Here is a 576588-nt window from a genome sequence, read left to right on the forward strand (position 1 = left end):
TTTTCTTAACCTGGGCTACCTTTGGTTTTATTTGCGAGTCAATACTTGCTATCATCTCTGTAACAGATGTGGCTCTGTGCCTTCGTTGTAGCTTCTTATGCCCCTGGGGTCGTTGCTGCCTTGCTTCTGCCAGTGCTGCTGCCGTTGCACTGGGATGGTGGGCCCTTTCCTTGCCACTAATTTCCCCTGAGTCACAGGATCCACCCCATGGTGGGAGAGCTAGGATAACGGGGAGCCCAGATCACTCAGGCACTTCTGTTCTGGCTGGTGTGAAGGTTCATAGGCTCCACTGCGAGTCTTGGGGGAGGAGCCGAGAATATGGATGCCTCAGTGTCAGGAAGGATGGGGCCCCAGGCCCCACCGCTGCTGCCGCCCAGGTGTCTGTGGCCACTGGAGCTGCTAGAGTTGTGTGTTGCCTCCCCTGCTGCTGCCATGCCCTCTAGTGCTGTGGATTCAGCTGCCATGGCTAGAGGGCCAGGATTGCAGCCACCAATTCTGCTGTTCCTACAGTTCTCCTTCCTTGATGTGTACCAGTCTACTCTCTTTTAGATACAGATGTTTGAAATTCTGTGGCATCCTGGTGTGTTGGGCAGAGGTAACTTTGTTGAATTTTGGATATCTTACTGTAGATTGAAGGGGAGAGACAAAGAGAGATTTTTTTTTTTAATTTATTTTTGGTTGTGCTGGGTCTTCATTGCTGCACGCAGGTGGTCTCTAATCACAGCAAGTGGGGGCTTCTCTTCACTGTAGTGTACAGGCTTCTCATTGCAGTGGCTTCTCTTGTTGTGAAGCACAGGCTTTAGGCATGAGGCTTCAATAGTTGCGGTACTTGGGCTCAGTAGCTGTGGCTCTTCGACCGTAGAGTAAGAGGTCTTCAGTAGTTGTGGTACAAGGGCTTAGTTGCTTCATGGCACTGTGATCTTCCTGGACCAGGTATTGAACTTGTGTCCCTGCACTGGCAGCAGATTCTTATCCACTGTACCACCAGGGAAGTCCCACAAAAGAAGCTTTTGACTTCACCATTTTGCTGACATCACCCAGTCAATTCTTTAATATGTATCCCTTTTTATATTTGTACAACAGTCAAAATTTTGCCTTTTTTTCTGAAAATTATCTTTACACAGTATAATCCCTAGAGTTTCTTTCAGATTTCATCAGTTATACACATGTTCATTTGTTTGTGTGAACAAGCTAGCTTCCGAGGGTTCCAGTAGGAAGGAAGGAAATCATGAGAGCTTTGGAAAGTCTAAAGTCTGATGTTGGCCACAGTGAAGACTGATACCCTGAGTTAAGAGTTATCAGAGCAAAATGGGATAAATCTTTTGGTGGGGATCATTCTGGATTCAGAGTCTAATGCTTAGTTTTTCATGTTCAAGAATTACTGTATCTGCTTTCCTTGGCTATTACCTGGATGTGTTAAAACATAGGATTAAGAGTTAGACAAAATTGGATTAAAAATGGTTCTACTGCTTACTAGCTATATGATTCTGGGGAAGGATCTTATTCTTTTTCTACCTAGATGTGTGTGCTGTGTGCTAAGTAGTGTCCGACTCTTTGTGACCCTATGGATCATAACCCACCAGGCTCCTCTGTCCAAGGGATTCTCCAGGTAAGAATACTGGAGTGGGTTGCCATGCCCTCCTCCAGGGGGATCTTCCTGACCCAGGTGGGGATCAACCCCGAGTCTCTTATATCAACCTGCATTGGCTGTCAGTTTCTTTACTAGTAATGCCACCTGGGAAGATATCTAATGCTAATATCTGCCTCATAGTATTGTTGTGAGAATCAAATGAGATAATGACTGTAATGGGCTTGGCATATAGAAAATATAGTTGACCTTTGAACAACATAGGAATTAGGGCACCCACCCTCTGCATAGTTGAAAAATCTGCTTATAACATAGTGGGACTTCCATGTCCGTGGTTCCTCCTTATCTGCGGTTCTGCATCTGTGGATTCAACCAACTCCAGGTTCAACCAACCTGCAGTACTGTGTAGTACTGCAGAATTTACTATTGAAAAGATTCTGAGGACTTCCCTGGTGGTACAGTGGCTAAGACTCCACACTCCCAATGCAGGGGGCCTGGGTTCAATCCCTAGTCAGGGAACTAGATCCCACATGCTGCAACTAAAAATCTCTCATGCCACAGCTAAGATCCAGCACAGCCAAATAAATAAAAGAAAGAAAGAAAAGAATCTGTGTAAAAGTAGACCTTCTCAGTTCAAACCCATGCTGTTCAAGGGTCAAGTGTACTTAGTAAATGATGGCTATTATTGTTAAAATAACTTTTCTGTGTCCAAACCAAGGAAAGGCCTAAACTAACAATCTTTCATGAAAACTGCAAAAACCACTGTGTCTTTATTTTACTCTGGACCCATTAATAACTCAAACAAGCAGAGTTCTTGCTCAACAAGAACAAATGGAGTAATAGTTCATCGACTCATCAACTTCAACAGTAGATCAATGATGAAAATCACAGATGCATGTTAATTGATACCTGTTCGTTGTTTTCTTTGCAACTTTTATATTTCTTTTCATGTAAGAAATAATTTACGATTTATAAGACTGTTCATAAAAATGATTTTATAGATCAGCAAAAACCCAACAATGTGTCCAAATTCTTGTCAGGAAAATATGGGTAATGTAGGTATGATCTTCTGACATATCTTAGAGTCACTAATGGTATCAGAGGGGTCAGTAGGGTCCCCACTGGAGGGCTACCGGTAAGAGACTCCTGAAGGGCTGACAAATCCAAGAACTTCTTTCAGGTTTTCCTTTCAGCTTTGCGTTAAAACCCACTTCAGTATTCTTACCTGGGAAATCCCAAGGACAGAGGAGCCTGGTGGACTACAGTCCATGGGGTCACAAAGAGTGGGACATGACTTAGCAACTAAACAGCAGCTGCAAGGACTTGCTAATACAGGATTGCTAAAATGAGGCATTTGTAAACTAAAATTTGCGCATTACTCAAGTGTCCTCAGGATTCAAGTTAGGCACTCTACTAAGATCCTGTATTCCCTGGGAAAGTTTAAAAGCTCCTGCCTGCAAGCAGACACCCTCATGTCAGAGTTCTCTCAGTTTCTAGGGGTTTTTGTTATCAATGCATTAGCAGCATTGACCTGAGGTGGTTGAGCTGCTATAATTGCTTTCTGATAATGATCTGATAGCTTTGTTTCATAATCATCTATTCAGTGTCATGTGAATTGTTTGATTTTCTCCTTCAATATGTTTGATGCATGCTGCTACTGCTAAGTCACTTCAGTCGTGTCCGACTCTGTGCGACCCCACAGATGGCAGCCCACCAGGCTCCCCCATTCCTGGGATTCTCCAGGCAAGAACACTGGAGTGGGTTGCCATTTCCTTCTCCAATGCATGGAAGTGAAAAGTGAAAGTGAAGTCGCTCAGTCGTGTCTGACTCTTAGCGACCCCATGGACTGCAGCCTACCAGGCTCCTCCGTCCATGGAATTTTCCAGGCAGGAGTACTGGAGTGGGGTGCCATTGCCTTCTCCGATGTTTGATGCATATTTGCATCAAAAATAGTTTTAGCAATCCCATGTTAACAAGGCCTTGCTGCTGCTGCTGTTTGTTGCCTATTTTAAAGTGTATAGGGCATTGTTTAATTAAAAAGACTCATGTAAACTCATATTCTCTTATATAGTATAAACAAATCCATATGTAATTATAGCAGTAAGTTTGCTGCAACTTTTAATTTTGTTCCTTTTCCATTCTATGGTTATCACCAGTTCTTTTTTGAGTGAGGCATTATGTATGGATGAGTAAAATAGATTCCATGATCAAAACCATTTGAAATATACTGTTCTAAATTCTTTGAGGAGATTATTAATGCTCACCCTCACAATCCTTAAACATTGTACAATAGTAGCAAAGTAACCAACATGGGACTCTCCCTCCAATTTCTCACCTTGCTCATCCAAAGGTCCTGGCTACGTTCATCTACTTCCATAAATGTAGAGCCTGTTTATTATGCTACATCCTAACCTCTCCTGAGGAATCTATCAGGATGATATCCCAGGACACATCTCATCATTATCTCATCATTCATTTCTTGGCTGGCACAAATGTCATTTTCTCAGAGAGGCTTTCCTTGAATATTCTGCTTATCTATTCTATTCCTCTGTCCTGTTACCCTGTTTATTTTCTTTAGGACAGTTATCAGTATGTCATATCATCAGTGTCCTCCTGTCTTTTGAGTCTTCTCCTGTCTGTCTTATTCATTGCCATATCCCCAGCACCTAAAAAATATCTAGAATATAAGGAAGCACTAAGTAAACTAAAGATTGGTAAATAATGAATGAGTTGTTTACTCATTCATTTCACAATGCTGTTCTGGCGAGCAGATGACTAGAAGGTCCATAGAGGCAGAAGCTCTCATTTAATCCTGATGGCATGTTGCATGTATTGGAGGTCTACCTGCCAGCCAACCAATGGGGATTATCAGCTACCCCAGCCCAGTATTTTCTTCTTCAGTTGCAGCAATTGAAGCAGGGCTGCTCTTCTTCATTGCATCCCCCAACCTCTTCCATCTCAATGGGAGAGAGTCCAAGGCTCTGGAAACTTGTCTTAGGTGTAATGTTTGAATCCCCTTCTCCTATCAAAGAGCCCTAGCTGGTCTGGCTGTGAGGATTTCATATAATTAGAAATGGTGAAATCTGTGTGTGAGCTGAAGCTGTGAATGATGTCAACATATGGGAAGCATGTAGAGCTGATAGATGGGTAGGGAGCTGAGGTCTGTGAGCCCCTGGTGAGTCATCCAAAGGTCAAGGAGGGCCACGGGAAGACATTGATGAATGTTGAGTATATGTATCTGGGAATCAGAGTCTGGGAGATGACAGTGGGGAACAGTGGAATGAGAGAATAAGCTGGAAGTGGTGAGCAAAGAGAATTTTGTGGTGGGGTTATTTATTTTTTGGTGTTGTTTAGTGCCTCTGTTGAGATATAATTTACATACCATTAAATTCACCTACTTGAAGCACACAATTCACTGGTTTTTAGCTTATTTGCAGAGTCATGCAATCGTCACCACTATCTAATTTTAGGGATTCATGTCGATGTATGGCAAAACCAATACAATATTGTAAAGTAATTAGCCTCCAATTAAAATAAATAAATTTATATTAAAAAAAGAATATATATTTTTTTACCATCCCCCAAAGGAAGCCTGTACTCATTAACAGCCACTCCTCTTTCATCTACCCCTTTCCCCACTAAGTCCTAGGCAACCACTAATCTACTTTCTGCCTCTAGGGATTAGCATATTCTGGATATTTCATATAAATAGGATTATATGATATATGATCTTTTGTGACTGGTTTTCCTTTAACTTAGCATGTTTTCAAGGTTCGTCTATGTTGTAGCCTGTATCATGTGCTTCATTTCTTTTTATGGCCAAATAATATTCCATTGTATGGATATATAACTTCTTATTTATCCATTCTTTAGTTGATAGACACTTAGGTTGTTTCTACTTTTTGGCTATTATGAATAATGTCACTGTGAACATTTGAGTACAAGTTTTTGTGTGGACAAATGTTTTCATTTCTCCTGGGTATATATCTAGGGATGGAATTGCTAGATCATGTAGTAATTCTGTGTTAAACACGTTGAGGAGCCGCTGAACTGTTTGCCAAAGTCTGTACTATTTGCATTCTACTGGAACTTTTTCTGACTAGTGGTTTTATGAGTTTGTTCTGGACACTCGAGCCACCTGAGTACCACCAAAATGAGTATGTTGGGATTCTGCTTGGATCGCACTATTTAACTTCTGCTGCACAAACCTCTGGATCCCATGAGGCCCATTTGCTATGCTGCTAAGTCACTTCAGTTGTGTTCAACTCTTTTGGACCCTGTGGAACATAGCCCACCAGGCTCCTCTGTCTATGGGATTCTTCAGGCAAGAATACTGAAGTGGGTTACGATTTCCTACTCCAGGGGATCTTCCCAACCTAGGGATTGAACCCACGTCTCTTAGGTCTCCTGCATTGGCAGGTGGATTCTTTACCACTAGAGCTACCTGGGAAGCCCAAATTTTGGGACACAATCCTTTTCCAAAGTTAAGAACCCATCTTCTCATTGACTTTTCTTTTTCTGGCCATGACACACAGCATGCAGGATTTTAGTTCCCCAACCAGGGATCAAACCTGTGCCCCCTGCAGTGGAAGCACAGCACTCTAACCACTGGACTGCCAAGGAATTCCCCTGATCATTTGTTACGATTTTACCTAAATGTAACCCCAGAGGTGTATTGTGACCAAGCAGTCCTGTCAGGCCTCATGTCTCCATCTGTTCTTGTATTCTATCATTGCTTTCTCCACACAAAGCTTTCCTAATGTCTAGCCCAGTAGTTTCAGCTCTAGCTGCACGTTAGAATCTCCTGGGAAGTTTTCAAACATACCAAAACCCATGCCAAAGCTTCTGATTTAGTTGGTCTAGGGTGAAGACTGGGTTGTAGGATTATTTGGAAATTTCCTCAGATGATTCTGATATGCAGCCAGGATTGAGAACCATTGCTCCAGCTAGAAGAGTCCTTTCTCCTCTGAACTCTATAGCAGTTTTTTTTTTTTTTTCTCTTATCTCCTGTTTGCTGCTTTGCACATGCGGTGTATCTTAGTTCCCCAACCAGGGCCCTAGCAGTGAGAGCACTGAGTCCTAACCACTGGATCACCAGGGAATTACTGCAGTTTCTCTCTAATGGTGCTCAACAAAACTTTAATAACGTGTTCTACAAGTTATTTACACATGTATTTTATTTCTCCAGCTGTGCCACAAGCTTTTTGAGGACAGATATTGTGCTTCATTCTTCAGATTTCCAACAGGGTTCAGTTCAGTTCAGTTGCTCAGTCATGTCCAACTCTTTGCAATCCCATGGACTGCAGCACTTCAGACTTCCCTGTCCATCACCAACTCCCAGAGCTCGCTCAAACTCATGTCCATTGAGTCGGTGATGCCATCCAACCACCTCATCCTCTGTCGTCCCCTTCTCCTGCCTTCAATCTTTCCCAGCATTAGGGTCTTTTCCAATGAGTCAGCTCTTCTAACAGGATTACCCAAGGACATTTGTTTATCCCCTCACCTGGGCTCAGTAAACATTCATTAAGCACAGACCTATCCCTGAAAAAAGAACTAAAAATAGCAAGAACTGCATGACCTTGAGTAAGTTATATAGCCTCTGACCTCTCGGAAAAGACTGGGTTACAGCCAGTTTGGAAAAGACTGGTCCTCCACTGGCATTATCATGGAACAATGCACAGGAGCCAGCCTGTCAGGAAGTTATCTGAGGTCTTCCTTGACCGCCCTCCTAAACTTGCAGCTTCCTCCCTGCATTGCCCATTCTGCTTTGCTTTTTCTCCTTGGCACTCAGCACATACTCTGTGTTTCACTTCTCTTCTTTACTGTCAGTCTCCACCCACCCGCAATGTAAGCTCCCTGTGGATAGAGATTTTTGCCAGCCTGGTTCACTTCTGTATCCTCAGAATTCAGAATAGTACCTCGCAGATAGTAGATGCTCAATAAATATTTGTTAAAATAATAAATAAGCATTTTAGCCTATTTTTAAAAAAAGGTTTAATCCCTGACCTCTACTCCAGCAACATGAATGACTTTTTGGTAAATATTTGTAGTCTTTACTATAAAGCCTTTCTTTTCCAGTAAAAATTATATTTCTAGCATAAACATGTATATTCTGAATTGTGTTTTGGAAATATAATGCCATTTCTGAGAGCATCGACAGTGGTTCTGTTTAAGCCCAGGGAGGGTTGGAGCAGGGATCATGGGCACATTTTTGGGACTGTTGTGTGTGGACTGGAGCAAAGGAACAGTGTCTGGGATGGTTAGTGGAAGCCAAGGAAACCTAAACACTGGGTGTTCTTGCACCATTAGAACTCTGCTCCTAGGTGTTCCAGAGGACAAGGATCGTGGTGACAGAGGTGGCCAAGAAGAGCAGGTAGATGCGGAAGAGCAGGTTGTCCATCATGTGGCCGAATTGCACCCACAGGTCAGCGAGCTGGGCTCTTGTCAATCCTGTGCCCCCATTCAGTTCTGCCTCTTTGGGTCCCAACTCCTTCCCTCCCAGTTTTCCTGGCTCCTTCAGTCCTATGGGGAGGACAGAGATATAGCCATGAAATGGGAGGGAGACAGGATTAGAGAAATGGGAGACTGGGAAGTTGGGCCAGTGTAGACAGGGTGAGCAGTGTAGACAGGGTGAGCAGTGTAGACTTCTCTTACCAGACAGGTGGGTGGATATGAGGCCCAGGCTTGTATTTTCTTTCTGGGGCACAGCAGGGCAACATGTCCTTGGACTGGCGTGGCGTAGAAGCAGGGAGTGGAGCCAGCGAGGCATGGGTGGGGGCTGGGTGGTGGCCAGGTGCAGCAGGTAGGTGATAAAGATGGTCTCCAGGAGGCTGAGCACCATCAGGGACAGACACAGGGCAAAGTAGACACCTGGGTGGCAGGAAGGAGCACACTCGGGTGAGTCAGGGCCAGAAGGACCACCAAGCCCCCCTTTCTTCTGTCTCACACCTCAAGGCTTTTTAAAGATGACTGCACCTTAACTGCCTCAGCAGATCTAGCCAGTTCACTCGCCTACCCTGCCTATGTTGTTTTTCATTTTTCATTTCCCAACTGAGAGGTAGGGGACATACTAAAGAGGGAGGTGCCAGTGGCAGGAAGTAAGTCACTGATATTGAGCAGGAAGACGTTGTAGCCCAACAGGAGTGTCATCTTGAATGGGGCACGGTTCTCGTTTTCTGCCGGCAGGTAGAAGCTGAGGGCGTCAATGGCGACTAGAAAGCTACTGGGCACCAGGAGGTTTATAACGTAGAGGGTGGGCCTGCGCCTGATGGCCACCTGGTGGGGAGGGGAGAGCAGAGAACCAGGTGAAGTTAGAACTGGATGTTCTAACTGAAGTTAGAAACCAAGGGATGAGTCCAGTCCCTTCCTTTCTTTCTTTTCTTTTTTTTGGTCTATACCATACAGCCTATTGGATCTTAGTTCCATGACCAGGATCAAACCTGCACCCCCTGCATTGGAAGTGCAGAGTTCCAACCACTGGATCACCCGGAAGTCCCACTCCTTCCTTTCTTGATGTTCTCACTCCAACAATAGCTGTTTTTGGGAGGAGCAGCTTTTGTGTGACAAATAGGACTCCCCCATACCCACTGAAGAAAACCTAGGCCAGGGATGATAGGTTCAGAGATGGGGGTTGCTTTGGGGACTTGGGAGAGAGAAAGGCTGTGAGAGTTATGGTGCCTAGGGACTTTTTGGTCTTAGGGCAAATGGTGAAAGGCTCTGAGACTTAGAAGGGTCTGATGAGGAAGCTATGGGGGATGGAGAGTCATGCTGGAATCTCTGGCCTTACATAGAACATGATCTGGTCAAAAAGACTGGTGCCCACAGACATCTTCGGGGTGGCCTTGTTGATGCCCAGGAGCTCCCACTCTCCTTGTGTGCGGCCACGGTCACGTGAGTCATCCATTATCTCCCACACTTCCTTGTCCATGCCCAGCAACATTCTTTCCTCTGCCGGGGAGACAAACACTCAGTTCACATCTGCTCAGCACCTGCTCTATGCTGGGATTGCAGAGATGATTCGATGACTGTTTTAGTTACTTTTTCAGCTAGTCCTGTAGTGTGACTTCCTTGCTGCCCAGTTGCCTCCTTTCAGTTTTGGGATTTTTCAGGAAGTCTCTAAAATTCAACTTCTCCCCACCATCTACATACCCGCAACTAGAAAATATTCCACTATCCCCTTTTATACATAAAAAAAATGACTTGGCCCCTGAGTGTTTTTTTGTTGCCCCACTGGTTGATCTCATTTTATTCAGTGCAACTCACCTGTATAGAGGAAAGAGCTAAAGGTGAGGGTGCAGTTCTGCTGGTCAAATGGGAAGTAGAAGATGTCCAGGTTACAGATGCTGGTCACCCTCATCGGTTTGTTATATACAACATGACCATCATTAGACACATATGCAGAGAGGCCATCCGGGGTCTGATCCACATCCATGCTAAGTGGCAAAAGTGGGGGCAGGCATCTGTTTTAAGTTTTGCTCTTAAGGCAAGGTTTCCCAATGCTGCTGCTCCGCCATCTTTTTTTTTTTTAATTTATTTAAATTGGAGGCTAATTACTTTACAGTATTTTAGTGTTGTTTTTTTTTTTTTTTTGCCATACATTGACATGAATCCACCATGAGTATACATATGTTCCCCATCCTGAGCCCCCCTCCCACCTCCCTCCCCATCCCATCCCTCTGGGTCATCCCAGTGCTCCGGCCCTGAGCACCCTGTCTCATGCATCAAACCTGGACTGGCAATTCGTTTCACATATGATAATATACATGTTTCAATGCTATTCTTCCAAATGATCCCACCCTCACCTTCTCCCAGAGTCCAAAAGACTGTTCTATACATCTGTGTCTCTTTTACTGTCTCACATATAGGGTTATCATTACCATCTTTCTAAATTCCATATATATGCGTTAGTATACTGTATTGGTGTTTTTCTTTCTGGCTTACTTCACTCTGTATAATAGGCTCCAGTTTCATCCACTTCCTTAGAACTGATTCAAATGTATTCTTTTTAACAGCTGAGTAATATTCCATTGTGTATATGTACCACCAGCTTTCTTATCCATTCGTCTGCTGATGGACATCTAGGTTGCTTCCATGTCCTGGCTATTATAAACAGTGCTGCGATGAACATGGGGGTACATGTATCTCTTTCAATTCTGGTTTCCTCGGTGTGTATGCCCAGCAATGGGGTTGCTGGGTCATATGGCAGTTCTATTTCCAGTTTTTTAAGGAATCTCCACACTGTTCTCCATAGTGGCTGTACTAGTTTGCATTCCCACCAACAGTGTAAGAGGGTTCCCTTTTCTCCACATCCTCACCAGCACTTATTTCTTGTAGACTTTTTGATAGCAGCCATTCTGACTGGTGTGAAATGGTACCTCATTGTGGTTTTGATTTGCATTTCTCTGATAATGAGTGATGTTGAGCCTCTTTTCATGTGTTTGTTAGCCATTTGTATGTCTTCTTTGGAGAAATATCTGTTTAGTTCTTTGGCCCATTTTTTGATTGGGTCGTTTATTTTTCTGGAGTTGAGCTACAGGGGTTGCTTGTATATTTTTGAGATTAATTCTTTGTCAGTTGCTTCATTTGCTATTATTTTCTCCCATTCTGAAGGCTGTCTTTTCACCTTGCTTATGGTTTCCTTCATTGTGCAAAAGCTTTTAAGTTTAATTAGGTCCCGTTTGTTTATTTTTGCTTTTATTTCCATTACTCTGGGAGGTGGGTCGTAGAGGATCTTGCTGTGATTTATGTTGGAGAGTGTTTTGCTTATGTTTTCCTCTAGGAGTTTTATAGTTTCTGGTCTTACATTTAGATCTTTAATCCATTTTGAATTTATTTTTGTGTATGGTGTTAGAAAGTGTTCTAGTTTCATTCTTTTACAAGTGGTTGACCAGTTTTCCCAGCACCACTTGTTAAAGAGATTGTCTTATTTCCATTGTATATTTTTGCCTCCTTTGTCAAAGATAAGGTGTCGATAGGTGTGTGGATTTCTCTCTGGGCTTTCTATTTTGTTCCATTGATTTATATTTCTGCCTTTGTGCCAGTACCATACTGTCTTGATGATCCGCCGTCTTTTCTGCCCACCGTTTTCTCATTTCTAGGGGAAAAGTTGATGAGCTGTGACTGTGTTCCTCTCTGAAATAAGTTTTCAGTGGCCCCGCTGCATGGGTTTGCCCTGCACTGCCCTGGCCTGCTCCTTGCAGAAGAGTCTTCCCCCAGCTTTTCCCGGCCCTGATACTCACGATTCTACGATGAAGATGTCTGGGAGCCACAGGTTCTCAGCTGTGATGGCGAGTTTTTTGATATCACCACATTCTTCTGGGTCCCAGCTGATAAATGGGTGATTCCAGCTCTAGGACACAGGGCACAGAGAGATGATTATGGCTCAGACCTGAAGCTAGTTTATATCAGCATTTGCTGCCCTTGAGTCCCTTAAAATATACATACATATGTCTGTATTTTTCCTAATTGTATGTACTATGGGCATATGATAAAACTTCAACAACTCCAGAAAGATATAATATACAAAATAACTTTTTCCCTCCTTAATTCACTCCGACTCAGTTCATCTCCTCAACTCAGTCCCATTATTAACAGTTTTTTATACATCATTCTAGAAAAAATATATATTCCAGCATTTGTTTTTATTTACCTGGACTCCTACTGTGCACATTGTTATAACAGTTGCTTTTTAATTTTTTTTTAGCCACATTTCCTTTTAAACTCTGATTCCTCTTCTCTCTCTGGTGATAATGTCCCTCTTTTCTAGTTTACAAAGTCTTATTGGCTTTTCTCTTCCTGCTCACAGGAAATCTTAAGCTGGGTGCTGGATACGTTTGAGCCTTGAAGCTTACTTAGGGGTTTCCAACTATACTGCCCTTTTTCTTCCTGTTTTTTCCATCTGAATTTCAAAGTTGATTGGCAGCCCAGAAAGCTATTTGTCACCAGCAATGGCCCCATTCTGGTTGTATTTCCTTGGGCGCTGTCAGTTTTAACAAATGTGATTTTTGCAAAAAAAGCCAGAAAAGCAGGCAAGGAGAAAGAGAGAAAAAAGCTGGGATTACGTACCAACTTTAACCACAGAAATGATGTCAGCAGCTGAAGTTGTGCATCCTGTTTAAAAAAAAAAAAATCCCCATTCAGGATCATTAGCTATGGAATCAGGTCCTAGTCTACCTCTTCCCTTTGTTTCCTAAGTGGCCCCATGTTCAGTTTTTCAATTACAAGTCTCGAAAGATAGTTCAGAAAAATTAAGGTTGCACAGAAACTGTAAGGAGAAAAAACAGCATGGGAGCCCATTGGGAATATGTGTTTTTTTTTTTTTTTAAATGGAATATTCCTATAAGGGCAGGATTCAAGGACAATGTTCCCTGACAAAATGTCACTGCAGCATTCCCTGTCATGTCTCTCAACCCCAGAGGATGAACATCTAACTTGTACAAAATCCATTCAGGAAGTTCATTGCTTACCACTGGACAGCTATAATGTTGGACTGACAAGGTAGAGTTCTTGTTTTCTATTAGCAACCTATAGAAAAATATAGCAGTCAAAACTTACCACTTCCAGGATGGCAGACAGGGTGAAAGAGATGTTGATACGAGTAGGGATGCTAAAATTGGTGACTGGACGGAAGTCCTTCTTGTTAAATACAGACTGGAAGACAGTGGGGTCTACCCCTTGCTGGTCAAAGCCTGAGCAATTGATGGTGAAAGTGTTTGCCCTCCCTGTAGAGAATAGAGACCCTGTGAGATGGAAATAGGGCTTTTGTGTTTTCCTAAGTGAGAGGAGTGCCAGGGCTGGAACCTGAGAGCCTCCCTGCAGAGAAAGAAATGTGGACATGGGGTGGTCATGTGAACCACACCCCCCGCGCCCCCCCGGGCTCCCCGTACCCCCCCCACCCCGCCCCGCTTCTTGGGACAAGAGTCCCAGAGGCCAAGTTCTTCCTGCCAGGGCTGAAGAGGATGGGCTGGTGTGGTAGGCAAATGGTGGAAGTTGATGTGGTGAGCTGAGTCAGAGCACAGCCCTTTCTTCCTGTGCTTTTAGTCCCATATAAAGCCTACCCAAATCCCTATGCAAACTGCCTCTCTGGGGAGGCCTCTTCCTTCCATAGTGGTGACCCTAAAGTTTTGGCCTTTGTCTGACCATACTTTTCTTCTCTCCAGCTCTATTATGATTCTTCCTTGTAGATGCTGAACAAAATTCCTCTAAAATTTTGTTTCTCAATGTTCCTTTCCCACTTTCATGTTTTCTCATTTCCTGAAAGGAAAAATTTAGAGACAAACATCTGTGTGATGTCAAACATGTGGAAACTTAAGGAATGTGGTATTCAGTGTGAATTTATTGACTACCTACAATGTCCTGTACCCTGTGACATTCTCAAACTCAGTGATTTCCTCTAAGATCTATGGGTGGCATTTTCATCATCACCATCTTGATAAGATCTCATTGATCATCCACCATGTGGCTGGTGGAGCTATATGATGAAATCTTAAAGTCCTTCTGCCCACCTCCCCTGCACCCCAACCCCAGGTAACTGTGGTTATTCCTGTAGCTAAGCCCAGCCTTTTCTTTCCCACGTCTCTTTTACATCTCCCCATTCCAATTATCTCATGAGGTACATCTCCAAACTAAGGAGAAACATATCTGGGGGGAAGCAAACACTGTCCTTTTCCTCCATATCACCTCTCTACCACATCTGCCAAAGCGAGGTGGGAAAGGAGTTATGTTATTGTCAGAAGGACCCAGACTACCCTGTTCATAGTTACTAATCTGGTAGAAGGACAAGTTGAACATTGTTAATATAAAGGAGTGGAATCAGAGAGGCAGTAAAATGGAACAACAGATGATTTAGTAGATGCCTATGCAGGCAAATGAGACGGGAGCTGTGTGTTCTGATTAGTGAAATAGGTTTTTCATCTGTTTCCCAAAGGAAACCAAACCATAAATATTAAAGAGAAAAGAAATGTTTAACCCAACTCCTTTGGGTGCTTTCTAGTTCTGGGGAATGAGAGGGTTTCTGGAATTTTCCCAGAACAGTATTCCCCTCTTTCCCTGTTCTTGTCTCATCTTACCTTGAAGCACAAGGCTGGCACTGAGGCAGAGGAAGAATCCCCCTGTAGTGGACCACCACCCTTCCATCCTCCTCTTCTGGATTCTTCTCTGGGGATTCGCCAGGAACCCCAAACCCTGGAACTTAAAAGAGCCCAGACCACACCTTGATTCCTGGTTTTAAATGCTGCTCATGACAGCTGATCCCTCCCTAGTGAGAGGCTGTGGCCAGAGAGGTCACAGCAGAGTGTCCTGCTTTGCCCCTGTCCAAGTATGCCTTCTGAGCTCTAGGCAGAGAGAAAATTGGGCCAAGACTAGGGGAGAAGTATCTGTTTAGCATCTTTGTCTAGATAAGTGGTCTCATATTTGAGTTACAAGAACCTTTCAGGAAAACTGGGGGACTTGGGAGATGGGGCAGGTGAGGTCATTAATAAAGGTATCATCAAGTCCTTCTGGAAAGAACTGTGCCTCAGAGAAAGTGTGTGGACCACCTGGAAGGGATGAGTGTGCTCTCTTGGGGTGGGGCCACTTGCTGATTTCACAAGGCAGGAACAGGTAATTATTTTGTTGCAGACCTAGAAATATATCCTTTATCCAGCTAAGGACCTTAGGGATTACTGTCAATACTGAGTTAAGAAGCTTGCTTGAGAGGTTAAGCTCCCTTTTTTGTGACATAAACCTATCAGAACTCTGTCCCTGCAGCTAGCACCACAATACAGGTTTGCATCATCCCTTGTTTGTACTATTGGAATAGCTTCTTTATAAGGTTTCCTCTATCTAGTTTTCCCTAACCTAATCCTTTATTTTCCTATTCTCCTAAAATAGAACTCACCCACTTACCCTTCCCTGTCTAATGTCTCTAAAGGCCTACAGCCTTGGCATCATCAGGTAATGTTTGTGAGTTGAAAAATCATTTGGCGGTTTGTGTGTGTGTCTGAAAGTGCCCCAAGTGGCTCTGATTCACACTCAGTTTATTGAAAACTTTGGGATGGGCTATATTGAGATACCACAATCAGGATATTGCTATTACTATTGATACACTCAAGATATAGAACATTAACTCTAAGATCTTTCATGTCACCGTTTTGTAGCTATAATCACCTCCCTCCCCATTACTCTACCATCTGGCAACCACTCATTTGTTCTCCATTTCTATAATTTTGTCATTTCAAGAATGTTATATAGACCAAATCATGCAGATGTAACCTTTCAGCATTGGCTTTTCTCACTCAACAAAATTCTTTGGAGATTCATCCAGATAGTTGCCTGTATCAGTACCACCCCCTTTTCCTGCTGAGCAATCGTCCACAGTATGGATGTCACACAGTTTGTTTTTCTACCTGGTGAAGGACTTCTGAGTTTTAAGGGAAAACACTTACTTTGGACACCAAATATGTGTTTTTTTCTTTCCCCCTCACACTGAGCCATTCTGACATTCATTATCCACAGTTAGTGCAGGTCCCACAAGCAAAAGTCTCATTCCCACGAGACTACCCCCTACTTCAGATGCCTATTACAAGCCCAGGTCTCCCACACTTCTGGACAACTGACTATAAATTGAGGGTTCCCACAACTCCATCCTCAGGTTTGATGGTTTGTTGTATGGCTCACAGAACTCATGGAAACACTTGTGTTTACTGATTTATTATAAAGTATATAACAAAGGGCTTCCCTGGTGGCTCAGATGGTGAAGAATTTGCCTGCAATGCGAGAGACCCAGATTCCATCCTTGGGTTGGGAAGATCCCCTGGAGGAGGGAATGACAACCCAACCACTCCAGTATTATTTCTTGGAGAATTCCATGGACAGAGGAGCCTGGTGAGCTACAGTCCATGGGGTCACAAAGAATCAGATGTGACTGAGTGACTAACTTTTTAACTTTTATATAATAAAGGATATAGATAAACAGACAGATGAAACGATATACAGGACAAGGTTTGGAAGGGTGCTGAGTGCAGGAGCTTCTGTCTCTAAGGAATTGGGGTGTGCTACCCTCCTGGCACATGGGTTTGTCAATCCAGAAACTCTTCGAATTCCATAGTTCAGGGATTTCTTACAGAAGCTTTGTTACATAGGCATGATTGATTATTAACTCAATCTGCAGCTCCTCTCCTGTCAGCAAAGCATGGGGATTGGAGCAGGAAGTTCCAAGCTTCTATGGCTTGGTCTTTCTAATGACCTGTCCCTATTCTGAAGCTATCCAGGAGTCTACCAAAAGTCACCTCATGAGAACAACATCTGGGAAATTCTGAGGGATTTAGGAGTCTGTGTCAGGAACGCAGAGCAAAGACCAAGTATTGAACAAAAGATGTTCCTAATACAACTGCTGCTGCTGCTGCTGCTAAGTCGCTTCAGTCATGTCCGACTCTGTGCGACCCCATAGATGGAAGCCCACCAGGCTCCCCCGTCCTTGGGATTCTCCAGGCAAGAACACTGGAGTGGGTTGCCATTTCCTTCTCCAATGCTATCACTCAGGAAATTACAGTTTTAAGAACTCTATCTCAGGAATTGGGAGCAGAGATCAATATATTTTTCTTCACAGAGTTGTTAACAGTTTTTGTCTATTATGCATAAAGCTGCTAGAAATATTTGTGTTGTGGTTTTTGTATGAACATAGGTTTTCTGGAATAAATACCCAGAAGTGCAATTGCTGGATTGTTTGGCTGTTTTTGCCACTTCTCATGGTCTACAGTAGTGAAAGCCTGAAATGTTAATCACTAGGCTAGCAGGGAACTCCCTGAATGTACAGTTTACTTATTTATTTGGCTGTGCTGGGTCTTTGTTGTGGCATGTGAGCTCTTAGTTGCGACATGTGGGATCTAGTTCCCTAACCAGGGATCGAACTCCAGCCCGCTGTGAGCGGGGCGTGGATTCTTAGCCACTGGACCACTAGGGAAGTCCCATGGGTGTAAGTTAAGTTACTTTACCTCTTTTCCTCAGTTTCTTCATCTATCAAATGGATAATAGCAATAGCTCTTATCGTATTGTTATAAGGATTAAATAAGGTCATAATTTCAAAATGCTTAGAAAAGTGCTGGTACATAATAGCATGATATAAATATTTGTTAATAATAATTTCAGAGAACACAGTCTGACTGCTACTAAATTTTGAGACATGCTTATAGTCTATAGTTGATTTTTGTAAATATTCCAAATGTGCTTACAAAGAATGTATTCTCCAATTGTTAAGTGTAGAGTTCTACATATTCTCATTACATCTAATTTAACCATGTGGTTAAAATATATTATTTTTTCAGTAATGTGTTGTCACAGTGAAATATATTGAAATTTCCTATTTTAATACTAGAACTGTCACTTTATCTTTGTAATTCTGTCCAGTTTTGCTTTATATATATTTGAAGTTATTTTATCAAATGCATTCATGTTTATAACGGTTATATCCTCCAAGTGATAGGATAAACATTTGATCTTTATGTTGAGATTCTCTTTATTCTGAATAATTGTTTTTGTCTTAATGACAGTTTTGTCTGATGTTGCTAGAACCATTCCAGCTTGCTTATAATTAGTATTTACCTTACATGTCTTTTCCTATCTTTTACCTTCAGCTTTTCTGTGTCCTTTGGTTTTAGGTGCGTCTTTTTAAAATCCAACTAAACAAACACTAACTAAATTGTTGAGTTTAATATATTTACATTTGTTTTATTATTAACTTATTTGGATTTACTTCTGCCATCTTATTCCATACTCTGCTTCTTTTTCCCCTCCTTTCTTGACTTCTTTTAGTTTCATTTAGGATTTTCTTTCCTCATTTCATTTTTCCTTCTCCAATCCTGTCTTTCTTTACCACTTTCAGCCTGTCTTCCAACTCATCAGTTCTTTTTTTATCTGTGTCTAATTGGGTGGCATCACCGACTCAATGCATGTGAGTTTGAGCAAGCTCCGGGAGCTGGTGAAGTACAGGGAAGCCTGGCGTGCTGCAGTCCATGGAGTCACAAAGAGTCAGACACAACTGAGCGACTGAACAACAACAATTTGCTTTAATTTATCCACTGTGATTGTTAATTTTCAATAATTGTATTTTTAATTTTTAGAAATTATATTTGCTTCTTCTCATACATCTGGTTATTTTTATAGTCCTTTGTTCAGTGTACAAAATCTTTGCCTACCACAATGTTACAGTATGTTTTGCTCTATTTTTTTTCTTTCTTTCTTTTTTTTTTTTTTAAATTTTATTTGTGGCCGGGTCTCCCTGCTGCTCAGGCCATTCTCTAGTTGCGGTGAGCGGGGCTCCAGCTGCGGTGAGCGGGGCTCCAGCTGCGGTGCAGGGCTTCTCGTCGCGGGGGCCTTCTCGTCGCCGAGCAAGGGCTGGAGGTGCCCGGTTTCAGGAGCTGCGGCTCACGGGCTCCGGGGCACAGACCCAGGAGCTGCAGTGCACGGGCTTAGCTCCTCCAAGGCATGTGGGATCTTCCTGGCTCAGGGATCGAACCCGTGCTTCCTGCACTGACAGGCAGATTCTTTTTTTTTTTTTTTTAATTTTTTTCTTTTAATTTATTTTTTTATTGAGGGATAATTGCTTCACAAAATGTTGTTTTCTGTCAAATCTCAATATAAATCAGCCATAGGTATACATATATACCCTCCCTTTTGAACTTGGCTCCCATCTCCCTCCCCATCCCACCCCTCTAGGCTGATACAGAGCCCCTGTTTGAGTTTCCTGAGACATATAGAAAATTCCCGTTGGCCACCTATTTTACATATGGTAATGTAAGTTTCCATGTTACTCTTTCCATATATCTCACCCTGTGCTCCCCTCTCCCCATGTCCATAAGTCTATTCTCTATGTCTGTTTCTCCACTGCTGCCCTGTAAATAAATTCTTCAGTACCATTCTTCTAGATTCTGTATATACATGTTAGAATACGATATTTATCTTTCTCTTTCTGACTCACTTCACTCTGTATAATAGGTTCTAGATTCATCCACCTCATCAGAACTGACTCAAATGTGTTCCTTTTTATGGCTGAGTAATATTCCATTGTATATATGTATCGCAACTTCTTTATCCATTCATCTGTTGATGGACAGCTAGGTTGCTTCCAGGAGAAGGCAATGGCAACCCACTCCAGTACTCTTGCCTGGAAAATCCCATGGACAGAGGAGCCTGGTAGGCTGCAGTCCATGGGGTCGCTAAGAGTCAGGCACGACTAAGCGACTTTACTTTCACTTTTCACTTTCATGCATTGGAGAAGGAAATGGCAACCCACTCCAGTATTCTTGCCTGGAGAATCCCAGGGACACAGGAGCCTAGTGGGCTGCCATCTATGGGGTCGCACAGAGTCAGACACGACTGAAGCAACTTAGCAGCAGCAGCAGCAGCAGGTTGCTTCCAAGTTCTAGCTATTATAAGTAGTGCTGCAATGAACAATGGGATACATGTGTCTTTTTCAATTTTGGTTTCCCCAGGGTATATGCCTAGGAGTGGGATTGCTGGGTCATGTGGCAGTTTTATTCGTAGTTTTTTAAGAAATACTGTCTTCCATAGTAGCTGTGTCAATTTACATTCCCAACAACAGTGCAAGAGTGTTTCCTTTCCTCCACACCCTCTCCAGCATTTATTGTTTGTAGACTTTTTGATGATGGCCATTCTGACCAGTGTGAGGTGATATCTCATTGTAGTTTTGTCTAATAACGAGCAGCTTTGAGCATCTTTTCATGTGTTTGTTAGCCATCTCTAAGTCTTCTTTGGAGAAATGTCTGTTTAGGTCTTTTCCCCACTTTTTGATTGGGTTGTTTGTTCTTCTGACATTGAATTGTATGAGCTGCTTGTATATTTTAGAAATTAATCCTTTGTCAGTTGTTTCATTTGCTATTATTTTCTCCCATTCTGAGGACTGTCTTTTCACCTTGCTTATAGTTTGCTTTGCTGTGCAAAAGCTTTTCAGTTTAATCAGGTCCCACTTGTTTACTTTTGTTTTTATTTCCATTACTCTAGGAGGTGGGTCAAAGAGGATCTTACTTTGATTTATGTCATCAAGTGTTCTGCCTTTGTTTTCCTCTAAGAGTTTTATAGTTTCTAGTCTTACATTTAGGTCTTTAATCCATTTTGAGTTTATCTTGTGTATGGTGTTAGGAAGTGTTCTAATTTCATTCTTTTACATGTAGCTATCCAGTTTTCCCAGCACCATTTTTTGAAGAAGCTGTCTTTGCCTTATTGTATATTCTTGCCTCCTTTGTCTAAAATAAGGTACCCATAGGTGCATGGGTTTATTTCTTGGCTTTCTATCTTGTTACATTGATCTATATTTCTGTTTTTGTGTCAGTACTGTACTCTATTGATGACTGTAACTTTGTAGTATAATCTTAAATCAGGAGGTTGATTCTTCCAGCTCCATTCTTCTTTCTCAAGACTGCTTTGGTATTTGGGGTCTTTTGTTTTTCCATATGAACTGTGAAATTTTTTGTTCTAGTTCTGTGAAAAATGCCATTGGTAATTTGATAGGGATTGCATTGAATTTGTAGATTGCATTTGGTAGTATAGTCATTTTTACAATATTTATTCTTCCTACCCAGGAACATGGGATATCTCTCCATCTATTTAGGTCATCTTTGATTTCTTTCATTAGTGTCTTATAATTTTCTGTGTACAGTTCTTTTGTCTCCTTCAGATCAGCGATCAGATCAGTTGCTCAGTCGTGTCTGACTCTTTGCGACCCCATGAATCGCAGCACGCCAGGCCTCCCTGTCCATCACCAACTCCCGGAGTTCACTCAGACTCATGTCCATCAAGTCAGTGATGCCACCCAGCCATCTCATCCTCTGTCATCCCCTTCTCCTCTTGCCCCCAATCCCTCCCAGCATCAGAGTCTTTTCCAATGAGTCAACTCTTCACATGAGGTGGCCAAAGTACTGGAGTTTCAGCTTTAGCATCATTCCTTCCAAAGAAATCCCAGGGCTGATCTCCTTCAGAATGGACTGGTTGGATCTCCTTGCAGTCCAAGGGACTCTCAAGAGTCTTCTCCAACACCACAGTTCAAAAGCATCAGTTCTTCAGCGCTCAGCCTTCTTCACAGTCCAACTCTCACATCCATACATGAACACAGGAAAAACCATAGCCTTGACTAGATGGACCTTTGTTGGCAAAGTAATGTCTCTGCTTTTGAATATGCTATCTAGGTTGGTCATAACTTCCCTTCCAAGGAGTAAGCGCCTTTTAATTTCATGGCTGCAGTCACCATCTGTAGTGATTTTGGAGCCCAGAAAAATAAAGTCTGACACTGTTTCCACTGTTTCCCCATCTATTTCCCATGAAGTGGTGGGACCAGATGCCATGATCTTCGTTTTCTGAATATTGAGCTTTAAGCCAACTTTTTCACTCTCCACTTTCACTTTCATCAAGAGGCTTTTGAGTTCCTCTTCACTTTCTGCCATAAGGGTGGTGTCATCTGCATATCTGAGGTTATTGATATTTCTCCTGGCAGTCTTGATTCCAGCTTGTGTTTCTTCCAGTCCAGCGTTTCTCATGATGTACTCTGCATATAAGTTAAATAAACAGGGTGACAATATACAGCCTTGACAAACTCCTTTTCCTATTTGGAACCAGTCTGTTGTTCCATGTCCAGTTCTAACTGTTGCTTCCTGACCTGCATACACATTTCTCAAGAGGCAGATCAGGTGGTCTGGTATTCCCATCTCTTTAAGAATTTTCCACAGTTTATTGTTATCCACACAGTCAAAGGCTTTGGCATAGTCAATAAAGCAGAAAGAGATGTTTTTCTGGAACTCTCTTGCTTTTTCCGCCATCCAGTGGATGTTGGCAATTTGATCTCTGGTTCCTCTGCCTTTTCTAAAACCAGCTTGAACATCAGAAAGTTCACGGTACATGTATTGCTGAAGCCTGGCTTGGAGAATTTTGAACATGACTTTACTAGCATGTGAGATGAGTGCAATTGTGTAGTAGTTTGAGCATTCCTTGGCATTGCCTTTCTTTGAAAACTGACCTTTTCCAGTCCTGTGACTACTGCTGAGTTGTCCAAATTTGCTGGCATATTGAGTGCGGCACTTTCACAGCATCATCTTTCAGGAGTTGAAATAGCTCAACTGGAATTCCATCACCTCCACTAGCTTTGTTCGTAGTGATGCTTTCTAAGGCCCAGTTGACTTCACATTCCAGGATGTCTGGCTCTAGGTCAGTGATCACACCATCGTGATTATCTGGGTTGTGAAGATCTTTTTGTACAGTTCTTCTGTGTATTCTTGCCACCTCTTCTTAATATCTTCTGCTTCTGTTAGGTCCATACCATTTCTGTCCTTTATCGAGCCCATCTTTGCATGAATGTTCCCTTGGTATCTCTAATTTTCTTGAAGAGATCTCTAGTCTTTCCCATTCTGTTGTTTTCCTCTATTTCTTTGCACTGATCACTGAAGAAGGCTTTCTTACCTCTTCTTGCTATTCTTTGGAACTCTGCATTCAGATGTTTATATCTTTCCTTTTCTCCTTTGCTTTTCGCTTCTCTTCTTTTCACAGCTATTTGTAAGGCCTCCCCAGACAGCCATTTTGCTTTTGCATTTCTTTTCCATGGGGATGGTCTTGATCCCTGTCTCCTGTACAATGTCACGAACCTCATTCCATAGTTCATCAGGCACTCTATCTATCAGGTCTAGGCCCTTAAATCTATTTCTCACTTCCACTGTATAATCATAAGGGATTTGATTTAGGTCATACCTGAATGGTCTAGTGGTTTTCCCTACTTTCTTCAATTTAAGTCTGAATTTGGCAATAAGGAGTTCATGGTCTGAGCCACAGTCAGCTCCTGGTCTTGTTTTTGCTGACTGTATAGAGCTTCTCCATCTTTGGCTGCAAAGAATATGATCAGTCTGATTTTGGTGTTGACCATCTGGTGATGTCCATGTATACAGTCTTCTCTTGTGTTGTTGGAAGAGGGTGTTTGTTATGACCAGTGCATTTTCTTGGCAAAACTCTGTTAGTCTTTGCCCTGCTTCATTCCGTATTCCAAGGCCAAATTTGCCTGTTACTCCAGGTGTTTCTTGACTTTCTACTTTTGCATTCCAGTCCCCTATAATGAAAAGGACATCTTTTTTGGGTGTTAGTTCTAAAAGGTCTTGTAGGTCTTCATAGAACCGTTCAACTTCAGCTTCTTCAGCGTTACTGGTTGGGGCATAGCCTTGGATTACTGTGATATTGAATGGTTTGCCTTGAAACGAACAGAGAGAATTCTGTCGTTTCTGAGATTGCATCCAAGTACTGCATTTCGGACTCTTTTGTTGACCATGATGGCCACTCCATTTCTTCTGAGGGATTCCTGCCCACAGTAGTAGATATAATGGTCATCTGAGTTAAATTCACCCATTCCAGTCCATTTCAGTTCTCTGATTCCTAGAATGTCAACATTCACTCTTGCCATCTCTTGTTTGACCACTTCCAATTTGCCTTAATTCATGGACCTGACATTCCAGGTTCCTATGCAATATTGCTCTTTACAGCATTGGACCTTGCTTCTATCACCAGTCACATCCACAGCTGGGTATTGTTTTTGCTTTGGCTCCATCCCTTCATTGTTTCTGGAGTTATTTCTCCACTGATCTCCAGTAGCATATTGGGTACCTACTGACCTGGGGAGTTTCTCTTTCAGTATCTTATCATTTTGTCTTTTCATACTGTTCATGGGGTTCTCAAGGCAAGAATACTGAAGTGGTTTGCCATTCCCTTCTCCAGTGGACCAGATTGTCTCCTTAGATAAGTTTATTGCTAGATATTTAATTCTTTTTGTTGCAATAGTGAGTGGGATTGATTCCTTAATTTCTCTTTCTGACTTTTCCTTGTTAGTATATAGAAATGCAAGTGATTTCTGTGTATTGATTTTATATCCTGCAACTTTGCTAAATTCACTGATTAGCTCTAGTAATTTTCTGATACTATCTTCAGGGTTTTCTATGTCATCTGCAAACAGTGAGAGCTTTACTTCTTCTTTTCCAATCTAGATTCCTTTTATTTCTTTTTCCTCTGTGATTGCTGTGTTTTGCTCTATTTTTTCCCAGAATTTTTATAGTTTTATATTTTTATATTTATGCCTATGATAAATTTTGAGTATATTTTTGCATATGATGTAAGTGTCAACATAAATATCTATTTGTTCTAGCACCATTCATTTAATAAGACTGTTCTTTCTCCACTGAATTATCTTGACCTGTTATCAAAAGTCAAATGACTAACATGCATGGGTCTATTTCTGGATCCTCTCTGTGTTCTATTGATCCATGTCTATCCTTACATTGCCTCACATACTGTATATCTAAAGTAAAACTTAAAATCAAATAGTGTAATTTCTTCATCTTTGTTCTTCTATTAAAAAATATTAGGCATTTGCAATTCTATATATATTTTAGAATCAGCTTGTCACCTCTCTAGAAACAAAAAACCTTGCTTTTTTTGTGAATTAAACAATGCTTAAACAAATATACAAATTTAGGGGAGACCAAGATGGTTACATAGGAGTCTCCTAAACATCCTTCCTCCCACAGACACGCACAGAGCAATTCCTTCTGAGAGAAATCCAGAAACTGGCTGAGTGACTTCTGCATGTTGGGCAAATGACAAAATATCCACATGGAAACGGGTAGGAAAGATGGAGACATACACTCAATGTACACCAGTTCCTTCACCCAGCACAATACCATATAATCAGGAGAGAACCCTCAACTCTGGAATGAACCCTGATCTGAAGAGTGAAAGCTTTGAACCACACATCTAGTGTCCCAACTTTTATTCATCTCCTTCCTTGTTACAAAAATGATTTAAGATATTATACCCTTTAACTGAGGCTATAAAGGGATATAAGCAAGTACAGTTAAATTACCTAGTTAAATTTATGGTTGAAAACAATCTGCCAATGTTCTTTTAATATCAGAAAGTGAGCAGTGATTTTAATCTAACCTAAGTTCAAGTCTGTTAACTCCGTAAATAAGACTGCAATTACTGATCTAAAAATAATTAAATGAAAACCTATACAACAATGAATATGAACAAAATATTGCTATTCACACATGGCTAAATCTCACAAATATAACATTGAGGGAAAGAAGTCAGACATAAAAGAATACCTACTGTAATTCCACTTATCTAAAATCTAAAACAGACTAAACTTGTCTAGAAGTCAGGTTAGTGACTACCTTTGGAGAGAATGAATGGGCGCAACAACTACTAAGGCCCCAGTGAGTGTTTTTCCAAGAGTTGTTCTATTTCTTCACTTGGGTGGTGGTTATTCAGGTGTGATCAACTTTAAAAATTCATTCAGTGGTACACAGAAGATTTGTACACTTCTCTGTATGTAACCTAGATTGCAATAAAAAGTTTGAAAAGGTAAAGAAGAAAAACCTTTATTGTGTAAGGTTTTGGCATGCCAGCTGTGTGTTGCACTTATTATGTTAAAAGGTTGCATTAATGATTCAAAATATTGCCTAACAGTTATTGAATACTGAAATAAGAAACTACTTTGAATAACTAAATGTCTCAAATTGGTTTAAATAATACATGGAAGATGGATTCCAAGTGTAAGGCTGAGTAGAGTGAAAAGAAAGTAGCCTGTGAACTCAAGATCCCTGAGACTAGAATTCTAAGCAGATATTTTCTCAAAAGGCATGAAGAAATAGGCAAGAGTTGTGGTCTTTGGTCAGACGTGGGAACTAGGCAAGCAGACACAATGGCTGCTCCTTTGGGGTCTAGTGAATACCATGTTAGCACAGTGTGAAACAGGTAGTAAGAGAGTAAGAGAGACCTGGGCATTGGACATCTTGTCTTGGGGTAACTTGGCAGAATTACTCAATTTACCTTTACGGGAAGAAACTTGAAGAATGATTTTATTTCCTAATTGCATTTTATCTTCTGTTTGCTAAATTGCACCTTTAGAAATCCTTGTGTTTGCTCAGTAAGCTTTCTGGTGGTTCATTGAGACAGATGGCCCCACGAGTTATAGAAAACCCTCGTGGTATAATTATAAAGTGCTACTTATTTTGTACAGATTCCTACCACTATCCCATATAGGTGGAAAGTTAGTATCAGGAGTATCACCTCTGAATTATTAAGTATAATAATATAAATGAATTGTCCAATGGTAAAGAATCCGCCTGCAAAGCAGGAGACCCTGGTTTGATTCGTGGGTTGGAAAGGTCCCCTGGATACGGGATAGGCTACCCCACTCCAGTATTCTTGGGCTTCTGGCTGGTGACTCAGACAGTAAAAGAATCTGCCTGCAATGTGGGAGACCTGGGTTTGATCCCTGGGTTGGGAAGATCCCCTGGAGGAAGGCATGGCAACCCCATCCAGTATTCTTGCCTGGAGAATCCCCATGGACAGAGGGGCCTGGCAGGCTACAGTCCATGGGGTTGCAAAGAGTTGGACACGACTGAGTGACTAAGCACAGCACACATAGTAAAGGAGAAATAATAATGAAAGATGTTGGTATAAAGAAGGTGTAAGAGAAAATACAAGAGTAGTACAGAGGAAGGTGAGAGAAAACTGTTGAAAGAGCAGACAGGCTTGGTTTTCAGAAAGAGAAGCAGAGAGATGAAAGAAGAGAGGGGTAAGTATGAAACATGGTACTGTCTGTAGATATTCTGGATTTCTAGAAGACAGAAAGAATCAAAGGCAGTATTGAGATAAAACTCACAGTAAGAATGGGCAGGTATATGGGGGCACCGAAACAATAAGTAAGAAGGGATTTTTCTTAGAACTGTTTAGTGAATAAAAGAAATACTGAGGGACTTCCCTGGTGGTCCAGAGGTTAAAACTCCACGCTTCCACTGCAGGGGGCATGGGTTTGATCCCTGGTTGGTGAATTAAGATACTGTACGCCTCACGGTGTGACCAAAAAAAAAAAAAAAAAAAAGACAAGAAATACTGATATGTGAGAAGGTTGTGAGGATATACCGGATACTGCTAATAAAAGGAGAGAATGGGAGCTTAGAAATGGCAACCTAAGAAGTTAGAAACATAATCAAGCATTTGAAGAGAGTAGTAGTATATCCAGGGCCAAAGAGTTCATAAATTTCCAATGTGTGCTCTTAACAGAGGTTTATACTAGCAAATAGAGGAAAAGGAAATAAAGTTTTAAGTGTATGTTTTTTTGAAAGGTAAAGGGATATTGTAAATCATATGTACATCCTCTGAAATTGTGAAATACCCCTAACATTCCTCCTGACACATCTAGGCTAGAACTTTAACTATAGCTTAAACTATTTTGCCTCATTGTCAGGTCATGTTTTAAACTGCAAGAGTCACCTCAGCCTTAACACATGAACAGGTGGTTGCTTTGCAAAGGATATTGTCAATTGTAATGGTCTTGGCACAGAAAACCTAAAGTCACCTATGTGTGAGGTAAAATGCAAAGTTGACGTCTAGAGAAACACAAATGTGGGGATGGGAAAGGAAAAAGAAATGATGCAAAGGTGACCTTAAGGAATTTGAAACTCCTCAAAGTTGTGGTAAACACTTTTCATGTTAAGTTATTAGCAAAAATCAAGGACAAGTTTCTGATTGAAAAACATGTTTCGAGTAATGGAAAGAAGGAAATATAAGAGAATCTACAAGCAGAAATGCCATTGTCAGTGTAATAAGGACTGTCTCTAAGAACAGAGATAGTTGACATATAAAAGTGGACTGCTAATTTTCTACATAAGTTATGGGAAAATAAAATAAAATATACCAAGATGGGATAAAGGGATTGCATCTAGAGCTAATAAACAATGATTCTTGGCTGGCTGGCGTTCATTCATACATTGCAACAAGTCTATTAAGCACCTATGATGTGACAGGCGTCATGATATCATATACTGATTTGTAAAAATGGGTGAGACATTGTCTTTTAGGAAAGCACACTCTTTAAGGGGAGTCAGAAATATGAATAAATCTCTGAAATCTATTCATCTAGTTGAATATAATTAAAACATAATCCAGATATTCATCCTTGGTATTCTTTCACTTCCCCTTTCAATTTTTCTCTCTCCTCAGGTCCTTGCTCCCAGGTACCTGTTGGAGTCCTCCCCAGGATATGTGCTGGTGGGGATATGAAGTACTGTTAATATAGAACTCTTTTAAAAAAAATAGGTTTTGGAGAATTCCCTGGCAGTTCATTGGTTAGGATTCTGTGCTTTCACTGTCGAGGGCCTGAGTTTAATCCCTGGTCGAGGAGCTAAGATCCTGCAAGCCTCTTGGGACAACTACCCTACCCCACCAAGAAGGAAGGGTTTTTGGCAGGGAGTAAATATAATATACGCTCATTGAAAACACAGACTTCCCAGGTGGGTACAATGGTAAAGAACTTACCTGCCAATGCAGGAGATGCAGATATGATCCCTGGGTTGGAAAGATCCCCTGGAGTGGGAAATGGCAGCCCACTCCAATTTTCTTGCATGGAATATTCCACGGACAGGGGAGCCTGGTGGTCTACAGCTGATGGGGTCACAAAGAGTTGGACACAACTGAGTAATTGAATACCCATGCATTGAAAACACAGACAAGAAAATAAAAGAAGATAGCAATCCTCATAATCCCATTATCCTGGACAAAGTTAGCTCTTGTTATTTTTGTTTTTTATGTCTAGCTGTCCATTCAGTTCAGTTCAGTTCAGTTCAGTCGCTCAGTCGTGTCCGACTCTTTGCGACCCCATGAATTGCAGCACGCCTGGCCTCCCTGTCCGTCACCAACTCTTGGAGCTCACTCAAACTCACGTCCATCGAGTCAGTGATGCCATCCATCCATCTCATCCTCTGTCGTCCCCTTCTCCTCCTGCCCCCAATCCCTCCCAGCTGTCCATTGGAGAAGTAAATGGCAACCCACTCCAGTATTCTTGCCTGAAAAATTCCATGGACAGAGGAGCCTGGTGGGCTATAGTCCAAGGGGTCACAAAGGGACATGAATGAGAAACTAACACTTTCACTCTCAGTTATCCATATCTTTCCCTCTGCATTTCTATCTAGCACTCTTTTTTTTTTAAAACAGAAATTTTATATACATACTGTTTTATAACTTTTTTTTTCATGCTATATATCGTGGACCTGTTTCCCTGGTTTTGACATAGATCTACATTCTTACTTTAAATGGCTGCAGAGCATTCCTTTACGTGGCTATAGGACTATTTAACTTGAACTCTTTAATTGAGGCCCTTAACTAGTCTTCCTGGCCCTTCTTCAAGCATGTGTATGTATTCAGAGGGCCCTCTCTTTGATTTTGTGAGATTAGAGGAACCTGTTAGAATAAAACTTGACACAAAGGAAAGTGAAATGAAAATGGTTGATGAAAGGGACATTTTTTAATTTAAATATTTTATAATAATTTCTTGCAAATGAGATGACCTTTTCATTCTTTTGAATCTCTGAAAGTGTCTGAGAGACTTCAAGTCAAATCCCATTACACCTGTTTAGAATGAAGTATCAAAGCTTCTACAAGGGGGCTTTAAAAAATTATTTATTTTTTAATTGAAGGGTAATTGCTTTACAGAATTGTGTTGGTTTCTGCCAAACATCAGCATGAATCAGCCATAGGTATACATATGTCCCCTCCCTCTTGAACCTCCCTCCCACCTCCCACCCCATTCCATACCTCTAGGTTGTTACAGAGCTCAGTTTGAGTTCCCTGAGTTATACAGAAAATTCCTATTGGCTATCTAGTTTACATATGGTAATGTAAGTTTCCATGTTACTCTTTCCATACATCCCACGCTTCTCCTTTCTACCCACCCAGCTGTGTCCATAAGTCTGTTCTCTATGTCTATGTCTCCACTGTTGCCCTGAAAATAATTTCATCAGTACCATCTTTCTAGATTCCATATATATGTGTTAATATACAATATTTGTTTTTCTCTTTCTGACTTACTTCACTCTGTATAATAGGCTTTAGGTTCATCCATCTCATTCAGTTCAGTTCAGTCGCTCAGTCGTGTCCGACTCTTTGAGACGCCATGAATCGCAGCATGCCAGGCCTCCCTGTCCATCACCAGCTCCCAGAGTTCACTCAAACTCACGTCCATTGAGTCGGTGATGCCATCCAGCCATCTCATCCTCTGTCGTCCCCTTCTACTCCTGCCCCCAACCCCTCCCAGCATCAGGGTCTTTTCCAATGAGTCAACTCTTTGCATGAGGTGGCCAAAGTATTGGAGTTTCAGCTTTAGCATCAGTCCTTCCAATGAACACCCAGGACTGATCTCCCTTAGGATGGACTGGTTGGATCTCCTTGCAGTCCAGGGGACTCTCAAGAGTCTTCTCCAACACCACAGTTCAAAAGCATCAATTCTTCAGCACTCAGCTTTCTTCACAGTCCAACGCTCACATCCATACATGACCACTGGAAAAACCATAGCCTTGACTAGACAGACCTTTGTGGGCAAAGTAATGTCTCTGCTTTTCAATATGCTATCTAGGTTGGTCATAACTTTCCTTCCAAGGAGTAAGCATCTTTTAATTTCATGGCTGCAATCACCATCTGCAGTGATTTTGGAGCCCCAGAAAATAAAGTCTGACACTGTTTCCACTGTTTCCCCATCTGTTTGCCATGAAGTGATGGGACCAGATGCCATGGTTTTAGTGTTCTGAATGTTGAGCTTTAAGCCAACTTTTTCACTTTCCTCTTTCACTTTCATCAAGAGGCTTTTTAGTTCCTCTTCACTTTCTGCCATAAGGGTGGTGTCATCTGCATATCTGAGGTTATTGATATTTCTTCCAGCAATCTTGATTCCAGCTTGTGCTTCTTCCAGCCTAGTATTTCTCATGATGTACTCTGCATAGAAGTTAAATAAGCAGGGTGACAATATACAGCCTTGATGTACTCCTTTTCCTATTTGGAACCAGTCTGTTGTTCCATGTCCAGTTCTAACTGTTGCTTCCTTAGAACTGACCTAAATGCATTCCTTTTTATGACTAATATTCCATATGTATGTGTACCACAGCTTCTTTATCTATTCATCTGTCAGTGAACATCTAGGTTGCTTCTATGTCCTAGCTATTGTAAATAGTGCTATAATGAACGTTGGGGTCCATGTGTCTTTTTCAATTTTGTTTTCCTTAGAGTATATGCCTAATAGTGGGATTGCTGGGTCATATGGTGGTTTTATTCCTAGTTTTTTAAGGAATAAAAAAACTCCATACTGTCTTCCATAGTGGCTGTATCAATTTTACATCCCCACCAACAGTGCAAGAGGGTTCCTTTTCTTCACACCCTTTCCAGCATTTATTGTTTGTAAACTTTTTGATGATGGCCATTCTGACCAGTGTGAGGCGATATCTCGTTGTAGTCTCGATTTGCATTTCTCTAATAATGAGTGATGTTGAGCATCTTTTCATATGTTTATTAGCCGTTTATATGTCTTCTTTGGAGAAATGTCTTTTTAGGGCTTTTCCCCACTTTTTGATTGGGTTGTTTGTTTTCTGGTATTGACTTGCATATACCTGCTTGTGTATTTTGGAAATTAATCCTTTGTCAGTTGTTTCATTTGCTGTTATTTTCTCCTGTTCTGAGAGTTGTTTTTTCACCTTGTTTATAGTTTCCTTTGCTGTGCAAAAGCTATTAAGTTTAATCAGGTCCCACTTGTTTATTTCTGTTTTTATTTCCATTACTCTAGGAGTTGGGTCATAGAGTTGCTGTTATTTATGTCATAGAATGTTCTGCCTATGTTTTCCTCTAAGAGTTTTATAGTTTCTAGTCTTACATTTAGGGTCTTTAATCTATTTTGAGTTTATCTTTATGTATGGTGTTAAGAAGTGTTCTAATTTCATTCTTTTGCATGTGGCTGTCCAGTTTTCCCAGCATCACTTATTGAAGAGTCTGTCTTTGCCCCATTGTATATTCTTGCCTCCTTTGTCAAAAGTAAGGTACCCATAGGTATGTGGGTTTATCTCTGAGCTTTTTATCTACAAGAGGGCTCTTTACCTCAGTGTTTGTAGAGATTATCGTAAATGCACTGAGGAGCCAGTGCTTCCTGGAAAGTTATTTATTGGGACAATAAATCAAGAAGAGACTCCACTGACCCCAATCTTCAGTGATAAGGGAGTCAGAAGTTAGGTGAGGCTAAGGAACACTGAAGTGTGTGGGAATGAGGACCCACATGCCCATGAGGCATGTGAGACATCAGGAGATTGTCTAGGGCTGTCCTAAACCTGCTTGGTAGGGCTGTGTTGTTTTGGGAATCTAGAGGGGACATGGTAGTCACTGGGCTTCTCTGATGGCTCCAACAGTAAAGAACCTGCTTGCAATGCAGGAGATGCTGGAGACTTGGGTTCGATCCTGGGGTCAGGAAGATCCCCTGGAGGAGGAAATGGCAGCCCACTCCAGTATTCTTGCCTGGAGAGTCCAATGGACGGAGGAGCCTAGTGGGCTACAGTCCATGGAGTCACAAAGAGTTGGATACAACTAAAGCAAATGAACATATGCATACACATGGTAGTCATTGCAGGTAAGTGGTTAAGACTAGGAAACGGCCTGTGTCTGGCTGGACCTAAGACCATGAGAATCTTCATGCTGTAGTTTGTAGGGAGAAGTGGATATGGATGTCATGCCTTGGTGTTTCAGAGGACGATCACCATAGTGATAGAGGTGGCCATGAAAAGCAGGTAGAGACAGAAGAGCAAGGTGTCCATCATGTGGCTTAACTGCACCCATAGACTGACCAAGTGCTGCTTCTGAGTCTTGTTTTCCGGCTAGGTTCTTGCTGACCGAGGGAACCCATTTAGTTCTCTCTCTGGACCTGGCACCTTCCCCACAAACTCCATGGGCTCCACATCTGTGGTGAGACAGAGACTCAGCTGTGGGCCACCAAGGTCACCTGGGGGATTGTGGGGAAGGAGGCAGGAGCGGAAAAGCAGAGGTGATGGAGGAGGAAGCGTGGGCAGTGCTCATTTCCCTCACCAGGCAGGTGGGCAAGGCCTGTGTTTCCTTTCTGGGGCATAGCGGGGCAGCATGTCCTTGGGCTGGTGCAGTGTAGAAGCAGGAAATGGAGCCAGCGAGGCATAGGTGGGGGCTGGGTGGTGGCCGGGTCCAGCAGGGAGGAGATGAAGATGGTCTCCAGCAGGCTGAGCACCATCAGGGACAGACACAGGGCAAAATAGACACTGGGAGGAAGCTGGGCCTACCTGAGGGCCAGAGGCACCAGCCAGGACTTTATTCCTCTCTTCCAATCCCACCCTGGGAAGCACAGCCTCTTTTGCCCAGTATATCTCCCTTCCCCGAGCCAGTTCCGCCAGTCCCTCTCACCCTTCTCTTCTCAAGAGCTGGAGGGGCCATACTGATGAGGGGGGTGCCACTGGCAGGGAGTAAATCATTCATCATGAGCAGGAAGACACTGTAGCCCAGCAGAAGAGTTATCTTGAATGAGGCAAGGTTCTTTTTTTAAGTATTATTATTTTATTTTAATTGGAGGCTAATTACTTTACAATATTGTATTGGTTTTGCCATACATTGACATGAATCCACCATGGGTGTACATGTGTTCCCCATCCTGAACCCCTCTCCCACCTCCCTCCCCATCCCATCCCTCTGGGTCATCCCAGTGCACCATCCCTGAGCACCCTGTATCATGCATCGAACCTGGACTGGTGATTCATTTCACATATGATAATATACATGTTTCAATGCCATTCTCCCAAATCACCCCACCCTCACCCTCTCCCACAGAGTCCAAAAGACTGTTCTATACATCTGTGTCTCTTTTGCAGTCTCACCTACAGGGTTATCGTTACCATCTTTCTAAATTCCATATATATGCGTTAGTATACTGTATTGGTGTTTTTCTTTCTGGCTTACTTCACTCTGTATAATAGGCTCCAGTTTCATCCACCTTCTTAGAACTGATTCAAATGTATTCTTTTTAATGGCTGAGTAATACTCCATTGTGTATATATACCACAGCTTTCTTATCCATTCATTTGCTGATGGACATCTAGGTTGCTTCCATGTCCTGGCTTTTATAAACAGTGCTGTGATGAACACTGGAGTACACGTGTCTCTTTCAATTCTGGTTTCCTTGGTGTGTATACCCAGCAGTGGGATTGCTGGGTCATATAGAAGTTCAACATTCAGAAAACTAAGATCATGGCATCTGGTCCCATCACTTCATGGCAAATAGATGGAGAAACAGTGGAAACAGTGTCAGACTTTATTTTCTGGGGCTCCAAAATCACTGCAGATGGTGATTGCAGCCATGAAATTAAAAGATGCTTACTCCTTGGAAGGAAAGTTATGACCAACCTAGATAGCATATTCAAAAGCAGAGATGTTACTTTGCCCACAAAGGTCTGTCTAGTCAAGGCTATGGTTTTTCCAGTGGTCATGTATGGATGTGAGCGTTGGACTGTGAAGAAAGCTGAGTGCTGAAGAATTGATGCTTTTGAACTGTGGTGTTGGAGAAGACTCTTGAGAGTCCCCTGGACTGCAAGGAGATCCAACCAGTCCATCCTAAGGGAGATCAGTCCTGGGTGTTCATTGGAAGGACTGATGCTAAAGCTGAAACTCCAATACTTTGGCCACCTCATGCGAAGAGTTGACTCATTGGAAAAGACCCTGATGCTGGGAGGGGTTGGGGGCAGGAGTAGAAGGGGACGACAGAGGATGAGATGGCTGGATGGCATCACCGACTCAATGGACGTGAGTTTGAGTGAACTCCAGGAGTTGGTGATGGACAGGGAGGCCTGGCGTGCTGCGATTCATGGGGTCGTAAAGAGTCGGACATGACTGAGCAACTGAACTGAACTGAATGGATGGCAGTTCCATTTCCAGTTTTTTAAGGAACCTCCACACTGTTCTTACTAGTGGCTGTGCTAGTTTGCATTCCCACCAACAGTGTAAGAAGGTTCCCTTTTCTCCACATCCTCTCCAGCATTTATTGCTTGTAGACTTTTGGATAGCAGCCATTCTGACTGGCATGAAATGGTACCTCATTGTGGTGAGGCAAAGTTCTTATTTCCTGCTGTCAGGTAAAAGCTGAGGGCGTCAATGGTGAGCGGAAAGCTACTGGGCACCAGGAGGTTTAAGATGAAGAGGCTGGGCCTGCACCTGTTGGCCATCTGGTAGGAAGGAGTGTGGAGAATGTGGCAAATAACTGATGCCAGAGGGCTCAACTCTATATTTGATTATTCATTCTTTGCTGATGTCCAATTAGGCTGGTCATGGGTTGACCTCTCTGGGTAATAGATGGATTGAATTGTGCCCTGTTCAGAAGTGCCACCAATTTCATTGTCTAATTTCCCCTTATGTCCCACTTTCTGGGAACACAATTATAGACTTTTGTGGGAAAATGGGGCTCTTTGGACCATTGGACAGGACCATCCATTTTTACAAAAGTCCAGCTGCTCCTCCTGTCTGCAGGGCAAATGCATTGGGGATCCTTCTTGAGGGCAGTTAGGATAGAAAGTGGAATGAAGAGCAGGTGCTCAACTCCTTAGAATTATTTTTACATCCTAAAGGGCCTTAGATTAAGAGGAAAATCAAGAGCAACTTGGAAGTCAAACAGGGGCCCCTGGACTTACATAGGAAATGAGTTGGTCATATAGGTTGCTGTCCATCAACATCTTTGGGGTGGCCTTGCTGGTGTTCAGAAGCTCCCACTCCCCCTGGGTCTGAGTGACATTTCAAGGTATATCTGTTATCACCCACAATTCCTTGTCCAGGAGCATGCTGTCCACTGCAAGTAGGCCAGGGTAGCTCAGTCCAGAGAGTCCTCAAGTCTCCTGCCCACAAGATCCAATTCCTCCCCCACTGAGCTTCTTCCACAGATTCTCCTCTCTGTCCTTTTAAAGTAGGCATCTAGGTTTTCTCAGAAGTGGGTCATAGGACCAGAAATTCATATACATGTGGGCTGCAGCATTAGGAGGATTTTTTTTTTTCGTTGTTAGAGTCAAAGTTATGGGAAGATTAGTTATGACTCAAACATGAGTCAAGAAATTTTTGGAGGGACTTTCTTGGTGGTCCAGTGGTTAAGAATCTGCCTGCCAATGCAGGGGACACAGGTTCGATCCCTAGTGTCCCCTTCGTTGTCTAAGGGGAACTAAGATCCCACATGCCTTGGGGCAACTAAGCCTGTAGCACAACTAGAGCTACATGTACCCTAGAGCCCATGCTCCGCAACTAGAGAGTAGCCCCCACTCTGCAACTAGAGAGAAAGCCTGCGTGCAGCAACGAAGACCCAGCGCAGCCAAAAATAAGTCAATAAAATAAATAAAAAGAATTTTGGGAGTCTTTCCTATTTTTCTTCTCAATTCCCCAATTCTTTGTGTTGTTTCAGTGGAATAAATCTTGAACAGCTCAGTATTTTTATAATTACATGCATGCCAGTTATAATGATTTATTTATCTGATTCTTCCATAGGACACCTGGTAGCTTAAGTTACATTAATTACTGGTTAAAGTGTATTGGCTGTTAATGTTAACAGGCTTGAGCTAAAAATTATACATGTGCAGCAGGTCAGGGTCAGGTTAGATTCATTTGGTGGAAGGGCTATCTAAGGTAAAGCAGTAGTTTTTGTTTATTTTTTAAACTTTATTGAGAAATTAAAGCAGTAGTTCTTAATCCTGTCTGCACATTAGTGTCACCTGGCGAGATAGAAAGAAATCACAGTAGTAGAACCCCATTGGAACAATTAACTTGGAGTTTCTGGGGTAATGCATAGTTATTGGTATTTTTAAAAAGATTCAGTGGGCAGCCAGAGTTGAGAAGCACTGATCTAAAACCTCCCTAAATAATGCCTGCATCACTGATATATCTTCCTCTGAACCTTAAATGGCTGCCACAGTGTGTCTCACTCACCTGTGTAGAGGAGGGGACTGAAGGTGAGCAGGCAGGTCTGTTGGTCAAAAGGAAAGTAGAAGGTGTCTGGGTTATAGGTGCTGGTCACCCTCATTGGCCTGTGGTACTATAATTCGACCTTGGCTGCTGAGATAGGTAATGAGACCTGGAGGTGCCTGACCCACATCCACACTGCTTGTGAGAAGCAGAGAGAGGCGCTGTGGGTGCCTTCATCAGCTCGTCTCCCTCCCTTCCCAGGTCTCCTACTGTGCTCACTCTTGGGGCTATTTCTTTAAGGTCACTCTCTCTCGTCTCTTCTGCTCATAGTGTTTTGTGAGAGTCAACTCATTGAGACTGTGCCCTGATCTGAATCTGCTGGTGTCCCTGTGCCCTGCACTGACCCTTGGTTGCTCTTTTCAGATGGGCTTCATGCTGGCTTTCCCTGACCCGGATATACACGATTCCTCGATGCTGATATCTGGAAGCCACAGGTTCTCAGCTGATACAGTGAGTCTGTTGTTGCTGATGCACTCTACTGTGTTCTAGCTAATGAAAGGCTAGATGTGTAGTCCCACATCTACAGCCAGGTCAGTAGAAGCAGAGGTGAGTGATGGTGGAGCCACTCCAGCCCTTCCCTTTCTTCTTCTCTTTCTTTTTGGCCATACTAAATGGCAGGCAAAACTTTCCCATACCAGGGATCAAACCCGTGTCCCCTGCAGTGGAAGCACAGAGTCTTAACCACTGGACCACCAGGGAAGTAGTCTTTAAACTCTGATACTCTTATTCCCACTGAGGTCCCTAATGACCACACCCTATCTCCCCTTCTTTATTAGCCAAGTATCATTGGCAGTGGAGAAGGAAATGATAACCCACTCCAGTATTCTTGTCTAGGGAATCCCAGGGACGGAGGAGCCTGGTGGGCTGCCGTCTATGGGGTTGCACAGAGTCGGACATGACTGAAGCGACTTAGCAGCAGCAGCATTGGCAAAGTACCCCTTAATGGCCTTTTTTCTAGGCAGACATTAAATACAGCCCAAAACCACTTGGACCCAGGGTTGTACCAGTGCATTGGTCTGCAAACACTTGGCCATTTTCTTGGGTTACGAGTTCTGTCTTCCTAAGCTGCCCAGGGAGATTTGCGTCTCCTGGACCAGTTCTAGATGAACTTATTTGGTCCAGGAACAATTTATACATTGGGTAGAGGTCTGGAAAACCTTTAAGTCACTCTTAAAATTTAAACTTATAATTGGTAGTGGGAAAGGGGGGAGAGTTGATCTGCTTTACCGTAGTAATCCACAGGAATGATGTCAGAAGCTGGAGCTGTGCATCCTGGTAAAGAAATTCCCATCCAGGCTTATTAGTGCAAAAAGATTTGGCCCATGCCCACTACATATTCTTATAAATATTTACTAATTTATTGGAGCAGGCATCATTTTAGATGCTGATCTATCTTTTCCTTATTGTCTCCCCTTGTATCTAGGAACAATTTAGGTTTGTTTGTTTTTTTTTAAAGAAAGGTCTTAATTTTTTTTGTTTTTTTGTTTTTATTTTTTCAGTTGGAGGATAATTGCTTTACAATATTGTGTTAGTTTCTGCCATAAATCAACATGAATCTTCCACAGGTATACATATGTCCCCTTCCCTCTTGAACCTCCTTCCCACCTCCCACAACATCCCATCCCTCTAGGCTGTCACAGAGCATTGGGTTTGAGTCCTTGTATCATATAGCATATTCCCACTGGCTATCTGTTTTACATGTGGTAATGTGTATGTTTCAGTGTTAATCTCTCAATTCATCCCTTCCTCTCCTTTCCCCACTGTGTCCACAAGTTTGTTGTCTATGTCTGCGTCTCCTTTGCTGCTCTGGAAATAGTTTCAACAGTACCATCTTTCTAGACTCCATGTATATGTGTTAATACATTATATTTGTTTTTCTCTTTCTGACTTACTTCACTCTGTATAATAAGCTCTTGGTTCATCTGCTTCATTAGAACTGACTCAAATGCAATGCTTTTTATGGCTGAGTAATATTCCATTGTATATATGTACAACAACTTCTTTATCCATTCGTCTGTTGATGGACATCTATGTTGCTTCCATCTCCTAGCTATTATAAATAGTGCTGCAATGAACATCAATTCAGGTTTTAATTGACATAAAGATCACTTCTTTCTGGAACTTTCCAGAAAGGTCAGGACTCAAGGATAAATCCTTCCTGAAAAAATGTCACTGCAGCCTTCTTCTCTGTGTCTCCCCATCCCATAGGAAAACCCTCTAATTGCTCCAGAATCCATTCATAGTACTTGTTGCTCACCACTAGACCAATACAATGTTGGGCTGAGAGGGCAGAGGATTATTATCCCCTATTAGAAGCAACAGAAAGTGGGGATCAGGTCTCATCACTTCCAGGATGGCAGACAGATGAAAGATATGTTGACTTGAGTGGGAATGCTGACCTTGGTAGCTGGACAGAAGACCTTTAAATCAAACAATGCTTGGAAGGCAGCAGGATCTACCCCATGCTGGTCAAATCCTGAGCAACTGATGGTGAAAATGTTGCCTCTTCCTGAAGCCAGCAGAGACCCTGTGAGAGAGAGCCTCCATTACTAGGATGGGAGCCTCTCTGCAGAGAGAGGAAACAGAGGACTCACTGGGAGGAGTGGGTGAGCCCTCCTCCTTCTTGGGCCAAGACTTCTTAAGGTCAAAATCCTTCCTGCCAGGGCTGGAGAGGATGGGCTGATCTGGTAGGCAAATGGTGGAAATGGATGTGGTGAGCTGAGTCAGTATCTATTCTCATTGTTCATCCTCATGCAAAATCTGCCCAAATCTGTATGCAAACTCATCCTTGATGTAATGGCAGCCACTTCAAGAAGGCCTGTGGTGCACCCATCATAAGTCTCTTGGATCTACCTACTAGTACCACCTAGCACTGCCCTTGGACTTGTACTCAAGGTCATTTATAAATCTGCTGTAATGATTTCTCATCCTCATTTTCAGGGACTTCTGTTTACCTAAGACAGAGTTAATTTATCAAGAAGATAAGATAGATAATCAACTGCGCTTACTTACTAGGCAGATACGGGAAACACGAAGTAGGTATTCTGAATATGTGGTTATTTTGGTGCTTTAGCTTATTTTGCCCTTCTCAGATTTAGTCATCTCAGATAGCTTAGGACTTATTTCTAGCACTGGGATCATTAGGCCATATCACTGAGCCAATCATAGTAAGCCCTATGTGGATCTTTGTTCTTGGCCATGGCCAGGGAGCTATTTGGGTAGTACCTGAGCAGAATCTTTGCTCCGTTTCCTTTTTTTTTTTTTAATCTTTTTTTCCCCTGCCTTCTCTCTTTCTCTATATCTTTCCATAATATTTAAGGTACCTACCCAGACTGGGAACAAGTATTTCCCCGTGGAGGCAAAGTATCTGTTTTCTTCTACCTCAGATTGATTCCTATCCTCCCTTGATATTTTACTTACTCTTTCAGGGCTACTCTTTTCATAGACATCATATCAAAGGAGGTAGGGAGGTTAGAATGAAGGTGTGGTGGAAAGGGCACTGGAGGACAAGAAAAGGCAGATTTGGAAAGGTAGTGAAATGAGATCCCTATGCAGGCAGGGAGTGAGGAGAGCTCTGTGTCCTGAGCAGTGGAATATCTTTCTATCTGTCACCAAAAGGAAATCAAGACACTGACATTATGGAAGAAATATTTAACTTGTTAATTCTAATGTCCTTCACGTGCTAGAAGAAAGTTCCTATATATGCTTCAGAACCACACTCTGGTCTTCTCTGTTCTTGCCCCATCTTACCTTGAAGCAGAAGGTTGACAGTGAGACAGAGGAGGAATCCCCTCACAGCGGGCCACCTTCCTTCCATCCTCTTCTTCTGGACTCTCCTCTGGGGACTTGCCAGTAGCCCCCAAACCCTGGTGCTTAAAGGAGCTCCAACCATACCTTGGTTCCTGGTTTTGAATACTGCTCATGACAGCTGACCACTCCCTGGTGAGAGGCTATGGCCAGAGAGGTCACAGCAGTTGCCTGCTTTGCCCCTGTCCATGAATGCCTTCTGAGCTCCAGACAGGGAGGAAGTTGGGCCAAGACTAAGGGAAAAGTATCCTGTTTGGCAGCTCTATACTGAGATCAATAACAAAATAACTCACTTTAATGAGAGAGTGTGGACTGGTGAAATAAGAATTATTACTTTTCTAAAGCCAGGGAATCTGCAGATTTGGAAAGGTGACAATATTTAGTGATTTGGTTACATATTTATTAAGAATAATTGAAAATACCAAATTATAAATCTTTATTCATAGCTTCATTATCTATTGTTTATATTTTTCCAACATCCCCTAGCTAGATTTCCTCCTTCCAGTCTTTCTGCCTCCCTGATTTGTTCTCCCCCAGACTAATGTTTTCTATACAAGTTTTACTCTATGTATTGATTCCATGATAACAGATGTCACAAAACTAAGTTAACAGATCTGTTTTTAACATTTTTGTGTTGTCAATAGTGATATACATTACCATAAACTAGTAATCCAGCTACCATCAATATTAACGGCCTGTGTCAATGTTATGTCTTATGTCACATCTTTATAAAAAGTACAATTTAACCAAATGAGTTAATTGGAACATTGTTATGTTAAGTATCTTAAGTCACATTTCCAGAAAGACTTGAAAATGTTTTCTTGCAGAAGGGATGAAGAGTCAGACCTAGAGTACAAAAGAAACTTTGTTCAGAATGTAAGATCATGACAGTCCAAAATAGAAACGGCTAAGGAAGGCAGGAATGTCCCACTTTGGGGGCCCAAAGTGGGAAAATATAGAACAGAAGGCTGCAATGTCTTTTGTTTAAAGTTTGAAATGTCTGTAGTCTTTCAGTCCTACCAGCTCTGTAAGTCATTGCTTCCCTTCTTTGGAAACTTGGCCAAGGGATTGGGCCATCATGTCATATAGGACCAAAGTACTACTGTGTTTGTATCTACATAGACACACCTGTGGGGTGCTGAGCTCCTGGACTGCCCAAGAGTGAAGGGCTGGCTGTCAAGGGACACTTGAGTTCCACAGGTAGGCTATACTCACAGGCCCTGGAACTAGGAAAGGAGGGTTAACTTCAAGCCATGCTGCAAGTGGCTAAAGATAGTTGATACATACCTTGTTTTTAATAAAGTTGGCTGAAAAATGGGACCTAAGTTCTGATTGGACTCAGAAGTAGACATAGCTGTCAGGAGATGGAAGTGATAGAGGCAGGAGAATAAAGCACTGAGGCACAGGCTTGCTTCTGACCTGGAGAATCGGAGTTTCAACTCTGGGATCTGGAGATCTCAGGGACTATTATTTCTCCTGCTGCTGCTGTTGCTGCAGGTGATAACTAACATATTGAGTACTCTATTGTATGCCAGGCATTGTATTAGGCTGATGCAAATGTAACTGTGGTTTTGGACCGTTAATTTTAAATCGTTATAACTAGGCTCAAACACATCTTTATTAATCAAATTAGGAACCATTACAATCAACACATTTTTGCCAATAAGAAATGTTTGTTTATTCCTGTAGCATAAAAATCCATGTTTCTGGATTCATCGAACTCTTGGAAAGCATTTTCTGCCTCCTACTGGTTATGGAAGTGTTTTCCCTGCAAAAAGTTGTTAAGATGTGTGAAGATCTGGTAATTGGTTGGCAAGAGGTCAGGTGAATATGGCGGATGAGGCAAAACTTTGTAGCCCCGTTCACTCAACTTTTGAAATGTTGGTTGTGCAACGTGCAGTTGGGCATTATTGTGGAGAATTGGGCCCTTTCTGTTGACCAATGCTGGCTGCAGGTGTTGCAGTTTTTGGTGCATCTCATCGATTTGCTGAGCGTACTTCTCAGATGTAATGGTTTTGCCAGGATTCAGAAAGCTGTAGTGGATCAGACCGGCAGCAGACCACCGAACAGTGACCAGGACCCTTTTGTTGGTGTAAGTTTGGCTTTGGGAGTTGTTTTGGAGCTTCTCAGTCCCACCACTGAGCTCGTCATTGCCAGTTGTCATATAACATCCACTTTTCATCGCATATCACAATCTGATCAAGAAAGCGTTCATTGTTGTTATGTACAATAAGAGAAGACAACACTTCAAAATAACGATTGTTTTGATTTTCAGTCAGCTCAGGAGACACTCACTTATCAAGTTTTTTACCTTTCCAATTTGTTTCAAATGCCGAATGACCATAGAATGGTTGATGTGGAGTTCTTCAGCAGCTTCTTGTGTCTCAATTCTTTATGTGTAAGAGGATCGGCTTTGATGATCCTCTCAGTTGGTTGCTATCAACTTCCAGGGGCTGGTCACTGTGCTCCTCACCTTCAAGGCTCTGCTCTCCCTTGCAAAACCTCTTGAACCACCATTGCACTGTATGTTCGTTAGCAGTTCCTGGGCCAAATGCATTGCTGATGTTACAAGTTGTCTTTGCTGCTTCACAACCTGTCTTGAACTCAAATAAGAAAATCACTCAAATTTGCTTTTAGTCTAACATCATCTCCCTAGTCTAAAATAAATGTAAAATAAACAGTAAGTAATAAGTCACTAGCAAAGAAACATAAAGTGAGAAATGCACATTAAAATGATGTATAACATAGCCACATTTATTTAAGAATGTATTCCAGTATCAAACAGCAAAGTCCAACAATGCAATTACTTTTGCACCAACCTAATATGTCTAATTTTATGTCATCCCCCAACATTCCTACAGTGCAGATACTGGATAGGAGTATGTGGAAAAAAAGAAATGGAGCCAAGTAAATAGACAGATGGCAATGGGATCTTGTATTTCTGATCATATTTTAGAACATAAACACACTTGAGGAAAATATAAATTTTGTTATTAACCACTGATCATCTTTTATAAAAATACCTAAAATGATGAACTAGAAAACATTTTCAAATAAAGCAATAAAAATGATAGTACTTAAAATAACCAGGGTTTCAGGTTTTCTAGTGCTTATGGTTTATAACAAGCCATATAAGAATCACATAGTTTTTCATCATGAACACTGGGTCTCTTTCTACCTTCAGAATTCTTTACTTGTAAAAGGTGCTTTTCACATTGGCCAGTCCTCCATCTCAGATAAATTATTAAGCACCTGGAATTCTTGTCTAGGAGACATACTGGCTTAGGTTAGCTCTCAGAGTTCATGCTAGCACGGAGTTCCTTGTTACCAATGTGGTTTGGATACCCGTCCTGCATATGCCTGCCTCCTCCTTCCCTTCTCCAGTAGGCTCTCAGATGGGGAAAGGTAGCCATATTTAAACAGAACTTCAGTAGCTAGATTGTAATTTTCTGAGGCCATTAGAAATAGCTGTCTCCAACATTCTCTGGGAGAAGGCAATGGCACCCCACTCCAGTACTCTTGCCTGGAAAATCCCATGGATGGAGGAGCCTGGTAGGCTGCAGTCCATGGGGTTGCTCAGAGTTGGACACAACTGAGCGACTTCACTTTCACTTTTCACTTTCATGCATTGGAGAAGGAAATGACGACCCACTCCAGTGTTCTTGCCTGGAGAATCCCAGGGACGGGGAAGCCTGATGGGCTGCCATCTCAGGGGTCGCACAGAATTGGACATGACTGAAGCAACTTAGCAGCAGCAGCAGCAGCAACATTCTCTGGAATATCCTGGGAAGTCTCTAAGACTCCCATTTTAGCTCTGATACATGTCTCTCCTAAGCCAAGCTGTGGGCTTTGTTGGTCACTCATGACTAGGAGATGGTTCAGAAACTCTTAGCTGATTCAGGGGTCATCGTGGGAAGGTGAGGACTTCCTCCACTCTCAGCTTTCTCTGGGCATCTTTGGAATCTCCATCTTGGGTTCAGTATCTTTGAATTCCTGGGCACTCGGCCATGGCCCCTAAAAAAGAGGCCCTGAATTTGGGCTTTAGCTGCTTCCTTGGACAAGTCTGGGGCCAGTTAGAATTCCTGTTTGGGGTATAGTCTTGGATCAGTTGGAGGATACCATCAACTTAAGGTGTGGGTGTTTCTAGAAATCCTTGTGTTCGCCTGGGGTTTCCCAAACTTGAGTTGCAGCTTAGCAATGGGCCTCCTCACCTGGAAAAGCATTTTTGTCATCCTCTAGCTGCCTCTTGTTTGGGAGGATGGCCTCATGCAGCACAATCCAGCCTTGAGGAAGATAGAATGCCAAGGTGAAGAATCTCTCTGGAGACTGTATAGCAGCATCAAAGCCCCCAGGCTTCACACCTAGTGGCGTCACTCCTAGTCTGGCTTTTTCTAAATTATCCTCCACTGTGTAGGCTGTGTAATTTGAAATGCAGAGCTGACCATATCTTTCTTATACTTGAAATCTTTCAGTGGCTCCCATTGTCTGTAGCAGTTATGTTAAGATTGCTGAGTCTGAAAATTCGTATTTTCAACAAGTTTCCCAGGTGCTGCTGCAGCTATTCCTCCTGGGACCACACTTAGAAAACTGACCTATAGGATGAAATCCCGCCCCCTTAGCATGATGTAAAGAACTCCCTGACTTAGGTCCCACCCATCCTTCCATCATGTTGCCTTGCATTTTATGTTACAAAAGACTCGTTCTTATCTTTAATATGTATCAGAATTACTTAATGTGCTTTTACCCTTACCACTCTGGCCCTAAATCAGAATCATAGCCCTGAATCAGAATTACAATTGGTAGTGCTCAGGAATCGACATTTTAAAGTAGATCCACAACTGATTCTAATGCAGGTGGATCTTGGACTTCACAGGGAGAAACACTGCATCCTAAATAGCACCCCAACACTCAGTATGTGATTTTACTCTTCCACATTCCCTTGACCTAAAATACACCTTCTACTATTGATCTCTGGTCCTACTAATAAATTCTTAAAGATTCAGCTCAATTCAAGCATCCAGTCTTTGGTGAAGCCTGCCTCAGTGTCTCTTCTTTCTCTCTTCTTGTCAATTAAACACACACACACAGATGCCCACATACACATGTGCACATGTGCTCCTGGATACTGTTGTGACTCTTAAACTGGAAACATTTCCTTACATGTATGTCTCTCCTCCTGCTCTGTAACCTCATGGAGAGAAGGAAACATTGTTTTGGCCCCCCAGTATATAACATATAGCAGTAAGTAGTCAATAAATGTTTTTTAAATTGAAATTTAGCTGATTTACAATATTATATTAGTTTCAGTTGTACAACATAGTAATTCAATATTTTGAAAGATTATACTCCATTTAAAACATTATAAAATATTGACTATATTCTCTGTGCTGTGCAGTATATCCTTGTTGCTTATTTATTTTATACATGATAGTTTGAACTTCTTAATCCCCTACACCTATTTGGCTCCTCCACTCTTTCCTCTCCCTACTGGCAACTACTAGTGTGTTTTCCATATCTGTGAGTCTGTTTCTGTTTTGTTACATTCATTTTTTTATTTTTTAAATTTCACATGTAAAGATAAGATGCAGTATTTGTCTTTCTCTGTCTGATGTATTTCACTAAATATAATGCCCTCTAGGTCCATTCATGTTGTTGCAAATGGCAGAATTTCATTCTTTTTTTTTAGCTGAGTAGTATTCCATTACGTATATTATTATATGGTATATACAAGCTGGAATCAAGATTGCCGGGAGAAATATCAATAACCTCAGATGACACCACCCTTATGGCAGAAAGTGAAGAGGAACTCAAAAGCCTCTTGATGAAAGTGAAAGAGGAGAGTGAAAAAGTTGGCTTAAAGCTCAACATTCAGAAAATGAAGATCATGGCATCCGGTCCCATCAGTTCATGGGAAATAGATGGGGAAACAGTGGAAACAGCGTCAGACTTTATTTTTTGGGGCTCCAAAGTCACTGCAGATGGTGACTGCAGCCATGAAATTAAAAGACGCTTACTCCTTGGAAGGAAAGTTATGACCAACCTAGATAGCATATTGAAAAGCAGAGACATTACTTTGCCAACAAAGGTCTGTCTAGTCAAGGCTATGGTTTTTCCAGTGGTCATATATGGATTGAGAGTTGGACTGTGAGGAAGGCTGAGCACCGAAGAATTGATGCTTTTGAACTGTGGTGTTGGAGAAGACTCTTGAGAGTCCCTTGGACTGCAAGGAGATCCAACCAGTCCATTCTGAAGGAGATCAGTCCTGGGTGTTCATTGGAAGGACTGATGCTAAAGCTGAAACTCCAGTACCTTGGCCACCTCATGTGAAGAGTTGACTCATTGGAAAAGACTCTGATGCTGGGAGGGATTGGGGGCAGGAGGAGAAGGGGATGACAGAGGATGAGATGGCTGGATGGCATCACCGACTCAATGGACGTGAGTCTGGGTGAACTCCGGGAGTTGGTGATGGACAGGGAGGTCTGGTGTGCTGGGATTCATGGGGTTACAAAAAGGTGGATACGACTGAGCGACTGAACTGAACTGAACTGCTGACCTGGGAAATTTAGGGTTCAATAGAAAGTAGTAGAATAAACTAAAGAAAATAAATGCTTGCTAAAAATGAAAGATTGTGTTCAAGTTGTAATTAAGTTGCTCCCAAATATGTGCTTTTCTGAACCTGCTGTCCAGCAAATCATACTACAGCTCTGGTGTAGAGCGATACAGTGGGGTCTCCACTTCCCCTAAGAAACTATTGGAGGGGACTTCCCAGGTGATCCAGTGGCTGAGACTGCACTCCCTGGTCAGGGAACTAGATCCCACATATCACAACTAAGAGTTTGTATGCTGCAACTAAAAGACCTGCCGCAGGCAATAATAATGTTTCCAAAAAAAAAGCTATTGTAAATAATGGGTCAAGACACAACTTTCAAAATGAAAAGGCAAGTGCTTGGAAGGGAAATTTTCCAGTTCATGTGGGGTCATTTGTGTTACTCCTAAGTAAAGCAGATGCCATTTTCAAATGTGCTTTCCTTAGCCCAGTGTTCTTTTCTTAGCATGATTAAGGACAGATCAACTCTGATTGCAGCACAGGCAGTTAGCAGAATTTGGGATTATGTTAACACTCTTAGTCCTTAATGATGAATGAGTCACATGTCAGGCTGTGACAAAAGGCTTCACTCTATAAACAAGGGCTGCCTGGTTCTGGCACATCATTAATTGCAGAAGCTTAAATCCAGGATAACTGGATTTAGCAGGTTAGTCCGTATTTTAATTCCTCATAATAGATTTTGGCCCCCTCTCTACCATTTCCCTGCTTTCACATGTTGTTTACTAGAGTTGAAAAAAAAAAAAAAAAAAGAAAATCCTTCTTACTTTAGTAGTGAGAATTTTCTACAAGAAGTCTCTCAACCTCAAGGTTTTCAAACTACAACATAATGCAGAGAAGAGCCAATGCTTTCTGCAAATGGGGTTTATTGGAGGAAATTCGATCAAGGAAGTATTCGAAGAACCTGAATCCTAAGGATCCAGAAAGGCAGGACTCACCGGAGGGCTGAGGGTGGCTGATGGCATGCCAGAGCAAGGACTTGACTTGGGAGAGCTTAGGAAACCATCCAGATCTGGTCTGAAACTGCAGAGGAACTGGGACGAAAACAAGGTGGTTGCCAGAGCTGTAAGGTGGGATTTGGGCAGGGATGAGAGCCTGGATGGTTTCAGGGGGCAAGAGAAGCTGTGGCCTGGGACTCGCAGGTAGGTATCTGCCTAGGTGTTCCAGAGAATAATAACTGTGACAACGGAGGTGGCCATGAAGAGCAGGTAGAGACGGAAGAGCAGGGTGTCCATCATGTGGCTTAACCGCACCCACAGATGGACCAAGTGCAGCTTCTGAGCTTTGTCTTCCTGCTGGTTCCTCGCTGAGCCAGGGCACCCATTTAGCTCTGTCTCTCTGGGATGTGGCACCTTTCCCACCAACTCCATGGGCTCCTTCACACCTACGTCAAGACAGACTCAGCTGTGGGCCTCCAAGGTCAGCTGGGGAGTTATGTGGGGAGGGAAGGAGGTGGGAGCAGAGAAGCGGAGGTGATGGAAGAGGAAGCATGAGCAGTGCTGACATCCCTCACCAGGCAGGTGGGCAAGGTCCATGTTTCCCTTCCAGGGCACAGCAGGGCAGCATGTCCTTGGGCTGGTGCAGTGTAGAAGCAGGGAGTGGAGCCAACGAGGCATGGGTGGGGGCTGGGTGGTGGCCAGGTGCAGCAGGTAGGTGATGAAGATGGTCTCCAGCAGGCTGAGCACCATCAGGGACAGACACAGGGCAAAGTAGACACCTGGAGGGAAGTTGGGCCTGCCTGAGGGCCAGAGGCACCAGCCAGGACTTCTTATTTTCTCTTTCCCCAGAAAAGAGGCCTTTTCTAGGATCTCTTTTCACTCTGACCTGTTTCATTGGTCCTCATGCCATGCCCCACCCTACTTTTCTTCTCCTAAAGGTGGAAGGGGCCATACTGATGAGGGAGGTGCTACTGGAGGGGAGTAAATCATTCATCATGAGCAGGAAGACGTTGTAGCCCAGCAAGAGTGTCATCTTGAATGAGGCACGGTTCTCACTTTCTGCCGGCAGGTAGAAGCTGAGGGCATCGATGGCAACCAGAAAGCTGCTGGGCACCAGGAGGTTTATGACATAGAGGGTGGGCCTGCGCCTGATGGCCACCTGGTGGGGAGGGGAGAGGGAGGCAATTGAGGAGAAGGCTGGGAGGCTGCCAATCCAGGTAAGAGAAAGAATTTAGATTTGTCCCAGATCAAACTTTCTAGTAAGGAAATGTTACCTCAAGTCCCTTTCTCTGTTCTCCCTCTCCAGCAAAGTCATCTTAATCACCACATCATCTTCCCATGGTTTAATTCTACCATGCTGCTTACCGTTTGAAACATGTTCCATTCCTTCTTGGCCCATGTGTCAATTTTCTCCACCTAATTGTTTTATTCCTACCAATGTGCTCTCAGCAGAATTGAGGGACCAAATTCTTAGGTATTGCGTGCATTGTATTTCTGCTTGCTTTCCTCATCAAGGTGTAATCTCTAGTGCATTTGCTGGTGGATGTTTAAAACCAGTGGGAGAGAAAGCAAGACAGAGCAGACATTTTGGGATCACCAGGATTTGGAATCATAATATCCCTAAGACAGTGTTTCATAACTTTTCCATCACCTCTTTTTAAAAATAAATATAAAAATTCCTGTCCTCCCAAAAGTTCTAATCGCCCTGGCAGCTGATGAGGGAGTGGGGGACATGGAGTGGAGGTTCATGCTCGTTGTAAATCACTGCTGTGGGAGCTTTGTTTCTTCCTCAGGGAGGATCCATTCAATCAACATTTCCTGAGTGCCAGGTACTGTTTTAGGTACGGAAGATTTTTCAATGAAAAGAGTGATAGCAACCTCTGCCTCCATGGAGCATGTTTTCTTGTGGGAGAGCTTACATTCTGGTGGAGGACATGAGCTATGCATGTAGAAGAAGATCCCACCCAGGGCCCCCAAACTCACATAGAAGACGATTTGGTCATAGCCATTGGTGCCCGCAGTCATCTTCATCATTTGATGGATACCCTGAAGTACCCACTCCCCCTTGTTCCAAATGATGTTCTGTGATGTTTCCAAAATCTCCTGCACATCCTGCTCCATACCCAGGACCATCTTTTCCACTGCAAAGGAGACCCAGGTAATTCAGCCTCCCCCAAGCCTCCCAACCCCTTGGCCCAGACTGTTGGATTCCTTACCACTTAGATTCCACACCCCTTTCAGTGAGATTCACTCACTCATCCAAGCTTTCTGTTCTCTTCTTCTCAAACCCTTTCTTTCTCTTTCAGCATGTGATTCTCACTCACCTGTGTAGACGAAAGAGCTGAAGGTGAGGGTGCAGTTCTGTTCATCAAAGGGGAAATAGAAGATGTCCAGGTTGCAGATGCTGGTTACCCGCATTGGCTTACTGTATTTGATGTGACCATTACTGTTGATGTAAGCCATGAGACCTGGCGGGGTCTGATCTGTATCCATCCTGAGTGTGAAAAGGACAGAGAGGTAAAAGCTGTGGGCCCCCCATCAGACCTGGCCCTCATCCTCTCCCAAGTTGCCCATTTCTGTGCTCCAGCCCCACTCATCTGACCTCGCCCTTCTACCTATCTCTGTGTTCTGAGGGTTTCAGATGCTGCTCCTTTCTGGTTGAGTCTGTGCTTGGCCCCCATTGGTTACATCATGCTCTTCCCTAGAAATGTGGTCTCCTTCTTGCTTTTTTCAGCTCTGACACTCACAGCTCCTCAATGAAGATATCTGGAAGCCACAGGTTCTCAGTTGCCATGCCCAGCTTCCTGATGCCCCCGCATTCCTCTGGGTTCCAGGTGATGAACGGATTGTACCAGATCTAGAGAACACCATGGTATGGGATAAACAGGAGATGGGAACTGGCTTTAGTCTTCCTGTGTCTCTTGCACTCTCCATTCCTTTCTTTACTCGTTTCTTTGCTCTCCCACCGCACCTCTGGTGACAACTGTCACACTGTCACTGACAAATCTGTACTTTCACTTCTTCCTCAGTGCTCTCTGGGGAGACCTGGAGCTTGGCTTTGGGTTCCCTGGGATGGAGCCACTGAAGTACTGGCTTCCATGATCTTGGTTTGTGCCACTTGCTTCCTGAGCCCTGTCTCTGCCCTCCTTAAACTGGCAAAATAAATCAGAAAATTTTATATTTTCATTATTGGTCTGGCTATGTTTGAACTTGTTTAATTTGTGGATATTCTCAGATTTATCCATTTTAATCCTCAAAATTGGACCTTGCGGTGGAAAAAGGGAGGTACTATAGCAAAGGGGAAACTGAGTCCATCATACCATATTTAGCCACAGGAATGATGTCATCAATTGAAGCTGTGCATCCTGGAAAAACAGTTTTCATCTGAGATTACTAACTTAATGAAGTGAAATCCAATGACACCACCCACCTCTTAATCATTTACAAGGCTGTTCTGTATGGCAATTATGATTTTTAATCATAAACCACTAAAAAATGTAGGTCATATAATCCAGTGTACATGAGAAATGCAAGTGAAAACACCAGTATGAGAGTAGTCCATTGGGTTTATGTTTCTTGTGGTGTATCCCCCAAAAGGGAGAGCTTTTATCTGCATTGTATCATTGTAGCATTCCCTGTCATGCCTCCCTATCCCATAGACTGAGCTCTTAACTTACAAAATCCAGTCAGTGCACCCACTGCTCATCATTACAGAGTTGGGTCAGGACTTACTACTTCCAGGATGGCAGACTGAGTGAAGGAGATGTTAACACGAATGGGGATGCTGACATTGGTGGCTGGACGGAAGGCCTTTCTGGCGAACGCTGCTTGGAAGGCAGCAGGATCCACCCCATGCTGGTCAAAGCCTGAGCAATTGATGGTGAATGTATCTCCTCTCCCTGTAGAGTGCAGAGACTGTGAGAAGAGTGCCAGGGCTGCGGTTTGGGGAATGTTTCTGCACAGAGAGACAACAGGGGTTATGGAAGAAGCAGGTAGACTCCTACTGCTTGGACTAGGCAGTATGGGTTAGGCTGGAGTAGTAGGCAAATGGTGGAAGTTGATAAGGTGAGCTGAGTCAGAGCTCCATTCTCAATTCCATTCTCTCTCTCTCCATGCAAAACTTGTCTACATGTATATGCAAACTCAGCCCTGAGCACCACTTTTTAGTGTCCTGCTATATTCTTAACAATCTCAACACAAACCTCTGTCCTTGAGCCATTTGGGTGAATGTCACTGACAAATTTTGCAATCACAGTTCTCCTCTTCACTATATGAACAGAGCATAGGTGGTCATGAATTAATAATGAGGGAAATAATCAGGTGGGTAGTGAGAAATCCGGAGAAGGCAATGGCACCCCACTCCAGTGCTCTTGCCTGGAAAATCCCATGGATGGAGGAGCCTGGTAGGTTGCAGTCCATGGGGTCGCTAAGAGTTGGACACGACTGAGTGACTTCCCTTTCACTTTTCACTTTCATGTATTAGAGAAGGAAATGGCAACCCACTCCAGTGTTCTTGCCTGGAGAATCCCAGGGACGGAGGAGCCTGGTGGGCTTCCGTCTATAGGGTCGCAGAGTTGGACACAACTGAAGTGACTTAACAGCAGCAGCAGCAGCAGCAGCAGTGAGAAATCCATCCGTGGGACCTTAAGGAAGGAACTCAGTTTTCAATTTAATGATTATATGTCTTTGCGTTGTACTGTGAGTGTTCTCTTCTAAAACTCAGGACTCATCACCACTGAGACTATCTTATAAACAGTTCCTTGATACACCTCTTATACCCAATCCTTTTCTAATCATACTTTGTGGGGCAGAAACAGAGAATGTATGTGGTAGGATCTCCTGGTCGAGTCTGTTTTTGTCTGTCTCTAATTTTGTGCTATACCTCATTGCTTAATCTCAATAATGAACAAGAAATTACTCTAGACTGGGAAATTACACTGAAAAGTTTACTGAAAAGTCACAATAGAACTTTTCATCTACCTCAATTCCCTTGGCATCTTTCCTTTTCATTTGCTTAAGAGAAATAAGGCTTCCCCAGTGGCTCAGCAATAAAGAATCTACCTGCTAATGCAGGAGATCTGGGCACTCAGGTCCGATCCCTGATTTGGGAAGATCCCCTGGAGAAGGGAATGGCAATCCACTCCAGTATTCTTGCCTAGAGAATCCCACAGACGGAGGAGCCTGGTGGGCTACAGTCCATGGGGTCATAAAAGAGTTGGACATGACTGAGGGACTAAATAACAACAACAAAGAGAAATAAGGAAGAATTTTCTTCTCTCAACAACAGTTGATACCTAGAAACCGTGGGGTAGATTATATGCCTGGAAAGAGAATGACATGGAGAAAGGAGAGAGGCCCATGGAAGCATGGGGAGTGGAGAAGTAGCTTAAGGGAAAAGTCAGCTAACTGTTAGGACCCTAGAAAGTGCTATACCAAACTGTCAGTGTCATGAATTTCCATTTTTTCCAAAATGGAACACCCATTTGTTAACTAGAAATAAAAAGAATTAGCCTGGGTCTGTGTTCCCCAGACTTTATATGGATGCTGTGCTCTTGTTCTTATCCCATCTTACCTTGGAGCAGCAGGTAGAGGATGAGGCAGAGGAGGAATCCTTCCCCATGGAGCCAACCTTGTTCCATCTTCCTCTCCTTGGCTCTTCTCTGGGGACTTAGTGATGATGTTGATTTTAAAAGACCATAGGCCACACCTCACACCCTAGCTTTGAGTAATTCCAGTGTCAGGTGTCAATAGCCATCTCTCTAACAAACACCCCCCAGTGACAACAGGATCTCATAGAGGACTACCCTTCCCGGTGCCCTAACTAGACCTGAACCTGGTCTCCAAGAGTCATCTGACAAACCAGTTTGGAGAGGAGGAAGAAAAAAAATTTGGTCAGTGGAGCAGTGCTAATGGCCTCCTCATACTTTAGAATCACTCTGGCATATAGGGCACCATAGGAAAGGCACAGAATGCCTGCTGTTTCCTTCAAGTAGCACACACACTTGTTTTAACCCTGCTGTCATCTTTCCCCAGAAAATGGCAGGGGGCATCTTCTTTTATATAATCAACTTCAGACTCAGAGGTTTTATATATGACTTCTGTACTGGCAAAGCACCTGTCTACAATGCGGGAGACCCAGGTTTGATCCCTGGTTCGGGAGGATCCCCTGGAGAAGGAAATGGCAATCCACTCCAGTACTATTGCCTGGAAAATCCCATGGACAGAGGAGCCTGGTAGGCTACAGTCCATGGGGTCACAAAGAGTCGGACACGACTGAGCGACTTCACTTCACTTTCACTTTCTGTATTGGCAAGTCTTAACTTTTGACTTTTTGAGTGTGTCAGAAGCAGTTTGGATTGGAGGAGGAGTGGGTGGAGGGGAGATGGCAGGGTTTTCAGCAGAAGTTGATTTGTAAGGTCATGACCAATCTGCCTGCAAATTCATGTTGCTTTTGGACCCGCTGGTGTTTTTAGGAAATTTGTTAGTTGTCAACATTTTAAAAATTGGGAGATTTCATGTAAAAACTGTGTTTCTGGCCTCATTTGAAAAATAAGATCAAGCAATACTGGGCTCACATTTTTACTATACACAATGCTTTCTGCCAGAGCTGCGAAGTGGTTAACTCTTTGGATGAAGAATATTCTCTCTAGATCATCAGAGTGTCTTATAGTCTTATAGTCACCAACTATTGTCTTATTCCTGACCAGCTCCCCTCACTTATGTTACCTCCTTGGCCTCAGTAGGTGTTCAAGTTTGCCTTTGAGTGTTAAGATTAATTTTCTTGTTTGATTCTTAAAGAGCCTTAGGAAGTAATTTCAAAATACCATGCCATGTCTAGGTGATCACGGTCTTGTCAGATTAAGAATGTGAAAATATTTGGTTCCTGGTAGAAGCCAGACATATGGGTACATGGGCCAAAGTCATCAGTGATTTCACTTGTTATTCTAGAGTGATTTCTGTTAGGGAAAGCTCTAGGGAGTGTCTTCAGTGGCTAGGAGAACCAAGGGAGATGTTGCTTCAGGGAAGAAGCTTTTCAGGCTAGTTAGTACGAGATAGTAAGAAAGGTCTAAGACCAAATCCTATTTGAATCATGTCACCCTCTCTGTGCCTCCTCTCTAAGGTTGAGAGGATAAAACCTGTCATGCAGGAGTTTTATGTGGCTGGAGATAATATGTATACACTGCCTGTCCTGTCCTAACCAGCTAATGAATTGGAGCAGCAAGAAACAGTGAAAGTGGCAGTAAGAGTAGTTGCTATTGTTATCCTCGACGTCTTAAGGTTATTCAGGTTGCTTCAGCCTGCACGGAATCTTCTGGACTTAAAATGTTTGAGTTGACTGAACCAACCCCAGTTCCCATGAGCGGAAGAATGTTTCCTCTTAGCTTCACTCAGCTGAATGCTGACAAGGACAATCCCTCCATTCTCCTCAGCATCACTCTTCATCTTTTGAGACTTCTTTCCCCTTTAGGAAGTTTATTTACTTATTTTTTCTTTTTTAAAAAGATGACTTTGGACCATCATTTCTCAAAGCATTTTCTGCAGAACTCTAGTTCTGTGGGATGTTCAGTGCTTTTCTGAAAAATTATTTTTCTTTGTTCAAGTTCAAATAACTCTGAGAAATGATGAATTAAACAAGGAGAATCAGGTATTATTACTGTAGGATTTCTCAGAGTATTTAACTAAAATGTTAATGTGACTTGAAAATATCATGTATATGATTTCCCATATGTAGTTAACTTTCGGGAATTTCTTTTTCTCAGACTGTCTTCAGAACTAGTACTCCATGAATATTTTTGGGAAACACTGCTTTAGGTAAATAGAGTAAATCTATAAGAAGAAAACTTGAAAAAAATTTGTCTTTGATTTCCTGATGATAGAATCTAGAATGCTGCAGCATAGGTAAAAATCAAGAAATTTAAAAAATACATGAGGTAAGTGGGTTTTTTTTTTTACATAAGTATTTTAAACCTGAAGTTTGATTAGAACCATGAGAACCCACAAACAAATAAGAGATAAAAGAAGTATCGATTTCAAGCTGTTTCTGAATCCCTGAGCAATATAAACTTAGACTGCCTCAAGGAGGAATTTTCTTTTCTTTCTTTTTCTTTACAGTGACCTACCAGCTGGAAGCCATGTGTCATCCACCTAGATCTAATTTTAGGATGAGAATTTAAAAACATGCTTTGGTATTGTTATCTCTCAAATATACTCAGAAAAAAACATTTTAGGAGCTGAAGGGCAGTGTTGGTTTTTCTCATTGGTTGTCTTGCAGTCAATAATGGGTATAATTTATGCTTTAAGAGTACATATTTTTCCCTTGTGGAATTCAATAAGTGAATTATTTTGAATGAAAAATAAACACAGCCTGCATCACCTTAAAATTTTCCTGACATTCATGCCAGAAAGGTTATTACCAATGTAGACCAAAGTTATTTATCACTTCGTCTGATCAAAAGCCCATATTTATAAAACATCACACCTGAGAAGCTTTTTGGAATGACTGGGAGTGACCATTCTTCCAGTCTGTCTAGGCCTGTCCTAGTAAGAAAGTGCCATCGTAGCTGGACTGTTGGTTCTGGCTTCTCTGGCTTAGTGGGACCCTGTTGCCTATCATTTGTGACCTAGTGGGTTTCCAGTCCAGTATTTCATGACGGGGGAGAATCCCTCATGCATATATGCTAGAGATGCTAGAGATGTTAGATATACTGAATCCTTTTATTGGCTTGAGTAAGTAATCCTTACTTGTCATTCTGGGAGGAGTAAAATTCTAAGGCCTGTAAAATCCTAAACTGTGATGTTGGTTATTTTAACTGAGTAGATTTATGTGGATGTTCTGGGTGGTGGCAACATCTAGAGCAAAAACATGGAAGCTATAGTGTTGAGAGGACCTCAGATTTGAGTAGAAGAGTGACAGGAAATGAAGCTGTGGTATTATGTGGGGCCAGATCACAGAAGGTCTTGTATACCAAGCTAAAGTTTGGTTTAATTGAATAGCCCAGGATTTCCCAAACTTGAGTAAGGTTCAGATCTCTTTTAAGGGAAATAATTCTCCTAAACCCCTGATATTGACTTCAATTATTTATATTATAATATTACTTAATATGTATATTAATAAAACCATGTATAATGTCCTTATGCTCATAGTTCTTATACCACTATAAAATTAAAATAAATTTATAAATTACTACATACAAGGCTACAGAATCAACACTAGTTTAATGAGGTAGATAATATTGTTTTATTAATATTAGATAATTTCTGTCACTTTTTCTCTCTTAATAATAAACAGCTAGTTTTTAGAATACCTGTCTGTTATTTTGTTGAGCCAATTTGATAATTCATCTCAGTATAGTAGTTCTTAAACCTTTTTATAAAAAGTAATCATTCATTTCATTCTAACTACTCCCCCTAGTTGGGAAGTTAATACTGCAAAGGTGGGGAGTATGTAATTCTTTCCTACATAAAGTGAATATGTGATATGATTTATCATAACATGCCTATACTACTGTATACTGTGTGAACACTCAGCTTCTCCCACGAAGTTCTCTATTAAAAATTCTGTGAAACCTTTGTCTGTAAAACATGTTATGATGTCATTTGGCTTTCATTCAGTATTGTTTACATTTTAAATCCTCTTCTCTTCTTTCCTAATTTGCCTGAGACCATTAAAGGCACATTATTCTGTTGTACTGTATTGTTTCCATGATCATGATGTTAAATAAAAGATTCTGTTTATTAACTAATCTTTAAATATATTTATATTTGGCTGCACCAGGTCTTACGTTAGTTGCAGCATGCAGCATCCTTGATCTTTGTTGTGGCATGTGGGATCTTTAGTTGTGACATGTAGGATCTAGTTCCCTGACCAAGGATTGAACCTGTGCTCCCTGCATTGGGAGCTCAGAGTCTTAGCCACTGGACCACCAGGGAAGTCCTAACTAAATTTTTTTTTAAATCTTACTCTATGAAAATTACAAAATTGATCTTCAAATGAGAAATTTTGTCTTATAATTGGCAGAAGAATTCAACACAAGTGCCACAGCAGATGTGGGGTGATCACTTTTGACATTAGCTCCTGACAAGCTAGCTAGGGGAGGGTGTCAGGGGATTGCTGCGTAGAGCATTTTTTGTGTCACTAAATGGCACTACCATCCATCAAGTTCTGCAACCAGAAATCAAGGTGTTCCCCCGACACCTCTCTTTCTCATCCTACTGTATCTAATCCATCAACAAGGTTTGTCAATTTTACCTCTTAAATTTTTCTCATGAGTCTGTCCACTTCTCTCCATCTTTTCCACCACAATTCTAGTCCAAACCACCATCCTGGATGACAACAGTCATTCCTGTTAGAAACTTATCTTCCATTCTAAGCTATCTAATTCTTCCTCAAATCTGCTGGCCTCAGACACATTTTCAAAATGGAAATTTGATTTCTCAACCCTTAACCTATTCACTTTTTAAAACCTTGCAATGGTTGGCTTCTGCTGTTACTCTAAAGACCTTTAGCATGGTCTACTTCTGGAGACCTTCCCTTCCTTCTCCTGCCACCTGGCCTTTGTTAAAGTTCCTCTGCTTGGAGTGCTCTCTTCTCTGCCCCCTTCCACCATCTTCATTACTAGCTCCTACTACTTCACTAATAGCTCCTACTGTTCTTCAGATGTAACATGAATCTTTCTTTTCCAGTACACAGCACAGTTACAGTTTATATTTGGATTGATATTTATCCTGGACTCTAAACCAATGAGGTCAGGAAGCTTGTCTATTTTGCTTCCATTGTATCTCCATCAAATATTGAATAAATGAATAGACTAGGTACATTACATAATATAAATATATTTAAAGATGCATACAATTCTGCATTGCAACATAGATTCTCTAGCCCCTTGCTTGAAGGTTGGAGAGTATCACTCCCTAAAACACTTCAAAACACAAATACACTTTGAGGAGGGGATGCTTTGCAATTAATACTATGTAAATAAGTTAAGTCTTTGGCCCAGGTAGTTGGTACCTTAGTGTATTGAAGTTTTGATCCAGGGTTGTATAGTGTTCATCTATGTTTTTTTTTTTTTTAAACCTACATAAACAAGCCTACATATTTAAAGTATTTCAGGGAGATTTTTTGAAGCTTTTTATTTTATATGAAGGTATCAGATACGCACCTTTTGGGTACTACAGTGTTTTAAGCAGTGTCAGAAGTACTAGTATGCCTTAGGAGAGGTGGCTTGAGGTGTGTTGAGAAAGAAGTTTTCTTCTCCCACTGGATGGCCAGAGGTGCTTAAAGAACTCTCAATAGATATATGTTTATATATCTATAAAGTGAAAGTGAAGTTGCTCAGTCATGTCCGACTCTTTGCGACCCCATGGACTGTAGCCTACCAGGCTCCTCCATCTGTGGGATTCTCCAGGCAAGAATACTGGAGTGGGTTGCCATTTCCTCCTCCATTATATATCTATAACTTTATCTATATTTATATATCTATATGTATACAAACCCTCAATATTTTTCTGATAAACTGAATGTATCCTTATCGAGAAGGGAAATGATTTATTCCTATGATACTAAAACTTTTTTATTATGACATACTTACAGGTTACCAAAAAGTACAGCAAATGATTTTAGAAGCACTTGTGTACCCCCTGTGAAGCTTTGTTAAATTTTAACATTTATAAATCATTTTTTAAAATTGATGTATAGTTGAGTTACAATGTTGTGTTAGTTTCTGGTGTGCAGCAAAGTGATTCAACCATATTATATATATATAATACATATATATAAATATATATATGTTCTTTTTCAGATTCCTTTCTATTATAGGTTATTATAAAATATTGAATATAGTTGCCTGGGCTTCCCTGGTGGCTCAGTTGGTACAGAATCCTCCTGCAATGCAGGAGACCCAGGTTCGATCCTGCATTGGGAGAATCCCCTGGAGAAGGGAATGGCTACCCACTCTAATATTCTTGTCTGGAGAATTCTTGTCTGGAGCAACCTGGCGGGCTACAGTCCATAGAGTCACAAAGAGTCAGACATGACTGAAGCGACTGAGCAAGCAGCACTCATAGTTGCCTGTGCTATACAATAGATCCTTGTTGCTTATCCGTTTTAGATATATTAATATGTATCAGTTAATCTCAAACTCCTAATTGTTGAGGAGTTAATCCCTCCCCCAACCTCTCCCCTTTGGTAATCATAAATTTGTTTTCTATGTCTGTGAGGCTGATTCTGTTTTGTAAATAAGTTCATTTGTATCATTTTTTAAGATTCCACACATCAGTGATATCATATGGTATTGGTCTTTCTCTTACTTACTTCACTTAGTATGATAGTCTCTAGGTCCATCCAAGTCATTTCTTGAAGAAATAAAATATTACAGGACAGATAAAGCCCCTTGTGTATCCCCTTGTGTGTCCCTCTCTGTTCTCACTGAACAACACAAGAGCGGTGAATACAAATGAGGTCATACAATTTGAGTCTTTTTGCAACTTAATTGTATTTATTTATTTTTGGCTGTGCTGGGTCTTTGTTGCTGCTCGGGCTTTTCTCTAGTTGCGGAGAGCAAGGGCTACTCTCCAGCTGTTGTGCATGGGCTTCTCGTTGCAGTAATTTCTCCTGTTGTGGAGCACGGGTTCTAGGGTGTGTGAACTTCAGTAGTCGTGGCAGGTGGGCTCAGTACTTGTCGCTCCCGAGCTCTAGAGCACAGCCTCAATAGCTGTGGTACACAGGCTTAGTTGCTCTACTGCATGTGGGATCTTCCCAGACCAGTAATTGAACCCATGTCTTGTGCATTGGCAGGCAGATTGTTTACCACTGAGCCATCAGGGAAACCCTTTGTAACTTATTTTTGCTTAACATTGTTTTTGAGGTCTATACATATTGATAACATTTTAACTCTTGTTCTTTAACAGTTGTATTGAGTTGTACAAATATCATAATCTTGTTCTCTTGTTAATGAAATTTAGATTCTTTTCTCTATTATAGAAAATGCACAAGGAACATACCTCCTTGTGCATGTGTGTGAGAGACCCTTTAGGGTAGCTTTTCTCAGATGATAGTATTAAGCCATAACACCCTAAGGTATTCACTGTGTATAAGGAATTAACTTCTAGGCATCTAGAATGAGTGTCTGTGCTTAGTTGCTCAGTTGTGTCCAACTCTTTTCGACCTTATGGACTGTAGCCCACCAGGCTCCTCCATCCATGGAGATTCTCCAGGCAAGAATACTGGAGTGGGTTGCCATGCCCTCCTCCAGGGGATCTTCCCAACCCAGGGATCAAACCCAGGTCTTCTGCATTGCAGAAGGATTTTTTACCATCTGAGCCACCAGGGAAGCCCAGAATGAGTTTAGCTATGTGTTATCCTTGGGAGAATTGAGAAAATAGTTACTCAAATAATTTTCTGTAGGGTTTGACTCATTTGCAGAAGCTCTGATTGAGAATGGCTACTGTAGAGCATGTATGTAGAAGTAGAATAGCTAGGTTCAGGATAGGCATATGTGATAGAACATTAGCTTTCACCAAAATCTGTTCTTTCCTTCTTCCATTGTGACAGAATTGTAGATGGCTCCTAGCTGCCTCATTGAGAACTGCATTTTCTTGCTTCCTTCTCAGTTAGATGCAACCATATGACTAAATTGTTACCAATAGAATGTGAATGGAAATGAGAGATGTTGCTTCTGGGCTGATCTGCCTTAAGGCCAAGTCACACCTCCTCCACACTCCATTTTTCCTTCCCTTCATTTGGGTGATTGGTGGTGGCAATTAGTAGAGCAACTTTGGAAGCCAAATGTTGAACTTGACAGAGTTCACCCTGGGTTTTCACCTGAGTGCCAAGACCACAACTTACACTGCTGATCTGGTATACTCACTCACCTGGGACTTTTATGCAGGGGCAAAATAAACTTCTTGACTACAAGACACTGAATTGTAGGGTTTACTTGGGATCTTTTTCATACTGTTCATGGGGTTCTCAAGGCAACAATACTGAAGTGGTTTGCTATTCCCTTCTCATTTCAGATGCTAGCAAAGTAATGCTCAAAATTCTCCAAGCCAGGCTTCAGCAGTACATGATCTATGAACTTCCAGATGTTCAAGCTGGATTTAGAAAACGCAGAGGAACCAGAGATCAAATTTCCAACATTGGGTGGATCATAGAAAAAGCAAGAAAGTTCCACAAAAACAGCTACTTCTGCTTTATTGACTATGCCAAAGCCTTTGACTGAGTGGATCACAACAAATTGTGGAAAATTCTTAAAGAGATGGGAATACCAGACCACCTTACCTGAGAAATTTGTATGCAGGTCAAGAAGCAATAACTAGAACCAGACATAGAACAACAGACTGGTTGCAATTGGATAAGGAGTACATCAAGGCTGTGTATTGTCATCCTGCTTTTTTAACTTATATGCAGAGTACATCACACAAAATGCCGGGCTGGATGAAGCACAAGCTGGAATCAAGATTGCCGGGAGAAATATCAGTAACCTCAGATATGCAGATGACACCACACTTATGGCAGAAAGTGAAGAAGAACTAAAGAGCCTTGTGATGAAAGTGAAAGAGGAGAGTGAAAAAGCTGGCTTAAAACCTAGTATTCGAAAAAATAAGATCATGGCATCCAGTCCCATCACTTCATGGCAAATAGATGGGGAAACAATGGAAACAGTGAGAGACTTTATTTTGGGTGGCTCCAAAATCACTGCAGATGGTGACAGTAGCCATGAAATTAAAAGATGCTTGCTCCTTGGAAGAAAAGCTATGACCAATCTAGACAGCATATTAAAAAGCAGACATTACTTTACCATTACATAAAGGTCTGTCTAGTCAAAGCTATGATTTTTTTAGTAGTCATGTATGGATGTGAGAGTTGGACCACAAGAAACCTGAGCACTGAAGAACTGATGCTTTTGAACTGTGGTGCTGGAGAATCCCTTGGAGAATCTTGAGAATCCCTTGAACTGCAAGGAGATCCAAGCAGTCCATCCAAAAGGAAATCAGTCCTGAGTATTCATTGGAAGGACTGATGCTGAAACTGAAGCTCCAATACTTTGGCCACCTGAGGTGAAGAACCGACTCATTGGAAAAGCCCCTGATGCTGGGAAAGACTGAAGGCAGGAGGAGAAGGGGATGACAGAGGATGAGATGGTTGAATGGCATCACCGACTCGATGGACATGGGTTAGAGCAAGCTCTGGGAATTGGTGATGGACAGGGAAACCTGGCGTGCTACAGTCCTGGGGTCGCAAAGAGTCAGACACAACTGAGCGACTGAACTGAAATGAATTTGGGGCCTAACAGTACAGTTCATTTCCAACCTGTTAATTTGGCCAACTGTTATGTGGTTCTATCAGTCGATACTCTACCGGCAATGTGTGAAGCATCCTGTCTCTCTAGATCCTGAAAACACAATATTGTCAGATTTTTATGTTTCCCTATCAGGTGGGCATAAAATGGTATCTTGTTGCTAATTTAATTTCCATTTCCCTGATTATTAGTAAGATTGGGTATCTTTTCCCCTGGGCCCTGCTGTGCTCAAGACCTTGTATGTGCCCTCCAGGAGTGAAGTTTCTGTATTCACCAGTCTTGTGGAATTCCTGCAATCAAACCCTGATGTTCTTCAAAGCCAGATTCTCTGGGGGCTCCTTCTCCTGTTGTCAGACCCTTTGGTTGGGAAGGCTAAGGTGGGGCTCAGAACTTCACTCCTGTGGCAAAACTTCTGTGGTATAATTGTTTTCCAGTTTGTGGGTTGCCCACCCAGCAGGTATGGGATTTTATTTTATTGCGATTTTGCCCCTCCTACCATCTCTTTGTGGTTTCTTCTGTGCCTTTGGATGTAGGGTATCTTTTTTGGTAGGTTCCAGTGTTTTTTTGTTGATGGTCATTCAACAGTTGTTTGTGATTTTGGTGTTTACATAAGACAGGTGAGCTCAAGTCCTTCTACTCCACCATCTTGAGCTTATCTCCCTGGGTCTCTTTTCATATTTGAGTGGCTGCTTGAGTTTTCCTTTTCTGTGAACTGTCTATTCACATCATTTGCCAATTTTTCTATTCAGTTATTTAGCATTTCTTATTGAGTTGTAGGAATTATTTGTATTAAAAACTTTGTCAGTTATAACTTGTAGTTTATCTTTTTGCTTTATGGCATCTTATATAGAAGCTGAAACTTTAATATAAAAATTAATCAAACCTTATTTTATTGTTTTTGTATCTTATTTAAGAAGTTCACAAAGATATTTCACATTTTCTTCTAAATGTTTGAAGGTTTTCCTTTTCAGTTGGGCCTTTGATCTATGTGGTATGAAGCTATAACCCCTGAGTTTTAAGAAATACGGATGACCAATTGTTCCAGCATTATCCATAGTCTTTTCTTTCTTTCTCTACTGATTTGTAATGTTTTCTTTCTTACAGATCAGCTTTACATGTATGCATGAGTCTGTTTCTAGGCTCTTTATTGCATTGGTTTATTAATCCATTCTTGGGCAAAACACCATGTTAATTACTTCAGCTCTATTGTACATTGGTGTGCATTTTGTTTGTTTTTTGCTGTGGTTCAAGTCACCTGTTTGTTTGTTTTTGCTGTGGTTCAAGTCACTTGGGATCTCAGTTCTTAGTTCCCCCACCAGGGATTGAAGCTGGATGTGACCTTGTCAGTGAAAGTGGGGCGTCCTAACAGCTGGACAGCTGGGGAATTCCCTACATTGGTGTTTCATACTAGCTAAAAGTATAAAGGTAGAGGAGTCATTTTACCTTCCATTAAAAAAAACAACTTTGAAATGGATAATCATAACACCTATACCTATTTAAAGGATAATCTCCTTTAAATACATGGAGATTTAAAAAACAAGTATGTAAAGCACAAGATACAGACTGCTGCTGCTGCTAAGTCGCTTCAGTCATGTCTGACCCTGTGCGGCCCCATAGACGGCAGCCCACCAGGCTCCCCCATCCCTGGGATTCTCCAGGCAAGAACACTGGAGTGGGTTGCCATTTCCTTCTCCAATGCATGAAAGTGAAAAGTGAAAGTGAAGTTGCTCAGTCGTGTCCGACTCTTAGCGACTAGGTAGCGACTAGGTACAGACTACGTAGGCACTAAACACAGTAGTTATTTATGTTATGATCATCTTGAAGGTACAAATGAAACACAAAGAGAAATGAAGTGATCAATCTATTTGGAAACCTCAGTTTCATTTATAAAAAGGGATGAATTGGCATGTCGTTTCTAAGGCTCTTGCCACTCTAAAAACTGTCATCCTGGCGTTTATTTTCTAGAACGTGGGCAGCACAAAAACATGTGATGGACAGTGGGATTAAAGTGAGACAGGTGATAATGCAGGGTCGCGAGCACGCAGTGGTAAACCCTTAAGGGCCACACAGATAAGATGAGGGGCCGGCTGGTCTCCTATAGGCTACGGTGACCTTCACCGTGTTTTCTGGTGCATAAACGGCCAAGCACCGCCGTGACCGCCCTGCCTACAAACACTGGGCAGCCAGCCCACAGAGGGCTACTGTCAACCCTCCCGACCACTCACTGGAACACAGGGCCTTGGAGAAGATTCCAGACAGGATCGCAGAAACTCTGCGGAGGACGGTGCAGAGCCTGGAGCGCAATGGAAGGGAGGAGCGGCCTGCATCTCCTCCAGGGCTTCTACAGTGCTTCTGGGAAATATAGTTCTTAGCCGCGAAAGGAGCCTGGGGCTCCAGGAAGCGGGACTACAATTCCCTTCAGTCTTGGAAATTCTTTGTGCAGCACGCCTGCGCAGTCTGGAGGCCCATGCCGCTATAAAGGCTTGTTTTGCTCCAGGGGCTAATGCTCCGGAGCGTGGTCGAGTGGCCGGCGCAGCCGTCCTGGAGCTGGGGCACAGGTAGGTGTCGGTGACTGCCGTACCCCTTCCTTCTCCCTCGGGTTGTCGCGGGGGCCATCCCCATCCAGTGTGTTTCGGCCCATAGTGGGGGACTGCGATCGAGGATGCGAGCAGTCCGCGGGAATCGGAGAACTGAGAAAAGCGGCCTGGCCTTCCTCTAGTCTCCCGCCGCCTCATTTTCGGGACGCGACCGGGAGGGTTGGAGGTGAGGTCCTCGGAAGGCAGGTAGGGTGGGATGAGTGATCGGGGTGCCGGCTACATTCCCGGCTAACGCCACCAGGTGGTGCTACGCCCGCGGCCCGTGTGTGTGGGTCGCTATCGCCTTTCCAGGCCAGAATTGGCCGTGGGAACGCCCTAAGGCCAGGGGCATCCTAGGGGATGCTGGCCTGAGAGAAGCCCCCCTCTTCAAGGTTGTAGAGAGACGGTTTGGGGCACCCCCGCTTAAGCCGCACAGAGGGGACTGAGCACCCAGCGACCTCAGAAGTCATCGTCTCATTTTGGCTATGGGGTAGATAGAGGTTCGTGACAGAAGCACGCACAGGAAACCCTTGGCAGAGTCCGGAATGGAATCCGGATCTCTTGACAGTCATTAGTGCCCTTTCCCTTTCCACCGCAGAGAGCTGCATGGGGCTTTGTATTTTTCACGTAGGGGTCATTCGGTTTCTGCACAGACATGGGGGAGGCAGGAGGCAGATGGACACAGAAAGGACTGGCAAAGTTTCAGAAGGTTTTGAAGGAGAAGGTGAATAGGTCGTTCTGGGGTCTCCAGGGTGAGTCAATGAAAGGTGTGGTAGGCTGGAGACAAGTAGCTTTCAGGGAAGTGGTAAGTACATACCCTTGTAGCTTCAGGTCTTTTTGTGTGGCTGCAGGGCCTGGAACCACATTCCTGAGGTGTTGGAAACCTAAGCAATATTGCAATGAAGGCAATTTGGGAACACCAGTGTGGCTACTTCCAGTCCTTGTAATCCTGTGCAAACTCCTCCCCCCAGGCAGTTTTGACTGCATCATTGTACAGAAGGTCTACACTTAGCACTGAAGGAGAGTCCTGGTTAAAAAAAAGTCGCTGACCAAGAGACCTCTATGGGTTCTCTCACTTTGATTATTCTGCTAAGTGTCATGTACAGCTCTGACTCAGAAGTAAATGAAAATCCCTTCCCTTTCTTCTTCTCTCTTAAAAAAGACTTTTAAACAACTTTAAGGGAGAACAGAAAGAAGAAAAGGGAAATACAAATAGTACCCTCTCCTTCATCCCCAAACTCTGGCCTAGTGATCTTTCCTTAATTGTTTTCTTCAGATTTGGGCCTTGTTTGTTTCCCAGATCTATTGGACTTCTAGCTCTTGGCTGGCCTTCCTGATACTCAGAAGATGGAATCCTCCTTATGTTCAAGGCCAGGAGATAGTAGCTTTGTCCTTGCACAAGGCCTGTCTACTTTCATTGCTCTACCTCTTGGCCCAGGAAATTAAATAAGCAGGAGTGTTAGAGGGAATGGAAAATTGCTCCCCACACCCTTCCAACTTAGAATAACCTGGAACAAAGTGATTGAAAGAAACTGAGGTTACATGAATTCTTAGGCAATTGAGGTGATCCTTGTGGTCTTCCTGACGTGGCATTTGGCATTCTGAGTGAGTTTCTATGGCCTCCTTCCTTTCAAACTTGCTCCCCTCCTCTTGCCTTTTTTCAAAGCAGGACTGATCTTTTCTGCTTTCCAGATAGTTGGCTAGGTTGAGGAACCTTTGGCAGGGAAGGTTGGACTTCAGTGATCCCTGTAACAAGCAGGATTATTCTGATCTGCAGCTGCATCCTGACACTGGGGACACTGGCAGATGCCAGATCTGTTTATAGTTTAGGCTTAATGAGGTCCCAGTGACGTGATTGCTGCGCTCTTGGTTGTAAGCCGGTGTTCTTTATGGTGCAGTTTGTCATTGGACAAGGTGACTTTTTTCTTTGAAAGATAAGTAGTTGAGCAATATCAACTCAGGGTACTGGAGCCAGACCTCTGAAAGGTAAGAAGTCAAGCTTTCTTTTGTGCTGGAAACAAGTCTCTATGGTGGAGATTTAGTCCTTTTTATTTAGAGGATTTGTAAGTTTTCTTGTTTTCTGATACCTTAAAAAATGAATTGTACTTGTCAGAATTATGTCCGCAATGTTGTATTTTTCATTCTCAGTGATTGATAGGAATTTATGGAATTCTAAAGGCAACACAGCTACAGTTCTTTAATTTCTAGTGAGGCTGTTATAAAAAGTGTTTTCCCAGCTTGTATCTGGGAAGCTTTGACCATCTTAGGGTGGAGTATGTATGTGTTTTACTTTTTCTAAAGTAACCAGAATTGATACCAGGTATTGATTAGAGTTAATCAGGCTAACTAGGGTTTAGAATAGCGTTTCAGGTAGATACTAGATAAGACTTAGTAGAACAGGGTGGGGAATTTCTTTTTGCTATTATTTTTTTTATAACAGCTTTGTTGAGATATTTGTATACTATGAAATTCACCTGAGTGTAGAGCTTGGTGTTTGGTTAGTATATTAACAGAATTGTGCAATCATCACCACTAGCTAATTTTAGGACACTGTCCGTAATCCACAGGGAATTTGTTTTTAAAATTCAGGTCTAAAATTTTTTTGGAACAAACTTAAATTGTTTCTGGAAAGCCTTTTTTTTTTTTTTTTTTAAAGATTTATCTAAATGCTCTATGCATTGCAGTTGAACTTAGTTGAGAAAAATAAAATGGTACTTGAAAGATGTTTGAGAATTTATTTTTATAGATATAATGACAGAAAATTTTAATGCTTTTGTCTCTTTCTCCCTATTTTAAAGTACTTTTACTTATTAAGCACAATTTAGGAAATACCTGTCCTTGATGCATTTTTAATTCCAGGAATTCTCAAGTGGAACCAAGAGTCTGTGAGCCCTCCACTCAGAGAAGATGAAGGACATTGACATAGGAAAAGAATACATCATCCCCAGCCCTGGTTATAGAAATGTGCGGGAGAGAACCAGCAATTCAGGGCAGCACCGAGACCGTGAGGACTCCAAGTACAAGAGAACTCAACCGGTCAGTGTTGCCCTGCCTAATTTCCTCTCCTTATCTGCTTGCTGTGCTAGACCATACCTTCTTTCTTCACAAAATGCATAACTGAAAAGAGGTTTCTTTTTCTTTACTGACTTTAGGTCACTGTTAAGAATTTATTGTTATTTGTGAAAGAGAAGATGTTGGCTCTCAACCTGTCATCTGTTTTTCCCCTTTGAGTTCTCCTCTGAAAAGTTCTCCTCTGTTGCTAGAAAGAAGACAGTTTATGCAGGGTTGGGGAGGGGAAGGGCTGGGCAGGGAGCAGTGGGAATAGGAACCATTATACTTCAGTCTTGTACTTATAATTGTTCCCTCCCTCTGCCTCTGTTGTCTGCTTTTAAAAGGTGACTGGAGATTCTCATTCAGATTTCAGAGCGTACTTGGAACAATTCTATATTGGTGGAGGATAATCAGTTGAAATTTTCAAGAAAACCTATGAGTGTAAAGGAGTCTTTAGTGAATAATTTCCTCCGAGGGAAATAATGAATATGCATTTTAATCTGGAAGAAAACATCTTCGTCTGGGGAAAAATTCTTGAATTGCAGAAGTAATAAGAAAGAATGGGGGTTGCTGGGTAGGAAGTTGAGGTTTGTGTTCCTGTATTTGTTCTGTGAAGGCAATGGCACCCCACTCCAGTACTTTTGCCTAGAAAATCCCATGGACAGAGGAGCCTGGAAGGCTGCAGTCCATGGGGTCGCTAGAATCGGACACAACTGAGCGCTTCACTTTCAATTTTCACTTTCATGCATTGGAGAAGGAAATGGCAACCCACTCCAGTGTTCTTGCCTGGAGAATCCCAGGGACGGGAGGCCCGGTGGGCTGCCGTCTATGGGGTCTCACAGAGTCGGGGTCTCACAGAGTCGGACATGACTGAAGCGACACAGCAGCAGCAGCATGGCTCTATAGCTGACACTGGAGTTTCATTAGCCTGACCTTACTTGTCCCTCTTTGCTACGTGAAAGCTGTAGCCTTATTAATCAACATTTTCTCACTGATGGGTATTTTCTGTTTCGACTGTCTGTGGTACAATGCTTTCCTATTCAAGCTTAACTTTGGAAAAACATAGATTCACTGTAATCAGTGTCAAATCCTTAAGGTCCCAGTTCTGTACCGTTTCTGTGTCCTTTTGTTCAGACTTTATGTTAAAACACTTATTGAATATCTTTTGAATGCTTGACATTTAGTATAGCACTTATACTGGAAAAAGTCACAGAGAACGAATGAAGTGGGGATGCTGTCAAGCTGTTAAGTCATCTGTGTCTTAGTGGCTTAGGAATTAAAATAGTATCAATGGTAGAACCTAACTCATGAGATGCCTTGAGTATTAAATGAGCTAATACATATAAAATGCTTAGAATGGTGCCTGCCACGTAGCCTGTGCTCAAAGAATGTTAGCTCTTAGAGCTAGTGCTATGCTAAGTCACTTCAGGTGTGTCCGACTCTGTGCGACCCCATAGACGGCAGCCACCAGGCTCTCCCGTCCCTGGGATTCTCCAGGCAAGAACACTGGAGTGGGTTGCCATCTCCTTCTCCAATGCATGAAAGTGAAAAGTGAAAGCGAAGTTGCTCAGTCGCTCAGTCGTGTCTGACTCTTAGCGACCCCATGGATTGCAGCCTACCAGGCTCCTCCATCCATGGGATTTTCCAGGCAAAAGTACTGGAGTGGGGTACTTAGAGCTAGTAGTCTAGGGCATAAGAGGTGTGTGGGAAAGTTCTACATGTCATGCTAAGGAATATTTTACTATGGGCATAGGGGAACTACTGGAAATTATTAAAAGGGTTTTTTTCTCTTAATTTTTTATTTGGAGATGACTGTAGATCCACATGCAGTTGTAAAAATAATACAGAGAGATCCCATGCATACTTTATCTGGCTTCTCCCAGTGGTAACTTCTTGCATCCTATGGTATAAAATCATGACAGGATATTGATTGACAAGGATAACATGCAACCACTTTATTAAGACTTTGCCAGTTTCATGTGCACTTATTTGTGTGTGTTCTATGCAGTTTTTTCACAAGTAGATTTGTATGACCACCATCACAGTCAAGATACAAATCAACTCCACCAAAAGGATGTCTTGTGCTCCCCTTTTATTTTTATTATTTTTTAAATTTAATTTTATTTTAAAATTTTACATAATTGTATTAGTTATGTGCTCCCCTTTTAGAGCCACAGCCTCCTCCCTTGCCCTCTCCCCTAGTCTTTGGCAACCACTCATCTGTTTTCCATCTCTGTGATTTTGTCATTTTAAGAAAGCTGTACCAGTGGGATTATATAGTATGTAACCTTTTGACATTGAATTTTCTCACTCAGCATTATTCCCTTGTGATCCATCTATTTGTTGTGTATCAATTGTATTTTCCATGTTATAGATAGACTACAGTTTGTTTAACCATTCATCTGTTGAAGGAAATGTGGGTTATTTCTAGTTTGTAACTATTATAAACCAAGCTGCTCTGAACATTTGTGTATAGGATTTTTTGTGAATAAACCTTCCATTTCTCTGGGTGAATTCCAGGAGTGTAATTGCTGGGTCATATGGTAAGTGCGTGTTTAGTTTTATCAGAAACTTCAGTACTATTTTTTCCAGAGTAACTTTAATTTTACATTCCCACCAGCAATGTGTGAGTCATCCAGTTTCTCTGCATTCTTGCCAGTATTTGATGTTATTAATTTAATTTTAGCCATTCTGATAGGTATGTCTGATATCTCATTGTAATTTTACTTTGCATGACCTAATAGCTAATGCAGTTGAGCTGAGATTTTTAAGACTTCATTTATCTTAGGAAGATTAATTTTCAGGCAGTATATGAAAAATGTGTATGAGAGAGAGAGAGAGACAAAATACAGGGAGCAGCCTGGAGCCTCCTGTGCCAGCCCAGGTGAAAGAGGCCAGGAGTCTGGATCCAAGTCTAATAGTGAAGATGGAGGAGAGGGAGAGACTTAGGGGTATTTCGGGAAGGAGGCAGGGAGACATTGGGGTGCCTGTGGTAAGGCTATTGATGGGCATATGGGGAAAGGAGAAGGAGGTGAGCATGAGTTTACTTTTGAACATGTGGAATTTGCGGTGCATCCAGATAAGGTGATCAGTAGATAGAGTACAGATGCGGAATGGAGCTGGGACAAGTTTCAGAGTCATTAGTGCATCTGTGTAGATGAAGCCTTAGTGAGCAAGCTTGCCCATGCCTAGCTTGTAAAAGAGGAAGAGATGGAACCTGGAAAGATAGAGCGTGGTCCTGTGACATTTCTGAGGACAGAGGCCCTGTCCATTTAGTTAGAGCAGAACTGACATTCGGGTGTGCAGTGGCAGCAGCAAACTTTTCCTCTGTGGGTAGAGAAGAGTTGGAAGTAGAGTCACTGTTGTGCCTTGTGTCCTCTAAATTATTAAGTCAGGCACCAGACAGAAAGTTTCCTTCATGTGACTCAGCCTCATCTTGAAGAAACAGGAGGCTGATACCAACCACTTTTGTGAGATCTCAGGAGTCCACATGAATTTAATTTTCATTATCCTTTGATGTTTCCTAAACTTTTAAATATGAGTATTGTTTTCCGGTTTTTTTTTTTTTTTAACCATATCCTGTAGCCTCTGAACTTTTTTTGTTTTTAACTTAAACTGTTTCTTTTAATCAACTTTTTTCTTTTTGCTCAGCCTTGACCTAAGGAATAGAATTATAGGTTTATATAACATATTTTTTTACACATGACAAAAGGCATATATAATGATCAAGTGTTTTTAAAAATTCACATAACACCTAGAATGTTCTTGCATATTATCTATCAAAACTCCAGATTTCATAGATACAAATACATCTTCAACTTGTCTCGTATGTTAGCAGTTTGCTAATAGGAAAAAAGCAAAATGACAAATTTCTGGTTCAGCCATGGTATAAAAATGGACAATTTAAGTATCTGGGAAGTGGAATGGCTATAAAAGCATACCATTTACCTTTTTTAAGAATGTAAGTAGATAATTGGGTAGAGATTACAGTTTCGTGTCTTATGATCATAGCCATTGTTTTTGTATTAGTTAGTAGAGATGAAATCTGGGACAAGACCTCCCAGATGCCAGTTCTGCCTATTATTATCCATCAGAAATGAAAAACAGTACCTCCCAAAGTAACAAAAGATAAGGATACATTTGTGGCTCTTAATTGGAAAACAAGATTTTATCCACCACCATTAGCCTTTGATAGGTTCAGTTTAACATGGACACATGAAACTGTCAAACAGAAGTCAGAAGTAAAGCACCAAGTATTAAACGCATTTTAAACAAGTTGGTGATTTTCTTTCTTTCTTTTTTTTTTTTTTTTGCTGTCAGCAAAGTTGCAGAGTATATTGTTTGCCCCTTTCCTAATATTATGACCAAATCTTTTGGAATACTCTTTGGGAAAATTGCTCTAATCGTTCACACCTTCAGATATTTGTATCACATCTGCTTAGAGCTAGTTAAAATAATGCATTTTCACACCTTCCTTTTGTTCAAGACTATTGAGGTAAAGCTTGTGGCCACACACAACTTCATGATTTGCAGACATCCTTTAATCCTGAAGTGCTAATAGGGGTGCCTTCTGGTGCTGTTAGTTCTTTGAGCCTAAGTACTAATCTTGGCTGGTGTTAGGCTGGCGTTATTTCAACTAACATGAAGATTTATGTCCAGACCACTCCTTAACACTGTTCCCGTGTCTGAGGCGTGACTCTCTTTTGAACATAGTTCCTTTTCTTATAATTGCATTCAGATATGTACATGTTGACCACATAACTCTACCAACTCTGGTTGGTTTGTTTTAAGATGTGATATATATTCTTTTTTTTTTTTTTTAATTCAGCAAACATTTGAGCACTCTCCAAGATGAACACACAGCCCTGAATGAAGTGTTCTGGTGCACATGATGATAAATTGAGGCTGGCCCTGCCTAACCTCCCTAGAAGCTTCAACTCATAGTCATGTATGTAGATTACTAAAATTTAGATGCTGTGGAATTTAACAAGAAGAAAAGAATTCTTCAGTCTCTCAGATCAGGGAAGATTTCAGGAGGTAGAATTTGGTTGGAGACTTGAAGAACAGGTAGAATTTGGAGAAATGAAGAACATGCCTGGTGGAAGAAAGAGCTGTGAGTAGGACCAACAAGCTGTGGGTAGGCCAACCAAAGAACTGTTGGCTTTGAGCATCAAGTGTGAAGTCATAGATATAAAGGGCTAGATCATGAGTTTCAGATGATGTGTTTTTTTTTTTTTTTGCTAAATCTGCAGTTTATTTTGGTAGGTTTTTTCCTCATTTTAAAAAAGGCCAGTGAGGTTTTTTGTTTGTTTTTCAAACTTTTAATTTTATATTGGAGCATAGCTGATTAATAATGTTATGATAGTTTCAGGTGGACAGCAAGGAGATGATGTGTGTTCTTGAATAACAGGCCAAGGAGTTGGTGTTTTAGTTGCTTCAAATTAAAATTGAAGCAAAAACAAGACAAAACTCTGTGATACTTTTATAAGCTTTTTTTTTTTTTTTTGGTGGTGGTTTTCTCACTGTGCTCAGGCTAAAGCCAAGGGTGACTGTTTTTTTTCCCTAGCATGTCTAATCTAACTAAGAAAGGAGGAAACATGCAAAATAAGGAGTAGTCAACTAAAGTTCATGTGCCTGTACTACTTTACTCTTTTTGTCCCTTCTGTCAAGTGTACCACTAGTGGGATTTGCTTTCTACCCATGTTAGAATATTCTGCCTCTAGGCAAAGTAACAAAGCAAGTATTCACAGAGTCCAGTGACCTTCACCAAGTGTCTCCTTTAGTTCTGTGTCCGGCTGACACTTTAGTCTTGGTTGGAGTACTTGTGATTAGTGAGTGGAAGAACTATTTGGGTGAGCTCAAGTTATATGCTAGAGACAAGGATGTGATTAGTAATCTCTTACCAAGAAATAGGATTCTAGGATATGTTATTATGAAAGAATTATGGTCTCTTACAGAAAATGTGCAAATTATGGAAGATTACAGGAAAAAATAAAATCACCCTTAACACCTCTACCTAGGGACAACTATTGTTGTCATAAAATAGTTTTGTTTAGCACTTTAACAAAATTTGACTCTGAAAGCTCTTCTTTATGGATGAAGGGTATGTGAATTTTTCTATGCCCTTGTGTTTTCAGCGTCAAAAATATTACCTGTGAGTCTCCTTGCTGTTAGGAAGGAGAGCGGGGTGAAGGAGATTAGTATTGCAGTCTCTGCGTTATTTTTCTCTTGATTGGTACTCAGTGACTCAGCATATTTTCTGGACAGTCAGTAATAGGATGAGTAAGAACACCTGCCTCCCTGCCCCCTTTTCCCTGAAGGCATCTATAAAGCTTTATAGAGCTTAGTACGGTATGATACGGTCTCTGGCCTGGTGCCAGATGTTGGTCTCCAATAGCAGCCTGGAGCTCTCTGGTGGGGATGACAACAGTGCTGCCATTGGTGCAGAGCCCGGGTGGCTTTCCTGCATGGTGACTGAGTCTAGAGCCCGCAGGTCTCCTGAGGTTGGTCTGCTGCCTTGATCATGAGCTCTTTTACGCCATCTGCAGCGTGGCTGCTGCTTCCTAGCTAGGAAATGCTGCTTAAGGGAAATAAATATAGCTTGTTGGCACGAGTTAAAGGAGCTTTCTGTCAAAGGGAAGAAAAGTATTGGAACTAGCAATGTATTTTTCAAGCAATTTTAAATACTCAAGCCTTTACTTTGTTAAAATCTATAACTTGGAAGTGACAAATGGTTAATGAAAACTTTTTCAATGAAACCTGGGTTTTGCTTTGAGGTAGCCTTGTACTGGGCTTCCCAGGTGATGTGTTGGTAAAGAAACTTGCCTGCCAATGCAGGAGATGCAAGAGACATGGGTTCGATCCCTGGTTTGGGAAGATACCCTGGAGAAAGAAATGGCAACCTGCTCCAGTGTTATTGCCTGGAAAATTCCATGGACAGAAGAGCCTAGCAGGCTACAGTCCATGGGGTCACAAAGAGTCAAACGCTACTGAGCATGCATACACAGCCTTGTGCTAATGCTTTCTAAAATGTCTCACCATTCTGTCCCTCACTTTCTCGTAATCAAAAATTAAAAAGGCCAATGCCAGGAACAGGGAACAGGGCCTCTATAAGTCTTTACAATAGTTGAACCTCTCAGTATCAAAGTTACAGACTAATATGAAGATAATTTGGTGCACAAAAGTCCACTAATTAGTAGAATTAATCTTATTAAGTCGATCCCTTCCCTCCTTACCCCCCTTTTTGTGAGTTAACCTATTTAGATAATTAGATGCCATATTTTTTTAATTATTTAAGATTATTTTCTAAATTAGCTGTTCAAAGAATCAACTCTTATTAGATATCAAATAATAATTTCTGTTGACTAAAGCAGGTATGATGTTAAGCAGTTACTTAGTTTCCTTAAATGTATTCTCACAGTGGAAAAATAGGCAAACTGCCCAAATATTCACCTTTACTTTGCATCTCACCATTGTCAGCGCTTCCAGCCTGCTCTGCAGTACAGGTCACATAATGGACCCACTGATGTCTTATCTGAGGCATTTAACACAGGCACACACAGTACTGGGCACTGAAGGGAGTTTCATTTACAAATTATATTTTGGCTTTTTTTTTTTTTTAAGCTAAAGCCTGAAAGTCTTCAAGGGATTTTGTCAAATGTAAAATACCAACATTTTGTTATCTACACTGGTGGCTCTCAGTTTAGGCTGCATGTTAAAATCACTTGAAGAATGTTAAAAAAAGATACTAATACTCCAAACAAATTAAACCGGTCTCTGGGGTCACGCTCAGGCAGTCAGTGCTTTTTAAAGCTGCCCTGGTGATCCTAATGTGTCACCAGCGCCGAGAACCTCTTCCCTAGATCTCACGGGATCGTCTCTTCTATCCCCTCAACCAGTGGGGCTCCAAGTGTTTCCCTTTTCTTCTTCTGAGATTTATTTTCAGTTTATCCTTTGAAACCTTATCATTGTAATAACAAAGTTAATCTCATCCCCCGATGTAATAGGAACTTGGGAAAAGTTTCTTGGAATTTAGCTTATGAAACAACTGAAAGCCCTCCAGTTTTTCTCCTGATTCTGGGGTAATGCTAGATTATGAGGTACAGAAAAATACCTGTGTTACCGTGATGGTAATAAGGTATATCCACTGGTTTTACGTATTTACACTTGTGGATTGTATTAATAGCAGATCCTGGACATTAGGGTAACTCAGCCTAGTTACAAATGACTGAGCTGGGGTACAAATTAATCCATAGCCACTGAGCAATAAGGCTGAGGTTAGCAGGTTCCCCAACTCTGACTAGTGAGCCATTTCTAATATATTATGCTTCCTTCCTGTGAAGGTTGCATTCTGAAATTTTGCTGTCCCTCTAGACTGAAGTGGCCACTCTCTGGAATTTCTTAAGGGAAATGCTTGAGATGATCAGGATCTTGTTAATCACACATTGGAATAAGAAAGTGCTGAGAATTGGGGGAATTGTCCTTTGCGGTGTTAACTTATTGAGGAGAGGGAGGATGGGGAAGCCTGAAGTCAGATGTTCTTGGAAGGGCATCAGCTTTTTTCATTTCTTTTTAAATTTAAAATAAAACATAACTTTCTCTTTAATCTTGAACATTTTGAGTCTCTTTGAAAACTGTATCTTTGTAACGGCTTCCCTTAAAAGTTTGTCTTTCTAAATGTTTATAATAAAGGCAGCTGCAGGAATGGGATACCTACAGAAAAGCTTTTACTTGAGCCAGAAGAGTTTGTAAGAAGAGGCTATCCATTCTGTATTTTTGTTAATATCTTGTGAATTGAGGAGAAGAATATGCCCTAGGCTCTTGAGGCAAGTCCATTCTATTGTGCCCTGAGGGCCGCTTTCTTTGTAACCTTTAATCCCCTTGGAAGCTGAGAGGCGCACCTGGTTGGTTCCTCAGCCCCTGGGCTTCGTTCAGAAGGCTGCCCTGCTGTTTGCTTTGAGGAAGGGATTGTTCAGCCTGAGGAATGACCATCGGTCCTTGGTATCCTGTCCCAGGCGTCTCCGGGCAGGGGGAAGCCCGAGGTTGCCCTGTCAGCAGACATTCCACTCTGGCAGCCTGTTAAAATGAGATGAACAAACTAGATAAGCAGAAACCCTGTGGTGTAACAGTGAGTATCACAGCCCTGGGGATGGTCTTGGAGCACAGAGGAGGGAGGGTCCCTGTGCAAATATCTCTGTTTGCTTATGGATCGAAAGTTCCTTGCTTTCCTCACCGGACGGGCATATAAATGGCTCTGTGTTTCCCTGACCTTTATTTGAACAGTGGCTGAATCTAAATTTCACTGTCCCCTTTCGGTTCCCCAGCGTCCTCACCCTGCTCCACCTCAGAGTCTCCTAGCCAGAGTCCTCAGGAAGATACAAACAGCAGCAGTAATTTCTTTGTTGAATGTTTTCTCAACTCCTGGACCAATCAGTATTTTTCCCTTTGGAATGAATCAGCTGCTGTTGGACGCCTTCTGTGGCTGCGTCCTCTGTCCATGGAGAGCCCTTCAGTCTGCAAAGCTCTTTAGGAGAAATACAGAAAAATTAGTGCATCTCAGGAGAAGCCTTAAGAAGTTACTTCTAAAATTGACTTAAAGCATTGTAATATAAAAAACAAATAGGCCATAAAACACATTTCCCTAGGTCAGCATACACCGAATACTAGCATGTGAGCCAAGTTTAACTCTCTTGGACTACCTTAGCGCTACTGACATTTGGGGGCTAAATCCTTCTTTGTTGTGGGGGCCTGTCCTGTGCATGGTTGGCTGTTCGGCAGCATCCCTGGCCTCTACCCACTGAATGCACAGTTATGACCAAAATGTCTGCAAACATTACCAGATGTCTCCTGGGCAAGTAAAAATCCTCCTCAATTGAAGACTACTAGGCTATACTGGACTGTGAAGAAGGCTGAGCACCAAAGAATTGATGCTTTTGAACTGTGGCGTTGGAGAAGACTCTTGAGAGTCCCTTGGACTGCAAGGAGATCCAGCCAGTCCATTCTGAAGGAGATCAGCCCTGGGATTTCTTTGGAAGGAATGATGCTAAAGCTGAAACTCCAGTACTTTGGCCACCTCATGCGAAGAGTTGACTCATTGGAAAAGACTCTGATGCTGGGAGGGATTGGGGGCAGGAGGAGAAGGGGACGACAGAGGATGAGATGGCTGGATGGCATCACTGACTTGATGGACGTGAGTCTGGGTGAACTCCGGGAGTTGGTGATGGACAGGGAGGCCTGGCGTGCTGCAATTCATGGGGTCGCAAAGAGTCGGACACGATTGAGTGACTGATCTGATCTGAGGCTATACTATCTAACACTGTAGCTGCCAGCCAAAGGCAGCTGTTGGGCCTTGGAAATGTGGAAAGTCCAAATTGAGATCTGCCATATAGAACACACGCACCAGGTGTCAAAGACTTAGAACCAAAAAAGAATATACCTTATAATTTTTTATCGATTACATGTTTAAAAGATACTATTTTGTATATATTGGGTTAAAGTATATTCTTATGGTTAATTTCACCTGTTTCTCTTCCCTTTTTAGTGTGGCTACTAAAAACATTTAAATTACATTTGTGTCTTATATTTTTTTCTGTTGGACAACATTGCACTGGAGTGTCAGTCTACTGTGGTTTAACCATTAATCTTCTTATTAAGCATCTAGTCCCCTGTATACCATGGGTTTAAATTATGTCTTTTCTTGGGGAGAATTTTCTTTCTACAGTAATATTATGGAGACAGAGCATGTCTAAAGTGTTACATGTGACCAGTTTGTTTCCCTGACTACCTGCCAGCAATCACTAAAAATCCAGTCAAGGTTCAGATGTATGTTTTTCTTATGTTTCCCTCTTTGTTCGCTTGGATTTTATCTCTATTTCTACTGATATTAAGGTATGTATAATTGTATCTTAAAATTTAAGTTTAATTTCTTGCTTGGTGACATTGAATTTAGAGGCTGAGAGATGGACACTTTTGAATCAATTTAGTAGACTATTCTGGATTTTGAACTTTTATAAATACTAGACTATAACTTGCATGAAAGCAGTGATTTTGAGCTGTGAGTCTGTTTTTTCGCTCCTGTTTCCACACCCAGAGCTGTGCCTGGTGTGTTGTAGGTCCCTCAATAAATACTGAATGAATGGATAAAACATATGTTTTTCAGTAAAAGCTGACTGTTCAAAATATTATGTTAGTTATCTGGTCACTTTTTTAGTTGTATTCTCCTTTTTCTTGTGCTAATTTCATTACACAGAAAGTTTTCCTTTTTATATTCAAGCCATCCATTTTGCCTTCGGTAAGTTTCTGACTTTGGAGGCAGATGGAGACTATTTTCCTTCCATCATTGTGCTAAAATGCTATTTAATTCTCTTCTGTTTATTTCACCATTTTAATGTAACTTTGAGGGTTAATCCCAGATGGATTAATGTATGATATGAAACATGAGTCTCAGTTCATCTCCAGTCTGTTTTTTATTTGTCCCAATGATATCCACTGAATCATATTTCCCTACCCTGTTATGTTATTTATGTGTTCATATAGCAAGCCTATATAGCTTGAATATATAGAGTCAGTTTTCTTGGTTCATTTCCATTTTTAATTCAGTCAGTCTTAGAATGTTGATAACTTGCTTTACAGAAAGTTAATATAGTAGAATATATTTGTTTTTACTTTAAATAGACATTTTTTTTCCCCTCGACTTGCTTGGCCAGGTAAACTTTTTTGGAAAGCCTAGAAAGAAAGAGAAGTTAGGCATCCAGCCAGACACAATTAGACATTTGTGACATCTTTACAGTTAATAGCAGGTGATATAAATATGCTTTTACTTTATTTTAAAATATCAGTCTGTAATGTATTCATCTGTTAGCATCTACTCATCTTTGGTTGAAAAACCACCTGGAAGTGCACTTTTGCGATTAAGTAAACTCATCTGTTTATAGTCTAGTGTTTGTGATTTTGACTTTGGAAAGTACTATTTGCTTATAATGAGGTTAATTTGGAGAGTCAGAGTTTATTTTAATCTAATACTCACCCTGGGGAAGAGAGGAGAGCTGGCTGTCTATAAAGATATATCCGAGGTCATCTTATACAGTAATGATTTATTTGCTTGTTTTTTCTTTGAAAGGCACATAGCTTAGTAATTAAGAGCCTCAACTCTGGAGCCTGGATTCAATCTCTGCTTTTTAAAGATCTCTTCAAATCTCTGTTGTTACTTCACAGTTTCCTCAGCTGTAAGACAGGGGAATGAGAGTGTCTACCTCATAGGGTAATTGTGAGAATTATAAGAAGTTAGTATCTGTAAAACATTTAAAACAATGCCTGGCACACAGTAAATGCTTTATTGGTTTGTTATAAGTTCGTTTGTCCACATTTTCCCATCACCTTCAAGTAAGCAGTTATACTAGTCAAGAGATCTGGCTGCAGACAAAGAAGGCTGTCCTAACTTCCTGTATTTCTTGCTAATGTCCCAGAGTAGATGGGACAAAGGCAGCCTTGGGTTGACAAAATAGAACTGAAAGTACTAAAGCTAATAGAAGTTCTCTTTTGCAATATCACTGGAATGCACATTTTATAATGAGTAATTAAGCAAACTGGATATATGTCTAGTTGCTGGGAGCTATACTTTTTAATCCTATAATCCCACTGGTGGAATTTATCCTAAATAATCCAGAAAGAGAAAAATAAACTACAATTGTTTATTACACGATTAATAATACACAGAAGATTAGAAGTGTATTGGTTAAGAAGATTTCTTAGTGGTATATCATGTAGCTTTAAATGATGATAATGCAGACTGTGGAGCAATATTGAGATATTCTAGTTGACATTTGAATAAAAGGTGCCAGGCCCTGTACTGAGCCAGGGACCAAGGATACAAACAAGAGTTAGTCAGCCTGCCCTCCAGGAGCTCTTCTCTTGCCAGAAGCATCCCACTGCAGTGGCGTAGTACAGGGAAGACATAGGAAGGAGGAAGTGAATTCCCTAATCTTGAAACAATTAGGCAAAGCTAAAGGAAAGAGGAATGGTTGAGATAGTCCATAAGATTTATCAGGTGGATCAGTTGGTGTGTAATTAATATGTATTAAATGTTTGTTTAATACTTATACCCAATATTTTGCTAAACACTTTTCATTATCCCATTCATTCTTCTCAATACTTTGTGGTCTTCCCTGGTGCCTCAGCTGGTAAAGAATCCGCCTGCAATGCGGGAGACCTGGGTTCGGTCACTGGGTTGGGAAGATCCCCTGGAGAAGGAAGGGAAAGGCTACCCACTCCAGTATTCTGGGCTGGAGAATTCCATGGACTGTATAGTCCATGGGATTGCAAAGAGTCAGACATAACTAAGCCATTTTCACTTTAATTCATTCTTTTCAACACTTTGTGGTAGGTGCATGTACCATTGTAAAAATGAGTAAGTTGAAGCTTAAAGTGACTTGGTAATATGCAGAAAGTTGGTGGCAGAATCAGCCTGTGAGCCCATATCTTATCTTCTAAAATCCACGTGCAGGGACTTCCCTGGTGGCACAGTAGATAAAACCCACCTGCCAATGCAGGGGAAACGGGTTCAATCCCTGGTTCAGGAAGGTTCCCATGCCACGGAGCAACTAAGCCCATGCGCTCTAGGACCCTCAGGCCACAACTCCTGAGCCTGTGTGCTGCCACTACTGAAGCTTGCATGCCCTTACTCCACAACAGGAGAAGCCACCACAATGAGAAGCCCTCGCACTGCAATGGAGAGTAGCCCTCGCTCACAGCAACTAGAGAAAGCCCACATGCAGCAATGAAGACCCAGCATAGCCAAAAATAAATATATAAACTAAATTATAAAAATAAGAAAATAAAATCCGTATGCAAAACCACTATACTTCACAGAGGCCTCCAACTATGGGAAAATCCCACAGTGGCCTAAGGAATATAAATACTTTAAGATCATAGAGAGTATAGTTTTATTGGAGTAAGGGGGTTTTGTGTTGATTTTCTTGATAGTGTTATTTTATCATTCAAGAATTCTTGCCAGGAGCTAAACACCTGCTACTTATTGTTTTGAGAGTCCTGTCTTTGAAGGAGCTGGGGGCAAGTATGGAGCAGGACTTGAAACAGGATTCTGCATGGATCCTATCATCTCCAACAAATATTTCACTGTTGTCATCTAGGCAGTGAGTAGGATACGGCAATAAGATTGACAGTTTGAGAAGCAGTTTAGGAAAGAATAGCAAAAATATGATGTGACTTATTAAGTGGGTTGCTTAGAATGGTAACTTTCAATTGTCTTAGATCAACAGTATTGACTTTTCCATACCCATATGGTGGTCATTCCTACTCCATGTGTTATTATTATATGAAAATATGAGTAGTAATTCAGCCACTTTTTCAACTACTTTTATGGGGTTTTTCTTTGTCAGAATAAAATTATACTGAATGCCTTGTATGAAAATCAAAAACAGTACAAGAGCCCTCAGTCTCTGATACATCACAGGCATTTTCTCATGCTGGTGTAGTACTCATGATATGCCTGGGCGAGTGAAACCTTGCCTGCCTGCTCTCATCTGAGTGTTTTTAGAGAACCTTTGAATTTCACATTCTCCACTATGGGAAGGAACTACCCGGAAGGTGGTAGAACATGACATCATGCATATAGTCAAAGGAACAAAACTCATGCATTAAGATCGATTTTTGTTTGTTGTTATCATTAAGTCCATTCACTTTTCTTTTCATAGGTTTTGATGAAACTAGGCATTTTAGAGATGAATAAAATGAAATCAGTGTACTATAAAGATAGAAATTGGAATGCTTTTATTCCCAGTATCTAGGACAGTTTTGTATATAGGTGCTCTGTAAGTTATTTGTTGAAAGAATGAATTAAATAAGATGTTAAGATTTTAGTTTTCTCTTAATGCTACTATGCCATTCTTATATAAGAATGCTAATGGATGGCATACCAAGTCTTCCTTTTTTAAAAAAAACATAAGCTTTGATACTTCTTTCTTTATTTATTTATTGGTCATGCCATGTGGCATGCGGGATCTTAGTTCCCCAACCAGGGATCAAACCTGTGCCCCCTGCAGTGGAAGCTTGGAGTCCTAACCACTGGACAGCCAGGAAATTCCCCCCAAGTTTTCCTTTTCTGATGCCATATTGTCCAAAGATGTTTATAAAACTCTACTAACTCTTGAACTTGGTTCTCCTAGAAAGACAAAAGATCTAGAACAGCTAAACCAGTTTTGTAAAGGAAGAATAATAAAGTTGGAGATAGCACACTGTGCTATTGTGAGACTTACTAAATAGCTGCCTCTTAATATTTGAGTTGCTTCTCTTCTGTGTGTAAAAGAGGTAGTGTGTGAAAATAGAGACTTCACTTTGTATAAGGCCCAGTGTGTTAGGTGCTACACCACTTAACTTTTTTTTTTATCCGAGAGTCTATTCTTTCTTGCTAGTTTACAATAATTGCTAAAAATATTTGTGAGAATGTCAGAAAAGAATAAGGTTCTTATTAACCCTTTCATGAGGAAAAGAATGGTTCTGCTTCTGTAACAGTAACTGCGGAAGTCACTTTGGGTCGACAAACAACAAGGTTCTATGGTATAGGACAGGGAACTATATTCCGTATCCTGTGATAAACCATAATGGAAAAGAATATGAGGAAGAATGTGTGTGTGTGACCCTGTGATCCCACTCTGTATGGGGATCTGTGTGACTCTATGATCCGTGACGGATCTATATATACGTGTATATATGTATAAACATATATACAATAAAATATTACTCAGCCATTGAAAAGAATGAAATAGTGCCATTTGCAGCAACATGGATGGACCTAGAGATTATCATACTGAGTGAATTAAGTCATAGTGAGAAGGAGAAATATCATATGACATCCCTTATATGTGGAATCTACAATGAAATGACACAAATGAACTTATAAAACAGAAACAGACTCACAGACCTCCAGAACAAGCTTATGGTTGCTGGAGGGGGAAGAGGGAGTTAGGGACTTTGAGATAGACATGTACACACTGCTAAAATGAATAGCAAACAGGGACCTACTGTATAGCACATAGAACTCTGCTCAATGGTTAATGTGGCAGCCTGGATGGGAGGGGGATTTGGGGGAGAATGGATACATGTGTATGTATGGCTGAGTCCCTTCTCTACTCACCTGAAACTATCACAACATTGTTTGTTAATCAGCTATATACCCCAATACAAAAGTTTTTTAAAAAAAATGTGTATGCATAACTGAATCATTTTGCTCTACTGTAAAAATTAATGCACGACTATGAATTAACTACACTTCAATAAAATTTTTAAAAAAGTAATTTTGGGTTACTTTTAGAATAAATAGGCATAGATGTGTCCAGGTTTTTGGCCCACCCTCTTCTGCCATAGTCAGAGTTTGAATTACATGCATTTTTATTAATATGATTAATTGGTATTTATAAACTTTGTATTTCTACCCATGAGACCCTCTGCTTGTGGAAGTCTGGATAGGAGCTCTTTAGCTGGGCAGCCAGGGTGAGAGCCCCAGTTCTGCACTCTTTGTTGCCAACAAGAGAGAGAGAGGGGAAGCATGTGTGCATTCTGGCTTTTTCTGCCTGACAGAGCTATTTAATGGGGAGGGGTGTTGATTGTTAACTTTTTGTCATAGAAAACAGGCAATAGAATTTGCAGTTAGTAGTGAAATAATTGACTCTCAGTTTGTATTGGGAAATGAAAGATAAAACATTTTGGTGATAAAAATATAAATTTTAAAACATACAACACAATGAGTGAATCCTAATATAAACTGTGGATTTTAGTTAGTGATAACATATCGGTCTTGGGCCATCACTTGTGGCAAATGTAGTGCACTCATGCAAGATGTTAATTATGGAGGAGAAGAGGGTAGGTGAGGAGGTCTATGGGAACTCAGTACTTTCTGCTCAGTTTTTCTGAAAGTGCTCAAATAATAATCATAAATGAAGTCTATTAGTGTAGAAGTTTTAAGTATCCGGTTGAATGTTCCTTAGTGAGTTCGTATCACACAAGTGAGTGTTTAACCTCCTGACCCTTGGGATTTCCTGGGTGAGATGACTCAGGTTTGTAGTTTGAGCTGTTGTGTCAGTAGATTTGGTCCTCTCTGATTCTCTCATGTTCATTAACTGTGCTTTGCCTTTTCTCCCTCTCTGTTGAAACAGTTGGATTGCCAGGATGCCTTGGAAACAGCAGCCCGAGCTGAAGGCCTTTCCCTGGACCCCTCCATGCATTCTCAGCTCAGAATCCTGGATGAGGAACATCCCAAGGGAAAGTACCATCATAGCTTAAGTGTTCTGAAGCCCATCCGGACCACTTCCAAGTAAGAGCTTCTGCTAGTTAATGGCTTGTCTGTGAAGCACCAGAAAAATTGGGGCTAAGATTATTTGGGGAAACTTGAGTTTAGTCATCAGTATCAGTTCAGTTGCTCAGTCATGTCCAACCTTTTGCGACCCCATGGACTGCAGCATGCCAGGCTTCCCTGTCTATCACCAACTCCCGGAGCTTACTTAAACTCATGTCCATCAAGTCAGTGATGACATCTAACCATCTCATCATCTGTTGCCCCTTCTCCTCCTGCCTTCAATCTTTCCCAGCATCAGGATCTTTTCCAATGAGTCAGTTCTTCACATCAGGTGGCCAAAGTATTGGAGCTTCAGCTTCAGCATCAGTCCTTCTAATGAATATTGAGGATTGATTTCCTTTAGGACTGAATGGTTTGATCTCCTTGCAGTCCAAGGGACTCTCAAGAGTCTTCAACACCATAATTCAAAAGCATCAGTTCTTTGGTGCTCAGCTCTCATATCCATACATGACTACTGAAAAAACCATAGCTTTGACTAGATGGACCTTTGTTGGCAAAGTAATGTCTCTGCTTTTTAATATGCTGTCTAGGTTGGTCAGGGAACTCCACTCAACATTCTGTAATGACCTACGTGGGAAAATTAGCTTTAAAAGAATATATGTATAACTGATTCACTTTGCTGTATACCTGAAACTAACACAACATTGCAAATCAACTATACTCCAATAAAATTAAAAAAAAAATACCAATTCATCGTATGAAGTATTTGTGCATTCCCTCTTTTTCTTTTCCTTGACAAGTCATTACAGAGAATTACATGTTTAATTAGCATTTTCATAAAATCAGGGTTTTTGCAGCTCATGATTTTTTATTGCTTATATGTTTTCTAATTCATTAAGTTTTACTTTTATTTTCCTCCTTCTTTCAGTTCATTCTTCTTTTCCTCGTAGCTTCTTTATATATTAGACTCTCTTTTTCTTGAGTTCAAGCATTAGAGTATATTAATTTTGACACAAATAGTGATTTAGCAGCATGTTTAGATGTATGCTCTTTTCATTATAATTTAGGGCTTTTTTTCAAATTTCCAGTGTGATTTTTTTTTGTGTTTCATGAGACATTTTTTAAAATTATTTTAAATTTCTAGTGTTCAGGGGAATTTTTAGCAGTCTCTTAGTGATTATTTTCAAACTTATTTGCACTGTGGTCTAATGTTACTAATTGAGTTTCTCAGTAATTTGTTTTCTGCTTGCTCTATCAATTACTAGAAAGAGTATTTAAAGTTTATTATCCCTATTAGTTATCTATTTTTATATAGTAAAATTGGATTGTATCTATCACTCCCTATCTCCCAATCTATCCCTCTCCCCCCACTTCAGTTCAGTTCAGTTCAGTCACTCAGATATGCAGATGACACCACCCTTATGGCAGAAAGTGAAGAGGAACTCAAAAGCCTCTTGATGAAAGTGAAAGTGGAGAGTGAAAAAGTTGGCTTAAAGCTTAACATTCAGAAAACGAAGATCATGGCATCCAGTCCCATCACCTCGTGGGAAATAGATGGGGAAACAGTGTCAGACTTTATTTTTTGGGGCTCCAAAATCACTGCAGATGGTGACTGCAGCCATGAAATTAAAAGACGCTTACTCCTTGGAAGGAAAGTTATGACCAACCTAGATAGCATATTCAAAAGCAGAGACATTACTCTGCCAACAAAGGTTCGTCTAGTCAAGGCTATGGTTTTTCCTGTGGTCATGTATGGATGTGAGAGTTGGACTGTGAAGAAGGCTGAGCGCCGAAGAACTGATGCTTTTGAACTGTGGTATTGGAGAAGACTCTTGAGAGTCCCTTGGACTGCAAGGAGATCCAACCAGTCCATTCTGAAGGAGATCAGCCCTGGGATTTCTTTGGAAGGAATGATGCTGAAGCTGAAACTCCAGTACTTTGGCCACCTCATGTGAAGAGTTGACTCATTGGAAAAGACTGATGCTGGGAGGGATTGGGGGCAGGAGGAGAAGGGGATGGCAGAGGATGAGATGGCTGGATGGCATCACTGACTTGATGGACGTGAGTCTGGGTGAACTCCGGGAGCTGGTGATGGATAGGGAGGCCTGGTGTGCTGCGATTCATGGGGTCGCAAAGAGTCGGACACGACTGAGCGACTGAACTGATCTAGGTTGGTCATAGCTTTTCTTCCAAGGAGCAGCGCATCTTTTAATTTCATGGCTTCAGTCACCAACTGCAGTGATTTTGGAGCCCCAAAAATAAAGTCTCTCACTGTTTCCATTGTTAAGAGTGCTGTATACTAACTAAACAGCATATTTTAAGTGTTGGCTGGCCTTTCCATGTGCGTTGACAATTTTGTGCTTTGGGTTTTCTCTCCTCAGACACCAGCACCCAGTGGACAATGCTGGGCTCTTCTCCTGTATGACTTTTTCTTGGCTTTCTCCTCTGGCTCGCAAAGCCCACAAGAAGGGGGAGCTCTTAATGGAGGATGTGTGGTCTTTGTCCAAGTATGAGTCTTCCGAGGTGAACTGCAGAAGGTAGGCGTCTCTGGTCCACCCTCATTTCCCACAGACTGGATATGTAGGGCCTGAGCTAGGAGTGTGGGTCTGGCAGTGCCACATTCAGAACTCTGAGTCCTTTTAGGATTTGAGCCATGCTATAGAGGGAGGGTAGCCTGGGGGTGACTTTCTCTTTGCTCTTCTGCTTTATCTCCTATTTTACCTTGAATCCTGTTTTAACTACGGGCTTTCTCTCTCTCTCTCAGCCCCGCTTCTCTTCCTGAGTCTGCAGGGAGATTATGTTGCTGCCTTGTGACAGAGTACATTTTTGTGGTAGCCGATTGTCATGATTAAAATCTAGTTTACAACTTTACACTTTACCAGAGGATCCTTCAGCAAGGGTTGGGGACCCTTGAGAAAGACAGATTCTATTCAGGGATAATTTTTGTGGGTGGAAGGAAAGACTTTGGTTCTCATCATTTTCTGAATCCTGAGAGGCTGCCTATACAGGGTAAATATGTGGTTACCAGGAAGGGTCTTTTTTCCCCAGAAGGTGAAGACTCTGTACATAACTTTAAAGGAGAGACTGGTGCGAGTGGTGGCAGCAGGGAGGCTGGGGTGTGCGTATTCCCTGGAAAGATGTGTAACGGAGGATATGTACCCTTGTTAAGACTAGAGAGACTGTGGCAAGAAGAGCTGAATGAAGTTGGGCCCGACGCTGCTTCCCTCCGGAGGGTTGTGTGGACCTTCTGCCGCACCAGGCTCATCCTCTCCATCGTGTGCCTGATGATCACACAGCTGGCGGGCTTCAGTGGACCAGTAAGTCCTAACCATCCTTTCTGACAGTCTCCAGGGGCCCAGCCATGGCCAGCTCTAACATTCTTATTCTGTTTCAGGGGTTGTGCTCACCTTTGGGCTAGTTAGCAACCTTAGAGATGCCTCCAGGTCTGTTGCCAGGGAACAACTGATATTGGGTGAATAGTGGTTTGTGAAAACTGGAAGGATGAGGGGGCCGTGTTACCAGAGAAGAAGCGGAACTGGCTTACTTCCCTGGGGTGGGGGTGAAGCTGAGTGATTCCGTTTCTGTACAGGACCATGCTGCTGTGGTGTGTGTTGACATGAAACAATAGTCCTGGTTCGGGAGGTGTGTCTTGCTGTGCTGTGAGTGGCGTTGTATGGCATAGGCTGTTGAATTGGTGCTGGTGACACAGCGAAGGTCTGGAGGCAGAGTTGTCACGTGTTTGCCAGTTCTGTGGCAAAGGAGCCCTCAAGAAGCTGGAGGACTGTTGAGATTTTTAGAGTCTAACCTGAAGTCCATTTTCAGTTTTGGTTTATAGTGTAAGCTGTGTGGCAGGTGTCGGGATGGCAGCCCTGGTTTTCCTAGTGTTGCTGAAGCAGAGTAGGGGAGAAGAGTGACCACCACACTGTTCTCTGGACACCTGTTTCTTACACCCACTGTGCTGCCCTTACACTTGAGATTTTGATTAAATCTATTTTCTACATATTTGCCTTGAGGCATCGGAGCAGTAGTACTCCTTATTCTGTGCATTTTCCATGTGTGGGTAAGCTGGAGGTTCATGGTTTTGGTAAGTATGGGCCTAAGATGCATGGTAATTAGGTAAAACTAATTTGCAGTTTTTCTGTTATGTTCTTTTTTTGTTGTTGTTTGTTCATTTGTTTTTTGTTTTTAATGTTTGATGTCTTTAAAAAGTTTTGATCTCTTTTCTGAAGCAGAGAACACTCCTTTTCTGGTATTGGGTTTCTTATTAATTGACCAACTAACACACTTTGGTATAAGTTTTTAAGTAAGAGGGACCATGTACCTGAATATTATGTCACTGACCAAAATGGCAAACGTTTTCATAGGACCAGCTTCCCCCAAGAAGAGCTTCTGTCATTGTTTCACTACAGGGCTGGTGGCTGCTCTGATCTTTTGAAGAATTCTTTCAGCTGGGTAGCACGGTATACAGGCTTCCTTGATTCTGTTTGGTCAATGCTAGAATTTCATTGGCTCTCCCACCTCCCCCCCAAAATTCCATATTGTTGGGATTTTAATTTTTCACTTGGGAAGAACAGTTATTTATGCTTGTTCAGCTTGGGGGCCTTACAGTCACTCCCTTGAGCACCTGCATATTCTTTCAGCTCTCTTTTAAGGCACCGTGCACTGGACTACTAATCTCTAGTAAAGTGTCCTCAACGCCAGGGAAAGCGGAGAGCCTTCCTTCAATAGGAAAACAGCAGCACGCTTTTCCTTTTCTTCACTCTCTTTACGAAGAACACCTTAAGGCCTGTGTTATTTCAGGAGACTTTTTCCCTGGAACGATCAAGAAAGCAGTGGTTTCATCCAGTATCTCATTGACAAAAAAAGATTTCAGATTGTAAGCAATGAAAATTTCTGTTTTTCAGAGCTCCAGTTCTAACGAATTTCTTTTTAATTGAAAACTGAAGAATTGAGTTTGAGATTACTATTAGCAGTGAGCATACCTTCCATCTGTGGATTTAAATCCTCTGGAAGAATATCCATTTTCGATTTTTGCACATTTTCTAATATGTCAGGGCTTTCAAACTGTCTTCATCTGTTCTTACAGAAATCTACGTAAGAACTGAGTCCCCAGATACCATATATATATATATATATATATATATTTTTTTTTTTTTAAATCTCCCCTCCGGCCTCACTGAACCTTGGTAGCCATATGCAGAGCTAATGAAACACAATCAAGTGAATGTGTGTTGTTTCATTTTTTTAACTGCTGGCTGGCCAGGGCTGGACATTAATGATCAAGATGGGTTTCAGTCATACCAGTGGACCAGCACTCTGCACATGGCGTCTAAGGGTCACCATAGTGTTAATGGAGAACCAAAATCTATAAGGATATGATCCTGATCTCTGATGAGTGGCCAAATTGCTAAACTTGCAGAGATGATTTGTGGCCTTCTTGGATTAAAACAGTTTTAGAAGACCAGGCCTGACTTATGATTTATGTGTAAAGAATTAGCATCCGCCCTGTAGATTTGCAAGAGACGGCTTCCTCCTGCAGTGCAATCTCTTGGTGAATGCTAACTCTGCTCACGGGCCTTTGCGGGAAAGGACAGTGAAAAGCCTCTAGAGAGGTAAGTTTCCCGCCCTTCCAACCTCTCTCCAGCTGCAGCTTGCTTGGTGCTGTCAGGATCTGGATTTGGGGGGAGTGTCTCTGTAGTGGAACCAGTGACAGAAGCTGTTCTTTAGAATTTTCAGGATGGCTGTATTCTGCGGTCAGAATGAGAGTGTCAAGCTGGGCAGAATCTCTCGCCAAGAGTTCAGGTAAGGTAATGTTTATTCACTGGGAATGGACAGCCAGACAGCTATGCTGACAATCTCGAGTTTTCTCCCAGTTTGTTTAAATTTAAATGATAAATCTGTAACCTTTTAAGATGAAATTTTGGTTGGTTTTTTCATGAGAACCTTTTTATTTCCTTTGTTCCATACAAAATGGTTTGAAATGTAATTGTTTTTTAAAAACGCTGTGTGTGTTGAAAAGTCTTTAATCTGCTGTTTCCTCTCTTCCCTCCCCTTTGAAAGTTTTATATAGTGTAAGCATTCATTTTGTCTTTTACCTTCCCCCTTCTCCTCCCCTCTGGGAGGTCCTAATGCTATTGCCTGGTGCTGAAAGTGGCACAATAAAGGTATGGGAAGGAAGGAACCCCAAACTACAACCTGCTGTCCTTTCACGCCTTCCTTTGGAGACGGCTCCGTCAGTGCCGAGGTGTGTGAGAAAATGCTTTACCGCACCGCCATCTTACTGAGTCGCTTCACGTGAGGAAAATGGGGTTCTGACCCTGCCACTCAGTGACTCAGTTCCACATTTCGGATTGCGTACTGGAAAAGAAGCCAACCTTCTTGCTAGTAATCCAGCAACCCAGCTGTGTGCAGTGGTGACCCAAGCAGTGGATATAAAACCTAAAAATCCAAGGGAGGGGAGCGATGGGATACACAGTTCTTGGCATCTGAAATCTCCTATTTACTTGATCAGATTGTTTACTGAGACTTGACGGAAATCTGATTGGTGGGGATCTCTTAGGATCTAGTCAACATCTGGTATTAATTTCCTCTTAGAAAAAAAAAGAAATAACGACTCACCCAGAGAGAGTCTGGAATTCAGCATTAGCTGCTTCAGGACAATTGCATCTGGCCTCCATTTTGGTCTGTCAGTCAAGCTGGTTTCCAGCTTCAGTACCCTTTGCTATAAAGATTGGGGTAGATTGTGGATGGGTTTCTCCTTAATTTTGTTTTCTCCCTTTAGGGAGGGGGATTGGTTTGACTTTCTTTTTGCTGTGGTTTGTTTTGTTTCATTTTTGGCAAGATTGACTTTAGCTGTAAGGACTCGAAAAGACTCTGAAGGATGCCACCCGTTTTTCCTTGAGGCCTAGATTTTTGTATTCCGTCCTGAGCAGAGGTCACTCCTCACGGCCTAGTGACCCAATAGCACCAGTGATTTTAAGCAAGAGTCACCCCTTTGGGGAGTTTTCAGTTTTGTTTTGTTTTTTAACTCTCTTTCCTTAGCAGCGAGGTCTTTATTCCTGGAGAATCTCCTCTATTGCAGACTCACTGCAACTTCAGGAGCCCTAACCGATTAAGTGCTGTCAGCTTGATGTGCTCCTCCGGACTTTGGAAACAGATCTCGGTTCAATGCTGTATTTCCACTGTGTGTAGTTAAAAAACAACAGTCACGGCCAGCCGACCTGTTGGCTGGCTAGCCCTGTATAACTCAACTCTGTATGTTCCCATGTATGTTACCGCAATGCTCCTCCTGTTGTACAGTGTCTGTGAGATGCTCTTTGAAGATGGTACTTTTTTTTTTTTCATTTTCAATAAAAGTACATGACCTCCCACTTCCTGGTATTTAATCCTGTTGCTGAATGTGCCTTGTGTGAGTGTGTGCTCCGGCGTTGCAGGACCTCAGAGCTGGAGGTGGCACTCGGTGGTTCTGGGGGCTGCTGCCTTCCCTCCCTGCAGGTGGTGTTAGACATGTGCTACCTGAGGTAACATGTTTTTGTTTTTGGGAGGGATTGGGGCATGGGGGAGGGCCCGTGGGAGGGGCTCTGGATTGTGGATAGTCTGCTTTGTTTGCTCTCTTCTGTACTATTAAACTGCTGATGTTTATTTTCAGGAATGTTTTGCAAATGCACTTCTCACTCTTCCCCAGTCCAACTGTAGGTACACTGTTCCTTTTTATCAAATAAGCACGTTTGAAACGATCCAAAAAAAAGAAAGGTCTTAACTTCATGTAAAGAAATGTATCATTGTGTGGAGATACTGGAATAAGGTCAAATATATACTTTTTAATGATCAGTGTGTTGAGAATGAATTTCAGCTCATGGACAGGTTTATGTTACATTAGAAAGAGTATCAGTTTCAATGGTATCCAAAGGAAGAAAAGTTTCAAATTAGACCTGCCTCCTGCAAAATGCCCTGCATAAATTGCCGAGGGTGGGCCATCAGCAGTAATTGGTCCTCCAAGGTCTTTCTCTGCTTAGGCACTTGTCACTGTACAGTGGAGATGCCTTCTCTTTCTAACTTAACATAAAACTGCGGTGTAGTGTGTGGGTGCGGTGGAGATGCTGACAGCAGTGTGTGTTTCTCCCTGTAGGCCTTCGTGGTGAAACACCTCCTGGAGTACACCCAGGACACAGAGTCTAACCTCCAGTACAGCTTGCTGCTAGTCCTGGGCCTCCTCCTGACAGAAATTGTGCGTTCTTGGTCACTCGCACTGACATGGGCGTTGAATTACCGAACTGGGGTACGCTTGCGGGGAGCCATCCTAACCATGGCGTTTAAGAAGATCCTTAAGCTGAAGAACATTAAGGAAAAGTCTGTGGGTGAGGTGAGTGAGGGGTGATGGCTTCAGGGCAGAGAGAGAGCTCCCAGCCTGGGCTTTTTCCTTCCCTTGAGTCCCTGCTTTGACCTTTACCTTCCTGCTGAGCCAGCATCTGTGTCCTTGCAGTGTCCACTCACCACTGTTTGTGTCTCGTAGCTCATCAACCTGTGCTCAAACGACGGGCAGAGGATGTTTGAGGCAGCTGCTGTTGGCAGCTTGCTGGCTGGAGGACCTGTTATTGCCATATTGGGCATGGTTTATAATGTAATTATTCTGGGACCAACAGGCTTCCTGGGATCAGCTGTTTTTATCCTCTTTTATCCTGCAATGGTGAGTAAGCCTTTTTACTGTATTTTGGCAACTTCTCCGCAGAAGAATTACTTCTATTGGGCTTTATATAGTTGACACCACTGAGGTATCACATCTTTGATTGGAAAGTTCTTTAAGCAGGTACCTGGTTTGGAAATGTCTGGAAAGAGCTAAACAGTGTACAGTCCACACAGGCAAAATTTTGACTTCAGAGGAAGTCGGATGTCATTAGAATAAAGGCAGTAGCTCCTACATGAGATTTAAAAAGAGAGTGTGAGTGAGGAGAAGGTCACCAGGTGAACTCTGCCCCCAGGTAATACAGGAACGGTTGAGTCACTCCATTTCAAGCAGATGCTAACTGATATAGCTCTCCTGCTTCCCTTTGGTAGCCTCGATATCCGTGATTGCTCTGAGGGCAAATACTTGCCTTACTGCTACTGCTAAGTCACTTCAGTCGTGTCCGACTCTGTGCGACCCCATAGACGGCAGCCCACCAGGCTCCCCCGTCCCTGGGATTCTCCAGGCAAGAACACTGGAGTGGGTTGCCATTTCCTTCTCCAGTGCATGAAAGTGAAAAGTGAAAGTGAAGTCGCTCAGTCGTGTCCGACCCTCAGCGACCCCATGGACTACAGCCTTCCAGGCTCCTCCGTCCATGGGATTTGCCAGGCAAGAGTACTGGAGTGGGGTGCCATTGCCTTCTCTGATACTTGCCTTAACTTCCTTCCAAAGGAATGAGTCAAGTACTATTATCATTTAAGAGACCACTTTTATTAAAACACAGTACAGGGGCTCCCCTGGTGATCCAGTGGCTAAGACTCTGTGCTCCCAGTGCAGGGGGCCCAGGTTTGATTCCTGGTTAGGGAACTTGATCCCACATGCCACAACTAAGGATTCCACATGCCACAGATAAGACTCAGTGCAGCCAAATAAGTAAATAAATAATTTTTTTAAAAAAGGCAGTACAACTACAGGATGCTCACTTTTATAATAATCTTAAGTGGATTTACTTCCCAGAAAGAGTAGACAGTTCTTAATTCTGAATAAGCTCTGATTTGGCATGACATTGCTTTTCCTTTCAGATGTTTGTATCACGGATCACTGCGTATTTCAGGAGAAAATGTGTGACCATTACAGATGACCGTGTCCAGAAGATGAATGAAGTCCTCACCTATATTAAATTTATTAAAATGTATGCCTGGGTCAAAGCATTCTCTCAGAGTGTACAAAGTGAGTTTAAAACCTTGGTATATGTATATTGGCTTCTTTGCTTTCTGAGCACATTAGCTACTGTGAATCCTAATGTCGTAGGATCAGAATATCATATGTTGTTGTAATATCCTATAGCATTACGTAGATAGGGATCTTAGAGACTGTCACTCATGACCTTGCCTTGTAAATGAGGAAACTGAGACCTGACTTTTCCCAAGATAACTCAGCTGGTTATGAGTAATTGATTCAGTTTCAAAGCCCCCTATCTATACTGTCACCCTGCCTGTGATTTTCTGGTCTGGACATGAGGCCGTCACAGAAAACAATAACAAGTGGCTGCTGAGAGCTCCACTTCTACCCCCTGCCCCCCACGCTGTGGGTATGTGTGCAATACAAGTAGGCAGGTGTAAGAACCTGGGGGTGGTGCTGGGAGAGGAGCTGGGCCGGGGTTTAGGACAGCTGGACTCTGGGCCTCACTCTTCCGCTCACTCAGTAGTTACTAAGTTTGGTTTCTTTTCAAATAATTGATTTGTGTTGAGTCACAAGGTTTTCAGTGCCTGGCCCTACTCTGATCCATAAATTCAGTGCAGACATAAGCATGTTGTATGTAAATGCCACAAAGTTTGGAGGAATAATTAACACCTTAGCTGGGCATTCCTAAAGATCTTAACAAAAGTTGAAATCTTGGGCCTTAAAAAGTGAAATTTAAGAAAAAATATATTTAAAGGCACTTTAGAGTTCAAATGAGAAGACATAGTTACAGTTAAACTTAATTTAAATATAATAGAAATGCCTGTTCATCAACCATAATCTCATAGTAAGCTAACATGAATATGTTCCAATTAAAAAGTTGGTGCAATTTTGAGTTGAACAGAAGAAATACAGTGTTCAGATTAAGGAAGCTGTTTTATTTTCACTGCTTGATTTGTTGAGTAAACCTTCAGGGACATTCCATTAACTTTAATTATGAGTGGTCATCAGAAGGAAGTGACCACTCAGAAGTTCCAGCAATGGATCGGGCCCCTTCTTTAACTAGTGAGTTTGTTGCCAATAGAATGTAGCAGTTGGATACTAACAGGATGTCTGCCAAGCCTGTTGTGGCAGGGTCACCACTGATGGTCCCTTCTGGCTCTCAAACTCTGATTTTCTCAGTTTTCTAATCTTCTTTCTGAGATTCCACTCATCCTTCAGCTCCTGACTTTGGTATCTTTACCCGTGTGTATTAGCTTGAAAAGAGCATTCTTGCTCATTATAGACTTGGGTAAGTTATGTGATAAATGTTAAAGCAATGAAATGAAATTTTTAAAAGTATGGCTTGAGAGCTGGCTCTTAATATATTTCTCAGTGTTTGGGACAGTGGTAATGCCTTTAAGGTCAGTGTGTAGCCTCTCAAAAGCATTGCTTTGTGTTTGAAAATGTTTTGAAAATACTTCACTGCTTTATTGTCATACTTCCTACTCTGTGGTCTTTTAAACTCCATGGTTACTCTGTTAATAAGGTTGTTAGTTTTGTAGATATTTAAGAAAAGTCATTCTGCCTACAAAAATTGTATTTTATCTCATTCATCTTCTTTCAGTCATCCTTACTGCTTTGTTGTGTGAAAGCCTCTTTCCTAGCTCCAACATACAGTAGGCACCCTAGTAAATCTTAGTTCCTTTTTAATTCTCCATTATTGTTGTATAGTCTTTCCTATAAGTACTTAAGCTAGAAATGAACAACAACCAGGTAAGCAAACATAACTGCCAATAGCAGACATGATTAATGTGTTCATTCCTTCTGAACATAAGAAATTTGCAAAAAGAATCAGACCAAGGCAGAAGGTGATGTTAGATTCATTCCTATGACTTGATCCATTTCAAACCTCAGGCTTGCATACCAGCTTTCATGATTAAATTATAATTGATGGTCATATTGACCTAGTTTTTGCATCATAGGGTCGTTTTAAAACCCATGGTGGCCAAAGACCTACCAAATCGTGTTTGGTGACAGATAAGCAGTATCCTTGCCTGGAGAATCCCAGGGACGGGGGAGCCTGGTGGGCTGCCGTCTATGGGGTTGCACAGAGTCAGACATGACTGAAGTGACTTAGCAGCAGCAGCAAGCAGTATCACATAGTTTCTTTCGACTTGCTTTTTAGAAACTGTCTTGCTTTTTTTCCTTAGAAATCCGAGAGGATGAACGTCGGATGTTGGAAAAAGCTGGGTACTTTCAGAGCATCACTGTTGGCGTGGCTCCTATTGTGATGGTGATCGCCAGCGTGGTGACCTTCTCTGTTCACATGACCCTTGGCTTTGATCTAACAGCAGCACAGGTCAGTGAGCTTGGAGACATTTTAGAAACACCACATGTAGAGATGCTCTGGTCCTCTTATTACTAGATTTGGATTTTTCACCCATGCAGTTAATCCAAGTGGAAGAATGAAGATTTAGCCCCAGTGCATAGATAATGTACGGCTTGTTTTTAGTCAACTCAGCTTTGGGTTTAATTCTGAAATACAGATCATCAATTGATTTAAATTCACTGAGAATTTTAATTGGAGGTCTCATAAAAATTCTATCTTTAAAAAAATATATTGGAAATATATCTGACTCATACCAACATTTGACAGTCAAGCTGTAGCCCTCCTTAAACCTGAGAGGAAATTGATGATGTTGTGTTACTTTAGTCACAGAGCCTCATCAGGCTCAATTTTTCCTCTTTTCCTATTTTCAGGCTTTCACAGTGGTAACTGTCTTCAATTCCATGACTTTTGCTTTGAAAGTTACACCGTTTTCAGTAAAATCCCTCTCAGAAGCATCTGTGGCTGTTGACAGATTTAAGGTAAGTGGCTCCCTTCGCCCCTCCATGTCAGGAGCTGTCCATGGCAAAACTAACTGCTGCCTTTATTCCAGTGGGCCACATGGGCTGGCTACACTTGACGTTTTTCACCTTTAGCCTTTTGGCAAGTTGGTAAGAATCAAGTTAGTGAAAGACTCAGAGGGCCTTTCCATAGAAATATGACTTTTTACCTTTTATAGACAGCCTATGTAGTTCTCGGCTCCCAAAATTTCATTGTTCCCCTTCAGAGCTAGTCTCTTTTGTCTGGACTTAACACAGGTATTTGTTATAATTTACTGGGCCTTTAAGTGATTCAAACCTAGGCAATTAGAATGATCAGGAGACTGTCAGCTTTTTCTCACCTTAATCTACATCTACCTTTACCAAAATGCTGGTGGTCATAAACTCTTTTTGATTCTTTTTTCTGTCCTGTATGTTGGTCATTCATGGTACAGGAAATGCAGTGACATGGGAATAGTATAAAGCTAGACCATACTGAGAAGTGAAGTAAGGATTTTTTTTTTCCCTTGCAAGGGATTAGTTGATCATGCCTTGACTATGTTCTTTGTGCTTTCAGAATAACACAAATACATGATACAAGAAGTAGATATATTTGGGAGGGTGGAGGGAGGTAGATATTTGGAAGTTGTTAATACTTAAAAAAACGAAAACAAAAAGAAACAGCACCTGTGTGGCTGGAGTCCCAGCTGTTGGCAAAGTGGCTGTTGACAAAGCCACTGCTGAGAGTAGCCCCTGCTAATCCTTCTTGGCTGCTGAGAGCAATACAAAAGTAAGGTTCTCAGCCTTGTTGGTCAAGAAAGGTAGTCCTCAAGAATGTGCCCCCCAGGCCCAACCCTCCATCACCCCAACCTGGTTTCTAGAAGGCCAAATTCCAGAGCCGCGTGAAAAGAAATGGTTTAATCGTAATCAGAGCTTTATTTTGCAGAACCCACGATGTCTAGCTTTGACGAAGGCAGATTTTTTTTTAATTGAAAAAATCTTAATTGGATTTATTCAGTGATTCATGAATTGGGCAGCATGCAATCTAGTAAAGAGAAAAGCTCTGAGGAGCTATACAGAATGAAAGGATTTACAGGCAGAAGGGACTGGGAACAAGGATGTTTTCCTAGGCAGAAAACTGCATTGGTTATTGCAAGGTTACTTTCCTTTAGGGGAAAATAGGGGTCTCTCTGGAGAAGGCAATGGCAACCCACTCCAGTACTCTTGCCTGGAAACTCCCATGGATGGAGGAACCTGGTAGGCTGCAGTCCATGGGGTCACAAAGAGTCAAACACGACTGAGCGACTTCACTTTCACTTTTCACTTTCATGCATTGGAGAAGGAAATGGCAACCCACTCCAGCATTCTTGCCTGGAGAACCCCAAGGATGGAGGAGACTGCCGTCTATGAGGTCACACAGAGTCGGACACGACTGAAGCGACTTAGCAGAAGCAGCAGCAGGGGTCTCTCAGGCATGTTTCCTAGCTAGTGCTGATCAGGTGATTCCTGATTGACTGGTTTAATATTCCATTGCTGGGAGAGCTGAAACTGTAGTTAAGTCCTAGTTTGGGGCTTAACATCAGTGACTATTTGAGGCCTGTTGTTTTTAACAACCCATAGGAAGCAGACCAGAATTGATCCTAAATGGATTAATTTCCTCCTAAAACAAAAACACAACATTTTTGATAGGATTCAAAACCAGGACCTAGAGTCTCATAGTGTAATATTCAAAATACCCAGGATACAATCCAAAATTTCTCTACATACAAAGAACCAAGAAAGTCGAAAACACTGAGATGACCCAAATGTTGGAATTATCAGAAAAAGACCTTAGAAATGAAAACATAGTCTCAGCAGAGAAATAGAAGAGCTAGAAACTAACCAAATAAAAATTTTTACACTAAGAAAATATATTAATCAAGATTTGAAAATATATTGAACAGCTTTAACTTAAAAATAGATCAGTTGAAATGATCTGTAATAATCAGAATGTTCACCTCTAAGGCAGATGTTTTGACCATTAATTAGTCCCATTAATTAGACCATTAATTGTTTCTCAGTCTTCTTTAGTGAATGGCTTTGGTGACATTTTGGATGAAGGGATAGGAATTTATAGTGTAGATTTGTTCACTCCTATTGTTTCTTGAGAGCTCTCTTTTCACTTACTAGTGAGAACTTATGTTAGCAGATGGCTTTTCACACTATAGATCCTTCCTCTACCCAGGAAGTTTCAGAGTTAATAATAGAAGCAAAACCACCCACAGCTCTGCTATATACCCCATGAGAATGAGTCGCATTCTGGCTAGTTCCTTTTGTCAGTCTTCTCCTCCTCCCCCACCTCTACTTCTAGGAGCATGATAATTTATAGAAAGGCAGTGAGAAGCCACCTTATAACTTTCTGTTAAGACAGTCACCACTGTAGTGTTGCCAGGTTTAGCCAATAAAAACATAAGACACCCAGTTAATAACTGCATGAGATGTACTTAGACTAAAAGGTTAGTCATTGTTTATCCTGAATCAGAATTTAGCTAGGTGTCCTGTATTTTATCTGGCAACTCTATGAGTGGTCCCCTCTTCTGCTCAACAGATACACTCCAATTTGATTGTTTCAGTGACTGAGAGTAGTGTTTGGATGGTCATCGTCCTCTGGTGAAGCTGAGGTTTATGGTTTATGTACCTCTAAGATTCTTGCCTGGCAGGTGCAAATCCATGTAGATACGAATTCAGGTGCGTGGGGCCCTTGTATGCCTCAGAGTGTCTGGGCAGAGCGACTGAGGCTGAAATCCTCCTGGGAGGAGTACGAGGCTGTGGGGAGCCTGTGGGAGAGGAAAATGTGGACAAGCTGTGCAAGTCAGAGGCACTAACATAGTTTTTATAGTACATAAGCCCTAGGAGATCCTTTTAGTAACTCTTCAGGTGAGAGAAATGACGGGAATTCTGTCAGTATGTGGTCCAGTCTGTGAAGGTGGGCAGAATATTTGGCATGTTATTCTCAGCCCAGTCTTCTCAGGAAGGCTCTGAACAAATGAAGCCAATGGCTCTTTTCAGAAAACTAAACTTTAAACTACTCTGTTTTGAAAGGATGACCAAGAGCAAAGATTATCCAGATTTAGAAACATGACACTTCTGGGAAGATGGAGGATTGGGAGCGGGTAGGAGATGTGGCAGTTTAGGAGTGGAAAGACCAAGTTTAGGATTTAGGAGAAGGGGCTTGCTCTCAGGTGATGGGATTATGTGGTACACTTAATAGCAGCTGCAAACTTGAAAGGGCTTTTAAAATAGTTAGGGGTTCTTGGTAACAAAGTGACTAAGGAAAGAGTCCTGCCACTAAAAGTTATCTTTTTTCTAAAGACTTTCTAATGTTTAAAAAAACATTGTTTAATCATATTTGGAATCCAACTGGTATAGCATCCTGTAGAAAAGATCACTTAGTTAAGGGATGTGTCAGAAGTGAGTTCAAAGTCATGGGCACATGTTGGTTCTGGGCAGAGGTTTATTATGGTCAGTGTTTCCGGTGCAATTTCCAAGACATTTAGCTTTTCAAGCATTCCTCTTTTCTTCCCCTGACATGCCTCAGTGGGGCTGGGGAATGGGTGGGAGGGAAAAGTCTTGCTTTCTTCTCAGCTGGGTGTCTGAGGGAGATACCCTTCCCTTTCATGCAAGCCCTTTGTTTGAATTCTCACAAGTTCCAAGGTAGGACTTGGAAGACATGAGAACTTGTTGGTGAGAAGATGTGCTCTGCTGTCGATCAAACCTTAGGTACTCCTTTCTAACCGGAGAGAGTTAGGCCTGGTCATCAGCTCAGTTCAGCCTATCCCTGTGCCATGTGCCATGGGGTACCTGAGGAAAGTGCCCAGGCTTGGGGGCCCTGCAGGAGTGGTCTGGATGGCAGAGTGACAAGAGTCAGAGCAGGAGAGCAATGTGCCCTTTGGTTTTCCTGCTTACATTTTACTGCCTACCACTCAGCAGCTCCTGAATGAGAACAGAGGGCTGCAGACCAGTCAGTTAAATATCCCCTGGTCCTCTTGAGAGTGGTGGAAAAGGAAAAAGGAGTTTAGCATTTAACTGGTAACATAGAGTGTGGGCCGATTGAGGAGGCCCCTGTCCCTCCCAAGGTGTCCCCACATTCCCGTGACCTCTCCATGGGCCTGAGGCTGGGCTACACTAATGAGCTACCTTTTGCCCTTCAGCTTCCTTCCACTGTATAGCCTGATGTGTTTTGCTACGTGAGTGTACGCCCTAGGCTTGTCTCCCTGGTCTTGATCCAGTGTCTCATCTTTGCACCTCTCTCACAACTCCTATCAGAGTTTGTTTCTAATGGAAGAGGTTCACATGATAAAGAAAAAACCAGCCAGCCCTCACCTCACGATAGAGATGAAAAATGCCACCTTGGCATGGGACTCCTCCCACTCCAGTATCCAGAACTCACCCAAGCTGACCCCCAAAACGAAAAAAGACAAGAGGGCTGCCAGGGGCAAGAAAGAGAAGGTGAGGCAGCTGCAGCGCACTGAGCATCAGGCGGTGCTGGCAGAGCAGAAGGGTCACCTCCTCCTGGACAGTGACGAGCGGCCCAGCCCTGAGGAGGAAGAGGGCAAGCACATCCACCTGGGGAGCCTCCGCCTGCAGAGGACGCTCTACAACATCGACTTAGAGATCGAAGAGGTAACTGTCTCCCGGCTGTCCTCTGGGGAGAGGGGGCTGCTACCGTCATTTCGGCAAAGTGCTTCATGGCTGGGAGTGATTTTGCATTAAAGAGCCAACCTGGCCAGGTCCACTCTAGAAGGGATTCTTAGGAATTTAACACTAGAAATGAATAACAATAGAAATAAATAATAGAAATGCTCTCATGAGATACTCATTTTGTAAACAAGGAAATGAAGCATTCAAGTGGGTTTTCCACAATCTTGCCCTGAGTAGATTTGATTGTTATATTATGTGTGAGCTATAATAATGATTTCTTATTATAACTCTGTGTGAGCTGCTCATTAGTGCTGGGCTATGCATAGCACAGAACCTGGCGTATAATAGGTACTCCCAGTGGTGCTGTCATCAGCAATTCTATTGTAACTTTATTTCTTACTGAAAGCAAAGGCCATTATGGTATATGATGTTACAGCCCAGGACTAGAGTCTCTCAGAAATCTCCCTATAGGGAGTGACTACCAGGCACTCCAGCTTCAAGGCTTAACCTACCGAACATGACTGGGGCCCAGCAGCGTGCTGAGGGCTGCAGCATCCAGAAAATCCAAGGGGTATATATATCTGCTCACTCCACAGCCATTTGTCTTTAAACTTTTTATTTTGTATTGGGGTACAGCCAATTAACAATGTTGTAAAGTTTCAGGTGAACAGCAAAGGGACTCAGCCATACATATACATATATCCATTCTCCCCCAAGCTCCCCTCCTATCCAGGCTGCCACGTAACATTGAGCAGAGTTCCTTGTGCTATACAGTAGGTCCTTGTTGGTTATCCATTTTAAGTATAGCAGTGTATACATGTCCATCCCAAACTCCCTAACTATCCTTTCCCCCCACCCTTCCCCCGTGGTGATCATAAATTCGTTCTCTAAGTCTCCACAGCCATTTTGAGTGCCATCTGTCTGTCAGGCACTGTTACAGAGCAGCAGAAACCAAAATCCCTGCCATCCTGGATTTTGCCTTCTTCTGAGCAAAGGCAGATAGTAAACAGGTAAAGGGGCTACAAAGAAAAGGGGATGAAGGGCTTGACGGACAGAGAGCAGGTGTCACTGCAGTTTAAATAGACTACTTGAGGGAAGGCCTCAAACTAAGATTCTGCATTCCTCAGGGCACAGCCAAAAAAAAAAAAAGTAATAACAGACATGATGCCTTTTTTTTTTTTTTTTTACAAATTGAAGGCTTCTGGCAACCCTGCATCAAGCAAGCCTGTAGACGTTTTTTTCCCAACAGCATTTGCTTACTTCATATTTCTGTTATGTTTTGGTAATTCTAGAAATATTTCAAACCCTCCATCAGAGAAGATTACGATTCATTAAAGACTCAGATGATGGTTAGCATTTTTTAGCAATATTTTTACATTAAAATAGATACAGTGTTTTTTCTTAGACACAATGTAATTGCACACTATATAGGCTAAAGTATAAAGTATTTACATTAAAATAGATACAGTGTTTTTTCTTAGACACAATGTAGTTGCACACTATATAGGCTAAAGTATAAAGTATTTACATTAAAATAGATACAGTGTTTTTTCTTAGACACAATGTAATTGCACACTATATAGGCTTCAGTATAAAGTAAAGATAACTAATACAAACACTGGGAAACCAGAACGTTTATTGTGATATTTGCTTTACTGAAATAATCTGGAACCAGACCTGCAGTATGTGCAAGGTATGCCTGTATTTGACCAAAGACTTGAAGGAATGAGCCATGAGAATACATGGGGGAAGAAGAGCATTCAGGCAGAGGGAACAGAAGCACAAAAGCCCTGAGTATGTTAATTGTGCTTTCACAGGAGCAGAGTGAGCATGGGGGAGAGGGGAGGGTACTGAAAGCAGAGAGGATTGGAGTGCCAGAGCCTTCATAATGACTCCTCCTTTACTCTGAATGGATAGAAAAGCCACTAGAGAGATTGGAGGAGAAGAGTGATGTGATCTGACTTACAGATGCAGAGAATCATTCTAGCTTCTGGATTCAGAAGAGTGTAGGAAAACAAGGAGTGAAGCCAGGAGAACCAAGGAAAAGCATTAGTTTTCTGGACCAAGGTGGTGGTGACAGAGGTGGTAAGGAATGTTCATCTACCTCACTGGAAGTAGTCTTCAGGGGTTCTAATGTGGTGTGAGGCATGTTGTTGTTGTTGTTCAGTCACCCGGTCGTGTCTGACTTTTGCGACCCCATGGATTGCAGCACGCCAGGCCTTCCTATCCCTCACCATCTCCCGGAGTTTGCTCAAGTTCATGTTCATTGCATTGGCGATGCCATCCAGCCATCTCATTCTCTGACACCCTCTTCTGTCCACAATGTTTCCCAGCATCAGGGACTTTTCCAGTGAGTCATCTGTTTGCATCAGATGACCATAATACTGGAGTTTCAGCTTCAGTCCTTCCAGTGAATATTCAGGGTTGATCTCCCTTAAGATTGACCTGGTTTGATCTCCTTGCTATCCAAGGGACTTTCAGGAGTCTTCTGCAACACCACAGTTCGAAGGCCTCAGTTCTTTGGCATTCTGCCTTCTTTACAGTTACAAGCAGGAACCAAAACAGGCGGGAGAAACATCAACAACCTAAGATATGCAGAGGATACCACTCTAATGGCAGAAAGTGAAGAGGAACTAAAGAACCTCTTGATAAGGGTGAAGGAGGAGAGTGAAAGAGCCTGCTTAAGACTAAATATTAAAAAAAACTGAGATCATGGGATCTACCCCATTCAGTTCAGTTCAGTTGCTCAGTCGTGTCTGACTCTTTGTGACCCCATGAATCGCACCACGCCAGGCCTCCCTGTCCATCACCAACTCCTGGAGTTCACTCAAACTCACGTCCATTGAGTCGGTGATGCCATCCAGCCATCTCATCCTCTGTCGTCCCCTTCTCCTCAAGCCCCAAATCCCTCCCAGCATCAGAGTCTTTTCCAATGAGTCAACTCAGCTTTAGTATCATTCCTTCCAAAGAACACCCAGGACTGATCTCCTTTAGAATGGACTGGTTGGATCTCCTTGCAGTCCAAGGGACTCTCAAGAGTCTTCTCCAACACCACAGTTCAAAGGCATCAATTCTTCGGCGCTCAGCTTTCTTCACAGTCCAACTCTCACATCCATACATGACTGCTGGAAAAACCATAGCCTTGACTAGATGGACCTTTGTTGGCAAAGTAATGTCTCTGCTTTTGAATATGCTATCTAGGTTGGTCATAACTTTCCTTCCAAGGAGTAAGCATCTTTTAATTTCATGGCTGCAGTCACCATTTGCAGTAATTTTGGAGCCCCCAAAAATAAAGTCTGCCACTGTTTCCACTGTTTCCCCATCTATTTGCCATGAAGTGATGGGACCAGATGCCATGATCTTAGTTTTCTGAATGTTGAGCTTTAAGCCAACTTTTTCACTCTCCTCTTTCACTTTCATCAAGAGGCTTTTTAGTTCCTCTTCACTTTCTGCCATAAGGGTGGTGTCATCTGCATATCTGAGGTTATTGATATTTCTCCCAGCAATCTTGATTCCAGCTTGTGCTTCTTCCAGCCCAGCTTTTCTCATGATGTACTCTGCATATAAGTTAAATAAGCAGGGTGACACTATACAGCCTTGACGTACTCCTTTTCCTATTTGGAACCAGTCTGTTGTTCCATGTCCAGTTCTAACTGTTGCTTCCTGACCTGCGTGTGGCAAATAGAAGCGGAAAAGATGGAAGTAGTGACCAATTTCCTTTGCTTGGGCTCCAAAATCATTGTGGAAGGTGACTGCAGCCATCAAATCAGAAGACAATTGCTTCTTGGCAGGAAAGCAATGACAAACCTAGACAGTGTGTTGAAAAGCTGAGACATCACTCTGTCGACAAAGGTATAGTCAAGGCTATAGTAGTCCCAGTGGTCACATATGGTGGTGAGAGCTGGACTGTACAGAGAGGCATGTTATACAGATCCAGAGCTGTACTAAAGGGAAACAAAAAGCTCGTAGCTGTTGGAAGTTACAGACAAGAGGGAAATGGATGAGACCACGTGAAACAACTAGCATGGCTCATCATTGGAGGGCGTGCGAGTCAGTTTTTGGACTTCAGTTACCTTTTAACAGCAGGCTTCTTATTTAATAACAGTTATCTTGAGGCAACTCTATTACATTGCTAGTCAACTCTATTAGAGGATTATTTATTGTAATCAGGTAAAGTTTATTCTTTTCCTTTCTATCTGTTGACCCTCCTTCTGCCCTTTACAGTCCATGTTCACATGACAGACCTTTAGCTATTCCCCCCAGCCCCTCTCTTTAGGGAAGAGGAGGGAGGTTAACATTTGCCAGATGTCTTCTGTGTCCCAGGCACATGCTTCACTGCTGACATCTTCTTTAGCCACCATGTAGTCGTCAGAACAGAGTTTTCTTTGTGTTAACCTGACTGACCAGAGCAGAGTCTAAGCCTGTGGCTTGGTCTCTTTGTAACCACTGGTTTGTAATCTCTCAGCCCCCTGGACCATGTCAAAAACTTTGTCAAGAATACTTTTATAAGACCTGTCTGCCTCCAGAATCCATGTTCTTTCCACACGACCACTCTCCATCCCCTTTCTCCATGCCAGGCTTGAGGCGATAGAGTGCTGCTGAACAAGCGTCCCTGTTAAAATCATCTGTCTGTTCTTGAAAACTTAATACTGCCCATGGAGAACTCATCATTTTCCCTGGGGATATTCAGTTAATCACAGGCTTGGTTTTCTACTTTCATGTCAGATTGATGGTAAAAATATGCCCTCAGATTCTTGGGAATGTTTTGTAGAAAAATGGAAACAACAGTGCACATTGTGCATAGTTTTTATTGAAAATGATTTATAGACCCTGAGGAAAAAATCATATAAAATAAAATGAAAATAAAATGATTTTCAGGAGTCCTGTCCTCTCTTTTAAAACCATCAATAAAAACAAACAAGTTATCAAAAAGCACGGGTTGCCAACAAAGTAGGGAAAGGTTTGGGCCTTTCTAAAAGTGATGTGGGACCCCTTAATGCCTATGGCATATTTAAATTTTCTAAAAGGCTTACACATCTATTACCTCAGTGCATCCCCACAGAAACCCTATGACGTGGGTGGCTGATGAGGGAGAACAAAGGTAAGTGACTTGCTGGGTCCTCAGGATGACAGTTCCCATAGTGATGGACTGTCATTAATGTTTTTTTCCTCAAAGAAATCTAAAGTCCTTGACATGAATGGTCAGTATCCTTTAATGACCTTCCTCTCGCATGTGCTTTGTCCAGGGTAAACTGGTTGGAATCTGTGGCAGTGTGGGAAGTGGAAAAACTTCTCTCATTTCATCCATTTTAGGCCAGGTAAGATTTTGTTATTGTCCTGGGCATTTTCTGCTTCTTTCTCTGGATTCTGCTTATTTAGTAAGAGTCTCAGGAAAAATAAGCTTATTTCCTGAAGAGAGTCAGGAAAGGTGGAAACAAAAGGACCCTTGGTCTGTATCATGCTCCTGCCACTCCCCGCCCCACCCCCTCTACTCCTACCCCTTAACAACAGCGTTGTATCTGGGATGGGATTCAGTGGGCGCCTGGTGAATGACCCACTGATACCCAGCTGGAGTCACTTGTTCCTCATGCCTTCTTTTATTCAGCATGTGTTTACTGAGTGCCACAGGTGTGCCAGACAGTGTGCTAGGGAATGTCAGAGGTCAGAGACTGACAAACTGCAGACTGCCAGCAAATGGACCAGCCTCACCAACCTCCCTGTCAGGGAAAGGGCCTTCAGGATTTGATCTAGAAACAAAGACCTACTCCATTTTCAAGCTAACCATTAAAAGAATTATGCCCTCGAGGAGTTCATGGTTTGGTTGGGGTGCTAGGCCTTCTAGACACACTAGCACAGCCCAAGGCAGTGAGAGAATAGTGTTCAGAGGGCCCAGAAGTCAGCATTTCAAGTGGGGATCATCCAACTAAGACAGATTATCTTCTACTATGTTTTAGAACCAAATAATCAGGAGAATAAAGCAAAACCCCATGTGCTTCTAAATTTGGATTAAACGAGCTTGGCTTAGATGATTGAGATGAGGATAAGTGTAAGATTATTCCTGCTGATGGATAAGGTCCTCTGAGTCATTTATCCATGTTGAGGAAATTAAACAAATGGGAGAAGGGATTGGGGATGATTTTCATGTAGCATCTAGTCTATGGGTTATTTTGTCTTGTTCAGCGTCATCGTCACAGTTGGTGGAGCAAAGGTGTTCAGGGTGGTCTGAGGAAAGCTGCATCCAAATCGTCGGGAGGGACAGCTCCCCACCCCCACCCCTTCTGGCTTATGAGACTGTGCAGAGGTTGGGCTCAGCCACTGGGGTTTGCTAAGAGCCAAAAACCTCCTACGTAATTTCTGATCAGCCAAATTTCAGGGCCAGTGATGAGAGACACAGGTGGACTGAAAGGGAGGGTTGGTGGGCAGCAGTTAAATTGAAAACTGAACGGGTCTTTGCTTCTGGATCAGATCCTGACAGAGAGGCAGGGGCTACTTGTCAGCCCTGCTTCTTTAGAGTTTAACTCCTTATTGGTGGTCTGCAGTGTGGGGTGTTTGTACTGTAGCAGCTGGAAGAGCTGGATTTCCACAGTAGACCCTCCAGGTTTCTGAACACTCTGAATGCATTATCTGTGAGAGTGCTTACCTGTTTGTGGGCAGTTGGCAGTATGTTACAGTCTTGTGTGTGTCTGCTGTGCGTTACTGTGTTTGAGAGGACAAGCTTGTATGTGCAGATTGGTTAATGAAACCGTTTCAAGCTATAGCATTCATAACCCAAGACAAGCATCTATTGTTAGTCCCTTTGAAAGGAACCCTGAAAGAGAGTAAAGTGATAAATTGATTCGTGTCAATCCCTGCAACTGAAAACATAATTCAAAGCTCAAGGCTTATTGTGTAATCTCTTCACATTGGAGTGGAGGGTCTGTTACCATTATGTAAATACTCTATAATGCTGCTGCTCCTAAGTCACGTCAGTTGTGTCCAACTCTGTGTGACCCCATAGATGGCAGCCCACCAGGCTGCCGTCCCTGGGATTCTCCAGGCAAGAATACTGGAGTGGGTTACCATTTCCTTCTCCAGTGCATAAAAGTGAAAAATGCTAGTTGATGTCTAACTGGAATTCCCCCCCTACCCTACCCCCGGTCCTCATTTTACAAAAGCAGCTGACCTAGCCAACAGCCTGGATTAATTCTGTAGATGAGTTGGCCTGCCCTCATCTTGAGGCAGGGACTAGCTCTAAATCCTTGCAGCATCCTCCCCAGGGGAATTCTGCAAAAGGGCCTTCTGCTTGGGTTCCTTTAATTAGAACAGTTTGCAGTTAGGAAGAAAGGATGATAAAGTAGCTTATGAGTTGCTGAATGAAATATTCATTCATTCAAGTCATGGATTATGCTGGGCTCCCATCACACATAAGCAAGGAGAACTTTGATTTTCTTGACTGCTGTGGAACAAATGTGAGAGCTGGATTTGGATTCCAAAAGCATCCAAGGAAACCAACTAGACTGTCAACTCCCTTGTGGAATGTGGGGGGTTCTGTTGACTCAGGGTGATGGCTTTGCATTGTGATGCCATTGGATGGTGTCTGTTTCCCTAGATGACACTTCTAGAGGGCAGCATTGCAGTCAATGGAACCTTCGCTTATGTGGCCCAGCAGGCCTGGATCCTCAATGCCACTCTGAGAGACAACATCCTCTTTGGGAAGGAATTTGATGAAGAAAGGCAAGGAATGTTTGGTTTCTGTCATGCTTTCCTCTTGGCCGTGGGAGACGCAAGGCAGCCCAAGTCACCAGGCTCTACCCCAACCATGCCCCTGACTCTGGGTCTTTTTGTGTCCCTCAGATACAACTCTGTGCTGAACTGCTGCTGCCTGAGGCCTGACCTGGCCATCCTTCCCCACAGTGATCTGACAGAGGTACCGGCCTTCTGCCCCTGCTGGGCCAGGCTATTTAGCAGAGAGGATTATGGCAGTTGGGGGGCAGAGCTGTACCGGAACTGCCTCCTAGGCATGCACCTTAAATTGTGGGAGAAGAACTTTCACGGGAGTTTTGCTTTCATTGGGACTTTATGTTAGGGACACGTTTGTTCCTAAGGGCAGGAATAGCAACATTGCCTATTTTAAGCACGTAAATTTCATGTGTTGTGGATTTTAAACAAAATCCCATTGTTGGTGAACAGTTCATATTTTCTGCACTGTTCATATTTAAAACCATTATTCAATCATATGCCTGTTGAGATTCCTTGAACTTTATTCTTCCAACCTCTTTTTACCCATGTAACTCTCTAGAGAGCTGACTTCTTCTAGAAAGAAAGAGGCCTTAACATAAAGCTGCCTTTCATTGCTTCTCTGCCCTTGAGTAGTTCCCCGAGGCTTGTCTTTGGAACTGGCCCTCAGTGTTAATGCTCATCTTCCATGACCTGCCCTTGAGGTCTCTGAGGCTGACTTTTATTCAATTGACTTCCATTTAAGCCCTCAAACCAGATTGGAGTGGTTTGATTAATTTACTGGTTCTCAGATTCCGGTCCCCTGATTAGCAGCACATCAGCAACATCACTGCAGACTCTCAGCCCCACCAGAGACCTACTGAATCATGACTTGAGAGGTGGGGCCCCTCAGTCCATTTTAACAAGCCCTGCAGGTAATTCTTATACATGCTCTTATTTGAAAACCTTTGAAATAATTGAAGTTTTTTTTTTAAGTACAAGATTTAAAAAAAAAAATACAGAGCCATTTACTGTTTGACAATTGATTTTTTTTTTTCACTTAGTAACATTTATTAAGTGCTTATTATATGTCAGCTGCCTGTGCAGAAGCTTCTGGGGGCACTGGGAATATAAAAGAAAAGGACAATAATCTGTATCCTCAACAAGCTCACAGTTAGGAAAGACATACTGACAAATAGGCACAAAATAAGGTGATGAAAGAGTCCCCTTTCTTTTGGGTGTTAGTGGAGAAGGGGAGGGTAGGCTTTGCAGAGGAGAAGATGCCAGAACTGAGCAGACAAGTACAGGAGAAGGCATGACAGTAGTCATGCGTGTTCATAATGGACACCAATGTAACTGAGCAGACACACCTGCTCAGATCCCAGGGTATAGAAGGGGCATTGACAGCGGAGGCTAGGAGTTGCTAGAAAGCCAGTTGGTAAAGGGCCTGCTTTGTCAGCCATATCTGGAGGCTTAGATTCTGTCCTTTAGGACTAAGCAAGATGGTCAGCTTTGTGTTTTGAAAAAGTCATTCTGCCCATGGAGAATGGATTGTAGTGGGGCATCCAGAGGATGTGGTAAGGCTCAGACACAGGATTGGTTAGTAACCAGATGGTTGTGGGAGAGGATGAGGCATTGGGCTGATACCCCCAGTTCTGGTGTGGGCCCTAGAGGATACAGTGGCATTCCATCCAGGTGGGGAAATAAAGAGAAGGAGCTGGTTTGGGTGGAAGAGAGGAGAGGTGACTGAGGCAACCACTGAGTGTTGTTCTGGACTTGAACTGGAGACTTCCTTGTGCTTTCTGGGTTCCTGTAGATTGGTGAGCGAGGAGCCAACCTGAGTGGCGGGCAACGCCAGAGGATCAGCCTCGCCCGGGCCTTGTATAGTGACCGAGACATCTACATCCTGGACGACCCCCTTAGTGCCTTAGACGCCCACGTGGGCAACCACATCTTCAACAGTGCTATCCAGAAGCATCTCAAGTCCAAGACGGTTCTGTTCATTACCCACCAGTTACAGGTATGTGCTTCCTTCCCCAGGCTACCCACCTTGACTTGGGCAGGGAGAAACAGGGAGGCGGGCTTGGTCCAGGTACCTTCATGGGGCTCCTTGAAGTCCCTGGAATCATGGTGTTCCCTTCCTCAGCAAATAGCCTCCTGGCTCATTGTACCAATAAAGCTTGTTGTACCAGATGGCCATCTGAATCAGAGATCCTTGGAGCATGTTAGCTTTTGCATATAAATCAGTAAGTAAAAGGGCTAAGAGGAATAGGCTGAAAATGGAGTCTGGGTAAGAGATAGTTTGGAAAGCATTCTGTTAACATCTATATGCGAGTGGGTACTGTTTAGGAAAAACAAGCTCTTCTCACTCTGTCATTCCATAACAAGCAGCCACTTCAGAGAGCAGCTCAAAGAGGTTGCCATCTGCTTTGCTTATGTTGTCAAGTTTAGGGGGCTAACCCCCTGTTCTGCCACAGAAAGTCTAATTATGTGTACTTCTGCGTCTAGTAAAGGGATGTAAAGTTTAATAGAAGACTGTGTGGCTTCATCAGCAGATTTATATCAAAAACTGGAGAACCTGCTTTTTGAACTATATCACAAGACACGAGAAACTAAAGCAGGAGTTCTCAGTCTTAGCTCTCTGTTGTGGGGGCCTGTCCTGTGCATCCCTGGCATCTATCTACCAGATGGCAGTAGTACCCCCCCCCCATTGTAACAATCAAAAATGTCTCCAGATATCGCCAAGTGTCCCCTGGGGGGGCTTGGCCACCTCCAGGTGAGACCTGCTGAAGTAAGGTGTAGGGGTTTGGATGTATTTGCACAAATAATCAGCCACACTACGTTGTCTCTGTCTTTGTCTCCAGTACCTGGCTGACTGTGATGAAGTGATCTTCATGAAAGAGGGCTGTATTACAGAGAGAGGCACTCATGAGGAATTGATGAATCTAAATGGTGATTATGCTACTATTTTTAATAACCTGTTGCTGGGAGAGACACCCCCAGTTGAGGTAAGATTTGCATGTGTGTGTCTTTCTAGTGAGAGACAGATGTTACCATAGTGAATGATGGAGAAATCTCTGCTGAACTCATTGTCTGTGTCTTGCTGGCAGGGGCCCTGTTTTCCAGTGACCAGATTACTATGCTTTAGTCCACACACTGGTTCTGTTCTAGGAGGGAAGGACTGAGGGACTAGAGAACCAAGATCTTCTGTCACTGAGAATTCATCAGTAAGGCAATGACAAGGAGAAGGATGTGGGCTCAGTGTGTGCTATTGTTCAGTCATAACTTAATTTCTTAAACTCAATTAAATCCTAACCAGAGCATTACGAAAGTGCCTTTCTTAATAATCAAATGAATAATGTGGCAGGCAAGAGACATTAAATCCTGTATACATTTGAAAATTATCCATGGTGTCTTGGCTGCCAACTTGGCACTTATTAACTAGCACTGACTGTGTCCCATTTACTGGCTTAGGCTCTTTATAGATGTCATCCAGCTGATACTTTGCACAAGTTAGAGTGGATAAGAATAGCATAAAGTCTGCTGTGTTTGGAATTTAGGTCTTTAGGTACTTTGGGGAGAGCAGGGTCTATGGAATGGCCGGAACCCAGACCTCAAAGATGTCAGGAGTTAGGGAAGTTACATAAGTTAACTTTTAAGAAGTTGGACGTGTCTCTTTTCAATAAGAGCAGCAACTCCATGAATGCATTTGCTAACATGTCCTTTGGACATTTATCTGAATGGCCATATCATGATAACTGGAGACACTTTTTTTTTCATTAGATTAATTCAAAAAAGGAAACCAGTGGTTCACAGAAGAAAACACAAGAGAAGGGTCCTAAAACAGGATCAGTAAAGAAGGAGAAAGCAGTGAAGCCAGAGGAAGGTAATGAACCTTTTTGAGAATTGTCATTAAAGTTTTTGCTTTTGTTTTGTTTTGGCATTTTATTTGCATATATCTATTACATCCCTAGAAAAAGGATCCCATGGTTTTCCCTCTAGAGTGTTTTCATGCACTTGCTTTTTCATGGTCCATGATGCCAGATGAGATTGTCAGTACAATGAAAATGATGGGATGGGGGCTCCCATTTTTCCACATATTTGGGTTGCCCATCATATCTGGGGCTGATCCCTCCTCACTTGTTTAACCTGCCCATGAGGTTCACAGCAATTTTCCCAGTCCTGTGATCATCAGTTAAATTTGCCCATATAACCACACTTCACCATCAAGTCAAAAGCCTGCTGATGACTGTGGCACATGGACTAGTAAGAACCTGGTGCTTGCCTCTCTTTTTGGCATTGATGATGCTCTTGAGGTCATCAGCCAGCCAGGGCATTCATGAGCACCAGTACAGCAGTGCAGAAAGATGATGTAAAGTATGTCATTAAAGTTTATCAGAAATTATGCCATGTAGCAATTCATGCTGCCTGTTGTAGAACACCTGGCCTTATATTTCTAGAATAACAAGATTGTTATATGATTATTGGGAGGCCATGAGGCAACTTCTGTTTACTCAAATAGACCAAGGCAATAAAAATGACCTTTACTTCTATGCCTTTTTTTGCTATGCAGGGTGGAGTGAGGTGTAGGTAGTCATAGCTGAGTCATCTTTATGGAAAAATTGAATCATGGATAGAGGTATACCTTTCTTTCCTGTGATTCATCTCTCCTCTTTAAAAGTCATGCCAACCAAAGCAAAGGCATGCTAGCTCTAAGAATGCCCACATCCTCAGTTAACCCCCCTCTACCCCCTCCCCTGGTACAATGATCACTCCTTGGCTTGTCCCAAGCAGGCACCAGCAGGGCTGTGGTGAAGAGTTACAGCCAAGATTTTTCCTACTTGATTTTCCTATCCAGACTCCTTGGTCCTGTTTTTCAAACCCTTCATCTTATCAACCAAAACAAATCTTGAGAGTTGGAGAAGCTGTTTGCAATACCTTAGGCATTTTCACTTTTGTAAATAATAAATAGAAATGCATTCCTGTTTTAAAGTTATTTCTTCAGTGTTACCTTCTCACCTGACATGTTGAACTTAGGACTTTTTTTCTGGTTTGCCGTGTTGTTTTCATTTCCTTGGTCTTAAAACTGCAGCAGACATTGGGTGTTAGGAGTTGACCATACTGATTCTTTTCTTTCTTTTAATAAGCCCTGTATGAGCTCTTGAATTCAGGTGTGATTGGAGGTACCTTACTCTCACAAAGCAAACAGCACAGAAGGCTGAGACATCTGTCAATTCCTGCCGCAGGCAGTAGGCAAAAAACAGATTGTCTTTAGGGGACATGTGACCTAGAGACTCTCATCATAAAGTGCTCGAGGCCTGTGTGGCTTGTTCCAAGATAATTGCATAGCATATGTGATAAAGAGGTGGGGCTTTCTCTGTATTCTCTTGTCAACATCAATCTCCCGACCAGTCCAGGGAGCCCCTAGGAAATATCCTTAAATGTTTTTTTTCCTCCCACAGTCAGTTACCCCATCCTACTGAATTTACTTCCTGAATACTCCATCCCCATGGCCACAACCCTGGTTTTCAGTCAGTCAGTTCAGTTGCTCAGTTGTGTCCGACTCTTTGTGATCCCATGGACTGCAGCACACCAGGCTTCTCTGTCCACCACCAACTCCTGGAGCTTATTCAAACTCATGTACATCAAGTCATTGATACCACCCACCCATCTCATCCTCTGTCATCTCCTTCTCCTCCTGCCTTCAGTCTTTCCCAGCATCAGGTTCTTTTCCAATGAGTCCGTTCTTCACATCAGGTGGCCAAAGTGTTGGAGCTTCAGCTTTAGCATCAGTCCTTCCAATGAGTATTCAGGACTGATTTCCTTTAGGATTGAGTGGTTTGATCTCCTTACTGTCCATGGGACTCTCAAGAGTCTTCTCCAATATCACAGTTCAAAAGCATCAATTCTTCGGTGCTCAGCTTTCTTTATGGTCCAACTCTCATGTCCGTACATGACTACTAGAAAAACTGTAGCTTTGACTAGACAGACCTTTGTCAGCAGAGTAATGTCTCTGCTTTTTAATATGCTGTCTAGGTTGGTCATAGCTTTGCTTTCAAGGAGCAAGCATCATAATTTCATGGCTGCAGTCACCATCTGCAGTGATTGTGGAGCCAAAGAAAATAACCCTGGTTCTGACCTTTATCATCTCCCACCGAGACTGTTACAGTTGCCTCCTTTTAAATCTGTCTTCCACATGAACAACTAGGAGATCTAGTTAAAAACAGGAGACCAGCCAACTGCCTGGGGCTTGAGGCTATTCAATGCCTTCCCAGTTTCAAAGCAGCATTTTTAAAATCTTTTTCCTGATGTGGCACACATAGAAAATCCATTCTTTGTCTGAGATGCTGGGATGCATGGAAGAGGCTGCCTGAGGTGGCTGGTCTGGCCATTCCAGTCCCATCTCCTACAGTAGGGCTGGGAGTCAAATCTCTACACCCCTGTAGCCCTTTCTCTTAAGAAGTTCTTATCTGAAGAATAATGTTCAAATACCTTTATCCTCTGACCACAGCCTGCTTAATAAGCCTTATCTCCTGCCACTCCTTAGGCATACGGAATATTCTAGCCATGTTGAATTGGATATCTGTGTATACTGATTTCCTGTTTCCTCACACCTATGCCTATCATTTCCCCACCTGGCTAACTCTGGCTTACCTTTCACCTGCAGTCCAGTGGGTAGGACTCCACACTTTCATTGCAGAGGGTGTAGGTTCAACCCTGATAGGGGAACTAAAATCCGAGTCATGCTGTGCAGCTAAAAAAAAAAAAAAAGACACAATATGGACTACATAGAAAGTCTCACCTGGAACCTCCCTGCTAAGCCCCTCACAGCTCCCCCAAGTAGGTTAGGTGCACTTCCTGAATGTTCCCATGCTGCCCTACAAGTAGTTCCAGCATTGGGGTTAGCACATTTTACTATAATTTTGTACTTATTTATCTATATGTGGATGATCTGAGCCAGGGACCTGGTCTTAATCCTCTTTGCCTCTCCAGGGCTTATTCCTGGAAATGAATGCTCCTGGAAAGGGGGAAATAATTCCAACCTAGAGCTCTGTGAAACTGTAGGCTCTCTTTGGTTCTCCTCTTCTACATGTGACTTCCTTCTAGAAAAGCAGCTTTTCCTTTCTGAATTCATGTTTCTCTTTTCCTCACCTAGGGCAGCTCGTGCAAATGGAAGAGAAGGGGCAGGGTTCTGTGCCCTGGTCAGTGTATGGTGTCTACATCCAGGCTGCTGGGGGCCCTTTGGCATTCCTGGTCATTCTGTCCCTTTTCATGCTGAATGTGGGCAGCACTGCTTTCAGCAACTGGTGGTTGAGTTACTGGATCAAGCAAGGAAGTGGGGTAAGATTTCTCATTGATGGGAAAATTGTACGTCTAATAATATGGCCATCTCTTCATATTTCCTGGCTCTTCTTAGGGAAAGTGCTCTAGTTTTCTGTTAAGAGAGGTAATTAACAAAGATTACCCAGGATTAAAGAGATGAGTCCCTAATGTAACCTCACCAGGTAGTTGCTCCCTGACCAACTCACAGAGCAGTAGCGCTTACCAGGAGCACATCTATAGGCTGTCTGTTGTCCTTAGAGAAGAGAGGGGAACAGGCAAAGCCTGCCTTGTGTTTGTCTCCACCAGCTCCCAGAGTTTGTTTCCTGTACCCTGCCTTGAGCCAAGAGTGGCCCTGACAAGGGCTTCTTGGATGTCCCTAAGGGTCTTGCCTCACAGAACCTTGCTTCCAAACAGAACACCACTGTGACTCAAGAAAATAGGACGTCTGTGAGCAACAGCATGAAGGACAATCCTCTCATGCACTACTATGCCAGCATCTACGCCCTCTCCATGGCAGTCATGCTGATCCTGAAAGCCATTCGTGGAGTGGTCTTTGTCAAGGTATGCACTGGGGCCTCTGCTCCTCTTCTCACTGGTGGCTCTGTGGTCAGGCTTCTGCCCGGCACCTCTCGGGTTTATTCTGAGTTGGGGAGCTCCTCTGAAGCAAGATGCCTCTTGCCGAAGTGACCTGCATCCCGTCAGCCTCAGCCCTTTCCGGTTAGCCACCTCCTTCCTCCACAGCCACTTGCCCTTCTCTGGCTTTGGACCCGTGGAGTGGGTTCTGAGCCTACTGAGTCCTGGGTCTTTGATTGCTCTGTACTCTGCTCCTCAGGGCACATTGCGAGCCTCCTCCCGACTCCATGATGAACTTTTCCGAAGAATCCTTCGAAGCCCTATGAAGTTTTTTGACACTACCCCCACGGGAAGAATTCTCAACAGGTTTTCCAAAGACATGGATGAAGGTATTTCTCACTGCTTCTCTCTGTTGTGCTCCAGAGCATGAACCACCCAGCACAGTGGCTGCAATATTTGCATCAGGAACATGTTAGCTTGGGCATTTTCTCCACATTGCAGTTTCTCCACATTGCAATTTCTCTTTAGGCTAAGGACCTATCTGATTTTTCATCTTTCATGTGAGCTCTTATTTGATCTTATTTAACCTGAAAACCAGTTCAGAGTGCTGACCATAAAGGCTTTGGACAGGGTGTTTGAGAGTCCAAAAGACATATTTACTTGTGGGTGGTGTGTAGGTTCCTGGACATGTACAGTCTCTTGACAGGTTTGCTGGATGCTGAATGCTTCATGGGCTGTGCCAGCACCAGAACTTAAATACACTTGACCCTTGAACAACAGGTTGGTTGAGTCTTTGGATATGAAACTGTGGGTGAGGAACCACATCTATGGAGGTCTGACTGTAGATTACATGCAGATTTTTCACTGCATGGAGGGTCTGTGTCTCTAACCCCCATGTTATTCAAAGGTCAACTGTACTCCCATAGCCTATAATAATAGTGATGCTATCTGACATTTTTTGAGGGCTTACTGTGTTACAAGCAGTTTTACATGCATTATCCTAGCCATCATAGCAGCCCTGTGAGGTGTGGGTATCATTTCACCCACGAAATGCATGGGAAAGCTGATATCTAGAAAGGTTGACTTGCTCAAGATTGCACAACTATTAAATAGCAAGCTGCAAATTGAGCTCAGATCTTTTTGACCCCAGAACTAATGTTTTTAACTACTTACTGTGCTGCCTCCATAGAAGGAGTTTGTTTCAGATGTTGATAGGCCAATGTATAGCTATGGCCAGAGGTAACAAGAGATCAAAACCATCACTGATACACAAAATAGTGATACACATGTGTGTGATATGATCACATTTGTATTAAACTCACATACGCACAGATGAATAGAAAAGAGACTGATGAAAATCAGTGGTATCAACATGTCTCAGATTTGTAAGAAAATAGGTGGGGGGAGGAGATGTCCAAAATAGGTGAAGAAAATGTTAACTCTTGGAGGTTCTATACTCTTCCAGTTTTTGTGTATGTTTACAATTTTTGTGTATGTTTAAAATTTTCCATGAAAAGTTTCTTAAATGTTAGCAGCAGTTCATTCATATTGGTAAGAATAAGACTATGTTTATTTAATTTTTTGCATATTTATTTTCCAAATATTTTATAGCAAACATATATTACTTTGCAAAGTGGAAAAATGTTTAAGGGGGTTGGGCAGCACAGTGAACCAAAAAGAGGGCACAGGTGAGAAAGATCACGTAAATGCTCTTGGGACAAGAAAAATTAGAGCAACTACATTACCAGATTTTTATTTGATCAGACTGTTTAAAAGACAAAAAAAGTCACAAATTTCAGATATGGCTTTTTGTGAGCCTCTTTTTGTTTTTTTAAAAGTTCTGGCTGTTTGTGGATCCCAGCATCTGACACATGTTCCTTTACTGTTTCCTTAGTCGATGTGCGCCTGCCGTTCCAGGCTGAGATGTTCATTCAGAACGTTATCTTGGTGTTCTTCTGTGTTGGAATGATCGCAGGAGTTTTCCCGTGGTTCCTCGTGGCAGTGGGGCCCCTTGTCATCCTCTTTTCAATTCTGCACATTGTCTCCAGGTAAACAGGAAGTCTTTGTATCTTTCAGTGCGAAGGGTGAAGCCAGAGTTGCCAGTCCACCCCTCTGACACAGAACTCGTTCTCTCTCCAGGGTCCTGATCCGAGAGCTGAAGCGTCTGGATAATATCACGCAGTCACCTTTCCTCTCCCACATCACATCCAGCATACAGGGCCTTGCCACCATCCATGCCTACAACAAAGGGCAGGAATTTCTGCACAGGTTAGTTCCATGGGGGCCAGAGGGCTCATCAGGGAGCCAACATCTCAGCATTTAATGAGAGTTTAAGAAGCCTTTCAAAGTCAAAATTGGGGATTATAAAAATCATTACTAAGAGTATTAGTGATTTAATGATCTCTGCTGATTAAGATTCACTTGCTTGGTAGAACTCCCTTCTGAGCAAATGGGAAGACCAAACAGATTTGGAGTCTTTATTAGCTTTCAGTTCTGAATGGCTATATTTGACAGAGTTTTGCTCCTTTTTTTTTTTTTTTCTTGGAAAAGTAAGATATTCATAGACAATAAGTTGACATTTAGTTGTTAATATTGTTTGTGTGAGAAATTTCTGTACTTATATAGTCATTGTGGAGATGTATGTTTACTAGAGGTTGAACTAGACTAAATGTCTTTCAGTAAAGGACTGGTTAAATAGGCTGTGGTGTCCCCATATAATGGAATATTATGTGACCCCTAAAAAGAATGAGACTGTTTCCTAGGTATTGATGTGGAATGATCTCCAAGTTATATTAGATGAAAGAGAAAGATACAGATGTGCATGTATAGTTTGCTCCCTTTAAATATGTGTGTGTGACATTTAGAATATCTGAAAGAACACACAGGAAACTAACAGCTGCCACTGGACAGTGGAAGTGAATAGCTGGAGGAGGGCAGGAGAAAGACTGACTTTTCATGGTAAAACCTTTTTACCTTGTGAATATTCTGTCTTATAGAGTATATAGTTCATTCCAAAAATTAAGTAATTAACATTAAAAAGTAACTCTAGCATAGAAAGGTTGGTTAAATAATTCTGAAAAATGTATGCTAACTTTAAGCAAAACAAAGAGTAAAATATGTTGACCGTGTACATGTGTAGGTATGTACCCAAATAAACGTGAGGGCATTGGAAAAAATACTAGGAGGAAATGCAGCAGAATATGGATTCTGGTTTTAGCTGAGTGGTGAGAGTACTGGAATTTTACATTTCCCTCTTTTTTATTATGTTTCCTAAATTTTCTCTAAAGTGCACATATCTTCTTATAAGGAGGAAAGGGATTTTCTTTAAGGCAAAGTATCTTTGCCTACCCAGGCCTTCCACTCTGGAGTTCTAGTTGTATGTGACCCCAGACCCTCAGGTGGGGTGAGAGCTGCTCCCTAGGACCCCTGATGACAGAGGGTTTCCTTCCTGCAGTGACAAAGGTTGTCTCGGTCTATCTGTTCTGGTTTAACTAACTCACTGCTCTGGTTCTCTGCTCCATGGCCTTGGGAAACCAGCAGACCGTTTCCACTTTCTCGTATTCAGTCCAAAAGTCTTTTTCCTGCTCTTGTGCCATTTCTGCAGTTTGCATTTGTAACCTCTCTTTCCTCAAGAAAATGACCACTGACCTAAAACAATTCTCTAAAGCTTAAACAGCCTCTTTATTTGGTCTTCTTCCCCCCTGCTTTCCTGGTGCTGTTGAAGTAGATATGTTTTTCCTAGTATCTTGAATATGTTTCTTTCAAAGGGTAAAACTAGAAAACCCCCGTGTCTTCCTATGTGTGGAGCCTGGAATACTCTGTACTCCTTAAGTTTCCATATCACTCTCCTGGTTACAAGCAGTGGTATTATACTTTAGTATTAGCCCTCTACCCAAAACTCACCAGTACTTCGGCATCCTCCATGACTGGGGTTGTGTGGTACTTTACTTACTTTATTAGGTGTTCTGTCTTCCTCACAGGTACCAGGAGCTACTGGATAACAACCAGAGTCCTTTCTTCCTGTTCACTTGTGCGATGCGGTGGCTGGCGGTGCGGCTGGACCTAATCAGCATTGCCCTGATCACCACCACTGGGCTGATGATTGTTCTCATGCATGGGCAGATTCCCCCGGCCTACGCAGGGCTTGCCATCTCCTATGCTGTGCAGGTTAGTCTTTGGGATGAGGGCATTGTCTTTCTCATACGTTGGCCTAGGAGAGGCCTGGTAGGCGGCTCTGCCCTAAGCTGTCATTTTACCTCTGGCTCCTAGAGCTTCTCCCCATCTGCTTTGGCAGTAGCACTGTGGACTGGAACACAGTCAGCCCTCCACATCCCCAAGTTCTGCGTCCATAGCGTCAACCAACTGCAGATCAAAGATATTTGGGAGGGGAAATTCCAGATAGTTCCGAAAACTGAATTTACTACAGATGTACAACTATTTATGTAGCACATTGTATTTATAACTATTTACCAAGTCCTTACATTGCATTAGGTATTATAAGTAATCTAGAGATGACTTAAAGGATACAGGAGAATGTCTGTAGGTTGTAGGCAATTACTGGGCCATTTTATATAAGGGACTTGAGCATTCTTGGATTTTTGACAGAATCCTGGAACCAATTCCCCACGAATGCTAAAGGTTGACTTCATGGGAATAAAGGGATTTAACTCTGTTGCATGTGTTTATGAAGTAGGTACTGTTTTTTCTTAAATAAACAGATTTTGAAAATTGTTTCTTAATTGTAGATTTATGTCTTCACTAACCTTTCTTCTCTGGCCTCTTCCTAGTCTTCTAAGAAACACATATCCTCAATATACTACTTCTGTGTGTTTTATTTTCAGGCCCCAAATTTTCCCAGTACTGTTACATACATAAACCTTTTTGGTTCTTAGGGATGATTGAAGGTCTTCACATAGCTCAGAGAATAGCGGGGAACTTAGCACTGACTAGTTAAAGATGATAAAGAATTGTTGCTAACTTTTTTAAGATGTGGTAATGGTTTTCAAAGAGATTTTATATTTTAGAGAGATAGAAGCTGAAGTATTTATGGATAAGACTTAGGCTATATGAGATTTGATTCCAGATCTATGGAAGGATGGGGTGGTACAGATGAAACAATGCTGGTTGTAAGTTGATAATTTTTTTAAGATGAATGTTTGATATGTGGGAGCCCATTATACTGTCCTCTCTATTCTTGTATATGTTTGACATTTTTCTATATTGGAAAGATAAAAATAAGTGGCCAGAGGAAACCTAAGAAGAGATCTATATCTTTACAGATACTCAAAGGTATTTGTCCATGTCTTGCAGACTTAACTTGATTCTTGGAGGGCTGGGGGTGGGGGGTGGGAGAAATCTGTGTTAAATATACTTCTGTTTCAGAGTACTCAGTCTGGGGTACACAGACTGGGGCTCTGCATTCAGTTTTGGCCCAGCCTGGTCTCTGTTGACCTTCCTGGAAGCATTCTCACTGCTGCTCACAGGCTGATACAGTCTCCATTTATTGTGGCTGCTATATCCAGGTATAGGTACAATTATGAAGCCCAGAAGTTATTCAGCTACAGCTGAATTTCTGGAAATGTAAAAACAGACAGAAAGCCTTTAGGTATAGAAAAGTTAGTGCCAGTACTGCAGTGCCACCTAGATTCCCTGAGAGTTGCAGTTGACTGGGGGCTCTTAGGCATTGTCTTGAACAGTTAAAGAATGATCTGATCCCTAAAGCCAGCTGCTGTCTATCCGCAGTTAGTTCTCACAATTGAGTTGTGATCCCTGAGGTGAAGGAGGTTTGCTGGCATTCCCTTGGTGTATAATAATAATAAATTCTCTCTTGAATTGTTGTTTTCCATGATCAGTTGACAGGGCTGTTCCAGTTTACTGTCAGACTGGCATCGGAGACAGAAGCTCGCTTCACCTCAGTGGAGAGGATCAACCACTACATCAAGGTCAGGCTCCTGCAGGCCTTCTGCTGCAGTTTTACCCTCTTACCACCTGGAATAAATGTCCCAGGAAGATGCTTGTTTTCTCTGTCTCATCTTGTCCCACAGGAGAGGCAGCATCTCTCCAGTATGCATGGAATGCGAAGAGAATATCATAAGATTTTCTAAGTGTATTTGTGAATTGTGGTCTGATTGAGAACTTACATTCATCATCTAATTTCCAAAGTGTTCCTAACCTCATTAATTCAGTTAAGCAGACTAATGTAATATTTTCCTTATACTATTTAAAACCAGGTGTTATTTCAAGTCTTAGTCTAGTTCATTTGGTTCTTAACCAGGGATGGCCATCAGAATCCCGTACAGAGCTTGAGGCAAAGACTAACATTGGCCTCATCTCTAAAGATTCCTATTTTGAGATAGGACCCAGACTTCAGGAGTTTCAAAGGCTCCATGCCTAATTCTATACTGTGTTCACAGTTCAGAAACCAGTTAACTGCATTGGTACTGAGATGATCCAGCTCTTCCCACCTTCCCCCAGGAACCTCTGCAGTCCTACAGTGTGGCAGTGTCTTCCTCCTAGTTCAAAGTCTGAAAGCAATTTTCTGTAGAGAGAAGCAGAGTCTTGAGTAGTTAACATTCTCATGTTGAACTCATTTCTCAGGAGTTATCTATTTTGCAAACTGCCCAGAGACTTTATTTTCATTTATATCATTATTTACATGGGCAGAATACATTCCAACTTCCAACTAGAATATTGACTTACAAACACTGTTTTGAAGAACTGCCCTTTCACTGAGAACTAGTATGTTATGTAACTGCTTTTTCTAGCAGAGACATGTCCCACTGGTTTGTTTTGGCAATGAACCTGATCAGTCGTAGGATATTTCTTAAACTTATAAATGATTATTATCAGGAAGAATGGCAGATAGCTATCTGATAAATCTGCTAATAGCCGTTTATGTTTATCCATGAGCCTCTTGGCTGGGTGCTCTTTGGGCACCCAAATTGTCTGCGGGCAATTTGTGACTGTACATGTTGTGTTTGATTTAATATCACTATTGGTGTGGGTCTCTTGCTGGAAAGGTCAGGGTGATGGTCAGACGTGGTACAGAGTGTACGTTGCACAAATCAATCACATTCCTGAGAACTGGTTCCCTGCTGCCTGTCCACAACCTGGAAGCCTGTCCCAGCACAGAGTTTTAGACTTGAGTCCCTACCCCCACACACCAGAGCACTGCAGTCTTTGACCTTTACTTCCCTGTGAGGCTATAGGCTCCATGACTAATCGCCAGAGAGTTTTAAAAACATGGGGAGGCGTGACTATAGATGGCCAAAATTACCCAATAATTATTAAGCACAACATTTTTAAGCTGGAATGGATTTCTAAAATCATCTAATCCAGTCCCTAGAGTTTACAGATGAGAAACTAAGACAAAGATTGAAGAACTGGCATATCCAGTTCATGCAGCTGTTAGTGGTAGAGTTGGGATTAGCGTCTGAGTCTCCTGGATTGACTGAGATGGCTCAGGGTGCTAGACTCTCATTAAATGTTCCATGAATTTTAGTTTTGCTCCTTTGAGTTTAGGCCATTGATTTTCAAATGATGAAACTCTGTTTCAAGGGGAATGTTTTCAAAGAATTCCACTAAAATCTGCTGTGGCTAAAGAGGGATAGAAGGCCATTGTAAACTGCCAAGGGTAGAGGCAATTGTTCTCTGTCTCTGTCTGGTTTATTGGTGATGAGCATTTCCTGCCAGGGGCTCTTTTGCAGCAAGGGAGCAGGGCAGCAGCTGTCTCTGTGGTTGCTATGGGTATCCTGGTCTTACTTCTGTGACAAAACCTTTCAGCTACCCTAGAATCTGTGATCAGTCTGAACTGGTCTTTTCTGTCTCCCCAGACTCTATCTTTGGAAGCACCTGCCAGAATTAAGAACAAAGCTCCCTCCCCTGACTGGCCCCAGGAAGGAGAGATCACCTTTGAGAATGCAGAGATGAGGTACCAAGAAAATCTCCCTCTGGTCCTGAAGAAAGTGTCCTTCACCATCAAACCCAAGGAGAAGATTGGCATCGTGGGTCGAACAGGATCAGGTAAGGATCACCTCTCTGAAGAAACATTTAAATCAACCAGAGTCAAGTTTAGGGCCCATGATTTGCTGTTTATTGAATATCACTCTCATCTCTTCAAACCAGATTCCTGTTAGATGAGTAATTAGTGTCTCAGGTCTCTGAAACTACTTTTTGAGGTTTATTTTCAACACTGCTTCAAAACATTTAATAATTTTTCTAATCATCAAAGTATACATTCTCAATGCAGAACACTTGAAACGTGTCAGTTCAGTTCAGTTCAGTTGCTCAGTCATGTTCGACTCTTTGCAACCCCATGGACTGTATCACACCAGGCCTCCTTGTCCATCACCAGGTCCCAGGGCTTGTTCAAACTCATGTCCATCGAGTCAGTGATGCCATCCAGCCATCTCATCCTCTGTCATCCCCTTCTCCTCCTGCCTTCAATCTTTCCTAGCATCAGGGTCTTTTCCAATGAGTCAGTTCTTCACCTCAGGTGGCCAAAGTATTGGAGCTTCAGCTTCAGCATTAGTCCTTCCAATGAATATTCAGGACTGATTCCCTTTAGGATTGACTGGTTGGATCTCCTTGCAGTCCAAGGGACTCTCAAGAGTCTTCTCCAATACCACAGTTCAAAAGCATCAATTCATTGGTGCTCAGCTTTCTTGTGGTCCAACTCTCACATGCATACATGACTACTAGAAAGACCATAGTTTTGACAAGATGGACCTTTGTTGGCAAAGTAATGTCTCTGCTTTTGAATATGCTATTTAGGTTGGTCATAACTTTCCTTCCAAGGAGTAAGTGTCTTTTAATTTCATGGCTGCAGTCACCATCTGCAGTGATTTTGGAGCCCAAGAAAATAAAGTATTTTACTGTTTCCATTCTTTCCCCATCTATGAAGTGCCATCTGTGTCATGAAGTGATGGGCCCAGAGGCCATGATCATAATTTTTTGAATGTTGAGTTTTAAACCAGCTTTTTCACTCTCCTCTTTCACTTTTATCAAGAGGCTCTTCAGTTCCTCTTCACTTTCTGCCATAAGGGTGGTGTTATCTGCATATCTGAGGTCATTGATATTTCTCCCAGCAAACTTGATTCCAGCTTGTGCTTCATCCAGCCTGGCATTTTACATTATGTACTCTGCATATAAGTTAAATAAGCAGAGTGACAGTATACAGCCTTGATGTACTCTTTCCTAATTTGGAACCAGTCTGTTGTTCCATGTCCGGTTCTAACTGTTGCTTCTTGACCTGCATACAGATTTCTCAGGAGGCAGGTAAAGTGGTCTGGTATTTCCATCTCTTGAGTTTTCCACAGTTTGTTGTGATCCACACAGTTAAAGGGTTTGGCGTAGTCAATAAAGCAGAAGTAGAATATTTCTGGAAACGTATAGCAAAGTACAAAAGGTGAAAGGTAACCATAACTCCACTACCCAGAGATAATTAACTGCTAGCATTTTGGTGGATATCTTATTAGGCTATCAACAAATGTATTTTACAAAAATGAGGTACTTTTACACACACTGTTTCATGGCCTATTTATAAAATTACCACATACTTTCCATGTCAATTAATATTCTATGACATGATTTCTATGCAGTATGACATAAAATTCTGTTTTATGGATGTACCACAATTTATATTAACCCAGATCCAATTGAAGGGCAGTGAGTTGTTGTCAATTTTTTGCTTTTATGGAGAGCACCACAGTTAACATCCTTATTTCTATGAAGTCAAAATATACAAAAAGCTTAAGGTCTTTGTGATGTGTTACAAGTATAGTCTCATATTTATTAGAAGGCAACATAGCTCTAAATAAGCAATCTATGTTCCTTCGAAGACAGAAATTATTTTCTTGATCTGACATCAGTTGTAAATAAATAGAGAATAGGCCATCACTTTAGGCATTTTAGTTCCCTACTATTCTTAGAAGTGTGTTTCTTTCCCTCTTTCTTTCCTGAATAACATTTCAAGATTGAGTCTCATCTTTTTTCACTAACCTGTTCACCCTTGTGTAAGAGTTCTCTCTGAGTCACTTCTCTTGAGCTTTCTAGGCTCTATCCTCCCTTGGCATCAAAACTGCTTTAGCAGTTTGAGCAGGAAAACTGCTCAAACAGCTAAAAACCCATAGTTCTGCATCTAAATTGAGTCACTTCTCTTGAGCTTTCTAGGCTCTATGCTCCCTTGGCATCAAAACTCCTTTAGCTTTTTTTTTCTCTTGCCATTAAAAAATAGTCTTTTCTAGTCAATTTACTTTAAAGAATGTGGTAAGCAGAAAAGAAAAAGCTATTTCCTGCTCCCTCTTTGAAGGCATTATTTCACGTTAAAACAAGATACGGCCTCTAGGTTTTTACACTGGAGAGAGAATGCCCAGCCATGAGGGTGACTGTACCCATGGCTCTTACTCAGCTCCCTCCCATAAATTCCCTCTGCTGCATTGGCCCCCTAGGGGTGCACTGCTCACCTGAAACCTCTGACCTCCCTTCTTGTGATGTCCTTTTAACGCAGTAAGACAGATAAAATTTTCACTAAGACTTTATTAAAGTATAAGTAGATGAGAAATAAACAAAAATAAAATAATTCTAAACAGCCTGACTTACAAAGTCTAAACTATAATCCTAATAAGGTTCTTTCAAGACTGTGACATAGGTCCTGGCTCTCCATGGTTATAACCACCTGAGGACATCATGGCTTTTTTTACCAGCACATTCCATCTGTGCAAAGGTAGTCTAGACTCAGATCTTTTGTTAGAACAACTTAACCTATTTATTTAAGCACTATTCCTTCCATCATTCCTTCAAGATTTATGATGCTCAGATAAATGGTGCTTATCATTTATTGGAGCACCATTCCTTCCTTTGAGCACCATTTATTTGAGCACCTTAAATCTTGAACCACTGCTTTGGCACTGAAGGGGGCCCTCCAGGTAGAAGGTCTGGTCTCTCACCCAGGTAGAAGGGGCCCTCCCTTCTACCTGGGTGAGAGACCACTAGCCAGATGCCCCAGTCCTGAAAAAGCCAATCCCAGGAGGAAAGGCTCCTTGAGAACTGTTCTGCTACATGGATTCGGGTTTCCCAACTCGCAGATGGACATGAAGACCCCTGCCATAGGGAGATGGACAGTCAGGGTTACCAGAGGTTGTTTGACAGGGGTCAGATCTAGACTGCAGGTCTGTGGCTACAGACACTGGAGCAAGGGAGATATTTGTATCCTCACTGATCTCTGAGTAGACAGTCAGGAGGCTGCCATGAGAAGTCTTTAAGAACATGGAGGCAGAGCAGGGATGGAGAGTCAAGAACCAGAAAACTGGGACTTCACTGGCAGTCCAGTGGTTAAGACTCTGGCTTCCAATGCAGGGGGTATGGGTTCAATCCCTGATTGGGGAGCTAAGATCCTGTATGCCTCAGGGTGTGGCCAAAAAAAATTTTTTAATAAATAAAAAGATAAATCAAACTAGTTTAAAAAAGGTTTTTTTAAAAGACAACCAGGAAAACTGCTCAAACAGCTAAAAACCCATAGTTCTGCATCTAAATTGTGGGTCTGACTTGCAGAAAGATAGACAGGACTATGTCGAACTTTTTTTTTTTTTTTTGATGGGGGAAGAGCACTGAGCTTTTAAAATATATATGTAAATATTTAATAAAGTCATTTCAGTTCTCAGAATCTGTTTCAAGGAAATTTTCTGAGGTAGGAGCAGTTTGAGTGATGACAAGGTTACCATAGCATTATTCTGCTGCTGCTGCTGTTTGGTCACTAAGTCATGTCCAACTCTTTGCAACCCCATGGGCTGTAGCCTGCCAGGTTCCTCTGTCCATAGGATTTTCCCAGCAAGAATACCGGAGTGGGTTGTCATTTCCTTCTCCAGGGGATCTTCCCAACCCAGGGATCAAACTTGGCAGGCAAATTCTTTACCACTGAGCCACCTAGGAAGCCCTATAGCATTATTCTAGCAAGTTTTAATTAAACTACATGTGCAACATTAGAGGACTGTTTAAATAAGAGTACAGCCACACAATGGAAATTATTGTAGCCACTAAAACTTTATCTCAAAAAGATAATAATATAACTGAGTGCTTGCTATGTAATGTTAAGTGGAGAAGATAGTTACAATATTTCTCTGGTATCATCTCAACTCTTAAGGAAACAAACTAAAAGGAAATGTGTCAAAAAAAAAAAAAAAAAAAGCAGGACTTTCCTGGTGGTGCAGTGGCTGGTGCTCTGTGCTCCTAGTGCAGGGGTCCTGGGTCCAATCCCTGGTCAAGGAACTAGACTCCACATGCAGCAACTTAAAAAGACGATACCACAACCAAGACCCACTGTAGCCAAATAAATAAATAGATAATGTACATATATAATTTTTTTTAAAAGGAGTAGTTAGATTATGGGAAATTGATGTTATCTGCTTGAATTATTTATATCATTTTTTGAAGAGTCAATTATGAAAGGCTATTCTGCCTATCACTGTGATCCTAAACTTGCTATTTTATCCCCCAAACCTGCTTTTCTACATTTTCCTATCATGGTAGAGAATCTACAGTCACTCATTTTCTCAAATCCAAAACTCCTTTCCTTGTGTGTTTAGCCTAGAACTTCTCCCTTCCCTAGCTTCGTGGCAGTGAAAGGCCTTGTACTGTTTTTCTTTGCTGAGATAAGGGGACAGAAGAGAGACAACAGCTTGTCCTCTGATTTGCCTCAAGCTCCTAGCTCTTGGTTCTTACCTGAGAAGCATCAAACCCTGTGTACCTGTACCTAAGGTGAAAAGGAGACGTTTTTCCATTTTACTCTCAGGAGAGTGTAACGGTCCCTCCTACTCCTTCTCAGGCTGCAGTATGTTGTATAAGTGTATATGCTTGGTAGCTCCAGAGAGTTCCTTGTTTTTTGTTTTTATTTTTCTAGCTATCACTTTCTACATTATCTTTGTTATCTACGTTATCCATCGAAATAATGATTGAACAGAAATAGAAAAATAGATGATGTTGCCCTGAGAAGAGGCCAGTTTTGTCTTCCCAGAATTTGCCAATCGAATGACTCTTGCCTATCTTCTGACTTATCAGGGAAGTCCTCTCTGGGCATGGCCCTCTTCCGCCTGGTGGAGTTGTGTGGAGGCTGCATCAAGATTGATGGAGTGAGAATCAGTGACATCGGCCTTGCTGACCTCCGGAGCAAGCTCTCCATCATTCCCCAGGAGCCGGTGCTGTTCAGCGGTACTGTCAGGTAAGACCTCAGTGCAGGCCAGGTGAGTGGGACAGAGCCCCACCGGGGACTGAGATCCAGTGGCCTCTGGTGCGGCACTTTCCCAACACCATGCGCTCCCTGTTGCAGGAAGAGCAGCTCCATAGTACTAGTCACCTCATTAGTTAAGCAGGACCCAGGGGCCCTGCAGCCGGATGGTAAGAAGTCAGAGAGATCTGGAATCTCTGTCTTCAGACAAGTTACTTAGCCACTCCTAAGCTTGTTTCCTCCTCCATGAAATGGGGATGTTACTAAGATCTGTTGTTGTGATAATTGAATGAATTTGTACAAATTTTATAGAAGCGTGGAGGCTGGCAGAGGGCGAGCATTCTGTGCATGGAAGCAGCCACCATCATCCCTCACTGTCCTCTCTCCTAGGGACACTCAAGAGTTGCAGTTCTCTCGATGGTTTTCAGGCATTATTACTACTCGTGGTTCTCATTTTCTAGTATCTTCTGCAAATTTTTGGTTCTTACTCTGGAATGATGCCCCTCTCTGAAATCTACCAGACTGCCAAAGAAAACATTTCTTTTCTTGACCTGTTATAACAGTAACTAATAAGGAAATACGTTTAACCCCATTGTCTTTTCCTGTGCTTTATCAGTCTAGCCTTAAGCATTTGCCTCCTAAAAACAATGGGTTTCCATAATTTGTGTCCATTTCTATTTAAGTTGACTCTCTAAATAAAAATAGCTTCAACCATATAGTTGACCTAGATAGCACTTCTTTTTAAAAATTACTCTAAAAGTGATATTGTCATTTTCTCTTTACTTTTTAGCAGTTTCCAAGAAAAGGTACCAATTTAATTTCAAATAACCACAGTGTTCAGAATTGTCTTTAAAACAGACTCATCCCCCCCCACCCCCCACCACTTTTAGAAATGGCATTTGAACTCACTGATTTGAGGAGGTTCGGTAGATAAACTGAATTCTTACCTACATTTATGTGGGGTCAGTACTCTTGGGTGTGTTTATTTTGGCATTTCTCTAAAACACTAGTGAATTTGTATAGCACAGACTGGCTCTGTTGATGATGATAAATGAAAGTATTAGTCACTCAGTCATGTCTGACTCTTTGCAACCCCATGGACTGTAGCCCACCAGGCTCCTCTCTCCATGGAATTCTTCAGGCAAGGATACTGAATTGGTTTGCCATTCCCTTCTCCAGGGGATCTTTCCCACCCAGGGATTGAACCCTGGTCTCCCAAATTGCAAGCAGTTTTGATCATGATTAATCATTCCCTTTGGGTGAATAAATAACAAGGTCAAACAAGCAACATCAAAGAGAATTTGAATTTATTGAAGACTCAAGTCTAAAGTCTAAACAAATTGAGAGATATTACCAAGTCTGCTCTTCCTTCCTATAAATCTCTCTATTTTTAGGTGCCACGGGAATGCCTTTGAGAATAAAATTGGCCTAATGATTTTTTGGCTCAGGACAAAAAAAAACATATTTTTCTTATTTTTTTAAAATTACCATTTAGAAGAGATCTAGAAAGTAAGACACGTTATAGACTTCCCATGAATATGGTGCTACCAAGAAGTACCAGTGTTCATTTCACATTTTTACAGCACTTCATTTAAGTCTTTGACTCGGCTTCTGGAGTTAACGGTTAAGAACTGACCTGCTGGCTGCTGTTTGTGGAACATCGTGGAAGCGCAGCCTTTTTGGGAGTCGGGGCCGTTTGTTATCAGCTCCAGAGACGTGTTGCCACCTGATGGACAGGCTCAGTGGCTGGTGTGCTGCTGCCCGCGTTTTTAGTCATTGAGCTTGGAGCACTGTTTAGTCAGTCAGCTGTGCAAACCTAGGAAATCATATAAGTTTCACTTTCTGCTCACTGAAATTTTGACTGTTTAGGACTGTCACTGAGAACAAATTCAATCCCAGACCATCTACCTTTCCTTTATCCTCTCAAGTTTCTCATAGATCCCAAAGAATATCCAGCGTTTGGTATTCTTTTGCTGTTCTTAGAAAATTAGAAGACCTGTAATGAGTTTCCCAAGGCAAGGGCAGGCTAGATCATCTGCTCCCTCAACTACCCCCTAGAGACTCCAAATTTTGGAACTGTGTCTCCACCGCCATTAACCAGCATTGGGGGTGGGTACATCTCCTGGAGATTCCAACTTGCCATTAAAGTGTATCAGAAGGGAATTCAAGGTAAAACCAAAATCGAACAAACAAAACTCAGACTCTCGAAAGATAAAAATGTCTGAATTGTTCTACGTATCAGTTCAGTTCACTTCAGTCGCTCAGTCATGTCCGACTCTTTGCGACCCCATGAATCGCAGCACACCAGGCCTCCCTGTCCATCACCAACTCCCGGAGTTCACTCAGACCCACGTCCATTGAGTCAGTGATGCCAATATAGATAAATCATAGACCAGATCGTTTAGGGGCACACCCCTCCCTGGATTAGCCCATTCAAATAGCTTGTCCTAATCCAATCCATTCCAATAGCTCATCCAGGCCTGCCTCATCCAGCTGTCTGGGTTTGAGCTATAGGGCTCCTGTGTGTCTGAGGCCAGCCAGTACTTTCCTCTGCCATTTGCTCTGATTATCTCCATGAAGAGTGGTCCATTTTCATCCAGACCTAAACACTTTGGCTGACCTTCCCTCTTTCATAGTCCTGGCAATACTTTTCTTTTCCCAGAGGACCTATGCTTCCTGGTCTCAGGAAGCCCATCTCTTTGCCTCCACTCTCGCTTTCCATCCTTGTGGACTGTCTGCAGTCTGGCTTGGCTGGTGGTTAATCTGCCCCTTAGAGGGACTAGTTGTCCTCAGCTGTCACTCTGGTGTGTCTCTGCATCTCAGTCTCCTCACCGGGGATGAGCGCATCTCATCACCAGGAGCATCTCTACCTAGCGTCCATCCATTATCAGGAAGCAGTGTTCTCACGTCTTCCTGTTCAGATGCTTTCTCTCCTTTTCTACTTGCCCATTTTATTTTATTTTTTTCCACTTTTGAGGAATATCTCAAGCTCTCAACTCAAAATCACAACAAAGGCACCTGAGCCCACAACTGATCCACCTCTGCTTTGATTCATTCTGGGCCAAAACACCTTCAGGCAGAAGCACTTAGTGCTCTAGAAGAAATGGAAGTTGCTCCAAATTTGAAGCAGTTCTTAGAATCTCAAGGTTTTTCATTTGTCTTTGCATTATTCTGTTGTTTAAGGGGCCCCCTTTTACTTTTTTTGACATCTGAGTCTCTGTGGAATCAAGGAATCCCCAAAAGCTTCTAGTCTCAACGCCAGCAAGTAATGGTAAATCTAGGATAACTATGAAGAACACTAGATGTTATCTAAGTTTTGTTGAAGTCTTTCTGGCTGGGAGTATGTGTGAAATCTCTGTATCTTCGTCTTAATTTTGCTGTGAACCTGAAACTGGTCTTTTAAAATTGTCCTTAAAAAAAGGAAAAGGTCATTCTGGGGAGTTGTCTTTTGGCCTAGTGGTTAGGATTCTAGGCTTTCACTCCTGGGGCCCAGGTTCAGTCCCTGATTGGGGAACTGAGATTCTGCAAGCTGTGGCATGGCCAAAAAAAAAGTCACACTGTACCAGACACTGCTACTCTAAAGAACAACAACGACAATAGTATTAGCTAAGCTCATTGAGGATTTACGTGGCCTACTGTCCTAAGCATTTAAATTGTATTAATTTATCAAAATTAAAGTACTCAGAATTTGGTGAGGGTAGGTACTATTATTATGCCTATTTATAGGTGAAAAAGCTAAAGCCCAAAGTGGTTAAATAACTTGCCCAAAGATAAGAATTTCAATCTGGGCTATTTGGCTCAGAGCCTGGGTTCTTCCTCACCATACTTGCTGTGTTGTCTCCTGAAGTTCCTACCACACCCTCCTCAGTCATAACCTTGAGAGGTAACCCTGTCTCTCCAAGCACCAAGGTTGGGCCTGCTTCCTCAGGCGTCTTGACCGTTAGTTACCTTTCTTTTTCCAATATCTTTAAAATTTCATTATCTGCTTTCAGATTTGCAGTAGGTCTCTGTCCCTTTTCTTGAGAAAAATTGTCACACAAACTCTGCTCTTCTCTTTAGTCTTTTTCATATGCTCTAACTAAAAGCCAAAATCAGTCCATATTTCTGAATGACTATTTTGAACTTTCCTTTAGCTTCCTGTCAGAAGGTCTGAGGGTCCTGTAGTCTCCTACCCTGAAATCCCAAGGCTGCAGGGAGGTGCCCACATGGACAGAGGACAGTGTAGTTCAGCGTGGAGTCTTCTGTGTGCCTGGAAGGGATTGCTGTATCCTCATTCCCCTCAGGAGATACTCTTGACCTTATTCGGTAGTTGTCAATAGGTGAGCTTAGAATATTGCTAAAAATAAAACATAAAAACCAAAGAGGAAAATACACTTTGGGCAACATAGGACTCCAGGACTTCTGACTGTTAAAAATAACCTTCATTCTCAGATTTTCTTTCTGTCCATCCACCCAGATGAGTACTTGATGCAGTGGATACATAACTTTGCTTGCTTTCATTTACCTGGAGAATGCCATGGACAGAGGAGCCTGGAGGGCCACATTCCATGGGGTGGCCAAGAGTCAGACATGACTGAGAGACTAAACAACACCACCTGCTGGTGTACATAAATATTCCCTATATATCCGGAACCCATGGCTTAGTCTTGGGGGCTCCTTCAGCTGGTGTGATGGTTCTGGGCGAGGTTGAAGGTCAAGCCCATCCACATGTCTGCCGAGTCTGATGGGGCAGCTGCTCAGTGAGCAGGGTCCGCACTCTGGTGTGCTTCCTTCTTGTCTAGTAGACGTATCTGATGAATTTACTGGATGTGTTTATGTGCTAGAGATGCTGCAACAGTGTACCATAAACTGGGTAGTTTAAAACCACAGAGCTTGACTCTCTCACAGTTCTGGAGGCTAGAAGGATGACATCAAGTGTCAGCAGGGCCGTACTCTGAAGCCTGTAGGGTCCTTCCCTGCCTCCACTACATTTTAGTGGTTTGCCAACAGTCTCTGGTGTGCTTGGCTTGTAGATTCATCATTCCAGTCTCTGCCTCCGTTGTCACATGGGTTCTCTCCCTGTCTCTGTCTTTATGTGGCCCTCTCTCTTCTAAGGACACCAGTCCTAGATTGAGAGTCTACCCTACTTTACTACTCCAGGCTGACCTCATCTCACCTAATACTATCTACACTGATTTATTTCCAGATAAAGTCACATTCTTAGGTACCGAGGATTAAATTTCAGCATGTCTTTTGGGGGGATACTCTTCAACCCATGATGCTAGGCATCAATGTACAGTGTTAACATTTCCTTGGGACTTCCCTGGCAGTCCTGTGGTTAGGACTCCTCACTCTCATAGCCAAGGGCCCCAGTTTGATCCCTGGTTGGGAAACTAAAATCCCACAAGCCTCACAGCCAAAAGAGAAAGAGAATACTTCCTAGACTAACTCTAGAGAAATTATCTGCACATTCCTTTCCTGAAAACCAGTATTATGGACCCTTCAATCTTGAACATATATTTATTGAGGTCTTGCTGCTGCTAAGTCGCTTCAGTCGTGTCCGACTCTGTGCAACCCCATAGACGGCAGCCCACCAGGCTCCCCCTGGGATTCTCCAGGCAAGAACACTGGAGTGGGTTGCCATTTCTTTCTCTAATGCATGAAAGTGAAAAGTGAAAGTGAAGTCGCTCAGTCGTGTCTGACTCCTAGTGACCCCATGGACTTCAGCCCACCAGGCTTCTCCGTCCACGGGATTTTCCAGGCAAGAGTACTGGAGTGAGATCTTAACTCTGTGGAAAGGACTCGACTCAGCAGAATTGGGAACAATCTGAACAAGTGGTCAAATCTAAAGCCTAAAATTATGCAGTCCTTCCAGGAAGACATAGAGAAAGGGAAGATTTGAGCAGTAGGTGACAGGCTAAGCCGGAAATTCAAAAAGTGAGGTATCAAACCATAGGTAGCAGTTTATCAAGTTATTGGTGCTGGGAATTCCAGCCTTAGGTAAATACAAATTTTCTACAGGCAAACAGATCACAGTAGTAGAGACTGGGCAGTGTTCCAGGGAGCTTGGAGCTTGGAGATAGAACCAGAGTAAGGTGGGGCCCCAAGCCTTAGGAGCCTGAGCAGGCTGTCAGGCTAGACCTGGATACATGGAGACACAATAGGAATTGACCTAGCAGAACTGGCTAACAGGTAGATTCTAACTCAAGAAGAGGTTCTGCTGGCTCTAAATGGGAACTACAGTCAGACCAGGAGCCAGATCAGAGCAGCCGGGTGCTAAACCACAGATCCTATTGCCCGAGGAAGAGTTGATTCTCTGTAATGGCAGAGGCCGCTCTTCAGCATGCAGTCCTGTGGGGTGTCTGTATAGAGAACGCAGTGCAGGGTGAGACCAGGCAAAGCATGGTTTTTGCTCAGGTGCTTTAAACATAACCCCTGTTTAAAGCCAGTCATGATTTCCCATGGGAGTAGGTACCCCTTCTTCTAGGATGATGAGGAATTCTGGACCACCACAAAAGTCCTGGAACTTTTTTTTTAAGGCTTTCTTGAATTTGTTACCATATTGCTTCTGTTTTATGTTTTGTTTTTTTGGCTGTGAGGCATGCGGGATCCATGCACTGTGCGTTAGAAGGTGAAATCTTAACCACTGGACCACCAGGGAAGTCTCTTGTTTTAAAAAAGAGCTCTGAGCATTTTGGTTCAAAACTAAAAACCCTATTATGACCCCCAGGTCAAGAATTCTGCTATAAAAGTATGAGGAAGTCCATATTAGACCACACAAATAGGAGAGAGAATATTTTATTATAAAAACTTGCCTTGCTATCTGGATAAATGTCTCTCAGAGGATTGTCTTGCTAATCTTGCCCCATGGGAATTCCCACCAGTCAGTTTTGAATCAGGGGAAAATGATTAACCTTTTATCCCCCGAGACTTGGGATGGAGAACACGTGTTTGAGTCTGTCCCTGATCTGTGGTATATCAGTACAAAGTTCCCCTAAAAAGGTGGCTGGAGAGGAGAGCCATGGACATAGATTTCATCAACCCTGATGCATGTGCAGACAGACTCCAGAGTGTTAGAGGGACAGGGATGATCAGGTGCTTTCCACGTCTTTCAGTTTTGTCTTTTTGATTAGAAACGGGCGAGATTCTCCTTTGATTTAGCCTGTGGTCTGCCATTTCAGTTTTAGGTTATCAACAAATCGAACCACCTTCTTTAACTGAGAGGGCTCTTCCTGGATGACATGCCTTGCAGAGATCAGCCTTCCCCATCTAGACTTTCCATGGGTAGGATCCTGGTATTCAGGATCATGGGATTATTGTGTCCACTTGGAAAATGTGCTGAATATAAGAGTCAAAACCACCAAACAGTGTAACCAGGCATTTAAAGTGACCACATCCCCGGTCAGTTTAACAGCCACCAGCTATCAAATGTCTACCATGTTCCAGGTGCTGTATCTACACATCTCTAATATTCACAGCAACCTACCAGGGCGTGTCACATCATTGTCTCCCCATTTTATAGGTGAGGAGACTGAGGAGTGACTTGTCCAAGGTCATGCAGATGGTAAGAGGCAGAGTAGGGATCAAGCCCAGTTGGCTCTTACTCTTACAAAAAATATTAGACAGTATACCCGGGCTACAACAGTGAATAAGATCCAGACAGGGATTCTAATGCAATGGAGGAGAGAGACAAATGAAACAGTGACGAGTGCCATCATAAGGGTGAGCAGGGGGAACCCCCAATCCAGGCCTGAAGGGCCAGAAGACACCAGCTAAGTTGAGAGCTGAAGGATGAGAAGGAAGCATAGCCAAGGAACAGGAACAATGTAATAATGATGCAGTAATAGCAGCTCTCACATACACACTGCCAAGCCTGCAGCAGGCGCTCCTGTAAGTGCTTTACATATGTGAATTGTGGTTCCCACAGCTGCCTTTTGAGGAGGTGCTCTTTTATTTTTTGGTTGCACTAGGGCTTCGTTGCTGCACATGGGCTTTCTCTAGTTGCAGGAAGGGGGGCTGATCTTGGTTTCGGTGTGCAGGCTTCTCACTGCGGCGGCTTCTCTTGTTGCAGAGCACAGGCTGTCAGTGCTCAGGTTACAGTAGTTGCAGCACTTGGACTTGGTGATTGTAGCATACAGGCTTAGTTGCTCTGAGGCCTGTGGAATCTTCCCAGACCAGGGATCGAACCCATGTCCCTTGTATTGGCAGACAGATTATTATCCACTGCACCACCAGGGAAGTCCAAAGAGCTGCTCTTTTATCCCTGTCTTACACGTAAGGGAACTGAGGTGTAGAGAAGTTAAGCTAACTTGGCCAGGATCACACAGTTGTCATTGATAGAAGCTGTGAAGGAATCAAGCAGTCTGGCTCCAGAGCTCTTGCTTTTTACCAGTGCCTCTCATGTCCAAAGGTGGGGAGTGATCTCGTGTTCTAAGTGGTAGGAAGCGCATGTGTGAAGGGACACGAGAAAGTGGGACTGTTTAGTGAGTCTCCCAGGAGTCCAGAGATGTCATGTGCCAACCTGCACTCTCCTCTAGGGTAGAATTCTTAAGTAATAACCTGCTTGTGTTTGCCTGCCCGAGATTAGTCACCCTAGACATGGAGACAAATATGGATCAGAGCTAGAGTTCTCCCAAAGGTTTTTCTATTTCCCACACCTCAAGTGTAATTTATGAGCAAAGCAAATTATACTTAATATCTTTAAGATTACTAGACCCACAAATGTGATGTTTAGATCTAGACAAGACACCCAAAATTAATTCTATAGCCCACCTTCCACCCAGTATCTGTTTCATCACCACCTTTTCACCTCATCCTCCACGACCAAGAGCTTCTTCTCCTGTCTTTAACACTTTAAGAGTTCTCTAGTCCTGTTGTTTTGGTGGCAATCTTAATGTCCAGTAAGCAAGAACAGTTCCCAAACTGATTTTTGGTGCTAGTGAAATCCTTCCTCTTGAGCCCCTTTCTGCTCAGCTTTGTCCCTCCCTCTCCTGCAGGATCGGCTCCTTTTCTGGTCAGCTAGCTGTTGAGACCCCTGCCCAGTGACAGAGCTCTCACTCTGGTGTAGCAAGAAGAGAGAGGGAGTTTCTCTGAGTTTATACATATAAGAGATGTATTGTAGTATGCATATGCATAGGAAGCAATCTAGAAAGATATATGCCAAAATGCTAACAGTGTTTGTTTCAAAGGGTCTGATAAGTGATTAAACATACTGGTTTTAGGGAGTTCTCTGGTGGTCCAGTGGTTAATACTCTGCACTTTCAGTGCGGAGGACATGGGTTTGATCCCTGATTGGGGGACTAAGATCCCACATGCTAAGATCCTATATATATGTATATATATATATATGGGTTTTTTTGACTTTTTATGTCTATATTTCCTAATTTTTCTATAACTAACTTGTATCATTTACATAATAAAAATAATACAGTTTTGTAAAGAAGAAAGGGAGGCTCATTCCTGTGACAGGCAGGCAGTGGCACTCCCGTCTCGGCCTCCACCTGTGGCTGTCGGGGTCAGAGCCCGTTGTTTAAACCTTTACCACAGTCATCGTGTGCGGGGTGGTTGCTTATGTGTTGGATCCCTGAGAAATTCCTATTATGTTTCTCATTAGATCAAATTTGGATCCCTTCAACCAGTACACTGAAGACCAGATCTGGGATGCCCTAGAAAGGACACACATGAAGGAATGTGTAAGTAAAGAACTGAGGGAGAACTTTGCTAGAACTTCAGGGGTGGAAACTCGGTGATGCCATGGTCATTCCCCAGCCAGCTCTGGCTGCCTCTGTCCAGCCCGGCCTTTCCCGCCACCTCCAGGATGTCTGTGGAGGAGCACTTCAGAGCAAGGCTTCCCAGGCATTTCACAATGGGTATAAAAGTCAGTATTTCCTTATCCTCACCTCCCCTCTCTTATTCCCTCCCATAGTCATATTTCCCTTTTTATTGTACCATCCATTCATTGAGAAGATATTAATGACAACCACTCAGCATTCAGTATGCTTTTAAATCAAGTTCTATTTTATTAATCATAACAGTACAACATCCTTTTGAAGCATGTATATATGTGCAAAAGATTTATCACTTCTTGAGTCCACAAAAAGCACCCAATGTGCATATGAACCTCTCAGAGTAACTTAGCAGGCACCCTCCAAGGGCCACGAACTAAGATTACCCCTGGCCTGGAGTGGGGTCTCTTGTGCTCCTGCACACTAGCCCAGGATCTCCTGCCCAAATTCAACTAGAGCAGCTCTGCCTTCATGACCTTTCTATTGGGCTTCTTCAAACAATTTCATTTGAAGAACAGGTTCTATAATTTATAGGAAGAAAAGTTTGACAGCCATGGGTCTACAGCTTTGGCCTTCAGAAAGAGAGTAGTTTTGTTTACCCCATCTCTCATTGCATCACCATATTTTCAGGACCCAAAATGATAGGATTTCAGAACATAAAATATATTGGAATTTCTGGGACATTTTGATGACATGAGACTAATAGATAGTTTAGTTGAAATATGGAATGGCCTAGAAAATGTGGTCCTGCTACGTGATTATCACACCTGTATGTTCTTTCTAGGTGAGCCAGATTCTTGGCTAATAATTCTTTCATCTGTTTAAGAATAATTTATTTTTGCCCCTGGGTTTTTGACAAAATTTAGCTTTATTTTCTTTCTTTCAAAATTTAGGTGTTTTTTTTTTAACCCTTCTAATCTCTATTTCTCCCTAGATTGCTCAGCTACCTCTGAAACTTGAATCTGAAGTGATGGAGAATGGGGATAACTTCTCAGTGGGGGAACGGCAGCTCTTGTGCATAGCTAGAGCCTTACTCCGTCACTGTAAGGTAAGGTGGTCTGGTGGGTGGCAGAGGAGGGCGTCAGCAGAAGCACAGGAAGATGGAAGAATAGCCATTGCCTGTGGCATGAGGTCCAAAGGCATTCTTGGCTCCGAGCCCAGGGGCACTTTTCTTTTTTTGGTTGCACTGAATCTTTGCTGCTCGGCTTGGGTGTGGGCTTCTCAATGCGCTGGCTTAAAACTCAACAGTCAAAGAACTAAGATGATGGCATCTGGCCCCATCACTTCATGGCAAATAGATGGGGAAACAATGGAAACAGTGACAGACTTTATTTTCTTGGGCTCCAAAATCACTGCAGGTGGTGACTGTAGCCATGAAATTAAAAGATGTTTGCTCCTTGGAAGAAAAGCTATGACCAACCTAGACAGCATATTAAAAAGCCGAGACAATACTTTGTCGACAAAGGTCTATTCAAAGCCATAGTTTTTCCAGTAGTCATGTATGGGTGTGACAGTTGGACCATAAAGAAGGCTGAGTGCCAAAGAATTGATGCTTTTGAACTTTCGTGTTGGAGAAGACTCTTGAGAGTCCCTTGGACTGCGAGGAGATCCAACCAGTCCATCCTAAAGGAGATCAGTCCTGAATATTCATTGGAAGGACTGATGCTGAAGCTGAAGCTCTAATACTTTGACCACCTGATGTGAAGAACTGACTCATTGGAAAAGATCCTGATGCTGGGAAAGATTGAAGGCAGGAGAAGGGGACAACAGAGGATGAGGTGGTTGGATGGCATCACCGACTCAATGGACATGGGTTTGAGCAAGCTGCAGGAGATGGTGAAGGACAGGGAAGCCTGGCGTGCTACAGTCCATGGAGTTGGAGAGAGAAGGACACAACTGAGCGATTGAACAACAACCCTGTTGAGCTTGGACTCCAGGGCCCACAGGCTTCAGTAATTGCAGCTCCTGGGCACTAGGGCACAGGCTCAGGAGTTGTGGCACTTGAGCTTAGTTGCTGTGTGGCGTCTTCCTGGACCAGGGATTGAGCCCATGTTTCCTGTGTTGGCAGGTGGATTCTTTACAACTGAGCCACCAGGAACGTCACTCAGTGGCATTTTTTTAAACAGAATACCCAGAGATGTTTAACCTTGACACAATTCGGGTATATGGATATTTTGTTTGCTTTCTTGTTTTTATTTTTGACGGCCTCGAGCCTTCCGTTTCCAAGGGCAACTTGTTTCTGTCTTCTGAGTAGTTGTAGTATTGGAAGCCATAGACTTAAAAGATTTTAAAACTGTAAGACATGTCCAGATCATCAAATACAGTCCAGTCCCGTCATGTTAAAACTGGAAAAGGGAAGCCCAAAAAAGTCACTGTTCAGAGTCACAGAGCAAGTGAGGCGAGTGGTTTGTTAGATCAGTATTTCACGTATTTGTGGAAATCAAGGCAAACATATGAATTTGAAGTTATGTCATTTCTAAACAAAACAGTATTTTAAATTTGTGTGTACCTATTTAGAAAAAAACAATATATAATATAAAATTCAAATCTTAAAACACATTTTGGTGAAACCTAGATTAACTAGAATGCTTAAGGAATTGGTTGGATCCCTCTTTCTCCTCTCTTCCCTGGCAGATTCTGATTCTAGATGAAGCCACAGCTGCCATGGACACCGAGACAGACTTACTGATCCAAGAGACCATCCGAGAAGCATTCGCTGACTGCACCATGCTGACGATTGCCCATCGCCTACACACAGTCCTAGGCTCTGATAGGATTATGGTGCTGGCCCAGGGGCAGGTACTGAGCCCCCAAGGGACCTTGGTTTGGCACGTGGCCTTGTCTGGGAGGAGAACTGGCCCCTGGCAGGATTAGGCTGATGGCCCTCATAGCACTCAGATAAGCAGCCATAGTGACTCCAGCCTGGTTCCTTTTGCATGGGATGCAGCCCTCCCAATCAAGAGATTGAGTCTGGAGCATGCCTGTTGGGTTCTCATTATGCTTTACTACCCATTCTTTTGTTGCTTGTGAACAGTAACACTTTGACTTAGGTCAGAGAGCATGTGTACTTTGTAGTTCACTCACAGGGGTTTTCCAAAGCTGTTGAGACCAGCCACCACACGTCTGCTTTTTGCAGTCATGTAGTGGTGCCAAACTTCTTGCTGTTCCCAGCTTTCCCACATACTGGCCCCCAGGCTTTTTCATTTCCTGCTATTTCCTTTCAGTGCTGTTGGCTATAAACCATCTTGGATCCCCTAAGCATTTCCACCTCTCTGTCTACTCATACAGTTCCATCTACCTAAAATGCCCTTTCCTGTGCTCACTCTCCCATGTGGACCTGCTTATACCCTGCCTATCCCATAAGAGAGCCAGTGTCTGCCTCCCCCCTTACTGTACAGGGTGTCTGCTCTGGCACCCAACCGCCTACCATCACATAGCCAGCCCCAGGAAGACACTTTGTCCTTGTGCCTGTCTCTGTTGGACAGGATAGCCTTTCCTAAGAGCATCCCAGGAGATGTCCTGTTCTCTGTCCTTGGCCAGAGTCGTATCACACACCTTTGCCCTGCAGCAAGGGAGGCTGGGGGAGTGAGTATGTGGCCTCTGTCTGGGAGGCAGGTTCTGCCAGCACACTGTTCTGTTTTCTACTGGAGTGTGATTTCCGGTGACTGCCTAGTAGCCCCTCATGGGAATGGATAATTGACTGAGTTGATCCCTTATACTCACTTCCCTTTTGTTTTTCTGCCAACTAAGCCTCTTTTCAATCCATAGGTTTGGATCAGCTTACACAATAAGATGCCCTTTACTTGGTATGCCTTTGACTTGAGCTTCAGTTTCTTCCCTCTGCAGCATATAGGACCTTTTGATTGATTCCTTCTTACACAGGGCTGAGAGAATTGAGACTTAATGTGAAGGGACTCTGGAGGTGTCTCTAAATTTTCTCTTAACTAAACTCTGGTTAGTTTAAAAAAAAAAGAGAGAGAGAACCCAGGTGGGCATGGCAGAGCTAGCTGAACTGCCACCTTGATTCCATCCTCGGGGGTTTGGGGCTTTGCCCCCCTTCCTGAGCTGTGGATCCTGTAGGACACCCCGAGTGTCCCCGAGTCACCGTCCGATGCTGTCTCCTTCCTCTACAGGTGGTGGAGTTCGACACCCCATCGGTCCTTCTTTCCAACGACAGCTCCCGGTTCTATGCCATGTTTGCTGCTGCAGAGAACAAGATCGCCGTCAAGGGCTAACTCCCCCAGTGCCGTCCACATCTCTTTTCTTTGGAGCATTGCCATTCCCTGCCTGGGGCGGGCCCCTCACTGCATCCTCCTGCCGAAACCTTGCCTTTCCCGATTTTATCTTTAGCACAGCAGTTCAGGATTGGCTTGTGTGTTTCACTTTTAGGGAGAGTCCTATTTTGATTATTGTATTTATTCCATATTCATGTAAACAAAATTTAGTTTTTGTTCTTAATTGCACTCTAAAAGGTTCAGGGAACCGTTATTATATATGTATCAGAGGCCTATAATGAAGCTTTATACGTGTAGCTATATCTATATATAATTCTGTACATAGCCTATATTTCCAGTGAAAATGTAAGCTGTTTATTTTATATTAAAATAAGCACTGTGCTAAGAACAGTGCAGATTCCTTTCTATCATTTTTGTACAGTCTGCTGCACTAGAGGTCTGGTTTTGCTATTAGACTATAGGAAGGGTAGCGTGCGTTTTTCCCCAGCTGGCTGTTTCACGGTGCCGGGATTTCTGGGTATCCGAAGGAAGGAGTGTAGCAGTAGCCGGCCCTCCAGTGGCCCCCTGCTGCCTCCCAGCAGCCACGCCGGGGTGGGGCAGAGCGGGGGCCACGGAGGCCGAGCAGAGCACCGTGAATTCTCAGGGCTCCTGCTTTCTGTCCTTTTGTCACTTCACCGCTTCTGTCGGGAGAGCAGTGGGTCAGAGTCCCAGACCCCTCTCCTCCCCCTCCACCGGGACCGAGAGTCACAGACCCTTCCTCGGCCAAGGGGGAGCATCCTCCTGCCTTCCTCTGTTCTGCTGTTGCTTCTCAGCAAGCATTGAGTCTGCTCCGAGTGTCCCACTGCCTCAGGTTCCCAATGCTGGCCAACGCACAGAGCTCTCTGGCACCTTGAAACCGTCTGTTCTGAGCCCTGGAGCCCACTGCCGCTTGGCCCGATGGTCCTTCTTCATTTGCCTGGCCTCACACCCCCACAGTTCAGTGACAGGGTTCAGGATTTTGTGGGTCTGTTTTCCTTTCTTCCTGCGGTTGCCGCAGAGTCTCTTCCTCTCTCCAAAGTCCGCGACTTTAAGCAGCTCTTGCTAATCAGTGTCTCACACTGGTGTAGAAGTTTTTGTACTGTAAAGAGACCTACCTCAGGTTGCTGATTGCCGTGTGGTTCAGTGTGTTCCTGCCAACCCCGATTGTGCCGTGGGGCCAGTAGCTCAGGTGGGCGTGGTCACTGCTGTCATCCGTTGAATGGTCAGCATTGCATGTCGTGACCAACTAGACATTCTGTCGCCTTAGCATGTTTGCTGAACACCTTGTGGAAGCAAAAATCTGAAAAAGTGAATAAAATTATTTTGGATTTTCTAAAACTCTTGGTGTGGAAAATAATTCTCTGGGAGGGGAATAAGCAGTCTTTGAGTGGCTTTGGAGTCCTGGAACCTTGGATCTGAATATCTAGCAGATAATGGACAGAGGGGAGGGACCAGTAGTGGAGCTGGTTGGTTGCAGGGGATGTGGAGTACACCTTGCCTTGAATCACTACAGTGGGCCGAAGTCCCTGCAGCCTGTGTCCTGGGCATGGTCACCAAATCAAGCTCCTGTGCTGCTAATAAGAGTCGGAAGTGGGAAGGGTGTAGTGAGATCGGTGGTTGTGAAGAAATATTTTTTTTTGTTTGAAAATTCACCTTTTTTTATTTTTAATTGCAGTAGATTTACAATATTATACTAGTTTCAGGTGTACAGCACAGTGATTCAGTATTTTACAGATTATACTCTACCAAATGTTATTATACAATGATGGCTATAATTCTTTATCTGATACAATATAAATTTGTTGCTGTTTTATAAATAGTTTTTAATTTCTTAATCCCATACACATAATTTGTCCCATCACAATTCTGTCTCTCCTTTGATAACTATTAGTTTGTTTTCTGTATCTGTGTAGTTGCTAAGTCATGTCCAGCTCTTTGAGACCCCATGGACTGTAGCCTGCCAGGCTCCCCTGTCCATGGGATTCTCCAGGCAAGAATACTGGAGTGGGTTGCCATTTCCTCCTCCAGTGGAGAAATATTTTAAATGAACAGTTTGTTGAGGGTTCTCAGCAATCCAAATAATGTAATTGCTCTTTCAGCCAATTCATTCAGATTAATTTATTGAGAATTAAGTGCCCATTCAAAAGGGTACTCATTCTAACATTTCTCAATATGTCATATTGTATGCAGAAAGCTTTTAAACTATTTGGTATCAGTTCTGCTGAGTCATCAATAACCTCAGATATGCAGGTAACACCACCTCTTACGGCAAAAAGCGAAGAGGAATTAAAGAGCCTCTTGAAAGTGAAAGAGGAGGCACCCGTGCGAACATGGCGCTGCGCGCGGTGTGGAGCATGCGGGCCGCGGTCAGCAGCCTGCGCGCCATCTCGGCACCTAGCGCGCCCTGCTCGCCGCGGCCCTGGGGACTGCGAGCGGGTGCCATCCGGAAGCTGCGCACCGGCCCTGCTCTGCTGTCGGTGCGGAAATTCACAGAAAAACACGAATGGGTAACAACAGAAAATGGTGTCGGAACAGTGGGAATCAGCAATTTTGCACAGGAAGCTTTGGGAGATGTTGTTTACTGTAGTCTGCCTGAAGTTGGGACAAAGTTGAACAAACAAGAGGAGTTTGGTGCTTTGGAAAGTGTGAAAGCTGCTAGTGAACTCTATTCTCCTCTATCAGGAGAAGTAACTGAAATTAATAAAGCTCTAGCAGAAAATCCAGGACTTGTCAACAAGTCTTGTTAGGAAGATGCTTGGCTGATCAAGATGACATTCAGTAACCCTTCAGAACTAGATGAACTAATGAGTGAAGAAGCATATGAGAAATACATAAAATCTATTGAGGAGTGAAACTGGAACCTCTAAATAAACTACTTTGAAACAACTTAATCTAGCATAGTTGTCTTAAATTAGTGGTGGATAGATATTTAGAAAGCAACTTTTAGCAAAAGAAACTACTTGTAACAATGTTTCCTGAAGAAAATACCCCTTAACTTTCTAATGACTTCAGATAAACACTGTATCTTTTTCCACAGCGTCCTGTGATTTTTAGGCTAGGCTCCGGTTATAATATTCAGAATTCCTGAAATTATCTCTGGTAAAACTAATTACAAAAATTATGTAATTCAAGGATAACATGGTTATCTTAAACCTTATATGACTTGTAACTTGCTTACAGCTATCCTTGGATTTGGGTCAAAATTATCTTTCCGCTAGAAATAACTGCCAGTGGAGAAAAGTTTGTTAGTTGTATAGTGTCCAGTGAAGAATATTACTATCTTAATTTTGCAATACACTGTGTTTGCTGGTGCTATTTTTATACAGTGAAGCAACAGCCTTGTAGAATAAACAATTTAATTAAAAATGAAAGAGGAGAGTGAAAAAGCTGGAGAGTAAAAAACATTTTTTAATGTTTTTTTAACATTAAAAAAAGTTTTAACGTTAAAACTCAACATTAAAAAAATGAAGATCACGGCATCCGGTCCCATCACTTCATGGCAAATAGATGGGGAAACGATGGAAACAATGACAGATTTTATTTTCTTGGGCTACAAAATCACTGCAGATGGTGACTGCAGCCGTGAAATTAAAAGACACTTGCTCCTTAGAAGAAAATCTATAACCAACCTAGACAGCATATTAAAAAGCAGAGACATTACTTTGCCAACAAAGGTCCATCTTATCAAAGCTATGGTTTTTCCAGTAGTCATGTATGGATGTTAAGAGACCACAAGAAAGCTGAGCATTGAAGAATTGAGGATTTTGAACTGTGGTGTTGGAGAAGACTCTTGAGAGAGTCCTTTGGACTGCAGAGATCAAACCAGTCAGTCCTAAAGGAAATCAGTCCTGAATATTCATTGGAAGGACTGATGCTGAAGCTGAAGCTCCAATACTTTGTATTGGCCACCTGATGCGAAGAACTGACTCATTGGAAAAGACCCTGATGCTGGGAAAGATTAAAGGCAGGAGGAGAAGGGGATGACAGAGGATGAGATATTTGGATGGTATCACTGACTTGATGGACATGAGTTTGAGCAAGCTCTGGGAGTTGGTGATGATGGACAGGGAAGCCTGGTGTGCTGCAGTCCATGGGGTCACAAAGAGTCGGACACAATTGAGCAACTGAACTGAACAGCCCCTAACCCAGGTCCTCAGCTCCTCAAGCTGGGATTACATTGGAAGAACCTCCCAAATATCTAACTACCTGCAGGATTTTCCTGATTCATCCTGACTTGTACTCTGACTCAATCTGTCATTGATGTTAATCACATGCTCACCTTTTCAGTCTAATTTCACACAGCTGCCCTGTTTCAAACAGATGGATTCCTTCATCTGTATTCAATTTGGGTCTTTCAGGCTCTTTACAGCCACTCTGGGCATCACTGGGGTCTCCATCCATCCAACTGGCTCCATCTAAGTCACCTGTGTGTCCTTTTCCCATCGCTCTTGTCTGCTGACTTACTCTCATCTGGTGTGACAGGAATAACCTGGCCGTAGGCACTGGGAGGACCATCCATCACCTCCCATGGATGACCATAGGAACTTGGACCTGCCGCTTTTCCTGCCTGAATCTCAGCTTCTTCCTCAGAAAAATTGGGAGCATAACGTCTATCTTATCTTACAGGAGAAAACCATTGAAAAATGTTTTGCAAGCATACCACATTCTTTAGCTATTTGTGTGCTTGTGTCCACACCATAGAGACACATCCTCCATGAAATCATGAACTCCATGTTGCAAAGAGTCAGGCATGACTGAGCGACTGAACTGCTGAGTTATCAGAAATCGTATCTTAAACCCACCCCTTTTTATAAACCAGTGTCGTAAAAATTAAGGGGCTCAGCTCTTAAATTAAAAATGTTCCTCAGTTGTCACATTTCAAGTGCTTTGTCACCACCTGCGGCCTGTGGCTACACAAACATATTCAATAGAATGTTCTCGGTGTTGTGGGAAGTTCTCTTGGATGGCACCAAGGTAAGCAACCACTTTTCTGGATGCACTGGAAGTGCCCTCTAAGAAGGGTAACAAGGGTGGCAGAAGGAGCCCTGCATGGTCATCCTAGCAAAGCTCGCTGCTGCATGTGACACTGACTTCCCCTCCTTCAGTTCTATTCTATCTTGGGTCTCCTCCCACCTCTGTAAGCTGCTTTGTCCCTTTAGGAGGAGGCATTGCCCTGCCTTCTGCCCTTTGTTCTTCTTGCCTGGATTCTTTCACTCCCAGCAGCACAGTGACAGACCTTCAACTATGGGCTTGGCCTGTCTTTCGGACCAGTCTCTGCTGCCTGCTGAGCGCCTCCACTGAGCACCAAGCCCCTCAAACAGCCTGTTGAAAATCAGTGTTCCTTGTCTTAATTAGTGGCTCCTCTGACTTCCTTAAATCTTTCAGGCTAGAAGCCTGAAAAGGCTTTAGTTATATCAGTTCTCCTGCCGCTTCCCAATAAACTTAGTCACTTCAGGTCCTATGCGTCACCATCACCACCCCCTTCTCTCCTTTTGCCATAATTTGGACTCCCCTCCCTTTCTTTTTTTAATTTTGTAGTTACAGCCTTATTGCTAGTCTCCCTGCCGCAGTTGTCCTCTCCAAATCATTGTATATACCACTTCCAAAATACAAACCCAAATGCAAGTTGACCAAATATTTTACCTTCCAAAAGTCTTCAGGAGACAATTACCTGTAGGTGGCCTATATTTCTGAGTTTGGCAGTCAGGGTGTTCATTATCTGGCTCCAACCTTCCTTTTCTACTCAGTATTCCTAAAAATAAGCCAATATTTTATTTTTAAATTTTATTTATTTTTGGCTGTGTTGGGTCTTCATTGCTGTGAAGGCTTTTCTCCAGTTGCAGCGATTGAGGGCTACTCTGGTTGCAGTGCACAGGCTTCTCGCTGAGGCGGTTTCTCTTATTTTGGAGCACCAACTCTAGGCACACAAGCTTCGGTAGTTTCCGAACGTGGGGGCGGCGCCTGAGTTCAACAGCGCAGGCTCAGTAGTTGTGGCCAAAAAAAAAAAAAAAAAAATAGTCGTGGTTCACGGGCTTAATTGCTTCAAGGCATGGGGGATCTTCTGGGATCAGGGATCTAACCCATGTCTCCTGCATTTGAAGGTGGATTCTGAGCATCAGGGAAGCCCAAGTCAATATTTTCACACCTCTAAATCTTTACTGGGACTTCCCTGGTGGCTCAGATGGTAAAGCATCTGTCTACAATGTGGGAGACCTGGGTCTGATCACTGGGTTAGGAACATCCCCTGGAGAAGGAAATGGCAATCCACTCCAGTACTATTGCCTGGAAAATCCCATGGACAGAAGAGCCTGGTAGGCTACAGTCCATGGGGCTGCAAAGAGTCGGACATGACTGAGCGACTTCACTTCACTTCACTTTATTTATTTATTTATTTTTTTTGCCACTTCACTTTAAATCTTTACTATTTTCTCAACCTGGAATCCCTTGATCTTCTCTTGTCAAACAAATCCATGTTTTCCTTCTTAGGCTTCTCTGGTGGCTCAGATGATAAAGAATCTGCCTGCAATGCAGGCGACCTGGGCTCCATCCGTGAGTCAGGAACATCTACTAGAGAAGGGAATCTACCCACTCCAGTATTCTTGCCTGGAGAATTCCATGAACAGAGGAATCTTAAATTCAGTTCAAATACTATTCCTTGCACAAAGCCTTTCTCTTAAAACCAAGTTCCTCTTGGTTCCTACACTTTGCTCACAAATCTATTTTAAGGTTTATTTACTTTTGCTTTGTATATTATGGCTGGTTATTTCCTTATATTTCATCCCATGAATATAAATTTGAAGGCAGTAAATAATCTTATTAAATATACCCTTAATTATAAGGTACATTTTGTATACCTTTTAATTCCTGGCTTAAGTATTATGTTTTACATACAGAAGGTGCTTAATAAGTATCACACTACTTAGCCGACTCTTGAATGGTGCCTCAATGAATATTTGTTAATAGAAATCAGTGTTACAGACTTTCTTTATGGTCATGGCAAAAAAAGAATTTGATTTCTTCAAAGGCAAAGAAGTGGCATTGAGGGAAAGAGGCCTATATAGAATGACAGGGTGTTGGGGTCCTTTAATGGACCGGAACCTGGTGGTCCGTAGTCGACAATAAGAAAGTGAAAGAGAGAGCTGGAGGGAAGGAGAGAGAGAGAGTGAGAGAGAAAGAAAGACACGGGGACCCAAGCTCTGATGGAGCTGCTGCTGCTAAGTCACTTCAGTCATGTCCGACTCTGTGCGACCCCATAGACAGGAGCCCACCAGGCTTCCCCGTCCCTGGGATTCTCCAGGCAAGAACACTGGAGTGGGTTGCCATTTCTTTCTCCAATGCAGGAAAGTGAAAAGTGAAAGGGAAGTCGCTCAGCCGTGTCCGACCCTCAGCGACCCCAAGGACTGCAGCCTACCAGGCTCCTCCATTCATGGGATTCTCCAGGCTAGAGTACTGGAGTGGGGTGCCATTGCCTTCTCCGTCTGATGGAGCAAAGGTGCTTTAATGATCTTTCTGTGAGTATATATAGGCTGTTGTATAAGAAATTTCTTTCGACAGTGATAAAGATCAGAAAACCAAATGTACAGCAACCATTACCAAGGGAACAAGGGATTAATAATGGTCACAAGGTCAGGAGATAATCCATGTCTCAAGAAAGAGGATCGAGACTAAGCAGTTTTGTCCTAAGGAGAGTGTTGACTGAAGTAGATTCAAGCCCGTCTCATCCTATGACCTCAGTCCTGGGAGCCGCTTGCCGCTCCACTAGTTTCTGACAACAGAAACTGACAAGGAACAGAGGATTTATGAGAAACAGCACATAGGAATCCTCCTGTTAAACATTCCCTAACAACGGGGAATTCCAGAAAGTCAGAATGCCCAGCATTTGAGGTGTGGCTCACTGATGTGACCACTCCTCTCCTGCCCCTTTCCTGATTGATCACCTAGAAATAGGGCCCAGACTGAAAGAAAATGAGCCATGGGGTGGTGGGGGAGTGGGGGAGGGGGGGTGTGTCACAGAAAGGCTCAGTACTGAAAACTGATCTTGCACTGATGGTTGCCTGCTGATCATGTGCCATATTTTCTAAAGAGCTTTCTTTTTTTTTTTTCTGATTATAAAAGTAATGCATGCTTCTTGCACAAAATTTGGAAGAATGCAGACAGATGCAGTGAAGAAACCCAAAATTGCCTGAACCCTGCCATGGCAGTGTGTTTTACAGCCATGGCCATGGCAGTGTCTCCCATCTCACGGGCTCTCCTGCACTGTGACCTTGCCACTGTCCCATGAAGAGATGGGGTCTGTTTCTCCACCCCGTTGAGTGTGGGCTCTGTGATGACTGTAACCCACAGAATGTGGTGGTTCTCTGCTAGTTCTGCACAGAGCCCCTTTGTAGCCTAGAGGCTCACACTTCCTGCCTCTTGGAAGCCAGCCACTGTGTCAGGAGTTGCAGCTATTGGGAGACCAGCATTTTGTGAGATTTACAGAGCACATGGAGGGTTCCTGGAGGATGAGGGAGCGTGTGGAGATAGAGTGAGGCCAGGGAGTACTTGAGGCATCCAACTTGTGTGTAAAGAGGCCATTTAGGAAGTAAAACCTCCAGCCCCCATCCCAGCTGATGCCTCGTGGATTAGAGACGAGCTACCCCACTGAACTGTGCCCAAATTCCTCAGCAAAATTGACTTTTTTTAAGCCATTACATTTTTGGGTAGTTTTACAACACTACTGAAGCATCCATCAACCCAAAATAGCCAGTGTTACCTTGTATTCTCTATAACTTTTTCTAAACATGTATTTTTTTTCTTTTTAAAAAAATTATCAAAAATATTATGGATGCGTTTTTGTTAGAAACTAAGAAAGCACTTAAACATAAAAAATATAGACAGTGGAAATGCATCTTAATCACATCCTACAAAGAAGGCAACCACTATTAACAATTAGATCTGTATTTTTCCAGGTCTTTTTTCTAAACACATAACAGCATTATTCATTTAAGATAGAACTCGTTAAACACAAAATTAGGATAACTTACATACACAGTTTTATGATCTCAACTAATATATTATGAATATTTTCTCATGTCAAATATTCTTCAGAAACATAATTTTAATAGTTTCATAGCATTTTCTTACAGAGGTTCATTTATTTGTTTCATTCAAAAAATATTTATTGAGCATATAGTATAAGGCAGGCACTGTTCTAAGAAGTGATAATACAGTAGTGAGTAAAACAGAAAACGTCCTTGCCTTCATGGAGTTTACATCTTATTGGGAGAACTGGTAATCAGTAAGATATGTGGAATATTAGATAATGATAAGGAAGAAAAAGAATAAAATGTACCAGAGGGTAAATTTTAGAGAAGCTGGCCAGTCTTACTGAGAAGATGGCTTTGGTGCGCTGTTCATAGGAACAATCCAATTTTGCTGGATATTTAGGTTGTTTCCGTTTTCATTTTTCCATATGTTGTCTTTAAATTGATTTTTTTTTAATGGAGAAGAAAAGAGTGGCTTTATTTCTTTGCCAGGCAAAAGGGGAATGCATTAGGCTAGTGCCTTAGAAACTGTGCCTTTTAAAGGCAGTTTTCACATCACCACTTTGTGCTCTCCTAGCTCATAATTCCCTGAATTCCAACAGATAGAGCATGCTAACTGCTCTAACCTGCCAAGCTTTGAGCAGCTTATCACCATGACCCCACGCCTGTCACAGAGCAGTGTTGTGCTGGAGGTGCAGAGTGAGAGTCCTGCTCCTGTACTCACTCTGAACCCAGGCTTCCTCCCTCCAGTCATTCTGCCGACCTCTAGGCCTCAAAGTCCTCAGTCAGCTCCTGTGTGTAAGGCTAGTAAACCAGGGAGGAAAGAGCATGGAATGTTGAACAGGAAGTTTTTGTGGGCCCTGCCTAAGGATGGTATGTATTGCTTCCACTCAAATTCCAGTGGTTAGAACTCAACTTCTGTAGCTGCACCTAGCTTCAAGAGAGGCCATGCAGTGTCTAGCTGTGTGCCGAGGAGGTGAAACTGCTTTGAGGACAAAGCAGCTTTGGCAAACACCTAGCCACCTTGGCTGCAGGGAATTCATGACCTGGCAAAGCCCGTTTCAAGGTATAAAACAAACTACTTGTCTCATAAAATCCTCTATTTCATAATAGGTATTGATTTATTATATTTTAATTAAGGTTTTAAACATAATGGTCTTTATAACCTATCAATGTTTTCACCTTCGACTGGGAGCGAGAGAACTCAATTATCTGAGCACCAGTGTGCCAAGCACTGCAGAGGTACCAGCAATATGACCTTATTTAATTTTCTCAGTTATTATACTGGGTGGTAGTGGTGGTAGTTTAGTTGCTAAGTCGTGTCTGACTCTTCAGACTCCGTGGACTGTAGCCCACCAGGCTCCTCTATCCATGGGATTTCCCAGGCAAGATTACTGGAGTGGGTTGCCATTTCCTTCTCCAATTATACTGCGTAGGTGTCATTAAACACATTTTGCTGATGAGGAAACAGGTCCATGGAGATTAAGTTCTCTCAGGTCACACATGCAGCATGTGGTAAATTACACAGAATTCAAACCCAGATGGTTTGATTCCAACTACAGGTAGTCCTCTTGCTTCATAAATAAATGCATGTGCTGGACCATATGGTATCTAAGATTCCTTCCAGCTACAATTCTTTTTTTTTTTTTTTTGGTCACAGCCACCCAGGACACAGAATCTTAGTTCCTTGAACAGGGATAGAACCCTTGCCCCCTGCAGTGGAAGCGCAGAGTCCTAACCATTGGACCACCAAGGAAGCCCTTCCAATTCTGGTTACTGTTGATCAAATATGCCCTGAAAACCCTGGGTCCTCCTGGTAAGCATAGCTTGAAGCATAGCTCCAGAGCTGCATCCCTCCTCCTAGCTCCCACGAGGGAGATGAAGTGTTTCTGTAGGCAGGCAGTCACCTCTTTCCCTGGGAGCTTCTCCCGCTCCTGCTCCTGTCTCCCACCTGAGCCCAGGCCAACTCCCACCCACCCCTCTCAGGTGGACTCAGCATAGGAAGATGAAGCCAGCTGCTGCCAAGTGAGAACTGTCAGTGCTGGGAACTGGTCTCCCACAGCCCCCTTCCTAAAGAGAAGCCCCATCTCCCACCTGGGACCGCCCCAGTGCCAGCCAGGGAGGCGCTGTGGGCACTCGGTTGTTGGGGCAGAAACACTCACCTTGCCCAGAACAGTTGATTCTAGAGACTGAGGGACACTGTTCTGACCTGGGACGGATGTCCTGAAAGCACCTGAGCTTCCTCTGTGTCCTTGACAAAGAATCTAGTAGGCTGCGGTCCTGGGGGCTAGTCTAACCACTGATGGCAGAAAACGTGTCCCTTTCCCAGGGGCCTGTGAGAGATCTTCCCTCCAAGCCCTCAAGGATGGCAAGCCCTCACTTCTCATTCCCATGTTACTGACCAAGCTGCTCTTCCCTCCCAGCTTCCCAATACCTGAACTCTAGCTTCTACCGGATTCTTCCCACCCACCCCCACCCCCCACCCCCCACCCCTCCACCTCCCACCCCCACCTGGCCCTAAACTATTTATGGAGCATTCATTAAGGGCTGGGAAATCTGTTGAGTGCTGGAGATCAAAAACAGACACAGGTAGCTTTGAAAAAGAAGAAACAATGTCTCTCTGTCTCTCTTTTCCCCTCCTTCCCTCCTCTGTGATCCTCTGCTCTTGCTCTAGGCAGCCAGCACTGGACAACAGCCGGCACCGGAGAACAGCCAGCATCTTTCATCACCCGGGAGGTGCCTGGACCAGCTCTGCCCTGGGCTCTACAGACACCCTTTCCTCCTGTCAGCAGTGTTCTTTACCGTGAGGTCATGCCTTCTCACCTTGAGTGTGGAAAGATCTAAAGGTCTAATACAAGGATGTGAGCCCAGGGCCACTCCAAAAAGGCCTCTGGGTACCCCCTGAGACCAGCCACAGGAGTTCCCTGCCCTAAACTGTCCAGACTAGCCCACCAAGCTGCCTCACAGAGGCCAAAATCTTGAAGCAATCAATAGAAGGGTTTTCCCTAGAGCTGTGTTGTGCTCAGTCGCTTCAGTTGTGTCCGACTCTTTGTAACCCCATGGACTGTAGCCCGCCAGGCTCCTCTGTCCATGGCATTCTCCAGGTAAGAATACTGGAATGTGTTGCCATTTCCTTCTCCAAGAGATCTTTCCTACCCAGGGATTAAACCCACATCTCCTGTGTCTCCTGCATTGGCAGGTGGATTCTTTACTTGCCTAGAGGAGCCTTGGTGCCTATTTCCTTTGGGAGCTCAGCAGTTGATCAGGACTATAGGCACTCCGACCTGGCCACACACCATGTGATACAACCACTGGCATTCATAGGTAGATAAGCAAAACAACACTGAGATAAGTGATACCACCCATTCCTAGGTATGGCCAGGTTTTCCCCATAAATCACGCTGCCTGAGGCGAGCCACCTTGTATCCACAGAGAGACCACCTCTCTCTGCTTTCAATACTTTGTCCTTGGTCAGTACTGGAGTCACCCTCAGAGTTGGGCCCATGCGGAAAGCTGCTCATCTTCCAGAAAATCTCTGTTGACAACGTTGTCTACTAGGTAGCAGACTCAGGAAACCCTTTTCAGAATCTGCTGTTGGGAAAACTCTTGGCTTCTCGATGGGGTTTCTGGAGCACAGTGTGTCTCCACTCATTCCAGCTGACAGGAAGCTCAGGCGCTGTCAGGAAGTCTGTCCCAGTTCATTTCCAGTGTCCTTCATAAGATTTTGGATCTTTCTATTTGACCGTTTAAAATACATTTGGTGTTTTTAATAAAAAGCTTTCCTAAATCTTGTATGCATGGAAGGAATATGCTGAGTATAATAAAGACATTGGTTCAGTTTGTGAATAATTCACCTGCCCCTGGAGCTCCGTGGAGGCAGAGGGTACTGGATGTGGGTGTGCCCATGTGCTTTCCTGTGGGGAGGGCATTGACTGCCCTTTGCCATGCTCTTCAAACACCAAGCCTCCTCCTGAGCCCTGGGATCCTACACCTGGGCAAACAGTGGCATGGGAGTGTCTTTTGCAGCTTCACTCACCCTCTTCAAATCGAGGTTGAAAGAAAGCAACTCCCTGTGGGAACTGGAACACTCAATAGTATTCCCAAGGCCGAGACTTCATTGCAGTGAGATGTCATGTCATCATTTCCCCACTTGCAAAGCCTGGAGACTTTCAGAGTTGAGGCTGGAGGCTGTTCTTGGGAGTGGTCAAACAGGGATCCTTTGGAGAATGAAAGAGACACAATTATTATTATTATAACATGCAAAGCAGGGCATGTCCCTGAAGGCTGGCCTTTGCCCAGGTTGCCTGGGTCTGGTCTCTGAGTCTGACCCTCCTTTAGTTAGGGATCCAGGGGTCTCCCAACCTTTCCTAGAAATAGCTCCAGTTCTTTGGGGACCTCCCTTAACTTCCCAGAGCCCACTGCATTTGTTCCCACTCACTTTCAGTAGGCACTAGGTGCAGTGTGCAAATTCAAAACAAATATAAGAAGCACAAGTCCCTCTCTTTGTTCCTGTATACAGAGATAAACTTAGGGACCTCTCCTCCCTCACCTCTTCCCAGTTCTTTTATATCCAGTGGTCTCTGTTCCTCCTTATTTTTGTCTCCTCCCTTCTAGAGTAGAGGGAGAGGTGGGGCTGGGGCTACAGATAGCCCAGAACTTGCTGGTGCCTGTGGAGTGTGTGTGTGGAGGGGAACACCCTCCAGGCCCTGAGTGCAGGTTAGGCCCAGGTTTGGCCGGATCTCGAGATGAAAGCAGTCTTTTATCTGACATCTGTCACATTGCAGGGAACAGTCTGTTTGGGGAAATAGCTCCTGCCTGGGGCACAGGCCCCTTAGCTGAGGCTGTGATATGTAGTCCTTATCCACTGTTTCTTCAAAAGCCTTGGAAGGCAGTCCCCTGGATGGGGGAATGCAGAGAAAGGAAGAGTGAGTGGAAAGGGTATCTTAGTTCCGAAGAAAGGGTTTCTGGGTGCAGCGGCAGGCCTGGGCCAGCCTGGTCCTGTGAGGGAGGCCTCTACAACTGCATCAGGACCTCTGGAAGTGTGACTGGCTCTCTTCTCACTTCTGTTTTCCTCCTGGCCTTTAATAAACTTCATTTTGAGTGTGTTGGCATCCTCCCAGATAGGAGACAGCTGTGGAAAAAGAAAACTGAACTTGGAGACAGAAACCTGGGCGTAGCCCTACCTACCACTTTCTTGAGCAAATCGGTTCATCCTTTCTTTCTTCATCCGTGAAGCAGAAGCAGTGAACGTTAGCCCAACTTGGGTTTGTCTTGTCGTGGCTGTAGAGCCAAAGGATACAACCCAAGCCAAAGAGCAGGAGAGGAGAAGGAGGTATTAACTGCAGAAGTAAGGAGAACACTGTGGGATCTTTCCCAAAGCAGTGTCTCCTCAAGAGCAAAACTGGGGAAATTTAAGCTAAGGATACATGCAGATTCATGAAGGGGCTTGGGTGGTCCTCAGAGTCCAAGCTTCAGTTGACTAAAGTCATGAGGGTCAGAAAAGGGCAACAGCATGGTCCCTCAGGCTTCCATTGATCTGGTGGTTGAGCCCCTGAGGCTAGTGTTTACCATCAAAACAGAGACCCAGAGCTGGGAATCCTTACAACCCATATACTACCACTGCCATTTATTCTTCTCTCACCTGATAACACTTGTTTGTTTCTGTATTCTTTTGTTCCTTGTAGATCATTAATTACTGAAACCTGTTCAAGGGCCAGTGTTGTGGCCAGGCTTAGACTATAAGATGGCTTAGGCCAAAACTGGCTTCTCTATTTCAAGAAAGCCGTGCTTGATTTTCTTTCTCTGGGGATTCTGTACCATAACTGCTTAGTGGAACATCCTCCACAGTACTGTAGAAAGAATTGGTTTAGGGATTCGATGTGCAAACACCTCACACAGGGAAGGTGCTTAGCTAAGACATCTTTAGCTGATTTGAGTTGTTCCTAGAGGAACAAGAGGCAGGAGTCTGAGTTTTGTCCACTCTTGGCCTCAGTTCAGTTCAGTTCAGTCGCTCAGTCGTGTCCAACTCTTTGCAACCCCATGAATCGCAGCACGCCAGGCCTCCCTGTCCATCACCAACTCCCAGAGTTCACTCAGACTCATGTCCATCGAGTCAGTGATGCCATCCAGCCATCTCATCCTCTGTCATCCCCTTCTCCTCCTGCCCCCAATCCCTCCCAGCATCAGTCTTTTCCAATGAGTCAACTCTTCCCATGAGGTGGCCAAAATGCTGGAGTTTCAGCTTTAGCATCATTCCTTCCAAAGAAATCCCAGGGCTGATCTCCTTCAGAATGGGCTGGTTGGATCTCCTTGCAGTCCAAGGGACTCTCAAGAGTCTTCTCCAACACCACAGTTCAAAAGCATCAGTTCTTTGGTGCTCAGCCTTCTTCACAGTCCAACTCTCACATCCATACATGACCACTGGAAAAACCATAGCCTTGACTAGATGAACCTTTGTTGGCAAAGTAATGTCTCTGCTTTTGAATATGCTATCTAGGTTGGTCATAACTTTCCTTCCAAGAAGTAAGCGTCTTTTAATTTCATGGCTGCAGTCACCATCTGCAGTGATTTTGGAGCCCAGAAAAATAAAGTCTGACACTGTTTCCCCATCTATTTCCCATGAAGTGATGGGACTGGATGCCATGATCTTTGTTTTCTGAATGTTGAGCTTTAAGCCAACTTTTTCACTCTCCACTTTCACTTTCATCAAGAGGCTTTTGAGTTCCTCTTCACTTTCTGCCATAAGGGTGGTGTCATCTGCATATCTGAGGTGATTGATATTTCTCCCAGCAATCTTGATTCAAGGAAACAGGGAGCCTGATAGCCCGGCTGGCGATGGTGACTGGGATCAGCTGAGAAGGTACAACTTGAGGGTGGTTTACCAAGGATCAGACACTCTGCGTGGAAACTTCCTTCTAAGTGAGAACCATGTGGACCTCCTTCCTCCATCTTACTGGGGAGCCCACACCCCACAACCCAACACTGAGGGCCTGGCTGAGCACTGAGGAACAGGTTGGTGCCCTGGGCCCTCCATGCCTAGAATCTGACAGCAGCCTGGGCCCTTGTGCTGGGTGTGTCTCTTCCAGGAGCCACATCCCCCCTCCGGAGCCAGGGGGTTAGCTGGGGAGGGAGGGGAGTTTGTCAAAGTTCAACACACTTAGGAATGTTGATCAGGCAATCTCCCATCAGGGGGAGGTTGCCTGTCTGTTGAATAAAAGGCTTCAAAGGATATATCTGATGTCGAGGAGGCTCTGAGAAACATTCCTAGCCAAGACACCCAGAATATATCTGGACCTGACTGGAATGTGGTCAGTGGGTCACAAGGCAGATGACAGACCCATCTTTCTATCCTACCACCATCTCCAAAACCAGAGCCACCACCACAGCCACTGACCAACTCCCTGCATCTGTGCAAAAGCCTCTATTAAAACCCTCATGACCGCCAGCACCACCCACCCCAGCCACCCCCAGAACACCATCCTCACATACCCAAACCGCCAAAACCACCTGAATTCACTCAGAAGGGTGTACCAGGTTACATGTGAGGTACTGCAAGCCCTCCCCCCCAACTGCAGTAGGGAGAGAAGGGAATGAAGCTGAAGTCTAGATGTGAGGAAGGACCACCATGGAGGAGCGCTCATGCAGGGGACACTGGTTGCTCACACACAGGAACGTTAAGTGCCCTGGGACTGGCCTCGGGGGCTACCAGTCCTTCTGTTAGTGAGTCCACATCACTTAATGGCAACTCGGGACTCTGAGCAATCGGGTGACACTGTTGGAGAAACCCAAAGAGGGGGAGATAAGGCATCTGCCCTTAGGAACATGTCATATTGTAGAAAAACTGCAGTGGATGCACACTTAGTTAGCAGAGCCAAGGAGTCAAGCCAGAGCAAGATGAAGACCATCGTGGGTGATGGTTGGGTGTCTGGAGCGAGTGGATAGAGACTAGGGAGGTTGGCTCGAGAGGCATTTAGAGAAGTGTAATCTCTTAAGCTTCCCTAGTAGCTTAGACGGTAAAGCGTCTGTCTGCAATGCAGGAGACTTGGGTTCGATTCCTGGGTTGGGAAGATCCCCTGGAGAAGGAAATGGCAGCCCACTCCAGTATTCTTGCCTGGAAAATCCCATGGACCCGGAGCCTGGTTGGCTATCATCCATGGGGTGGCAAAGAGTCGGACACACCTGAGCGACTTCACACTAACACTTAATCTCTTAAGCAATAATTTGAGAAAGAAGGAATATGACATGTTGGAGAGGGGAAGGCAATGTATGAAAAGCAGAAGGCGGTAGTTTTGTGGAAACTGCAGCAGTGACAATATTTGTACTGGCATGTACGTTATTCACAAGCACTTTTATCTCGCATTGTCTCAGCTCATCCTCCTAACAGTCCTGTGGGGGGAGCATCCTTGTCATTATATCCAGATGAGATAGTCCTTGAAGACAGATGAAACTTCCAGAGGAGGAGACATGTGGGAAGGGCCTCCAGGCAGAGAGAACTGTGTGAATGAAGGCATAAGAGATGAAGAAGCACTGACTGTGGGGACGGAGGTAGTGAAGAGTTTCCACATGCAGAGTGAGGTCTGAGGACCATTCATCATTTTGGGCCGTTACAAATGATGCTGCCGTGAGCACTTGTGTACACATCTTGGTGTGAACACATGTTTTCATTTCTTTTGGGTGTATGCCTAGAGAGTGGAATTGCTGGATCACACAGCTGTGATGAACCATCTGGGACTAGATTGTTTCCAAAGCAGCAGCACAACTTTACATTTGCTACCGGGTTTCTCGCTCTACAGTTTTTAATTGGATTTGACCAATGGGAGACTGGGAGGCACATTACTTTAGAGACATCAGAGGGTGGAGCAGAGTGAGGATGGGGTATTTATTTCCTGCAGGGTTGCCATAAACAGCTACATCCCACTACTGAAGGCCAGAGCTCTGGTCAGTGACCCACCAAGAGTTGCTGGGGGTCTCCACCAAATGATGGGCTCCAGGATCTGCTCACATCTCTGTCCCTTGACTTTTTTTTAAAAAATTGGGGTAAGATGTACACAACATAAAGCTTACAATTTAAATCACTTTGAAGTGTACAGTTCAGTGGCGTTAAGTACATTCACACTGCTGTGCAGCCATCTCCCCCATCCATCTCCAGAACTTTTCCATCTTCCTGAACTCAAAGTCTGCATCCATTAATCAAGGCCCTTCTCCTCTCTAGTGGACAGGACTCCCCCACGTGGCTGCCCTGAGCACTGCACTGTGCCTTGTGATTCCCCTAACCCCTGCCCACACACCATTGTAAATCTTTTTTTTAACTTTTGTTTATTTGTAACTGGAGGATAATTGCTTTATAATATTGTGCAGGTTTCTGCCATACATCAACATGAGTCAGCCATAGGTATATATATGTTCCCTCCATCTTGAACCTCCTTCCCACCTCCCACCCCATCGCACCCCTCTAGGTTCACAGAGCACCTGATTTAAGCTCCCTGCATCATCTCTTCATTAAACTATCCTCAGTTTACTCGAGCATACCATTTATTTCCTTCCACACCTGGCACAACAATTCTCTGAGGCCGTGCCTAAAATTAACATCTCCATCGTACAAATGAGAAAACCAAGGCAGGGGAGGCTGAAAACTTGCCCAAGGTCCCCAGCCAGTGAGGGGAGGACTAGGATTTAGACTTCACCATCTGACTCCAGGATAACTGAGATAAAAGCAGAGGTTACAGAACGCAACAAGTGACAAACGTGGTCACCCCTGGGCAGGTAAAGAGTCCCAACTGGCTAGAGGATGGGGCTGGGATTGGAAGGTTGGTGGGGCCTCCAGAGAGGCTGCTTAGCACCTGGGCAGAGGGGAGCAAGACAGTCAAGCCCAGTTGGCGTCGTGCTGAGCCAGAAGAGCATCTCCTGCAGGGAGACCATGCCGCAGCCAGTGACTGCCCCGTCTTCCTTGGATTGACCTGGGCAGTCAACTGAGAGGGGCTGAGCTTCACGGGCCAGGGGTGAGGCTGCTCTGGGAGTGAAGGTGTCCCAACCTGTTGCAGGCCAGAGCCCTGTGGCCCTGCTGAGTAGCAGGCTGGGTGTGACCAGTGTGACCAAATGGATTTATTCCATTATGAGAAGACTCCTGGGGTTGCCTCCCTTCATGACACTGCCTGAGAGTGCCAGCATAAAAGCAGAGGTCAGGCAGTGGAGAGAGGAGGGTGGCTAGGGAGGACTAAAGAAACGGCTGGGGCGCACTGCAGCCAGGGCTGGAGGCCAAGGGGAGGGAGGTGCACGCCCGACATGTGGCCCCTGCTCATTTGGCTGGCTTTACTGGCCGCCTCTTTCCTGCTCCTGAAATTCAGCATCATCTACTGGGAAAGGAACCACCTTCCTCCTGATTCCTTCCCCTTCCCCATCCTTGGAAACCCGTGGCAACTAAGCTTTCAGCTGCACCCGGCAACGCTGCTCCAGGTAGGGAATCTGTCCTGAGTTGGAGGCCCTCCGGAGGGGTGGGCACACGGACCCTCCCCCTCAGCCCAGGTGCCGGGAGCCATCTCCCGGCATATTGCATATTGAGTGCAGCACTTTCATAGCATCATCTTTCAGGATCTGGAATAGCTCAACTGGAATTCTATCACTGCCGGGATCCAGCGTGAGGAACTCCACCCATGGCAAAGGTCATGAAGAAGGAGGCTCAGCATATGCAAAGGTGGGATCGAGCCTCAGGAGTACCCCTGGAAATTCTCGAGCATCTACCCCCAAAACCAGAGTCTGCCTACTTTCTGCTTTGTGCTCTCGCCTACACCTCTGACTTTACGGGGGGGCTGTCCCCCATTACCTCTCTCTGAAAAAACAGTTAACTTACAGCTCCAGTTAATAAAGTTCCTGGGTGTGATAGTGTTTCAACCTACAAACTCCTTTGGAAGTCCTCTAGCCTGCCTGAATAGGTTTTTCCGGCCACATGTGATTGCTCAGAGCCTTCCAACTGTGAGAGGCATGAGATGTTCTAAACTGTCTAAATACAGATTCTTTTGAGCAGTTAAAAGATTGATTAGAAATTGTATTGGTGAAGGGTTTTTCACTTGTTGGGCCAATGTTTGCTGCTAAGTCTCCATATCCCTTACCTGCTGTGTCCCTGGCAGTGTATTGATTAATATAATTGGTGTAAGTAGTAGCTTTAATATTTGTAACCTTGGACCCTTGAGTTAATTCTTTTTCTTGTTATAGCCTACCACAACTTTGCCCTATAGGAATGCAACTTTATCTAATGCTTTTGGAGGGTGGCGCCTGACTTTAGAATAATCACCTTTAGAGAAAAATAAGTTTCTTAAAATGTTAACAGGCCTCTTGGCCAGAAGATGATGCAAATCACCTAAACTTTTGCATATGATAAGTTTGCAGGAAGAAAGCCTGGCACTAGAAGTAAGGAACTGGGCTCAGACACACATCAGGGTGGATCCTGCTCCTGCCCTTCACCGACGTTATGGCCTCGAGCCTTGGTTTCCTCATCTATCCAGTGCAGGGCTGTTGGGGGACTGCAAACAGAGTGTAAGGACTTTGCCCAGAGCTCAGCCAAGAGGATTCTGAGGCAGAGCTCCACTGCCAATGTAACGAGATGGAGAACACTCTTTCACCAGACTCTGCTCCAAGGCAGTACTGTTTGTGGCTGGAAGCCATTTTCTGAAAAGCCACTTGGGTTGGGAATTGGGGAGATTGGGACCCCCAAGGGTATACTCAAGTAATGCTGTGGCAGTAAGGCCCTTTCTGGGTTGGGTGGATCCCACCAGTAGAAGGGCTTCTGTTGCAAGGAGAGGGGTTTGAAATCCAGGCCAAAACTGATTTGTTGCTGAGAACTGGAGTTCAGTTCAGTTCAGTTCAGTCGCTCAGTCGTGTCCGATTCTTTGCGACTCCATGAACTACAGCATGCCAGGCTTCCCTGTCCATCACCAACTCCTGGAGCCTACTCAAACTCATGCCCATTGAGTCAGTGATGCCATCCAACCATCTCATCCTCTGTCATCCCTTTCTCCTCCGGCCTTCAATCTTTCCCAGCATCAGGGTCTTTTCGAATGAGTCAGTTCTTCGCATCAGGTGGCCAAAGTATTGGAGCTTCACCTTCAGCATCAGTCCATACTTCCCATGAGAGCTGGAGGGCTGGAGACAATTCCCTTCTGCATGACAAGGCTCAACTCTCATCGATGACAACTAAGTATTCTTAAAAATTCTGGTTGAAGATATGCGATAACCATGATTCCCAGGCTCCCCGAAAAGCACTGCACTGAGAGTCATGGGTCCTGGGTGTGAGGTTCTGGTCTTTCACTTTCTTTATTGGCCTCCATTTTCTTCTCTTTCTTCTTCCTCTTCTTCTTGTTTTATTGGCTGTGCTGAGCAGCTTGTGGGATCTTCATTCCCCCACCAGGAATTGAATCTGGCCCCCAGCAGTGAGAGCATGGAATCCTAACCACAGGACCACCAGGGAATTCCCTGGCCTCCATTGTCATAAAATACGTGCCTCATATACACACTGATGGTGCGCTAAAGCTAAAGTAATCTGTGTAAAGGCCACACCGGACACTAAGCTCTGGAGAAAGTATAGTGATAATTTAATATCATCTGTAAAATGGGTGGAACATACCCAACTCCCAGGGTTGTTGAGGTTCAACGATCAGACACCACGTGTGTAAGTGCTGGGCCCTGACTATGCTAAGCCCACAGGGAGCCTGTGATGTGACCCCCGCTGGCACCCCCGCTGTGGGAACCCGGGGTTTGGCTTATCTGATGAATGGGTGGTGAGTGCTCTGAGAAGGTGAGTACTGGGTGTGAGAAGGAGGGGATTCATGCCAAAAGGAAGGTGCGGAGAATGGGGTCAGCTGAGCTGTCTCTGCAACCTGAGACCCTGTCTCTCCGCAGCTGGCCCAGACTCATGGCCACGTGTTCACAGTGTGGGTTGGCCCCACGCCGGTCGTGGTGCTGTGCAGCTTCCAGGCGGTGAAGAAAGCCCTGGTCTCCCACTCAGAGCAGCTCTCAGGCTGGCCCCTCACCCCACTCTTCCAGGACCTAGCTGGAGAAAGAGGCAAGGCTGCCCTTCCTGCTGGGGACAGGGTGGCTGGGTGGTGACTGCACACAGGGGTCCAGTGGGGTGACCCAGAATTGTTGACATGGAGGAACCTGCTGGGAGGACTCAGGTCTCCTCAGATAACCCCGTGCGAGGGGTGGGGGTGGCATGGGGAGGAACCAGCTCAGGGGGTTAAAAAAACCTGGGTCGTTTCAGCTCCACTCCAGACGAGGCACTCACTCTCTGTCCCTCAGTGTACCCATCTGTTAGATGGGGAGACTGACTGCTCTCACCTCCCAGGGACAGGGCAGGGGGGAGGTTAAGTGAGCCACACACCCAAAGGTGCCCAGTACAGCACCTGGCTCAGTGAATGCCCTCCGCCCCCTGCTCTCCCCGCCAGGCCCTGTCCTCCCTTCCTTTCTTTATCTCCTCCTCCAGTTCCTGTGGGGACTCTTAAAGGAAAAATCAGGTTGGCAGCCTGGGAGGAGGGCACAGCTGAGCCTGGACGGCACCAGGCTCACAGATCCCACGAGCCGCAGATGCCCCTCACTGGCCGGCTGGCCAGCCAGAGCACCATCCCAGAGCTGACTGGGAAGGCCGCCAGGGGTCTGCCCTCCCCACCTGGGTGCAAGCCAGGCAGCTTTGGCCAGGGAGGCTGGGAGGGACTTCTGGATGTGCCGCACCCCTGACCCAGGGGTCATCTGCAGCAATGGGCACACGCGGCGGCAGTAGAGACGCTTCTGCCTGGCCGCGCTGCAGGGGCTGGGCTGAGGCCCACTGGCGCTGGAGCTGAGGCTGCAGGAAGAGGCAGCAGGGCTGGTCGAGGCCTTCCACCGGGAACAGGGTGAGGAGCGGTCTGGACAGCCCCCCAGTCCCTGCAGCACGCAGCACACTCCTGCAGGGAGGCTGAACTGTGTGTGTGTGTGCGTGTGCAAGTGTAGAGGAGTGGACCCTTTGCAGGTCCAGGAGGGGACTTATACTACATCAGTAAATCAGGAATTTCTATAGTGTGGGCAGGTAGGTGGACACAGGCCCATAATGTCCAGTCTTTGGGGAAGCCTGAAGCCCTTCTCTACAGATGGGGAAATGTCCTCCCCCAACATCTCGGGCCTTTTACACCACAGACCCTTTGCACATGCTCTTCCTCCTCTAGAATATCCTAATCCACACCCCTTCCCTCCCTGTGAGAAACCCCAGCTCCTCTCAGACCTGGCTGACATCACCTGCTAAGCAGCCCTCCCTGAATCCCAGGTCCTTGCATCCTTTGCTCCCAGCTGGGACACACCTGCCCCACATTCTAGTGTGTTTAAAGTGGTGTGTGTCTCCAATACCTCTCCTTGCAAACCCAGCACCTGTATCACGAAGCCTGGCCCATAGATGGTGCTCAGTAATCATTTGCTGAGGGAACAACCGAGGACTGAGAATGAATGAATGATGCGATGAGCAGCCATATACAGCCTGGAGGAGTGCTCGGCGCAGTGCTCTCTGCCTCCTCACTCTGAGCCCTGCCCCTCTGCTCTCAGGTGGACCCTTTGACCCTCAGGCACCCATTGTCAGATCCACGGCCAGAGTCACTGGGGCTCTCGTGTTCGGCCGCCACTTCCTCTCGGAGGATCCCTTCTTCCAGGAACTGATTTAAGCCATCAACTTTGGCCTGGCCTTTGTCAAGGAGGCAGGTGTGCGGGTCATTGGACAGCTGCGGGTCTGATGCAGGCAGGGGCCTCGGCCAGGGCATAGCCAGGTGAGTGTCAGTTAGGCAGGGGGAGGGCCACAGGGCCTGTTTCTGGGTTCCTTCTGGGATGCCCACATCAGAGGTCTCAGCCCCCTTCAGCATCCCCAACAACGTTCTCAGTTCCCCTGACTCAGTGTCAGCACCTGAGCAGCCCCTGGGGAGGCCTCTTACCCCACAGCTAAACGACCTGTTCCCCTGGGCCTTCCGCTGCCTGCCTGGCCCCTACCGGGAGATGTTTAGGTACCAGAAGGCTGTGCGGGGCTATATCCACCGGGAGATCAGGAGGCACAAACTCAGGACATCTGAAGCCCCCAAGGACTTCATCAGCTGCTACCTGGCCCAGATCATCAAGGTGGGCCTGAGAGGGCTGCAGAGGGCTGGAGGTGGCGGGGAGGGCCGGAGCAGGGGGAGGGATGGGGTTGGGGGGAGGTGCAGAGGGGCAGTCTTCCCAGCTGCATCTCATTTCAAAGCCATGACCTCAGGTCCTCACCCTGGCCTCAAATCTTTCAGAGCTCACCAAAGCAGCCGCCATTTGGGTTTTTCTTCCCTTCTTCTCCCAGGCCAGTGCTGGCTCCTGCAGACATGGGTAGGGTGGGAAGCAGGGGACCTAGCTGATGTCAGAGCCAGCACCCCTGGGGCAGTTCCCTCTACCCAGAGAATTCTGGTCACAAGTCTAGGGACTGGCTAGGCCTCACTCAGGGAGATCCCAGGGCTCTGTTAAAGGAGAGCTTCAGACCTGGAGCTGCCCTCTCCACCGCCTACCCACTAGGCCACGGACGACCCTGTCTCCACATTCAATGAAGAGAACCTGATCCAGGTGGTGGTCGGCCTGTTTCTGGGAGGCACTGACACCACGGGCACCACTCTGTACTGGGTGCTCATCTACATGATCCAACATGGAGCCATCCAGGTTAAGGGGGCCAGTGGGTACACCCTGTTGACTGCCCCTGGGCTGTGGGCCTCTGGGCTGAAGGCACTGGCCCCCGTCACTGGCTTTGGTCTATAGCCCTGGGAAGGGGGCCCCTGCTCTGACCCCTGTGGTGTGGAAAGCGTTCATGACTTTGAATTAGAAGGGGGAGAGGGGGCAGGGAGGGGACTTCTATTCCTGGCTACTTAGTGAGTGATCCTGGGTAAGTAATTCAACCACTTAGAACCAGTGTGAGATGAGGTGGTATTATTTCACTCATTCAGTACTGATTCAGTACCTCTAAGTGCCAGGCCCTGTACTCAAGATCACAAAGAAAATGTGGCTAGAGTTCTCTCAGGGACCGACTAACCATGATCTAAGTTCACATCCTGGTTCCATCAGTCTTGTGACCTTCAGCAGAATACCTGTCTGGTCGCAGCCTCAGTTTTCCTGTCTGTAAAATGGAGAAAACCGTTCCTACTCCATAGGACTCCTTGTATATAGAAAACCTGGTACACAGTGGGTATTCACATATGGATCCTTCTCCTTCCCTCCAGAACCCCTGGAGAAGCAAACCCTGCAAAATCTTGTTCACGAGCTCCGCCTTAGAGAGAGCCTGTCACTGTTGGGACCAAGGGTGGCTGAGTGAGGTGGGGCGACCTAGGAGCCCTGAGTCTCCATGGTGATCTCTGGGTGCCCTGAGTCTCCATGGTGATCTCTGGGTGCAGACCAGGACGGTGGGGAGGCTGGGCTGCAGCACCGTCCTGGCACCCACGCAGAGCTGCCGGCAGAGAGGGTGCAGCAGGAACTGGACACAGTGCTGGGCACCTCCAGAGCCATCTGCTACAAGGACCATGAGCAACTGCCCCACATCTGCACCCTCCTCCATGAGGCACAGCGCCTCAGCAGTGTTGCATAAGTGCCGTGTGCCAGTGTGTGACCTCCACTCGTGTGCATGGCCATCCTGTGCCCAAGGTAGGTGGCCCCCGTGTGACCTCATGACTGATCCAGCGCCTGCAGAAAGCACCCTTTGCTGGACAGCCTGCCCAGCACAGCTACCCGCTCCAGCTTCTGCCTGTCTGCCGGCTCTCTGTCAATCATCCACGCATCCATCTCCGTCTATGGCTTTCCAGACAAGAAGGTTATGATTGTGAAAGAATATACTCATTTAGGGATATTTTTAAATGTTCTGCACTGTTCAGAAGTACCCCTGCACATATTTTAATGTTCTTCTTTCCAATCTTTCCTGTCCACATTTTTTATATACCTATGATTATGCTGAATATGTAATTCTGAATCCTTCACGTCAGTTAACTCATTATTCTGATTCTTCTTCAGTATTGGTTCTCAAACTTCCAGAATCACCTGCAGGGCTTACTAAAATGTACATTAGAAAGAAATAAAGTGTTGGTGTTCACTTGTGTCCAACTCTTTGTGGCCCCATGGACTCGTAGCCTACCAGGCTTCTCCTTGCAAGAATACTGCAGTAGGTAGCCATGCTCTTCTCCAGAGGATCTTCCTGACCCAGGAATCAAACCTGGGTCTCCCTCATTGCACGCAGATTATTTACTGTCTGAGCCACCAGGGAAGCCCCAAAATGGACATTTCTGGGCTCCATTCCCAGAGTACTGGGGGTGAGCCCTGAGAATTTACCTTTCTAACAGGTTCCCAGGTGGTGGTGATGCTTTGGGTCCCAGGACCACAGTTTGAACACAACTGGTCCACATCACTATTAATGGCTGCATAATATTCCACCAAATGGGTGTTTTGTATTTCTTAACCCTTCTTATAAACTTTTAGGCCATTTGCACTTTATGTGCCTTAGGCTTGGTCTGCATTTTATATTATGTCCTTGGAAATGCCTGTCTAGTTTCTTTCATTTTATAATTAGGTTAAGAGGCTGTTATTGTTCAGCCGCTAAGTCAGGTCCAACTCTTTGTGACCCCATGAACTGCAGCACACCAGGCTTCCCTGTCCTTTACTATCTTCTGGAGTCCACTCAAATTCATGACCATTGAGTTGGTGATACCATCCAACCATCTCATCATCTGTCGTCCCTTTCTCCTTTTGCCTTTGATCTTTCCCAGCATTGGGGTCTTTCCTAATGAGTTGGCTCTTCGCATCAGGTAGCCAAAGTATTGGAACTTCAGCTTCATCATCAGTCCTTCCAATGAATATTCAGGGTTGAGTTCCTTTAAGATTGATTGGTTTGATCTCTTTGCAGTCCAGGGGATTCTCAAGAGTCTTATCCAGCACTACAGTTTGAAGGCATCAATTCTTCAGTGCTCAGCCTTCTTTACTGTCCAACTCTTACATCTGTATGTGATTACTGGAAAAAATCATAGCTTTGACTATACAGACCTTTGTCGGCAAAGTAATGTCTCTGCTTTTTAATATACTGTCTGGGTTTGTCAGAGATTTCCTTCCAAGGAGCAAGTGTCTTTTAATTTTATGGCTGCAATCACCATCCTCAGTGATTTTAGAGGTTAAAAGGACAAGTACTGAATAAGGAGAGATAGAGAAATAAAGTTAAAAACTATTTAGGTCGAAAACAGCTACTGTATATGTACATAAACTTGAGTCTGAGCTACCCTGGGGTCAAGGCAAAAGAGGAAATCCAAATTAGTTATGACTCTCATGTAATAAAAGCAAGCATACCTGTATGAGGAAAACTTTGGCTTATCCTCCAAGAAGTTATGAAGATCATCATTCATAACACATTTTTGAAGGCCAGTAGACAATATATATTGAGTGGTGCCTTAAGTAGGAGTTTTTAAAAGATACAGGAATATTTTTCCAAATAGTAGCTTCTTACCTCTAACTCATTTTATTTTATTTTTTTTAATTTTAACCTCTAACTCATTTTAAATGATGTAAGTTTGACATGAATACATTTTTGTATGGAGTAAAAAAAAAGATAGAGTTGAGGTTTATAGCTCTCTGGTGATCCAACTTGAGACAGGTTTCTGACATGAAATGGGTTCTAATAATTTCTAATAACTAGTTACCTGCTCTCTGCCAAGCCTTACTGTGTTAAGGGATTTGTGTCCACTACAGCATTCAGTCTTCACAATGACTGTCATACAGATCCTAAGTAAAAGATGTTTATTGAATTAACTGTCGCCTTTTGCTGCCACACCGCCACCATCATGGGTCGCATGCACGCTCCTGGGAAGGGCCTGTCCCAGTCGGCTCTGACCTACTGCCGCAGTGTCCCCACCTGGCTGAAGCTCACTTCTGACGACGTGAAGGAGCAGATCTACAAACTGGCCAAGAAGGGCCTGACTCCCTCACAGATCGGTGTGATCCTGAGAGACTCTCATGGTGTTGCACAAGTACGTTTTGTGACAGGCAACAAAATCTTGAGAATTCTTAAGTCCAAAGGACTTGCTCCTGATCTCCCTGAGGATCTCTATCATTTAATTAAGAAAGCTGTTGCTGTTCGGAAGCATCTTGAGAGGAACAGAAAGGATAAAGATGCTAAATTCCATCTGATTCTGATTGAGAGCCGTATTCACTGGTTAGCTCGATACTACAAGACCAAATGAGTCCTACCCCCTAATTGGAAATACGAGTCATCCACAGCCTCTGCCCTGGTTGCATAAATTTGTGTATTGTACTAAAGCAATAAAATCACTGTTTAACAGAAGAAAAAAAAAAAAAAAAGAATTAACTGTCTACTTCTCTTTGCATGCTCAGTTGCTTTAGTCTGTCTGACTCTTTGTGACCCCATGGACTGTAGCCCACCAGGCTCCTCTGTCCCTGGGATTCTCCAAACAGGAATACTGGAGTGGGTTGCCATGCCCTCCTCCAGAGGATCTTCCTAACCCAGGGATCAAACCTGTGTCTCTTATATCTCCCATATTGGCAGGTGGATTCTTTACCACTAGCACCACCTGGGAAGCCTACCTTTCCTGCTATGTAATAAATTACCCCCAAACTTAGCAACTTACAACAACAGCATTTCAGAGAGTCAGAGATCTGAGTGTCTGTGGGTCAGGGGCCTAGGTGCTGCTTAGCTAGATGGCTCTGATTTAGTATCTCTCATGATGCTATGATGAAGTTGTTGGGCTGCAGCTGCAGTCTCCCCTGAAGGCTCCATAGGGAGGTCCCACACCTTCAGGATTGATTCTGGGCAGTCGGCTGGAGGCCACCCTCAGTTTCTTGACATTGGGAATCTACAGAGGGGAGCTTAAAACAGCTGAACTCCATTAGAGCAAGTGAGAAGACAGAAGCCTTAGTCTTTTTGTAACCTAATCTCACATGATACCATGACGTTTGCTATATTCTATTTGCCAGAAGTGGGTCACTACAGACAGCCCACCCTCAAGGAGAGAGGGTTTCATGGGGAGTGGATGCCAGGTATCAAGAATCATTTGGGGAGTGGGGTGTCATTTTAAAGAAGCACAGATGGTAAGGTTGCCAATTTTAATAAAGATGTGGCAGAGTCTCTCATCTTGGCACCCAGTGCATGGAGGTGATGGCTAGAGCCCCAAGCCTTCCCTCAGAAAGGGGCTTTGGCTCAGCACTGATGCTCCAGCCTGTTCTTGCTGGAAGCCTTGATGGTACAAATAGTACACTATGGAAATGATGGTGAGAGAGAAGGTATGGAAGCCCAATCTTCTCCATCATGAGAATCTTTGTTCAACTCTTACAACCGTGGTTCAGGGCAGACTTGATTGCAAGGGCCTGGCAGGATGTGATCATTAAATTCTTATTAATTTGATCAGACTTGAGATCCCTGCCTCCATGTACTTTCTTCTTCATAATAATCCTGTCTTTTTGATGTTGTTGCTATTGTTATTCTTTTTTTAAACAGATAGCTTATGAGAGCTCATGTAACTGCCCCAAACACACAGTAAGAAACTTAACTGAGTTTAATTCATGTCCTTCTGATTCCAACTTTTTTTTTGTCCTTTTTACCATACTCCCTGCCATTCATATTGCTCCAAAAATCCCATTTTTGTAAAGTAAATGAGCCAGCATGTTGGATGGAGATGCTTTGCATTGTCTATTGTTCTGTTAGGTTGGCTAATACTGAACAGTCCTTGGCAGTATTTGACCATCAGGTTCAGAGGTTAAATGTCTCCTGGATTGTAAGGACAGGACCATGTCATCAACTCATTCTGCTGTTAGTCTGGTAGGAGGCCCCAGGCCCTGGTGGTCTAAGAGTTATACCAAATTAGGTCAAATTGAAAAAGAGGGAACTAGAGTTCAGGTCTGTTTCATGCCATCTGGGATTAGAAATTTCCTTATTAATAGCCCATTCTTGCCAATTGATTCTAGGAGTTTGTTCTGTGATAAGAGCTCCAGGGAACCATTAACAGCCTGGAATCAATATCCAGCTTCCCCAGCCTGGGCAAGAGATGTCTCCTGAAAGTAGAATCAAAGCGTGGCAGTAGATCATTAAATGTTACAGATATTCCTAAACTGTTCTTAACCATTCCGACAGTCACGTGACAGTGACAACAGCAACGGCCCCTAATCAAGCCCGTCTCCTCAGACATTCTATTTGATTATAAACTCCAAGCTGCCATTTACAGGGAAGAAGTTGGGCTAAAGTCCCCAGGAGGCACCCAGCAGGCAGATGGTTCTATAATTTGGAGGAGAGGGAGGGTTGGCCTTGTTGAGTAAGTACTGGCTATGTCTGAGCCAGTTCCGCGAGTTGAGGTTGCTCAGCCACTTTGCAAGAAGTCCAGAACCTCACCCAAAACAGGACATAAATAACTCTGAAGGGAAAAGAGCCTCTTGCCCGGAGGCTTTGCATCCAAAGGAGGTTGTTAAGAACTGCTGTAATGCAGAGGTTTCTTCATCCCAGGAAGGGAAAACAGAGTGTGGGGTGGAAGTCCCAGAACCATAACTAGGAAACAGCCTGCTTAGGCAGCAGCAGGAGCAAGTGCCTCCCGTGCAAAAGCCTCTGCCTGAAGCCATGGAGTCAGGAGGCCTGGGCGCCTGTCGGTCTGGATGGCTAGGGTCAGGCCCCTCCCTGTAGGCTTCAGTAGATCAACTGAAAAAAGAGGGGAGAGGGCTTCTGCAAGTATACACATTCTCTGTGTTCTGCACTCCTCATTGGCTTCTCTCTGGTGTGCAGGCTTCAAACTGCTGAGTTTTTGTCTTTAATTTCAAGATGTCTTTGTCAAAACCAAGAATCACGTGGCCAGTTCTCTAGTCCCCCAGGGATGACCGGTTTGATTCTCTGGTGTTGGTTAAAGAGCCGCAGAATAGGAGGCCTGCTTCAGAGCCCTGGGGCTGTGTCCCAGGTCCCGGAGGCCACAGCAAACCCCTTCCTGGCTCCCCTTGGGCCTCTTGCTCAGCCCAGGGCCTGCGAGGTACGGAGCAGAAGTCACCAACAGCAAGTGTTGGCTCCTATCTGCTCTGGTCTGATCAGTCTGATTCTCTTTCCAGTCACTCACTTCTTTGAGGTAGAGTGAGGGCTCAGGTTAGGGTTAGAGGTCACCCTCTCCTCTCCCTAATTCTAAGGAGTGAAGCTTTCTGTCTCTTCTTCTCTCTCTGCCTCGTTACTCAGTCTTCCTTACCCTTTGTCTGCCTGCCACTCCATTCCTCCTCTCTCTCTCGCACATACACCGCCACTGTTTGTTGCCCCGTGCAGGACTTGGTCCCCTCTGGTCATGCCCACCAGCCACTGGCCCTCTTCCTCGGAGACAGGAGCTGTGTCTCTAGCCCAGGCTGGGAGTCTTAGGATGGAGGTGGGTGCCCCATAGCCAGGAGAGTAATGCCCAGCAACTTCACTTCTGTGAGGGCCCCTCTGCTGAATCTTTTGGGGCTCCCTGGCCCCAGGCGACTCTCGCCTGCCCACCTAGTGTTCTCTGAGCTCATGTCAGCCCAGCGTCAGGGTTGGGTGCTGGGTCAACTGAGTTCCTTGAGCTACACCAGCTCGCCTCTGCAGGGCACCATCATCTTGCCCAACCTGGCCGCTGTGCTCTGTGACCCTGAGTGTTGGCGGACCCCTCGACAGTTCAACCCTGGCCACTTCCTGGACAAGGATGGAAATTTTGTGGTCAGGGACATCTTCCCACCATTCTCCGCAGGTATGGGGTGCAGCACTGGTTGTGGGTGAGGGGTGTGATGGGACCCCTGCAGGACCACCTGCTGCCTCATGACCTTTCCTTCTGCTTCCAGGGCATCAGATGTGCCTAGGGGACTAGCTGGCTCAGATGAAACTCTTGCTGATGTTTGCCACCCTCCTCGGGACCTTTTCCTTCCAGCTGCCAGGGCGGAGCCCAGGGCTCAGGTTGGAGTACAACTTTGGGGGTACCCTGAAGCCCCTACCCCAGAAGATCTATGCCGTGCCCCGTCTGAACTGCCCCCATCCAGGTCCTAGAGAGGAGGTCCTGTAGCCGACTGGAGTCTGGAGACTTGTCGCCCACAAAGACCTGCCTCAGTCTCTCAGCTCCTGAAAAGTTGGAGAAGAACAGAGTTTACCAGCTTAGTGGCCTATGGTTCTCCCTAACACAAGCTCTGATGCGTGACATTGGAGGGTATACTTATTAAGGATTCTACCAATGTGGTTCAGTTGGGTAGCTCAGTCCCTAGGATTTTATAAGGTTGGTTAAGAGGTGTGGCCTTGAATCACGTTAGAAGATTAATCTGGGGAGTCAAGTCTCACGAGGTAGCATCTCAGCAGTTCAGAGAGAAAAACCATAAATGCAGTAATGCATCTTTATACTATTGATGCAGGCCCTGACAGTCCAAAACCTGGGAAGCTCATTTTTCTGTCCTCTCCTGCCCTCTCCTGACCAGAGGCAGGAAGTGCATGTCCCTGCAGCCACATGACTAGGAAAGATCTCCCCAGCAACCTAGGATGCCTCAAGTTTTAAAACATTGTTTCCAGGGACTTCCCTGATTGGCCAGTGGTTAGGACTCCACGTTTCCACTGCAGGGGGCATCTGTTCAATCCCTGATCAGGTAACCAAGATTCTGCATGCCTCGTGGCACGGCCAAAAAACAAAACAAAAAAACACCCCACTGTGTCTCTAGACAAACATTGCTTACTAAAAAAGAATAATTTGATTAGGAAATTCAAATTAAAGTCAAAATGAGATACCACTACACACTTATTAGTATTGCTAAAAACAAAGTCTTGAACCTAAGTACTGGAATTCTCACACACTGATGATGGGAATGTAAAATAGTTCAATCACATGGGCAATTCCCGGTACAAGTAAACACTAGACCATACTATCCAGCTGTTTCACTCCTAGGTATTTAACCAAAAGAAGTGAAAATATACATTCACAACAAAACATACTATATGATTCCATTTCTGTGATATTCTTGGAAAGGCAAAATTATAGGACATAAAACATAAGTGGTTGGCAAGGTCTGGGAGTAGGGTTATGGGTTGACTATAAAGGGACACAAGAGAACTTTTTGGGGTGATGGGAATGTTCTGTATCTTGATTATGGTGACAGTTACACAACTGAATGTGTTTGTCAAAAATCATTGAACTGCATACTTACAAGAGTGAATGTTGTATATAAATCATATCTGAATAAATCTGACTTCTAAGAAAGAAATATCTTTTATCCTTTGAGTTATTTAAAAGATGTACCTATGACTTGTAAACAAAGTACAGATATAGAAAACTTACGGTTACCGGGGGATAAGGTGGTGGGGAGGATAAACTGGGAGACTGGGAGTGACATATATACAGAACAATTTATAAATAGATGGCTAATAACCTGCTGTATAGCACAGTGAACTCAGTACTCTGCAATGGTTGTATGGGAAGACAATCTAAAAAAAAGTGGCTACATGTGGAAGGGTGATTCACTTTGCTGAACACCTGAAACCAACACAACATTGCAAATTAACTATATCCAATAACAATTATTCTTAAAAAGCGTCACTCCTCATCTCCTTATATGAAGGGCTAAGTCAAGCCCCACTTACAGCGGGTCTGCAGTCCCTGGGACAGCGCACCCTGAGGGGAACTCAGGATAGAAAAGCAGGAGGATGCAAGCTGTGTTTTGGATGCAAGGGCCCCGAGGTACTTAAGATGCATATCTAAGGAAGGATTTCAATGACCCAGAGCTTTCGTCTTCCCTTACAGAGACAGATAAGCACTAAAATCATTACCTTGAGATATCTCTTCTTTGTGATTAATAGTAAGCTTTTCCTTCCTCACTACTGTGTTTTCCCCGTAGCTCAGTGGTAAAGAATCTGCCTGCAATGTCCGAGAGGCAAGTTTGACGCTCGGGTCAGGAAGATCCCTGGAGTAGGAAATGGCAAACTGCTCCAGTATTCTTGCTTGGAATATTCCATAGACAGAGGAGCCTGGCAGACTACAGCCCACAGGGTCGCAAAGAGTTGGACACAAATGAGCGTGTGCGTGCACACACAATTTTCCACAAAAAATGTGTATACATACTGATCCCTCCCCTACCTGTTAGGAGCAGTTCCTTGAGGCTCTGAGAGGTTGTCTTCTGGGCCACAGTCCTCAGTACTGTCCCTGAATAAAGCAGAAACTCACTGCTCTTATCTTGTGTGGTTTTTCCAGTGGACAAAATGAACCAACATTTCTAATTAGTAGGATATCAGTCATCACTGTGATGAAATAAAATGCCTATTTTATGGCAAGACAGGAAAAAATTTAAGCAAAAAACTTCCTTGCAGCTTTGGGTCTCCCTGCTCCCCTTGAGAGTGTGTGGTGCATTGGCAGTAACCAGACCTCCTTAAAAAGATAGCCGTCATTCTTAACCTTGTAATGGGCCGTGAGGACACATGACCTACTCCTTCCTTTGTATGTGCAGATCTGCACTATGTAAATTGTCAATGATACATCATTTGATGTATATTTGTCTCAAAAACTTACGTAACTATGCTTTGACCTCTAATGGGTGGAACAGAGCTTTCTGAAAGACTGTCTCCCAGGTTAGAATCCTTAGATTGGCTCTAATAAAAGTTTCTATTCCTTTCTTAGATTGACTATTAATTTTTTCATCCACAACTGTTAAACTGAGCTGGGAAAATTCCAGCCTAAAATTCCAGCTGGGAAACTTGTATTAATTAGCCTCTAGTCTTTCTGCAATTGGAGAAGGAAATGGCAACCCACTCCAGTGTTCTTGCCTGGAGAATCCCAGGGACAGGGGAGCCTGGTGGGCTGCCGTCTCTGGGGTCGCACAGAGTCGGACAAGACTGAAGCGACTTAGCAGCAGCAGCAGCAGTCTTTCTGCAAGCAAATGTACAAGTTCTTCTAGGCTTTTTTCCTTCTTTTTTAAAATTGAAGTACAGTTGATATACAATGTTTCATATGTACCGCAAAATGACTCAGTACACGTGTGTGCCTGTGTGCGTGCTCAGCTGTATCTGACTTTTTGCAACTCTATGGACTGTAGCCCACCAGGCTCCTCTGTCTATGGAATTTCCCAGGCAAGAATACTGGAGTGGTTGCCATTTCCTACTCCAGGGGATCTTCCCAAAGCAGGGATCGAAACTGCGTCTCCTTTATCTCCTGTGTTGGCAGGTGGATACTTTACCGCTATGCTGCCTGGGAAGCCCATCAGTTCAGTTCAGTCACTCAGTCATGTCCGACTCTTTGAAACCCCATGGACTGCATGGGAAGCACATAAATGTGTTTCTATATAGTCTTTTTTTAGATTCTTTTCTGAAAAAAGATGATCACATTACAGGTTATCACAATATATTGAATACAGTTCTCTGTGCTATACAGTAGGTCCTTGTTGATTATTATATGTATATAGTAGTGTGTGTGTGTTAATCCCAAAGTCCTAATTTATCCCTTCCTCCCCCGTTCAAGTTTGTCTCTGTGTCTCTGAGTCTATTTCTGTTTTGTAAATAAGTTCATTTGTATCACTTTTTTTAGATTCCACATATAAGTAATATCATATATTTCTCTTTATCTGACTTCACTTAGTAGATAATCTCTAGGTCCATCTATGTTGCTGCAAATGGCAGTATTTCATTCCTTTTTATGGCTGAGCATTACTCTCTAACAGGCTTTTCGAGATCTTGAAACTTTCTCCCAGACATGTTATTTTCTGTGTGGAACCATACCCAGGGCCTGGGGAGTACAGAATGGGCCCCACTGGGCACACAGCGTCCCAGAAAGTGGCAAAAAGCCTAGTTCTCTTGCCTGAATGACCCCCTCACAGGGCTGGCAGCTGTTTGTGACCTAGCAGCCTCTAAGGTTGCTTACCTGCCTCTTGAGAAATCTGTATGCAGGTCAAGAGGCCACAGTTAGAACCAGACGTGGGACAACTGACTGGTTTCAAATTGGGAAAGGAGTATGTCAAAGTTGTATATTGTCACCTTGCTTATTTAACTTTTATGCAGAGTACATCATGCAAAATGCCAGACTGGATGAAGCACAAGCTGGAATCAAGATTGCAGGGAGAAATATCAATGACCTCAGATATGCAGATGACACCACCCTTATGGCAGAAAGTGAAGAGGAACTGAAGAGCCTCTTGATGAAAGTGAAAGAGGAGAGTGAAAAAGCTGGCTTAAAGCTCAACATTCAAAAAACGAAGCTCATGGCATCTGGTCCCATCACTTCATGGGAAATAGATGGGGAAACAGTGGAAATAGTGTCAGAGAGTTCATTTTTTGGGGCTCCAAAATCACTGCAGATGGTGACTGCAGCCATGAAATTAAAAGACGCTTACTCCTTGGAAGGAAAGTTATGACCAACCTAGATAGCATATTCAAAAGCAGACACATTACTTTGCCAACAAAGGTCTGTCTAGTCAAGGCTATGGTTTTTCCAGTGGTCACGTATGGATGCGAGAGTTGGACTGTGAAGAAAGCTGAGTGCTGAAGAATTGATGGTTTTGAACTGTGGTGTTGGAGAAGACTCTTGAGAGTCCCTTGGACTGCAAGGAGATCCAACCAATCTATCCTAAAGGAGATCAGTCCTGGGTATTCATTGGAAGGACTGATGCTGAGGGTGAAACTCCAATACTTTGGCCACCTCATGTGAAGAGTTGACTCATTGGAACAGACCCTGATGCTCGGAGGGATTGGGGGCAGGAGAAGGGGAGGACAGAGGATGAGATGGTTGGATGGCATCACTGACTCGATGGACATGAGTTTGAGTGAACTCCGGGAGTTGGTGATGGACAGGGAGGCCTGGCATGCTGTGATCCATGGCGTCACGAAGAGTCAGACACGACTGAGCGACTGAACTGAACTGAACTGAAAATTAACTCATGACAGCCTACCTGTTTATTAAACTCTTAGCCTAAAATAACTGGCAAGAGTCCATCCCTTAAGGAAAATGCCTTAAGGGACTGCCTCAGGATCAATAATTTTTCTTTTTTTCACTTGCGGGATCTCTGTTCCCCAACCAGGCATTGAACCTGAGTCATGGCAGTGAAAACCCAGAATCCTAACCACTAGGCCACCAGGGAACTCCCTAATTCTTGAACAACCTTGTGGCTTTTGCCTTTATAGGCCTCTGCTTCCTTCTCTTACCCAGAAGATGTTTCATTTTACCCTAATCTGTGCCTCTGAATTGCAATTCTTGAGACCCTAAATAAAGCTTTGTTCTCTGCAACCTCCATATTATGAGTATTTATTACTAATAATTATTAATATTATTGTTCAATGAGACACTGGTGCAATCTGCAATAAACTTCGTTAACCTAACACTTACCTTCCTAGTAAGGAAGATAAGCACTACCTAACCCTGGTTGGACTCCCCCTAGCCCAAGCCGCATCATCTTGTCAGTTCTTCACAGATTGTTTCTTTGCAGTTGTTGCTGTGTTGTGTTAGTTGCTAAGTTGCATGTGACTCTGTGTCCAATGGACTGCAGCCTGTCAGGTTCCTCTGTCCATGGGATTTCCCAGGGAGAATACTGGAATGGGTTGCCATTTCCTTCTCTAGGGGATCTTCCCAACTCAGGATCAAACTCACCTCTCCTGCATTGGCAAGTGGATTCTTTACCACTGAGCCACCAGGGAAGCCCTGTTTCTTTGTAGAAAAGGTATAAAAACTTCCTGCGCTAGTCTTTTCTTCTGATCTTCATTCTTTTGTGAAGACTTCCATGAGCATGTAAAAATTTAATAACATCGGTGTGCTTTTGTCCTGTTAATGTCTTTATCACTTAACTTTCAGACCTGGCCAGGATGGAGGAGAACTTTTTCCTACAGCTTCCTAGAAGAGGTGATGCTCCAAGTTGGTCTGAAGGACAAATTATTTCGGTAGGAAGAGAAGGGAAAGGTGGTTTGGGCAGTGAGGATGGTTAATACGAACTTCGGAGAAGGAGGGACTGGAAAAGTTGTGCTTTTCAGAAAGTGCAGATGATTCAGTATGACCACAGTTAGGGTAAGAGGGAGGGATGGAGTGGCAGAAAATAAAGTTGACAGGTGGGAAAGAGCTGATCAGGAGGTTTGAGTTTTATTTAGAATCTAGATTTTCAGGCCAGACTTTGACCTTTTGTTATATGCACAGACTCTTCAGTGTATCACAACGTGAAATGGTGAGGTGCAGTAAAAAGAGTAGTCATTTAATAAAACTTGGGTTGCAATATTGGTTCCTCCACTCGCTTCCCTTCAGTAGAAAACAACAAACTAACAACAATAACAACATCTATCTTCAGTGTTTTGCGAGTAATAAATGCAGTAAAGTGCCTGGTCCATGGCATCATTCAGTAAATTCGTTTTCCCTCCTCTTTTTCCCCTGGGCCAGTAGGCCGTAGGCCGGGCGGCTAGACGACGCTCCTCCAAAATGCAGACCGAGCGGTGCCGGTAGACTGGCTGGCGGCTTTCGGGTCCCCGTCTGTCCGTAGGTCGAACCTGGGCTTCGCCGCACGGGGGCGCTCTAGGTTGCTCCTCGGCACTCTATGGTTCTCCCTCGCCCCGGAAGTGGTTTCCGGCTGGGGTTGATAAGGTCGGGCCATGGTGGGGCAGAGGTTGGGAAGATGGCGTGGCGAGGCTGGGCGCAGAGAGGCTGGGGCTGTGGACAAGCGCGGACTCTGCCAGGGTGCGGCGGCAGCTATGAAGAGCTCACTGCAGCCCTGGCCCCGTCGCGGCTGCTCCGGCGCAGGTAATGACCGACCTCCGGGCTTCTCGCGTCTCAGACCTGCGATTCCGGCCGCGCATCCTCAGGTGCGGAGGCCGTGCGGGCCTCTTGTGCCTCCCCTGCCTCACCCCCTCTTCTCTCGCGTCCCTCCTCTCTCTCTTCCTCTAACGCCTCCGTCCAGTCTTCGCTTCTCGTCGGGCCACCTCGCCCCGGGTGCTCAGTGACCATCCCCGGCCCAGATCTCCGTGAGCCCGCGGTAGCCTCTTTCTCGGGAGGGGCGTGTCGGGAAGGGGAAGTAATCTGTAAAGGGCAGATTGGGCACCATACCTCATAATCCCGCGAGCAAATAAAGAATTAACACAGCTGGTAGAGTCGCAGGGCCTAGTTTTTAATCTCTTATCAATTTTTATAAAAGCTTTGTTTTTCTACAGAGTACTTCTTCAGAGGAATTTATGAGGGAAGGCGGAGTCAGAGGAGGGCATCACTGCCTCTTGCAAAGTTGTAGGAGAGGCTTTTCTGTTAAACGAGTTGAGACAAAGGAATATTTGGTTTTCAGATGACTTGGAAAGAAAACTTGATTTTTCCTGAGTAGAAGCTGTGTGAAGAGTATGGTCTATCAGTGTTTGCCCTTTTTGCATTAGAATAGTTCAACTATAAATTGAGAGAAATCCCTTATCTAAGGTTCTAGTGTGTATCTGGCTCTGAATTTTCTTTCTGTTGTTTAACAGAGTTTCAGTTCTCCGTTTTCTTACTTGGTTAGATGAGTGCCTGAAGTCTACCTGATAGATGATAGCAAGAAGCCTTGTGTTTAGTTCAACACCAGCTCTGCTGCTACTAAGTTGCTTCAGTCGTGTCCAACTCTGTGTGACCCCATAGACGGCAGCCCACCAGGCTCCCCCGTCCCTGGGATTCTCCAGGCAAGAATACTGGAGTGGGTTGCCATTTCCTTTTCCAGTGCATGAAAGTGAAAGTGAAGTTGCTCAGTCATGTCCGACTCTTAGCAAACCCATGGACTGCAGCCTACCAGGCTGCTCCATCCATGGGATTTTCCAGGCAAGAATACTGAAGTGGGTTGCCATTGCCTTCTCCGTGAACACCAGCTCTGCTGCTGCTGCTAAGTCGCTTCAGTCGTGTCTGACTCTGTGCGACCCCATAGATGGCAGCCCACTAGGCTCCTCTGTCCCTGGGATTCTCCAGGCAAGAATACTGGAGTGGGTTGCCATTTCCTTCTCCAATCCATGAAAAGTGAAAAGTGAAAGTGAAGTCTCTCAGTCTTGTCTGACTCTAGCAACCCCATGGACTGCAGCCTACCAGGCTCCTCCGTCCATAGCATTTTCCAGGCAAGAGTACTGGAGTGGGTTGCCATTGCCTTCTCTGGAACACCAGCTCTAGCCAGTGGTAAATAATTGAGGCTCCAATATGGTGGCTGCTGCTGCTAGTTACTTCAGTCGTGTCCGACCCTGTGTGACCCCATAGATGGCAGCCCACCAGGCTCCCCCGTCCTGGGATTCTCCAGGCAAGAACACTGGAGTGGGTTGCCATTTCCTTCTCCAATGCATTGAAGTGAAAAGTGAAAGTGAAGTCACTCGGTCGTGTCCAACCCTCAGGGACCCCGTGGACTGCAGCCTTCCAGGCTCCTCCATCCACGGGATTCTCTAGGCAGGAGTACGGGAGTGGGGTGCCATTGCCTTCTCCCCAATATGGTGGAGCCATCCTTAATTTTCAGATCATCTGGAGTGTCTGTATACTATATTTCCCAGGCCTTACCTCAATCCTGTCGACTTGCCTGGTGGGCAGAGGTGGGTTGGGGGAAAGGAGGTGGGTTGTGGGAGAAGAGGGAAAGAACCTGTAGTTCTAAACAAGCACTGAATGTAGGATCAGAGATTTGTGGTAAACTGGCTTACATTGTACTTAACTTCATGATACAGGGGAACGTGGAGCCTTAGCACTAACCTAAAACTCCTGAGGAGATGGGAGAATGAGGAGGTCAGGTGGAGGTGGTAATTTCTATCAGTGGTCCTGATTCCATTCTTTATTCCAAACCCCAGTTGAAATTGCATAGTTTGAGAGGGAAGAAGAGTGAATGTAGCTATTAGGAAGCAACAGGTGTTCAATATTCAAGATCTGTGTTAGGAAGGGAAAGGAAAAGAAGAACAACTTGGTTAAAGAGGAGGTTCCAGTAAAAATGGAGACCATTTGAAACAAATACATGTGGTGTTGAAGATTACCATCACACGTTTTAGTTTGTCATTCATATGCAGAGTTTGAAATTGACATTATTTGGGGTGACATTGAAAAAGAGATTGTGGGTAAGCCCGAAATGTAACTTCTAGAAAGAAGCAAGTTTCTTTGTATGTAACTTTATTAGATCTGCTTTCACTTCTCGAAGTTCTAAAATTAGTATATGGAGGAATGAAGTCAGTGATATGATTAAAACAGAGGTCTGGGCTTAGTCCTTGTGATTTTTTGTTGTAACAGGAGTGAAGTGTGGCTGAGAATTTGCTTTTTTTTTTTTTTTTTAACAAGAACTACAGGTGGTGATATTCCTCAAAATTTCTGCAAACTATAATGGCAGGCCCAAAGCAGCCTGCCAGTGAAGAATGGTTTCTGTGCTTTAAAAGACTGAACAGTATGCCACAGAGATATAAGTTGTTTTTCACAAAGACTAAAATATTTATTGTCTGGCTCTTTACAGAAAATGAAGAACATCTCACTTAGAGTTTTTAGAAACTTTACCATTGTCAAACTGTTGGCAGCACTTCTGAAAAATGGTTTAGGCTTGAAAGAAGCCTGCATAATTTTTCAGTTGTATGTATCATTTATGTGGAGCGTAAATCTTAAATTTAGACTGGGATGACAGTCTTAAGATATATTTAAATACTTGACAAATTAGTAAAATCTGGTATATTTATTTCCCTTTTAATCTTCCACGTATTAACTCAGGATGAGTTTTAAGAAAATAACTGTGACATGCTTACGCCAGTCAGGAGCTTGGTGTACCTCCCCCAACCAAATGGCTGGAAATTCCAGGGTACTCTTTCGAGAGGGAAAGAGGATGTGGATGTTATGCTGGGAATGAGCCAAAAATGCTCACTGTCAGTCCTAGTTAAACTTTCCTATTGGAATTCTTCGTTTGTTTACAAATCCTATTTTTTAAATTCTAATTAGTTAGGATTAACCTGTAGATAACTATTGTAATTTAAGTGGAAATATTGTTGGAAGAGTGGGGGATTCATTTCTAGCTCCTGGTATTCAAAGTGGTTCATGAACTAGCAGTTTAGGACAGGGGTTTGTCAGACTTATTTTATAAAAGTCTAGATAGAAAATAGGGCAATGTAGGTCTTTGTCAGATATTATTTTTCTTTTAAACAACTCTTTAAAAATGCAAAAGCTGTTTTAAGTTGGAAGACCAAATTCTCTCTGCAGGCCATAGTTTGTCAGTCTGGAATTTAGGAGCTTGTTTAGAAATGCAGCATCTCAGAGTCACCCTAGACCTACTGAATTAGAATCTTTTTTTTTTTTTTTTTTTAAGAAGATCCCCAGGTGATTTGTGTAGAGACTAAAGTTTTCCCCACATCTGTGGTAAATCTCAACTTTTCAACCCTCCCACACTTGAGAAACCTGCTGCTGCTGCTGCTGCTGCTGCTGCTAAGTCGCTTCAGTCGAGTCTGACTCTGTGCAACCCCATAGAGGGCAGCCCACCAGGCTCCCACATCCCTGAGACTCTCCAGGCAAGAACACTGGAGTGGGTTGCCGGGGAGCCCTTAAAAAATACTGATGCACTCACTGATCCCATCCCTGCTGCTAAGTCACTTCAGTCGTGTCCGACTCTGTGCGACCCCATAGACGGCAGCCCACCAGGCGCCCCCGTCCCTGGGATTCTCCAGGCAAGAACACTGGAGATGCTAATTTAATTGGTCTGATGTGAAGCCATGGTGTCCTGTTTTTAAGAGCTTACCAGGCAATACTAAGGTATAATATAGGAAAGGAAAAGCTGTTTTCTGTCTACCAATATTAGGTTTATTGACTGGGGCCCTGCCAGACTAACAAAAAACCAGGTTAACAAGGGGAAAATGTGCTTTGTACATATACCTGGAAGTACTCAGTGATGAGTAACCAAAAGGGATGGTTAGAACTTGGTCTTACATACATTTTAACAAAAGAACAACAAAGTTTTAGAGAAATGAGAAGGCAAAGGGAAAGGACTTTGAGTTTCTAGGGCAGCAAATAGTGGGAAGTTAATATAGGGGCGAGTTAGTAAAGATTGTTATGTAGATTCCTCTGATGTTCTCTGAGTTCTTAAGGGTCTTGAGTTGTCTTGTGGTTAATTCTGTCCTTCCTGGTAGAGACGGGTGGGGGTACACCCTTACAAGTGTGTATCCTGCTTCTAGGCCTATAGGGGCAGGGCAGAGAGTTTTTCTTATATCTGCTGCTTCTCAGTTGTCTTCAGCTCAAAATAATCCCCGTGCCAAAGTAGCATATTTGGGGGTGGAGTATTCTGCTCCTCTTCAGGAGCCAGCGTTGAGAATTACTGTTCCAGACTATGCTTTCAGAGTCATAACTGCTTCTGCCACAGTTAATGTGGTAGATTTTAAAACATGGCCACAGTCATTTGCAGCTTTTCTCATCTGAAGCTGGAATCTATTTCCCTTTTTCTTGAAGCAGGGTTGGCATGTGGAAGAAGTAATGTGCAAGGTTCAGAGTCTGGACCTCAAGAGGCCTTGCAGCTTTATCCTTATCTGTCTTGGAACACTCTCACTGCTATGGTTAAAGCTCTTGTTAGACTAGACTAGAGATTACCGAGACCATTTAGAAAGAACCAGCTAACAGCCAGTACTGAGGCTCCAGATATGGCAGGGAGGCCATCGTAGCCTTTCCAGCTCCAGTTGAGCAGCCAGATGACTGGCTGCATGAGTGATTCCAGATGAGACCAGCAGAAGAACTGCTCAGCCGAGGGCAGCTACCTCACAGAGTCATGCGATGTAATTAGGCTTTTAGGACAACTAAGTCTTGGGGCAGTCTGTTATGCAATAATAAATGAGGCAACTGGGGAAGTTGCTGCTAGATATGGATCTGCTGACCAGAGCAGGAACTGTGCTGCCTCCACCTTCCTCGGGAGTGATGCCTGTGTCCTGCCTCCTCACTAAACCCAGTTCTGGCTGGCGAATCTGATGAGAAGGCGTTGGTCACGTCACGACTCTAACCAAAAGGATATCTGTAAAACAGTTTGTAGCTTCCCAGTCCCTGCAGCATATGAATGTACCTTTGCTGTTGCTGTTGCTGTGTCGCTTCAGTCGTGTCCGACTCTGTGCAACCCCATGAACTGCAGCCTACCAGGCTTCTCCATCCATGGGATTTTCCGGGCAACAGTACTGGAGTGGGGTGCCATTGCCTTCTCCCGAATGTACCTTAGGTGAAAGGAATAAGTGTTCAGTGAACCAAGTCACAGTACTTAATTCTATCAAATAAGTTCTGTATGTCCAGCTGTAACATATATATTCTGCATCTGAACTGTACCTGGGGCTAGTTTGTGTATCATGTTCTTTGTGTCCTCAGCCCCACACTTAACTTTTGTTGAGATTCTCAAGATAAACATTAGTCCAGGCAAAAGTTTATCTCAAGATAAACATCAGTCTTTGACACAAAGCCAGATTCCCAACCTGGCATGTTTGTGTTCCTTCTCAGGCATTGTGCTTCAGAACTGTAAATGAGTTGAAGAACTGTTGAAGTAGTCTTTCATTAGAATCGATTGAGTACATATCCTGTAGTATTAAGCTATTGGAGATACAAAGAAATCTCATCCTTCATATTTCTTGGTCTAAAAAGAGAAAAGTGTGGCCTAGTGGTTAGGATTACAAGGACCTCATTGCCATGGCCTGGGTTCAGCCCCTGATGAGAGAGCTGAAGTCCTGGGAACCTTGTGGCACAACTCGGGGCGGGGGGAAACCAGCTGCCAACTACACTGGGTTACAATTTCTAACCATTTACAAGGAAACATTGAAAGGAAATGTATTCCTGTAACTTTGTGTCACATCTTTTGTTTTTTGACACACAGTGGTGTTGCTTTGTTTACTAGACCTCGCTGTAAATTAGGGCTTAAACCCTGGTAGCTCAGACAGTCAGGAATCCGCCCACAATGTAGGAGGCCTGCAGTGCAGAAGGCCTGGGTTCAATCGTTGGGTCAGGAAGGTCCCCTGCAGAAAGGAGTGGCTACTCACTCCAGTATTCTTGACCAGAGAATCCCATGAACAGAGGAGCCTGGTGGGCTACAGTCCATGGGGTCATAAAGAGTTGGACACAACTGAGCGGCTAAGCACATTAGTCTAAATTACTTTGGAGTATTTAAGAAAAATCAAATCCAATTGCAAAGGATTGACACACTTTTAAAGGTGTTATCAGTTAGGAATGCCCTTGCTGCTGCTGCTGAGTCACTTCAGTCGTGTCCGACTCTGTGCGACCCCATAGACGGCAGCCCATCAGGCTCCCCGTCCCTGGGATTCTCCAGGCAAGAACACTGGAGCGGGTTGCCATTTCCTTCTCCAATGCATGAAAGTGAAAAGTGAAAGTGAAGTTGCTCAGTCGTGTCCTACTCTTAGCGACCCCATGGACTGCAGCCCCAGGCAAGAGTACTGGAGTGGGGAGGAATGCCCTTGGTGGTAAGTTAATTGTTGCTTAAATATATGAGAGAAATACTTAGCTCTTAGAAAGATGGTAACAGTAACCCTGTATGCGAGACAGCAAAAGAGACACAGATGTCTAGAACAGTCTTTTGGACTCTGTGGGAGAGGGAGAGTGTGGGATGATTTGGGAGAATGGCATTGAAACATGTATAATATCATATATGAAATGAATCGCCAGTCCAGGTTTGATGCATGAGACAGGATGCTTGGGGCTGGTGCACTGGGATGACCCAGAGAGATGGGATGGGGAGGTGGCTGGGAGTGGGGTTCAGGATGGGGAACACGTGTACACCCATGGTTGATTCATGTTGATGTATGGCAAAACCAATACAATATTGTAAAGTAAAAAAAAGTACTTAGCTTAAAATGATTGGTAGGTAACTGTTGTCTTTGCTCAGTTGCTCATAAAATGTCAAGGTTAGTACCTGAAGTCCTTGGCCTTTCTCTTGACATTCAAGATAACTGCCCTGTCTCTAGAGACTTACATGCTTTTTTTCAAGGCAAAAAGAAGTGGGAGGGATGTAACATTAGTGATACCTCCATTTTTACTGGATAAGCAAAACCTTTTCAGGAGGTTTCTAAATAATTGTCTCATTTTGTTAGAACTCTGTAATATGGCCACCCCTAGCCATAGGAGCGGAGAAGGCAATGGCACCCCACTCCAGTACTCTTGCCTGGAAAATCCCATGGATGGAGGAGCCTGGTAGGCTACAGTCCTCGGGGTCGCTAAGAGTAGGACACAACTGAGCGACTTCACTTTCACTTTTCACTTTCACGCATTGGAGAAGGAAATGGCAACCCACTCCAGTGTTCTTGCCTGGAGAATCCCAGGGACGGGGGAGCCTGGTGGGCTGCCATCTATGGGGTCGCACAGGGTCAGACACGACTGAAGTGACTTAGCAGCAGCAGCAGCCATAGGAGAGCCTCATAAAGTGAAGATATTTATCTTTCTTAGCGTCTGCAGTAAAAGCAGGCAATAGAACAAGAAATAGAAAAGTAGATTTGCAATTTGCCATTCAGTAGTTATTTGCTAAAGGATAAAGCTTTGGTTTTCCCAGTAGTCAAGTACGGATCTGAGAGTTGGACCGTAAAGAAGACTGAACATGGAAGAATTGATGCTTTCAAATTGTGGTGCGGGAGAAGATTCAAGAGTCCCTTGGACAGCACGGAGATCAAACAAGTTAATCCTAAAGGAAATCAACCCTTAATATTCACTGGAAGGACTGATGCTGAAGCTCCAGTACTTTGGCCACCTAATGCGAAGAGCCAGCTCACTGGAAGAGACCCTGATGCTGGGAAAGATTGAGGGCAGGAGGAGAAGGGGGTGACAGTATGAGATGGATGGCATCACTGACTCATTGGACATGAGTTGGAGCAAACTCCAGGAGATAGTGAAGGACAGGGAAGCCTGGCGTGCTGCAGTTCATGGGGTCGCAAAGAGTTGGTTACTACTTAGCAACTGAACAAACAACAAATTCATAAGCCTGGTGACAGATTCTGAAGGAATTCAGAGCCATTCTGAGTAACAGTTGGCATTGTTTGAATAAGTGCATTGCTTTCCAAAATAGATTTTGTTGAAAGGAGTAGCACTTATTTGTAAGTACAAATTCTGACTTACTAAAAGTTTTAAGGTGAATTACTTTATCATTACCCATCCTTACCACGTGATGTCTGAAAATTTGAACTGTGCTGTGGACTCAGTATTGAAGAGCAAGTTAGATGAGTAATAGTAGTAACAGTAGTTACTCCATGTTTCTGAGTTTATGTTTCCATATGCCTGCTAGATATCACCTGGGTGCTCAAACACTATTGCAATATAGCTTACATCTGGTAAAATGTATAAGTGTTAAGTGTATAGCCCCTTAGTGCTGACAGATGTATACACCTGTGCAACTGTCACCTAAAAATAATGTCCATCATTCCAGCAAGTTCCCTCTTGCCTCTTTCCAGTCAAGTGATTAAGCAATCACTATTGATTTTGATCACCACAGATTATTATTTTTTAACCACAGGTAATTTTTGCCTAGTTTTCAGCTTCGTGTATATATATATACATGCCATCACACAGTCGCATTATGTGCTCTTTTGTGTTTGACTTCTTTTGCTCAGTGTTTTTGAGATTCATCTGTGATGTGTGATCGGTAGTTTTTCATTGAGTAGTTCAGTTGGCCCTGTGTATCTCCAGCTTTCTCATCCATGGATTCAACCATGTTGATGGGGAATGTCAGCTATATTTTCTATAAGGGATTTGAACATCCAGAATTTGGTATCTGCAAGAGGTCCTAGAACCAATCCCCAATAGATACTGAGGGACAACTGTATTCCATCATGTAAATATACCAAACTTTCTCCTTTCCCCAGTTGATAGCAGTTTAAGTTCCAATTTTTTAGCTGATAGAATTGTGCTGCAATGACTGCAAGCATTTTAAACAGTGCCTAAGATGGAATTATTCATCTCTCCTTCTACTTTCCTGTTTTGGTGCTTCTGATTTTCCTTGTCTTAGTGAATGGTACCACTTTCCTTTCAGTTATTCAAAATAAAACCAATAATTGTTCTTGATCCCTTTTTTCTGAAGTAATTGTTGACCCTTTCTTTATTAGGGATTGGCCTTGGTGGTAGAGATATAATGAACACAGAAGTGACAATCCAATTACAGTACAGCCAGTGAATGAGAGAAGGTTAAGAGTATATACAAGGTATTTTAGGACTCTAGGAGTGCAAAGAATACACTCAGCCTGGGGGAGGTTAGGACTGCTGCTTGGAGGAGGACGTGAGCTGAAGTTTGAAGGGCACAGAAGAAGTTAGAGAAGCACATCCTGCGACAAAGGAGCGCGTTGCGAAGTTTGATAGATGATGAGACATTTACTGTGTGGTTCCAGGCAGGGGAATAAGAAAGGTATTTGCGTTTAATAAAATGTGAAGGATGAATTGGAGTAGGGAGGTATTAAAAGCAATGAAATCTGTTAGGAAATGGTCAAGTATTCCAGGTCAGAAGGGATGAGCTAATGGATTGTGTTGGAATTAAGGAGAGAATGTTGGTCCTCTGAGAGAGCATTTGAGGAGGTGTTGAATGTTTGTGGAAGAATAATATGAGGAAAGAAGAAAATGCAACATGTTAAAACAAATGTTTGAACTTAAATAAGCTGTTGACATAAACTAGGCATGAGATAAAGGACTAAATTAAGAATGGAAAGAATGTTATTTGCCAGAGTTGATTTTTAATTAGATGATAAGAATTAAGGAGATGGTAAAAATTAAGGAGAGAGAATAATAACTTCTAGATTTTTAATCTTAGTGGTTCAGAGAACTGTGGGACCACCGAAGGAGTAAGGAAGTCGGAAAATGGAGCTGTTTGTAGAGGGGGCTGAATTCCCTTTTGAATATATTGGTTTTTGAAGTGATGGGGAGCATGCCTGCATGCTTAGTCATGTCCACCTCTTTGTGACCCCATGGACTGTAGCCTACCAGGCTCCTCTGCCCCTGGGATTCTCTCAGCAAGAATACTGGAGAGGGTTGCCATTTCCTTCTCCAGCCAAGTAGAAATATTCAATATATAGTTGGAAATACAGGATAAGAAAATTGAGGCTGGGACTCGAGACATATATTTGAATTACTTGTTTAGATGTCATCCAGGCCACAGAAATGAAATTTTTCTTTTTACTCAACCAGAGTGTTTCAGGGTGTGGGTTACAAAGATGAGAAGACCTGTCTGATTGCTTTCAAGCAGTTTTATGAGTGTAGAAAGGTAGTATGTTTAGAGTATAATGAGAACAGTCAGGAAGAGGCCTCTGCCTGGTCTACCTGGGAGAAATTACCATTTGACAAAAGAAAAAAGCTTTTTATTGGATTGTAAACTGTGTGGAGGAGGAGTACAAATTGTTTTATTTATTGATACACAGTAATAGTCCAGACATGCCCTGTAAAGCTGCTGCAGTGTGTCTCTCCTTTTTCAGAAGAGCATGTTCACTGTTTTGACTGAATCCTCCCGGGAGCAGGAGTCTCGGTGGCTTTGGGGCTGCAGAGCGAGAGTAAACTGAGTTGGTGGCTGCAGGCTAAGAGGGGAGGCTCATAGAGGTTGCTGTTGGCAAGATGCAGTTCAGTTTCTAATCTGCCATTTTCTTCTGTAGGTTTAACTTTTTTATTCAGCAAAAATGTGGATTCAGAAAAGCACCCAGGAAGGTTGAACCACGAAGATCGGACACAAGTAGTGAAGCGTACAAGAGAAGTGCTTTGATTCCTCCTGTAGAAGAAACAGCCTTTTACCCTTCTCCCTATCCTATAAGGACTCTTGTAAAGCCTTTGTTTTTTACTGTTGGGGTAAGAGCTCACATTAATATGAGTTACCTACATTGCCTCAGGTGTGGCGTTAAAGTACTGTTCGTCGTGTTTGGGCTCCCTTAATGACACATGGAGGGGCATCAAAAGGATCTGGAGTCGTGATTATAAGAAAACATGAATGGGGTAATTGCTGTTAGCGCATGGTTCACTCATGTAAGCCCTGGAGAAGAAACTCATGGGCCTCTTACTTGGTATAACATTGCAGGTGATACTGAGTTGATATTTTTAATTTTATTGAAAAAGTTCTAATTGTAAGCAGGTCCCAGGGTACTGTGAAGTTAATAAAATGGGAAACAGTGAAATGTTCACCTAATAAGTTTCAGTGTACCCGATGTTCCTTATGTTCATAAAAAGTGATGAAAATGAAATAATATCCTTGAAACTATGTATAGGTCTATTTCTTAAAAAAATTTTTTGTAATATGTTTTATGTAGTTTACAGGCTGTGCATTTGGATCAGCTGCTATTTGGCAATATGAATCACTGAAATCCAAGGTCCAAAGTTATTTTGATGGTATAAAAGCTGATTGGTTGGATAGCATAAGACCGCAGAAGGAAGGAGACTTCAGAAAGGAGGTAAAGATAAACGTGGCTTTTGTTTATTCTAGTTGATAAGTTTTTGAAGTCTGGTTATTATGAAGTGTTTTTAATAGCAACGTTAGGTCAGTAGATATGAAGTCAGTGCACTTAATATTCTTCTTTATTCACTGTAGTAGTTTTAGTCACCAAATTGTGTCCAACTCTTGCGACCCCATGGACTGTAGCCCATGAAGCTCCTCGGTCCAAGGGATTTCCCAGACAAGAATACTGGAGTGGGTTGCCATTTCCTACTCCAGAGGATCTTCCCAACCAGGGGATTGAACCCTCATCTCCTGCATTGCTGGTGGATTCCTTACTGACTGAGCCACTGAGTATTAATGTTTTATATGGCTGGCACTGTGGTGGTCAAGTGTTTCAAGAAGTTCGTCCCTCTACCCACATATACCAAGAATCACCACAAATAGTTGTGAAAAATTACTGTTGTGCATTTTCTTCCAGCTCTTCTAATGGCCACTGTTTTTACTTGCATCATCTGGATGGATGATTTTGGAGTACATGTTGGAATCAGAGGGCGTTTTATGTTTGAGGGGTAGAGATACTGTGTGGATTTTAGAAAGCTTCTTAGTGACATTATGTTTATATGTCTCTAATAAATACCTACTGTTGATGTTTCTAATTGTGCTTGGATTGAGGATGCAAGAAAAGGGTACAAATGCAGAGCTTTTAGAACTTTTCCTTACTTCATATGCATGTTAATGACCTTCCTCACCTTTTAGAGAAAGCATATATTTTGTTTCATTTGACAGTGCTTACTGAGCAGAGCCTGTAGGCCAATTTGTGAATCTTTAATTTTCAGGCACTTCCTTTTATTTTTTCGTGGCAGCACATTGCCCTTCCAGTTTGGAGATGAGTTGGTGTCCTCTTCGGTTTTCCCCTTCCACTTTTTTCCTGGCCAGTGAGAGGCTGAGAGGGCAGCCGTGGGTGTTCTTTTTCTTAATGATAGTTGAGGTTCCTCTAAGTTGGGAGGATTCATTCCTCCTTGTTTCCCCATCAACACAAGAAGCATGAGCCCTACCTGTTCTAGAGAGGCTTTTGTCAGAAGAACAATTGATGTAATTTTGCGGGTAAAACCTGCAATAATGAGCAAAGGTTTTTATTTAGTACAATATGTTTGAGAAGATAGTAGTGCTGACCTATTCCACATTCCTGGATCCCTTTAAAAGCTATAGGCTTCTGAAGTATAAAGTTTTGGTATCCAAATTGTTCCTTGAAATGGTGAAAATGACACAAATGATATACATAATCTTCATCCAAAGATGAGTTTGTTTGAGATAGGTAAATGATAGGGTATAAAATGTAAAATCTTGTTAAAGTTGAAGTAACACATAAAGAAAACATGGGGAATGAAAGTCCTGGGAACCCATGCCACACTACTGCAGCAAGTAAGGTGTGAGAGCTCACATACATTTAATTTTACAGTTGACCCTTGAACAATGCAGGGCTTGAGGCGCTGATCCTCCACGTAGTGGCAAACGTGCATGTAACTTTATAGTTGGCCCTCCAGAACAGTGGTCCCACGTTGGTGGGTTCTGCCAGCTGCAGATGGTACAGTGTATATGGTGTAGTACATATTTACTGAAAAAAATCTGCGTTTAAGTGGACCAGTGCAGTTCAAGCCTCTGCTGCTCAAGGGTCAACTGAATTACAAAAATGAAATCATTGTTGAATATGGATCAAATACATACTGAGTTGTAACTTTTTTTTTTCTGACCTTGGATTTCTTTCAGTATTAGTATACAAAGTCTGGCTCAAGTTTCATGGTGAGAACATGTATATATTTTTTAATTAAAAAGCTTTAATCATGGAGGGAAGTCCCTGGCGGTCCAGTAGTTAGAACTTCAAGCTCCCTCTACAAGGGAACATGATTTCAGTCCCTGGTCAGGAAACTAAGGTCCTGCGTGCCACGTAGTGTGACCAAAAATAAATTAAAAAAATTATACATGAATAAAACTTTAATCATGGAAAATTTCAAAAGTAAAGTAAAAGAGTAAAGAGGATAAAGAAAATAGTATAATGAACCCCTGTCATCCTGCATCAACAGTTACTGACACACAGCGACTTTGTTTCGTCTAGTCCCCTTTCCTTCCCATCCTTTCCCACCACTGATTACTGTAAAGCAAATCCTAGGCATCACCTCAGCATGCTCAGTCACTAAGTCTTGTCCGAGTCTTTGTGACCCCATGGACTATAGCCTGCAAGCCTCCTCTCTCCATGGGATTTCCCAGGCAAGAGTACTGGAGCTGGTTGCCATTTCCTTTTCCAGGAGATCTTGACCCAGGGATTGAACCTGAGTCTCCTGCATTGGCAGGTGGGTTCTTTACCCACTGAGCCATCGGGGAAGCCCCATTCTAGGCATATATCAATTATAAAAAGTTAAACGTGTGTCCCTGATAGATTAGGATTCTGTCTTGTTCTAAACCTCAATCTAATATTATACCTTAAGGTATTTTTTGGTAGAAAATATTCTTGGTTGGAATTTTAAAACTAGATCGGGCCTTGGTGAATAATCACTTATTTGATGGTGTGTTAGGTGCTTTACATATGTCCTGATACTCCTCACAATAGTACTGCTAGGTACCTATTACCATCTCCATTGTACCTATCAGGAAACTGAAGTTTAGAAGTAGTTTGTTGAAGGTCATAGAGCTGATCGGTGGCTGTGTGTAGAGAATGCAGGCTGTCTGACTGTAAAACACCAGTGCTTCCCACTCTACTACATATTTATTATGTCTCTTGTTCAGTAGAGATTTTACTGATGAGGACTCTCATTTATGCACAAAGCATTTTCTTTCTTGCTTTTCATTTACATAGACTGAAAGTATTTACCATATGGTGATAAGCCGTTTTCCTTCTGTTTTAGATTAACAAGTGGTGGAATAACCTAAGTGATGGCCAGCGGACTGTGACAGGTTTGTGTTAGCTTACACGTTTTAGCCATTCAAGGGAAGAGAAATCAAACCAAAAGGTACAGTATGTCGTAGTCAATGGCTTTTGTACCATGCTCATCAGTGGTGTAGAAGACAGAATTTCTGTACCTTCAGGCTAATGTAATGGTTTGAAAATATTGTGGCATAAAGGTACTGTATATATGAGGCTCTGGGTTATTTTCTAATTTTAATCTAGATGATACTTATCAAATGATCTCTGTTGTAAAGTCCTAGCTTGTGAATAGCTTATGAGTAATTATTACTATCCTATTAAAGTACTCAAAGGGAACGCTGATTAAGTACCTTATTTATACAGCAGACTTTATACATATTGTCTCCCTACCTCACAGGGTTGCTTACAGGGTAGTCATCTCCCCTTTTACAGATAAGGAAACTGGCTTTCAGAGAAGGAACTTTTCGAAGGTCACACTGCTACTAAGTAAGAACTGAGTTTCAAAATCCAGGTCTGTCTCATCCTAGAGCCAGTTTTCTCTTCTACACCATGCCGTTTATAAGATCCTCTTTAAATGTGAGCATAACATTTGTATCACCATGATAATTTCATTTGTTTTTGGTCAGCTTTTATGGAAGACAGCTGGAGAAGGAAATGGCAACCCACTCCAGTATTCTTGCCTGGAAAATCCCATGGACAGAGGAGCCTGGTAGGCTACAGTCCACGGAGTAGCAAAGAGTCAGACATGACTGAGTGACTTCACTTTATGGAAGACAGTTCTGGCTCTTCAAGGTAAAACTTGTGCAATATTCTAAAAATTATGCAATTAGTTATTTGAGAAACTCAGGAAATGGATTTGTAAGTTAACAGTTGTACAGATAAAGGAAAAAAATCTTCCTAGAGAAATAGCAAAATACTGCTTTCCCTCAAATATGGTTAGACTTAATGGTACTCTTAATTTTTGATACCTACTTAAGTGGAGAAAAGATGCATTTGTTTCTTCATTCAGACTATTTCATATGTCTGGAAGGTTTCATTTTTCTGTCTCCCTGATGGAATTGATCCAGTCTTCAAGCTTATGGTTTAGACATTATTTCCTGCAGGGGGGAATTTTTTTTTTCTGAATTCGTTGCACTTTTTAATAACTTAAAATGCATGCAGATGCCACCACCCTTATGGCAGAAAGTGAAGAAGAACTAAAGAGCCTCTTGATGAAAGTGAAAGAGGCGAGTGAAAAAGTTGGCGTAAAGCTCAACATTCAGAAAACTAAGATCATGGCATCCGGTCCCATCACTTCATGGGAAATAGATGGTGAAACAGTGGCTGACTTTATTTTTCTGGGCTCTAAAATGACTTCAGATGGTGATTGCAGCCATGAAATTAAAAGACGCTTACTCCTTGGAAGGAAAGTTATGACCAGCCTAGACAGCATATTAAAAAGCAGAGACATTACTTTGTCCACAAAGGTCCATCTAGTCAAGGCTATGGATTTTCCAATAGTCATGTATCAATGTGAGAGTTGGACTATAAAGAAAGCTGAGCACGGAAGAACTGACGCTTTTGAACTGTGGTGTTGGAGAAGACTCTTGAGAGTCTCTTGGACTGCAAGGAGATCCAACCAGTCCATCCTAAAGCAGATCAGTCTTGGGTGTTCATTGGAAAGACTGATGTTGAAGTTGAAACTCCAGTACTTTGGCCACCTGATGCGAAGAGCTGACTCATTTGAAAAGACCCTGATGCTGGGAAAGATTGAGGGCAGGAGAAGGAGGGGATGACAGAGGATGAGATGGTTGGATGGCATCACTGACTCAGTGGACATAGGTTTGGGTGGACTCCAGGAGTTGGTGATGGACAGGGAGGCCTGGCATGCTGCCGTTCATGGGGTCACAAAGAGTCGGACACGACTGAGCAACTGAACTGAACTGAATGCAACCTGCTTTATATAATTGTACATGTGTCATCTTTGAGAACGATGTTGAGATTTTTCATTTTTGCTGTAACTCCTAGCATATATCTGGCACACAGTTCAGTTCAGTTGCTCAGTCCTTTCTGACTCTTTGTGACCCCATGGACTGCAGCACACCAGGCTTCCCTGTCCATCACCAACCCCAGAACTTGCTCAAACTCATGTCCATCAAGTCAGTGATGTCATCCAGCCATCTCATCCTCTGTCGTCCCCTTCTCCTGCCTTCAGTCTTTCTCAGGATTAGGGTCTTCTCCAACACCACATTAGAGTCTTCTCCAAAACCACAGTTCAAAACATCAGTTCTTTAGCTCTCAGCTTTCTTTATGGTCTAACTCTCACATCCATACATGACTACTAGAAAAACCATAGCTTTGACTAGAAGGACCTTTGTTGGTGAAATAATGTTTCTGCTTTTTAATATGTTGTCCTGGTTTTTCATAGCTTTTCTTCCAAGGAGCAAGTGTCTTTTAATTTCATGGCTGCAGTCACCATCTGCAGTCATTTTGTAGCCCAAGAAAATAAAGTCTGTCATTGTTTCCCATCTATTTGCCATGAAGTGATGGGACTGGACGCCATGATCTTCATGTTTTGAATGTTGAATGTTGAGCCAGCTTTTTCACTCTCCTCTTTCACTTTCATCAAGAGGCTCTTTAGTTCTTCTTCACTTTCTGCCATAAGGGTGATACCATCTGCATATCTGAGGTTGTTGATGTTTCTCCCAGCAATCTTGTTTCCAGCTTATGCTTCATCCAGTCCAGCATTTCGCATGATGTTCTCTGCATATAAGTTAAATAAGCAAGGTGACAGTTTATATGGCACATAGTAAAGACATTCGGTTAAAATCTATTGAGTGACTCAGTGTTGATGAGATCTTGAATCAAAAGGTTGAGATTTTTCAAGTATATTGCCAGCTATATAATTGATTAGCCAGTAAAATCTTAATAAATGATAACTTTCAAAAGAAACTCTGTAATAACACTTGTGTTTCCATTGGAATTAACTGGGCTTTTTGGTTTGTTTGCTTGTTTTTTGAAAATCAGTAGCCTTTAGGGTAGCAGAGTTTTAATTTCTTTTGATATTTTCAGAGTGCCTTACAGTTAGTTGATACCTAGTGTTCTTTGAAGATGATAAAGATTTTGTTGTTTAACATTTGAGGAAATGTGGGATCAGAAATTAAAACCTTTTTCATGCCAGGAAATAGTTTATTCAAAGAAGTTGGTATTTGGAAGTAGTTAAAAATCAGAATTCTTTCCCTTAGATGACGTTGCAGTCTGACTAAGAGCCTGAGTGTAAAGTACTTCAAATCGCATAAATGTGAATGGTCATGCTGCTGCTGCTACTGCTACTGCTAAGTCGCTTCAGTCGTGTCCAACTCTGTGCGACCCCATAGACGGCAGCCCACCAGGCTCTGCCGTCCCTGGGATTCTCCAGGCAAGAACACTGGAGTGGGCTGCCATTTCCTTCTCCAATGCATGAAAGTGAAAAGTGAAAGTGAAGTCGCTCAGTCGTGTCCGACTCTTCATGACCTCATGGACTGCAGCCTACCAGGCTCCTCCGTCCATGGGATTTTCCAGGCAAGAGTACTGGAGTGGGGTGCCATTGCCTTCTCCGGAATGGTCATGCTAACGATCTTAAATATTTATTGTCAGGTTTATTAAGTGACTTTTAAAGGCTGAAGAAATGCTCTTTGATCTGTTCAGTGTTATCTCAGACTCCTCTTTCAGGACATACTTATGCTGATAGCAGTGAATCTAGCCTTACACTTGTTCGTGGTGCATTATAATCAGTTAGCCGCATAGTAAGATTTCAGTGGTTAATAAACTTATGCTTTAGTTATATCTTGTCTCTTTTCAGAGGTGCCAGTTCACTCCACTGACTTGCTTATTTAGCACTTTGGTTGCTTCCTTTAGGCTGATCTGAAGTGAGGTTCGCTTTGGTTGTTTGCTTTAGGTTGATCTGAAGTGAGGTTGGCTCAGCTGGCTTTTATTGAGGATTGATTTATGGGGTGATAGATTTATTCTGTGCCACCTTTTCCTTGAGTTGTGGAGGTCCTCTGAGTGGTTTTCTTTTTTCTTTTTGTGTTTTGAAAGAACTGAAGTCCTTAGGAGGCCACTGACCTAGGGAGTCTTCAAAGCTCTGTGAGACTAGTGTGCTTCTTTGCTCTGTAGTATTCATACCTAGACACTGGCAGCTTGAAATCTCTAGCAGGTTAAAGGTTTTGCAGTTTTATGCCAAACGTTTCATGTAAGAATTCCTTGCTGCCTGAATCTGGGTGGCAAGGTTTTGGTTATAGCAAATTCAGACAGCAATATGTTTTATCCACATGCATTTGTTCCCTTAGCTTTAGGTGCAGCAAGGGGTATCTCAGGTTTATTCACACCTCTTTGGATTCCTAGGTTTGGATAAGAACAGTTTAAATCATAAGGGATTTACTTTATCATAATTTACTTAATCACTAAGGTGAAATTCATGTATTCTCTAACATTATTTTAATGTTACCATGCACATTTATTCATTTCACAATGATAGACGCCTGCTGCCTTGGGACAATCTGCTGCAATCTGTGCTTTGAATCAGCATCCAGATACCTGGGATCAGGGAAGGCTGTGTGGTTTATCAGAAAAGTAATGAGTGGAGGTTTGTTATAGCAGAAAGTGAAAGGTGGGGTGAAAACATCCTTCCTTAGAGCTGAGAGCAGCTGATGGCTGCCCCTAGTTTTTGACTCTTCTATCTCAGTTCGTCCCTGGGAGTCACTGTGTCAGTATCTACCAAAGAACTGGTCTTAATCCCTTAATCTTTTTATTCTTACCTAGTTTAGGACTTTCTTTGGGTCTTAATTGTTTTACAGATACATCTCCCTAAACTTCATATTGCTCTGAAAAAATTATTAAAGTTCAGTTGGTGTCTGTAGGATGAGGGGGGTGCATCAAGTAGCATTCTTCAAAGTTAGACTCATCCCTGGTACTTTTATCTTTCAGCTAGTCTCCTGTATTGTGTTACTGTGCAAGACTTGCAAGCCTGTACTGGAGGTCCCCAGGCACCCCCACAGAGAGTTTTCCCCTCCGTTTCTAGCTTTTAGAGGTGCCTGTGAGACACTTGTCAGGTTTTCCTGTTGGCTCAGCAGAATGCTGACTCTACTGTATTGGGTTTCAGGTAAAGCTGAGAGGGAAGAACCTGCTAAATTATTGTATCTGAGCGAGGAGGGGACAGGGAGAAGGAATATGGGGAGCAAAATCTCAACAAGCTGGCGTCACAGTTCCTATACTAGTTCGCATCGACCGTCAGTGCCAAAGTTTAAGCACTGCTGCACCCCAGGCCCTTGATCCTTGTGTCCCAACCTCTAAAGTCTGTGTTTTTCTTCTTTGCTCTTCTGTTTCTACCAGGATTAGTTTATTTTTTAGTTTTAGTTCTAGGGGAAAGGATAAGAAAAGTAATGCTCGGGTGCCATCTAGGCTGCAAGTACCATGTTAGTAGGTACTTTGCAAATACACATGTTATTGTTAGTCCTTATTATTAATCTTAAGAGCCCTGTTAGAAGTATCCTCATTGTTCAAATGGGGTAACTGAGGCTCAGGGAGGTTAATTAACTTGTCTGAGATCACACAGCTAGAAGGGCTGGAGATAGGAAACAAACTCTTTAGTTCAGAAAATATGCCTTTTATTACATCCTTTCACTTTCTGCTGTAGCAAACCTCCACTCATTACTTTTCTGATAAACCACACAGCCTTCCCTGATCCCAGGTATCTGATGCTGATTCATAAGCCAGATTGCAGCAGATTGTCCCAAGGCAGCAGGCATCTATCATTGTGAAATGAATAAATGTGCATGGTAACATTAAAATAATGAGTGAATATATAAAATAAAAAATAAATCTCTCTCACTATAGACTTCCAGTTCCATTCCCCATCCATAACTGTTGCCTTTTTAGTTGCTTATGTATTCTTCCAAAGCATCTGTTTTATAGGCGTTTATGTTTACATCTAACTGTGGTTTAAACTATAAATGGTAGCATGTAATACATACTCCTCTACATCTTTATTTTTTTTCACTTAGTATTTTAAAAGGACATTCCTTACTGATATAAGTAGATCTATTGTATGCTTTAAAAAAATGTTTTATTGAAGTGTACCTGGAAGAACTTGCACATGTCATCTTCATGTGCAACTGATTTTCACAAACTGAGCACATCTACATAACTAGCACCTCGATCAAGAAATGGAAATTACCAGCATCCCAGATCATTCTTTGGAATGGTGCTTTAGTAGTCCATGCAAATGAATACTATTGTAACAAGTTTTCTATTAATGGATATTTAGGTTGTCGTTAGTCTTGCTTTCATAGGAAGATGGAAGATGGATAGTCTTTTTGGATTTCCCCTGATTCCAGGATGCTGTGGGACCAGTGCTTAATTTGTTTTGTGGATATTTTCCAGGAGAAGAAATTATAGCCACTGTGTAAGGCCGACAGAATGATCCTTGTGCCTGTAGTCCTGGTTCTCAGGGAACCTGAGGTAGGGACTGCTGAACTCAGTTCTTTGGCTGCTCCATGGATGTATGTGCTTGTCAGTGTCTGGACTGGCCATGACTAGCTTCAGTCAGATAGGAGAGCTATGGGGGGATGAACTGGCCCATCTCAGAAACGGAAGGGATGCTGTAGTTAGCTACTGAACTCCACTGGGATAGTCTTTTTTCAGGAAAATAGAAAAAGGGGTTGTACCCCCTTCCTTGGCTAAGGAGGAAGATAGACTTGAAATCACTGAACCCCCAACAGTGCTTTCCAAATCAGTATATCCTTTTTTTAATTCATCGTTAAAAGTAAAAACACAGTTCGTCCTTTCCTTGGACACCAATTTGAGGTTAGGGTGCTGACCATCCACACAGTCAAAAGTCTGTGAATAACTTTATAGACGGCACTTTGTTGGATATTCTGCATCTGTGGAGGACTTCCCGGTGGCTCAGATGATAAAGAATCTGCTTGTGGTGCAGGAGATCCGGGTTTGATCCCTGGATAGGGAAAATCCCCTTGGAGAAGGGAATGGCTACCCACTGCAATATTCTTGCCTGGAGAGTCCCATGGATAGAGGAGCCTGGTGGGCTACAGTCCATGGGGTTGCAAAGAGCCAGACACAGCTGAGTGACTGACAAAAACACTGCATCCGTGGATTCAACCAACCATAGCTCATGTAGTAACATAGAATTTATTGTTGGAAAAATCTTCATATAGGTGGCCCTGTGAAGCTTAAACTCGTGTTGTTCAGGTGCTAACTTGAATACAATGCAGTGGTTTTTATTATATTCACAGGTTTGTGCTACTATCACCATCACCTAAGCCCAGAATATTTTCATTAGACTGTAAAGAAACCCTATAGCCGGTGGCAGTCTCTCCCTGTTCCTCTCCTCCATTTGTCCTTAGACAGCCACTTTCTTTCTCTCTGGATTTGCCTGTTCTGGACACTTCATAAAAATGGAATCACATAATAGAGGCATTTTGTGGCTGCTTCTTTCACTGATGTATAATATTTCACTTCTTTCACTTACGTGTAATGTTTTCAGAGTTCATTTACTGTGGCATGTGGCAGTACGTGCTTCTTTTTATGGCTAAATAATATTCCATTATATGGATATATCACATTTTGTTCATTCATCTGTTTTTGGACATTTATTGCCACTTTTTGGCTTCATGTTATAATAATGCTGCTGCCAAACTTTCATATATGTGTTTTGTGTGGACATATGTTTTCATTTCATTTCTCTTTGAGTATACCTAGAAGTGGAATTGTTGGGTCATATGGTACTCTGTTTAACTTCTTAAAAATTGTGGTAAAAAAAAAACACATAAAATACACCATTTAAACCATTTTTGAGTGTAAAGTTCAGTGAAGTTAAGTATATTCACATTGTTATGAAGCATCTCCAGAACTCTCTTTGTTTTGTGAAACTGACACTCTGTACCCATTATACAATGATTTCCCTTTATACCCCTTCCCCAGCCCTTGGTAAACTATCATGCCACTTTCTGTTTCTATAATTTGACTACTTCAGATACCTCATGTAAGTGGAGTCATACAGTACTTGTCTTTTTTGACTGGCTTATTTCACTTAACATGTACTCAAAGGTCATCCATATTATAACATGTGACAGGACTTCCTTTTTTTAAGGCTGAATAATTTATTCCATTTTGTGTATGCACCACATTTTGTTTATCCTTTTGTTCTTTGATGGCCTTTTGCTTCCACCTCTTGGCTCTTGTGAACAGTGCTGCCAAGAACGTGGGTGTGCAAATCTTTTTGTGTCCCTGCTTTCGGTTCTTTTGGATATATAACCAGAAATGGGATTGCTAAATTACATGGTAGTTCCATACTATTTTCCATACTGTTTGCACCATTTAAAAATCCTACTGCATCCTTGCCAGCACTTGAAAATTTCTGTTTATGGTGTTTTTTAAAATGAGTGCCATCCCAATGGTTGTGAGGTGACACATTATTGTGATTTTGGTTTCTGTTTCTCTAATGGTGTCGCATGTCTTTTCATATTCTGGTTGGCCATTTGACTGTCTTCTTTGAATAAATGTTCAGAGTCTTCACTCACTTTAATCAGGTTGGCTTTTGTTGAGATGTAGGAGTTCTTTATATGGTCTAGATATTATTAACCCTTTATCAGCTGTGTGATTTGCAAATGTTTTCTCTCATTCTGTAGGTTGCCTCTCGTGTTCTTTGCACAAAAGCTTTTAGGTTTGATGTCACATCTGTCAATTTTTGCTTTTTTGTTTGTGCTTTTGGTGTCATATCCAAGAAATCATTGCCAAATCTAATGTTATGAAACTTTTCCCCTATTTTTTTCTAGGAGTTTTATAGTTTTGGTCTTAGCTTTAGGTCTCTAATCAGTTTTTAGTTAATTTTTGTATATGGTATAACAAAATGAGCAAAGTATTTGGACATTTATCCAAAGATGACTTTCAAATGGCCAACCAGCATATGAAAAGGTGGTGTAAGGTAAGAGTCCAAGTGCATCCTTTAAGTGTGGATATCTGCTTTTCCCTGTGTTCTTTCTGTAGAGTTGCCAGGTGGTTTTCTAGAGTGAGTGTACCATTTTATATTCTCTTTGGCAATGTATAAGGATTCCATGTGTATTACTTGTCTTTTTCTATCAGCAACTACAGTTTTTTTGGTATTTTTTTATTGTGATAAAATATACATAACATACAATCTATCATTTTAGTCATAAAATGTGTAATTCATTGGCATTAAGTGCATTCAGTGTTGTGCAACCATCATCACTATCAATTTCTGGAACTTTTCATCATCGCAAACAGAAATTCTGTACCTGTTAATAACTTCCTGTTCCTCTACCCCTTAGCCTTTGGTAACCACTATTCTACTTTCTGTTTCTATGACTTTGCCTATATTTCATATAAGTGGAATTATAAAGTATGTTTTTGTGTATGGCTTCTGTTTAGCATACTGGTTTCCAGGTTCATTCATATTTTAGCATATATCAAAATTTCGTTCTTTTTAAATGCTGAATACTGTTTTTTTTTAAATTAAAAAAACTGTAGTTGATTTACAGTGTTGTGTTAATTTCTGCTGTATAGCAAAGTGATTCAGTTACATATATATTTATACACATACATTCCTTTTTTAAAATACTCTTTTCCATTATAGTTTATTGTAGAATATTGAATATAGTTCTCTGTGCTATATATACAGTAGGATGTTGCTGTTTATCCCTTCTGTATACTAAAGCTTACATCTGCTAACCCTGACCTCCCAGCCCACCATCCCTCCTCCAGCTTCTTCCAGCTTCCTCCTGCTTGGGAGCCACAAGTCTGTTCTCTGTGTTTGTGAGTCTGTTTCTGTTTCAAGTGTGTGTGTGTGTGTGTTAGTTGTTCAGTCATGTCCTACTCTTTGTAGTCTCATGGGTTGTAGCCCAGCCAGGCTCCTCTGTCTATAGAATTCTCCAGGCAAGAACACTGGAGTGAGTGGCCATGCCCTTCTTCAAGGAATCTTCCTTACTCATGGGTTAAACCTGGGTTTCCCTCATTGCAGGCAGTTTCTTTACCTCCCGAGTCATCCCGGAAGCCCTCGATAGGTTCATTTGTGTCATATTTTGGATTCCACGTGTAAGTGATACATCATATTTGTCTTTCTCTTTCTGACTTCGCTTAGTATGATGATCTCTAGTTGCATCCTTGTTGCTATAAATGGTATTTCATTTTTTATATCTGAATAGTGTTCCATTGTATATATGTGCCACATCTTTATCCATTCACCTGTTGATGAACATCTAGGTTTTTTTCATATATTGGCTATTGTAAATAAGTGCTGCTAAGAATATAGGGGTGCATGTATCTTTTTTGAGGTATGTCTGGGATATATGCCCAGGAGAGGGATTGCTGGATCATATGGTAATTCCTAGTTTTCAGAGAAACCTCCTTACTGTTTTCCACAGTGGGCGCAACATCTTATATTCCCACAAACAGCATAGGAGGATTCTCTTTTCTCCACACACCTTTTCCAGCACGATGGCCATTCTGACCAGTGTGCAGTGATACTTCATTATAGTTTTAGTTTTGGTTTGCATTTCTCTAATAATTAGCAATTTTGAGCCTCTTTTCATGTGTCTGTTGGCCATCTGTATTTCTTCTTTGGAAATTAAGCCCTTGTCAGTTGCATAGTTTGCAGATGTTTTCTCCCATTCTGTAGATTGTTTTTTTCATTTTGTTTATGGTTTCCTTTGCTATGCAAAAGCTTGTAAGTTTGACTAGGTCTCATTTGTTTGTTTTTGTTTTTATTTATTTTTGTTGCCTCAGAAGACCGACCTAAGAAAACATTTTATGTTTTCTTATGTATGATTTATGTCAGCATGTTTTGCCTATGATCTTTTGCAGTTTTAAGGTGTCATATCTTATGTTTAAGACTTTAAGCCATTTTGAGTTAATTTTTGTGTATGATGAGAGGGTGTACTCTTCACTGATTTACACATGGCTGTCCCGCTTTCCCAACACCAGCTGAAGAGACCTTTTCCCATTGTATTAAGGCTGAATAAGATTGTGTTGTATGGATACACTACATTTTATTTATCCAGTCGATGGGCATTGGTTTGTTTTCACCTTTTGGCTGTCATGAATAATGCTGCTAAGAACATTTATGTGTAAGTGTTTTAGTCCCTGCTTCCTATTTTTTGGCATGTATATTTAGGAACGGAATTGCTGCATCATATGATAATTCTGTGTTTAACGTTTTGAGAAACTGCTGATTTTCACAGTAGTTGCACCATTTTATATTCTCACCAACAATGTACAAGAGTTCATTTCTCCTTATCTTTGCCAATGCTTGTTAGTTTCCTCTTTTCTTTCTTTTAATAACAGCCGTCTTAATGTATGGCAAGTGATATCTCATTGTTTTGACTGCATTTCCTCGAGCATCTTTTCACATGCAAGTGTCCATTTATTCTTTAGAGAAATATCTGTTTAAATCCTTTGTCCAGGGACTTCCCTGGTGGTCCAGTGGCTTAGACTCTATACTCCCAATGCAGGGGGTCAAGGTTCAATTCCTGGTCAGGGAACTAAATCCCCCATGCCATAACTATGACCAAGCATAGTCAAATAAAAAAAAAAAATTCTTTGTCCAAGGATTTTTTTTTTTTTTTTTTGCCTGGACCACGCTGGGATCTTAGTTCCTGGATCAGGGATCGAACTCTTGCCCTCTGCAGTGGAATCACGGAGTCTTCATCACTAGACTGCCAGGGAAGTCTTGCTTTGTTCATTTTTTGAGTTGTCTTTTTGTTGAGCTGTAAGATTTCTTTATATGTTTTGGATATTAGATCTTTTTTAGACATATAATTTGCAATATTTTTCCTATTCTGTGCATTGTCATCGCTTTAATAGTGTTCTTTGCAGCACAAACTTTTAATTTTAATGAAATTTCTTATTTTATTGTGCTTTAAGTGTTATATCAAGGAAACTGTGGCCTAATCCATGGTCACAAAAATTTCCACCTTTTCTAAGAGTTTTATAGTTTTAGTTTTTACATTTAGGTTTTTGATTCACTTTGAATTATGGTTTGTATTCAGTTTGAGGAAGGTGTCCAAATTCATTCTTTTCCTGGTGGATAGCTACTTCAGCACCATTTGTTAAAAAGACTATTCTTTTTTCTTTTTTTAAATTTTTTATTTTATGTTGGAGGATAGTTGATTAACAATCTTGTGATAGTTTCAGATGAACAGCCAAGAGACTCATGCTATACATATAAGCCACCACATAACATTGAGCAGAATTCCATGTGCCATACAATACGTCCTTGTTGGTTATCCATTTTAAATACAGCAGTGTGTACATGTCCATCCCAAATTCCTTAACTGTCCCTTCGCCTCTTCTTTCCTTCCAACCATAAGTTTGTTCTCTAAGTCCATAAGTCTGTTGGTAAGTTCATTTGTTTAATTTATTTTTAGATTCCACATATAAAGGATATCATATGATATTTCTCCTTCTTTGTCTGATTGACTTCATTCAGTATGAGAGTTTCAGGGTCCATCCATGTTGCTGCAAATGTCATTATTTCGTTCTTTTCAGTGGCTGAGTAATATTCCATTGTATATGTGTACCACATCTTCTTTATCCATTCTTCTTTTGATGGACATTTAGGTCACTTCCCTGTCTTGGTTATTGTAAACAGTGCTGCAGTAAACATTGGGATTCACGTATCCTTTCAGCTCATGTTTTTCTCCAGATATATGCCCAGGAGTGGGATTGCAGGGTCATATGGTAGCTCTATTTTTAGTTTTTTAAAGAAACTCCATACTGTTCTCCATAGGAGCTGTACCAGTTTACATTTCCACCAAGTGTAGGAGGATTCTCTTCTCTCCAAACCCTCTCCAGCATTTGTTTGTAGATTTTTTATGATAGCCATTTTGACTGGTGTGAGGGGATACCTCATTGTAATTTTGATTTGCATTTCTCTGATAATTAATGATGTTGAACATCTTTTCATGTGCTTCTTGGTCATCTTTGTGTTTTCTTTGGAGAAATGTCTATTTAGGTCTTCTGCCCATTTTTTGACTGGGTTGTTTTGATGCTATGAAGCATCATGAACTGTTTATAAATTTTAGAGACTAATCCCTTGTCAGTCACATCGCTTGCAAGTATTTTCTCCCAATCTGTGGATTGTCTTTTCATTTTATTGTTTCCTTTGCTTTGTCAAAGCTTTTGAGTTTAACTAGGTCCCATTTGTATATTTTTATTTCCCTTATCCTGGGAGATGGGTTGAAAAAGATATCGCTGCGATTTATGTCAGAAAGTGTTCTGCCTATATTTTCCTTTAGGAGTTTTATAGTGTCTGGTCTCATATTTAGGTTTAATCCATTTGAGTCTTATTTTTGTGTATGGAATTAAAAAATGATCTAATTTCTTTTTTTTTTTTTTTTACATAAGAGACTGTCTTTTCAGCATTGTGTAGTCTTTCTTCCTTTGTCATTATTAAAAAGGCTTTTCCCATTGAATTGTCTGGGACCACAATTAAAAAAAACAAGGCAGTTGACATAGATGTATGGATGTACTTCTGGACTCTGATTCCGTTCCACTGGTCAATATGCATATCCTTTGGACATGCTGTGTTGATTACTGTAGCTTTGTATTTTAAGTTTTTAGACTGGGAATTGTGAGTCTTCCAATGTTGTTAATATGGAGTGTTATATTGATTACAGTATGTTGAACCAGTTTTGCATTCCTGAAAAAGTTGCACTTGGGCATGGTTTATAATTTCTTATATTCTGCTGAATTTGATATGACAGTATTTTCTTGATGATTTTCTATCTGTGTTCATAATGGATATTGGTAGTTTTCTTGTGATGTCTTTGTCTGGTTTTGATGTCAAGGTAAGGTCCACCCAGAAACTCAGAGTATTATTTGAAATAGAGTAACCCAGAAACTCAGTGTTATCCTAACTGAAATAGTTAGTGAGATCATACTAGATTAAGGTATGCCCTGAATCCAATGACTTGTGTCCTTACAATAAGGGAAGAGACCAGAAAGACACCAAGAGAAAAAACCGGCCTGTGAAGTGAGGGAGCCAGAGGTTGGAGAGGTGCTGCTGTAAGCCAAGAAATGCCAAGAACCACCAGAACCTAGGAAGAAGGACAGAATCTTTCCTAGATTCTTCATAAGGAAACATGACCCAGTTGATAATTCTGTCCTCCAGAACTGTAGGAGAATACATTTTTATTGTTTTAAGCCATCTAGTTTGTAGTAATTAATTATAGCAGCTCTCGGAATGTAATATACTAGTTAAGCCATCTGGTCTTGGGCTTTTCTTTTTTCCTTAAAAAAAAAAAATTTTATTTATTTATGACTGTGCTGGGTCCTCATTGCTGTGTGGGCTTTTTCTTTAGTTGCGGTGAGCAGGGGCTACTCCTGGTTGGGGTATGTGGGCTTCTCATCGTGGTGGCTTCTCTTGTGGAACAAGGGCTCTAGGTGTGCAGGCTTCAGCAGTTGCAGCCCGCAGGCTCTAGAGCACAGGCTTAGTAGTTGTGCATGGGCCTAGTTGCTCCACAGCATGTGGGATTCTCCCGGACCAGGGATCGAACCTGTGTCCCCTGCATTGGCAGGCAGATTCTTTACCACTGAGCCAGCAGGGAGGCCCTTGGGCTTTTATTTATGTGAATTTTTTTTATTGTTATTAATAATTCAGTCTCTTTACATCTTATAAAGGCCTATTCAGATTTTGTCTTTTTTCTGGAGTCAGTTTCAGTGCTTTGTCTTTCTGGGAATTTGTCAGTTTCATCTAAGTTATTCTCATTTGTTGATATGCTATTGTTCATAGTATTCTTAGAATCCTTTTTATTTCTGTAAGGTCAGTAGTAACATTCTGCTTTCTTTCCTGATTTTAGGTATTTTGAGTCTTTTTGTCTTTATCAGTCTAGCTAAAGGTTTGTCAACTGATGATGTCAAAGAACCAGCTTTCAGTTTCATTGATTTTTCTCTAGTTTTCTAGTCTCTACTTCATCCAAACTCTTTATTATTTCCTTCCTTCTACTTGCTTTGTGTTTACTTTATTCTTTTTTTTTTTTCTCCTAGTTTGCTAAAGTAGAAGCTTAGGTTATTGTTTTGAGGTCTTTTTTAGTGTAGGCATTCACAGCCCTGTTTTTGCTATATCCTCTAAGTTTTAGTATTGGCTGAGCATGATCTGCCGTAACAAAATATGACACCATAGACCAGGTAGCTTAAGCAACAGAAATTAATTTTCTCATAATTCTGGGGTTCGAAGTCCAGCATGGTCAGTTTCTGGTGAGATCTTTCTTAGCTTACAGACTGCCACCTTCTTGCTGTGTCTTCATATGGCAGGTACAGCAAAAGCACACACTCTCTGGTATCTCTCTAATAAGGACATTAATCCCATCATGAAGGCCCCACCTCTAAATCTAATTACCTCCTAAGGTCGCATCCCCAGATACCATCCCGTTAAGGATTAGGTCTTCAACATATGAATCTTAGGGGGACACAATTCAGTTCATGGCAGGTATGTTCTTTTTTTTTTTTACATTCATTTCAAAGTACTTCCTAATTTTCCTTGTGATTTCTTCTTTGTTTATTGGTTATTTAAGAGTGTGTAATTTCCACATTTTTTTAATCACTAGCATTTATTAATAGGATGGATAAATATAGGTTGAAAAACATACTTGACAGCAAAATATCAAATTGATAAGCCGGACTATAAAATGTATTTGTGTGTGTGCTAGGTTGCTTCAGTCATGTCTGACTCTGTGCTACCCTTTGCACTGCAGCCTGCCAGGCACCTCTGTCCATCAAATTCTCTAGGCAAGAATACTGGAGTGAGTTTCCATGCCCTCCTCCAGGGGATCTTCTCGATCCAGGGATTGAACCCTGGTCTCTTAAATCTACCTGTACTGGCAGGTGGGTTCTTACTACTAGGCCACCTGGGAAGCCCATAAAATGTATACATTTTTAAAAACATTAAAAAAAATTTTTTTTTACAAAGAGCATTTACTATGATGGTCACTTACATCTTGTCATTCACACAGCAACAGTAGAGATCCCGGGGGTAGCATGCAGAACTGAAGTGCCCCAAAGAGGACAGGCAAGAGCAGAATAATATGCTGAGAAAAGACTCTTAAGAGCAATACCAAAAAAAAAAAACCCAGCTAGGCAAAAATATCATCACAAAATTGTACCTGAGTGACGAGAAGCTCAGTTTCAAATCCAGAAACCTAGGTTAACACTTTAGTCTGCTTCATTCATTTCTTTGGATGCTTAACCCAGCCAGCACTTCCATCTTGTAGCCAAATCCAATGTGATCAATCACTAGTCAGTTAAGGCCTCAGCTTTCTACTGAAGAGTTCCTGATAACCCGATGGAGACATACTTGCTCTGGCTTCAGTTAGCATGCTGTCAAGCATCCCTCTCTGTGCTTAACATGCCAACAGAGTACCCAAGTCTTCCTCTTCTCCTTATTCACCATGAATACACATTTACAAACAGGAAGCATTGATGCCCCTTTTTAGTAAACATTCCTTTAGAAACATTAAAGGGGGAGGACTTCCCTCTTAAATTCCACATATTTTTGAATTTTACAAATGTATTATTGACTTGTAATTTTATCCCATTGTTGTTAGAGAACATACTTTTTATAATTTCAGTTTTGAAAATTTCAGTTTGAAAGTTTATTGAGACTTGTTTTCTGGCTAAACATATGATCTGTCCTGGATGTGCGTCTCAGAAGGATGTGTATTCTCTTGAATGGTATGTTCTATAGATGTCTGTTAGGTCAAGTTGATTTATAGTATTAAAATCTTCTACATCCTTGCTGATCATCTAATTCTATCCATTGTCACAAATGAAGTGTTGAAGTTTCTCAACCATTATTGAGTCATTTATTTTTCCCTTAAGTTTTATCAATCTTTACTTCATATATTTTGGGTTTCTATTGTTAGGAGCATATATGTTTATAATTGTCATATCTTCCTCATGGATATCATGTTATATCTTCCTCATGGATATCAAGATTTTTTTTTAAACCCTTTTGTCATTATGTAATATCATTCTTTGTCTCTAGTAACAAATACCATCTTGAAGTCTACTTTTTTTATTCTTGTGACTTTCTAGATCCCCAGAATATGTGAGGTTTTGTAAGCACCTGTGAATATCTCATTGCTAATATTTTCCTTTTAAGATTTTTGTTTAGTCTCTGTTATCTATCACCTCAGCCAGCTGGGAACTTAAACACTTGACTATAATTGCTTTTGACAGATTCCTCCTGGGGAACGAATTTTGCACTTGAGCTCCCAGTCAGATCAAATACAGACATCCTTGCTAGTGGGGTCTTCCAATAAATTATTATCAGATAGGTCAGATGATGATAGTTCTTTGGGAACAAGGCTTTGGAAGAGATTCAGCTCCATTCTGCAGTCTCTGGTGGTTGCCAGGCAGCACTGGGAAAGTGGATTGTTTTCATGTAACTTATATCTGAAAAGTGGGGCCTGGGATTAGAGCAGGTTAAAATGCCTCAAAGCTCACTATTCTTACTGAGTTTCATAATTTTTCTTTAAAAAAAAAAAGTTGGATTGCTGCAAGCCTTTGGCTAGTTTTCAGAGTTCTGAAAAAGTTGATTCTAACATTTTTTGGGGGCCAACTTTTTCACTGCTTTTATGAAGGAGAGAAGTTTTGGAGGTCTATTCCATATTCTTGCTGATAAAATCAAGTGCATCACTTTTGGCAAAGGTAGGCACTGAGGCACCAGCAACCTTTCCAAATCAATAGTGCCAAGCTAGTCCTAGGCATGACTGGGTTAGGAGGAGGCAAGTAACCCTTCTCTTAAATGGAGATACAAACAGAGACCTTAAACACTTGTACCTTGAAAAGGAAAAGGAGGGGGAGGGAACCATTTTCTTGGAGTAATCTACATACTAGATGTATGTACTATGGGGCTTCCTTGGTGGCTCAGACGGTAAAGAATCCACCTACAATGCAGGAGACCCAGGTTCGATCCCTGGGGTGGGCTGATCCCCAGGAGAAAGGAGTGGCTACCCACTCCAGTATTCATGCCTGGAGAATTCCATGGTCAAAGGAGCCTGGTGGGCTACAGTCTATGTGGTCACAAAGAGTCGGTTATGACTGAGTGACACATACACATACGCATACAACCTTTATGATGTTTAGCGAGTTTTATTCTCACTTTACAATGAGGAAACTGAAGTGAAGGCCATGAAATGCCACAGGCCACAAACCTTCTAAGGGCATACCTTTAGGATTCAGACCTAAAAAGGCTATTCCCTTTATACCATAATTTTCACTTTTTGAGTTACCACTGTGTGATCACTACATTTAGTCATATTTTCTCATTTAGTCATCTTTCAACTCTTTGAGGTAGTTTTTTTTTTTTTTTTTAAACAGAAGAGAAAACTGAGGCTGAGATGTTAGGCCTCTTGCCCGGGTTACAGTGTAAACAGGACAGAGTCAGTCCTGCTAGTTTTCTTCATCCTTAACTTTAGACAGTGTGCACTGCTTCTTCAGAGGATTGTCACCTCCTTTCCTGCTCACTTGCTTCTGGGGACCAGCGTATACAGTTAAGAGCTGTTTGGTGTCTGAAGTCCTAGAGTGACCAAGGTCAAAAGAAATCCCCTTGGCTATCTGTGTCTCTGTCTAGTAGAAGGAGCACTAGATTAGAAATTCTGGCTTAGCAGAATGTTGCTAGAATTGAAGAAGTTGAAAGGGCTAGTTGCTTGTTGCTTAAAGATATTGAAGGAATGAACACATGTTTACATTTCTTTAATTCAAGTAGATGTGTGCCTACTATGTGTAAGGAGTTGTGGTACCTAAAAGTAGTGTATTTTTTCAAGTTTGCAGTTCTTAATAACTTAGTTCTTCCCTAGAATTAACTATTGTGTCATAAACCTACTAGTCAATAGACTTTTTAACTATTTAACTATTTTGTCAAAAAGCTTAATTTAGTGGTAGTTCTAGCAACTTCAGTTCTTGCAGAAAAATGAAAGTCACCTGACTCCCACATGTAAACATATTTTCAAAAGCACTTGCAAAATTCTTCCAAACTATTCCTGAATTCTTAAATAATGAGTATTTTTTGCAGACCTGTGGATCTTTGTCTATACGGATGATCTTCTTTTATTTTTAGACTTATTTTTGGGCTATGTTGAGCAGCATTTGGAATCTTAGTTCCTGGACTAGGAATCAAAACTGCATCTTCTGTGGTGGAAATGCAGAGTCTGAACCACTGGGCCACCAGGGAAGTCCCTACACAGATGATCCATAGGTGTTTCTGAAAGCTGTTCAAAAGTTAAAGAAGCATACCATTCCCTTTGGAAAAAGAAAGCTTTTTTACTCTTGGTCAAAGAACCTAATTCTGTACATTAGTTCTGTCTTTGACTTGGCCATTTTCAAATAGTAATTACAGATCTGATTATTTATTGAGAAGAAGTAAAATATGGAGCTGAGTGAAGGAAGTTACCTCCTAGAACATTTGCAGTTTTACAGGAATTTTCTGACTTTACCAACCTGTGACAGTTTTGATACTCAAAAACACTGATTTCACTTACTTTTCCTAACTTACCCCCTCTCCCAAGTATGTAATACTTTTTTTTGTGTGATACTGTTTAATGTGGTAGAAAATCTGATTCATATGGACTTTTGATTAGACTTTCTTTGTTTTTATTTTTAATTTCCTAAATTAGAAATGTTTATTTTGTAGGTATCATAGCTGCAAATGTTTTTGTATTTTGTTTGTGGAGAGTACCTTCTCTGCAGCGGACAATGATCAGATACTTCACATCCAATCCAGCCTCAAGTAAGTCTAACTTGTGTGATTTTTATTTTGAGGTAGAAGTAATATGAAGGAAATATGCTTTATGGTAATTGAAGTGCTATAAGAAATATGACTAACTTGTCAATAGTTATAAGCAAAATCTGGAGGACAGGCTGTAAGCTCGTGGCAGACAGGAACCTCATTTCTCTTACAACTGTATCCAGACACCTAAAATGTACCTTGCACATAGTAGGTTTCCATAATACGTTTTTTTTTTTTACTTAAGATCAGTGATCACTATAAGTTTACTCTTTAAAGAGACTGTTATATACAGTTTTATTTCTGTGATTTAAATAATTTACTAATTATTTTTTCTAGCTAACTTTTTCCATGGGACAAGTTGCTTTTGTTGACCTGAGAATTTTTATTGGTTGCTATAGAAAAGACATTTAAGGTAGCTTGTACCACTTTGAAAAATGCTATCTTAAACCATCTTATCCAGTCTTTTAACTGGCTCTGGTTTGTTGTGCATGTTTTTTCCATAATGATAATGAAAAAAGTCTAAAATGGATTGTGTGTGCACAATTACAGGACGTTTTCTTTCTCTTATAGAGGTCCTTTGTTCTCCAATGTTGCTGTCAACGTTCAGTCATTTCTCCTTGTTTCACATGGCAGCCAATATGTATGTCTTGTGGAGCTTCTCCTCCAGCATAGTGAACATTCTGGGTCAAGAGCAGTTCATGGCAGTATACTTATCTGCAGGTAATCAGCTTTCATCTTGGGCCTGTCCGGAGTTTAAGTGCTCTCACCTATCTGGAGAAGGGACAAAGGGAATGATTACAGCCACATTCTATATACAGTAATCCTCAGTACATATTTATTTTTCAGATTGTATATAGAGAAGGATACAAGCTGGTGTAGTACTTAAGCATGTCATTTTTGTCTCCCAAGGCCTTGGTTTCTTTAGCTCAGGCCCACCGTTTTATAGATGAGTGGTTCCCAGACTTCTCGGCTGCCTTAATCATGTGGATCTTTGTTTAATAACTTTACACTCAATTCCAAAGTATGTTCAGTTTCCAGAAAGCTTTTGATTAGAGCTCTCCAGTAAGATTGTCAAGAATGAGTTCGTTCATTTTGTTGCAAGGATACATTAGCATGGAACCACTCTAGTCATCCTGGACTTAGCATTTCTTTATCTCAGCTTAAAAATGATAACTCAGGATTCCAGGTTCCTAAACGCTGCTAAATCGGCACTTGGTTGATTAAAGTTTGCTTGTCTCAAAAAACCGTGAACTTCCAGATGTTCAAGCTGGTTTTAGAAAAGGCAGAGGAACCAGAGACCAAATTGCCAACATTTGCTGGATCATCAAAAAAGCAAGAGAGTTCCAGAAAAACAACTATTTCTGCTTTATTGACTATGCTAAAGCCTTTGACTGTGTGGATCACGATAAACTGGAAAATTCTGAAAGAGATGGGAATACCAGACCAACTGACCTGCCTCTTGAGAAATCTGTATGCAGGTCAAGAAGCAACAGTTAGAACTGGACATGGAACAACAGACTGGTTCCAAATAGGAAAAGGAGTACGTCAAGGTTGTATATTGTCACCCTGCTTCTTTAACTTCTATGCAGAGTTCCTCATGAGAAACGCTGGGCTGGAGGAAGCACAAGTTGGAATCGAGATTGCTGGGAGAAATATCAATAACCTCAGATATGCAGATGACACCACCCTTATGGCAGAAAGTGAAGAAGAACTAAAGAGCCTCTTGATGAAAGTGAAAGAGGAGGATAAAAAAGTTGGCTTAAAGCTCAACATTCAGAAAACTAAAATCATGGCATCTGGTCCCATCACTTCATGGCAAATAGATGGGGAAACAGTGGAAACAGTGTCAGACTTTATTTTTTTGGGCTCCAAAATCACTGCAGATGGTGATCACAGCCATGAAATTAAAAGACGCTCACTCCTTGAAAGGAAAGTTATGACCAACCTAGATAGCATATTAAAAAGCAGAGACATTACTTTGTCCACAAAGGTCCCTCTAGTCAAGGCTATGGTTTTTCCAGTGTTCATATGTGGGCGTGAGAGTTGGACTATAAAGAGGGCTGAGTGCAGAAGGGCTGATGCTTTTGAACTGTGGTGTGGAGAAGATTCTTGAGAGTCCCTTGGACTGCAAGGAGATCCAGCCAGTCCATCCTAAGGGAAATCAGTCCTGGGTGTTCATTGGAAGGACTGACGTTGAAGCTGAAACTCCAGTACTTTGGCCACCTGATGCAGAGAGCTCACTCATTTGAAAAGACCCTGATGTTGGGAAAGATTGAAGGCAGTAGAGGGGGACAACAGAGGATGAGATGGTTCGATGGCATCACCGACTCAATGGACATGAGTTTGGGTAAACTCTGGGAGTTGGTGATGGACAGGGAGGCCTGGCGTGCTGCGGTTCATGGAATTGCAGAGTCAGACACGACTGAGCGACTGAACTGTCTCAAAAAAAAAATGTATTTTGTTTGCAAAATGTACTTAAAGCCGTAAAGTATAAAAATTCATTCCTAAAATCCTTTGATTTAAAAACAGTATATCTGCCAGTTATGTGTAGTGAAAATACACTCAACTTGGAGACGGAAGACCTAGGTTCAGATCCTATGTCTGCTACCAGCTATATAATGTTGCAGAAAAGATGGTACCTCTCTGAGGGTAATGGTACTCACTCTTATAACATGGGGTTGTAGAAGGGATGAAAATAGAAGCATCTACCACAAGGTCCAGAGCGGGTACTTAATCATTGTTATTACTCATGTGCAGCTAGTCCCTCAAAACAGAAGCTGAGTAACATCTTTGGCCTGTGTGTGTAGTTCTTTCCCCCGAGCATTAATGTTGTTCTAAGTACAAAGAGTCTCTTTCAAATGCCATTAATTCCTGCTCCACAGAAAGTTGTTTTTTGAAATTAGCCACAGTCAAGGTCAAATGACATTGGTGCCAAAGGGACCTAAAAAATCATCTAGTCTAGATCTGCGGCACATTCGTTTGGCAAACTGGGCAAAATACAGACTCCCTGGTCCTGCTCCACAGAGTCTGATTTAGTGTATAGCGTGCAGTCAGAGAATTCCCACACAGTTGGTGAGTTCGGGCCATAGTCTTTCTTCATACAGTATGGATGAGGAAAATGAAAATTAAGAGGTGGAGTGAATGACCCTGTGTTACTTAGTAAGTGGTGGAGTGGGTCAGGCTTTGCTTTCCCTATAATATATCTGAAGTGATAGGCAGAATAAGTATTTATGCCTGCACCTTGACTGGGGAAGAAACCCAACTGTTGGTCTTCATGGGGTGGAGGTCAGAAATGGAAGCCATTTTTATACCTCACTGAAATTACTGAAATGTGATTTATTTCTTAGGTGTTATTTCCAATTTTGTCAGTTATGTGTGTAAAGTTGCCACAGGAAGATATGGACCATCACTTGGTGCAGTAAGTATTTCTAGTTAAAATTTTTCACTTCATTTTGAAATTTAGATGTACAAGAAAGTTGCAAAATTAGTACAGATTCATATTACCCTTAACCCTTTTATTAGCTACAAAACCACAGTACAACTATCAAAGCAGGAAATTACTATTAAAACAATACTACTAACTAATCTGAGTCTAATATAGAATGTATACATTTGTAAAGCCTTATAAATTTCAGGCTATAGCTTTTAGTCATCTATATATACTTAACTGGCACAGAGTACATATCATGAGGAGTAGTCAAAATAGTGGGTATCCAATCCCCATAAACTGGAGAGCCTAATCTAGCACTGAAAAATTCTAAATAGAGATTTGAATCTGGTACTGTATCTTCTTCTTCATCAGTATTTGTGTGCTATGTAGGTTGGACTACCAAGCACTGTACTTGTTAGAGTCTGGGAATGCATCCAGCGAGCAAGATCAGTTTCCTGGTCTCAATTATGTTCCGGATGATTTTGTAAAAATTACAAGTCTGTTTTCTTTTGCATTTAATGGCAAATTTCTAGACACGTGGAAGTCTTTACATATTTCTTTAAAGACTACACATTTAATTGTGCATAAATACTAATGCACTTAAATGTTTTCAAATAGAAATGTTATGTTTAAAGAAACTACAAATGTTTAATTTCAGAAAAGCACCCTTATGTAAAATAATCATGCCATAATTTGTCTGTTCCTCAGATTTGTTTCTACTTATTTTCCTGATGAGGCCGGTATCATCAGGAAAGGCCTGTGACCTTTATGCTTTAACTTTAGCCCCCTACCCTTTTTTCTTTGTGGAATGTTTTCTATATAAAATTCGGTGCCAGTATAATTTATGTATTTCAAATCTATTCTGTACCTCATTTGTCAACTAAGTACCTGTTTTGTGAAGACCAATTGGATGAATCAGACATGGATTTTGACTTCAAATTTAGTTTAGTTGGGGAGCAAACATTACCCACATCTAATATACACTGAAAGGGCTGAGTCATCTTTAGAGGACATTGGGGGTTCTGAAGGTGGGAGTACTTTTCTCGTTAGTTCAGGGGATCTGGCATTTGGAATTAGACTGGGTTTGAATCCCAGCTCTGCCACTTATTTGTGATTTCCAGGACTTGTTACTTTACCTCTCTGAATCTGTTTCTCAATATAAAGTTGTGATATAGATGACACATAGATGTCATCTATATAGATGACAGCCCACCAGGCTCCTCTGTCCCTGGGACTCTCCAGGCAAGAACACTGGAGTGGGTTGCCATTTCCTTCTCCAATGCATGGAAGTGAAAAGTGAAAGTGAAGTTGCTCAGTCGTGTCCAACTCCCAGTGACACCATGGACTGCAGCCTACCAGGCTCCCCCATCCATGGGATTTCCAGGCAAGAGTACTGGAGTGGGGTGCCATTGCCTTCTGCAGTATATAGTATATTTAATGAGAAATGTGGAGAAAAAAATACTATTGACAGAATTGTGGTAGAAAATAAAAAGTACTGGCCTTATTGCCTTTGAAAGATGAAGATTGGTAAAGAATATTTGTCCATTAACATTGGCACAAGGGAGCAAGAATATTGACTAGATTTTGGTAAGGATTTTGTTAGAGCCGTGCATGTTCTGAATCTTATTTAAAAATGGAATTTCTAACTAGTTATTAGCAGGAAGCTTTTCAAATTTTCTGATTTTCAAAAGTTTGTTTGCTGCTAAATATACCCTTAGTCTTGGATGACAAAGATCAATAAAGTATTTATTGTAGGAAGTAGCATATGTAAAAATGTTAGAATTTTTTTCCCTTGAAGTTGTAAATAGTTTTTTGTTAATTTTTAAAAATCTGATTGAAGTATAGTTGATTTACAATGTGTTAATGTCTTTTGTAGACCTAAGTGATTCAGTTATATGTATATACTTTTACATATTCTTTTCCATTATGGTTTATCTCAGAATATTGAGTATACTTCCCTTTGCTGTACAGTATGATCTTGTTGTTTATCCATCCTACATATAATAGTTTGTTCTGCTAATCCCAAACTCTTTCTCCTTCCCTGCCCTACCTCTTACCCACTTGGCAACCACAAGTCTGTTCTTTATATGTGTGAGCCTGGTTATATTTCATAGGTATGTTGATTTGTGTTGTATGTAGATTCCACATGTTAGTGATGTCATATGGTATTTGTCTTTTTCTTGCTTAGTATGATAATCTTTAGGTCCATCCTTGTTGCTGAAAAATGGCATTATTCATTCTTTTTTATGGCTGAGTAATATTCCACTATACATATGTACCACATCTTCTTTATCCATTCCTCTGTCAGTGGACATTTAGGTTGCTTTCATGTCTTGGCTATTTTAAATAGTGCTGCTATGTACATAGTAATGTATATATCTTTTTGAATTATAGTGTTGTCTGGGTGCCCAGAAGTAGCATCGCTGGATCATATGGCAACTCTAGTTTTTTTTGAGTGATCTTCATACTGGTTTCCACAGTGGCTGCACCGATCTACACTCACATCTCCACACCTTCTCTAGCATTTTTTTATCTGTAGACTTCTTAGTGATAGCCGTTATGACCAGTGTGAGATGTTACTCTATTACAGTTTTGATTTGTATTTCTCTAATAATTAGCAGTGTTGAGCATCTTTTCATGTGTCTATTGGCCGTGTGTATTTCTCCTTTGGAAAACTGTCTATTTAGGACTTCTGGCCATTTTTCAATTGGGTTGTTTGGTTTTTTGATATTGTATAAACTGTATATTTTGGAAATTAAGCCCTTGTCCATCACATCATTTGCAAATAGTTTCTCCCATTCTGTAGGTTGTCTTTTTATGTTTATGGTTTCCTTTGCTGTGCAGAAGGCTTGTAAGCTTGATTAGATCCCATTTGCTTATTTGTGTTTTTATTTCTGTTGCCCTGGGAGTCTGACCTAAGAAAACATTGGTATGATTTATGTGGGGGAATGGTCTGCCTATGATCTGGGAGTTTTATGGTATCATATCTTACATTTAAGTCTGTAAGCCCTTTTGAGTTTATTTTTGTGCGTGGTGTGAGGGTATGTTCTAACTTCATTGACTTACGTGCAGCTCTGAGACTTTCTCAGCACCACTTGCTAAAGAGGCTATTTCCTATTTTGTATTCTTGCTTCATTTGTTGAAGATTAATCGGTCTGTGGGTACCGCCCCCACCTCTCTGTTGTGCTCCATTGAGCTGCATGTCTGTTTTTGGGCCAGTGCTAACACACTGTTTTGATTACTGTGGCTTTGTAGTAGTGTCTGAAGTCTGGAAGGATTACGTCTCCTGCTTTGTTCTTTTTCCTCAGGATTGCTTTAGCAATTCTGTCTTTTATGGTTCCATGTAAATTTTAGGATTATTTGTTCTAGTTCTGTGAAAAATGTCATGGGTAATGTGATAGGGATCTCATTAAATTTGTAGGTTGTTTTAGGTAGTATAGCCATTTAAATAGTATTAATTATTCCAAGCCTAGAGCATGGGATATCTTTCCATTTCTTTGTATCATCTTTAATTTCCTTTATTTTGTAGTTCTGAGCATATATCTTTCACCTCCTCGGTGAGGTTTCTATTATTTTTTATGTGATTTTAAAGGGGATTGTTTGTTTACAGTCTCTGATATTTCATTGTTAATGTAAAAAAAGGCAACTGATTTCTGTATGTTAAACTTGTGTCCTGCTACCTTAACTGAATTCATTTATCAGTTCTAGTAGTTTTTGTGTGGAGTCTTTAGGATTTTCTATTGATATATATATAGTAGCTTGTCATTTGTGTAAATGACAATTTTACCTCTTCCCTACCAATTTGGATACCTTTTATTTGTTTTTATTGTCTGATTGTTGTGGCTTGGGCTTCCAATACCATGTTGAAAAGAAGTGCTAAGAGTGGGCATCCTGGTCTTGTTCCAGATTTTAGCAGGAAGGCTTTCAGCTTTTCACCATTGAGTATTATATTGGCTGTGGGTTTGTCATAAATAGCGTTTATTATGTTCCCTCTGTACTAATTTTTGTAAGGGTTTTTATCACAAGTGAATGTTAAAATGTATCAGATGCTTTTTCTGTATCTGTTGAGATGGTCCTGTGGTTTTTGTCTTTTCTCTTGTTGATGTGTGTTACATTGACCGATTTGCATATATTGAACCCTCCTTGTGACCTGGGGATGAATCCAGCTTGGTCATGGTGTGTGGCTTTTTTATATGTCGTTGGATTCAGTTTGTTAATATTTTGTTGAGATTTTTTTCGTGTCTATATTTATCAAAGATACTGACCTGTAATTTTCTTTTTTGGTATTGTCTTTGCTTTTGGTATCAGGCTGATGTTGGCTTCATAGAAGGTCTTTGGAAGTGTTCCTTTCTCTTCAGTCTTTTGGAAGAGTTTAAGAAGGAGCAGTATTAAGTTCTTCTTTGTATGTTTGGTAGAATTCCCCAGCTAAGCTATCTGGTCCTGGAGTTTTGTTTCAGGGATTTTTCTTTAAATTTTAGATTCTGTTTCATTTCTAGCGATTGTTCTGTTCAAATTATTTATTTCTTCTTGATTCAGTTTTGGTAGACTGTATGTTTCTAGAAAGTTGTCCGTTTTTTTCTAGATTGTCAAATTTCTTGGCATATATTTGTTCATAGTATTCTCTTAATGGCTTTTTGTGTTTCTGTGGTATCAGTTAGGATTTTTCCTCTTGTATTTCTCATTTTGTTTATTTGGATCTTTGCTCCTTTCTTCTTGGTGAGCCTGACCAGAAATTTGTCAGTGTTGTTTACCCTGGCAAAGAACCCGGTGTTTACTGTGTTGGTTTTTTTTCCCCTGTTATCTCTATTTTATTTATTTCCTCTCTGATCTTTAATGTCTGCTTACTTCTGCTAGCTTGAGGTTTTGTTTGTTCTTTTTCACATTCTTTTGGGTGGTGGGTTAGGATTGAGGTTATTTGAGATTTTTCTTGTGTCTTAAAGAAGGCATTGTATTGCTGTGAACTTCCCTCTAAGAGCTGCTTTTTTTGCATCCCATAGATTTTGTATGGTTGTGTTTATAGTTTATCATTGGCTGAATTTGCATACCAATATTATGATAATCTGCTTGCTGTAACTTCATTGATTTAGCTTATCACTGATCTAAACTATACATAAACTGATTTCTCATGCTGAATTAGGAGAGTATCTTCAGTCTCTTTCCTATAAAGTTGCAAGTGAAGCAAAATGATAGCTAGTGCAGATTCATTTGGCATTTCATTTTGACTTATCTATAGTGTTCTGGAAGGACAGGGAAGCCTGGTGTGCTGCAGCCCACGGGGTCACAGAGTTGGATAGGACTTAGCGACTGAACACCAATAGTGTTCTGGAGTCTATCTCTTTGTATAACTTTTTAACCTCTGCTCTGGGTACTACAATCTGTGTATATCACTACCACAATCTACTTGTGGTATCATTTTACCAGTTTGAGTGAAGTGAGCCTTATCTCACTTTTTGCCCCATACCTTCTCCAGATTTTAATTGTCTTAAATATTTCCTCTGCATACATTTATGATTTTTGCTTCAACCAATAAATATGAGTTAGAAAATTCCAAGACAGAAGGACAGTCTATTGTATTTACACATAATTTTTTACTTTTTCCCTGATTCGTTCTTTCTGATGTTCCAAGATGTCCTCCTCTTGTCATTTCATTGTGTAGAAAACTTCTCTTAGCCATTCCTTCAGCCCCTAGCCAGTTAGGTCTGCTGTGACGGATTCTCAAGTTTTCTTTGTTCTGAGAGTGTTTTAATTTCCGTTTCATTGTTTTTTCTTCCCTTCATTTCTGAAGGATGTTTTCATTGGATATAAAACTCCAGGCTCAGTTCTTTCAGCAATTGAAAAATGTTGTGCCACTTTTCTTTTTTTTGACCTCCATAGTCTCTGAAGAGAAATTCTTTGTTGTTCAAATAGCTTTTCCCCTTGTAGGTAAGATGTCATTTTCTAGTACCACTTTCTAGACCTTTTCCTTTGTCTTTACTTTCAGAAGTTTGACTGTGTGTCTCGTCATGGACATCTGTGTTTATCTTGTGTGTGGTTCGCTCAGTTTCTTGAATATTTAGGTTTATGTTTTTGGGAGTTGGTCAGCCGTTTCTTCAGATACCTTTTCTGCCTTGCCCTTTTTCTTCTCTCTTTCTAGGGCTCTGACATGATGTTAGATAGTTTGTTATCCCTAAAACCTCAGTAACTTTTTTTAAAGTCTGTTTTTTCTCTGTGGTTCAGATTGGGTAATTGCTATTCTGTCTCAAGGTAACTGATTAATTATTTCTGTCCTTTCCATTCTTCTTGAGCCATTTGTTGTTTTTATTTAAGTTATTACAGTTTTTAGTTTTCATTTTTCTTGATATCTTCTATTTCTTTGAGCCTTTCTATTTCTATGCTGTTTCTTTTTTAACTTGTTTAAAGCATGTTTGTGATTGCTTGTTGAACCACTTTTATGATGGCTGCTTTAAAATGCTTGTTAAATAATTCTAACATCTGTGTCAACTTGATGGTTGGTATCTATTGATTGTCTTTTCTCATTCGAGTTGAGATTTTTCTGGTTCTTGGTGTAATGGGTGACTTTAATTTTGATTTATTTTTTTGGCCAGGACATGCTACTTGGGAGATCTTAGATCCCCGACGAAAGATTGAACCTGGGCCACGGCACTGAAAGTGTTGAGTCCTAACCACTGGAGCTGCAAGGAATTCCCTGCTAAGTGATTTTTAAGTGAAACCTGGACATTTTGGATATTACATTATGAGACTCTAATCTTAATTAAATCTGTGTGGCAGGCCTCCTCTGACAGTGCTCTGATCACTAGTGCCGGGTGAGGTTGGTAGTCCAGGTTCCCCACTCCAGCTCCTTTGACAGTGGCGGGGAAGGGCTCTTGTTGCTGCAGGGTGGGGAGTTCTGGCTCCTCAGTAGACCTCTGCTAATACCGCTCTGTCTAGGAGGAGCAAGAGTGCCTTATTACTGCTGCGTGAGTGACCTCCACTGACACCACCCTGTCAGAGGGTGGGGTGCCTTGTTAGTCTTTAAGAATGGAAGTCCAGACTCCACTCAGCTTTTGCTGATGGGGATCAGGCCGTGGTTGTTTCTGTCGTGTTTGTCTGGAGTAGAGTGGTTGTTGTCTGAAAACTTTTCTGTCTTGCTAGACTGCTTTCTTGCTCCTTTGGCTAGAGTGAGGGTTTTTGGGTACAGACCTATTTTGTTTGAGTTCATTGGTGTTTCCAGGTTGTGAGCTTCGCCAGGGCCCAGGCTGAGCAGCATGAGGCCAAAAGAAAACTCACCACTATGTTGTTCCTTGGCTCCTAAGGTTTCTAGCTGGGCTGCTTTCCTTTCTCAGCTTTTCAGAGTTTTTTTTTTACTTGTTTTACATAAAACACCTGGGGTTTTTAGCAGCATGTAGCTTGCAGAAGCAAAAGGCTTCTTAAAGCAAATTGATTTAAAATTCATAGTTAAAATCACCCACAAAAAGCTTTTATATGATAACATACATGAAGATTAAAGAAAAGTACTTAGGAAAATTGGTTTCCTGAGTTGACCTTTATGCATATCACTTTTCACTTTCATGCATTGGAGAAGGAAATGGCAACCCACTCCAGTGTTCTTGCCTGGAGAATCCCAGGGATGGGGGAGGCTGGTGGGCTGACGTCTATGGGGTCGCACAAAGTCGGACACAACTGAAGTGACTTGGCAGCAGCATAGGCTGTATAATCAAGTTATGAGTGGAGAATAAAAGATCCTTACCTCTAACCAAGGAGGCAGACTTCTAGGGTCTATATGGGTTTGGGTTCATGACTCCCTGAAAGATTTGTTCTGGCTAGAAGTTCAACATCTGCCCCCATAATCTATTAGCATGGTGGTGGTTCAGTCACTAAGTCATATCTGACTCTTGCAACCCCATGGACTGTAGCCCACCAGGCTCCTCTGTCCATGGGATTCTCTAGGCAAGAATACTGGAGGTGGGTTGCCAGTTCCTTCTCCAATCTATCAGCATATACTATATTAAAAAGAGTGATGTCAGTGTCACTGAGAATTTGAAAGTTAAAGAGTAACCCCTCACCTTTCATGCCTTATAGCAGATATGTAACTTATGTATCCTAGATTTTTAAATAAAGCCTTACAAAGTCAACAAAACTCAGAAGAAATCAGGTTGAGACCTTATTTTCTGAGAAAGGAAAAAAACCCAGTAAAATTAAACTTTCTCTCCAGTGAAACAAACATAACGTGGTTAGCTGAATTTAAAGACGAGCATTAAAATCCTATACCATCTAAATTGCTTCCCCATTGTTGTTTGTTCAGTTGCTCAGTCGTGTCTGACTCTTTGTAGTTCCATGAACAGTAGCACGCCAGGCTTCCCTGTCCTTCACAATCTCCCAGAGTTTGCTAGACTCATGTCTATTGAGTCGGTGATGCTGTCTCTGTCGCCCCCTTCTCCTGCCCCCAATCCCTCCCAGCATTAGGATCTTTTCCAGTGATTTCACCCTTCACGTCAGGTGACAGTGTTGGAGCTTCAGCATCAGTCCTTCCAGTGAATATTCAGGATTGATTTCCTTTAGGATGGACTGGTTGGATCTCCTTGCAGTCCAAGGGACTCTCAAGAGTCTTCTCCAACACCACAGCTCAAAAGCATCCATTCTTTGGCACTAAGCTTTCTTGTGGTCCAACTCTCACATCCATACATGACAACTGGAAAAACCATAGCTTTGACTAGATGGACCTTTGTTGGCAAAGTGATGTCTCTGCTTTTCAATATGCTGTCTAGGTCTGTCATAGCTTTCCTACCAAGGAGCAAGCGTCTTTTAATTTCATGGCTGCAGTCACCATCTGCAGTGATTTTGGAGCCCAAGAAATTAAAATCTGTCACTGTTTCAGTTCTTTCCCCATCTGTGTGTCATGAAGTGTTGAGACCAGATGCCATGATCATAGTTTTTTGAATGTTGAATTTTAAGCCAGCTTTTTCACTCTTCTCTTTCACTTTCAAGAGGCACTTCAGTTCCTCTTTGCTTTCTGCCATAGGGGTGGTGTCACCTGCATATCAGAGGTTATTGATATTTGTCCCAGCAATCTTGATTCCAGCTTGTGCTTCATACAGTCTGGCATTTTGCATGACATACTCTACTTATAAGTTAAATAAGCAGAGTGACAGTATACAGCCTTGACGTACTCATTCCCAATTTGGAACCAGTCCGTTGTTCCATGTCCATTTCTAACTGTTGCTTTTTGATCTGCATACAAGTTTCTCAGGAGGCAGGTAAGGTGATCTGCCTTAAAGAGATTCCCATCTCTTTAAATTTAAGAAAATTTAAGAATTTTCCACAGTTTGTTGTGATCCATACAGTCAAAGGCTTTAGCATAGTCAATAAAGCAGAAGTAGATGTTTTTCTGGAATTCCCTTGCTTTTTCTATGATCCAACGGATGTTAGCAGTTTGATCTCTGGTTCCTCTGCCTTTTCTAAATCCAGCTTGTACATCTGGAAATTCTTGGTTCATGTACTGTTGAAGCCTAGCTTGAAGGATTTTGAGCATTACCTTGCTAGCATGTGAAATGAGTGCAGTTGTGCAGTAGTTTGAACAGTTTTTGGCATTGCCCTTCTTTGGGATTGGAATGAAAACTGACCTTTTCCAGTCCTGTGGCCACTGCTGAGTTTTCCAAATTTTCTGGCATATCGAGTACAGCACTTTAACAGCATCATCTTCTAGGATTGGAAATAGCTCAGCTGGAATTCCATCACCTCCACTAGCTTTGGTTTGTAGTAATGCTTTCTAAGGCTCATTTGACTTTGCACTCCAGGATGTCTGGCTGTAGGTTGGTGTCACACCTTCGTGGTTTTGTGGGTCATTAAGACCTTATTTGTACAGTTCTTCTGTGTATTCTTGCCACCTCTTCTTAATATCTTCTGCTTCTGTTAGGTCTGTACCATTTTTGTCCTTTATTGTGCCCATTTTCTATGAAATGTTCCCTTGGTATCTATAATTTTCTTGAAGAGATCTCTAGTCTTTCCCATTCTGTTTTCCTGTCTTTCTTTGCATTGTTCACTTAAGAAGACTGTACCTTTCCGTGCTATTCTTTGGAACTCTGCATTCAGATGGGTATATCTTACCTTTCCTCCTTTGCCTTTTGCTTCTCTACCTAGTTGCTTGTAAGCCCTCCTCAGCAACCATTTTGCCTCTTTGCATTGCTTTTTCTTGGAGATGATTTTGGTCACCACCTCCTGTACAGTGTTAACAAACCTCCTTCCATAGTTCTTCAAGCAATCTATCTACCAGACCTAATCCCTTGAATCTATTTGTCACTTCCACTGTTAATCATAAGGGAGTTGATTTAGGTCATATTTGAATGGCCTAGTGGTTTTCCCTACTTTCTTCAATATAAGTCTGTATTTTGTAATAAGCTCATGATCTGGGCCAACTTCCAGTTTTGTTTTTGCTGACTGTATAGAGCTTCTCCGTCTTCGATTGCAAAGAATATTATTAATCCAATTTCAGTATTGACCATCTGGTGATGTCCATGTGTAGAGTTGTCTCTTGTGTTGGAAAAGGGTGTTTTCTATGACCAGTGCATTCTCTTGGTAAAACTCTGTTAGCCTTTGCTCTGCTTCATTTTGTACTCCAGGGCCAAATTTGGCTGTTACCCCAGGTGTCTTTTGCCTTCCTACGTTTGCATTCCAGGCCCTTATGATGAAAAGAACATCTTTTGTTGGTGTCAGACGGTCTTCATAGAACCATCCGGTTTCATCATCTTCAGCATTAGTGGCTGGGGCACAGACTTGGATAATTGTGATGTTGAATGGTTTGCCTTGAAAATGAATGGAGCACCCAAGGACTGCATTTCAGTCTCTTTCATTGACTGTGAGGACTACTCCATTTCTTCTGAGGGATTCTTCCTTCTTTATCGACGATTATTTTCTCCATCTAAAGTGCTCATTGTTTTGTTTAGTTGCTAAGTCATGTCCAGCTCCTTTGCGACCCCATGGACTGTAGCCCACCAGGCTCCTCTATCCATGGGATTTCCCAGGGAAGAATACTAGAGGGGGCTGCCATTGCCTTTGCAGGGGAATCTTCCCGACCCCGGGGTTGAATGCAGGACAGCTGCATTGCAGGCCTTTGCAGTTCCAGCGGATTCTTCACTACCGAGCCACCTGGCAAGCCTGAAGTGCTCATTACAGAAATTTCAATAGTAAAGAAAAGTCTTAATAGCCATTCTTTGTAAAGCCATTTTTTTTGTGACTGTAACTTATTGTACTTATTATTTTAAAGATAGACAGTCCCATTATCCTTCTAAAATTTTCTCAAAGTGACCTTTATCTATACAGATTTAAAAGTATTTATGTGTCTGAATAAATGGCAACTTGCTTTTTATTTTTTTAAATGACATTTTATTGTATTTATTTTTTGGTTGTACTGCACAGCTAGCGAGATCTTAGTTCCACAACCAGGGATCAAACCCTGACCCCTGGCAGTAGAAGCGTAGATTCTTAACCACCGGGCCACCGGGGAATTCTCACAACTTGCTGTTTAGGAAAATGTTTGGCCTACTCTATGCAGAGATTCTTTATTTTCACCTTTTTTAGTCAGAAGCTTTCAATGAAAATGGACCTCCCCCCCTTAAAAAAAAAAAAAGGCTGTGGAAATGGTCCAGCTTTTAGGAGAGCAAAGAGACAGGACAACTATATGCAATAAATGGGGGAAAACAGCCACAAGGTCACTAGTGGAACAATTAACAAAACTGGAATATGTTCTGTAGATTAAATGAAAATATTGTATCAATATAAAATTTCTTGAAATTGAGAACTATTTTGTAGGATATATTAATATAAGGAAGTATACGCTGAAGTATTTAGGAGTAAAAGGGTCTGATATATGCCACCTACTCTCAAATGTTTCAGGATAAAAAAGTATAGAGAGAAAATAAGTGAAATGTGGCAGAATGTTAAAAGTTAAACCTGGTTCAGGAGTATTTTGAAGTTTTCTTCAAAGTGAAACACAGACCTAAATGTAAAACCTAAGATAAAAACTTATAGAAGAAAACAAAGAAAAAACTCACTGTGATCTCACATTAGACAAAGACTTCATAGTTGAGACACCACAAAGCAGGACCCATAAGAAAACAAATGATAATCAGGCTTCATGTAAGCTAAAAGTTTACACTCTTCCAAAGACAGTGTTAAAAGATAAGATAACATGCTAAAAGAAAATATTTGCCTGTCAGAAATCTGATAAAAGATGTGAGTCAAACTATATAAAGAAATTATAGAATGGGCAAAAGTTTGAACAGATGCTTCAAAGAAGGTATGAGTAACAAATAACCACAAGAAAAGATGAACGTCATTCATCATTAGGAAAATGAAAATAAAACCCACACTGATATCTCATCACTATATCTCAAAGATGAATAGATCATCCCAGGTGCTGGTGAGGACGTGGAGAAACTGGAGTCTCATGTAATGCTGATAGAGTAAAAAAACCAGTAATACCACTTTGGAAAAGTTTGGCGGTTGCCAGACTCCCCATCATAGCTGATCATGCTTTGTTGCTTTTACTACTTTAGTCTTTCATGCCAGTCTGTCAGCTCCATTAAGGCAGGAGTTGTTGACTTTATTCCCTCTGTATCCTCAGTGTCTAGCATAGGGCCCCACTGTTTGAATGAATCATGATCTTGAGATTTAATGTAAACAAGGGATTATGATCCAGTTTCTCAGTTATTGTACCATCCAGAGCAATTGGTAACATGTGTGACATTAAGAAAGTTTAGTTAAATTATCATAATTTATCCAGCAGGTATTTCATAGCCATCATCAATTTAAATTATGAAGATTTGTAGCAATGTGGAAAAACACTATAGATGATAAAACTGTATAGCGATTATAATTTCAGTTATAACAAGAGATGGTTGACTTACTGGTCATAAGGTTGTGAAGTTTTGATTATTTTTATTCTCAGATACAAGGTTGTGAAGGAAAGTGCTTCTCAAGCAGGCAGATGCATGTGTGTCCCTGGGAGGATTCTGTGAGGGGTGGGTCATGGAGAGCCACGGGACAAATTTGGCGTGCTTTCCTGGAGCAGAACATTTGTCAAATTCTTTTAAGGAAAATATTTAGTGTTATGAAATAGGATACAAAGTTCACATGAGTTATGATAAAGCATTAAATTTGGGAAGAATTGCACACATGTGCGTATCGGGAGAATTCATGCTCACTCGCTGATTGAAGGAGTTCTCTTGAGGTTTGAGAAGTCCGTTTTTAGTGTCTAAATATGGTGATGCATGTGACACAGTAACAAGGTTCCTGAAGTTTGTCAAGTGCTGACACTGTTACATCTTACTGCCTGTAGGTAGTCCTTGCCAGGTGGTTACTGTATCCTGGGCATGGGGCCCCTTTGCTTGTTATTTTGTACATGAGTAATGGAAAGCTGTTTAACTCTGTGCTCCCCTAGAAATGTATGGCTGTAAGCTTTCTGGAGGAAGTATTTCTGCTTTAGACTTCGCAGTCCTAAACAGTTGCACAGTTAGAGTTTCACATTTTCCCCTGTGTGTTGGTTTGCAGTCTGGCGCAATCATGACTGTCCTTGCCGCGGTCTGCACTAAGATCCCGGAAGGGAGACTCGCCATCATCTTCCTTCCAATGTTCACGTTCACAGCAGGGAATGTGAGTATTTTTATGACGTGAAGTGCTGGGGACAGGGTGATATTTTTACATTGACTGAATTCTTGCCCTTAAATTAGAAATGTCAATGCTGGAACAATCAAAGTTGTATCAGTTCTGTTCTCTTTTCTGGCTTTCAGGCCCTAAAAGCCATTATTGCCATGGATACAGCAGGAATGATCCTGGGATGGAAATTTTTTGATCATGCAGCACATCTTGGGGGAGCTCTCTTTGGAATGTAAGTCTGAATATGACTGAGTGACATTTCTCTGGTCCTCTCCTTCCCTACCCTGGAGGAAGGCAGAGTAGAGTAGAGCAGTTAGTTCAGGTATGGAAGCAGGGCAGGTAGGGTTGCGAGGGCAAGGAAATCGCAGTGTGGTTTGCTTTGGTCTTGAGCCGCTTCACATGTGCAGTGGGAATGGGAGACTCTTGGCCCTTCTCCTGCCTTGGTCATTTGTAGAGAGAGACCCTCTGTGCTTTTACGCTACCCTTAACCTCATATCACCCCAACTCATGACCTGTCACAGTTCCTAGTCCTTCTTGGATACTGTTCCCCAGCCCCCAGTCTGTGCTGTATTCCTTCCCCTACTCTCCAGCCACCTCTGCCCTGCCCAGTCCCCACCCTGCTGACCTCAGCAGTGCTGGGCAGACGCCCTGAGTGGGTGGAACTGGTCCTCTGCCTGCGGTGAGTGAGCTGGTGCCCGCAGCATGGCTGGAGTAGAGACCAGATGTCATCAGTGAGGAGCATCTGTACCCAGCTCCAAAGCCTTCCCGCCCGTCACACCATAGTGATTACAGTTGTCCTGTAATCTTGTTACAAGATCTCCCACTTGTGGTTCAGGCCTAAAACATAGCAGTGCTGTAGCGACGCCACCATAGAACTTTAGACAGATGAGAGGCCCTTCAGCAGACTGTCTGTCTGGTGTGCTGGATCCATGATGGCCCCTGTTTTCTTGCATAAATGTTACCTTTGGCCTTTATTTGATTTTTACTTTATTTCATGACAATGGGAAAACTTAGTTTTTCTTAATTAAAAAAAAAAAATCTATTCTTAGTGGAGCAGTTTTGCCCAGTAGGCGGTGGAACTAAATGCCATTATGCCATTTATAATTTTCAGTGATGATTAAAGAATAGCATGTGTGAGTTCGAGCTTTAACAGCAGCACATTATAAATAGTAAGAACTGACCTGATATTACAGTATGAGAAACAGAAAGAGTAATGAAAGGGGTTCCGTTTTATGAACTCTACATTTACCTGTATACTTAAATGTGGACTTGAAGGAGCTTTTCCTCAGCAGTTTTTTATTTTTCTCAACTATAATTAGATGACCTTTTTCTGTTCTGAAAACTGGATCAGGTGCATTTTTAAAGTCCAGGATCTGAAAGGCAGAGGAATCCTTTCTTTTTGCTGTTTCTAATTTCAGCTCCTTTCATTTACTCGATCTCAGTCATATCCAGAATTCATCTTTTCTGACATCTTTAATCTAGATTGAGAAATATTTACAAAATGGTACAGATTCTATTAGTAACCTTCTGCACATTTCTTTGACTTTATGTCCCTGGAGCACATTTTATGATTTTCACCTTGTACTGCTGCAGTAGTGATAGCTAGTGTTTATTGAATATTTACTATGTGCCTAAGCTAAGGTCTAATTTAATACTCTTAAAATCCTGTGAGATATTCCAGCTTGTAGAAAGGAAGCTGTTGAGGGATTGTCCATGGTCACACAGCGAGTCATTGCAGAGCTGGAGTTTCAGACTGAGCACTAGACTGTGATGCTGCTGCCAAGAGGAGGCAGAAGTTAGTTTGAAATATTTTCCTAATTTTAATTTAACCAAATGACCAGTTACATTTGAACTTAGGAGTATAATCAAAACAATGTACCCATACGATTAAAGTATTTGACTCTTTGCTTGAAATAAGGTTAAAAAGATTTTAGAAGACACTTTATTAATGGAAAGTCCTGACAAGTGTTTTGTTTCTTCTAAGAGTTTTATAATTGCATTTGAATCTTAGGGTGGTCTTCTTTCTCTTGTTTTAAGTTTAGCCATCATTATTAGTAAATTCTGACTCTTGACATTTCTTACACTTGACATAATAAAAAAGAGTCCAGATTTAGAATCAGTCTGACCTGTGAGTGAGTCCTTGATTGACCACTTAGAAGCTGTTAGTGTTTGGGCAAATGACGTTCTTTCAGACTCTATTTCTTCATGTTTGTACATGGGAAGAGCGATAGTACTTTACTTGCGGGGCTGTCGTGAATTAAAAGTAGTATGCGTGTGGTGCTTTCGGAGTAGTCACGTTTGGTTCCATTCTACTTCCATCTTTCATATAGTCTGTATATTAAAGGTAAGTCACTGATCTGTGTTAAATAATCAGCTATTTTCATATGCTGGATAGTAGGTGACAGTGGCATTTGGTTTTTAAAATGTCAGCGTGGGATCATGGTGCTTGTTATTTGTATGTCACACTGTTTGAATGTCGGACCTGGTTTGTTCTTCTTCTCCCCAGATGGTATATTACTTACGGTCATGAACTCATTTGGAAGAACAGGGAGCCTCTAGTGAAAATTTGGCATGAAATGAGGACTAACAGCCCCAAAAAAGGAGGTGGCTCTAAGTAACTGGGGCTGGACAATACTGGCGCGTCCGGTCTGTGCTGCCTGAAGGCCCAGGAATGCAGCGGCCCTGGAGTGACCACATCTTTGCTCCTGCCTAGAAGATACTCAGCATCTAGCTTTCCCAGTATTTTAAACTGTCCCCAGAACATGTCTCATTAGAAAGTGAATTATGACAAAGTTGTGAAATAAAGATTTATATCTCTCTAGTTTGTAAACAGAGGTGTGTGTCTCTTTTGAAGAGCACTAGTGCTGGCCTGGACTCTCGCTGTCCGTTGTTCTGTTTAACATGCGCCCGAACCTGAAGAGTGCGCATGGAAAGGCAGAAGTGCTTGCTTCTTAATGTCGGCCTTCTAGCACCTCTGCGAAATATTTACTCTTACTTACTACCCCTTTCCTTGCTTGGTTGACAGGTAAAAATTAAGAACATCTTCTCTCTGGCATGGTCTGAAATAACAGCTGCAATGTTTGCTAAATTTTTCCCAAGAAAGGTAGGTAATACTTTGTGGCAGTGAGTGTTGTATACAAAAAGCTATTTTTAGGTTTTGCTTTCTAGGTTAAAATTATAGCTAAATTAAGAATTAGAAGGAACTATCTTGGATAAATTCAAACTTGAATCTGAGCCTAATTGCATCTTATATTGGAAAATGTACATTCTTTGAAGTGGAGCATCTTACTGACATAGCAGACAGGGGTTGTTGTCGTAGCTTCACTGTAGTGGAACAGCTTCTCATGATTGAGAATTATTTCTAGGAAATGCAATTTGAGAATTTAAAAGTTTTTCTTGAAAGGATTTATAGGGGAGTTTTGGGGTCTTTTGGTGATCTCAAAAGATTATGCCAAATTTTGCACCTTGTGCTGTAGAGGGCCCACCTTGTGTGGTGGTGGGCACGGAGCATTGGTGTTCATGACAGTGAGGGAGCAGTGCCCACCTCACATGATGTTAAGAGCTAAATGGCAGTATGTGCCCAGCACCAAGGAATTGTTCAGCTATGGTGGTTCTTCATCTTCCCCACCAGCCCAGACTCTTTTCTACTGTGAAGTACTGGTCATTCTTACCAGGCAGGGGATTCTATTCTAAACTAATGTCACTTCAAGGCAAGGTAATTTTTTTTAACCTAGCCCTCATCTTGCCAGTAAGGAGCTAGGGTGGTCGTGTGTGGGAACCGCCCAAGGTCACACTGCTGTGCTTTGACATTTTCTGAATATGTAGCTGATACTAACAACCCTGTGACTTACAGATGAGGCAAGAAATGTTTTTCAGAGATGGGACAGGAGGCTGAGATCATATGGACCTTCCACATGGAGTCCAAAATGAGATTTATGTCTGTGGGCAGACCCGAAAAACAGGCAATGAAGACATGTCTCCTCTTTCTGATTTGTGATTGTCTGAGAAAGAATGTTTAGAAGGTCAAGTATCTACCTATGCGAGGCCTTGGAGGTCAGCGTCCAGCTCCAGAAGCACAAGCCTGACTGTCCAAGGCTCTGGCAACTGTCCCTGCTCTCCTGTTTGCCCGCTGAGGTACCTTCCTTCCTCATCTTGGCTGCTTTGCTGGCACATGATCACCCCAAGGCCGTGCTCTGCCTGGCTCGTGCGCCTCAGCCTGTGCTGCCTCCACTGCGCTCTGCAGTATGGGGTCCCACACGTGCAGCCTCAGCTCTCTCTTCTCTCCACTTCTGTGGCTTCAGTTACCTCCGTGAAGTTGTCTTCTGAGCTCTGTCACTGTACCTGTGTCTGCTGCCTGTCAAACATAGTTCTAGGTCCTGGACCCCACTGGGCAGGCATGTCAAATGTCACTCCTGGCTTAAGCCAGAAACCTGGGCCATTCTAGAGTCCCTCTCTCACCTCTTGTTTCTAGAATCCAGGCCCTTCTCTCCACTCTCAGCACCTGTGCGTTAAGTCCCAGTCCCTTGTCCCTAACCTGACTGTAAAGACTGTTCTCCAGCTGCTCTCTAAAATGTGCTGTACTTCACCATATGGCCACAGAGTGCTGAAAACACTCTAGTCGTTTCCTGTTGTCACCTGTAAAAAACTGCTTGTGAACCCTGTAGTGTGGCTACCGAGGCCCTCCATGATCTAGCCCTGGCTGCCTGTGGCCGAACCCGTGGACCCGGACCCCTGCATTCCTGCCCAGTCCTGCTGCCCACCCTCACTGCGGGTGGTGAGGCCAGGCCACTTGCCTTCTTTCCGCTGCTGGAAAGCTCTGTTACACTGGTTTCCATGTCTTGTCATCCACTGCTCTGTAAACCTCCTAAAGGCATCCAGCATTATTCCAGGCACACAGCAATAGTAAGTGCTCTTTTAACTGTTTAATGAATGAAGGAGTCAAAACAAGAAGAGCTGCTCTCTTTTTTTCTGCTGCAGGACGGAGTGTTTTAGTCACGAGTCTCCTGAGTGGCTGACCCACGGCCGTGGTGCATGGAGGTCACACAGAGCAGGTGGGTAATCTGAGCAGGTGTGTCGTCTCCCAGCGTCTTCACAGAACGTGGGGCTCCTCTGCTGCTGCCTTGGGTCGTGGCGGGGCCCAGGCAGCTGAGCTGCTGCCACTTCGGGCAGTCGTAGTGTCACGTCACTGTGCCCCCGAGCTAAGACCAGCCATGCAATGGTTTGGGAGAGGAGTCTTTCTTGACTGGCCAGGGCTATACTGCAGTTCCTCTGAGGTGCAGGCTGGATACCGTCCAGGTATATGCTTGAGATGGTGCACTGGGTAATTAATGTTGTATCGATAGTTACTAGTAACTGGTCTGCAGTGCACACTGAGGGCTTGTGTTAATTCAGGAAGGCTTGTGTGGCCAGGGACTTAGCTCTGCACAGGAGGGAGGGGAACTTTTATAGCATAGTAGCCAAAGATTTGTGGCAGCTTTATAAAGCTAAATCAAGCCTTTGGAGCCATGCTTTAAAATCAGGGATTTTAGACCTCAGGAAATGTCAGTTGAGGGCTAATGTCAATTCTCAGTGGAAGGCTGAATTGGTTGTCACAAATTTGGCATTATAAAGGCTGATTCAAACGCGTGTTCTCCGGGAAGTACAGCCCCAAGTCTTCTCTCTGATCCCCTCATCGCTACATCTTCTCGTGCTTGCCCGCAAGCCCCCTGTGCAGCCTCGCACAAATCTGGCAGCCAGTGGCCTGTGGGCGGGGCCCAGCAGACTGTTCACTCAGTACCAGCTAGGAATGGTTGCCATCCGGCCTCTGGCCTTTGCGAAGCCAGGTTCAATTTGTAGGATCGCACTTGGGGAACTTTGGATTAAATTAAGGAACATTCTTCAAGTTGGATACTTGTAAGTGCCTCCAGCCGGGGCCCGCTTCTGCACCCCTCCAGAGCCGTGCGCACCACGGAGCTGTGGCCCAGCCCTCGCTCCCTGGGTGGCGGTCCCAGGCCAGGGGGCGGAGCTGCGGCGGCGCTGGGAGGGCCGTGGGGGCGGGGCCGCAAGCGGGGGCTGTGCGGGCCGGGAGCGCGGGGAGCGGAGAGGCAGACGCCGGGCCGGCATGGCGTGGCCCTGCATCAGCCGCCTCTGCTGCCTGGCGCGGCGCTGGAACCAGCTGGACCGCTCCGACGTGGCCGTGCCGCTGACCCTGCACAGCTACTCGGACCTCGAGAGCGAGGAGCCAATCCCGGGCGGTGTTCCCTCGCGCAGAGGCCCATCTCACGCAGGCTCCCGGGATCCCGGCCGGGACGTGCCTCTCACTCAGTACCAGCGGGACTTCGGCGTGTGGACGGCGCCCTCGGGGTCCAGAGATGCAACGCAGGGACGCGGACCAGGAGCAAGCAGCCGCAGGACCAAGCCCTCCGCAACCCCCGGCCGGGGGGTCTACGTGCTCCCCATCGGCGACGCGGATGCGGCTGCAGTGGCGACCACATCATACAGGTAGGCTGGGGGCAGGGGAGCCCATCGTACTCAGACCCCGTGGTCCCAGGAGACTGAATCGCGGAGCCAGGAGGACCAGGTGGGCAGGAACGAGGAGGCGCCCGGATTCCCCATCCCACCCGACTTCGAGAGCTTCAGGCAGCCTGTGAGGTCACCCTTTTGATTCTCCGTTGATGCTCCCTGACCAGACTTGGAGTCAGAGAGCAAGCACCTCCCTGACGGTGAGCTCACTACCTCACTCTCTGGAGCAGTCCTGTCAGAAAGGCCTGCCTTCCTCCGAGTTAAAATCTTAATTTCTGCCAGAAGGGCCCAGCCATGGAAGGAGTCCTCGCAGGCCAGCTGCCAGTGCCCTCTGGGGGCATTGGTGGTGAGGACCAGATGCAGGGCTTCTGGGTGGTCCCCTCAAGATCCCACTGAGGGCAGCTGACTCGGCTCTCACTGACAGGCCTGTGCTCCTCTCCTGGATAAGTGAGGGCTTTCTCTCTCCTTACTCCAACAGTGAGACATAGTCACTGTAGAAAAACTGGAAATTACAGAAATTACAACATAAAAAATGAGTATCCCCAATCCTACCCCAAACTGGTAGTTCTTTCTAATCCTTAACATGTATTTGAGTTCATATCCATTTGTAATTCTTACATGGCTCGATTTGTAACTACATTTTTTATTTCATGTATGTGGCTGTTGGTCCCTGTTACTAGACGCTCTTCTATAACATGAGTTTTAATGGATGTGTAGTGTTTTGTCTTATGGGTATATCAATACATTACCCATATATTGATATGTACCTCCAAATATTAACCTGTTCTTATGTCATTAAATATTTACGGTGTTGCTAATTTGGGGCTATTAAAAACACTGTTCTTTGATCTAGTTACTGCACTTAGAGAAAATTTCCCTACATGTAACCTTGAACATGGGGCGGGAGTTAAGGAGTAATAAGGTACATGTCAACAGTGTACAGAAGATGGGAACAGTGTTGATGGAAATCAGTCCTACTGATGTAGGGGACTGGTTAATTATAGCTCTGCCATAGGAGGGACTAAAACAGATGTCAAAAAAGATGCAGAACAGTATGTCTGCTACTATCTGTGTTGTTAAAGGGGTTATTGATGTATACATATCTGCTGAAATAAGCGTAAAATGTCTCCGCATGGATATGTGAGAAAATCGTAACCTTTAGGGAAAGGAAGGAAAAGGAGTTGTAGACGCTGCCAGGAGTAAATGGAGACTGAGGGACTTTTCACTCTGCTTTTTGAACCACTGCTTTGTTTTGGGGAGTTTCTTTTGGCCATGCCATACAGCTTGCAGGATCTTAGTCCCCTGACCAGGGATCAAACTCATGCCCCTGCAGTGGAGGTGAGGAGTCCTAACTACTGGACCACTAGGGAATTCCCTGAATCACTGCTTAAAAGAAAAAGAAAATGTATATGTATTACCTTAACAAAAAAAATTTAGAGGAAAAAATAACTTACAAGATCATCATTCTTATAGTTAAATCTTTGCTTATACCCTAATTTCTTCAATATGAATTCATACCTGTCAAATTAAGGGCCAAAAGATATGAACTTTCCCCTTCAACTTTATTACTTTTAAAATCAACTGTTTTGAGGTATAATTTCCATCCAGTAAAATCAATCAGATGGATGACTTTTGTATACACCTGAACACATGATCGAGACACTAGAACATCCCATCTCCCCAGAGATTCCTTAATGGGCATGCGAGTTTTAAGGAACTCAGTGGGGAGTGGCTGTTGCAGGGTGGGTCTTGTGCTCAAGCCGAGCTACAGAGATGTGAGGGGCAGAGCGTTGAGCTGCAGCGCTGGCGCCCTAGCCAGGCAGTGGAAGGTGCTGACTGCTGCATGCCCGGGCCCTGATTGGAACCAGCTGGAGGGAGCTGAGTGGTGACAGGCCTGGAAGGTCAGAGGTCCTGGGTGTGCCATGCCTTCACATGGCTGATGTTCCAGGTATAGAGTGGGGCAGAGCTTGCAGGGAGATAGCTTCGACTCTGGGAAGGACACACTTTCCAGTAATTAGAACTGACTGAGATGAGTAAGCTTGTATGGTGCTGAGCTCCTGCTCACTGGGAGTGTCCAAGCAAAGGCTGGACTTTCAGAAGCAGTCCCTTGCCTGTTAAATAGATGGCAGGTTTGAATGTCCTGCTGGGTCCTTCCAGTTCCTGTGATACTAAAGGTACTGCTTGGCACGTACCAGATCCCAGGCTTAGGACGTCCCATAGATTATCTCCCCCAGGACTTTACAGTGAGTGTGCTTAGTCGCTCAGTCGTGTTTGACTCTTGTAACCCCATAAACTGTAGCCTGCCAGGCTTCTCTGTTCATGGGATTCTCCAGGCAAGAATACTGGAGTGGGTTGCCATTTCCTTCTCCAGGGGATCTTCCCAACCCAGGAATCGAACCCGGGTCTCTTGCATTGCAGGCAAACTCTTTACCAATTGAGCTACAAGGGAAGCCCAAGACTTTACAATAACCCCCTGAAATCAGTTCAGTTCTTGCTGTCCCCATTCTATAGATGAGGCACTTGAGTGTCTGGCAAGAGGTCACGTAGAAGAGTGGAGTTCAAGTGTTTCTTGCCCTAGATCAAATTTGTGCTCCCAACAGGCTGCCATCCCCTAAGATGCTGCCTCCTCTCAGGTAGCTGCTTGACCTATGTCTGGCAGTGGTTGGGCAAAAGTTGGGACTCAATAGAGCTCTCCTTCCTATGTATAAACTTGGTGGGTCACCTGGTCCCTCTGACCCTTTCCTCCTCTGTAAAGCAGAAATAGTAAGAGCTTGACTTGCCCGGGTCACCTGCCAGAGACACAGGACTGCTGCTGAACCTGGCTCTCCTGTCACCTTGCAAGCTGACTTCTGAGACCCTCTACCTCCCAGCTCTACTACTGGTATGAGCAACTCCATCCCACCTGCCTCCTTGCAGGATACATGTTACGTAAGAAAACCATTTAAATAAATTCATAAAGCAAAGATAATGAACAGATCATGAGCACCCAGATATCAAGGATACTCGTGGCTGCTCCTCTCCACCCCAGCCTCACCTGGCCCCTGGTCTCCAGATGAGAGCTCACCTGCCTCACTCGTCTTCCCACCAGAAGTGTGTGCATGCGTGCGTGCGTGTGTGCGTGCGCGTAGCCCTTCTGGCCCAGGTTCTAGCTCTGCCCACTTCTGGCAGTTCTCCTTCCTGTCATCTCTTTCTTTCCTCGGTGAGTCAGTTAAAGGGCTAACCGTCAAAGTGCCAGACTTGACTCCCACTTTTTTAAGTGCCCAACTTGAAGGCTTAGGGAAGTTAAGGGATTTGTTTGAAGTCATGCTGGGCTGAGAACCAGGCCTCAGTATCCTCAGACTGGGCTCTCTGCAATGCCCTGGTAGCTCCCTGCCTCTCAGCAGGAGGGACTGTGGGCATCGAGTCCAACTGAGGCTCACATGAGGTGGATGATGGTGGAAATAGCTTGGTGAGGGAGACACAGTGGACTCAACTTAGTCCTGTATTTTTATTATCTCCTGCCCCACAGTCATGGGGACTGCTCTAGCTCCTGGGCCAGGTCACTTCCTGCTCTGGGACCCCTGCAGCCACCCTGGGACAGCTGGCTTGGGCTGCCTGACCCAAGGCTCAGCTCAGCGTGGGGACAGAAGGGCACGCCCAGGGGGGGGACCTGCTTCCCCGGGAGACGCAGAGCAGCAGATGGTGCAGCCAGCTGGTCTTTGAAACCTTGCAGCTTTGGAAGCAAAAATTATCCGATAGAGCCTTGGTCCGATCCACTTCCTGGTACCCAAGTGCTGACCATGGACAGACACAGCTGTACCATGTACACGTGGCCTGCCCAGTGGTGCCCAGCTGTGCTGCAGCTAAGGAGAAAAGGCTGCTTTGTTGACCTCGGGGCCTGAAACCTGGCCAGGGCTGTGGATGGGATAGGCAAGGACCCAGCCCACATGTGGGTGCTGGCCCTGGTCAGCTGGACACTTTTCCCCTTGGCCAGGGGCTTGGGCCCAGGAGGTCTCTGCTAATTTAGTAGAGGAGTTGACAGAATTGAAACAGGTCTTTTTTTAAGAGGGATTAGTTTTTGTCAAAAAAACTGTAACTCTGAGCACATGGAGCTAGGCTGTGCCAGCCTTGTCACTTCCCTCCAAGCAGCCAGCAGTCCCTATCCACATGCAGACCACCATCCTTCCCTGCTCCTGTGCATGAGTGCCCATGTGCACAGCACCATGCAAAAGCCAGGCGGTCTTTAGTTTCTTGAGATGGTCACTATGACTTACTGTTTAATAAGACAGGTTATAGAGAACTAAACAGAACACTGGGCCTCACTTTCCTCCTCAGTTGTGACCAGGTATGACCATGCCTTGCTGTGCGCTGTCCAGGCCGGCCCCTCCCTGGACATAAGGGCCACCAGTGACACGGGCTGGAGGTGAGTGACTTTCACTGGTTCTGGGCTTCTAGGGCCCCTTGACGTGACCCAGAGACGGTACAGGGAGCCCTGGAGAGCAGGGCTGGAACGTGTGGCCTCTGAGGCCCAGCACACACCAGGAGCTCACGGTTTAGGACAAGGAGGATACTGTTGTTGCCCGACTTCTCTGCTCACTCCCAGCGCAGTGTGTGCTGTTGCTCCCTGGCAGTGTGGGAGAAAGTTTCTGGTGGAGCTATTTGGGGTCTACTTCCTCTGTGAGAAAGTAACATCTGCAGCCAGAGCAGCAGCTCAGCAGTGGACACTGGCCAGGAACGTTCCAGAAGCACAGGGCAAGAGGCAAGGCCCCTGAGGGACAGTCGGCCCTGTGTAAGGTTGTGATGTGTTCTGTTCCAGACAGGAATTCCAGGCTTGGACTGGAGTGAAGCCATCAAGATCCACAAAAGTGAAGCCTGCCAAAGTCATCACAACCCACAGCTCTGGATGGGATGGCAGCCCCAGGGCCGGTTTCCAGGTCAGTGGGAAGCTGGTGCCTGGCTGCAGGGGGCTGTGAGAACAGTGGCTTTTCTCTCCAGGTTAGGGACTAGGTGTCAGATGTGGATGGTGTAGGATGGCACTATGGCAGGGGCAGTGGTTTCTGAACCCCCGTAACCATTGCTCACGAACTGAAAGCCAAGGTGCTGCTTTGTCGTTAGCCACGTGTGTTCCTCTAGCACTGGCTTCTCTGGGAGCAGGGTGTTGCCTCCCTCCTAAATCCCAGCCTTACCCTTGACCACTTGCTTAGTGACAAGCCTTCCAAGTGCCTGAGTCCGTGTAAGAAAGAGGAGGGGCTGGAAGGGAGGTGTAGGGCTGTTCAGTTTCTAACTCAACCCAAAGGCTTCGGGAAGCAGAAGGTAAGGTCCATGTGGACACCCCCCACCCCGACCCTTCAGGTTAGCAGTCTGCAGCTGCTGGGAGGGGGAAAGTTGAGGAAGAGCTCCACTGATCTGTGGCCAAATTTCATTTTTCAGGCCCCTGAGGTGAGGAAAAAGTTTGTCCCTAACCCCTCAGCCATCTTTCAGGCCTCGGCTCCCCGGATCCTCAACGTGTGACTGCCCACCAAAGAGCAAGCCACAGGGGATCAGAACTCACCACTGGGGACTGCGGTGAGGTCTCAGGACTGGATGGCCCTGTCAGGGGAGGGTCCTCCGTTCTTGCCAGGGGGCACCACTCCTCTGCAAGCCACATGGGTGCTGTGAGCAGAACAGATGCACCACCCAGCTCAACGCTGGGCCCCCGCTACCCTCTCCTTCCTTGGGAAGTGTGCGGAAAGCTTCAGATCTTTTTTTAATTGCCTCTTTAGGGCGCCCTTCAGTTTTTAAATCTGAAGACCTCGATCATTTCTACTGTGAACTGAGTTGGTCTCTGGGGATTGAGGAATATGGACATAACAGATCCTTGAAAGATCCAGTAATGTCCAGGCTGTATGATAATTTTATAACCTATTTTGGTAACTCAAGGTAATGTCCTTGGATAGTCCCACCAGCGGCCCCCCACAGGTTGTAGAAGAAATCTTAGGTTATCACCTGCATGTGATTCATAATGCTAAGTAACCAGAAACAAGTTTCCCAAAGGAACAGAAGAATATCAATCATAGGGTATCTTTTTTAAAAACGTAATTTCTTTATGGCCAAGATGACCCTGGTTTTAACAAAACATTTCTTGGGATGAGTGAAGTGCTGAATGAAGGACATTTATCTTGTTGGTTTCTGGGAGTGTCTTTGGGGCAAGGGTGGCCCAAAAGGCCTTAAAATGTCATCTCATTACAGGGAGCTCACTAGCTGCTGAGGAACCAGCTCATTTTGGTTTTGGAAGTCCCTCTGCTGACTTTATCGACCAAGTCCAGCCAGTGCAGCCACCTGGAACCAGCCTGGTTCTCTTTGCAAGCAGCCCTTGAAACGTTTGTGTCCTTTTAGAGATTATAGGCACAAGCTAAGGACAGTTTTGGTAAGAAAATTCAAGGATTTCCCTTTGGATTTTTATCCCTCTCCAGCTCCCAAGTGACTTAGCCTGGTGAGCCTTTACTTTTGCCACAGGAGGTGGCATTCAGGTTTCAGAAGCAGCTCAGAGTGGAGGTGGGGCAGTGTTTCCAGCTCAGGCTGCGAGGGGGCCGTCCCCTCAGAGGTGCTAGCTCCCAGCTCTGGCAGGCACAGCCTTTCCCCTTGTTCCAGCAAAGGAAATGATCTGAGAGAATCATTTAAAACGGAAAAGCAAAACCATATGCTTACACAAAGGGTTCTATTATTTCAGACTTCATTGGTTTGCATGTTAGATGTTCCTAAGGGAAAAGAGACTGCCTGCTGGGCCTTCTGTGAGAAGCAAACAGATTAACTGTACAATCTCAGATTTTACTAAAATGCAAATGTACTATTTCAATTTCTTGTTAATTTATTTATTTAATTATAAACACGAACGCCTTCTCATGTCTTCCTTTATCCTCCTCTTGGTAACAGGACTTTAATGTGCCTTGGCTACCGCTGCTCTCCCTTGAGCACGTAGAGTCTGGGAATGCTCACCCAGGGCTGTGGTCGCACTGGTGTCATATGTAGTGTTTAACAAAAACCCACATCTCCCCAGCCCCACCAGGAGCCTAGGGTAAAGCAAGACTATCCTTGAAGCCAGTCTTGGGAACAAACCTTGGTTCTCCACTCATTAACTGACAGCAGTTTAGACTTCTGTTTCCTAATCTGCAAACCCCACCTCCCCCTAAGAGAACTTGGGTTTCCGTGCAAAGCACAGCTGCTGTACGTGTTCTCTCCTGCGCAGGCACTCCTTCCTGGGAGCCGGCTTTACTGGCATCTGCTGCTTTGGTCCAGCAATAGCCCCTGTCAGTCACACAGCACAGCCAGCTATGCCTCCCCCCTGAGCTTGTCCTAGGAGCCCCATCACTGCCCAGGAGAGGCCTGACCTTAGGAAGGCATCCTGCATGCTCAAGAACAGACAGCTTTTCACAAACATCCCAATGTAACAGCTTTCCTTACTAGACTTCATTATTAGATCTGAATTTTGAAGAAATTTGCTCCCACTCACTCTAGGTCTTAATAAGGCCACTCCAGTAACATTATGTTAAGGCCTTAAGAAGCCACTGAGATAATAATAGCCTCAACCATGTGGTCCAAACTCATGCAGGTCATATAAATAACACATAAAGACAGAAACGTACTGAAATATTAATAGTAGCTATCTTTGAGAAGGGGAACTATGGGTAATTTAAAATTTTTTACATCTTACAATATTTGCTAGTTTCTATACAATAAGCATTTTTGTATTAAATTAAAAGTTTAATATGTTAGGTAATTTTAGCCAACAGAAAGAGTTCGAATTAATTATTCCATAACCAAGTTAGCACTGCAGTAGCAGGCTTGATCAGCTGTGAGGAGGCCCAACCAGAGGGAAGGACCCCAGTCACTGACAGCAAGACTGGCGGCTCCAACTGAGAAAAACCCATTACAAATGCTAATATTTTCATCCTTGTAATAACTCCAGGATTTTAGGTCAAACTCCAAAAAGCAGCACTTGAGAGAACTTTGGCTGTGCAGCCCGCCCCAGGCCGACGGGGGATCCTTTGAGCTCTGCCGGCCACACACAGGCTCCTCCGGTGAGGAAGAGAGTCCCCGATAAGGTACTGTGACACTGTCCTGTGGCTGCTGTCGGAACTGTGGCTGACACCACAGAACATTCAGGAAAGGGGCCTGAGCAATGCCCCTATTCTTCTCCAGACCATCAGACTCCCTGAAGGCTGACACCAAGTGAAGTCTCATACTTGGATTGTTTCCCAGGGCCTCCTCCCCAAAGAACTTATCATCTTTGAAGAACCAAAGCTTCCAAAACAAAGCCTTTAGTTCTTATTAAGGGTGGATATAAATAGTCATTTCTGAAATATTTCTGCAGTTCCTGTAGTTTTTTCTGTGGTAGCAGATGGTCCCAGCAGGACCGGGTCACAGGAGTAACTTTTTCCAGGCCTCAGCAGAGACCCATTCTTGCCAAACGGACCAGTGTGCTTCCTGGTTGGACATCAGAAGCTGTTTCCCTCATTGCCTTGGCTTTAAGGGGGGTCTGACCCCAGGTTGTTTTCCTTCACTCTAGGCTGTCAGAAATCATATGTCCAGGGCCAACATGCATCCTTCCAAAACTTTTTCAGATTTTTATATAACCGTAATCCTTCTTTTACTAGCTGCAAATTCTTTTTGGAAACAAGTGGAAGAATTAAATACACAAACCCCTACACCTTTGCCTCGCCCCAGCTCTTTGGGACCTAACCTAAGAAAAACCCTACCCAAGCGCAGTGCTCCAGACTCAGAAAGTGCAAGTGCAAGTCCCTCAGTCGTGTCTGACTCTTTGCGACCCCATGGACTATACAGTCAATGGAATTCTCCAGGCCAGAATCCTGGAGTGGGTAGCCTTTCCCTGCTCCAGGGGCTCTTCCCAACCCAGGGATCAAACCCAGGTCTCCTGCATTGCAGGCGGATTCTTTACCAACTGAGCTATCAGGGAAGCCCCCAAACTCAGAAAATCCCATCACAAATACCAAAAGATTTACTGCAGATATTGTTACACGTTATGTTACATATTATGATACAAATACATCTGAAACATTAACATATATGAGGACTGTTAAATCATTTACTGTTTCTTTTGCAAAAAGATAACTTCTTGAGGCTTTCATACTTGTAAGAACTGAATCTGTTCTCATTTGGATCAAATCTTCGATCCTGTAGATCTGAGTCATCGTCCACTGGTAAATGAGTCTATACCTGCCCATTGACCTTGCCTGGACTATTTTATGTACAGAATGTCTGAGTCTTCACCACTAAACTATTTTATTCTTAACCAGGGCATGCCCTATGCCTTACTGACTAGATTTCCTTCTGCACTTGCAGTCCTCAGATGGCTGAATTAAAAAGGGCAGACTTCTCATAGTTGCCTCCCTGTCTTTTCCTGAATTGAACGTCTAGAGGACTCAGGAAAACACGAATTACGTTGCTTGGTAAGTTTCTTTGACTTGGGTAGGTTTCAGATCTCCTTGGAGCAGATTCCTAACTGAGAACAGATTCTTTCCTTACACACAGACTTTGTTAGGAAGGTTGGGTTACTGTGTCTATACTGAAACTGGACATCATGCAGGGTGCTGCTAACCTGCCTTTTATCCACTCCGTCTCCCATGGACCGGGCTCTGCTCACGACCAGCCTGTTCTCATGGCTTCCGAGCACTGACCTCCCTGTCACCTGGCTTTGACAGTCGTTTCTCTACCTTTAAGGCACTCACAAGTGTTGTTTGAAATACTTTTCTTCTTGGGAACAATTCACTGACAGAGAAGAACTGGATAAGATAAACTTTCTGAGGGACTGTGGGAACCACTGGCCACTCGACATGGACTCAGCAGCAGAAGCTCTTGCAGACCGCACCAAAAGTATGAACCAGCGCTCTGCTGGCACATCCTCCAAGCTGCGAGGGTCTGTGACTAACACAGTAAGGGCTTCTCAGCTGTAGTCAAACCTTTTCCTGACCTGTGCTGGACTCTGTTCACCCCCTGACAATGCTGAGACTGGCTGCAGTAATATCCTGTGTTCCATGAAACAGGAATTCTCAGTCTGCAGTCTCCCAAGCTCGTGTGGTTTCTGCACAGGATCACTGCTTCCTGAGTCGACTCGGGGCTGAGTGCGGATCCTTCCCACCATGGCCACTGCTCTGTGCCGAAGCCCAACCCTCCTCCAGATGTTATCAGGGTAACTGTTGGGGTACCTGGAACCCCAACCCACAGAATGGGTAAAACTCTAGCTTGCCAGACTCATTTCCCACCTCCTGGAGGGAGACTCAGGCCCACGGTGTCCCCTGGAAAATACCCAGAGGACAAAAGGGCCCAATATAAAGTGGCTTGACGCCGGACCCTCATGGAGCCTGCACAGAGAGTGAATAGATGCGTGTTGACAGAGCATGCACCCACTCAACGGTGTAACTCTAGAATCAGGAAACAAACTTCTGTCCTAAAGGGATTGACCTGGGACTGAACACTCCGGTGGTATCAGGTGGAGGCAATGGTTTGGTGGCCCTGATACTCTGAGGCACACAGCGAACTAGTCTTCTCCAGAAAAGAAGAGTCACCACAGTTCAAGGCTTTGAATCCTGCTTTCCTGGGAGCATATTCATTCCATTCACTGATCTTCATTCAGTATCCCCATGTGTTTGTTTGTGAGGAAGTCCAGAAAAGGAATGTTGCAAATGGCCTGGTGAATATTACTCACTGTAATTTCTTTGGGAATCCTGGTCCAAAAAAAAAAAATGTTAATTCTCTTAAATATCTAAATTAATTATATAGAGATAATAATGAGTGACAGGCATGGTTTTGGGCCACCCTTGGGGGTGGGAAGCAGCTCTGTACCCTCTCCCCTACCACCTCTCTTCTGTTCCATTAATTCCTTTGACTCGGGAGATGTGGCCTACCCTCTTCCCGGCCAGCCCTATTTAGGGCTCAAATCTAACTTCCTACTCACAGGCATGAGATGAATTTCAAGCAGTTGGCTGAATGATTAAGGGAAAACAAAGATTTTGAAGATTGAAAAAAAAAAAGGAATGAAGTAAAGTAGAGAACAGAATATTGCTGTAGTTCAGTCTTGGCTAAATGAAAGCTGAATCAAAGCACCACAGAACTTGGGGACCATGTTTCCCATCTCTTGGAAATTATGCCAGAGCAAGTGTGATGTTAAATGTTATCAAAAGCACTGAAGTTGCTTTGTGTCTTCACAGTCAGGACCATGGTGGTGAGCAGGGGCTGCAGAGGCACTCGGCCCACTCCTGGATCTCTAGCAGGACAAGCAGCAGCAACATTATTGGAACTCCTTTGTTCCCCACTTTTTGTAAAGAGCTCTCTATAGTATCCACTGTGTTATATCCCTGTCAAGTCTGACCTAATAATCCTCTTATTTAGGTCTCTTCATGACCTCAGGTACTCTGTTAAAGTTTTAATAAATTTACAACAGCCTTTAAACAATAGAATACATTTGTTTCCTTTGAAAGGAATGCCGGGATGTGGGACAAAAGGAAAATTCAGCATCTCAATCAGTGACAGGCCACAAAGAGGCGTGGTCAGCCTGTGGGTATAGAGCCAGTGAGACTGAAGTTTAAATCTAGGTTCTATGATATATTTGCTAGGAAAGCCAGGCAAGATTACATTTCAGAGCCCACTTTGCTGATTTCTAAAGAGGGAGTATGAGTTCTGCAACAAAAAACAAATTAGGTAACGTGCAGTGCCTGGGCCCAAGTCTGAAACACTGCTATTATCTTCAATGGCAAAGAATTGGTATATATTCAACCCTGTAACACTGGAATCCTACCAAACAGTGTCTCTGCAGCAGAGACAGAGACAATACAGACCTCTCACAACCAAGAGGTAGACTCGGGCCTGGTTGGTCGTTTTGAGACAGTCTGGCTCTGAGAATGTCCCAAGCATGGACACCTCCATCTCCTATCGAACTGATTTAAAGTATAAAACATCTTGATGGGAACTAACTGTCAGGAAGTGAGAACTGTACCTGTTGTGCGATGCTGCCTGGTATCCAACTGCCAAAGCCTGTCTCAGGATGTCACTGACCAGCTGCTCTGTAGCCTGTAACAGAAGATGCTGTTACTCTAAAAATGCCACCTGCATGCTGGCCAGAGGGATGCAGCTGACCCCATCCCAGGCCCTAAATTTGGGAAACCACTGTATCTAAAGACCCAAAGTCCTTAAGGAAAAACTAAAGGTTTGAATAATAGGCCACAACTATAGAGGCCATGATTCTGAATTGTGAAGGGGGTGGTTTTCATTAATCAGACACTGCTTTAATAAAAGAAACAGATGAGGGCTATTTGTGAGGTATCCCTGCCCCTGGAGGGGATCCACCAGGAAAGAATAGTGGAGCCAGGCTCTGGCTGGGTAAGGAACCTGGTTCTGTCATTCTGTTGCTGAGGGCTGGGACAGCTGTGGCTGTTTCTACTGTGACATGCAAATCACCTCCGAAAGCACTGAGAGCTTTGACTTGCACTTCAGGCTACTTAGAAAGCACTTGAAATGGCATTTAAAAATATTGTTAGTGACACTGGCACAGGAACTCTTGCAGCAGCTGCTTTGACACGCAGAGGAACTACAACTGAATTGATTTAAAAATAAGAAAGAAATCCATTTCTGTCCTTGTCTTTTTCAAAGCAGCCTGGGATCCAGTGTGTCCTGCCTGGCTGGCCCCATGGTGCTTCAGCCCCCGACAGCCCCTCTGTTGCCCACAGGCACCCACCTTCAAAAGCATGTCCTCCACCACCGACGCATACACGTTCTTATGCAGCGCCACAGGCTGCAGGGTGATCCCAATCTGGAAGAGCAAAAGAAGGCCTCTTGTTTCTATTTGTACATTAAAAACAAGCACATTTCTGATACCTAAGGAGATGTCCGGGTGGAAGGGACACTCTATAAATGTCCTGGACAAAACTCACGAAGAAGCAACACAGAATGTTAACAACCAGAAGACTGGTACCCTACTGTGCCCTGTTTCTGAAGGATTGTTGAAAATGCTATTAGAATCCTTCTCTCCTGCCCAAATCTCCTTCATGAGAGAACACAGAATCTACCATGAATTCTGACAGTGGGAGCAACACGCTGGAAAGCCTGCATCAGACTCTGAGGCCCTATTTGCAAAAGAAAGAAGATATACTTGGAAACTGCCCCATTTTTTATTTCCTCAGTAGGGGAAAAAAAGAACAGTCTCTCACTTGGGTCCCAGGCAGCCGTGCAGATGCAGTGAAGCTGCATTCTACCGGACGCAGGTGGACAGTTCTCTCCTGCAGCCCAAGGGAGTCAATGCCACATCCACTCCCTGGCAGGGCACTTGGGAGCTATTTACAGTGTCAGGGAAAGCACGTTCTGACATGCCTCTGAGATGCTTCTACTGAGTACATCTGTAGAAGGTGCTTCTACTGAGGCAAATGAGAAAAAAGGAGATGAAAAATACGAAACTGCCTACATCTAGCTGCCTTTGCTGCAATGTCATGTTCAATGAGCAAGCTCTACACGTGTGATTCACTGTCTTGCCCAAAGGCCCTGACATGGGAAAGCAAGTGCCAGACAGTTCGCCCAGCTTTACCACCTATCTCCCCAGAAAGTCTGGTGTCAGTCTCTAAGGCACCGAGCCCCAGGTTAGGGGTCTCACAGCACAGGCCTTAGCCGCCTACCTTCTGTGTGATGTCGCCAATAAATTCAGAGCCTGGTGTTGGTGGCAGGTAGAGTTTCATCTCTTCCTGTTTCTCTTCCTGTTCTTTCTTGATGTTTATCTTTAACGGCTCTGAGACGTTGAGGATGTCCACCTCCTCCTCGTTCTCCGGCTCTCTCTTCTGAAACTGCTGCAGGTCCTCCAGTTTCCGGCAGAGGTTGTCAGCGGACGAGAAAGATGATGGACACTCTAAATGAGAGGTGATCAGTCTTATGACTATGGTGACCAAAGAAAAGGGACTTTGCATCTCCAAGGGATCAACAGCCTGAGACCCAGAGAAGAAGGGTTGAGTATCAGGGAGCTGATTTCCTGTCCAGTCCTAAAATTCTACAGACCTATAATTATAAGAACTAGTAACTCATAAGTGAGACAAGCACCAAGACAGGCATCTTGTGTTAAGACATATGTGCTATTAAGGGCAATCTCAGTCAAACAACACATAATTCTGACTCTTGCTACTAAAAATGAGGCCATCCTCCCACCTCACTGATTAAAAAAATTTTTTTTACATCTGGAGAATTTAGAAATGAACAGTGAAGAAATTAAAAATCTGCTTAGAGCTGAGTACTACTACCATTTTAGTGTATACCATGCATCCCATCTTTAGCTGATTTATACAGAGCCCAACAGAATATATATAGAGCTTTAAAAGCCAGCAGGGGCTCTAGGGATGTTCTATGCATCCCTTTCACTTTATGGTGAGTGAGTGAGGTCGACATGGGGTTAAAGACACCCAGCAGGATGGAGGCAAAGCATCCAACTCTCTACTGGCAGGACGCTCACAGATTTAATCAGTCATATTAATAAGAAAGCCCAGTACAGGAAAAATACTGTGTTTTACATACCCTGCCAGAGAAGCACAGAAATAATCAACAAGGCCTCTGCTCTCCAAAGCGCTTAGCAATAAAAATCTGAGAAACCCTCAAGGTTCTGATATTAAATACCACTGGAGATTGGAGAAAGGGGAGGCCACCCTGCATTAGGGCTCTCAGGAAAGCTTCATGAAGAAAATGAGACTTGTGTTAAGTCTTAAAGGACCCTCCAAACCGTGCCTGTGCTCCAGCCTTCCTCAGACTGGAAGGTGAAGGGTCTGTTTTTCTATAAAGATGGGGTTAAAAGGAGAAAACAATACTTATTCTTTAAGGTGAAACTCAAAACATTCTCCCCATATATCTTTATGCTCAGCGCCCCTGCACCCCCACCCACATACAGTTATTTGTATCCTTATTAAAAAACTATTCATTTTATCTGCAGCATTATTGGCTGTTTACACCTGTGCCTCCAACACCAGGCAATATACCTCCAGACTAGGTTTTTGGAGATAAAATAACAGATAAGACATTGTCCCCATCTTCAGGGAAGACAACTCATAGGTCACAAAGGAAGAAGTACTTCTTCTGAGAGGAAAGGAGGTGGATTAAGAAAGTTCCCAAAGGAGAACTAATGCAGAGGAAGGGGCACCTGAATGAATGTTGTGTGTCTGTTGCATGCCGTGGGCTGGAACATTCCTGGCTGGGACACAACTTGGGACATTTGGGCACAAATAGTTTGGTAGGGACTGTCGGGGGGTGGGGGCGGTGTGGATAAGACACCTGGTGAGAGGTGAGTCGAGACTTTTGTTTTCCATGGCAACCCCTGGAGTCCTCGGATCTCTTTACTTCAGGTGAAGGAAAGAGAAAGAGCTCTGAGACCTGCTGGGGCTAATGTGGCCTGAGAGCCCTGGAGGCTGAGAGATGAGCATGTGCTCCAAGGAGACACCTCTCAGCTGCGAATGGTGCTGAGTACACCCCCCACCCACCGCCTTGCTTACCTGGCTCACTGTCAATCTGGGTCAGCACATCCTCGATCGAATCCCCATCGCTCCTCAGGCTTTCGGGGTCAGGTGGGGTGTAGCCATGGCAGCGACACCAGTGAGCAATGTGCTTGGTTTTAAGTGGAGTCAGATGGTGAAATCTTGGATTCTTCTCCAGTATTTCTTGTAAGACTTTTCGCATTGTCATCGCTCTTTGCCACTTAAAAAAATTAGGGGTAGGGGGGGCATAATGAAATCCTTCAACTTAGGAGTGTGTTCAAATAATCACCCAATTGCAAATGACCATGCTAACTTGTTAGAATAATTTTTTTCTGAGGAAAAAAATCTGATGGTGTTTCTCCTCAGTTAAAAAAAAAAAAAAAAGTCTAAGAACATTTACCTAATGTTTATAAAAGAACTGAAATTCCTAAGCCTAGCCTATAAGGTGTTTCAGCTGGTCCCAGCCTGTGATCTCCCACTTTCCCGCCCTCCTCAAACCCATCACTGACTTTCTCAAAGCTTCCTACGCACGCCTTTGTACTTGCCACTTCCTCTTATAGCCTCACTGTTTGGCAGAGTAGCTGCCACACTGAACAATAAATAGTTGACTTAATTTTAACATATTACAATTCTTTAAAAACTTTTAGAAATTTTTAGCAATGCAGGAAAAGAAAGTAGGTCTTTCAAAGGCTACCTACAAGTCTTTGGAGAATGAGATTTTTAACTAAGGAAAAAGTTCTACCATCAAATATTTAACAAAACATGCCGCAGAATTTATCACTGCTCCATATGACGATGTTTATGGAAGCAGCCAGAATGCACATGTGTTTGATTATTTTCTCCAACAGGCTCTCAGTGGTGTCCTGCATATCAAAGAGGCAGACATGGGATTACCTCAGCAGCTCTCCTTTTCCCAATGTTCCAGCCATAATACTGCTCCACAGATTTTGCAGAAAAACAGCTGGCATCTTCACCTAGAATGCACATATCCAGCAAACTCTGAATAAAGTTAAGATTTAAATAAAATCTTATTTGCTGGAGGCATGTCCAAAAAGTTTCTTTAGACCTCTTTATGGGCTATGTTCCTTACTAGGCAAGTTTGATGCAACATAATACAGAAGGGCTTGTCCTTAGAAGAGAAGGCATCTCATTCATGTGTACTCAAAACAACAGCCCTCCTTGGGAAAATCAGCTTCTGTGGTAGAGAAAGCTTCATCATGACAGGAGATTTTCTATTAAAATAAATGGCAATGGCACTCCACTGGGAGCAGACCTGAGAACTAGCCCTGGCCTATTAACTAAGCTGCCTTGAGCAACCTACATCATCACTCTGGGCTTCAGTTTTCTTAACTGTAAAATTAGACGACTAGGAAGATGGCTTCTGAACTGCCTTTAAGCTCGAACATTCTATATTTGCATCTGATTTTTTAAAAAAAGATTAAAATTTTTTTCTGCTGGGCTAGAAGAATCATTGAAAATTGACTCTGAGCTACTTCAAAATGACCCCTTAAACCCTGAGGGGAAAAAAAATAATTTTTGCTATTACAGCTGGAAAAAAAGCAGGGTAGTCTGTACTCAGCTCATCATTTCATAGTCCCATGAATGTGAAGTGATGATCTGCTTCATCCCTTCCCTCTAAATGTTCACAGGTGACCTTGCCCAAGAGCAGACACCTAAGTATCCACAGGCTGTCAGTCATGCCCTCTGTCAGAGCAACCAGGGCTGAGAAGCAAATGGTTCAGTCTTGCTAACAATGGGCAGGGACAGAGGAGACTTCACTGCTGGAGGTCTTGATAGTCATGCAGTTCTACAGAGTGAGTGACAGGAGTGTCAGATGAAAGATAAATGACTCTGGAATCAAAACTGCATGACCTATAGCTATTGTGATTTTGAACAGGTGACTCAACCTTGCTTATTCTCAGTTTTCTCATTTGTGAAATGGAGATGACACCATGTATCCTACAGAGACCATGGCTAAATAAGAAAGTATAATGAGCCTGCAGAGTCTGGCATGCTGCGGGCAAATGCTAATTATTTTCCTTATTAATAAACATTAAAAACAAATACAATTTTATATATACACTACATATTTATAATTTCTGTACTATAACAAAAAAAATTCCTTCTGCAGATCAAACACAGTGGAAGTAGTAAAAGACTAACCGACTGACCAAGACAGTGTGAATGCTAAACCCTGCAAATAAGCTACAGCTGTAGCTAAACCCCACCCCCCAAGATAACTACCGTCAGTATCAATTACAACACCAAGTGATTCAAACTGACTCAATACCCCAAGCAGGTCACAGCTTTAAACCACGCTCCCGTATACTCAGTGTGGTCTTACTTTTTGCAGTAATTAATGGGATCTTCTTCACTACTGCTGTTAAGAGTTGCTGGATGGTCTCTAAATGGTCTATCCTGAGAAGGACAAAAGAAAATTTGGGTAGCGAATACATACAGTGGTTTCTCTGTGTGTGTATATACGTATGAATTTATGTATGTATTAAATATTTCTCCTTTACAAGGGAATTAAACCCAACTATATCTGCATGTCCTTCCTTCTATATATTGCCTTGTTTATAAACAACAAGCATTTAATCCTTAAAGTCAACACTAAAACAGATGAGACCCCAGGAATGACAAATAATGCAAACTTGACATTTCATTTTATATTTTAAAATAGTCATGTAATCTTTCTGTAGTGGGACTGTCACTAGAGCAGAGACTCATAGTGTTATTACAGTTCATGCTGTCAACTCTGTGAAAGTGGCTAAGTCTCTACCGTCCAAGCAGTTTGAGGTACTTCAAAATATGCTAGAAGTGGGTTTCCCCCAGTTTGGAAATGAGAAAATCTCAGTATTTCTAGAAGCAGCACTGAGTGTGTATGGGCCATAAAAAGGCAGCTGTTTAAGACTGGGCACATGTGTGGATACTGCAACACAAAATGTACACACACCTGAGCAATTACATCATAAATTTCACACCCAAAGATGGAGCAAAGAAACTTGATGTTGGCAAGCTCAAAGGAAGGGAGACCTATAATTGCATCCAAGGCCCTTAATCAGGTGCCGCTCGGAGGTCACATCGAGGTGTTAAATGAAGCCTCCTAAGCTGTGCAGCAAATGGTAATACTTGTTCACCACACATGGACAGAAGCTTCTACCCATCAAAGGGCTTAATGCATACAGAAAACTCTACATATAGTTGTCACAGGGATGGTTTTTTTTCAAGTACCATAACATACTAAAAGCACAAACCCCTTAGAAAGGACTGAAATAATTACTTAATGACATAGTTTCCCAGCTCAGAACTGTCTTCTGTTTTCACTGTCTGACCATCCTGGGAGGGGCCCCCTGGTGCAGGTGTTTCCGGTTCTGTCTTCACTACAAGGGAATAGAAACAATGAGAGCGCTATTAGGGCTCAATGATGGAACGACACCTGTGGACAGAAACAATGGGAACCCAGTGAGGGTGCTGCCACAGCTGCAGAGACAGCCAGGGTGCTGGGATAGCGCCTGTCGTCACGGGATCAGCAGACAAGGGGAGAACTGTTAGCCTGTGTCTCATGACAAAGGCAGGGCAATAAAATGGCTTTTAGATATTTCTTAGAAGGCTAACCACACCACTGTGGAAGACCACACACATGCACTCTTACACTTGAACAACGCCACATTAAAATACAATGCTGGCCTGTTCTAAGTTTAATATCCTATTGTTTATCATCTCTCCAGCTAAGTTTATCAACTTTTAGCATTATCTTAGTGTTCTGAGACACACAGCAAAAAACAAAAAAATCAGATCTTTTGTACTGGGAAAAATCCGAGCTCATCACATGAGGCTTTTCAGTTCAGTTCAGTTGCTCAGTTGTGTCCAACTCTTTGCGACCCCATGAACGGCAGCACACCAGGCCTCCCTGTCCATCACCAACTCCCGGAGTCCACCCAAACCCATGTCCATTGAGTCAGTGATGCCATCCAACCATCTCATCCTCTGTCGTCCCCTTCTCCTCCTGCCCTCAATCGTTCCCAGCATCAGGGTCTTTTCAAATGAGTCAGCTCTTCGCATCAGGTGGCCAAAGTATTGGAGCTTCAGCTTCAACATCAGTCCTTCCAATGAACACCCGGGGCTGATCTGCTTTAGGATGGACTGGTTGGATCTCCTTGCAGTCCAAGGGACTCTCAAGAGTCTTCTCCAACACCACAGTTTAAAAGCATCAATTCTTTGGTGCTCAGCTTTCTTCACAGTCCAACTCTCACATCCATACATGACCACTCAAAAAACCGTAGCCTTGACCAGACAGACCTTTGTTGACAAAGTAATGTCTCTGCTTTTCGATATGCTGTCTAGGTTGGTCATAACTTTCCTTCCAAGGAGTAAGCGTCTTTTAATTTCATGGCTGCAGTCACCATCTGCAGTGATTTTGGAGCCCACAAAAATAAAGTCAGTCACTGTTTCCCCATCTATTTGCCATGGAGTGATGGGACCGGATGCCATGATCTTACCAAATCTACTGACGGAAGATAACTGTGTCAGGAGCATGTGTCTTCCTTCTATAGTCTCTGATCAAAACACTGTGCATGCACACGTGTGCATGCGTGCACACTTCTTTTGCACCAGCTCCCCTGCCGTCAGTCTATCCCCTTACGACTCACCTTGTACACGAGCACCAGTACATGCGCCTAAAGCAGCGTGCTAGTGTCATTTTCTACTCAACATCCCTCAATAGTTTCATATAAGCAAAGGTCTACAAGTGAGATACACAGTGTATCTTCCCCCTTTTCACTGATGCATAACTTGCAAAAAATGCACAAATATTAAGGGTACAGTTTGATAAATTTTACCTACATATACATCCATGCACCCAGCACCTCAATCAAAATGCAGAGTATTTCCAGTCCTCAGCCAGGGTCCCTTATGCTTCTAGCATTCCTCTCTGCCAATTCCACTTTAAATTTTATATAACTGGAATCACATCGTGTATACCCTTTTGTGTCAGCATCTTTTTGGCTATTAAAAAAAAAAAAAAAGGAAAGCTTGTATATGTATCTGGGTGCACATATGCATGCATTTCCTAGAAGTGTACCTCCTGGAACACATGACAGATAACATGTTTAACTTTACCAGAAACTGCCAAACTCATTTCCAAAGTTATTATGTCAATTTGTAGCCCCACAAGCAGGGTATGTGAGTTCCAGTTGCTTCACATCTTTGTCAACACTTAGCAATGCAGTTCTTTTAATTCTGGTGAAAGAACAGTATCACTATGGTTTTAACTTGCATTCCTTTGACGACTGATGAGGGTGAACAACTTTTCATTTCATTGTATTTAAATATCCTCTTCTGTAAAGTATCTGTTTATACTTCTTGCTCTTTAAAAAAAAATTCAGCGTCTTTTTCATACTGACTTTTAGGTCTTCTATATTCTGGGGAGAACTCTTTGTCAGATATATCAATTGCAAATATCTTTCAGGATGTATGTGGCGACTTTCACTCTTAAATTTTGTCCATCTGATACAGTAAAGTTCCTAGTATTAATAAAGTCTAATTTATCAATCTGTTCTTTCATGGCTGCTTTTCTTGTGTTTTCTTTGCCCAAAGTCATGAAGATATTCTCATATTCTCTTCCAGAAGCTTTACTGTTTCATCCTTCACATTTAGGTCTAGGACCCAATGCAAATTAAATTTTATGATGTAAGTAAGGTAGGGGCCAAGTTTTCTTCTTTCCCCCAAAAGGATATATCTAATTAGCCCAGTACAACTCATTGAAAAGAACATCTTTTCCCTGCTGAGTCTGTCATAAATCAGGTAAGTACTGGCTATATTCCCTGTGCTGAACAGTACATCTCTGAGCCTGTCTTACATCCAACGGTTTGCACCTTCCATCGCCTGACCCCTACATTCTGTCTGTTCTTGAACCAATACTACGCTATCTCAATTATGTAGCCTTACAGTATATATACATCTGGTGACCCAAGTCCCCCAGCTTTTTATTCAAGATTGTATCAGCTACTCTAGGCCTGTGCATTCCCATATACATTTTAGACTATCTTGTCAATTTCTACACAAACACCAAAACAACACTAGAGATTCTGACTGGGACTGTACTGAACCCAGGTCCTTTTGGGAGACAGACTAAAATCAGGTATTTCAGTAAATTTATATAATTAATTGCAATTGTATATCCTTCAAGTTCTTTTAGGTCTTTAAGTTTCTCTCATAAATATTTAGTGGATCGTTGGCAGTTAATTTCTATATAGAACTCGAAGTGGCTTTTATATGTATACCAACTTGTATTGAGTGACCTTGCTAATTCCACTGTCAGCAAGACATCTTCCCCCAACCCCTAGTGATTCTGAGACGTCAAGAAACAGAAGGAAGCCCTCAGAAAAAGTTCAGACACTCTAGTTCTGTAGATGCAAGTATATGCAATTTATTTATTTGGCCACGTGGCACTGCTTGTGGTTCTCTTAGTTCCTCAGCTGGGGACTGAACCTGCCATAGAGTGAAAGCACCAAGTCCTAACTACACCAGGGAATTCCTGTAAATACAATAATTTAATCTGGCACTCAATCACAAAATCATATAATCAGTATTTTCAGGTTGGGAGAGCTATTTACTGGATAGGCTCTTCTAAGACTTACATATAATAGCCCCAAACTGGAAACAAACCTAATGTCCACCAACAGGAGACAGGATAAACATACTATGGTCTATCCATTCACCTCTACAGTATGGAATACTACTTAGCAACAACATGGCTGAATCTCAAAAAACACTGAGTGGGTGAATTAAATCAGACACAAAAGAATGCATGTGCTTCCATTCACATGAAGTTAAAAAACAGACACGATTAATCTATCATAGAAATTGAAACAGTGGCTGCCTACAGGGGATGAGAATTCCTATAGTGTGAATGGGATGCTAGGTTCATGCAGTTGTCAAAATTCATCAAATGGTATGCTTAATTAAAATCAAAACAGAAATGCTCTGGTCCAGTCCAAAATTAATTGAATCAGAATCTGTATGAGGACTATGATACACACCTGCTACTGAGGAGAGATGCTGGTTTAGGTTAGCATCTTTCATCATGACTGACATACTTCTCCTATAAGAACTAATCAGTAAATACTTTAGGCTTTGTGGGTCATGTGAACTCAGCTGGAATGACCAAACTCTGAGGCTGCAGTGCACACACGGACAATATACAAATGAATCGGCATGGCCATGTGCCAATACTGCTAAGTCACTTCAGTCATGTCCGACTCTGTGCGACCCCATAGGCTCCCCCGTCCCTGGGATTCTCCAGGCAAGAACACTGGAGTGGGTCGCCATTTCCTTCTCCAATGCATTAAAGTGAAAAGTCAAAGTGAAGTCACTCAGTCGTGTCCGACCCTCAGTGACCCCATGGACTACAGCCCACCAGGCTCCTCCATCCATGGGATTTTCCAAGCAAGAGTACTGGAGTGGGGTGCCATTGCCTTCTCCGATGTGCCAATAAAACCTATTTAAAAAATGTGCAGCAGACTGCAGTCAGCCAACCCTTGCTTCAGATGGTCATGCTGTAAGTTTCAAATCCATCTCTTCCCAAGACTATTGTGAGAGATCCTGGAATGCCTGAAAAGAAGTATTTCAAATTCTGACTGCACTGCCTTCTAGTTTTCTAGACTTGGGAAGTACAGACTTAGTATTTCCAAACTTCAGTTTCCTCACTGGCAAAATGGGCATTAACAGCTCTTTTCAGGTACTTTGATCATTAGTGATATATATATATATATATAGCACCAAGCAGCTAGCATGGTGCCAGGTACATTTTAGGCTCTTACATAAGGTAGCTATCATTATTGTAGATCTTACAGATGTCAAAATGTTTTGTTCTAACACACTGTACTCTCTCCATCCAGTCAATAGTCATAAGTGTCCCCAATGCCAGCTGCCAACATCTGACCCTACCTACAGCTCCTTTACATAACTGTACACCCCAGGTGAGTCCCCTTAATTGGTCTACTCGCCCAAACAAGCCCTGTGAGTCTTCGTCTCTACTGTTTCCTTAACCTGGCATGCCTCTCCATAGTCAAAAATGCTTCACTCTTAAAGTTCTGGTTAAAATCCGTGTCCTATACAAAGTGTTATCCACCTCCACAACCCTCACGTTCCATGGACCACACATCCTAGACTAAACTATTTCAGCATTCATTTTTCAGATCATCTACCGTGCATTTATCAATCACTGCTTGCTGTCTACTGCAACTCTCTCCAACCTGATTATAAATTCTTAGGGGGCAGAATGATGCTTTATACATCTCTACTTCCCTCAATTAAGTCTCTATATAAACACCCTACGTATTTTTGAAGCGACTGATTCATGAATGCTGAAATTCAAGGGAGTCTTATGATAGTAATGTCTTGCATAAAACTTCTGGGCAAACATACTGTGGGAAATGACATACCTTTTGTAACAGCTGCTGGAGCAGAGCTGGGGACAACTGGAGTTGGGGCAGCCACAGGCAGAATGGCAGGTGATTTGCTGGTAGAAAACGATTGAACCACTAACAGGCAAAAGAGGAGGGGAGGATATAAGAAATACATAAATTATTTTAATGAAAATAATCTATCTCCCAGGTGACAGCTCTACTGTAGATGACTAGCACAAAAACAATTTCAGTGTAACAGAAATGGTAAGGTCCTTGCTTTACACAGATTTATAAGGTGGGCTGTTTACTATTAGTACCAGGGTAACTGAGCTGTTATTGTCAACCGTGGAAATGCAGGCTTGGTCACTAACCTCAGAAAGTAAAAACCCAATTGACCTGTACTCTCATAAATGTTTAAGATCTACTCCCCTGCTCAACTTTAGAAATGAGCAGTTATTTAGAAGTCAATGGATCACTTGGGTGTTACTTTCAGTCCCAGAGCTGGTGCTAGGAAGTATGGTGACAGCTCAAGGGCAGGCTGTACAAGGCAGGAGTGGCCACCAAAGGACGGACTACAGACCTTCCCACCAGACAGACCCTCCCACCAGACACACCCTCCAGGCAGAGAGACTTAGAGACAACCACACCCAACAGGTGAAGGACTCACCTTTATTCACAGGCATCAGTATCGTCTGCACACCTCCAGACGTGTTTACACTGAGTGGTTTGAGCTGGCTGGGGATCGTCAGGACAGCCTGCTGGGGATTGGATTGACTGGAGTGAATCTTTAACAATCCTAAAATAAGTTGGAAGATAAGGCCAAGCTGAAGATCAGATGCTTCCTTAAAGTTCCTGCCTTCTTTAGCATTCACATTTTCTCACAGCAGGATGTTCTTAGGACATTTACTCTTTCCATAAAGAAAGAGCCAGAAGCATGAGGCAATGGATGAAGCAGGTTTCTCAAGGAGACAATGATGCAACAATAATGATTTATTTTTTACCTTGCTATCATAAGTAATACAAAAATTTTTGAAAAAGTGGAAATAATAGAAAAAAGCCACAGAGTCCTACTGCAGAGACAACCAGTATCATTATTTTGAGATAGTTTTTCTCAATGTTAGTTTTCTATGACTATTTATTTGTTTTACATACAGCTGTGATACAAACTGGATGTAAAATTTTGTATTTTTGGTTTGGATAATTATCATTTTCCTACTTGAAAACCTTCTCTGGCTCTGGTCTGCCTAGAGTATGTTTCCAAAATTAGTCAAACACAAGGAGTCCATTTTAATCTGGTCCTAATTTATCTACATCTCCTTCACAACATCTCTACGTATCTAATGCTTCAATCTATGTACTCACCAGAACTTACAGTTTCCTATCTTTGTGCAGCCTTTATTTTTCAAACCAGATAGTCTCCACTTATTTTAGAAAGGTTCATCCTCTCCTACTTCGCTTTAAAGCAATTTCCATACTCCCATTTCCATCATAAAACTATTCTAGGCATTCAGAGGGCCAGTGGAAGAGTGACAGAAAGAGTACACAAGAAACAGCGGAAATGCATGTTAGAAAAACCTAAGAATACCAACAGAGGCTAAAGGTCCTTTAAGGCACTGGAATGCAGTTGGATCTCAAATACTTTCAAGAACAAAGCCTTCAATAAACAAAATCATTCTCTGGAATCAGTGAATGTTAGATCGTCAAGCAGTAGTTAGTTACTGAGATGTGCCCCCAACCCCCGCCCAAGAGTACAATTACCTGTTTCTTCATATTTTAACAATTCTTATTTCTATTTTAATACTATACTATACGCTTATCAGTTGAAAAGTTACAAAGGGCTAAAAGGCATATAACTAAAAACAGCCATCCTTTGCTCCACCTCCCTGTCTTCATCTTGTTCACAGGTAGCATCCACTTTTAACCCTTTTGGTCTTTTAAAACAATGTGTATATTGTAGGCCTTGATTCAATTTGATGTAACATTTTAATGCTACACACTGACTATTAGGGTAGATAAGCTTTAGACCCTATCTTCCCTCTCCTCCAATAATGGCCTCTATTGATCCAAAGAATACCATGATACTATGATTCCATTTCATTTTCTGGAGTTAAAAATTTTCTTCCTTTTCATCTGCTTATTTAGTTCTCTTTCAACAACATACCAAAGTCTTCCCATGTCCTTCAAAAACACTACAAACCTCCCCCTAAATACAGAGTTCTCCTCCAACCTCTTAAATAATTTACACTTCCATTTTTAAAGTCAGAGCTATCCTTCCCAGGGTGCTCTGATCTGCTTGCTCCATCTAGACTGCTGGTTTCTAGGCCTGCGGCCAAGGTCTCAGCTGTGGAACATACTTCATAGCTACCCTGAGAGTTCCCTTTGCCTTCCTTCTATTTTTGTCCTTTTTCCTGGTCTACATCTCTTAGCTCTGATGAAACATATATTTTAATTATGCTCCGAGACAGAATCTAGAAAATACATTTGAAAGGCTGCCTGTCAGAAAATATCTACCCTCATACTTAGTAAAGATTGGGCCTACTGCAGAACTCTACACTACAAGAATTCCCCTCTAGAATTTTGAAAAGCAAAAATTTTGAAAACCAGCTTCCAGTACTGCTACTGAGAAATCCAATGATAATGTAATTACTAAACTTTTCTGTTTACTTCTGGAACTCCTTTTAGTCTGATATTGCCAGAGGTCCCTAATACAGCAAAGTTTCTTTCTTAGTTTAGTGTCTACTTCTTGGTCTGTCCCCTGCTTCCATCTTGTGCCCCACAGATTAATCTAAATGCTATAGCCAATGACTTATTAAAAGATACAGGCAGCTCATGTTACTCCTTAGTGGAAGACCCCTACAATGGCTTCTCTTGAAGTAAAAATCAATGTTTTTACAATGATCCACAAAGGCCCTATGTGATTTGGCCCCATCACTCTGACTTTACCTCCTAGTACTCTTTCCCTTGCTTACTCTGTTCCAGTCACAATGGGAATCTTGTTCAAAATAGTTTGTAATGCACACAAAAAAATTAATTGAAAAATTATAAAGATTATGCTACTGCTAAGTTGCTTCAGTCGTGTCCGACTCTGTGCGACCCCATAGACGGCAGCCCACCAGGCTCCCCTGTCCCTGGGATTCTCCAGGCAAGAACACTGGAGTGGGTTGCCATTTCCTTCTCCAATGCATGAAAGTGGAAAGTGAAAGTGACATGACTCAGTTGTGTCCAACTCTTAGCGACCCCATGGACTGCAGCCCACCAGGCTCCTCTGTCCATGGGATTTTCCAGGCAAGAGCACTGGAGTGGGGTGCCATTGCCTTTATACCTCAATTTAAAAAAACAAGAATCCACACACACAAAATTAATGGATAGTAGAAAATAATGAGTCTCTTATTCATTTCTTACAATAGTAATTCCTTCCACTTCTATAATTTCTACTCCAGTGCTAATACACTACCTCTAAACATTCAGTTAGCAGAGAACAAGCAATCCTCATAAAAGAAAAATTGGTCAATCTTAACTGAGGGGTAGAAACCATGGGAAAATAAATGAGCCTTAATGTTTTGGTACTTAACCATCCCAAAAGCAAATGAAACATAGGGTTTTGATTTGGAGTCATAAATGGAACTTATGTGCAAAGTACGTCGTGTGAAATGTTGGGCTGGATGAAGTTCAAGCTGGAATCAAGACTGCTGGGAGAACTATCAATAACCTCAGATATGCAGATGACACCATCCTAATGGCAGAAAGTGAAGAGGAACTGAAGAGCCTCTTGATGAAGGTGAAAGAGGACAGTGAAAAAGCTGGCTTAAAACTCAACATTCAGAAAGCTAAGATCATGGCATCTGGTCCCATCACCTCACTGTAAATAAATGGGGAAAAAATGGAAATAGTGACAGACTTTATTTTCTTGGGCTCCAAAATCACTGTGGATGGTGACTGCAATCACGAAATTAAAAGACTTGCTCCTTGGAAGAAAAGCTATGACAAATCGAGATAGCGTATTAAAAAGTAGAGACATCACTTTGCCAAAAAAGGTTCATATCATCAAAGCTATGGTTTTTCCAGTTGTCATGTATGGATGTGAGAGTTGGACCATAAAGAAAGCTGAATACCGAAGAATTAATGCTTTTGACTGGAGAAGACTCCTGAGAGGCCCTTGGACTGCAAGGAGATCAAATCAGTTAATCCTAAAGGAAAATCAACCCTGAATATTCATTGAAACAAATGATGCTGAAGCTCCAAAACTGGCCACCTGATGTGAAGGGCTGCTGACTCACTGGAAAACACCCTGATGCTGGGAAATACTGAAGGCAGGAGAAGACAACAGAGGATGAGGTGGTTGGATAACATCACCAATTCAATGAACACGAGTTTGAGCAAAATCCAGGAGACAGTCAAGGACAGGGAAACCTGACATGCTGTAGTCCATGGGGTCACAAAGAGTTGGACACAAGTGAGCAACTAAACAACAATGGAATCTAGTGATAATAACAACATGGTTGGTTCTCCCTTGGGCTGGCCCACTGTTCTAACAGTGTCTCCCACTCTAATAAACTATATTTCCCTCTCATTCTGTCTCATCTCTGGAAATTCTTTTCCAACGTGTGCTCGGACCACGGCATTTCTGGTGGCTCGTACAGGGAACCTGGGGTCTCTTCCCCCACCTCCTCGCTTCTCCTTTCTCATAGGGACCCTCTGCCACCAGGCAAGTGCTGTGGAAGCAACTGAGGAACTCTGGCCAGGGTTACCCTCTGGTGTGTTCCAAAGGCCCCACTGCTCACTGTGCCCCAGTAGCTGCCACCTGAACGGGTAAGGGTCTCTCTTTTGTCTTCTTTACAACTGAGGACTAGGCCAACCAATATTGTGTGGGCACGGGTCAGGCACTTAGAAGCCATTAAGGCACCTGCCACATGAAGACTGCCATGTGAGGATAAGGGGGACATGAAATGCATCAGGCCACAAGGGCATCCACCCTCAGCAAGACAATTTCTGTGGACCGTGTCAGGCACAAAGTGGTTGAACCAAAAGAGACCACTGTCCCCTGGCCACCGGCTCCCTGAAAGGATTTAAGGTGGATTCCTCAGCCTTAAAAAAAAAGAAAAACAAAAATACCCTCATAAAAAAAATTTGGTCAATTTTAATTGGGAGGTAGAAACCATGGGAAAAATAAACGAGAATTTCCACAAAATTTTTTTTGTTAGTTTTGAAAATACCCAAGTGTTGTCAAGATGATTTATTTAGACTGAAGAGCTCACAAGCCTGTGCTTTTATTTTAGCAAACTATATGCAGTAACAGGGAAGAATATCCACAATCTTTATGCAAAGGGACTGGGGCATGTGTTGTTGTTTAGTTGCTAAGTTGTGTCCAACGCTTTAAGACACCATGAACTGCAGCACTCCAAGCTTCCCTGTTCTTCATTATATCCCAAGGTTTGCTCAAACTCATGTCCAGTGAGTCAGTGATACCATCCAACCATCTCATGTCGACCCCTTCTCCTCCCACCCTCAATCTTTCCCAGCATCAGGGTCTTTTCCAATGAGTTGACTATATGTATGTGTATGTATTTATGTATGTTTCTCTGTATGTACATATGTGTCTGTAAATGATATATGTTATTGTTAAGTCACTAAGTAATGTCTGACTCTCTGCAACCCCATGGACTGTATGTAGCATGCCATGCCCCTCTGCACTCCACTATCTCCCTGAGTTTGCTCAAATTCATGTCCATTGAGTTGCTGATGCTATCCATCTCATCCTCTGTTGCCCCCTTCTCCTTTCTGCCCTCAATCTTTCCCAGCATTAGGGTCTTTCCAGTGAGCCAGCAGTCCTTTGCATCAGGTGGCTATATTTAGTAGTATAAATAGCCTATCAAAGGCAGTCAGATTTTTCTCTAAAATAGTTATGGAGAACAACAACAGTAAGCAAACCTTCGGTTTTTACAGCTTTTTGAATTTCAGAATTGTAGGTAAGGGAACGTGGACTAACAACGATGATACTAAAAATGACAATAGCAGCAATTATTTATATAATTATTACTACATGTCAGACAGTACCCTAGGCATTTAAACTTCATGAGGTATAAGCATCAGGCAATCCAGCTTCAGGATTTGTGCTCTAGCTTACCCAAAGAAGTAAAAGGCACACTTTTCTGAGGCCATTCAGTATGGGCATGGAGACAGGACACATTTTACCAAACCTCAGGCATGTCATTCTGACACAACTTAATACAGTAACTACTGTTAAAAACCATGTCTTGGACTCAAAATTTACATCTTTACGTTTAAAATTTTACATTTTATGTACTTTATGAAAGCAAAAAGAAATGTAGGATGTTTTGCTATGAGCTCCATTCAAAACTGATGAGAAATACCCAGAGTTCCAGATGGCTGAAGTTTTACTATATCACTTAAAAATTCTTACTCAATCCATAAAAACATTTCAGACTTGAAAATTTATACCTACATTTTAAATAATACTTCATCTAGAAAGAAGCTATATGAAAAATGCCTCCAAGTTAATGGTTTTTAATAATTTATTATACAAAATTTTGGGGAGAGTCCCTTGGACTGCAAGGAGATCCAACCAGTCCATCCTAAAGGAGATCAGTCCTGGGTGTTCATTGGAAGGACTGATGCTGAAGCTGAAACTCCAATACTTTGGCCACCTCATGTGAAGAGTTGACTCACTGGAAAAGACCCTGATGCTGGGAGGGATTGGGGGCAGGAGGAGAAGGGGACGACAGATGCGATGGCTGGATGGCATCACCAACTCGATGGATCTGAGTCTGAGTGAACTCCAGGAGTTGGTGATGGACAGGGAGCCCTGGCGTGCTGTGATTCATGGGGTCGCAAAGAGTCGGACACAAATGAGCTGAACTGAGGAGCTTCCAGAAATATTCTAGGCCAAAGAAGGGAAAGGGAAATAAAATGATGATACAACTGACCTGACACTGTGGCTTTTCCAGAGATGGGGTTTGGTGTGGACACCAGGGACGTGGCACTGATGACAGAGGGGGCAGGAGCCTTGCAGGATCCCACAGCGGCCTGGCTCACACACACTTGCTGCTGTCCGGAAGTTTTCATGACAGAACCCACAGTAGACGATGAACCAGGAGTTGTTCCTTCTGACTGCTAAACCATAGAACCAGAAACAATAAAAATTAAGAAGAAAGTAGTGTAACTTACTTAGAACAGTGACTGCCATGTAGCACACCCAAAATATTAGCTAATAGCTGTTATTAACTACCTATTCAATGTCATGCCATGTAAAAAAATTGCTTCTTTAGTTTGGCAGTTCCTATGCTTTCAGACTTCATGGACCAGGACATTTTAAAAATTTCAAAATGAGGACGTATTATAGGATTACCACATTAAGAAATTCACCACCTATTTATCACTTTATAAAATAAGGTCCGTCTAGTCAAGGCTATGGTTTTCCCAGTAGTCATGTACGGATGTGAGGGCTGAACTATAAGAAAGCTGAGCGCTGAAGAACTGAGGCTTTTGAACTGTGGTGATGGAGAGGACTTTTGAGAGTCCCTTGGACTACAAGGAGATCAAACCAGTCAGTCCTAAAGGAAATCAATTCTGAATATTCATTGGAAGGACTGATGCTGAAGATGAAACTCCAATACTTTGGCCACCTGATGCAAAGAAATGACTCACCGGAAAAGACCCTGGTGCTGGGAAAGATTGAAGGCGGGAGGAGAAGGGGACGACAGAGGATGGGATGGTTGGATGGCATCACCGACTCAATGGACATGAGTTTGAGTAAACTCCGGGAGTTGGTGATGGACAGGGAGGCCTGGCGTGCTGCAGTCCATGGGGTCACATAGAGTCGGACATGACTGAAAGACTGAACTGACTGATAAAACAATATTTCAACTTATCACCCGCAATCAGACATAATCTCAGAATGTGAGAATGGAATAGTATGACTTTATTAAAAACTCAGTATAATATTTTAAAGTTTGTCATATTATTCAGCAAACATCTATACAAAGCACAGTGTTAAATATTAGGGTCCCGAGATAAAAGCCCTCAAGGAGAGGGTTACCAGACAGTGAAGAAGGCTGCAGCAGGCAAGGGTACAAGACAGCATGACAAGTGAGAGGGTCACTCCTTCAGCCTAGGGATGGGAGGGAGAGAACTGGGAGCGTTAGGGATATCTTGAAGACAGGAAAAGGGGGAAATAAGAGGGTCTTCCCTGGAAGGAGAGAGCATGCAGAAAGTCAGAGGGGTAAGAAAGAGCGTTATGTTCAAGGAACTGCAAAGTAGAGTGGTATGAGTAGGCATGTGAGGAGAAGCAGTAGTTGCAGGAGGTGTAAAGCCTGGGAAGTGAGCATCTTGGGATGTCAAGACAATTCAAAAGGGAAACAGACTTTTCAACAAATGTTGCTGGCCAACTGGATACTTACAAACAGAAGAATAAAGTTTGGCCCCCTATCTCATACTGTATACAAAGGCTAATTCAAAATGGACAAAGAGGTAAATGTAAGGGCCAAAACTAGAAAACTCTTAGAAGAAAACATAGGCTTATATTTTCTGACTTTGGATTAGGCAATGGTTTTTTACTAGCATAAACATAAGCAATGAAAGAAAAACTGATAGGGGACTTCCCTGGTGGTGCAGTGGATAGGAATCCACCTGCCAATGCAGGGAACATGGGTTTGATCCCTGGTCCAGGAGGATTCCACATGCCATGAAGCAACTGAGCCAATGTGCCACCACTACTGACCTGCAAGCTGCAACTACTGGGGTCTGTGTGCTCTAGAGTCACACACCACAACCAGTGAGCCTGTGCACCCAAGGCCTGTGCTCTGCAACAAGTGAAACCACTGCAATGAGGAGCCCACACACTGCAACAAAGAGTAGCCCCTGCTTGCCACCACTAGGGAAAGCCCATCTGCAGCAACCAAGACCCAGTGCAAAGAATCTGCCTGTCAATGCAGGAGACATGGGTTCAATCCCTGATCCAGGAAGATGCCACATGCCACAAAACAACTAAACCTGCGAGCATGGCCACAACTCTTCAGCCCATGCACTAGAGCCCATGAACTAGAGCCCAGGACCCACAACTACTGAGCCCATGTGCCCTAGAACCTGCACTCCGTAACAAGAGAGGCCACAATGATAAGCCCATGCACCGCAACCAGAGAGTAACCCCCTGCTCTCCACAACAAGAGAAAAGCCTGTACAGCAATGAAGACTCAGCACAGCCAAAAATAAATAATAAAAATTATTTTTTTAAAACTCTATTAAAAAGAAAACAGGTAAATAGGACTTCATCAAAGTTAGTTTTGTGATTCAAGAAAGTGAAAAGACAGATAAGAAAGGAGAAAATTTTTGCAAATCTGGTAAAAGACTTGTATCTAGAATATACAAAGAGTTCCTACAACTCAGTAACAGAAAGAGAGTAAATAACCCAACCAAATAATGGGTAAAGGACCTGAATAGACATTTCTCCAAAGACAATATACAAATGGCCAGTAAGTATGTGAAAAGATGCACAATATCACTAGCCATCAGGGAAATGGATATCAAAACCACAGTGAAATACCACTTCACACCCACTACAATTGCTAAAACAAACAAACAAAAGCTCCAAACAAAAACAACAAACATGGACAATTATCAGCAAAGACTGGAAAAACTTTGAACCCTCATACATTGCTGGTGGGACTCTAAAACAGTGCAGCTGCTTGGGAAACCAGTTTAGTAGTTCTTCAAAATGTTAAATGTAGTTACTATATCATTTAGCAATTCCTTCCTAGGTATAAAGACAAGATAAATGAAAACACAGGATTATATAAAAGGGCTTCCCTCATGGCTCAGCTGGTAAAGAATCCGCCTGCAACATAAAACTTGTACACAAATGTTCATGGCACCATTAATCATTATAATCAAAAGGGGAAAACAGCCCAAATATCCACTAACTGATGAATGGAGAAACAAAATCCATAACACTGAATATTATTGGGCTATAAAAAGGAATAAGTACTAACACATGCTATAAAATATATGAACCTTGAAATTATGCTAAGCAAAAAAAGCCGGTCACAAGAAAGTAGATTAGAAGCTGCCTAAGACTTGGAAGAAGGAGGAAGGAAATGGGAGTGACTACTACTGGGTACTAAGTTTCTTTTTGGAGTAATAAAAACAAAAAGTTCTAGAATTAGATAGAAGTGATCGAAGGGGACGACAGAGGATGAGATGGCTGGATGGCATCACTGACTCGATGGACGTGAGTCTGAGTGAACTCCAGGAGTTGGTGATGGACAGGGAGGCCTGGCATGCTGCAATTCATGGGGTCGCAAAGAGTCGGACACGACTGAGCGACTGAACTGAACTGAACTGATGGTTATACAACCCTGAGAATAAAAACCACTGAACTGTATACTTTAAAATGGTGAATTTTGTGGTATGTGAATATTTGAATTTTTTTTAAAAAGAGCAATTAGAGTGCCCATTAGTGTGCCTGATGACTAGCTTATGTTGTGTGTGTTTTTTTAACTGATTTTATGCTTCATTATGATTTTCCACTATCGTACTACTTCTCACCTGTTGTGCAGGCCCATTTGCTGAGAGGGCTACAGCTGGGGAAGTGGCAGTTGTGATAACCCCTCCTGCAACTCTCAGCATTGTGGTTCCAGGCTTTGAGAGCTGGGACGTGGCTGGTACAGACTTCAAGGTGCTATCAGATATTTTCATTAGAGACGCCTGTCCCCCTGGGGCTGCCTGCAGAAACAAAACAGGTTGGAGTAATAATGTTAGCCTGGTTAACAGGCACAATTCAATCTTTACCTATATATCCGCCCCCCAACCCCCAACACATCCCCAAGAAAGCCTTGCTAATCAAAACTATATGAAGTATTTATTTGTGTACTTTCCAACAAATTCTCAAGTTTATGACCTTTTAATACAAACGTTCCTTTATCCCTGATGTATACCAAGTAAATGAATGTATTTGCAAGTCCCTGTTTGGCAACTGTGCCTTCAAAGGTAGGAGACATTTGTTATTAAAAACCTGAGCCCAAAGTGCTCCTAAATGTAACACATAATGTTTAGACATGAAAATCTAATCAAGGGCTAGATTTAAATGGGTAATTTAATGGTGCTAGTACAGGCATAGCATTTAGCTTTTGAGACTCATTCAACAAATTATAGTTTTAGAGGTTTAAGTCAGGGTTCAGCAAACTTTTTCTATAAAAGGCATGAGTAAGCATTTTCAGTTTTGCAGGTTGGTTAAATTATTGCATGGAGTCATGACTAGAATCCAGAAGAAGCAATCATGACATTAATCTATATCGGGGTCTCACGCAAATTAAAATCACAATGGGATATCACTTCATACTCACAAAAATGGCTAAAATTTAAAAGAATGATGATACTCTGTTGTGAGGATGTACAGTAACTAGAACTCTCCCACATTACTCATGGGAGAATCAAATGGTACAACCACTTTGATAATGACAGATATAAAACTATCCATCAGTTTCTTATATTTACCCCATGACCTAGCTATTCTACTATACAAATGATCTGTATAAGAATGCTCATAACAGTATCATTCATAAGTCAAAACCTGGAAATAATCTAAGTATCCATCAATAGGAGAGTAGAGTCAAGCAACAAAACATTATTCAAGAATCAAAAATCAAAAATCAATACACACATGGATAAATCTCAAAAACACTCTGTTCAACAACAGAAGCTAAAAAAAACTATAATTGATATGAAGCTCAAGAACAGACAAAAGCTGCTCTGGTAACAGAAATAGAAAAATGGTAACAGAAAAAAGTGGAATGAGAAATGAAGGTTATGTTTTAGAGTGATGGAAATGCTCTGAAGCGTGACTGGGATAGGCTTGAAAGAGCACAGACATCCATCCAACTCACTGAGCAGTACACTGTGATGTGCGCATTATTCAATGCAAATTATACCTTAGTAAAAAGCAACAGCAAAGGTCTTAGCTGTGGCAGAACAAAAAAAGAAAGTCACTGCATAGGGTGCAACATGAGCAGATTAGAAGAAATTTGCTAAGATTTTAAAGAACTGCCTAAAGAATTCTGGAGCCTCATATCTGTTTAACATAGCAAAGAGCATCTGATCAAAGGGAATTCAACACTCAAGGAAACCAAATGCTGGTAATCTGAAAAGATCAACAAAACTGATAAACCTTCTAACTAGACTGATCAAGAAAAAAGAGAAGATATGTAATTATCAAAGTCCAGAATGAAAAGGGGGACATCACTAAATAGCCTACAGACATTAAAAGGATAATGAGGGAAAATCATGAACTAGTTTGTTCCAAGAAATTCAACTACTTAGATGTAATAAAGGGCTTCTCTGATGGCTCCACGGTAAAGTATCTGCCTGCAATGCAGAAGACACAGGTTCAATCTCTGGGTTGGAAAGATCCCCTGGAGAAGGGAATGGCAACCCACTCCAGTATTCTTGCCTGGAGAATCCCATGGACAGAGGAGCCTGGTGGGCTACAGTCCATGGGGTCACAGAGTCGCACACGGCTGAGCGACTAATATACACACAAACACACACACAGATGTAATAAACCAATTCCTTTAAGGATATAAACTAACACATCTCCTTAAGACTAAATAACCTGAACAGTCAGTCATATGTGTTAAATAAATTGGAACTGCAGATTAACATCTTCCCAATTAGAAAAGCTCCAGGCCACTACAGTTTCACTGGTGTACTCTGAATAGTTAAGAAATAATACCAAGTTGACATAAATTCTTCTCCAAAAAGTGAAAAGGATGGAGAAGTTTCCAACTCATTTTATGAGGTCAGCACTACTCTGATACCAAAATCAGAGAGAAATTACAATGAAAATTACTGACCAATATTCCTTGGGAAAATTCTAGACAAAATGTTACTAAATCAAATTCAACAATACTTTGAAAGAGTATTTGAAAATATCACAACCAAGTAGGTTTCATTCTAGGAATGCATGGTTGTTTTAAATTTGAAATATCGATGATTCACTTTATTAACAAATTAAAAAAAAAAGAAAAACCATATGATCCTCTCAACAGACAGAGAAAAAGCATTTGACAAAAATCTGATGTGCTTTGAGAACTGCTGATCTACACAGACATAAAAAGTGCTTTATTTGTTAAAAATGGCGTCACACTGTCTATACCTTCTACACTTTATTTCATCTGTTAAGTCTTTGAAATTTAGCTGTAGATTCTCCTACAGATGATTATGATACCCCTCGCCCAGTCAAAATTCTCTGTCATTACTCTTCCACCTATACTAAAGAAGCTACAGAAACATACACCAAGCTTCCTATAGCATTTACTTACAATATGGATAGTGTGGCTGAAACAACCTGTAACACTATTCAGAATCTCCGATACAAAGTCCCTGCAGAGAAATTTTTAGAATGAAGGGTCAAGAAAATCTTTGTTTCTTCTAAGAAAATATTATGTGGTTATTTTAATTCCTCTCACAAGTAGTGTGAATTTTACAACTGGTCATCTTATTTAACTTTGGCAAATTTTATCAAATATACAAGACAGTACTGTTTGCATTTCTAAATAACTCTCTGGTCTCATCTTCTCATTCTACTTACATTTCTGCAAATTTTGATATTTTATTCTTATTATTCTATACTATTTTATCACCTATTCTCTTAGGTAACTATAATTTCTCTGTGGAAAGAAACAAGCTGTAACATTTAAATAAATGCCATCAGTTCAGTTCAGTTCAGTTGTTCAGTCATGTCCGACTCTTTGCGACCCCATGAATTGCAGCACGCCAGGCCTCCCTGTCCGTCACCAACTCCCAGAGTTCACTCAGACTCACGTCCATCGAGTCAGTGATGCCATCCAGCCATCTCATCCTCTGTAATCCAAGTCTATGCCCCAACCAGTAATGCTGAAGAAGCTGAAGTTAAATGGTTCTATGAAGACCTACAAGACCTTTTAGAACTAACACCCCCCCAAAAAAATAAATGCCATAACTACTACGTATTTGGAATGTGTGTGAGTGTGCATTTACCTGGGTAAACAAAGTGGTTTTTTGTCCAGAGATGACTTTTAATGTCTGCTGTCCTTGTGCAGAAGATGTGCTGACTCCCAGTGTTCCTTGGACCACTGACCCCGTAGTCAGCTGTTTCCCAGATGTCTGGGGTGATGGCTGGCCAACTAAAAATGTGCCCTAAGTTACAAACAAAGACCTGATCAGTAATTTGTTAAGTTCAAATGACTTTAAATCACAAGGTCCCATATTATAACAATGCTCCCCTTCATTTCTACTACTCATCAAAACAAACAGAACAGCTCTGATCTCAGTGTCACTACCAAGAGCTATCCCTACTTGTCAAACTTTGCACTTGAGTTACAGAGCAGGCTGTTGGAAGCTCAAGTTTTACAATCTAGTCCTCACAACTGGATTTAACCATTCAGACTGATAACCATCTGCCTTCTTACTAAGAACCTGGAACCAAAATTCTTTTCCCTTACTTGGAAAGGAGCCAAGAAAGAAAGAAAGAGGAGCCAAGAAAGAGGGGAAAGAAAGGATTAAGGGAAAACAAGATGGCAGAAACCTGTCCCTAACCTTGAATCCAATGTTAACTCCAAACCATAACTTGGTACTATCTGGTTACTCCCGTCTAAGAGAAAAATTTCAACTATACACCAATACTATTCCAAACCCATGAGAGGCAACAGCACAGCAAATATCTCTCACGAAGACCTGGGTTTAAACCCAAATTCTACCAACTAGCTCAGCAGAGAGATCCTGGATAAGTTACTTAAGTCTTTCTGAATCTCTACTTGCTTTTCTCTCAAAACACAGCAAGCCCCAAATAATACAAATTTGTAACATGGCTAAAATGTTATTAATAGTACTGACCCCCCTGATTCCAGAGTTGTAAAGGTAAATCCACTACAATTAAAAGCAGTCATTATAAATAACTAGGTGATGTAGAAGGTACCAGTGACAAATGACCATACCTGAGGGGTTTGCTTGAGGATGTAGGATGTGTACGTCAGATGCTGGGATATCCCTCCAGGGCCAGCAGGGTTCTGGGCTCCACCGGTTCCTCCTGTTGCTCCACTGCTGCCACCGCCTCCCCCACCACTACTGCTGCCGCCGCCGCTGCTGCCAGCTGAGCCAGATTGGAGGTCTGAAAATGCAACGAATGACAGCATAGTCATAAAAATACTAAGAGAAGCCTTAACAGAGAAAACAGATGAGCCCAGAGCAATGTTGTCACGATGGCTGCATTCCTCCCCTTTCCTTCTTTCCTCCTTTTTTGGTGATACAGACTTCTGTGACAAGAGTGAGAATTTCCGGGTGCAGAAGATGGAAATATATTTATTTCTGACTGAATGGAGGTCAACTAGTTCAGCTCTGAGTACTGAAATGAAGAACTTCTCTTTGCAAGTGTTCTGGCTTAGCTGTGGGAGATTGAGTTGGATACATTTTCTAACCAAGTGTTTTTAATCAGCACCTAATGTGCTCAGAGAGGAGCTCCCAAACTTTCTGGCATCTGATTCAATTTCAGTGAAACTGCTGGAATTTAGTGTAATTTTACAGTACTCTCTTTTCCATCTCACCCTGCTCCGGAAAAAACTGACTTTCCTCATATTTATAATGACTCCAGTCTATTTTGCTTTTCAAATTCCACTTTAAAGCCTTTGTACCCCTTTTTACTTTCTTTTTGGTGACATACAAAAACTAAACTCTAAGGAGCTCTCTGAATGGATTTTTGGATTACTTACATTGTCTTTTTCTTACATAGCTAAGTTTTTGATACATCACTGCTTATGTATGAGGAAAAAACACCAGGGTGAGAGTGGAAATCACCCATTACAGTCAGTAAACAAAATCGTTGACTAGCTTCTGAAACTCAGTCCCCCTTAACCAAATTCCCTGCCAAGTTTATGATGAATCTCTCTATCCAAAACTTTATTCCCTTTCTTGTCCCCTTTGACCTCAGTCCTGTGCTAACTGAACATTAACCAACCAGAGTCAGAAGACTAAAACTGCCATTGTTAATAACATCATTCATGTACTAAAACTGCTGTTGCAAATAATATCGCTGAAGTAAAAACTCAGTTTCTCCAGGGCAAGATGAGCGAACAGACCCCTGAGCCTTGGACCACCTGGCCAGAGAAACATAAACCAGAGACATGCTGACTCCCAAAACTATGACTAAGAAATGTCACGAGATGATGACTAACCCTGGCTTCTTTGTTCTTCCCCTTTGAAAACCCCAAACTCAAAGACCAAGCTGGAGTGGACCTGAGACTTGTTTCCCACTTGCTTGCTTGGTGCCCTGCAATAAACCCTTACTCTGCTGCAAACTCCTCCTGTCAGAAACTGCCTTTCTGTACCATGGGCACACAAGCCCTTGCCTGGTTACAATTACACACTGCATTTTGACAAGTGGCTAATTTCTAACGAACCTAATTACTGTACCAATTATACTTCTGACTCAGATAGAATTCCTCTTACCCTTTCAACACCACCCAAACTGTTTTTCACTATATGTCAAAGCAGAAGTTTATATAAGTCTATAAGTATAAACCATTTATATAAGTATAAACCATCTAATTTCCCTGGGGCTTTACATCTTATACACTAAAGTTGAGCCTGTATTTCTCTTGCCATTTCCCAAACTAGCAAATTTAACCAAACTAGCAAACTTAAGATGCAGCACATCTAAATAATGGCAAGCAGAGACATTTGATTCCAATCCTATTCCCATCCCCTTCAAGATAAAAGCAGGCGTTCAGCAATCTTCTCTGGTGTTACCAGTCTTTAGATACCACTGACAGAAAGAACTCCTCTTTATTTCCAGCTCAGCCTTCTCCCACAAACAGCCTCAACATCCTCACCTCTTCAGTGTATTTGTTCCTGATCCCACTCTTCAGTAAACAAATCCAAGAAAACAGTGTCACCTCCCAAGACTATGATTATTTTAAAAATCCATTGCTAGTTAAAATATTTGTATGGTTTAAATCCATGTGGGCAAATGCCACCATGTAACCACAAACAAAGCTAAGAAAATGCTTTCTGAAACAGGTAAGAACTGCCCCTCTGGTGGATGAGGTGAACATACTCAAAGACCCAAGGACCAAATGATTTAACGATGGACTCACTAGCATTGTTGGTAGCTCGCAGGATGGCTCCCTGAGGGATCAGCAGCAGTTTTCCTTTGCCCGAAGGGTTCTTGCTGTTTGTTGTAAGGTAGAGTTTAGTGCCAGGAGGCAAGTTTGCCAAGTTGGCCAAATTAGTAGCTGGAAGCTGCAATGTTGCCATCACTAAAATGGTGAAGGGAATAAAGGGGAAAAAAAGAAAGAGGAAAAACAGTAAGTTAAGTTGGAACTGAAGGCAATGCTAGTTCTAAAATTGAAACTAGAGAATGCTAGTTCTAAAATAAAATACTATTCAGAAACATTAACAAACATGGTGGGAATGTAAACCAATACAGCCACTACGGAAGACGGTTTGGAGATTCCTTAAAAAACTAGGAATAAATCTACCATATGACCCAGCAGTACCGCTTCTAGGCATGTATCCTGAGGAAATGAAAATTGAAAAAGGCACATGTACCCCAATATTCACTGCAGTACTATTTACAAAGCTGGGACATGGAAGCAACTTAGATGTCCATCAACAGATGAATGGATGAAGAAGCTGTGGTACATTTATACAATGGAATACTACTCAGCCATAAAAAGGAATGCATTTGACTCAGTTCTAATGAGGTGGATGAACCTAGAAGTCAGAAAGAGAAAGAATATCATATACTAACACATATATGTGGAATCTAGAAGGATGGTACTGATGAACCTATGTGCAGGGCAGCAACAGAGATGCAGACGTAGAGAACAGACTTGTTGACATGGGTGAGGTTGAGGAATGAGAGGGCGGCAGCATGCAGAGAGAGCATGGAAACAGGTACACCACAACATGTAAAACAGACAGCCAACGGAAATTTGCTGTTTGACTCAGGGAACCCAAACTGGGGCTCTGTAACACCTAGAGGGGTGGGAAAGGGTGGGAGGTGAGAGCAAGGTTCAAGAGGAAGGGAACATATATACACTTAATGGCTAATTCATGTTGCTGTATGGCAGAAACCAAACCAATACTGTAAAAGCAATTATCCTTCAATTAAAAATAAATTAAAAAAACAACTCTACAGTTTGCGTCCCAGATGCACAATGCTTTAAAGGCTGATGTTCTTAATTATCTTGCTAATTAAAAAATTTACATACTAGAAGAATCTGCTATAAACTATAAAGAAGTTTATATCTGTATATAAATAGGGTGACCATATATCCTGGTTTGCCCAAAGCAGTTACAATTTATACCCATGTCCCAACTATAATTTGGGCTTCCAAGGTGGCACTAGTGGTAAAGAACCCATTTGCCAATCAATGCAGGAGATATAAGAGATTTGGGTCAGAAGATCCCCTGAAGGAAGGCCTGGCAACCAACTCCAGTATTCTTGCCTGGAGAATCCCATGGACAAAGGAGCCTGGCAGGCTATGGCCCATAGGGTCGCAAAGAGTTGGACACAACTCAAGCAACTTAGCACACAGCACCCACTATAAATATTAATAGTGACTCAACTCTCAAAAGCACTACGGTTTAGACAATTAATGAAATAATCACATTTCAAATGTGAAATAACATTTCCTTCGCATTTCTTTAAAGCCCCTTTATGGTCAATTTCTAGTAACACTGAATATACTGATTTGAAACAAGACTTTTAGTCTCCCTCACTTCCTAAGAACTAAAAAACGCTATAGTCAACTACTGACACATATACTATGAAACTAGAATTCATCTTTTAAAAGTCTCACCTATGTCAAACAGCTTTCACTTACCACTTAGAATTTCCTTCTCAGTGCACATGGCTGTAAAACCTCTGAACATGAAAAGTTTCTGCAGTTACTATGCATTAGAATCTCCACCAGGTGTATACCTGTGGTGGATTCATGTTGATATATGGCAAAACCAATACAATATTGTCAAGTTAAAAATAAAATAAAATACATTAAAAAAAAAAAAAAAAAGAATCTCCACCAAACAAACCCTACAGAACCACCCACCTGAGCAGCCTCAGGGCAAGGACGCTCACTGTCTCCTCCTGCCTGGGAGAGTATTCTTCTCATCACCACTTCACTATGCAAAGCTTTGGGAGGCAGGAACCCTGGAAGTTGCCCCAAATAACCAGGAACTGAGACTGAACTGAGGGCCATCTCTCTCCGTTATGACCAGAACTAATCTCATCTTAAATCACTATGCATAGCAACCACATCAGAACCGCAAACCTCTCTACCACACACACCCAGAGCCCGTCCCCACCGGGCTCAAGGTCCCTTATCTGAACCCATCCCCTCATCCTTTCTCCCTTCACTTTCTCACTATGCCCCTAACCCCAGGAATTCATGCTGAGATCCTTACACCTTCCAGAACCTTAGCCTCCTTGAACATTCTTTTTGTGGTAATTAAAACTGTCAGCCCTCTGAAAATAAGACATCCCCAGGAATCCCCTAGCTATTTTCTGTTTTACCTCAATATCTGAGGTCTAGGGCCAGGAGGGAGAAGGCAATGGCACCCTACTTCAGTACTCTTGCCTAGAAAATCCCATGGACGGAGGAGCCTGGTGGGCTGCAGTCCATGGGGTCGCTAAGAGTCGGACACGACTGAGCAACTTCACTTTCACTTTTCACTTTCATGCATTGGAGAAAGAAATGGCAGCCCACTCCAGTGTTCTTGCCTGGAGAATCCCAGGGATGGGGGAGCCTGGTGGGCTGCCGTCTATGGGGTCGCAAAGAGTCGGACACAACTGAAGTGACTTAGCAGCAGGGCCAGGAGAGGAACATTTCTGCTCTGCAGTTTGGCTTTTAAACCATTATCACCGCTCACTCCAGGGGAGGAGAAAGAGTCCTGCCTCCTTTGAGGCTTCTACTGAGCTACATCTCCCTCTCTTTTCTGCTCTCATTTCCTGAACTCTCAAGTCACTTCCCCTCATTTGCTGAAGGCAGACTCCTGACTCAAAAATACTGTGCTCTATGCTAAAGATAATCATTCTCAGTGACAGCACTGTAGAAGACTTATTTAATTCTCTCCCTTCTGGGGTGCTATATCTTCCAAACTCCAAAGATCACTTCTCCAGTCCATCTCAAACATTCATTTTTCTTTTTTAATTTATTTATTTTTAATTGAAGGATAATTGCTTCATAGTATTGTGCTGGTTTCTACCAAACATCAATATGAATCAGCCATAGGTCAAACACTCATTTTTAATGCCACAAATGAACTCTGTCATCAGTAGCAATCCGTCATCTCTGAAATCTTCATTTTGGACATTCACTACCCTTCTATCCTCCCAACTCACAGCAACCACTCTTTAGTCTCATCAAAAATGAGTACATATCAAATGCCTTAAGTATATTTCTTCCTGCCCTCACAGAAATAACACATCAAGGACTAAAACATTCAAAGTGTTTAAACTTTTATTTAGTAGAGAATGCTTTAGTCAAACATCTCCAAATGCTGCTGGCAAATGAACATACCAAGATCTTAAATCTGAAATAGAACCCAAAGTGGAAATGAGGACAAATGAGAATTATTCTTCAGACTTGAAAGCAGTATCAAGAAAGCAGTATCAAGAAATATACTCTATTTCAACTGTTCTTTATCTCCCTCTCACACACACATACCTTAAAGCAGAAGCATTATAGATCTCTATGTAAAATGTTACATGAAAAAGATTAACATGTCTTTATAAAACTCCTTACAACTTCAACCTACTAAGTTTTCCTAGAGAGAACCAAATAGCAAATAAAATCACTAGCACAGAGGATTTTGGAAGGGGCTGTTGTTCAAAGGGCCCTCAATTAGTATCAGTACCTGAACCCTGGGATCCACTCTTCTGAGGGCCAGCAGCAGTGACCTGAGCCTTGGTTAATGTCTGCACTGGCTGAGCGACAATGGTTCCTCCACCTCCACTCACAATTGCCTTGGCAACTCCTTGGGTCACAACTTGCTTTGGACCAACTGCTTTGGCGACAGATGAGCTGGCCTTGGCTACAAGGATCTGACCACCACTGATTGCCACAGCCTGCTTCACTGTTGAAGGCAGAGTAGACCCGACTGGCACCCCAACAACCTGTTCAAAACAGAGAAAAATCCAGCAGTGCTTCTTCTCATACTCCTTCAAGGTTTTAAAACAGTACAGTCACTCTTGTTTCAGCAAAGAACAAAGCAAACTCCTAGACACAACACATATACTGTCTAATTCAGTTGTCTAGGAATGCTATCTATGATGCGAACAGCAGTATTTCTCACAATCTGTATGTTATTACAATAAACTGTTATAGCTTTTGTCTTAACTCCAGCTACTATCTATAACTAACTTTAATTATAAAAAGTAGTATATGTTAAAAAAAAACTTAGGACAAACAGAAATAAAAAGGAAAAAATAAAACTCTACTTACCTTGAAATAATCTCCTAATATTTTTAATGCAGTATTTATTTACTTCTGATTCTTTTTAATGTACATTTTGAAAACAAAGATTAGGATATATATAGTTTTATAATTTTTAACTTTAACATCATATTACAGGGATTTCCAATGCTATTGTTTTTCAAAAACATTTTTAGGTGACCAAAAAATAATGTATTAGAATAGATATACCATAATCTAAGTAAATATTTCACTGCTGTGTCACTATTTAGGTAACTTTAAACTTAATATTATGAAAACTGCAATAAACACTTTCATATATAAAGTATAAATTCCACTATATACTTTTAAATATCACATCTTCATTAATTCCTTCTGTGCTTTCTCTGAAGCAATTATTTCTTCATCATTAGAACATCTAGAAATTAATGTCATTCATTATATGGCATAACACGTGACACCTCTTCCAACTGATTTTTAAGTTATCTTTTTCTATACCCTCTAATCTTTTCTTTCCTTAAAGGTAGACATTCAGTTAAAAAAGAAAAAGTGTAAGCTAGAAAGACATTTAATTCAATTTTTTTAAAAAAAGGTTCCAGCACCAAACAATGAAAATTAGAAATACATTGTCCTGAAAAGACTATAAACTCTTTCAAGTAAGAAAATACTTTGGAGCTCTTTTAAAACAAGGTCAATAGTAGGATTTTCAATTAGAAGGAACAACTTAATTAATGGAAAACTGGGGCAGTGTTTCCCACTCCCCAATTCTTTATTTTATAAAAAGACTTCACCAGAAACTAGATGAAAACACTTCTATAAGGTTATAAGAATAGCAAAAGATCTACCTCCTAAAAGCGAAAAAGTTAAAGAAGAAAGTACTTTTCAACCATCAGATTGGAGGGGAAAGTTTTAAAGCCTGATGATACCAAGAACTGGCTAGAGGATATGGGGAGACAGGAACTTTTGTTCACTGCTGGTAGAAAGATAAATTTGTCCAGCCACTCCAGAGGGTACTGGGATATACTAAAGCTGAAAATTTACCCTATTAAAGCAGTTCTCCTTTTAGAAATATATCCCAGCTGAACCCCAATATCTATTCTTTGCTTCTCTCTCACAGTAGTAGAACCTCCAATTTTCAGGCATGGTCATGGCCACACAGAATACTATTTTCCAGCTCCTTCACATCCAGGTTTGACATCTCCTTTCTGGCTAAAGGGATAGGAACAGAAGTGGTGTGTGCGACTCTTCAGTTCCGCTCTCCCTAAAACCCCTTCCCCTTCCCTCTTCCTGCTGACCAGAAACGTGAACTTGGTGGCATGAGGTGAAGTGGCCACAGGACGAAAACCAAATGCTGAAAATGACAGAGAAACACGATAGAGTCTATATTCTTGAGGACTGTGGGACCACACACCAGAACTACCTACTGGTCTTATATGTGTGAGAGAAATAAGCTTATTTAAGCTTCTGGTTTGGGAATGTCTGTTCTAGTAGTTGAACTTTTTTCCTAAGACGTCTGTCTTTACATTTACAAAATATATCACATTTAATAATCCACTGACTAAGCTAAATTACATATATTTTCATGTTCCTAAATTAACAAAGAAAACAAAGATCTAAAAGGAAAATAATATATGCATATGATACCACTTACATGTGGAATATAAAAAAATACAACTAGTGAATATAACAAAAAAGAAGTAGACTCATAGATAGAATGAACTAGTAGTTACCAGTGGGGAAAGGAAGGAGGGGCAGTACAGGGATAGAGGATTAAGACGTACAAACTATTAGGTATAAAATAAGCTACAAGGGTATACTGTACAACACAGGGAATACAGTCAATATTTTATAAGTATAAAGAGAGTATAACATTTAAAAATTGTGAATCACTACACTATACACCAGTAACATATAGTACTGTACACAAACTATACTTCAATATAAAAAAAAGGAAAATAATACACACATGCACGTATTTTAATTTTTCTCCCAAATCCCATGCATCTGGCTTGCTTTTCTCTCCTTGTGCCAGCCTCTATCCTCATACTCAACTGCTTCAAAATGTCCAGAATATGATGTACCTAATCTCTCCAAAAGCCAAATAAAACATCACCATGTTGGCCACAAGAGGGCAGTTTTTATTAGCAGAGCCTGTACATTAAGAACAAACCACTCACAAGACGAACTTCCCTTCCTTTATTCTAAAACACTGAGGAGAATGAGGACGCCTGGCATTCTACTGGGGAAAGCCCTATGCAGGGTTTACGTCTATGACACCACAGCTAAGTCTCTTACGTAGGACACTGTAGCCCCAAACTAGCTTAAAAGAAAAAGAAAAAAAAAAACCAACCACCTCAACATTTTGGCCTAGAGCCTGAAATCACTTACCAAATGTTCTCTTCTTCCCGTCCCACAACACTTGTCTCTGCTTTCCATGTTTCCTCCTATCAACAGTTTCACAAAGCAGTTTCACCTTTGTTCTGTACTGTTATAAACACTTAACTCTGATTCATGCTTTGATTCGGTGTTTTTATTCCTGCCCGCCCTGTGCACTGTACAGACCTCTGCAAGTCAGAAACTAGCAACCTGAAGCTGAGGATTCACATATGTGACTTTCCCTCCAGACACTGAAAAATACAGCCACTTACGATTTAGTTCTCAATGACAGCAACTATTCCATGGTACTCACACACTGTATCTCACCTAACATTATATGCCATCACTGATTTAGCACCTGCTCTGTGTGAGGTACTCTATATACAATGATCTCTAATTCTCCTACAGCACTGAAAGGCAAAGAAAGGGTAACGTTCCATTTTATTAGATAAAAAAACAAGGTTCAGAGAGATGAATCTGCCCAGTTCACACAAGTAATAAGTGGCTGAGATCTAAGTGTGTCAGATCAGATCAGATCAGTTGCTCAGTCGTGTCCGACTCTTTGCGACCCCATGAATCGCAGCACGCCAGGCCTCCCTGTCCATCTACAAAGCTCATGCTGTTTTAACTAAACCACACTGCTTCCTTCTTTCTCATGTGAACCACCAATTCCTTAGCTGTCTCTTTCGTGTCAAAATCAGCACCTCTATCTCTATAAAAAAACTAAGCTGTTATTTCTATTGTGCCAAAGCTGTGTGGAAATTAAGAGTACTATTCTGTTCACCCTTCTGTCTTCGGGCTTGCTTTCTCTCACTGCACCTCAGCAATAAGAGGGACAGCTTGTATGTACACACAGCTCCTTATCTTGAGTCTAAAGCAGGTACTAAATTTCTGGAATAGATGTCTTTTCTCATGTTCTGCTGCTTCTCTGCAATTTTTTCACACTTCTGTGGCTTTTCTTATCAGGTGCCTTTACATTTTATTCAAGGCATGGTTTTATTCTAGCACAAATGCATCATCCACTTTCTCTTGGTCCTACCTTGCCATTAGGTAGGTGGCAATGTGACAAGAAAGCCAATATTACTGGGTGAACAGATTTGCAAAATACAAAAGTAGCAAAAAGTGGAAACTTCTCAGAGTTTCTGAGGACAAAGAACAATGCTATAATGATTCAAAACCCAAATCAGAAATACCATGTATTTCTAGGTGAACCAAAATAGATTTTAAACAACATATAGGACATATCTGAGTACAAAGACCAGATGACAATAACTGATTCACAAAAGGAATCTGGACAGAATGCTTATCCCTGAGGCCAAAACAACGGAAGAAGCATCATGAACTAGCTGGGGGTTGCCTGTTTTAGTGATTCTGCCTATGGAAACCCCCAAGTCAGATTTGATGCTGTAGCTCTATGGTTCCTAAATGTGCCTGATCATATGAGTCAACAGGAGAGCTTGTTAAAAATCCAAACTCCCAGGGCCCCCAAGAAGTTCTGATCAGTAAGTCTGAGGTGGGGGCCTCAGTATCTATACATTCTTAATCATCAGTTGAGTCTTATAAGCAGGTAAGTCTGGCAAAGTAGTTAATGAACTCTTACAGATTTTAGAACCAACTATAACACTATGAATTTTTATCTCAATTTACATGCAGCTATCTAGACTAACCAAAATATCTAAAACCTTTTCCTATTTTAAAGTTGAAAAGCAAGCACTTCACATAATACTTGTAATAGCTTTAGGATATATCTGCCCTAAATTAAGTGAAATAATTTTAACTCTGGATGTTCTAAAAGCATGCTGAGGTTACAGACAATAGCCCCAAATTTTAACAGGTCCAGAACGGGGAGTTTTGGAGTCACTAGACCTGGGTTCAAATTCTCTGTCACTTATTATAATAGCTGTATGCTCATAAGGGAGTTGCTTAACCTCTTAGAGCCACAACTTCCTCATTTGTAGAACAGTGGTGAAAATAGCCATCTTGCAAGGTTGTCTGAGGATTAAGACAATATATGAATAGCAGCAGGATAAACTCTGGCACTCCTAAGCACCATGGATACAGGGAAACATGTATCTCTGCTTTACAATTCTCCCAATATGTAAATTCCCCAAACCTCCAGATAACAAAGAAAATAAACTCTCTAAGGAGCCAGGAATCACTCAACAGATCACACAGCCAAGACATCAGAGGTACAAACTATAGCACTCTCCTATCAGAAACAAACAAGTAAACAGTGGACCTCGATCCTTTCCATTACCCACTTTAGACCTGAATTTAGTAGACAGTTGTGTCCACGACGTCAACAGCCTTTACTGCCAGAGAGATAACACAGTGTCCCTTCACCTCTTGGACTGTCTCCGGCCCCTCTACAAAACATGTTCCTGCTCTTGTCAGTGACTATGGCAAGAACAGGTAGATTTAACATAGACTTTCATCCACAAGCTTTCCCAGGATCATCAGTGATGCTCTCACCCTGAATCTTTGCACCACTTGGCCATGACTCAGGCAAACAACGTTCACTGACAGGTTGACTTCTCCACCCTTACCCAACACAAACCTTGGAGGGCTGAATCTTTGGTGACTGAGCCGTCCCTTCTCCAGCAGTTAGAACCTGTTTTTGAGGGGACACAGCTATCATGTGACCCCCTTTCACAGTCACATACTGAGGGAGTGGTAACTGGCTGGCAGCTCCTGTTGTGGGTACATGAGAGGCTTCACCAGGTTCTTGTTTGATGATTACCTTGCAACAAACATGATAATGACACTGAATAAACAGTCCATGAACAATTCTACTAATATTTGAATTTATTCTGTCTGCAGGAATTAAGGAAGCCTGGTCTTTAAAAAATGACTCCACTAGATGGGTAAAAATACTGCTTAAATATAGCCATAAATCAGCATGCATGCATGCTCAGTAGTGTCCAACTCTTTGCAACCCCAAGGATGGTAGCCCACCAGGCTTCTCTGTCCATGGGATTTCTCAGGCAAGATTACTGGAGTGGGTTGTCATTTCCTTCTCCAGAGGATCTCCCTGACCTAGACACTGAACCCACAGCTCCTGTGGCTAGTGCATTGGCAGGTATTCTTTTACCACTGAGCCACCTGGGAAGCCTAATACAGCCCGTAATAGCTATTAAAGGGACCAAAAGTAGGGTGTGGACTTGATCCAGTGTATCTGCAAACCAATCTGGTCATTTGTTTTAGGCACTGGTGGCAAAATGGCACTACAGAGAAATGCACTGTTGATGCTCGCTGAAGTTCCCATCTTTCTGAACTTCAGGGGAAGCCCTGTAAACAACAGTAAACAAAAGGAAGCACATCTTGGAAGTAGGATCCAGTCTTACAGATGAAACACACTAAAAAAAGTTTCATATTGTGGGGTGGTAGCATCAATCAACTCCAACGTGCCACAAAAAAAGATTCTGTAACAAGAACTTATCAACTTGTGGGATAATCCCCTCAGGAATACTTACTTTTGTGAAAGCTCCAAGTCCTCCAGTTATAGGTTTGGGGCTTTGAACTTTAGGGTGACTCCCAATTGGGCAAAGAGGTGGCATAGATGCAAACAAAGAATCCTCCTGCTGTGTTTGTAAAAATACGTATTGTACAATTAGGATAAAGTCAGTGATTTCAGACACTCTAGTCACTTATATTTAATAAAAGCCTATGACATTCTCCAGCAACATATACCAAAAAGCAAGACAAAAACCCAAAATTCTTTGGGGTCTTTCAAGTCCACCTGCATTTTAATTATTGCTTTTGAGGCTAATTCAAAGTAAGGCTATAACTTGGCAAGAACCCACTCATATGTGCCCACTATCAGCTGCAAAGACTCCTATCATATAATCTCTAATGTCTGGTTGACTCGCTGGTTTCATGTCCAGGCCCCTGCCAGATGCTACTGAAGGACAGGTACTATCTTCTACTTCCTTTTCTATCCCTAGAGTCTAGGCACTGAATAACAAATGAATGTAACAGGTAGTTACAGTGTTTCAGTACACACACCCTTTTAACACTACTTGTAACTTGATCTGTTACCCTTACTCTAGAATAAATACTCAGGATGCAGAGGGCTATTTTTTCACTAAGAATTTAAAAAACAACACAGCAAAAAGAACAATTAGCAAAACAACAAGGGTCAAAATTCAAAATTACTGTCATTTGTCTCTAGTTCTCAAATACAAAAACCAACTCTCAGAGGCAATTTCCCAAAATGTTGGGGGCAAGCAACAAAGTTAAAAGCACTGCTTAACTGTAATGAAATACCATCAACAAACATGAAAAAAATACACTGGTAGAGAATTAAAGCCATTAAGGGAGTTTTTACAATTCAGGCATTCTTATAATACAGTGATCACAGACTACACTGAATTTAGAGAAAAACCTCGCCTTGGATCAGAAAACTATTCAGTATCATCACCATTAAGTGCCTAAATAAAGAAATGCTGTGTTAGCACTAGTCATGCAAGAGATGATCTTTGAATTTTCAGGAATTCTCAAACAGGAGTCTTTACCTCAGAGGTTCTAGCCATAAGGCAGCCAAGACAATGACAAGCTGAATCACTAATCCAACAGTGCTGATTGTCTCTGCCAAACAGTGAGCAGATAACTAGCACTATGATCTGAACAAATCAGATCTTATTTGGGGTTCTAAATTTCAAAACACTTCTTACCCTGAAGAAGGTGGGGGAGGGGGGAAATAGACTGTAGAAAGAGGAGAATTATTACTCTATTAAAAGCTGTCCAAACAAACAAAAAAATCACAGGTAAGGGAGGGGAGTTTGGAGTACTTGATCTTTATGATACTTTTTAGCTTGAAGATTCTACTTTATGAAATCTGCAGTATCACCTGACAAATTCTGGCTCATCCTGAATGTACCATTTTAGAAACTAGCAAAGTGCAATAAGAGTGTTACCTTGACAGCAGATGTTACAAAACTACTTCCATGAATTTTAGGAATTGGGGAACCTGTTCCTTGGGAGGCCTGAGAGGCAGTAGAGAGCTTGCTGGTAGGACTTCCTGACAAGAAAAGTCGATTTAAAAACAAAGTATGAACAAAGTAAAATTTACAAAATGGAATTCTGAAGCCATTTTCCACCACCCTGCTCTTCTCCCCACTATTTAGTGTTCATTTTGAAGGGTTGAAAACTTACAACCAGGAGATTATTATAGAAAAAACACTTAAGGATTCATTCCATTAAGTTGACCACTTTATCCCAAAAAGGGACAAGAAGCTAATCAGGAAGTATAGTAGAATAAGTAAACTAAGTAGACATTATGTATCTGCACTTTTATAGAAAGAGATACTGTAACATAATGGTGCTGGTTATTTCACAATGTGCCAAAATGTATGCATTCAACTGAATGTGAGTTCCTCCAAAGTAGTTTCACTAGAAGGTTATGCCTATTGCAAAATACTGACAACACTAAACAGTTTGTACTCTATAAGTACAACTGTCTTTAGGATCTGATCAAAGTAAGTCACATTATCAACAGTCAACCAGGAGTCAAGACTAAAAATGGACTAATTTGGTCACCTCCTCCATTTACCAAACTTGCCTACAGAGACTGGCTTATTCCTAAACATCCTCAAAGGACACCTTCTTAAAATCCCTAAGTGTATTCAAAAGGGAATCTCTGAAAGTAGCATTTTCTTAAAGGAGTTCTATAATTATAATCACTGTTAAAGAACATAACTTTTCCAAATACTTGCAAAGGCCCAAATACATTAATCTGTGTTAAAAATCAATTAAGTTTAAAAAAAAATCAGTCTTAGTTCATTTCTCTTAATTAGAAGTGAAGGCTACAGAATGTTTACACAGAGGAACATGAGTTTAAACAGTTGATTGAAGAGAATAAGTAAAATGTTTTAAGTACCTCAAAGAAATCTAAAAAGCACTCTATTTATTTGAGGTTACAATGATAAACACAGTGAATCCAAAGACTTATTCTTCCCATTACAGTTTTTTTTTTTTTTAAATAACTACAGAGTTCAGTTTCCCTCCCACATGCAAGTTTTATCTAATTCGCAGAAAAGTAAAGATTACCTTTATCACTGAGGAAAAACATGTATGGCTCGGAAAGCTATTCCTGTTCTAAAGCTTAATTTAGAAAATTTAATAACCACATTGTCCAAAAAAAAATACCATCTAAATGAGAATATAATCTACATTTTTATTTTTAGAAAATTAATTATGACTCAGTTTGAATCTTTAGAAAAAAAAAACTTAATTTCTAGAAATATAACAAAATGTAAATTGTCTCAAAGAAACTCAGAGGAGTTACTCTGATGTATTCCCTCCTCCTGTTCATGGTTGAAAATTTCATTCTCCCATTATCTGGCTACTAAGTCACCTTGGGGATTGCATGAATATTGTTCAGTTCAAACACACACCTGCAGTAGGAGTGGAGGCTCCAATAACCTGCCCTGGCTTGTCCACGATAACATAAGGATTATTAATAACAGAACTGGTAGTGCCTTGCTTCACATGGACTGGAGTGGAAGTTGGGGTTCGAGGCAATGGCGAAGGACTTGGGGTTGATATGGGGGAACCTTTATTAATGAAAAAGAAAAACAAAATAAACTAAACAAAAGAGATATATTCAGTCTATCTAAGAGGATGCTAAAGAAAATGGAAGAGGGGCAGAGCCACCAGGACCAAGGTGACAAACTGGGAGAAGAGAATGAAATTTTAAGTTTCAGGTACTGAGAGCAGTAGCAGCAGCTGAGGCCAGGGACTAGAGTATTTCACTCTCTACATCCTTATCCATGGACCAGCAGTAGCAGCACAAGCAGCAGCAACAGCAGCAAGGAGCCTGTTAGAAAGATTCTAAGGTCCTACCCTAGATCTACTGAATATAAATCAGTATTCTAACAAGACCCCCAGTAGCACATTGAAGTTGAAAACCAAGTGCTTTAGATAAGTGTGGAACTGCTGAATCTCTAGGTAATAACATCTTGGGCAGGTTGTTATAATACTGGTTACACTTGAAGACACTAAAGTGAGGGAAGAAATTACTATGTGAACATCTCGACTTAGGAACCAAATCTTGATTTGCAATGAATTTCTGATAGGAAAATACAAAACTCACCCACCCAAAAATATCTCTCAATACCATGTCACAGACATAATCCAGAGATCCATGTTTCCACAGAACACTCTCAAAGGTTACCGACCAATACACCATTAAACACCCTCAACTGGCAGTGATCACATCGGTCATCCATGAGTTTCTCTAAACTTCAAAACAATTTACATGTTCAGCCAACTCCACCTCTGAAGCAGCAAGTTCCAAAATGCTTCTAACTGGGGTTGGGGTGGGGTATAAAATTATACATTCTTCAAGGACTTGGATCATATTTCTGCTTAGCTATTTTTAGCACTGAAGACTACCCCTGCCATTTAAGTATTATATAGAGTCCTCCCCCTGCCTAGGTATTTCTATTGACTTTCATGTCTTCTCTAAGAGGGCACAGCCAAAACTATAAAGCATATTTCTACTAGAAGTTTACCTAACATAAATGTAAAACTTGTGACGAAGTGGACAATTCAACCTCAGTGAAAATGAAGCCTCAGAACTACCTACTGATCATAGGAATGAGTAAATTTCTAGTGTGGCTAGTGAGTGTAAAAGATATCTCAACTTCAAATCAACCCCTGAAGCTCAACTACAAACCAAAGGCCACTAAGTTTTCTCTGTTAATAGTCACTCTGGTTTCCAAATATAATCCTCATCCTGCCTTAGCTTTCCATCAGACATCTTAGCAAACAATTTACCTGTGCTGATTCTAGATGAAAATTTGACTGCTTTGAATTTTCTTTCTTTCCTCATTCAATTCTTTCTGTATGGATGACTCTTGTTTCTATTTTGTGACACCTCGGCTTTGCAAATCAATAGTAATTAACCTTCTGGGTTTTCTGTTATTGTTGTCTGGCTGGTTGTTTTGCCACGTGGCATGCAGGATCTTAGTTCTCTACCAGGGATCAAACCTGTGTCCCCTCCAGTGAAGTGCATCTTTAACCACTGGACTGCCAGGGAAGTCCCTAGCTTGCTTGCTAACTAAACAAAAACCCTGCTTAGAAAAAGTTATAAAAAACACAACAACCAAAACCACTTTGCTTTGTCATTCTAACAATTTTTACACACACCAACTTCACATACACCATGTATACCTGAGACAATCTTGCAGCTCATGGTGATAGGCTGGAAGGATTTTCCAGGTGACTCAGGGTTAGGAATCTGACCTTGTGGCACAATTTTGCAGCTCGATGCTATTGGCTGAAAAGCTGAATTGCCATGAGAACAAAAGGTAACCTTCTGGGATGTTGTCATTTTGGTAGGTGTTCGTTCCAATGAAGATGGCAAAGAATAAAATGTAGTGTGTCTCTCAGCTTCAGTGTTGGCTGGGAATCCTTCTTGAAATGAAAGAGGCAAATAAGTCATCAATCACTCTGAAATTTCTTATCATTTCAACAACTATTTAAGCCATTTACCAGTAGTAAAATAAACAGAGTAGACAGGTATTTAATACCGCTTTATATATTTTGGGGTGAAATGTAAATATCACACCTACAATCATATTTCATCAAAATGCTTGTTTCAAAAAATCAGAAAATACATTAACAGTATATAATAAAATTTACACAAGTTCATTATGTTCTCCCACTTTTTATATATGAATTGAAAAACTGTTCAAAGAGGAAAAACTCAAAGCATGTGTTTAATCTAATGATATCCTGTTTTATTAAATGCCCATAAAAACGATGCAACTAAAATTTAAGAGGAATAAAGTTGAGATTTTTATAAAAGAACTAAAATATTAACACACATTAAAATGTAGGCTTACCAAGTAAATCAATATGATTCAGAATCAATTTTATATTGTATCTGTATTTGTTACATAAATGAACACCTAAATACTTCATTATATGCTTATATGCCTATTAAATGAAATGATGCCATGGTCAAAATGCATAATAACAAATCTTATATTGTATTTTAAGAAAGATTAGATACTTAATATTCAAGCTTCTTATTCACACAATCAGGGTCCAAACAAGAAAGTCTTCCTGTATCTATCAGAGGAAACCATTATATTCAAAGAATAAATATGCTTTTCTCAGTGAGTTCTAGGTTCTATGAAATGTTGACAAAACTTTATGAAAAAAATTTTCTGAGAAGAGTAAAGAGTTGGCTATTTTCATACTACCTCTCTGTAGGAGAGCAGCATGCCTGCTTATGGACAATTTCTTTTCCATATACTCTTAACTCGCTTAAGACAGCAGTTCACTATCAAGTGAGGGAAAGGAACGCTCCATACAAGGTAAAATGCATGTCCATACATGGAAAAATATATATTACCTTTCTCCACAGAGGTATCAGGTACTGGCTCATGTGACTGCTTTATCGGTGAGGACGCTTTCATGGGGGCTGGAATGGTCAAAGGCAAGGACGGTGGGGCATCTGAGATGTCTGACTCAGAGGACTGAGGATAAACGGAGTCTTCTCCCAGAGAATGCCGATGGAGCTCAACATCCACTACCTACACAACCGTGCAACAAGTGGGCTCATGAATCCATCATCAATGTCACAGAAAGCCCCAAACCCATCTCAGAACATGGTGCTCTAAGAGATGTGGCAAGTGATTCCTAGTTATACTTCAATCTCAATAGGATTTACCCCAGGATATAATCTAATCTAGTTTAATAAATAACTCAATGAAACCAATCATAAAACTGGGGACTTTCCATTAGTGTTTCTGTACCTTAGAACACTCTCCTCCCCAATCTTCATATGACTGCCTCTTTCTCACCATTAGGTCTCAATCAAAAGTCACCTTCTCAGAGAGGCCTTCCCTAACTAACCTAGCAAAAGCAATTCCCTTGTCTCCCAGCTATTCTCTTCTTTCTAACACTCATTTGTAAGTGAAATTATCTTATCTGCATTTATGCTTACTATATACTTTCTCCCCACTCTCAACACAATCAAGAATAAAACCCCTTGAGAATTACAGCTGCTCTCATTTGTTGATTTTTGTGTCCTCAGTACCTGAACCAGTGCCTAGCATATGGTACATGATCAATAAATATGTTCTGACCTAACACAGCACATTTCCATAAAGAGAGTAAGGTTTAACTTAGCTAATTCTCATCATAATGGCTACTGCTGATATATCATGAACACTAAAAAGTGGGGGGGATGGGGCAGGGGGTGGAGATGGGGTGAGAAAACAAAATTGAAGGTCTCATACCTCCTGATTTCAAAAGATATTATTACAAAATCATAGTAATTAAAAGAGTGTGGTACTGGCATAAAGATAGGCACATAGATCATTAGGCTAGAATATACTCTCACACACTAAAAAGAATCTATATGGCAGAATTATTTTCTGAAGGGTGTCAAGACCACTGATTGGGAAAAGGATAGTCTTTTCAACAAACAGTGCTGAGAAAACTGGAGATCCACATGCATTAGAATGAAGATGGATGCTTACTTTATACTATACGGAAAAATTAACTCAAAGTAGATTAAAGACCTAAACATAACACTTAAAACAATAAAACTCACAGAAGAAAATATAGAGGCAAAGTATTGTAACACTGAATTGGGCAATGATTTCTTGGGTATGATACAAAATGTACAGATTAAAAAAAAACACACAGACTACATCAAAATTTTAAACTTTTGCACATCAAAGGAACACAATAAAGAGTGAAAAGGAAAGTCACAGAATGGGGAAAAATATCTGCGGATTATATATATGATGAGAGATTAATACCAAGAACACAGAGAGATATCTCCTAAAAATCAGCTATAAGAAACCAAACACCCAATTAAAAAACGGACAAAGGATCTGAATTAACATTTCTCCAAAGAAGATACATAAATGGCAATAAACCACTGAGTGATGCTCAACATCAATAATCATTACAGAAATGTATACCCAAACCACAATGAAACACCGCCTCACACCTACTGGAAAATACAAAAAAAAGAAAACAACAAAAGCAGACAAAGATGTGGAGAAACTGAAATGCTTGTGCACTGCTGGTGGGAAGGTGAAATGGTGCTGCTGCTATGATAAAAAGTGTGACAGTTTTTCAAAAAATCAAAAATAGAATTACTGTGTGATCCAGCAATTCCACCTCTGGCTATACACCCAAAAGTACTAAACACAGGGACTCAGACAGATCCACATTCTCAGCAGCATTATTTACAATACCCAAAAGACAGAAGCTACTCAAGTGCTTTCATTGGCAGATAAATGGATGAACAAAATGTGACATATACCAACAACAGAATGTAACTCAGCCTTAAAAAAGGGATCCCCTGGTGGCTCAGATGATAGTCTGCCTGCAATGAGGGAGATTTGAGTTCGATCCCTGGGTCGGGAAGATCTCCTGGAGAAGGAAATGGCAACCCACTCCAGTATTCTTGCCTAGAAAATCCCATGGACAGAAGAGCCTGGCAGGCTACAGTCCACGGGGTCACAAAGAGTTGGATGTGACTGACAGACTGTAGCCCTAAAAACAAGGAAATTCTGATGTGCCACAATGTGTATGAGCCTTGAGAACACTGTGCTAAGTGAAATATGGCAGTCATACACACACAAAAGAACACTGTATGATTCTACTTATATGGTAGAGCAGTCAAATTCATAGACACAGAAAGTAGAAGAGTGGTTGCCAGGGGTTGTGGGCAGAGGATGAGTTATGATCAATGAGTAGTTTCAGTTTTCCAAGATGAAAAGAGTTCTCTGGAGATGGATGCTAGTGACAGCTGCACGAAAATGTAAATATATTTAATACCACTTTGGCCACCTCATGCGAAGAGTTGACTCACTGGAAAAGACTCTGATGCTGGGAGGGATTGGGAGCAGGAGAAGAAGGACATGACAGAGGATGAGATGGCTGGATGGCATCACTGACTCGATGGACTTGAGTCTGAGTGAACTCCAGGAGTTTGTGATGGACAGGGAGGCCTGGCGTGCTGCGGTTCACGGGGTCACAGAGAGTCAGACACAACTGAGCGACTGAACTGAACACTTAAAAATGATTAAGTTGGTAAATTTTATGTGTAAATTTATCACAATTTTTAAAAAATAAAAATGGGGGGAGAAACTTTTGTTTTAATTTAGCATTCATGTTTTTCCTAATTAAAAACAAAGATGAATTTTCATTCTACTTGTTCCCAAATAATACTGCAGGAAAATAACCTACCGTCTCTGCTCCAAGAGTCTGCAAGCCAGTGTAAGTTCTGTCCAGCTATTGAGAGAAGTAAGAGTATTAAGTTTTACTATGCTTACTTATAAACCTTAAGATACAATCTTATCTAAAACACTTTCACTGCAAGTCTTCCTTTCATAATATCTACTTTTTCATAATGTAAACTATTGATTTATCACATCAATAAAAGCCCTCAATTTTCTAAGAGAAAAATTGAATAAAATAAATAAAACAACCTCAGACATATAAGCACTTATTATAAAGACAGTCTATAAAAATATACATGCAGTGTGATGGCACAATTAAATACTTAGGCTATATTTACTAAGCACTTTTGGAAAAAATGAAGGAAAATTTAGGCAATACTAATAACTACCAGTATATCTGCATCATGGATGATTTATTTTAGAGGAGAGAAAGGAGTATACATTGAGGGAATGTTAATAATATAAACAAAAAAGTTTACAATTACATACAAAAAAAGATATGTTCATATTCTTGCCTTTTATATTTTAAATTAAAAGTTAAAAAAGGATTTGTGGTAGCTTGCCAATATAAATCTTACACAGTAAGATCAATAGGTAAAAATGATGAAGTGGGGAGGGAGGGGAGAGGAGAAGAGGGGAAGGGGAGAGAAGGGGAAAAATACGAAGCCAGGGAGAGGTTGCTGCTGCTGCTAAGTTGCTTCAGTCGTGTCCGACTCTGTGCGACCCTATAGACGGCAGCCCACCAGGCTCCCCCGTCCCTGGGATTCTCCAGGCAACAACACTGGAGTGGGTTGCCATTTCCTTCTCCAAGAGGTTAATAAATGTAAAATTTTAAAAGTTTGCAAGAAGGTCCCTGATGGCTCAGTGGTAAAGAATCTGCCTGCCAATGTAGGAAACTTGAGTTTGATCCCTGGGTCAGGAGATTCCCTGGAGAAGGAAATGGCAACCAATGCCAGTATCCTTGCCTGGGATACACCATGGGAACAGAAGCCTAGAGGGCTACAGTCCATGGGGTCACAAAAGAGTTGGACACGATTTAGCAACTAAACAACAACAGCAAAGGCTTGCAAGAGGTAGATTTCAAGTTTGGCTGAGTTCCTTAGCAGTCAACACAGAGATGACAACTCAGTCATGAGATCTAGTATTCATAATTTAAAAGGCAATACAGGGTAGATTTACAGTAGCCCCATGGAAGAGATCTGGAGTTTTAACGCTTAAACCTTCACCAATAGGGTGACTGTTATAAAGAAAGAAAGAAAGTGAAGTTGCTCAGTCATGTCTGACTCTCTGCGACTGTTATAAAAGATATAGGCAATGTTAAGGCTATATCCATTTTCATGTTCTCCAGAGCACAGAAATAACAGTCTTTCTGTAAACTGCACTGGCCTATATTTTATTTGTGGTACCTTGTTTTGCGAGACATTGACAAAACAGAACTATTATCAAAATGGCAAGAGAACTGGAAAGCATAGCATACAAGCAATGTTACAAGAACAGGTTTTGGCTGGAGGAGGAATGATTTAAGGAGAGATATGAAAGTTATCAATAAACATTTTAGAATTAATAAACAAAACAAAATCCTGTTCTGTCTACTCCAGAAGTCAAACAATGATAAATGAGATCAAGGTTAGAAGAGGGGGGCAGAGGTCATGCAGTTTTTTTTTTTTGTTTTTTTTTACGAGGTGGTCAACATCTTTAATTTCTAGGCAAATGCAAATCAAAAGCACAATGAGATATAACCTAACATTTCCTCTTAGAAAGGCTACCATCAAAAAGACAAATGAAAAAAAAAAAAAAAAAAGACAAATGACAAAAATTGATGATGAACGTGCAGACTCTGGTTATGTACAAGTCCTGAGATAACTCTCTGATGCATAAATATAACTCACCACCTTCATTTCGATATTTGGCAGAACTAATACAATATTGTAAAGTTTAAAAATAAAATAAAATTAAAAAAAAAAAAACCAAAAAACAAAAAATGTACCCTTCAATGTAAACATATTTAGAAATATGGTATTCTTCACATTTTTGCCATGTTCTGTTAAGATCTGTAAGAAAACTGCTAGGTGGAGAGGTCATGCAGTTTTAAGTAAATTTAAGAGAGAAGCTTCCAAAAGTTTATTTACTAAATGGATAAATAGAATGTTTGGGGAATTACTGTGCTCCGTGGTGATGACTAGGAGAGGTTCAGATGACTATTCAAGGATGCAGGATATGTGAATTCATCCTGGAAACTTTAAATGTTACAGAACTCTTAATAGAGTCTTTAGTATGCAATATAATCATTACAGTATCAAATATAGATTGTTATATACTACAGAATCTCAGAATACAGATCACTGTGGACTTTAGTAACCAAGAAAAGCTACACAGGATCTTAAAGAATGGAAAGAATCCACACCGGCATACGAGAAGGGAGGAGAATAAAAGACAACGTCAGAAAAGGCCCAAAGTATCTCTGGGACATGAATAGAGACTGACCTGACTGGAGCAGGACATTCACAGAGGAGATTAGTGTGATATAATTTAGGGGAAGTATGTCAAATCAAAATGTGAAGAGTCTCCAATACCAGGCAGGGGAATCTAAACTTGAGTAACAGACATTCAATCAAAGCTTCTCAGAATAATGTAACGGTTCTCGTGTTTGAAGAATAATCTGACAATGGTGTACAGAACGGACTGAGGGGAAGGGAGATAGACTGGAATTAAAAAGGCTCATCAGGAGACAGAGTTGACTAATAGCCAAGAAGAGTGGGAAGGGTGAAGGATAGTCTATAAGAAAAATTATGAAGAAAGAGTCATGGTTGGCAAGTGAATCAACATTTAGAACACAGAGGGATGAATCAAAGATGGTTCTGAGAGTTAACAAAGAAACAGCAGGAAATATGATACTCCAGTATAAATAAAGATCAATGGTCATAACAGAAGTGCTTAAGTTCTTAAGGCCAATCAATATATGATAAATAGTAAAGCTGAGAAAAATCTGGTAACATTTTAAATACTGCTGTTTTAAAACTGTCTCATTCACCAGAAACTCTAAGTGATAAGGACAATACAATGTGTAAAAAAAGTATGCAAACAATTCCCTTTATTTTAGGGATCAGGACTGAGCCCAGTGCAATACAAGATGGCATGTGCAGTGCTTAAAATAAGTTAAGGGGAAAGCAAGACTATTTCAGACCTTCCTCTAAGTGGGAACATATCCTGCCCTACTGAACAAAGTGGCTAAATATTCTTTACTTGGTTTCATTTCTTCACTGAGGCTGTAAGAAAATCTTGTTTTACAGTAATCTCTAGAAAATAACTTAAACATGAAGTTAAGCAGTGCTGTTTACCAACATTGGAGGACAAATTTCAGGTGGTTTTAAAGTTGAAAAGGGTACATTTGTAGAACAAAGGGAACAAAGAGGGAATTTTGAAAATGTACTCAGATTCATCTGAAAGCAATTAATGGGAATAATGTGGTAAACCACAAAGTAAGGGTACTTTGGAAGGAGTTCAATATTAGGATTATATCTTACGGACAGAAAATGTACACGAGACTACTACAGAGAGGGGCATAAGGGTAATGTACAAAAATGCTCTGTCTTCCGACTATGAACGCTAAATGCTTATTATATAAATTGGAAAAGAAACACACACACACACACAGAAAAAAGGGGCAGGAGAAATTGTCCACAATGTCATTACTTCAATTACTCCAACTTTTTAGTATATTTGTGTCTTTTTTCATCTATTTAAAATCTTGGTTGACCTCATATTATATATATAGTTTTATATTTATGCTTTTCACTTACTATAATGGTAGTTTCCCCATGTACAGAAAACACTTTGTAAAATAAATTTATAATGGTTACATAATAAACCATGTGGATATATCAGTTAGGAATTCCAAAAGTATTACAACCTTGCACAGGACTTTATATTTTCTAAAATATGTTCACTTCTATCTTTATTCTTAGGAGATAAATAGACAAGGATTACTATTTGTGCCTCTTTCTACAGAAAATTAAGATGTAAAAAAGTAAAATATAGATTAAAAAGGAAAAGATTTCATTTACTTATTAGCCCCAGGTAACACAGTAATAGTGAACTCTGATCAGAGATCAAGTCTTCTGATTATTCAATCAGCTCATCTTCTTAAAGAACATACAGTTTGTTGCAAAGTGACCCTTTCCTCAACATTTAGAGGACAAATGCTACAGCAGTAAGCAGAACACACTCAAACAGATCTATCCTCCTTCCACCATCTGTGGTTAACTTCTCTCAGGTCTAACCTACCACTTCAGGTGTAGGTGAGAAGAGACACTTCATTTCTGGGGAGCAACGCTTTGTTTTGTTACAATACCTTCAGATTATGTATGATATCTATCCGCTTGTTCTGGCTGTCCTTAAAGTGAACTTGAACTCTGACAGGAAACTCACCCCAGCCTCTTCTGGTCAAGTGAAAAGGAGGCTCTCTAGGGAAAAGCAGATATTAATGTATTAGTCCATGTTCACTCTCTCATTCTAGAAAAGGAAGTTTTCCCATAATGGGTACGTTAGAACGTCACATCTTTCTGATGATTATTTATATTTCCTCAGTTAATGCTAAATCAATATGCTGAATTTTGCTAAAATGCTAAACTATAAAAGAAAAAAATCCAACTCAAATCTACGTTAAACTTTCAACCACTGAATACTTAGAGCTAAGACACTTACACCATATAATCCAGTGTCATCATTTTCACAGACAGGGAACTAAGGTGATTTGACAGATGTCACAATATTAAAGCCAGAATTCTGGATTGCTACCTGACAGAGGCTGTGAGGGACATTCCTTACCCCTAAACACTCACTTATTCCTCCACTCTGGCAAAAACAAAATAAACCATATTCAATCTAAAGGTGACAAATTTATTTAAACTATCTACTAAGACTTAAAAAAAATTGAATCTGACTTTACATAATTTTAGTGAATAGAGAGGAATGTGTGTGATTGCTAAACAGATGAGAATTTTCAGTCAAAATGTAATTTGTGAAGGAAATAAAAAGGAAGAGTGATGAGAAAAAGACTGGTTTGCTGTTGATAATTGGTGTTGGGTACATAAGGATTCAATATACTCTACTTTGTCTATGTCTGGAATTTTCCATAATAAAAAGTTTAAAAATGTAATTGAGACCCCCATGTACTTAAGAATAACATGGTTTAAGTTAATGGAGGAAAGAGAGAATGCTTTAAAGTGAAAATGTTCATTATGAATCACTGGCCTGGAATTACTATAATGAGAGAGGATGCCAAGACTGCAGGGAGAAAGCACTTTCAGTGGGATGTGCTCTTGGAAAACTAAGGAGAGACATGAATTCAGTAAGGTAGAGGGAGTGCAAGAAAACAACCTGAGAGGAGTCTAGGAACAGATATGAATCATCAGGCACAAGGCCAGAGGCTACCAGGAGAGCCCAAGGCAGGAAAAATCCCTGAGTATGGCAGCAGCCTGGAAAGTAGAGAAAACAACAATTGTATTATAAACTAGGAAAAAAAGAAAGCAAAGAAATAAGAGTGCCTGGAAGAAACCAGCTGAGATAGCAAGAGAAGCAGCCATGATGTCAGCATAAATTCAGACAGAAATAAAAGACAGATGTGGGATCAAATGAGAAGGTTGACTTGAGACAGCAGCCTGAAAAGGAATCCAAAGTCAGAGATACAGCAGGGCCTAGAAACATAGTGGACTTAAGAATAATTAAAGAAAACTCTATAGATGACAGGGTTAGTCACTTAAATTCCAGTAAAGCTAAGTGAATGGCCTAAATTCATTTTGCAATATTCATTAATCATATTGTTTGTATGCTGAACTTCTCTTATAAAGGATATAGTAAATCAGCTGTGCTCTACCATTTATAGGCTAAACTTTAGTGAATGGATAGGAAGGACTGCAGGAAGACAGAAGACAGACAAACCAGGAAAAAGGAACAAGGATTTTAACAGGAAATTCCTCCTTAACCATATTTTTGGAAGCAAAAAAGGAATCTAAGACCTACCAACAGATGAGACATCAGCTACCAAATATTCTACTTCAAAAGGTATTATGTGTTTCACACAAAAAAGGACTGCTTCGCTTGAAGATAATTCTGTATTTCTAGATTCCTCAAGGGCTTTCCTGGTAGCTCAGCTGGTAAAGAAGTTGCCTGCAATGCAGGAGACCTCGGTTCAATTCCTGGGTCAGGAAAATCCCCTGGAGGAGGGACAGGCTACCCACTCCAGTATTCTTGGACTTCCCTGGTAGCTCAGATGGTAAAGAATCCGTCTGCAGTGTGGGAGACCTGGGTTGGGAAGATTACCTGAAGGAGGGCATGGCAACCCACTTCAGTATTCTGGCCTGGAAAACCCCTATGGACAGAGGAGTGTGGTGAGTCACAATCTAGAGGGTCACACAGTCGGACACGACTCAGCCACAAAGCACAGCACAGATTCCTCATAGGGGGTGAAATGTATCAATAACCAAGAAGAAAAACTCACAGAATACTGGACTTTAAAAATGGCTTTCTTAAAAATATAGAATGAAGCATAACTCCTCGTCCAACTAATTAATTCAAATGGCTAACCAGTCTTTTAGGATCACTTCTAGTGACCCCAAATCCACTACCTAATGAAACTTCCTATTACATTTCTTTTTTTAATTTAAATAAGCTCTGGCCAGGGTTTTTTTTAAATTATTTATTTTAATTGGAGGCTAGTTATTTTACAATATTGTACATGTGCCCCCCATTTCTTATCCATTCGTCTGCCAATGGACGTCTAGGTTGCTTCCATGTCCTAGCTATTGTAAACAGTGCTGCAATGAACACTGGGGTCCACGTGTCTCTTTCAGTTCTGGTTTCCTTGGTGTGTATGCCCAGTAGTGGGATTGCTGGGTCATATGGCAGTTCTATTTCCAGTTTTTTAAGGAATCTCCACACTGTTCTTCATAGTGGCTGTACTAGTTTGCATTACCACCAACAGTGTAAGAGGGTTCCCTTTTCTCTGCACCCTCTCCAGCATTTATTGTTTGTAGACTTTTTGATAGCTGCCATTCTGACTGGCATGAGATGGTACCTCATTGTGGTTTTGATTTGCATTTCTCTGGTAATGAGTGATGTTGAGCATCTTTTCATGTGTTTGTTAGCCATCTGTATGTCTTCTTTGGAGAAGTGTCTGTTTAGTTCTTTGGCCCATTTTTTGATTGGGTCGTTTATTTTCCTGGTACTGAGCTGCATGAGCTGCTTGTATATTTTTGAGATTGTCAGTTGCTTTGTTTGCTATTATTTTCTCCCATTCTGAAGGCTGTTTTTTCACCTTGCTTATAGTTTCCTTCATTGTGCAAAAGCTTTTAAGTTTAATTAGGTCCCATTTGTTTATTTTTGTTTTTATTTCCATTACTCTGGGAGGTGGGTCATACAGGATCCTGCTGTGATTTATGTCAGAGTGTTCTATGTTTTCCTCTAGGAGTTTTATAGTTTCTGGTCTTATGTTTAGATTTTTAGTTCATTTTGAGTTTATTTTTGTGCATGGTGTTAGAAACTGTTTTAGTTTCATTCTTTTACAAGCGGTTGATCAGTTTCCCCAGCACCACTTGTTAAAGAGATTGTCTTTTCTCCGTTGAATATTCTTGCCTCCTTTATCAAAGATAAGGTGTCCATAGGTGCGTGAATTTATCTCTGGTCTTTCTATTTTGTTCCATTGATCTATATTTCTGTCTTTGTGCCTGGCCAGTTTTATTAAAGAAAATTTGTACACAATTTACCTTTTACCAGTCTGTGCTGGCATGCTTCTAATGATATCAAAACCACCTGGATCAATGATAGCCAGTGTGCATACTCTGGAGTATTTTCCACATACTGTGCCCAATTCAGTATTATTGCCACTGTAGTGATGGACACCAGTTTTGGCCAATCAGTATAATACTCTATTTCAGATTTCCTCAAGGCTGGGCAGTTGTTGGTGAGGATTACCAGTTTCGCTTTGCCTTGTCTGATCATTTTCAGAATCTGCTTGTAGCCCAGCACATACTTTCCACTTTTCTTAACCAGTTGGAGCCCAGAGTTGATTGACTCCAGTGACTCTGTCATTTTCTTTGCGGCCACCATCTTCTGGTCTTAGGTACAGGATGCCCCCAACCAAGAGCAACTGCCAAGATGGCCGGGGAGCAAGAAAGGGCTTACATTTCTGAAGAGCTCTGTTATAAAAAATATTTCATTCTCCTCCTGTAAGTCATATGCTTTCTGCAATCACAAATAAATTCTTCCTCCATAGGACCTTCAAAAAATCTAAAACATTCCACTAAGTTGTCCACCCTGAAGGGTAAACACATTCTGTTCCTTGTAACAACAGCAGAAGCAAATACTTATATTGTTTAGCATAATCCTACTACTCTTCTAAGCCCTTTATATCTATTAACTAATCTAATCTTTATAACCACAATATGAAATATCCTCTCTGAGACACAGTGAGGCCAAGTAACTAGCCGAAGGTCACAGAGCAATTAAGTAGTGAATCTGAGGCTTAATCTCAAGTAACAGGCTCCAGAGCGGCCCCCCGCAGCCCGTGATCCTTTTTTTAAAATGATACAATTTGAAGAGGCTCACTAGGACAGTCCTTTGGGGGCCTAGTCCATTGTAGTCTCTCACACACAAAGGCCAGGAATATTCTAACACGAGAACCATGTGTTCTTCATGTTTGAAATCCCTGTATCAAGTCCTAAGCCTAGCAAATATGTAGTGACTGTCTTGTGCCTAAAATCAAAGTTTACAGTCACAGCTTTTAGAAAGTTGGCTAAGGATGGCCATGGCAACTGAACTTAATGGAAAACAGATGGTATGTAAGAGCAGAATCTACCCATGCTCTTCATCAGGTAATGTGCTCTGACAAGGAGATTCACAGTGCATGGGAAACACACATGCACTTTGGTTCAGAGAGATTATCCTTAAGTTTCAAGTCAGCTGAAAAGATCTCACCTACTCATCACATTACTCTAGATACTTTGACACAAGAAACATCTTAAAAGTCTCGTAAAGAACACAGAGTTAAATTAAATCAAGGACACAGGTTAATGTTCTGTCATACCTGAAGTTTAAAGTTTAGTTCTAAGAAGAATATTTTAAGAATACAGATAAACTGGAATGTGCCAGAGAACATAACCTGGCACATTATATGGGCAGAGGAACACAAAGTCACATAAACAACTGAAACAAATGTGGATGTCTGGCTTGGAGGAAAACAGAAGAGACCTAACAGTGCTCTCAAAATATCTGAACAACAGCTATATGGAAAAGAGTTTATAATGATTCTGTGTGGTGTCACAAAATGTATGGAAGTGTACTCGTTAGAAGTTAAAGTTAGGACTCTCCTCAATATAATTCAGTTCAGTTGCTCAGTCGTGTCTGACTCTTTGTGACCCCATGGACTGCAGCACGCCAGGCTTCCCTGTTCATCACCAATTCCCGGAGCTTGCTCAAACTTATGTCCATCGAGTCCGTGATGCCATCCAACCATCTCATCCTCTGTCATCCCCTTCTCCTCCCACCTTCAATCTTTCCCAGCATCAAGGTCTTTTCCAATGAGTCAGTTCTTTACATCAGGCGGCCCAAGTATTGGAGCTTCAGCATCAGTCCTTCCAATGAATATTCAGGACTGATTTCCTTTAGGATAGACTGGTTGGATCTCCTTGCAGTCCAAGGGACTCTCAAGAGTCTTCTCCAACACCACAGTTCAAAAGCATCAATCCTTAGGTGCTCAGCTTCCTTTATAGTCCTCAATATAATTAAAAACATCCAAACAAACATAGCCACTTAAAAATAGAAAGGCCCACATCACGAAGTCATAATTCACTCAACATGAAATGAGCATTTACTACATGCGGGACATGATTCTAGATAAAGACAATTAAGAAAAATTCCCAAACATCCAGAAGTTCTGAATCTAGTAAGGGAGACATACATGTAAATTAGTAAGTATAATAACAAATTTATATATATTACTTGCTATGAAAACAGAGGTATGGTTGATCATTAACAAACTGTTTCTCTAGAAACACACAAGCAAGGTTCTCTTTTAAAATATTATTTAAAAATCATAGTATTGTACTTAATAAAACGTACAGTAAAAGTATGCTCTTGGGAAAGGTATGCGGTAATAGTGTAATTCAGAAGCTGTGAAAAACTTAACTGGTCACATATATCACCACACCTAATTATGGAATACTGTCCCAGTGGTATGAGTCAAACAGAAAACGTGAAACCTCATAAATTTCACAAAACAAAGCTCATTTAGAATTAACAGAAGATACTCTAGATGTAAAAGGTAAGAGAGAAATTTGACAAGGAGCTATGGCATGATGTCTCCCCTGGATTTCCTCAGACTTAAAATATAATCTGATAAACATGACCTTTACCTACAGATTAGATTTCTTAGTAAATACAATTTCATATATTATTGCATGATACTTTTCTACAGCCTAAAGGAAGCCATGTGTTTCACAAAGTCCAATTCTTGGGATGAGAACTGAGAAATAACATGGGCACTGATTTGCATCATTAAAGTATTAGGGTTTTACATAATGAGCTTCTAACCCCATTTTTAGTAAATCAAATGTTTATCATCAATAGAAAAATATGATTAATACATTTTAACTGATTCACACGTTTTACATTAAATAAAATGCTTTCCTAAAACAGTGTTGTTGCTGCTGCTGTTTTACTGTATGGAATTTTTGCCTGGACATTAAGACATGTTTTTTATATTAATATTTATATCTTTATGGACAAAGTGGTTTTTAAACTCACCTACTACTTCTTAACAAAATCACTAAAATATCTGTACTAAAACAATGGGCTAATTTGGAGTTAGGATATCTAAACTCAGAAAATACTGTTAATCTTAAGTTATCTTAAAGTACAAAATATTGTTACTATTCCAAGAATTCAAGTAAACAATCATTTACTTGTATTTTAACCCCTGAAAAAAAGTAGGGCAAAGAAGGAATCATTGAGAAAGTTAACTTCTGAGTTATGTCTTAAAGGATAAACAGCAGATCTTAAGAAAGACAGCTACACTGTGTATATATGTGTACACATAAGCATATGTATGTGTGTATAAGCAAAGAAGACAGACAATAGGAAGATGGTATTCCTAGCAAAGAAAACAAATATAGGTCACCAGTGGAATTCTAGGTGAGGCTAGATGAGCTGTACTGGGTATTTCTAAAAGGTTTCATGAATCAGATATAGACTGAAACAAAACCACAAGGTTTTTTCAACTCTAAGTTTGAGAGCCTACGAATGTACTTGCTCCTTCATCAATCTGTACCATAAGAATAAAACAGAATAGCAACACTTTTCCAAGGTTCTATCAAATGAAATATGTCAAGAAAATAAAGGAAGTAAAAGAAAAAACCTTGTTTGCACTGGAAAACTCTTACACTGATTCATTCTCTTGGGTAGACAAGATAGAAAGATTCAATATCATAAAAAGTATGAACATTAATCATTAATTCAATGCGATTTCAATCCATAAATCGACACTTAGAATCTAAAGTAATCTGGAACAACATATGTACTCAAGAATGACCAAGACAAAAACTGTAGAATAATATAATAATAATCAGGGGAACATACTCTACCTAAGATCAGCATACTCTATTAAGCAAAACAATTAGTATAGTATTAGTACAGAAATCAAAATTATTAACAAAATCTAGCATCAGATCCATGTTTTTATGAGAATTAAGTGCATATTAAAGGACAGATCAGCTGATAATTAATATATACCTAAATATCCTATGAAGAATATAAATGTTCTGTACTAGCTAAAAAAATCTCATTTCCAAGTATTTGACTTTTTGACCAACAATGCCTATCTTCCAGCTCCATTTCTAATTTATTTATTAGAAATAGATTTATTTTTTGACCCCCATAGAGATTTTCATTTCTTGTCCACACCAGTTTTCACTACTCATTATTGCTATTGTGTAATCTCCCAATGTAATCTCCTTCTCTCCTTACTCAGCTTAGACTCCATGGTATATCACTAACATAATATTATTATTAAAGTAAGGAAATCAATGAACTGGGAGACCAAGGTTTTAGAAGACTTGTCTATCTGCATATCAAAGTCTGTAAGAGTGATGGCAAGTGTACTGGTAGAGGGAATATCAGCATACTAGGTGCTAAAACTGTATTTGAAAGAGGAATGACTAGGAAATCAGTAAATGCTCCAAAAAGAAGCAGCAGCAGATCTTATGAAATTTCAAAGGAGCAGAAGTTTTTAGAGAAAAGAAGGGGAAAACTGGTCTGGAAGCCACAAATACAAGAAAGACAGACAAGCACCCATTTCTAGAACCAATGGTATACACTGTGTGTAAGAGGAAAAAAAAAAAACAAAAGTTGCCACTTGAAAGTTTTCTCAGGAGAAGCAGTGTTCTCAGGAATTAGTCAGGTTTTACTTAAGAGTTAGGAGTGCTCTAAAGGAATGTTCTGAAGAAAGCTGAAGATACAGGAGATTTCATTGATAATAAACCAGAACCATTTCTACAATACATTCATATAGTGAACATACATGTGATAGGTAACATCACATATAGATGTGAACAATACACCTAAATGAAACAAATTTTACAAGAGTGTATACATATAATGTGTGTGTGTGTGTGTATAAAATCATTCCATCTTTGTGAAATAATCACAACAAAAAACTTCAATAGCTACGCTAGATTAAAAACAGAGAAAAAAAATATCATTAAAGGTTACTTCTGAGAGGGTGAGATCATGGGGAACTTACAACATTAAGTATTTCTATAAAGTCAGAATCCTTTATTAAATTCTAATATATTCTGATAATCATAAAAACAGTAACATTTTTATATTTATCTATATCTATATAAATAAGTTATTTCCAAAGGAGAGGAGAATAAGCTGGTGTAATTCATATGGTAACAACCTGATAGGTGAGGATGGTACCTGTTCAGTGAGACAGAAATCTGCAGTAAAGAACCACAGCTAAAATTATATTGTGACTAAAACCCAAAGCTGAAAAAATTATTAATAATACAAGAATTTCAAAGTTCTTAAGTTAAATCACTTTCCTTCCACTTCAGTAATTCTGTACTTCTCAGGTTTAATAACTCAAATAGTGCTCACCTAACTTCCACAAGGTCATTTGGTTTATAGCTGGGATGAAGAAAGAACCAAACTTTCTTGACAAAATGATTAATACTGGGTTCTCTACGAGAGCCTCGGACATATACCATCCACTTGTGGGTTGACTGGTCATTTTCTTCTCTCTTATCAGGAGGTATATACCTAGAGTAGGGAGAAAAAAAACGACTTGAAATCTTTGTTCCTAACAAACCAATTAACTACTACTTAAAACAAGATTAAAAATCAATTACAAGAAGAAAATGGGAAAATTTACACATACATAAAGAGTAGACAACATACTACTTACCAACTAATAGGTAAAAAAGAAATCAAAAGAGAATTAAAAAATACCTAGAGACATCTGAAAATGGAAATAGAGCATATCAAAACTTTAGTGATGCAGCAAAAACAGTTCTAAGAAGGAAGTTTATAGTGATAAATGCCTACATAAAGAAAAAAAGATCTCAAATTAACAACCTAACTTTATACCCTAAGGAACTAGAAGGAGAAAAACAAACTAAACCCTAAGTTAGAAAAACGAAAAAAAAAAAAAAGGAAAGAACAAAGATCACAGTGGAAACAGAGACTAAATAACACAATAGAAAAGGTCAAAGAAAGAAGAGTTGGTTTTTTGAAAAGATAAAATAGACAAACATCTTTACACAGACTTACCAAGAAAGAGGAGGGACTCAAACAAATAAAATTATAAATGAAAGAGGAGATGTTACAACTGATACCACACAAATACAAAAGATCATAAAAGACTTAAGAACAAGTACACATCAACAAACTGGACAACTTAGCAGTACTGAATAAAACCTAGAAATAGACACCCTATCCAAACTGAATGGTGAAGAAACAGAAATCTGAACAGAACAGTTACTAGTAAGGAGACTGAATCAGCAAACAAAAACCTGCCAACAAAGTACATTCCAGGACCAGTGGTTTATTTAAAGGGTGAATTCTACCAAACAGATAAAGAATTGATTCCAATCCTCAACCTCTTCCAAAAAATAAAAGAAGAGGGAACACTCAATGATCTCATTTTATGAAGCCAAAATTACCAATACCAGAGCCAAATGACGATACTACAAGAGAAGAAAATTATAAGCCAGTATCCCTGATAAAGGGCTTCCCAAGTGGCTCAGTGGTAAAGAATCTGCCTGCGAATGCAGGAGATGCTGGTTCAATCCTTGGGTTGGGAAGATCTCCTAGAGAAGAAAATGGCAACCCACACCAGTATTCTTGCCTGGGAAATCCCATGGACAGTGGAGCCTGGCAGGCTACAGTCCATGGGGTCACAAAAGAGTCATATATGACTGAGTGACTAAACAACAATCCTTGATAAAAGTAAATGCAAAATTCTTCAACGAAACATTAGCAAACAGAATTCAACAGTACATTAAAAGTATCATACAACATGAGCAAGTGAGATTTATTCCAGGCATACAAGGATGGTTTGACATCTACAAATCAATGCAACACATCACATTAATGAAATGAAGGCTAAAAATTATATAATCATCTCAAAAGATGCAGTAAAAGCATTTGACAAAATTCAGTATCTATTCATAATAAAAATTCTCAACAACTGCATATAGAGGAAGCAATTCTTAAAATAATAAAGCCACACATGACAAGTCCACAGCTAAGATCATACTGAATGGTGAAAGCCAGAAGATTTTCCTCTAAGATCAGGAACAAGACAAGGATGTCCACTATTGCCATTTTTATTCAACACAGTACTATAAGTCCTAGCCAGAGCAATTAGACAAAAAAAAAAAAAAAGAAATAAAAAGCATCCAATGAAAAGGAAGTAAAATTGTCTCTATTTGCACAAATCATAATATCATACATGGAAAAACCTAAAGACTCCATCACAAAACTATTAAATGAATTCAGTAGAGTTGTAGGATATAAAATCAACATTAAAAAATCAGTTGTTTCTATATACCGACAACAAACTACCAGAAAGAGAAATTAACAATAATTTCATTTACAACAGCATCAAATACAATAAAACACTTAGCAATTTAACCAAAGAGGTAAAAGACCTGTACATTGAAAACTGTAAGACACTATCAACTATACTTCAATAAACAAAAATAAAACTAAAAATCTATAAGACACTGATGAGAGAAACTGAAGAAGGCAAAGATATTCTGTGCTCAAGAACTGGGAAAACAGTTAAAATGTTCATACTACAATGCAATCTCTATCAAAATTCCAATGGCATTTTTTACAAATAGAAAAACAATCCTAAAATCTATGTGCAACCAGAAAAGATTCTGAATAGCCAAAACAATCATGAGAAGGAAGATAAAAGCTGAAGGCATCATGTTTCCTGGTTTCAAACTATATTACAAAGCTACAGTAATCAAAATGGTGTTGTATTGCAATAATAACACATAAACCAATGGCACAAAATACAGAGACAAGAAATAAACTCACACTTACTGGTCATTAATTTCCAACGAGGAAGCTAATATACACAATGAGGGAAAGGACAGTTTCAATAAATGTTGCTGGGAAAACTGAAAAGCCACATGCAAAACAATGAACTGAACCTCTATCCACACCAGACCCAAAATCGACACAAAATGGATTCACAAGTTAAATTTAAGACCTAAAACCATAAAACTGGAAGAAAGTATAAAGGGCAAGATTTTTTTATATCTGTCTGGGCAGTGATTTTTTGGATCTGACACCAAAAACAGAGGCAATAAAACCAAAACAAGTAGAACGACATCAAACTAAAAAGCATTTGCACAGGAAAGGAAACCACCAACAAAATGAAAAGACAGCCTACGGAATGGAAAAAAATACTTCTAAATCATGTATCTGATAAAGGGTTAATATTCAAAACATGAAGAACTCAAAAAATACCAAAACAAAAACAAAACAAAAATATCTAATTTATAAATAGGCAGAGGAACAAACTCAACTTCCAGTTACAAACAAGTCATGTAATGTACAGGTAATGTATAGCTATGGTGACAGATGGTAACTAGACTTATTGTGGTAATCATTTTTCAATATATAAAAATATCAAATAACTCTGCTGTCCACCTAAAACAAGTATAATGTTGCTAGATCAATTGTACTTCAATTAAACAAAAATATTTTTAAGGAGATATAGATAAACATATTAACATACACACAGGAATATTATTCAGTCCTAAGAAAGAAGTAAATCCTGCCATTTTTTACAACATGGATAGAAAGACCTTGATGGCATTATGGTATGCGAAATAAGTCAAGCAAAGAAAGACAAATACTGCTTGGTATCACTTCCATGTGAAATCTAAAGAAAAATCAAATTCTTAGAAGCAGAGTAGAAAAATGGTTATCAGGAGCTGAAGAGTTGGAGAAACTTTTCCATTTTAAAAAAACCCTAAAATTCAGGCAATATTTAATAGCCATATTACCTAACCAAAGTAAGTCTTTGCAGTTAACCCTTTTCTTTAAACTCTTTTTTCAGGGTGGGGGGGGTAGGCCTGAAGAGGCATTCCCTTGAAGTTTTTTTATTTTCTAATTATCAGTCAATTTAAAAAAAAATCCTGCTTTTCCTGCTAAGTGGGTACACTAGGTAGAAACAAACTAGCATACTTTATTCCTGGGTTAGGAAACCTCTAGCCTGTGGGGTGATTTCATTCAGGTTCAAAAGTGCTAGAACTCAGAACTCTTCTGTTTCCTACTCATTGCTGTCAAGGTTCCAAGTGGTTTCTTTGTCTTTAAAGAAAACAAGTCATTTCCCTAAGTACTAACCATGGCAAAACTAGAATCCTTAGCCCTTCCTTTTGAGGCTCTGGCTTTACTTCATTAAAGAAAGAAAGAAAGAAAGTGAAGTCACTAAGTTGTCTCCGAGTCTCTGCGATTCCATGGAATGTAGCTTACCAGGCTCTTCCATCCATGGGATTTTCCAGGCAAAAATACCGGAGTGGGTTGCCATTTACTTCATGAGCCCCCCTTATAACATTCTGTTGGAAAATAAGGTCATGGCCTTCTGTACATTCATCTATGTCTATGGTTATCCTTAGCAATACAGTGGGCCAGGTTGCCTAACCCAGTTTTTCTTTAGGAGTACTCATGTCCTATCTTTATCTTTGCTCTTCCATATACAAAAGCCAGCCTATGAATTTAATGAACCCTATCAGCACTTTAATCAGAATATCTACATATCAACTTAGGAAGAAGAGATATCTTTACAACACTGAGCTTTCCTATCCATGAACATGCCATACTGCTCTAATCATTTAGTTCCTTCATGTGTTTCAATAAAATTTTTATTTTCATAAAAGGCCAGCATATCTTTTGTTTATTATGCTACATTATTTATTGCTAGAGTAAATGTATCTTTTAAAAATTGTTTTCTGTAAGTTTGTCATACAGAAACAATCAACTTCTGTGTATTGACGACGATGATATTTAGCTGCTAAGTCATGTTCAACTCTTTCGCGATCCCATGGACTATAGCCTACCATACTCCTCTGTCCATGGGATTTCAGGCAAAAATAGTGGAGTGGGTTGCCATTCCCCTCTCCAGGGGATATTCCCGACCCAGGGACTGAACATGCATCTCCTGCATTTTGGCAGGCAGATTCTTTACTACTGAGCCACCAGGGAAGCCCTCCTTACTACTTTTAAAGTTTAAATCTCTATGTCTTTTCTTTTAGTTGTTATCTTAGATACTCTAACAAGTATTGTTAACAAAGTCTAAAGTAAATCAATATTTTTACCCTCTTCCAGAACAAACAAGGACTTTATAAGTCTCATCCCAATCATTCCTCATTATTTATAAAGTCCACCTGTCCTTAAAGCCCAAAACCCACAAATTACACATAATTGTTTGAAAATGTCATTAACTGTTTCTCCCCAGTCTTTTTGTGGCCTGGTGAGCCTACCTGAATTTCTAGTTTTGGCCTTTTCTGGGCTGACATGTCTTGTACTATAGGTGAGACCTCAACACAACACATTAGTTCTCTTAGCTAAATGCATGCTAATTCTAAAATAACTTGTAAAACAGAAACCTAATTGCCTTAGTCATATTTTATGCTTCTATTTAAATACTACAAAGACTACTGAACATCTCTGTATTATCCTGAGATTCTTAATGTACTTTCTGTTTGTTATCAGTGGTTCATTAACTGGGATTTGGAAGACTCCCCTGACATCTGATTCCCCTCCCCAGATATTCAGTGTAATTCTGAATCCTTTAGTTTCAATAATTGAATCTAATTTAAATTTTCATAAATATATCAATTTATTCACCAATCAACATTTACTGAACACCAACTACTGTGAGACACAAAAACAAACAAGATACACTTTCTAAAGAGATTCCAGTCTGATTTGGAAAAGATATATGAAAATTGGAAATAATGATACAATGTTACAAAAATGACAAGCAGCATGGAAGAAATGCCTAGTGAGGAGAAGAGCAAAGAGTTCTGTGAGGAAATAACAGGGGCGGTGACCGAGAGTGTCAGGCTGCGTCAGCACAGGCGTGGTCGAGAGGAGCTACCCCACATCCGAGGTCAGGGGCGGTGGCCAAGAGAAGCACCCCACGTCCAAGGTCAGGCACGGTGGCCGAGATGAGCTACCCTACGTCCGAGGTCAGGGGCGGCAGCCGGCCAAGCTACCCCACACCCGAGGTCAGGGGTGGCGGCCGAGAGGAGCGACCACACGCCGGAGGTCAGGGGAGCCAGCCGAGAGGAGCAACCCCATGTCCAAGGAGCGGAGGCTGCACAGGCACAGGAGGGCCAAGAGGAGCTATTCCACGTTCAAGGTCAGGAGGGGCGGCCGTGAGGAGACACCCCTCGTTCGAGGTAAGGAGCAGCAGCTGCGCTTGCTGGAGCAGCCGTGAAGAGATACCCAACGTCCAAGGTAAGAGAAACCCAAGTAAGATGGTAGGTGTTGTGAGAGGGCATCAGAGGGCAGACACACTGAAACCATAATCACAGAAAACTAGCCAATCTGATCACAAGGACCACAGCCTTGTCTAACTCAATGAAACTAAGCCATGCCGTGTGGGGCAACCCAAGACGGGTGGGTCATGGTGGAGAGGTCTGACAGAATGTGGTCCACTGGAGAAGGGAATGGCAAACCACTTCAGGATTCTTGCCTTGAGAACCCCATGAACAGTATGAAAAGGCAAAATGATAGGTACTGAAAGGGCAACTCCCTGGGTCGGTAGGTGCCCAATATGCTACTGGAGGTCAGTGGAGAAATAACTCCAGAAAGAATGAAGGGAAGGAGCCAAAGCAAAAGCAATACCTAGTTGTGGATGTGACTGGTGATAGAAGCAAGGTCCAATGCTGTAAACAGCAATATTGCATAGGAACTTGGAATGTCAGGTCCATGAATCAAGGCAAATTGGAAGTAGTCAAATAGGAGATGGCAAGAGTGAACGCTGACATTCTAGGAGTCAGTGAACTAAAAATGGACTGGAATGGGTGAATTTAACTCACATGACCATTATATCTACTACTGTGGGCAGGAATCCCTTAGAAGAAATGGAGTAGCCATCATAGTCAACAAGAGAGTCTGAAATGCAGTACTTGGATGCAATCTCAAAAACGACAGAATGATCTCTGTTCGTTTCCAAGGCAAACCATTCAGTATCACAGTAATCCAAGTCTATGCCCCAACCAGTAATGCTGAAGAAGCTGAAATTGAACAGTTCTATGAAGACCTACAAGACCTTTTAGAACTAACACCCAAAAGAGATGTCCTTTTCATTATAGGGGATGGAATGCAAAAGTGGGAAGTCAAGAAACACCTGGAGAAACAGGCAAATTTGGCCTTGGAGTATGGAATGAAGCAGGGCAAAGACTAATAGAGTTTTGCCAAGAGAATGCACTGGTCATAGCAAACACCCTCTTCCAACGACACGAGAGAAGACTCTACACATGGACATCACAAGATGGTCAACACCAAAATCAGACTGATTACATTCTTTGCAGCCAAAGATGGAGAAGCTCTATACAGTCAGCAAAAACAAGACCGGGAGCTGACTGTGGCTCAGACCATGAACTCCTTATTGCCAAATTCAGACTTAAATTGAAGAAAGTAGGGAAAACCACTAGACCATTCAGGTATGACCTAAATCAAATCCCTTATGATTATACAGTGGAAGTGAGAAATAGATTTAAGGGACTAGATCTGATAGACAGAGTGTCTGATGAACTATGGACGGAGATTTGTGACACTGTACAGGAGACAGGGATCAAGACCATCCCTATGTAAAAGAAATGCAAAAAAAGCAAAATGGCTGTCCGAGGAGGCCTTACAAGTAGCTGCGAAAAGAAGAGAAGCGAAGTGCAAAGGAGAAAAGGAAAGATATAAGCATCTGAATGCAGAGAGATAAGAAAGGCTTCCTCAGCCATCAATGGAAAGAAATAGAGGAAAACAATAGAATGGGAAAGATGTCTTCAAGAAAACTAGAGATACCAAGGGAACATTTCATGCAAAGATGAGCTCAATAAAGGACAGAAATGGTACGGACCTGACAGAAGCAGAAGATATGAAAAAGAGGTGGCAAGAATACACAGAAGAACTATACAAAAAAGAGCTTCACGACCCAGATAATCACAATGGTGTGATCACTCACCTAGAGCCAGACATCCTGGAATGTGAAGTCAAGTGGCCTTAGGAAGCATCATTTCGAACAAAGCTAGTGGAGGTGATGGAATTCCAGTTGAGCTCTTTCAAATCCTGAAAGATGATGCTGTGAAAGTGCTGCACTCAATATGCCAGCAAATTTGGAAAACTCAGCAGTGGCCACAGGACTGGAAAAGGTCAGTTGTCATTCCAATCCCAAAGAAAGGCAATGCCAAAGAATGCTCAAACTACCGCACAATTGCACTCATCTCACACGCTAGTAAAGTAATGCTCAAAATTCTCCAGGCCAGGCTTCAGCAATACGTGAACCGTGAACTTCCAATGTTCAAGCTGCTTTTAGAAAAGGCAGAGGAGCCACAGATCAAATTGCAACATCCACTGCATTATGGAAAAAGCAAGCGAGTTCCAGAAAAACATCTATTTCTGCCTTATTTACTATGCCAAAGCCTTTGACTGTGTGGATCACAATAAACTGTGGAAAATTGTGAAAGAGATGGGAATACCAGACCACCTGACCTGCTCTTGAGAAACCTATATGCAGGTCAGGAAGCAACAGTTAGAACTGGACATGGAACAACAGACTGGTTCCAAATAGGAAAAGGAGTATGTCAAGGCTGTATACTGTCACCCTGCTTATTTAACTTCTATGCAGAGTACACCATGAGAAACGCTAGGCTGGAAGAAGCACAAGCTGGAATCAAGATTGCCGGGAGAAATATCAATAACCTCAGATATGCAGGTGATACCACCCTTATGGCAGAAAGTGAAGAGGAATTAAAAAGCCTCTTGATGAAAGTCAAAGTGGAGAGTGAAAAAGTTGGCTTAACGCTCAACATTCATAAAACTAAGATCATGGCATCTGGTCCCATCACTTCATGGCAAATAGATGGGGAAACAGTGGAAATAGTGTCAGACTTTATTTTTTGGGGCTCCAAAATCACTGCAGATGGTGAATGCAGCCATGAAATTAAAAGATGCTTATGCCTTGGAAGGAAAGTTATGACCAACCTAGATAGTATATTGAAAAGCAGAGCTATTACTTTGTCAACAAAGGTCCATCTAGTCAAGGCTATGGTTTTTCCAGTGGTCATGTGTGGATGTGAGAGCTGGACTGTGAAGAAAGCTGAGCGCTGAAGAATTGATACTTTTGAACTGTGGTGTTGGAGAAGACTCTTGAGAGTCCCTTGGACTGTAAGGAGATCCAACCAGTCCATCCTTAAGGAGACCAGTCCTGGGTGTTCACTGGAAGGACTGATGCTGAAGCTGAAACTCCAATACTTTGGCCATCTCATGGGAAGAGTTGATTCATTGGAACAGACCCTGATGCTCGGAGGTATTGGGGGCAGGAGAAGAAAGGGATGACAGAGGATTAGATGGCTGGATGGCATCACTGACTCGATGGACATGAGTTTAAGTGAACTCTGGGATTTGGTGATGGACAGGGAGGCCTGGCATGCATGATTCATGGGGTCGCAAAGAGTCCGACACGAATGAGTGACTGAACTGAACTCAACATTCTTAAGCTGTTGAAGATTTATGTCTTTATCCATTCCTAAACACTTGGCAAAAATGATGATGCTCCTATTAGACAGCATGAGACATACCGTTAGATAGCCCTTTAGCTTGGAGGAATTCTGTCTTCAAGACCTGCTTTATAACCTTTTGTTATAAATTTAAAACATTTCAATTTGGGTAACCAAACAAACATTTTTAGGAATTAGGTAAGGCCCCTAAGGATAGAACTAGGTCAGAAGAAGTCAAAGTTCCTCCAAAGTTATCCACACTTAAATGCTTAATAAAATATATAAAAGTGGGACCTCCCTGGTGGTCTAGTGGTTGGGACTCTGTGATCCCTATGCAGGGGGCCTGGGTTCGATCCCTGGTCAGAGAACTACATCTCACATGCTTCAACTAACACCCGGCACAACCAAATACGTGTTTTTAAAAAATACATAAAACTTCATGTCTGCAAAAATTTTTTTTACTAAGCACAATTTTATTCCATGTCAAAGATGAACAGATACAATGAAGGAGTCTCAAGTTTCTGGACCTTCATTTACTTTTAAAACAACTAAGAGTTTGGGAAAAAGAATTCCTGAAGCCTATTCCTACTATAATACTATGATAATAATACGCCAGAATATTACCAAAACTGGATGATTGAAAATGAGACAATTCGACTGAATACTCACTTGGACACATTGCCCACTACTATTGTTTTCTTTACAAAAAGTCGTGAAGTCTCATCTCCTGTAAGATCAGTATTCCGCTGCTCTGTTTTATGGGAGCCAGCAATACTAGAAGTATCCTAGAAAAAAATCATAATCAAATTTCATTTTCAATTTGTATAATTTTCAATAAGTAGAAACCACAAAATCATACAAGGTACAAATGGACTAACTCAATTTTTCTTTTTTTTAATTACAAAATTCTCTGGTTTTATGGCTCCTCTCAGAGTATGAAAGAATAATTTTACTGTAATTTTTCTATTATAGAAAAAGTCTGTACACTGTAACTCCACATATATGTGTGCTTTTAATAGTCATACATAGCAGCTTTTATATGCAAATAGGATGTAGAAGAATACATAGGAAACTACTACAAAGGTTACCTCTGGGAAATGGGAATGGGTGACAGGGTCAATGAAATTTACCTTTTTTCCAACCTTCCGTACTATTACAAATTTTTCAGTAAGAAGCAGTTTACATATAATGGTTAATTTAAAGTTTGACTATGGAGAAAGACAGCCAGTGTTTAAGACTTGGACCTTACATTTACTGGATGTATCATCTTGGTAATCACTTAACTTCTCTGTCTCAGTTTCCTCATCTATAAAATAAGGGTGATAATAGTATGCATCTCAGATTGTTTTGTACAGTTCTTAGAAAGTGCCTGGTACACAGTAAACACTAAGTATATTACATAAACATGAGCATGTATGTTACATAAAAGATAGCAGCCTTCTGAACCCTATGACTAGCATGACCTAAATTTATCTTAATTAAAAAAGAAAAACATATACAGTATTTCCCCATAATTTATACAACAACTAAATCCAAATATTAACAGTTCTGATTTGGGGTAGTTTAATTACGAATGACTTTTCTGTTCTCCCTTACTTTTCTGTAGTTTAAAATTTTCAACAATGAACTGAATGAATTTGTAATCAGAATTTTTTGTTGGGGGGGGGTGGCGGTGAGTCATGCCACACAGCATGTAGGATCCTAGTTTTCCCGACCAGGGACTGAACCCATGCCCTCTGCACTGAAAGTGCAGCCTTAACCACTGGACTGCCAGGGAAGTCGCCAGAAAATATTTTTATCAAAAATAACCAAATCTTTGATGTCTGAGTATGTGGAAAGCAACCTAGGAATTTCCTCTATCACAGAACATCTGGTTGAGAAAAACCACTGGTCTTTCCTAATGAGGATTTGATAGTCAAGTATTATACCAAGAATTTCATAGCAGTGTGAGACGGGAATTCAAATAACAAACTGACAGGATCAAAGAGTAATAAACAGTTTTCAATTCTACTTATTACTTTTCAAGTTTCTTTCAGTTATTAAAGCATCTTAGAACATTAAATTTCAAAGAGGAACTACTGAAGAGACACTGCTCTTGAGAGAATAAACCTGATAAAGTAGAAAGACCTTGGGCAAAGTTAAGGTACTGCCAACTCCTCAAGGTTTCTTTCCTCCTATCTACATGAATGGCATCTGGGAGAGTTGGGCAATGATCAGAGATTTGAATTGTAAAGTCAGAAAGACAGAGGTTTAATTCTCAGTTCTGATACTTGTGGACAACTATAACCTTAACCTCATAGAGACTGAGTTTCCCCATCTCTAATAGTGATAATCAACTTATATCTTACAATTCCAATAAAATGAAATACTGTGTGTATACTTAATAAATATTGGTTCCCTTCTCTTTTGGCTCCCTTCCACCCATCCAACTATATACCCTTCCAGTATTTCGGCTTGGTCTCTGCTCCGTGTTGCTTGAGAGTCTTTCTTCTATATCCATATTGCTGTTAGTGTCTTTGTCAGATAAGAAGTCATTGTGTTGAGATAAAGAATCACTTTCTGAATGATTGGCTGATGGTGTTTCTGATCTCTGATTGGCAGGAGATGATGACCTAGATGGTGATTCCAAAAATTTCTTGATAGCAGGATGATTAAAAACCATTGTATCACATGTCTTTGATCCCTGCAAAAATGAAAGTAAGCAAAACAAACTTTAAATCATATCCAGCGAAAGTAGGCAAAAATTTGATCTTTCCAAAAAACCCTTATCTATTTCGGGATCATGGCTGTGCTGTGCTTAGTCACTCAGTCGTGTCCGACTCTTTGTGATCCCACGGACTGTAGCCCACCAGGCTCTTCTGTCTACAGAACTCTCAGCCAAGAATACTGGAGTGGGTAGCCATCTCCTTCTCCAGGGATCTTCCCGACCCAGGAACTAATCAGGTCTCCTGCACTGCAGGCAGATTCTTTACCATCTGAGTCACCTATCCCCATAAAATAGAGTCCAAATCAACAAAAACTGCAGAATGAGAAATAATTATGCAAAGGTCCTAACACTAAAAGCTAAAGATTCAAGTTCTCAGAAGGTAAATGAAAAGTAAAGATAAATATACACTAATAGTAACACATGGAAGTCAGATTTGACTTTAAAAAATGTCTCATATTGCTTGATTCAAATACATCATCCATTCTAAATAAAACACTCCTGTAAGAAATATAAAGATTTTTAAAAAGCATATATAAAATGACTCCCACATAGGACAAAGTATAGCACAGTCCAGCACTGAAGCCAGCCTGGGGTATTTTTTGTGTCTTATTACTTACACATAAAACATGAAGAGTTGTTACTTGCTACAGATATACTGTACTACTGATACACTGTAGTTACTTCCAAGAAGTGAGTTTTAGAAATTATTTAATTGAAATTAAAATAATTGTTTTAGTGAGTAAGAGAGTCAGAGACTAGTGTTTCAGAATTCAAAGCAACAAAGCTTAATTTCAAAAATAAAAGTTTACTTTACAGCTATAAATGTATTTTGTTAGAGGAAACTAAAAATAAATTTTAAGTGGCAGATCATGATAGACAAAATATACTTAAATATCCTTAAATAAATCCTAATCAGAATATAACAAAAATCAGTGCATTTGAGACCATCAAATAGCACAGTTCAGTACTGTTAAATAGTTTTTTTTAAAAAAGGGCAACAAAACATCAAATGAATAACCAGCTCTTCAGAGGAGCTACAGTCCTATGTAACACAGCTGCTAGTGCTCGACGTCCATCTTGTTGACTCCAATGGCAAGCTATATAACAGATGACATTGGAATCTGCCCTGGGTTGAACAGTTATCTCCCACAAATTCTTGTCCACCTAGAACCTATGAACATTTCTATTTGAAAATCAGTTCTTTTCAGATGTAATCAAGTTAAGATGATGTCATATTGGATTTGGGGAGGCCTCACTCTGGTGGCTCAAATGTAGGAGACCCAGATTCAATCCCTGGGTCGAGAAGATCTCCTGGAGAAGGAAATGGCAACCCACTCCAGTATTCTTGCCTGGAAAATCCCATGGACGGAGGAGCCCGGTAGGCTATAGTCCATGGGGTCGCAAAAGTCGGACACGACTGAGCGACTTCACTTCACTTTCACTCAAATGACTAGTGTACTATAAGGAAAGTTGGATACAAAAAGAAAAAGAGAAGACACGTAGAGAGAAAAGTCTATGTGAAGTTAAAGGCAGAAACTGGAATGATGCAGCTACAAGCCAAGCAATGCCAGGTACCGCCAATAACCACCAGATGCTAGAAGAATCCTTCCCTAGAGTCTTGAGGGAGCATGGCCTACCCAACACACCTTGATCTTGGCCTGCTAGCTTCTAGAAGCATGAGATAATAAACTCCTGTTGTTTTAAGCTATCAGGCTTATTGTAACTTGTTATGGTAGCCCAAGAAAAGTAGTTCAGACTCTAAAATGTAATACGGAAACTTCTGCAGTAGAAGAAACTACTACTATCTAAGATTAATCTCATATAACGCTTCAAATTTCTCCAAGTATCATGGATAGCCTAAAGCTCCACGGGATGACAAGACGACCCATACATGACAGGTATCTCTTATCAGCCGAAACCACAGGGAATGGCGGAAAACAGTATGCCACCACACTCCCCTCCACGAACCCTGACTGAATCCTGTCAAAAAAAAAAACCAGCTTTGAAGATATTCTGGGGAAAACTGAGAAAAAGCTGAATATGGATTGGTTATCAAATAATATTAGGGGCTAATTCTCTTAAGTATTATGACTACACAGAAGACAATCTTAGGATTAAGTATTTGGGGATGAAGCATCATGATGCTTAGAACTTACTTTTTAAGGTTTCAGAGAAAAATAAAGATGATAAAGTAAACTTGGCAAATTGTTAAAATTGTTGAAGCTAAGTTATGCATAAACAAGTACTTATTTCACCTTTTCTATATATTTGAAAATTTTCCAAAGTAAGCAGGAAAAAAATCAGGACTTCTTGAATAGGGTAAATCTGCTACTGCTACTGCTAAATCACTTCAGTCGTGTCCGACTCTGTGCAACCCCACAGACGGCAGCCCACCAGGCTCCCCCATCCCTGGGAATTCTCCAGGCAAGAACACTGGAGTGGGTTGCCATTTCCTTCTCCAGTGCATGAAAGTGAAAAGTAAAAGTGAAGTCGCTCAGTTGTGTCCAACTCTTAGCAACTCCATGGACTGCAGCCTACCAGGCTCCTCTATCCATGGGATTTTCCAGGCAAGAGTACTGGAGTGGGGTGCCATTGCCTTCTGCCATTCATTAGCAGTAAAAGAGAAAAATCAATCGATCTATAATTTACGCCAAAGCCAACTATAAGGAAATGAACAGGAATAAGGCAAGTTAAAACTGAGTTACACTCATCTTTGTATCTGCAAACCTAACAACAGTGCTAAAAATTAAAGAATTAAGTGAAAGAAAATAAAATGTTAGTTATCATTATTGACAGTGCAGAGAGGTATACCTGAAGGATATGAGTGAACACAATGATAACTGTATGTATTAATATATACCCAGGAAGGCAGGCTAGGCTTCTTGAATTCAAAAGGTCAATATGAGAAATTTTTGAAGGCAGGGATTCCACATCAACACTAATTTCTCTTCACACATCTATATAGGTGGTCAGAAATGACTGCTTACGAGGAAAACTTACCTCAGAAACTTTCAGAAGTCCTGCAGAAGCATAGTAGTTTGCAACAATGCAGGCACGAAGTTTATCCATCATCCTTCTTGCCTCAATCAGTCGCTAAAATAAATGTTATTTTTAAAAATGGAAATAACAGAAGATATATACAAATAATTCATAAATAAGAAATGCAAATGACCCCAAAAAGTAATCAAAGAAAAACTAATAGAAACGACCATTTCCACCTCAGATTGGCAAAATATTTAAAAGGATGACAAAATATGATGTTTGCAAGAATATATAGACATATTAATAAGTATGTATATTCATTGAGAAATGTCCACAAAGACATTTATTTGTGGTTGTCCACAAAGCACAAGAGCAAACAGGAATTATCTTTTGGGATAGAATTTCAAGTGATTTTTTTCTTTATCTTTTTCCACCATTTCATTTGAAGAAAAAAAAAAAAACAACATAGGTCTTTCTCCCGTGAAATGCGAAAGCACCTTTTAAAAGAACATCAAAGGGGAAAAATACACTGTAATTCTACTTCAACAGATTTTTTAAAGTTCATTACATACAGTTTTTTCAATAGTTTTGTTTTTTTCACTGTAAGATCATTATACCTGGTCAATGACCTCAATTTCATGTTCCTTATTCTTCATTTCAAGTGCAAATTGTTCCTTGATAATAGTCTCAATTTTCTGCACAGCAGCATCTCGAGCTGCACAAAGAACATAAAATAATCCAAGTCAGTATGCAATTAGTCAGTTGCTATCTTGATTCAAGCAACAAAAGCAATCCCAGAACAGTACCTCTGAAGTGGGGAGCCTAATGATGATCACCACAACCAATAATGAAAAGTTAACATCACTAATATTCAAACAAACTGATATTATGTTTTCTGACACGATACACTGACAAGACTCCACCGCTCTGTGGCACTCCTTCTAAAAATGCTGTCTCTAACCACAGTGAACATCAGACAAACCTAAATTGAAGGACACTACAAAATTAACTGGCCTATATATTCAAATATTAAAGTCAAGAAAGACAAAGAAAAGTTGAGGTGACTACAAGAGACTAAAGAGATATAACAACTAAACCAACTGCATGATTCTGGAGAGGGGGCAACAGTTATAATACTGGGACAACTTGTAAATCTTGAATGTGAACTGCAGATTAGATATGATGTAAAATGTTAAAATTTCCTACTTCTGATCACTGTACTGTGGTTACATAAGAAATCTGTTCCAAGGAAATATACAAGTGTTTACAAGTGTCTAATATATCTTCTGATGACTTAGAAAAAATGATGTGCATATATATCTGCTTGCACAAATGCACATGTGTGTTTGGGTTGAGGGTGGGAGCAAAGAATGATAAACTAAATGAGGCAAAATGAAAACAACTGGTAAATTAACCTGGGAAAAAGACATGCAAGTTTTCCTTGTGATTTTTCTGACTGAAACCATATCAAATTCAAATTACCAAAAAAGAAAAAGAAACCTATGATGATTCTGAGAGAAACATGTGTTGACTTCCGAAAAACCATAACCTTAAGGGAGAAAGTAAAGAGTTAGCTATAAGGAGAGGCAGTCTGTGACCTAAGAACAGTTCAAAAGAAGGCAGAAGGTAGATCTAGCAAGCAAGTCAGTAGTTTCTGATCACAACTATCTGAAGGATACAGCAAAAAAGACACCTCTGAAAGCAATTTAATTCAGATGATGACTATTCAAAGTAATATGTAATTCAAAGAGTTAAAATATACTATGAAATGTTGATTGATTACAAGAGAATAAAAAAAGTTGAATGATTGCTTGAAAAACCTGGGATTTTGCATAATGATGCTGTGTGTGTAATATGAAATAACTACCACCCAGGCTTTGGGGTGTTTAAAAAATTACAGAGAAAATTTGGACCCTTGATCACCCATGTCATTTTCTCCCCATAATATATGCCACTAGACTAACAGTTTAAAACTAGTGCTAGCATAAGCATTCTTGTGGATATGCCTGCATTGAAGCAAATGACTAGCTTTCTTCATATCTGATGAAAAGAATATTGCCTAGTTTTATGGTATGTATCCTTGTATACATAAACCCTGTATATAGAAAGCAGCTGATAATCTTAGGGGAGGCTAAATAAAAGTCAGAGAGACTCTTATCACTGAAGGTGGATTTATCATAAGCTCCTCAGAAGTAATTCTAAAATATCTCTTTCATGGAACAAGGAAAAATAACGCTAATAAAATGTTTGGGAACATGTTACATTAGATTTAAATTGAAATTATGATGTTTCCTAAAGCAGCTTTCCCAATTCTTATTTTCATTATAAAAATTGATATGCCATGCTATACATTTGAATAATGAATTTAAGTTTCATGATACTTTCATATTTATTGGACTTGTTATTGAAAGCAAATAACATATCCTTCTAAATAAAATTACAACTGAATCGGAAGAAAAGCTGCAGTGAAATGTTTCTATTATTTGGAATTTGATTTGATAACTTTCAGTCCACAGAGACTTCTGGGGTCCATATGGCTTGACTGCACCTACACAGACAGGAGTTTCCTTCACCATTAACCTTGGGGTCCTTGATGTTTGTGGAGCTGCAATACCTTATGTATGACTCTGAGATCTTCAACTAGCTGTACTTACATAGATTTATTATTTAAATAAATAACAATATTTTGTTTTAAAAACTCAAATATAGCCACTTTTTTTTTGAGATAGCTTAAAACATTCTGGGTAATTGTAGATGATTTGGTCTTCAACTAATTATATGATCTTAGGCAAGTAACTTAATGCCTAAGTTAATGTGCCCCCACCAGAGCTAAGTACAGAGATCAGAGTTTCCCAAATCTCCATCATTTATATTCCACCTTCAAGTTACCTACCACATCTGAGAACCATGTGAAATATCTAAGTAAGGCCATTAAATAATATTCTTTAAAAATGTCAGCTCTTGGGTTAAATAAGGAGTTTGGCATGAATATATACACATTACTATATGTAACTTAGATAACAAACAAGAACCTACTGTACAGCTCAGGGAACTCTACTCAACATTCTGTGATAACCTATATGAGAAAAGAATCTAAAAAACAAGGAATATATGTATAACTGAAACACTTTGCTGTATATCTGAAACTAACACAACATTGTAAATCAACTATACTCCAATAAAGCATCTTCCCAGGTGGCACAGTGTTCAAGAATCTGACTGTCAACACAGTAAACACAGAAACACAGTTTTGATCCCTGGGTCAGGAAGATGCCCTGGAGCAGGAAATGGCAACCCACTCCAGTTTTCTTGCCTGGAGAATCCCATGGACAGAGGAGCCTGGTGGGCTACAGTCCATAGGGTCGCAAAGAGTCAAACGTGACTGACTGACTATGCATGCGCACACACACTCCAATAAAATTAAAAATTTTTTTAAAGTTAGCTTTATCCTAAGCAGTAGCCATGAGACTACAAGTCAGAAGAGATCATTATCTTTTCTATTGACATTAATATTATTAAAATAAAACCCTCAATTCATGTACCACCTATAATCATTTCACATTTTAGTATACACATTGCTAAGACTAAGATCACATCCAACATACAATGACAGCGAAAACTTATAGCTTGTCTCATTATTAATGCTTTCACAGTGTACCTGCTTTATGTTCTGGCCTTTGATGGTACACATGGTATATTACTATGAAACAGAGTACTTAGCTAATCCCTCTCATAAACTTCTTCAAAATATACACAATAGTGGAAATGCATTTCATTTAATTTCCTATAAATCTAACAGGAAGGCATATGTCAACAAAGAAATAATTTCCTAAGGCAGGTGAAATTCTACCTGAATTCTCAATTGCTTTATGCCGCTTATTCGGAAGGGCCACAGATACATCCTCATAATCAGGGTCAGTTTCTTTGATTGTTCGCTTGATGCCAGACATGATGACATTCGTTCTTCACTGTGAAGCAATAATACATTAATTAATAACACTGCTTGGTCTCAACACTTATATGTGTACACAAATACAAAGGGAATAAATATTATATAATACAGAAGCTTGTAAGTCTGTGTAAATACACACACATCCTTTTTAAAATCAAAGGCATAACTTCAAAAGTTCACTGAAAAAAAAATCATCATCATCTGTTACAAAACACGGATTTCCCTTTCAAGAGAAAATACTTTAACAAGGCAACACATTGTTTAGACTTTCCAAAAGAAGCCTGGCTTTCACAGAATGGCCTTTGTAAGGAAAAGGAAAGAAACCAGATTTTCATGAAAACATGGTAAGCTCCCACAGTATCCTGGAATCCACAGTACATCGAATGAATTACAGAATATGAGCAATGTGTCTCAGTAAATAATTTAATGTACAAGTCCTTTCTCTGGTACTTACACATAAGCTATATAATAGGTACTTAATAAATACTACTGTTGCTGCTGCTGCTAAATCACGTCAGTTATGTCTGACTCTGTGCAACCCCATAGACGGAAGTCCACCTGGCTCCTCTGTCCCTGGGATTCTCCAGGCAAGAACACTGGAGTGGGTTGCCATTTCCTTCTCCAATGCATGCAAGTGAAAAGTGAAAGTGAAGTTGCTCAGTCGTGTCCAACTCTTAGCGACCCCATGGACTGTAGCCTACCAGGCTCATCCATCCATGGGATTTCCCAGGCAACAGTACTGGAGTGGGGTGCCATTGCCTTCTCAGAAATATTACTGTTACTGATTATTATTATTCATAACAAACTGTATAGATATATTAAACTAACAAGCTTGCAATACAGTAAACAAGTCCTAGGTATATAAGTCTTTGAATAAAATGATCCCATAAATCTTTAAATCTGCACTGTCCCAATAATGAGCCACTAGTCATATGCAGCTCCTTAAAGTTAATCCAAATTAAATAAAATTTAAAATTCAGTTGCTTTTCCTACATTTCAGAACACTGTTGTTGTTCAGCCACCCAGTCATGTCCGACTCTTTGCAACCCCATGGACTGCAGCACACCAGTCTGCCTTCTTTACAGTCCAGCTCTCACAACGGTACATGACCACTGGGAAGACCATAGCCTTGGCTATAACAGACCTTTGTCGGCAGAGTAATGTCTCTGCTTTTCAACACACTGTCTAGGTTTGTCATCATTTTTCTACCAAGAAGCAACTGTCTTCTGATTTCATGGCCACAGTCACCGTCCAGTGATTCTGGAGCCCAAGATGAGGAAATCTGTCACTACTTCCACCTTTTCCCCTTCTATTTGCATTGCAGTAATGGGGCCGGATGCCATGATCTTACTTTTTTTAATATTTAGTCTTAAGCCGGCACTTTCACTCTCCTCCGTTACCCTCATCAAGAGGCTCTTTAGTCCCTCTTTGCTTTCTGCTATGAGAGTGGTGTCATCTGCATAGCTGAGTTTGTTAATGTTTCTCCTGCCTATCTTGATTCCAGCTTGTAACTCATCCAACCCAGCATTTCTCACGATGTGCTCAGTGTATAGGTTAAACAAACAGGGTGACAGCAAGACAGCCCTCTTGTACTCCTTTCTCGATCTTGAACCAGTCAGTTGTCCCATACAGGGTTCTACCTGTTGCTTCTTGACTCACATACAGGTTTCTCAGCAGACAGGTTAGATGGTCAGGTATTCCCATCTAAGAGCTTTCCACAGTTTGTCATGATCCACAGAGTCAAAGGCTTCTGCATAGTTGATGAAACAGAGATAGATGTTTTTCTGAAATTCCCTTGCTTTCTCTATAATCCAACAAATGTTGGCAATTTGGTCTCTAGTTCCTCTTTCTTTTCTAAACCCAGCTTGGACATCTGGAAGTTTTGGGTTTACATAATGCTGAAGCCTAGCATGCAAGATTTTAAGCATGACTTTATTAGCATGGGAGATGAATGAGACTGTCCGATGGTTAGCACATTCTTTGGTACTACCATTTTTGGGAACTGGGATGAGGACCTTTTCCAGTTCTGTAGCAACTCCTGGGTCTTCCAGATTTGCTGACATAATGAATGCAAAACCTTGATGGCCACATTCAAGTGCTCAATAGCCGTAAGTGGTTAGTAGCTACTAAACTGGACCAAGATCCAGAACATTTTACTACTTCAGGAAGTTCCCTCTGACACGCCTCCTCTCAGTGTGTTTCATTGAGCATTTATAATATTTCATGAGCCAGTTTAGGAAACACTGTCCAGATTACCACTGTCCAAAAGACACATAATGTGAGCCACAAACAGAATTAAAATTTTTCTAGTGGCCACATTTTAAAAAGGAAAAAGAAATTAATTTTAATAATATATTTCATTTAACTAATGTACCCAAAATATTATCATTCTAATGATATAATCAATATAAACAAATTATCAGTAAGATAGCTTACGTTCTTATCTTTGCACTAAGATTTTTACACTTAGAGCACACCTCAGTTTGAAGCAGTCAAATTACAAAGGCTGAATAAGCACTGCGTATGGCTGGTGTTTCCCTTACTGGGCAGTGAGTCTACTGACATACAGCTTAGAAAACAGGTTCGGGGAGGTTAGAGGAGGTGCCCCTTAGAGGATTAATCTATGACACAGAAAAGACAAGAAGAGCTCCCTGATTTCCAAATCTCTCCTTTACCACTGATGGAGATTATTTATATAACCAAAGACAAAAATATACAATATGAATTTATTAAATCAATAAAAAGTTTTAAAATAAAATTAATGAAAATAAAACATTAACTTGAAAATATTTATTTTTTTATCCACTCAGTTCAAACAGAAGTAACAACTTAAAAGCCTCTCAGCTCTCACTCAGTCCAGTTCTTTCACTCATCTCAGAGGTACAAGTAGGAGAGGCTGGGAGAGACTCATTATGTAATTTTATGAATGTAGGTAAAATCATGGATCTAGGAAAACGTTTTTCCTATCATTGTTATCTTTAAAGCAGCCCTAAGCCTAAAAAGACCCTGATGCTGGGAAAGACTGAGGACAGGAGGAGGAGGGGACGGCAGAGGATGAGATGACTAGATGGCATCACCGACTAAATGGACATGAGTTTGGGTAAACTCCGAGAGCTGGTGATGGACAGGGAGGTCTGGCGTGCCGCGGTTCATGGAGTTGCAGAGTTGGACATGACTGAGCGACTGAAGTGAACTGAAGCCTTAAAATGTCCTACAGCATTTATAAAAATCCCCCAACATTTAGAAACATTCTAAATCAAGCCCTTTAATGTTTGTTCACAATCATCATCTACCAGCTCTAATTTAGAATACAGGTGAGTATTTTTGGAGAGGTCCTGAATCCAACTATTATTTTCTATTTTTAAAGCTTATAGAAAGTGAGAGTAAGGTATTATTCTTCTAGCCTTCTTCGTTTGGCCTGCAACTAGTTACAGAAAACCTGAAAAACTCTTGGGCAGTTACACAAAGAACCCTTTCTTAAAAATCAATAAACCCCATTCCTTTTCCTTGCATACAGAAAGACAACAATGAAAAAAACCTCCTACTCAAGATAAACCTGGAATCAGAGGGAGATACAGTCCAGTTCCTGTCTGCTTTTCGCCATACCATTTCCTCACTGACCAACTATCTTCTACAGTTTGCCAAGAGTCTTACTGGATTATCTATAAAGATGAGTGAGTCCAGCACCACCTTCACTCATTCATCCTGTGGACTTCATAATCTTCGTATTCTCCTCCCACACCTCATCTCCCCAAGTACTCTCTTGAGCAATGGTGGCTCCTCCCGCAAAAGGTTGGGGATTCTTGAAGAACACAGTCTTTTGTTTTACTGTCACTTAAGGGACAAAGCAAAATTCTCTCTTGACTTTTGCTCTAAAACTGGGAGAATAGAAGGAGGAAAAGAGAAGAATATGGTGGTGGAGCAGAGGTGGGCTGAGTAAGGAAGAAAACCAATGAGTGAACTTCTGCTGCCAAGGTAATTCATATATCATGCAGCCACTATGAAGCTTTCCTGTTATCCCTGGGTGTAGATTTGAGTTCCTGATGAACATATTCAGGAAGATTTATGTCTTAATGAGCATTTTTAATAATTCAGATCTGTTTCTGTCCTAAAGAACAATATTAAAGGACACACCTGGCACATTCAAGTATATGCTAGCTAAGGGTAGGCACATCTAAGGCCGGCTCTCACCATGATGTAGTGAGTGGAATGCATAACAAATGATCCATGTAACAGTAAGTTTTGGATTCATCTTGTTTAACCCTGAGATTTATGAAAAGGAAATATGAACAGCTGTTAGTGTCAGGCTCAAGTCTGAAACAAAATGTCCTATTAATCCTCTTAAGGTTTTGAATCAAATGAAATTGAAAAGAATACTGACATGTAAACTGTTTTTTTTAAATCAGTTACTGTTTATAATTTGTGAGAAAGGATTTTCTCCATACCAAGAGACCAAATCCAAATTCAGAAAAGTATGTAATGCTGAATCCTCTAATTTAAAATTTTTGTCTCTCTGAACTAGCCTCTTTATAAAAAGTAAACACTATCAACTTAAACTTTAAAAAAATACACATTTCCCCACATAGCCATGTACAATGTAAGAAAGCTAAACTACCTTGTTATCACACCCATTCAAATAAGATAAACAAGTCTGAGTTTTTGAAAAAGGTTAAAGACCAAAACCAAAACAAAATCTTTTAATGCTCTATACTTTGAAATAAATGCCAAAATAAAAATAAATTTTTAAAGAAAACTGTGTAATTTAAATATAAAAAAATGATGTAATATAGAGTCACTAGAAATTCTTAGTAAAAGGTTCTCAAAGGTTTACTAAAAGTTCTCAAGCTAGACAAGATGTAGAATCTCTAGAAAGAATCTAGTCCTTGGAAACCTGTCTTACAAATACCAAACCGTATAAGATATGGACAACTCTTGAAATTAAATCTGATAAGGTTCTTTGAAACTTTGCTAAGTGAGGTACCTTCTCAATATACAGTTCCATGATGTCATGGCATTTGAATCTCATCAGAATCACTGAGTTCTGTGCTTTCACTAAAGATGACTTTTCCTATCTGATTTAAGAGGGGGGATGAGAGTAGCAATACAACCATTTTCCATCTGCTTCCATACAATGTTCCTAACATGTTAATAATGATTTTGTAATTCTTTAGCCCTGTCCTTTTTATATTTTTCATTTTAAAGTATCTTCTCCTTGGTAAATAAGATAACCAGTGCTCCTTTATTAAGCATTTGAATTAAAGAATCCGTTCTCCCCTATTAACCAAATAAACATTTCAAAAATATCTACAAAAAACAAAACAGGAGAATGGGTAAACAACTGTAGTATAACTAATGAACTCCTGATCCAACCGACAACAGGAATAGATCTCAAAATACTTATGGTAAGTAAAAGAAGCCAGACACAGAATTATTATACACACACACATGCAAACAAAAAGATAGTAGCCATGGCAAGATTAATAACAGAGAGAATAAATTAAGGCAAAAAACATTTAATACAGAAAAGAGTATGTTACTATTAAAAGACACAATCACAAAGATACATCAAACTATACATCAAACAACATCATGTCAAGGCATACAAAACAAACCAGAAATACAAGAATTTAAGAAAATCACAATCATAAGAGAATTTGAACATGCATCTCTCTAAATAAATTTAGAAGATTAAAAAAAAAAAACAACAGATAAAAATACAGATGACATACATAATGCAATTTACAAGCCAGACTTTACAACTCTGAACCTAAAGGAATATTGTTTGAAATAGCTATAAAAATCCATTAAATTAAATCATGTAAGTTATATGAAGAAACTGCAAAATTAGGAAATGTTATAACCATATTCTGATTTCAATAAAATTAAACATGACAATAACAAAAACTCACTACGATATGAAAGAAGAAAATCAGAATAACAAACTATTTTTAAATTATCAACAAAAAGAATATATCTAAACCTATAGTCAAAAGGCATCCTTAGAGGGAAAGGAGACTCCAATTTCGTTTGTAAATATGCACAGATACAAAATGAAATCCAGCAGGATATTAAAAGAATAGTTCATCATGACTAGAAAGTTTTATTACCAGCAATAAAGTATTGGGGAGATCCTGAAGCAAGGTGATTTCCACTACATATGTCTAACACTGGACCTTTAGGAATATTTAAATCAACTGACTTTCAGTAATCCAAATACATATCATCCATTTCATAAATTACATTTTGCAAACTAAAAATAGCCAGCTTAAGAGAAGATTTGGTTCTGATATTCACTTAAAGTGGTACTGACAAAAACTCAATCCTAGTTATTCTATGCAAGGTTTTATACACAAAACCAAGCACACAGTAGTCTCCCCTTATCTGTGGGGGATATGTTTCAAGACCACCAGTGAATGCCTAAAACAGGATACTACTGAACCTTGCTTTCTGTTCATGTCTGCCACCCACAAATTTAATGCCTTTTCCATCTTTAACTCATCTGGTATGGGAAAAAAATAGGTCTTTTTTATTTTTAGACCTATAACAGCCATAATGTTAACACTGGACCTGAATGGTGGGAAGCTGACAGAGGTTGGTTATTAGCACCAAAGTGACCTGAGCCACTCAGCTGATGTGTCCATCCCAATGTGACATGTAAACAGCTGAGCTCAAAAAAACTATTTCATTATTTAAGCACTACATATTTCAGGTCCAAGACACCTACTTTCCTACTATAAACAAAACTGCTTAAGACACAGAAGTTGCTATATAAGGTCTGTCCCAGGATGCATTCAGGACAGAACTCTACCTCCAATCTTACAAAGTAACAAGAAAAGGAATTTAAGATCAAAGAGCTAGTCTAAATTATAGGTGCCCTGCTTCTATCCATTGTTATTACTGCAACAACTGGAGAGCTGGCCAGAGGTAGGTTTTACTGTTCCTTTACCCCATCCCTTTAACATACTCCAGACTGAGCCATCTGGGATTTTTAGGAGATATTTAGGATATTTAGTATATTGAGATACTTACGGCAAATTCTTCTTAAGTGGACAAAAGGTAGGCCATATAACATCCCTGTAACTTCCTTAGAGCCACTTTTGGACAAAAATCATTGGAATTATCTAAAGTGGTAATTCTAACTCATATGACAACTTTGTTGTTTCAGTTATGAAGCCATAAAAGTTTTCTTTCCAAGAGAAGCCCAAAAAAAAAAAAAAAGTGGGGAGGGGGAGGTTTGTCTTTAGTCCCCGTTGGAAAGGAAAGGAAGGAACTGGACCAGATCAAGACTGTGTCACACTCCTGGACACAGTCACTGAGAATATGTAAATTAAGCCAAATCTTGCACACTTCACTAAACAGGGATTTTTCACTAGAGCTTTCAAACTGACAATAAATCCTATGGGGATAAGTCTCATGCCTTTCTACCAGGAGCTGAGATGCTAGAAAGAAAACTAGTACCTTAAAACGTAAGATACTTTTAAAAAATTGGTTTTTCTTTGGATAAACACTGCCTAAATCTAGAAAATCTACCTATTTACAAAAATGTACCTATTCATTTTCTGGAATTAGATATAGCAATAGTTGCACCATTTTGTAGGTATACTAAAAAAAATACATTTACACTTTAAAAGAGTGAATTTTATGGTATGTGAATCAGATCTCAAGAAAGCTATTACCAAAAAAAATAACAATGACAAACTTATGATTTATTAACCTTAAACAGAAATCAACTTACAGATTACCCTCCCCCAAATATGCATGTATGTGCTGTGTGTGCACATTCAGGAAGGCAGGACAGTCAGCTGGGGATTCAACACTACCAAGACCAGAGGCACAGACTGTTAACACTTTAAAACTTAATTTTTCATTGAATAGTTCAGATATTCAAAAAAGTATAAAATGACCAGTGAGAGGGACACAAGGAGGTTCAAAAGTATTAGCAATCTCCTATTTCTTAAGCTGGGTTGTAGCTAAGTATGTATTTGATACCTTATTTGTCTTCTTTAAAACATACCTTCTTATTATATGTGCTCTTTAGCATATATATATATGATGTATTTCACAATTTTCAAAAATAAGTTTAAAAATAAATTATGTACATATTATGGGATAAGAAGCAGAGACATTACTTTGCCAACAAAGGTCCGTCTAGTCAAGGCTATGGTTTTTCCAGTGGTCATGTATGGATGTGAGGGTTGGACGATAAAGAAAGCTGAGCGCTGAAGAATTGATGCTTTTGAACTGTGGTGTTGGAGAAGACTCTTGAGAGTCCCTTGGACTGCAAGGAGATCCAACCAGTCCATTCTGAAGGAGATCAGCCCTGGGTGTTCATTGGAAGGACTGATGCTAAAGCTGAAACTCCAATACTTTGGCCACCTCATGCGAAGAGTTGACTCATTGGAAAAGACCCTGATGCTGGGAGGGATTGGGGGCAGGAAGAGAAGGGGACGACAGAGGATGAGATGGCTGGATGGCATCACCGACTGAATGGACATGAGTTTGAGTGAACTCCGGGAGTTGGTGATGGACAGGGAGGCCTGGCGTGCTGCGGTTCACAGGGTCTCAGAGTCGGACACGACTGAGCGACTGAACTGAACTGATGGGATAAATCAGTTCCACTGTAATGTGACATATGCATTCTTAAAAATCATCACACCATAAAATTGCATAATGAAAACCATAAGGCTTATGGGGAAAATGAGTTTGGGCACAACATGCAAACATTTTAGCAGTGACACTTAATTTAAAAAAGATAATCAAAAAAGGAATCTAATAAAAATGGCAGCAGAATTTTACACATTAAATGGGTTAAGAAATACATAAATGCTACAACAAATATGACACTTTACCTTGTGAAATTAAGTCTTACTTGTGGAAGTGAGCATTGAAAGGTTACAGCTTACCATGAAGTGGTAGTAGGCTAATCTGAAATCAACAGAAAACTTTAATAACACCAGATGAGGACAGGTGTAGCTCATAACACAGAAGTAAACTGAGGTTGCTGGAGGTTACCTAAGGTGTGTACCTAGGAGGGGTCTGCATACTTCTGCTGTGGTTCAGTTCAGCAGGGTGCATTTTTTCGCATTTACCTAGCATTTCTTGCAGATGAAACACAAAACGTAAAATGTGAAATCCACATTATACTCAAATAGTTCCGTAACATATCCACTGTATTAAAACAAACTAATGCTTTCTTCTTTCTTTTGTAAAAAAATATTTGTTTATTTTTGGATGCACTGGGTCTTCATTGCTTCTTTGTGTGGGCTTTCTCCAGTTAGAGCAAGCGGGGCCTACTCTTCAATGTGGTGCGCGGGCTTCTTCTCATTGTGGAGGCTCTTCCTGTTGCAGAGCACAGGCACTAGAGTGTACAGGTTTCAGTAACTGCAGCTCAAGGGCTCAGCTGCTCTGTGGCATGTGGAATCTTCCCAGACCAGGGATTGAACCCATGTCCCCTGCACTGGCAGATTCTTATCCACTGCACCACCAGCAAAGTCCAAATTTGTGTTTTCTTATAGCAAAACTGTTTTGCAATGTAGCCATTAAAATAAATGTGCTGATACACAAATACTTCTAAAATACATTGTAAAGTGAAAAAAACCAAGGTGCAAATGGTTTGTATACTTTGCTTCTATGTAAACTAGAAGAAAGAGCAAAGCGATACCACTACCCCCACAAATGCTGGTAGATGCTGTGTAGATTTTTCTAGAAGAAAGGATAAAAAATGAATAACAATAGTTGCCTCTGGGCAGTCGTTTTGCTTTTCATTTTACTCCTGACTACACTGTCTGAATTTTCTAACCATGTACATGCATTATTTAGGGAGAGGAAAATACCAAAAGGACTAACCTGGTAGATGGATTATGGGTGTCTTTATGCCTCTTTCTCTTTTCTTGTTACTTCTCTGTATGTTGAAAAGACAAACCTACAGAGAATGTGAAATAGCTGGAACTCGCATTCATTGGTGGTGGGAACGTAAAGACAGTAAAATTACTCTGGAAAACAGTTTGGCAGTTTGTAGCTAAGTCGGCAGAGAACCTGCCTGCAATGCAGGAGACCCAGGTTCAATTCCTGGGTTGGGAAGATCCCCTGGAGAAGGAAATGGCAACCTACTCCAGTATTCTTGCCTGGAGAATTTCAGGAACAGAGGAGCCTGGCAGGCTACACAGTCCATGGCCTCACAAGAGTCAGATTCAACCGAGTGACTAAAGCAGCGCCGCCGCCACCACATGACCCAGCCATTCCACTCCTACGTATTACCCAAGAGAAATAAAAGCTTATGTCCATACAAAAACAAATGTTCACAGCAATTTTATTTGTAATAGCCCAAAACTAGAAACAACCCAAATGTCCATTAAAAGGTGAATGGATAAACAAACTGCGACACATCCATACAATATATCCATCAGTAAAAAAGAATTAACTGATACATGCAACACAACACGAATTAATCTCAAAACGATACCCAGGAAAAGAAGCTAGCTTAAGAAAAAAGAATATACTACAAAGGTAACATTTTTACAAAATGAGAACAAGTCTATAATGACAGAAACCTGATCAGTGGTTGTCCTGGTATGAGGAAACAATGGGGAGAGGAGAAAGAAGGATCCTCAAGGGACAAGAGAAAAAACTGGGGGCCGATACATATGTTTACTATCTTGACTGTGGTGATGTTTTCATAGATGCATAAATTTATCAAAACTTACCATGTCATACAGTTTATATGTGTGCAGTTTGTGGTATGCCAACTGTCCCTCAATGAAGCTATTTAAACACACACAAATATTAAATATAGACTGTCAAAAAATGTAAAAAGAATACACGGTGTGAACCTTCACACATTATTGGTGGAAGTGTAAAATAGTGCAGCTGCTGTGGAAAAGTTTGGCAATTCCTCAAAAAGTTAAACACAGAATTACTATGTGACCTAGCAACTCCACACCTAGGTAAATATTCAACAGAACTGAAAACATATGTCCATACAAAAACTTGTATGTGTGTGAATGTTCACAACATTATTCTTAACAGTGAAAAAAAATGGAAGCAATTTAATGTCTATCCTTTGATGACTGGATAAACAAAATGTGGTAAGAGTCATACAATGGATTTTTAAGCAATAAAAGAGGATGAAGTACTGACACATGCTACTACACAGATCAACTCTGAATATACCATACTAATTAAACGAAAGAAGCCAAATACAAAAGGCCACATTTATTTAATAAGGTTGGTGCAAAAGTAATTGTGGCTTTTCATTGCTGAATTTGGCCATTTGATATTGGAATACATTCTTAAATAAATGTGGTTATGTTATACATCCTTTTATTTTTTTTTATACATCATTTTAATATGCATTTCTCACTTTGTTTTTTTTTAGCTAACGATTTATTACTGTGTATTTTCTATTTATTTTAGACTATGGTAATGATGATAGACAAAAAGCAAATTCAAGTGATTTTCTTATTCGAGTTAAAAATAGGTCATAATGTAGTGCAGACAGCTCACAACATCAACAACACATTTGGTCCATGAACTACTAACAAATGTACAGGGCAGTGGTGATTCCAGAAGTTTTGCAAAGTAAATGAGAGACTTGAAGTTTAGGAGTATAGCGGCCAGCCATCAGAAGTTGACAACGACCAACTGAGAGCAATCAAAGCTGATCCTCTTACAGCTACACAAGTTGTTGACAAAGAACTCAATCTCGACTATTCTACGGTCATTCAGCATTTGAAGCAAACTGGAAAGGTGAAAAAGCTCAATAAGTGCGTGTCTCATGAGCTGGCCAAAAATTTTAAAAAGCTTGATTTTGAAGTGTCATCTTTTCTTATTCTATGCAACAACAACAAACCATTTCTCAATCGGATTGTGATGTGAGACAAAAAGTGAATTTTATACGACAACTGGCAACAACTAGTTCAGTGGCTGGACCAAGAAAAGCAGCTCCAAAGCCAAACTTGTACCAAAAAAAGGTCATGGTCACTGGTGGTCTGCTGCCCATCTGATCCACTACAGCTTTCTGAATCCCAGCGAAACTATTACATCTGAGAAGTACGCTCAGCAAATCAATGAGATGCACCTGAAAATTGCAATCCCTGCAGCCAGCACTGGTCAACAAAAAGGGCCCAAGACAGTGCCTGTGACCACACGTCGCAAGACCAACTCTTCAAAAGTTGAACAAATCGAGCTATGAAGTTTTGCCTCATCTGCCATATTCACCTGACCTCTAACCAACCAACTACCATTTCTTCAAGCATTTTGACAAGTTTTTGCAGGGAAAATGCTTCCACAACCAGGAGGAGGCAAAAAATGCTTTCCAAGAGTTTATCAAATCCCAAAGAACAGATTTTTTAATTAATTTATTTTAATTGGAGACTAATTATTTTACAATATTGTGGTGGGTTTTGCCATATTGACAAGAATCAGCCATGGGTGTACATGTGTCCCCCAGTCCCGAACCCCCCTCTCACCTCCCTCCCCATCCCATCCCTCCGGGTTGTCCCAGTGCACCAGCTTTGAGTGCCCTGTTTCATGCATCGAATTTGGATTGGTCATCTTTTTCACAGATGGTAATATATATGTTTCAATGCTATTCTCTCAAAGTATCCCACCCTTGCCTTCTCCCACAGTCTAAAAGTCTGTTCCCAAAGAACAGATTTTTACGCTACAGGAATAAGCCAACTTGTTTCTCATTGGCAAAAATGTGTTGACTGTAATGGTTCCTATTTTGATTGATAAAGATGTGTCTGAGCCTTGGTTCAAAATTCACAGTTCAAAAGTGCAATTATGTTTGCACCAATCTAATATTTCCAGGAAATATCCAGAAATAGGCAAATCCCTAGACACAGAAAATGGCTCCCAGGGGAGGAGGGGTAGAGGGGTGAAGGGAACTGGGACTGACTGCAAATAGGTATGGGGCTTCTTCCTGGAAATCACGAAAATGTTATGGAATTAGATGGTAGTGACTCGATGGACGTGAGTTTGAGTGAACTCTGGGAGTTGGTGACAGACAGGGAGGCCTGGCGTGCTGCGTTTCATGGGGTCGCAAAGAGTCGGACACGACTGAGCGACGGAACTGAACTGAATGGTTGCACAGGCCTGCCCAGGTGGCTCAGTAGTAAAGAAACTGCATGCCAATGTAGGAGACACAAATTTAATCCCTGGGTTAGGAAGATCCCCTGGAGGAAGAAATGGCAACCCACTCCAGTATTCTTGCCTGGAAAATCCCCTGGACAAAGGCCTGGCAAGCTATAGTCCATGGGGTCACAAAGAGTTGGATACGACTTAAGTCACTAAGCACGCATGAATGACTGCATAACATTGTGAATACACTTTAAGAGACATTGAATTATACATTTTAAAGTGGTGGATTTTACATTATGTGAACTACATCTCAATAAAAAAGGATATACTCTCTCCAATAAACTAAAAAGTTATTAAAAAACAAAATAGATAACAATCACCAGTGCACGCACAATTATGTAAATAAAACATTACAAATAAAGTTTAAGCTCCTGCCAGCTCGGCATTCTGGTCACCATCAGCCTTCATTACCACCACAAAACAGGTCTCTCCCCACACTTACCCCAAACTCACTCTTCAGATCAACAGAACAAACAATCCTTGGTTAGTAGAACTAGTTCTTCTACCTCTCCTTGTCTACAGTCATCAAAGTTCACATGCCTGAACTTCTCCTTATTACCTTCCAACAGGTTCACGTTTCATTCCTACCTTCTCTCCACTTTCTGAAATGCTATTCATCCTTCAAGAATGAAATTAAGTTCCAATTCATCTATGACGTGCACTCCAGCCTTTAAGAAACTTTTTTTCCTAACTCCCTAGAACAGATACTATAGAGACAATCTGCTGCATAAGTCTTGTTTTCTAGGAGGGAAAAGTGCACCGAACCTGATTCTCACCCTCCATTCAACAGCAGTGTCGAAAACAGGCTGAAACAGGGGCAGGTTTAAAGGCAGAGAGGTTGGGGCCAATTTAAGGAGATGGCAGTGAAGAATTCTATTCTCTATGACTGAACGAAAAGAGAGAAGAGGATCAAGTATTTCTGAGAATCTATTCTAAGGAAAGACTCTCAAGCCTGGTGACACACACACATAGGCTGTTCTTACAGACTTACAACTTAAACTAGTAAGTATTAGTTCTCCTCTATCTATATATTTTATAATTAAAAAAACTGGAAATAGTCTATAGCAAATTATAGTGTATTCACTAAATGAATATAAGGGAATTTTAATATGGGGGGATATGATCTTACATGTAGAAAGCCCTAAAGATTTACCAAGAAACTGTTAGAATAAATTAACAGAAAAAAGCAAGATACCAAGTCAACACATAAAAATCAGTCACATTTCTATACACAAATAATGAACAACTGAAAAGGAAATTACAATATATTTCCATTTATAAAAGCATCAAAAAGAATAAAATACTTAGAATTAACCAAGAAGGTAAACTTACACAATGAAAACTACAGAATATTGCTGAAAGAAATTAAAGAAGACAAATAAATGGTAACACACTTCATTTTCATGGATTGGAAGACTTAATATTGTTAGTCAATACCAACCAAAGCCATCTACAAATTCAATGCAATCCTTATCAAAATTTCAAAGACATTTTTTGCAGAAACAGAAAAACTCAACACTAAAATTTATATATAATCTCAAGGGACCCTAAATAATCAAAACAATTTTGAAAAAGAACAAAACTGGAGGACTCCCATCTCCTGATCCCAAAACTTAGTAGAAGCCACAGTGTGGTACTCAAAACAATATGGTATTGGCATAAAAACATATATATAGACAGACGGAATAAAATAGAGAGCCCAGAATAAACTCTTGCATATATGGTCAAACGATTTCTGACTCGGGTGCCAAGACCATTCAGTCGGGAGAAAAAGGCTTTTCAACAAATATCGCTAGGAAAACTGGACATTTATATGCAAAAAAAAGACAAGTTGGACCCTTTACTAATGCCTAAATTAACAAAAATTAACTCGAAATGGATCAAAGACCTAAATACAAAGCTTGATTTAAAATGGATAAAAGAATTTGAATTGACATTTCTGCAAAGATATACAAATGGCCAATAAGCACATGATCACCAATATCAAGGAAGTGCAAATCAAAAACACAGAGATTATCATCTAACACCATTAGGATGGCTACTATCAAAAATAAACAGAAGAAAAATAAAACCCACCAGAAAAGTGTTGGCAAGAATGTGAAGAAATTGGAACCCTTGTGCACTGCTGATGGAAAAATAAAATGGTGCAGCTACTATGGAAAACAGTGAGGAGGTTCTTCAAAAAATTAAAAACAGAATTACTGTATGATCCAGCAATCCCACTTCTAGGTAAATAGCCCATAAAACTGAAAGCAGGGACTCAAACACGTATCTATGCACCGATGTTCCTAGGAGCATTATTCACAAGAGCCAAAAGATGGAAACAACTTAAGTGTTCATTAACAGATGAACAGATAAATAAAATGTGGTATATACAGACGTACAGATGGCTCCTTCATGGATTACAGCCTTGTCATGACAAAGGGGAAAGGTCAATTTTCATTCCAATCCCAAAGAAGGCCAATGCCAAAGAATGTTCAAACTACCTCACAAACGTGCTCATTTCACATGCTAGCAAGGTAATGCTCAAAATCCTTCAGGCTAGGCTTTAACAATATGTGAACTGAGAACTTCCAGATGTACAAGCTGGATTTGGAAAAGGCAGAGGAACCAGAGATCAAAGCACCAACATTCCGTTGGATCACGGAGAAAGCAAGGGAGTTCCAGAAAAACATTTACTTCTGCTTCATCAACTAAACGAAAGTCTTTGTGTGGCTCACAACAAACTGTGGAAAATTCTTAAAGAGATAGCAGTACCAGACCACCCTACCTGTCTCCTGAGAAACCTGTATGCAGGTCAAGAAGCAAAAGTCAGGACTGGACATCCAACAATGGACTGGTTCAAAATTAGGAAACAAGTACAACAAGGCTGTATATTGTCACCCTGCTTATTTAACTTATAGGCCAAGTACATCATGTGAAATGCCAGGCTGGATGAATCACAAGCAAGAATAATCAAGATTATCAGAAGAAATATCAACAACCTCAGATATGCGGATGATACCACTCTACTGGTATGGAACCAATGAAGAGGAACTGACGAGCCTCTTGATAAGGGTAAAAGAGAAGAGTGAAAAAGTTGGCTTGAAACTCAACATTCAAAAAACTAAGAATTCAGACCCGTCACTTCCTTGCAAACAGAAAGGGGAAAGACTGGAAGCAGTGACAGACTTTATTTTCTTGGGTTCCAAAATCACTGCGGATGGCAACTGCAGCCATGAAATGAAAAGACGCCTGCTCCTTGGAAGGGAAGCTCTGACAAACCTAGATAGCATGTTAAAAAGCAGAGACATCACTTTGCCAACAAAGGTCCACATAGTTAAAGCTATCATTTTTCCATGAGTCATGTATGGATGTTGAGAGTTCAATCATAAAGAAGGCTGAGCGCCAAAGAACTGGACTCATATTCATTGGAAGAACTGATGCTGAAGTTCCAATACTTTGGCCACCTGATGGGAAGAGCCAACTCATTAGAAAAGACCCGGATGCTGGGAAAGCCTGAAGAAGAAAGGAGAAGGGGGCAGCAGAAGATGAGATAATCAGACAGTATCAAGGACTCAACTGACAAGAATTTCAGCAAACTCTAGGAGATAGTCAGAGGGCTTCCCAGGTGGCACAGTGGTAAAGAATCCACCTACCAGTGCAGGAGACGCAAGAGAGAGGGTCTGATCCCTGGGTCGGGAAGATTCCCTAGAGTAGGAAATGGCAACCTACTGCAGTATTCTTGCTGGGATAATCCCATGGACACAGGAGCCTGTCAGGCTACAGTTCGTGGGGTCTCATAGTCAAACACGACTGAGCAACTGCACAATAAGAACAAATATACAGATACTGGAATATTATCTAGCCTTAAAAAGGAATGAAATCCAGACATAAGCCACAACATGGATGAACCTTCAGGACATTATGCGAAGTAAAATAAACCTGTCACAAAAGACAAATACTGTTTGATTCCACTTATATGAGATATTTAGAGTAGTCAATAACACAGAGACAGAAAGCTGAATGGCAACTGCCATAGGCTGGGGGTAAGGGGGGAATGAGAAGTTACTGTTTAGTGGGGACAGAGTTTCAGTTTTACAAGATGAAAAGAGCTGTGGAGATCAATGGTGGTAATGGGCTACACAATGATATGAATGTATTTAACACCAGTGAAAAATGGTTACGGTGGTAAATTTTATGTTATGTGTATTTTACTACAATTTTAAAAATGTATACATAAAAGTTAAATGGTTAGGTATGGTTTTTCCATTATTAACTATGTTCTTCCTGATGGAGTACAGATAATAAATTCATTTATTCTGGGGGAGGACACATCAGGGGGACAATTCTGTAAGCTCTACATCAGGCTACATATTTTTAGAATCTAGAGAGCTCCTAATAATTAGAAAATCAATTAGAAAGTGACAAGCACAAATAAAAAGATGCACAGAGGACAGGAACAGAAATTCACAAATGGCCAATAAAAGTGAAAAATGTTCAAACATTCTAGTATTAAGGAATGAAACATGAAACAAAACACCATTTTCAACTATCAAATTTAGTTTGGGGAGAGATGAAAATAAGGTATGTTGAACAAGGGACACTTGCTCCCAATTCACACTCATTGCCTTCTCTTCCTCACTCCCATTCAGTTACTTCCATCTGTTTCCACCTCCAACTTCCAGTCTGGTTAGTAACGCCAATGACCAAACTAATAACCTCTGTGTTGCCAAATCCAAGTGAGCACCTCATTAAACATCTCAGAAGCACTGAGGAATCAAGACTCCGTGGACCAGAAACTTATTTCTCATGGCTCCCATGATACTAGTTTCCCGCTTTTTCTCCTACCTCACTGGCTGTTCCTTCCGTCCTGTGCTCAATCTTCTTCCTCTATAAGATCTTCAAGCATTAAAATGCCTGCTGCTACTGCTAAGTCGCTTCAGTCGTGTCCGACTCTGTGCGACCCCATGGACTGCAGCCTACCAGGCTTCTCCGTCCATGGGATTCTCCGTCCATGGGATTCTCCAGGCAAGAACACTGGAGTGGGTTGCCATTTCCTTCTCCAATGCATGAAAGTGGAAAGTGAAAGTGAAGTCGCTCAGTCATGCCTGAGCCTCACTCAATTATTCAATTTTCTATATAGTTTTTACCTAAGTGCTCTCAGTTCAGTTGCTCAGTCGTATCTGACTCTGCGCGACCCCATGGACTGTAGCACGCCAGGCCTCTCTGTCCATCACCAACTCCTGGAGTTTACTCAAACTCATGTCCACCGAGTCCGTGATGCCATCAACCATCTCATCCTCTGTTGTCCCCTTCTCCTCCCACCTTCAATCTTTCCCACCATCAGGGTCTTTTCAAATGAGTCAGTTCTTTGCATCAGGTGGCCAAAGTATTGCAGTTTCGGCTTCAACATCAGTCCTTCCAATGAACTCTCAGGACTGATCTCCTTTAGGATGGACTGGGTGGATCTCCTTGCAGTCCAAGGGACTCTCAAGAATCTTCTCCAACACCACAGTTCAAAAGCATCAATTTTTCGGCACTCAGCTTTGTTTATAGTCCAAGTCTCACATAACTACTGGAAAAACCATAGCCTTGACTAGACAGAATTTGTTGGCAAAGTAATGTTGGCAAAGCTTTTTAACATGCTGTCTAGGTTGGTCATAACTTTCCTTCCAAGGAGTAAGCGTCTTTTAATTTCATGGCTGTAGTCACCATCTGCAGTGATTTTGGAGCCCCCAAAAATAAAGTCTGCCACTGTTTCCCCATCTATTTGCCATGAAGTACTTTCAGGTGGTCTCAAAACTTTGAATATCATCTATATACTGAGTACTCCCAAATTTTTATCTCCAACTCTAAGGTCTGTTCTGGAAGCTCCAAACCTGCACATCCAACTGCCTCTTCAATATACTGACTTCATATCTAAAATACATTTCAAATTTAATACACCTAAAACAGAACTCATGATTTCTTCCACCTCAAACTGCTCTCTTCCATTCTTCTCAGTGAACGCTGCCATCTACTCGAAGTTGCTCAAAACAAGTATCAAAAAACAGAGTTCTCTCCCTTTCCCTCACCAATTCATTTCCAAGTCTCGTTCATTCTACCTCCAAAATATCTGTTAATCTTTCTACTCTCCTCCATCTCCAAACCATGGACCCAGTTCAAAGTACTGTAAACTAACCAACCTTCCAGTTTCCACTCTTGCTCTTCCTCTGCACAGCCGTCAGATTATGCTTTCCTTCTTAAAACCTTCAAAGAATTCTCATAAAAGTGAAATTCCTAAGAACAGCTTTACCTGCTCCTATCTTTGAAAGAACATCTACAACCAAAAATATACTCAATGATAACTCTACACAATAAAACGATGGTACCTTTCCTCATTTTTCTTTCCCGTATTTTAAATTTTTTCTATGAATGCCTGCTCCTTGCTCATTAAGAAAGTAAATTATATTGCTGAATAGTACATAACATTACATTGCATTTTAACATGTAAAAGAGAAAAGGGAATGCAAAATGGTAGTTAAAACTCGGTAACAGTTACAAGCTTAAAAGAAAATACAAGCAAACATCAAAATTCTAAGAATGAGGAGTCAGGGTTGTACAATTATTGGTGCTATTTTTCTTCCACTTCTATTTTTTTTAACATAATTACAATCATTAAAAAAAAAAAAAGGTTATGAGATAAACCTGTCTTCTGCAATCTGGCCACAACCCACCAAACCAGCCTTTCTTTTTCCCAAGTACTCATTTTCCCAAGCTTTTCACTCCAACCCCGCGCTGTCTCACACCTCTGATGCTTTAACGCGGGCACCATCCCTGGAATATCCTCCACCTTTCTAAATCCTACTCATCCTTCACGGCGGAGAGGAACGACAGGGAAGGCGACAGGTTGGAGGGAGATTCCAGGATTCTTGCTGATAAATTCACAACTTGCCGGTGCTGGGACCAAATTTCGTCTCCAATCCCACTGCAGGCCACCAGGTTTAACATCCTAAAAGCTCCCGCCACTGGGGCCCAGGGAACCCATATCCTCTCAGAAAGCGCGGTGCCCCTTAGAAAGAACACCCCCCCATACCCAAATTCCGGGTTCCCGCTGCGGAGACTCCCCAGCCACACACACTCACCCTGGACCCAGTTTCCTCCTCCGGGGCCTCTCCCCTCCCCAGTCACGCGTCCCCTCCCTCCCTCAGCCAGGGGGCCGGCGCCTCAGGAGGGGTGGGGGAGGGGCGCGCACGTGCCCGCGCCGCCCCCGCCCAGACAATGCCCGGGAGAGCGGAGCGCGCGCCCGGCGGTCCCATCTCGCTCCCGCCAACACTTACCTTCTTTCTGGGTCTCCGGCTTAAGCGCAGACACCGCCGGGTGCCGCGAGAGGGCACGGGGGAGGGGAGGAAGCGGGCCGAGCCCCGCAGAGCCGCCCCACCACGAGGCCCCAGCGACCCCGGAGCCCGCGGAAGCACACGGCTCGGCGGAGCCCGCCCGGCCCGTTTGGTCCGGACGTCAGCACCAGGGACGGGGCGGGGCGCGCGCCGCGGCGGCGGCGGCGGCGACGCGCGAGGTTCCGGGGGCGGAGCTCGAGAGGTTGTGGGCGGGGGGATAGAGCTCGCAAGGTTGTGGGCGGAGCCGCGGCCGGGGCCGGGGCGGGGCTGAGGCTGTGCCAGACTCTCACCGTGACCTGCACTGCCGTGCTGCCTAGGGAGAATGGGCGTCTGTTCTGGTGAGAGCACCATCATATATAATTTTCTCCTTAGAGGAAGGTAGCAAGTTGCAGCCCCAAGAAAATATTCTGCCGGCATTTATGAAGCTTCCACAGCAAAGAAAACAGTAGCTATGATTTTCGTGTGTGTAATCCTTTATACCAAGCTTTATGCTAGGTGTTAGGGATACAAATAACTATAGTTATTACTAACCTGTTTTACAGATGCAGGAACGAAGGCTCAGAAAGGTTAGATCTTATCTAGGTCATGCAACTAGTAGTAACAGTCCATCAAGTTCTGTCTTCCACCTAAATATCTCTTGAGCTCAGCCTTCCTTTTCCTTCTCCCTGTGCCCCAGTACAGCAAATCCCATATCTATCTGCCCAAGTCTGCTATAGCCTCACATCTGGTCTCCAGGGATCTATTTCTGTCCCCCTTCAATCTGTTTTCTTCACTAGGTAAAGATTTACCATTGAAATTACCAAGGTTTCCATTATTTTTTCACTGTACATATATGTTATCAATTTTTTGAATGTGGTTGATGTTTAGTAAAAACGTTTTAAAGGATTTACTCCTATATTACCAATAGCAAGTCCAGTGCATTGCACATAGTATGCAGTCAAAATGTATTTGTTGAATAAATGAATAGTGGGGCCAGTACTCCAAAGCCCTGCATGATAAGGGAATACAGGGATTTATAAAATGTCATTGTTGGCCTCCTGATCTTAATGTCTATTTAGGGTAAAGGCAGATTAAAAAATTTGTTCAAGACTTCTCTTATGGTCCAGTGGCTAAGACTCCGCATTCCCAGTGCTGGGGGCCTGGGTTCCATCCCTGGTCAGGAAACTAGCTCCCACATGCTACAGCTAAGGGTTTGTGCGCCACAACTAAGACCTGGTGCAGCCAAATAAATAAATATCTTTTAAAAGAAAGCAATATTTGTTTAGCAAATTTTTTGTGTGTTTCTATTCTATGTCCTGGCACTATGTGCCCAGCACTATGTCAGATACTGTGAATCAGAAATGAACAAAACAGTTTCTGCCCTCGTGAGATTGAGAGTCAATCTAATCTGAAAAGCCAGGGAAGAACTCACTTAGCCTTACGCTAAAACCCAAAAAGAGGATGGGAATTGGGAGATAAAAATAAATTTCACAGAAAAAAAGGTAGGATAAGTGGTCAGCATGGACATATCTGTATTCTCCCACTTTGGGGATCTAACCCTGAGGCAGGGGATTAGAAATATCCAGCTAAGTGTGAAGGAATCTTGAAGCCCACTGTCTCTGGCCCAGCTTGGAAGGCTGCCCAATTCTGGCAGAAGTCTCACATTGATCAGGGCTTAGGAAAAGACAGCGGCATTAGGGAGAACAAAGAATCTGAAATGGTGCTGCTGCATGCCCACAATTTGCAGATGGTGTGCCGGAAACCCAGACTTGTCTTATGCTTTCTGCCAGGCAAGAAGAAAGTAGCATGAGAACCATGCAGGTAATGGCTGGAGAATGTGGCTAAGACCCCAAGGATGGGCAAAGCTGAAAACCCCAACAAGAGCTGAAGTGCTCCCAGTCAGCTGATGAGAGGAGCAGGGATGGGAAGGTGAGACATCAGAGTCTCAAGGTACTAAAGTAACAGATTATGAGTTGACAGTCAACAACCTCAGCAGCTGATACCGGGCCCTGGTGACCAGGTATGACTAGGGACATGGCTGGGAAGGCCAGTGAGGACCTAGGCTATAGCTCACAGCTCTGCACACACACCTAAGACTCCTCTGGCCATTGCCTCAAAGCTTCTCTTTGGTCCCACAGGCCATCTTGGAATGTCAAGAGTGAGGAGGGGAAAGTTCTGATAGGACTGTAACTTTAAATTGACTCTTCACCCAAAATGAGATGGTTTAAGACCATACAACTTTGGCAAGCTTTTTTTTGTTCGTTTTACCAGAGTACATTTTTTAGATTGAATGAAAGAGTCTTTAAATTCTATAGTGCTTTGCAATTTTCACAAGTTTCACATGCATAATTTCATGTGATTCCATAATAATCTGTTCTTCCCTCTATGCCTGTATTCCCGCTCTTCATTCCCTCTCCCCATTGGTAACCACTAGTTTGTTCTCTATGTATGTGAGTCTGCTTCTTTCTTGTTTCATTCACTAGTTTGCTGTATTTTTTAGATTCCACATATAAGTGATATTGTACAGTACTTGCCTTTCTCTGACATTTCACTTAGCATAAGGCCCTCCAAGTCTGTCCATGTTGCTGCAAATGGCAAAATTTCATTCTTTTTTTAGGCCGAGTGGTATGGCAAGCCTAAATTTAGCCCAGTCCCCAACAGGAATGAGAGCCCATGAGAAAGCTGGCATCGCTTGAAGAGAAATAACAACTTCTGATTTTTATACATAATCACCCAGTGTATACAATTCAGTAACAGGAATAAGCTCTAGGAAGTAAATGGGCAGGGTGCTAAGAGAGCACAGCACAGGGGAACCAAATTTAATATGGAGGTAGAAAAGGCTTCCCTGAAAAAACATTAAGTAAAACCTGGAAGCAATAGGAGCTGTCAGATCATGATAAAACCTAAGACAAAGTGAGAGAAATCCAGGATAACTTCAATGAGAGCAGAGTGCCTGGGTCTGGGGCTGGGAGTCAGACAAGAATAAGACTGTGCAGGTAGGTGGTGTTAATCTTTACCTAAAAGCAACAGGAAGTCATCAGAGGGTTTTAAGCAGAAGAGTAATGTACTTAATTTGACCTTTTAAAGTAATGTAGCTCTTTTTCATGGCGCCTCGGAGGCTGTCAGCTGCTTCAGAATGAAGCTGAACATCTCTTTCCCAGCCACTGGCTGCCAGAAGCTCATTGAAGTGGACGATGAACGAAAACTTCGTACCTTCTACGAGAAGCGTATGGCCACAGAAGTTGCTGCTGACGCTCTGGGTGAAGAATGGAAGGGTCATGTCCGAATCAGTGGCGGGAACGATAAGCAGGGTTTCCCCATGAAGCAGGGTGTCTTGACCCATGGCCGAGTTCGCCTGCTACTGAGTAAGGGGCATTCCTGTTACAGACCAAGGAGGACTGGAGAGCGAAAGTGCAAATCTGTACGGGGTTGCATTGTGGATGCCAATCTGAGTGTTCTCAATTTGGTCATCGTGAAAAAAGGGGAGAAGAATATTCCTGGACTCACTGATACTACAGTGCCTCATCGCCTGGGTCCCAAAAGAGCTAGCAGAATCCGCAAACTTTTCAATCTAGCAGAATCCGCAAACTTTTCAATCTCTCTAAAGAAGATGATGTCCGCCAATATGTTGTGCGAAACTCCCTAAACAAAGACGGTAAGAAACCTAGGACTAAAGCACCCAAGATTCAGCGTCTCATGACTCCACGAGTTCTGCAACACAAACGCCGGCGTATTGCTCTGAAGAAACAGCGTACTAAGAAAAATAAAGAAGAGGCTGCAGAATATGCTAAACTTTTGGCCAAGAGAATGAAGGAGGCTAAAGAAAAACGGCAGGAACAGATTGCCAAGAGACGGAGGCTGTCCTCTCTGAGAGCTTCTACTTCCAAGTCTGAGTCCAGTCAAAAATGAGATGTTCTAAGAGTAACAAACAAATAAGATCAGACATCAAATAAATAAATAAATAATGTATTTGACCTAGCAAATGGGTGGGGAATGACTAGAGGGATGTGTGAACAGAGAAGGAGCCACACAGTTGGAAAGCAATTTGATCATCTAGGTGAAAAATGAGGGTAGCTTAACCTGGGTGGTGGACATGGAAGAAAACAGAAAGATTGTAGAATGGCAGAGAAAGTACTGACAGACTTGGTAATGAACTGGGAGAAGACCGGGGAAGAGAGAAAGGGATTAGCCCCTGCTAAACCAAATGGCACCAGAGAAAAAGTTGCCCCAGGCTTCAAGCAGGCTTGCCCTGCACAGGGGCCCGCAGCTGGAGGATGGATTTCAGGCCCCTCCTTGTCCAGGCCTCCTACGCAGTGTTAACCTGCCCTGGAGCCTGGAAGGAGATTAGGAGATAAAGGACTGAAAGGGACTGGTTTCTGGAGCTGGCAGATGGTGGAGGGTGGTGCCATTTGCTAAAGGGACAACAGATTTTCTGTGTTGGCGGCAGTGGTGAGTGAATCAAACATTCTTGGGAGAGGGCTCCCCTGGTGGTCCAGTGGTTAAGAATACGCCTTCCAAAGCAGGGGACGCAGGTTAGGGTTAGACCCTTAGTTGGGGAACTAAGATCCTACATGCTGTGGGACATAAGCCTAAATGCCACAACTACTGAGCCCATGCCACAACTAGAGAAGCCCTTGTGCAGCAAAGAAGACCCAGTGCAGTAAAAAAAAAAAAAAATTTATTATTCTTGGACTATTTTAAGTTTGAGACATCCGCCTAAAGACACTAAACAGGTCTGTGCACAAATTCTGGGGCTCAGAGAATTGGTGGGTGATGCCATCAACATATCCTTATCAACAGGTGGCTCTGAGGGCTGGTGAGATTGCAGAAGCGATAGCACAGTTTAGGGGGTTGCATGGTCACAGCCAGCAATGTCACACTTGGCTTTAAACAAGCCACCATTTCAAATGTTGAGAAATATCACATCTTAACCTGGATTTCGCCTTCTATGAAAAAGGCCACCCACAATGCTATAATTAGATATTAGCTAACACTGTGAACCAAGGAGTGTTCCAAGCACTTCACAAATTTAATCTAAGTAACAACTTGATTATTATTGTATGTACTTCAAGGAAGAGAAAACTGAAGCACAGAGAGGTTGAGTAACTTAGCAGACAGCTAAAAAGTGGCAGAGATATGTTGCAGACCCAGGCAGTCTGGCACCAGGGTCTGAGAGCTTAGATACCTTGGGTACGAGGAAGTTACAACCCCATTAGAAAAGGCCTATTGTCTGCGGGGCATGGTCCGCCCAAACCCCATCCCAATCTGAGCATCAGTTGCCACTTATTGTTTTATTAACACTGCTATTTTCTGATATTGGAGTATTATTTCTCTATACCAAGTAGAACATTAAAAATACTAAGGTCATCTAAATTCTATGGGTAAGCATTTTAAAATTATTTTATTTGTGAAATTTCTGTTTAATGTTATCTGATCAAATAAAATTGATAAAAGCAGGCTAGTATTTGGATGAAATATGTATGAGAAACTCATAACTATGTTTCCATGCTTCTGATACAATCATACTTCTGAGGGAATCTATCATCCCAAGTATATGAGATGAAAACGACACAGAGTCGAGGCAACAAAATGTTAAATAACTTTTAAATTTCTTTTTTTAAATATTGATTTTAATATTTATTATTTATTTATTTATTTGGCTCCACCAGGTCTTATTTGTAGCATGCAGAATCTAATTCCCAGACTAGGGATCGAACCCTAGCCCCCTGCATTGGGAGCATGGAATCTTAGCCACTGGACCACCAGGGAAGTGCCTAACTTTTCAATTTCAGTTTTATCTAGGTAAGGTTGATATGAGACTGAGGTGGGAGAGACTTTGACAATATGCTTAAACTTAGTTTCAAGTCTTGGGGTAAAATAGAGTTTAAGTCAGTTTGGGGTCTTACAGTCTCTTAACTGGGAGAGGCAGGTGGGATGATTTAGGTGACTCACTAGTCTCTTAGTAAGAGTGTGAGCAGAGGGAGGAGGGGCTGGGTGTTAAATGTACAATATTAATGAAAGGAAAAACAATAATTATTAAAGTTTGTCAAGAAGGTTCTAGGAATGATGGCACTGACCCAGGAGAAGGAGCTGGCATTTGGGAGGGGGGCTCACTCTGGGAGCAGCAGCCAACAGCTTCTTGCAGGGCTCTGGTGGAGGGGCAGTCAGGGTAGAGGGCAGGAGTAGGCAGACTGAAAACAGCAACCAGAGAACCAAGGAAAGCCTCAGAAGGGTGATGAGCCCCAGGCTCTGTCTGAGTGGGAGGGGAATCTGACTCAGATGGAAAATTATTGCTAAGCTCTGACCCAGAGATCCCCACACCCGAGGTGTCTTGCCCTCCTCCCTAAGAAGACTAACCACCCTTCCTAAGATGAACAGGAGTGGGACTTCTGGAGCCCTTATGGTAGTGAGGTAACCAGATTGCAGACAGCAATTAGACTTTTAAAATGAGAACCTCACATGTACAGCCCCAAGCAAACTGTTAAAGTAGTCAGTGCCTGGGAATTACACACTCAAGTAGTTAAAAATAAATGATTGCCCCCAACCAAGTCCAAACAAGAAACCAAATGTTAAGTTGACATATTTGGAGTTTACAAAACTATATCCCACCCTTGTAGATCTTACCAAACTCTATGCTAACCCACAAAGAAACCATGCATTGGGCTTCTCATCTGTGGATTGGGAAGTCACTGTACATATGAATTTGGAGAGTGGAGGAAATGATGCAAGACATTTTCATTCATGCCCCCCAAAAGGGGGTTATTTATCCTAAAGGAAACTTCTTATGGCCGGAATCGGTTGAGTTCTCTGTATTTGTTTCATACAAAAATAAAGTCTCTAGATGAGGAGAACTTGGAGCTCTCATAATGTTGCTGATGTAGAAAGATGCAGGTGCTTTGGCAGACAGCTTGGCAGTTTCTCAAAATATTAAACACAGAGTTATCATGTGTCCCTGCAGTTACACGCCTAGGCAAATCCCAGGAGAAATGAAAGCATATGTCCACACAGAATTTGTACAGAAATGTTCACAGCATAAGTATGTATCTCAATAAAGTTGTTAAAAAAAAGATCATCTGACCATAGGCTACAAATATCTGAGAATTAATTGTAAAGTTAAGGTAATATACAATTTCAGCTGTAATATGATTTGATTGTGGTGGAATCTAGACAATGTAAAAAGGGAAATGTATAAGAACAGTTCTCCTTTAACTTCTGGGTCAGTTTTAAAGACTGAAAACTTCTGATTTTAATTTGGTTATATTTCCTTATGTCGTTCATCAGCTATAGGTATCTAGTTAATATAATACTGTGATATTTTCATTTATTATTTAGATTTCCCTGGTGGCTCAGACGGTTAAGCGTCTGCCTATAATATGGGAGACCCGGGTTCAATCCCTGGGTGAGGAAGATCCTCTGGAGAAGGAAATGGCAACCCACTGTTTTTACATTGGTTTTCCACACTATAGCTCTCTGTTATTAAAGATAAATAATAATGTGAGTGCTGAATTTATTTGTTGACAGAATTCTTTATATCCTTTAGTTTTCTCAATAATATTTACTTGTATTATCCTCTGTTAGCTTTTTTTTTTTTTTCAGTATTTGTTTACTTTATTTGGCAGCACTGGGTCTTAGTTGTGGCACACAGGATCTTTAGTTGAGGCATGAAAATGCTTAGTTGTAGCATGTCAAACCAGAGATCAAATTGCCAACATCCTCTGGATCATTGAAAAAGCAAGAGAGTTCCAGGAAAACATCTATTTCTGCCTTATTGACTATGCCAAAGCCTTTGACTGTGTGGATCACAATAAACTGTGGAAAATTCTGAAAGAGATGGGAATACCAGATCACCTGACCTGCCTCTTGAGAAATTTGTATGCAGGTCAGGAAGCAACAGTTAGAACTGGACATGGAACAACAGACTGGTTCCAAATAGGAAAAGGAGTACGTCAAGGCTGTATATTGTCACCCTGCTTATTTAACTTATATGCAGAGTACATGATGAGAAACACTGGGCTGGAAGAAGCACAAGCTGGAGTCAAGATTGCCGGGAGAAATATCAATAACCTCAGATATGCAGATGACACCACCCTTATGGCAGAAAGTGAAGAGGAACTAAAGAGCCTCTTGATGAAAGTGAAAGAGGAGAGTGAAAAAGTTGGCTTAAAGCTCAACATTCAGAAAACTAAGATCATGGCATCTGGTCCCATCACTTCATGGGAAATAGATGGGGAAACAGTGAAAACAGTGTCAGACTTTATTTTCTTGGGCTCCAAAATCACTGCAGATGGTGACTGCAGCCATGAAATTAAAAGATGCTTATGCCTTGGAAGGAAAGTTATGACCAACCTAGATAGCATATTCAAAAGCAGAGATATTACTTTGCCAACAAAGGTCCATCTAGTCAAGGCTATGGTTTTTCCAGTAGTCATGTATGGATGTGAGAGTTGGACTGTGAAGAAAGCTGAGCGCTGAAGAATTGATGCTTTTGAACTGTGGTGTTGGAGAAGACTCTTGAGAGTCCCTTGGAGTGTGGGAAGATCCAACCAGTCCATCCTAAAGGAGACCAGTCCTGGGTGTTCATTGGAAGGACTGATGCTGAGACTGAAACTCCAATACTTTGGCCACCTCATGCGAAGAGTTGACTCATTGGAAAAGACTCTGATGTTGGGAGGGATTGGGGGCAGGAGGAGAAGGGGATGACAGAGGATGAGATGGCTGGATGGCATCACTGACTCGATGGACGTGAGTTGGAGTGAACTCCGGGAGTTGGTGACGGACAGGGAGGCCTGGCATGCTGTGATTCATGGGGTCGCAAAGAGTCGGACACGACTGAGCGACTTAACTGAACTGAGCATGTCAAATCTAGTTCCCTGACCAGGGATCAAACCCAGGCCTCCTGCATTGGGAGCATCGAGTCTTAGCCACTGGACCACCACAGAAGTCCCTGTATCAGGTTTCAGAAATCAGTCACTGCCCAGAGTGCTATCCTGTTGACCCAGATGTTAGGAGTCTTATTCGGCCTTCACCCCAGCACACCCAAAGGCATATTGTGGGATGCTGTCCCTATGATCAGATCTCACATTCTTCCAACACCAGTGAACAGGGTGTTTTAGTTAGGAAGAGAAATCTTGTATAGGTTGAGCTTGGCAGTGAGACATACCATGTGCATAATAACTTTTATTCTTCGAACATTTCCAAACTCTTACACTTTGTATGGCCATTATGTTTCTCCTATTTTTACAAAATGCCTTATTCATATGTTCAGAGTAAACTCATCCAGGTTTGGTGTCCCCAGCTGAGCAGCAGATAATGTCAGGACAGTCATAAATGTGCCTAGAGAAGAATTGTGCCCATTATAAAAGGAACAAAAGTCGGGGAAACTGCCAGGATTTGCTGAGCTGCTTTGTATTCTATTCATTATAGATAACACCAAGTGGAGAATTTGAATAGTCAGAGTTTGTGTGTAGAATGAGCTTGGATCTTTATGGCCCAGAATGAAGGCAGTCTGTTTTAGAGTTTTTAAAATATATATAATAATAATACTGGGAATCATAGCTGGGAGCTTTTTTTTTTAACTCTTAATCCTATACTGCTTGTACAATGTTGATGTTTATATTTTGTGTAAAAGATTTATTTGTGCAAAAGCATAAGTCACAGAGAGAAGCTGTGCCTCTCCTCAGCCCCCGCTTCATCACTGGGTCTCTCTCCGTTTAGGTGTGGCATGCACAACAGTTTGGCAGATGCACACCCACTCCCAACCCTTCTCCCTTGCCTTCTTCTATTGAAGCCAGAGTTAAACACTCAATTTCCTCCCCTCCCTTCCAGCCAGGAGTGACTGTGTGACTCAGTTCCAGACAAGAGAACTTAGCCAAGTTCAAAGAATATAAAGAGAGACTCCCCCAAAAAGGGGAGAGCTGTAGCTAGTCCTGCCTTGGCCTCTCTGCCCCATTCTTCCTGCCTTGAATTTGGATGTCACATCTGAAGGTATGGTAGCCATCCTTCAACCTTGGAGTTAGAAGCCAACACCTTAAAAATGGGACAGAAAGAAAGCAGGAGACTGGGTCTTCTACAATGGTACCAGGCCTGGATTACCAACTTGCCACTATAAGAAAAATATCACTCGTTTCTTTAAACAACCTTTGGCCAGACTTTCTGTTGTTTTAGCCAAACACATTCCTATATGATACACATTCGTGTATTCCTATATGAGATTTCTTTGATGTGCTGCTTTCCTATTTTCCTCAGCTTCTTGGATAGCTCTTTCTCACTCTCCAGCCCCAGCTCCTCTTTCTCTGCCTATGCCTGAATGCTGAGATTTCTGTGTTTTCTGTCCTTGGTCTGTTCTCATTTCTTGAATAATTTTCTCCACGGGCACAGCTTCAACTACCCCTTATGTACCAACAAGTTCCAAATCTAGATCATGGACTTAGGCCTCCAACCTGAACCCGGACCATTATTTTCAGTACATTTACAACCTTTCCCCTTATAACTCTGGAGCAAATTGAGCCTGCTGCTGCTGCTGCTAAGTCGCTTCAGTTGTGTCCGACTCTGTGCGACCCCATAGACGGCAGCCCACCAGGCTTCCCCATCCCTGGGATTCTCCAGGCAAGAACGCTGGAGTGGGTTGCCATTTCCTTCTCCAATGCAGGAAAGTGAAAAGTGAAAGTGAAGTTGCTCAGTCGTGTCCGACTCTTAGTGACCCCATGGACTGCAGCCCACCAGGCTCTTCCGTCCATGAGATTTTCCAGGCAAGAGTACTGGAGTGGGGTGCCATTGCCTTCTCTGAAATTGAGCCTATTCATGATCAAATTCATCCCCCACCTCGCCCCACTCTCTGCCATCCAAGGCTTACTTTTCTCCTTTCTCTTACTATTTTGATTAGTTTCACCACCCACTCAGTTACCTGAGATACACACTTTGGAACCATCCACTCCTTGTTTACCCTCACAGGTAATATCCGATTAGTCTTTAGGTGTTACTGAATCCATCTCCTAAATTCTTCTTAGGTCAGCTCTCTCCTTTATTTCTTCCGCCATTGCCCTTGTCCAGGCGTTCACCCTCTCTGCTCATGGACTTCCTCTCCTCCCACTTGCTTGTTCTGCCTTCCTACTCTCCCTATCTACTATGTCTCAACTGCTTGGGTCAGCTTTCTACTACACACATCTGATCACTTCACTTTACTATTAAAAATACCTCCCAGTGACCCAGCCCCATTACCTAGAGCCAGTGGTTCTCAAATTTAATGTGCATCCACATTACCTAAAGGACTTGTTTGAAAATAGGTTGCTGGGCTCCTGCTCCAGAGTTTCTGACTCAGTAGGTCTGGGGTGGGTCCTAAAATGTGCATTCCTATCAAGTTTGGGGAAGGTGCTGGTCAGGAACCACATTCTGAGCACCACTGGCCTAGGCTAAAGTTAAAACTCATTAATATCTGGTTTAAAATCATTTACAACCTACTCTCCCAGTTTCTGGCTGTTGCTTACCACATTCTCTAAGTTTGTTTGTTTTTTGACCACACTGCATTTGGGATCTTAGTTCCCTGACCAGGGATAGAGCCCATTCCCCTTGGAGTGAAAACACAGGAGTCTTGACTACTGGACCACCAGGGAAGTCCCCATAAGTTACTTCTGAAGTCATCTTCCACTATTATGTCAAGGTCTTGATTGTTCTCTGCCTCTCTTCTAGAATGCACATCCCCTTCCCATTCCTGGCAAACTCTCTACTATCAAGGAAAGTCCAGCTCTGGCCTTCCCGTCTGAAGAATTAATTTACTGCTTCCTCCTCTACACTCCTTTGACACTTCATACAAAGGGTATGAAGACTTCATAGTTCTACTACCTAACCAGCGGTCCTCAACCAATACTAGGGCCACCACTTGGGAGCCTGTTAGAAAAGCAGAGATTCAGGCTGTATCCCAGACCCACTGAATCAGAATCTACAATTTAACAGAATCTCCAGGTGACTCCCATGCAACTGAAGTATGAGAAACACTGCCCTGCAGGGCCTTGCCCTGGGCGTTCTGATAGATGCTCCAATGACAGTATTTCCTTTAATTCCTTCAGGAATCCCATAGCTCATTATTTTTGTCCATGATTTATAATGGAGGAAGTGGAGGCTGGTAGTAGCAGAGCTGGGATTCAAACCCAGGGCCATCTGGCTTCAAAAATCTGCGCTGGCTGTACTTATAATACCCATTGTGCCTGTTACAGGTCTTCACATGTAGTATTGTAATTATCTATCCATAAGTCTGCCTCCCTGTCCACATAAGGAGATGCTGAGCAGGGTAAAATCCTATTGCTTCTAGACTCAAGGAAGAAAATTGCACTGGAAATAAGGAAGAACCTTTGTTCTTTCTCACTCTCAAGTACAGTTCTAATAGCAACTTGGGGTAGGATGAGGTTCTTGAAAGAAAGAATTTATATAGTTTTAAAAAAAATAGTGGCTTTATTAGATATAATTCATATAGCATGTAATTAACTCATTTTAAAGTGTACAATTCAATGGTTTGTAGTATATTCACAGAATTATGCAACCACCACCCCAAAACAAACCACATGCCAGTCGGCAGTCACTCTCCATTTCCTGAGACCCTCCATCTCTAGGCAACAACCAATCGACCCCTGTCTCTGTAGATTTGCCTATTCTGAATGTTTCATATGAATGGAATTTTACAGTAAGTGCCCTTTTGTATTGGCTTCTTTCACTTAGCATAATGTTTTTAAAATTCAGCCATGTTGTAGCATGAATCAGTTCTCTGTCCCTTTTTATTAATGAATAAAATTCTACTTTTTATTTATCCATTCATTGTTTGATAGACATTTGAGTTGCTTCCACCTTTGGGCTATTACAAATAATACTGTTATAAGCATTGATGTTTAAGTTTTGACGTGGATATATGTTTTTATTTTTCTTGGATACTCACCTAGAAGCTGGGTTATATGGTAACTCTATGTTTGACTTCTTGAGGAACAATTAGACTGTTTTCCAAAGCAGCTGTACTGTTTTAAATACTCAGCAGCTGTGTATGAGAATTCCATTTTTTCTACATGCTTGTCAAAATTTGTTATGTCTTTTTTTAAAAACCCGATTTATTTAAACTAAAAGACCCCGCAAACCCAAAAGCCTGTCTTTTTTTCTCCGTAATAACTAATGATAATTGAGCACCTTTGCCTATTGGCTATTTGTATATCTTCTTTGAAGAAATGTCTACTCAGATCTTTTGCCTATTGGGGTTTTTAATTTTATTTTATTGAGTGGTAAGTTCTTTATATGTTGTGGGTTGAATTGTGTCTCTTCCAAAGTATATGTTGGTATCCTAGCCCTCAGTACCTCAGAATATGACTTTATTTGGAGATAGGGTCTTTACAGATGACCCTATTTTAACCAAATAGGTTAAAGATGACCCTTTATTTAACCAAAATAAAATGGAGTTTTATGGTGGAGGTTAATCTAATACTGTTGCTGCTGCTAAGTCACTTCAGTCGTGTCCGACTCTGTGCCACCCCATAGACGGCAGCCCACAAGGCTCCCCCATCCCTGGGATTCTCCAGGCAAGAACACTGGAGTGGGTTGCCATTTCCTTCTCCAATGTAGGAAAGTGAAAAGTAAAAGTGAAGTCTCTCAGTCGTGTCCAACTCTTAGCGACCCCATGGACTGCAGCCTACCAGGCTCCTCTGTCCATGAGATTTTCCAGGCAAGAGTACTGGAGTGGGGTGCCATTGCCTTCTCTATCTAATACTGTGGGTGTCCTTATAAAAAAGGGAAAACTTGGACACAGAGAGATATACACACAAGTAGACCATCATGTGAAGATAAAGGCAGAGAAGAGGGTGATGTAGCAGAGGGTAAGAAATGCCACAGATTGACAGAAAATACCCAGGCAGTAGGTGAGTGGCACAGAACATTATCGTCTTCAGAGTCCCTAGAAGAAATCAACCCCACCAATACCTTGATCTCAGACTTCTTTCCTCTAAAACTTGAGACAATAAATTTGTGTTGTTTAAGCCTCCCAGTCTGTGATACCTTCTTATGGCAGTCTTAGGAAACTACTACACTATACAAACTAGATACAAGTCCCTTATCAGATAATATGATTTACATTTTCTTCCATTCTGTAGATTGTCTTTTCAATTTCTTGATGGTATCCTTTGAAACACAGAAGTTTTAAACTTTCATGAAGTTCAATTTAGTTTTGACTCCTTTGCAGTGTTGGTTTTCGAGGCCAGCCTTTTAGATTTATTCTGATCCTTAGAGAGGTCTTCTTAGCTGTTTTTTTCCCCCTGATTCTCACTGGTAATCTAGCTCGCCTGTCATGTCATCTGTTGATATCTTGACACTACCAGCATCCTCTTAACTGTTTACCTTCATTGTTTTCTAAAGCTCCCTTAGGCTTGAACATCCCCATACTCTGTTAGAAATAAAAAAAAAACAGTCAGCTTTACAAGTCAGGTGCTTGGCCTGATTTTTTGGCGTAGACCTTTTGCCATAGACATAGGGGCTGGTTGGAGGAAGGATGCTTCTGCCTCTCAGCGATATTCACCAGGAAATTAGCGATATTCATGAAGACACAGAGCTGTAGGGGCTGAGACGTGCTGGTGGCCTCCCTCTCACATGGAGGCCTCTTTGCTTGGGAGCAGGTGAGCCCCATCTTCTTTTTAAAAAATATAATTTTATTTATGGTTGCCCTGGGTCTTCAGTGCTGCGCGGGCTTTTCTCTAGTTGCTGGCCTGCGGGGGCTACTCTCTAGTTGCTATGTACAGACTTCTGATCATGGTGGCCTCTCTTGTTGAGGATCAGGGGCTTTAGGGCACATGGGCTTCAGTAGTTGCAGTACACTGACTCGGTAGTTGTGGTTTCCAGGCTCTAGAGCACAGGCTCAATTGTTGTAGCACGTGGGCTTAGCTGCTCTGCGGCATGTGGGATCCTCCTGGCCCAGGGATCGAATCTGTGTCTCCTGCATTGGCAGGTGAATTCTTACCCACTGGGCCACAGGGAAGCCCAAGACCCATCTTGATCACACCCACTTGGAGTGTAGCTTCTATAATATTGAGTTGAGGGGGAAAGGAGAGGTAGAGAATGTATAGTGGTTTAAGTGCTACAGATTCTATTCTTACAAAAGAACAAAGTTTCAGCAAATTTTCTTGAATAAGTTTTTTCACTTATTATATGCCCTTAGAATATTTTCTAGAGACTTTAAATGTTTTTTAAATAATTTTCACCAGTTACAATTGTTTTGCTGAGGTGGGGGTCCATGGAATTCTTCATAACACTATTCTGAAACTAATTTATATGCTTTTGATAAAAATGGGGCCATTGCAGATGTGGAGGTAGGTGTACAGGTGGGGTTAGGGATAGCAGTAGTGGGCTAAATCAGGAATAGAAGATTGGGTAACAATCCATCAGGACTTCCACTTAGCATAGCAAGAAAGAAGAAATAAGTATGAACCAAGCCAGGGATCATTAAAGAACTTTGGAGTCTTTATGGCTTCTCTATTCCTCTAGTTTTCAATTAGTCTCTTCTGCTTCCCATGGTGATTATCAGTTAAATAAATATTCATCACCTACTCTGTGCCAGGCACTTTGTGAGGTCCTAGGGATAGAGTTAGGTTAACAAGACAGACTTAGTCCTTGCCTTCAATAAGTGAGAAATAAATCCATTTGGGGAACCAGGAAAGGCATCAGAGATGAGGTAGCATTTGATCTGGACTCAGAAGTAAGGAGAAAGTTACTACTGAACCTATATTTAGACAGAAACCCAAAACCTAATAATAAGGTCAGGGAAAGTCACTGTTATGTAAGATGCCAGGAAATCATTAAAAATATTATTTAGCACATACAGATAAGATTTTTTTAGTTCTATGCAAATTCAAAATAGGCCATTTGTCATTGGCACACTACCTTCTAGCCACTTTCTCTCTCTCTTTCACTTTCCACCGACCTCAGTCTTTCCAAAACTACCTACTAAGGCAGCTCACCCCAGCTGATCCTTTCCTCTAAGCTGGATTTTTGGCTAGATTCTTAAACCTCACCAAACAAGATGTGGTTCTTGATTTTAAACAGTCCATTATCTGGGAGAGGGAGGTAAAGAGTCAAGTAAACAGAAAAGTACTCTCACGGATACATGTAAAAGAAGTAATGGGGGCACGTAAGAGCTCATCTGGGATTATTACCAAACCAAATTTGGGTCTACTTGCCTGTGTGCAGTAAAGCCGCAGACTTACTGGCACTGGCTGGTGGTGAAGGAAAGTGCAGCATTTATTACAGGGCCAAGCAAGGAGTCCAGGACACACTAGTGCTTAAAAGACCCAAATTCTATGAAGGCTTTCAGGAAAAAGGTGAGCTGTGTGGCCAGTTTATGGACAGTCTTCTGATTGGTTGGTAGTTAGGTAAGTGGGAGTCAACATCATCAACCTGGTACCAACTGTTCTGGGATCTATGAGCTTGTGGGCAGCATATAGTTAACTTCTTCCACTTGGTGGGGGTTTCAGTATCTGCAAAACAGCTCAAAGGACATGGCTTAGAATATTATCTATAGCTCTTGGGGAGGAAAGGTCCTTGACTTTGTTTATTGCCTAAACTATTGGTATTTTGTCTTGCTTGACTGTTTTCCTTTCTGTGTTTCCTCACTTGTTTGATTAAATTTATTCTTTGATTAAAGTTTCTGGAGAGGGAGAGAGTTCCTGTTCTGGGAGGGCCCCATAGGGTCCTGCTTGGTTACAGGATGGGAAGAGGGTGATCACGGAAGCTCCCCAGGAAATGAATCCTAGTTCTTTCAGAGAACATGGGGGAGATAGCTAGAGGCCAGGCATTCCAGGAGAAGGAGGCTAAGGCACAGAGATGGGTAAGCCCATGAAGCATTCCTCCTCTCCCTCCACCCCACCCAAGACTTTGGGGATTCCACACTGCATTTATTCTGACAAGAAACAAAGCTTTCCTCTCTGTAAGGAATTCAAGTCTCTCTCTCTGTGTCTCTCTCTTCATATGTGTCTTTGTCTTTGTTTCTCCCTTTGGCTCTTAGCAGCCAGTGAGGTACTTGAACTGGTGTCAGCTAATTGAGTGTTTCCACCGGGGATTTCAATCGAGAAGTCTGTGAGGTAAATACGCATTTATTAGCAGGGTGGATAGTTAGGGATGTTTTATCCTGATTATTTCTGCTTAAAGAACATTTTGTGTATCTTGCTTCACTGCTCTCTAGAGCTTCCCCAGTTTATGCCTACTTTCCACGTATGACACGTGGCTGTTTCATCAACTCTGTGAGCCTCAGCTATCTTTCAATAAATCCTCTATTCAGATAGTATTGTTTCAGTTGCATGGCAACAAGGAATTTTGAACTTAGGCAAACCACTTGGAAGGCTCTTCCACACAAGGAATGATGAAGGCTTGAAACTAAGGCATTGGTAGGGAGGATGGGAAGTTAGATAGATTTAGATATAAAGAGGAAGAATTCCTGGCACAAAGTAGGTACTCAATATTTGAAGAATGGTTGAATAACAGGAAAAATTACTCCTCAGCTCCTGGTTTTGATAAGCAGTCAATTTTGTTGCTATCAACCAGAAAAGGAAATATAAGATAAATCTTTTGGAAAAAAAGGTTTTTGAGTTTCAGGTTCTGGTAGTTCCATATTATGGACTCACACATAAATCTCTAGAAAGTATTTGGATAAAAGTATCCTGTCTGAAGATAGATTTAGGATCTATCTAATTTAGATTTAGGATCTAACTAATATAGTTGTAACTGAAACCATAGCAGTGGAAAAAATTACCCAGATAATTACTGACAGGGTAAGAAGAAAGCCAGATGATTGAGAATTTAGGGCAGAGGTGGAGGAAGAGCCCATGAAAGAGAAGGAAAAGTATGACTACAGTCAAGATAGGAGAATGTTATCAGGAACATCAAATTTGTTAAATAAGATAAGGACTTTACAAAGATGTAATTGGAGCTCTTGGAAAATGTGATTTCTGTAGTGGTGAGTATGTGAGCCAGATAGTGGTATATTAAGAAGTGAGGCAAAGGAGAGACTTTAAAACTTTAAGAGTTCTTTTACAGACTTTCAAAAGACTTTAAAAAGAGGGTAGAGTCAGAATGGCTTCCCTGGTGGCTCAGCTGGTAAAGAACTTGCCTGCCAATGCAGGAGATACAAGAGACACTAGTTCAATCCCTGGGTTGGGAAGATACCTTGGAGAAGGAAATGGCAACCCATTCTGTGTTTTTTTTTTTTTTGCCTGGGAAATCCCATGGACAGAGGAGCCTGGTGGGCTACAGTCCATGGGGTTACAAAAACTCAGACATGACTGAGCACACAGAGAGTCAGAAAGGAACTTGGGGCTACAGAAGGATTTTTAAAATGGTAAAGGCTAGAGTATGTTTAAATGCTATGGGAAAGAGCTCATAGAGAGGATGAAAATCAGAGGAGGAGGTAGAAGGAACTCCCTAAGATGCTACATGAATGAGATTCAGAGTTCAGATGAAGGAGGGACACCTAAATCCTGAAGAACAGAGAGGGCAGGAAATAAGTATGGGAGGAGAGGTTCTACTTCATGTCCTTTGTCTTTGAAGGAGAAAGCAAGATCAACTGCTAAGAACAGAAGACAGTGGCATACATCAGGAGAGTGGTGAGTGAGCTGTTATAGAGAGAAGAAAGAGAAGAGAGGAGGTCCGTGCTGAAGTCTGGCCAAGAAGTCTTGCCCAGTTGCAGCTGGAGATCACACAATTTTAGAGGTATAAATTAGCTGATGTTCTCCACTTGTGATCAATAGTTTGGGAGAAGGAGAGGAAAAGGCCAATCATTGGGTTGATATACTAGGAGGTGGTAGAGTAAGTGGAATGGGAAATCAAAAGGGTGAGTAAATTTTGAGTGCTGGTAAGAGTGTAGGAATGACACTGTGATGATGGAATGCAGGCTGGGAAGGGATAATGAGTAGCACAGGGGCCTGCGTGAAGAGGCTTTAGAAGACCGGAAGTCTAGATAAGCTCACAGGAAAGTTACAGAATGAGAGAGATGGAAGGAAAGGAGGACTGTGGCTAAAGACAGACTTTATCTTATTTTATTCCTTTAAAATTAATTTTTGTTGAAATGTAATTGCTTTACAATGTTGCATTAGTTTCTCAGTTCAGTTCAGTTCAGTTCAGTCGCTCAGTCATGTCCGACTCTTTGCGACCCCATGAATCGCAGCATGCCAGGCCTCCCTATCCATCACCAACTCCCAGAGTTCACTCAGACTCACGTCCATCGAGTCGGTGATGCCATCCAGCCATCTCATCCTCTGTCGTCCCCTTCTCTTCCTGCCCCCAATGCCTCCCAGTATCAGGGTCTTTTCCAATGAGTCAACTCTTCGCATGAGGTGGCCAAAGTATTGGAGTTTCAGCCTCAGCATTAGTTTCTACTGTATAGCAAAATGAATCAGTCATACATATACATATATCTCCTCGCTTTTGGACTTCCTTCCCATTCAGATCACCACAGTGCATTAAGTAGAGTTCTCTGCACTATACAGTATGTGCTAATTATCTATTTTATCCATAGGCTTCCCAGGTGGCACAGTGGTAAAGAATCTACTTGCCTATGCAGGAGACTCAAGAGATGAGGGTTCAATCCTGCTCCAGTATTCTTGCCTGGAAAAATTCCATGGACACTGTGCTGTGCTGTGCTTAGTCACTCAGTCGTGTCCAACTCTTTACGACTGCAAGGACTGTAGTCCGCCAGGCTCCTCTGTCTATGGGGATTCTCCAGGCAACAATACTGGAGTGGGTTACCATGCACTCCTTCAGAGGATCTTCCCAACCCAGTGATCAAACCCAGGTCTCCCACATTGCAGGCAGATTCTTTACCCTCTGAGTCACCAGGGAAGCCCAAGAATACTGGAATCCCTTCTTCAAGGGATCTTCCCGACCCAGGAATTAACCGGGGTCTCCTGCATTGCAGGCTGATTCTTTACCAGCTGACCTACCAGGGAAGCCTGAGCACAGCACATACATAGTATCAATAGTATATATATATCAGTCCCAATCTCCCAACTCCTCCCACCGCCACCCTTTCCCCTTTGGTATTCATACATTTGTTCTCTATGTCTGTGTCTCTATTTAATCTTTGCACATAGGGTCATCTGTACCATTTTTCTAGATTCCACATATATGTGTTAATATACAATATTTGTTTTTCTTTCTTACTTCACTCTGTATGATACTCTCTAGGTCCATCCACGTCTCTACAAATGACCCAATTTTTTTCCTTTTTATGGCTAAAGAAAGGCTTTAGAGTTTAAGGTTTCAGAGGAAGAGGGTGGTGAAATGATCCAAGGAATGGCCTTGTATGTTACTTGGAGTAAATGGGAGTGAAGGTCTGTTGACTAGAGGTCAAAACGACCTGCGGCTAGAACAAAGGGATGGGTCCCATATGCTTAAATGCCCCAGGATAATAGCAGAGCAAGATTATGCATCAGAGGTCAAATGTGCTAACAGTCTTATGAATGGTAGGTATACAGAAACCGAAAGCTGATAAGTGAAAAATTCAACGAACTAGGCCATTAGTGGTGATGGTATTTCCCTGTCACAGTGAGCAGCCCTTCCATGACTGCTGTTTTTCCTCACTTGACAGAAAGCTCTGGAGGCCACGGCCTGTCTTCTTAGATTAACCCCACACTACCTTACCCAGTGTGCAAGAATACACAGAAGAACTGTACAAAAAAGATCTTCACGACCCAGATAATCACGATGGTGTGATCACTCACCTAGAGCCAGACATCGTGGAATGTGAAGTCAAGTGGGCCTTAGGAAGCATCACTACGAACAAAGCTAGTGGGGGTGATGGAATTCCAGTTGAACTATTTCAAATCCTGAAAGATGATGCTGTGAAAGTGCTGCACTCAATATGCCAGCAAATTTGGAAAACTCAGCAGTGGCCACAGGACTGGAAAAGGTCAGTTTTCATTCCAATCCCAAAGAAAGGCAATGCCAAAGAATGCTCAAACTACCGCACAATTGCACTCATCTCACACGCTAGTAAAGTAATGCTCAAAATTCTCCAAGCCAGGCTTCAGCAATACGTGAACCGTGAACTTCCAATGTTCAAGCTGGTTTTAGAAAAGGCAGAGGAGCCACAGATCAAATTGCAACATCCACTGCATTATGGAAAAAGCAAGAGAGTTCCAGAAAAACATCTATTTCTGCCTTATTTACTATGCCAAAGCCTTTGACTGTGTGGATCACAATAAACTGTGGAAAATTGTGAAAGAGATGGGAATACCAGACCACCTGACCTGCTCTTGAGAAACCTATATGCAGGTCAGGAAGCAACAGTTAGAACTGGACATGGAACAACAGACTGGTTCCAAATAGGAAAAGGAGTATGTCAAAGCTGTATATTGTCACCCTGCTTATTTAACTTATATGCAGAGTACATGATGAGAAATGCTAGGCTGGAAGAAGCACAAGCTGGAATCAAGATTGCCGGGAGAAATATCAATGACCTCAGATATGCAGATGACACCACCCTTATGGCAGAAAGTGAAGAGGAACTCAAAAGCCTCTTGATGAAAGTGAAAGAGGAGAGTGAAAAAGTTGGCTTAAAGCTCAACATTCAGAAAACTAAGATCATGGCATCTGGTCCCATCACTTCATGGGAAATAGATGGGGAAACAGTGGAAACAGTGTCAGACTTTATTTTTTGGGGCTCCAAAATCACTGCAGATGGTGACTGCAGCCATGAAATTAAAAGTCGCTTACTCCTTGGAAGAAAAGTTATGACCAACCTAGATAGCATATTCAAAAGCAGAGACATTACTTTGCCAACAAAGGTCCGTCCAGTCAAGGCTATGGTTTTTCCAGTGGTCATGTATGGATGTGAGAGTTGGACTGTGAAGAAAGCTGAGCACCAAAGAATTGATGCTTTTGAACTGTGGTGTTGGAGAAGACTCTTGAGAGTCCCTTGGACTGCAAGGAGATCCAACTAGTCCATTCTGAAGGAGATCAGCCCTGGGATTTCTTTGGAAGGAATGATGCTAACGCTGAAACTCCAGTAATTTGGCCACCTCATGCGAAGAGTTGACTCATTGGAAAAGACTCTGATGCTGGGAGGGATTGGGGGCTGGAGAAGGGGACGACAGAGGATGAGATGGCTGGATGGCATCGCTGACTCGATGGACGTGAGTCTGAGTGAACTCTGGGAGTTGGTGATGCACAGGGAGGCCTGGCGTGCTGTGATTCATGGGGTCGCAAAGAGTCAGACACGACTGAGTGACTGAACTGAACTGAACCTTACCCAGTGCTTGGCAGCAACTGGAAAGAAGAGACCATACCACCTCTTTGCAAAGTGCTGGTTTCGTATTTCCATATACACAGTTCTCGGTCCCTGGAATCCTGTAAGTTCCTCTATCATACTATATAGAATTTGTCTGTTCATATGTCTGCTTCTCCCATCATTCTATACACTTTGAGGACAGGGACTCTCACATTCAGTACTGCAGTCCCGGAGGAAATGTTCTGCCTGACCCACATTAACAACTCCAGTATTTGTCAAATAAATGAATGAATGTGTAAATGAAAGAATCTCTGTTGTTAAGGACAACCATTCCTGATTAAGCACCATTGCCAAGTACTAGGCTATGGTCTCTTCTTCCCAGTTGCTGCCAAAGATGCTGAGGGATTAATCAAGTAAGACAGGCCCTCGTCCTCCAGATGCTTTCTGTAAACTGAGGAAATACATAGCAATCAGGGAAGGGCGACTTGCTGAAACAGTTCATGCTTTTATATTCTAATTTAATCCTCACAACAAGCCTAAGTAGGAAACGGGGACACTGAAGCCCACAAAGTTTGAATATCTTGACCAAAGGTACCCAAGCAGTAAATGTTAAAGCTGGCATTTGAATACAGTTTTGATTTTAAAACCTGTTTTCACATTATGGTGCCACCAAACCTAATTTAAGTGTAACAACTAGTACTTTTTAGAAAACCAGGGTTAGTGAAGCACTCCACATGCGTGCATGCTGTCACCTCAGCCGTATCTAACTCTTTGCAACCCCATGGTCTGTATCCCACCAGGGTCCTCTGTTCGTGGGGTTCTCCAGGCAAGAATACTGGAATGAAGTGAAGTGAAAGTCACTCAGTCATGTCCAACTCTTTGAGACTCCATGGACTATATAGTCCATGGATTCTCCAGGCCAGGATACTGGAATGGGATCTTCCCTTCTCCAGGGGATTTTCCCAACCCAGGGATTGAACTCAGGTCTCCCACAGTGCAGACGGATTCTTTACCAGCTGAGCCACAGGAATACTGGAGGGGGTTGCCATTTCCTCCTCTGGGGGATCTTCCTGACCCAGGGATTGAATCTGTGTCTCCTGCATGTCCTGTGTTGGCAGGTGGATTCTTTACCACCAGTCCATCTCCTTTGGAAGCCCAAATCATTCCACAGTGCTAACTTTATCTTTTTTTTTCTTTCTAACGCAATGATTCCATAGGGAAGTTTTTTCCCCAAATACCACTTATGTTTGCCCTATGTCTTCTGAGAAGCACATGCCAAGATGAGATCAAATGTGTAAGAATTTTAAAAACCTGCCCTTTGAGGGAAAACAGGGAGGAAAAGAGAGAAAAGGCTAGGAGAGCTGTTAGATTCCAGAAGCAAGTGAAGAAGGAGGGAAAGAAGGTTGGATAGCATCTTACCTTCCCAGGTAGTCTAAGGAAGATTGCACAAAGAAGGGAAGTCCTGGAGCCCAAACCCACTTTCAGAAGAGATCTGTCTCCCAGAAACAAGGGTGCCTTCAAATTTCTATTGTAAGTCATTGGCTTAAAGCAGCTGGTAGGAGGTGTGGCCTCAGTGCAAATGCAAGATGGATCTCAAGGCCAGCAACTGTGGCATCATTTGGCCGCTCCCTGTGGTTGGAGATCAGTCAGGCCTATTTCCGTATCTGTCCTACCAGGCTGGAAAGCTTCCTGGAGCATTGTCTGTTTTACCTCCTGTTTACTCACCTGCAGACACTGAATTCCTATTAATTCTTACTCTGATTATCATCCACATCTCAGTAGATGGAGTATGTTAAGCAATATGACCTTCTAAAATCTTTCTTCCTCCTTTATCACACAACTGTGTTTTTTCTCTAAATAAAAAGATATGAGTATTCAAAGTCTTGACTCTTCAGAGTGATTGGCATTTTGGTTATATTTCATACTGTATGCATTGATTATTATGTTTATAAAACTATGACTCAAAAATCCTGTTTTAATGTATATGCAGGCTCTTGTATGAAAACCTGAATTGGTGATTTTATTTACTAAAACAGTAAGTACTAATATCTCTGTACTGAGTATGCTATTAAACCATAGAAATGAACACGATTTGTGAGTCATTATAAAGGTGACTGTGTGACAAGAAGTGGTCAATGCCATTGAAAGAAAAGTTCAACGTTATTCACAGCTCCCCTAGAAACAAGAGGCACAATATGTCACACAGGGTCAGGGTGGAAGCATCAGTGTCAGTCAGGAGGCAGAAAGAAATGGGGAGAAAGTGGAGATCAGTCTTTACTGGGGCTTCCATGGGAGTGTCAAGGCATGGCAGGGTAAAGAGTTTAGGATTGGCTAGTTTGAATAATTCCAGCTTGTTTGGGAACATAGTGGGTGGTTCTTAGTCATCTGGTATCTGGACTCAGGGTGATTTAGGGCACAGGAAATGTTGGCTTGATGTGTGAGAGTTAAAGGAGGCAGTTGGAGGTTTGGATAGGAGATTAGTTGGTCTATGTATGAAAACTGGGCTCACTAACAAGCTGCTTACTTGCCTATAGGAATTAGCTCGTTCTGGGAGGAACAGTCTCTCTCCAGCCAGCAAGGTTCCCCAAAGATGTCAAAGATCATACAGAAAATTATCAAGACCCCCAACATAATCAGGAGGAAGGCATGCCTTTTTATTTTTTTGGTCTCTATTAACAGTTAATACTAAACACCCTCTTCCAACAACACAAGAGAAGACTCTACACATGGACATCACCAGATGGTCAACACTGAAATCAGATTGATTATATTCTTTGCAGACAAAGATGGAGAAGCTCTATACAGTCAGCAAAAACAAGACTGGGAGCTGACTGGCTCAGATCATGAACTCCTTATTGCCAAATTCAGACTTAAATTGAAGAAAGTAGGGAAAACCACTAGACCATTCAGGTATGACCTAAATCAAATCCCTTATGATTATACAGTGGGAGTGAGAAATAGATTTAAGAGATTAGATCTGATAGACAGAGTGTCTGAGGAACTGTGGATGGAGGTTAGTGACATTGTACAGGAGACATCAATACCACCCCCAAGAAAAAGAAATGCAAAAAAGCAAAATGGCTGCCTGAGGAGGCCTTACAAATAGCTGTGAAAAGAAGAGAAGCAAAAAGCAAAGGAGAAAAGGAAAGATATGCCCATTTGAATGCAGAGTTCCCAAGAATAGCAAGGAGAGATAAGAAAGCCTTCCTCAGCGATCAATGCAAAGAAATAGAGGAGAACAATAGAATGGAAAAGACTAGAGATCTCTTCAAGAAAATTAGATACCAAGGGAACATTTCATGCAAAGATGGGCTCGATAAAGGACAGAAATGGTATGGACCTAACAGAAGCAGAAGATATTAAGAAGAGGTGGCAAGAATACGCAGAAGAACTGTACACAAAAGAGCTTCACGACCCAGATAATCATGGTGGTGTGATCACTCACCTAGAGCCAGACATCGTGGAATGTGAAGTCAAGTGGGCCTTAGGAAGCATCACTACGAACAAAGCTAGTGGAGGTGATGGAATTCCAGTTGAGCTCTTTCAAATCCTGAAAGATGATGCTGTGAAAGTGCTGTACTCAATATGCCAGCAAATTTGGAAAACTCAGCAGTGGCCACAGGACTGGAAATGGTCAGTTTTCATTCCAATTCCAAAGAAAGGCAATGCCAAAGAATGCTCAAACTACCACACAATTGCACGCATCTCGCACTCTAGTAATGCTCAAGATTCTCCAAGCCAGGCTTCAGCAATATGTGAAACATGAACTTCCAGATGTTCAAGCTGGACTTAGAAAAGGCAGAGGAACCAGAGATCAAATTGCCAACATCCGCTGGATCATTGAAAAAGCAAGAGAGTTCCAGAAAAACATCTATTTCTGCTTTATTGACTATGCCAAAGCCTTTGTGTGGATCACAATAAACTGGAATATTCTGAAAGAGATGGGAATACCAAATCACCTGACCTGCCTCTTGAGAAACCTGTATGCAGGTCAGGAAGCAACAGTTAGAACTGGACATGGAACAACAGACTGGTTCCAAATAGGAAAAGGAGTATGTCAAGGCAGTATTATTGTTACCCTGCTTATTTAACTTATATGCAGAGAACATCATGAGAAATGCTGGCCTGGATGAAGCACAAACTGGAATCAAAATTGCCGGGAGAAATATCAATAACCTCAGATATGCAGATGACACCACCCTTATGGCACAAAGTGAAAAGGAACTAAAAAGCCTCTTGATGGAAGTGAAAGAGAGTGAAAAAGTTGGCTTAAAGCTCAACATTCATTCAGAAAATGAAGATCATGGCATCTGGTCCCATCACTTCATGGGAAATAGATGGGGAAACAGTGTCAGACTTTATTTTCTTGGGCTCCAAAATTACTTCAGATGGTGACTGCAGCCATGAAATTAAAAGATGCTTACTCCTTGGAAGGAAACTTATGACCAACCTGCTGCTGCTACTGCTAAGTCACTTCAATTGTGTCTGATTCTGTGCAACCCCATAGATGGCAGCCCACCAGGCTCCCCCGTCCCTGGGATTCTCCAACCTAGACAGCAGATTAAAAAAGCAGAGACATTACTTTGTCAGCAAAGGCCTGTCTAGTCAAGGCTATGGTTTTTCCAGTAGTTATGTATGGATGTGAGAGTTGGACTATAAAGAAAGCTGAGCACCGAAGAACTGATGCTTTTGAACTATGGTGTTGGAGAAGACTCTTGAGAGTCCCTTGGACTGCAGGAAGATCCAACCATTCCATCCTAAACATCAGCCAGCTCTGGGTGTTCACTGGAAGGACTGATGTTGAAGCTGAAACTCCAATTATTTGGCCACCTGAGATGCGGGGAAAGATTGAGGGCCGGAGGAGAAGGGGATGACAGAGGATGAGATGGTTGGATGGCATTACCGACACAATGGACATGGTTTGGGTGAACACTGGGAGTTGGTGGACAGGGAGGCCTGCCGTGCTGAGATTCACGGGGCCGCAAAGAGTCAGAGCGACTGAACAGTTAATGGCTGAGAGGCAGAGGCAGTTTTAGCCCATTTCCCCCTCTCATATTGTTAACAGCACAGGTTATTTTTTCAACAGAAAATTTTAATTAGAAGACGCTTCTACGTTTTACCCATTGTCCATGATTTTCCAAATACAAGCTAACAAGTTTTTCAACTCCTTCCCTGACTGCATTTTCTGTTCTAAAAACAAAATGCAGAAAAGAAACCAACATTTATATTCTCTTCTGTGCCAGAACTCAACATACACGGTTATCCCATAAGCCTGTAAATTGAGTATTATGAGTGCATTTCCTAGAACAAAGTAAGTATGGCTCAGAGAGGTTAAACGGCTTTATGGCAGAGCACTATCCACTTTCTAGGTGTGGGTGCAGAGGAAATGAATGAAATGAAAACAGCTCTGCCATTTAAGACACTCTTTGCTGTGCTTAGTAACTCAGTCGTGTCTGACTCTTTGCAACCCCATGGACTGTAGCCCACCAGGGTCCTCTGTCCATGGGGATTCTCCCAGCAAGAATAGTGGATTGGGTCGCCATGCCCTCATTCGGGGAAGACACATTCTAACTTGCCTTTTTATTTTCATGGCACAATTTAAAAATTAAGTATAACAAGTTAAGTGCTGCTTATGCTTCTGTAATGCACCTTCTCAAGATTTTAGTTTTGCTAATGTAAAGTCAGACATTGCCTCTTTAGTGAACAATGTACCCTCTCTTCAATACCTGGAATAAAATTTAAGTTCTTTAGCCTTGATACTACTATAGGGGTATTTTTGAGAGCCAAATCAAAAGAATACTACAGTGCAAATGTGATGGATCACTTTCATAATTAAGTTTAAAAAATCATTAAAAAAAGCCACCATTTCCTCACACACACCAATGTTTTCAGTTTTTTGTTTGGCCTTCTAGTTACTTTGTGGACTTACCAATAAACACATATGTTAACTTGTAATTTCCCCCATTCCTTTTTCAAACAACCACTTGAATATATTTAAGACACAACAACTAGTTTTTGGTAAATAAAATTTAATACAACTGTAGTCAAGTAATAATGGTTAAAAGACTTTTTTTTTATTAGATACAACTTTTTAAAAATTAAAGAAAAACTATGCACAAAGTATATTTTAGACGAGACATGAAAGTATTAGTGTGCCGCAACTGATGAAAACAAAGAAACAAGGAGCATTTTTTTTTTAACTGTGAAGACTGGAGCATCTGAAAGCAAATGACATCTGGCTGCCAAGGTCTGTACATGTTGTAAAGCACAGTACGCTTTTGTTCAACTCTATAATTGTGTTGTCTTAGATTAGCTCCAGAGACTTTCAACAAGATTTAAATAAAGAAACCATGGGGTAGGTATTGGGGTAGGAAAGATTAAGAACTTTTTCAAAAAAGATAAATGAAAAAAGAGTCTGTAGAGGAAAAAACAAAAAAACAGTACCTAAGAATGGAACAAGAGTAAGTAGATTTACTTTTTTGACACTGGATATAGATATTGATGATGTTTACAAGGATTTTTTCTTAAAATCTTAAAAAGCAGCTTGGCATCAAACAAAAAACCTTCCCAAATATAGTAAAATTCCAAACACCAAACCACTTTCTTAACATTTTCCTTCCTGCCAAGCAACCACATAGTTGATGCTCATTAAACATTTTAAGAGCAATTTATAGGAAATAAGTATGGAACTTATCTAAGGTAAACTTTAGATTAAAAAAAAAGTTGAAACAGAACTAGAGAACTTAAGGCACATAAGCAAATACAGATGCAGTTATTTTGAAAACATTAAAACAAATTCTTTTCTTTGGGACAATATATAAAATAAGTTACAACTACTGCTATTTAAAAAAATTTTTAATGATGATCTTTAGCACTAATTTAATATCTAAGGCAATCACACAAATGTAAAACATCCATAAAAAACATTTTTAAAAAAGTATGAAGTACGTTGACAATGTCTCTGGAATTATCAGTTCACACTTCCGGCTCAAGTGGTTTCTGATACCTAGCATTAGATGTGACAATAAGTATAGCTAGCTAGTCAAACCTGTTGCCTTAAAGGCCAACCAAATTGCCCCATTCTGGTTTCTTGGTATGGTGAATTTATTTATGTAACTAAAAGGAATAATGGGGTGAGGTGATGTAAACCTAGCTTTCAATATAATGCACAGAAATTCTAATAAAGGCCAAAATTATGTTGAGGTTAACTGGTGTCTTGAGCTTAGGAAAATAAAGGCAGTCCACAGGAAGCCTTTAAGAGACATTATTTTATCACTTGGCACCACATAAATAGCAATTTCTTCTCTTTGAAAATACAGTCTGGAGTAGATGATGTCCTTTCCACATATAAATCTCAAGAAACAAAAGGCACAAACAATTCAATCCTCTCTTTTCACGTATGGGTTCTCACAGCCTTTCTTTTTAAAAAATCTATTGCCATATCCAGACAACAGGAAAAATAACACACCTGGTTTGTATACTGACAAAAGTAGTAGAATTGAACCTTTGTCTTTCCTGAGTTTCAAAAAGGGTATGACAGTAGAGATACATAAACAATTCGTATTCACTAAGAGAAAATGTATCAGTCCACAAACATTTTCATCTAAATATAAAAAAGTGAATGTTTAACCACCACCACGTGTGAAGCCCCTTTACCAAACTGAATTTACTCTAGAATTATGAACTGAAAGTTGCTTAGATATGGCACTTTAAACACTCCAATTAGGCAAAAATGACAAGTTAATACCCTGAGTATTTACATCATTTTTTTAAACACCTGGTTTAAATGGAGTAAATACCTATGTTTCAGTCATCTAGGGAAAAAAAAAGTTACTAAAGATCCAATAGGCTACCATTTCATACCTGTGCAGTAAAGTCAGTGGGAAGATTAGAACAGAAGAGGAAGGTCTTTTTGTTGTAAAAATTAGATCACGTTATAGCTCACTCACATATAGGAACCACATGAAAAATGATTAAAGTTCATGAAAAAAAAAAAAAAAGTACATTTCTCTTGATCCACAAAACCTACTTTTGAATTCCTTTCCCACTGAGGTATCAATGGCTATGTTTACCAAACTTGTATCTCCCTCCAATTTGTTTCCTGATCTTGTAAATTGTATGCGTTATACAGACTCTGACTGTATGAGTCATCATAATAATATTCATCATATATTTTCGTATGTACAAGAGCACGCTAGAGATGCCCAATATTAAAAAAAAACAACGTCTGGAATTGAATTTAGTAAGATCAACTAATTTTTACTTTATGTTCCTTTCTCTGATCAGAAACCAGAAACTGCTGAAATTCTTGGTTTTTGTATATATGTGTGTAGATTGAGCATACTATCTATCTACATATATACACATGTATATACATACTAACCTAACCCAAAGACTTATATGAGCATCACAAACCAAAAGAAAATGTCAGCTATGTGATGACAGTATGAATATAATCTGACACCAATTTTGTTGATAAATCCCTTTTGATATACTAATTATACCCTAAAATTCTTCATTATTTTATCTATGCTAACCTCATTATAAAAAAATCAGTAAAGGAAGTGAAAGGAAATTAAAGTATCTGTTGGGTAACTTTAAAAATTGTTACTTTAATTTCATAGGATTCAAGCTAAGTTCTTGGTGACCTAATTATGTGGTTTTAAATTATGTAGAGAAAAAAATTTAAAAATATTGGCATAAGGTCCATGTTTAAACAAATTCTGGTTTATAGGATTTCATTTCAAATTTACTGTAATAAACACATGAATATTAAAAATAAACATATAACAAAATACAAGTAAATAGTTAATACTTACAAAAGTACTAAAATATAGGTTACACTGAGAAAGGCTTTTCTGTAAGAAAGTGTCTATATTTACGGATGGGCATGACCTTACAAATACACATGAAAATAACAAGTATCATTTGTATAGTCCTCAGCATTTACCAACACTTTTCTCATACATTATCTCACACACCACAAAGAATTTCTGAACTAAATAGGTTCCATAACCTACAAAGGGTATGATGCAGAAGTAGATGCTTACTCTAAAAACAGGTTTCCCAATTGTATCTACTATTGTCTTTCAACTAAAATGGTAGAAAACTGGCTTATGAATTGCTTTGATAATTATCACAAAAAGGTACAGATAATTTCAAATTATGATTTGAAAAATAAAAATTCCCTAAAATTTGTTAAGTTTTTTAGAATTTTCCTCAGAATTCACAATCCAGCTAGGCATTAAAGTTGATACTGTATAGTGTATTTGAAATCTCTGTATCTTCTAAAATGGGAAAAGAAGAGTAAGTTTATCAATGTTAGGTTTTTGATTACTACTTTGGTTTTAACAAAAACCTGGTGACACTATAATCACGTATTTGCATCATTTCTCCTATGGCAAGGAATATATAATTAAGATGTGAGATGACAATAATGCCTGGGAAGCTGAAAGAGAGCAGGCTACCTGGAACATCCCTCAAATACTGTAAATTGTATCTGTTTACCCAGGAATAACAACAATCACTTGTGCTGTAGTTCCTGCCATCCCATTTGCCTTAGAAAAAAAAATTTCACTCTCCTCTCTGAAAACTAGCAAGCTTTATAAACTTGAGTTGAAACATCTAGACAAAGGCAATTTGATGTAGAGAAGTGTGAGAATGTTGATCGACATTTCACACAGTGGGTACCAAATGAAGATTTATCTTAGAAAACTGCTACTACTACTGTTAGTTTCTTCAGATAGTCAACTTTAAAAGAAATATGGACCCACTGAGATAGGTGGTCCCTGCTTTATCCTTTAAGGGCAGCTTAACAGTAGAGACTCCCAGGATTTTTAGCTGTTCACAAGAAAACAGGATAACCAGGAAGAGGTCCTCACCCAAAGCACCATTCCAATGAGGTCAAACCCTACTGGGCTAGGGAGAAAATCTGTCCCTGTTTTTCACAAGATAATACTGCAAAGTGGATTTCAGCTCTTCTGCCAGGTTTAAGAAAAGGCACTTCCCTTAGAGGATTTAGAGATGATACATAAATACTTTTGAGAGCCACAGTGGGTCATTTTTCCTTCAAGGGTCTTAGATAACTTTTTCTTAGGAACTAATCTTTAATTTTAATCCCCATTTTAGGGGGACTTGCTTTTGTATCTTCTCCCCAAAATATCTTTAATATAAGAAAGCAATTCCAAGAATGAAGTCACAATAACTTAGTATTTTATGATACTCAGACTGTTGTCATTACTGTTTTATCAATTACAGAAAAAAAAATAATAAAGTTAATCAATTTGGATGTATTTTTTAGTGAAAAAGATTTTTAAAACTGTCTTTCCCTCCTTAGAATGATTCTAAGCATTCTAAGCATTACATGATTTGACCTAAATGAAAACTTGTCATGCAATTTTCTACATATATATACACACACATACACACTTATGTGACAAAATAAGGAATAAACAGTCTTCCAGATAAACATACATAAATGAAGAGACCATTCACAAATTCCTAAATGGTATGCAGGCAAACATTATTTCCTATGCCACATAGGCTTTTTTTTTTTTTACAAATACTCACAAAGGTACACTCTCACGGCCCAAGCAAAGACCACTATTACCTTCAAAACTATTACCTTTTTTTTCCCCAATTACAGAAAAGGCTTTATTACAGTTTAAAAGATTGGTATTTGGGGGAGAAAGGCACGACAATTATTATTTTTGTTTTTTTGTGCATATGGCATAAAGGAGATAAACCAAGTTCCCACTCTGGAGTTTTTAAAACCTCTCATCTTGGATTGCTGTGGCTTCCTGGGTGAGGTACGCTGGCGTCAGAGCTTGAAGCATTTCTCATTGTATCTGTGAATAGTCACACATCCGTGATAGGACACTGGCCTGGGCATTGCAGCTACCCCTGTGATGATACTTGTGGCAGGATCGTAACAGAGAATAGTGTCTGTAGCTTCTCCATTTTCCCGTCTTCCACCCAGGATATATATTTTACCATTACATACAGACATACCACAGTTTTCCTGTTGAACCAAATTAAAAAAAAAATTAACTATTGACCTTAAGGAATTTGGCAGCAAAAGGAAAAGTAAAATTAGACATGCTGGAGAAATATCAATAACCTCAGATATGCAGATGACACCACCCTTATGGCAGAAAGTGAAGCGGAACTAAAAAGCCTCTTGATGAAAGTGAAAGAGGAGAGTGAAAAAGTTGGCTTAAAGCTCAACATTCAGAAAACTAAGATCACGGCATCTGGTCCCATTACTTCATGGGAAATAGATGGGGAAACAGTGGAAACAGTGTCAGACTTTATTTTTCTTGGCTCCAAAATTACTGCAGATGGTGACTGCAGCCATGAAATTAAAAGACACTTACTCCTTGGAAAGAAAGTTATGACCAACCTAGATAGCATATTCAAAAGCAGAGACATTACTTTGCCAACAAAGGTCCATCTAGTCAAGGCTATGGTTTTTCCAGTGGTCATGTATGGATGTGAGAGTTGGACTGTGAAGAAAGCTGAGCGCCGAAGAATCGATGCTTTTGAACTGTGGTGTTGGAGAAGACTCTTGAGAGTCCCTTGGACTGCAAGGAGATCCAACCAGTCCATTCTAAAGGAGATCAGTCCTGGGTGTTCCTTGGAAGGACTGATGCTAAAGCTGAAACTCCAATACTTTGGCCACCTCATGCGAAGAGTTGACTCATTGGAAAAGACTCTGATGCTGGGAGGGATTGGGGGCAGGAGGAGAAGGGGACGACAGAGGATGAGATGGCTGGATGGCATCATCGACTCGATGGACATGAGTTTGGGTGAACTCCGAGAGTTGGTGATGCACAGGGAGGCCTGGCGTGCTGTGATTCATGGGGTCTCAAAGAGTCGGACACGACTGAGCGACTGAACTGAACACAGTCAAAAGGAAGAAAAGAAATAAGTTCCCTTTTGCCCAACTCCTGCTCTATGTGTGAATACTAGACACATTTGCATGGTGAAGGGAGTGTTAAAACAGAGTAAATGTCAGTAACTGGGGTCAAGATATGGGCAGTAAACTGGGGGTTGTGGCTGAGAAAAGGGTTTTAGTTAACCTAATGGTGGTTGAACAAAAATATCCTTAAAGAGTTGCTTCTCCTGTTATAGGACCTCATAATTTTATGATGATACAACCATCATAATATTATAGGACAGTCCTTTACTATAAAAAGTGTCTATTACATGATCAAGGGATAGGAACATTATTAGTTATATGGGATTACCCTCAAGTTGAATGAATGAGAGAGTTATAACCAGATTAAGAAAGCACTGTTACTAGGGTGCCTTGATTGGGGTATAGAAACTCCCCAAATAACATTTTATAGTTAACTTTCTACACAATGATATTCTTAGCTAAATTTACTCTTATCTGTCAATAATATATATTTTGCAAGGATGAGTGATTCTTTAAAAAAAGAAATTACACTAAAACTGTCTATTGCATAAATCTGTTTATGCTGCAGGTCAATTATTCTTCTATTTAAATTTCATATTAATTCAGACAGTTATTGTATATTATTATCCTGCTTCCACATAACCAGCAATGGATAGATTCTACCAGTGAGTACAACAAACATTTTTACTTGATTAGATTTGCTATATATAAATTTCACTCTTGTAGAAAAAATTAAACCTTGGTGGATTTATATAATAGAGGATAGTACTTTTGGGTCTAGAAGAGTAAGTGAGTACTTAAAAATGCCTACATTAGAGTTTATATACACCCAAAATGACTTGGCCCATTATCACTAGTGAATGACAAAATTTTTATGTAGAATACCACCTATGAATTGTATCAATTATGTGCCAAACTATAACACTTTTCAATTAAAGCACAATGAGCTCTTTCTAGAAATTCTGAAAGTTTTAAATACCACAAAAAACAATATCCTTAGTTTTCAAGTACAAGCTGGCTTATACTATTGAACTTTATAGTCATTTGGATGATGATTCTTAAGCTATATAATTATAGGATATTGTTATTAACATCATTTCTTAAATAGTGCTCAGAATTAATTGAAACAAGCAATCTTCAAAACTGATATTCACTCGTATCAGGAAATGACTTGCATAGTAGTTTATTTTACTCTATGTTAGTCTCAAGAGTAATGACAGCTACTAATAAAAATAACTTAATAACACATTAAGTTTTAAATGTTATTTTTCATGACTTAAATGAAACACAATTTTAATATTGTAAAACATACCTCTCCTTAATTATTATTTTTTTAAATTATTATTTTTATTATTATTTATTTTTATGTTTAAATAATGCTGAATCATTAAAATGCCAACAATAAAGAATTATTTTTTATTATTATTTTTAAATAATGCTGAATCATTAAAATGCCAATAAAGAAAAAGAATCAGATTTATTATTCTAAACTTTAATGACATTTTAAATACCTAGTCCACTGAAGAAGGCTAAAAAAATACTTCGTCAGTAAAAAAATTTCACAATTAAAAAAATATGTTCCTGATAAAAATTAAAAAGTGAAATATGTTTATAATATCAAGTTGTGGCTTTTAGGAATTATGCAATGTCAAAAGGCATGAAAATATCAAGGTACAGCAGGGAAAAATGCTGGGTCCATTATGACTGCACAAAAAGAGCTCATTTTTCAACTCTTTTTTGGTCATTCGATATTCTAAGCACTTTAAAACTGTTCAAATAGCTTTCTACCATGAAATTGGTAGATTTCATGAAATAGTTGATTCATCATTTTTCATTTGATTAGTATTAAAAGGGTAGGCAAAGACTCACAGATGGTTCAAAACCTGCCTATCAATAATACATACATATATACATTTAGAGGTACTGGTTTTAAGAATGGCCCAGGGGAGAAAAGATAAAACAAAAATTAAGAGATTTGACATACTAGTCTTTTTTTTTTTTAAATTGTACAATATTGTATTAGTTTTGCCAAATATCAAAATGAATCCGATATACTAGTCTTAAGACTTCAATATAGATTTAATATACTTCTGATCTAAATGTTCCTTGAAATTTCTGAAGTCACTATCAGGCACTGTCTAATTAAGGAAAATGTGCCATATATGTCCTCTTGTTTTTCCTTAATTTTATCTCAATCATTTAGTTAAAGATATATTCTTTAGTATATTATCATATGTGAAATAGATTGCCAGTCCAGGTTCGATGCATGAGACAGGGTGCTCAGGGCTGGTGCACTGGGATGACCCTGAGGGATGGGATGGGGAGGGAGGTGGGAGGGAGGTTCAGGATGGGGAACACATGCACACCCATGGCTGATTCATGTGAATGTATGGCAAAAACCACCACAATATTGTAAAGTAATTAGCCTCCAATTAAAAAACAAAACATGTTTTTGATATGCCCTGTGTTATGCTAGATGCCAGCAATTATCTTCCTAAGCTCTGCTATTGTTTTGTATAGTACAGTCAACTTCTCAGTGAATAGAAGCTCTTAGTGAAAACGCACTATATTTAAAAATATTCACTGTAATAAACCAATTAAAAAAAGCTTTGGTTAAAAAACTTAGAAGTAAGTGTAAACACTTGTCATGCAGCTGGACGTGACCATAACAAGGGTTCTTCTGTGGCAGGGCACATTCTCACCTGTCTCTTGTAGGAGGACAATGAACTAGAGAATTGCAGTTCATTTTATTTAAATGGGATATAAGAAGGACAGAAGACTATGTTCCCTTTTTACCATGAAACTGAAGATCCTATTATGTCCCTTTCATCAACTGAGGCAATGTTACTCTGAATACATTACTAATTGGAGACTATACTTCAATGTCAACAGCTTCAGAAAAATAGTGTTATACCCAAACCCTAGTCATTATCCTTACAGTCTATATTTCTTATATTTTATATAAAATTGTCTTAACATTAGGACCCTCTGTTACTTCATTCTCTATTTGTTTACTTACTCAATAAATATTTACTAATAGAGGTTAGGTATAGTGACGGATCAGAAAGAAAAGGCATTATTTCGGAACAGGGCAATCTCAGATTGTTATAACTATGCAGTGGTCCTTGAAAGACAAGTAGATAAGGTAGAAAAGGCATTAAAGGCTAAGTGGATAGAATGAACAAAGGCAAGAACACATACCATCTGGATAGCAAACGCAAGCAACAGATACTAGTGGTAAAATGGGTTAGAAAAGCAAGACATTAGAAGCTTGAAAAGGGTTTCTCCCCCACTCTCCCTTCTCTGGAGAGGGGAGAAGGGCTAGAAATTGATTTAAAATTGATCATGTATACATGATAAAGCCTCCATAAAAATCCCAAAAAACAGGACATGGAGAGCTTCTAGGTTGGTAAACACATCCATGTGCTAGGAGGATGGAGCACCACAAATCCATGAGGACAGAAAGTTCTGTGCTTGGGATCCTTCCAGACCTGACTATGGGTACCTCTCTATCTGGCTGCCCATCTCTGTCCTTTGTAATAACCTGTAAACATAAGTAAGTGTTTTTCCTGAGAAAATTACTGAATTCATGGGGGGGGACTGTGAAAACCTTGATTTATAGTTGACTGCTCAGAAGTACTGGTGACAACCTGAGACTTGTGACTGGCATCTGAAGCAGTGGCAGTCTTGTGGGATTGAGTCCTTAAAATCTGAAGCTAACTTCAGGTTGTGTCAGATCTGAATTGAACTGTAAGACACCAGTTGGAGATGGAGAGTTGATTGGTACGGGAATAAACTCACATATCTGGTGTCAGAAGTGTTGTGAATAAGGGAGAAACAGAGTTTTTCTACCCACTAGGTTGTTTGGGAACAGAAAAAGTAAGCTTAGGGAAGAAGGTGAATTCTGTTTTAAGTTTGAAGCCTTAGAACATATTAAATAGGCAGTTGGAAATTTGAGTCTGGAGCAGAGGAGAGAGGCTTTAATGGAGAATAAGATTTGAAGTCATCAGTACTGAGCAGGAATAGAGTATAAACTGGGAAAAGGGCAGGGAAAAGAGGCTCAGGCAATACCCATATTTAAGGGTTGGGTAGAAAAAAACCAAGAGAACATGAATAAGACTCAGAAAATTATTAGTAATGACCTTTGTGGGTACAACACCTCAAAAGTGGTATGGGTCGAGCCAGATTTCCAGTGTCAGGGCCATCAAACATTTTGATGGTGGAAGGAAGGAGGGTAGAATTGTGAATTAAAAGGCCAAGGGAACGCCTTTTTGGGGTGGGGTAGAAGCAGAGTAAAGAGTACAAATGCAGTGTGAATGAAAGAGAACCAAGTGCAGCCATTTTCTTTATAACAAAACAACATGTTACCTAATTTCTTACTGCAGAAGCAAAGAAACCAGTTTGGGAGCATTTCTTCTCTTTTGAAATGTACAACAGAGAGGGATAAGAACTGGAGCAGGAGTCTGAAAAACGTCAAGGGGGAAAAAAACCAAACATACCAAGTACAGTACCTACTTTACCACGGGACAGTAAAAAGTTATTTCAATAATCCATTCCTTGGAAGAAGTTCAAAACAAGTACACCATATGCTGTATGTGGAACTTTGAAAGAACTGTGAAATAATCCAAGTGTACATGAAATAGTGTCCAGTACTGTATATTCATATTGGTACTATACTTGGTCTCTCCTACACTGATTTTTCTTTTGGTCTGTTTTATGTTATTACCTGTCGGCTGAATGTATTCTGTACATGCATCCAGTAATCTTCAACTGGATCATAACAGTATATTGCCTTGGTCAGTCCACCAGCAACATATATCAGGTTGTTTAAAGATACGGCTGTTATACACCTCTTGGCAATAGGAATAGCTGCACGAAGTAGCCAAGAATTGGTTTCTGGATCATAGGATTGAACCTAGTAATATATAGAAACATTTAATTAAAATTTCTCAACAAGAATGCAAATTTACTTAATAAAAAGTTTGCCAATATACAAAAATATGATTAAAATAAAATTCCATTAATTCATAGAATTAAGGGAGGCTGGCTTGAGAATGAAATATCTGAATTATCAAGCAGAACAGAGTGACAGACAAGCACAGATTGTTTCTAGGATGAATGGCTACCAGGTTTGCTTTGTTCCCATTAAAATTAATGTCTGGATTTTAAAAAATTCTGTTACATAAGATAAGTATGCCTCAATTTGAATACAATTTCTTTACATATTTAGGGAGTCTTCAAAAGAATACAAGCGAACCTCAATTTACTATACTTTAAATTATCACAAGTTCTGAATTAATGAATTCTAAATATGTAACTTTTGACATTAAAATTTGAGAAAAAATTTATTGATTGACAAAATTTAGTAAACTATTGTTAAATGAATCAGGCATTAGACACTTGTCTCCAGAATAAACAGGGTATTTTCAGAGCTGTCAGTATGGCACATGCTCATTGTCCCAGGAATTTAATGAACTGCAGCACCTTTGAGCCATCCTATGTTTACATTAGAGAGGTTTTCTTCCCTTATCTTTGTTCTAAACAATATTTTCAAAGTACACAGAAAATGACCCATTTGAAAGCAGTATAACTGGTTACTGTCTCACCCTTTGTTAGTTCACTTACTAACTGTATTCTGAACAAATAATTTTTTGATTCTGTAAACCATTTCACTTTAGTAACCTGAAACTCAATGTTTTCCTCCCAAAGTATAAAGTACCAGACAATTTTTAAAAGGCCTTTCACACTAGGGAACCAAACTACCTACTTGTTAGGCCATTTGTATTTCTCTTCTTGTGTATCAGTGGTTATTTCTGCAAGAAAACATGGCTTACCTTATCAGAACAAGTATTATCATCAGGTCCTCCACCAATCACAAACAATTTGCCCACACAGCTGGTCACGGCAGGAGAACTTACTGCTTCCTTAAGGGGAGCAACTTCAGTCCATCGATTTGAAAAGGAATCATAACATTCTACGCTACTAAGTCTGTTTTGCCCATCATAGCCTCCAACAACATATACCTACATGTAAAATACATGGAAAAAATCTTAATTATCAAAAGTTTGAATTTTTAACTAGTTGGCTAAAGAATTAAGGGATCTCTTCCCTTTAAAAGTTCCTGGTGACTGTAACTGCAATATACTTAGCTCCGTTTCTGGACCTTTTAAAAAATTATCATCCTCTCACTACCACCAAGGAGATATTTTAGACATTTCTTTTCATAATAGCCCCGTTCAATGAAAGTTTTAATACCATAGATACATTGTATATGTGTTTATGTACTATATGTATATCTCTGCTTTATGCACAAAAGGACATGTATAGCTTGAAGTAAGAAGCAATCTTTATCCCACTAGCAGCAATACTACTTGCATTGAGAATTATAGGATTTAGCATAAGTACTCATATTCACGTATGGTGAAAATATTTGAATATTATAAAGCTAGACTAAAGCTCTAAAATAGAATAAAGCTAGAAACTAAAATACTAGGTAAGGATTACTAGACTGTGAGATCTTTGAAGGCAGGGCCTATTTTGTTCTTTAATTTAGTTCCTATAAAGCCTAGAAAAGTACCTGGCACATAATAAACTCTAGACTGTATATTTCAAAGAGCTTTCATATACATTTTCTTTTCACAAATATTAGGAAGTAGGACAAGTGATCAACAGGCCATTTATTAAACCAGCTATATGCAGAATAATCCATTAAGCATCATGAGATATACAAGAAATCTTTAACCTATAGAAGCTCTCCAGTTTAATATCTACAATTCTTTTAATGAACAATCATCATCAACTTCGGAGAAGGCAATGGCACCCCACTCCGGTGCTCTTGCCTGGAAAATCCCATGGACAGAGGACCCTCGTGGGCTGCAGTCCATGGGGTCGCTGAGTTGGACACGACTGAGCGACTTCACTTTCACTTTTCACTTTCATGCACTGGAGAAGGAAATGGCAACCCACTCCAGTGTTCTTGCCTGGAGAATCCCAGGGACGGGGGGAGCCTGGTGGGCTGCCATCTATGGGGTCGCACAGAGCTGGACACAACTGAAGCGACTTAGCAGCAGCAGCAGCAGCATCAACTTTTCTTTGCATCTATATCTAACTATTAAGTTCTACTGAGCCTTCTTTCACAGCATCTCTCGCATCTGTCCCTTCCTTTTGTTTCCCGCTGCCACTATCCTTCCTCAGGGTCCGTATCATTTCATACCTCTCAATCTCCTCCTGGTCTCCACTCTTGTACTCTCTAAACCATAGATTAATCTTCCTAAAATACCTCATCAACTCCTTTTACTAGTCTAACAATGAATGCCAAATGGTCAAGGCCAAACTTTATATTTACACATTGTCATTCAAGTATGTTCACAATCTATCTTTCTGTACTCTTGCAAATTTCCTTAGCAGCCAATGTTACTTCAATTTTGCATTTCTCACATTTAAAATGATGTGTTGGTGGGTCTGTTCTCCCCACACCATATAACCCAGAGAGGTTAGGTAACCTATTCAAGGTCATGCAGCTATGGAAGGGGTACAGAAACTGAGGTATAATATAGTACTTAAAGGCACAACTTTGAAGTCAGGAGAGGTAGAGTCCACATTGGCTCTGCCACTGCACATAAGACCTTGCTTGGGCAGTTTACCTATACTCTCTCAAACTCTGTCTTAATTTCCTCAATCTAAAAATGTATAAAATAATAGTACCTATCACATAATTTTGAGGGTTAAACTTTAACACTACACTACATGCATAAACTAAAAATATATGCTATGAGCCTCAAGATAAAAGGCTCCTAGATTGAGAAAATCTGAGCTTTTGCCCCTGCTTTATCACTTTCTGTGCAACCTTGAGCAAATGACTCCATCTCTCTGGATTCAGTTTCTTCATAAATTGAAAAAGTTACATTAAATATTTTCTAAGATTGCTTCTTGCTCTACGATACTATATTCCAAACCATCCTAGGTTTCCTTAACAGAAAACATTTATGCTTTAAATAACTTTATAGGTTTGAATTCAGCCTTGAATGTAATTTTTGGAATAACTGTTTTCCATGAATTGAGTACTTGCTGTGCAAGGACAGAAGGAATCTTTTTATTTTTTGAATTAGTGCTTCCAAGTTTTGGGTAACTTCAAGTCAAGTATACTAATATTTATCAAGTAAATTTGTGTTCATCAATCCATAAATGATGTTTGGAACATCAATCATTTTCATATGCTTTTCTCTGTTCAGAATAAAGAATTATAATATTTTTAGTCTGACCTCATCTCTTTCAACCTGCCCCTTTTATGTTGTCATCCTTGATGTATAGCTACCAAAACTCTATTAACAAACCAGTGGTTTTAGAAAATACTGTTAGTATTTTATTTTCATTACACCTACCTTAAGGTCCTCATTATTTCACTAGTTTTGTCAGTGGCAGCAGCACACTAGATCAGTACCCTTAGGAATTAACAGTAGCTTTCAAACTGCACTTTGAGAAGCTCTACAGTACAGAGTTTTTAAGACGCTTTTGTGGGGAGATAAGAGGGAAGGAATGAGAACTGATAGGTGACTGAGTGGGAAGGGTTCCTGGCATCATCTCTGTTCCAACTAGAGCAGTTCTGCTTTCTCATTGGTGGCTCTAAAATGCCTCCACGAGAGGGCTTAAGAGGTAGCAATCATTTTAGTAGAGGGTAACAGGGGACGAATAAAAAATGTTATGTGTGATATATTCAGTTTCTTGTGATAACCTATAATGGAATATAATCAGCAAGCAAATAAAACCCCTAAACCACGAATCACTGTGCTATATACTTGAAATTAACACAATACTGTAAATCAACCACACTTCAAAAAAAATGCGCAAGCCAACTATGTTGCTTATACTTAGACTGCTCAGCAATCTGAAGTGGCTTTGGAGGAGCTGATAGAGACGGAGGCAGGAAAAGAATCCAAGTGAGCCCTTGTTACACAGCTGTATTTTTATCTGCTTATGTAACAGCTTCTTATATTAATTTAACTCAGAAAAACTGGTTGTAGTTGCCACTAGTCTACCAGTGATTCTCAAAGTTCCTAAGGACAGTGAATGGTCCAGAATCAGATTATATGTTTTTTATATTTATTAGCTGCAGCCAGTAGTAAGTTTGCTTTAAAATAAGCTGGTGAGTTTATCTTAACACTTATTTGCTTTGTCCCTACTTGTATAAATAAGAAAGATAAAATAATATGACTCTAGATAAATATATCTTGGCCTGATTGCCGAAGTCAGTAAAAGGAAAAAGACTGCTTGGATTAGACACTGGCCTGTTTTTGTACTTGATGTACTCCTTTATTTTCGAGCGCTTCTCAGGCATTTAGAAGCCAATGGTGCATGAGAAAAGAAATGTGCTGCACTGCTATGAATTCCAAGTTGGGAGAACAAAATATCCATTCAAAAGTACAGTGTCAAATTGTTTATATCTTCAGTTTATGTACTGAGGTTAGAAATGAAAGGAAATACAAGCTGAGTCCAAAATACCCAGAGGGTGAGTAAAATGAAGGATTCATCTGTGGTATTTATTCTGGAAAGGTACCAGCAATAATAACAAAAAGTGGTTTCTCTTACTTTACCAAGGAGGACAGCCATTTTGTGACGCCATCTGCCTTTATTTAGAGAAGCAACTCTGATCCAAATATTTAACTGTGAGTTATAAATCCAGACATCACGTCCATTGATTCTTCCACCTATAAATGCAAAACATTGCACACACACTAACAAGTATATCACCAAGGGATCTATGCCCAAGGCATAAATAATGAAAATACTGAAATATTCACCCAGTCCAAGAATTTAAGGATTCAGTTCAATAAATAAAACAAAGACCCTTAAAACTTCAAATGGAAATAGATCACAGAGCAGATTTAACCTTGTCCATTGTTATTCTGAGAAATAATCATTACATGCCCCAAATAATAAAATGTAGAATATGAAACTTACTATTCTAACGTAGAATAGTAGAATTTTACAATTTTACTATTCCACATTTTATTCTATGGTCAAATGTATAAGACTGTTCATTTAAGAGTCAGAGAACAGAAGCACCTGGACAAAAGAATTATTCTAGAAAGATTTAAAAAAATCAGCCATTTTGTATACCACTACACAAAATAATGTATTGTTATATTATTCAATGTGTAATAACAGAGTAACCTGCAAACTGGTAAAATTGTTTAATTAACAAATTTAAAATTAGAGACACTGTAGTTACACTTTGCATAAATCTGTCACATTACTGTCTGTCTGACTTTAGAGGTAACATATCATGTATTATAATGAAAGTTCAAGTTAAGAATTTTAAGAAAAATCTTATTTCATAAACTTTGGGGAGAATTCCAGAAAACATGGGTGGATGAGAGATGCTTAATTCTGAGCACTCTTCACTTTATATACTTCACTGTGTTCTTAGAGTAAAGAAGTTTTAAAAACTGTACATATTCTATATGCGTTTGCGAGCATTTAAAACATAATACGGCCTACTGTACAGTGCAGGGCATTACAGTCAATAGCCTAGGATAAATTATAATGGAAAAGAATATGAAAAATAATATATATGTATAACTGAATCACTTTGTTGTTCAGTAGAAATTAGTAACAAGAAATCAATAACATAAATTTTAAAAAATGATATGGTTAAAGACATTTTCTGGTGAATCTTTTTTAAATTATTCTAAATTATCTTGTACCTGTTTTTAAGAGCAATAAGTCAGTTTCAGTTTTATTTGTTGTATAATATGATCTGATTAAAGAGGGCATCTCTACTTTCACTCTTTTCTTTTGAGACACTGTAATGGTTTCAAATGGCCAAGCTGTGATTAAATTAAAAGTAGCTACGTAATAATTCTTTATTACCTGAAACAAGAATGTCATTCCTTAGAGCACAGACTGCATACTCTGATTTGGTAAATTCGGGAAGTTTAGCCAAAGACTTCCACTCTCCTGTTACCGGGTCGTAACACTCAGTGTATGGAAGATTAAATCCTCCAACTCGTTCACAGCCTCCAACGACAACTATCACCTCAGAATAGCCAGTTGACCTAAAATAATTATTATAAGAATGCATAAATAATAACACACACTCGATTGTTTAAATTCCTAAAAGCATACCGTTGTCATAAAAAAAGTGGAACATTATTATAAAGTTAAATTTATTTTCTGAGTATGTGCCAACCAATAGAAGCTATCAGTTATTTACTTTGAGAACATTTATAAGGAGTTTAATAACATAATCTTTTCACAGGAAACTTCTATGGGTACTTTTTCTATGAGTAGCAGTCCAAAGATTATACCTAATTGAACTGGAACCCTGGTAATATTAAGGATGACTTTCAAATGGAATCTTAACGGCAATTCAGATAAGCATAACCACACAAGATAAGACAATGCACTTTTTAAGTGTAGGAAAATGGTGCTTTTTCATCAGATTGTTAGTTCTAAAAAGACAAATTCACAGTACAATTTAAGTATCCTTTAGAGCAATACATGTATTTGTTCAGATATCATTTTGAAACATAAATTTTTTTTAACCGCACTTTCAGAATCTTAGTTCCCTGACCAGGGATAGAATCCACGCCCTCTGCAGTCAAAGTGCAGAGTCCTAACCACTGGACTGCCAAGGATTTCCCTAAATATATTTTTTTTAAACTTAAGTAAACTTAATCCAACTGAAAAGGCTAGGTGGTCTCCAAAGATGTTAACAGAGCTTATAATAAAGAATGCTACAGGAAAAAGGCAAGATGAAAAATTGTACAGAAAGTCTGATCAATACTATGTAATTAATGTGTCTGGAGAGATCACAGCAAAGTGCTAATGATGGTTTTCTCCCGATTGTGTGGCTTCCTCCTTTATATCAACACAAATTTTCAAAACAGTAATGAGCATGGGCTACTTTTAGAGTGGAAAAGATAACTTTTAAGTGCCCTAAGGGAATCCTGAGGTTTACATTAATTACAGGCTTCTTTTACTTTGTAGTTTAAACTTAAGATAGAGACAGGAAAAACTAAAAGCTTAGCCAAGATTTTTCTTTTTGTTCATAAGGCTCATGGAAATAAAAAAGTCTTGTAATTACATTTTATGGCTGCTGCAATGTTAAATCTCACAAACAAAAATTTTAACAATCCCTCTTCTCTTAAATGAAGGAAAAAAGATCAGGTTAAAACACTTATTTGTAGTTTTAGTCAGTGTGATGTTTTATAATTTCACTAGGAAAAAACAGAATTAAGTAGCATTGGTACATCCCTTTGATAGAGCTGCTAAGATATTCTAGCTATACATACTTGCAGTTATTTCAACTAACAATCATTCACCTAGTCAGTCCATGCCAGGCATACTTTTTCCATTATAAAATCAGAAATAAATATCATAGAAAAGAATTCTGTCCACAGATACAATAAAAATTACTTTTAAGAACCCAGCGAATAATATAACCCTAATCTAGTATATAGTAAAATATTATCAGAAGGACTCAAATACTATCAATAATATTTACTATTTTCCAAATAATTCCAAAATGAAAATATTAAAAGTAAATAGTAGATAGCACCAGTCACTTAGTAGTATAACTAATGACCAGAAGATATCCTTCTTTCCATATTAGTTTTATTTCCTTAAATCTTACTTAAAATACTTCTAAGACAAACCCATGTGTTAGTCTTCAAAGTCTTACCTATTGATTGAGCAAAACAAAAATTGCTAAATACTGTTACTGGGTTTGAGTCACTCCTAATAGTTTTAATACAAAATTAAGGTAATTTTGATATAATTTTGTTTTATACTTTCTTTGGGTTTCCCAGGTGGCACTAGTGGCAAAGAACCCGCCTACCAATGCAGGAGATGTAAGAGACACGGGTTCAGTCCCAGGGCTGGAAATATCCCCCAGAGGAGGGCATGTCAATCCACTCCAGTATTCTTGTCTGGAGAATCCCATGGACAGAGGAGCCTGGAGGGCTACAGTCCATAGGGTCGCAAAGAGTCCAACACAACTGAAGAGGCTTAGCATGCACGTGTAGCATTTTACTTGTTTTATACTTTCCCTTTTCTTGAATTTGCTTTGTTTTCCAAGACTTCTTAGCCCAATAAACATACATTGTCTGTTGTTTTGCACCTTGGGACAAGAAGAGAAAACAGCACAAAAAGCTAATGGCTAAAACGTTTAGTCTTACTAAATAAAGGATTATTTCAGTGCCTGTGTCTATGTATCTGAAAGGATCAGCAAACTAGTAGTTTTGCCTAACTGAAGGTCTCATTTGCAACCAAATGGCTTTTAACTTAATTTGAGACAAGTCTGGTGTTCTCATTAGAGAGTGTTAACTCAATTTAATAGCTATTTTTATTTCTTGAGCTTGGAAAAATACTTATCTCAGGCAGGAAGATGATTGCCTTAAAGGAAATGAGTTGCTGCAGCTGATAATGGTGAGGAGAATAAAAAAGCAGTCAAGATGATAGTATAGGATGAATAAAATTCTAGATACCCATGCAATCTATTTTTAGAGACTATGTTACTTTATTAATCTTTTAAAGTGAAAATTCTCATTTTCTGCTGTAACAAACTAACAAATATTCGCAGCTTAAGTATTAAGCAGTATTAAGTCTTGAGTATTGAAATTTGAAACAAGTCTCACCACTTGTTCCTAGGAAAGTGCGATAAGAAAATTATTTTTTTCCTACAATGGTAAATACTTTTTTAAAAGTCATCATACTCTTTTATCATAAACTTGAGAAAAGTTTAAATTAAAAGATCATATTCTTTGATTTATGTGAAAGGAAAAGAATTATAAATCCACAAAATATTCTAAACCATATGAACAAAATGTATAGTAATTGCCAGGTTCAGTTAAGAACCTCAGAAAGACTTGCTGGCCAAAATAACAGACCTTCTTACTGTCAATGCAAACATGCCAGGGACAGATGAACTGCCAAATTAATTTTCATCAACAAAAAGGGGTCTAAGGGTGATCCTTGGTAATAAGAAAAATGACTGAACACATTTAGAAAACACAAAAAGAAATGTTTCCATATAGTGGGAAGCTGGAAGGAAGAAGGGAGAGATATTAGTGACACAGTCTATTTCAAGACTCAAAAATACCTGAATACCGAGTCATTGCACCAAAATAATGAATTCAAATGGAGATATGAGACTTTAAAAGCCCTAAAGAGACCAAATGACTCTTTAGTGTGTAGAATACGACAGTACTAAACTCAATGTATTAACTATATATCAAAAGAGGGGACTGATCAGCCCTATATACAATAAATAAATGAATGAGCAAATGAATGAAAGAGTAAGTAATCACAGAGGCAAACATTTTCTGTGTCCATTCAAGTAACTCGTCTAAAGGAAAGGAGAAGCTTAACTAAGCTAACTTGAACATTACTGGTTCTTTGGTAAGAATATTTTATGCTGGGTGAGACTTCCTCAAACTATACTAGCTGGGAAGAGTCTGGCTCTAAAGGTCTACTAGCTTCCAAACAATCTTTGAAAACGTTGGCTTCCCAACTGGTAAGTTGCCCATAGTAAGAGAATATGCTGGCTACATTGACTTAAAATATTTTTTGACAGTTCCATTTGAACCATTCCATTTTTTGGAACAGTTGACAGTTCCATTTCTTATTGCAAATAAATATATATAAACTAAAAGATAAATTAATCAGTCCCTCATAATTAACGTTAAGTCTGTTCCCTGATAGTCTGATCTTACTGTATCCAAAAAACAAAAGTTCCTGAGCCTAGAGGAATCACTGGGTATGGTTTATCAATATAAATGTATATAAATGACCCCGTAAAGAGACTTATGACAGCCATAAACCATACGGCTTTCTAAACTTAATAAGGACAGTTTCAACTTGTGTGGTAAGGCTTTCTACCTGAAACTGGAATAGGGAAAATGGGTTCTATAAGGAAATAGTTGTACCAATTGAAAGATTCAAATATCTACTCTTTAAAAGAAGCAATTATTTAAGAATTTATCAGGAACTAATTACAGGTATGCTCATATAGTCACAAAGATATTTATCTCATTTACTGGTAAAAAATCAGGAAGAGTTTAAATGTGGGTGGGATGGTTATGGTACTGTAGATTTCATGTCATGAAAATATTAAATAAATGATAACAGCAGACTATGATATGAAATAGATTACAACTTTGTAAAAGAAATAATAAATTCTTAGAGAATAAAAGGGAAGAATAAAGCCGAATGCTACAGTGTTACCTCCTAGGCAGAAACATGGATATTATTTTTTGTTGTCTGCAATGAACACAAATTATTCCATCCCTTCCTCTTGCCTCAAGTTAAGAAAGAACAAAAGAGAAAATCCACACCTTACTATTAATAGCCACTATCAGCTTGTCTGCTCTTACATATGGGACAAGAATTTCAGCTATCAATTTCCTGCTACATGATCCTACTCCAAGGCCACAGGTAACTCTCCAGAGAAGGCTGTCTGGATCAGAGATTATCTTTCCACATGAGAGGGAGACATTCAGTGTCTCTGGACTGACCTTGTAATATAGAAATCAAATCCCATGAATGGTGGGGTCGCACACAGTTGGACACAACTGAAGCGACTTAGCAGCAGCAGTGAGAGAAAGGCAGAGGTAAGAGGCAGAGATAGGGCATGGCTAGATTTCTGATGCATTTTCAGTAGCCTGTTCCAGTCTTCTTGTAAGTCCTGTTGAACATCTGCCCTTAGGTTCTACAAGATAATGCCTTCTTATACTCTTTTAAAACATCTATCTCCCTTCTATGCTAACGCCGGTTTCAATCACTTCCAATCAGAATTCTGATACACTAGAGTCCAATGAAGTGGAGAAAAAAACAAACCTATAAATGGTTTTCAAACTTGGAAAACCTCAAACTTCCACATGAAAGAAATGCAAATCAAGATTATGGGACACATGCTCATTATTAGAGTAACGCAAATCAAAACTACAATGAGATATCACCTCACACTGGCAGAATGGCTATCCTCTAAACATTTACAAACAAGAAATGCTGGAGAGGGTCTGGAGAGAAGGGAACCCTCCGACACTGTTGGCGGAAATGTAAACTGGTACAGTATAGAGGTTCCTTAAAAAATTAAAAATAGAGCTACTATATGACCCTGCAATCCCATTCCTGGGCATATATCCAGAGAAAAACATGATCTGAAAGAATACATCCAACCCAATGTTCATTATATAGTAACTAATTATTAGACGAGAGTAGTAGGAAGTATTATAAGAAATAACAATTAACAACACTGTTTATCGACTATACCCCAATACAAAATATAGTTTAAAGTTTGAGCAAAAAAAATTATGGGGTACAAATTTTCACTTTTCCAGAGTAGCAAAAATTTATAAAAACTATTACAATACTGTGTAAGGAAAGGAGTGAAGAAATAGGGATTTTCATATTTTTGGAAAAGTATAAATTGGAAGTCAATTTTTACAATATCTTGGCAAAGTTTTAAAAATGCACCTATTTTATGACTTAGTGATTTCACTTCTAGTAATTTATGCTGTAATTTATCAGACATATGTATAAGAGTATTCACTGAGCACTGTTTGCAATGAAAAAAATCTAGAAACAACTTAAATGTACATCATTAAGAGAGGGATTAAATAATTTATAGTATCCATAAGTGTGATACTATACAACTCTTAAAAGAGAGTGAATTTGAAATTTTCCATAATGAAGAGCTAAAAAAAAAAAAAAAGGAATAAAGACGTATATGTGCTGATATAGAAGAAACTCCAAGATATTTTTAGGAGGTAAAAATAAGATATACTACCATCTATATAAAGAATAGTAGGGACACATGTACACACAGAGACAGACACACACACACTTCTGTATACAAAGAATATTTTTAAAAAGAGTGAAAAAAACTGGTAATCCTTTGGGGATGAAAGGGTTATATATATATACTGATATATCAAGGGTCAGGTAGAGGGAGACTCTGACATTACACAGTACTGTAATATAAAAATGCATTCAAAATAACAATGAACTAACATGTATAAAAATGGTAGACCATGAATCCAATATAGCAGATTATCACTTAAGAAAAACAAACAGAAACTCAGAACATTGAATTCTAAAATATTATTTCTTTAAAAAAAACTTAACCTTGGTCTTCTCGTTGATTTATTCAATAAGAACTTGAACCCTGTCCTCATTATGGCAATAGGTTCCTATTTTCATTATATAGTAACTGCTTATTAGACAAGAGTAGTAGGAAATATTAGAAGAAACAAGTACTAAATTAACCAATTCCAAACTCAAAATGATGAACTTATTAGATCATAGCTATCTCTATTGTTTAATGGAGTGTTGCAGATTTTTTCTGTAGATATGAACAATTTATACTTAAACCACTTGATAGCAAGCATTTATGTCTCTCAAACTTTATTTCCTATTCTGTAAAAGTATAGTGCAAATTTTAACTGTATTTTGATTATTCATGAAACTAGCAATAATTTTTATTAAGCATTTTTGTGTCCAACACTAGGCTATGCCTTTTTCACACAGTAGTTCTAATCCTCACAACAATCCTACAGGGTAGATGGTATTATGCTTAGTTTACAGATGAGGAAGCTGACACATAGAGAAGTTAAGGTGCTTTGCCCAATGTCACAGAATTAACTAGTTATGCAGAGGTAGGCTGCAGCTCAGGTCTCCCTGATTCTGAAGCCAGTGCCCTTAACACGCCATGAAGCTTGCACTAGGTGTTCACTAAAAACGTGCTATACCTTAGTATAGGAATTTAAAGTTGCATGACATATATTAATAAAAACAGCTATTCTCAAGCTTTTTACTTCTGTGATAGATCGCCACTACTTTTTCTTTATGGACCCAGGGTTTACGACTGGCAATACTGATTAGCAAAGCTTTTATGGTCTTATGTTCTATGTCCTCTTTCTAGAAAACTGCCATCACACTCTTTTTTTCGTTTTTAAATTTTTTTCACACTCTGTTTTTAATACAGTGTATCTTGGGGTTTTCTCTGTCATTTAAGAGACACATGGGTATATACAGGTATCACTGTCCAGTATGGCTTGAGCTCTGGAGAATACCTGGCACACAATAAACACTAAAGAAATATCGGATGCTGTGAGAGTATAACCTAACTATACAGTGGTGGGTTTGGACTGTCATCTCCCTAATCAAGAGCTAATCTTTATATCACTAATGGTACAACAACCAGTTATGCTGTCTTTCTCCTAATGTGATGCAATGTGATACATGCATTACCTAGAATGAATTCTAGCAAAAAAGTATTTAACTATTCACCATTGAGCTGAAGCTAACTTTCAGTTTCCAGGAAACAGCTAAATGCAGCTAAGTGATATCACAAGGAAGTGACCAGACTAATACACATCATGGAGTATTTTTCTGGACAACTTGCCCATGAACAAGTAAGATTCATGAAAAACTGCTTTGGAATAAGAGACTTCATGGAAATAAACAGATGCAATGAACCTGTACTAGTCCTGGACTGGATTCAAGTTAATTAAAGAACAGCCTGGAAAAGACTAGGGAAACATGAATATGGACTGGATATTAAATATTATGAAAGAATTATTTTTAACTGTGAGATTTATTTTGGCTATGTTATTGTTTTAAAGATGCATCTTCAAATATATATATATGTGTAACTATACATATTATTTTTTAAAAAAAACATTAGCTGAATGATGGAATAAATGAATGAAAAAGCCTGGGGTGGAGATATAGTTTTCATAGTCAATAGTAAGCATGTTAATCAAAACCATGAGAATAGATGTGATCATCTACGAAACTATCAAGGCAAGATGAGATGTGAACCAAGAGAATATCAACATTTCAAACAATAGACAAAGCACTATCAAACTGAAAAAGAGTACTGAAGAAGAGGACCATGAGGGAAATGGTACTCCTGAAGCTATCAGAAGAGAGTTTCAAGAAGGATTTAAGCAATTAAAAATGTCAAATCTGAAAGAGAGATCAAGGTGAATAAAGACTGAAAAGAGGCTAACAAAGAACAAATAGATGACCTGACTGAGAGGAGTTTCAGTAGAGTGACTGGAGAAGTCAGAATGAGCTGTAGTTGAAGAGGTGGAGATGTCACTTCTCTTACAAAGAAGTTTGTAGTTTCTCAGAAAGATGAGAACCTCTACAAAGAATACATATTGTTCAGATAAGGAAATTCCTAGTGATTAGTACTAAATGTAGTAACAGATAAGTGGAGGACAGAATATAAAGGACAGGTGATAGCAGAGTTCTACAATAAAGCATTCCTTTTTAGAGTTCTCACGTAATTCATAAAATATAAAATTTATATAAAATAATTATCTGCTATTATAATAGTCTGAAAATTCAATATAACTACAGCTTTATTTTTTTTCTGCTAGTCTCCTAGAGAAAAGTGGTATCATAATCTTATATATACAGATGTGTTTCACTGTATGAAATGGATTGGTTCCCTTAAAAATATGATGTAAAACTGTATTTTTGTAAATTGAATAACTAAGAAAATCAGAAAATTCTCTAATTATAATCTGATTCTAATTACCTTTAGGCTACACTCTGATTTCATTCTGGTCATATCTTTATAAGTAATTTTAATATAAATAATTTTGATTCTACAGCACATATTCTTTGGTCTCTATTCTAATCCTATTCCAAGTACTGGAAGGTATTGGGTATAGGTACTATTAACCATGTTTGACCCCAAATCATTCTGACTGCCACAGGGGATTCTGTTTGGAAAAATATACGACTCTCCCCTTGGAGAGATACAGTTTGTCCAGAAAAGTTCTGGAACAGCCCCAAAGCTGTTTAGTTTTCCTAATTAATAAATTTAAGAACTCTGGTCTTACATTCTTAAGCTCAGCTGAAGTCTCTTAACAGTCCTAAAAACAACTTTTAAAAAATCAGTATATTTTATAGAATAAAATTAATAGTTTTTTGTTCTTTGTTAAAAGACTAGGAGTAAAATATTTTATATTTATTTCTTATAAAACAATTACTTTTAACTAAAGTCAAGTGACTTTGAAGAAAAAATGCACTCTAAACCTAATATACAAAGAAATATTACATTAATTTTTGTAATAATAGTTACTCAATGTTGTGTCTCATTTGTACAAATGTTCAGACTGTCAAGTACTGGAAGTTTTCTTAAAGTGAGTCATACTAACACTACACTATAGCCATAATTCTTAAAGCACTTCCTATGTACCACCTTCTATGCTGAGTACCTTAACACTATTGCATTTAATAATTTCAACAGCAAAACCTGTGAAATAAGCACTGTTTATCATAAATCTCATTTTACTTATGAGGAAACAGATCAAATCTTGTTATATCCAAACTAGTGTAGATTTTAAAGACAGGTCATAATATGCTGAATTATAATTAAAAACATGAGATCTCACAACATGCTGAATTTTAATCACATTCCAAAACACGGGAATAATTTTGATAATCAAAATTAATGCTAAAAATATGGTTTAAGAGCTATGCTATAATAGATTTATAGGCAAAATGAAGATAGTATGGGAAAATAAATACCAGTTGCACAACAATGTGAATATGTTTAGCACTATTTAACAATAAAAAACGGTTAGGATGGCAAATTTTATATTATGTATTTTATATCACACACACCAAAAGTCAGCTCTATTAGAAAAATATTTAAGATTCTTTACTATGTCTCACAACAGCCGATTTTTGCTTATTCACAGTAAAATCTTTAATACTGTTCCTTCCATTCTTAAGGCACAGAGATTATTTTTCTATAGTTTATGAATTAAAATCTACAGGTGTTTTAAATGGGTCTTCTCTGATAGCTCAGTTGGTAAACAATCCTCCTGCAATGCAGGAGACCCCGGTTTGATTCCTGGGTTGGGAAGACCCCCTGGAGAAGGGATAGGTGACCCACTCCAGTATTCTCAGGCTTCCCTTGTGGCCCAGCTGTAAAGAATCCTGCTGCAATGTGGGAGACCTGGGTTTGATCCCTGGGTTGGGAAGATCCCCTGGAGGAGGGCATGGTAACTCACTCCTGTATTCTGGCCTGGAGAATTTCATGGGCTGTATAGTACATGGAGTTGCAAAGAGTCGGACACAATTGAGTGACTTTCATTTTCAAATAAGTTTTAAATATAATAACTGCAGCAATGAGAAAAGATCTGAAACCTTGATTTTACATCTGAGAATTCCCTCAATGTATATCAACTTACTTACTTGATCTCTATATTTCATGTTGTCTATTAGGAAAAAGGTTAGTCTGTGAATACACAAATTGTTTTTTATAAGTAGAGGCAGTCCAACAAACTCTAACACAGTCTTTAGTTACTTAACTTCCAAAGATCTTTTGGGAAAACGTAGAATAAATTTGGTACCCTATAAAGGTTAAGAAAAATTAACCTTTTTAAGACAGGTTAAGAAGATATAGGCTGAAACATGCTAGCTCCAAAGACCCTTTGCAATACCGTCTTATAGCTCAGAACAACAATAACGAAAAGTGCTACTGTTTAATCTCGTCTTCATTGGGAGAAATTCTAATGAGTTATAATCCAAAACAAATCTCAAATTACATAAAACCACATGTAGATGATACATATAAATGACTACATGGAGATTACACTCAGGAAGCTTTAAAATATTTTAAAAAAACAAAAACTTTTGCTAATTATGTTGTAGTTAATACACATCAGTCTTACCTGCGTGGCCTAGTCCTTGGAGACATCATTTCATTCCCAAGTATGTGGTACCGTCTTGCTTCATGCAACAATTGATAGCACTCAGGAGAATTCTGGATCAACTGGTCCACCTCAACTGTTTGAACAAAGTAGTTGGGATGCAACAGAGGGAGTCTCACATGAGTCAGGAGCTCATGTAACAGTGGTCTTCTCAGATCAACAGCGCGATAGACCCAACGCATGACGGCTTCAAAAACCATCTCCTCCTTGCCAATAACTAGTTCATCACTACAAATATAATCAATCAGTTCATCTTTGTCAAGTTCAAGAAATTCTTCATGCTGGGACACATCCTCAAAAGTCTGTAATGCAAAATTCTTGCATTTTGTAAAGAGTGTTTTGAGGGAATGGGTATCAGCAAAGCGCTGGATTCCTAAGCAATTACAAGGATCAAGTTGCTCCTCCAAGAACTTGGCACATGCATCACGGAGAACACTAATCTGAAAAAGGCTTGATGTTTCAAAGAGATATTGTACATTCTCTGTAGTGATCTTCACTTTTCCAGTATAAACATACTGTAAAAAACATTCCATAGCTTCAGCTAAAATACCATTGATCTCAACCAACATTTCTCGGCTTTCCCTGTGGTCATTACAGAACATAGCTCTGAAGTAGCTACTGCAGGCTGAGAGAACAGCTCTATGGCAAGGAAATTCTTTTCCTTCCACACAAATGATAACATCTGTGAATAAACGACTATCTCGAAATTCATTAAATATCTGGAGGATGTTTTCAGCATGGGATGATCCTGAAGAGAAGTCAAAAAACTCACGGCCTGTCAGAGATTTAGGGTCCATTTCAAAAACTTTACGCTTTGTTGCTGGTGAATCACGCACCCCGAGATCCTCTCTGTTTAGTCTTCGTCCCAATATTAGTACCATTGTTACATCAGTTGACTATATAATTGTTGAGAAATAACTGTTACAGATTTTCTTTATGTGGCTAAAAGTAAAAAAATTAAAACATTTCAGTATGTAAAAAGTTTTAGTACTCCAATTACATAATTTCATTTTGATGTAAACACTACAATAAAATTACATTATTTCATACAGGGTATAGAGCACTATCTCATTTTGATAAAGATTGATAAAAATTTATACAATGAAAACATTAGGGGCAATTTGCAATAGTACTCCTTAAACCCCCTAGTTGAAAGGATACTACATACTTTGTGAATTACTAATATATTACCTTCTGTTTCCCTTTTACAAACTGGGTTTCATCTACTGAAGGTAGAGCTATGTCAGAACGCTGTATGACACAGAACTTGACTGCATTCAAATCTTAATATAAATACTTATTATTTTAATATAGTGCTGCTACAGAAAAATTCATCTGTATCTATCAATGGCCTTTAAGAATATGTATGCTGTTTGACCATTAAGTCCCTTTCTAGCAATCTATCGTAAGGAAATAATCAAGATTATATGGGAAGAGTTACCTACAGATGTTCAATGCTGTATTAATAGAAAATACTTGTATCAGTGCATCTAGGCATAGAAAAAAGGAGATACATATATTTAAATGCTACGTGATATATCTTCTGTCTTTATTTCCCCCAAATTCGCACTACAATGATATAGTACCGTATTTTCTTAAATATATGTTATTTATCCCCTCCTCCCTTTCTAATAAGAAACAACCTCAAGTCTGCCTCAGAAATGCTATGAATAGGTAACTGATGGGTTGAGGCACTGGACTACAGCTATCAATTGGCTTAAATTTTTAAGGAGGTTCCTTTTACTCTTTTCACTTCTCAGTAAGTTGCCATGTGATCCAAAATGTACTTGTAATTGGTTTCTGCCTGCAAACATTTTTGTTTTCTCAAACTTTAAATTAAATTATGTTCAGAATGCAAAACAACATACTGCAAGTACTAAGAATTTCCCTTTTGGCTAAAACGGACAAGAAAGAAACATAAATGAAAAGATGCTCTGCTTTCTGTATCCAATAATTTTACTGTATCTTGTATTCATTATTTGGTATCTTATAGTATGTGTATCTGATAAGTTTGGGAATAGCATATTGAGTGAGTAGTATTAATAAAAGTCTTAAAATTTTATATGAGTTAAAGGTCTTTTTATGTTATTTTCAGCTTCTTAATTCCCATGCCTATTTCCCTTGATAGATGACTGCCAAGAGGTCTTCCACTGCTTTACCAGAAAACACGAACAGCTATAAAATCACTCATTATTAAAGCATTCAACAGCAACAAGACATCTGTCTACTGCTTTGTATGGAAAAGAGACTATCTCATAGATCTGGGCTGTTTCCTTTCAAGCAACTTTTTCCTGGCTTTTTGGGCAGCCTCACTTTCTCTAGACTTTCTGAGAACTTTTCCATGAACTAGTCCACAACACCATAAAATATAAACTCTTTGTATGATGACAGACTAAACGATTTACACAAGAATGTCTTAGGAATATGGGACATTTCAGAGCATCTTTTTGGCTTCCAGGTGTAATTCAGTAGATTTCATTTTCCCGTTTTACACAAAGTATTTTAACTAGTAAAGACAAGTTTAATCACATTTCAAAATACAGTATCTAGTATAGGTTTAAGATTTATCGTAAGTGAACTAATATATAAACAAAGTGAAAGTGAAGTTGCTCAATCGCGTCCGACTCTTTGCGACCCCATGGACTGTAGCCTACCAGGCTCCTCTGTCTATGGGATTTTCCAGGCAATAGTCCTGGAGTGGATTGCCACTAAACATAAAATTGACTGAGTTCTTTTTAAAAATTAGCAGATATCAAAGCATTGTTATTCCCATCACTAAAAGGTAGCAAATAAGTAGGCATCTCTGGACAAAACAAGAGGAAAACACTTGTCCCAAAGAAATGTAATGATGGAAAATAATACCTACATAATTTAGTGGATGAAAGGGTGACTGGAGTCTCAATGACTGACTGCCAAAGTCACACAATTTGCCTAGAAAAGCTAGTATCCTTTTCTTTCTCTCCCTCATCTTCTTCAGGAGCTTTACTCCTAGAGCTACACTCTCACTTGAAAGGAAGATTTTTAAGATAGATTCTTCTGGTTAAGGGTATTCTAGAGTTTACTTCCAACTGTAGAACTCATAAATGTTGTAGACCTAGTTTTAAATTGTTAGGTAGATTTAAAAACTACATGGTTTTGGCCTATGTTCCAGAAAAATGAACGGAGATAACTTATTTCAGTGTCCCTGGGACTGGCGAAACTGTAGAAGGGAGACTGAGGAGATCTGTAAGGGTTAGAAAGGAGTGTGTCGATAGTTTATTTGGTAACAGAAATGACTGTGATGCTGTCTTCCTATATGATCTTGTTCCCTGTTACTCAGGTGGTCTAAGTGACCTCTGGTTAAAGGAAAATGATTTATATTTCCTAATAACGATGCTAAGAGTTTATAAACATTATAAATATAATACCTTTCCAGCATTTGCTTGATCAAAGCCCCAGTTTTTCCACACCTAAAATAAATGGAGAACAGCAACATGTAAGTCAGATAGTAATTACTTCATGTACAATTGGCATTATTTACTAATACATTGAAAAAAGGTTTTAATAGATTTCAATTTGTGACTAGAAGTTAACTTCTGCATAAAAAACCAATCCTGATTAACAATTCCTTACAGTGAATTAAAAATTTTACTCTATACCTAAAACAGTTTCCTTATTTATCCAATTCCTTTCTTGACAATTTTATCCTGCAGTAAGGTTTCTTGAATGAAAGATGAGTAAACAATGGTGGAGTTGAGATGATGAAACATTCCTATGGTAACTCTGCATTGGATATTTGAAGAATGTCTGATAATAAAGTTTCACTTGAATCTGCAGTCATTAAATAATTCTGAGTTGGTTTATCAATATTACTCAAGGCAAACAGTTCAGTCATTGTATTTTATGTACCTATGAAATCAATAAGAAAATCTCAAGTATTTTGGGAAATTCAGGAAAAAACATTTCAGTTTTTAATTGTTATCTAGATTATCCATACAGAATCATTATGCTTATCAAATAATTACATCTTTTAATATATAAATGTATATTTCTTCTGTTTCTTTATCTTATGGACCCTAGTACCTGTAGAAATCAACCAATTCAGCATTGGAAAGAGAGGAATGCTTCTGAGAAAATACTGGAACCTTGAACTGTGCACAGAATACCAATAGTATTTAACTACAAGTACTTCTGGTTTCTGGCCTAGATATTTATAAATAGAACTCATAAATTCTTAACAAGTTTAGGCGAATTCAAATGTTGATCTCAAAAACCAAGATACAAACTACTGATTTCTGCATGTATTAAAAAACACACATCTCCATACCTGGATTAAGCTTTGACTGTGAGGTGAATGTTACCTTGTTTCCTTATTTGCAGAAGTCAGTCTAACTTGTGTGTACTTTGGTAAAGAATATGTCAACTTGGTCAAAATAGGGGATTGTTAAATCTTAGCTAAATAAGTATTTTTTCCCAAGAAAACAATAAAATCCTGAGCCTACTCAAGTCAATTCAAGAAACAGTTCTAGAGAGCCTACCCCTCTGTCTGGCACTGGGGTGGTGAATATCGGATTCAGATCCAATTTTAGATGCTGTGGAGTAGGCTAAGATTAGAATCTAACAAGAACTCAAAGATTGATACCAAAATAGATTTAAATTCTCAATGTTTCTCTTGCAGAAAACAAATTGTTTCTGCTAGAGTGCAAACTGGAATAGATTCTCTCATGCCTGATCTAGTCTAGAATTATACCTTAAGGAACGGATCAGATCAGATCAGATCAGTCGCTCAGTTGTGTCCGACTCTTTGCGACCCCATGAATCGCAGCACGCCAGGCCTCCCTGTCCATCACCAACTCCCGGAGTTCACTCAGACTCACGTCCATCGAGTCAGTCATGCCATCCAGCCATCTCATCCTCTGTTGTCCCCTTCTCCTCCTGCCCCCAATCCCTCCCAGCATCAGAGTCTTTTCCAATGAGTCAACTCTTCGCATGAGGTGGCCAAAGTACTGGAGTTTCAGCTAGAAGGGCAAGGCAATTCACCTGGGCATTTTCTGGAGGGTTTTTAGGTAATACTTACCAACCTAATAGTTAAGGCCAGGGGACAGGGGAGGTCAGTGTACAAAGTCCAAAGGAGATATATAGTATCAGAACTGATCTTAAAATGTAGTTGTACTGCGATCAAGTTTATTTTTCCTTTAGAATACAGGAACCCTATACAAAGAAAGAAGTTACTATCAGCCTTAAAATCGAATGGATTAGTCAGGGGCTTACAATGACTAATAAATTCCAGATGGCAAAGGAAACCAACAGTTTTGACTAACATGGTCCAACAACCTGTGGTAATGAACTGCCACTAGCTACATGCTATGCTCCACACTACTCCCATTTTCTCAAACTGAACTCTAAGTGAAGACTAACACAGCAGAGACAGCAAAAAGACTAATGAATAAAAGGTTTATCTTTAAAGATAAACAGTAGCTCAACAGAAGGAAAGCCAGAAAATACTGTAACATAGAAATGCGTTATTTAAAAATTACTAGAAAACCATATTTAACATTGAACTATCTGAAACCAAGAAGTTTTTTCACCCCATTTTCTAAAACGCTGATTTATTTGAACCATTCCATTTAACGGCCACTTTAAATTTATACTCTTAAACTTTCAACTTAAAACTTTACTCTTGGAGTAGTGGTTCCCGAAACAAATTTTACAAATGCAATATTTAAAGTCCAGTCTTCAAGGTGTTATTTTCAACATTTCTATTTTTCTTCTGAAACCACCAATAACCTATTTACACCCATACAATACCAGAAACCAACAAAAGCTTTACATTTCTTTGTCTAGAATGATACCAAGTTATTATTCCTTGTTTACATGAACCTCAAATAGTCAATATATTATTACTTTAATGAGAGAAAGAGAAATAAAAGATATCCAATGATGAAAAATTTAGGAGTGCTTAAATAGTGTGTCAGACTAAACAATTATGGTTCTATAACTGAAAAAAGAATACTGTCTTCTCTCATATCATAGAACAAAAAAATTGAATTTCTCCATTCAGTTTTTCTCCCTTGTTTTAAAACTTTTGGCTATTAATATTCCCAAACCCCAAAGGAAGAAAAAAATTGTTTATCAGACATCATACATGGTTTAAAGCTATCCTACCAAACCTACTTGTCATGTAAGCTTAAATGTCTTTGGTTTTATCTTGCTAGAAACGTGCTTCCTTTAGGTATTTAATGCATTGTTTTATTTTAAAATCTTAAGACCTATAGATATATAATATAGTTATGTTTTCTTTTAGCAAAAATATTTTTGGTTCTATTAGAATTAATTAAATCTACAAGGACACCATCCGGTACTCTGTCACTCGAACAAGTTTGAGATCCAATTTTTTACTACATGGCTGCTCTATGTACAAAAGCACTTCTAAGTCAGTGATTTTTATCTACCTTGTGGTAACACAAATGATTTGCAGAAGTATGTTTTAGAAAGCACTGAGTAAAGAGCAAAGCCTAATGACTCTTAAGTTATCAATTTAGTACTTTAACATGTGCCAAATGCTAAAAAATGGTAGCCCTTAGGTGATAAATTTAGGCAGAGTGACAAACTTTTTTTTAAAAAAATCTAGGCGATGGCACCCCACTCCAGTACTCTTGCCTGGAAAATCCCATGGACGGAGGAGCCTGGTAGGCTGCAGTCCATGGGGTCGTGAAGAGTTGGACACGACTGAGCGACTTCCCTTTCACTTTCATGCATTGGAGAAGGAGATGGCAACCCACTCCAGTGTTCTTGCCTGGAGAATCCCAGGGATGGGGGAGCCTGGTGGGCTGCCTTCTATGGGGTGGCACAGAGTCGGACACGACTGAAGTGACTTAGTAGCAGCAGCAGCTTAGCTAGCATTCTTAACAGGAGAAAGAATAAAGGTTTCAAATTGTCAACAATTGTCAAGTGGCCATATACTGTTTTAGTCAAAACAGAATCATATAAAATATATATGCTTATACATTTCATATACTTATGAGGATATACTAGAATATTTTATTTACATTTTTATACAGTTCACACCTAAATATTTATTGAAAAAGGATGTCCCAAATTCCTAGGTAAGAAAAAAGTATATACAAAAATAACTGCAGTCCCTCATTTAATAAATAGTATTTTTTGTTTTTCACAGGCTTGACCTTTGGGTTTTAAGTAAATGGCAAAAAAAACAAGGAAGCTAAAACAATGTTTTTGAAAAGGCATTAAGTAGTTTTAGCAACTTGGACAAAAGCCAAGAAAGTTTAAATTAAAGCTGATAGTAAGCTCCAACTCAGAATATTATTTCTTCTTCCTGTTTAGAGACTAAGTCACAGGCTTTGTCTGGATAAGAAGGCTTATGAGTGGTGGTTTTATTTTTTATAAAGGTTAGAGGTTTCCATCTTGTACTTATTTAGAAATGTTAAATGCCTTCAATGCACAAGCGATGAGGCAGTTCAGGATCACAGAGGCTGCTCCTTTTGGTGTAGTCATTCCAACTTGAATTTTAAAAATAAATTAAGAAAGCATAACCAACGAGAACTATTCAAATGCAATTCTTTCTTCACCCAAGGAACTCAATCTACCTTCTACAGAAATGTACTTTCTTGGGTGAATTCCTACAGATTTATAGGGAAAAAAAAAATCTGATAAAACCCTAGTATCCTATTAAATCAGATTAGGAAAACCACATCTTCAATACACTGTGGCTAAAACAATTGTTTTTATAGATTTTATAACTGTCATCATAGAAGAGTGAGCTATGATGTTTGTTTCCACGAACAGCTCATCTAAACCCAGGTACAGAATTCACTTTCTGGAGGGGGTGGAGGGAGGATATTATCAAGGTATCTTTTTTTCCAATTTTAAACTTTTTATTTTGTATTGGGGTACAGCCGATTGACAAAAAGTTGTGGTAGTTTCAGGTGAACAGAGAAAGGACTCAGCCATACAAAGCTATCTTTAAAAAAAAACAGAATTCTAATTTCACATTTTAGGTGACAGGAGGCAGATTTTTAATCTATTTCCCGTACTTAACAAAAACCAACCTCGCTAGTGGGCCTAAACGGTCTTAGCTGCAAATACTAAGACACGATTTTTAAAAAGCTATTCAAGAGAGCAAATGATTAATCATTAAACTCCACTAAAATTAACTGAGAAAGAGTCAATCTGCCTTAGGAGTTGACTGTGAGGCACTCTAAAAAGTGGTGTTAGGGTGCTGTGAAAGTCGCTCAGCCGTACTGGACTCTGCGACCCCATGGACTGTAGCCTGCCAGGCCTCAGGCCAGAATACTGGAGTGGACAGCCGGTCCCTTCTCCAGGGGATCTTCCCAACCCAAGGATCGAATCCAGGTCTCCCGCGTTGCAGCCGGATTCCTTACGGTCTGAGCCACCAGGGAAGCGCTATTACAGAACAGGGAAACACTAATTCGCCTGAGGGCTCTTTCCACCATCTGGGCGGACTAGGGGACCGAGTTAAAGAAGGTTAATTATCTGGTCCTCCGCGGGCCCCAGAACTGCCTACAAGCTCAGACAGAAGCCGTGGCGGCCACCCAACGATGGCGGGGCAGCCGGTCCTCGCGCCGGTAGGCTCGGGCGCGGAAGCGCGCGCCGCCGGCAGCTGCGCTCTGGCCTCAGCTGCAGAAGAGGCAAGCGCGCGCTCCCGCGTGTCCTCCAGATCACCTTCAGCGGGGCGGGTAATAACAGCCTGGGTACGTCCACCCAGCGACAAGACACCCGCCAATAAACACACAGAAGACGCCCCGTCGTCCCGCCCTCAAGCACCCGCAGGGCCCCAATCCTCGCGGCCTTAACAGTCTTTGCCCCGAGAGTCCAGAGCCTGGGGGCGGGGCCGTTAGGAACTAAATTAAGAAACCCAAGCCTGGAGTGGTGGGAAGGAGGCGAGGTTAGGCGGGGACTCCCGTCAGCAGCTCCCCCGCTCCCCCGCCCGCCTCGGCTCCCGCGGGGCTGTAGTTCCAGGGCCCGGATCCCGGCGCGGGCCCCGCGGCAAGCAGCGGTAAACAAAGGCTCCCGGGCGGTGGGGGCGGGGGTAACGGTCAGGCGACGGCGCCGAGCATGTTTCGCAACCGCTTTAAAAGGACTTCTCTGGCCCCCAGCCCTGGGACCCACCTTGACCCCGTCAGTCCTCCCAGTCTGGAACAAACTGTCGCCCCCACCAAACGCGAAGGCTTGATTTCTGACTCTGCATTCTCAGCGCTTCCTTCGGTTAAAGAAGAGCAGCGCTCCGTTCGAAGCCCATCCACAACATGCGAGACCCCTCTCCCCCGGCCCTGTTCTCCAGCTGCCCCTAATCCCGCAGGCGGCGGGGTGACTGACCCGCACCTGCTAGCCCCCGCCCCAGAGGCCATGCCCCTCCCAACCCGCCCCCGGCGGGCGCGCCAGCAGCGTCGCGGTTCCGGGGCGGTAATGCCAGCCTTTCAGTGCCCTTCCTTTCAGAGTGTCGTTACGGAACCGGGCCTGACGACCCCCAGGAGACTCCGAGAAAGCCCCCCTCGCCGCAGACAAGGGCCCTGCAGTCCCAGCTGCGATCTCTCCTCAGACCCTCCTTCTCTGGCTTCGAGAGGCCGGCGGCCGTTGGCTTCCCTCCTGCAGACACCCCCGTAGGCATGACCTGGGCCGCCCCTCCGCCCCCGGCTCTGGCCGGTTCCTCGTCTTTCGCTCAGTCCCGGATCTGTCATCCCCGGGTACCTCTCGGCGAAGGCTGGAAGAAGCCAGCAGCAGTGGCCAACAGCGGCGGCCCCCGCGGTCCCTGAGCAGCCGGCGGCGCAGCACTCTCTCCAACGCCGGCGTCTCCTGAAGCCACCAGCCCTTCCACAGCTCACAACAAAGGAAACATGTGACCGCCCGGGCCAAAACACTGAGCGTCACGCACCTCTGGCCAATCCGAAGGGGCGCCCCGTCCCGGGGCACCCTGGGAGCTGTAGTCCTCATTCCGAGGGTGGCCGCTCTGCCGCTAGGATTTCCCACTATAGTTCGGGTGTCGGGTGCGAGGCTTAACAAGATCCGATCCAAGGGCTGCTGATTCAGAAGCAGTTTTAGGTAGATACAGGTTAAGGAAATACATACGTCTTAGGAGACTTGTGGGAAACTCAGTCAGGTGTTTATTGCTACGTCCCAAGGCAAAATCTCATAACCAAGAGTTTTCAGAACTCTAAATTTGGGGGGACTGGGCTCAGAGATCTTTTCATTTGACCCTTTGGTATACAATCGGGAAATATGAGGACCTGAGAAGTGAAAGGGACTAGAACCCTGGTAGCTAGACAGCGCAGGGAAACCAAATTTCTCTGTAAATCTGTTACTGGCACCTGTGTCATCCTGGGTTGTTGTTGTTTAGTAGCTAAGTTATGTCCAACTCTGCGACCGCATGGACTGCAGCATGCCAGCCTTTGTCCTCCACTATCTCCCCGGAGTTTGCTCAAATTCATGTCCATTGAGTTGGTGATGCTATCAAACCATCTTATCCTCTGCTGCCCTCTTCTCCTTTTGCCTTCAGTCTTTCGAGGCATAGGGTCTTTTCCAGTGAGTCCGCTCTTCCCAATAGGTGGTCAAAGTATTGGAGCTTCAGCATCAGTCCTTTCAATGAATATTCAGGATTGATTTCCTTTATGATTGGTTTGATCTCCTTGCTGTCCAAGGGACTCTCAGTAGTCTTCTCCAGCACCACAATTTCAGCACTACCATCAAAAAACCTGATGCTGGGAAAGATTGAGGGCAGGAGGAGAAGGGAGCAACAGAGGATGAGATCGTTGGATTGCATCATTGACTCAATGGACATAAGTTTGAGCAAACTCTGGGAGATAGTGAAGGACAGGGAAGCCTGGCCTGCTGCAGTCCATGGGGGTCACAAAGAGCCAGGCACAACTGAGTGACTAAACAACAACAGTAGCCTTCTTTATGCTCCAGTGCTCACATTGTGTAGATGACTACTGGAAAAACCATAGCTTTGACTATACTGACCTTTGTTGGCAAAGATTACATTTTTATTTTACACTCATGTGCAAATCAAAGTTATCACAAATCCCTGTTTTCTGAAGCAGGTGCTCCAAAAGACATTATTTTCTCTTTTTGTTTCCGCTAGTTTTTTCAAAGTTGAGTGTATCTCCAAATTTTGAAACATTTAACTAGTTTTTGGTTTCTGATATCAGAATTACAACTTCTCTTTCTCCCTAAGGGCTTCCCTGATGGCTCAGTTGGTAAAGAATCTGCCTGCAATTCAGGAGATACCAGTTTGATTCCTGTGTCGGGAAGATCCTCTGGAGAAGGGATAGGCTACCCACTCCAGTACTCTTGGGCTTCCCTTGCAGCTCAGATGGTCAAGAATCCTCCCGCAATTCGGGAGACCTGGGTTTGATCTCTGGGTTGGGAAGATCCCCTGGAGAAGGGAACAGCTACCCACTCCAGTATTCTGGCCTGGAGAATTCCATTGACTATAGTCCTTGGGGTCGCAAAGAGACAGACAGGACAAAGCAACTTTCACTTTCTTTCTCTTCCTTCTTTAGGAATACAGTCAAGACTTTGCGACTTTCACTTTCTTTCTCTTCTTTATGAATACAGTCAAGCCTTTATGAAATAAGAGGACATGCATGTTCCAGTGATTGGAGGTGTAAATACTGGTAATATAGAATCTGCCTCTTGAGAAATTTGTATGCAGGTCAGGAAGCAACAGTTAGAACTGGACATGGAACAACAGACTGGTTCCAAATAGGAAAAGGAGTTCGTCAAGGCTGTATATTGTCACCCTGTTTATTTAACTTATATGCAGAGTACATCATGAGAAACGCTGGACTGGAAGAAACACAAATTGGAATCAAGATTGCCAGGAGAAATATCAATAACCTCAGATATGCAGATGACACCACCCTTATGGCAGAAAGTGAAGAGGAACTCAAAAGCCTCTTGATGTAAGTGGAGAGTGAAAAAGTTGGCTTAAAGCTCAATATTCAGAAAACGAAGATCATGGCACCCGGTCCCACCACTTCATGGGAAATAGATGGGGAAACAGTGGAAACAGTGTCAGACTTTATTTTTCTTGGCTCCAAAATCACTACAGATGGTGACTGCAGCCATGAAATTAAAAGACGCTTACTCCTTGGAAGGAAAGTTATGACCAACCTAGATAGCATATTCAAAAGCAGAGACATTACTTTGCCAACAAAGGTTCGTCTAGTCAAGGCTATGGTTTTTCCTGTGGTCATGTATGGATGTGAGAGTTGGACTGTGAAGAAGGCTGATCGATGAAGAATTGATGCTTTTGAACTGTGGTGTTGGAGAAGACTCTTGAGAGTCCCTTGGACTGCAAGGAGATCCAACCAGTCCATTCTGAAGGAGATCAGCCCTGGGATTTCTTTGGAACGAATGATGCTAAAGCTGAAACTCCAGTACTTTGGCCACCTCATGCGAAGAGTTGACTCATTGGAAAAGACTCTGATGCTGGGAGGGATTGGGGGCAGGAGGAGAAGGGGACGACAGAGGATGAGATGGCTGGATGGTATCGCTGACTCGATGGACATGAGTCTGAGTGAACTCCGGGAGTTGGTGATGGACAGGAGGCCTGGCGTGCTGCGATTCATGGGGTGGCAAAGAGTCGGACACGACTGAGCGACTGATCTGATCTGAGAAGGCTTGTGTCCAGGCCTTTTAAACATGATTTTTAATCCTCTTTTCCATCTGTTATTAAAAATGAAATTACCTACCATTTATTGGGTTTCCTTCTAAGCTGCAAACAGAGTGCTAAGTACTTTGTATATATCCTTTAATCTTCATAATTGCCCAGCAAGAGAGTGTATCCCATTTTACAGGTGAAGAAGTTAAGCCATGGAGAGGATAAGGATTTAGCACTGGTCACTCAGTTATTGTTTTTTCAAAATTAAAATGTTTTGAAAATATGTATTTGATTGGATTGGGTCTTAGTTGCAGCACACAGGATCTTCACTGAGTCATGTGGGATCTTTCGTTATGGAGCGTGGATTCTCTAGCTGTGTCACATGGGCTTATTTCTCTTCGGCCTGTGGGATCTTAGTTCCTCAACCAGAGATTGAACTTGCGTCCTCTGTACTGCAAGGCAAATTCTTAACCACTGAACCACCAAGGAAGTTCCCCCCATTTTTTTTAATTATTACTTTTATTGGAGTTTTGTTGGTTTACACTTTGCTGCACAGCAAAGTGAATCAGTTATATGTATACACATATCCCCTCTTTCTTGGATTTCCTTCCCATTTAGGTATTCACAGAGGACAGACTAGAGTTCCCTCTGCTATACAGTAGATTCTAATTAGTTATCTGTTGTATCCAATACATAGTAGTGTGTATGTGTCAAACCTGATCTTCCAATTCATCCCATCCTCCTTTCCCCCTTGGTATCCATAAGTTTGTTCTCCACATCTGTGTCTCTATTTCTGCTTTGCAAATAAGGTCATCTGTACTATTTTTCTAGATTCTACATATGCTTGATATTATACAGTATTTGTTTTTCTCTTTCTGACTTACTTCACTCTGTATGACAGTTTAGGCCCATCCACATCTCTGCGAATGGAACAGTTTCATTCCTTTTTATGGCTGAGGTCACTCAGTTATTACGTGTTGAGGCTGGCATTCACACATTTAAAAATAATTATATAAATATAGATACACAATTGTCTTTCTAAAAAGTGTATTTACAAAGTTGCTGCTGCTGCTGCTGCTGCTAAGTCACTTCAGTCGTGTCTGACTCTGTGCGACCCCATAGACGGCAGCCCACCAGGCTCCCCTGTCCTTGGGATTCTCCAGGCAAGAACACTGGAATGGGTTGCCATTTCCTTCTCCAATGCATGAAAGTGAAAAGTGAAAAGGAAATCGCTCAGTCGTGTCCCACTCTTCGCAACCCCATGGACTGCAGCCTACCAGGCTCCTCCGTCCATGGGATTTTCCAGGCAAGAGTACTGGAGTGGGGTGCCATTGCCTTCTCCGGTTTACAGAGTTAAATATTTTAAATCTAATAGTGCAACAGTAGTTCTGTCTCCAATCCTTCCTCAGTTCTGATTTACCATAGGTAACCAGTTTCAACTATTTGACCTATTCTGATATTTACATTTATCTTTCCATATGAAAGTGTAGTTGCTCAGTCATGTCTGACTCTTTGCAACCGATGGACTGCAGCCAGGCTTCTCTGTCCATGGAATTCTCCAGGCAAGAATATAGTAGTGGATAGCCGTTCCCTTCTCCAGGAGCGCTTCCTGATTCAGGGATTGAACCCAGGTCTCCTACATTGCAGGCAGATTCTTTACTGTCTGAGCCACCAGGGAATGACATATGGCTATTTCCTACTAAGGGAGCTGTCATCCCTATTCTGCATCCTTCCAATATCATAAATTTATGGTTAAATAATTATTTAATGTCTATGTTATAAGATATGTATTTATTATTGAATGATAAGATTAACAGTATACAACTTACTTTCTTGGACGGCTTTTCATTTTTTCTTGGGTAGGCAGGCAGCTAAGCACCTGTGGGGCCTCACTGCCGTCACAAAGTTCCAACTCCCTGGCAGTGCATTTAGGGTTCTTCTTGATGCACCTTGAGGCCCCACTCCGAATCCTGAACACCAGCCTCAGTGAACTTCCCACAGGACTCTTGCCCAAAGAGCTCTTGCTGTCTGTCTCCAGACCATTCCCATCTGTATCCTGCTCCCTAGGCCTCTTATACTCTGTCCTCTCTTTCACCCCCTTTACTAGGCTAGCTCCTGCTTTTCCTCCCAGGAGTCAGCGTGTGGATCCTCTCTCTTGGAAACCCTCCAGTCCTCCTCATTGCCCTCTGGGCTAAATATCTCCCCTTGTCTTCCCACAGCAGCTGGTCCTTACCTCCTTCCCAGCAGTTATCATACTGATTGTGTGACATCACCCTAATGCAGGAGTTAAGGGCTCTCATTCTCTGTGCACCTGAAAATCTGTGTACTGCTTATAGTCAGCCCTCCACACATCTCTGTTATCTGTATCCCTGCTTCCATATACACAGATTCAACCGACCCTGGATGGTGTAGTACTGCAGTATTTACCACTGCAAAAAATAAATCTGCATATAAATGGATCTTTGCAGTTCAAATCCTTGTTGTTTAAGGGTCAACTATATTTACATGCCTTTCCCAACTGAGTACTCTCTCAAATTCCTGAAGTCAGGGATGATGGCTTATTCATTTTGTGTTGTAGTATACCTAGTGTCAGACTTTATTTTTGGGGCTCCAAAATCACTGCAGATGGTGACTGCAGCCATGAAATTAAAAGACACACCTTGGAAGGAAAGTTATGACCAACCTAGATAGCATATTCAAAAGCAGAGACATTACTTGGCAACAAAGGTCCATCTAGTCAAGGCTATGGTTTTTCCAGTGATCATGTACGGATGTGAGAGTTGGACTGTGAAGAAAGCTGAGCGCTGAAGAATTGATGCTTTTGAACTGTGGTGTTGGAGAAGATTCTTGAGAGTCCCTTGGACTGCAAGGAGATCCGCCAGTCAATCCTAAAGGAGATCAGTCCTGGGTGTTCTTTGGAAGGACTGATGCTAAAGCTGAAACTCCAATACTTTGGCCACCTCATGCGAAGAGTTGACTCATTGGAAAAGACTGATGCTGGGAGGGATTGGGGGCAGGAGGAGAAGGGGACGACAGAGGATGAGATGGCTGGATGGCATCATCGACTCAATGGACATGAGGTTGAGTGAACTCAGGGAGCTGGTGATGGACAGGGAGGCCTGGCGTGCTGCAATTCATGGGGTTGCAAACAGTCGGACACAACTGAGTGACTGAACTGAACTGAACTGATACCTAGTAGATGTTCAGTTGGAGAAGGCAATGGCACCCCACTCCAGTACTCTTGCCTGGAGACGGGGGAGCCTGGTGGGCTGCCGTCTATGGGGTCGCACAGAGTCGGAAACGACTGAAGCGACTTAGCAGTAGCAGCAGCAACAGATGTTCAGTATGTATCTGTTAACTGGCAGGTGGATCTCTACTTCTTAGGTTAAGGGGACTTGAGAGGGAAAAAAAAGTGCCTGGAGACCACTTGGGATCCACTTGAACTGATTTGCACGGCGAGGTCCTCAGATTCTCTTGGGGCAAATGGCTGCGAGTTGATCAGTCACTGAGAGTGGAAGGGAGCGAGGGAACTCACAGGACAGCAGCCTCAAGAGACAGGCCTATTGGTGGGTGGGGAGCTCCTCAGGCAACCCCCAGAATAGAGGTGCTTTCGAAGTTGATAGAGGGCCCTGGGATCTATGCCTACCCTACAAATCACTGAGCACCACCACTGGTGGCCTTGTCCTCAGGTGGGACTGGAATAGAAGCTGAGCTGTCAAGTCCAGCGCAATCTGCTGAAACTGATTGTTACATGAGTTATTAATTTTTATTTAAAAAATTTTTTAAAAATTTATGGCACATGCAATCTTAAGATCCCCAACCAGGGATTGCATCCATACCCCCTTCAGTAGAATCGTGGAGCCCTAATCACTGGACCACCAGGGAAGTCCCATAACACGATATATTTTATGCAGTGTTTACAATCCAGGTCAGCTTAGTCATTTGAAGGAGGCAGCTACTCAAGAGTGAGGGGAATCAGTTTTCAGAACTGTTTCCTCTCCTTCCAGGGATACAGCATAGTGCTCTCTATTTTGTCTTCTTGCACATCCCACATGGAAGCCCATGTTTTACTCTCCAGGGCGTTCATGACAGCCTTTATGATTTGAAGGTGGCCAAGCATCCAGAGTTCCTCCAGCCATTCTTTATTGCACTCCAGCCTGCTCCTCTTCCCCATGGAGATGATGGTTGGGAGGTAGTAAGTCATCACTCCCTAAACATACCACACGCTTCCAGACCACTCTGCCTCTAGACCACCCTGCCTCTGCTCTAGGTCCCTTGCACTTGAAGTCTCTCCATCTCTAATTCTAGGAGAAATATTGGTCGTCCTTTAAGGTTTCACTCTGATGCCAACTGTTCTGATCCTCTCCTCTCTCCCTCACCTGTTATGAAATTGTGCACACCTCCCACATCCTTTATAATGTGACACTAGCACTGTATTTATACCAAGCCCTTGAATGCAACTGGATTCTTCAACCAGCTCTGTGCTTAGCACATTTGTGCCACCCCTGCAATAAAAGCCCCAGCTGCAAAGCACTGAAGAGCAAAGATATTAGAAAGAGAGGTTTTCACAAAGAGGGTTTCACAAAGAGAGAATACATGGCATCTCACACCACACAGCTCCATAACAATTCCCCTTGCACATCTCTGTGGCCTCACCTGCGCTCCTCCTCAGTACCAGCTACTTCTCTTTTCCCACCACACACCCTCTCTCTGGGCCTTTCTCCAGCCACAATCTTGGGGTTTCTCCCTCTCCACCATCTCTACGTGATCTCTTCCTCCTAGACAATCCCCTCTAGCCCTCTGCCTCCATCTCTTTTTCAGTAATTTGCATTATTCACACTCATCACCTTTCAAACAACAGAGTTCCACTCTTCAGAAGACTGAGACTACCATAAATAACAAAGTATCTCAGCATGCCCCACCCTACCCTGTTTTCCTCCACAGACGCATTTAACACCTCAGCTAGTCTGTTACACAATACCTCCTCAGAGTGCTAAGTGAAGACATGAGTGAACACAGTACACTATTTGCTCATGGCACCTACGCCTCTCCAGTCTTGAGGCCCACCCCTCTCCCTTCTCTGGTAAGAGAGGTGACTCATCTCTGCAGCTCTTTTGGACGCAGAGATCTGACTCTCTCCAGCTCTATAGTTACCAGGAAGGGTTGTCCCACTCCGGCCGAGACAGCCATAGACCCCCACTAGGCCAGTTAAACCTTAGGGTCAAACATAATAGCATTAGGATTTAACCAGGTAGACATAGTTGGAAAATTTTCCATTTTGAGATCTGGGAAAAGAGGTGAGTTTTCTGTCACCTGGAAAGTCAGCTCCCTACCCTCTCTCCTGAGTTTTCCTTCTGAAACAAAAGTGTTTCTTCTGGGAATGGAGTGGGAGGGTGACAATCCTTGCTTTCTTCTGGAAATCATCTTTCACAGGTTGAAGTCAATGGGGTGCCAGAAACTGTTACCTAGGTGGCCTTGGATCCTGTTTGTGACCAAGCTTGCCACAGCACACGCAGGTAAGGATGACTGATTATCACCGTGAGCCCCAGACTCTGACTTCAGGAGACTGGGGCATACTTGCATCTCCTGGCACAGGATGCCAGTCCCTGTTTGTTTCCACTTCAAATGGCAACCCACTCCAGTACTCTTGCCTGGAGAATCCCATGGACAGAGGCGCCTGGTAGGTTACAGTCCATGGGGTCGCAAAGAATCCGACACGACTGAGTGACTTCACTTTTTTTTTCAAGGACATCTGATTTCACCCCCTCTCTTCTTCCTTGATTAATTCCTCAGTTATGAGAATTCGGGTGGGCCCTCTGGTCTCTGAAGAAACGTGATGTTTTGGAAGTGACTCCTGCCCTGACTGCTCTAGGTAGGCCTGATTTGCCAAAGGACACCTCATAGCACCTTGTCACATGACTTGCTGCAAAACCGTCTCAGGTATTGTTGCAGGAAGGAGGACCCCTTCCAGGGCCCAAAACTGGGCTCTTGTCTAACACTCGGAAATGAATTGTCCGAGGAGACACGTGTGCTGACAAAGCAAGAGACTTTATTGGGAAAGGGCACCCGGGTGGAGAGCAGTAGGGTAAGTGAACCCAGGAGAACAGCTCTGCTGCGTGGCTCGCAGTCTTGGGTTTTATGGTGATGGGATTAGTTTCCGGGTGGTCTTTGGCCAACCATTCTAATTCAGAGTCTTTCCTGGTGGCGCACGCATCGCTCAGCCAAGATGGATGCTAGTGAGAGGGATTCTGGGAAGTGGACGGACAACCGATGTCTCCTTTCGACCTTTCCCGAACTCTTCTGGTTGGTGGTGGCTTATTAGTTCCGTACTCCTTATCAGGATCTCCTGCCATAAAACAACTCATACAAATGGTTACTATGGTGCCTGGCCAGGGTGGGCGGTTTCAATCAGTGTACTTCCCCTAACAGTATCAACACATACAGAAAGTGTCTTCTGCTTCTGGTGTCTGCCTGTTTTAAACAATGATCATAATGCCACTTCTAGTGCTGCTTAGCATCTTGTCTCAGTCATAGGTGGCTGTGAGTCCATATGGAATTCCTGCTGCTGGTCCCAGCAGACTTTGCCTCCATCTCCAGTTTCTTGCCACCCCGTGACATTTAAGAGGCATGTACTAACTCCAACTTGATCTTCCTCTGCTGGCTCTGGCACTGTCCTTCCAAATGCCTGCAGTTTCTGACAGTGTGTCTTGTCCATCTTTGGTTCCCTTTTGCTTGATGGGCAGCCTTCCAGAAATCTTTCAGCAGGTATAAACAGGGCTGGACCTAACCACGAAGGTCTCCTGTTCTAGAGAGATTCCAGCAGCAGCAGACGTCTCCTGTTCTAGAGAGATTCCATCCAGTTTCTTTCTTTCTTTTTTTTTTCCATCCAGTTTCTTAAGAAACTGTGTTGGCTGAGGCTGGCACACCTGTCTCCAACCCAAGAATTCTCAGTTTAGTAAGCGTGCCTATCACTGTGCTCATTTTAGGCTATCAGAAGCATCTGTTGTGAACAATGCAACCTCCCCAAAGCCTGAATGCAGGTTCCAGAGCAGTTCCCACACACTGCTAGTCCAGGAGCACCCTAATTTATGCTATATCATTTTTCAGTTCTTTACCTAGCTTAGCACTTTGACAGTCATATTCTCTGTCTCCCTATAAAGACTTGAAATCTCAGGTATTTCCACTGGGGCTTTAGACTTGAAGAGTCTAGGTTCAAAATTTAGCTTTGTTTCTTACCTGTATATATCCTTGAGTAAATTACTTCTTCTTCCTCAGTTTTCTCATCTGTAAAAAAATGAGGATACAAATACCTACCTCATTGAATTGTTATGAGGACAAAATGAGAAAAAAAATACAGTTCCTGGAATATAATAAGTGCTGAACAGCAACCAAAATTATTACTGTATTATTATTGTCCCTTCCCCCACCAATTCTAGCTATGTCCTCAGGAATGCCTTATCCTTTGCTTTAGGTAGGCAAAAGAAGGAGAGCAAGGAAGAGTGGAAGAACTTATAACCTCTATAATCTAGATTTGATAAATAAACATGAAGAAATGAAGTGATTTAGAAAACCCAGAACCCAAAACCAGACTTTCTGAACACTCACCAGGATCCTGTCCTCTAACTTCTTTTGTCTGGGCATTTGTAATATTTAAAAAAGAAAGAGATTGCCCTTAAGATGTAGAAAAGCGGTTTGCTTCTGGTCATACAATATCCAAACTCAAAGACCACTGAGATTAAACCACGGTTACCTTTGAGTTGTAGACCAAGGGACTAGGAGTAGGGGTGGAGGGAGACCTTTTTGTTTCTGTCAGTAAGCTTTTTTTTTTTTTTTTAATTATTTTTTGCTTTGCTGGTTCTTTGTTGCTGCATGGGCTTTTCTCTAGTTGTGGTAAGCAGGGGCTTTTCTCTAGTTGCGGTGCACCAGCTTTTCATTGAGGTGGCTTCTTGTTGCAGAGCATGGAGTCTAGGGCATGCGGACTTCCGTAGTTATGGCACCTGGTCTCAGTAGTCATGGCTCCCAGGCTCTAGAGCACAGGCTCAGTAGTTGTAGCACACGAACTTCGTTGGTCTGCAGCATGTGGGATCTTTCTGCATCAAGAGTGGAACAGTGTCTCCTGCGTTGGCAGGTGGATTCTGTACCACTGAGCCACCAGGGAAGCCCCTCAATAAGCTTTTGACGTTAAAAGACAAATAAACAACTGTGCACAAATATACATGTTTCAAATTAAAAAAAAAAAGTTTTAAAAAGCCTTTCCCTAACTGATGAGATTAAATTAAGCACCCTGCTAACTATTGTGCAATCTCCTTTGCTTCCAGCCCCAGATCTCTCTGTAACTGGCCTAGAAAACTGTGAGGGCTCCCAGGTCACCAGCACACAGGGACAGATTCTCTGACCCTGTTTATGACAGCATCGCAAACACATACTTAACATATTTTGGAAAGGCTGCCTGCTTCTATTACTGGTACATGAAAGTTTTGCTCCGGTAGCAAATCTCTAAATTTAGATGCTTTTCAGGATGAACTCTGAATGATCTTTGTCCCCAGCACTAGTCAGGAATTGGAGGGCACCTTGCTTTTTATTTATCAATTTAAATACCAGAGGTGATGTTTTATAATGTGAAATGTTTGAAGATTGCCATATTATTGGAAAATATAACAAACACAAGGGAGTATCTATGATTTCTCCATTAGGCTTCTCATAAAATTTCACCTTGGGTTCCTTTTTTATTTCCTTGAGTGTGCAAATAATTATTATATTAGGGTAATACATCATAATAGTACTTTGTACACTCAAGTGAAATAAAAACAAAGCCAAGGTAAAAATTCTTATCCTAGTAACTCTATGGAGGTGATTAGAATGAATCCGGTTTAGGAATTTAGTTCAAGACGCTTAAATGTTGTCATTTTATTTGAAGAAAAGACAATTTGACTAATGAGAGAAATTTAAGGAATGCTGAATTTAATGGAGAATCAGCTCCTTGAGAGATTGGCCCCAACAGAATATTTTTTTGTTTGTACAGTCAAAGATATTTTTTGTGTGTGTACAGTACAAGGTATTTTTATATTTATTTTAAAAATGTTACTGGGGTTTACTTGACAGTACAGTTTCATGATTTGATGTACATATATATTGTGAAATGGTTACCCCAATCAAGCTAATTAACATATTTAACATAATTAACATATTAAACATAATTAACATCAGACAGTTACTGGTTTCTTCTTTTCCTTTTTTATCACAGACGTTTATTCTTAAACATGTAATAGATTCTAAGACAACACTTCATTCTAGCTTTAGGTGGCAACGGTTATGGCAGGGAATCCAAATGTTTAAACAGGAATAGAATTAAAACTCATCATCACCTCAGGCACAAGGAACAACTTAATTTTTGCCAGGGTTCTAAATTCCACCTGTGATCTGGGGGCCCTTCCCTGCGGCCTTTGCTTTTAACTCTCCAAGTTTCTTCTGCTCCTCTGTTTTTGATTGAACACCTTATCTTCCTTGTCCATCTTCTTGGCCTGCTTGGGCTGCTTCAGGGGCTTCTTACCACCTTTGCAGCTGGACATGGTGCCTGCCACCCCTTTCCCGGCTTCTTTTCCTTTTCTTAAGTGGCGAGAAGGGGCTTCCCAGGTGGGAAGGGGAAGGTATATAAATGACTATTAATTCCCAGGTGGCTCAGTAGTAAAGAATCCACTTGCCAAGGCAGGAGACAGCAGGAGATGTGGGTTAGATCTCTGGACTGGGAAGATTTCCCTGGAGAAGGAAATGGCAACCTACTCCAGTATTCTTGCCTGGAGAATCCCATGGACAGAGGAGTCTGGAGGGCTACAGTCCATGAGGTTGCAAGAGTCAGACACAACTAAACAACAACAATAGAAGCAGAGAACAGAATGGTTCTGATAGGAGCTGGGGTTGGAAGGTGGCAGAATGGAAAGATGTGGATCAAAGGAGGTAAAGTTTCGGTTATGCAAGGTGAATAAGTACTAGAGATCTAACATGTGACAACATGAATATAGTTAATAATATTTTACTGTATACCTGAAGTTTGCTAAAAGTGTAGATGTTAAGTGTTCTCACCACATGTGGCTGCATGCTCAGTCATGTCCGACTCTTTGTAGCCCTCCAGGCTCCTCTGTCCATGGGATTTCCCAGGCAAGAATACTGGAGTGGGTTGCCATTTCCTTCTCCAAAGGATCTTCTCAACCTAGGGATTGAACCCACATCTCCTGCGTCTCCTGCATTGGCAGGTGGATTCTTTACAGCTAATCCACCAGGGAAGCCCTCTCTGCTTCTAGTTTCAGCATTTTTTAGACTCCACACACAAGTGATGTCATTAGGTATTTATCATTCTGTGTTTATTTTCACTTAGTGTAATGTCCTTTACATGCATCATGTTGTTGCACATAGAAGATTTCCTTCCTTTTTAAGGCTGGATAATATTCCAATTCATGTATATACCCAACAGTGTTTCTTTATGGAGAGTCAAGAAGGTAACTTTGGATTCAGATGGACTGGGTTCAGATCCTAACTTTGTTACCACTGACACAGTGATAGTGAATGGTTTATTTAACTGCTCTGATATTCAGCTTCTTTGTATGAAATATAATAATACTGTCTTCCTATAAGAATTAAATGGCTGCTTCTGGTAAGGGCACATAGACCCCAACAAACAGTTAAGTATTATTCAATCAGGACATAATGGTAGATATTATTTTGTAAAATATAATAATAATTACTATTATGACAGAACATGATGATGCACTGACAAATCTTCGCAAAGATCTGTTTAACAAGAAGCAACATGGGGTAATGGAAAAAATACACAGAAAAAAGAGGAGTCCTAGGGAGCCCTGCCATAACTTAGTCACACTGCACACCTCACCTAATCTCCTGGGGTCTCAGTTTCCTCATCTGTAAAAGGAGCACTGTGCTTTGCACCCATGAAGTTGTTTGGCTAAAGTATTTCTAGAGGCCTGTCTAGTTTTAGAAGTACAGGAAAAAAATCTGTGAATTTTTTTGATTGAAAGGACTTCAGTGGAAAAGTTCTTTTGTTTTAACAAGCACCCAAATCAGGACATTCCTGGGGGCATATAGAACTCTTTAGGAAAGAGCTGGGTGGATATAAGAGGTCACGAATGACCAGAAATCACGTTCCAACTCTGAGAGTGAAAAGCCTGCTTGATAGGGTAATGGGATTTGGGGAGGACGCAGCTGCTTCCTTTGGGATCAAACTGAACTCGGGTCCTCGCCTGAACCTTTAAAACAACTCTCCCACACCCTCCCCAAAGCCTTTCCTGGCTGAATTCCTGGATCAGTGCCACCTGTCCCTGCAGCCCCACCACCCTCCCTCTAAGTCACCCCACTCCTGTGCCTCACCTTAGTTTGCCCTGCTCACAGCCCTTCTTATGAGACTCATTGCTTCCCCAAATTTAACCCCAGCTCTTCCTATTTTTACTTCTCAACTCAGGAACTTCTGGAGTACATAATCACATGCCCTAGGGAATTATGACAGTACTGGCTCTCACTCTCCCTCTTACCTTCTCATTATTAATCTCTTGCTTTAGAAAGAAGAAATATGTAGTTTGTAAAGTTCCTTTCCTCTAAATTTTAAAGTATTATGTGCCAACTGTAAAAAACTTGAGAGGGATAAGGAAGAAATTGGATATCATTTATAATCTTTCAACCCAAAGAGAGCTACGTGCTAGCAATATATTTCCAATCTTTTATTTCTTTGTATCTGTATTTATAGTGTATCTATAGCTATTTATTGGAGAAGGAAATGCAACCTACTCCAGTATTCTTGTCTAGAGAATTCCATGGACAGAGGAGCTTGGTGGGCTATAGCCCTTGGGGTCACAAAGAGCTGGGCATGAGTGACTAGCACTTTCTTACTTTCTATAGCTATTTATACATATTTTTGAATATTTAATAATATACATGAAAAATATACTCTTGTGTATCACCATTTAATAGGCGGCTTTCTATTTCCTTCTCTCTGATCTAGGTTGACCTCTTGGCAGTCCCAATGACACTGACCTGCAGTGTGGAACTGGCTTATATCAGCATGTTATTACTGAGATGAGTTAGAGTTCTACATGCTTAGATATCACTTCCCAAACTGACGGCGATTTAGGCTCATCAACTCTGCAGACATGAATCCCAGGACAAAATTATTGTTTTTTTAAAAAATTTCTTCAGTTCAGTCGCTCAGTCGTGTCCAACTCTTTGCGACCCCATGAATTGCAGCATGCCAGTCCTCTCTGTCCATCACCAACTCCCTGAGTTCATTCAAACTCATGTCCATCGAGTTGGTGATGCCATCCAGCCGTCTCATCCTCTGTCGTCTCCTTCTCCTCCTGCCCCTAATCCCTCCCAGCATCAGAGTCTTTTCCAATGAGTTAACTCTTTACATGAGGTGGCCAAAGTATTGGAGTTTCAGCTTCAGCATCAGTCCTTCCAATGAACACCCAAGTCTGATCTCCTTTAGGATGAATGGGTTAGATCTCCTTGTAGTCCAAGGGACTCTCAAAAGTCTTCTCCAACAACACCACAGTTCAAAAGCATCAGTGTTCCCTTATTTTTTATTTTTCATTTTATTTTTATATTCCTCCCTTTCACTTTTTGTTAAAGAGAAATTGGCAACAAGATTAAATCTTTCATTCAAATATTACTCAGTTTCAATTGAACTAACTGTGACAGTTAATTAATACCTAGTGAGGATGTGTATTAAGCATCGGGATGGGTTAAGTCTCTTTATTTTGATGCTTTTGGGAGCTTTGCTGACACTGGGAGCTTCTGTCCTTCGTGCGAGTAGGTGTGCTCAGTCGCTTCAGTCGTATCCGACTGTGACCGCACCATGAACTGTAGCCTACCAGGCTCCTCTGTCCACAGGGATTCTCCAGGCAAGAATACCAGCGTGCGTTGCCATTTCCTTCTCCATCTGTCCTTCCCAGGGTTAGCAAATCCCTACCAATAGCAAAAAATTTCCTGGAAGCGCAAACCAACCAACTCAAGATTATATCCCAACCATCTGCTTTATTAGGTGGTCACAGGACTCAGCTTTGGGCCACTGTTCCCTTGTCCTAATCCCCCCAGGGCTATGTACCTGACAACTAAGGACAGCCCCAGTGCCCCAGAGTTGACTGAAATCATTCAAACTAGCCAACCTTAAACCTGCTTACCTTTATTCCTTCCTGTGAAAACCATAATGAAGGCTCTTGCCCACATTTTCCCCTCAATTCCTCCACTCCTCATCAACCCTTCTGCTCCCCAACATGGCCCTGTTTGGCACAATGTACCCCTTTGGGAACTGTGAACAACAATCTTTTCAATGGCAATCACCTCCTCCTGTGCTGGCCTCATTATACTTGAATAATGATAAAACTTACATCATAAAACTTCCCTGGTGGTTCAGGGGTAAAGAAATCTCCCTGCAGTGCAGGAGATGCTGGAGACGCAGGAGATATGGGTTCGATCTCTGGGTAGGGAGGATCCCATGGAGGAGGGCATGGCAACCTACTTCAGTTGTCAGAAGAATCCCATGGACAGAGGAGCCTAGCAGGCTACAGTCCATGGGGTCGCAAAGAGTTGGACACGACTGAAGTGACTGAGCACGCATGCACATCTTAAAACAGATACTAAAGTTGACAATGACTAAGATGATGGGTGAAACATTGTGACCACGTAAGGGAACAGTCGGGCTGCAAGATGTAACCGACAATAGTAGTCAGTAGTACCTGTCAAGATACCTGAGACATGACTCTTCTATAAGGTAACTGCCTTGATATCCCTGGGATGCCAGGCTGGTGTAGACTTGGGAACCCAAGAAGCGAGGATCAAGGTTGTCTGAGGCTCCAAGGCAAGGATTTGGTTACAAATCATTCCCATTCTATTAGCGGGTTCAGAGTAGAACTGGCCACAAGATAAGGATGTAGAGGTTATTATTGGTTATTATTGAATTATTGGTCCAGGCACCTCATATTGCTCAGGAATGAAATTTGCCCTGGAGTGTAAGGTGAACTTGCAGCTGAGAGAGAGGTGAATATAAAGCAGAGCAGGGAGCCGGGCAGTGCTAAGACCTTTCGTTTTTTTTTTATTTCACAAGTTTCCAACCTTTTTTGAAGAACTATTGGGAGCTGGGGGACTTCAGGTCTGGTTGATGGGTCTGACCCCATTCAGAATCAGAGAACTTCTATTTGAGATACTTAATGGTAACAGCAAAGCTTGGTGGGAAAAGTGTGGCAGTGGCAAGTACAGACAAAGAGCTAGAAAGAACAAAACTGCTGAGCACTCAAATTGTCTGAGGGAGTCTCTGTGCCATTAACTGTAGCCAGGAGCTACCCAAACTCCTGCTGATGTCACCACCAGAAGTAAAATCTGACTCCTCCACACTGTTACCTTCACTAACAAAATGCTGTGTCTGTCTTGTGTGCTGAGGGCAGGACCAAGAGCTGGTGTGAGGGTGCTGGCTGGGTGGGCAGCCAGAAGGGCAGAGCTAGGAGGCAGGGGCTTGGCAGAAGCCAAGGGCTGGGTCACAACAGGCTCAAACAGGATCCGGGTGAGCTATGGTCATAAAGAGGCATTAGATTAGTAAACCATAAGAGGGAAGCTGGGTTCTCTGGTTTACACACAGATTCTGAGCCAGGGGAATGGATAAGGCAGAAATTGAGGCTGGAGGACTAGAGACAGCACCAGGAAATTTCCAAATTTCGGGCATAGCTCTCCTTGGGTTAAGTTTTTTCTCTTTAAAAAAGAAACTGGATTAAGTTGAGTTAATCAGGGATGGCTCAGGTTTTTTAATTGAAATTTAATTTGAAAATTAATTTTTACAGACAGTTGCACCCACAGGATGGTCCTTCTAGGCCTTCAGGGAACCAGACCTTTCAGGGAAGTGCAGTGCCTGCCTGTACCCTCCCTTCCCCAGAGGCTCATGACAGATGGCAGGCTGGGCCTTTGGCAGAGGGCATTCATTTGTGCATCAGGGATAAACTTCGGATTTTTCCTGCAGGACCCAGCCTCCCACCTCTGGGGAAAGGAATGAGGGGTGGAATTATATAAAATATAGAGAGTAGTGTAAAAATATGGAATAAGCCACTCACAATTCCGCTTTTCAAAGACAGTCACCTGTCTTCTGCAACTGTGAAATAGACATAATTACTATGCTGGATTGTTACATGAGATGAGGGAGAAGCTATTTAACATTTTGATAAGTTTCATTTGATTCTTTCCATTATGCACTTTAAAACTGGAATCACATTGTATATACATATTTTTTTCCTCACATTTTCCCTTAACAAATATCATGACTATTCTCTCTCTCTCTCTCTTTTTTTAAGGCCTACCGTATGGCTTGCAGTATCTTAGCTCCCTGACCAGGATGGAACCCAGGCCCCTGCAGTAGAAGCACAGATTCTTAACCACTGCACTGCTAGGGAAGTCCTTACAACTGTTCTCATGGTTACAACTATACTGTGTGTGCACGTGTTCCAATACAATTACCTACAAAGCAGATGATGCATCAGATTTTGTTGGGGGACAGCTGGCTGACTCTGGGTATAGAGAGTCCAATGGCTGGCCTGCCCTGGTGCAGAACAAGGGGTAGCCATTGATAATGTCACGATTGAGAATGAAAAATGAAGATGTTCTGCTCCGGGATTCAGAGGTTAATTGGTCACATTTCTCCTTAGAGGAAACTCATCATCTATGACGGATAGGGTGCTGGGGGATAAGTTGGCACGAGATGAGATCTAAACAGACTGCCTTTTGTTTAAATCTGTTTAAACCCCAGTTAGTCTGGGGTTCTCTGGGTCCATGTTTATATCTAAAACAGTGGTATGAATTCTGTTAGAGAGGAAAGCTAAGACCTTATCTGGAAGTGAAATTCCAGGAAGCCCCAGAAAAGATGGGTGCTTTTTGTTCTCTGTGGCCCTGCCTTCCACCGTAATTTTGGAAGTATATGTGGGCCCTGCCTCTGGGGGCAGATTGTGTGCAGGCCAGAGCCAAGGATTTGACAAAAAAACTTTTTTAAACTGTCACTTTGAATGATTGCTTTACATTCTATCACATGATCAAAATATAATTTATTTATCCCTTTTCATTATGCTGAGTATTTAAGTTGCTTCTAGTTTTCTGTTAAAGTACTAAAAAGCAGTGGTCCCCAACCTTTTTGGCACCAGGGACCAGTTTCACAGAAGACAGTTTTTCCACGGACCAGGTCAGGGGGCTGGTTTTGAGGTGATTCAAGCTCATTACACTTATTGTGCACTTTATTTCTATTATTGTTATTACATCAGCTCCACCCCAGATCATGAGGCATTAGACCCCAGAGACTGGGGACCCCTGCAATAAAAAACATGTTGTCACATAAATCATTCTCTTAAATTTGACCTGTTTTATGAGTATTAGATGGGAAGAAAGCTATTTTAACATTTTGGTGTGTTCCCTTCTAGTCTTTTTATTCAGCATTTAAAAATTATTAGAATCACTCTGTATGTATAATTTTATTCCACCTTTTTTATATTTCTTAGTAATATATCGTGACTATTCTCATGGTTATGGTTTGTTTATAGATATGATTAGGTCAGCATCTGAAAGCCTAAGGCCCTTGAAACAAAGTGAAAGTGTTAGTCACTCAGTCGTGTCCAACTGTTTGTAACCCTACAGACTGAAGCCCACCAGGCTCTTCTGTCCATGGGATTCTTCAGGCAAGAATACTAGAATGGGTTACTATGCCCTTCTCCAGGGGATCTTTCCAACCCAGGGATCAAACCCTCATCTCTTATGTCTCCTGCATTGGCAGGTAGGTTCTTTACCACTAGCGCCACCTCGGAAGCCCTTAATGAATGGTAGTCCTTCTCTATTCTGTTTTTCTGTCACTCGACTGAACTGGGCCTGGAGTTGCCATCTCAGATAAGGCACTGCAATCATCATTCTCATAACTGGGGTATGATTCTTTTGTAGGGGAAGGAAGCCACAATCTCTCCAGGCCTTTTGATGTTTTGTTTCTTATTACGATATGCTGGATCTTCGATCTTCATTTGCGGCACGCAGGATCTTTTTTGTTGCAGCATGCAGGCTCTTTAGTTTTGGCATGCAAGATCTTTAGCTGTGTCATGTGGGATCTAGTTCCCCAACCAGGGATTGAACCTGGGCCCCCTGTATTGGGAGTGTGGAATCTTAGCCACTGGACCACCAGGGAAGTCCAGTGATTCTTAAATTATATGGTGCCTTAGAATCACAAATACTTATGGGCCCAATACTTAGGATTTCTGATTTTGTAGGTCTGGAAACTTGCATTTCTAACAAGTTCTCAGTTGATCCTGCTGCTGCTGGTCTGGAAACGCATTTTGAGAACTTCAGGCCTACAACTTTTACTACTCTTTTTGTCCTTCTGACTGACTCCTCTCATCCTTCAGGTCTCAGTTTTGATTTTATTACCTCTGAAAAGTCTTTCCTAAACCTGAAGTCTAAATTAAGCATCCACCCTTTACACTTTCAAAGGCCCCTGGACTTGCTTGTGCATAGGACTGATCATAGAGTCTTATGACTTGTCTGTATCCCCCATGAGACTACAACTTATTTGGGAAAGTGACCATGTCTGTCCTGTTCATGGCTGTATCTTCAACACCTTGCTTAGTGCCTGATACACAGTAGGTGCTCAATAAATGTTTGTAGACTGAATGAGTGAGCCACATCCTGGGTAGTTGGAACCAGAGCCTAGGGATTCATGAGGATGGAGCAAGTAAAGAAGTAAGTTCTAATGGCCAGTGGCCAGGCACGTCTAGGAATTCAGAGCTAAGGAAATAAGCAGAAAAATGTAGGAGCTATACCTCCAGGAACTGGACCTCAGGAGCTTGGTCCACCCTCTGGGTTTTGAGAGCAGAGCAGAACCTACTATTATAGAAAATAAACAGGGACTTAAGCTTCAATTTCTGATTAAGATGCTTGATCCATGGATGAACCTGGAGGGCATTCTATTACGTAAAATAGGTCAGACAGAGAAAGACCTAAATCCCTTCTGGGGTCTTTGCTAAATGACCAAGGTGCTTAGTGAGGTTTCCAAATTCTGCCTGATCAGACTCAAATGTGTCCCAGATCTAGGTGAGCACTGGGAATTTTCCAGCTTGCAACCTCAACCACTGATAATTTCCCAGGATTGTTTGTGAAGATTAAATCAAATAATTCATATGAAGGATATTGCAGGGGATTGTTATCAGGAAAAGGGCTTCTAGGATGCTGGCAATGTATTTTTTTAATCTGGGTGGTACTTACATGTGTGTTCACTTTGTAACTATTTGTTAAACTGAACATATTCTGTATATATATTATACATCTCAATAAACATTAAAAGAAAGAATATATATAAAAAAAGAAAGAATATAACAGTGCAGACATATCAGATCAGATCAGATCAGTCGCTCAGTCATGTCCAACTCTTTGTGACCCCATGAATCTCAGCACGCCAGGCCTCCCTGTCCATCACCAACTCCCGGAGTTCACTCAGACTCACGTCCATCGAGTCAGCGATGCCATCCAGCCATCTCATCCTCTGTCATCCCCTTCTCCTCCTGCCCCCAATCCCTCCCAGCATCAGAGTCTTTTCCAATGAGTCAACTCTTCACACGAGGTGGCCAAAGTACTGGAGTTTCAGTTTTAGCATCGTTCCTTCCAAAGAAATCCCAGGGCTGATCTCCTTCAGAATGGACTGGTTGGATCTCCTTGCAGTCCAAGGGACTCTCAAGAGTCTTCTCCAACACCACAGTTCAAAAGCATCAATTCTTCAGCGCTCAGCCTTCTTCACAGTCCAACTCTCACATCCATACATGACCACAGGAAAATATAGTAGGTGCTTAATAAATGACAGTCAACCTGATTAAATGAGATAAGATATGTAAAAGGTCTGGCACAAAATTCAGTGCACCATGGGTTCAGGATCATTTCCTGTAAGTAAATTTTTATGCAAGTATGTGTGTGCTCAGTCGCTTCATTCATGTCCAACTATTTGCAATGCCATGGACAGTAGCCCACTAACCTCCTCTGTCCATGGAATTTTCGTGGCAAGAATATTGGGATGTGTTCCCATGCCCTCCTCCAAGGGATCTTCCTCACCCAGGGATCAAACCCGTGCCTCCTGCATCTCCTGCATTGCAGGCAGATACTTTACCTGCTGAGCCATCAGGGAAGCTCCTTGTGAAGCTATAACCTACAAAACAAAAACAAAACAACAACAACAACCCAAATACACAAAGTATAAGCACACAGTTCAGTGAATTTTTCTTAATGTGAACACGCTGAAGTAACCAATAACCATGTCAAGAAATATAACTGAATGGTTCTTAATATAAAAGGGTATGAAATGAGATTTTTCTGATGTCTCAGAATTTTGGCCAAATGCTCAAAGCCAGTAATAAATACCTCTCTCCCTTCTAAAGAACGTTGTCAGACATACTTTTAGGATCTCCTAAAATATTACAGGAAAAAAAAAGATACCAGACTTGTGGACACAACGAGGGAAGGAGATGGTGGGACGAATTGAGAGAGTAGCATTGAAACGTATACATTACCATATGTAAAATAGCTAGCTAGTGAGAAGTTGCTGTATAATACCAGGAGCTCAACCCTGTGCTCTGTAACAACCTAGAGGGGTGGGATGGACAGAGGTGAGAGGGAGGTACAAGAAGGAGGGGATATATGTATACATGTGGCTGATTCATGGTGTTGGACGGCAGAAACCAACACAACATTGTAAAACAATTATCCTCCAATTGAAAAAAAAAGAGGACAGAGCTGGTCCTGAGACTAGCAGCCTCTGCCACCCACCTCCAGCCTCACAGAGGACTAGGATTTTAAAGGGGGCTCATTTCAGAATCTGCCTTGGAGGGAGTGATGTGGTTAAGTAATGGACTGACAAGGAATTACAGCCCCTGTGCTTCTGTAGAACCAGAGCATAGGATTAAGAGAGTTTGAGGGAAGCCTGACATACAGACTCTGAAATTTGAGGTGGAAGGTGGGAATGAGGTTAGGCACTGGTGTTTGCTTTTGATCTGGAGAATTCTGAAAGTAGAAAGTGGGCTGGAGAAGGCTATGATGGTATTGTTCAAGAGAGGGCAATAGTTTAGTGGAGCATGAATGGTGATTTCCCTGGCCAAATGGATGCTGCAGTGGGTAGTGGGCTTTCAGTTGCCTGGATGGGGTCCTGTCCCAGAGGGCTATCTGCCAGGAATCCAGGAGTATGAGGAAATGGTGGTTATCTCTGGAGGTCAAGAGATGCAAGGGTGGATTGTATTAAATTAGCCAGAGGGTACAAGACATCACCCACATCAGGGAACCATGCACAGCAAAGATACCATGTGGCCTCTGACAAACCCACAAATGCTCCCCCTCTGAAGACCTAGTATGTGACCCTCAGCCAAGTTAGCCAAGAGAAACCACAAACTGCACCAGCCTGAGTTAAAAGACCATTCCCTTCCCCCTAACCCGATCCTGGAAGAGCCAGAAGATGAGGTGAAACAAGAGAGTGAAATTGCAGACCACACATGCCTTCTAACCTAGTGTTGATCCCCTAGCCACAGGTCAAGCCTGAGGGGTGGAGAGCAGTGCAGAATTCGATGTGAGTTTTTCTTTTTTTTTCTCTCCTTACCATGGACTGGATTTTTTTTTTTTTTAAGGTCTCCAGCTGAGGTTATTCCTATAGCCACAAGAGCCTAAAAAACTTTAAGATATTCCTGAGATCCTGTCCAGGGACTAAAAAGAGAGATCCGGTGAGGCATGTAAAAGGACAGTATTAGGAGACAAAGCCATTTCCTGTTCGTACCTTTTGAGTTCAGTCCTGTGTGTGTGTGAGCGTCAGCTGGGCTATGACAGAGTGTGGAGAATTTCTCCTCCACTATTAAAGTACACTTTTCTAGAGATTAGAATTCACTAAGTCCTGTCTCTCTCCTGTGGACAGTCCTAGGTAAATGCAGGTAGGTTCTCTCTCTCCTCTTTCATTATCAATATGTATGTGAAGGTTTTCCAGATGATTCTCAGATCATTTAAAAATGTACAGTCCCTCCACCATCAGTTACATTTTAAATTCATGCCTTCCATGTATCAAAGGCATTCTGGGCCCCTTCGCAGAAATTGGAGTCAGACAGACCTGATTTGTCTGTCTGCTATTATTAATTGCAGAGCCCTTCTCTGAGCCTTAATTTCCCCATCTGTAAATATGTACCTAAGATACAGACTATTAAGCAGTTAAATGCAAATACATAATAGGATAAAATGCCCAGAACAGCACCTGACACATAGCAAGTGCTCAATAGATGGTTAAAATGATTAATATTGTTTTGTATAGTATCCCATCAAACTAAAATATATTAGTTTTATTATATATTTTCTGTAGCTGTAGCTTTTTTTAATGTTTAAATTTTCTAAGGTTTGTTGTCTAAACTATTCAAAACAGCGCTAGCAAAAAAGCTTTGGCCCTGAATGCAAATTTCTTTGGCGCTATATTCCTAGAAGTGAAATGATTAGGTCAAAAGTGTAAACAGTTGTATACTAGTTGGTACCGAGAAAAACTGGGCCAATTTGAAATGCAAATTTAACATCTGGGTGTATTTATTTCCAAAATCCTGGAAATAGTGATACTTTAAAAATATTTACATTTGTGATGGGTGCTGAGACCTTCTCTTTTATGTAAGGCTCAAAATTTCAGACATTTTGTAAGTGTTTTCAATCCCTTTTGCCTTGTATACCTTTTCCCAGTCTGCATCATTTGTGGTTGGCTCTTTTTCCATTTCATTGTACCGAAATATATAATTTTATATATAAAAATTTACATCTTATACAAAAAAATTTCAATGTATTTGGTTCTTTAATACATCAGCAGCTTAAAATAGTGAACAGTAGATGTTAAATACTTAATGTTAATTCATTTGCCAATATTAAATGTTTCATAGGTGTTACTTATTTTGTGTATAGTAGGTGCTTCAGGTCTGGTATCTTGAATATATTTCTAGGTACTCAACTCGGTTTAATTTTGTCATTTTTTCCTGATTTTAGCTCCATAGAAAACAGATTTCATAATTATGATTACATCCATTTAAATGATCATTCATATTCTTGGTAGTTTTCTCATATTAAATTTCACTAAGGAATTTTAGTTTTTGAAATATCTATTGTATTTTAGTTGTCATCTCCTGTAACCTGTATCTAAACTTTGGGTCAATGTTCCTCCCATTTTAGTTTCTCTATATTTCTGATTTTTTTCTATTGTGAACATGGGCAGACAGTATACATTTAAAAATAAGAAAAATGTGATACATAGGATCTTTAGTGGTAATAAAATGAAGTACAAGAGGGTAGCATGATTGTAACTTTGTGACTAAGTGTTGATTGAAATAGGCAGAGAAGTGTGGGCCATCCTCTTACTGGTTTCTGGACATGGGCTCCCCAGGCTCTCCTGTTTGTTGAGGACTGGAACATTGTACTCTTCTTGATTACAGCTCTCAAAGAACTGCATCAAAACTCAAATGACCAGGAATAGTCTTGACACAGTACAGGTAGTGTGTTTGTATTTGTTAAATACATAATAATATTACCTTGATTTTTTTTCTTTTTTTATCCTGACTGATAATATTTTCCCTATTATTAGTGGTAGTTTAAACAAAAGGGGTGATTCCTGTCATTTCTGTAAGCTGATTTTGCTCCCAGACATGTTTGAATAATAGAGACTGGATTTACCCTCAACCCTTAAACAGCTAGAACACTGGACAAAATATCCATTAAGAAAAATTATTTTTGGAATTTGTATGGCAACTAGAACAGATCTGTAGCCCCTGAGAGAAGGAAAAAAAAGTGAGGTGAGTTTTACAATTGACTCAGCGTACTGCCTGAGTGGACTTAGTGTAGGACGAAGAAACTCTTTGAGCTAAAAGATGTAAACTGGAGTTGAGACATTAATGTAGCTAGAAGTCATGGGGCAGAGTACAGGAGGGGAGGGAAAGGCACAAAGAAAGAGTTCTGGATAAGTCCTTGGCTCAGTGATCTGCACATGTGTGAGGGGAAGCTACTGATGCTACAGAAAGGATCTCCACAAAGTAGGAAACTGAACCATTCCTGGAGTTCACACAGAGCTGGGAATAGTCTGCTCCAGCAGGCAGAGCAGAACGAGCTCATAATTTCTAAGGCATCAGCTAGAGATGTCAGAGGAGTATTTCCTTAGTGGTGAGGCTAAATTAGGCCTAGACTAAATTAAAGGCTGCTCTGGCCTCAAGGAATGCTTTGAAAAGAACAAACTGATTCTAGGTAACTTAACTGTATACCAGAACAAAATCTAACACTAATTGAGGAAATTTAACAAAACCCAGCCCCCAAGTGTGAGATTTACATTATCGGGCATCCAATAGAATAAATTACCAGGCATGTAAAGAAGTGGGAAAATAAGATCCATAAGCAGGAGAAAAGTCAACCAATATAAACAGACTCAGAAATGACAGAGATGATAGAATGAGAAAACAAAAATGTTAAAGCAGCTTTTATAAATATACTCCATATGTTCAAGAGGGCGAAGGAGCACCTGAGACAGAAATAGAAGATGCAAAATGGATCCAAATAGAACTTCTAAGGATGAAAATATAGTAAATGAGATTTGTTGTTGTTGTTCAGTCACTCAGTCGTATTTGACTCTTTGTGACCCCATGGATGGCAGCATTCCAGGCCTCCCTGTCCTTCACTATCTCTTAGAGTTTGCTCAAACTCATGTCCATTGAATCAATGATGCCATCCAACCATCTCATCCTCTGTCACCCCCTTCTCCTGCCCTCAATTGTTCCCGGCATCAGAGTCTTTTCCAATGAGTCAGCTCTTGGCATCAGGTGGTCAAAGTATTGGAACTTCAGTATCAGTCCTTCTAATGAATATTCGGGGTTAGTTTCCTTTAGGATTGACTGGTTTGATTCCTTGCTGTCTGCAGATAAGATACTGCAGAAGGAAAAAAATCAGTGAAGCTGAAGCCATAGCAATTCAAATTCAAAATGAGGCACAGAAAAAAATCTATCATATTGCATAACATGAAAAGTTTTTTTTATGAGATTGCACCAATTCAGTTACTTGTATCTTCAGGCTCCAATTCCAATCCCTGGTCAAGAACTATGACATGCCTCATAGCCAAAAAAACAAAAACATAAAACAGAAGCAATATTGTAACAAATTCAATCAAGACTTGAAAAATGGTCCACATCAGAAAAATCAGTCTCCAATTCTAATTCTAGTTCTCTTGCTACTTCCACCACTGCAGTTATTTCTTTCACTGAAATCTTGAATCCCCTAAGGTCATTCATGAGGACTGGAATCAACTTCTTCCCAGCTCCTGTTAACCTCTGTTTGACCTCTTCCCATGAATCATGGATGTTCTTAATGACACATAGAATGGTGAGAATCCTTACCAGATGGTTTTCAATTTACTATGCCTAGATTCATCAGAAGAATCACTATCTATGGCAGTTATAGCCTTATGAAATGTTGCTTGCTTTCTGGCTATTTTGTTCCATTGTTCTTTTTTCCTCTCATGCTATCTTCCTTTGTGAATTGATGATTTTTTGTAATGGTGTGCTTTGATTCTCTTCTCTTTATATTTTGTGTGTCTACTGTAGGTTTTTGATCTGTGGTTATCATAAGGGTTACAGAAAAATGGTACATCAGTTCAGTTCAGTCGCTCAGTCATGTCTGACTCTTTGAGACCACATGGACTGCAGCACGCCAGGCTTCCCTGTCCATCACCAACTCCCAGAGCCTGCTCAAACTCGTGTCCATTGAGTCGGTGATACCATCCAACCATCTCATCCTCTGTCGTCCCCTTCTCCTCCCGCCTTCAATCTTTCCCAGCATCAGGGTCTTTTCCAGTGAGTTGGTTCTTCGCATCAGGTGGCCAAAGTGTTGGAATTTGAGCTTCAGCATCAGTCCTTCCAATGAATATTCAGCACTGATTGCCTTTAGGATGGACTGGTTGGCTCTCTTTGCAGTCCAAGGGACTCTCAAGAGTCTTCTCCAACACCACAGTTCAAGAGCATCAATTCTTCCAGCACTCAGCTTTCTTTATACTCCAACTCTCATATCCATATATGACTACTGGAAAAACCACAGCTTTGATTAGACAGACCTTTGTTGGCAAAGCAATATCTCTGCTTTTTAATATGCTGTCTAGGTTGGTCATAGCTTTTCTTTCAGAGCAAGCATCTTTTACATTCATGGCTGCAGTCACCATCTGCAGTGACTTTGCAGCCCCCAAAATAGAGTCTGTCACTGTTTCCATTGTTTTCCCATCCATTTGCCATGAAGTGGTGGGACTGGATGCCATGATCTTTGTTTTCTGAATGTTGAGCTTTAAACCAACTTTTTCACTCTCCTCTTTCACTTTCATCAACAGGCTCTTTAGTTTTTTGCTTTCTGCCATGAGGGTGGTGTCATCTGCATATCTGAGGTTACTGATATTTCTCCCAGCAATCTTGATTCCAGCTTGTTCTTCATCCAGCCTGGCATTTCGCATGATGTGCTCTGCATATAAGTTAAATAAGCAGGATGACAATATACAACCTTGACGTACTTCTTTCCCAATTTGGAACCAGTCTGTTGTTCCAACTGTTGCTTCTTGACCTGCATACAGATTTCTCAGGAGGCAGGTCAGGTGGTCTGGTATTCCCATCTCTTTAAGTATTTTCCACAGTTTGTTGTGATCCACACAGAGGCTTTGGCATATTCAATAAAGCACATGTTTTTCTGGAACTCTCTTGCTTTTTTGATGATCCAGCAGATGTTGGCAATTTGATCTCTGGTTCCTTTGCCTTTTCTAAATCCAGCTTGAACATCTGGAAGCTCACAGTTCACATACTGTTGAGGCCTGGCTTGGAGAATTTTGAGCATTACTTTGCTAGTGTGTGAGATAAGTGCAGTTGTATGGTAGTTTGAACATTCCTTGGCATTGCCTTTCTTTGGGATTGGAATGAAAACTGACCTTTTCCAGTCCTGGGGCCACTGCTGAGTTTTCCAAATTTGCTGGCATACTGAGTGCAGCACTTTCACAGCATCATCTTTTAGGATTTGAAATAGCTCAACTGGAATTCCATCACCTCCACTAGCTTTAATCATAATGATGCTTCCTAAGACCCCTTTGACTTCACACTCCAGAATGTCTGGCTCTAGGTGAGTGATCACCCTGTTGTGGTTGTCTGTGTCATGAAGATCTTTTTTGTATATTTCTTCTGTTTATTTTTGTCACCTCTTCTTAACATCTTTGCTTCTGTTAGGTCCATACCATTTCTGTCCTTTATTGTGCCTATCTTTGCATGAAATGTTCCCTTGGTATCTTCTTGAAGAGATCTTTAGTCTTTCCCATTCTATTGTTTTCCTCTATTTCTTTGCATTGATCACTGAAAAAAGCTTTCTTATCACTCCTTGCTATTCTTTGGAACTTTGCATTCAAATGGGTATATCCTTCTCTTCTTTTCTCAGCTATTTGTAGGCCTCCTCAGACAACCATTTTGCCTTTTTGCATTTCTTTTTCTTGGGGATGGTCTTGATCGCTGCCTCCTGTACAATGTCATGAACCTCTGTCCATAGTTCATCAGGCACTCTGTCTATCAGATCTAGTCCCTTAAATCTATTTCTCACTTCCACTGTATAATCATAAGGGATTTGACTTAGGTCATACATGAATGGTCTAGTGGATTTCCCTACTTTCTTCAATTTAAGTCTGAATTTGGCAATAAGGAGTTCATGATCAGAGCCACAGTCAGCTCCTGGTCTTGTTTTTGTGGACTGTATAGAGCTTCTCCATCTCTGGCTGCAAAGAATATAATCAACCTGATTTCAGTAATGACCATCTGGTGATGTCCATGTGTAGAGTCTTCTCTTGTGTTGTTGGAAGAGGGTGTTTGCTATGACCAGTGTGTTCTCTTGGCAAAATAATAGCTTTTGACTTGCTTCGTTTTGTACCCCAAGGCCAAATTTGCCTGTTACTCCAGGTATATGGAGGTATATATTGATATATATAGTCCATTTTAAGCTGATAACAACATAACTTTGATCATATATAAAAATTCTATCCTTTTGCTCTCCCTCCACATTTTATATTTTTAATATAACTATTAACAAATAGTTAAATCTATTAACAAAGCAATGCAAAAAGGCAACCTAGACAGCATATTAAAAAGCAGAGACATTACTTTGCCAACAAAGGTCTGTCTAATCAAAGCTGTGGTTTTTCCAGTAGTCATATATGGGTACGAGAGTTGGAGTATAAAGAAAGCTGAGTGCTGGAAGAATTGATGCTCTTGAACTGTGGTGTTGGAGAAGACTCTTGAGAGTCCCTTGGACTGCAAAGAGAGCCAACCAGTCCATCCTAAAGGCAATCAGTGCTGAATATTCGTTGGAAGGACTGATGCTGAAGCTCAAATTCCAACACTTTGGCCACCTGATGCGAAGAACCAACTCACTGGAAAAGACCCTGATGCTGGGAAAGATTGAAGGCGGGAGGAGAAGGGGACGACAGAGGATGAGATGGTTGGATGGTATCACCGACTCAATGGACACGAGTTTGAGCAGGCTCTGGGAGTTGGTGATGGACAGGGAAGCCTGGTGTGCTGCAGTCCATGTGTCTCAAAGAGTTGGACATGACTGAGCGACGGAACTGAACTGATTAACAAATTATTATAGCTATTATTTTAAAATACTTTTTCCTCTAACTTTATATTATAGCTAAGTTAATAACACACCACCATGTTCTAATATTAGACTGTTCTGAATTTGGTAGTATACTTACCTTTACCAGCGTGTTGTATATTTTCATGTTAGTAATAGCATCCTTTCAACATTTCTTGTAAGACAGTTCTTGCTTTCTGGAAAAGTCTTTTTCTCTTCTACATTTTTAAAAAGCTTTTTTTGATGTGGACCATTTTTAAAGTTTTTATTGAATTTGTTACGATATTGTTTCTGTTTTCTGTTTTTGTTTTCTTGGCTGTGAGGCATATCGCAGCTCCTGACCAACCATGGAACCCACACCCCCTGCGTTAGACAGTAAAAAACCACTGGACTGCCAGGTGATTCTGAAAGACATCTTTGACAGTAAAGTATTGGTTGGCAGTATTTTTTCTTGCAGTGCTTTGAATATGCCATCTCACTCTGTCCTTGCCTTCAAGGTTTCTGCTGAGAAATCCACTGGTTATCTTATGGAAGTTCTCTTGTATGCGAGGATTTTTTTTTCTCTTACTCCTTTTAAAATTCTTCTTTTTTTTTTTTAATCTTTGAATAAAATGTTTTCTTACAATATATCTTGGATAATACCTTTTCTCATTGAACTATTTTGGGGATCTCTGATTTTTATGAATTTGGATGGCTAAATCTCTCCCCCGATTTAGTAAGCTCTCAGTCATTATTTAAATAGGCTTTCTTCTCCTTTCTCCTTCTCTTCTCTGTGACTCTAATAATGCCTAGAATATTATCTTAATGGTGTTCTATAAATCACCACGAAGAAGGCAATGGCACCCCACTCCAGTACTCTTGCCTGGAAAATCCCATGGATGGAGGAGCCTGGTAGGCTGCGGTCCATGGGGTCGCTAGGAGTCGGACACGACTGAGCAACTTCACTTTCACTTTTCACTTTCATGCATTGGAGAAGGAAATGGCAACCCACTCCAGTGTTCTTGCCTGGAGAATCCCAGGAGAGGGGAGCCTGGTGGGCTGCCGTCTCTGGGGTTGCATAGAGTCGGACACGACTGAAGCGACTTAGCAGCAGCAGCAGCAGCATAGATCACCTAAGCTTTTTCATTCGTTTATACTTGTTCTCCTCTGGATAATTTCAAATGACCCATCTTCTACGCACAGATTTTTTCTGCTTGACCAACAGTCTGCTGTTGATGATCTCTAATGTGTTTTTCGTTTCATTCATTGTATTCATTGCTAGAATTTTTACTTTTTTATTTTTTGATTTCTGTCTCTGTTAAACTTCTCATTTTGTGCATCTGTTGTTTTTCTGATGTTGAATTGGGTTTCTGTGTTTCCTTGTAGTTCACTGAGTTTCCTTAAAACAGATATTTTGAATTCTTTATTGGGCAAATCATAGTTCTCCAACTCCTGGGGGTCAGTTACTGGAAAGTTATTATAATCCTTTGGTAGTGTCATGTTTCCTTGATTTTTCATGTACATTTAAGTCTTGCATTTTTCTCTTTGCATTTGAAGAAACAGTCACCTCCTTCCATTCTTGCTGACTGGCTTGAGAGAGAAATAGAAGTATCTTCTGTTAGCCTTGTTAAGGATTCTGACACTTTTTCAGACCTTTTCTATGGATATTTCTACTCCACCTATTCTTGTTCCCTCTTGTGGGGTTAATTCTTAAGACTGTATGCAAAACCAGGCTGGAGGCTGACAGCTTTCTCTTTGTTTCCCCTAGAGTGGTGCTTAGGGCTTCCCTGGTGGCTCAAATGGCAAAGAATCTGTCTGCAAATCTAACTGGAGACCAGTTCGATCCCTGATTTGGGATATCCACTCTTGATGAAAGTGAAAGAGGAGAGTGGAAAAGTTGGCTTAAAGCTCAACATTCAGAAAACTAAGATCGTGGCATCCGGTCCCATCACTTCATGGCAAATAGATGAGGAAACAGTGGAAACAGTGGCAGACTTTATTTTTTTTGGCTCCAAAATTACTGCAGCTGGTGACTGCAGCCATGAAATTAAAAGTCGCTTACTCCTTGGAAGAAAAGTTATGATCAACCTAGACAGCATATTAAAAGCAGAGACATTACTTTGCCAACAAAGGTCCCTCTAGTCAAGGCTATGGTTTTTCCAGTAGTCATATATGGATATGAGAGTTGGAGTATAAAGAAAGCTGAGTGCTGGAAGAATTGATGCTTTTGAACTGTGGTGTTGGAGAAGACTCTTGAGAGTCCCTTGGACTGCAAAAAGAGCCAACCAGTCCATCCTAAAGGCAATCAGTGCTGAATATTCATTGGAAGGACTGATGCTTAAGCTCAAACTCCAATACTTTGGCCACCTGATGCGAAGAACTAACACATTGGGAAAGACCCTGATGCTGGGAAAGATTGAAGGCGGGAGGAGAAGGGGACGACAGAGGATGAGATGGTTGGACGATATCACTGACTCGATGGACATGAGTTTGAGTAAATTCCAGGAGTTGGTGATGGACAGGGAAGCCTGGCGTGCTGCAGTCCATGGGGTCACAAAGAGTCGGACATGACTGAGCGACTAAACTGAACAGACTGAAGTGGAGAAGGGACTGGCAGCCCACTCCAGTATTCTTGCCTGGAGAATCCCATGGACAGAGGAGGCTGGCGGGCTATAGTACCTGGGATCGCAAAGAGACACGACTGAACAACTAAGCACACAGAATGGTGTTTGCTCTCTCCCAATCCAGAAGTGCTGGGCCAGCTTTCTGTGTGTGCTCACTAGCTGTCTGCAAAGGCTTACTCTCCCCGCCCACCACAGTGCACAGAGGGAGCCAGTCATGCGGTGGGGTATGTGCAAGTGAGGCATGTATAGCATTGGAGGTTCCTGAGGGCCATTTGGGGGATCTACAGGTAAGGCCTTCCCAACAGCTCATGGAAAGGCTTCCTGATAGAGTCCATGACACAGTTAATTGGCCCTCTGTCCCTTTGATGCCCTCCAAGAGCTCTGTTTGCTGGTCTACCAGCCACTTTCTGCCCCAAAGTCATGCAGAACTCTTCAGAATTCTAGATGGAGTGAGAAAGAAGTAGATCTCTTTGGTAGCATCTCCCATTCAGTGGTAAAGAATCTGCCTGCCAATGCAGAAGCCACAGAACATGCAAGTTCGATCCCTGGGTCAGGAAGATCCCTTGGAGAAGGAAATAGTGACCCACTCTAGTATTCTTGCCAGGATAATTCCATGGACAGTGGAGCCTGGCAGGCTACAGTCCATGGAGTCGCAGAGTTGAACGTGACTGAGTGAGCATGCACGCATACACGGCTGGGGAACATGGGTACTTACATACTCTCTCTTTCTCCTATGGGAGAAATAGGCTAGGAGGTCTCTATTAGCACTAAGTTGTGGTGCCTTGGGGGGAGAGATGACACAGATAAAGTAAAACTGTTTCCTCTTGCTGTCTTCAATGTGTCCAACTTTAGATTTTTTTCCCTCAGCTGTGTGCTATTACTTTTCTGTTAGACTCCTCAACCGCCACAAAGGCACTCTTGTCCATGGGTGATTGTCAGAATCAGTTGCCTTTAGGGGAAAGATGACAGAAAATTCTTTTTCACCATTTTGATGATGTCACTCTGTGTGGTCTGGTCAGAAACGTTTTGAAAGCATTATTCAATCTACATAAGTGCTTTACATGTCAAAGAGACAGAGATCAGTCCCAAGAACTCAGCAACTTAGCCTGTTCTTGTGGCCAGTCTTTCTCCGTGCTTTAGTAGGTCGTGAGGGCTTCATTGTCATTTTAGAGAAAATTTAATTCAGAGTTCCAGAAACTCACTTAAACCTGCATAAATTAAACAAAGACACAAATCTATGGGAGTATTTTAGAGAATCTAATGAAAGAGAGCCTATGAAGTAACAGATTAGGTGCTGGGAAGCCACCAGAAACCAAGCTGTCTCTCCCTCTCCCTCTCTTTTTGAAGCTCCGTGTTCTTTTATTTCTGTTCTGAGAGTGGGCTTCATTCTTTTCTTTCCTTTGCTTCTTTGTCTGCTTGGTGTCCTGTCGACCCTCTTAAGTGCACATAAAGCCTGACTAGAATGGCTATATATTAATACAATTTCAAATTTCCATAAGAGAAAATCTGATTGGTCCAGCTTGGCTGCGTGTCTAGTCTTAGCCCAATCAAACGTGGTCAAAAAAGTGAAATCAACAAGAACATGTCTGTGGAAATTGTCCTCATGAGAAAGGGCAGTTCTGAGGAGAATCCCCAAAGGATTCTCCAGCAACCATGTATTGTTGATATTCATTGCAAGGACTCATCATCCAGAGAGATCATCACAAAAGTACTTAATTAACAACTGCCTTATTCTAAAAAAGGATATGAGGTGGCTAAATCTTAAGGTATGCACAGGTGCAAATTTTAATAAAATAAACCAGGCAAGTAAATTAATTTAGCACTAAAAGGCTTTACTCTAAATCATCAAAAATTTCAAATGTGACTTAGCTTAAATTATTGTTCTAAGTGGAAAATCTCGTTCCTAATGATTATAGGTTTTACGATTTTAGAAAGTATTTGACTGGTTGGAGAAAGTAAGTATTTAGCTAGTTGGTTTTTCTTAAATGCAGTCTATATTTCAGCCAAAATTGCGTTAGTAAGAAAATATGGAAAAATAAGAACCAGTAAATTAATTTGAATTTAATCAACAAAGGGAGCTGATTTTAGATATTTAACATATTTTGGTCAGTTGGAATGTTTTGTTAACGAATTGTTGAAATTTCATAAGGAAATGAAACTCAGTTGTCTGGCTTTTACCAGGTGCTTCTGTGTGAGTGTAGATAATCATACCTCATGGCATGGGTATTATACATTTTTAGGCTACACATCTTGTTTTACTGCTAAATGAGTAGGGGAAGTGAAATGTGGAACAAAGTATTGCTCTGGACAGGAAGCAATAGAAAGGCAAATCAACATTGTTCTTGACTTGGTCCTTTGCACTGTAATTATATTTTTACTGGATTTGCTTTACAGCAATGCCTTTTTGGATCACCATTTAGTTATTCAGTACATTCATAGTCAGATATAGCTCAAGCCCCAACTGGGACTGAATTTTTCTGTTCCCCTGGGAAAGACCCTGTACTCTAAGTTAATTTTCATATGGCTTTAGTAGCCTAGGAAGGGGACAGTGCTGCTGACTTGGATACCAGGCTTTCTACCTTGGAGGAGATGGGCTATATGTTCCAACAGGCATGAGTGTGTGTCCTTTTGTGCATTTGTAATTGGAAAGTAAAATGTTAAGGAGGGAGTGAAAGGTGAAAAGTGTTTGTTGCTTCAGTCGTGTCCTTTGTGACCTCACAGACTGTAGCCTGCCAGGCTCCTCTGTCCATGGTATTCTCCAGGCAAGAATACTGGAGAGGGTAGCCCTTCCCTTCTCCAGGAGATCTTCCCAAGCCAGGGATTGAGCCTGGGGCCTCCTGCATTGCAGGCAGATTCTTTACCATCTGAGCCACCAGTGAAACTCCTAAGGAAAGAGGGGATTTAGTAACAACAAACTTCATTAAGCTGAGCTGCTTGTGGCCCTGGGTAAGGGAGGGCTTAGGGGTAGGCTCAGGTTGGAGGATAAGCAATTAACTACAAGCTGGATTCTTGGGTAGCCTGTGTTTCTTTGTGAAGGGGAGTAAAATTTTGTAACCTGGAATCTCCTTGGGAAAAACCTTAAGAAAACAAAAAGCTGAACTCTGGCCAGCCTTTCTTGAGCAGAGGTTGTCTGAGAGAGACCAGCCTTGCTGAGACCAGCTATTACTTTTACTCCAGACAAATAAAAAGTTCAGAGATGGCTGGAGGGATTCCACTAATGGACCACTAGGGAGGGAAGCAGTTGTAGTCAGACAGTGGAAACAGTACGGTGACAACTGGGGCCCTTCTTTGTGGGGGCATCAGCAAGATAAGCGAGAGACTCCAGGAGAGGCTGTGTCTTGAAGTGAGGTGGCAAGAAGATGGTTGTACTCACAGCTCTGCCTTCTCCTCTTTCTACTGGATAATTCCCATCAGTAGTTGTCACACACACAAACTGGCTATTGTATCTCCCATCTTTAGAAGAGCCTTCCCTAGATTCCTCATCCTCCTCTAGCTGTTAGACCACTTCTCTGCCTCTCTTCCCAGAAAAATATCTCAAAAGAATCACCTGTGCTCTGCCTCCAGTTCTTCACCTCCCTTAAGCCTACTTTGTATCGTCGAGATTCTTTTGGCATTAAAATAACAGAAAACTCTGAATCAACTGTGTAAACTAAAATGGCGATTTATGAGATTAAATAACAAGAACCCCACTGGAAGAGTGGGCTCCGGGTTTGGACTCTGGCTCTGCTTCATGGCAGGTATCTTGGTTCTGTCCTCCTCTTTGGAGTCAGCTTTATCCTCAGGCGTTTACCAAGGTGATTTCCACAGCGAAATGTCCCATGTAGAAATGACAATGTGAGTTCTCAGTTGTTTCAGTCATGTCTGACTCTTTGCGACCCCATGAACTGTAGCCTGCCAGGCTCCTCTGTCTGTGGAATTATCCCGGCAAGGATACTGAAGTGGGTTGTCATTTCCTTCTCCAAGAGATGGCAATAGCCAATGTAAGAGATGAGCTGCCCTCTCCTTCTGGCTCTTCTTAAGAAAAAAGAGACCTCTAAGAAATCTTCCAACAGACTTCCCCTGACATCTTGGCTAGAATTGTATGACAAGTACATTCCTAAATGAATCATTGCCAGAGGAAAGTAGATTGTCGTAGTTAGTTTGGACCAATCATACTTACAATGCAGCTGGCCTCAGCAGTTTTGTTTGCAAGGAAGAAGGGGAGAACAAGTTCCGGGAAAGTATGTAACCTGTCAATTTAACTTGTGTCTCCAACACTACACTGAAATGCAGCTACAGGAGACCACAACTTCAGTGAGCATTTTTGTCTTCATCTTTTCCACCTTTTAGCAACATGTGACTACTTGGGTATTCTTCACTTCTGCCATATCATATTCACCTGGTTTTACTTTTTCCTTTGGTTGCTCTTTCTCAGTTTTCTGTGTATACAGGATTGAAAAACAGGACAAGTCCTATTTTGTCTTTGACTTTGTCTTCCCTACATGATCTTAGAAAATGATTCAAGGAGATAATTAGCCAGGACTTGAAAAGGATAAGCCAAGATTGGGTTTTATGTTGCTTGGTTGATTAAATACCTCCAGCTTATGAAAAAGTTTGGACGATACCGAAGTGCATAAGAAATTGGAGAGAAAATTACTTTAGATAGATGTGCAGAATCAGTTTCCCCCACGGTATGGAAGCAGTGAGAAGGCTTGCTCTTCCAGCTGATAGGGGCAGGATGGAGGGACAAAACAGGTGATTAAATAGTCGATCCCACTAGGGGATTTTAAGTAGAAAAATATAGGAGACCCCTGTATGTTAATGATTGCTCAAGAAAGCAGGTTTGCTTAACTACAAAACCAAGTAGGCTTGCTTAGTAACAAAACCATGCAACAGAAGCACAGGATGTGGCCCCAAACAATAAAGCAATGGTGGCATGAGACATACATTGTGCCCAGTGAGCTCAGTAAGTTAGTGACCCCTAGGACATGCTCTCTGCACCCATAAAAACAATACATGGACCTAACTTGACCACGCAGAGACAAGAAAACTCCCCTGTTCAACCCGGAGAGAGAGTTAATGATGAAAACATGATGTCAACTCCAGAAAGACAAAGAAGGCCTGCTTTGCCCCTTCCCACTTTTCCTTTGATTATAAAACTGTAGCCCACAAAGTTCTTGGGGCACAGCATTTCTTGCTCACCTGCTTGTAAGCTTCATGAGCATCCTATTCTAATAAATCACTTCTTATCTACCACTGTGCTCTCATTCAATTCTTCTCTGCACTGAGACAGAAAGAACTATGATACCAGAGCTCTTTGGAGCCCCCCTGAAATGACACTAATCAGTTTCACTGCCAGCTTAGTGAAAGGGGCTTTACTGGGGAGCACCTAGAAAATGGGGCACAGAGGACTGGAGTCTAACTGTGGCTGGCAACTCCTCTGATGACAATGAGATGTTGTGTTGGAGATGGCTGTTCTTCCAGAGTTTTGGGCAACTGAGGCTTGAGTGCTTTCCATGGGCCTGACATGGTACACACGTAGACAGCAGACATGGAGTTTTCTTAGATCCTGCCCAAGAGGGCTCCCTGGAGAAAAACAAACCACAAACAAACCCTGCAGATAGACGTCTGAATTCCTAGGTGGTGAGGGAAGAATTTTAAGTGATCTGTCCTAGCAGATGTATTTACCTCCAGCGAGAGGACTGCCATTGTAAGATTTCCTGAGAGGGTGGAGTCTTTAAAGAAACCCATAAATGGTCCCATGGGAAAAAGAATAATCTCTAAATACCTGCCAAACCCAGGTTGGTTTTTTAAATTCATAACTAGACTAATCAAGTAAGATCTTTCCTGCCTTTCTACTTTTCTTCCCTCCCCACTCTGCTTTACCCCAAGGAACCAGAAGCAATCTAGTGAGGGGGAAGAGGACTGCATGTTTTAGGGGAGAGAAATAACCAGTCATCTATATCTTCCTCTCCCACTACAGGCAGCCAGCTTGGAGCTTGCCTAAGGGACAGAAGCTTCAACTCTTCATGACTTTAGAAGTTTGGCTATTACTTTGGGCCATTCATATTACTTACTGAAATTAGACTCAGTGTATGTCTCTGGCCAAAGGTGACTGGATGGCTTTTTATTACTTAAGAACATCTACAAACACTACAAATTGCCCTTGATTTTATTCAAGGAGCAGGAAACAGCTAGTTCAACCAAGGGAATGGTTTGAATGCGTCATGGAGAAAAAGAATAAAATGTTTTTTCTGATTATTTCAAGTACATCCCTCTTCCTCGGTGTATTCAAAACTGGCTTTTTCCTCTTCTATCCAACCTCTAAATGAGATTATGCCCCAAACCTGACCCGGGTCTTCTTTCCTTCTTTGCCTACATTTTCTTGATATACTCTCCCTTTCCATTTTATGATTTTGACCTGCTTTATGCCAATGACTTCCAAATGTGTACCTTTAGTCCAAACATTTTCTCTGAACCCCAAAATGTGAATCCAGCTGGTACCGGCAATGTACCTCATTGCCAGTCGAACAGGTGTTTTGGTGGTGGTGCTTTAGTTATTAACTTGTTCCTGACACTTGCAACCCCATGAACTATAGTCCACCAGGTTCTTCTGTCCATAGAATTTCCCAGGCAAGAATCCTGGAGTGGGTTGCCATTTCCTTCTCCAGGGGATCTTCCTGACCCAGGAATCAAACCCATGTCTCCTTCATTGCAGGCAGATTTTTTACCACTGAGCCACCATATAAGCCCCTAATAGGCATCTTAGTATGCCCCATATTTTCTCATCTCTACTATGTTTTTCTCCAGTTTTTTCCTATGGTAATAAAAAGCACCCCCTTCCAACCAGTTGACTTAGCCTAAAATCTAAGAGGAATTTTGGGTTTTTCCCTTTCCTGGTCCCTTATTTTCAATCCATAGCCAAGTCTTGTCAGTTCTACCTGAAGAATATGGCTTCAGTCCGCCCTCTTCTTTCTATCTCTGTCACCCCCTACTCCAAGGGCCATCAGCTTTTCCTGGGCTACTGCCACTCTCCCATCTGGCCTCCCTCCTTCCGCAGTTTCCATGTTTAGTCTGTTTTCTACATCACCAGAGTGACTTTGAAACATTTAAATCTAATCATGTCAATGTTCTGCTTAAATCTTCTATTATTTTCATATTTCACATAAAATAAAATTCCAATGCCTAACCATCACATACAAAAGCCTTTGTAATCTAGTCCCTATTTCCTCTTAACTTCATATGGTCCATTCTCTTCCATTCATTATGCTCCAACCACGTTTTCTTGAATGACCCAGTCTCTTGCTTATCTCAAGGACTTTGCACTTTCTGTTCTCTCTGCTTGGAATGCTCCTTTCAGTTCAGTTCAGTTGCTCAGTCATGTCCAACTCTTTGTGACCCCATAGATTGCAGCATGCCAGGCTTCCCTGACAATCACAAACTCCCAGAGCTTGCTCAAACTCATGTCCATCGAGTTGATGATGCCATCCAACCATCTCATCCTCTGTCGTCCCCTTCTCCTCTTTACTAACTCTGATGAGACTACATTCTTCTCAACCTTCAGGTCTCTGCTCTGATTTCACCTCCTTAAGAAGGCTTTTCCTGAGTAAGCTTTCTGAAGTAGCTCCTCCTGAGAACTCTGTTACTCTTCATCTGATTGCCTTATTTCTTTTATCCATAGCACTTATCACAGATTTAAATAATCTTATTACTTCTTTGTTGACTTCTTTTGTTTTCTGTTTTTCTATTACCAAAATGTAAATTATTGGGTAAATATTGATATCCAACATATTATTAGTGTATGTTAAGACTTGGTAGCACCTGTAATCCATGCTGGAAAGAAAAGGAAACCTAATTCCAGGGGATAGGAGGTCACCAAGAAGCAGTAGGGTTGTAAGGCGGCAGGCTGAATCATGACTTAAGAGATTAAGTTGAACCGGGGAATGGAAATCTAGGTCAGGTCAGTTCCTTGGTAGACAAATAGAAAACAATTTTCCACAGGCCATGAGACTATGTTAGTTATCTTACCATGTCAATTCGATTTCTTCAAAGACTTTTTTTCTAGTCCTTTACAAATATTATCTTAAATATCCTCTCAAGCAATAGTTTGTCATGAGAGATGAAAAGATTGGACATAAATGTGGGTGGTAGGTAGTTGTGTTTTCTACCATATGGATAAAGAAGCGAAACCCTCTTACACTGTTGGTAGGAATGCAAACTAGTTCAGCCACTATGGAGAACAGTGTGGAGATTCCTTAAAAAACTGGAAATAGAACTGCCATATGACCCAGCAATCCCACTGCTGGGCATATACACCGAGGAAACCAGAATTGAAAGAGACACATGTACCCCAATGTTCATCACAGCACTGTTTATAATAGCCAGGACATGGAAGCAACCTAGATGTCCATCAGCAGATGAATGGATAAGAAAGCTGTGGTACATATACACAATGGAGTATTACTCAGCCATTAAAAAGAATACATTTGAATCAGTTCTAATGAGGTGGATGAAACTGGAGCCTATTATACAGAATCAAGTAAGCCAGAAGGAAAAACACCAATACCGTATACTAACGCATATATATGGAATTTAGAAAGATGGTAACGATAACCCTGTATGCGAGACAGCAAAAGAGACACAGATGTATAGAACAGTCTTATGAATTCTGTGGGAGAGGGAGAGGGTGGGATGATTTGTGAGAATGGCATTGAAACATGTATAATATCCTATGTGAAACGAATCGCCAGTCCAGGTTCAATGCATGACACAGGATGCTTGAGGCTGATGCACTGGGATGACCCAGAGGTATGGTATGGGGAGGGAGGTAGGAGGGGGGTTCAGGATGGGGAACTTGTGTACACCCATGGTGGATTCATGTTGATGTATGGCAAAACCAACACAATATTGTAAAGTAATTAGCCTCCAATTAAAATAAATAAATTTATATTAAAAAAAAAAAAGCAAAAAGAGCCACTCTCAGAAAAACAGTAAGTCAGATTTTAAAGGAAGAAACTGTCTACTGGTTCATTCCCTGCCCTGGGAAAATCTAGGAGCTTTCCTGGTCATGAGTTCAAAGTGATCTCCCTGTAACAATTTCTTTTTTAATGCTTGTATCAATTTGAGTTGGGTTTTGTTACGTGAAATAACAGAAGACCTATTATTTTTTCCACTTAAAAAATTGTTTTATTTGTCCCAAGTGGGTGTGTGCTCAGTTGTCCAGTTGTGTCTGACTCTTTGTGACCCCATGGACTGTAGACCACCAGGTTTTTCTGTCCATGGAATTTTCCAGGCAAGAATACTGGAGTGGGTTGCCATTTCCTACCCCAGGGGATCTTCCTGACCCAGGGATCAAACCCACATCTCCTGTGTCTCCTGCACTGGCAAGTGGATACTTTACCACTGCACCACCTGGGAATCCCATCCCAAGTGGGTACCATTTTTTAATAAATATAGTTATTACAAATGTTTATAAACACTTCTGTAAATGGATTACTGAAAAGCTATCATGCTCATTCCTTGAAATAACTCTTCTCAAAGTATCCTGCATATACAACTCTTATGAACATCTTTATTATGTGTGTTTTTAAACACTTCTTCAAATGCATTACAGAACAGCTTTCACATCCATTTCCTGAAATAACACTCTTGTCAAAGTAGCTGCACAGAACATGGGAGAGTCCTATCTAATACAGCATGTGACACAATGTTTGGTACATAGCAGCAGCTCTCTGACAAGTGATCACATTATCATTGCTGTTGCTATAAGTGCCAGTCCATGAAAATCATACCCCCAGCCTCTTTGGAAACTCAGTGGTTAATGTGGTCCTCAGAGAGATTGGTTTGGGGTGGGTGATAAATCCTGGCCTTAAATTCAATCCTTGATACTGGTTCTACCTACAAAATTCACCTGTTCCTACTTCTTGCTTTCCTATTCATTCATTCATTCATCCATCCATTCATCCATTCAATATGCCTTCAACTAGGCATATATCCATTCAACTAGGAAAAAAAGAGTTTCCTGTTAGTAAAATCATCTAAAAACAGGACAAAGGGATTCTTCAGCCTCCTTGAAGCAGTAGAAGAGAGAATGGATCTGTTGTTGGCATCCTCTGAAGGAAGACTTGTTAGATCCCTGCCTTAGTCTTCTCACTGTTGACAGTGCTTACATGGACCATTTCTGTATGTCTGCAGCTAATGGGTATTTTACAGGCCTGAGCAGATCCATGTCCTTTCTGACCCTGCCTGACCTCACACCAGCTTCCTGGCCCCTCTGCCTTTTGCCTAACTTAATTACCTGTAACAGCTGCTGCCTCATTCCCTGGTGCTGCCTGAAATTGGGTCTGACTTCTAGCTGGCTTCATGCTTGCAGGGATCTAAAGGGCTGGAAGAAAATTTCTGCATGTCTTTGTGGGGGCGTTTTCCCTGATAGCGTGACCTCTTTGAGTTGCAGAGTATCTTTTTCATAATCCTTGCCATGAGCAGTGGCGTTTTCTACTATCTGAGCTCACCACTGCCAGACAGAGTTGGAGACACAGTACACATCACATAAGGAATGTGTCCTTGGATGTGGATCACTTTCGTCAGGCAGAGAACCAAAACACTGCTCATTCTGCCTCTCCTGAGACTCACAGCCACGGAAGCAGATTGCAGGGAGAAATTAAGCAGCTGCATTCATTTGCTAGAAAAATGTCCCAGCAAAGGCATTGGGCAAGGAGTGGCCCCAGGACTGTGCATGCCGCCGCAGCTGTCATCACTCAGCCTACGGGGCTGAGGCCTTTTATCAGGGCTCTGTCAGCGGACTTGGCGTGGGGTGTTGCTGGGGGCTGCCAGGGGGTGGGACAAGGGAACCAGGGAGAAGCAAGTACTCTTGGGCCTGGGACTGTGGGTTCGTGCTGACCCGAGGCCATTCTCAGGACAGGAGAATGTTCTCCTTACAAGAGGGGGGCCAGGGCTCGAGGATCCCAGGTAGGTCAGAGAGGGGAGAGCTGTTTCCTTGAAGCAGTCTGAGGTCATGTGGCCAGGGTGGAGAATCAAAACCATCCCCCAAACAAGCAGCTTCATCAGAATGGAATAAAGTTTGAAAACAGATCGAGGAGACTGGTGGAAAAGGAAGGATGTGAACAGCAAGTTTAGGATGAAGTCTCCCTTCCCTGTGGGGCTTGTGTGATTCTGGGGGTGGGTGTGAGGCCTTCAGGTAGTTGTACAGGGTGCATGAATGGAAGGCTGAGTCTGGAATCTGCCCGCTCTTTGCTTTTGATGTGTGAACAGGGATGGCCGAGAAGGATCAGAAGAAACAGCAAAACGACCGTTGCCCAAAGAAGCCACAAAAGCAAACAAGGCTAGTCTTTTGCCTTGCACAGTCTATCGAATGTCCAGGTGGGCAGGAGCCACTGAGGGGCCACACTAGGGGGCCAGATCTCGGGCCCTGGCCCGACCAAGGTTTTAAACTAAACTCTTTCTGTCTGTAAACCTAGATAGCTAGCACTCTAAACCAGTAGGGGTAAACCACCTGCCGATTTGTAATCTGGGGGCTTTAGTCTAAGCTTGGAAAAGTTGAATGCACTGACCATAGACCAGACACCGGGTCTGGGAGAGAAAAAATGTTTCCACTGTTCAATCAAGCTGAAGAAGGAGGTTCAAGCAGCTGATTTCCACTGCACCATTCGTCAGAAAAACAAAAGAGAAGATGGTTCTTTGAAACCACAGCGTCTTCAAGGATAGTGAATTTTATTAAAGAAAAAAGACCTATAAAGTCAAGGCCTCTGTTGGAACAGTAACACGAGCTATTTGTTCAGCGGAGCCCTTTGAAGTGTTTGCTTGAAGATGGGCCTGGGGTGACTTGGGAAGGGAGTACAGAATGGCTCAACTCAAATCAGAGAGGAGAATTTGGATCCGGGGGTGGTGATGACTGGCAAGAGGGGAGAGGAGAAGGAGGGAGACACCCAGGCAAGGCCAAGATGTCTGGGCTGGAAGTGGTCATGAGATATGTCTGGTGCCAGGCATCTGAAGGACCTTTGAGAACAGCCGTCCACACGCACGTCAGCTGGTGTAGGGCAGCCCTGTAACATTTCCCCACAGCAGTCTCATTTTCACAATTGCTTCTCAGAGTCACGAGTGAAGGGGCTGGTCCTGGGTGAATCACACAAAACGATTTGCTGGGAATTCAAGTTCTGAGAGGCTCAACGGCTACCAAGCCGGCACTTCCTCAGCGAAGCGACTAGCGAGTTGTGGGAACACTGACCTTGATATTTGTCCAGGGAGGTGCTGGGCTTTATCCCAAACCACGCAACTGGAGACTCTGCTCATTTTCCATTTCTGAATTTCTCACAGCTCAATGAAGTCATAGACTTTGAAGAGTTAGAGAGTTATTTAGCAGAAATGAGTAGTGATCTTGGAAGAGGTTTGATGAGTTTGAATTGTGCTTAAAGTTTCTATGACTGCTGCTGGGATCTTAGGAAAGGCGTTCCATATAGTTCAGTAATTTCCCAGAAAAACTGGTTTCCTTAGTTATGAACATTAAACAGATGTAATGTAAACGCGCTAATGCATTTTGCACCCGGTGCACGGACCATCGAGTTGGTAGCAGAACTTCAGCGTGGGACTCTGCCGAAGGGCATGCTGGGATTGAAATCCTGGCTGAGCTCCACTCCCCCGACCGCCAGCCAAGCACCCCCGAGTGGGGCTACATCGGCTGGGGAGGAAGGGACGCCTTTTTCTAACGTGCCTGATGAAAGGGGGCGCCTTTTCCTGAATTCACACAGGGGAGGCCTTTAAGCAGGCGATTGAAAAACTGCATGATGTGGGCATCACTGTCTCCCTTTGGCTTTTCAGGACGGATATCCCTGTGCAGGTGCCCGCATTGAGAGAGGCCAGGGGGAACTTGGATGTGCCTCGGTATGAATTCTTGTGTATTGGTCGGTTCCCAGTTGGCTTGGGAAACTTTAAAAATATTTAGCAAACTTGTTATTTAACTCTGAATGGCAGACCATTAGATATCCCTGAATTAGCACGAGCTTGCTTTATCAATGCATTACGTTTCCAAGAGCTTAAAGATAAAAATGTATTATGCCCACGTGGCGGTCTCAAGGTCTTTAGAGTTTTGCAGGTGAGTAGGTGCCAATGGACACTTGGCTGTAAGCTCCACGAGGGGCTGGGCCTGGTTCTTTCATGTTCAGTGCTGCACATCCTGCTTTTAGTACAATGCTTGCCATCGAGTATGTAATCAATAAATACATTTGAATTGAAGGATGCATAAATGGTGCCCCATGGAAGTAGATCAGAGCAGAGGAGAAAAGATAAACTTCACATACTGGCTGATCAAGTGAGATCCACATTTATTTGGAGCACAGCTTAATCCCTTCTTTAAAGGGACTTTTCAGGGAGCTGGGTTTGCATTAGTAGTAGTGAAGGAGGAAACAGAACAGGCTCTTTCTGAAAGCAGGACTCCATCTTGGGCAGAACTGTGGACTTTCAGCTATATGTCCAGTATCTATGGAAACGACATTCCAACTGGAAAACTAGACCCCCTCAGATGGAAGAGCCCCAGGGCTCGTACCTAGACTCTCCATGCCTAAAAGAATACCCTAATTATCTGTGTAACCGAATAGAATCATAAATACTATTATGCTTATTGGGGTATGACTACAGGCCTATTGATAACTGTCCACTGTTAACTACCTAGGCTTAAGGCGTACGAATCACAGGTTTAAGGCATGCAAATCATGGGTTAACTTTGATTGTATCTTTCTTTTCCTTTGTTCATACTAGTTTCAGAGAATTTCAGGAGGTGGGTTTGAGCATGTACACTTAGGGTATATAAGGTTTTCACAAAAACTGGTCGGGGTCCTTGTCTAAGAGGAGATTCTGCCTTGGGCCCGCTGGTATAATAAACTGCACTCCACTATCTGCATTGTCCTTCTGAGTGAGTTTGTTTCCCTAATGCGTGGCTACAACATTAGAGCTAAGAGTAAGGTTTTATAAAATTACATGTTTTGAAGTATTTAGCTCTGAGCATCAAAGTGTCTTTACTGATGTTAGAGTTGTCTGAGAAATGTGTGACTAGGGCATTCAGTATTTTATTTATCAGATTTTATTGAGTATCTGCTGCGGTCCATGGGATCGCAAAGAGTCAGACACGACTTAGTGACTGAATAACAATTGAGTATCTACTGTGCCCAGCGCTAGGGAGATGCAGATGTCCAAGGCAGAGTTTCTGCCCTCACACTGCACACTGGGGTAGCAGAGGAATGGGCACTAGAACAGATGTTTCCAGTAATGGGTGTCTAGTGCCAGGGCAGAAACGCCCAGGGTTCCATGTGAACAAACAGGAAGCACATCTTACCCAGCTTGAATGGAAGGAGGGACGGCCTCCTGGAGGAGGTGGCTTCTTTGAATCCCTCTCAACATGGTTCCTTTGAATTGAGTGGGCTGTGGCTTTCCTATTCACTCAGTCTTCAGAGGTGTAGTCCCACTAGAGGTTCTGCCTGGGGCCAACACTGATTCTTCTGCAGCTGCTACTTGACCCACTGTGGAGGAGACCAGAATTATACCTACGTGTTTTCCTCTCAAAAGATGCAAAATTTGTTGAACAGAGCCTTGTACATAGGGATTTCTGAGTTAAAAATAATATCCACTTATTTAAATGTTCTAGCCATAATGTTTTCTGATTCTGAGTTGGCCATATTCTCAGATTAAGACATCTGATTTGATGTTGTGAAGCTTAGAATCCCAGGGACTGGGGAGCCTGGTGGGCTGCCGTCTCCGGGGTCACAAAGAGTCGGACATGACTGAAGAGACTTAGCAGCAGCAGCAGCAGCTTAGAATTTTCCTTTCCAGAATAAAAATTCAAATAACTTGTGTTCCATTTCTTAGTGTTTAATTTTGAGATTAATAACAGGTCAACATTACAAAAAAAATGGGACCCTCTCTCCTAGCTGATGGTAGCAAAATAAAGAGCAAAAAATAGGTTTGGGTTTAGAAAGTATCTAACAGTTGAGTAACAATGGTCTCATTTTAAATAGAGTTCACAATACATATATAATTATGTGTTGCATACACCCACATCCTGTTCTCACTAAGGATGAATTTTGGAGGGGAGCAAATTTAAATTTATCGGTTATTAAAATGAGAGGCTAATAATACTCTCATTTATAGCAGGTGGTACTCAAGGCACTTATTGGTTGGTTCATAGAGAGCTTGGCTGCTTGGAGAGGTGGGACTGTGGTCACTAACTGAAGTGGGAAAATAAGACATGATGGTTTACAAAGAATCCAGCTACTTAGAAAACATCTCCATCGGGATGATTTGCACATTTCAAACTCAACCTTAAACCTAAACCCATCTTTTTCTCCCTTAAGCCGACTTTGCCTCGTGTGCCCCTGTCCTGGCAAAGGGTATCACCATCAATCCAGTTGCCCCAAGTAGAAGCTTTGATATTTTCCTTTATTTCTCTCATTTCTTCTTCTTGCCCCTCATTCCTTATTTCTAATCAGCTTTCAAATGCTGTGGGCTCTACCTTTTATATATTACTTGAATGCATCCAGTTTTCTCCATCCCTATGACACTTCTCTATCTCAGACCTTCATCAGCTCTCACCTGGCTTTTGCTGGCAGGTAGCAGCCTTTCTCGGAGAAGGCAATGGCACCCCACTCCAGTACTTTTGCCTGGAAAATCCCATGGATGGAGGAGCCTGGAAGGCTGCAGTCCATGGGGTCACTAAGAGTCGGACACGACTGAGCGACTTCACTTTCACTTTTCACTTTCATGCACTGGAGAAGGAAATGGCAACCCACTCCAGTATTCTTGCCTGGAGAATCCCAGGGACGGGGGAGCCTGGTGGGCTACCATCTACAGGGTCGCACACAGTTGGACACAACTGAAGTGACTTAGTAGTAGTAGTAGCAGCCTTTCTGATTTCCCTACCTCCCCTCTTACCTCACTCCAAACCTGCCCCCCCCGCCCCACATCCAGAGCTGATCTTTCTTTTTAAAAAACAGTTATTTATTTCCTTGGTTGCATTGGATCTTAGTTGTTGCATCACGTGGGATCTTTTGTTGTGGCGCACAGGCTCTCTAGTTGTGGCACGTGGGCTCAGTAGCTGTGGTGCATGGGTTTAGTTGCTCCACAGCATGTGGGCTCTTAGTTCCCTGACCAGGGACCAAACCTGCATTCCCTGAATTGCAAGATAGATTCTTAACCAGTGGACCATCAGGGAAGTCCCGAGAGCTGATCTTCTTAAAGTGCTTGTCTTATTGTCCCTCACTTGCTTAAAACCCTTCCGTGGTCCTAAACTATCACCCAGACAATGTCCAGGATCTTGTGGCTCACAGAGCCCTGCAGGAACAGGCCCTAGGGATCTCGCCAGCTTTGCCTGTTGTCACCTTAACTTCTACACCACAGTCACCCTCCTTCAGTTCTTCAGACTCCTTGCTCCCTCTTGCCTTGAGGCTTTTCCTCAAGTTCTTGCCTATGTTTGAAATGCTTACAATCTCCTACTTGTCTTTCAGATTTCACCTCAAACATGACTTCCTCCCTGAAAGCTTTCTCTTCTTCAGGTCCTCGTCCAGTTTCCCTAATACAGGCTTCCACGCCTGTGTCAGGGAATCCCAGATGTGAAAGATCCATCATGGCCTTTTTTTGTGTTTTCATTGCTTGTCACTTGAAGGTGGGACTCTCTGTCTCAGTGTTATATTTCCAGTCGTTACCATGTGGCTGGTGCTCAGTCAATGCTGTGTCTAGATCCTGGGGTCCAAAAGGGATGATTGCTGGCAAAAAGATTGGATAGCAAAATATATTATGATTTTTAAAAATTTAAAGGAATTTTGTTCCTGACTCTGTCTCTATTCATTGCAGTTCTGTCCTCCAAATGCCATAAAGTTTTAACGAGCGTGTATAATGGGACAACCTGTGATGGTAGAAAAAGCCCCAGACTCAGGCAATGTTTGTTGAACTCTTGTGACATTCCAGGCTGTGTCTTAAGCACAATATACATATTAATTTAATCCTTAGAACAGTTCTATTGAGTAAGTACTATTAATTTCATTTGGCACATGAGACACAGAGAATCAGGTCCTGGTTCAAATCCATGCTCTGTCTCTTACTAGCTGCGTGACCTTGGGCAAATGACCTCTCCTTCTGAACTCTCACAGCCTGAACTACAAAATGGAAAAAACACTTGCTAACTACTTGACTTCAGTTTTTCATTTTCTTACACACCACACGTATTACACATTGGCCTTCTGTAGCTCAGTTCTGAAGGCCACCAGTACACTGGTGTATATCAGTACACAAAAGAATGTGAGCTAAGGCATGGGGATGTTCCAGTCCACCAGCTGTCAGTACAGTTTTAGCAGCATAGCCAGTATGTTTGTTCAATTAAATATTTTATTGAAATTATTCCTTTTATATTATAAAATGTGTGGAAAATGAAAATAAAAGTTCTGATGCTAGTGATTAATAAGTAGCAACTGTTCTGTACTTTGTCAGTTTTTAAACTATGATCTCTTAGCTTTCAAACTCACTCTTCTATATTCTGCTTTGTGATGCAGGGGCTGGGACTGTGCAAGCCACATTTTTTCTTGGCCAGCTGCTTCCTTTTAGGTTCTGTCCATAAGGGATGTTAGGGAGACTGCAGGGCTAGATGAGGAAGAAGAGACATTTTCATCTTTGCTTCTGGTTTATTTCTGGCTGGCATCCTGTTCCTGTTGTCAGCATCCAGCAATGCTGCTCCTTCACTCTAGCAAAGGTAGTTCATTCCAGAAATAGTTTGTTACAGGTTGAGTTGTGTTCCTCCAAATGCATATGCTATAGTCCTTGCCCCCAGAGCCTCAGAATATGACCCTATTTGGAGATGGGGTCTTTACAGAGGTATTCAGGTTAACACAAGGGTGGGCCTTAATTCAATATGACTGATGTGCTTATAAGAAGAGGAAATTTGGACACAAAAATATACATAAAGGGAAAACAATGTGAAGAGACACAAGAAGACCATCTATAAGCCAAGGACAGGGGCCTTGAACAGAGTCTTCCTTCACAGAGCTTTCAGAAGGAGCCCACCCAGTCAACAGCTTGATTTTGGACTTCTAGCCTCCAGAATGTGAGACAATACATTTCTGTTAAGTTACCCAGTTTGTGGTGCTTTGCTATGGCAAGCCTAGCAAGTAACATACAGTTCAGTCCAGTTTGAAGCTTTGCCAACTTGCAAAGCCAACATGGTGTCCCTGCAGAGATACCAGCACTGCTGGCTGGCCCTGCTTCCTCTGAAGTCTGGGTCCCAGTCCACTGGGACTCACCTCCAAACCCTTAGTCATCTAGTGTTGGTCGCTCAAGTCATGTCTCACTCTTTGTGACCCCATGGACTACAGCCCACCAGGCTCCTCTGTCCTAGGAATTCTCCAGGCAAGAATACTGAAGTGGGTTGCCAGTTCCTCCTCCAGGGGATCTTCCTAAATTTGAATAATCCCAACCTCTTCCCTTGGTTATTCCAGCCTAGGAACTGCTTTCTGCTGTTGCTTCCTCTCTGAGTTTAATAATCTCTTTTTGCCTTTAGTTAGCAATTCTTTATTATCTAGTTAAACATTCCCTATATTAAATTCTTTCTGTTAAAATGACTGGAGCCTTCTGGGCATGACCCTGGCTGCCTACCTGGGGAGGTGGGGCTGCTGCCTCAGTGGGTCTGGTAGGCTGTGCATCAAACCAAAGAGTGCTATTCTCGAGACTTACAATCTAATGGAATTTGCCTTGTTGGGTTGTGATTTCTGGGGGGATGTATCACCCCTTCCTTCTTTCTTATTCCCTTTTTTGGAATGGAAAAGCCTGTCTCACCGTTGTATTTGGAAGCACTTAACTTGCCTGGTTTTACAGGTTCATCGCTGGAGAGATGTTTTGCCTCAGGACGAATCCTACCTCTAGTCTTACCTACCTCTGATTTTGATATTGAGAGTTTGGACTTTAGACTTTAAAATTGATGCTAGAATGAGTTAATGCTTTGGGAGCTGATGGGATGGAAAGAATGTATTTCTCATGCAATAAGGACAGGGACTGGGGGGGGGTTGGACAGGGGTGGAACACTATGGACAGAATTGCACCCCCACAAAATTCATATGTTGAAACCTCTAATCCCCAATGAGACTCTCACAGAGTGTATGACAGAAAGATCCTTCCTGGCATAACCCTGTATTAGGTGCCTCGAATACAGTATCTCAGACTGTATTAGGCACCTCTCCTCCAGTGACAGAGACAAGAATCATAGAACTCACAAAGTTAATACAACTGCAGAGTCGGACATGACTGAGCAACTGAGCACTCAGCACTCAGAGACAAAGATGGCAACTTTTGAAGCAAACGGAGTGTGGACTTTGTTTTCTCATTTGAATATACATTGACTTAAGCCCATTTGCTGAGAGTTTAGTTGCTAAGGAAAAGCACTAAATTGAGGAACAGAATAAAATGTTGAAAATATATGAAGATCGGATCTAAAAAGCTTCATGTAACTTCGAATGTCTGATTTTCTCACAGTAACCTGCATGTTTCGCACACTCCTTAGAGATTTTCTGTTCTCATGTTGGTCTCCTTAGACTGGGAGCTCCTTAGGTAGAGTTGGGGGATATTTAGTCCTTTCTGTATCCCCTGGTGTCCATCACTGTGACTGGCTCATAGTTGGCATTTAATAATATTGATTAAACTTAAACTTAATTCTGGAAAAGGGCCAGTTTCAACTCCCCATCCTCAGTGTCATCTTGGACCTGTCGATGACCCAGGACAGAGCCTCCAGGGAAAGGGGCAGCCTAGTGCAGAGAAATGCACTTTGTCGACTTCAGACAAAGAAATAACTTTCCGTTAAGGTGGATTATTTTGAGAGCGCGAGACATAATTTACATGTCAGTCAGTCAGGCCGTGGCCAAAATGGTTCTCATGTCTGGAGGGAATTTATGTCTCTGCTCTTCTATGCTTAGGGCTTGAAACTTTCCTTATTTAATAATAGTTGTTACTTATTTAACACTAACGTTATGTCAGGTTCAGTGCTAACGACTTTACAAAATTATCTCTCATTTGATAGCCATAACAATTCTGTAAGATAGGTAACCCGTTTTATAGGTGAAGCTGAGGCTCTGCAAAGTTAAGCAAATTGTCAGTGCCACACTGAGAAATGCAATAACTGGAATTAAAATTCAGGTCTTTCTGACTTCAGTTTGGTCCTTTCCAATGGTCTTCTGTTCTCCTGTCAAGCAGAACCCCTAGACAATTAGAATGGGGGTCTAAGAGAGCCCTAAGCTCCTTAGTTAGATCTCCTGACTCTCCACGCTAGGATCCTTTCTCCAGGTACAAGCCCTCAAATTCTTGTTATTCCTCTGAGAAAGTGATGGCTAAATTTTCCAGTCCCCAGTTTAAGTTAGTATACACCTCATACTGAAGGAGGCTATTTGCAGAGGCAGCGTGAGATTCAGAAGTGAGCAAGGACTTTCACTTTTCTGTACTGTTCCCCTCAATATCTCCTGCCGTATTTGCACCTAGAAAGGTTAATAAGATGATTATGTTATGGATAAACTATTGGTTATACATGGTACCTTTCAATAATATTTTGTCTTCTCACATACACATATTATATCCACAATCCTGAGCAGCAGTGTTGTTAACCCAGACTGGGGATCATCTAAAGGGTATTCCCGAATGCCTTTGGTATGTGTTAAAATGTTTCTATGTATTTTTTAAGAATCATAAAAGATCAGAGCCACTGAATCATATTTATGGCATTAGATTTCCAGTATGTCAGGTTTAAAAGAATTTAGGCTAATCTGAGAATCTCTGGATAATGTGGATGATATATCCATGGACATGCATGAAAGCTTCCCTTGAAATGGAGATATAGAGAGTGGAAGTTATTAACCCAATATTTTCCTTGTTTTTCGTCTCTCATCTAAAGATCTATTGAAATTCTGTAGCTTGAAATGTCACACAGACTTGGTCACATTTTTCCACGCTAGATGAAGTGTTTTAAGCGTGAGAAGGCCACCTGGATGTTTCAAAATGAGATTGATTGGAAGTCCCCGTCCCCCAACTCCCCCACCCCACGCTGTGCTGTGGCCTTATCCTCAGCTGTTCAGGTTTACACTTTTTAGTTCTAATGGTCCATCCAGAGGTGACCATCTCTGCTGGATTTATTTGCTCAGTTGAGAGATTGTTGCAAGATTGAGTCCTTGGGGAAGTTCTGGCAGTAGCATCCCCACTCTGAACTAACAGTGTCAGTAGAACAAGGCGCAGCATCTTAACTCGGGCATAAGGAAAGCAGTGTTCTTACCAGGAAAGTCATGTTCTTACCACTCTGATCCTTCAGAGATTCTGAGCCTGTTCTTGGCTGCACCTTTCAAGCCTCGTCCTCCATCTAAGCTGGAGATTGTGTGCTCCCTATATCCTCCTCCAAACATTTTGAATTTAAAACATAAAAGAATAGTATAATGAGCTCCCACACACTCTTTGCTCTATCTTTATATGAAACATTTTATTTTGCTGAACCATTTGAAATTAAGTGGCAGGTATTATGATGCTTCACCTGCAAAAGAGCATTATTGTCCTACATAACCACAATGCCCTGATCACATGTAAGAAATTTAACCTTGGTGTAATGTCATTGAGTACAGCTCACATTCAAATTTTCCTTACAGTGTCCTTTATAGCTATTTTGGGAGAGGGGACAATGTAATCAAATCTTTAATATCACTTTTGTGCTAGATGAATTTATATGTAAATTGAAAATGTCTTAGTTGTTTTAAATATCTCAACTCAAGGGACTCAACTTTGATTAATTTTGTGTTTTGAACCGAAGTGCATATTCAGTACTGTTTCATCTAAGAAGATTTTGAAACATGACATTTGATGTTAATACTTTCAGAACTCTGGAATACCCTGGGCCCAATAGTCCCAATATGTGAAAACTAGAAAGACAACTTCTTTCTTTAGCTGTTTTGGTTGTTGTTGCTGTTTTTAACCACGTTAACCATTTGAGAATGCAAAGTTCAATAATTTTAAGTCTATTCACATTGTTGTGCAACACATCAGCAGCACTATTTTTTTTTTTTAAAGGTATGTATTTATTTGGCTGTGCCAGGTCTTAGTTGCAGCATGCAGGATCTAGTTCCCTGACCAGGGATTGAAGCTGGGTCCCCATGCTTTAAGAGCATGAAGTCTTAGCCACTGGATCACTAACAAAGGCCCTCTAGCACTCTTTTCATCTTGCAAAACTAAAAACTAAACTCATACTCTTCTCCCCCAAACCTGTTCCTTTTCCAGTGTTCCCCATATCAGAGTGTTGGTAACTCCATTCATCCAGCTATTCACACTAGAAACCTAAGCCATTCTTGAAAATTCCCTTTCCTTTACCTTCCATATCCAATCTATCGCCAATTCCTATTGATTTTGTCTTTCCTAGATGCTTCCCATTCATCAGCTTGTTTCTGTCCCTAACCCTGTCTCCCAGCCCATGCTGCTGCCATCTTATGCCACCTGGCTCACTGTGACAAATTTCACACTGGCCTCCTTTTCTTCCTGCTCATCCATACTGGCTCCTAGTAATTTGGTATCCATACAGAGACAACTATTTCCAAAGGGCAAGTGTCCCTCCTCACTGGACTCTGCGCATGCTATAGCCTCTGCCTGGACAACCCTTCATGCAGGTACTGCATATTTATCCATCACAACTTAGTTACCAGAGAAGCCTTCTCTGACGAGATCACATTGCCCATGATAAAGTTTTCCACCAAGTGCATTTCCCTCAAACACTTAGAATGATTACAGTGCCTGTGTTGGTCTTCCTCACTAGAACAGAAGCTCTTTGAGGGTAGGAACTGTGTCGCTTTTTGCTCACCCTTGTAGCCTGAGCACCTAGAACACTCTTGTGAAACATTTGATGAATGAATGAATGCGTTTCCTTCTGGCCTTTTATCTATTTTCATACACTCTCATGTTTGCAAAAATAGAAACATCTTGTACCTATGATTTTATAGCTTTTCTCCCACACTTAGCAATAGGCAAACATTTGGGTGCTGTTTTTTATTGACCAAACCCACTCTTGGGACGTTTTGCTGTTTCCGATTACTCCTTGACTTTTCATTTGGAAAGTCGACTTTAGGGCCGTGTATAAACTGCAAACCTGAATTAGTACTGGCTGCTGTATGGTTTCTGACCTATTTTTCAAGGCCCATGTCTGCACCTGGCAACGTCTCTGGTCTGTGCAAGAAGGGTAGCCCAGTGGTTGGTATGTGGGTTCAGAGAGATGAGCTGCTCAGCACTGCTCTGCCTCTGTCCCAGTTAGGCTCATTTAAATACAATGAAAAGAGTCTCAATTAAGCTACTTCAGTAGAAGTGAAATCTAGGCAGAAATCTCTCTGTAATTCAAAGTGGAGCTGCAACTAGAGCCAGAAACTTGATCCAGATTCAGAGCAGCCTTGGGATTTGGGCAAAAGGAGTCCATGGCTCTCCACTCAGTCTCAGGGTGACCTGTCTCAGCTACTCTGTACACATCAGCTTTGATCTCCACTTTAACTTTCCAAGTTCTTCTTACTTACAGTTTTTGCTTTTCAGAAGTTTGGTTTCCAAATGGCTTTAATTTGGCATGGTTCTGACTCAACCTATGGCATCTCTTGATATATCTTTTTGCCTCTTATTTCGGTTCTCACGGAAAACTCTGTTTCTTTTTTTCAAATTAGAGAGTCTCTAGTTGTCCCATTTGATCTTTTTGAGCCAGCTCCATGTGTCCTTGGACTACTGCCTATGGGCACGTGGCTGTCTTCGGATGGGGCATCCACTCTAGTTAGTAACAAGCCCCAAAATGACTTACTGGGCAATAGAATAGGTGAACTGGAAACTTTCCATTAGAATAAGTCATGGGCAAATCAGGTGCTGTAACTGACTTACTTAGAACTGCCTGTGTGAACTGGAACGAAACACCCAACTTCAATTTTTTTTTTTTTTCCTTCCTATTGGGGTATGGAGAAGGGAATGTTCACCAACTCCAGTATCCTTGCCTGGAGAATTCCATGGACAGAAGAGCCTGGCAGGCTACAGTCCATGGAGTACAAAGAGCTGGACACTGCTGAGGGACTAACACTTTGACACTATAGCTGATTAACAATGTTGATAGTTTCAGGGGAATCAAACTTCAGTTTTAAGCCTTGGTTTCCTCAACTGTAAAAAGAGGAAAACAACCTGCCTATTTTATCAAATTCTCAGGATATAAGAAAAGAAGGTGAGATAAAGCATGTAAGATACTTAACCCAAGAACATGACAATGTTTCTCTTCATAGTAATAATATCATTTATAATACATTAATGTTTATAATGAGTATATTAATATACATTATGTATTTTAATGCATTCTTTGAAAAAGTTGCATTTTCATATTGTAAATATAATAGAGACTTCCTTGGTAGTCCACAGGTTAAGAATCTGACTTGCACTGCAGGGGACATGGGTTCAATCCTGGTCATGGAATGAAGAGCCCACATGCCACAGAACAAGGAAGCCTGTGTGCTGCAACTACTGCGGTGCTACAGAGAATTCATGGACTGCAACGAAAACCCCGGGTGATGCAGCTGAACAAATAAATATTATAGCGTATAATACACATAGTATGTTTTTATATACATTTGGAATAAGGTATTTTTCAAATTACCTCTTTAATCTGGCTTAATTTCCGGGAAGAATTTCCCAGACAGCTAAATACTTCTGTAAATTGTGACTCTTGGTACAATAATGTTTCTGACGCACAGGGTGGAGTGATGGGAATGTTTATTTCCCCGGGGGAGATGGTGGTCTACGGGCCCCTCTGCACTGACTATATGGAAATGATCCAAGATAACAGGGGGATAATAAACAGCCTGAGGATACTAACAAAGACCATTGTATTGAAGCAGTTTTTTGGTCTGGAGCCAGAAGCCAAATTTAGAATAAAAGGCACATACTTTCTTTTCTACAGAAATGCTTGAAGAATAATAGCTAAAGCTTACTGTATGCCAGGCATTGTGTGAAAGGCTTCACATATTAACTCATTTCCCCCTCTTCACAACACATCTAGGTGGATACTGTTATTAGGTACAATTTACAGATAAAGAAACTGAGACTTTGATCTGTGTTTTTTTAGATCCTTTCCAAAAATTATAACCAGCTGACCTTGCTCTGACCTTATGTCCATCTATAGTACTCTGTACTCTGAGCCCCGTTGTTGGTATTGCTGTTCCTCCAGGTCTAATGTCTTGCCTTAATTCTCTGATGTCTTCCAGGGTTAACATTCTTCCATGAATTTCAAACCTGAGGCCTGCCACCAGAGCCTTTAATATCATCCCCCCACCCCACAGCCCAGAGGTCTTTGGGGCTTTCCTGGTGGCTCAGACAATAAAGAATCTGCCTGCAATGCAGGAGACCTGGGTTTGATCCCTGGTTTGGGAAGATCCTCTGGAGTAGGAAATGGAAACACACTTTGGTATTCTTGCCTGAAGAGTTCCATGGACAGAAGTCCATAGGACAGTCCATGGGGTTTCAAAGAGTCAGACACAACTGTGTGACTAACACAACACAGAGGTCTTTTATTTTTTTACACCTATTACACCACAGATTTGTAGGGAATGGGTTCCAGCAGCTAAGGCTCCTTTCCACTGGTTCCTGCATAGAATGCTTCTCTAGGGGGAGAAGTCTGGTGCTTCAGTTGAACCCAAGTACTTTTCTCTTGGCTTTCTGTTTTTCTGATTACTTTCCTTCACACATTTCAGAAAGCTATCTCAGCTCTTAGAGGGCTGAATCCGCTCAGTGTTTACATTAGTTCTCTTGTCCAGAGCCTTGCCCTTAACTTGTTTGTTTCCAGCAGTGCCACCAGCATGCTGGGTAACACTAGACTCTCGCAGTTTCACCCTGAGAACATTTGTGGGGAATTCCTTTTTGAACATGATCTCTACAATATCACCTTTGTTGTAGAAGACGCACATGGATGTGACTGAAGGAACAATTCCATGTTTTCTTAAAGGCTTAGAGAACCTACAATGGGTGCTGCTCTCCTTGCCCTTCATGTTGGTCATTTTGGCACAATACTGGAGGTTGGCAATTTCAGCCAAAAAGAGAGAACCCCTTAATATCTTGAGAGCAAGCTCGACCAAGAGACAAACTAGGACACAAAGTCATAATAGGATAAGAAGTGAGAGGACTCTAAGGTGTATAACATACTTCATTGCTGTCCACAAAGAGACAAGGAAGCTAGAGTTTTTTGTCTAAGTTTTTGTCAGGTGAAGGTCACTCTTGGGGGGCATGGACTCTCCAGCATTTCTAAGAATAGAAATTTTCTTTGAAGCAGCCACCCATTTGTATGGGGAGAGAATCTATTCTTTACAAGCATCATAAAGCCAACTAGCTTAGTAAGATATAATTAGATTCTTTTCTCAGGAGTAAAGCTTTTGCCGATGGTTTGTATATTTCATCGCATGGTAGGAAAATAAAGTTTATGCAGAACGGAATTATTTTGCTTGTAGCTGTGAAGAATATTTACCATTTCATGATGAATCTCAGAGCTTATCCAGTTTGACATAGACACACTAATTGTGTTTTTTACCTTTGCACTAAAATTTAATCATAGATCTTATCACACTCATGGTACAACTTTGTGTGGACTTGCCTACTAGGAAAATGGAAGGTTTGGGGGAAGATAACAGCCTTATTCAGGTGGTGGAGTGGGTGGATTTGGGAGGTATATGAAATTCTATTGGGGAACTTGGTGAACAGGATCCACCATGAATGAAGAATTGACAAATTCTTGGACTTCCATGGTGGTTCAGTTGTTAGGACTCTGCCTTTCCACTGCATGGGGCACAGGTTTAATGCCTGGTCAGGAAACTAAGATCCTGCATAATGTATGGTGCAGACGAAAAAAAAAAAATCCATGTTAGTAGTGGTCGTGGTTGCAAAACTTGGTGAATAAACTAAAAACACAAACAAACAAAACAACCACTGACTTGCCACTCAAATATTCATCAGTAGTGGAAAGGCAATGGCACCCCACTCCAGTACTCTTGCCTGGAAAATCCCATGGACGGAGGAGCCTGGTAGGCTGCAGTCCATGGGGTCTCGAAGAGTCAGACACAACTGAGCGACTTCACTTTCACTTCTCACTTTCATGCATTGGAGAAGGAAATGGCAACCCATTCCAGTGTTCTTGCCTGGAGAATCCCAGGGACGGGGGAGCCTGGTGGGCTGCCATCTGTGGGGTCACACAGAGTCGGACACGACTGAAGTGACTTAGCAGCAGCAGTGGAATGTGAAAATGTGGCACAGATGACACATAGAAAATAAAAAACAGGCAGAAATGTGGTTGAATCTTAAAAAAAGATAAATATGAATGAAAGAAGGCATACTAAAATGCAGATAACTATAATTATGCTTATACACATTAAAAATTTATACGCAAAATATTATATTATTTATGGGTGATTATTTAGTTGGTAAATCTATAATAGAAAGTATGAAACTGTCAATGTGGTTAATTGTAGGGGCAGAAAGTGATTAGGACTAGGAAGACGCACAGGGGGTACTCTCCTGGTGATGCATTATATACTCAGGTTATACTTACATTTATCTTTACAATAATTTATTAAATTGTATGTTCATGTTTAATCACTGGATATATATTCATGTTACAGATTTTTTCTTAAAGTTTAAAGAATAAGATTTGGCCTTGATACAATGCTTCAGAAACAAAGAATTGAGTTACATTCTTAATTTTGTTGTATTTGAAGTGGTTGGGTGGAATTGAATATGGCCAGTGTTGTTTATAATCTGAGAGGTTGTAGAGGACAAAATGCCACGAGAGGCATTGGGTCATGTGCTGTCCTCAGCTCTCCTAGAGGAGGTGTTTAGAGTCATAGAGGTGAAGTTCTGAGCTCTCCCTGGCCAAGGCCTGCAGGAGGAGTTTGGCTTGTGTGTCTTTGTGGCAGGCACAGGGAACTAGTTGTATACACAACCCATGTTCTGCGTTAACAGGCTGTACCTCTGTTCAGCTATCACATGGGCATTTCTTGATCTTGGGGAGATGGACTATTCCCAGTGGATGAATTGTGTTTGATGCAAGCCAATCATAGTATTCAATTTATATTTCCTGGTATTTGGTCTGAGGTGGCCAACTGGCCTGGAAAAGTATCACGGGGATTTCAGGAAATACTTCTGTCTCTGATAAAAAGAGAGAGATGGAGGAGAAGAGATCTGTGCTTTTTTTGTCCTGATTTTGGACCAGAGTTCTGTGAAAACATGGTGTTTTGTACTGTGACAGCTATTGTGTGACCATGTCAGTATACCTTTATCATTCCAAGGGAGATAGAGTGAAAGATGGGAGAATCTTCTGTCCTTGATGACATCACTGAACTTCTGGATCAACCTGGGACTCCACACTTCTAGTTTCTTATAATAGGAGACTCTTATTGTTTAAACCACTTTTGATGGGATATTCTGTCTTTGAAGCCAAAAGCATTTTTTTTTGTTGTTTTTTTTAGCCCTGGGCACAGCTTGTGAGATCTTAGTTCCCTGACCAAGGATTCAACCCATGCCAACTGCAATGGAAGCATGGAGTCCTAACAACTCATCTGCTAGGGAATTCCCAGAAGTCCAAAGCATCTTGATTAACAGAGCTCTGGATGAAGAACTAGTTGCGGGGGAATATCAAAGGCCCCGATTTTAGGAGTAAGTATCCATGGAAGAAAAGAAGAGCTGAAGCAGAACTGGAACTCCAGGAGAGGGAGTCACCATTGACCAGGAAAGAGAAAGGATTGGACTCTTGCAGATCATTGCTGCCCACTTCCACAAGTGGAATGAGTGCAGGTGCAGACAGCAGAAGCTGCTTTGGTGAGGTAGGGTAGCTAGGGTAGCTGTAGTAGGCAAGCCCAGCAGTTCTCTCCCTGGGATACAAGAAGCCAGGGCCAACATGATATTACAGCTCTGATAGCCAGAAATGGGTGCTTTAGAGTTGAGAACTGGGTTCTGCCACTCACTTGAGCAGAGCTTCACTTTCCTTAGCTGTAAAATTAAGTAAGTCTTATTAGCACCATTGGGTTGTTATAAGGATTAACATACATTAACTCCTATAAATTTCCTAGGATATAGCAAGAGGTTAATAAAAGACAGTTTTTTTCTATTTAATGGAGACCTGCAGATGCAATGAAAATACTTGACAATCCACTACTAGACCCATGACCAATAGATGCTGAGTGAGGTCAGGCCAACTTGAGACTTCCTAGGGCAATCTGGGTGTTGACCTACCCGGATTGGTCTTCCAAGAGAGAAGACCCTGGGAATGGAGCTTCTAGAGGCCATTTCTTCTCTGCCCCCAGAGGCATATCTAAAACAATAAACAATAGGGAGGGGGAAGGGATCACTAATAATTGCCATGACATCGTTTTCCCCTGAGCAGGGAAGAGGACAAAGACAGATGACACGCAGTGTTGACAGAAATAAGAATGTCAGAGCTACGTAGGGCTTTCCAAGGTTCCTGAGGAACTGAGTGGGGGTCTTATCACGGGGTCCCGGACTCCTGGATGGAAGGAGGAAGAGGATTTAGAATGTCCCATGTCCATTCCGTCATTGACACCTTGGGATATAGAAGCACCGGAAGTACAAATGTAATGACCAGAACCAGAGGCTTCCTGATCACGGATATGATGGGGGAGGTGGGCCAAAATAGCCACACGGCACTAATAAAAGACTCTGAGAAGCCACTCCTTTTCTATGGAGCCCCTTCCTACACACCCTTCTAAGTAATTTCTAACCTTGTGATGATTGCAGAAAGAAGAAGAATAGAAGTTACTGGCGTTTGTAGTAACAGGATGAGAAAGTGCGAGACTTCCTGTTATGTGTGTGTGACAGCTGGTGATAAGTGGAGGGCCCTGCACAGGAAATCCGCCCAGCTTCTGCAATGTGACCTGCCTGAAACTTGGGCGCTCCTTCAGTCTGAGTGTTGATGGCAGGACAAAGGGGCACCTGGACCATGGACGACGTGGTAGAGAAGAGTTTGGAAGGGCCCTTGGCACTGTCTACAGATGAGCCCCCCGAGAAAAGGGGAGACCTGGTAGAAATCTTAAATGGGGATAAGGTAAAATTTGACGACACAGGACTCTCCTTAATTCTGCAGAATGGCCTGGAGACCCTGCGAGTGGAAAACGCTCTGACCGACGTCATCTTGTGTGTGGACATCCAGGAATTCTCCTGCCACCGCGTGGTGCTTGCCGCGGCCAGCAACTATTTCAGGTCAGCAGCCTAGGACCAGAGTCAAATCAGGTGCAGGTCGTAAGGGAAATCTGAATTGATGTGACAGCCCGATTGAACTGGTTGGCTGTTGTATTGACAGTTAGTCTATCTGTTTAGGTTTGTGTGTCTATTAAAGATATGTACAAAAAAGGAAGCTAATAAACCTTAGAGTTTAGAATTTAAGTCCTACTAAAAGAGAGCTTGCATCATTTCAAAGCAATGTTTATACCTTATGGTGAGCTTTAATGTGTATATGTCTTAGTCCAGAGGGTGGAAGATTACTGAAGTTATGGGATTTTTTTTTCCCCCAGCACCTGACTACTGTGTTGGAAACATAATGCTGTCTTTGTTCACCAACAGACATGGAGAAAAAATGATGTGGCCATTCTTAAAGTTAGCCAATGACTTGCTGAAAAGCAGGGGCTTCTGTTGTTGTGTAGGGAGTAGGGTGGGAAGGGAAAGCAGTTACAAAAGTGCTTTAGAAGTTAGAGACGCCTAGTTATAACAAACTTAGAGATCGGGGTTCCAACCCACTCTGCCCCTTCCTGAGCCCGGACTTAAGGCAAGTAATTTAATGCTCTGAGTTCCTGTTTTGTCGTCTGTAAGATGGGAACACTGATGCTTATCTCTCAGGATTATTGTCATAATTAAATGTGAGAGGGAAGAGTTTCACACAGTGCCTAGAATTTAGTAAATGCTTGATATATCTCTGTTGAAATTCTTCACCTCAGTCTATTTCAGCTAAGAACCATGTAGTGAGCAAATTCTTGGGGGAAGGAATGTGGGAGAATCAGGAACCTTGTGAATTTGGCTGGATCCAGAGTTTTTCAGATCAATGTAGACATGGTGGGAACCAGTTTCCAAGGGAAATGTGGATGCAAAAGTTATTTGGGGAACTTGAAGAAGAAATAAAAATTGTAATTCTTCTTATCAAGATTCTTCTTAACTCTTGGTTCTGGCTGAGGAAATTAAAAGCTATTTACTTATGTAAATATCATGGAAGGTATTTTATTTTATTTTTTGAGATGCTTAGGGGAAAATCTTTGGACTTCAAAGAGCAAGGTCTATATGCTGTTGTGAAACTGATCAGGTCCCGTATATAGAACAGGCAAGGGGATATCTGGGTTTGTAGGAAGTAGGGTCTCTATGTGCAGTTATCTGATTTTATTTTTGCAACAGCATGATGAAAGTGCCTGATATGCCCTTTTACAGATGAGGAAATGGAAACCCAACATGACATATCTAGTCATTGCTGGAGCACAGATTGGGCACATTCTAGAAATTTTTGTTTTTATTGCAGTACAAACTGCCCCTAAATTGGAGGCTTTACTCCACTAGAAGCATGTAAAAGGTAACACGTTGGCACAGCCATAAGGCTGGGTTGACTTAGATAAACACATTACTTACTCCACCAGTATCGACCATATGCTTTCACACTGATCACAACCCCTTTCAGAAATGAATGAAAGTCAATTTAGCCTATGTATGTGCTGAGCACTCACTTTCAGGTTTATTCTTTTTGCTTTGAGTCACTAGAAAACTGCAATCATACAACATGTACCTGATTACCAGTTTCATTAGCCACTCTACCTGGCTACGAAACAGGACTGCCAGCTATGTGGTTTTGCGTACATCACTGGTTTCTCTAGTTCTGGGGTTTCTCAGTCCAAACAGAAGGTGTTTGGGTTCAGGTCCTTCCAAGCCTGATGATCTAGAATACTTAGGGAGAGTGTGTGCGGGAGAGTGTGTGCCAGCCCCAGAGACAGCCATAGGGCAATGAAAAGCTGGAGGCAGCCACGTGGTGAATGTGTCTGCCAGTGGATGACAAGTCTCTTCCCAAACTGCCTGGTCATGAAGGGGAATTCCTTCCATTCTTTTTTTTGATTCTTATCTTAGTATTTCCAGGGTGACTGTCCCCCTATAATGAATGCAATCCCGGAGACAGGATTCTTTTTTTCCAGTGCTACTGTTTAAAATAACTTGTGTTGTTGAGCACTTATTGTAGGTAAAGCCCTGTGCCACCTGTGTCACATACACTGTCCCACTTAATCCTCATGACAGCCCCCCTGATGTGGGGAATTGTCTCCCCAATTCTTGATGAGGAACCCAAGCTTGGAGTGTCTCAGTTAACACAGTGCCCAAGTGGGGTTGGGACCCAAGACTGACATCAAGTCTTACATTCCCTCACTGCCTGGCTTGTTTCTAAGATTTTGAAAGGGCCTGGGAGCCAAGTTCCTTTTATGGTCAGGCTTCAGAAGGCCAGAGAGTCTGCTCTGTCTGAGAGGCTTCCGACATAGCCCCCTGAGCTCTGGAGGGCTTGAAGCTGGTTGTAAAATTTTGTAGGTTTTTTTTTTCTTATTCATTGAGAATATAAATATTTTCCACTCAGTGATGGAGCCATCATTTATTTAACCAATCCCCTATCGACATACATTTGGATTGTTTCTAATTGTTTGCTATTACAAACAATGTTATAATGAATAATCTTTTATGTCCTTTCATATGCATGCAGGAATGTCTGGGGGAGCCTTTCTAGATGAGAGTTTGCTGAGTCAAAGAGAAATGCAGCTGCAGTTTAGTGGCTATTGCCAAATTCTTCTTAATAGGGGTTCAATAATTTTGAGCTCCCTACAGCCTTCCCAGAACAGGATAGCATCTAACTTTGGGGTTTTTCCCAATCTGATAGATGAGAAATAGTATCTCAAGGTAGTTTTAATTTGCATGTCTCTATTTTGATAAGGTCAAATATCTGGTTTTTTTTTTTTTTTGTATGTTTTTGAAAATTTTTTCAGTGAATCAGTTAATTTTTTGCTGTGCTGAGTCGTCACTGCTGCATGGGCTTTTCTCTAGCTGGGGAGAGTGGGGACTACCCTATGGCTGTGGTGTGCAGACTTCTCATTGTGGTGGCTTCTCTTGCTGAGTAGCACGAGCTCTTGGGTGCATGGGCTTCAGTAATTGCGGTCCGGGGCTCCAGAGCTCAGGCTCAACAGTTGTGGCGCATGGGCTTAATTGTTCCTTGGTATGTGGGGTCTTCCCAGACCAGGGATGGAACCCATGTCTCCTGCATTGGCAGGCGGATTCTTTACCACAGAGCCATCAGGGAAGCCCAGATATATTTTCATATGTTTAAGGGTCATCTGCAGTTCTTTTGTGCTCAGTTGTGTCCAACACCCCATGACCCCATGGACTGTAGCATGTCAGGTTCCTCCATCAATGGGATTTTCTGTGAACCATCATTTCATAGCCTTTCAAATAAAATTTATTTTTATAAAAAATTATTTTAATCAAAATACTACATGCAAATACTTAACAGAAAGTCAAATAGTATTTAAAAGCTAATAATGAAAACCAAAAATTCCTCTTCATTTCCTCCACCTGTCAGTTCTGGTCACTAGAGTCCACCATTTTCAATGTTTAGCTGTTACTGTTTCTTCTGTTATTATATTTATATTTATATAAAATATTCTTATACTGCTCTTTCATTTTTCAATGTTAGACATCATTCATTAATTTTCTAGTGTGTCTGATAAGGATTTAGCACTTAAACCCATCTCCCTTACCTATAATCTCTCAGTATAATACTATCACATTTTTGATACATTTGTATTAAAAGTGTACATTATACCCATGAATACATTGTTTTCTGTTGAGCCAAATTGTATGTTACAGTTACATTTTCTTTCTTATAAAACTTTTTGTCTTTCCTAATAACTCACTCTTTTTTTTTTCCATTTGCTTAGTTTTCGGGGTATTTTTTGCTCACAGCCTCTCCATGGTCATGTTTCATGTGGTCCAATGCATCAGAAGATCTGTCAGTTCTATCCACCCCCAGCATTTTTATCACTCCCATTATCCCAAACAGCTTCTCTGAACCTGCTCCCCAGCTACTGTCTAGCTGCTTGTGTAAACACAGTGGCTGTAAATAGGGACTATATTAGTAACTCAGACGATGTAGTTCCCTTTGGGGGCCTATTTAAAAGTCTAGAGTGGAATGAGGAAGCTGGGAAAACACTAGAGTTGAGGCTGAGAAAAGGGTGAGGGAGAATAAAGCTTAGGAAAAATTAGGGAAGTACAGGTTTAACGTTTATAACAATGTTTCCAAAACTTTTATAAGACTTCTGGTGTCTTTTATAAGATTGCGACTAAGCTGCCATTTGTGTTTCCTTCTGGACCCTTCCCCAAATCAAAGTCCTTAGAAGGGCTTGTACATCCTGCATACCAGGCCACACTTATCGAATGATCTCCATTTAAGCCAGTGCTTCTGTCCGTTTGCAGGTGAGCATCTCACTGCAGAATATGGCAAATTCTGATGTTGACCCATGAGGGCAACAGTGTTGTGATTCCCAGGGTTGGCAGAGGGAGGAGAGTACCAGTGATGTAGGGAGGGGTTGTCAGGCTACTCTTAGTCCTACGTGATGAGCCACTCTTCCTATGTGAATATATAAGCTTCCAGGCTGAGGCTACCAACAGCAAGCTCCTTTGTTGCTGCTGATGCCTGAAATCTCTGCTTGGACTTGGCCCTGCCTTGTACCTCAGTACTTCCGTCTGTGGGTCTGGTTCCCTGAGGCTGTGATAAGGGGACTTTACTCACTAGCTACAAAAATCAAGCCCAAGGCCAGGAATGGGAAGGGTATTGTGGGTACAGTTTATTAATAATTATTCTATATTAGCCAATTACTGGATGGCAGAAAGGGGGTCAAGGGTAAACTGGGCTTTACTCTTAAGCTCTGTTTAGATGTAATTCTTGGCGTTTTCTCCATAATAATGTAAACTATCTAGAAAGGAGCCAGCAAGTGCAGGTGATAGAATAAACAAAGATGAGTTACAGCCGTCTGAGTCTGGATTTAAAATCTGGCTAATGGCAAAAACATCGAGGATTGCTACTGCCACACTGGGCATTGCTGGGGAACTCAGATGAACTGATAACTGTACTTCTAGCATTGGGGTGTGTATTTTACACCTTTAATATTGTCCTTTTGGCAGAACCATTATGGTGGTTAATAATTAAGTACTATAGATCTATAGTCTCTTACCTGCAATTTCAAAATCCCCAAAGTGCTAAAAATGGGAAAGTTTTCCATAATTTATTTGATCACCAAATCTAACTGGAACTCCACTCACCTGGTGAAGAGACAGCTTCTGAACTGAGAGGAGGCTACTTAGACTCTTTATTTTCCTTAAGACAACTATTCATATATTCACTGCTGAGGTGCGTGCTAATGTGTTGAACTGAGGAGTGTTGGAGGTGCTATGTAGTATTCATGATATGGTAAAAGCCAAACAATTCTGAATGCCAGAGCACATCTGGCTGCAAGATTTTGCGGTAAGGGGTTAGGAGATTTTCTGATAAAGTTAATTTTCATTTTGGGGGTGGTTCTTCCACCTTTTTTCCTGCATATTTTATACTTACTTGTTGTTGTTCAGTCGCTCAGTTGTGTCTGACTCTTTGTGACCCTATGGACTGCAGCATACCAGGGTTCCCTGTATTTCACTGTCTCCCAGAGTTTGCTCAAATTTGTGTGCATTGAGTCGGTGATGCCATTCAACCATCTCATTCTCCTTTGTCCCTTTCTCCCTCCTGTCCTCAATCTTTCCCAGCATCAGGGTCTTTTCCAATGAATTTATACTTATATTACATACTTATACTTGTAAACATGGTTTCCATATGATCTGCGTCCTGTTCTGCACCCTTTTTTCTTGTTATCTTTAGCCTATAGTGCTCCATAGTTTTCATAAATACTATTTATTTATTTAGCTATCATTCTTAACAGATGCATAATATGAAAATCATTCATTATGAATATAGGTTGCTTTCAAAATTTTGTTTTTATAAAGTATGTGGTAATAAACACCTTGTATTAAGTACTTAGGGCTTCCCAGATGGCTCAGTGGCAAAGAATCTGCCTGCCAATACAGGAGACTTAGGATGTGCAGTTCGATCCCTGAGTTGGGGAGATCCCCTGGAGGAGGAAATGACAACCCACTCCAGTACTCTTGCCAGAATAATCCCATAGACAGAGGAGTCTGGTGGGCTACAGTCCATGGGGTAACATACACGACTTAGTGACTAAGCATACATACACATTAAGTACTTTTCACAGTTTGGAAATGGAAAACTAACATTTTTTGAGTATTTATCACATGCCAGGAACTTTGTTGGATTCTTTTTTATTTGATTTAATCTTCAAAATATTGGCAATTAAATAACAAGTTGATAGTGTTTGTCTCCATTTCACCCTCCAGGGAATTCACTTCAATAGGAAGAATGGTTTCCATATTGGGACCCAACCTGAAGGTAGACCTCTCCACTGGGCAGAAATATGGCCGTTAGGACATTGCCTGTGAAAGACCATTAACTCCCTCTCCCTTCCATGCACAAGTGTGGTCTACATAAGCTGAAAATGACAAGAAGATGTAAAAATTATTGCCTTTGTGTGCATATACACACAGGCATAGGCAGACAGTAGGAATGCTCACCCAATTTGAGTCTGGGGGCTGAGCTGACAGATCCTGGTAGCAGAGACCCAGCATGCCTGAGGGTACTGGCCTGGGTCAAAGGGCCAAGTTAGAAATAAATACGCAGGTCAGGGTGTGAGGTAAAGAGACATCATGCTTTGAAAGCACAGGACTTCAGACCCTATGGGACATCATTGGGGCTGGAATTGGTAAGTGCTGACAGAGTGGAAAGAACACCATCTCAAGGTTCTGTCACTGGCATTTGAGTCCTTCCCCTGCCACTTCTTGGCTGTGCAATACTGGAGAAATTGTTTGGCTTCTCTGAGGCTCAGCAAATTATCAACAACACAGTGAAGCTGATGATTTGCATCTACCTCTCCGGGTGAGTTAGTCTGACATACACATAATAAAATGGATTCATTTATAAATGTATTTCTCTCAACATTTTATTCCTGGCAATAAGTCAGATTTCTTAGTTCCAAGGAATAGAAATCAATTGACTCTTTTGGGAAGGGATTTATGTAGGTAACTCCTCCCGAAGGCTAGAGTACCAAACTCAGAAAACAGACAACAGCAAAGGGAGGCCAGGCAGTGTCCAGGACCAGAGCCTAAAGCCACTTCAAACCCATGGTGAGGAGGACTTGGAAGCCAATGCTAGCACAGCTGTGGCCCCTGGCACGATTCCACTGCTGTCTTGGGAAACCAGAGGCTGCTGCTATTTCTGCTGCTTCTACTAGAATAGGTTCTCTGTTTCTGCCTCTTTGTGTTACCAGCTCCCAGTTCAGAGCCTGGGGTTGGTTTATCTGATTGGTCAAGTCTGAGTTAGACACATTAGGTTGTTAGCTGTGACAGAAGCTGGGAAAGTGAGCATCAAGCTTTTGTAGCTTCTGGATAGGGAAGTGGCTTCTGTGCCACACACCATCTTATTCAAACAGAGTTGTGCCACACCTCGGGAGGGTTTCAGGTGTTGGGCAACCAAAAAATGCCAAGGATTCTTTACATGCAGCTACTATGTGACAGGCCTACATTAGATATAGAACAAGGCTTAAAGTAATATGAGCTAAACAAGTATTAGGGAATTTCACTGCCGTTGTCACATATGCATCAGAAATAAAGTTTCTGAGATCTTAGAAGAGAAGAGGACCATTACTTGCATTTTTATTCCTCCTTTCCCTCCAAATTGTAGGTAGTCCTTTGCATTCTATAAAGTAGGCTGAATGCTGAAGAATTGATGCTTTTGAACTGTGGTGTTGGCGAAGACTCTTGAGAGTGCCTTGGACTGCAAGGAGATCCAACCAGTCAATCCTAAAGGAACTCAGTCCTGAATATTCATTGGAAGGACTGATGCTGAAGCTGAAGCTCCAATACGTTGGCCACTGGATGCCAAGAACCTACTCATTAGAAAAGACCCTGATGCTGGGAATGATTGAAGGCAGGAGGAGAAGGGGATGACAAAGGATGAGATCACTGACTCAATGGACTTGAGTTTGAGCAAGCTCTGGATGATGTGAAGGACATGCAAGCCTGGTGTACTGCAGTCCTTGGGTTCACAAAGAATCAGACATGCCTGAGCAACTGAACAGCAACAGCAACTGTACATACCTGTGAGAATGTGTGGCGTGAAGGCATCATCCATCTTACATGGAACTGGAATCAGCTTGAAAGTGGGATGAGCTGCTGCTGCAGAAGCAGACACCCTGTAAATGTTTGACATGAATAAAAACTTGATATTCCTCCTGCAGGTTCTGTCACTGATTAAGTGGCATCCTGGTCAGAGCAGGAAGTACTCAAAGAGTCAGGAGTCTATTGCACAACTTCAGAAAAGGGAAGGATGATAAAGCGTGGTCACCACAGGAAAAACTAGAAGGAGCAGTTAGGAAATCCAAAATGCTTCACAACATTGTGGATTCGACAGGCCATTCATGTGACCCTCTGGGCACAGATGTGCCGTGCCCACAGAGTGACTTCTGCAGACCTTTGAAAGATGCTGGCAGGGGTTGCTGTCTCAGGGCAGAGTGCAATCAGGTCTTTTGAATTCTCAATAAAATGTCATCTCTGTCACTTCCACCCTAGCATCTAGGGCATAGGGATCTTTTTCAATCAGGAAGAGAAAAAAATATTCTTCTCCAGTTTTGAATAATGTTCCATTTAGCATTCAACTAAAACACACAGAGAAATAATTTCGTCATTTACATCTCAAGTTCTGACCTTTATCTCTGAATCAAATACATGGATATGTAACTGTCCCTCTATGAAAATGCCTTTACAGAGCTAGATTCTAACATAGTAAACACCAAACAGCCCCTGAGATGAGAGGGCCAGATGCAGAATATCTGTGCTTTTGATAAAACCACCTTGGAGCTCACCATCCATGCCATTGCTCAGTGTTCTATAGCGGTCAGCATTCTCTGGGCTGTGAGGGATAGAAACTCAAAGTTAACCAGCTTAGGCAAAAGAGGAAGGTGTTTGGCCACATAACCAAAGCATAGGAAGGGCTGGGAGGCAGCAGAGCCCAGGAGGAAGAGGAACAAGGCCTTGGAAGCAGTCAGGGAGCTCCCTTCCCACCCTCGCTTGGCGCTCAGGTGGGGCTGCTCAGGTGCACTGCAGCCTCACGATGTGGAATTTGCCTGTTGGCGGCTCTGAATCTCACTTCTCTCGGTTTCTGTTCCAGAGAGCGCTGAGGGGTAGCTGCAGTTGGAAAGTCCCCAGGAAAGACTGATTGACCCAGCTCCATTCAATTACCCAATCTGAGAGTAATCACTGGCAGGGATATGGGGCATGACAGTCACCCCAGCTCAGCTCAGGAGTCCACTGATGGACAGACAGGTGTGCGTGTGTGTGTGTGTGTGACGAAAAAGACAGAGAGGTCAGTAAAATGGTGAGAGCTCCTATTTTAACCACATGATTGGGGTAGAACCTGGGTGGGAGGAAGAGCATTTTCTAGAAAGAATAGGGATAACTGGACCAAAGGAAAAGTACATTTCCATTAAATAAAGATAACAGATCCTGGCTTACTTTTTAATTAACCAACCCGTTACACTTCTGGATTTGCTTTGATTGTCAGGAAGCTCAGTACATTAGGTTTCCTTAGCCTAGGTTTCTGTGATATAGTCTTCTCCTACTTTAATCCCTTAGTTCTTATCTTCTTATTTTTTGTGTTAGTTTGTGTTTTATAACACCTCTGCTGCTTTAGTATAAGCCCTCTCCAGTTCTTTCAGAGAGGCCATTTCTGTATAAAAAGATAAATTTCCTTTGTTATGAAAGAATATCTCTTAGCCAACCTACATATCCTCTGTCAGCTGTAAGGATTTTTTTTTTTTTCTTTTAATACATGTAACATTTTTGGAAAGGCTACAATAATCGCAGGAGTGCTGATACTGTTATGACTCTAAAACACAATCAAACCAAAAGTTGCATCATGGCCTTTTTCTGAGGAGACACTCAGAAATCTATAAAAAGTAACCATCAGCAATTTTGCATATAATGACTCAGGTCTGGGGTCAAGTAAGAGCTGCCTGTTGTCAAGAGATCATATGTTGTGTGGAGCAAGCTCAGACTTGCAGGGGGCTGGCATATAAAGGGCATTTTGGTGTTGGGGGTGTTAGGGGAGGGTTTATGTCTCATGAATAATTTCAAGAAGGTGAGGTTGGTGGACCCAGCACACAAACGAAACGACAAAGATTCCACATATATGTGTTAATATATGATTGTTTTTCCCCTTCTGACTTACTACACTCTGTGACAGACTCTAGCTAGGTCTAACCACATTTCTACAAATGACCCAATATCAGTCCTTTTTATGGTTGAGTAATATTCCATTGTATATATGTGCCACCTCTTCTTTATCCATTCATCAGCTAAATGGTCCAGAGGAACCTATCTGCAGGGCAGGAATACAGATGCAGATGTAGAGAACAGATGGGTGAACATAGAGATAGGGGAGGGTTAGAGGTTACAGTTGTCATGCAGCCTAAGCATAAGACCACAGGAAGAAGGGTAGGGTTGGAGTAAAGAATATTTCAAGGGCCAATAAGGCCAAGAGAGATGGGCAGGGGTGACCATGAAAGGTTTGTTGGGTTAGGATGAAATTTTGGAATGTAAATTTTAGGATGTAAATTTTGGAATGTATAGGAAGTAGGAAGCCAGGGAAGAGTTTTAATTAGGAAAGTGAGAAAGTGATCCAGTCTCTCTGTTAAAATAACCCTCTGGGCTGTGATGTGGAGGTCCTGACCTAGGGGCACCCTCAGGTGGCTGCAGAAATTACAGGTAGAGAAGATTAGGTTGGAATTAAGGCTAAGGCAGTGGGGATAAGGAGACAGTTTCAAGAGACATTCAGAGTCCTCTCTGAGGGCCCTCAGGGCAGCCAGACAACAAGGAAGAGGGTGCCATTGGTTGGCGAGAAGGGGAAGAAGAAAATAAGGCTTGGGGACTGGAAGACAAACCCCACTTCTCTGAGCTTCAAGATTGGAAAGAGAAAGAGAAGGCAGTTTAACTCTTTCAATCCTTCACCCACCCATGCCACTCCATTGTGGGCCAGAGCCCAGATACAGAACAAACGATATCAAAGTCAACTCAAATTCTGAACTTCTTTCTCAAACACTTTGAGGGAGACACACACCATACCCATTCCCCTCTCTCTTATGCACATCTTTGATACCTGTTGGCTTTTTGGATATCTTTGTATGAATTTTTAAAAAGTCTTATCCGGGCAGACCAGTTAGAAATAGGTGCTCCTTTCCCTAGGGACTGTAGCAGTCCATATCAGGGCTCAAAGCTTGGCAAGTGCAGCTGGAGGTCCATCCCAAATCTGACCACATCTGGGTGGCCCTGAGGGTAGCCCAGCCTGAAGGAACTTCTTCACTTCTTGCTTCAAAATTCCTCTCCATCTGCAGCTGGAACATCTTTCGCCCTCCCCCTTTCCCCTGGATTCTGTGTCATAAAAGCCCAAAGAACAGTCTTGGAGGTCCATATTCCTCTTTGGCAGCTTGTGGCGGGAGAAGTCTGGAGCACGTGTAGAGTCATCTTTGTCCTATCACAAGATGGATAACTTTTAGGACTGGGGAAGCCTCAACAATTGATCTCCTCGGGGTGAGGATTGGGACCACTCTGCATGTTTTTAAGCGGTCAGAGCCAGGGAGTGCTCAGAAAAATTTCACAAAGCAGAAGCTGAGCCTCGATTTCTGGAAAATAGCATGGAGGCCATAAGAAACCAGCATGGGGTTCTAGGGGGCTGAGATGGAAAATGTTTGGGCAAAGAGGGTGATAAGGAGCCTCCAGGGCAACAGTCTAGTCAGGATGTGGCAGTAGACAGCAAGCGCAAATGCTGACTCTGCTCCCAGCTCAAGGGAAGTGAGAATCAGAGCAGATCTCACTGAAGAGGGTTGTGAGGGAAGTGGTGTTTCTTTAGGGGAAGCCAGGGGAACCTTTGGCCAAAGAGATGAAAGATGTGCAAAGCAAATTAAGATGAAAAACAATCACCATGCTTTGTAATGTAAAATCTTGGGTAGCAGGGCTTAGGATAAACACCGTGGGACTGGAGTCCCAATTTGGAGAATCACTAGAAAATCACTAGAATCACAGAGCTCTTCACACACATACCTTGCTCCCATCAATCAGTCTTGAAGGTTATTGTTAGTTATTCTCATGGCAGTTAGAGGAGAAACGTGGGTTTGGAGACAAGGGGAGTTCACTTGGCCTACAGGACCGAGTACAGGACTGCATATGTAGTTTCCTTTTCCTCCATCCATCCAACAATAGGCCAGTAAATAAGAATTGAGAGAGAAATAAAATCCAACTCCTGCCTCTAAGATCCTTAAGAATCTAATAGAGGGAAAAGGCACAGTAAAAATGGGCTCTATGGGACTTCCCTGGTGATCCAGTGGTTGAGAATCTGCTTGCCAATGCAAGGAGACTCGGGTGTGATCCCTGCTCCGGGAAGATTCCACATGCCACAGGGCAACTAATCCTGTGCGCCATGACTACAAAGTCCATGCAGCAACCACTGAAGGCTCTAAGCACCAGTGAAGACGCAGCACAGACCAGTAAATAAATAAATAAAATTAATAATTTAAAAAAAAAGGCCTTGTAGAATGTACAGAGTCCTGTCTGTAACCCAGAGTCTTGATGTAAACAGAGGCACGTGTTGGAAATTTCTAGCTATGGGATGGGGAAGCAGAGTACGCAGATCAGACTGTGAAGGGCAGTGTGTAGTAACATTGAGAGTACTTTAATGTTTCTTTTTCTGGGCACTTGTTATACAATCTTCTTTAGCATTTGGTCCCATTTTTTATTCAGGATTTCTCTTGTCCAGTTGTATCTGTCAGGATTCTGCATTGCAAATGGCAGATACTCAGTTCAGACTGGCTGAAGCACATAGAAAAAAAATTTATTTCCACACATGATTTGAAAGTCCAAGGGTATTGGTTTCAGGGCTGGTTGGATCATTGTGCTCAAATAATGTCACCAGTTTCACTGTCTCTTGTTTCTACTCTCCTTTGTGTTGGTCTCTCTCTCAGGGGATCTTCACACGTGGAAGCAAGAAGGTCTCTAGCCTCTCAGAACTTTTATTTCTCTCAGCTCAGTAGCCCCACTGGGAAGAGAGTTTCTCTTTCCCAATAATTCTGGAGAAAGTTCTGGAATTGGTTTCAACTGAACTGGCTTCTTCGTGTGCCCATCTGTGACCCAGGCACTGTGGCTTGGAAGACATATGGACTGTGCTAACCTTAGTCTAAGAGGTGGGACTAGTTCCATACAACCCTCCCAGACTGGTATTGGAGGAGGGATAGTTCCTCAAAGGAAAATCTGAGCACTCCTCCTAAAATGACTAGCAATGATGTTGGGCAGCCAAAATAAGAACTTCCATTATATCTTTGTGACTGAATCATTGCTGAATTCTGGCCACAAGCATTTGCTGTGACTGATGCTGTTGTTTTAAGGTTTTTAAAATAACATGTATTTCTTAAAAGTTAACATGTGCATAACAAGAAATAAAAAAACACAAGAAGCTAAAAACAAAGTCATTCATAATTGCCATCGGTTTACCGATGTGTCCTTTGATGTGTCCTTCTAGGTCTCATTTGTGTATTTTCACAACTAAGCATCCCTTTTTATGTAATTAAGACCATACAGTTGTATATCATGCTGTTTCACATATCATGAATCTTTACCATTTCAAAGTCCCAAAGCTATGAGTATTTTGATAACCAGGAATATACTATGCCAACTCAATCTGGAAGGAAAAAAATCGTAATCCTGCCTTTCTCAGTGACAAAATTTCAGAAAAGACAAAAATGGCAAATGGATGACCGATGTGTATTCTGCCTGACCTGCAGGTCAGTACAAGCCCTTCTTTCTGTCGTAAATTTGGATGGGCTGAGGCCATCGATGCCATGCAGAGGCCTCAGCAGTGGTCCAGTAGGGATGGGAGGGCTGCTTCTATAGAAACAAGGCTGGTGTTCAGTTCCATAGAGGTACATGTGCAGCGTCCTTAAGGAGTGGTGAACTTGGGCAAGGGGCTTGGCAGAGACAGTTCTTTTGAGGTCTGATGGTATTTAGAGTCAGGTGGGGGCGGCTCCAGGGTTCCAGCCTGTCTGTTCGTTTGGAGAAAATATTGAGGGAGCAGCTGAGAATTCAGGGAGCTGACTCCAGGCCCTGAAGAGAGACAGCAGAGTACTGTTGGTCATTTCTCTAGAGTGGAAGGAGAGATGGCCATGAACCTCCAAATCCTTCTCTGAGGGCACCCCTCCAGGTATATGAGATTTACATGTGTGCAGCAGATAAGAACAAGGAATTGCACACTGTTTGTTACTAATAGGGCTTTGCCACCACATCCTGTTTCAGAACTCCTAGGTCTAGTGAAATGTGGTACTTGAATGTAAGCTGCAGGGGCCCTGTCTAAACAGCTAAGGTAGAGAAAGACTTAAGAGGCCAGGACAAGGCCTGCTTCCATCTGAATCCCCACCAGGTTGGGAAATGGTGGAGGAGTACTACTCCTGCCCTGCAAACTCCCAATGTAGGGGGCAGCCTTAGGCCTCATGGAATTCTAGGAGGTCTGGATCTCAGAAGATGAGAAAAAGAAACTACAGGAAGGGAAGACTCTCAAGGGTGTATCTGTCCCAGAACCACAACCAGTTATTTCCTTGACCTGGACCTTAGTCCAGTCTCCTTCTCGGGATTAGCCAAGGGGAATTGAGTTGGGAAATGAGGTGACCTCTCTCTAGGGCAGTGATTTTAAACAATTGTGGGTGGGGGCTGGGTGAGCTGAGTAACATTTATATTCCCAGCTCCACTGCCAGAAATTTTGTTCAGAAGGTCTAGGGTGGGTGGGGTTCAGAATTCTGCTTTCTTAATAAACAACCCAGGAATTCTGATGCAAGTCATGCATGGCATATACTTTGAGACCCATCATCCTTGAGGCTGGAGTGCCTGCAGGCCAGGGATGTGGGCAGGACTCCTGTGCTGGGACAGGGTCTACATCGTAGGGTTTAGGGAATAGCCTGAGGTCAGAAACTGGGCTGAGCCACATGTCTACACAGGTCTTTTGTCTAGGAAATGGCAGGTGGAAGGTTTGGTGCCTTAGCTTAGAGGTGCTGGGGACCATAGACAGTGATGTCATCCAATGCTAGGGTCACCCTTGCTTCCGCTGACTCTGTGTTTCCTTTGCAGAGGAAACCCCTTTGGCCACATTGGGTTTACTTAATCCTTTCTTTTTAAAAGATATTTATTTATTCGGCTGCACTAGGTCTTAGCTGTGGCATGTGGGATCTTTAGTTGCAGCAAGCGAATTCCTAGTTGAAGCATGAGGATTCTTAGTTGCACATGCAAACTCTTGTTGGAGCATGTGGAATCTACTTCCCTGCCAGGGACTGAATGCAGGTTCCCTGCATAGGGAGAGCAGAGTCTTAGCCGCTGGACCACCAGGGAGGTCCCTCAAAAATCCTTTCTTAACAATATAGTGTTCATTGAGCAGCACATGATTGCTAATTTAAAAAACATTTTTGGCCAGTTGTATGCATATTGACATATATCCTTTTTAAAAATTTTTAACTGGAGGATAATTGCTTTACAATATTGTGTTGGTTTCTGCAGTACAACAATGTGAATCAGCTATAAGAATACAAATATCCTTAAGTAGAATTTAACTCAGTTTGCAACCAACGTTAGAGCTATTCCAACCCTGAATACCTCACTGATGCAGAGGAGTTAGTTCTTGGTATAAATGTGATGGTGAAGGGATTAGAAGAAGAACAGGATGGGGGCAACATGGGTGTAGCTGGTCTAGGAAAGACAGGGGGGTGGTGATGGAGGTGGATATTTGCTTATAGTACTGTGATTGGGGTTATAGAGCCTCAGGAGGCAGGAAGTTAAGTGTGGAGGCCTGGAGGGTGGGAGGAACCAAAGCAAAGTTGGGCTGATTGAAAATTCTGAATGGATGACATTTAGGAGCTGTTGGAACATGAGCTTACTGAATTTGTGAGTGGGAAGTTTTGGTGTGGGTGCGTTCTCTTTAAGCTCCAGGCATTGGACTCAGGGGTGTGATGGGTGTTCTCAATGGGCAGGTCTCTTTGGGCCTCATCCTGTAGAATGCTTCATAATTTTTGGAGGGGCAGAGCCCTGTCAAAAGCAAACATGGAAGATCTAGAAGCACAAGTTTGCTGTCATTCATTCATTTATTCTCTCTCCAAATATTTACTGAATGTCTCCTTAGGTTCCAGGCACTATTCTAGCCCTGAGGATATAGTGTTGAGCACAGCATAGCCCCTGTCCTCACTCAGCTCATGTTCTAGCAGAGAGACAATTATTAAACTCATTAACAATAGATGTGTAATATAGCTTCAGGTTGGTACAGGATCGTGAAGAAAAACAATGGAGATGACATTAGGGAGTGATTATTTTAGACTGAGTGTCAGGGACGGTCACCCTGAGGCAGTGACATCCGAGTAGAGACCTGAATAAAGTCAGGAGTGAGGCTGGCAGAGCTTGGAGGGGAGCGAAGCCCAGACAGAAGGATGGGGCCATGGCCTGACTTCATTACAGGAGACTTTGGCCCATGGTTATTTCCATGGCTATTGTGGGAGATGAACTCTATTTTGGGGTCGGCACTGACTCACTGCTGAAGTATTGGGCAACTGATTCCCTATGGTGAGACTATTTCTAACTGTGAAAAGAGGATCTTCATAGCTACCTCTGTTTTACAAGAATCTCAAGAGACTTGGTGTCTGTCTAGAAAGTATTTTTATTACACAAAGATTTTGTTTCCTGCAGAAGCTAAGGGATAAATGGTTAGCAACAAACCTAGCTGTGCTCTCAGGGAGCAAAATGTGGCCTGGTTCACTCAATGCTGACACTAGTTGATCCCCTAAAGATGGCCTTGAACTCTTGCTGTTTTCCTTGATGTTAGTGCACTGGTGAGCACCAGATCAAAGTCCCTAGGTTCTGGGTCCCATTCTATTGCTGACAACCTGTAGGGTCTTAGTCAATTCACTTAACTTTTGCTTCAGTCTGTCACCTATAAAATGGGTATGTTAGGGACTTCCCTGGAAGCCCAGAGGTTAAGAATTCGTTTTCCAATGCAGGCGTGGTGGGTTCGATCCCTGGTTGGGGAACTAAGATCCCACACGCCGAGGGGCAACTAAGCCTGTGTGTCACAACTACTGAGCCTGTGTGCTGCAACTAGAGAGAAGCCTGTGAGCCATAGCGAAGGCTTGACACAGCCATAAATAAATAAATTTTAGAATGGATATAATAGTCAAAAGAGATTCTGCTGTTTGGCCTACAAATGCTATAAATCTAGCTGTGGGAGATTACTGTTATTAAAGTGGAAAGCTAGGGCCCACTTTGCCCGGGTTGTGGACCTTTATGGGGTCACAACGTTGCCAAAGTGTTTCCGTTTATCTCCCAGGGAGCAGCAGCAGGCCTAGGAGTTTGGTCTATGAGAAATATATAGTTTTCTCCTTAGTTTCATCTTATCTGTGTTCAGCATGGTGTCTGTGGCCAAGGAGAGTTTATTTAAGTGGCAGAAAATCAGTGAAAAAAGTCTCAGAGAAAAGCAGAGAAATGCTGGCACTTTCGGACCCAAACAAGGCAAAAGAAAAAACTTCCAAGGGGGCTCTGTGTCTAAAGACATAGTCTTTACAGCACGCCCTTCCTCTCTCTCCTATGAACATTTATTGAGCTCCTATTGTGTGCCCACACCATGCTAATGTCCCTAGGCCAGTTTGTGAGCAGCCTTGGCCCTAATTCTAGGCTGGATGGGTGGTAGACAGCTGTGCAGAGACCTGACTGGAAGCAAGCCCAATGCTGGCAGGTCCAGGGTTGTGAGATAGAGTGGGGTTGGCCATCTGCTCCAAGTATCTCCCTGACCAGCCAGAGATGCCTTGCCTTAGTGAGTGCTAGCTATTGTTCCAACCTCTTTGTGAGTATTGTCTTATCCTTCCCAGAAGCTCACTGGGGTAGGGACTATTGTTAATCATTTTACAGAGAAGGAAACCAAGGTTTGCTCACTTGTGACATGGTGAGATAGCATCTCACAGCTCTCTCCACCTTCCAACAGCCAGGACTGCAGTGCTTTTCCCGCCCTCCCTAGGCTCCTGGGGTCACTCTGCTTGTGCAGAGTGCTTGTCACCCACACACATCAAAACCCAGAGGGGCCTGAGAATTGACCTCCTCCAGGAGTGGCCTGTAACTGTCAGAGGTGCCAGAGTATCACAGCCCAACTTTGCCTCTTGTTGGGACTACTCTGGAATGTCTTCTTCAGAGGTCCTGCAGGACTAGGCCAAAGTGATTTTCTGTATGACTTTTGCTTTGCTTGGCCTCCTCCCCTCCTCATCTTCCCTCCTACATACCCCTAATACATCACCAGCTCTTGAGGGCTGGTTTCTGGGAGATTCAGACACCCAATTATGTATTAGCTGAACTGGGGCAGGATGTTGTTCAGTGACAGATTCTAAGAGAGAATTCAGAAGTTGTATCTAGCAGTAATAGCCCCACCAAGAGTCCAAATGATCTCAGAGAGCCCATATAATTATGTCATCTGGGACCTGCAAAATGCATAAGAGCCCCTCAAAGTACAAGGCATTTAATTAGACAATTTATATACCTATCTCATTTAATATCAAAACATGTCTAGAGCAGAGTAGACTTTTTCAATTTTCCTTAGAATGTATGAGATCATTCAGATTCAACAAAATCACTTTTTACTAATTTTAAAATCACGTATCAGGTGAAGGGGTATTTCTAAATTTCACCTGGGTAGGATTCCAGTGATATGCTGCCTTAATTACATGAAGCTTCATTTGACCCCATTATCATTGCCCACCCTCTCCATCTAAATGTTCTATTTCCCATGTGTTCATGTATATGACATTCATGTGGGTGACATTGACTTTATCCCCTGAGATGTTTGCAGATCTTGGTGACCCAACAGCAGAGTTCAGGATTAATGTTTTAGGGCTGCACTGCCTAACAGACTCACCTCTAGCCTCATGTGGCTACTGAACATTTGAATTATGGCTGGTATGGACTGAGATGTGCTTTAAGTGTAAAGTATACATGAGGGATTTTGAAGGCTTAGTATTAAAAAAAAAGAATGTAAATTATCTCATTCGTAGCTAAAAATATTTACTACATGTTGAAGTGATAATATTTCTGTATGTATTAGGTTAAATAAAAGATTAAAATTAATTTTATCTCATTTTTTTATGTTTAAAATTATGGTTGCTAGGGAATTTTAAATTACACATATAGCTTGCATCAGATTTCTATCAGGTAACTCTGCTATAGAGACTCAAAGGGAGGTTTAGGGAATGAGGTTGTCCAACTCCTCCTAGGAAGGCAGGTTGAGTTAAGGAACTGTGTGTTTGCTGTGATGGCAGAGTCCTCTATGGAATCAGGAGGCAGCAAGGTGAGGGCTTCATGATCACACTTTACAAGGTGTGTGGTTCCACACATGACTCTGTGCCCTTCTGGCCAAGAGAGTTTACGGCTGAAAAAATTGGCGTGTAAATTAGTTATCTGTCCAAAGGACATCACTGCTTCTTTGATTCCAGCCTGGGATTTGTTAACTTTACAGAATTCACATTTACTGTCTGGGTCATGCTGTCATCTTCTGAGGGGAGAAGGGTGAGGAGGCCAGTTGAGGGAGGAGAGAAGAAGGGGAGGGGATTGTTATGATGAAAACAAAGACAGGAAGAAGGACAGAGGGAGACCCAGGGGAGAAGATCTCACTGGCGCAAACAAAAGGTTCAAGAAGTCAACTGGTCAAGTAATTCCTTCTCTTTCTTTTTCTCTCTTTTCTCAATGTCTTTCTTTCTGATTTTTTGATGTTTGTTCCTAGAAAATCACAAGCAGTCACCTCTGTTTTGTAGATGAGCAAACAGCAGAAAGAAACTGGCCAGTGATTTCCAGAGATAAATAGGAGGTGTGGCAAAGGGCGCAGGAAGAGAATTTAGAGATACAGTGCCCTCGGTGTTGGGGTGCAAGTCCCCCTTCTAGAAAGTACATTCTGTCACTAGGGCTCCCTCCTGGTGGATCCTGCCTCAGTGAGTACAGTTTCTGGGAAAAGGCTTTGGCATTGTCACAAGCCTCCAGAAGAACCCCACACTTTGAGCCAGTATAAAATAGTTCTAGATCCTGCCAGGTGAGCCAGTAGGGCTCCTGGTGTCCCTTGAGGTCTGAGACTGACTTGGGAACCACACTTGGGCCTAGCAGAGCAGGACACGTCAGTTCACTAAGCACTCACGGGACGTCTGGTGCGTGCCGGGCACTGAGGGACAGACAACAATCACTCCGGGTCCGGACCTTGCGCACCTTGCTGTCCCACCGGGGCAGACAGGTCTGAAGGGAGTCTGTTTAGATTTGGAGCCACGGGTCTCAGTTGGACTCATGTTCACACATCTCTCTCCCAGGGCCATGTTCTGCAATGATTTGAAGGAGAAGTATGAGAAGAGGATCATTATCAAAGGGGTGGATGCGGAAACCATGCACACTCTTCTGGACTACACGTACACCAGCAAGGCGCTCATCACCAAACAGAATGTCCAGCGCGTCCTGGAAGCTGCTAACCTTTTCCAGGTGTGTGAACAAACAGGCCCCGTGCTCTCCTCTGGAGAGAAGAAAGCAGCACTTCTCTGGAGATCTGCCTGGTCTGGCGCCCAGGCCTGTACCTGGGGCACACGCAGCTGGGCCTGTGCTCACTTGAAATGTCCCGAGGGATGGTGAGCTGAGTCACTGACTCCTTAATGAGATGAAGCCAGGGGAGCTTGGTGCCTAGAATCTATACTTGGTTCCTGACTCCAGGAACAATGACTATGATTTACAGAAGCATAATTAGAGTGCGGGGGATGTGGGGGAGCTGCAGTCACCAATTCATATCTGTACCTTCTACTCCTTAGCACAACCCAGGGTAGTCACTTTCTCCCACTTAATGGGTGGGTAAATTTAGGCACATAGCGAATAAGTGACAAGGCTGAAATTTGAACCCTGGGCTTTCTGAGCCCAGAGGCCACCTACTTTCCACTATACATGCAGCCTCTCAGGGATCAGTGTCTAGACTTCAGGGGAAGCAGGAACTTCACTGGTCAGCAATCTGTGGTGGATGTGAAGAAGAGCACTTCTCATGAAGGGTATCATGAAAGATAAATAGAGAACCCTCAAAGTTGTCTTATTGTTTACATCTAACTATGTTTCTGTCTGATTATAATAATTATATTTAGTTTCATAAAATAATTAGACCCATAGCTTCTGTCAATTGTGTCTACAATTATCATAGGAGTTCCATCCTGAGTTACCATCTTTGCCTAGGTCTAAGATTACACTTTGAACTCAGTTTCATTGGGTTATGACAGAGATTCTCCCATTGAGGATGTTGAAATTTATGATAAACAGAGTCCAGGGACAGGTCAAGATCATTCCCAGGGACTGGAGACGAGCATCAGATCTTGTCTGGGAGTTTGGAAGTTGGCATACTCTTGGATAATCAGTAGGTCAGAAGTGGAAAGGGACAGAAAACAGAGTCTGGGAATGTGGGGTCTAGGGCAGAGATCAGGGACAATGGGATTATCTTTGTTGAGGCTGGAGTTGAGGCCAGATTTAAGAAGCCCAAAGGGAAGGAAAGTGGAAAAAGGGAGAAAAATCAACCATGAAAAGGTACTATGATTCTAAGCAATGGATCTCTGCAGGGTTAACCAATTTTATTGTCTCAGTTTCCTCAGGGTATTTTAAAGATACAGAACAAGTTATTTCCCAAAGGACTAGTCACACCTTATCTGGCTATGTCGCCAAGTCTGTTACCATCTGTACACCTAGCCCCTTGCCCTTATCTGTCATTGTCTGCTTAACCCCCCAGCCTTATTCACTGGCAGGGAAATATCCTGTTGTGTGGAGGGAGGGGCTTAGCAACCTCATGCTCAGCATCCCTTCTACCCTCTATTCTGCCAATCTAACTTCAGGGAAATCCTTCTTGTGTCATGGATCTAGTTCCGCTTTTATGCTTTTTCAGAACTTTCTCTTACAAGGCAAGTATCCTCTCTTCACCGATGCCTCCCAAAGGACCACTAACTTTGAGAGAATCACCTCATTCACCATTATTCAGTCAAGCCACAGTTGTCATTGTTACCTTCATGCTAATCTCCTTTCCTGGGACCCAAAAAGGGTAGTTGACTTGTCTAAAGATGGACAGGTAACACTGACAGTAATAACAGTAATAGCAATTATGGCTTCAGGTATAGTGTCTGACACCAAAGTAGATGCTTAATGAATATAAATTTTATTGAGCACTTACTATGTGCTTGGAGTGACAGTTGGATCTAGTAACCAGGTCTTCTGTTTTTCCCACTAAGTGAAAATTGGTCCTGTATGATAGGCTGAAGAGATAATGTTGTTTTTCAAAATGCGGTTTTTTAATATTTATAAATTGTAATAACATACAAACTCACTTCAGAAATTAGGAACCCATACAAACAAGCAAAAAAAAAAAAAAAAACCATAAAAATTACCTACAACTTCCTTCTGTTCAGAGACAATATAGCAGCTTCCTTGCTGTATAGACTTCAGGTCCTTTTTTGTACAGTAACTTATACAGAGAGAGTTAGCAACTTAGAGCAAAGCTTGGAGCCAGATTGCTGGATTTAAATGCCAGCTCCATTGCTTACCAGCTGTGTGGCTTTGGGTGTGTTTCACAGTTTTGTTGTGCCCCAATTTCCTTGTCAATAAAACAGCCAAACCAAGGAACACCAAGGAAAGAGAAGATAGGAGAGACAGGGTATATAGAGGTGTGTGTGCGTGTGTGTGTGTGTAAATCTTTACTTAACCCCTTTACTTTAAGTAAGATGTCCTCATGTGTCTCCTTCAGCTTCTGGTGTCCCTGAGTCCAGAACCTTTCTCCATTGGATAAATCTTGTTAGACTGCAAGCAGTAGGAAGGATAAGCAGAAGGCTTAACTTCTTAAACCAATTCCCTGCTGTCAGCCTCCATTTATCCTGGAATTCTTGGCTTGGGGAGACTTTAATATTCCTGCTTTTTTGGGGTTCTGAGGGACATATTTAGTGTGCCCTCTCTTGTCTCAGCAAAGTCACTTACCAGTCTTCATACTGTGTGGTTTGGGGTTACTGATGTCTCTTGGTTTCATTGAGGATGGAGTTTGTGTTTCTGTTTCTTGTTCTCCTTTCAGTTTGGGGTGATTTTCCAAGCAAGACCTATAAAAACCCTTTAGATCGTAAATAATCTTTTGTGATAATATTACAAATATTTTCCATTGATTGTATAACTCATAATTTTTAGTTATAGTTTTTTAATGTACAAAGTTTAAAACTAGTATTTAGTCAGATAATGTTGATCACATCTTTGATGGTTTTTGCCTTTGGTGTGCATTTTTAGAATGACCTTCCCCATTGCTTGATTACGTACTGACTCACAAGTTCATTAGTCTTGTTACCTTTAAAGGTTCAATACCTAAATTTTTAATATATCTGGAAATTATTTTGGCATACAGTTGTTTCCTCTTTGTCTTTGTTTTCTTTTCATTTTCCCTCAAGTGGTGAGCTTCAATGGAAAGTTTAATGAGATTTAATGAGAGAGTTTGGAGAGGAGGACGGAGATATGCTAGTAGAGCAGGCTTTATTGTTTTTTTATATATAAAATTTTATTTATTTATTTATTTTTGGCTATACCGAGTCTTTGTTGCGGCACAGCCTTTTCTCTAGTTGTGGAGCACAGGCTCTAGGGCACGTGGGCTTCAGTAGTTGTGGCTCCAGGGTTCTGGAGCTCAGGCTCAATTGTTGTGCATGGGCTTAGCTGCTCCACGGCATTTGGAATCTTCCCAAATCAGGGATCGAATCCTTGTCTCCTGAACTGGCAGGTGGATTCTTTACCACTGAGCCACAAAGGAGGCCCCCACTTTTTTTGATACTTATTTGGCTATGCCAGGTCTTAGTTGCAGTATGCAGGATATTCAATCTTTGTTGCAACATGCAGGCTCTAGTTCCCTGATCAGGGATTGAACCCAGGCCTCCTACATTGGGAGCATGGAGTCATAGCCACTGGACCACCAGGGCAGTCCCAGGCTTTGTTTATTGTTGATTCTCCTATTCTGATAATCCCTCACCTCAAAATTTTCCAAATCTCATTTACTTTCTAGGCAAAAAATAATAAGTTTCTCTCTGAGGCTATTTTACTAATTTTCCTATGAGTGTTAATTCTTATGAAAATAAGAAAAGAGTGCTGTGAGCTTTTGGACATCTATTTAACCCACTTTCTGATTGCTATTGCTTCTGGATACTTTCTTTAAAGTATCAGACATAGAAAACTGGTAATATTTTCATGCCTGGAGGCACCATAAGGAACAGAAGTTTATAGGTTGTTGAAATCACTCTGTGCTTTTAAAATATTATTTATTTTTTTATAGATAAAACATATCTATTCTAAATCAGAAATATAGGGAGATACAGTGAAACATTTGCCATCTTCACTGATAATTTTCTTCCTCCTGTTTTGCTATCCTTCCTATTCTATGTATGTACCAGGATAAATGTGCATATATTACCCTCATTCATTGCTTCCATTTTTTTTCTATTAAAATATTATTTATTTTATTTTATTTTTTAACTTTACAATATTGTATTGGTTTTGCCATATATCAACATGAATCCACCACAGGTATACACGTGTTCCCCATCCTGAACCCTCCTCCCTCCTCCCTCCCCGTACCATCCCTCTGGGTCATCCCAGTGCACCAGCCCCAAGCATCCAGTATCATGCATCGAACCTGGACTGGCGACTCGTTTCATATATGATATTATACATGTTTCAATGCAATTATCCCATGCTTCCATTTTTTAAACAAAAGTGTTGGCATAGTAAACCCTCCATTTTGATGTCTTGCTTTATTTGGCTTCACTATAATTTTTGGAGGTTGTTACAAGTCAGGATGTGTAGAGCCGTCTTATTCTTTTCAATGCTGGATAATATCATTGGGGATTTCTTTAGATGTCAAACATATACAGTTATCTGTAATAGTCTCTTATAAGGCAGGGTGGCAGAGCAGAAGGAACATGGGCTTTGGAGTTAGGCAGAACCTGGCTTTAAATCCAAGTTCAGGGAATTCCCTGGTGGTCCAGTGGCTAAGACTTCATGCTACCAATGCAGGGGGCCTGGGTTCAAACCCTGGTCAGAGAACTAGATCCCACAGGTCACAACTTAAAAAAAAATCCTGCATGCCTCAATGAAGGTTGAAGTGCTGCAACTAAGACCCAGTACACCACCCTCCAAAAAAAATCCAAGTTCAGTCACGTGTTTTCTGTGTGGCTGTGGACAAGTTATTTAAATTTTCTGAGACTCAGCTTTCTAAGTTGTAAAATTAGGGTGACAGTAATGGCTACCTTCCAGGGAAAGTATGCCAGAGCTGGCATTTTATTTCGTCATGTTAGAACCTCCACAGAAGTCTATACCACCCTGACAGTGGGACTGAAGTCAGCATGAATCAGATTACCTTGGTTTCCCCACCACAGCTTGTAGTAAAGGTTTCTTAATTGTCACACTTTTGATGTGACTCAGCTGCTCTCTAATTTTCTGATTCTCTTCTCAGGTTGCCTTTTACTCTCTTCCTGTTAAACATCGATTGCTTCCCTCTGAGGATTTCCCAGTCCAGAAAGGCAGAAGTGAGAATTCAGTTGACCAAGCCAATCACCACTGTTGGTGTTGGACAAAGGTTTTTCACGGGAGGTCACTTGATGAGTTGCTGGCCCGTTGACACTGATGGCCCTTGGGTCAAAGGCCATTGGTGTGGCATGTGTGCGTGCACGCTCAGTTGCTTCAGCTCTGTCTGACTCTTTGAGACCCTATGGACTGTAGCCCACCAGGCTTCTCTGTCCATGTGATTCTCTAGGCAAGAATACTGGGGTGGGTTGCCATGCCTTCCTCCAGGAGATCTTCCTGACCCAGGGATCGAACCCACGTCTTCTGCATCTCTTGTATTGCAGGTAGATTCTTTACCCACTGCACCACCTGGGAAGCCCTATATTTATATATAGTAGTGTGTATATGTTAATACCAAATTCCTAATTTGTCTCTCTCCCAACCCTGCCATCCCTTTTGGTAACCATAAGTTTGTTTTCTATGTCTATGAGTCTATTTCTGTTTTGTAAATAAGTTCATTTGTAACATTTTTTTAAATTCCACATATAAGTGATATCATATATTTGTCTTTCTCAGTCTGTTAGTTTTCTAATCTTGAACTTAATCTCTGTTCTGAGCTCCCCATTCTACCAGTGGCAGAAACTGTAGTCAACGTAATGATAACTCACTTCGGGAAAGCCTTATCAACTCAGGATTTGGCTTGCTTAGATAGTTCCAGCAGAGAAGGCAATGGCATCCCACTCCAGTACTCTTGCCTGGAAAATCCCATGGACGGAGGAGCCTGGTGGGCTGCAGTCCATGGGGTCGTGAAGAGTCTGACACGACTGAGCGACTTCACTTTCACTTTTCACTTTCCTGCATTGGAGAAGGAAATGGCAACCCACTCCAGTGTTCTTGCCTGGAGAATCCCAGGGACGGGGGAGCCTGGTGGGCTGCCGTCTACGGGGTTGCACAGAGTTGGACATGACTGAAATGACTCAGCAGCAGCAGCAGCAGATAGTTCCAGGGTGCATTTACACTGTGGAAGGACACTGTATAAAGAGGTATCTGGCCCAGGCTTACCATGGTCATTTGCATCATCGGTTCACGCTGGCACCTGCTGAAAGTCTATATTCCCATCAGTCTCTCTCTTGATCATCAACCCCTTCCCTCCTGGCATCAACTGAAAGTCCTTAGATCCATCTGGTTCTGGTCATCAGTCCTTGCTGGTCATTTTTCATTTTCCTTGTCCTGTTTTCAAGGCCTCTTCAGTCTGCCAGTACTCTCAGCTACTTCCGTGTCCCTCTAAGGAGCACATAAGAAACATCCATTTCCTCTCCCATGAGAATCTTTAACTACAGGGAACTCAGAGCAACTGCCCTAGGTCCCCTTTGTCTAAAAACAACATGTTCTAGTTTCTCTTCTGCTGCTACTATTCCGGTCTGCTGCTTTTCTGATTTCATCTTGGCAGTCAAGGCACACATTCTTTTGTCCTCATATCCACAACCTTAAGGCCTTCCAGCACGCCCCTCACTCTGGACTTCTGGTCTGCTTTGAGAGGCAGGAACCATCCTAGGGGCCCACACCTGCTTCTCACTCAATTACTAGACTTCTACTTTCTCCTGTCTCTTCCAAGAGAACTGGTATTTCCTCCAGTGTGAGAAAAGCTGAATCTTATATTATTATCCAATCTCCTATTACTACTGTTTTGGCATAACGTTTAAGCCCATGCTCTTACTATTTTGGAGTTTGAAGGTCAAAAGGCCCAGTTATTACTGCTAATTGGTGGTTTCAAAACTATTTTTCTAGTATAAGTTCTAAAAGTATATTTAGAAACACAAAAGCCAAAATTGTCTTCTTTCATCTGCTCTCTCTCCCTTCTCTGAGTCAGTAAGCTGGAATGCCCTACTTATTGTTTACAAGTTGTGGAATAAGGAAGTGAGATGTGGGGTTTTAGTTGTAATGTTATCCACAATGCTGCCAGATTCTGACTTTTTCTGCTACCTAACTACACAAATTACTAAGTATCCACTGTGTGCAAGGTACTTTGTGAGTCGCTTTCAGGGTGAAATAAAGATTAAAATTGTAAATATAGATCACATATAAGTAGCAATTTATCACATTCTTTCCCCTACATGATCCTATTTGATATTGACATTAGTTCTGAGCATGAGCAGGCCAGGGAATACCCTGATAATGAGACTGTAAGGTGGGTTTATTATTCCCACCACTTTCTAGATGTGGCTTAGATTTCAGTTAATCAAGTGGCAGAGCTTTGATCTGGGTCTAAACCCAGAACTTCTGGCTCCTGTACCTGCCTCCATTACTACTGCTGAAGACTCTAAAACGAGAATTCCCAATGAGCTTCCAGACCCTGAGGCAGAATATAGAAATTTCTGGCTCTGAAGAAGTTGGACTTCATAGAATGGGTTGGGTTTCAACAAGTGGCAGCTGGGTTTGGAAAAATGTATTTCAGGCAGAAGGAACTTTTAAACAAAGACTGAAGGTTTCACCTTCTCTATCTGCTGTCCCACTTGTTGCAGCTGTGTGCATGGACCTGCTTCTTAGGACCTGGCTTCTACTTATTTACATGCTTCTCTGCTGTATACAAGTGTTCTCTCTCTCTCTCACACACACATACACACCCAATCCCTCCAAATCTTGAGCTATGTCCCAGACACCATCATTCTGTTTAATCCTTATAATGGGGTCCCTCCCCGGCCTTCACACTCTCCCTGAGCTGAGTCACTAAGCCACAGCTGTACCACTTGCCCCTTGAACCTTCGTGTGGCCCACATGTACCCGCTATTGCATGCCACTAGCCTGTTGGGGCCCGCGTTGTGTCCTCTGGGAACTCAGGGGCTGTCTGTTGCCTGAATCTCTACCAAACTTGCCACACCCGTGGGCACTGCGCCTTAGTTTTCATTTTGATTCCACTTATGAGGTAAGTGCACCTCTATGCACCTCAGGCTCCCAGCACCGGCTCCACCTTAGTGAGTGGACCCTTTGCAATTCTTAGCTCCTTCCTTTCCTGCCCACCCTGTATAGCTTCCAGGAAGCAGCAGATCTTTCAGCCAAGTCTAGAACAAGGACTGAAAGTCTGAAGGGAGCAGATGGCTTCCTAAGGTGGGAGAGTGCATTCCCATAGAGTCTTAGGCTGGTGTCTGGCTTGAGAGATATGAGCAAAGGCAGAAGATTAGAATCTGTGGTAATTTACAATTTGTATGAAGACTACTCGTTATTACCAATACAGACCCCACAAGAGAATGGCTTGATGTTTTGTATCTATTTTTTGGGAAGACAAAATAGTGACAAATATTTACAATGAATTCAGAAGCACTTTCCAATAAGTTTTAATTTTGTTGATCTCATCAACAATTAACACACTCTTCACATATACTGATTTGTTGGGGCTTGAAGTTAAAAATATCAATGTCTTTATAGATCACTTGCAAGGACTCCAAGGCAACACAGGGACTGTGGTCAATAGGATTCCTGATTTGGACCAAAATAGGACTTACGTTATTCTGGGGTGGATTTGAAGGAACCTCTAGTGAAATGTGGAATCACAGTGGTGAGAGCCTTTAGGATGCCTGGTTCTGGAGAGTGTACAGGGAGGCAGCAGAGGAGCTGTGGGGATGAGGGGGAGGTGCATTCTCTTTGAGGCAGACACTTCTCATGGGAACTGCAAACATGTTTCAAGTGGTTTCTTTGATTGTATTTTTAGTCTCCCTGCTCTGAGAGTCAGGTGCCTGGGTGTAAACTTTTACTCACATGCTGCCCACTCCAAATAGGAAGTTGATTATCTGTTACCAATATCTGTCATCACTCAGGTTTAATACATAAGTTCATGTGTAATTGGGACAGACCGAGATCTGAAAACTTACCCTAAAGTCCTAAATAATCTTAAATATGAAGAAGCAAAACCAAATATTTTTAGAGAAGTTTCTTGCCTCCATGACTGGCTCAGTAGTTTCCCATCCACTGGCTGGGATCCTGTGGTTCTGATTAACACTACCCTCACACTCAGAAATGTTTCAGTTCAGTTCACTTCAGTCACTCAGTTGTGTCCGACTCTTTGCAACCCCCTGGACTGCAGCATGCCAGGCCTCCCTGTCCATTGCCAACTCCTGGAGTTTACTCGAACTCATGTCCATTGAGTCAGTGATGCCATCCAATCATCTCATCCTCTGGCATCCCCTTCTCCTCCTGCCTTCAATCTTTCCCAGCATCAGGGTCTTTTCCAATGAGTCAATTCTTCGCATCAGGTGGCCAAAGCATTGGAGTTTAAGCTTCAACATCAGTCCTTCCAATGGATATTCAGGACTGATTTCCTTTAGGATGGACTGGTTAGATCTCCTTGCAGTCCAAGGGACTCTCAAGAATCTTCTCCAACACCACAGTTCAAAAGCATCAACTCTTTGGCTCTCAGCTTTCTTTATAGTTCAACTCTCATATCCGTACATGACTACTGGAAAACTATAGATTTAACTAGATGGACCTTTGTTGCCAAAGTAACGTCTCTGCTTTTTAATATGCTATTTAGGTTGGTCATAACTTTTTTTTCCAAGGAGCAAGCATCTTTTAATTTCATGGCTGCAATCACCATCTGCAGTGATTTTGGAGCCCTCAAAAATCAAGTCTCTCACTGTTTCCACTGTTTCCCCATCTATTTTCCATGAAGTGACAGGACCAGATGCCATGATCTTAGTTTTCTGAATGTTGAGCTTTAAGCCAACTTTTTCACTCTACTCTCTCACTTTCATCAAGAGGCTCTTTAGTTCTTCTTCGCTTTCTGCCATAAGGGTGGTGTCATCTGCATATCTGAAGTTATTGATATTTCTCCCGGCAATCTTGATTCCAGCTTGTGCTTCATCCAGCCCAACGTTTCTCATGATGTACTCTGCATGTAAGTTAAATAAGCAGGGTGACAATATACAGCCTTGACGTACTCCTTTCCCAATTTGGAACCGGTCTGTTGTTCCATGTCCAGTTCTAACTGTTGCTTCCTGACCTGCATATAGATTTCTCAAGAGGCAGGTCAGGTGATCTGGTATTCTCATCTCTTTAAGAATTTTCCAGAGTTTCCAGAAGTGTTTATTGAAGCACATTCTGGGGGGAATGTAGGCAACTTGGAGACCCTCCATTCACCCTTGTCCTTACAAGTTCTCTTTGGACTCTCCTGGAATTTGTCAGCTTAACAATGCAACAGTTACAAAAGCAAGGTGAAGCTCAGTGAGGAGAATTAGCCAGGTGTTCTCCAGTATCATTTCTACCACCTACCAACTGTGTAACCTTGGGCAACACACCTGACTCTTTGAATTCTCTCTTCCAACCTCTGCACCAATGGTAATACCAATATCTACTTTAAGTGTATTCATTAAAAAAAGAAAATTTATTCATTAAACAAAATAATGCATGAGAAATTATCTAGCACAGATCGTGGTACAGACTAAGTACCCGAAAAATATTTTTTTCCTCTTTCTCTTCTTCCCTTCTTTCTCTTCTTTTGCCAGAGTTTGTGCTAAGTGCTGCTGGAAATAAAAACACAAGTATGACCTAGTACGTGCCCTTGAGGTACTGGACCATAGTACAAAATAGAAATGTAATCATTATTCTACTAGAGGGGCAGTGAGTTGGTTAGTAGAGCCCAGAGGAGGGAGGAATTGATTCCATGTGGGGCCGCTGGAGAAGCCATGAAGGAGGAAATGGCTTTTGAGAAAGAACTTCATGAATAGATAGGATTTCTCCACTTCTTTCCCTTTCCCTTCTCTTCTGTCTCCCTCCTTTCGTTTTAACCTAGTATTGAGCCAGAATAAAAAATGTCCAGAGGCAGGGAAGGCTCCAAGCACAGTCTGATTAAGACCTTGGCTCTGTGTCTTTCTGGTCCTTCAGGTTGGCCGTCCCTCTTGTATTGGTTTTGTCCTCAGGTGGATGGATACCAGAGAGCAACTCAGTGTCTCCTGCAAACACAATTCCCAGAAAAATTCCATGTGTGCAAACAAATTTTCCACACAATGTAGGGGTTCAAAAACTTGCAAGAGCATCCATTGGTCCCAGATTGAACAACTCTGAATGAAGAAAACAGCCTGTGTAGATAAAGTGATGGCTGTGGTACTCCCTTCTTCCTCCTTTTTGAGGGAAACTTAAAAGGGGACTTCTCAGTTGTAGATGGGATGAACTCGCTTGAATCGTTTCTTTAGAAGTGGGGCTGCAGAGTCAAACTTGCTTGGGTGATGGGAGGAGGATTTTAGCAGGTAGAGATGAGGGACAAAGGTGGTCCTGGCTGACAAAATGGTGTGAGCATAGAAAGCTACTGTGATAGTGCTGACAGGTAAGCTTAGGGCTGTTTTCAGAAGGTAAGTAGACAGGTGTGACTCCATCGGGGAGAGTCCCAGTGCTGCTGTATACGCACGGCTTGAGGGGTGAGGGTAGACGTCCTCAGTCTAGGCAGTGGCATCACTGAACTCTGTTACACAGCGTTTATCCCAGCGGTAATTGTACACAGTCTGTATGATTATTTGATTCCTGCCTGCCTCCCCCACTGTCTGCCTTTTCCAATGAGCCTGGGCACTGTATTTCTTTCTGCTCCCCTTGGTACCCCCAGCTGAGAGCCTATGATCTAACAGATGCTCAATACATATTAGGGAGAAGAACAGGTGGATGAACGGTTTCTGAGTTGGGAGAGACACGTGTGGGCCACTGTTTCTCACACATGTGAACTTTGGTACTTGATTTTATGCTCTTTCCTGGTTCCCTTTGCTCATCAGTGGTCATCATGCTGGGGTAAGTACTGGCATCTTGTCAGCTGGGCCTTCCTGGGTCTGGACAGATCAGACCATCTGAGTTCTCCAGTGAAGTGTACAAATCGCCCTTGGCATCTGCACACGAGCCCTTGTCCTGTGCACATACTATTTGACTGGAGGTGACTTGAAATAATGTAAGAACGTATATTTTTGGAACAAGATAAGACTTTCAGCTTTTAGCTCTACCTCTCATTTTAATTCTCTGAAGAAATTACTTCACTTTTCTGAAACTGTTTCCTCATTTATAAAATAGCAGTGATATAATAACAAATCTCTACTTGGTAGTGTTGTTGTATGTATTAAATGAGCTGGGTAACGGAAAGGACTGGCACATAGTATGTGTTATTTATTTATTTTTACATTTTATTTTCTCGTTGTATACTTGAAAATCACAAGAAAATATTTATTTTATTTTTTCTGATTTTGAAAGCAACTTCCTGCTCAGTGCAGAAAACTTGATCTCTACAGCAAAATCTAAAAAACAAATTAATAACTTTATCTGCAAAACTTAGTTGAGATAACCACCATTCGCATTTTGATGTATTTCCTTCTAGTGTTTCCCCTATTTGTGAGTGTAGATAGAATAAATAGATAATTCCTCCACAAGACACAAAACTGGAGGGGATACAGAAAGGCAAAAGTGAAAAGTAATTCTCCCTCTCCACCCTGACGCAGGCCCCCAGTTCTCTTCCCCAGAGGCAACCACTGTTACCGGGTTCTGAGGTGGCCTCCCAGAGATAGTCTACTTATTTAGAAAATCGATTTGATTTTCATACCACCTTTCTCTCAGGCAAATGCTGGCAAGGTGTACCTGCCGCTTTGGTCCAGAGCCTGCCATTTCAGTGAGTTCCCTTTCAGCCCCCTCAGAGGTCTCTGTGGGCAGAGCCACACAGGGCCCTGGTTACAGCTTCTGAGGGCTCAGCGAGGTTTGGTCTCAGTTGTATATTTTTACTCTTTGAACCGAAAATCTGCAAACAACTAAACAGGTGTTAGAGTTCTGTCTCAACTGTTTCCACAGTTGCTCATGCGAGGAGCAGCTCTACAGGCGGTGGGGGCCAGCAGAACGGGTGGTCCGAGGCAGAGTTTAGGCTTTCTCCTCAGGGCATTTACCCTCAGGTCAATGATTTCTAAACGGACAATTGAAAAGTGTAGTGTGACAGGGAAAATTAATATTTTGCCATTGAGATTGATCCCCCCCATCAGGAACCTGTACCTCCTAGAGTGTTCTGAAATGAAGGACAAACCCTAAGTCAGTGTGGTCCACCCTAAGACCTGTCCTGCCCCCTCCCTTCAGGCCCCAAACCCTGTCATCCCCAGCTCCCATCATTAGAGTTTCTTGTCTGCAGGCTGCACCCCCACTCCCTGTACTCTGACTAGGCCCTGTCTTTAGAGCAACCCTCCCTACCAGGCCCTGTCTCCTCAGTCTCCTTCTTTCCATCTTTCCTCTATTGATCAAACCAATAACACTGAGAACTTGACTCCTTCAAAGCTAAGCTCCAGAGAGAAGCAAATAGAATGGACCGGTGCATTTGAGACCCTATGTCTGTAAAACGAGTATTAAATAATATAGTAGACACAAAAGGACTTTGTCACTGTAAAGTGCTGTATACATATATAAGACTCACATTCTTATGAAGAGGATAATAATTTAAAAATAAGACATGGAAACCAATTAATTTTAAAATTAATTTTTCATCACAAAAGTGTTACTTATTCATTTTAGAGGATTTGACCTGCCTCTTGAGAAACCTATATGCAGGTCAGGAAGCAACAGTTAGAACTGGACATGGAACAACAGATTGGTTCCAAATAGGAAAAGGAGTACATTGAGGCTGTATATTGTCACCCTGCTTATTTAACTTATATGCAGAGTACATCATGATAAATGCTGGGCTGGAAGAAGCACAAGCTGGAATCAAGATTGCCAGGAGAAATATCAATAATCTCAGATATGCAGATGACACCACCCTTATGGCAGAAAGTGAAGAGGAACTAAAAAGCCTCTTGATGAAAGTGAAAGTGGAGAGTGAAAAAGTTGGCTTAAAGCTCAACATTCAGAAAACTAAGATCATGGCATCTGGTCCCATCACTTCATGGGAAATAGATATAGAAAGAGTGGAAACAGTGAGACTTGATTTTTGAGGGCTCCAAAATCACTGCAGATGGTGATTGCAGCCATGAAATTAAAAGACGCTTACTCCTTGGAAAGAAAGTTATGACCAACCTAGATAGCATATTCAAAAGCAGAGACATTACTTTGCCAACAAAGGTCCGTCTAGTCAAGGCTATGGTTTTTCCTGTGGTCATGTATGGATGTGAGAGTTGGACTGTGAAGAAAGCTGAGCACCAAAGAGTTGATGCTTTTGAACTGTGGTGCTGGAGAAGACTCTTGCGAGGCCCTTGGACTGCAAGGAGATCCAACCAGTCCATTCTAAAGGAGATCAGTCCTGGGTGTTCTTTGGAAGGAATGATGCTAAAGCTGAAACTCCAGTACTGAAACTCCAGTAGTTTGACCACCTCATGCGAAGAGTTGACTCATTGGAAAAGACTCTGATGCTGGGAGGGACTGGGGGCAGGAGGAGAAGGGGACGACAGAGGATGAGATGGCTGGATGGCATCATCGACTGATGGATGTGAGTTTGAGAGAACTCCGGGAGTTGGTGATGGACAGGGAGGCCTGGCGTGCTGCAATTCATGGGGTCACAAAGAGTCGGACACGCCTGAGCAGCTGAACTGAACTGAACTGAACTGAAAAAGTATATAAATAAACAAAATAAAAAAAAAATCTCATGGCATCATTACAAAGTGTGGTGCCTTATATAGTTTATACAGTATATTTCATTCATTCCTATGGGACTTGTTTCTGTGGGAGGATTATTGTTGCAATGACCAAATTTTTTTTTCTTTATAAAAATAAAATAGTATCATAATACACATATGCTTTTGTGAAATGCCTTCTCATTTCACCTGAAAATATTTCAGTGTATAGCCCCCAGAACTTCTTTAAACATAACCATAACACTATTGCCATATTTAAAATTAATAATAGTTGTTTTATAGGGCACTCAAAGCTGGTGCTCTGTTGACAACATAGAGGGATAGGGTGGGAAGGGAGGTGGGGGGTGGTCAGGATGGAGGGGACACGTATCCCTATGGCTGATTCACACTGATGTATGGCAAAAACCGTCAGAATATTGTAAAGTAATTATCCTCAAATTAAAATAAATATATAAATTTAAAAAGTAATAGTTGCTTTATATCACCAAATGTTGGTCATTGTAAATATTTTTCTGACTTTTAAAATTATTTTGTTTAAATTAGTGTTCCAAATAAAGTGCTATACTTTCTTGTAGGTTGATGTATCTTTTAAATCTCTTTTCATGCTTCAGCTATCTCTCCCTGCCCACCCCCTCTCACTTCTCTCTTTCCCCTTCGGATGTATTTGTTGAAGAAACTGAACTGGTTGTTCTGTAGAGTTTCCCACAGTCTGGGTTTTGCTGATTGTATTCCCATGGCATCATTGAACATGTTCCTCTTTCACCTGTGCTTCCTGTAAGTCGCTGATTAAATCTGGACATTTGATCAAGATTCAGTGAATGGATTTTTCAACTCAATACATTATGGATGTTTTCCATGTCATTTAATATTTTTCTACGACATGTTTTCTTTTCTTTTTCTTTTTTTTTAGACCCATCAGGACCTCTCTGGTTCCAAGTACACTCCGTGTCTTTATTTTAATTTTTAAAATTTTATTTATTTTTGGCTGTGCTGGATACAGCATGCTTTCTTAATGATGCTAGAGCTGTTGAAAATACGACCTTTTTTTCATTTATTTAGCTAGTCCCCTATTTGGGTCACTTGAGTTCTTTCTAAATTTTTGCTACTACATACAACTCGCTGATCAACCTCTTTGTGGACTGGTCATTTTCTGGCCTGATTTGCTATTCTTCTGTTCTCTTAGTTCCTGCGGATGGTGGATGCCTGTGCTAGCTTCCTCACAGAAGCCTTGAACCCAGAAAACTGTGTTGGAATCCTGAGGCTGGCAGACACACATTCCTTGGACAGTCTAAAGAAGCAGGTTCAGAGTTACATCATCCAGAACTTTGTGCAGATCCTGAACTCTGAGGAGTTCCTGGAACTTCCTGTGGACACTCTGTATCACATTTTGAAGAGTGACGACCTTTATGTGACAGAGGAGGCTCAGGTGTTTGAGACTGTGATGAGCTGGGTCAGGCACAAGCAGTCAGAACGCCTCTGTTTGCTCCCCTACATCCTGGAGAACGTGCGCTTGCCGCTTCTGGACCCGTGGTACTTTGTGGAGATGGTGGAAGCTGATCCTCTCATCAGGCAGTGCCCGGAGGTCTTCCCACTGCTCCAGGAAGCCAGAATGTACCACCTTTCTGGCAATGAGGTAAGTTGGTGATGAGAGATGCTATAGATAACCAGCAAAGGGATTAGCAGACCTCCCAGAGATACAGGCGAGACTGGCTCTCAAATCCTTAGGGCATGAAGAAAAAGATGTTATTAAGTTTATAGTTTGATTCAGGCAGTCCAGAAGCTTCGGGTTTCTGATCTGTAAAATGGGGATGATACTACAGGGTAGACAGCTACTGAGAGGATTAGGTGAGATCTGGAAATCACCTAGCACCATGCCTGGCACATCCTTCTTTCAGCAGTGTAAGGGCAGGAGTCTGGTGGGGAGCCACACATATGCAGGAAGGATGCCCTGTCCAGTTGTCCAGTCCAGTCACCATTCTACAGGGCTGCTGTTTTCCCGCTTTGCCCATTCTGGGGGAAACATTAGATCTCCTCTGACATTACCTAGGTTCAGACTCTTATTATTTCCTTCCTGAACTGAAAATTTCTCAAAACTCAACTTCCTGCCCCTCATCTGGCCTTCCTGCTGATCTAAAACTCAAGCCTAATCATTTTCTCCTGGGTTTAGTCTCTTCACTGGCTCCCCACCACCCTCAGGACAAAGCCCACACTTGTGCCTAAACTCTCAGAGCCCAGCCTCCTGCTCACTGCTCTGGTGTCATCTCCCACCTCTCTCTCCTCTTGGTCCTAGTGCACCGCTTGTAATTCCTCAAGGTGGACATGCTTTTTCAGCCTTCAGGCTAATGCAGGCTGCTGCTGCTGCTGCTGCTAAGTCGCTTCAGTCGTGTCCGACTCTGTGCAACCCCATAGACGGCAGCCCTCCAGGCTCCCCCGTCCCTGGGATTCTCCAGGCAAGAGTACTGGAGAATGCAGGCTAATGCTGCTTAAACGACTTTTTCCTCTGCTTCATCTAGTTAACTTCTGTTCCAGCTTCAAAACTCAGTTTAAGCATCACCTTCTCCAGAGGCCCCTGTCATTCTTAAAGCGTCATGGCATTGCTCTGTGATAGCACCAATCATTGCCTGTTAACCATTGAATTCCTCATCTATAAATATCTTGAGACAGGGTACTTGTTATGGTAGGAAATATGTCTTATTGGACTATTCATGCAGACCTTAAGAGAGTCCTTGATATATATAGCAAAGGAGTGCTTAATGTTTTTTGAATGAATAAATGGGTATCAAGATGGTAAATAAAAGTATCATTTGTATCTACCTGGTTCTGCTTAACAATTCCTGAAGAATGTTATATTCAGAATTTTATAAAAATTAGAATAAGCTTAGTGGAGAGGAACAAAACAATCAAGAAGTAATGATAGAAGGACAGCTTGTCAAGTCTGTATGCATGAACAGCCTCACATGTACACCACTATTCAACCCATGTATACCACACATGTACACCACTTATACAACCTATGTATACCACACATGTACACCACTATACAACCCATGTACACCACACATAAATACCACTATACAGCAGTTCTGAGGTTGGCTACCAAGCCTTCTTCATTATGCCATTGGTAGAATATTAGCCAAGAGAGTTTAGGAATTGTCTTTCAGAGCCCCTTGGGAGCCCCTTCTTTTCTGTGTGTACTTTTCTAGTTCTGTGTTGTCTTCAGATCCATTGTCACTTATTCACTTTGCAAGCACATTCTTAAATATTTGGTAGAATTTATCAGTGATGCTATCAGAACCAGAAGGAATTTGTGTGTGTGTGAGAGAGAAGGTTTTAAACTTAAAACTTCAAATTATATTTCTTTAATATCTATATCTATAATTCTATTTCTTCTAGAATTATCCTTGGGAGTTTGTATTTCTCAAAGAATTTTCCATTGCTGAATTTATTGGCATAAAGTTGTCCACTTATTACCCTCTTTAATATCTGTAGAATCTGCAGTGATGTCATATTTCTCATTCCAGATACTGGTAATTTGTGTCTCCTTTTTTTTTTTTTCTGATCAGTCTGGTTAGAGTTTTATCAATTTTATTGATTTTCTCAAAGAACCAACTTCTGGTTTCATTTGACTTTCTCTATTGTTTTTATACTTTCTATTCCCCTTATTTCTATATTAATTATTTTCTTTTATCTGCTTACTTCAGATTGAATTTTCTTTTCTTTTTCCAGTTTATTAGGGAGGAATTGAAGGTCATTATTTTGAAATCTTTCTTTTCTTTTCTTCTAATATTGTCATTAGTGCTATAATTTTCCCCCTAAGTTCAACTTCAGCAGCACCCTATATATTTTAATATGCTATACTTTCATTCTTCACAAATAAATCATGAATACCAACTATATGCCAGACATGGCCCCAAACACCACAAAACAGTCTCTGCCTTAATAAACTCCCGTATCTTCTCTTTTAGAGAAGATAGGACACTAAGCAAATGAAGGGTGATGAGTAGACTGATAGAGAACCAGACCACCACAAGGATCCTATGTTGAAATGTGGGTCACTGGCAGGCGGCTTAGCAATGGGAAAGCCCTCATATTCCTGAAGACAAGATCAATCTCTGCAACTGCTCTCAGTTCAGCATTTAAAGCATAGAGTCTTGATCAACTGCCAACATTCCTGCTGTTTTTGTTTCTGCTTCCCATTTCCGAACTCCCTAAGAGGCAGCTGTAAAGGGTCTCCTCTTATATAAATTGTCCCTACTATGTCTTCTGCAAAATTGCTGCTGCTAAAACTGTTCTGCTTTTTGTATTTGTGATGGAGGAGTGGGGAGTGGGATTATAGGCTTTGGATTTAGGACCAGAGAGAATACTGATAACTAGAAAAGTCCCCAGTGTCAGAAACTTGGACTTCTAGTTGGGTGAATCTGGACTTTAATCTTGATTGCACAATTTACCTACAGTGTGACCTTGGGAAAGCAACTTAGCTGCCCTAAAGCTCAATCCTTGTAACATCAGTTCAGTTCAGTTCAGTCACTCAGTCATGTCCGACTCTTTGTGACCCCATGAACTGCAGCATGCCAGCCCTCCCTGCCCATCACCAACTCCCGGAGCCTACCCAAACTCACGTCCATTGAGTCAGTGATGCCATCCAACCATCTCATCCTCTGTCGTCCCCTTCTCCTCCTACCCTCAATCTTTCCCAGAATCAGTGTCTTTTCAAATGAATCAGCTCTTTGCATCAGGTGGCCAAAGCATTGAAGTTTCAGCTTCAACATCAGTCCTTCCAGTGAACACCCAGGACTGATCTCCTTGCAGTCCAAGGGACTCTCAAGAGTCTTCTCCAACACCACAGTTCAAAAGCATCAATTCTTCAGTGCTCAGCTTTCTTCCCTTTGTAACATGGGGAAGATAATACCTACCAGCTGATGGAATTGTTTTGAGACTTAAATAAGATAATGAATGAAATGTGTTAGCACAGTGTCTGACACATGATAAGTGTCCTAGAAATAAAGACTGTTCCTATTCTCACTCAGTTCCTTTATGGCACAATCAAGCATTAAGCATTTTCTTTCTCTGAGGCTAAAATCTCTCTTTCCATTCAGTCCTAATTTTTTTCTGTCTTATTGCCCCAAGTGCTCGGGGTACTTTCTTATTCTCATTCTATTGTTTAGGTAACTGAGCCAACCAACCATTGTGATCTCTGAGTTGGGTCTCATTGCCAGTTGATTTCCAAAATTCTCAGTCTTCTCACTGCTTGCATGAGCCTGGCTTTATTCCTGATGACTCAAGTGGAAGTCTGGAGGATACGCTGTGAACATCCTTCTCCTCCTAACCCTCCTTTCCCAGACTTAACCTTGTTCCTCCTTTTAAGCCCACGGTGGTGGTGACAGAGTCAAATGTTAGAACCTAAAGGCAAATGTCAATTTACATTCGATCTAGAAGTAGTAGCTGGTACCTTCATTGGGAGAGGTCTTTTGGGGCAGAGAAAGTTGCCCCTTCATTTCATTGCCTCCGAAGTTTCCAGGGGCCAACTTGATCTATAACAAATGCTGCTGTGATATGTGTGCTGTCAGGAGGGCTTACTCCTGAGGACAGAGTGTCAGAAGCTCACCCATGTGAGCTTTATCCAAGTAGTCTGGTTACTTCTGTTCAGTCCTCTCAAATGGGCTCTTTGGACCAAGAGTACTCAGTAAGGTGCAATTCTTTGCTCTTTCTAACAATATGAAAATAAACTGGGTAGACCTGATTGTTGTGTGTGATTCACTGGCAAACATTTCCCTGTATCTGCAAACTCGCACATCTCTGATGTCTGATTGGCATTTGTCATGCCTTTGAGGTTAATATTTTGTAAAGTATAGCTGACCTTACATGTGTGTTCAATCACACAGTCATGTCTCTTGTGACTCCATGTAGCCCAGCAGGCTCCTCTGTCCGTGGAATTTTCCAGGCAAGAATACTGGAGTGGGTTGCCATTTCCTTCTCCAGGGGATCTTCCTGACCCAGGGATTTGACTCCAGTTATCTTCTGGGCCACTAGGGAAGGCAGGTCTCAATACCCAGCCTGATCCATGAACTGGATGATTATATTATCTATTGCTATGCAACAAATTATCCCAAAAGGCAGTTTAAAACAACAAACATTTATTATCTCATAATTGTCAGGGATCTGGGAGTGATTTAGTTGGGTGGTTCTGGCTTAGGGGCTCTTCTGAAGTTGCAGTCAAGCTACTGGCTGGGGCTGCAGTTAGTCATCTCAAAGCTCAGAGCGGCTGGAGTATCCACTTCCAAGCTCCTCCACAAGATTGTTGACAGGTGTTACTTCCTTGCTGACGGTTGGCCCCTGCATAGCAGCTGGCTTCCTTCAGAGCAAATGACCCAAGAAAGACAGCAATCAAGATGGAATCCTAGTGCCTTCATAACCTAATTTCAAAAGTAGTATACTGTCACTATTGTATTCTATTGGCATAGAGATCAACCCGAGAGCAATGTGGAGGGAACAACACAGGATGTTCATTCCAGGAGGTGGGGATTGCTGGGAGCCCTTGTGGAAGCTGGTTACCACATGATCTAGACTGGAAAAAATAATATCTTTATCAGGTGCTGGGTCAACTAGCTTGCCCATTCTTTCATTCATTCATCCATCCATCATTTATGGAAGCCCACAAGCTCCAGATATTGTTCTTGGTGCTGAGATCTGTTGAAGAAAAGGGCTGTTCCAGCCATGAGGGACATTAGAATAAATTAGATGAGGGTGAAAAGTGCTGTGATAGGGAAATTCAGGACTGTGGGAGCATCTGTGGAAAGGCTAGAATGGCTTCCCGGGGAAAAGAGCAAAGTGACAGTGACAATGATGTCAAAAAGATCACAGGGTGAGTGGTTGGGAGGTAGTGTGGGAAATTGAGGACAGATATGGGGAGATCCTGACAGCAGGCAGCAGTGCAGGATTCAGTCAGTGGGAACACAGTCTTCCGCAGGCCAGGATGCAGGACTAGGATGCCAGCCTGGGAGTCAGGAGTAAGATCACAGCTAGTGTGGTCCCCGGCTAGTCAGCAGGCTGTTGATGTGGCAGAGCAGGCACTGTGCATAAGGTGGTTAAAGAGGGGAAGCTGGGGCCTGCTTCTCTGAACCAGAGAGAGTCACAGGAAACCAATTCTGGGAGGCTACTGCTGTCCTCTAAACATCGCTCTATAATCCCCAAATCCTCCCTGAAAGAGGACAGATTGGTGCTGGAGGTTGTACCTGGAAGGATGGTTTAGAGGCTGGAGGGAGAAATCTTAGATGGGACAGATTTGTCTTCGGTGCCAATGCATTGTTCAATCCTCTCCTACCAGCTTGGTAATCTCATAGTGCCTCCAAGTTCTCAGGACCACCCCCCACCCTCATCCCAGCCGGCCTTTCCACTGTCGGTGCTGCAGGCTCAGCCCAGGATTGTCCTGCCACACAGAGTCATACTCCCTTCTGCTGATGCACAGAAGAGAGCCCTGCTACACACTTAATGGCCACGGTTCAGCCTCAAGAACTGAGGATCAAAATTTATTGTATGGTGACTGCAGCCATGAAATTAAAAGGCGCTTACTCCTTGGAAGGAAAGTTATGACCAACCTAGATAGCATATTCAAAAGCAGAGACATTACTTTGCCAACAAATGTTCGTCTAGTCAAGGCTATGGTTTTTCCTGTGGTCATGTATGGATGTGAGAGTTGGACTGTGAAGAAGGCTGAGTGCCGAAGAATTGATGCTTTTGAACTATGGTGTTGGAGAAGACTCTTGAGAGTCCCTTGGACTGCAAGGAGATCCAACCAGTCCATTCTGAAGGAGATCAGCCCTGGGCTTTCTTTGGAAGGAATGATGCTAAAGCTGAAACTCCAGTACTTTGGCCACCTCATGCGAAGAGTTGACTCATTGGAAAAGACTCTGATGCTGGGAGGGATTGGGGGCAGGAGGAGAAGGGGACGACAGAGGATGAGATGGCTGGATGGCATCACTGACTTGATGGACGTGAGTCTGAGTGAACTCTGGGAGTTGGTGATGGACAGGGAGGCCTGGCGTGCTGTGATTCATGGGGTCACAAAGAGTCGGACACGACTGAGCAACTGATCTGATCTGATTGGCACAGAAAAATAAAGTCTCTTCTGGGAAGTAGATGCTGGACATTGGCTGGCCTGATTGCATGTGACTATTGATTGGATTCACCATTTGTGGGCTTCAGTCTTTGCTACTGTGACCTGTGTGTCACCATCTGTAGGCAAGACTGAAGTTCCATGATCCATATTAGGTCAGCTTAACTTTGTAGGAAAAAGAATCTGCTTTGGTCATGTGGGAAATGGGTGCTGCCTCTCTGTCTCCCATCAAGGTCCTACACCTGTAGAACCTCCCCCATCAAGCCCAGGGTTGGCTGGACCAGGAGGAGGGCACCTCTCCCTTTTCATTCCTAACATCAACATGACATCTCCCACTGCTCCCGCTGTCCCCTTTGACTAGCTTTCAAGGGCCGTGTGTGTGCCAGATGCTCGACTCCGCCCTCTACATTACAACCTCATGCATGCTCACAACAGCCTGGTGGCCGAGGTGTGATCACAGGCCCTTATAGAGACTGCGTCTCTTCTCCAAGGTCACATGGCCATAGGTGGTGAAAGCAGGAAGGAACGCTGGTGTATCTGACCCCAAACCTCTGCTCCTTCAGCTGGGTTCAAATATCTGTGGTATGAATTTCTTCACTTGTTCAAGGCTCTGAAGGGTCATATGCTTGATGTCAGGTCCCCTGACCTCCCTGGATACATTCTGTTCCCTTTTGGTTCTTTTCTCCTAAGTCTCTGGATGCTCTTATATGCCCAGTCAGGACTTCTCTTCCAGTCCTCTAAAGAGGCCTGGTAGTGAGCAAAGTCTGGGATATCATCAAGAAATTGAAACCAAGGGGCAGTGGAAGGTGGCCAGAAATTAAATTCTAGGATTCAGTGCTTCCAACCAAGCAAGAGAGATGATGCAGGAAGTGCATTTGATTGTAAACAGATCTGAACTTCTTAAAAAGTAGTAAAATCTACAACCGATAACTTTTACTGAGTACTTATTATCCATCAGGCCCGAGGCCAAGCACACTAAGTATATTAGCCCATTTAATCTTCCTGACAAAACTATGAGGTTGTTACCACTAAAATCTCCGTTATACAGAAGGTGATACTCAAGGAGGTGAAGTCACATGGTCATACCGTAGCAGAGTTAGGAATCGGGTTCTTTTACCCTGGTTCTATAACCTGAGCTATGAACCACTGTACCATTCTGCCTTTTTGTACTCCCACTGGTTTTCCAGATCATTTCGGAGCGCACCAAGCCCAGAATGCATGAGTTCCAGTCTGAGGTATTCATGATCATTGGTGGCTGCACGAAGGATGAACGGTTTGTGGCGGAGGTAACCTGCCTGGATCCCCTGAGGCGCAGCCGCCTGGAGGTGGCCAAGCTCCCCATGACAGAGCACGAGCTGGACAGTGAGAATAAGAAGTGGGTGGAGTTTGCATGCGTAACATTAAAAAATGAGGTCTACATCTCAGGTAAGCAGAAGTTATGTGATACCAAAGCCAGTTCCCAAGGCACTACGTGCTTCCCTGAGTGAGAGCCAGGCAACCATCCTAGAAGAATTAGTGTGGATGGCACTGATCTAGCACTGACTGGGTCAGAATGTGGAAACCAGGCACTCACATGGTCTTATCGTGGAGAGGGGATTATTACTAAACGAACCCTAATCCTTGATTAGTATTGTCCTAAGAACTGGAGGAACAGGCAGACAGGTCCTGTACTTTCTGGAAAAGGAAGAAGGAAAGTATTGCTAGAGTTTATCTGGTGTCTGCTGTAGGCAAAGGTCACTGAGCATTGGTAATACAGTAATGAATATTCAGTAATTTATTCAGTAATGGATAAAAATCTGACCCCTCCCCCAAGTTTATTAGATCTTGCCTTTAGATGCTCCAATAGCACTCAATACTTTTTCATTTCTTACTTCTAAGTTGTTTGTTTAATTATTTGTAATTACTCTATGCTTGTTTCCCATTAGTCCTTGAAGTCCATAAGTCAATACTGTATTTCCAATGCCTAGCACTGTGTCTGGACACATAGTAAATGTTCAATAACTACTGAGTGACACAGTCTCTACCATCTTTACAGCACTTAGTGTAAATAAACTTACACTTTGGTAGCGTTATTTGCCTCTCACTTCAACTCCATATGGTAGGTGATTTTAATCTCCAGGTTACAAATGGAGAAAACAGGCTCAGAAAGTATGGAACTTACCCAAAGTCACACATTCCAATCCATGTTGTCTCAGTCTCACGCTCTCCCATGACATCAAAAGCCACCTAGCTCTTCTTGAGGTGCCAATGGAAGAGACAAACATCCCATCCCCTCTTTTGGAGGTTTTCTCTAGTCTACACTTGTTTAGGGAAGAGCTTATTCCCAGAGCTGGTCTCCTTCAGAATAAAGGGCAGGTCAGTTTTTCCTTGAATACATTAATACCATAGATTAGATTTCAGCTTTCTTTTATCTTATAGAAATATTTTTGTTTTAGAAGATTTAAGCAATACAAGGAGTATAAAGTAAAATATGGCAGTTTCTCTGCTCCATTACAATCCTACATTTTTACTTTTTTTTTTTTTTACAAAAATGGTTTTGTATTGTCTTAGAGTAAGTAATGCTAGCTGCGGCAACAAATTCTAAGTCTCAGTGAATTAGCACAGTAGTGCTAATTGGGGCTGAGCATGGGGGCTGAGGGAGAGCACCTGCTCCACTCAGTTCTTCAGGAACCTAAGCTCCCTCCATCTCATGATGCAGCTGTTTCCACAAGTGACCTGAAATTAAAGCTTGATGCATTTTGGGAAGAGAAAGGAACTGAACAAGTTGAGAAGGCACACCTGCTCACAACAGCCTCAGCCTGGACACGAGGCATCAGTTCTGCTCACATTCTATTTCACATTCTATTGGCAAGAACCAGCCACATGCCCTCCCTGTACCCCTATGATGCGGGGCTGGGAAATGTAGTTTAGCCATGTGCTCAGGAGGAAAAGACAGGTTTGGTAGTCATGGTCAGTCTTTGCCACATATACAATACTTGTTATTTTATTCTACAACTTCTCTTTTCCCTGTCTTCAATTTGTTGTTGTCTTTTTAAAAATGATACAAGCAATACACAAAAGAATGCTTGTTATACTAAATCAACAGAAACTTGTACTCAATTAATGATCTATTCTAGACATCATTACATGATCCACTGTATGTGTTAAGTGTATAATACACATAAAGCACAGCACAATCGCAAGCACACGGTGAGAGCCCAACAGTATTACTCATCATTATCATCACTGTGAGGATTGGTATTGTTGCTCTTTTACCAGTTTCAGGGCTGTCTGTTGAATGAATGAACCATAATTTTTTTCAATGTCTATTTTCCCCCTGAAAAAAAGGCCACAACAGACATTTTCATATATATATATCAAATATATATATATATATTTATGAACTTGTGCTGCTATATGGAAAGATTCCTGGAAGTGGTCATAAGATGTGTAAATTTAGAATTTTTGTAGATATTGTTAAATTGTCTTCCAGAAAGTTTGTACCAATTTACAGTTCAACCAATAATGAGTGACAGTGCCAATTTTCTACATCCTTGTTAACATTTTTTATTGTCAATTACATTTTAATGGACTTGAATGTTTAAATTTACACTCTAAGTTAGTGAGATTGAATATATTTTCATCTATTTATTAGTTAAATGTATATTTTTAAAAAATGAGCTGGTCCTATCCTTTGTTTTTCTATTGGTTGGTTGTCTCTTTCTTCTTAATTTTTGGAGTTCTTATTGTGTTAATCACTCAGCCGTGTCTGATTCTTTGCAACTCCATGGTCTGTGGCCCACCAGGCTCCTCTGTCTATGGGATTTCAAGAATACTGGAGTGGTTTGCCATTCCCTTCTCCAGGGGATCTTCCCAACCCAGGGATCAATCGAACCTGGGTCTCCTGCATTGCAGGCAGATTCTTTATCGTCTGAGCCACCAGGGAAGCTATTTGTATTGTAAATACTTTCTCTCAGATAGTGATTGTCTTTTAACTTTTTATATTTCAAATAGTAACTTTCTTTTCTATATGATTCTAGGTTTCTTGAGAGGCTTAGAAAGCCCCTCACCACCCCCAAGATCTTTAACATCTTCTATCATATATTCTCCAGTTACTTCTACTATAGCATTTACACTTCAATTTTAAGTGTAATGTGAAATAGGGATCTAACTTAATTTTTCTCTAAACAAATAGCCATTTTTCATAATCTCTATATCTTTTAGTCTATTTCTGTACCTTGCCTTTAATTGATCAGTTTGTCTCATCTTACGCTGGTAGCACATTATTTGTATTATCATAGCTTTTTGGTATTTTGATATTTATTTATTTTGATATTTGCCAGGGAAAGCTCTCTCACTCCTTCTTTTTCAAATGTTTCTTAGAAATGTTCCCAAATCTACTCTTCCAAATGAAGTTTAGAATGGTCACTTCACGTCCTGAAATCCATGAAAAGCCCTGAAGACACCCAACATAGAGGTTAACTTGGGGAGGACTGACATCTTTGCAATAACTTGTCTTCTCATCTGTGTAACACGATATGCCTGCCCAGTTAATCAGATCTTCTTTTACATCCTGAAGTAAAAATCGTAGGTTTTCTCCTCCTTTTAATAATGTTTGCATACATTTCTTTGAAAGTATATAGTATTTTATAATTTTGGATACTACCTGAATGGGATCACTATCACAGTGTTTTGAATAGAGAACTCTAAAAGGTGCACAATCCCACTCCCCAAGAATGGTTAAAATATATGAACAAAAAGCTCACAGAAGAGGAAGAAGCTCAATCTCCCTAGTAGCAGGGAAAAACCAAACTATTACATCATTTTTCTCTATCAGGATGTAAAGCAACCAAACCAACCAAAAAAACCCTCCTGATATCTGCTGTGGGTGGGGTATGAGGAAAGGTCAACCAGGACAGCTTTAAAGGCTCTTTGGCAGCACCTATGAAAATTAAGGTGGGCACGCCCCTGACCTAGGAATCCCACCTCGGGGCTCCACCCTTGAGAAACACTCATGACACAGAGCGTCACCAGTGATACTCAATTCCACACTAGTGCACAGTTGAAAGTCTGAAAACTACACCTTTTAAGTATTAATAATTAGCAGTACTCTGTGCTGATGGGGAAAAGGAAATACAAAGTCATTAAAATATTTTATTAAAGTCACCAAAAAAGTCAGTTCTCCTTTGTCTTGGTCTCTCTCCTTAACTGAAATCTGTATTTTCTGTTTATTGAGTTGTTTTGAAATTTTTTTTTTTTTACCAGCTCATCACTCTATTGTGAGCATCTCATTCAGTTCCAACAGTGATAATTTCAAAGTAGGACAAACCTCACTTATGTTTTTATATAGATCAGAGATATGAACCAAAGAATTTTCTAAGATTTCGTGGTGATTTCTCCAGGCTTGCATTTGTTTAAATATTAATAAATAAGCAAACATAGAACTTAAGCTGCTTTCTATTTTGATGCTGGTCAAGGCCGTTACCGGGCTTTCCAGGTGGCTCAGTGGTAAAGAATCCATTTGCGATGCTGGAGATGCAAGAGACATGGGTTAGATCCTTGGGTTGGGAAGTCCCCTGGAGTAGGAAATGGTAACCCACTCCAGGACGCTTGCCTGGAGAATTCCATGGACAGAGGAGCCTGGTGGGCTGCAGTCCATGGGGTCACAAAGAGTCAGATATGACTGAGTGACTGAGCACATAAGGCCCTACTATTCCCACCCACAATCGTCCAACCTAACCTGTCCTGCCTGACCTCTTGCTCCTCGGCCATACAGACACTGAGTGCAGGCTTCTGCTGGCACCCACTCGCCTAGGCAGACCTGGGTACCACTTCCCTGAAGCCTTCTCTGGACTTAGCTCATGTAGCCTCTTCTCCGAACTCTCGCAGCACAGAGGTGACACATGGCACAGCCTTACACTGTGTCTCCCTGTTTCCCTGTGCTGGCTCTGTCTCCCCACCTACACTGCACACATCTTCATGAATTTTTTTGCCTGGAGGGGTGGAGTGGGGGTTGGTGTTGGTTTGGGAAGGGAACACTTACAGGCTTGTGGGAAATTATGGGAGAAGCTGTACTTGTTACACATCCGGTGGTTTCTTAAATGCTGTATATGTCTTTCAGGTGGTAAAGAAACACAGCACGATGTTTGGAAATATAATTCTTCAATAAACAAATGGATTCAAATTGAGTATTTGAACATAGGCCGCTGGAGACACAAGATGGTGGTGCTGGGGGGCAAGGTCTACGTGCTTGGAGGTTTCGACGGCTTGCAGAGAATCAACAACGTGGAGACCTACGACCCATTCCACAACTGCTGGTCAGAGGTAAAGATCATTTCTATGAGTGACTCTGTATGGTTGCTTCAAAACTTAAAAAAAAAATAAAAGCTATCTGCCAACGTAGGTATACAGCTTTCTGATCTTTCTCCTCCCATTGAGAATATTTTTGGTGGTACCATCGATTCAGCATTTCTGGTCAGGTCACAGAAATGACTTTCTTCCCGGTGGGGGAACTCTGTGTGGGTACCTGTCCTATCCTGGCCAGTACCTCAGATGTGGAGTGCAGGCTTGATCCTATCTTGGTCTGCATGTCTTGGTCTAGAATCTCTGTCTCCTAGGACACCATCTGCCCTTGATTTCTCCACACTGGGCACACAGGGATCCCTTGACTACACTGTTGAAACCCAGAGTCATTTGGTAGTATTTAAGAGTCAGCCCTTAATCACGTGCCTATAACGATGAACCACATGTATGTCTTCATATAAGACTTTAGCAATACAATCTCAGGTACATATCATACTCAAGAAAAGGCAAAGCTTTGTTCATCAATGGGCATAAAGTTTCAATTGTGCAAAATGAACCAGCTCTGGAGATCTGCCTATAGATAACACCTGGAACCCTTATACCAGCAATTCTTCCTAACTATAAGTGCTAAGGACAATGCCTGGGACATAGTAGGCACTCAGTAAATATTTTTTGAATGAAGGAGCACATGAATAAATATGAATATACATTTTTGAGAAAGCAATCTCCTCCAACATTGACTGGTTTCATCTCGTATACACTTATTGCTGTCTACACCCCACCTCCCCTGAGAGCTGGACTCTGGGAGAAATAGACTAGAAACCAGAGCCAGGAGGGAGGGTGGGAAATGTATGCTTTGATCTTGTCTATCTCAAGGGAGTCAAGCCCACAGGCCTTGTGATTTTAGGCTAAGGATGCCCGGCCTTGTGTTCCCTGACTCCTGGCTTGTGTCCTGTGAACCACTGCAACAATCTGGGCAGTGTGACTGAGAGCTTCTCCTGGTGCCCCTGTGCCCCTGCAGGCTGCGCCCCTCCTTATCCACGTCAGTTCCTTCGCAGCTACCAGTCATAAGAAGAAGCTCTATGTGATTGGGGGAGGGCCCAACGGGAAACTGGCGACGGACAAGACTCAGTGTTATGATCCTTCAACCAATAAATGGAATTTAAAGTCGGCCATGCCAGTAGAGGCTAAATGCATCAATGCAGTGAGTTTCCGGGACCGTATCTATGTAGTTGGTAAGTGAACAAATGGCATGATGTGGGTGGGGTTCAAAAGGAAAAGAAGATGTGATTGGTCCAGGCCTTGGTAGAATTTCTCTTTCAGTCCTGGAGACAGAAATAGCCCACATTTAGTAGACACGCAGAGCAGATAGACAATGGGGCCCTGGTAAGGGGAAGCCAGAAGTTGCTATGGGAACAAAGTGTGTTGTAAGCATTAGCAATTGCACAGAAATTGAATATGCACAGTATAAGTGCCCAGTAAATGGCAGCTACCATTATTTCTTACCTTGTATTCATGGGAATTTTATTCTCCCACTTGCTTTGAGGGCTCTGAAAGGTGGCATTTAGCAGGAAGGAGAGCCTGACCAGCCAGACCACAGTGGGCATGTAATTGTTAAGGATGATAAATCTCAACCCTGACTACTCATTATGGAGTTTTTTACAAAAACATGGGTAGCTGGGGCTTGTCCAGACCAATAATATCAGAATGAGGAGGATACTGGCCACAGTGCCAGGTGTTTTTAACGTGCAGGTGATTTTAAAGTACAGCCAGGGTTGAGAACTACTGATTAAGGAAATACCAAAAATAAGTAACTTCAGCAAGTAAGCACTAACCACAGAAAGCTTCCTGAATGCAAAATATGGGAACAGATTAAGGCAAAAATCTCTTTTCTCCTTTGCTTCAGGTTTCCTGTGTTTTTACTAGTCAGACTCATGACCTGACCTCAAAGGTCTGATCTCCATGGGTTACCAGAGCTGGTGTTCCCTGTCATGCTCAGTTTAGAGATGCCCCCACTTTTAGTCACTGTCATGTATATCAGTAAAAGACTTCTGTGTACCAGGCTTTCCGCCAGGTGCTTTATGTGCCTGATCCCTCTGTTTTCTAATAACCACCATGGTCTTGGTGTTCCTGGTTACAGATCCCAAAGTTGCAGAGCCGGGTTTATGAGCAAGGTCTGCCTGATGCACCACCTGGTATTTCCTCCAGGAAGCAGTCTGAGGGTACATGTTAGCAGTCACGGGAACTCAGGCGTCCTTTAGAACCTGATTAGCACCCGGCTACAGAGTTTCAAGGGCTGTGAACTATTTCCAGCATGAGACTTCCCTCCCCTAGTTACCCATTCTGGCTTTCTTGAGAGCCATGAATTTGCTTTTTCTTTCGGCAAGGTGGTAGACTTGACCTAACCAGTAGTAGTTTAGTAGTTAACGGGGAAGAAAACCAGAAAAGCAGTGAAATGCTCACGGTGTTTCCTCTTCAGGAGGGGCCATGAGAGCGCTGTACGCCTACAGCCCCCTGGAGGACAGCTGGTGCCTGGTGACCCAGCTCAGCCACGAGAGGGCCAGCTGCGGCATCGCGCCCTGCAACAACCGGCTCTACATCACTGGGGGGCGGGACGAGAAGAACGAGGTCATCGCCACGGTGCTGTGCTGGGACCCCGAGGCCCAGAAACTGACGGAGGAATGCGTCCTGCCCCGGGGAGTGTCCCACCACGGCAGCGTCACCATCAGGAAGTCGTACACCCATATTCGGAGGATCGTGCCTGGAGCCGTGTCGGTCTGACCTCGGGTGCGCGGAGGGCGGAGTCATGCGGGGAGCCCGCCTCCCTCAGCCCTGCCCTTCGATCCTACTTCGGACACCAGCGGGGCTGGACTGGGGGCTCACCGCGGCTCCCCCTGGAGGCTCCTCGGAAGTCACAGCTTTGGGACACTTGAGACCAGCCAGGAATGTTTGCGAGACCTACCTCAGGAGGAAAGAAGAGTAATACTTAACATGGAGATGGAAATGGCAACCCATTCCAGTACTCTTGCCTGGAAAATTCCATGGACGGAGGAGCCTGGTCCATGGGGTTGCAAAGAGTCGGACACGACTGAGCGACTTCACTTAACATGCAGGACACACCTGTCCCCTGCCAGGTTCTATACCAGGCGCTTTTGTACACCAATGCTTTTTACTGTCCTAATGACCTGATTACTGGATATTAAAACTCCCATTTGACAGGTGAGGAAACCGAGAGAGGCTAAGTGATTGCCCTAGGTCAGTCAGATTCTAAGTAGCTAAACCAGGAGTTTAAACCCAGGTTTTTCCATCTCGAAGTCAGTGTAGGTTCTGTCTGGCCGTCTATCTCAGAGCAGGAAAACACAAAGCAAAACAGCTCATCTTTTGGTCTGACAGGTTAGCTGGAGGATTCACTCAGCAAGGCAGGGAAATAAAGGGTTTTTTTCTTCATTCTTCTTCTTTTCCTTATATTTAAACCACACGGGATCTTTGGTGTGGTAACGTTGGGCCTCTTGTCAAGAGTGTATCATAGGTTGTTCCATCTGACAGTTCTGGGGAGATGGGTCTGGGAAGACCTGTTTACTCTGAAACATGTGAAAAACTTTTTTCTTCCTCATCAAAAACCTCTTTTATGATCACAGGAGGCCCATCGTAGCCTGGAACTGTCGCTGCCGGACAGAATTGTACCTTCAGCACAGCCCAGTGCCCTAGCCTTTTAATGTCCAACAGTTGTATTACAATGTAGAAAAGGTTTTTCCAGAGACTCAGAATACTGTTTTGTTTCTTGTTTGTTGGTTTTATGTAAACATCCTTACATTGCTGGCCGCTGAGGAAGGACTGGCTCTTCTTGACAGTATACGTTCTAATTTTTAGACAGTGATTTGGGTCCATGTCCCTGTGACTCCACCTGCCTGGAAGCTTCATTTTTAGGATCCTTTTAATCCCTCCTATTTGGTTTTTGGATCAGGTTGGCGCAGTTTTGACTTAAAGAACAGAGTCTGGTCTTTACTCTCAGAGATAGAGCTTTCAAATGAGCTCACTGGAAATTCATTCTAATCCCCGAGTTGGGGAAACAGATTAAGATATCCTATTTCAGATGCTGTACTTAAAAAGCAACAATAATGGTAACAACATAGTAACTGCATTACCTAATGTCCTTTATTTTCATCATATGATTTCAAATCTCTTTATAGAGTTTTATTTCATGTCAGATGTGCCATTTTGTGCTTGTACATCTCAGCAGTTTGGGAAGATAGAGGTATTAGAGTTGATAATGAATTTAACTTTCATAGAAAAGTTTGGTTAGAAGAAGCTACAGCTCAAAGCAGATAAAACAGACTTGGAAAATAAGTGAAAATTCTATTTATGCATAGATCATTGAGGATAAATATAAATGCATGTTGATGTTTGAGAAGCTCTGTGTCTTAGAGTCAGGTGTGACACTTTAGCTCCCTGCTGTGAAAATTGAGGTGGGAAAATACAAACATATTTGTGGAAATTTAGAACACATACCTCATTTACCCATGAATACTGATAACCTTAATGAAGCTCTCAACTGAAACAATTTAAACTACTTCAATTCAGCAAACATTCCTGGAAATTGTTATGTTTGGCAAGCCTTGGGGACTCCAAAAAGCAAGACAAATTTCCACCCTAGAAACATTCAACAAGCAGGTAAATGGGCCACTTGTCAATATTATAATTTTCCTTTTCATCAAGCTAGAGAAAAGGAGATGTACATGAAGTTATGACGTTGCATTCAGGTCTTTCTTGCCCAAGTGATCTCCTTGGGAAGCAGTGCTCTTAGATCAATGATACAGCCATTGTTTACATGTTTGTCTTTCCTTGGGATTACCTTCAGAAACCACTTATGAGCTCTGGGAGGAATCAGTCACATTTCAAAGACAATTTCAGGAAAGATTTTACAGAAATTCAATGACAGCATCATTGGCAACACAGAGAGCCTCCCCTCAGAAAGAATGTGTTCCTTGTCCTGACTGTCCTTTGATGAGAGCAATTGGAAAATTTTGAGCCCAGATTTTCAACAGGTCAACCTTATGCTGGGAAATTGAGGACTTAGGATCTCTGTGTTATAAACCTGGCTGTCAATAATGGTTTGCAGACAGATACACCTACTAAGAAGATCCAGATTTCCACACTTGAAGCTGTCAGTCTGTAACTTTTAGGCATATAAAAAAAGTTCAAGTCATTTTGGGGGAACTCTATATCATCAGGATTTAAATTTCTAGCTAGGAATGAAGCTCTTAAATTCTAATTTCCGTTCTTAGATGAAAAAACAAAAACCTAGTTTACAGAAGTTAACTGTCATAAGACATACTGCCAGCAGGGGGACAAGGCAGGTTGGTGCCAGGTGAGTCAGAGACAAAGGGCCCTAGGACTCAGGCAGAATGTCCTGCACAGCCTACTGGATCTTGAGTCAGGTCCCATGAGTGGATAGAGAACCCTTGACTGGAAGGAAGAGGAGGAGGTAGGAGGAGGGGGAAGTCAGGTTTGGACACAAGTCTGGAAAATGATGCCAGGGGCCCTGGAGTTGGGGAGCATGACTCCATTCTCAAGAAGGGGGAGAGGAGCATAAGGAACCCACTTCTTAGAAGTGAGGCAAAGTTAGAGCAGGACTAGCAGTAAGACCTGTTTGCTGTGGGGCCTCTGGGCTGCTTGGCTAGGTCTCTTGTTTTGCTGGACCAAGAGAGAGAGGCCCAGAGGCTCTGATGAGGTGGAATCTGTCAGGGAGGCTAAAGGGCCCCAGTTGCCAAGGCTGATCTGAAATGGGTAGGGAGCTAAGCTCACCCAAACATCAACAGATAAATATTCTCTTCTTAGCTTTCATCACATTCTACATGCATTGGCCTCAGGAAATACCCACCCACCCACCCACACAGAGCTCTTGAACTCAAAGAAGCTGTGCTCTCAGGGAAGTGCAAATATTTGCTTATAGCTGTGAAAATAGAGCTTTGCTATTTATGAAGGTCCTTGAGGTACTGTTGTTATTTACTTATCCTACTTAATTTTGAAAAAGAGAAATACTCAGTAAAATTTTCAAAGTGGGTAAACACCACTGGAATTTCTTATGTAAAGTCCTAACTTGGGGTTGCAAAAGCCTTTTTCTCCTTAGTATCTGATCTGGGTGTTGTATGAGAGCTCCTCATTTGAGGAGTCAACTCTCATGGAAATCTGTAAATATCTCAAACATGGCTACTACAAAACTAATTTTTACAGGTCAGATTTTCATATTTTTAGATAAAAATATTAACAAAATTCTTAGTTAACCAAATCCTTCAAGCATTTTGGTTACATGAAGTTGTATTTTTTTTAAGTGATCAAACCAAAGATACCATTTATGGGTAAAAATCGAATAAAGTTTTTATTTATTCAGTATGTATGGAGTATGAATGGAGTAAATAAGAATATTTTATATACAATTACTAGCTGAATTTTTTTTTTTGGTTGATATGAATCAGCGGTATCTGAATAGAAATTAATTTAGAAGGGGAAATTTGAAATGTTTCAGTTGATTCCAGGGAGCTTAGATAAACTCACATGCTAATTTTAATCAGATTTGGTTTACAGAATGGCAAAAGTAGACAGCTTTTCCCTCCCTAGTGCCTCATTGCCTCTGGGAGCCAGTTTTTACCAATCTTTGTGAGTTTACAAACTGTATGACTCTCATCCTGTCTGACTTGAAGCCTTCCTGCAGGAGGCCTCCCTCTAGGTTTCTGGTTTCTGGTCTAACTTCTCAGCCCTGCCTCCACCAACATCTCTATGTAGTCTCTGAAGCCTTAACCAACCTTTGTGCTTCTCAAAAATGAGCACGTGAAACTGGGAATATGAACCAGAGAGCTGTGACTCTCGAGCACTGGAAAACTTGTCATCATTTAGTTTCTTTTGGATTTCAATACAAAGATGCTATGCAATCAGAAAGGAAAACCTGGGGCTTTAAAGAAATGTGCAGCCATACGAATGGCATTAGACCATTCTTTCTGGGCCTCCTTAGAGACAGAAGTTCTCACTTCTCAGTCTTATGGATTCTGAGTGGAAAACCTTGGGAAACACAGTCCCAGTCCACGGGTTGTACGTCTTCTGGAGTCAATCCTGGGCCATGGATCCAAGAGGCAGTTCACCAGCTGAAAGTCAAAATGGGGTTTTGACCATAACTTCACTGCCGAGCCCTCCAATTTTTCTACTGGATCTAATTGATAATCTGATGCCTGGGCAGCTTGGCCAGGGCCTGGCATCTGCCCAGCTCTCCTTGCCTTGTCTTTCTGCTCCTGGTGCTCTCCTGGTGTGTGACCTCCGATGGACCAGCCTCCTTTTCACTGGCCTTTATGTAAGATCTCAGTCCCCATCCCCTCTTCCAGTGGGCTCATGCCACATTTTCTCTTTCTGTATGCTGTCACATTCAAGACTCATGGCGATGGGGACTAATTTGGGTCAGGTCTCACCCACCCCCAGACTGCCCAGGCTGCCTGATTACTAATCACTCTGGTTTTCACTCCCACATTTGTTTCTGACACCTGGGGATTTTCCTTTTCTTCTTACCTGCTCAGCTTTCTCCTTTGTTATTGATTCCTGAATGACACTCATGACCTTGATAGCCATGCATGCCCCATTCCTGATAGTCTGCCCAGGGGGTCACAAGTCACACCAAGTCACACTTGAAAAATACAAGGGTGGAGGGTGCATGCCTGGGCAAAGACAGAGCAGGGGCGAGGGGAATGGAGGTTGCAAACCTTGGTTTAACACTTTTAGCAGAAACCAGAGGGAAAAATCTGACTGTACAAAGAAACTCATGAGTCTGACCTTAGACAAACAGAATTTTTGTGGGTGAAATTCTATTCTTTCACAATAAAAAAAAGTAATAGGAGCATTTATTGAGTAATTTCCCAGAAATATGGACAGAGTCATAAATAGTTTGGGGACAGTAACAAATTTGTCTAGGTAGAAATGCTGGATTTTTAGTTATCAAACTGCATCCTAGTAGAATGTTACATTCCCAGAAAAGATCACTATAGAAGCCTGAAAGAAAAACAATACATTACACATTGTTCTGGCTGAGATTTAGACATTAGTAAGGAGTGAGTCTTTGTGAAACAGTGCAACATATATTGATTGAGTACTTAATTTGTGCCAGACAGGATTCTAGGTACCAGGGCTCCGCATCCATGAACAAAACAAAAGTCCCTGCTCTCATGAGCTAACATTCCAGTTGAGAATGTTACAAAAACAAACAAGTATATAATACAATGTCAAGGAATAATAGATGCTTGAAAAGGAGTAAAGCAGGGTTCGGGGTATGCATGGTTAGATAACATCGCCGACTCAATGCACATGAATTTGAGCAAACTCCAGGAAATAGGAATGGACAGGGAAATCTGGCCATGCTGCAGTCCTTGGGGTCACAAAGAGTTGGACATGACTTAGAGACTAAACAACAACAACAAAGTAGGGATGTTACTTTAAACAGGGTGAATAGATGCTCTTTCTGATAAAGTAACTTGAGTGAAAAGAGTATCTGGGGAAGCATATTCCAGGTAGAGGGAATAGCCAGTGCAAGGGCCCTAAGGCAGGAGTCTCAGTGTATTCAAAGGGCAGTAAGACGGTCTTGGTGACTGGAGTGAATTCTGAGTGATGGTAAGGGCTCTGAAGGTCACTGTAAGAACTTTGCCTGTGATCAGAGGAAGATGGTAAGGCATAAGACAAGTTCAGAAATGACACAGATTCACAAATGTTACATACCCAAGCTGTTGCAAATTCAAGTCTGTTACATTCACAGTGGCAATTAGTAGTTAGTGACTACTGAAAGCAACATTTCTGAACCCAGGAAACATTGCATTGTGTGTGCATGTGCATGTGTGTGCGCGTGCCCAGTCATGTCCGACTCTTTGTGACCCCATGGACTGTAGCCCTCCAGGCTCCTCTGTCCATGAGGATTCTCTGCCATTTCCTTCTCCGGGGGATCTTGCCGACCCAGGGATCAAACTCACGTCTCTGTGTCTCCTGCATTGGCAGGTGGGTTCTTTACCACTGCGCCACCTGGGAAGCCCTGTTGAGGTTTCTCCAAATCCTTGGTCTTTCTGACCCTGCCCTGGGTGCTCTCATCATGGTGGGCTGGGGACTGACTTTCCCAACTGCCTGGTCACATGAGCCCAGGGGGCTTTGGGGAGAGCCTCTCAGATAATTATCTACATTCCCTGTGTAAATGCAAATAGTAACACTCAGACACATGGGTATCTGGTGAAAATGAGACCATCAGTGGTGATATTGGTGGGTGGTAAAGCAGGATGAAAGCCAGAACCTTTAAAGTCAGTGACCTATAGGAAGCCTAGATGATTTTCTAAAACCTCTTGTATCTTGAAATAATGTGGACTGAGATTCAGAGCAATATAAAACAAATAAAAATCCTTAGTGGTTAAGTGCAAACCAACAAGGCATTTAAAAAATCTAGGTAAAACGTGTGGCAGTTCAGATGGGAACTAGAAATTAGGTTCTAGCAGTGTTATTTCTGGATGATTTTAGAGAATATGTCATCCCAGAAGATGGCTGGAGTTTTCACTAGGAACCAAGGCTGGAGACATGGTGGGTTAGACTAGGCTGCAGCATTGTCACCAACTTCCCTGATTCCAAAGGAAGGTTGCAACGCGGGCTGTTTCTCTGCTGGTCTTTGCACCTAGGGCACCTTGCACGGAGCCAGCACACATATGAACACTCAAGGAATGTTGCTGCTTCATCGCCTGCCAGGAATAATGTACAGGGTGGGGGAAGGGGTTCCTGAGAAGCTGCCACCAACTATTACCACACCATATTGATCACTTCCTGGACATTTCACACATCACAGTTTGAACAATTAAAAACCATACATATCTTTCTTTGGACTGTGCAACATTTTTAAAAATTGGCAACATTGGACCCATGTTTCTACATAACAACTGGTCAGCACAGAGTAGGGAAACTTCTCTTTAGAAAAGGGTTGAGTGGTCTAGTGATTAAAAAATTCACCTGCCAGTGCAGATGACATGAGTTCGATCCTTGGTCCAGGAAATAAATTCCCACCATGCTGTGGGGCAACTAAATCCATGAGCCACAACTACAGAGTCCATACCCTAGAGCCCATGAGCTACAACTACTGAAGCCCACACCTCCCAGAGTCTGTGCTCTGCAAGAGGAGAAGCCACACACAATAAGACCGCTCACTGCAAGGAAGCTGCTGCTGCTGCTGCTCTTGCTAAGTTGCTTCAATTGTGTCCGACTCTGTGCGACCCCATAGACGGCAGCCCACCAGGCTACCCCCTCCCTGGGATTCTCCAGGCAAGAGTACTGGAGTGGGTTGCCATTCCCTTCTCCACACTGCAAGGAAGAATAGCCCCCAGTTGTGGCAACTAGAGAAAGCCCACGCAGCAGTGAAGAGCCCAAACACCACAACAAAAACCCAGTAGAGCCAAAAATCAATCAATAAATAGAAAGGGGCTGTGCTCTCCAGTTGGCCAGACTCCGCTGACTTGATTGGCCCCAAAGGCATTTGAGCTTGCAGCCTCTGACATACACTCTCTTGTTTAGTCCTTGCAAAGAGCTCTATGAAGTAAATGGATGCTCTGGGGATGAGAAAACTGAGGTGAGGCTCCCAGATGTTGAATACCTTCCCAGCATCAGGGCAGGACACTGTCTGCGGTCTCTTCAGCTGGTGCTGCTTCTGCTCTGCCCACTACTGCTGCAGTTATGACAAGGGACCCATGTAACTCCATGCTTCTAGGATTTAAGCATTTTCAGTCTGCATCTCACAATTCTACAGTCACTCTGAAAAATCTAGAAATAATATATTACTAGCTCACTGTGTGATCTGAGCAAGGCCAGAGATTTTTGACAGAAAAAGCAACAATGAGCGGTTGGAGATGTCCTCCAGCCCTAACAGACTCTACAGGAGATAAGACTGCACTTTCAAAGGCTCCACATGAGGCAAAAGATGACAACAAGTGCCTTACTTACATTTTGGTGATGAGGCAGAGCCAAGGACTCTCAAGGGTTTATTTTCCTTAAAAAGTAAGGTCTGGTCTGAACTGCCAAGATCCATCACTCTGTTCTGTCCCCCCAGTTCTCTACCAGACTTCTCTCATAATGAGCTCTTAGAGGGACTGCAGCCTGTTCTATCTCAAAGTTATTAAGTCTAAGACAGTATAAACTGTAAGACAAATCTTTATCTTAGGGGGCTCTAACAAAGGAAAGATGGAAGCATGCCTTAATGATAGGCATTCATATTGTATGAATCCAGTCGCACCAACTTTCTTTGCTTTAAAATTTCTTTTCTCCATCCTCAGAAATTGGGCCATGTGCCTACCCTTCATCTGCATTCCTTAGCATAATATTGGTGACCTTTACACATCATCTTAGTGACAAGGTCTATTATAGCATCACTTACTTATGTGTCCTACAGCACTTGTTTTTGCTTTGCAAAATATGAGATTGTGGTCATTCTTCCTCTAATGAATATCTATTTCACTAATATAAAATTAATGTCCCACTGCTCTGTTTCCTTGCTTTTCTGTACAGATAATTTTTGTTTCAATGCCAAATCATAGCATTATCATGAAAAGCCTTATTGAGGTAAAATGGGCATATGATAAACTGCACATACTTAAAAGGTACCATTTGATAAGTTTGACATAATGTATACAACTGTGAGGGCTTCACTAACAGATGTATCTGCTCAGTGGTAAAGAATCTGCGTGCGGTGCAGGAGACCCGGGTTCAGTCCCTGGATTGGGAAGATGCCCTGGAGCGGGGAATGGCAACCCACTCCAGTATTCTTGCCTGGAGAATCCCATGGACAAGAGGAGCCTGGTTGGCTGTGGTCCATGGGGTCACAAAGAGTCGGAAACAACTGAAGTGACTAAGCAGCAGCAGCAGCATACATCTGTGAAACCATCATCACAAACAAGGCATTAATAATAAAACTACCGACCTCAGAGTTTCTCCTGCCCCTCGGTAATCTCTGCCTCTCAACCATCCGGTTCCTCCACCACCTTGTACAGGCCACCAATGACCTGCTTTCTGTTAGAATAGAGCAGTTTGCCTTTTTTAGAACTTTATATAAATGGAATCATACCAAAGATATTGTTTTTTTGCCTGGCTTCTTCCACTCAGAAGTTATCGTGGATTCATCATTGGTGCACTGACACATTCATTCCTTTAAAAATAGTTTTATTGTGATGTTATTTACATGCCATAAAATTCACCTGATTTATTATAGAATTCAATGATTTTAAGTATACTTACAGAGTTGTGCAAACTTCACCAAAATCTAATTGTAGAACATTTTCACCACCCCCAAAAGAAAACTTATGCCCATTTACAGTCACTGCCATTTCCACCCAGCCCTAGGCAACTTCTAGTCTACTTTTTTCCTCTATAGGTTTGCCTTTTCTTGACATTTCTTATAAGTGGATTAATATAGTATGTGGTCTTCTGTCTGGCTTCTTTGGCTTAGCATGTTTTCAGGGTTCCTGTATGTTGAAACACGTATCAGTGTTTCATTCCTTCTTATAGCTGAAAAGTATTCTAATTTATGGAAATAGCTTTTAGATTATTTCCACCTTTGGCTGTTAGGAATAATGCTGCTGCAAACATTTTCATGCAAGTTTCTGTGTGAACATATATTTTCATTTCTCTTGAGTATAAACCTAGGAATGAAATTTCTGGGTGACATAGTAACACTATGCTTAACATTCTGAGAAAACTGCCAAACTATTTTCCAAAGCTACTGTACCATTTTATTAATACCTTCCCTTTAGCAATGAACAAAGGTTCCAGATTGGGGCCTCCTGCCAACAGCCATGCTGAGCTGAGCTGTCTTTGACGTGGCCCTGCAGTCCTCAAGGCTTCAGATATCACAGCCATCCAACAGCTTTACTGGACTCAGGACAGACCTTGCGCCAGGAGAGAGCCTAGCTGAGCTGCCCCTCAGAAACAGATAATATGGGAGTTTCCTGGTGGTCCTGTGGTTTGGACTTGGCACTTTCACTGCTACGGCTCAGTTTCAATACCTGGTCAGGAAACTAAGATCATGCAAGCCAGGCATGTGGCACAGTGTGCCGCCCCCGCCCACCCCCGCCGCCCTGCCTACCCTCCCTCTGTCCCTCAAAAAAAAAAAAAAAAAAAGGAAAGAAAGAAGCCCAGATGGTAAATGTTTGTTGTTTTAAGCTACTAAGGTGTAGGGAATTTGTTAGACAGCCTAAGATTACTAATATATAGGGAATGGCTAAGGGGTGGAGGCCAGAGGACAACCTGGCTTGGGGTGGTGCCGCCCATTGCCCCTCCCCCGCGTGACTGCGGGGCATCCACAGGAACCCCGAGAGACACCTCTTTAGGGCGGTCATCCAGCCTGGGTGCCTTAGACCAGGAACAGACAGTGAGGACAGAGGGATGGCAGTCTTGCTGGAAGGCTGTTAGGGAGGAACGGAGCAGCCGTGCCCTTGATCACCCCTGTGTGAACTGAGGAGCTGAATCTCCAGGGGCCCTGGTCTCAGTGCCCCGGACAGTGCCTGTTGCCAGGGACCCCAGGGGCACCTGCTGGGAGGCTGGAGGTGGGGCAGGGCCCTGAGGCCTCATTTGCCACAGAATACCTGCAACTGGTCCCAGGTCAGGGTCAGTGGGGACGGGGAATGGGAGGCAACAAGAGAACTGAAAGCCCTGAGGACAAGTTTCAGCTATTCCTCAGAGTAAGCGGCTCCTGGGATGAAATGATGCCTAGTGCTGGGCCCCTCTCTGCTGCCGGCCCTGCAGGACGGGTGGCAGAAGGGGCTTCAGTCACCCACAATCTCCTCACAAGACCCTTGGAGGGAGAGTTTCTTCAGAGGCAAATCGCATCTGCCCTGGGTGAGCCCTTACATGTCTCCCCTGGGCTCTGGCAGCAGAGATCACATCCTATTTACCCAGCCTCCCCCGTGGCTCCTGGAAGGAACCCAGAATTATTGGAACCCAGAAGCCTTGAAGAACATCCCTCAGTCAAAGCCACTGGGTGTGCAGGGGAGGAAAGGGCAGCTCATGGGCAGTCTTTTGCAGTGTCTTCATCATTTCCATATTTAACCCCTTTCTCCTGGATTCACTGGCCATGGGCTCTATACTACTAAGAGTCTTGGGTACTAAGTCTTAGTGCCCTGGTGGCAGCACTGAGGGGACCCCAGAATGAGGGTCGGGCGGGTCATGGGCAGTGAATGAATGAGAGGCTTATCGCCTGGGGTAGGAGCAGGGGTTTTGGAGTCAGTCAGACCTGAGTGCAGTTTTGATTTTGTCCCTCACTCACTGGCTGTGTGATCTTGGGGAAGCAATTTAACCTCTTTGAACATCAGTTTCCTTCTAAAACAGGAATACTACAGCCTGTTTTGCAGTATTGGTATGAGGATTAGCAAAAATGCATACAATTTAGAATACCTAGGAGCTCAAATGAAGAAGGCAATGACAACCCACTCCAGTACTCTTGCCTGGCAAATCCAATGGACGGAGGAGCCTGGTAGGCTGCAGTCCATGGGGTCATGAAGAGTCGAACATGACTGAGCGACTTCATTTTCATTTTTCACTTTCATGCATTGGAGAAGGAAATGGCAACCCACTCCAGTGTTATTGCCTGGAGAATCCCAGGGATGGGGGAGACTGGTGGGCTGCCGTCTCTGGGGTTGCACAGAGTTGGACATGACTGAAGCAACTTAGCAGCAGCAGTAGCTGCTGGAGCTCAAAAATAGCACAGGCTATCAGTTCAGTTCAGTTCAGTTCAGTCTCAGTCGTGTCTGACGCTTTGAGACCCCATGGACCGCAGCATGCCAGGCCTCCCTGTCCATCCCCAACTCCCAGAGTTTACCTAAACTCATGTCCATTGAGTCGATGATGCCATCCAACTATCTCATCCTCTGTCGTCCCCTTCTCCTGCCTTCAATCTTTCCCAGAATCAGGGTCTTTTCAAATGAGTCAGCTCTTTGCATCAGGTGGCCAAAGTATTGGAGTTTCAGCTTCAACATCAGTCCTTCCAATGAATATTCAGGTCTGATTGCCTTTAGGATGGACTGTTTGGACCTCCTTGCAGTCCAAGGGACTCTCAAGAGTCTTCTCCAACACCACAGTTCAAAAGCATCAATTCTTTGGCGCTCAGCTTTCTTCAGAGTCCAACTCTCACATCCATACATGACTACTGGAAAAACCATAGCCTTGACTAGACGGACCTTTGTTGGCAAAGTAATTTCTGTGCTTTTTAATATGCTTTCTAGGTTGGTCATAACTTTTCTTCCAAGGAGTAAGTGTCTTTTAATTTCATGGCTGCAGTCACCATCTGCACTGATTTTGGAGCCCAGAAAAATAGTCAGCCACTGTTTCCACTGTTTCCCCATCTATTTGCCATGCTCTTGAGAGTCCCTTGGACTGCAAGGAGATCTAACCAGTCCATTCTGAAGGAGATCAGCCCCGGGATTTCTTTGGAAGGAATGATGCTAAAGCTGAAACTCCAATACTTTGGCCACCTCATGTGAAGAGTTGACTCATTGGAAAAGACTTTGATGCTGGGAGGGATTGGGGGCAAGAGGAGAAGGGGACGACAGAGGATGAGATGGCTGGATGGCATCACTGACTTGATGGACTTGAGTCTGAGTGAACTCTGGGAGTTGGTGATGGACAGGGAGGCCTGGCGTGCTGTGATTCATGGGGTCGCAAAGAGTCGGACACGACTGAGCAACTGATCTGATCTGCTCTGATGGGACCAGATGCCATGATCTTCGTTTTCTGAATGTTGAGCTTTAAGCCAACTTTTTCACTCTCCTCTCTCACTTTCGTCAAGAGGCTCTTTGGATCTTCTTCACTTTCTGCCATAAGGGTGGTGTCATCTGCATGTCTGAGGTTATTGATATTTCTCCTGGCTATCCTGATTCCAGCTTGTGCTTCATCCAGCCCAACGTTTCTCATGATGTACTCTGCATATAAGTTAAATAAGCAGGGTGACAATATACAGCCTTGTTGTACTCCTTTTCCTATTTGGAACCAGTCTGTTGTTCTATGTCCAGTTCTAACTGTTGCTTCCTGACCTGCATACAGGTTTCTCAAGAGGCAGGTCAGGTGGTCTGGTATTCCCATCTCTTTCAGAATTTTCCACCAGTTTGTTGTGACCCACCATAGTCAAAGGCTTTGGCATAGTCAATAAAGCAGAAATGGATTTTTTTCTGGAACTCTCTTGCTTTTCCTATGATCCAACAGATGTTGGAAATTTGATCTCTGGTTCCTCTGCCTTTTCTAAATCCAGCTTGAACATCTGGAAGTTCACATATTGCTGAAGCCTGGCTTGGAGAATTTTGAGCATTACTTTACTAGCATATGAGATGAGTGCAATTGTGCGGTAGTTTGAGCATTCTTTGGCATTGCCTTTCTTTGGGACTGGGATGAAAACTGACCTTTTCCAGTCCTGTGGCCACTGCTGAGTTTTCCAAATTTGCTGGCATATTGAATGCAGCACTTTCACAGCATCATCTTTTAGGATTTGAAGTAGCTCAACTGGAATTCCATCACCTCCACTAGCTTTGTTCGTAGTGATGCTTCCTAAGGCCCACTTGACCTCACATTCCAGGATGTCTGGCTCTAGGTCAGTGATCACACCATCGTGATTATCTGGGTCATGAAGATCTTTTTTGTACAGTTCTTCTGTGTATTCTTGCCACCTCTTCTTAATATCTTCTGCTTCTGTTAGGTCCATACTGTTTCTGTCCTTTATTGAACCCATCTTTGCATGAAATATTCCTTTGGTATCTCTAATTTTCATGAAGAGATCTCTAGTCTTTCCCATTCTATTGTTTTCCTCCTTGCTATTCTTTGGAACTCTGCATTCAAATGGATATATCTTTCCTTTTCTCCTTAGCTTTTTGTTTCTCTTCTTTTCACAGCTATTTGTAAGGCCTCCTCAGACATGGTTGTTAATATTATAGTAATTTTAACACTAACTAGAGGGTGTGAGAACATCTCTGGATATTTCATATATGCTACTATTACTTAGTTTTGGAGGTAATCTTACTGCCATTGTTTTCATTCTAGACAGAAAGGAAATTCTCATAAACACCTAAAGGGAGAGAGGAAGTTATAACTGTCATGAACAGCCTTAGTAATAAAAGGAGAGGAAACACACACACACACAACGTCAAACCAAAAACACAGGTCCTTGCCAAGGATCCTGGTTACAAAAGGCAGTTGCATTCTTGGAAAATGAATGGAATGACTCTGGTCCCAGTCGATGTCTAGCAGTGTTCTGGGAAGACACAGCCCTGGTCTTTGGGACACTCTCAGTGCCTGTGCCAGAATAAACGCAGTCTGTTGCTAGAGAAGTTCCAGATTAATGGGACTGATGGCCATGGAAATTGATGCTGATAAATCCTGGGGAGTATTCTCTCTTCTCTCAGCAGAGCTTCATTTTGATAGTTTTGGGGCTTAGAATTTAAATACTAGTGTTTTCGTTTTGCTTTGACAATTTGAATGAAATTTCTTCACTAGTGAATCTAATAGGGATTTTAAATTATTCAGATTAGAAAACACATTTTTGGTGAATTACAGACTTGGAAAACAAAATTAAAACTAGATTAATTAACTTGTTCTAAATTGGCTTTTCCCTAGCTGTCCACTAGACGGCGAGATGGGACCACTCTAATCCCACTAGTTCAGAAGCGGCTCTTCCTACTATAGGATTAAAGTGAGGAAATTATTTTTGTTTTGGTTTCATCTAAAACTTTTCTTTTCCTTTCAGAATAGAAAGTTAAACACTTTATGCACAACTTTTTAAGGGCCCTTTCTAGTACTAAATGAGGGCTAAATGGAGGTATGCAGTTTCCTGGTCTGAAGGCCTGAACCCCAGGCGTTCTCCTCTTATCTCTGAGGAACAGTTGACGGTACCAGTAGTGAAAGCTTACCCTAAATCAGGTGCTGTGCCAAGAGCTTCATCTTACTCATTCCTCACAGGGAGACAAGAAAGTGTCATTTTCATTAAATGCTACCGTTTTCACTTGTGGACATTTTGTAGGTAAGTGCTTTGAGGTAAAAATTTCAAATGTGACTACCTCAACCAGGCGAAGAATCTGACTGCGAGACTGAATGTAGGAAGAGACCTCTTTTTGGGTGCTCAGGTTTTCACTCCTGGCAATGACATCTAAAGGGACAGAGCTATGTATTTCTGCACAAAGAGGCAGGAAACATCTGGATAAGTGAATTAGCACAAAGCCTGGCCCAGAAATGAAAACCAGAAGCTATGGGACAGAGGGGCCTGTGATTACAATTACCAGAAGCAAAGCGGTGCCTTCCTCTCCAGCCTGATTAAGAACCCAAATAAGTCTGCACTGTGTCCTTTATTCAGCATCTACAGGTGCCAGGCATGGTGCTGCTTGCCTTGTGATTGAATCCTCATTTACTCCTCGCAATTACCGTTTAATGCAGGTGTTGTGAAGGTGGAAAGAAGCACAAGGCAATTCTACTGTCATCAAGATTATTTACTCAGTCTTATCTCTGCAGTCAACATTCAGCTCAGGGAAGTGGTGACTAAAGTAGAAATATAATGGTCCTTCCCTTGCAGTGAAAATACTTCCATTGCTAAGTTATAGAAACTAGTCTCAGAAAAAAATAGTTTTTTCAGCCTGAGTATTCAAACTTTGGAGTTTTCTGGTGACCAGTCAACATCTAAACAGAATTTGAAAACATTTCTATGGCATTGGATTCAATAGAGAAAAACCTTTGAAACATGGAGAGAAATCAACCTCATTCAGGTTGAGATCCACATAGACTAACTTTGTAAAAGTGTTTTCTCCTGTGATTTAGCTAAACTAAGAACTAGTTGAGTTTGCCCAGCTGGGACAAAAATCAAGACTCAGAAAGGAATTTTCTCTAGGTGTTTTATTTATGAATTCATCCATTCAAGTTCAACTACTTCCTATTACAAAACCAGGTTAAATTGGGACTTTATAATTTTAAGGCCTAAGTCACGTCATGGCATTTCTCTCTTCAAAACCCTCTAATGCCTCGGTGTGCTCAGTTGCTTAGTTGTGTCCAATTCTTGGCAGTCCCATGGACTGTAACCTGCCAGGCTCCTCTGCCCTCCAGGCTCCTCTGTCCATGGAATTTACAGGCAAGAATACTGGAGTGGGTTGCCATTTCATGCTCCAGGGGATCTTCCTGTCCCAGGGATTGAACCCTCATTTCTTGCATCTCCTGCTTTGTGTGTGTGTGCTCTGTTGTGTCTGACTCTTTGCGACCCCATGGACTGTAGCCCACCAGGTTCCTCTGTCCATGGGATTTCCTAGGCAAGAATACTGGAGTGGGTTGCCATTTCCTCCTCCAGGAAATATTTCCAACCTGAGGATCTTCCTGGCCCAGGGATCAAACCCACATCTCCTGCATTATCAGGCATATTCTTTACCATTGAGGCACTAAGGAAACCCAACATGTCAAACAAACTTGGCTCACGTAAGGATCAGGCTTGAACCTGTGACCTTGACGTTATTAGCACTGCACTCTAACCAACTAACTGGCCAGGATCTCCTACATTGGCAGGCAGATTCTTTACCACTAGCACCACCTAGTAAGCCCCTTTAATGCCTCACCGCATCCCTAAAACCAAAGTTCTCCTAAAACCCTATGTAGTTTGGTTCTGCGTTATCATATTTCTTTAACTTCATCTGGTTTCTTCCTTTCTATTTTAATACATCAATTCTACATCTGAGAAGAGATTGCTCTCTGAATTCCCCCCATCTCTTTCAGTTTTCTCCATTAGGAGTCAGCAAATACAACAAATACATTTGGGTGGATCAAATGCCCATTTTTGTACAGCCAACAAGAATGGTGTTTACATTTTTAAATGGTTCAAAAAAGCCTCCAGAAAACTGTTTCATGACATGAAAATTATATGAAGTTCAAATTCTGGCATCAGTGAATAAAATTTTATTGGAACATAGCTTAGGCCATTTCAAGGGATCCCCAACATGTATTCTGAGCACAGAGGAGCCCTAGATATAGGAATTGTAGATATAGCAATTGTAGGAAAAAAAAAAAAAGGCTTTGCTAAGCCACATGTTTCCTTGTAACCTAGTGGTTGGTCACCTGTTTCCTCCAAGGGAATTTTGATGTGGTCTCTCTATATATGCATTACATACGTATGTAAATAAGTATATAGATTATATTTAGTATAAGGAAGAACTATTAATCTTCATAATTTTACTATTAATGATCCTAGCAGGGTACCACTTTGGAGATTTTTTGGCATATTTACTTCTAGTCTTTTATATATAAATTTACACATATATAATTACTTCTAAGCTTAGCTGTGAATTTTATTTTTTAAATATTTGTTATTTATTTGTTCATTTGACTACCCTGGGTCTTAGTTGCAGCGTGTGGGATCTTTGACCTTCATTGTGTGTGGCTCATGTGTTCTTTTGGTCGTGGTTGTGACATGGGATCTCCTAGTTGCGGACTGTGGGATCTAGTTCCCTGACCAGGGATTGCACCTGGGCACTCTGCATTGTGAGCATGGAATCTTAGCCACTGAACCACCAGGGAAGTCCCTAAATTTTCATTAAATACTTTTATCTAGAAGAAAATACTAATTCTCACTCTCCTAGATATCCTCACTTGAAAATTACCTTTAAAATATCATTTGTAGCATAAATTATAGGATATATATTTATTTTTGAAAATTTAGGTTGTGAAAATAAATAAGGAAAATGAAATTACCATCAGTCTCCTCACCCATAGACAAGCACCAGCAATATTTAGTCACACATAAACATTCATATTTAATATCCAATATCTCAAACCTCCTTCTAGGTTTCCTGGGTCTACCTCCGAAACTTCAGTAGATGCCAAACTCAGCAGATCCTGTATTAGGAGCTATGTTGAAAATCAGAAAGTAGAATGCCAAGTAAATCTACTTGGCAAAAAACCTCTAGCCAATGCTAAAATGACTGAAAACATGCTCAAATTTGTCTGTCTCTCCCAAGTAAGAAGGAGAGACTTCATGACACATATAGCCCAGAGGTTTCTCCATAAATATACAGTCTTACTGCACATGCTGTTTTTATGGCTTGCTTTCCCCACTCAGCAATATATCATGAACAGCTCCCCACTTAATGTTATCATAATTCTTCTAAAATCTGTTTTTTAATAGCTGTGGAATATTCCATTCTAAAGATAAAAACATAGTTGGTTTAGTCCCCTCTACTAATGAACACTCAGGTTTTTTGTAAACTTTAATCTGTTCTAATAATCATAAGCATCTTTGGGCATTATTTCCAATAATATAAATGTGGACTTGCTTGGTTCCACTGTATGCAGACAGTAAGGGGTTGATGCATGTTTCCAAGATTCCTTAGAGCAAGGTTAAATTCTCACTTTAGCCTACCTACGTTATCATTTTACAAAAAATCCTTTGTCAGTTGAACAAACAAAACAATTCTATCTCATTGATGTTATAACTTGAAGCTGGTTGATAACTAAGGAGATTGAACATATCTTCATATGCTTATTAGTCATTTGTACTTCTTTTATGAACTGCCTATGTCCTTTGTCTTTTATTTATTAATGTGCAAGTGCTCATTTTACATCAAGGACACTAACATTTTGTAATATGGGTGCATGCTCAGTTGCTTCAGTTATGTCCGACTCTTTGTGACCCCATGGTCTGCAACCTGCCAGGCTCCTCTGTCCATGGGATTCTCCAGGAGAGAATACTGGAGTGGGTTGCCATGCCCTCCTCCAGGAGATATTCTTGACCCACTGATCAAACCTGTGTCTCCTGAACTGCAGGGAGATTCTTTACCGCTGAGCCACTGGGTGGATATACTGTGAATATTTCCCTCAGCTTCCATTTGTCTTGTAATTTTTAAAATGGTGTACTCTATCATTATTTCTCCTTGTTTTATTCTTAGAAACTGCACCCCCATACCAACACACACACATCAAGATTCCATGAGGCAAATAGCCCAGCAGTCTGTGTTTCTAATCACTATGCCCTACAGCCCTCCACAGAAGGTACAGACCTAGCTATTGCATCAGCATTGCTTCTATGGGAAAGCCCAAGAGCTTCAATACCGGGTGTACCCGACCCATGGGGTGAAACCCCCATGTAAGGCCTGCTCCCTCCTCACCGAACCCAGCATTAGGACTTCTGAAGGTACGAGACAGTAAAGATGGGGCTGTCAGAGGAGCACAAGGCCCTAAGTGAACGCTGTACCAAACATGCTCATAGATGCCCCTCAGAGAGGGAATCAGAGGGTCACCTTCCTCACTCCCAGGCTGGTGTGATGACTCCGGGTATGAAACAACAGCTGCAGGTTATGTGACGGAAGCTTCCTGGGGGTCAGCCCTGAGCCAGCTCTGACCGTTTCTGCGTCACTCACTGGCTCCTCACTGAACCTGTACAGGAGGGTCTAGTGTCCTCACTTTACAGACGAGGAAACCAAGGCCTGAGAGGCCCAGTCACCCCACACTGGCAGCAGCGGAGCTGGTGCAACCGAGGCTGGGCCTACTGGTGCCTAGCTGAGAGGGGAACTTGTCCTGAGGGCCAAACACTGGCGAGCTCAATAAGCCCCGAGCCTCCGTTTCTTCACACCCCAGAATCTTGGCACATCTGTGGGGATTAAGTAAGACTAGGTCCTCTGCTGTCCCTCCTCACTCTAAGATCATTCTATAAATATATTTCTGTTTTTAAAAAATTGATGGTGTGGTTTTTGGTCTAATCACAACTTGCTTCTTATTTCTCACAAGAAGCAAAGGCCATAGGCCTTTCAGTTAATGTGTGACTGCATGCACAGTAGGATGGCAAGGAGAAGGAATCGGCATGGGCTGGAGAGGTCCTGGAGGTGAGGTCTGAACTGTCCTCTCTAAGAAGTGAGGACTTGCAGCAAGACAGGAGGGTAATCCAAGAAGGAGGAAACAGGAGCAGGGGCTAGGAGTCCTGGCTACACGAAGGGCCCTGTGGGAACGAGGCTGCTGTGGCAGGGGGAGCCCAAATGCAGGAGATGGTCATTGTGCCAGGCGGTGGTGGGACCCAGGGAAAGGTGCAGGAGACTGAGTTGGCCAACAGGGCAGGGAATGTCAGGAGCCTGTTTCGTTCACTACAGAATAGGTCTTAAGGCTTCAGACCTACAAAAACATGCTCTTAGTTTCACATCCTTCTTCTGTTTGATTAGGTGTTCCATCATTGCTTAATAAATCCCTAAATACTATAAATAGTAACAACATGAAACCCTATGGACCCATACAATGACTGTGTTGAAATCATTGTGTTTTTTTAAAAGTTAATTTTTTAATTGGAGGCTAATTACTTTATCATATTGTATATTACTTTGCCAACAAAGGTCCGTCTAGTCAAGGCTATGGTTTTTCCAGTGGTCATGTATGGATATGAGAGTTGGACTGTGAAGAAAGCTGAGTGCCGAAGAATTGATGCTTCTGAACTGTGGTGTTGGAGAAGACTCTTGAGAGTCCCTTGGACTGCAAGAGCCAACCAGTCCATTCTAAAGGAGATCAGTCCTGGGTGTTCTTTGGAAGGACTGATGCTAAAGCTGAAACTCCAGTACTTTGGCCACCTCATGCGAAGAGTTGACGCATTGGAAAAGACTCTGATGCTGGGAGGGATTGGGGCAAGGAGGAGAAGGGGACGACAGAGGATGAGATGGCTGGATGGCATCACCGACTTGATGGACATGAGTTTGGGTAAACTCTGGGAGTTGGTGATGGACGGGGAGGCCTGGTGTGCTGCAATTCATGGGGTCACAAAGAATTGGACATGACTGAGTGACTGAACTGAACTGAACCAAGTGGGTTTTTGCCATACATTATGGCACCCCACTCCAGTACTCTTGCCTGGAAAATCCCACGGATGGAGGAGCCTGGTAGGTTGTAGTCCATGGGGTCACTAAGAGTCAGACACGACTGAGCGACTTCCCTTTCACTTTTCACTTTCATGCATTGGAGGAGGAAATGGCAACCCACTCCAGTGTTCTTGCTTGGAAAATCCCAGGGACGGGGGAGCCTGGTGGGCTGCCGTCTATAGGGTCACACAGAGTTGGACACGACTGAAGCGACTTAGCAGCAGCAGCAGCAGACATGAATCAGCCATGGGTGTACATGTGTTCCTCATCCTGAACCCCCTCCCACCTCCCTCTCCATCCCATCCCTCAGGGTCATCCCAGTGCACCAGCCCTGAGCACCTTGTCTCATGCGTCGAACCTGGACTGGTGATCTGTTTCACATTTTTTTAAAGCATTAATTTAACAATCTGATGAAATAGACACTCTCCTGGTTTTAAGGCAGTTAACACTTGAGAATTTTGCTCAGGGGCCAAATTTCCATCTGTTTCTCCATCTCTCCTGTGTCTGTTTCTGGTCTCTATGATCAGTTGATTTGTCTTGTATTTCTAACGTTTTCTTTTTTCCATAAGAACTATTTCAACTGGTTTATGGCAGTAGGTAGAACACAAATAAATTATTATTGAAATTTCCCTAGATATATGGTCTTCAATGTCTCATTATACTGAATAATGACAAAAATAGGTCTTCATACATAAAACCTTTTGGACACAGAATCTGAAGTCCTTTGTACACCCAACTTATTAAACCTAATTCAAGTTAACAATCCCTGCATTTGTAGGTATAGCATTTTAAGGATTAAAAATGTGGGAATTTTTTTTTGTTAATGTGCATTATTTTCTTTGAGCTACTAAATTCCTGACAGTGAGTGCTTTTTTTTTTTTTCTTTTTCAATCTCAAATACCTGGCACAGTACCTATGGTGTAGGTAGGTTTCCAACAAACTCTTACTGAAAGAATGAATGAATGAAGTCAGAAATAACAATTCTGTGAACAGAAATATGTACTAATCATTATTCTGTTTCACTGAGGAAGAAGCAGTGTTGTGAGGGAGTCATGATGACACAGGCTGGGACCTGGGACCCGTTACTACAGTGCTTGCACCTGAACAAACATCTCTGTGCAACAGAACACAAACTATATGGACTAAAAATAACTGCACGCACATGCGGTTGGGGCAAATTATGAACAATAGATACAAAGAAGGCCAAAACCCAATTGTCACTTCCAAGGTGACAGGAGCAAGGGTACTATGTATGATTCCTGCACACGCAGTGTGGCCAACGGCGTGGGAAGACCACCCAAGCCACCTCTCTGCTGAACCCACTTATCTGCTCCTACTCTCATCTCATTTAAGGAAACAGCTCATCCCTGCCCACCCCTCCCCCCACCGCCACCAGACTCAGGGAGTGAGCAAGGGTACCTCTTGTTTTGTTCCCTCCTGCTGCAGCACAAATCCCAATAAAGCCTTGCCCAAATTCCTTCTCTGACCTCTAATCAATTTATATTGATTACCGAGTTCAAGGACCCTGGTTGCTAACAATGGCACTTATTTCTTCCATTAAGTGACATCCCCTTGGCAGCTTGATACTGGCCACGGTGGGAGTATTTACACCAAGAAAGTCTGCAAAGACTAAGTCAGTAGCCCCTTCCCCTCCAACCCTTGAGAGCCAGTTTTAAAATATTTGCCAACACACCATTGAAATCAGGATTCAGACTAGTTAAGTGATTTGACTGAGGTTAAAGTGCTGGCTGAGAAGTCAAGTCCAGGCTCCTGGCTCTAAGACCAGAGGCCATTAGGGAAATTGATGAGTCAAGGACGAAAGAGCAGCCAGTTTCTGACTCTGCAGCACAGCTCCGTAAGTGACAGAAACTCTATCTCCAGGACGTGGAACACAGCAGGCCCTTTTATAGCAATGGTGATGGGCAGAGCATGAAGACCTAAGTTCCTTAAAGCACCATATGCTCTACAATCCTTATACCACCAGTTCCCTTAGTAAAGACTCAGGGCTTGTCTTTGCCTATTCGTTCATTTGGCGACTTCACTTTCACTTTTCACTTTCCTACATTGGAGAAGGAAATGGCAACCCACTCCAGTGTTCTTGCCTGGAGAATCCCAGGGACGGGGGGCCTGGTGGGCTGCCGTCTATGGGGTCGCACAGAGTTGGACACGACTGAAGCGACTTAGCAGCAGCAGCAGATCACCAGAAGCTAATGGGGGAAAAAACCTTAGAATATAGGAATCTATGTAGCATTAATAATTTACAGGTAATTTTATCTTTCTTTTTCCATCCCTGGACAAGAACCAAGAATTGTCCTGCCATGAAACTTGAAAGACTAAAAGTAGAAGGTAGAAAGTAGTAAAACTGATTTTTACTGTGGCTTCCAAGAGGATCATTTTAAGTTCATAGCTTTTAAACCTGCCACTTTAATGATGATTCATCAGATATTTTGAATATCAGATTGGTTTTTTTCATGAAAACGACAGTTCTTTTTCCTAATTCATATGAAACTTTCCAGACTAGAATAAGAGGCCTATAATTTGAGAGTGTTTCCATAGAGATGATATACGGCCATTCAGAGGGGCAGATTTCATTAGAGTCCTTTATTTCCCCAACAAGGAGGAACCTGGCATCACAGTGAAATGATTAAATGACTTAGTGTTTTCCTGACAGTCATATAATATCGCTTGATTCCAGTCCCCTTGTCTTCCCTTTGGATTACATTAGTGCCTTTATGGAACTTGGGGTTTGTTTCTGTTTGGGCCATGATCACAGACCAGTAGGAGAATACTTTGGATCCCTCTGCTGCTGCTGCCGCGTCACTTCAGTCGTGTCCGACTCTGTGCCACCCCATAGACGGCAGCCCACTAGGCTCCTCTGTCCCTGGGATTCTCCAGGCAAGAACACTGGAGTGGGTTGCCATTTCCTTCTCCATTGCATGAAAGTGAAAAGTGAAAGTGAATTTGCTCGGTCGTGTCCAACTCCTAGCGACCCCATGGACTGCAGCCTACCAGGCTCCTCGGTCCATGGGATTTTCTAGGCGAAAGTCCTGGAGTGGGGTGCCATTGCCTTCTCCGTGGATCCCTCTAGTGGTCGCTTTTTTAAATTGCAGTTCTCCACTCAAAGGTTTGTGGAATTTAGTGGGTTACCATCATAACAAAATTTTTTAAGTGAAAATATGTATTGCATTAGTAAGTGTAAACGTTTCTTGGTGAAACTTTGTTTCTTTTATGCATATATTAATTCAGAGTCAAGATCGCTTTCCAGTCAGCAATGTTTAGCACCAGTGGGCTGCCTACAGCAGGATGGGATTAGGGTGAGGGGAGCAAGGCAGGGCTAAGTAAGTGTGGAGTTGGAGCCTGTCTCTAGTTTAAAACTTTGATGTTTGTTCACTGCCGGTGCTAGCCGGCAAAGTCAATCAGGTCCCAAGAACGTGCACGGCGCGGCTGAGAAAGAAAACTACAGCAAGAGACTACAACAAAGATGGGGTCGAGAGGTTCAGACACGTCTCCATGAAGGGACGCAGTCTGACACCAACTTTATTCAGTATCTTATATTTATACAGAAGAGCGTGGGAAAGACAAGACAGTTAACATTTTTTTGGTTGACCTATACATCTTACAAACAGTCACAAGAAATCTTGAGAGCATGGGAATGGCACCCTGTTATTATTTCTTACACCAGATAACATTTTTCTGTGCATGAGAAGTTTGCACAGAACTCCAGGTGTCTGCAGTAAATAAGCACCTAATCTCCGGGGTGGCGGGACAGAGAGCTATGTTTGCAAGCAAACCCTCAAGGACTGAGGCAGCTCCCAGAGCTGTGTCCTTCGGACAAAGGACCCCGTTCTCACGGGCAGCTCCCCGCATCTCCCCCTTTCTTTTTATATAGGCGCACGCTTATGTTCCTTTAACCACAGACCATTTCCATAGATGGAAGCCTTTATCATCTATAGATCATCAATCAGTTTTTTAATTAAACAAGGTGTAGGAAATAAAACAATTAAAATTATTAAGAATAGTCTTTTTATGGCTGTTCCCAAGTACCAAATACTACTGACGGTAGGTACATGTCGAAAAAGTTTTTTAACAAAAGACTCAGCTCTTTTTGTAACATCTAAATCAGGTCTGGGTGCATTTTCAATGTTCATTATTTCCTGATGTAGATGCAGCAAATCTAAGGAAATATTTTTATTATGTCAAATACTTTTTAAATGAGCTTTTACCTTATTTCAAGCAGTTATACTACCATTATATTTTTGGGGGGTAACACAGATCTATCGAAAATCAGCATGACATTGTATCCGTAATTTTAACTTTGTACTTTGTACCTCTTTACCTAAAAATTTTACAACATCATAAAGGGCATTCAATCGATCCTCTAGCTTTTTGTAAATATCTTCTTGAGTCCCCAGGGCAACAGATACATTTTGTGCCAGATTATTAACAAAAGTTGCAGTTTGCACTGCTTGTGCCAGGGACAGGGCTGCAGTAATCGAGGAAGCAATAAGGGTCACCAAGGCTACAAAGCCCAGAATTATTAACCCTATTCCCCTGCGATAACGCATTAAAGCACCCTCTACTTCCCTCCAAAGTTCAAGTCCTCTTTAATCATACCAAGACCCATTAATCTTTACAGGAACCGTAACAAAAGCAGGCTGTCTTAAAACTAGAACCCTAGTTTGATTAGTAATTCTCCTAACGCAGTTAGTTAAGGTACAATTTTTCCAAGTTACATTATAATATTGTAACCCAGGTTGTATTTTTACAGATCTTACTAGTAAAGCATAAGGGTGAGGCACACATGTAGGAGGGTATCTCATGGTGAGATTCTATAAATAACCGTGTCTCACTTTTGATCCCACCTGAAGGTAGGAACCCTCACATCCAAGGGCGGCAGCTAGTTTCCAGATTTCTGTTTGGAACACTTTAGAGCTGCCCAAGTTCCAAATATGGGATGCAAAGTTTCTATTATCATGAGCTCCAGGGTTTCGGGATAAACCATAGCAGTTCCATCTCGACACAGTTTCCATGGTGTAGCAGTGACTCTTCCCCCTGTTCCAAAGTCGCAGAAAGGGGTATCTAAAGGACCAGTTCCATTATGACGTTGAGGAGTTCCAGATTCTTTCGTTACTCCAGGAATATACAGGCTCCAGCCATTGTCATAATCAGCATATCCTGACTCCCCAACAAAAAGACATCCTGTTGAATTAAAATATCTAGACAGACAAATAGGTAAGTGATCAAACACTCCATGATAAGAGAAATTAACTTGATTAGGAATAATATGTTTATCTGAAAAACCACCCAAAGCTACAGAATCATTAGTGTATTTGGGAATAGACCGACCCTCCCAGCCCACCGGTTGGAGAAGGGGAGGGTCGGGAAAATAAGCCCAGTAAGCACTTGAATATTCTTCAGAGTGTGCAGTGTTAATCTGATTTAAGATAATTAATAAGGTTATTAGGAAGCTTAAAGGCAATATCGGATTGCCCTGCACAGCAACACGATTCTGTGCCTCTCGCATCAATGTCTGGAGTTGCTGTTGAGATGGTAATTCATCATGTTCTTGAATTGCCAATCTCCTCATCTGGTTTACTAGACATCCTCTCTGCCACGCGTACCAACCTTTCCGGCAGCCAGCGCGGTGCTTCAGCATCCTGTGGGAAAACACAAACATGCCCTCGTCCCCAAATTAGTACAGGATCTGGTCCATACCATTTTTCCACAAGTGGGTCTTTCCAAAAGACTTTAGGTCTTATTGTTTGTGTATCAAAGTTCCAAAATCGCTGTGCTGCTGAACGGCCACATATATCCACTTGTAAAAAATTTAGAACAAATAAAGCATGGTTTAGAGAGTTGGAGGGGGTATTGAGATACAATTTCCCCTTCTATAGTTTTTGTAATTGATGTTTGAGAGTTTGATGTGTCTGTTCAATGATTTCTTGACCTTGAGGATTATAAGGGATACCTGTTTTATGTGAGATAGACAATTGTGTACAAAATAGTTGAAAATATTTTCCAGTGTATCTTGGACCATTGTCTGTTTTTATGGTCTTAGGGGTTCCCATAACAGCAAAACATTTAATGTAATGAGCTATACAATGTTTGCTAGCTTCTCCGGATTGTAGAGAGGTATGTAAAAAGCCAGAGAAGGTGTCAATAGTAACATGAACAAATTTTTGTTTACCAAATTCAGGAATATGGGTAACATCCATTTGCCATATATCATTTGGCAACAATCTTCAAGGATTAACTCTGTAATGGGGGACACTAAAAAATTTAGGACATGTTTGACATTGTTTAACAATCTGTCTGGCAGCTTCTCGAGTAATGTCAAATTGAAGTCTTAAGCTATTACTGTTTTGATGGTGTAAGCTGTGAGAAGTTTTTGTCATTTGTTCCAATGAAGGAAATATCATACGTGTAGCTTCGTCAGCCAAAGCATTGCCTCGTGCTAAAGGTCCAGGAAGCCCAGAGTGAGCACGAATATGACCGAAATAGCATTTATTAACTCTGGAGCAAATTAAATGTCGTATATCATGAAAAAGAGTCTGGATAGTAGAATTCAGGGTACCAATAAATGGAACAGTCTCAATAGTGTTTAAAGCTCTTATGATATATTGACTGTCAGAATATAAATTAAATGGAGCAGAAATTTGTAATAGAGCCTGAAAAACGGCAAATAGTTTTACTTCTTGAGCAGACTTATAATTAGTACGCCAGGCGGCAGTATTGTCTTGAATAATCAAACTAGCTATTCCATTAGAAGAGCTATCAGTAAATACAGTTAGGGCGTCGGCAAGGGGCTGAGAAACAACGATTTTTGGGAAGAGAAATTGGTGATAGTGAGCAAATAGCAAAATTTTATTTGAGGGATAATGATTATCAAGCCGTCTACTAAAACCAGCTAAGGCAATAACCCAATTTAGCCAACACCATTTCTGCCTGTTCATCTCCTATCATTTTACCAATTGTCTCAAGCAGGCGGGCAACAAAATCTTGATATGGTTTATCTGGCCCCTGGCGAATTTTAGATAAATCTTTAGTCTTTTTATCAGAATTTGGAAGTTTATTTCATGCTCGTAGAGCCACAGCACTAATCTGAGGGTAGGCTCTAGGCAAATAATTAAGTTGATTATTAATGTCTCGATAATCTTCCTCTCCCACCATCATTTCATAAGCGGTGTTCAGTCCCTGTCGCTGATTGATATCAGCTGTGATCCCACACTGTTCAGCAAACTCAGATTTCTATAGTAAATAATCTCTTCCAGATAAACAAGCCCGAGCAACCTGTTTTCAATCATTAGGTGGCAGATTTTGATTTCTTAAAGCCTCTATAATAGCCTGAGTAAATGTCGCAGTCGGGCCGTATTGTGTACAAGCCATTTTTAACTCTTTTAGTTGCTTAAAAGGCAGTGGTTCATAATACCTCTGCTGTTGAGCATTTTCAAACACTGGATAGATTCCTGAAAACCCGGGAATATGTGTTCCTTCTTTATTAGCTTGCTTAATTGCTTGTTGAAGAGGAGATAATAATATCTCACTTTTAATTTTTATGTTTTCACCGGGCAAAGAAGCAGGGATAGATATAAGCTCTTGCGGTTTTATGAAAGGCAGAGGTGGATCAAACCCAGCAAGAACCGAGGGAGGATATGCTGGAGGCACAGGCTGGCTGGAGTGGGAGTCTCCCTGTGCATCTTTTTTTACTGCTATAACAATCTTTTGAATTAAATTTTCTAGCTGTTCTTCAGAAAGCCCTGAATGTTTTAATTCCCCTTTTCCCAAGGGGGTTGCATGCTAACCATCATCTCCCAAGGCATATCCTCTCTATGGTACTGAGCCGCTTGTTCATTTAACTCTTCCTGTTCATCAGAGCTTAACACATCATCAGTCCCTCCAGCCTTACAAGCTGTTCCCTCAGGCACGGCATAAAACGGCTCAGGCGGAGGGGCAGAAGGCTCTGCAACTTTGGGTTCTGAGGAATCCCGGAGAGCCATTTGAATTTTATGTCCCTCATGTTCAGGATCCTGACAGTCTCTTGTGAGAGTCTACAAAGAAAAAGCATCCACAGGAACACGATTGGGACCATGTAAGGAATAATATGTCTGTAATTGTTTTCCTACTTTTTTCCAAGTTTCCAGACTAACTGTTCCTTCCTCTGGAAACCAAAGACAAACCTCTTCTATAAAAAGTAAAAACTTCTCTAGCTGTAACTTATTTACATGAGTTCCCCTACCTTTTAACATAGTTTTCAACATATGTACAAATAACTGGCGGCTATTGCCTTGTCCCATGATTTATTACTCTCAACAGTAACACTCTCTGTCCTTTAATTAATTAGGAATTCCTTGTTACTTACCTCAATCTTGGCGGGCAGCGGCAGTCGTCTCGCTCTGATTCTTGAGTCCCTGTTCGGGCGCCACCTGCCGGTGCCAGCCGGCAAAGTCGATCAGGTCCCGAGAACGTGCACGGCGCGGCTGAGAAAGAAAACTACAGCAAGAGACTACAACAAAGATGGGGTCGAGAGGTTCAGACACGTCTCCACGAAGGGACGCAGTCTGACACCGACTTTATTCAGCATCTTATATTTATACAGAAGAGCGTGAGAAAGACAAGACAGTTAACATTTTTTTGGTTGACCTATACATCTTACAAACAGTCACAAGAAATCTTGAGAGCATGGGAATGGCACCCTGTTATTATTTCTTACACCAGATAACATTTTTCTGTGCATGAGAAGTTTGCACAGAACTCCAGGTGTCTGCAGTAAATAAGCGCCTAATCTCTGGGGTGGTGGGACAGAGAGCTATGTTTGCAAGCAAACCCTCAAGGACTGAGGCAGCTCCCAGAGCTGTGTCCTTTGGACAAAGGACCCCGTTCTCACAGGCAGCTCCCTGCAGTTCACCATGGATTTTTTGCGTTGTTTCTGATTTTTTTAAAAAGTGCTGCTTTAAAATATTATTTAGATTAGAATGAATGGAGGACAGTCATACAGCACTGAGCATTCTGTCCACAGCTGGATGTCGCCCTGTGTGGTGGTGCTCTCTGCCTTATGTGTTATGTTTCTCCAGCAGCCCAGAAGGTGTTGTAGAGAAGACGGAAATGACCCAAGGTCTGGGGTTGCTGGGGTGGAAGGATAGGAATGAGGCAGAAGAGGGCAAAGGTGACAGGTGACCCTGCATCTAAGACAAGGAGGTGGGTAAAAGAAAAGTCAGGAGATGGCTGGATGGACCAGGGGTGTTAGGGGGCAGGTAGAGGGTGGGCAGAGGATTCCACATGAATGTTTAGAGGTTGTGGTTGAAGAGGGAGTGGACTGGACTTTGAAATTTCAGAAGAAATGCAGTTCTAAGTGAAGCCACATAAATGACTTTTCCTGCTGGTAAGTTGTCTTCAGTGTATGGGAGGGAATGTAAACAAACTGGCTTCTACACCATAAAACAAGGGTTCCTTGGACTTCTGAGTGTCACATGTCTTCTAGGTAGGATGTAGATGTTTCTCTAAGATTAGATGTTGTTAATGTATTACAATGGTGGTCTAAAATAGTGGTTAAGAAACAAATAGGTGTTTCTTAATTAGAAACAAAAAACAAATAGATGTTTTTGAATTCAAGCCCACTGGCTTTCTCTAGTTACCATTACTGTGGTCGAGATTTAGTGCTGTTGCTTTTCCTGGAAGACACCTTCCCCAGCCCCACCCATGCCCAGCCTTGAGAGCCCCCCGGGCTCCCAGCACAGCGCTCACTGCTCCAGGTCTGTCTTCCCACTTGAGCTCCATGACAGGCCTTGTCTGCCCTGCTTTCTGACTATCTCTCTCGATCTTTGTTTCCCCATCTTAACTTTCTGATGAACCGGCCCTTTAAAATAGTTCCTCTTGTTTTGACTTGTCCCTTTTCTGAATTGACTGTTCCTCCAGGCCTTTGCTCAGCTCTCCCTCCTCCAGAGTTCACCTGGGTTCATAGCCACCATCGTCTTTACCATCAGGGTGTCCACCCGACCTCCAGTGCTGTCTGCCTCCAGACTCAGACCACCTGCTGTCTTTCCAACACCTCTGTCAACACAGCCTAAAAGCTAGCCTGTTCCCTCCTCACTCCTGGCTCAGGAAACAAGTTTTCTCACTTTTGTTAGTAATGCTTTGTCAACAGGAATAATCAGCAATCTATAATAGGAATAGAAAGGAGTTTTATTTGAGCAAAGGAAAGTTTGAGTTTTAATTTTAGTTTTAATTGAGCAAAAATTAGTTTTATTTGAGAATTGTGTTTCTCAAGCACCTGAAAGCCATTCCTCTAGATGTGGAATCATCAGGAAAGACAGACTCCTAATTCTAAGATTGCAGTGGTCAGACACAGCTGGCCTAATCACACTGATACCCATCCACTCTTACCCACATTTTGTATTCCAGTTCACTTCCCTGACTACTTGAACCCCCACCCACTGCCCCTCCCGCTCCCTCATTCTCTCTTTAAAAGCACCCTGTCACCTCTGCACAAATCAAGGTGGAGCTCAGCTCATCCCTTTTGTTGTTATTGTTACTGAATAAAACCTGTGTCCACCGCTTTAACTAAAACCTGGCTTTATCTTTGACACCTGAAACAAAAGATTGCTCCTCCTTCGGAGACTAAGTCCTGTTGATCCTCAAGCACTTCTGAAATTCTATGATTCATTCAACCCTCTCTGAGTTCTGATCCTCAGGATACCCCTACTGGGCCTGCCATTGGTGGAGCCCAAGTTAACCCTGACCCACCTGTACCTTACAGGGATGTGTTGGGTTTTTTCCTGTGATTTTGTCTTGACTCCGATTACTTGTTTCCAATATTTGAGGGTGACCACTATTAGTTTGTTATTTTCCTTTGTGTCTAGTATAAGCACTTACATAGAAAGTACTCAAATACTCACAGGATGAATTGAAATACTGGAAATTGCCATAGTTTAACTATAAACTAAAATGCAGTCAGTCTTTGTCATCTTAACTACAATTTCGACCAACATAGTTGGTTCTGCCTATATATTATGACCACAAACGTAGACTCAACAAAGAAATGAGTTATCAGCAGGGGTGAGGTAGAATAAATGAGGTGACTGTAGGTAAACTACTTTTGTCCAGAAAAGGTTAAAGGACTCCCTTGTATATTTTTGAACAGTTGTGAGGTTCCCAGACTTGGGGTGGGGTCTACCAGCTGTTTCCCTAAATTCCTTTACTCTCCTCTTCTTTATCCTTCTGATGACTGTCCCCTATTTAAAAAGAGGATATAAATCTGTCTCCAGTCCAAACACAGATAAACCCAAGTTATGTTCCAGATATTTGCATATTTTCATCTATTCTCTCCTATTTTCTTTCCTGTTTTCTATTTTCACCAGGCTCTGAAGTCACATATAATTTTTATACCCCCTCAGTAACAGTACCTTGATATTCATCCCCAATTTGCAGATTAAACCACTAAATCAGCGTGTAGGGAGGGGTGCCTGAGGTCACATGATAACCAGGTAGCTCTAAATCAGGTAGCCCTGGAGTTTCCAACCTGCTGATTGGTCATCTAGCCGCACCTTGGGCGCAAAGGAAGCTGCTCCCACAGCATTCTCTTGCGGAGAGTTGCTGAGCTCACACTCATTGTTGGGATCTCTTTGTTTCCTGTAAGCTCAGCATTTTCTTTTTCCGGGTCAGGCAGGCCTGTAGGCCTCCCTCCAGTTCCTTCCCCTGCAGTTTGAATAGGAAGCTAGAGGATGTACCCTAGAGAAGCTTTAGGACCATGTGAACAGGAAGTGTGGGCCTTGATTGCCTGTTGGTGGTTTCCAGCAGCAAAGCCTTCCCTGGGGAAATGTCATTTAGTTGTAACAAGTGAATTCAGATCATGGTGCCACCATGGGGTGGCAAATTATACTCAGAGACTGATACTGTCTTAATCAGTAGTTTAATTAACACGCGCTCACCGCAGGATTTATAATTTCACCAGACAATGGCATATAGGATAACAACTCTTAATAAGCCAATAAAGAAAGAAACACTCCTAACAAATGAAAGATTAGTTACACTATTGTTTCAGGCAAAGTGGGATGACGGAATCCAAATTCAGTTGAGGTATACCTTTTCTCTGCGGTTAGTTCTCAGGAGAGTGGGCTTAACCAATTAAGACCTGAGGCCCAGCTACCTGCGAACCTAAAGTGAAAAGTCCCAAGTTGCTGTAGCAGGTTGCAGAGAAAGAGGGTGGGAGTATTAGAGGCAAGATGATCTTGACTGGGCACTTCAGGCTTTCCCCACTACAGTTAAGAGTGGCCTTTACCACCTCAGGAGTCAAGACCCCAAGGTCTTGATGAAATAAAATTATTTTAAGCCAGGACAAGAAAAAACAATTTGAACATAAAATTCTCTCCCAGCCTCTTTCTGCTACTAGCTCCTTCCTTTTCATGTGCGTTGGCAACTGCATTGTACATTAACCAGATCTCCTTAGAAGACACAAGAATGCCTGCTTTACCAAAAAGAGCAATTTCCTCCTGGTGCCAGCAAGGTAACTCCTTAGGAGAAAATATTCCTTTTTTAAAAAATTCTGTAAGGGGTCACAATCACTTACTATTCCCCTTGTATGTGCAGATCTGGAATATGTAAACTGTCAATTTGCTACTTTGATTAAAAAATAAAATAAAAAACCCTTTGTGTTGAAAAGTGTGCAACTGTGCTTTCACTTCCAACAGGTGAAACAAGTCAGTTCTAAGAGGTTTATGAAAGACTGTGTCCTCAAGTCATCTTAGATAAAATTTTCTATTGCTTTTTAGATCAACTCTTAGCTAATTTTTTGTCGACAGTCTTCAGAGAGCTGGATCAGTAAAGGTTAGCTTTGCCTAGATCAAAACTTTCAGATTTTCCAGACACAATCTGGGTATTTATAGTACAAATGTCCTCTCATCTTAGTTGCTTCTTCATGTGTTTATGCTAATAACCCCTCAGTTCAGCCCCTCTGCTGAAAGGCAATACCGAAGAATGTTCAAACTGCTGCACAATTGCACTCATCTCACACGCTAGCAAAGTAATGTTCAAAATTCTCCAAGCCAGGCTTCAGCAGTACTTGAACCATGAAATTCCAGATGTTCAAGCTGGATTTAGAAAAGGCAGAGGAACCAGAGATCAAATTGCCATCTCTTGGATCATCGAAAAAGCACAAGAGTTCCAGAAAAACACCTACTTCTGCTTTATTGACTACACCAAAGACTTTGACTCTGTGGATCACAAGAAACTACGGAAAATTCTTAAAGAGATGGGAATACCAGACTACCCAACCTGTCTCCTGAGAAATCTGTATGCAGGTCAGGAAGCAACAGTTAGAACTGGGCATGGAACAATAGACTGGTTCCAAATCGGGAAAGGAGTACGTCAAGGCTGTATATTGTCACCCTGCTTATTTAACTTATATGCAGAGTACATCATGAGAAATGCTGGGCTGGATGAAGCACAAGCTGGAATCAAGATTTCCAGGAGAAATATCAATAACCTCAGATATGCAGATGACACCACCCTTATGGCAGAAAGTGAAGAGGAACTAAAAAGCTTCTTGATGAAAGTGAAAGAGGAGAGTGAAAAAGTTGGCTTAAAACTAAACATTCAGAAAACTAAGATCATGGCATCTGGCCCCATCACTTCATGGCAAATAGATGGGGAAATAATGGAAACAGTGACAGACTATTTTTTTGGGCTCCAAAATCACTGCAGATGGTGACTGCAGCCATGAAATTAAAAGATGCTTGCTCCTTGGAAGAAAAGCTATGACCAACCTAGATCAGATCAGCTCACTCAGTTGTGTCCAACTCTTTGTGACCCCATGAATCACAGCACGCCAGGCCTCCCTGTCCAACACCAACTCCCGGTGTTCACTGAGACTCATGTCCATCGAGTCAGTGATGCCATCCAGCCCTCTCATCCTCTGTCGTCCCCTTCTCCTCCTGCCCCAAATCCCTCCCAGCATCAGAGTCTTTTCCAATGAGTCAACTCTTCACATGAAGTGGCCAAAGTACTGGAGTTTCAGCTTTAGCATCATTCCTTCCAAAGAAATCCCAGGGCTGATCTTCAGAATGGACTGGTTGGATCTCCTTGCAGTCCAAGGGACTCTCAAGAGTCTTCTCCAACACCACACTTCAAAAGCATCAGTTCTTCGGCGCTCAGCCTTCTTCACAGTCCAACTCTCACATCCATACATGACCACTGGAAAAACCATAGCCTTGACTAGACGAACCTTTGTTGGCAAAGTAATGTCTCTACTTTTGAATATGCTATCTAGGTTGGTCATAACTTTCCCTCTGAGGAGTAAGCGTCTTTTAATTTCATGGCTGCAGTCACCATCTGCAGTGATTTTGGAGCCCAGAAAAATAAAGTCTGACACTGTTTCCACTGTTTCCCCATCTATTTCCGACACTACTTTGCCAATAAAGGTCCGTGTAGTCAAGGCTGTGGCTTTTCCAGTGGTCATGTATGGATGTGAAAGTTGGACGACAAAGAAAACTGAGTGCCAAAGAATTGATGCTTTTGAACTGTGGTGTTGGAGAAGACTCTTGAGAGTCCTTTGACTGCAAGGAGATCTAACCAGTCCATCCTAAAGGAAATCAGTCCTGAATATTCATTGGAAGGACTGATGCTGATGCTGAAACTCCAATGCTTTGGGCACCTGATGGGAAGAACTGACTTATTTGAAAAGACCCTAATGCTGGGAAATATTAAAGGCGGGAGGAGAAGGGGACGACAGAGGATGAGATGGTTGGATCATATCACTGACTCGATGGACATGAGCTTGAGTAAGCTTCGGGAGTTGGTGATGGACAGGGAAGGCTGGTGTGCTGCAGTCCATGGGATCGCAAAGATTTGGACATGACTGAGACTGAACTGAACTGAACTGAACTGAACTCAGCCCCTATCCAGCTGATCTCTGTGTGCTCCTTAACCCACAGATGAGATGATGACACCCTGACACAGTTGATTTCATTCTTAATGTGGAAACTTTACATTTAAAAGCAACTTATTTTTTGTTTGTTTGTCTTTGTCATAAACAAGTGGGTTAAAACAATGTAGGTCATAGACAAGTGGGTTTGAAATCGTGTCAAATCAACATACAACACATGAGAGGAGGAGGCTTTTGCTTTGGGTTGGGAAAGGCTGCCTGGTGACTATATTCACCTTAGAAGAGTTGGGTGTTCTTTTGTCATGAAAGAGAAGCTGAGTACTATAAAAGAGTTTACCTTTCCTAGATCTTCCCTTCATTACATCAACACTGTCAATGGCATTGTTATGGTTTATGCAAACAGTGGCCAAACAATTGAAGTTGCTGTAGATGGGAAGGTTTGGTTTAGAACTGCAACTACATTGAACTGAGGAGAATGACCAACTGTTCTGATTTGCCCAGAACTGTTGCATTAGCACTGAAAGTCCTGCATCTCTGGAAACCAGTACACAAATAGTCCCAGTTTTAGGCAATAAATGCTGCCTAAATCCAACCTTGGGGGGGAAAATATAAATCCTTGTGGCAGCTGCCCAAATAGCTGAAAGTTACACTATTTTTAGCATCAAATAGATATGGCATAGATGGTCTGTCTTCCAGAGTTGGGGTTGCTTTCCTGCCGTTGTTGTTCTTGTATGCTGATGTTGACAGTCATGATTTGCAGTTTGCAATAATCAATTATCTACTTGTGTATTATTCTAAGTGATGCACCCGAAGTGTACAACTTAAGTGTATTTTGAGTGTCAGTGTTAGTGGTTGTCTTTCACTTGGACTGTAGATTGACTGTTGTGCTTTGTGTTGAGATAGTACTAGTTTAATTTCAACACTATGACTATTTTGACAGTATTTGCCAAGAGTTCAGATAATGATCATGAGAACGACGACCATACCAAAGCTGGCATGATGTAAACACCACTTTAAAAGGCTAGAGGATTGTGTTACTTTAAATGACAGATGGAAGGACAATTACAATTGGATTAGGAAATTTAATAACCAAAACAGACCATTCTCCACAATAGATGGAAAAGGATTTGGGATTGGGCTTTGCTATGATTTGAATGTTTGTATCTTCCCCAAATTCGTATGTTGAAGTCCTATACCAAATGTGATGGTATAGGACTGAGGACTACTAAGGACTACTAAGGACTACTAAGCTGGGGCCTTTGGGAGGTGATTAGGTCCTGAGGGTGGAACCCTCATGAATGGGATTAGTGCCCTTATAGAAGGGGCCCAAGAGAGCTCTCTTTCCCCTTCTACTATGTGAGGATACAATGAGAAGTCTTCGACCAGGAATGGGGTCCTCACTTGACCATACTGGCACCCTGATCTCAGACTTCCAGCCTCCAGAACTGTGATCAATACATTTGTTTTTTTTTTTTCAATATGTCTGTAGTGTTTTGTTATAGGAGTCCCAACAGATTAAGGCAGGCATATGAAGAATCAGATGTGAAATCATTTATGGATACTGGAAAAAACAACATCTGATTTCTTGAAAGTGCCTAGAAGTGAAGTATTGTGAGTAGAATTTTGACAGTAGAGGTGAAAAAGTTTCCCTTAAAAGATCCCAGAATAGACCTACATAAATATAGTCAATTATATTGATCCAATCTTTGACAAAGGTGCAAAGGAAATGCAATGGAGAAAAGACAGTCTTTTCTAAAAATGGTGCTGAAACAATTTTATATCACATGGAAAGAAATAAACCTAGACCTTATATTTTCAGAAAAATTAACTAAAAATGGATTTACAGAACTAAATATTAAACATAAAACTATAAAACACCTAGAAAATAACACAGGAAAAAATTTTGCTGACTTTGGGTTTGGTGATAACTTTTAGATGCAAAACCAAAGGTAGGAAAGCTATTGACTTTGGACTTTATCCCAGGTAGAAAGGAAAGCTACTTACTAATTTAAATATTTATGAGCTCACCCTAGAGGCCAAGCAGTACGTGGACTGGATAAAGTTAAGACCGAGGGCAGGGAGACAAACTTGGAAACCATTACCAAATGATCTCCAAATTTGTTGTGCTGTGCTTAGTCACTCAGTCATGTCTTACCCTTTGTGACCTCAAGGACTGTAGCCCACCAGGCTCCTCTGTCCATGGGGATTCTCCAGGCAAGAATATTAGAGTAGGTTGCCATGCCCGCCTCCGGGGGATCTTCCCAACCTAGGGATTGAAACCAGGTCTCCCGCATTTCAGGCAGATTCTTTACTGTCTGAGCCACCAGGGAAGCCCAGATAAGAGAAGGAGGTACAAGGTAACGAGGTAAACATTACTGGAACAACATGGTTAAGTTTGCTTTTGAACATATTGAAGTGCCAGAGTCCTCAGACTGATATCCAGGGAGAGGTCAGTCTAATACTCGGAGGAGCACACAGGAAGAATGACAAGAGGATAGCAGAGGGCCACATAAGTAGGAGGAAGTAAGTGAGAGGCAGAAGTGTCAAGAGGAAGCTATTGAATTCACAAAACTAATCAAACATGTCTTTAGCTGGAGATGATGGTTGCCTTTGATCCTGAATAAAATCCAGGATTAAATAGGGCTCTGCAGGTCTTTTGGTAAAGTCAATAATTATATCAACACAGGGCTTCCCAGGTGGCTCAGTGGTAAAGAATCTGCCTGCCAATGCAGGAGCCTTGGGTTTGGCCCCTGCATCAGGAAGATCCCCTGGAAAAAGAAATGGCAACCCACTTCAGTATTCTTGCCTGGAGAATCCCATGGACAGAGGAGCCTGGGGAGGCTACAGTCTATGGAGGCACAAAAGAGGAGGACACAACTTAGTAACTAAACAACAACAACAAATAGCAACTCCAGGTTGTTGTTATGGGAAAAGAAATCTATTGATTAATTAGTTTATTAACAAAAACCTTGTTGTTGAGCAGTTACATGATGTGTACCAGGAAATGTCTGCCACACCAGAGGAGGGAGGAATCTTACATTTTTGCTTCTTTCTTCTTGAAGAAACAGATAATGTTTAGTAGACGGTACTGGTGAAATCTGCAATTGATCAATCTTCATCCTCCTGCCAAGCAGCAGCTAACTTGGAACTA

General features: G+C 41.8%; 10 protein-coding genes, 3 long non-coding RNA genes and 4 pseudogenes across 40 annotated transcripts; 10 read left to right on the forward strand and 7 right to left on the reverse strand.

Annotated features, from left to right (window-relative positions):
- Positions 1-7776: 7776 nt before the first annotated feature.
- LOC133246156 (5-hydroxytryptamine receptor 3C-like) lies at positions 7777-13463 on the reverse strand. The gene is made up of 8 exons (XM_061414177.1): positions 13142-13463; positions 12653-12697; positions 11827-11936; positions 9851-10020; positions 9375-9535; positions 8659-8863; positions 8243-8458; positions 7777-8110 (listed from the first exon to the last, which is right to left on the reverse strand). Exons 1-8 carry the CDS (start codon positions 13421-13423, stop codon positions 7908-7910), a joined length of 1392 nt encoding a protein of 463 aa, XP_061270161.1. The 5' UTR covers positions 13424-13463; the 3' UTR covers positions 7777-7907.
- Positions 13464-33332: 19869 nt separating this feature from the next.
- Positions 33333-43793, reverse strand: LOC133252741 (5-hydroxytryptamine receptor 3C-like; annotated as a pseudogene).
- Positions 43794-48689: 4896 nt separating this feature from the next.
- On the reverse strand, positions 48690-54623 carry LOC133246199 (5-hydroxytryptamine receptor 3C-like). The gene is made up of 9 exons (XM_061414262.1): positions 54351-54623; positions 52511-52677; positions 52099-52143; positions 51526-51635; positions 51103-51272; positions 50762-50919; positions 49733-49937; positions 49354-49557; positions 48690-49224 (listed from the first exon to the last, which is right to left on the reverse strand). Exons 1-9 carry the CDS (start codon positions 54415-54417, stop codon positions 48995-48997), a joined length of 1356 nt encoding a protein of 451 aa, XP_061270246.1. The 5' UTR covers positions 54418-54623; the 3' UTR covers positions 48690-48994.
- An 11862-nt stretch (positions 54624-66485) lies between these two features.
- Positions 66486-148548, forward strand: ABCC5 (ATP binding cassette subfamily C member 5). 6 transcript variants are annotated; one of them, XM_061414292.1, is made up of 30 exons: positions 66486-66635; positions 69513-69689; positions 86873-87030; positions 89394-89549; positions 90182-90329; positions 95141-95374; positions 95525-95698; positions 96757-96904; positions 99049-99197; positions 99599-99706; positions 104009-104365; positions 109630-109701; positions 111972-112096; positions 112217-112289; positions 113895-114098; positions 114943-115086; positions 115862-115964; positions 119235-119419; positions 119816-119962; positions 120234-120363; positions 121869-122022; positions 122114-122242; positions 123955-124141; positions 125827-125916; positions 127807-127996; positions 133028-133187; positions 142786-142864; positions 143892-144005; positions 145592-145756; positions 147091-148548. In XM_061414292.1, the coding sequence occupies exons 2-30, from the start codon at positions 69561-69563 to the stop codon at positions 147190-147192; spliced, it is 4314 nt and encodes a 1437-aa protein (XP_061270276.1). In that variant the 5' UTR covers positions 66486-66635; positions 69513-69560; the 3' UTR covers positions 147193-148548. The 6 variants fall into 6 exon arrangements, with proteins under 6 accessions (XP_061270276.1, XP_061270295.1, XP_061270307.1 ...); XM_061414299.1 differs by lacking the exon at positions 66486-66635 and adding an exon at positions 68468-68639; XM_061414304.1 differs by lacking the exon at positions 66486-66635 and adding an exon at positions 68653-68716.
- Positions 148549-149525: 977 nt separating this feature from the next.
- On the forward strand, positions 149526-150549 carry LOC133246248 (glycine cleavage system H protein, mitochondrial-like). The gene has a single exon (XM_061414337.1). The coding sequence runs from the start codon at positions 149541-149543 to the stop codon at positions 149955-149957; it is 417 nt and encodes a 138-aa protein (XP_061270321.1). The 5' UTR covers positions 149526-149540; the 3' UTR covers positions 149958-150549.
- Positions 150550-171044: 20495 nt separating this feature from the next.
- On the forward strand, positions 171045-179266 carry LOC133252746 (cytochrome P450 2J2-like; annotated as a pseudogene).
- On the forward strand, positions 175028-175560 carry LOC133254512 (small ribosomal subunit protein uS15-like). The gene has a single exon (XM_061428716.1). The coding sequence runs from the start codon at positions 175058-175060 to the stop codon at positions 175454-175456; it is 399 nt and encodes a 132-aa protein (XP_061284700.1). The 5' UTR covers positions 175028-175057; the 3' UTR covers positions 175457-175560.
- A 5778-nt stretch (positions 179267-185044) lies between the features above and the next one.
- Positions 185045-240078, forward strand: PARL (presenilin associated rhomboid like). Of its 3 annotated transcripts, none has more exons than XM_061414474.1 (10): positions 185045-185094; positions 196723-196912; positions 197368-197508; positions 200393-200441; positions 220094-220189; positions 220760-220909; positions 223537-223607; positions 237144-237245; positions 237383-237480; positions 239755-240078. In XM_061414474.1, the coding sequence occupies exons 1-10, from the start codon at positions 185060-185062 to the stop codon at positions 239864-239866; spliced, it is 1044 nt and encodes a 347-aa protein (XP_061270458.1). In that variant the 5' UTR covers positions 185045-185059; the 3' UTR covers positions 239867-240078. The 3 variants fall into 3 exon arrangements, with proteins under 3 accessions (XP_061270458.1, XP_061270466.1, XP_061270448.1); XM_061414464.1 differs by lacking the exon at positions 185045-185094 and adding an exon at positions 185762-185938; XM_061414482.1 differs by lacking the exons at positions 185045-185094; positions 237144-237245; positions 237383-237480 and adding an exon at positions 185761-185938.
- Positions 240079-240183: 105 nt separating this feature from the next.
- MAP6D1 (MAP6 domain containing 1) lies at positions 240184-255181 on the forward strand. Of its 6 annotated transcripts, none has more exons than XR_009736008.1 (5): positions 243298-243728; positions 248545-248662; positions 249159-250134; positions 251674-251809; positions 253068-255181. XR_009736008.1 is itself a non-coding variant. In XM_061414517.1 (3 exons), exons 1-3 carry the CDS (start codon positions 243349-243351, stop codon positions 249966-249968), a joined length of 510 nt encoding a protein of 169 aa, XP_061270501.1. In that variant the 5' UTR covers positions 240184-243348; the 3' UTR covers positions 249969-250563. The 6 variants fall into 6 exon arrangements, 2 of the variants coding, with proteins under 2 accessions (XP_061270501.1, XP_061270480.1); XR_009736004.1 differs by lacking the exon at positions 253068-255181 and having other exon boundaries at positions 249159-249293; positions 249957-250134; positions 251674-252069; XR_009736009.1 differs by lacking the exon at positions 253068-255181 and having other exon boundaries at positions 249159-249293; positions 249957-250060; positions 251674-252069.
- Positions 252701-356150, reverse strand: YEATS2 (YEATS domain containing 2). Of its 13 annotated transcripts, none has more exons than XM_061414390.1 (31): positions 356060-356150; positions 335517-335634; positions 332284-332381; positions 331685-331777; positions 328415-328660; positions 326647-326762; positions 316832-316993; positions 308031-308142; positions 303683-303731; positions 300829-301005; positions 299640-299879; positions 297860-298018; positions 296381-296484; positions 294938-295045; positions 294022-294204; positions 288532-288790; positions 284766-284927; positions 282612-282784; positions 281656-281814; positions 278188-278364; positions 274572-274755; positions 268295-268423; positions 267664-267762; positions 262500-262599; positions 261561-261634; positions 260111-260190; positions 259235-259436; positions 257387-257613; positions 256456-256530; positions 255718-255791; positions 252701-254449 (listed from the first exon to the last, which is right to left on the reverse strand). In XM_061414390.1, the coding sequence occupies exons 2-31, from the start codon at positions 335614-335616 to the stop codon at positions 254341-254343; spliced, it is 4230 nt and encodes a 1409-aa protein (XP_061270374.1). In that variant the 5' UTR covers positions 335617-335634; positions 356060-356150; the 3' UTR covers positions 252701-254340. The 13 variants fall into 13 exon arrangements, with proteins under 13 accessions (XP_061270374.1, XP_061270362.1, XP_061270367.1 ...); XM_061414378.1 differs by having other exon boundaries at positions 274572-274758; XM_061414383.1 differs by having other exon boundaries at positions 299640-299882.
- On the reverse strand, positions 308150-316825 carry LOC133246333 (large ribosomal subunit protein eL30-like; annotated as a pseudogene).
- A 3061-nt stretch (positions 356151-359211) lies between the features above and the next one.
- Positions 359212-360032, forward strand: LOC133254528 (small ribosomal subunit protein eS6-like; annotated as a pseudogene).
- A 24349-nt stretch (positions 360033-384381) lies between these two features.
- On the reverse strand, positions 384382-422118 carry KLHL24 (kelch like family member 24). 4 transcript variants are annotated; one of them, XM_061414529.1, is made up of 9 exons: positions 421698-422118; positions 417046-417179; positions 415397-415438; positions 411951-412931; positions 401119-401303; positions 399835-399953; positions 396084-396272; positions 394976-395164; positions 384382-389349 (listed from the first exon to the last, which is right to left on the reverse strand). In XM_061414529.1, exons 4-9 carry the CDS (start codon positions 412868-412870, stop codon positions 389149-389151), a joined length of 1803 nt encoding a protein of 600 aa, XP_061270513.1. In that variant the 5' UTR covers positions 412871-412931; positions 415397-415438; positions 417046-417179; positions 421698-422118; the 3' UTR covers positions 384382-389148. The 4 variants fall into 4 exon arrangements, with proteins under 4 accessions (XP_061270513.1, XP_061270522.1, XP_061270532.1 ...); XM_061414538.1 differs by lacking the exon at positions 417046-417179; XM_061414548.1 differs by lacking the exon at positions 421698-422118 and having other exon boundaries at positions 417050-417179.
- On the forward strand, positions 420719-424894 carry LOC133246358 (uncharacterized). Its single transcript, XR_009736017.1, has 2 exons — positions 420719-421005; positions 423509-424894. It is a non-coding gene; the product is annotated as an uncharacterized LOC133246358 (long non-coding RNA).
- Positions 424895-428838: 3944 nt separating this feature from the next.
- Positions 428839-440947, forward strand: LOC133246362 (uncharacterized). The gene is made up of 3 exons (XR_009736018.1): positions 428839-429908; positions 430045-430127; positions 439950-440947. It is a non-coding gene; the product is annotated as an uncharacterized LOC133246362 (long non-coding RNA).
- A 43615-nt stretch (positions 440948-484562) lies between these two features.
- Positions 484563-541074, forward strand: KLHL6 (kelch like family member 6). Its single transcript, XM_061414586.1, has 7 exons — positions 484563-485138; positions 505499-505664; positions 521469-521918; positions 529586-529823; positions 534499-534701; positions 535702-535915; positions 537160-541074. Exons 1-7 carry the CDS (start codon positions 484852-484854, stop codon positions 537459-537461), a joined length of 1860 nt encoding a protein of 619 aa, XP_061270570.1. The 5' UTR covers positions 484563-484851; the 3' UTR covers positions 537462-541074.
- Positions 541075-563695: 22621 nt separating this feature from the next.
- Positions 563696-567006, reverse strand: LOC133246371 (uncharacterized). Its single transcript, XR_009736020.1, has 3 exons — positions 566922-567006; positions 564188-564219; positions 563696-563778 (listed from the first exon to the last, which is right to left on the reverse strand). It is a non-coding gene; the product is annotated as an uncharacterized LOC133246371 (long non-coding RNA).
- Between the last annotated feature and the right edge of the window lie 9582 nt (positions 567007-576588).

The sequence above is a fragment of the Bos javanicus genome, chromosome 1 (assembly GCF_032452875.1).
Source record: "Bos javanicus breed banteng chromosome 1, ARS-OSU_banteng_1.0, whole genome shotgun sequence".
NCBI classification, from domain to species: domain Eukaryota; kingdom Metazoa; phylum Chordata; class Mammalia; order Artiodactyla; family Bovidae; genus Bos; species Bos javanicus.

Bases quoted from the DNA above. Each gene is read 5' to 3' on its own strand.
- KLHL6 (XM_061414586.1), top strand. From the start codon at position 484,852: ATGGCAGGACAAAGGGGCACCTGGACCATGGACGACGTGGTAGAGAAG. The intron at 521,919-529,585 runs GTAAGTTGGTGA...CTGGTTTTCCAG, and splicing joins ACCACCTTTCTGGCAATGAG to ATCATTTCGGAGCGCACCAA. The intron at 529,824-534,498 runs GTAAGCAGAAGT...TATGTCTTTCAG, and splicing joins AAATGAGGTCTACATCTCAG to GTGGTAAAGAAACACAGCAC.
- ABCC5 (XM_061414292.1), top strand. From the start codon at position 69,561: ATGAAGGACATTGACATAGGAAAAGAATACATCATCCCCAGCCCTGGT. The intron at 95,699-96,756 runs GTGAGTAAGCCT...TTTTCCTTTCAG, and splicing joins TCCTCTTTTATCCTGCAATG to ATGTTTGTATCACGGATCAC. The intron at 96,905-99,048 runs GTGAGTTTAAAA...TTTTTTCCTTAG, and splicing joins ATTCTCTCAGAGTGTACAAA to AAATCCGAGAGGATGAACGT.
- MAP6D1 (XM_061414496.1), top strand. From the start codon at position 243,349: ATGGCGTGGCCCTGCATCAGCCGCCTCTGCTGCCTGGCGCGGCGCTGG. The intron at 243,729-248,544 runs GTAGGCTGGGGG...GTTCTGTTCCAG, and splicing joins GTGGCGACCACATCATACAG to ACAGGAATTCCAGGCTTGGA. The intron at 248,663-249,158 runs GTCAGTGGGAAG...TTCATTTTTCAG, and splicing joins GCCCCAGGGCCGGTTTCCAG to GCCCCTGAGGTGAGGAAAAA.
- LOC133254512 (XM_061428716.1), top strand. From the start codon at position 175,058: ATGGGTCGCATGCACGCTCCTGGGAAGGGCCTGTCCCAGTCGGCTCTG.
- LOC133246248 (XM_061414337.1), top strand. From the start codon at position 149,541: ATGGCGCTGCGCGCGGTGTGGAGCATGCGGGCCGCGGTCAGCAGCCTG.
- PARL (XM_061414464.1), top strand. From the start codon at position 185,814: ATGGCGTGGCGAGGCTGGGCGCAGAGAGGCTGGGGCTGTGGACAAGCG. The intron at 197,509-200,392 runs GTAAAGATAAAC...CTTCTGTTTTAG, and splicing joins AAGGAGACTTCAGAAAGGAG to ATTAACAAGTGGTGGAATAA. The intron at 223,608-237,143 runs GTAAGTATTTCT...GTTGGTTTGCAG, and splicing joins ATGGACCATCACTTGGTGCA to TCTGGCGCAATCATGACTGT.
- KLHL24 (XM_061414538.1), bottom strand. From the start codon at position 412,870: ATGGTACTAATATTGGGACGAAGACTAAACAGAGAGGATCTCGGGGTG. The intron at 396,273-399,834 runs GTAAGAGAAACC...TTTTACATGTAG, and splicing joins TGGCTGTCCTCCTTGGTAAA to GTATATGTTGTTGGAGGCTA. The intron at 395,165-396,083 runs GTAAGCCATGTT...ATATATTACTAG, and splicing joins ATAATACTTGTTCTGATAAG to GTTCAATCCTATGATCCAGA.
- YEATS2 (XM_061414349.1), bottom strand. From the start codon at position 335,616: ATGTCTGGCATCAAGCGAACAATCAAAGAAACTGACCCTGATTATGAG. The intron at 316,994-326,646 runs GTGAGTATTCAG...TCCCTACTCTAG, and splicing joins GTAGTGGGCAATGTGTCCAA to GTATATACCTCCTGATAAGA. The intron at 281,815-282,611 runs GTATGGTCATTT...TTTGTAACTTAG, and splicing joins TCCTCAAGCAAACCCCTCAG to GGCACATTTTTAGTTGGCCA.
- LOC133246199 (XM_061414262.1), bottom strand. From the start codon at position 54,417: ATGGAACAAGGTTGGCTCCATGGGGAAGGATTCCTCCTCTGCCTCATC. The intron at 51,273-51,525 runs GTGAGTGTCAGA...TTTCACACTCAG, and splicing joins GATATCTTCATTGAGGAGCT to GATGGATACAGATCAGACCC. The intron at 49,938-50,761 runs GTGAGTTTGGGG...CCTCCCCACCAG, and splicing joins ATGACCAAATCGTCTTCTAT to GTGGCCATCAGGCGCAGGCC.
- LOC133246156 (XM_061414177.1), bottom strand. From the start codon at position 13,423: ATGTCCACATTTCTTTCTCTGCAGGGAGGCTCTCAGGTTCCAGCCCTG. The intron at 12,698-13,141 runs GTAAGTTTTGAC...TTTTTTAAACAG, and splicing joins TGTCTGCCATCCTGGAAGTG to GATGCACAACTTCAGCTGCT. The intron at 8,111-8,242 runs GTAAGAGAAGTC...TCCTCCCCATAG, and splicing joins CATATCCACCCACCTGTCTG to GACTGAAGGAGCCAGGAAAA.